Source organism: Arctopsyche grandis, chromosome 10, assembly GCF_051622035.1.
Source record: "Arctopsyche grandis isolate Sample6627 chromosome 10, ASM5162203v2, whole genome shotgun sequence".
Lineage (NCBI taxonomy): Eukaryota > Metazoa > Arthropoda > Insecta > Trichoptera > Hydropsychidae > Arctopsyche > Arctopsyche grandis.
In genome coordinates this window covers 17,549,047-18,125,762 of record NC_135364.1, presented here as the reverse complement: position 1 = coordinate 18,125,762, position 576,716 = coordinate 17,549,047, and the positions used below count along the sequence as shown (strand labels likewise).

General features: G+C 33.0%; 5 protein-coding genes across 5 annotated transcripts; 2 read left to right on the top strand and 3 right to left on the bottom strand.

The window, feature by feature from the left end:
* Positions 1-137,221: 137,221 nt before the first annotated feature.
* Positions 137,222-231,588, top strand: nAChRalpha6 (nicotinic acetylcholine receptor alpha6). The gene is made up of 11 exons (XM_077439883.1): positions 137,222-137,355; positions 185,380-185,424; positions 192,098-192,207; positions 198,720-198,900; positions 205,718-205,793; positions 207,712-207,906; positions 213,877-213,963; positions 223,654-223,763; positions 225,737-225,966; positions 230,062-230,256; positions 231,352-231,588. The coding sequence occupies exons 3-11, from the start codon at positions 192,197-192,199 to the stop codon at positions 231,434-231,436; spliced, it is 1,170 nt and encodes a 389-aa protein (XP_077296009.1). The 5' UTR covers positions 137,222-137,355; positions 185,380-185,424; positions 192,098-192,196; the 3' UTR covers positions 231,437-231,588.
* A 6,155-nt stretch (positions 231,589-237,743) lies between these two features.
* On the bottom strand, positions 237,744-369,819 carry Dscam3 (Down syndrome cell adhesion molecule 3). The gene is made up of 35 exons (XM_077439298.1): positions 369,780-369,819; positions 369,550-369,736; positions 303,650-303,792; positions 289,810-289,971; positions 283,301-283,444; positions 280,339-280,459; positions 277,573-277,783; positions 250,090-250,345; positions 249,864-250,017; positions 249,637-249,788; positions 248,545-248,635; positions 248,280-248,461; positions 248,043-248,188; positions 246,062-246,197; positions 244,732-244,851; positions 244,485-244,661; positions 244,269-244,413; positions 244,051-244,199; positions 243,735-243,969; positions 243,515-243,657; positions 243,045-243,359; positions 242,819-242,976; positions 242,593-242,743; positions 242,388-242,517; positions 242,105-242,280; positions 241,854-242,033; positions 241,586-241,774; positions 241,321-241,509; positions 240,966-241,253; positions 240,744-240,894; positions 240,383-240,534; positions 240,113-240,298; positions 239,816-240,016; positions 237,869-238,007; positions 237,744-237,795 (listed from the first exon to the last, which is right to left on the bottom strand). Exons 1-35 carry the CDS (start codon positions 369,817-369,819, stop codon positions 237,744-237,746), a joined length of 5,751 nt encoding a protein of 1,916 aa, XP_077295424.1.
* On the bottom strand, positions 252,128-258,973 carry LOC143918156 (uncharacterized). The gene is made up of 2 exons (XM_077439882.1): positions 258,257-258,973; positions 252,128-257,875 (listed from the first exon to the last, which is right to left on the bottom strand). The coding sequence occupies exon 2, from the start codon at positions 257,563-257,565 to the stop codon at positions 253,390-253,392; it is 4,176 nt and encodes a 1,391-aa protein (XP_077296008.1). The 5' UTR covers positions 257,566-257,875; positions 258,257-258,973; the 3' UTR covers positions 252,128-253,389.
* Positions 369,820-517,290: 147,471 nt separating the features above from the next.
* LOC143917716 (zinc finger MYM-type protein 1-like) lies at positions 517,291-519,783 on the top strand. Its single transcript, XM_077439297.1, has 2 exons — positions 517,291-517,489; positions 517,560-519,783. The coding sequence occupies exon 2, from the start codon at positions 517,603-517,605 to the stop codon at positions 519,781-519,783; it is 2,181 nt and encodes a 726-aa protein (XP_077295423.1). The 5' UTR covers positions 517,291-517,489; positions 517,560-517,602.
* Positions 519,784-530,555: 10,772 nt separating this feature from the next.
* Positions 530,556-543,257, bottom strand: LOC143917715 (cell adhesion molecule Dscam2-like). The gene is made up of 34 exons (XM_077439296.1): positions 543,147-543,257; positions 542,780-542,915; positions 541,496-541,649; positions 541,274-541,425; positions 541,140-541,159; positions 540,927-541,021; positions 540,662-540,843; positions 540,262-540,407; positions 540,059-540,194; positions 539,846-539,986; positions 539,586-539,762; positions 539,368-539,512; positions 538,961-539,109; positions 538,690-538,897; positions 538,402-538,574; positions 538,247-538,317; positions 537,895-538,150; positions 537,674-537,820; positions 537,430-537,591; positions 537,184-537,313; positions 536,885-537,099; positions 536,630-536,809; positions 536,009-536,197; positions 535,744-535,929; positions 535,387-535,674; positions 535,163-535,319; positions 534,935-535,092; positions 534,519-534,746; positions 534,230-534,424; positions 534,033-534,153; positions 532,355-532,494; positions 531,302-531,354; positions 531,225-531,256; positions 530,556-530,619 (listed from the first exon to the last, which is right to left on the bottom strand). The coding sequence occupies exons 1-34, from the start codon at positions 543,255-543,257 to the stop codon at positions 530,556-530,558; spliced, it is 5,097 nt and encodes a 1,698-aa protein (XP_077295422.1).
* Between the last annotated feature and the right edge of the window lie 33,459 nt (positions 543,258-576,716).

The following is a 576,716-nucleotide window of genomic DNA, read 5'->3' as shown; positions in this document are numbered from 1 at the left end:
TATTTACATATATGATATCGTAGCAGACAAAATTTAATATTTTTAAAATACTAAAATTTAATATTTTTAAATTGATCTCTATTGTAGAATTGTCTCTCGTCTGCTTTACAAAAAATTGCAAATATACATAGGCTGATCTATTTGAACTAAGAATTTGCATTTTAAGTGTGCTTTATTTGAAGCTTTTGTATTTTATTTGATTCACATATAAATGTATCTTTATTCAAGGATTACGTATACATTTGTTAAAAAAACCTGAATATCGATACAATCAGAGACAACCCAAAAGAACCGCAAAATCCAAAAATATGATCATCCAGCCACAATTTTAAAATGAAAAAGCAATTTCGATGAGTGGTATTATGTGTACACAGTATGTACATACATACATACATATGTACATACATATTGCAATCGTGTATGCAGTCTTTTCACAATGGCGGACGATTTGCCGCCACATTTTCATCCTCAGCACGAAAGAGTCATTTGTGGATATAATCTTGAGCATCTCATGCCCGAGAACACTTTTGTACGTAACAAAAGCTTCACAGTTTTATATTATAATGTATCGCATTCTCGTATACAAATATACATATGTACATACATACATATGTACATCGTGCGAACGAACTCGCTCCACGTTCGCGCAAATATAATATAATAAAACATAGAAAGCACCAAAACTTCCGACCGTAATTTATATTATATACATTACATATATATATATATATATATATATATATATATATATATATATATATATATATATATATATATATATATATATATTCATAAATGCCATTCCATTTCCACTTGATTTTCTCCCCGTCGAACCTTCGAAGTGTTCGGTCAAAACAAGTGGATTTTACCTTTATAGGGGTACGGGACATTGTTGCCTCTCATAATGAATGAGACGCAATATCTCAAAGGGATGTCTTCTCCCCCGTAATGTGCATATTTAAAAGCGGATCGATTGCGCTCTTTATTTATTGCTTTCGGTGATTCGGCTCGTCGGTCGACTCTACCTTGCCTTTTGTATAAAATTGGAATAAAAACGGAATGATTTATTGGATCCTTGCTCGCGAATGTACCGTTTAAACGACTCACCTAACTTGCGTACCTACGAAATGCTGATTGAGTCGAAAGATTGATGAGTGTCGTAAATAACAAACGACGTAATTGTGATTTTTTTTTAAGTTTTTATTAGTGCAGGTATAATGAATTACAGAATCGGTCAATTAAATAGAAGTATATACATCGGTCGCTTTATTTATTTTTAGTTTTAAATTTAAAGACACAAAATATGGCAAAGTATGAAAACGATCGGATAAGAGGCAAATGTTTTACTGAATTGTAATCTTAAGTGAAACGTAAAGGAGGTTTGTAAAAATGAATTTTATTATATGTATATTTACACCTAAAAAGCAATTCTTTATATGAGCGGTTACATTTGAAATGGGCGTAAGTCCACTTTTCTTAATTTTGAGAAATATCTCGTAAAACATTGATATAATGTTTTGCGTTTTACAATATTTAAAAATTCTGGTGGCCTGTGATACGTTTATTCTGCTATACCGAGATTCTGGACATACCGAATTAATGTAAGTGATAACAATGTGTGAATTAATTCAAATAGGAATAGTGTTTTTGGAACTGAAAATTGACTTCCGCTTCTTTCAAATAAATGTAATCTACATATTTTACTTTTTAATATTTTTGCTGTGAAATTTTCGAATTAAGGATATTTTAATTTAAATTTTGTCGTTAAACATTAATATTCTTCATGTATTTCTCTTTTGAAATATGTATGTAATTGAATTCTAGACACTGGAAATGTTTTAATTTATATTTTTTAGTAAAAAATATGAATGTTAAAATTCAGTCAGATATTTCAAAGGTTGTAAGACGAATTAATTTCAAAAATACATAAATCTTTACATTTAATTTGAACGAAGCAATTTTCATGACAAGTATTCCATACCTAAAATACAACATTGAGTAATTTTATTTAATTAATATTTATAAAAAAACAGTTTTTTTTGAATCTCGAATCTAGTTTTAAATTTTTATTTTGGTGAGGGATTTATTGCGTCTGCAATTTTTTACTATACAAAAGTGTATTTAATGAAAAAAATGAGTGAATAAAAGAGGTGTATTGACGCCTTTTTTAACATATTTACTACGCATAAATTCAGGAACCATTTGTGCTGAAATGGCGACTCGTAAAAAATGTAGTAAAATGAGGGACGACGGAAATGTGTTTTTGTCATAATGTACCCCTCCATAAAATTATGATTCGAAATAAACTACCAATGGATTTGTTTGCTGGAATAAATTAAAGTTAAACGACATATTACCGGCTTTTAATGGGCGATCGTTGATTTTAATTTGACATGTGTGCATATGATAATAAATATATTTTATGTGTTTTTTTTTCTTTTGTTACAGGTATGTCAATTTGATTTTGCCGTTGATTACACTGTATTCACAGACTTGTAAGTACAATACATACGTTTTGGATTACTCATTTTATTAAAAAGAACACATAATTGTTATTTATTATTAAACACGTTATTTCGTGAATGCAAATAGTCTTGTCATACATTAGAATTTTTATAATCGATATTTACACCCAATATTTCAGACAGTTTTAATTCATATGTATCTATGCACATACAATATATGTTATTTGTATATATGTATATTCAAATATTCAATCTAAAATTGAATATATGTACTGTATGGTGGATGTGTAGAGGGGTTTCCGAGATCGGAGTGAAAGACGCAGCAGTGTGGTAGAGGTAGTTTATTGTTTTTGGTCCGTTGACCTACCAGCTCTGAAATGAAGCACGGAGCAAAACCGCTTAATATTAATACCTATCGGGTACTCTCAGCATAGAGAGATCATTGGTTGATGGGTTGCGAGACCTTATTGGTTGGTGTATGCGGTTCGTTTATACGCTGAGGCTTTTTTGGCGTGAACCCAAGATCAAGTGATGAGCGCTAGTAAACTAGTGGTCGACTATTCAAAAACCATATACATACGACACCATGTGGATGAACTTGAATATTTTATTGACGTCTACGGGTATACATACATTATATGAATTTATTTATTACATTATGAAAGGAAATTTTTAACTAAAGCAATATTGTGAAACAGCTTTTTTTTAAATGTAAGTTATTTATTTAATAATGAAAAAATTGTGTGTTGAAGGCCTCGTCCGCGATTTTAAGTGCTAGATTTTAAGTTGTGAATGTAGAATAATGGCAGATGATACATCAACGTGTATTGATGACCAAAATGAGCAATATGGCAAAGTATGAAAACGATCGGATAAGAGATAAAAATGACCACTAACACGAAAGCCATGTGAAACGTAAAGGAGGTATGTAAAAATAGAGATTGTTTTCAACATACCCTCGTAGTGGATACGATTGAGTGATAAACGAATATCGAATTCGTATCGAAACTCCAGAGGCAAGCGGAAGTTGTTGAACTTTCAAAAAAAATGCTAGGTCACTACGTTAAAGCGTTTCGTTTCATATCCTGTCCAAGCTCACTCTCCTTGTTAAAAAAGCTAAAAATTCAAAAACCGTTTTAAGCACGATTTCCACTACGTACAAATGTATAGTATCCATGTTTTTTGATATATATGTACATATACATACGTATATATATATGAAATTACGGGTCACCCTCAGGGCGACATCTATGGTATAAAATTTGTACATATATAAATTAGAATTTTTTGGAATACTATTCAAATAGTGGTTAGGATGCCTTTTGCCAATTTGATGGAGGAACCGTTTTAACAATGAAATACGATAGATTGGTAAACACTGATAGGAAAATATCGACTCGGAGTCACAAATTTTATTACATAGATATATACCATTAGGGTTTGACAGGAAGACCCCAATGCGCCTTCCTTTACAATTAATTACAAACAATGCAGAATTTTATTATTACACAAATCACTGTATTTCCAGAAGCTGAAGAACACGAAATAACAATTAATTAAATACAGAATTAATCTATTGAGACATATATGGATTTTTAGATTTGTAAATATTTTTTATAAATTGTACATACAATAAATACAGAAGATTTGTGGCAACAGGAAAGACGATTTTTTGCCAATTTTGAGGAACCGTTTCAACAATGATCAGATAAAATTGGCAGACTCTGGTAAGAAACGATCGATTTGGAGTCACAAATACCTCCAAATCTAACCAGCAGTATAGCGGATCGAACCCATTGATCACTTGGTGCTAAACATACACGCTACCATTGAGCCACACTGCTGGCTAAATATTCAAGTCTGGCTAGCAGCACTACAGATTATACTCGGAATAAATTCTTTTCAATCGAGAATCTTGGATCTCACGGGATCGAACCTTTCGGTGCTTAGCATTAACGCTACCACCTAGACATGCTGCTGGCTTATTATATGTATATATGAAGCTATTTATGTGTTATGTGTATTTCATTAATTTTAATAAAAATACTAGAGTTGCATAAGTTGTGTGGGCATTATGCAAAAATCCTTCCGTGGATTTCCCTTTGCACGTCATAATGTTAAGGAGGGTTGCGGGGCATTACGTTACATTTTTCACGAAACGTCTCGCTGTCGGTTGTCTTGTTTTTCAGCTGAAATCATATAAATTTCAGGCCTCTCGGCTGGCGGGTCTCGCAGTATTGAAACAGCAGAGCAAGATCCCCGGAACACTTTACAAGGAAAACCACTCCTCAAAACGTTTATTTACGACGCTATCTCCGTTAAAATTGAACATTTACGAGCCGCAGACGACGACGACTACTACTGAGCTACGGAATACCACCTCTACGGTCTACGGTTTTTCACGGGGGATGCTGTTGAATCACGTACACATTTATATACATTTGCACTGTTCAAAAATTTTAGAATTTCATGAATAATTTCTACGAGACGCTCTGTCTTGTTCGCCATGAATGAAAATATAATGAATTAGTTTTTTCATCGCTAATTCGCTACACGGATGCTGTACGTGATTCGCGTATTTAGCGAAACATTTCCGACCGTGGCGTCTGTCTTGAAATTCAGGTTACCCTGTCGCTTGCTTTACTTACATGAGACGTTCTGGTTCGTGTCTGTTTTTCCTTATTTTTAGTTAATTGCTCTTTTTTTCGTGTTTCCCGATCGAATTTGGGGATCGCGCAAGAGAGCGATCCAGTCTCGTAATATTTTATGTATTAATTCTACGAAATTAATCAATTCATAATAGATATAGATGATATGAAACATTTATGTACATACAGAAATTTGTTAAGAAGGCAATCAATTTCGGCAAAATTTAGATGACTTCAATATTGATATAATACACATTTTAATTATTGTTAATGTTAAAGGAATTATCAAAACTCTAATTCCAAACAAAGGTTTGAAGTATTAAAATGGATTATCATCATTGTTTTTTAGCAAGCTTTTTTTCTATGTAGTTAAATATATTTTTTATTAAACTAGAGAAGCATCTAATATAAACAAAGCGTTGGGTATTTAAATTTAAAACTTTTATTAAATTTCAAATTAAGATATCATAGTATATATTATTGATTCTTTTTATTAAAAAAATGTAATATAGGAGATTTTGTTTTGTTATGTAGGTACATACATGTATGTATATATATACGTACTAAGGTACATACAATATACATAGATAGTGATATATACATAAAGCTTATTGATTTGTTTGCCTTTGCGTTATGCATACATTTTGCATCTTTCGGGGCTTTACGACATAGCCCAAGGTATTGGTATCGTAATAAACACGTTTTTTTTATTTAAAAATATCGAAATTCCATTTATGACGATATATTGATGAGTGGGAGTTTCGATTAGGCAAAGTCACGTGCGATCGCACCTAGAATGTTGTAAATTTTTACAGCAAAAATATTGAAGGGTAAACATGTTTTCGGAAGAACAAATCCGCTGTCGGGCCACTTAGCACCGTCTATGGCGTGGTGTGATATTTTGATCCAGTGGCGTCCGTCGCCCGTTTTCTTTCTTCTATATCCCCATCGCTGTCTATTAATTAAGGGGGTTCTTCTCTGGTGAAAATACCGCTTTCGTACGTGTCTAAACAAAGAAACAAACAGCTCTATCTGTGATTTTTACTTTTTTTTTTTTTTTGAAAAGCGTACGTGCATGAAATGTTAACAAAAACCCTTACCTTTTCCTTTCGCAGATGGATTTATTTGTTTTTGGGAAATTAAACGATGTGGTGTGATTTATTTGTATTTTTTTTTCGCTATTTCGGTATATTGATACCGTTATTCTTAATACATACATACACAGATATGTTTTCGTTATATATAACGATACACACACACACACACAAGTTCATTGTTAATTTAATTATTTGTCAGTACATGTCATTGTTAATCAGAATTTGATTACATTTTTTTATTCCATACAATGTTTAAATTCAAAATATTTTGAAACACTTGTTTGTTTTTAAATAGCTTGATTCATGTTGTACTAAATATTTTATATAGATATATGTATGTATATCAGCAAAGCTAAACAGGTAAACTCCATTGCGCGTTCCTGGTCAGTTTCGCTGAATTTCAAGATACTGAAAAACTCTAAATTAACTTATAATTAATTAATTAATCAAACCATAGAGACATCTATGGATTTAGAGTTTGACGTAAATTTTATTGTACATATTGATTTGAATTTGATTGAGGAACCGTTTCAACAATGAAATCAGCTAAATTGACAAACTCTGGTAGGAAACGATGCACTTGGAGTCACAAATATCTAAGTCCGTATTATAAATAAGCATGTGGTATACCGATAGTTACAAGTTTAGAACTATTATATAATATTATATGTACGTCAATGATACTGTATGTACATACATATGTACCCATGTTACAATATCTTTTCGAGGACTTTTATGAGTGGGAAATGAATAAAAATTAATTTGGTATACATTGCCAAGTATCACTTTAGTATAAGACTATCATAAGAAATGCTACAAAACAACAAAATACTTGATATGGGGAAGCTCTTTCGCATCAAAACATTATATAATTTTATCGAACCTGAAAATAAATCTTTCGACATGAATATTCCATTTTTTTATCATCCATTCAAGTGTTTTTCCTTCGTGTGTCCCGTGTTAGCGATAACGAGAGGGCTTGTATACTGGGGTCGGCCTCACTTGCTTCGGGATAATAAAGGTTGGGAAATTTTCAATACTGAAAGAGCTCCACGATTCAAGATATATTTTCCACGGAACTTCACGTGAAATTTACGAATCCTTAGACGTCTAGATACTACCACACGTGTGTGTCGGGATCCATTGAGGCCATTCTATATTATTATATTTTATTTTGTGTACAGTGTTATTTCGCTTCGAGCGTTTTTCTCCCCCGTAATCTTGTTACAGGGCGGGGGCGCTGATCGCGAATTAATACCCGGGCTTTTTCACTTCGTCGGAGATATTTTGCGAGGGCACGTGATCGAACTCGACAAACGGTCCAACCTGGTGGAAAATCGGAAGGTTTGTCCTCTTTGTCAGCCACAACGTCTCAATGGACTCAATTTTTTATTTTGTACCCCACGGAAGAGTACAATGGCGAGCGCGAGTTCGACGCGCGACGCGCGTTTCCATTGCCGATGCTCACCGTTCCGTGTGCGGTTGGTCGAATGAAATAAATAAAATACAAAGAAAAAGGTACGTGCCTCGAAATCCAATTTAGAATTAAATGACAACGTGGCTTCGGGCTTAAAATTTAAAGCGCAGGCGGTAAATAGTTCCTCTGTGAATATTTTAGATTACCGTGTGAAATGTTTGCGTGTCGGCTTTTTTTGTTTTTTCAGGTCAAATTGACGATGAAACTATTTGCTTTATTTATTTTACACCAGTGTTTTCCCGTTGACATTTAAACGGGTTGTTTTGGAATAGAATTTAAATATATGTATATAAAATTAACTGGCTTCGCTTGGGCTAATGAAAGTTGAAAAAACGAAAAAAAATACATAGTGCATTTTGAAACGAATAGATATTTAAATACATTAAATAAACGAAATCAACGAAAAAATAACCAAGTTTTTGACGCATTGCGATGTACATATAAATACCTATACGCAAACATTTATGTTAGTCTTGTAATGCTGATGATATAATTCGGTGCAATTGTTGACTGGTTTCTACTGATAGACTTCGAAGTGGTAAATTTGGTTTTCAAATTTACCACCATGCTTAAAATCATAAATATGTACAATATTTAATAAGAGATTTATTTACATTGGAAGTACTTTATAATATATATGTATAGATGAACATATGAACATATAAGTACTTAGGTAGCTCAATATAAATGATTGCTTTTGAAAATATTATGCAAAGCCTGTTTAAGTAGTATATCCTCTTAAATGTATAAAAGTGGTTCAATTTAGCGCACGTCCAACTTGGATTTAGTGAAATGAGTTAATTAGATTTTTTTCGCCGTTGTAGAAAAAGGAAAAGTTAAAATTTTCGCAACGGGTCTTCCTTACAGGTTTATTTTCTTTCAATTTCGCTCACGGGCTCTTAATTGAATGTCATTCAAGTCGAGTTTTCACGGGGAACTTTCGATCACGAACAACTATCTTAAGCAATCTAGCGGTGAGAATGTTGACCGAAGACGTAGACGGCAAGGAAAAAAAGCTAAATAATAAAAAGGTGAAAGAAAGAACAAAAATTAAGGCGGGTACTGAATTATGCTCGCGCCAGAAGTGGGAAACTTTCGTCGGGAGACCCCAACGTAGCAGCAATCTCATCGATCAAACTCCCTCACCTGGCCCTCGGTTCCTCTATTAAAAGGTAAACACCGTTTTATTAAAATTTCAACGGGGCGCAACAACTCGAGGGGCACTTTCTGAAATTTTAAAGCTCCGAGCACAAATAAAAGTGCTTGCTAAAAGGTATCGGTGCTTTGGGGTGAAATTAAGATTTTCCCGGTTGTGCTGGGCTGTGGGTGTGTTTTGGAATGAAACGCACTGATTTACTTTGAAAAAGTATGTAGATCTTACTCGAAAAACCACTTATAATTTTTTTCAAAGTTCAAAGTCAATGTCTTGGAAGTAACCTCGTACATACGATAAAAGTTAGGTTTCGATTTTTCAAACTTCATATGAATTTTGTTGCAAAATTTATGGAATAATTAACTTCTGAAGGTTATGTATATGTATCAATAAAGCCGCTGATAAATTATAATATTTATATATTTAAAACAGATCTCTTTCATCTGCTATAAGAATTCATCGATTATATTACATTTGATAAATATTGGTCTTACATATTATTAATTTTTAGTCTTGGCTTTTGTGCGTATCATCAATCCAAAAGCATTACATTTTATTCATTGTATTTTATTAAGAAAAAAATCCAAATTCAACAATAATTCATCTTTCCATAGCTTCCGAAAAACAGCGGGGAAATATTTAGTAATTCATTTATTTTGTGATTGTGTTTATAATAAAATTTGTCAGATCCAAAGGTGACACTTTCTGTGCCAACGCTAATATATAACCATTGCGTATAGATGTAGTTTTACGACAAAAAAAAACTATTATTTTATCAATATTGATGATGGTTTCGTTTGAAATGGAAATGGTACGCCACTTAGACGGTACACCATATTACGTATGCGTCTCTCTGCTCGGCAGATTATTATAGGCGATAATTTATTATTATTATAATGGTGCATACACACTATCGTCAGTGGTAGTTTAAAATCTTCAGGTTTCAACGTTTGCATGTGGATGAGTGATCAATTATTGCTTTAGTCGAGTGCACGTTGGCGCGGCTAAGGGCCACTTCAAATAGTCGACACTAGGCAAAGCAACGCAACAGGGCGTAAAATTTGTACAGATGTGTGAAATATCTGTCTATTATTTGAAGTAGCCGTAATATTGTATGATAATTGTGTTGGGTGAGAACAAGAGATATTGGAGCTGAATTTAATGTCGCTTTATGTAGATGTAACAGTCGTATATGTATGTTAAAATATTTATTAGAAATATGAATAATATTGGAAATAATGCATAAATGTATTTATAATCATAAAAATATATAAATAAAATAATTACAGTTAGTTTATCCGTTTTTTATACACTTCATAGAGTTAATACCTGTGTTTCTTCCTATTTTTACTCACCGAAGCAGCGCTAGGCAACACAGCTAGTTTTTATTAAAAACTAGCTTTTATCGAGTTCAAAAATGTATTCATAACACGGAGAGGCTTTTTTATCTCATTGTAATGGTCTTTCAGTTCTACTTTTTCTATCTACGTGGTAACAATATATGTGGTTTTGTGATCATGCGAAAATTCGAACTCAGATTCGATCAATGATAACGTTTTCATGTTCTAGAAAAAATGTGTGTGCATGTGTCTGCGTATTTTGGGGATTTTTCGAACACCGTTCTATTGAACTGAAACGGTTACTGAAGTTCTTATCGATACGACGTAAATAATTTTCAAATTATTAAGTTTACCGGAAATGGTACCTCCCCTTATAGGAGTCCTCTTTTTTTTAAGTTTTTGAATTAAATTATCTTCAAAACCGTTAACCAAATCAAACTGATTTTTTTACACACATAACAAAAATTATAAATTATATACCTAAATATTTTTACCTCAATTGGAAGTAGTATTTTTATTCTAGAGGATCGCGGTTCTATAAGAGATCGGTGTCCCAAAACAACTAATTACACTTATTCATAATTTATATATACATAATACGGCAACAGTAAGAATAAAAGAGTTTCTTTCGGAAAAATTTCAAGTCCAAATAATTGGTGTCTGACGGGGACGCATACTCTCTCCTGATCTTTTTAATATAAAAGGGGAATACATAATCAGAAGAGTACTCGACGGATGGCAAGGTGGAATAACAATAGGTGGCAGAAAGATTTCTAACGTAATATTCGCGGACGACACGACTTTAATTCCCATCAATGAGGATGAAGTGGCTGAACTATTTCGTAGAATAGAGATACAGAGTAGACACCTGGCTCTAGACTCTAGAGATAAACAAAAATAAAATTAAAATTATATTCGATGACAGATTTGATACTGTCATAAAGTTCAACGCTCTAAAAGACTACGAGGTAGTTGACGGCTTTATCTATCTAGGTGCCTTGATCTCAAGGGAAGGAGGATGCCAATCAAAAATCCACAGAAGAGTAGGAATGGGAAAAATGGTGATGGTCAGTCTGGTATAAATATAGAAGAATCTCTCAATTATTCGAAGAACGAAAATCCATCTGGTGTGATCTCTGGAGTTCGCCACTGCGCTGTAAGAAGTCAAAACAGGGACCCTGAAAAAGAGAGAAATGAACATGTTAGATGCATTCGAAATGTAGTGTTGAGGACGGATGCTGTACATCCCATGGACAGCAAGACGCACATCTCCATCCTTAAAGAGCTGGCAGTCTCAGAGAGACTCCACAACATGTAGGAAAAAGGTTCTTTCCTACTTTGGCCATGTTTCCAGAAATAATGGAGAGTATGGAGAGGCTCTTAGATGGAAGGCGAGCGAGAAGAAGGTCTCTCAAGAGATAGTCAGACCAAATCAAATAACTGATGGGATTGTTCCTTGTAATGGAGGTGGATTGTAGATTAAATTACAGACCACGACGCTCAGCATTGAGTAAACGAGGAAGAAGAAGAATGTATACAAATAAATGACAGATTTACATACATACATACATATGTATGTGATCGTAAAATAGCAAAGATATATTCTTTGTCGTCTCAGAATGTATCTAAATAATTAGCATAAACTGTTCTTAAACCTATTAATGCACACGATCAAATTTAAACGATTTACATGTAGGTAGTACACACCACAGAATTATTTCAGATATTAATGATTGTATTGTCATCACCCAGAGTTGACTTCAATTACGGCAGACGTAAAGGGGGAGTTGTTTTCACCTGGCCTCGTTTCAATCAATTAAAGGGGAGAGCTTATGCTCACATCTCACACCTCCCGCCTCCCATACCTGTCGTTTGGTAATCAAAAGCTCCCGATTTATGCCGTCGCTCTGTGAGAGCTGTTTGCCTCTGGTTTTCAGATTCGACCTTTCGCCGTCGATGTCGTCGTTTCGATTCAATGCTCGAATATCGTCCCTTGGCCCCTTTAATTAGATTAGTTTTAGTACCCCGACCTGGCGTCACGACTCGTCGGCGAATGGCAATCGTGGCCGCCATCTTGGATGGACCCTGCGACCCAAATTGGACCAAAATATCATTTTAATAATATCGAGGATGGTTTTTTGAAAATATATGTATATGCGCTTTACGTGCTCTCGACCGGGGCGGGGCAATCGTGAGATTTTATTTTAGTTTGGCTATTGGTAACATTTTCAACAATTCTACCTAACGAGCACATTAAATATAGTATTCTTAATACAATTTAGAAATTAAACGACTACCATTATTTTGGTTCAGTGTTTAAGAGAAATTTAATACAGCTTTTTTCTTTAACGAATTTTTTCAGTGTTTAATAATTCGAATATGTAGTATAATAATAGCAGTGATTGTATACGTACTGTAAAATTTATTACAGTATGAAAATTTCATATGTATGAAAATCATGAATTTCATTTTATAATATTGAGATTGCATTGATATTTTTTCAAATTTTCACAGTTGATAATTGGATGCAGTTCTGTAAAATTTTATATATAGAAAAATAGCAGTACCACAATATTGTTTACATGTATGATATTAAATTTCATTGTGATGCTTTCAAATTGTCCAATAAAGATACAAGAATGTGGTGAAAATATTACTTTTATATTGGATTTTACAATATTGCTTTTCAACCAACAATTTATATCAAAAATTTTTCTATTTAGAAATATTTCATAATTTAAATTTATTTTTCTATAAATAGCTTCTTCTTTAGGATATTTTTTTTTAGTCTCGTCTTTCATACCCTTTGTATCGAAATTTAAGTATGTATATTTTCAAATCATGGCTATTTCTAAATTCCTTCAAATTGCAAAAAGTAAAATTTCAATGGTATATAAAATCATGTATGGTTTTATTTGATACAAATTATTGAAATTTTTGTTATGGATTTAGTTTTTATTTATAAATATACACATGCATGCTTAATAAAAAAGCCATCCATTAAGCAATCAAATAACATGTACACACATGCATTGTATTTGTAAAGAACATTTATATGTAGGTATGCATACATATAATATTTCTAACGGAAAATTATGTGAAATATGCTGTATTTGTTCATAGCTATGGTCATTAACGTTAAATTCCAATACCCCATTACGCGTGGTTAATTAAGACCTACTGTTACTATTCGTAATCCATATTCGATGATTTATAGTAAATAGTCGATGATTTATATACCGAAAAATACGTGTAGTTGGATATTTGAAATCGACAAGTGGACTACATATATTTATATATACATATGCTACGTCTGTCGTACGGATGTCAACTTTTGATCATTTTTCTTTTTGGCGACAAAGGCAGACGCCCAACCAATTACCGGGGAAAACCTCCCGAGGCCTTTTCCGATGGAAAAATCACACACATATACACACGCGCAAACACACACAGACAACCACCTACCCACATTCACAAATTCGTCTTGATAATTCACAGTCGCGGTTCAAAGTTAACGCCGTTAACGGTCAAAACCGTTAACCAAACCCTCCTCACAATATATCACAGTTCAAATTATCTCGCTAATTTTATTCCGCGCTTCGGTGTGGCGGAGCACTCTCTCTTATTATTCAAAGCGTAAATTGCGTTTTGGGGTAATGCTGCATAATAACGATTTGAATTTTGAGCAGTAGTTTTACCGTGTTTACTCGTTGGACGTACATACATACATATATGTTGTTATTATAGTATTATTATACGCGGTTGAAATTCGCAGTTCGCTGATCCGCTTACGGGTGGTCAACCGCACTCCGTATATTTGAACGTACATATACATGTTATATGTACATACATACATATGAACATTGGATGCTATCAGTTTTTTTCAAAGTACATATGTATGTTGATGTTGAAATTCGCTTCTGCTCTGTCAGATCTATCTTCTTGCGTAATTGCAACCGTGTGAAGTGACGCGTGAATCGTTTAAAAATTCAATATGACAAATTGCCTTAGGATATTGGTGGTAGAATATTTTTTTATGTGATTGATTGATCGAAGTGCTTTGCATTCAGATTTTCGTGTCATTTTTAAAGTTTAATGATATTTAATCCCAGTTCATATTTTTGAGTATTAAAAGTGTTCTTTTACAATAGTTTAAATTGCAGCTTTGTCATAGGTTTGTTGAATAAGCTTTTATCTATTGAAATAACTAAAATTACTTAAGACTTTATGATTGTAGACATTTTACTAGATTTATATAAAAAGTTTGATGTACATATGTAAATACAATTTTAAATGTATCGTTATCTGGAATCCGTATGAATGTCTTAGAATTTTTCTGGATTTCGATTCAAAAGTTGTGGTAATGTATGTAATATGTATGGGTAAAATGCACTTAAAACATTATTTAGACATGATACTTTTATTAATGAACACATATGTATGCTTTGTATGTATGTACATTGTATATCATTAAGGTCGGGCCATATGTCTATTACGACACCGCTGTTTTATATTACAAATATAATAAACGATCCCATAAATCAATAGACAGAATATACTTTGCCTATACTTTACAAGCGCCTCGTAATGCGCTTCCCGTTCACTTTGAACATTTTAAATAATTTATGTAGAAAATTCCACGTACAATTTTGCTAATTGCAGATTATGCGAATGATGCGAATTGCATATGAAATTTTGTAATTATAATAAACAGGGCACCATTTTGACGATTGGTCGATAAATGAACATACAATATTTTATATATATAAATATTATAAACATTCTGTTGTATCTACCAATGAAAAATGTTTCAAAAATAAATCTAGCTAAGCAGTTGCTTATTTTATTTTTATTTTTTATATTTTCCGTGATGCCATTAGGGTTTGTCCCTGAGCGACACCTATGGTATAAATATTTTGCATATATAACTTTATATTTTATAAAATTTTAAAATCATATGCAAATAGTGGTGACATAATGGGTTGGATGGTTATAACAATTTGATGAGGAACCATTTCAACAATGAAATCAGATAAATTGGAAAACTTTGATATGAAAAGATCGACTTCAGTCACAAATGTCCGAGTTTAACCAACAGTAATCAGGAATACTTCCAAACAATTCTTTTCAATCAAGGTCAACCCAGGTCTTGAACCCGAGAGCCTCTCGGTGGTTAACATTAACGCAACCAGCAAGCTATATTTCTGACTAAATTATGCAAGGATTCATATTTTTCATTGTTGCCACCATTGTTTTGTGAACATCATTTGAATTAGTAACAATTTCGATTAGGTCATTTACGAGCCCTTACGCAACTTACACTTCACAGAATATGCACCAACGCTACCTGCGTCACAAATGTGTACGGACACGGGCACCAACGAAAGTCTTTCTAACGCAATTACCACTCGAGTTAGTACGTTTAGATAAAAAAAATATTGAAATAGAAAACCAATCCAATAAACGCATAGTAGCATGAAAAAAAATGTGTAAAAAAATATATATTTTTGACTTTTAAAATTCGCTAGATAATTAATAATAAGTATTTTAAAGCAATAGAATATTATAATCAATAGAAAAAACATCTGACTATTGATTTCAATACTCATTTTGAACACAACAATACTAGATTTTGAGTTAAAGACCGCAAAAGCCAAAAAACTGTAAAAATTTTGCATTTTTTTTAACGCTCATATCTTGTAAACGAGAGCGAACCAACAAAAATCATATTCGAATTCAGTGGGTGAAACTTAGTAAAGATTGATTAGTCTCCGCCTGGTAACTCAAAAACGTGATTTTTTGTTGCTCAGTGTTATTTACATGTATAAAAAAGAGTTATTCTTGTTCTATTGTTATATGAAATATAATAAAAGTCGAAATGAACATCGAAAACCATTAAAAAAATACAGCATAATCTTTTCTCATTCATTTTCTTACAGTTTTGGATGTTCCTAATTATTTTATAACGATATGCTTTCCATGCGACGGTGGAAAATAACAATAGCGATTTTAAAATGGGGATATATCTCAGAAGGTCGTTACGTTCGTGCAATATTTTAAACAAGGATAACAGGTAGCCGATATTCTGTTGCCAGATTATGGGGAAAGATACACGTTTTATAGTGTGTGTTCGTACAATTAAGTGACGTTCCCCTTAATCCCCATTTTCCTATGTGGACCTTCGATAAAATAATCGGCACTGGATTATACGAAAAGAGGCAGCTCTCTGGATATATGTACATATGTATGTATGTATGTACGTATACGAGTATTATATCGGACGTTTTAAGATATGTCCAAGCCAGCCGCAATAATGTTTAACTATCCGGCGAGATTACTCTCTCCCTGGGGATTTATGTGTATGGAGTCCTCCTAGGAGTATATTCGCCTTTGTTATTGAGGCATTTCACGTTGTACATTATATGAGTAATGGGTGTGTATATGTATGTATATGTGTATTAATCACACAGATGCACCTGAGCTGAGTGCAGCTGCGGTCTGTATCGAATCCGCGTGGATGTACGTATAAATGAGAACGAAGATTTACCTGTCTTCCTGTCACGTGCATACATTGTAATTAATAGGACATTTTATTATTATCAAAGTTTATGAGGTGATTGATATAGTAGGTGATCGTAGACTTTTAAATCGAGAGAAAATTTTATGCATGGATTCTATACCGCTATATTATGTAGGTATCGTTTCTTGAATTTTTTTATAATATATTTAGGCACATATTGTATATCATTTGAAAATGTATGTATGTATATATTTATAAAATAGCGATATTTGAATTAATTCGTTCATATATATGTATGTATATATTTGTTAATTTATAAACTGAAAGTTGCTATTTATATAAAATACATACATACATACATATAAGAACGTAAAGAAATAAAAAGACGTATGAAATTAGGATGGAGTGCAATTGGACGAATGAATTTTGTTTTTGAATCAAAAATGCCACTCTGCCTGAAGAAAAAGATCTTCGAACAATGCGTTTTGCCAATTATGACGTATGGATGTGAAACTTGGATATTGAACGCTAAGATGCTATACAAAGTTCAACGCATTCAAATAAGTATGGAACGCTATATGCTCGGGCATAGCTAGGAAATACAGGAGTCAGAATACGTGGGTGAGAATGATGACAAGGGTAGTGGACATGGTGAATAGAGGAAAGAGATTGGCAATGGGTGGGCCACGTGGCTAGAAGAATGAACCAAAGGTGGACAAAATAAGTGCTAGAATGGTATCAGAGAGAATGTAAAAGAGTAAAAGGAAGACCATAGGGAAAATGGGTAGACGAAATTAGAAAAATGTGTGGGGTGAGATGGACGAGAGCTGCGCAAAACAGAGACGAGTGGAAGCGTGTGGGGAGGCCTTCATCTAGCAGTGGATGGTGAGCCTCCGGGGTTTAAAAAGATAGGTGATGTTGATATGAACTTTCAAATTCTATATGTGAACTTTATCCATGATTAACGTTTAAAAAAATCTTTAGTATATTTAAATGTATAATTTTGATGTGTATTACATAGATTGAAATATAAAAAATAGTATTTTATCAATGGGACTTAGCTATGTAAATTTTTTCTTTGAAGTTTTACAATCCATTCAAATGAGTCCATGACATGGTTTTTTTCGTACGAGAAAACTTTTTCGGTAAAACCGCAAAGAGAGGAGAGAGAGAGGTGTAATTTTTTGCGACTTCACTCTCGAGAGGGCTCAGAGGGTCGTGGAGCCCTCCGGGGTTTCCCAACTCGACGAGTCGTATTCTTTTTCCGAAGAGATTTTTTACATCCCCAGGAAAACACCTGGTGATTTTTAATTTGTCGCACCTAATTTTTGAACGTCGACCTTTTTCAGGTTTGCTGAGATTTTTCACCAAATTTTAAGACCAAACCCTTTTCCCCCACCCTTGAAACGTACATATGTATGTATATGTATGCAGGTATAATACATACATATGTTTGAGAAGTGGCTGCGTATACATACATACATATGTATATTCAAAATGTAATTGGATACGTCAGAACTATTGAAATTCGTGTAATATATATATTTTGTGACATTAGTAATATATGATATGTTATTTAAAAAAATGTTTGTTAAATTTTGGAGCTATGTACATATGTATGTAATGTTTGCTTAAGGATGTTAACTTTTGCTTTTAAAAGCGGATTATTATTATCTTTTGGATGAAAAATATTTAGTGAAATGTCGTGCCCGTTTAGTTTTTATTTATTGTGCTTGACAAAATGAAAGCGTAAACTTTTTTTTTATATTTTTAAGAAATAAAAGTTCTCTTCCATTAGCGTTAATTCAAGAGGATTACTTTTGCCCTTACGACAGCAAACTTTTCCGAGGTATTTAACGGACAATAAAAATAAAGTGGTTCTTTCCAAATAAAATGTACAATTCTTACTCGTATAAAATATTCAATTAATACATTTATTTACCTATGTATGTATATGTATGTATATTATAAATATCCGCGAAATTAGATCGTAAAACCGTTCGTAAATATTCCATGGTATTATTATAGGAAGGAAAAAGGTAGAAAATAAAGTGAAAAAATTACCGAGTTAGACATGTGGTGATTGAGATTCAATTTTCTCTCCTTGCAAACATTTCTTTCGCGGGATTCATTCGGCAAATAGAATTTGAGGCAAGTAGATTCAATCTTAGGTTGACTTTTTTTTCAATTTTAGTTCCCTCACTTTCCTATATTGGCTTCGAAGAAAAAAATAATAAAAATAAAACAAACGGCTTTATCGAAAAAGCCCTAACAGCGTCTCATTTTTATATAAACGCACGTAAAATTGCTATTTTCACTCTCATCATCTTCTGAGGGCACTAACCGACACACGTGTTTGCTAATGTCGTTTATTATTCTTTTCATATACAAAGTAACATATAATATATGCATTATATATTGTACCTATGTACATATATGTGTACAACGCTATACATCAAAATTTAAATAAAGTACAAAAGTGAATCATCTCTTTTACCCTCTTAACCCTTAAATATTTTTAACTTTTTTTCGACATATTAAAATTCAAGATTAAATTTATTTTTGCAGTAGATTTTATATAAAATAATGACTAACTCTTCACCACAATTGATATTGAAAGTTTTTTTGTATTAAAATTAGTTTCATTTGAATTTATATACGTACATGCATCAAATTATATTACAATTACATAATTGTTTTCATTACGTCATATTGTCAGTATCAAATTTTCTCCCATTGATTGTGTGTAAGCTTAATTCAAATTGATATTAATACAGTCTAGGGGAAGAATTCAAAGAATAGAAACGAAACGGTTTGTTTTTATCTGCGACGGTTCATTAATATCAATTTTAAAGCGGAGTGTGAAAATGGCACGTGTCCGGTTACACTTTCGGCCATCTCTTCCGCCATTAATATGTATCGAATGGCGGTAAAACACTTCCACTAAGGCTGGGTGCGTGTCCCAGTACCAATCCAGTACCTAGACCTATGCCTAGTATCGTTCAGACAAAGTGGAATCGTGACTGTATGGCTTTTAGTCGCGAGGGACCGCGAATTTTAGTACTGGGCGTGAGTGGCCAGAGAGGTCCACTTTATTGACTCGTGTTTTGCGGCTCAACAACCGAACAAGGGTTTGCTGAAACAAAGAAATATGAGGCTTTATATGGTTTTGGATCGTAATGGGGTATTATATCGGGGGTTGGGCGGCTTTGAACGACCCTCTTAAGATTTTCCGCACTTCGAGAGTATACGGCTTAGAAGAGCGTCATTTTCGAGATAACTTCTTGGAAGAAGGGCGTTTAGAAATCGTCGTTTTATTAAGTATTTTTGACAAAAGGAAAGCAAATACATACACCTTTCCGAGTAAACCTAAATAGATCGATAGTCCAATTAATGTTATTATTATTTATTACTAATTTCAATTGAAGATGTACACTCGCCATTAAATATCACTACAAAGCGACGACTGTAGTAATACAGCTACAATACAATGATACAATCAATACAAGAATTTCATACAATGCGAATTCATCCAAACATCATCCACAGTGACGTCTATGGAGAAATTTTTGCAGCACTTTATTATAGAAATTGGAGAACCTCAAGACGCTGAATAACTTGAGAGTTGCAAGAGAGATGGGAAAGAAGATGCCGATTTACAAGAACCATTTCAATGAAAATCAGAAAAAATGGCAAACTCTGACGGGAAACGATCGACCTGGAGTCACAAACCAACGTCTGGCCAACATCTACTAGTGAGAAAGCATAATATGCTAACGATTAGTCTACGCTGCTGGTGTACATATATGGGTATAATGCACTTTTAATCTGTTAATAACGTTTAAATGGATCGTAGTTTTTTTAAATAAGCAAGTATTTATTTTATTCTATTTAAATGAATAATTTCATGAAAAGTATTTGAAGGTTTTATAATATTTTATGCCAAGTTTGTTTTTATCATTTTTCAAATTTGTACTTAAAAAGTGCAATGGAGAAAAAGTTATTTTAGTAAATAACGTATTAATCGCCTTGGGAAATATATAAAAGCATGAAAATAACCTTTTAATTCAAGTCTATTATGTGAGTTCATCGTTATTTGCCATAGTTATGAAAAGGTTAAGGTTCTAAAAATATAAACCAAACCCACACAAAAATAATAACAAAGTTTGTGGAATGAAGTTATATTTTATTTTTATCTTTGACTTTTATTTGGGACGTTCGTTATGTTTTCGCAAGATCATTATCTTGCGAAAACATTACAGAAACATTTACCTTAAATATAATTTAACGTCATGTTCAGCAAACTTTGCATATGTTTTATATAAAGTATATGAAGAAATATTTTCAAAAATCTATGAATAATCTGCATAAAATTGAACGTATGAAATTAATTTCAATTTTGCGTCGATTCGTACGAAATTTATAACACGGCTCGTTCGTATCCCTTTTTAAGTCTAAAATTAAACGGTAATCAATAAAAGATTTAACGAAATTTATATTTTCAAAAGCCCAGGAGATTTGGCGAATACGTTAAAAGTTTTGTTACATTTTTATAATATCGAATAAATTCATGAATCCGTTGCGAGGCCACGCGTGGCAAACAAAAGGTGCGAATTGTTCGAAATTTTGAAAACAACACTCGGTTAATGCAATTTTAATATGACCATAATCTCTGATTTATTTATGAGAGGCGAATATTTAATGCAAAACGAATTTTAGAGCGCACCCGATGTCAGTTATAGGAGTAGACTTAAATAAGCGGCTTAAGTCGAACGTTCTTTTGGGGACGTATCATTAATGGGGCGTTAATAATTTAAACGATTTAAATACGTCGGAGAAAATCCTCGGCACTCATTAATTTTAAATATTCTAAGAATCATCGTTATAACAACCCTTTGGCTAGGGGTTGACATTCGGAATCAATACTATTCCTTTTTGAATTAACGATAAATACGTACATATTATACGTACGTACGTGTATATGCGCAAAATTTAATACCAATACTTAAAAGTCTTCACAACTATATATATTCATACCGCTTATACTCTAATTTGCACAAATTTTGTTATTTGAATTTAACGCGGAAAAAATTAAAATTTATGTTTGTATGTATGCATAAATTAAAATATTTCTTTGGGGAAATTACATCAATATTTATAATTTTTAAATTTTATTTCGACTATTTTTATAAATTAAATAAATATACATCAAATTAATTTTTTATGTTCAAATGGAATAATTAGGCATAAAAGCGACAGCCAAAATGGGATATTCAGTATTCTGTATCCGAATTTTCTTCGTCTTTTTTCATTCGTTGCATAATTGAATATTGCCTTTCATACTTTGTATATAAGCATATGTACATATGTATATAGATGAATATCATGACGCCTTTTTACAAAAAAGTTGTAAATACATATGTTCATGATTTTAAAATCTGTGCATCGGACATACATGTACATATACATGTATACATATATGTATTTGTAAAGTGGTCAAAAATTGTCATTTTATTTATTTTTATTTTATTTTTAACATATTAGCCACAGTACATTACAGAAAGCTCTAACGCGTTCGCACCCACACGTGCTTCAGACACTCGCATACATCAACTTTTATATCCAGGTCATCAATTACAAAGTCGGGTGTAGGTCACTCTCGCTCCTTGATACTTTTTTACACGCGTGTGAGCCTCTCACGTGAGAGGGGGCGGCGGTCCGAGGGAGCTCATTTGTTTATTCGATTAGCGACGTGGGCGAGAGGTGGGGTCCAGAGGGTAGAGGGGGAGGTTTTCCAGAGGGGGAGGGATTCCAGAGGGCAAAGGGGTAGGAGGAGGTGCGTCTCTCCCGGGCGTCGTCATGGCAACCGGTCCGGGCAGAGCGTCGCGTTGGGGTGCTATTTTTCTTGAGGGCAGCGCGCGCATTCCTGGAGGACTCACTCTCTCTCTGGATCTGGGACAAACTCTCTACCTCTCCGTGTTTACCCACTTTTATTGCTCGAAGACACAGACTCCGAAACGGTCGTGTTTGCTCCAAATGAGACGTAAAATATTTGGAGGCACGGCTGGGGTTGGGGTGTTTGGCGATTGATGGGGTTTGAGTGCTTTATCCGGTAGTGTATTGGAGATTTGGAGTGATTTTGTCGTGTATATGTTTACTAGAGATGATTGTTGATTGGTTCTTGATTTTTTTTTGTGATGGTTATCGATCACAGAAAAATGGATAAGCTGGATTATAATTAAAATCCGCACACTCTACGTTTTTTTTTTTAGGGATGTATCGGTAGAATTCGCAAAAAAAAAACAATTTTAAAATTAATTTATTATTAATTAAATATTGAGATTGTTTGACTGTATTTTTGTATGTATGTATGTATGTATATTTGAATAGAATTAAAATACACTCAAATTGCAAATATAGGCTCGGTATGTCTTTGGGTGAGGCAATTAAATTAAATTCACGTTGTTAAAGTTGTAATAGTGTAATGGGTATATTTGAACCGATTAAATCCGTTTTGATTAGTACGGACCGGTTGTCAAGGCAACAGATCCTATTTCCAACCGTTTAATACGGATTCAACCGGTAATTTCGATATTGACGTCAATATTTTCACAATTTTTCCTAAGACTTAATTTCCAAATACCTATAGATAGATGATTGATAGAAAAATTTAATTCTATTAATCTAGTTTTAGTATATAGGTATACCTATAAATAAAAAAACAAAATTACAAGTCTTTATACCTACATATGTATGTACATCAATCTTAGATTATGCAAATGGGACAATATCTTACATAAATCGAGTTGGAGTTTTGATGTGAACTTCCTCCTACGAATTCGTACAATCCAACTTCGCGCTCAAGAAATCTCTAATAGAAGTTATGTATTTACCAATATTTGGAGACGACTTTCCATAGTTTAAATTTGCATTTCAATATCGGCTTCGAGTGTCACCGAATACGAATCATCGTTCATTTGAGTCGACGAGGAAAATTCATCAACCCGTCCTATACATTTCTCTTTGTCCTTTCAACTGCTCGAAAGCGATAGCGAACACATTCAGAGGCCACAAGTGAAAAAGTTCGATAGTACCTTAAGCACCTAGAGAGGAGGTTCAGTTCACATATATCAGTATATATCATAGTTTGGGCCGTATAAAAGTTAACTTGGCTGTATATCAATGTGGTTCAGCGGCAAAATCGCCACTATCAATACCTCGTCCAGACGTCTAACTCGACCGCAGCTTCAGATAAATTCTAGATACCATAACAAGCCTCTGGGGAATCGGTATTGAATGGCTCGCAGCTTTCCCCGGGGATGGGCCAGGGATGGGGTATAGCAAATGCGCGCTGGCCAACCCCAAATCGAAAGTTATTGTCTGCGAGCTGTGCCCCAAGTATTAATCGACCATCAAAATATTTTCCGATAGTCGCCAAGACTCGACGACTCTGTGGCGATAGTAAAAACCCGTCGTTTTGCTTCTCCTCCCCGTATCTAGAATTTCTCACCCCCTCCCCCTTTCGCCTAGTGATCCTTTAGGGTTGGATTTTAAGCCGAATTTATGGTGCGTCGTTTGATGCCTTTCACCGATCACGGGTGAGGTTCTTTTTATTGCGGTCACAATTGTGGAGAATCCGAACGTCTATTTTCAATAGGGTGATGTAAATTTAATCTGAATTCACCTGAGGTATTTTAGAGAAAATCAATTATTCCACCCGTCTGTAATATTACAGATTTATTTGCTTATAAAAATAATAATTAAAATATTCTAGTGGAAATCGAATACTACGAGTATATCAAAGGACGATCATTTGATAAAATATTTATTCAATATTTACATACATACATATATAATGTAAATATTGAATAAAGGACTAACAGTTAAACCCCAATACACCTTCGTTCCCAATTATAAATATCAATTAACAATTTATAGAGTAACTTTACATAGAATCATAGAGCCATCTATGGATTTGCATTTTTGCATCATTTTTACTTTATTTTTTACAGCATTTTTTAAATTAGCGTATTCGAGATGCTGTGAACTCAAATTTTTCCAGAAATAATAACGGATTGCCAATTCGTTGGAAGAGTTTCAACGAAATCAGATAAATTGGCAAAGTTTGATAGGAAATGATCGATCTTGGAATCACATATCCAAGGTCTGGCCAGCAGGACATCTGGGGTTTGAACCCGTGACCACACAATTCAAAGCATTATATGCGAACCACTGATCTATACGGCTGATTGTAAAATACAGATATAAATTACATGTTGAAAAATAAGATAGAGCCTTATTTTATTTGTCAATATGTGAAATATACACAGGTACATCTTAATTAAAATGCAGTATTATGAAAAGTATATGTATGTATGTATGTACATATGTATGTGTAGAATTACATAGGCAAGTTTTTGATGGTATATACAGCCATTAAATTGTGTAGCTGTCATATTTGTTAAGCTTAGATGCCCATCAAATTGCTTTCAGAGACTAAAATTCACTATGTACATATGTATGCTTCTGAAATAATATAATATTGAAATAATTATACTTTCTTTGTCAAGATTGGTTAACCGAAAGTGTTCTAGGATGTATCATGTCACTCTCGTTGTCTCTTGAATAATTTAATAAAACAAATATCATATTTTGTATAAAATTTAACTATATTTATTTTTGTTTATTTTATTGACGATAATTAAAAAACATACATATGTACATATGTAGGTATGTATATAAAGTTAACTGATCAAATGTATCTAGAAGAAATTTAATGCATAGAAAAAAAATAATATACATATGTATATAAAATAATATTGATTTTTGTGTCAGGATCGTGTTGATGGATATGCGCATATAAATTCCGAAACCATTAAAGCAGATCGAACCAATCGTTTTCCAAAAAACACCGTAAAAATAAAAATAATATATCACGTTTGGATGTGCGGAATGGCGTGTGCGGAACATACAAGCAATCTTCAAACGTGTTTTCATTATTATTTGTGTTCGGAGCAAGAGGATATCACAAAATGTCATGGTGTTCCAGAGATTGGGGTACGATAGAGACGAATTCTGAAATTGGATACGACCACCAAGTAAATTGGTGTCTTCTGAAATACCACGTAGTTTGATGTGTTCTATATGTTTGTCATAATAATGCATATATACATACATATACGTACAAGTGTATACAGACAATGAACAATTTACAGCTCAGATTATGTAAATATTTGCTCGTAATTAACAATATAAGACAGACAGGGTAAAACGATGTATTGAAATATTCAGGTTCGCCTTTCTCTCTCTCTGTCGAACAAAATGTACACAAATCGCTAGCTTGCGGTCGATAATTAAGTAGAGAGGTCTGATATTAATGAATTTTCCAAAAGTTTTCCTTGTTCTTCATCCTTGATTCGGTTCTGTTGTTTGTTTACGCGCTTGTGCGAACCGATGAAGTGTGTCGTGTTTGTGTTTTGTTCAATAATTCATTTACTGCAAATATTATCGGATGTCTATAAAGTGATTATCATTGTTAAATATTCATGAACGATTCGACAGACGCTGTTAATCCTTGAAATTCGATCAAAGACTGTCACTTTTTTATTACAAGGTTTTTTTGGATTGATATACCTATGTATTTCAAAACCAACCAATTCGACCTACAAGTAATATATTGTACATATATATAATAACTTTTTTTTATACAATATTACTCTGTTTTCCCGAAGTAATTTTTATTCCGCCATTTATAATACATCAATTCTTTATCTTTTATAATAAATTTATTATATGGTGTTATTATTCAAGTCACAATACTCCTTATGTGGCAGGAATATATCATTAGATTTATTGACTTATTTATCTTTATTAATATGTGGAGATAGAGTTTAGTTTTTTGCCCTCAATTTTTATAAATGGAAATATTTTTATAAAAAGTTTTGTTGAAATAAAGAAAGTTGAAATAAAAACAAATATATGAATGTTAAACCTTAAAACAGAGATAATATTGTTGATGTAAAAGTCAAGCAATCCTATTATAAAATATTTTATTGTCTTTCTCTCTAACAATCTATGGCTTAGAGATGTTACATATGAATGTATGTATGTAGTTTTAAGTAAAATCTTATGATTATTTATATTTGTTTTTAAATCATATTTTATTACTCTTAATATTTTTATTGATAGCAACGTTTCGAGTCATTCGTCAATAAATAGGTCAACGTATCCCTGACCCATTTTCCTCATCACATACATACATAACGATTCGACGTTAAGGGTTCGTTTAAATTCGAACATTGTCATATTTTTAATTCACAATCAAATTCACACTAATTATAAGTTCCGGAGGAAAATTCACGCCTTCCTTATTTTGATATATACCTAAACATCGTTATGTCTGCATCGTAGAGTGAATTAGGGGGTGGAAAGGAGACTGAGTGTTTCGTTTGTTCGTCGATATTAATCCGGTCTTTGCTCAATGGGTTGGTGGGGGTGAAGTTTTCGACTTTTGTTTGTTTTGTCGGTCCATTGTCGAAATTTTGACCAATCTTTGAGTTTCAGTTAGGGCTTCAGGTTGACTTTGGCTCTTTGAGTACGACCCCCGTTTATATGTGACAAACGGCGCAATATTCCGCCGAATTAATTAACGCGTTCATAGTGTTGCGACAGTTTTCCGACTCGGATTTTAATATGTACGCTGGAAAATTTTCAGCTGAACTTTGAACCTCGTTTCCGCAGAGGATTTGGCACGTAGATTGAAAACAAATCTGCTCAGGGGAAAAACCAGGAATGGTCCGAAATGGACGAGAGCTTCCGTGCCAGAACAGGTAGGCAAGTACGGAACACGATCATAAATTACGTCAAAACGTATTATTTCACGGATTCATTTCTCAAATCGTACTACATATACAATCCGTAGGCTTAGTGGAACTCTTCCTAATTTTCTCGGTGTTCATATTTTTCTCTTCCCGTGTATATCATCCGTTCAACTCTTGATAATTACTTATTCAATGGGGTTTTAGACCTTCCGCCGTCCACTCTCATCAACGTCATTATGCCATTTTTTTTGCGCTTCAGCAGTCTAGAAAAGTCGACAGGTTTTTTTGCGTGTGTATGGACTTTCGTTGTGTAAATAAATAAAGCTGTAATTTTTCCACTGTAAATACTTGATTCTGTTGCGAAGGGGGCCCGAATAAAAAGGTCAATATGTTCACAAAGTACACTCATCAATGTGTAATTTTCGTATTTCGCTAAGCGATGTACACATCTATCTGAATACTTTTTTTTATCGTCTAAGAAGTCGGAAAATTTTTCTTTATAAGCAATGTAGTGCAAAGATAATTCATCATAAAGGTAAATCTTTCATCCCGAATGAAATGAATCTTTGAAACTTCATGTACTTTCTTGGAAAGATTTTTATAATAGATTTTTATAATATATTTATATATATATATATATATATATATATATATATATATATATATATATATATATATATATATATATATATATATATATATATATATATATATATATATATGTACCATATCTACCACTATTCAATGGTTTTGTTTTACGTTTTATTTTATGTTTTTCTTTGTTGTTATTAATCTTTAGAAACTTATATGTGATATACGTTGTAATGCTGTTTATTGGTTTTTTTTTAAATAAAAAACAAAAACATAACACATTCAAACATTAACTATAGATATGTATGTATTTTTTGGAAGGGGTCGCAATCCAGTTTCAAGGGGTCTTTTCCATATAGAATTTAAACTTTTACTCACCAATTATCAATAATATTTAGAAATGAAATTTAAATTTCAAAAGTTCATTCCTATTACAAATTAGATTTAGAAATGAACAATGGTTAAATCTTAAAATAAACATTTGCCAGACTGGACCAATCAAGTCAAAATCTTGTAATTTATCAAATGTCCTAGATTGAACTTTTTATATAAATATGTAACTTAGGTTTAATATGCCTCAATTCTTCTCGATTGAGCTTTCTGATTAATCTAGGAACGATTCAAAAGGTCTCGTTACATAAAACCATTCTCCACATACCCATACAAATTGCTCGCGCGGTAGATTATTCCACCATAGAATCACCATAAGGGTCATAATGAACCACTCGTTCTCACTAATGAAACGCCAGTGTCGGGAATACTTTTAATCAAAACAAACTATGCACACGGTATGAATTGATAATTCGAATTACCTTTATGTTATATGTATATGTATGTATATATGTATGTTCGATAGCTAGAGGAAGCAATTAACACCGATTGCTATAAATGCGAAAGCAGTTATTTTTCTCGTCGCTTAATAATATCGTATATATGTAGTTTTGTATTTATTCTCGGTGTATAAGCGGTCGAATGAAATATGTGTTTTGGCTCTGTTGCCTTTCCAGTGGGTTATCGCGTCATAATAACTGTGATTTATGGCGCAAAAGTGGCTCTGTACCTACATTTGTCAATTCGTCCCCTGGACAAGGGGCATTTATTTCACTTGTAGATTGCGTTTTGTAAACGTGGACATCGTCTTTGTTTCAATTTTGCACATACAAACCCTGAAGGAGAAAGCTCGTGTTGTGTAAAAGCCGTTGAATTCAATTTGTTGTACGAGAAAATCGTAGTTTTGTATAGAGCACTTTGTACAGAGTGGGTCGAAAGTAATTTTACAGCTTATTTCATAAGTAACTTTTGAAATATTTAATTTAAAGTTTTACTCGTATTTTGATTGGAAAATTCAAACTAAAATCTTATGCTCGTAATACAATTAACATATCAGGTATGAAAGTCTTCACCTTGGAAGTCGTAAGCTTTTTGCATTTTAGTTTGAATGTAATTTTAGATTGAAATTACTGTAAAAAACATTTTGTATTAATGATAATCTTCCATATATTTTGATTTCAAGCGTTATATTTAATAAGGAGCACGTGCCAAGTAAATTGAGAAGGGTAATTTCCCTGTGGGAGACCAATTTATATAATATTGTGAATATAAGACCGGGATGAATGAATGGAAAATAGAAATAAGTGATGGCTATTATTCATAATTGTATTATTAAATCAAATAAATAAAATACCAGTAACCCTGAGAAAATATTTTTGTTTTCAGAACACTTGAAAACCTTTCTGACAGATTTATATATCCTGTGGTGCTAAATTACTAAAATACATATGTATGTAAATATAATTTTATAACAAAAAAATAAGATTTTATAGTTTTTCCCGTTCCAGGGATTGTTTGTGTTTACAAAAAATTAGGATGATGACGATTCAGTCAACATCGCAATCAAATACTTATTTATTTTATTTTATTTATGATTTAAAGTTCTGAATGAAAGAGATTACTTTAAAACCGAATACTTATATTATATATTTTAACAGATACACTTTTAATTATCACGTGTATAATGTATTCAAAGAGCGCTTTGATATTGGAACGGCGAAATTGTAGAACTGTTTATTATTTACTGCTCCGATGGACTCGGCCTGATGTTCTGACTATATTGATAGGGTCTGATGTTCTGACTATACTGATGGGGTCTGATGTTCTGACTGACTGTCGTATCGGAAAAGCAGTTGATGCAGTCAATTCTTATCGACTTGTTATGACCAATATCTGGCATTCTTGTCTTATCGCAAATATCTTATTGCAAATTTTTTTATCGCTTTGTTATTCTCACGTGCATATTCTCGTGTGGAGAGTGAAATTAGAGTCAGGTAGTTTGAGAAATAAGGTAGGTATATAGCAAATTGTATAGCAGATTTCATATCAGGTTCCTTTCCTCAATGTTCTGTATTCTGCACCTGTTGCACTACATATACAAGCAAATGTACCAATTACAACAATGAAATATCTCTATTTTATAATGCAGAGAATTAAGTCACGTAGTGTTTTATTATTGCAAAAAATATTTACTTATAGTCTACCATACATGTTGCGTTCTATTCGATTATACTTATACATATATTATATAACACGTTTTATGTAAGAAACATGTAATATGTTTGTGGGCACTAAGGGTAGATATTTTTTCCGCATTGTGCGTGATTAATTATCGGTTTTCTTTTGATGATCGATGCTTGATACGCTCTCCACGATGATTTATCGCTTTTGATGTGTAATCTCACTGCAGCAATATAATGGTTGAAGTTGTCGCGGTATAAAACATTTAAATGTACATAATCGTCGCAGCGTATTAGAACAATGGCCGTTTAGAACCATTATTGTTGGTCGTATTTCATTTAAACTATTTCATAACACTATAGGTACAAGTGAGGATCCCATTAGAGGGCACTCTAACATGAAAATTGCTCCTTGAAAATAAGGATTCCGCAATAAAGTGTTACATTAGCGCGAGATGAAATTTTAGTTGAAACTTTTTGACTTTGATTCAGCGTAATGTGTGTTCGTTCGGAGATTCGTCTAGACTTGACGAGTTTTAAGTTTGAGTGAAATAATAAGGTTTCAAAATTTGAATATAGTTTCATATTTGTACTATTTTATTATTGTAAACATTTTAACATAAACAATACATCATTTTAATCAAATTTTTGTTTTATTTGACATTAGAAGTTAAAATTAAAGTCGCTAGTGAATGGCGATCTTTGTTCAGCGCTCTCCCTCAATTTTTTTTATACCCTAATTCTGATAATCGGCAAGACATCTGCATGAGTGATATCTTAAAAGATGTAGCAATAAGCAGGCATGTTTTTAAAAAGGTAAAGGCCTCTTAAATAAAATTCATGTTATTTTTTTATATACAAAAGTTAGTTTTTTCCTACTTGACAAATTTTTGTGCCAATAATATATTTTTCTGTTCACAAAAATGATTGAATTTGTTTTTATTTGATTAAATAAAACAAAAAATAATAATTGATTAACATACCACTTTTAATTTTGGCACTATCAGCAATTAACTGTGAAATTTGGTGTTTTTACTAAAAAAGAAAATTAAAAAAAAAACCATATGACTTTGTATTGAGATATGTGTGGATTAAAATGTTCTAAATGATATGGGCTATCAATGCTCTTAGCTTTAGATCATTGATAGCTCATAATTTAGAGTCTCTGGCTTTGCACTTAGTTTTATAACACCTGTATATATATAATTATGTTATTATGTATCATTTGAAAAATAATAAAGTGTGTTAGGCTAGAATATGTTATTGTGTTTTCTTATTAACAAAATTATTTTAATATTTATATAAATAAAATACATGCTTTGTGCAGTGAGTAGTGTTATTAATACACGTTTTATTTTTGTTACAGGTATGTAAAATTCTGCTCGCTAATGATCTCAACCATAATCATACATTCAGATAAGTAATATGATTGTAGTATGTATAAAGTTGATCTCATAATTCTAAAAAGGTCAAAAAGTGAAATATTTAAATAATTTGGTTAGGCCACCCAACTGAAATATATATACACATATTATGTTGAATTAGCGTCTAATTATTCGTGAAATTTAACCGTCAATTTTAAGTGGCGAGCGGAATTTGACCGTAATTTTTATAATTTGATTCAACAATTAATTTATATACCAGTACGGACAGTAAATTTTATTTAAAATTTGACTCTTTCTAAGCGAAGGAATAATATATTGAATACATATAATAATAGTTTAGAATTCATTTTATGAAAGTTTAATAATTTTCAAATCGTCAATCGGGTTTATGAATACATACTTTCGCCCTCAGTACACAACAAAGTCGTATTAATTTCAAGTTGGCATATATAGAACTCTGATTGAAATGTATTAAACATTCAAAATTGAGGCACACATTCGAGAGAATAACGCAGTTTCGAATATTGTTCAAATACAAATACACACACACACATACACAGTAGACAAAAGCTAAAACTATTCGAGCAAACTTCTGCGGTTATCAAACATTTGTCACCGAAAGTTTGAGTGGTTGTTATTACGACGTCGTCGTTATTTCGAAAACGACAAATTACTTTACCATCCTCAGTAATAAATGCTATAAATGTTTAAATTAATTTTTTTGTCATTTCCAAAAAATAAAAAATGGTCAAATACCAAGACTAATGAATATGTAGTACGCGATGGGCGCTCGTAAAAGCTAAAATATCACTGGTCGAACATTTTGCATTAGGGTAGGTATTGTTGTGGACCAGGTATATGCTTGCTTATTGCGATATATTTCATGTTGAGTATAATTACAAAGGCCTGGGTCGGATGCTAATATTACGATCTGCCCTGTACCGCTTTATTAGTACCGAAAAATAATTTAACAAAACCCGGCGCCGGTCCTGTACATTTTTTAAACGCGTCGGATCGGAATTAAATTAGGCGACACCGAGTCGAATAAAGTCGAAATGATACAGTGTGTATAAAAAAAAAGAAAATAAAACTCTCACCCCTATATAGAGAAAAAAAATGTAGATTTGGATTTAGCGTGCAAATTTTATATTCGCAATATTTCAGAGATGAATCCGGTTAACACCGCTCCCTGTAGACCGTTCGTTGAATTTAAAAATTATAAGCACACTCATACGCGTATGGTATTTTTTAAAACCGGGTCGTTGCAAGAATTATTTTGTCGGTTTTTAATTGAAATATACAACTGTGAGAGCTTCTGTATGCGTATGTATGCATATAGATTTTGTTTTTCGCGCTGAATTTAAAAAAATATTATTCGCTACATTTTCGCGATGCTTTTGCGTAATAATAAGTTTTATAAGCGATGCTTCGTAAGCAAAGAAGCTGAAAAAAAGACACCGACACACTATAGCCTTTTTCGTTTTCATATTGGGGGCTATAAAACGCGTGGAATAAAGTCTGAGTTTAATAAAATTTTCCATTTTCGTGAGAGTTTTTTTTCAACTTATCCACCTCTCTCCATAAAAGTTAAATGATTAGAAAATTTCTTGATCGAATCTTACATGAATGTGCAGGTTGTTTTGAACCTGAAATATTAAATTTGTATTAAGCTTTTATATAAATTTTCATAAATATACATATTGCTTAAATTAATTTATGTACATATATGTATGTATATATTTATGTATTTTTAAAAAGATATACATATAACATTTTAATTACAAGAACCATGAAATTTTCGTATGAGAATACCTATACAAAGACAAATCTACTAAATTTTTTATTGAAAATATTATAGTTGTCTTTTTAATATGACGAATAACTACAATGCGCTTAATTAAATCAAAGCAATCAATTGTGTAAAAAATTTCAATAAATCATTAAGACTTTCTTATTCTTACTAATTTAAGTTCATGAATTTAATATCAGATCTTCATATAAACATACGTTGTTTGTACGTCCATAATGTTATCTCATTTTTTTTTCTCATTTCAAATGAAATAATTCATTCATGATTGTATTGAATGTCTAAATTGAATTGTATAAATTGTAATTATATGTATATTTTTCCTGAAAGATTAATTTCAACGATCTACTGTCTAATTTATCTATTTAGTACTTGCAATGCTCTATACATTCCCAAAATTAGTTCAATACATCTCAATGATTAATAGATCACATATTGAATTCTAAAATAGTCAAATATCGATGGCTGTGATATCTGTGAAATGGTTTAACCTCATATGAGAAAAACGTTCGTTCCTCTGCGGACTCATTATTATTCGATGATGCGGTGTGCGTTGTTCGGTCACGAAGGATCGACTCCTCTGGGCTATTTCTAGGATTCCTCTCGTGTCCCCGAACGGGTCGAGGTAAAAAGTATATACCGCAAGATATTTATATGTATAAAATGTGTTGGTTCGACGCATTTTCCTTCAGGTTCTACGACGACGTTCACTCTTTCGGCAATTATTAAATAGGGGGTTTTCTGGAGTGCTTTGTAGTCGTCCTTTGGACCATTGTCGCCCGTTAAACCTCGAGAGTCGAAAGGATACGCCTTTCATTGTCCGATTCGGCCTCTCTTTTACGATCTTGTTCGTTGGACATGTCGACTTTGTTAATTCTTCGCAGACTCCTCCTATCTGTCTATAAACGTAAGATATGTTGGGAGTGGTCGATGTCCTCTTCTGAATCGGATCAGCGAGCTTTTCAGAAATTTTATACGTACGAAGGTTCTGCTGAATTGCTCGAGTAAATTTATGGACGAATTGTACATCTACCTATATATACATATATCTACATATGTACGTACATTAGGATAATAGTGTTCCGAAACGTCTCTCCAATTCAGTTATAATTTGGCTTTTGACGTACAAATGTATTTTCTTTATTAAATTTTGAGACGAGTGTCCTTTTGTATCACGTTTAGTATTATATATGATGCAAACATTTTCTGAATTAAAATACAAAACAGCCGTTTCTTTATAATAGATAATATAATGTGTTGGTATGAAAGTCTCAAACAAAGTAATTATTTACGTTCAAACTTTGCAAAGTTGAGGTTTTGAAATTGTAATTAAGAAGCATTGTTCAAACTCTGTTTGTTGATTTTACAATTAAAAAATTGTAGCAGATGCTAATTTTATTGAGAAAGTTTATTAAAGGTTATTCAGTTTATTTTGGAAAAAAAAATTATCACAAACTCGATCGTACATTGTAGAAGAAATAAAATATAAATAGTATTCAATAAAATGCAGGATTTAATCTTTGGGATTTTGGGATGCTAGATATATGTAAGTATCTAAAAATGAATCATGGGAAATATGTAAGTAATACATACCTAATCAAAATTTTAGTATCTTAATTGAATATGCTGAATGAAGTTAATGTAAATGAAGTATTTTATCTACTATTGTATAATACGTTGACAAATTTTCAATAAAATCGATCGAGTTATTGTGCTCTGTTCGAATTCAGTTAAAATAATTAAAAAGACAATTACGGTATGAAAAATCGACGCCATAGTTTTACAGAAGCGAGTTAAAATTTTTCATGGGTTTAAAAAGAAGCACTAATCGTGTAGCGTACCAGGTTGACAAAGGACCAACGGGACCAGTTTTAAAGCTGGTTTTCGAATAATTCTAGCGTTTTTTTTAAATTTTTCAGGTTTTTTCGGTTGTAATTAGATTACAGTGGCAATAACTCAAGTCGCGGCACAAAGCCCTTAATTTGAAAACTGTCGGTGGACCGCAACATCCACCCTCTTAGCGGCGCACACCCCGCATCCCCGACACAAAGGACTCGGACCAAAGTTACCATCGACCAAAACCCCCCGGTTAAGGAATAAATAAGTTAAGCGAGCTTTGAGAGTCTTACATGTATGTATATATCTGTTTATACATAAAAATATACGCACATATCGAAAAAAAGGGCAAAGCTTTATTTTTTCCCCACCTTCAAAGGAGCGTGTTCAATAGGAAAAGTGCGAGGTAAGACGTTTCGAAACGCGGATTATTATTATCGGTGCGTTTATTTTATCGGTTCGTTTAAATTTTGATGCTTACTTACTTCGGATGAATTTCGTAGGATATTAGTTTACGAGGAGAAAATGTAACATCTGCATATTTCGCCATTGTTTGCTGTAATATACAATCTCAAATTAGGATCACCGAGGTCCTTATTAGGGTCATAGGGGCAAGGCGTGGGAAGAGGGAGTGTTGAAACTAAATTAGATATCTGATTTCGGCAGTCGGGCTCAATTTTGTAATACGGTTTATTGAATTCGATTTAAGCTGTGGGTTTATTTAGTCTTTTTATTGAGGATGGAATCGATGCTAATACGGTCTATTGTATGGAAGCTTAAATCTAATACGGTTTTATTGTAAGGATCAATGTTTTTTTATTTTTTGGTATATTTATTTATTTATTTATTTTAAACAGACCATTGTGGCATAACAGGAATTCCTAAAGCGCCACAATGGTCAAAAAATATAACACAAAAAAGAAAAAAAACAAAATAACAATTAAACATAAACATAAATACATCCATACATACATAAAAAATAGCATATATTGGTATACTTCATTATATTGGTATATTTTTTATATAATTTACCAGTAATTTTAAAATGTCAAATACAGTACTCTTTTATAGAAAAGTTTTATTAATTAGTTACTTGTGATGAATGAATATAAAGTTTTATCCAACTTTCTAACTTTTTATCTTCAACTGCCTCTTCGGTGTATGGTTTATTTTCTTTTTTGTTTAAGCATTTAAATATTTCAAATATGAATTTAATTTTAAATGCGTCTAATATAGTGTTTTATAATAATTCAAATCATGTGAATCAGTCAGGGATAAAACAATTGAAACTCTGACATGGTTTTATATACAGAAGGTACTCTCGTAGAAATTCGGAATATGTTTCACTTAGCATAATGGGTATAACGCTACGTAGAAATCTATGATAGGCTCATTCGTACAGGGCTGAAGACAAATGTCTTGGGTTAGAGCACTTTTAGGGTTAATGTGCTCCCAGTTTGCGATAGGACCTCGCCCTTTGTACGCAACGTGTATATCAAATTAGAAACATAGAAAGAGAGAAAGGGCGAGGAAGATAGATACGAACATCAGTAGGCTGCTAACGCGATTGCGTCTGAAGTATGTCTGAAGAATGTCTAAAGAATGAATCGGGTATGAACGGGGGACTTAACCCATAAATCTCCCGCTCGTTTCGGGGGTAATGCAATTTGGAATTTTCGCAATTAATCATCCTAGTGTGAATATCTCAGGGGTGAATACCTGCTGTGTCAAGGTCGCAGCGTCTCATCACTATCGTCATCATCATCGCACTCCCTCCGTGAATTTACTCTAGGGTACCCTGGTGTGTAATTATGCCACAAAAGGAGATGAGGACCTGCTCGTCTGCTCGAGTGGACGGTGAATCCTAAACAAACACACTCGATTGTATCTTGACTGAATTTTGTGGGGCTCGCAAATAGGAGTACCAACATAGAGAGTTTGTTCAGGTCCTGAGGAATAAGCGCCTCTCTTGGGATTTTTTTTAAGAAACAAATTACGGAGGATTTTGTTAGAGCGCTGATCGAAGTCGATAGCTTTCGGAGAAGTCGGATAAACGGAGACAGCTTCTTAAAGTAGAAGGTTGTTAGCTACAGCAGTGTTCGCATCGAATACGTATGAAATATTCAAGGTTTTTTATTGCTGCTTAAGAATTGTGGAATTTTCAGAGTGACTACTTATTTGAAGTTTTATAAGCATTACAAGTATAAGGATTGTTAAACTTACTATCTCATGCTTCGTGTTTTATTGTAAGTAGTTTTCCTTAAATTAGATGCATAAATCATATTGCTTTGCAAACTTGTAACATTTGTACATTGAGAGAGTAGTTTGAGTGTTCGAGTTTAGCAACAGACTTTCAAGGGTCTTCAACTACAAAGTCTGTTTATTTATACGTATTTATATATGCAGCATTATATAGCAGCGCAATTTAAGGTCTAGATGTTTACAAATAATTGATAACCAATAGCTTTCGTTGTGTTTAAACTATAAGATTGCATGAGATTTTTAAGAGATCAAGAAATCGACGAAAAACGAAAAAAAAAAATATGCATATGTGCAAAAAATATGTAAATCGGTATGTATCGATATATACATATGCATGTATATGTATTTATTTTAAATTATATATGTACTGTTTTACTTTTAGTTCAATGTACATACAATATATATTGGATTTTCAATCAGGCGAAAGCTCGGGTGTTTCTTTCAACTTAAAAACTACTTTTACAATTTAAATGAGGTAGTTCTATATTTTCTTCGTTGATTTTTATCATTGAAACCGAAGGTAAAGATAGGAAAATGGACAAAGTAGTTAGTACTGTACCAGTTTACAACGTCGTATGGTGAAAGTTCGATGTCTCTGAAGTCCAACAGTGTGTCTGTGTGGACTTGGTACGATGAACTAGAGCTCTGGAAATTTTATTTTTTAAGGTTGTGTTATTCTCTGGAGTTTTATTTTATTTTCTAGGTCGGTCGAGAGAAGTAGAGAATAGACGACGATGGTTGTGAACATCAGAGACGACACTTTTTATACCACTCTCTCTCACCACTCTGACGTCTCTGTTATCGTCGTTATATTAATGTAGTTTGTTTGTGTCTTCTCTTTTCATAACTTTATTCTCCTGCTGCTGGTTCTTTTTTATTCTGCATAGAAAAAAATAGCGACGAAAATACGCCACCGATGAAAATTTTCGGGTATGACCGAAACGAGCTGAAAAAGAACAAAAAAGCGAAGAATAGTAAAAAAAAAGTGAAATAGAAACGACGTCTGGTTGTTTGCTATGAAAAATTGATTGTGTCAAATCACCTTAGGGTTTTTATTTTATCTCCCTTAAAAGTATGCTGCATCTGACAGTTTGTAAGTGATAGCACTATTGAAATACATAAAAAGATGCAATTCATAGATTATTATTCTATTATTAGAATATTATAGATAAAAATATTATATCATATTATAGATTCGAATATTATATAGGTAATATTATTATTATAGAATATTATTATATTATTGTGTACGTCGGAGTGTAATATATATGTACACACGTTACCTCGCAAAGAGTTTTTTTTTGGTTGAGAATAATGTTTTTAAAATTTTACATACATATATGTACATACATAAATACATATTTATTCTACAAAAACACGTTGAAAATTATATATGTGAGTTCAAAAACTCATTATGCATACTGTAAGGAATAATGGTGGTAGTATACCAAGAAAAAAAAATTGTTTGAAAATGGTTCGTTATCCATTTTTTATGTAGATGGGTAGTTAAAGTCGATAACCTTGTTCTCAAATAGCCGCAAGGTTAGGTTAGGTTAAGTAAGGATAGATAAGGTTAAGGTGAAAAAAAGGACAAGGTGACGTTGAACAATGTGACCGTCGAAAATCTTCTTGACATTTTAAATTATAATAGATTTGGTGGATTATTTTTAAAGCTCATTTTTACACATTATTTTAAGCTACAATTTAATACAACGAAAGTGGTATAATATTACGTGTTTGTATTATTATATTTGTATGAATGTCCATTTAACGATTTGTGAAAATAGTTCAATTTATTTAGTCAGTTTTTTGGAACTGAATAAAAAAGCATAATAACCAATATTTCATTATCATACGTTTCGGCAATCATTACAATGGTCCAATTCAATTCAAAATATTAGTATAATATATATGTATAGGTACATATGTATGTATTGTCATCGGTAGTTTATGTTTTTAGAAAGTTGATAGGATGATGAAGATTTAGTCAACATGTCGAACAATATTTATTTATTGTTATTTAATTTATAATTTTAATGTTCTGAATGAAATCGATTATTTTAACACTGAATCATTTTATTATACAGGTATTTTAAAATATACACTTCTAATTATCACTAGTATATTCAAAGAGCACTTTGATCTTCGAACGACGACATTGTGAGTCGAGTAGAACTGTTTATTATTTTCTGCACTGATCGACTCGGTCTGATATTATTATGATAACTATACTTACGGAGGTCTGATATTCTGACTAACTGTCGCATTGATGTGCAGTTCCTATGCGGTGCAAACGATCGACAAGCGCCAGATAGACTGAACCACGGATTGACTGTACGTGTACCTTATGCGTGCGCACTGCTCGCATTTACACTAAGCGAAATCTACCCGAAGTCCCGACATACCTACCCTGTATACGTTCTGTGCTTCTGATACTTTAGTTCCAAATTTTGCCTTATTAAACTCGCCAGAAAGATCCAACTCAATTTTAATAATTACCATTTTAATAATTGCATCTGTACACATCGAAAGGTTACTCGACATCTGATGTGCAATCTATCATTCGTGAAGTCGAGAATTGCGTTTAAAGCAGCCATCCAGTTAATCTGTGGTTCAGTCTGTCTGGCGCTTGTCGATCGTTTGCACCAAACCCGTGCAGTTCATATAGTCGATTTTTATCGACTTCTAGAAATCCTGTCTTATGTGAATTTATTTATTTTATATTTATTAACATAGATATATACCAGGAAAGCCTAACAGGTAAACTCCAATGCGCCTTCCTAGCCAATTACAAACATTGCAGTATTTTATATTACATAAATCGCTGAATTTCGAGACGCTGAATTTCGAGATGATTAATAAATGAATTAATCCATAGAGACATCTATAGACATAGACTACATACATACATAAATTAGAGTACATTAATTTTTACAAATTGCACATAAATCAAATTCAGATATTGGTGACATAGTAGGAAGGATGGCTTTTGGCAATTTGATGGAGGAACCGTTTCAACAATGAAATCAGATAAATTGGCAAACGATCGACTTGGAGTAACAAATATCCAAGTCTGACCTGCAGCATTAAATATTATCACGGGATTGAACCCGGTAACCTCTCAGTGCTTAACATAAAAGCAATCACCGAGTCACAATTCTGATTAATAGCATTGCTATTACGTGTATTGACCGTGACCGGATGTAGGGGGCATGAAAATGTTTGGAGATAAGTGATGTGTACATAGCGGTATGTATGAAAAATATTAAAAAAGTGGCTTCTAATTATTATTGAAGGCCTTCTTTAAAAGAAAGTTTAGAAATATTTCTTGGAATGGTATGAAAAAAAAATTGGGTTTGGTGCAAACGATCGAAAAGCGCCAGACAGATTGAACCACAGATTAACTGGATGGCTGCTTTAAACGCAATTCTCGACTTCACGAATGAAAAATTGCACATCAGATGACGAGTAACCTTTCGATGTGCACAGATGCAATTATTAAAATGGTAATTATTAAAATTGAGTTGGAACTTTCTGGCGAGTTTTTAATAATTTAATAAGGAAAAATTCGGAATTAAAGTATCAGAAGCACAGAACGTATACAGGGTAGGTATGTCGGGACTTCGGGTAGATTTAGCTTAGTGTAAGTGCGAGCAGTGCGCACGCATAAGGTACACGTGTCGTTAATCTGTCGTTCAGTCTGTCTGGCGCTTTTCGATCGTTTGCACCGCATCGAAAAAAATTGTATGCTTGGTGGGAAAATCTGATGGAAGCTATGTACATTTTAGAAAAATATTTCTAGTAGGCCATCATCTAAAAGATGATGGCTTGTTTTTTGTCCGGTATGCAAATTTAAAATATTTAAATTAAGGAGCATGAAATTTGCTACAGGTACATTTATATAGACGGATTTTAGAAGGGATATAATTTTATTTTCTGAAACAGATAATATTTTTTTACATAATATCTTCAATTTCAATGTTTTTTCTGCGTAAGGGTTTTGAATATTTTTCGTTCTATTGAAACGATTTTAAGCACTGTCATAATCACCGGCATACATATATTTAATATTTAAAATCCTTAATCGATAACATCTATAGCTGAGATTCCATACACATAAGAAAATACGATTAAACTTCTACAACTTTCATGGATATCGTTAAAATTAGATTTTTATTTTATTTTAATTCATCAAAAAAGACCCAACACGCCATTAAGGGTATATAGCACCACAAAAGCATACAAAACGGCAATAATTCCCCTCGACACATTCCCAAAATCGAAAACACGCGTGCGATTCGTTAACACGCATTAGATTCGACGCGCTCGCGATCAAAAGAGGCCGTTTGCACGAGGCGCGTAAGTATTTATGTGACACTTTTCATTCGACGAGGCGAGTCGAATATCGTTGAACGAGAGCAACAGGTGTCGCACAGCCTACTTCCACCACTGTATAATATTATACATATAATACAACCACACATATGTATATTATTTATTATATATAATGCAACAAGCCGCATCCTCTAACCCACTCACTTAAAGGATCGATAGCGATTTTTTTTTTATTATTTTTTCTGAGCTTCCAGTTTCCTTATTCGGTCTCCTTCCTTTCATGAATATTTTAACGCACACATCCGGAATACGAAACCGGAATCGCTGTGCGTACTTATATTCTGCTTTTTCCATTATCGGCGTCGTTACGGCCGCTCGTATAACGCTTTGCCAATGTCAATACGCTGTTGCGCTCTCGTTCGTTTTTTTCATACGGTCGAAGTGTTTTTTGATCGCATTGAAAATTAGACACCCGTTGCTCGGTCTTAGTGATTTTTATTTCAAAGCCATAGAATTCGTTTCATTCCGTTCCGTACGTAAAATGTGGGCTGTGTTGAAATTCTATCAAATACGTGTCTTGATGTTTCAATCGGCGAATTTTTCATAGCGTGTCAGTTTTGAAATATGCAGTACTCTTGCAGATTGTATTTAATGTCTACTGTAGGGGGATATGTTTAAATATTACCTTTATAGATTACATAAAGTATGTACATTTTTAAGTTTTTCTTATTTATTGATTTATTTAATTAAAAAGTTCAGGCGATAGTACCGTTGCAAATAGCCTTATTATCGAGGTAATTTATTTATTCATATACATATATGCTAGGAAAGCCTAACAGGCAAACTCCAATGCGCTTTCCTGGCCAATTATACAGTATCATAGAGACAGAGCGGGTAGCATTTTATATTTAGTTGTTTGTGTATATATATGTTTTGTTTTTGTTATGTCTAATTTATTATTTTGTTTCTTGTCTTTTCTGTTATATTTTTGACCATTGTGGCGCATTAGGAATTCCTGTAATGCTACAACGGTCCAAACTTTAAATAAATAAATAAATAAATATCAGCAAATTCGAGATGCTTATAAACTCGAATTTGCGAGAGATGAATACATAAAGATATCTTTTATGTTCATTATATATGTATGTAAATTATTTACATGTATGTATTCATATATTCTATTTTTTTTTTTTAAACACAAACATTGTCATATATTTATTTATCCATTATATATTGATGACTTTATTAACCATTATATATTAATGATCAATATAAATAGTGCTGCTGCTTCACTCAAATCAACCAGGAAGGTCGACTGTCCCGACATTACATCGACAAAGCGGCTAGTCTATCAAATATTCCATTGAGATAGTCAAACTGCACTCTTCAGTCCTTGCAAAAATCTTGACATTATTAATGCGAATAAGCATTGCGCAACACTAAAGATTTTATTCAATTGTTGAAAAAAACTTCTCATTATCACTTATTTTTAATATGATACGATTAAATTATGATTGAATTACGATTGGAAATGAAAATTTTTCAAACTAATTTCTCTATGAAAAAACAAATGACAATATTTAATCGATTTTCTTATATATTATAATAATTTTCGGAGAAAAATTTGACCAAATCACAATTGAATCTGTCGGATTTTTTTATCACACTAATTACAATATTGTTGGACTAAAATGGTCAAATAAAAGTATAAAAAAGGAGTACATAATATGATATATATTTGAGGAATTTCCTTGTGTTCTGAACAAAAACTACTGTTAAATAACCTGTAAATAATGAATGTGTGAGAATTCTGGATATGTGACTGGTTGTTAAAGTAGAAAAGAGTACATACTTCCAATTATCTGATTTTATTATTATATTTGTGTACAACATAGCAATGAAAGACTATAATGAAAAATAATTTCTACAGAGAGATCTACAATTTGCCAACTCTAATATAGCGCATAAAGACCTAAAATTTATTAAAAAAAAAAAATAGGCATAAATAAAATAAATAGGAATAAACCTGAAATTTTAAATATTTTCGAATAATATTTTAAGCTTTTTGAAGTAGATATATGTACATATATCGTCAAGTGAATTAAGTGTCTAAAAGGAAAAATATACATACATATATATGCGTATTTTTAACTATTTTTACGGTCCGCAGTGTATTTTATCGTGATAAGCAGGATCGAATCTTTACTATGTTATTTTATGTTTTAATGTAAAAGTGTAAATTTAAAGCACGTATGCGAATTTTAAATCACGTGAAACTTAAACCCACAGCGGATTTTCCGCATAATAAAAGTCACATAAAATGAAGATTGATGTATCAGAATAGCAAATGTGCTAACGTATATAAAACCTTATACGTACATATTAACAAAGAATCTACAGCACAATTTTTAATTGGTACGTGCATTTATTGATGATTGTAATGGTCATAATGAATTTTCAATATAATTAAATTTTGTTATTTGATATATGTAGCTTATTACCGTTTCGAATTCTTGACGTGTGAAATTTCCATGAAATGATGTTGTCGATGACCCAAAATCAGGTACGCGTATACATATTTAAGGTCGAACATTATGTATTTCATATATTGTATGTATGTATGTAACAATGGGTCGTCCCTACATTTGAGAAGAAACCGACGAGAGGAAAACTTTAAAGTACCATTAGGCTTTTATAGTTACGACAGGTTATAAAAGGTTTAAATGCATTTATAAGTATACATACGATACAGTCACCATTAAGTCTCCGGCGAGAGAAGCTTTCGCCGTGCTTTCCTGTCACGCGTACTTACTTACTATTTGCGCTCATTGTATTGCTGCAAAAGCATAGGGGGGGGGGGGGGGGAGACAGGGAGTGGGTCACACGTTTTACAGATTGCGTTAAAAAGTATTTTATACATAATTTTACGATGATGGCATACTTAAATGTGCGTTTATGGTCGAATGAATTAAGTGTTATTTTCTTAATAAAATTTAAAGCATTGAAATCCTCTTGGAGCAGAGTCTCTTCTGGCTCTTGAGCTTTCGGTCGTTAATCAAATTGAGTTGAGTGTATTTAAATTAAAAAGTTCAGTGGGTTTCCGAGAGTGGTTAAGTTTGCGGTTAAAGGTGTGTCATTTAAAGTCAATAATTGAATTCATTAGTCAAAGGATATTAACCTTTTCTTAACGTTCCTACTAATTAATTTTTAATGTTTAGCATATAACACCGAGCAGGGCTCGGTGGTTGGGCACCAAAAGCACCGAGAGGCACCGGGTTCGATCCCGTGAGTTTACTTCAATTGAAAAGAATTTATTCTGAGTATATTATCTGTAATGCTGCTGGTCAGACTTGGATATTTGTGACTCCAAGTCGATCGTTTCCCATCCGAGTTTGCCAATTTTTCTGATTTCATTGTTGAAACGGTTCCTCTATTAAATTGGATCAAAAGCCATCCTACCTACTATGTCACCATTATTTGAGCATAATTTATGTACGAGTTAAAAATTCATAGACGTCTCGTTAACTTCGAGTTTTTTAGTGTCTGGTAATTCAGCAACTTATGTAATAACAATGCTGCATTATTGCAGCATTATTAAAAATATGCTTTTAAAATTTGCTCAAAACAAACTTTCGTACATGTAATAGGTTTTTGAATTGTATTAATTCTAAGCGTTAATAATAATAATCTTCGGATAATTGTAGCAAAAATACAGATAGATCAAAAATTTCAATAGCTTTCTTTTAATTAATATTTCATAAAATCTAAATAAGTAATGCAATTATATAGTTTAATAGTTAATTTTTTTTATAAAGTAAGTTATCAAATGTCGTTTCTAAACACTCTGTTTATGCCCACAAGAATTTGCTTAAAATGATCAGTAGTATGATTTATGTACATATATGATTTCAAATATGTATGTAGTTGCTCTTATAAATACATAAATTAAATGTGGTTAGCTACAAATTCAACGAAAATGTATTAATTCTCATAATGTAAATAGCACACAGCTATAAAGATTAAACATAATCATATAAAACGATTCTCATTCACGTTATTCGAAATGACTCCCTGGAGTCCGAGTATATTTATTTTATGTATGTATAGTAAGAGGTCAAAGGCCTCTTATAATATGTACATATACGTACATATTATAATATATGTATAACATGTATGTAGATATAATTTGCACGGATAGTTAGATCTATGGAGCTTTGAATACACTGTATATTTTCTGGGAATGTCTCACAATTTCGCCATTGAAATGAAAGGAGCCGTTCGCAGATTTATACCGGACGTTGAGTAATGCGGCCCGATACACATTGTTCGCGGCTTCCTGTCCCCTGTCTCTCGTTTGATTCTCGGCGATATTTCAAGAGAGGAATCCTCTTCTCCTTCACCTCTCCTCTTGTCCAAAGACCCACAATGTGCCTCTCGTCCCTCCTCACCCATTCACCAAAAACCATACCAACTCTGGCAAGAGGGCCTCCTCTATCAGTGTGACAATGCTCGCGTCTCGACGTCTCAATGACATTATCTTAATTTCCGCTCAATTATGACTATCACCCCTCTCTCGAAAGAAAGGCAGGAGATGTACGCGAAGTAGTGACTCTGTGTAGGGAGGGCCCGAGAGGGCGATGTGCTCGTTATTTATCCCCGGGAACGAGGAGAATTTACGGATAAAATAACGGCGTGTCTAACGACCAAAAACGGATGAGCGTTTTGTTCGATTCGGATGCTACGCCAATGTTGGGATGTTAGGTAACCCTTAAATTCAGGTACATACATATATAATATTTAAGTCGTTAATCGCGTTCGAGATACGAGTGTCCGTCAATCAACCAGTTTATTCAATGCAGAGCCCAATGATTTTAATAATATGAATTAAATTTATATAATATATTTTAACATATTATTTCATTGAAAATTGTTTTTCTTTTCTGTACGTTACTAAATGTTTTTTAATTATCTCAATGCCAAGCTCAAAATTTTATAAAACTTATATTAGACCAATACTTGAAATTTCTTATTCCATTTGGGACTCTTATTTTTAAAAGGACGTAGGTTTAGAAATGGTTCAACGATGAAGTACAAAAATGCCTTAAATACTTCACAACAATCACTTTCATATGATATGAGATTGAAAAAAATTTCTAATTGAAGTGTATAAAGTTATGTATAATCATTACATTTTTTTTTATTATAAACCTCCTTTATTCATCTAAGAGGTCATACTATCGGACTCCAAAATAATTGGAGAATCTTATTTTTCGAATAGAGTGGTTAAAATTTGGAATAGTCTATCCAATGAATAACTGAAACCATTTTAAAAATAAACTTGATGATTTCCTTAAAATAATTGGGTTTTTGTAGTTCTGCTTTTATTTTTAAGTTTATCTTTTGTATTTTATCTTGTTTACTTTATTTCCGTCTATTTTTTTTATTATCTCATTTGATATTTGATATTTTTATTTCTATTTTATTGTTATTATTTAAAACCCCTTGGGTCCATTGGATTTGCTGCCTTTCACAAGTATTCTTAAATAAATAAATAAATTGTACCTATAGTTGCAATTCTTATGCACGAATTAATAAAGGACGGCGTAATTATTTATTAAATTTTATCGCAATATTTTTCTTCATTACAGTTGAAGCTTTTATTGTTGTAATTAAGGTTTAATAGCCGTTATTAGATTTTTTCGCGTCCGCATAAAATTTAATACGTTTTCCGAGCGAGATAAAGTTTAGCCTGTTCGACGCTAGCAAAATCAATATTACTTCAAGATTTTTCCAGCGGAATAATAAAATCTTCAGTATTAAAATAGTAATACATGCACGTATAATAATTTACCAGCGTAACGAGTTATGGAAATTTTTCCCGTGTAAAAAAAATCTTGAATAAAGTAGAGAAGGTGGGGCTAGAGTGCTAAACACGGACGCATAATTTAAAAACTCTCCATGCGGTTTCGTAGAGAGCTTTAGAAGAAGATGTAGAGATATTCTGACATCTCCTGATGCATTTTTCATATCTTGGGTATCAGATGAAAATATTTTCAACAGCGCTGAAACACGAACCGGTTTTGTGAGAGGTCAAATTAAATAAAAATGTAATTTCATTATGTGTGCAACCATGCGTATGCCACAATTTATACATATAAGTAAGAAGAATATAATACGGCTAAGTGCATTGCAAACATTTAAATGTTTCAGTAGAAATATTATATATGAAAGTGTGTAGATATTTTGCTACCTACTAATTCATTTATTCAATAATATAATCTTTGCTTTTGGAGGTTAATTAAAATAATATGTATTTTAATGTATATGTATTCATTTTTATATTGTAAAAGATTTCTCATTTAATATTTTATAAAAATGTATGAAGTTATATTTGCATAACAGAAAAAAAATACAATGAAGTTTTTACATCAACGAAATTTATGCTTTGAAACAAATATCAGTATAATTCAAAATCAAACGAGAGCACAATCAAATGTCAGTAGAGCTGATGTTCACAATGATGATGTTTAATTTGCGTGTGAAATTTCTTTAAGTTGATCCTACATCGAATTAACTCACAAACATAAACACGAAAGGACGTAGCCGAATTTCAATATTTATTTAGGATGGGAAAATGTTCTAAACTACGTATTATATAATTTTACGCTGGGAAGCTTTGTTTATAATCCCTTCGTACATTACCTTATACGTTGACGTCAGAATTAAAAGCCAATTCAATATTTTAGATTTTATTAACTCTCCCCTAGAGTTTATTTCGAACTACAGACAGGAAAGTAGCGAATCGTATCGTTTGTTGTTCCTCGGAGCGATGCTTATTTTCGTTCAAGTGATAGACCATTGAACCGTTAATCAATTTTCGTTAAGTAAATTAATTTCACTCGTCTTGCCGTTGCTAGATACGCGTTGAGAATCTAAAACGTTTTGATTTTACATCTTCTATGCAAATCATCACAGTGTTTGTCTTTGTACAAAACAGCATTTGTTTTACGAATGTATGAGTTTCCCGTGCGCTCGCGAACATTGCTAACGCATCGATGGTTTCAAGTTCCGACTAATAATGAAAATGTATGAATTTCAAGCGAGGCTTTTCTCCATTTTTTTTCGCAAATGTGGAAATGTGAAATATGCGCCGCACGTTGCAAGTGGATGCATTTTCCGGTCAACGCGCCGGCCGGTATGCATGCGAGCCGTTGCACCGAATCCCCAGGGACTGCATGTACATGCAGGTGAACCTGGTGCACTAGATTAAATTCCCTGAAAGGTAGCACAGGCTTCAAGAAAGCCTTTGACAAATATTAAATTTCGTAAAAGGTACCGTGTGTCCCAACAATTTCATTTGATTCCGGCACCTAAGTAATGCTGGAATGCGTTCTTATGAGGTTTACAACGTGGACGCGATAAGATATGTGGACATATTTCATTAGAAATGAAATACATATCTACATATGTAATGAACAATTTCACTTATTAAACTTTCAGAATGATTTTAATCGTATATTGAATATATGAACTGAAATTTAACGGTAAACAAATAGTCAATGCCGTATTTTCGTATATTATGATATACTTTTAGGTATTAATTTAACCCCAAGCTATAAGTACAATTATTTTTAATTTAGCTCACTGGTTAAGATATTGTTTACTAATAGAGAGGTCGTGGGTTCAAATCCCGGCCAGAATCGAGTAATTATTCGATTCATATATGCTGCTGGCAAGATCTGGCTGGTTGATCTGAGCTGGTCTTCTGCTGGAATTTGCCGATTTGACTAGCTTAGTTGTTGTGACGGGTGCAATAAAATCAGCACCCCCCCCCTTTTTACCGCAAATTTGTCGCATTATTAAATTTTTTGATGTTTAAAAAAATATGCCTTATGTAATGATGTCAACTATGATGGAAATTTATGTATAAAATAAATAAATATGATTTTTTATGTAATCGTTCATACACACGTGTGTGCATATGTGACTTTAAAATGCGAAATAGTCCATAGAAAAGTTTAGTAAAAAATACTTTTTTTTGCAGTTGATATGTATTTTTAAAAATATGTAGCCATAAGAATAGATTGTTGTTAGCATATAATGCTTTGAACAAAGTGGTCACGGTTTCAAATCCTACTGTTTTCTGCTGGCCAGACCTTGGATTTGTGACTCCAGGTCGATCGTTTCCTATCAGAGTTTGCAAATTTATATGATTTTCATTGAAACGGTTCCAAAAAATTGGCAACCTTACCCATTTTCTCGCAAAATCTCGAATTTTCAGCAATTTTGAATTTCGATGAATTGTAGATATTGCTGCAAATTTACAAATTTGATCATTAATGTCTCTGTGGATGGCAATTTGATGTGTATAATACTTATAATACTTGTATAAAATGTACAATGTTTCTGCCCAGGAAGGCGCATTGGGGTTTTCTGTTAGGTTTAGGTTAAAAAAATGTATGTAGACTATTGAAAATTGTATTTGAGTTCTAAATATAATACAAATAAAAACTTTCATTCTCATATGTTGTATAATTCATTAAAAAAATGTTGAAGTAATGATGACGCTGTGACACTCACAAGAATAAATTTGATCGATGAAGGTTTATAAAAAATGTATTTATACTTTATTTAAGTTTATGTGAAAATATAATTTCGTTTTAGATACAAACATAGGCATATACATATTTCATATAATACGAAGACAACTTAAAAATAATTAAATTATATATTATTTAAAATCTTTATTCTTTTTGTGCGATTACATTTTTTTCATATGAATGAAGCTACAACTTCATAGTTTGACTAAAGTTGTAATGAGTTAAACTACCTGTAAATTTGTAAATGCAATTTTTGGGGTGCAGCTGCTTATATTATATTATACATTGATTAGTTGAAACCGATAAGTTCACAAGACGCAATGTCAGTGACGTTTTCCAATATTGAAAATTGACTTTCAAATTCTCAAGAGCACTTGACGACACTTTGTTTCCACAGTGCAATATTTCTAACACTTTACAACCTCATGTATACAAGACTGATGGCGACCGTTAGCAAGTAATACACGGAAAAGCGTCGGTAGTGTATTTTGTCAAATGCCGTCACCTGCACTTACTCATATATGTATGTATGTACATATATATGTACATACGTATGTAGGATAACATATGCATGTTCGTATATCGGATTTGGCAAACAAATACATTTCATTTCACTCTGTATAAATATTTATGCATCGCTCGGACGTGAATAATGTGTGTTTTAGCGGTGTTTGACCGATTGTTATCGAGTGAAAACTGATGAAAACGTACCACTACGTGCACTGAATATAAAAAGCAAATGCATTTTGAAAAGCTCGCAGAGTGAAAGCTATCAGATTTCATCGCTGAAACGAACCATCAATCACGCTTTGGAAATCGTCGACTAACCCGTTATGGATAGTTTCATTATGTTTAGTAAAAGAGATGTCTATAAATGTGTCTCGATTTTGGTATGGCGATTGTAATAAATATTTATAAGCTATTAAATTTTTCAGATTTTATGGCAACCATTAAAAATTTCAACTCTTTATTATCTATTGAACGACTTAATTTTGTAAATATTTTTAATTTTCCAATTTTATCTCGATAATTATTTATTTTATTTATTTAACACACTTGGGGAAGACGGCAAAGCCGATAGACCCAAGGGGTTTGATTTATATATATTTTATCAATTTATACATATTTGTAAATTAAATGAGAAAAATGTAAAATAAATTACAATATTAAAATAAAAATAAAAATAAGAGAGAAAAACAAAATAAACAAGAAACAGAAATAAGATATTGGGAAAGAAGAATTACAGAAATCTTTTAAGTTTAAGAAATACATCAAGCTTATTCTTAAAAATATTAAGGTTGTCAGAAATTACATTATCATTGGGTAGACTGTTCCAAACTGAAACCACTCTGTTTGAAAATAAGGAATCTCTGATCAATTTATTAGATTTTTATTTTTGGAGTCTAAGCGACTGACCTCTGGAGTGTTTTCGTTGAATGTAATAAGATTGGACATATGACATTTATAATGATTATTTAGTATTTTAAAGACTTCGGTTAAGTCGCCTCTTATTTTTCTCATCTCCAGTGTAGTGAGATTCATTATTTTCAATCTTTCGTTATAATAAAGTGAATTAAGTTCAGAAGTCATCTTTGTAATTTTCCTTTGTTCCCTTTCAATACATGTAATATATTTTTTAAAAGAAAGATTCCATATGCTAATTGAAAGCATTACACGCTAGCAACTGATCTATGCTGCTGGTCAATACAAAGAGTTACGGTTTTAAGGCTAATAAATTCGATCAAAGGACTTTTACTATGTTGCAAAAAAATATATTATCTTCCCCTAATAACCTCTTTAACGAGAAAACTTGTTTTCCAAATATTTTTTTTAAATAATTATAATTTGAGTCCATTCCATAACTACTAAATTTTCAGAAATATAATTTGCTTGATATTCGTTATACGAATATAAAAAGCTCTAGAATTTTTGTCATGAAAGTAATCTAATAAAATCAAAGCCAAAAGAACGTATAGGTATACTCGAGAATTTGCTACTTTCTAGCGTATACATACATACATAGAAGTAATTTACAGCTCGAGTGTAATTAGTTGGCTTCCAGCATCGACTAGTCGATACTTTATGTACATTGGAGAGGTGGAGTTTATACGTAGGTTGTACGTTCAAATGATGACAAACGGTTCGGGAAACTTTAAACATTGTCGTTTTATGCATGCACTAATTCAGAAAAGAATATACGAAAACGAGGTGCGCGGAATATGCATGAGCTTTTATATTGCGAAAATATACGGGGGAAGTTTCGAACGAAATGCAATCGAGTTTACGGTGTATATTATGTGGAAGTTTTAGAAGCTAATTTAGGTACGTGTCGGTAGCACAAAACACTGCTGCTATATGAATGTATTTTGTCCGTACAAATTATCGTGTGCCAATATTTGACAAGCACTGAACGTTACCTTAAGTATGGAATGGGAACGATCTGGAGCAAACGTTGCCAGAGTTTGCGAATCGCATTTGGTAAACTTTCCGATGCGATTCGTATACTAATGTGATTTGGTAATTAAATTTTCCTTATGTTATGCTATTGCGATTTGATTTCGGTTGTATTCTGGTGCATACATTAATAATATTTATATTTATCATACATTAATTTCTACCATATGTGCCATGCCGACAACTATGGTCAAACTTTTGTAGGTATATAAAGTACCAAAAAATTATTATTCAATACAACAGCGCCACCTATGGACAATCTGGTAAAACCAACAAATTTGATTTATGAGTCGTTATACTTGAAAGTCGCGGAAGTCCAATTTTCAGTTCCAATAAACAATTTCAGTTTTACTTAATTAACAAATTGTTATCACTTCTTTTAATTCGATATGTCCAGAATTTCGGAAAAACATAATTAATTCATAACAGGCTACCATTATTTTTAAATATTGTAAACGCAAAACATTATTTTATTTCATTTTTACATAGATATATTATACCAGGAAGGCCTAACAACTAAACCCCAATGCGGCTTCCTAGCCAATTACAAACACTGCAGCATTTTTTATTACTTAAATCGCTGAATTTGGAGATGTTGAAGAACATGAAATTAACTCTTAATTAAATCTATGGATTTAGACTTCTACAGAGGTTTTTACACATTGCACATAAATCAAATTCAGATATTGGTGACATAGCGGGTAGGATGGTGTTTGCCTATTTGATGGAGGAATCATTTCAACAATGAAATCAAATACATTGGCCAACTCTGATACGAAACGATCGATTTGGAGTCACAAATATCGAAGTCTAACCAGCAGCATTAAATATTAGCAAGCGGTCGAACCCTGTATCTCTCGGTGCTAAACATAAGCGCAACCACCGAGCTATTTAAAAAATTGTTAAGCAAATTAAGAAAAAATAAAATGAACAAATTTTAAAATTAAAAATAAGTAATACGATTGAAAAGGTTCGTTGTTTGATTAAAGAGTTAAAGTTGAAATCACCAAGCAAAACAATAGATTTATGTCTCAGGAAATCAGCATGTGATAAAATATTTTTATATAATAAGTCCATGGCACTGATTGGTTGGCATATACACAACACAAACAAAAACTGTCACACAATTCTGATCGAAACATGTTTACCATCAGTGCGAAGGTGTTCAAGCACGGAAGCTGAGCGGATTCTATCCGCGCGCACGGCCAGTAGAACCCCTCCACCTCTGTTGACTCGATCTCTTCTAAATACAAGATATCGCTCATCAAATAGTTCAGAGTCACAAACGGAATCGCTTATCCAAGTCTCTGTGAGAGCGATTACATCCCGATTCTGATGCTGGACCGATATTTTGAAGCCATGCATGCGTATTGAGTATTGAGACCTCGAACATTTTGATAATATGTACATATTTACATATGTAGAATGAGAGCGGTTCACCACGATTAGATGACGGACCCCCGTTCATACGGAGGCATGGTGGTGCTACGAAATTTCCAATTCTTGATCGTTATTCCCCTTGGCCAAAAATGAGGTGACCAAGAGTTTATTGGTAAATTCAATGGGGACAGATATTTTAAAAGAGGTGTTATATATTCAATGTTTTGCGATATATTTCTCGAAATGAAGAAAAGTGAAAAGTGTTCTATCACGCAACGACTCAATGATGCTACATTTCTTTTTAAGCTCCTAAAATCTTGATTGTCCCGATTTACTGAGTAAGGTTGGTTTCAGGATCTCAGTTAGGTATTCTAGACACGTTACACTCTTTTCACTTGATGTTTTCTAAGCCAATTCCCTAAAATATACCTATCTTCAGCGTGTTTAACGGGGAGCTGAATGACGTTGATCTATTATTTCCTTGCATTCATTCAGGACTGGAATCAGGAGAGTCTTGATTGATTGATCCATTTTCTATTTCTGTTATATAATCTTTATCCAATATTATATCACTTTATCTTTAGCGATGTACTGTTCTATTTAGTCATGTTTTAGTTTTTATTATTTTCTTTTCATTTGTTTATTTCTTTGTACCATTTTATATAATTTGTAGAATTCTATAATTGGGCTGAGATGTTATTTTATTTTGTTACATTTATTCTTTATTTTTATGCATTTCTACATCTGTTGTCTGTTGATTTTGCAATAAATAAATAAATGTTACTTATACTCCATAAATATTTACAAGTAATCATTTTAATCCGATTTTAAAGTTATGGAATTGTAGTAATGGGTTTTACTGTTAAAGTTGATTAATTTTTTTGGTACTTTCAATTTCTGTTAATTCTCTTTATTTCAATTTCATTCATGGGTGCCGTGAACCGAACATCTAAAAGAAGCGATATCGAGGTTTAATCTGAAAAGTTTAAGAGGGCAAAAGGACGAAAAATAAGGAAACGAATCAAGTAGGTGGCCAGAGTAAGCCGCTTAAATTATTCAATATAACTTTTGGTGTTTTGAACTTTTTTTTCTGCCGTGTAAATTTTGGAAAATTCAAATATTTGATTCATTAGAAAGCCGAAAAGTTGGCATTTCTGATATAAAACTTTTTCCTCGAGCTTTATCTCGTTCAGTCCCTTTGTGGACATCAACGCTACACAATAGGGATTAAAAGACAACACTGTAAATGAAATATTCGCTTCTCGGCTTCCGGGAGCAAAATTCCGCATTCTGTTATATCTACATTCATACATTTTTTTTTTTTTTTTTTTTTATTTAATTTACACCAAGAAGGCCTAACAGGTAAGCCCAATGCGCCTTCCTGGCCAAAGACAATTATATAAACATATATGTACACCATTCAAATATACACAAATACTTCCACGTATACACAAATACACATTCATACATACATAAATATAAAAATACACATATATACATATACATACATACACACCTACACACCAGTGGCGGGCGGTGACTTTTCAAACAAGGGATGCTGTCCCTTGTTTGAAAAAAAAAACCGACCAATTTATTTTTTAAAATTTTATTTTATTCTTCGTTCCTTTTTACAAAATTCATCGATAACCGCATCATAGAATTTTTTATTGTTTTTTAAATTTGACATTATTTTCTTTTCGATTGCAATTAAAGCAAGACCAGAGAGTCTTTCTTCACTTTGACTACTTCTGGTGAACGTTTTAATTCTTTTCATAGTCGAAAATGATCGTTCAGCCGATGCGCTCGTGGAAGGTATCGTACAAATTAATTGTATTAAACTAAATACTTGTTCCAAAACGTCTATTAGATCATCTTTCACAATTAATTCCTTTACGTCATTTATAGATTTCAAATGAAAATCTTGCGTTGAGTACATGTAAATTAATTCGCTTTTTAATTTCATAAAATCAAAGTATTTTCCATAAGTTAGGTGGAGTGATTTAAATAGGAAATCTGGAAAATTATTTGGGGCTTGTTTTAAACCTTTGTCTCCTTCTTGTATTTGTACTTATTTATCGACCAAACATTTGCATGTCTAATTACTCACCGGCTACGGTTTGATTTATTTCACATGTGAGTGCCTTTATTTGATGGTATGTATCTAGGTGTAGAGCTGGTTCTAATCAAAGACGGATCACAACAATTACAAATTCATTATGGTAATGTGTGCTCTGTGGGGTTTAATCGAACGCAACACATCGTCGTTACTTAGTTGATTGAACTTTGGGTCATAACAACATACCATCTATCCATATGTACCCATAATATATGCATAGCTATCAGATTAATCTTTTCGTTATTATAAGAAGAGTTGCCAAGTTGAAGGGGCGGTGTCTTTAAATTAAATAAATCGCTTAAGACGACATTAAGAGAACTGTTTGCCAAATCAATAGTCGTCCATTGGTTATATACTTAAAGGGTTCGATGGTTGAGAGTTTATATTTCCAATTATTCATTTTCCCTTTTCCTTCATCCATCCAATTTTGTCCCAATCTACTTATTGCTTTCTACCTCCGCTCTTTATGCTAACGCTCTTTTGTAGCAGAGATTTTTGCGTTAAACTCAGTTTGATTTATGACTTGTTTTTACACTCGAGTATGTTCGAATATTTATTCGTAGTATTTTTTTTATTTTTACGAATTTTTATGATTCATTGTTAGTATGCAAAATTGGCAAACGATTCGTTTTGTTGTGACGCGTGCAGAAGTGCATGAATGCATACAAAATGAATTGGTTGTGTTTACTGCGCGCAGTGTGGCCTTTGCAGGTCTGCCTAGACATTCACAATTTTAATATTTTCTGAAAAAACTATAAAGTATTATCTTTTTATATTGTTGATTATCTATGATTTGATTTAGTCTCAGTAAAATTTTATTTAGTTACTTCAAAAGTCCCTCACACTTGATCAAACTCGTGACTCGTGATATGCAACTAAACAGATTTGTACTGGGTGCGTTTGTGATTTCCAGATTGGAGGTCAATTGTGGTCTAATCGAAAGCTTAATCGATACTTTTTTGATTAAATATAACTCAAATAAGTATGTTTTACTACATTTAATTAAATTTTTACCAAAACTATGATTGCTTTTGTCGAAATTTTGATTAGAATATCTCGAGGGTGATATTTTTTGTAAAAATTAAAAACTTAACAAAGGTTTCACTTGTATCCTCCATGATTTTATTCAATTATTAAAGTTGAACTATTAAAATACGAAAAATAAGCTGCCACAAACTGCAACAAAGTCTTCATTTTTTTACGTTGAACTTGTATCTTTATTTTGTCAATTGTATTTCAATCGTATAGTTTTTCAATCGTATAGTTTTACAATTCTATTTCAATCGTATAGTTTTTCTATGTAAAATGCAGTGCAAACTCAATTCTGTGCGGAAGAAAACTTTCACTCCAGGTTCATGGCTTTGTATTACATTCTCACAAAATCACAATCTCTGAATCCTTATATTTATGTATTAATAATAAATTTCCAACTTATTATGTGCTACAGTTTTTGAGATATAGCATTTTTAAAACAAAATGAGCGCTTTTCTAGGCAGATCTGAAAACGGCCACACTGTGCAGTGGGTCGAAAAAATGCACTTGGATTGATTGGGATTTGAGCGTAAATAATATAATAAATAGTCACGTTTGAGTTTCCAAATAAATATAAAAAATATGTTTTTACGTTCATGTTGTATTTCATTAACGTTCATATTCCAATTTTTTTGTGTTTCAATAGCGAGATAACAAACTATCAATTTTACTGCTATCGCGAAGACCGAGAACAGCATGGAGGGGGAGTTGCCATTTTTATAAAATCGTCAATTAAACATTGTCGCGTAATAACTCCGCCACTAAAAAATTTAGAACTAACCGCCATCGAACTAACAATTAACAACACCCATCACATAGTAGCATCCGCTTACAATCCTCCCCAAAAACGATTATTGGCATCCGATCTTAACAAAATATTTAACATTGGTAGTTCGGTAGTGGTAGCTGGTGACTTTAATGCCAAACATCCGTTATGGAGTTGCGTAAACACTGACCTACAAGGCACAACTCTTTATAAATACATTCAACTAACAGATACAATCTTACTTCATCCGGATACATACACACACTATCCCACAAATAACTCACAACCATCCACACTAGATCTTGTCCTCGTCAAGAACTGCCCAAAAATATCGACACCAAATGCCCTTCAAACCCTGTCGTCTGATCATCTCCCGATAATCTTCTCAATCGACGGGAAACCCGAGGAAATCATCAAGCATAGTTGGGATTACGGGAGAGCTAACTGGCGAGAGTTCAAGTCATACATAAATGACCAAACCATTCTAACTTCTACCACACTCACAAACAAAACCGAAATCGACAGCTCCATAATACACCTAACGGAATCAATAACTCGATCCAAACACCTTCACATACCTAAGACACAATACATTGAACACAAATTAGAGATAACTGACTTTGTTGCAAATCTAATTAAAAGTAAAAATATACTCCGTAAAATTTGGCAAACATCAAAAAATCCAGCATTGAAAACATTAATTAATAAGCTCACATATCAAATTAAAATTAGAATCAAAGAAATCAAAAATGAAGCTTGGTCTAAAAAATTAGAAAAATTGAGCTCAGTTGATGGCTCTCTATGGAAATTAGCTAAAGCGATTCGCAGGACAAAAAACTCGATTCCTCCATTAGATGATGCAGGAATCTCAGTGACGCGTGATTGCGACAAAGCAGAACTATTATCAAAATCCTTCCAAAAACATCACACACTCACACAACATTACAATCACATACCAACGCATAATAAAGTCAACCGGTCCATTAAAATCATCACAAAAACTCCCACTAACAGTACTAAAAATATAAAATTGGTGCATCCGTGTGAAATCCAAAATATAATACGTAATTTAAAAAATAAAAAGGCACCTGGGCGAGATTCAATAGATAACATCACAATCAAACAACTTCCATTTAAAGCTTTAGTCTCACTATCTAAAATATTCAACGCATGTTTACTCACCGGGTATTTCCCAGAATACTGGAAAACAGCCAACGTAATTCCCATACTTAAGCCCGATAAAAGCTCAAAAAACCCGGCCAATTATCGACCCATTAGCTTACTTTGCACGCTTTCAAAAATTCTGGAAAAAATAATCTACACACGTTTACTTAAAGTCGTAAATAAGAAATTAATAAATGAACAATTTGGATTTCGCACTGGACATTCCACGACCCAACAACTAACAAGACTAACTGAACACGTGACGAAGAACTTTAATATGAAGAGAAGTACCGGAATGGTATGTCTCGACATAGAAAAGGCCTTCGACACGGTTTGGCACGATGGACTCATTCATAAGCTCCTTATTAACAAAATACCAAACTACCTAATTCTCATCATCAAATCGTACTTAACTCGTAGAAAGCTAGTGGTTAGCGTAAATAATGAATTATCGTCTCCAAAAATAATCGCAGCTGGCGTTCCGCAGGGGAGCTTGCTTGGCCCACTCTTGTTCTCCATATATATAAATGACATACCTATTCCAAAAAACTGTCACATAGCCCTATATGCAGATGATACAGCTTGCTTCACAAGTAGCAAAAAACCAGACACTATTCTTAAAAATCTTGAATTTGCAATTAAAACAATGACTGAACACTTCACTAAGTGGAAAATTCAAATTAATCAAACCAAAACAGACGCCATATTCTTTAGTGTTAGAAAACATAAGCCAAGTTCAGATCTGAAAATCCCCTCTGGAGAAAGTCTGAAATGGCAGTCAGTAATAAAATATTTAGGAGTAACGTTTGATAAAAGAATGAGATGGGCACCTCACATTGAGGCAGCGAAATGCAAGGCGATGCGGGGTATATCCTCAATATATCCAATATTTAATCGCCATAGTTCTTTATCAACGCTAAATAAAATAAAATTATATCGCGCGCTCATATTACCATTATTAACCTATGCTTCACCTGTATGGAATAACGCCTCGAATACTAACCTTTCCAAGCTCCAAGTAATACAAAATAAATCCCTTAAAATAATTTATAATACACCCATATATACTAACCTGAAAAAACTGCATGCTATATATAATATTCCGTTTGTTACAGACATTACTAACAAACTAACCAGTAGATTCTATGAAAGAATCACTAATAACCATACTAACACACTTGTGAAGAGTCTCGGTGATTACAACAAAATGTCTATACCCTTCAGGTATAAACACAGATTACCTAAACACAATCTGCTTTAGGTCATCGACTTTAGATAGTCTTTAATTAATATTATGTATTAGATGTATTATGAACATTTATAAGGATTGTAAATAGGTTTTTGAGCTCTTTTTCCTATTATGCTTTAGATTAACATTAGAATAATATAATACTGTAATTACTAACCAAATTAAATTAAAATTGTAAAATAGAAAATGATCAGTAGATCAGTAGCTATTAAAATAGATATAAGATGTATTGTGAACATAATTTCGTAATAATAAAAAGCATTTAAAAATCAAAATCAATCAATTTTACGATTATTCTTATGCTATTTACATATACATATATAATTGTACATTTTCTTTATAATATTTAAGGAACTAAATTTGCATGAGAATATTTCATTTAAATAAAAATATTCTATTAAAATTTGTCTTATTTGTATTTAGTCATACATATGTACGTCTTATAGAATACTTACTATGAAATTCGGTAGTTATGTACATATATATGTACATATATTATTCAATGTATAAGACGTCATCAAATTACACGAAGAAAACCTTCTTAGAGCTTTAAGCGTATTTGTTGCAATCAAAAGGGGGAAACTTTGAGCATTAAAAATTCAAGACGATCAATGGTGACTACCCGATAACAAGTTCCGAAGTTGTTCTTAAGCTTCCTCCGACTTTATAATCAATTAGCAAAATTCGTAGATGGAATTTGTAAGGATTTATACACCGAGAAACGTAGCCTGAAGATGATCGATTCGAATAGTCGAATATTTCCACGGTCAAATTGAATTAAAACAATCAACCGCTTGGAAAATCTATATACCCAATTTGAATTTCGAACAATGTACAAACGTACATAGTACCACTACACAAACAGAGATTTGTTACAGAGCCAATTTAGCAATGTCTACGTTTTGTTAATGAATACTGCAATGCTCTCTCCGTTTATATTATACGCATGCTCGAACATAAAACGTCAGCGTGTTAATCTTGTGTATACTTTTAACGTTACGTAGCAATTCTCGTGCTCTCACTCCATTCGATACGTTCGTCTCGAGAAAGTGGAGACTTACACTAGGCTAAGATTAAGCCCTAGTTTAAGACACTCGAGTGACCCAACTCCCGTGAACATAAAACTCTTTTCCTCCTTATCGCCGAGCGTTCTTAAATTTTGTTTATTTGCCCTCGGGCCAGACAAGAAACACCGGGTCGACGTCGTTAACGCGACCTCGTAACCTGCAATTCTTGAGAGCCTCTAATGTACAATACTATCTATGTGCCAAAGAGCAGGTGAACAATTCCAATAGACTATATATGTATATATCTTTCAATCTATATGATAGTTCAATTTAAATTGTGTACAGCGACTATTTTCATACTGTGGGTGATAAAGATATTTGCATTTTAATCGGATTTCAGATTTTAAAATTATAAATTCAAATGTATGTACATATGTTCTGTAAAATAAATTATAAAAGAATAAATGATAATAATATTATTTTTGTTTTTTTCAGGTAAGCGTTTCATACAAAATACATGCATACACGAAGGAGTCGGTGAGTAGTGTTCTATGATATCTTTTATTCGAATAAGATAGTGTGAAGAAAATTTATTTTATATTATATTATACAAGCAGATGTTATCGATTGTATTTCCATAAGGAAATATTAGTGTGAAGCAATCCAATATGGAAAAGGGTTTTTTATTCGACGCCAAAAGAAAATGTGATAAAAGGTAGTGTGGAAGAAATTGCGCACATGTGTATATGAATGATCGTTTGCAATTTCCATACATTATTTATTTTTTTCCCGGCATGTTCTGATTAATATTTGAAATGAAGTGTATATATTATATCATATTATATGTATGTATATGTATTCATATACGCTCATATCTGTAACTCGGTTATAAAATATCTAGTTAGGACGGCTTGGGAATACAAACATTTTTTATATAACGCATGATACGCATACGTTATTTTTTAGATAAACGTCTTTTTATCGTTTTTCATATCTAGCAAAGACAATATACTCCCCAGAGATATTCTGTAAGGGAGGAAGGAATAGATAAGATATTGAAGGATGGGCTAATTTCAACGGAATCGTTTTATTAAATCACATGAAATGAAGAAATCCCCAATCTTTTAATATATGTAAGTGCAAAAGCATTATTTTACCTCCTTTTTAATCGAATCAAATCATTTTATGGATGGAAATATATTCGAATATTTGCTTGATAGAAAAAATAATAGTACACATTGAATTTGTTTTAAAACAAAATACATTGGTATGTACATATGCATCTTATATATTTTGATTATCATGAAATATGCATTAATAATTACCAGAACTACATGCAAATATAATCTAATATGATAAGTAGTATTTTAAAATCAAAGCTAAAAGATTTATATTACAATATCGTATAAGTATTATATATATACAACATACATACATATATAAAAATTTCATCCAATTCCGCTATATTGTTTATAATTAGACGCTTTTGCATCACGCGTCCAGTTAAGTTCTATGAATATTTTACCATTTTAATTTACCTCGGCGATTTTTCATGTTAATTTCCCCCCCTTTTCCCAAAGCTTACCTCAATCGTCGTCGAGCTTTATTTCATTATACACAGGCAGGTACCTTCAAAACTCACCCTTTTGTCGTGGGGCCCGTTCGTTGGCTTTGTATCGATAATTTTAATTCCGAATCCGTAGGCCCCATTTGTGTTGATTAATACTGGGCGCCAACCAGCCAGAGACTCGGAGAAATTTATTATTGTGGACTTAAATTCCCCGGTCCATTGTGAGCTTCGAACATTCAATTACCGGAGGGTAAAAGCTCGGAATTACCTTCGGAGCTTTCGCGTCCTTGTGCAAATGTGTCCTCGGAGGTGTCCTGCCACACGTACAACTCCACAATTATACGTACGTGTTCCACGGAAAAGGTGCGATGACGATTTTTCCCAGGACGATGTGTACCCAACATCCATTAGCGACCTGGTAAACAAAGAACAGCTACACGGGAACATTTATCCAATTTTTAATTAATATCCTTCGAGAAAATGCGTCTCAAATACACCCTAATATTCTCGGAATCGTGGCGATAAGTTGGATGTTTTTGCTCATAAATAATATAACACGAGCGATTCCGTTGTCAGTTCTTGATATTAGAGTGTATTATGAACGTGAAAAATTCTTATTCTACGTCGGATAAACGTCAAATGAAGAGACAACTTTAATAATTTAAGGCCGAAAATGTGAACAAAATCTAAATGTGACAAGTGAGTGAAATTTTCACCGATGTTGTTTTTGTTTAACCATGAGATAAAATTGTATTTTGTGTTGTTAAGTTTGACACAAGTATTTTGCTTGCATAAAGTATACATTGAAAATGTTCGGTATAAAATTTGACATACTTCATCGTATTATATAAAATCTTAATCATGAATTATGCATAATATAATACAGCGTTGTTTTCTCGGTGAATTTTAATGTGTTTAATAATAAGATATTTATGCGGAAAACCTTGTATCGAGTTTGACAAAAATCTTAAAATGTAAAACGTGTACGACGATAGCGTCGTGGAAAAAATTAATTGGTAGCATTTGTACGTACAAAGCCCTTTCATATTACATTTTCTTCTACCTTTTCTTGATACTTTCATATAATACAATATGAGAGGGGAGGAGCCTAGACGAGTCAGCCATATATCTTGTTAAAACTAGCAATTTTCCAGCTCTGAAGTAAATCGTGAAGTATTCTTGATACCACTAACAGTATATAGGAGACTACGTGTAACAACTTTGTTCAATAACAATACTTGTTCAGCAATAGAAGAGAGGGGAATTTGACAAATTTCAAGATTTTTTCGAAGAAGAAACTGCTATAAACGAAAAACTATTATATATAGTTCCGATATTACTACTCGGAGCGAGGGACACTGCTGGAAAATTATATTTTCAAAATGAAAGCTCAAGGAAAATTGCGTTTCGTTGCTGTCTCGGGAAATATATGGGTCATTTATAACGTTGATCTAGAATGCAGAAACGTCCGTTTATAACGTGTTAAAATGTGATTGAACGTGAGTGTGAATAAATATATGTATGTATTCGCATAAAATAAAATAAAAGTCGTGCAAACAAATCTAGTTAAAAAAACAACAATTGCAATCACGACTAATTTATTTGGCAAGCTTTAACCAATTGATTGCGACTGGCGTACATGCAATGTACAGACAGTGGGATATTTTGTATTTACAAAATCATAAAAGACTGAATTTATTTTATAACTTGGTTACGCAAATTTGTCCAATTATACTATTCGCGGAATACCAACCGGGCTATTTATTAAATAGTTCACATGATTACACAATCATAAAATGTATTTTGGTGATATTAAATTACCGAGTTTAATTTTTCGTTTATTATATACATATTACATGTATAATATGTGTGTATGTCATATATTATCAGTTAAAAAAATATATAATGAAACATTTGATGCTAAAACGACACGAGTATTTTCGTGATCGAAAATACCATCGCGTTCATTAAAATTCTCATTCAAAAGTTAATTATTAAAAATACACAAAGAGCGCCTTATTAATCAGCATTTCGAATCTCGGTTTGGACGTGCAAATCCGTCGATTTCAATAACCGAATCGTGACCGAGCATTTTCCGGGGTTTTCCAGCAGCCGCGACGCGACGCACAGGTGGGAAATACGAACGTTCCCCTTCGCAGATAAAATAAGTCGAAATTTTTTATACCATAAAACTTTTAAATAAAACACGTTCACCTTATTATCGCCATAAATTTTCGTCAGACCGTATAAATTTTCACGGTTTGCCGGTTGACCCACGTTCTCGCCACACTGACCGAAAAACCCTCCCCAAACCTCCGAATGAAAACCCTTCGCGACGTATAAAAAAGTGACCCTTCGAACTGGATAAGCGCTCATGAGCTGCCGCGGTACTCGATCATTCATATTATATTATATATATGTATATATTTTGTGATTCATGGGGGAAATATTAGCATCCGACACGTGTAGACAAAGTTGATACTGCCATTCGATCTATATACCCCTCGTACTCTTTCCTTTACCTGATTTATGGATCGGCTTTCGTGTTTAACCACTCGACGTGTCTATTATGCCACTGAAAACTCTATTGCTTTAAAAACCGTGATTTTTATGTAAATTGAATGGATTTAATGCCTTATTTATTATACATGTATGTTGATATAACTATTTTATATTAAATTTGAATCAATTTAAGCATAAGAAAAATATTACATTATAAAATACAACTGAAACATTCACATTAAAATACGTTCTCATAAATCATAATTATAAGCGAGAGTTAATTTGATTCAAACTTTTCATACACTAATGATGACAGAATATGCTTCATTAATTTGACTTGATTGCTGGAAATGTGTTCCATTTGGAACGAGGATTTTTAATTTTATTTTGTCTTAAAAAATATGTATTAAAACTATTACTCAAAGAAGAACATTAAGAGTTGATATATCTATACAAATTTATTATTACGAAGAAATAATATCTTAAGACGGAATATTTTATGTGTTTTGGCAAAACAAAGGCATGTGAAATTACTCTTTCCGTATATTTTCATTGTCACCGAGGAACATATCGAATGTCTCCTGATATATAAATAACACAATTGTTCATAATGGAACTAGTACTTATGTAAAATAAGTACAATGCTTTTATGTCAAACAATAAGCGTCTTAAGGGATTATATAATACCTATACATATGTACATACATCAAAGCATTTTTTTCATCTAAAAATAAAACTACACCGATTGCTAATGATATAACTAAAACTACCGGCTGCTGTCCTTTGGGATGATCATTCCTTATGGGTCCAATAAACATTGGCAATATTTAATCGCACCTGTTATTTATTCAACACATTCCCAGTAAACGTCAACATGGTCTGCGCCACAAATCAAATAGTTACCGGACGGAATTATTTAACGATTTAGTTTTCGCTTTTATAACCCATTCCAGCAGTTGTAGGAATGGGTTAAATTTATCACCTAGTTCCTACCCCATCAGCTCGTGGTCGGACGATAAATTTTCTAGACAGTGTTTTGTTAAATTGAAAACAGCTATCGGAAATTCTGACAAATTATTCATAAGTACACTCGCGAAAAAAATGACCCTCGACCGTATTTTTTGACGGTAGCTAGTATACAGGTAAAGCTAATTTTTTATCGTTTTCAATTTAAGGGTGATCCTTGAAGTTTTTGATTACACTTTATATAAATAGATATGAGCACATGTCCAGTAATAATGGTTGATTTGAGATGTCAGCGCTAATAACAACTGAGCGCGTCCGTATTATCGATCGAAGGTTTCGCATTATAATACGTCCTCCCCGGAAAATAAGGATGAGAAAATAGGTAAAGGGAAAAAAATAATATTTTCAAGGAGGTTTACGGAATTCTAATGACTCGCTTGCTCCACATTGTTCGTTATCGACAGGAAGACGTTTCAAGTGGAAATTTCGAGAATATAATCGCAATAATGTCAAACGCGTAATGTGTAATATGTGCTGAGGGGTTTTTTTCGCTCGGATGATATTATTCCGATTCAAAAGGAATACGTTTTTTTTCATTTTTTTTCGTTACATGGATTATACTTAAGTGATAATGTGTGTATATACATACATATATGCCGTTATATTTGAAAGTGGCGGGGTCCAATTTACAGTTAAAAGAACACTATTTCAGTTTGAATTAATTAAAAAATTGTTATCACTACTTTTAATTCGATATACCCAGAATGTTGGAAATGAAAAATAAACTTATTACAGGCCACCAATATTTTTAAATATGGTGAAATGCAAAACATTATATTTGATGTTTTGCAAGATATTTCTCGAAATGAAGAAAAGTGGACTTACTCCACTTTCAAATACAACGGTTCTCATTTTGTTCGAGAGGTTTTGAAAATGTAACTGGCTTTGTGATGGAAAAAATAAAAACGATACTGATATAATGGAATCTTACATAAATACGAATTTATCGAATGAGTGAATAATAATTATAAAGATGGAAGATAAATAAATGGTGGATTTGAAAGAATTAATAATTGCGTTGGCTAAAAAATGATTTGAAAAGTTGTTCATATTAAAATGTACATACATAAATACCATCGATTTAATTAAATACTTCACATAGCATTAGTGTTTCTTAATATTTTTAATTAATGAAAAGCGTTATTACGAGATATATTAGTATGTAATTATCATTATATAAAATACATTTTATTTATATTTTTTAATTACTTTATATTTTTTTTAAATAATAAGCATATCGATTTTCGTTAAATATTATAGGCTATATACGAGTTTTATATTTGGAAAGCATTTTAATTGTTTAATAAAGTAACTTTTTATATTTATAAGTAAACCGATATGATTCTAGTAAGTTTCATTTATTTTTCCTAGTTTGCGATATTTTACGAGTAAATTCATCAATGTATATATATAGATTTGTACAAATATAGAAAGGAGGAAAATTTAATTGAAAATTTCCTGCACTCGTTTCAATTTAGTCACGAATATTGTATTTTACGACAAAAAACACGCGATAATAACTCGTAGTATGCGACCAAAGCATAATCGGTCGTTTTAACCCCTTTAGGGATGAATTCCAATCCAATTAAGGAGCGCACAACCGCTGCGTGGAAGTTAAATTAATGCCCGCAACGCGTTACTATCCGCTCTACAAGTGAATACACGCAGCTTCCGGCTCCCTTAGCGATCTTACACACTCACCGAGAAAACACCCCAGGATACTTTAACGCTTTGGTAAAGAGATAGGGATGCTATAATTAAATGTGTGGAGCTTTTAAGCTCGAATCCTGTGGAAAAGTTCGGCGTGGCAGGCTCTAAACTGAAGCAAACGTTTATAGGACAAATTTTCAAGATCACACTCCTTATTAAGAGATCAAATTCAACCGTTTTTAAATAAAAATCATTAACTTTTTATATAATGGAATTTTTTTGCTGACTATGTACGACTACATATCGGACATACATATATTAGAAAATGCTATAAATATTCATTGAACTTCGTATATTGATAAACTTAATTAGCTGTTTCGTATTGTATAGCACAAAATCTAATCAACTATTAAATATTACATAGTATGTATGTATGTGTATTATATAAGTACATACAACTACTGGTTGTATGTACTTACATATATATAAAATACAATTTCAGGAGATCAAATGTTCAAATGTCAACCAAAAGTTGATTAAATGATACAATTATATTATATGTAAGCTATAACATTATACAAAGCATATGTACGTATGCATAGTTAATTGGTAAATATACGGTATATTAATGTACGGTACTTTCGGCGCACGTTTCGGTATTTGAACAATATTTTGGTTGCTCGGGAGGACTATACCGACGACAGGATATATTAAAAGAGCAATAAAATAATACATGAAAAAAAAAACCGAAAGAAGACAATGCTATCGGTGGTATTAGTATAAAGAAAGGTGGGGTTTGGTCCGTTTTATATTCCGGATGATACTCGGTCGTATTCGTCGTAACTTTAAGAGCTACACAATCATGGTGAATATCTCTTGAAAAATTCAATTCGCTTTGCATTTTTATGCGGTTTGACGGTTTCATGCTTTTACTTTTTTTGTTTTTATAATGGATGTCTTCGTTGTAAAAATGGGTGTAGTCATGTTTTTTTTCGAACAGACGTAGATTGCTTACGGTGTAAAAAATTGGATGTGATCGATCGTTTGCTTGTATAAAATGTTGTATTTTTTGTTGTCGTTTTAAAATTGTCAAGTTGGCGTTTGATTTATTAGATTAGTATCGTTTTTTGGAATCGATTTTAGGGCATTTTGACATTTTAAAACTGTAAGGTATTTTCGGCTAATTTCACAATATACACATGTCATATATTTTATAATATATGTCATGCTTTAGTTTTTATTTGTTTGTCTCTACGTACCATTTTATGTAATTTGTAAAAATCTATACATGGTCTCAGATGTTATTTTGTTACATTTATGCTTTATTTGTATGCATTTCTACATGTGTTGTTTGTTGATTTTTCAATAAATAAATAAATACATATGTATACCTATATAGTCTCCAGTAAGCAATATGAAAATTGTATTTATGGCAAAAAATTAAGCATTTTAGGATTTTATTCACTGCTGGATGAAGGCCTTTCGAGCACGCTTCCATTCTTCGCTGTTTTAGGCAACTTTCATCTACCTTATCTCGCATATTTTTCAGATTTTTTCCACCCATATGCCATCTGGCCTTCCCTACACCATTTTACATTCTTTCGGGTACCAATCAAACCCTTCTTTTGTTCATCTTCATTAGACTCATTTCAATCTTTTTTACACTCACACCATTATATCAAACTTTATGAATATTTTATGTAGGTTTGTTTAAACATTTAAAAAATATTGCATCTCATATTATAGATTTATATTTGTAATCAATTTAACCCTAAGTGCGGAATTTATTTTTAAATGAAAATCATAAATTTTGGCGTGGGATATATGCACAGAAATAAGGTAAAAAGAGTAAAAATGAATCATTTGTTAATTTCAATCGATAATTTTACTAAAAAAAATGATGTAATTCATATTTTTTTTTTATATTTTATATATTTTTGATTATACTTACCGTCGCCACAAATCGTATGATTGGTTTATTTAAAATTAATTTAAATAAATAGTTTATTTAAATTAAAAATTATATCATCATAAATGTTTGCATAATTTGTTTTTGACATACATATATATGTACATATTATGTATGTATATAAAAGACGTTTTTTATGTCATTAATTTTCCAAGGGATATACAAATATGTACATATACATACATACATACATATCCGCTCTTATCGTCTTAATAGTTACCTCTAGCATTTTCTGTAATAACGTTGAAAACTCCAGCGTCACTCAAGCGATTATAGATTGTAATTTAAATTGTTCGTAAATTGAACACTCGGCAAAAGTTCAATAATTCAAGTGGGAGAACCAAGTAGGGAACGAACGGAGTTTGATTTTATTTTTTCAATTAAAATTTTCTGTATGCCTTGCAAAGACGAAAAGCAATGTTGAAGTTTTGCGATATTATCGCAAAAAATATTTTCCACCCGGCTTTCTTATTAACTGACGATCGGCGAAGAATATAATAATAATAGTGAAATTGTATTCGAACGAAGCGGGCCGACTCTAATTTCCCATTATCCAGAACCTAATACAATGTAAATAGAGGGGCGATCGTCTCCCATAATCGCTTATCCGGCATTCCGGGAATAACCGGGTCGTCGAATAACCGGCATACGTAGAATATCCGAAGGCCTGGGTACTCGGCTATGTGCATACTAAATTTTCAGTTAATAAAATCGTCATCAATCACTTTCCACGTTGCCTGGAGCGACGCTCTTCGTTTACTTTGTTTCGCTCGAGGATGGAATTTTCCTCACAGATTATACGACGTCGAACGATTTTTTCCCTACACATAATATCTATCGCTAAGTCTGTATACGAACTACACTACTAGTCAAAAGGTTTGAACCACTCAATTTTTTATACAAAAGCTATACGATACAATAAGCATTATTACGATTAAGAATGTCGTTTATTATATTATCATATTAGTGTTACCTTTTCCATTTATAATCTAAAAGACGAACATCTCCTATTTTATTTTCATACCCTATGTACATAATACATAGTACATATGTTTACATATAATATACCTATATCGTATGTTCTCATTATATTACAATTTGAGGGTATTAGAGCAGATTTATAATGAATGCTTCTAAAATGTTGACCGTCAGTGTATTTTACGAGATAGATTTTGCCATTTCACACTGTGTGCTTAGGCAAGCGTGATTTTAGGATTTTGAAGGGTTGAAGTTACGTGAGCTTATTTTGGTAGTGATAACAACGTCTATATTTGGATGAAATCGATTGAAAGTTTAAGTCAGTAGTCTTTATTCTTTGTAAGTATTTTAAGATTAAAATTATCTACAGTGAATAAATAAAGAATTTGGGTCCGTTTCGTCGTATTTATTACAAACCAAGATTGAATAAAACAATGGAAGTTTTCGTCAAAACTGTTGTATTATAATTTGGGTCGGGTTTAATACGCGTTCTTTGAATATATTTCAAGGAATTAGGTGAAACTGGGTCGACTCAAATTAAAATGCCCTACTTTAGGAATCAAATTATTACTTACACTGAAATCTTTGAGCGTATTTGCAAGAATTGTGATGAAAATTTGAACGTAGAATTTTAAATACATTTTTAATTTACTTTCAAAAATTATATAGCTTAGATTATATACATGTATCTTTTTTATAGTATTGTCGAATACATAACACGATCAAACCATTATTCAAAAAAATGGCATTCATAACGTATGTATGTTCGAATTTCAATATTTAACGGTCAAATATTACGCAAGGCAATTTTTTCCACGGTTTGAAAGAGAAAATACACACCATTGAAAATCCCGTGGGATATGAAAGCTGTCAAAGTATCGATTCGTTTATAGAACGGTACGATATTAAACGAAAGATAAATTTTCAAAGAAAATTTTCTTGCGCTCGTGTTGCAAATATACATCATGATATTTATAGATAGGCGCTTTTATATAATATTATAAGCAGGTAGTACGAGAACACGGATGCAAGAGGGATCCCCGCTGCAATACGTTAGAAAGTTTTGAATTCTATCGAGAATATTCTGACGGGGTATTACGCCAAAGTTAGGCTCATTACACGACATGCTAAAACATTGAGGCGGTTTGCGAGTTCGGTATGGAGCAGGATGCAAAGATGAAACACAGACTAAGAGAACTCCAAAATGGTACCCATGGGGCACTGAAAGGTCTCACGGAAGCTAACAGATCTTCAGAAAGGTGAAATATACGAACAAAAGGTCTGAAAGCATTGTGAAATTAAGAGCCTCGACTTGATTAATTCTAGTTGAAATATTTTACGCCCCGTAAAGTCGCTGGTCGTTTCAGCAACATTACAATAAAATTCTGCACGGCAGCGTACAAAATTTTAACGCTTATAAGTGTGTGTATGAGTGTATTTTTTAATTTAAATAAATTTTTGATCGTGGAAACCGTTTGCATGGAATTAGCAAATTTATAAGATGAAAAACGATCCCGCTCCGAGGTACCGACGCTTTCATCGTTAATTCACACGAGGCTTTGGCGAATGTTAAAATAATAATGTTGAAAACTGAAACGGAATTTCATTTTAACTTGATCCTTTCTTATTCAGAGGTGAAATTTAAAATATGCCGCTTTATGTTTTTTAATTTTTTTTTCCACTGCGGAATGATTTTTACGCATGATAAAATTAATGTGGGATGAGGAAATTATTGTCCATGCATATCGTATATCTAATATAGGTGTTTCTATATTAGATATACATACATAAATTTGAGTCTATGTTTAATTTAGTTTGTGTTTAAATTTCTTAATAATAAATATTATTCTCTCAAAGAGGTGTAGATGTAGAATCTTTTAGATTTGAAGTTCATAGTTTTACTACGAATTTCGTTTATTTAGATTCAGTTTTCGTTTCTTATTTGAATTGTTTGGTAGGTATGAATTTGGCCACAATATCTTTTCACACACTTTTATTACTCTAGATTGATTTTCCGAAATTTGGGATGGTTCGGGTTCGCAGTTCATTTACATATTTTTACGAGTAAAATTTTGTAGGATTGAGTTTGAATACTTTTTATTATCATGGATTGAACTTCAGCGTGAGACATATGTATGTCATAATTTGAATGAAACTCTATAATATTGTCATGAATTTTAATATAATGTATAAATTATAATTGTAATTCAGATGAGATGAGAGTTTTACCTAATTCAACGTTCCTATAAGAAAAAAATAGTAGGCTTAAATCATCTAAATACTACATGTAGAGAAACTTAAAAATTAAATTTTAGCCAAGTGAAAATTATTCTAATATACACAAATGTATGTATGTATACTTATAGAACATTGGAGATCATACAAATACGATTTCTTAACGATATATGTACATACGTATGCATACATATAATACTAATACTAGTAATACGCTTATGAATAATCTCGGTGATTACAATAAGATATCTAAACCCTTAAGGTTAATAACACGAATAACCTAAACATAATCTGATTTTGATGGTGGACTTAAAAGAGTCTTTATTTTAAATATTATGTATAAAATGTATTATGACATTAAGAAGGATCGTAAATAAGTTTTTGAGCTTTTATTTCCTGTTTCGTGTACATTTACATTAAAATAAGATAAAAAATGATCACTAGATTAGAAACTATGTATTATGCTATGACCTAAGATGTATTTTGAAAACAATTTATAAACAATAAACATCATAAAAAAACAACAGTTTTTGTATAACTTTAAAGTAATACTACAGACTGACCGTTTATCACTCCAACTAATTCATATCAACCAGTTTAAATAATTAATATCATTAGATAGTGACACTCTTGCTTTGTTCGATGATTTAAGTATGATTAATATACAAAGGATAATTTCGGATATATTGCGATTTCAAAGGTGATATATTTTTGTGTCGCAGACAAACATTAACATGTCACATAAATGAATAACACAGATTACCTAAACACAATCTGCTTTAGATCGTCGACTTTAGAGAGTCTTTAATTAATATTATGTATTAGATGTGTTATGAGCATTTATAAGAATTGTAAGTAGGTTTTTGAGCTCTTTTTCTGTACATTAACATTAGAATAATATAATACTATGATTACTAACAAAATTAAATGAAAATTGTAAAATAGAAAATGATCAGTAGATCAGTAGTTATTAAAATAGATATAAGATGTATTGTGAACATAATTTCGTAATAATAAAAAGCATTAAAAAAAACATAAATGAACATACATACATATGTATGTACTAACATAGTCCAAGATAAAAGTTTTTTTAAATTCAAAATTATGAATAGAATTTTTTGATCAAAATATGTATGTATTGAAATTCTTAAAATTCAAAACATCGAACATATTTTCCCTTAAATTCAACACCGGCACATACTTCACCCTTTCCTTGAGGGCTTGTAATTCGCACTGAAAATTAAATTTGCCTTGCGAGCATCACATTAAAATAAATTTTCGAAATTAAAGCAAATATTAAAAGCTTGTGAGGCTCTTCCTCGTAGGTAGATGCCAACACTTACATGTATACATAAATATGTATGTATGTACATACAGTCATGTACTAAAATCACGCCCCGACGACAAATTAATATGACGTATAGCGTTATTTTTAGTCCCCGGAGACGTTGAGTGTAGTCCACAGAAGCATCACACTCGATCAAACACTTCTATATTAGATCCGCTCAGGGCCGTTCATCCGGGACTAATCAGGGGATTTTCTACATTAGAAATACTTCGTGAACCTTACTTCCTCGAAGAGCCTCCGTCGACGTGATGAACTGAAAGCTTCCACACTTTTATTGGATCTTGGTTCAGTTTGTAAACAGTGGCTGTTTTGTAAAGTTCGTCGGGTTCAAACATAATATTGGAAGTTGATACGTGTGGTTAGAACTCGTAGATAGTGTGACAATTATTGGTTTGTGCGCCATATTTGAACTATTAAAAGATTCGTCTATGTACATATGTTCGAGTATACCTATGTTAGTTGGGAAATTATTTTTAGATTTTACGTTTCAATTGAGATATTTTTTTTAGTTAAAATTTTAAACGTATGTATGTATGTATTTGATTAAGTCTATTCAAATGTATTTGAAAAAGGGGATACATGATTCAAAGTGTGTTCACTTGTATGTATGCAAGCTTTATTTGAGCTTGTCAATATGCGCGCGGCGTTGTAAATCCGAACTATGGTCTCTCTCTCTCTCTCCTCTCCCGATTCAAAGCTTTTAAGCCTGTTTATTTTCATATCAGCCGACGTTTGTCAACCGTAAAAGAGTGATTGACAATCCTCTGCGGTGTTTATGTTGCCTTTCAATCGGGAAAATGTGCGACAACCGATCGTGGCATTGGGCAAAACGTGTGAGCTTTTTCAAAGGATGCCGAACGGGCACGAATCTGGAGATGAATTGGTGGAAAAATAATACGCAAAAAATAATGTATCAAACAAAAAAAAAATGAGAAGAGGAAATACTCAGACCAGCATGTGTGCTCACTCGCAAATATGCCGCGACAATCCGATTTTCATTTTCAATATCAAAAGGAAAATATTATATTTTCCCCGCGGGCGAAAAGCTTACCGCGCGTGTGTTCTCAGAAAGTGTACGGGTAAATTGTAGGGTTTTCGAGGGGAGTATGGCATTAAAATTATTTCGCCCCATTAAATACGGGCTTTCATCGCGGCACTAAATATTTATGTTATTATTTTTAAATTGGACGTTGAATCAACATTTCGTATGAGAGCGGCGGAATCTGAAGCATTTTTTGTGCATTTGCTTAAATAAATTGCGACGAGCTTTTTGACTCGATGATAAATAATTTACGATATAAAATTAGCTTTGCTAATACTATGCCCAAAATTTTTATTTATGTACATATAAATTAGCGAATTAAATGAATACTACATACTTATACGTATACATATGTATTTTGAAGTATATCGTGGAACAGCAACGTGGACTAGTGGTTAGCATACTATGCTTTCGATCAGAGTGGTCACGGGTTCGAATCCCACTAGTGGCTACTGGCCAGACCTTGGTTTGTGACTCCAGGTCGATCATTTCCTATCAGAGTTGCCAATTTTCTGATTTTCATTAAAACGATTCCTGTAAAATTGACATATCTCTTGCGAATCTCAAGTTATTGATGTTCAGCGTCTTGAAGTTCGCCGATTTGTATAATAAAAATGCTGCAAAAATTTCTTCATAGATGTCATTGTGTATGATATTTGTATAAATTCGCATTGTATAAATGTTTGCAACCCTACTTTGCAATGTTTGGCCATATATGTCACATATCGTGTAAAAATAAATAGTAATAATTATGTTTTTTTTAAATTATTATGTATTTATATATAATAATTCTCAAATTGGGCTCAGATGTTATTTTGTTACATTTATCTTTTATTTTTATGCATTTCTACATTTGTTGTCTGTTGATTTTCCAATAAATAAATAATTTATAGTCACTTTGGAGCGATCTATAAATACAAGTGTACATGTTGAATAAAAAAATAAAATAATAAAAATAAAAAATTCAAAATCATTTCATTTATTATGTTCAAGTGTTCCACATGATAGAAAACTATATTGGGAATTGTAAAATATGATATTATAATATAAGTTTTATTTATTTCTTTGAATGTATTCTTGAAACCTCTTATGCGAGGCTCAATCAGAAGCTAACGACGCCCCATCGAGTAATTCGTGAATATCAATTTTGTATTTGTTTCAGATATTTTTTTTATTTAGTATCCTCGCCTCGAGATAAGAACCTTGAATACTGAGCGAGTTTCGTTGGGTTGTTGTCGTTGGGGGAAAAACGGACGAAAAATAACCGAAGTAGATAGCGGCAGTTTGTGATCCTAATCCCAGTACTACGGGGTCGAATCCATTTACAAATCTGTTTATTTGTCCGCCTGTTCCTCTGCGCATACGTACGCACATACATACATATATTCATAAGCACGTAAAAAAGAATTGTATCGGAAAATCGGAAAACATGTATACGTGTGTGGGACTGTGAGGGAAGAGCCCGAGTGTTGATTGCAAAGCCGCACGTGTGCTTTCGCAATTAGCCAAGTATTGTTAGCGATTAATCGGAAAAAAAGTAAGGGAAAACTCAGTCAGGTGAATGTGAAAATCATGGCCTACTCGCATGGGAATCGATCAACGAGATTCGTCCATAAACATGAACGTTGCATTCTAAAAGTTTCAGCTAAATATTTATATTGGTGAATATTATGGTTTAATAAATAAATTGTTCAAAAATATAGAGGCGTATATACATTACACATATTTTTAAATTAGAATCAAAAAATTATATTGTTAAGGAAAAATTTGTGGGTGTAAAAATATCAGTTACTTTCTTTTTTTATATGTACATATGTATGATATATGTCAAAGTGAGTCATAGATATATGAGCTATTACATATTTTGGAAAGTGGCATGATTCTACTTTTCTTCATTTCGAGAAATATTTCGCAATATAATGTTTTGCGTTTGACAAAATTTAAAAATACTGATGGCCTGTAATACATTTATTCTCTTTTTCCATGATTCTGGACATATCGAGCTAATAGAAGTGATAGCAATTCGTGAATCAATTCAAACAGAAATAGTGTTTTTGGAACTGAAATTTGGACTTTTAAACTATAACGGCCCATATTGTAATATCATTTATTACACATATTTATGTACATATGCATGTCTATACAAATGCAATATTATAATACTTAAGAAATTTATACGTTATTTATTCAACAATAGAAAATTAAAGCAACATTACTTTCTTTAATATACACATTTATGTATATATTATACAAATATAATATTACAAATTTACACGTTATACGCTTTTTCTTTCCATCATTTATATAATAATAAAAAAATAACATTTATTTCATCAAAATGTTTTATCTATGTGTTAGTTGTTTATGTTTTTCATCACCAAATGTAGAATTTATAATTGATTTTTGATAATGTGATATTTGTGAGTATGCTTTATTATTTCCAAATTGACTATAATTTTTTAGTCGTTTTGCAAACTCCATTATTAAAAGCGTATCAAATAGTTTTTGAATATGTCAGTGAATACAATATTAAGAGAACATACATATCTATGTACATATAGGTTATAATCGTTTAAAAGTCTTAAAAAGTAACTCAAATTTTGGACAACCAAGTTGAAAAAAGCAATTTAAAGCGATATTTATCTTATTTTCTGAATTCGAGAGAATATTCGAATAAGCAACTCAATTGCGTAATTAAAATCGGCCAAGCAAATAAACGCGGTTTTATTTCGATAATATATACATATATAATACGAGTTTTTCTTCTCAACTTGAGATTATATAATGTTTTTTACAAAATTAAGAACGAGTTGCTTGTTATTTTATATGAAATGCCAATTAAATTTAAACGTGAAATATAACATGATATTTTTCGCATGCGTAATAAGCTCAAAAGGCTCGCGAGGAAAGTCCTCTTGGAGAAACAATGTATATTTTAAGCAGAACGTGCAGGTGTTTCGCATTTGAACAAAAGTGAAAAATTTCGGTTTTGGCGAACCGACTGCGTGGGTTTAGAGACCTATTCAACTCGAAATAAAATATCGCATATCTTGTTGGGCTGCTGTGGCGGAATTCTAAATAAATCCTCATATTATGACGCGAGATTTCATAGCGGCCATGTTTCTGCCATGCTACAGAATTTCTATTATGGAAATAGCTCACTCGCTCTCGACAGTCGGCCGGGGTGGGCAAATATCACAATATAAAGAAATGACATAATAATACCCGAAGACTCCCTTCCTCTGTACATGGGTCGGTTTGCGCTTTGAGATGGTACGGGGACGAAGGAAATTCCTCGGCTTGAATTTTCCGCCGTAAAAACCGTTCGGTGTTACGTTTTAAACAAATTCGTAGATGAGGATGGGGGAGGGGGTTTATTTTCCACCTCGTGAAAATGTGCTGAAAAGTTGAAAATCTTCCGATGTTCGTTTATAAGAGTGCTTTCGCTCGAATTTCCCTCGTGTGACACATAATTTTCATCAAGTGCACGAATGTTTCCCTGGTGGTGTTTTATTTTGAATTTAAAAGTTGTTAACGAAATGTTTGCAAAGTCGCATTTTGTCGATTCACTAAAGCACCTCTGCTTTGTTACGATTTATCCAATGTGTTACTTTAATGTTTTTCCTTTTTTTTCCATTTGAATTGTTGAAAAAAGTTCAACTGCAGTGACGTTGCTTTGAAAAATTTATACAATACGTTTTATTTTTGTTTGTTGGATATGCTTTAAATATCAATTACAATTTTACATGTTACACGTAAATTTGTAATATGTGACTTATTTTTCAATTGTATAAGTTTTTGCATAAATTATCCAACCCTCATGGGTATTTGTTTTGGAAAGTTTCAAGCAAACTTAAAATGTTGCTGTTTGCCACAGTGTTAACCATTAAATATCTATTAGGCAGAATACATTCATTGGATTTCATAAATCTGTTAAAATGAGATTTTAAAAATTTGAATGCAATAAGTCAAATTTCGTTTAAAAAACATTTATCTGTTAATAAAATATTTTATTTTCAAAAAAATATTGTAATAAATATATATATTCAAGGTTCGGGTTGAATTAACGAGTGACAGATTAATTTTATGGCCAAAATGTATATGAAATTATCAAGCAAACATGATTGATGATCAAATTCACGTAAAAGTCGACTCGATTCTTCGAACATAATAGCAAGAGTTATAGAAAGTCTCGCACAAGTTTGTTGCTATCGAAATTTGTGGAACGACATTTCCTCTACAACTCACCAAGTTAAAAAATAAAATAATATTTACATTTTCTCGTCGCAACCCAGATGATTGATCGCACTTGAAAAACTTTACCAAATAATTTCAACCTCATCATAATATAATAATATTTTATACATATGTAATGTATTGTGAGAAATAAAATAAGGAAATTCCATTGACGGTATTTTACATCTCAAAGAAAATAAGGCAATTTATTCGCTTTTCGTTTTTTCTCACTTGCATAAGCAAAAGAGCGAATTTTGGTGAATTTAATCTTCACTGATGACACCAAATTCCGATTTTCTAATACGATAGCTTGTCTCGAAATTGGACTTGCACAAATAGCTCGCATTTTTGGAGTCCTTTTCTCTCCAAGTAATTTTCCGAGGAATAGTATTTTTAAGTTCATCGAATCGAATGTGTCGTGAAGTTTGTCCTGTAGGTACGTCAAATCCGCGTGTACAAACATCCAGGTAAAATTAAATTAAGAAACAACTACAAAGTAAACACAACTCCATTGAAAGTTAAGGCCGAACTTTCTCAACACACTTAAGCTCTAGCACTCAATATACAATATTAAATATTTATTTGAAATTTTTGTTCGATAAAGATATCGATTTGGTGGAAATTGAGATGTTTATTGGTGGCGATGGTCGTAGGTGATGTCATTTGACAGGTGGGACTGTTGCTTTTGAAATCGATACCATAGTGTGCCTTGGTAAAAGCTCACACACAGGAGGCGTGATTGATGCGAGGCAGAGGATTGCCTGAAATCGTATAAATCAAAAAAGGGATTTGATTTATCCAAAAAAAGGGTCGCTGCACGTGGTAAAATATTCTTTTGTAAATTTGTGGCGGTGTAAAGTGATAAATATATTCTTTGTTCAATAGAGCCATTGAGTGATGGTTTTTAAGACTTCATTCGATGGCCAATAAGTTTCAGGTTTTAATAGTCATTCATTATTTTTTTTTGTATTTTTTATGCATATTTCTCGGTTACCAATGTTTTAATTGCCTTGCACTGCGTTTGGAATACCAATCCAATGGATTTCCTTTATAAAGTTTCTCGTAGTAATTCTCAGCATCTTATTAGTCGTCGGTAATTGAGACCTCTCAAAGAATAAGTTTCACTAATACTAAGGGTAATTAGCACGAAAACTTCTTCATTTACATACATGTGTTATCTATTCTATCAAAATCATATAACATATATGTACATATGTTATCTATTCTATTAAAATTTAAAAAAACATCACAATTGCTAATAAAAATAGAATTAAATAAATAATATTCCATTTTTTTACCTACAAGATAGATCTAATTACATACTTTCATATAATGGCATAATATTTTTACACGATTTTTATTTTAAATATGAAAAAAATAAAAAATCAAAAGGTTTTTTATTTTATTTTAATAAACATACAATATCAGTGTCTTCACAGATTATCCCAATATGAGACTGTGGCCAGATAATACATATATATGTATATATGTACATACATAGACAAGTTTTAAATGTATAAAATCACATTCATTTTATTAAACAAAAATTGATAACAGTCTCCACATACTACCCAAATATTTAAAGAAACAAAAAGGAAGAAAATAAAAAAAGAGTAAACATTAAACAAAATTTAATAGGTTCAAATTAAACTAAATGTGATTTATTGATAATCTAAGGATATCATTTATTGTATAGAATTTTAAAATCAGTATTTTTCTTTCTTTTTTTGGGTTTGAAGTTATTATAATATAACTACAGTTGATAGATTTATAGTTTTAAGCATATTTATACACATTATCTGATGAATATATAACTTATTTATACTTGGGAAATATGACAAAGCCGATGGACTCAATTTTATATTTTCCCAAGATGCCGTTATCGGGTAATCCCTGAGCGACATCTTTGGTATTAAACTTGTACATATATAAATTTAAAGATTATAAATTTTGAAATCATATTTAATTAGTGGTGACATAGTGGCTAGAATGGTTTTTGCCAATTTGTTGAGGAACCATTTCAACAAGGAATCAGATAAATCGGAAAAATCTGATATGAAACGATCAACTTGCAGTCACAAATTTCCAAGTCTGACCTGCATCACTACAGATACTCAAGCTAGCTGTTAGCTCAATGTATTTATACGTATTACGTATTTAATAAAGTCATCTCCTGTATGTAAATATTTATATGAACTTGTATTTTATAGTAATTTTATACAATATATAATACATAACATACGAAAGGTCGAGAAAGATTTGTTGATTGAAATATGTATGTATGTCGATTATCGGCTCTACGATGTTCTACGGATTATGTTTTATGGTAAGAAAAAGATTCTTCTTAAAAATTTCAAATCCTATTTGATTTCATTATTTAATTTACAAAAAAATAACGCAGGCTTTTTAAAGCTTGTCCTAGATTTTTTTATGTTAAAAAAATTGTTAGTAGAAAAATTCCCAACTTTAACCCTTACACTCATTAAACGCACTCCCTTCACGGTCACATTTCAGATTAATTAAATCGCGGGCTGAAAAATAAATAGGAAAAAAAGCATTTCCACTCACATAAGTCGGTCATTTTTACGCGCCCTTCGTAACATGCCATCAAAACGAGTGCCAATTAAATTTCAAAGTCCGGACCCCAAACACACACCAAAGCACACATCTACACTCATGCATGTACGTAGAGAGCTCTTATCTCGCATTATTCCGTACGCGTTTGATGTTGTTTACTCCGGGGTCGATTTGACCTCTTTAATTCGGCATACGTTCGTCGAAATTAATATGCAGGTCCGCTCTCGTCGATCGGGTGGGGCGCCGCCTTTGCCGCCCCCCGCTCGTCTCGTTTTAGCGAAGCAACACGTTATCTTGTGGCCGTTCTCTTTAATGAAGCCATTTATTATCGGCAATAAAACAAGCCTGTCTGACGTGCCGAGACTTTTTAGCCTTAGTCATAAACTGTACAGGGCGGCCCTGTTACGGCCCTGCACTCCTCTATTGTGTGTATTTCGCTTTGTAATGGTCGCGTTTAAAATTTTACAAACGAGTAGGTATACCTATTGTTTGTAGGATGTATGCATATTTAATTCGTACGTTTTAAATGGTAACATGTTAACTTTTTATTGTGTCTTATATTGTATTATATAATATGTCGTTACATAATTTTAGATGGGGTTTGTGACCTCGGAAAAGCAAATTATACATACATATAATATAAATTTATATCGTGTTTCGAAATGCTAATAAGTTATAAAATATCGGTAGGGTAAAAGCGAAAGCTTACGATGGTGAATTTATAAGTAAATTTATTTTGACGTAAACAATTTTTATCACCAGTGATGTATTTAAAATAAAATTTTTATTCAATTTATCTTTACCAAAGTATCATTACTGGATTTACCCTTATTTTGGATTTATCATTACTTTGTACATATATACATATGTATTATATACAATTTTTTAATATTATTACTAATTTGAAATTCAATTCTAATAATGGTGACAGATGAATATAGATGGACAATTTGTTAGAAACCGTTTCAACAATGAAATTAGATAAATTGGTAAACTGTGATGGGAAAAAATCCACCTGGAGTCACATATGTACATATGTACATACATATATTTATACTAGTTGTTTTACCCGGCGTCGCTCAGTATTTGTAATATAAACAGCGTAAACATGGCAAATCTAAAAGTAAATATTAATTTGTTTTTTTATTAAATTTATTTGAATCGAAAAAATATAATATTCATCCAATTGAATTGTCGTCATAGAAACTTTGTTTTTTTTCGAAGTTCCCAACCAAAGGTACTTATATACTTACATACATACAAAGTCTCTTTCGAAATTATATATTAGATAATACAATATATGATCAGAAACTCTGAATCGGGGTTCAAATCTGTGACCCCTCAGTTGTTTAGTATTATATGTATGCTAACCACTGAGCTATGTTTTTAGTTATGTGTATATACATAAATATATAACAAACATAATTATTTTGAAAAGAAAACTGGTTTGCGTTCTAGTGAAAATATTTATATATCATATTAATATATGTATATTATATCGCTATTCTGTATGTCTGTATGTTAGTCTGAGATAACGCTCGCCGTACTATAATAGTCGTCTCGATTCGACATACATATGTACGTCAATGCTAAACCACTACCAAAACGTAAAAGAATATGATAACAAAAGAAAAAAACTTCCATGTGTACTGTTTGCTACCAATGTTTCCTCTATGCAAATAGACGGCGGCAAGTCTCTGAGCGTTTACCGCCATCTATTGAAAATATTCAATTTATAAATTATTTTTCTATTGGTGTTTTATATTGTTTATACTCGTATATATTACGTAGGTAGGTAATTTTTACCATTTTTTTTTCATATTAAACTATTAAATATAAATATTTAATTTAAAATATTTAAAAGGTATTTGAAAAATATTCGACCACGTACGGATCGAACATAGGACCAACTCATTACTTTTATTTAATAACTTAATATGCCAACAACCATGCGATGATATTTCATCGCGTACAATACTAATAATAATATAATAGCAGTTAGTACGTACATACTAATTAAAACGGGCGTATTCATTGTAGTTTTTTTATATTAGTATATTCTAACAGAAATAAAACAAAAAGTATAATAAAGGAAATTCTAAATAAATTAAGCTTCAATCCTTTCAATTGAAAACAATTTTTTGATTTTTAAATTCTTTTTATTATTACGATATTATGTTCACAATACGTCTTATATCTATTTTACATAATAGCTACTGATCTACTGATCATTTTCTATTTTACAAGTTTAGTGTTATATTATTCTAATGTTAATGTACAGCATAATAGGAAAAAGAGCTCAAAAACGTATTTACAACATTGAAATTGAAAAAAATTTGATTTTTTTATTAAATACGAAAATTTTCCATTGAAATGGCATTTCCAAATGGACAGACTTCAAATTAAAACGCAACCTATTGAATATGGATTCTGTATGCATATTTGTACATATGTAGAATTACACAAACTACCGTCATGATGAGTGTAGTTTGTGTTTTCATTTTTCATCTTTACCTCGTGCATTTATATGTACATATATAGTACGAAACGGTGCATATTTTCAATAATCAAAAGTTCAAACTTAAACGCAACCTTTAAATAGATAATATATACCAATTATAATGTTACCGTTTTTTATGGATTCCAACTATACTTTGAATTTATTTTAGGTCTATGTTTTATATTGAAGTTTAAGTGTTTACTTTTTATGTACCTTCACTCTTTGTTGAGTGTATAGAAGTTTTAATATACGATTTGATATAAGGCAAATTCGATATGGGTATATAGTTATGTGTGCATATCGACCGTTGCCAGACAGTCACTATCTCCCTTTTTCTTACGAATATAGAGTCATTGAATCCTACGGGTTCGTCCGACTCAAAACCCTCGGGTGAGTTCTCGTCTGGATGAAGCGTACCGCGGTACGAATAACAAAGAGGCCCCAGATATGGTCGGGCGTGGAAAATGGTGAAAATTTTATACGACTTTTTGCATTCGGGGACGTACCTTCGCGTTTTATTTGCACTGTGCGATTTTTAGCATTCGGTTTTGTCGTATTTTTATTTTTGCAGTTTGAAAATGCGCGATGCGCCCACACGTACTATACACTACGTATGCACATAGGATTTCAACAAAAATAATTGAAATATACGTAGCTTTTATACGGATTATTCAAAAAATTTCATATGCACCATAATATTCACTGTAAAATTTTGAATGAGCTTTTGAAATAAATTTGACAGTGGAAATGCAACGAGATGTAAAGAGCTAATTAGTCCAAATTGAGCATCCCCGCGAGTACAATGTTCACTCGAAGATAAAAATTTGTGGAATTTTCCCACTAATTAAAATACATTATAACAAAATGAAAATTTATTTCACTGTGACATATCGATTCAATCTTCAAAACACATTTGTTTAGCAGCAGTGTGATAAGTAAATGCCTTATCATAATTATATTAAGTATAATTCGCCAAAATTATAAAATAATTAGCAAAATTAATAACCAAATATTTACATTCATACATACATATATAAAATGTGTATATTTACATAAGCTTTGTATCTACGGTTTAGTTTTTGATATAAAACCTAATTTAAAAATACCGCTTTGTACTGCAGCGTTACTTACCTGTAAGTCAGTTAGTGTTTTTTTTTTATTATTATTTTATCGTGCAGATATTTCTTTGTGCAGAATTTTTTCAAGTTACTCGCAAGGTCTTGAATTCTTGAAGAAAAAAATTCGGAATAATCAAATCCTGGATTTTATATGCGGATACTCTGGGGCTAAAGCATTTTTCGGATGATGAAAAAGACCGCTCTATATATTTTTTACGGTCCTATTGGACATGCGGTACCCACCTTCAAAGGGTATTTCGAGATTCTGCGAAGGAGAGTCTCTTTCAATTTGACACTAAAGTGAACACACGCAGCTACGGATTATTATTTTTGTGGGAGTCACATTGAATGAACTTTAAAGAGAAGAGGGATATACTTTTGTATAAAAAATATGTATTAAAAAGAAATGAAGATGTGGGCAGCGAAACAAAAGAAACAGAGAGGATATGCGAATGGTTCGTTTCGCGACACAAGATCGTCGTAAAAGACGAAGTGTTTACGATTTTTTAAAATAAAAACAATACAATCGTACCTTTATTCTCAAGGGAGCCAAGTATGCTTTTGTTAAATATTAAATAATATATTATTAAATACGAATCTATTTTATGACATATATATTTTAAATATATCATTACCAAAAATTATATTATTGATTCTTAGAAGAAAATAAAGTAACGATTAGATTATTAGATATTCGGATGAGACTGAAAGTTCTAGTGAAAATTGTCGAAACAGTTTCTTACAAAAATCAGTGAAAACAAAATCCTTTCAAAATCCCTCGCCTAAATCAATTTGTTGAAGATGCCATTACAAAATACTTGACTTACAACTTTGGCGACCCCATTTTCCCAGAATTGGATGTTTATTCTACATTTGGTCCTTTTAGAGCCAAACCACGGATATGAATGTATACGATAATATGAAATTTTCATGCGAAAAAGCAACACAGTACAAGACGGATGCAATATAAATCGCGCAGCCCGAGGAATTGTATGCTTGAATGAGTTTTTCCCACTCCTGTCTTGGGAGAATTTTCAATTTCGAACGGCAAAAAAAATATCCTTGTTCAAATAGGCTTCCTTTGTTTTTCATTTCTGATTTTCGCTCGGTTGAAAAGTTCGCTTATATTTGGTCCAAAGAGGAAAAAATCTGCAGCGTTCGTGGCTTGGCGTGCATAAAAATTTTACATCGCAATAAAATTGGATCATTAGACTTAATTGACTATGAATTTTGACTTCAATTTTTATTAAACTTTCAATGTCGAGCGTTGCGCATAAAAGCTCGGTACGGTAGGTTTTTAAGCTTCGGAAACCTGCGAAATCCATTCATCTCCTTTATTTCATGTTTCAACCCATTATTTTAAACTTTATTGGTATTTTACTATATACAATATAATTCTTCTTGTTGAAGTTGAATACATTTTTTACAATACATATTTTTTATATCGTTATTTTACTAATAAACAAAAATATTTCTTACTTTATCTACAGATACATATCCTTTACACACAGTATCAATACATTAAATATTGTGAACGCATGAAAATTTTATTTCGAGATTTTTGCAGATGTAATATGTATAGAATTTATTATTCTAGTTATTTAAATGACAATATGCGAGCAGTATAGCTCAGTGGTTGTGTTAATACTAACCACTGAGAGGTTCCCGGATTCAAGCCCTGGGTTGATCTCGATTAGAAAGAATTTATTCGGAAGTATTTATGTAGTACTGTTTGTCAGACTTGGATATTTGTGACTCCAAGTCAATCATTTCCTATCAGAGTTTTCCAATTTATCTGATTTCATTGTTGAAACCGTTCCTTAACAAATTAGCAAAACCATCCTACCCACTATTTGAACATGATCGCAAATTTATCTATAGGTTTATATATGTACAAGTTTAATACCATAATGGCATCATAGAAAAATATAATAACAACAATTAAATTTACTTTTACTTAGTAAAAGAGGTACTTATAAATTACCACAAAACTTTTATACAGAGGAAGCTTTAAGAGGTATCATCGTCTTAAAAGTTCTTATTGTTGACTTTGAAGAAACTTTTGTTGAATTTTTAAGTGCACATAAGTAATTTATTGCAAAAAGGTTTATATAAATTATGAAACATTTTCAAAAAACTTTAATTCATTTTCATTTTTTATTTTATTTAAATATTTACATCATATGTGACATAACAGGAATAACCTCAAGGTGACATATGTACATATATGGCTAGATTATGTGTACTTATAATTTATCAAACATTAATCAAACAGGACATAGAATACGTATAATACATATACATATGTTTGTACATAATAGAATACAACTATGAGAAAAAAGGCGTTAATTAAGAAAAATAAAATAAAAAATTAAGCCATGAGAATTGTTGGAAATATCAACACAAATCGCAAGAATGTTGAAAAAATCAATCAACTGCTTTAAATTGATACGAGTTCATGAATATGTTATTATGGGCTCTTGCAGGTAGAAACAGAGGATGGGAGCGAATATCTCTATGGTGTACAGGAACCCAGAATTTAAACTCCTCCAGAATCGAGGGATTATGGGAATGTCACCCCTTAAAATCGGTAAGGAGTGCTAAACAAGGGCGACGATTTTTCTGCCGGCCAAATAATCAAAACCCAATGACTCCAGCACAAAAGCGTTAGGATACAAAAATGGGTATGTTCAAAATTCTTCGAGATAAAGATGTCGAAGAAATTGGGTCCCACTTTCGATCTCAAAAAATCGAATGGCCTCTGAAGGATTCCAGATCTGAGATTCAGATTCTAGAATACTTCTAACAAGGGTGCTATACAAAACGCGTAGAACTGAAGAGTTATTCAAGTGATGCACGTTCCGAATGACAAATTCTATCGTTTTCAAGGCACTGGAACAAATGTCCGAGATATGTCTCACAAATCTCCATTTATTCTCAAAGATTATTCCTAGATTCTTTGTGAAGATTTTTCGAGTCAGAAACTCATTTTTCAAATGATGACCAAATTATGAAGGTGTAAGAGATCTAGAAAAAGTTACAGAATGGCAACATTAAAAAAAATAATAAAGTTGTCAGAAGACCATATATGTACATATGTAGTAAGCGCGTTAAGATCCGCTTGTAGATCAAAAGATCTTGAAGCTGAGCTTATACCTTTAAACAGTTTAGATAGCAGTTTATTGATTTACAGCTTACATTATGTAATTTAAAAATGTAAATATCTGTCATTTATTTATTTTTCACTACATATATTATGCATACTTGTATTCGTAGACGATCTTATTGAAATTTTCCAATCAAATGCCTTCACTTTCCATGTCAAATTACCAAATCAAGTCAAGTATTATACATCCAAACAGGTATGTACATATATTCTAACGTACATTGTGTGTTAATTCCGTGGTTGCCCTTCAATTACAATAGAGTTTGTGTGCCAATTTACATGAGCAGCATCGTAGAACAAGGGGATGCTCCACGAGGCAAACCCGAGTTAGCTTACTTCCATAATATATTCTATGTTTACCTGATTGCCGAAGACAAATGTCGATGCCGCTCCATAAAATAGGTCATGACCGACCGCTCTTCCTACGAACCTTCGCTTATTCTCATCCCAATTCAGCAGGCCCTTTCTCTCATCAAATTTACCGTGGGATCCCTCTTATCGAATTCCGAGTCACATTCAATTCGAAACAAAGGTGCACATGTACGCTTTGTAAATTTTCAGCACGTATATTGACTCGAGATCGTGCCCAAATAATCGGTCAACTTGTACGTCTTTTGCTGTTGATAATACAATTTTGCTCCAATGGAAAAATATAGGAGAGCTTCTGCTTTACAAAGATTCAACCAATTCATCGCTGTCATCATTTTCTACGCAGTCATTTATATGACTTGTATAAAAAATCCTAATGTTCAAAAGTTATTGCATGCCTGATAGCATTTTATTAGATGATAAAATTGTAGAAGTAGTAAATAATTATTATATTTAAGTCAAATAATAGACATGTTCAGCAGTAAAGTAGAAGAAATAAAAAGAAGTATGAAATTAGGATGGAGTGCATTGGGACGAATGAATGTTGTTTTTAAATCAAAAATATCACTCTATCTGAAGGAAAAGATTTTCGATCGATGCGTTTTGCCAGTGATGACGTATGGATTTGAAAATTGGATATTGAACGCCAAGATAGTACACACAGTTCAATGCACTTAAAGAAGTATGAAACGCTGTATGTTTAGCATAACGGAAATACAGGAAGCGGAATACCGGGGTGAGAAGTACGACAAGGGTATTGGACATAATGAATAGAGTTAAAAGATTGAAATGACAATGGGCGGTCTACATGGTTAGAAAAACGGATGAAAGGTGACCAAAATAAGTACTAGAATGGTACCTGAGAGAATGCAAAAGGGTAAAAGGAAGACCGCAGGGAATATGGGTAGACGAAATAAGTAAAATGTGTAGGGTGAGAAGGATGAGAATTGCGCAAAACAGGGACGAATGGAAGCGTGTTGGAGAGGTTTTTATCAAGTAGTGGATGGTGAGTGGCTGTAGATGATGATGATGATGATATAGAAAATCACATCAGTATTGTGGCGGTATCACAATTGCTTAATTCAACGATATTAATATAAATTATAGTTTGAATTATATAATATCGATTACGTATCAATATAATAAAAGAACGATAATACAATATTAATAAAATAAAATATTCCATACATATTTTGAAAGCGTACGAAATGTATAAATTATTAACACGATTTGCGTACAGGTCATATGCATATTGGGTAAACATTTGGATGTAAATTCAATATTTACTCCGAGCAAATACGATTTACATGTACATATTGCATGTACATATGTATAGGTATATAATAATCGATCAAGTATGTCATCTGTGTAAACCTAACGCATATATTTTTTCATCTCACATAAAAAGAGTTGTGATCAATGTTTGAAAAAATGTATCCACACATTTTTACATGTATACATGTTTTATGTATTTTTTTTTCTATTTTATATATAACGTAAGGAAAGGCAACATTTTAGCACGAAGTATGATTTTTTGCGAATGCGGGTGTGAGAGCAGCGAACCAAGATTTATTTCCCTTATCGGCACACAATTAGGAAAGGCTCCTTTAAGGCTATTAAACCGGTCAACCCTAAATTAATTTTGCGCGAGAGGAATATAATTTTTTCAGCGCGGCTTTCGTTGCCACGAATAAAGAAATGTCAGGAGAAAAAGTGATTTATCTGTTTATGTGGAAATTGAAAGTGCCCGCTCGGATGGAAGGAAAATGTTGAAAAGTTACAAGATATATGTGGCGTCGTAACTGGAAATATGTAAAAATTTAATTCTCGTTATTAATCTATGGATTGTTTTCAACCCAATGAAAAAATGAATACGTGAAAAAACATGTAACGGAATGTGTGGATTACAAAATGTGTGGATGCTCTTTCTATTTTCTATTTCACTATTTTAACAACGAAGCTTTGACAGCTTTAACCTTCAACTGAGGGATGAAAATGGCTTATAAAATTTAGTATGATAAAAGGTTCGTAAAATATCGCAGTTCGGAAGAGACGCTGTCGGTCCGAAATCAATCCAAAAATTCAGAGAGTTGAAAACAAAGATATGTACATAGATGAGATCAAAAAGAGAGACATCAAACAAACGGCAAGTACGCCTTAGTCAAAGAACGGACACAATTAAAATCTCTATCGGGGGCAAAACCTTGTAAAGAGGAAAACAATTTGCATTATTATTGCATTCCCATAAATACATTATCATTTTGAAATTGTAAAATTTAAAAATTTTTGAACAAATGAAAAAACAATAAAATAAGGTAGTTTAGTTGCTAGGTTATCGAACCAACGACTATTATATCGATCGTTCGTAATTCGGGTTAAATTTACGGTATTTGATTGCTAAAAGTGTCTGTAATTCATAAAATTCAAAAGTGCGTAGCTTTTTCTGATAATTCTATAACATTTTTATAAATTTCTGATATTTATAGTGATTTGATCGGTCCTTGAAAATATTGAAAAAATTTTCACGCGAAAAAATAATTAAAAAAATTTCATTTGTTTTTTTCATTTGCAATGAAATTTTATTACCATTTAAAAAAGTGTTCGTTTCACTATTATTTAATGGTAAATATTATTAAAAGTAAATCGGTTTGTGTTGTGTTCATCGGATCAAACAATCAACAAAGAAAATGCAAGATACTATCATAAGGTATCGTTATCTCAATATACTTTTAAATACAAAGAATTGATTAAATTTAATTTCAAATCATACGTTCTTGAAATGTTCTCATTGATATGTATATACAAGCGTATGTATATAGGTTCATACATTTTTTCCGTCAAACATTCATAGATCCCTCTCAAAAGAATTCTACACGATCAATAGATTGTCAATCTTTTTTGATAGTATTTCATTTCGACGTACGCACGTCATAATCTCGTTCCGTTGAATGCTAGCAAATATCCTGGGCTATATCTTTCAGGATACGTTTTCCTATTGGCCATAAATTGTTCTATGCTTAGGACATGTTGTGACTGCGGGCCATCAATCAGCACCTGTATTCCTCTCTATACTCAATGATGAATCGTCCTCCTTTGTGCTTCCTGGATCTCCCGCTTTTCCGGCACTGAGCCATCCCACCCCATCGAGAATCCTCCCCCACACCACGAACCTCGACCAAGATTTTTTTTCAATAAGACGTGTTTATTCCTGGTAATCAAATGTATGTGTGTGCTGAGCGGAATGAGATGTGTAGCTTTTGTGATCCACGAGAATATTCAATTTGACACATATGATATATTTATTTTCGTCAAGTCGTGTCCTTTGACAGGAATAAAATATTTTTTGTACGTACGCTCACGACCTGGCGTTCATTTTTGAATTTCTAATAAGTTGGGGCTTTACTATAGTGGAAAAAAATGATTTTTTTATATTAATTTTACACACACACACACACAGATTACCTTCTTTATATATATGATGATATATATATATATATATATATATATATATATATATATATATATATATATATATATATATATATATATTTATATATATATATATATATATATATATATATATATATATATTTTTTTTTTTTTTTTAATTTTATTTTACATAGATATGTACCATGAAGGCTTATCTATGCGTCTTCCTAGTCAATTAATAACAAACATTGCAGCATTTTTTATTACATTAATCGCTTGTTTCCGAGAGGCGGAAGAACACGAATTTAACAATTAATTAATTAATCAATGAATTAATCCAGAGACATCTATGGACTTACATAGACTTGTACATATATTTTTACATATTGTACATAAATCAAATTCAGATATTTGTGACATAGTGGATAGGATGGATTTTGCCAATTTGATATACATATGTTCATACATATACGTGTAAGTATACGTGTAAGTATTTGTGTATATATGGATGGTGTACATATATGTTTATATAATTGTCTTTGGCCATGAAGGCGCATTGGGTTTACCTGTTAGGCCTTCTTGGTGTAAATTAAATAAAAAAAAAAATAAAAAAAATAAAAATACCAGGAAGGCCTAACAGCTAGACCTCAATTCGCCTTTCTGGCCAATTATAAATATCGATATACAATTTTTAGAATAATTTTAACAATGCATCAATGGATAAATTTTTGAAAAACTTACATTTTCAGAACATTATTTATATATAAATCGTCATATTTCGAGATGCTGAAAAATTTGAAATGTGTGAGACTCACAAATTTGCAGCATTTTCATACGAATCAGTGAAATTCGAGATGGTGAAAACTTGAAAATTGCGAGAAATGGGTAACGGTTGCCAATTTTTTGGAACTGTTTCAATGAAAATCAGATAAATTGGCAAACTCAGATAGGAAACGATCGATCTGGAGTCACAAACCAAGGTCTGGCCAGTAGCAACTAGTGGGACTGGAACCTGTGACCAAAATGTTCGAAAGCATATATGCTAACCACTGATCCACGCTGCTAATTAATATTAAACGTGTTCGTTTATGTCATTAAAGACTTTTCGTTGATTGTTTTTCTTTGTGAAAATCTTTTTCTTTTAAAAATTTGTAGGGCAATCAAAACTACGAACCTCAAAGGTATATCTTACCATTTAACAGTGGTTCTTAACCTTTTCAATGAGCCGCACCCCTTTGAGTCTGAAAATATGTTCCCGCACCCGCATTGAGTTTTGGAATCGTTAATTTAGAAAAATAAATTTATTGCAAGCTTTTTTTTCAAGCGAACAGATATGCCACTTGATAGGACACTTTAAACAAGGGATTTTGAATTGTTACATAACTTAATGATTGTACCACTGACATCAAATCGAGATTTTTTTAACTTCAAGATGTTCAGACTATGACCTGCACCTTCACCACCATGTACAATGTTGTAATGTTCTAACAACTTTGATGATTTAAGATTGTAGTTTGAAAAAATCTTGCAACATAAGATGCAGTGAGGTCGTTGTGTATCATATTTTTCTGTTGTACAACTGAATCCGTAACCAACATAATCGTCTTTCCACTGGCGTTTTTTTGACATGGCGGGGCATACTACGGTCAAATAATAATTAATAAATAATAATTAGAAAGAACGTATAAAATAATAATAATATGTATTTGAAATTTTTACGTTTGTGTGATCATTATATCCTATTCGGGCTTTAATCACTGAACAATTAAGTATGCATTTTTTTCTGCTTTAAAATGGTAGATAACGTTTTCAATCCAACTTTCGTGTGTGCACACATGCTAGTCTCAAGAAGTTTTCTGCTATGTATGTATCTATCTATCTATCTATCTTTATATCTATCTATCTATCTATCTATCTAAAGTTTTTTTTTCTATCTGCCACTGACGCAAAAAGAAATGTAAACAGTATACTAGTAAAGACGACGGTGTGCAAATTCTGAGAAAACTTTCGTTATTATTTGCGATAAATGAGGAGAGAGCTTGACGCGATATCCTGCTATAAATTATATTATTTTAGTTATACAAAGCTACCCAAGCACTTTTGTCTAAAATAGTTTTCAAATATCGTAAAACTAAATTTATATTATTAGAAACGCTTCCCGTACCCCCTGATATGCCTTCTTGCACCCCATGTGGTGCGCGCATTCCCGGTTAAGAACCACTGATTTAAAGAGACCGTATTTATTTCAGAGAACTTTGATTTATATGCTTTGAATAAAATTGTTTATTATTATATAGCACTTTCGAAGTTATTTAATTAGAATTTTGCAATATTGACACGTTTCAAACGCTCTTAAAAATATGAATTGGGCTTTTACCACCGTAAGTTTACCTAGCTGACAACTCATGTTTACATTTTTCGCTAAAAGCTTTTTATAGATTGAAATTTGTTCGGCAACCGGAAGCAGCGGTTTGTTCAGCGAGATTGTATGCGAACAAGCGTTCCGTGGAAAAACGTCAAATGAATTGAAAATTCAAATTAAAATTTTGTATGAAGGCCTTTAGATATCAAAGGCAGAACTAATAAAATTTAGTACAATTTAAATCAAATGAAATTGATTTAAAGTGAAATTTCGAATCATTAAGCATGTACACATATGTACATACATATGTATACGAGTATACATATATTATTTATCGGATGTTACATATATTATTTATTTACTTTTTGTTTTTTTTATACCTATCTCTGTACATCCTGTCTGTTGATTTTTCAATTAATAAAATAATAAAATAATAAATAATACCATGTATTAATGTTTAATCGCATTACCTTTCATTAACTGTATCAAAAATGTTGTGAAACTAGTCGAAATTCACATTGGGGACGTCCCTTGCAAGCTTTCGAATTATAAATGTTCAAAAACCACCCCCCGTATATTTTATAACGTACACGGCAAACTCAATTGGAATTGGGTACTGGAGTTTTGGTTTTTAAATTAAATTATCATCAGTCGGGGCAGATTGTTTTTGAAGTACACATGTCTAGTCTAGTTAACAGCGGTGTTCAACTTTATGATCGACTAACTTTTTCAACGCGGGTACGGGTAGGGTTGCGTTGCTGAGAATTCATTAAGGGCCTCCTCGGGTGATTTATCGGCGCAGCTTCCCTAAATCAAACACGTCTACCGTGAGAGAGAAGGTACAGAGAAATCCGAAATCCTATAAATTTTCTGGGAACAATAAATTATGCTGACACGCGTTACAACCGCTTAACAGGGCCGTGCCTCACCGGCGTCAGCGCCAGGTGATTGCAGTGTCAACTGCCGCCCCCTTATCCCCCCCCCCTTCCTTACATCCGGCTCGGATCCTTTTGTCCTCGACCGGTCCTCGCCGGACTTATCCCCCGTCCCTTCGGAATGAAATGAGCCGGAGAAGGAAATGCGAAAAATCTATCACCGAGCGAAATTGAGTCTTTCGGGTAAATGTTATTTAAGGTGCGTAAGGAATTTTCGTTTCCGAAGAAAATTATGAAAAAACTTCTGTTGGTGTTGTGATTTATTTCATACTCACTAACACGTTATTGTGTTTCTATATATCGAAAAAATAATTTGTGAGTCGTTCTAAATAATATAGTCGTTCTAAATATTCCACTTCTTACACCAAAGTATGGGGGAGTCTTTATGTATGATAAGAGCAAATTAACTTAATATATGAAAATAACCAAGTAAAACGCGGCTTATTCAAGAAAAAGTTGTTTATTCCTTCTTAGACAAATTATATGTCTTATTGCAAGCGTCTCCTGCGCAGAACTAACCATACCAACCCTACATCACATACCACTGATACCAATACAACATTATTTTAATTTTCAAACTCGAAGCAAACGGTTCTAAATCTCATGATTGTACACAGTAATTTATGTGGCGGTTATTATTTTAATATAATTTACTCTAAAAAGTCATTACTACTTTTTTAAAGGTTAAAAGCATCGCAACAACAACTACAAACCTACGTCGGTGATAATTTACTGACGTTGGAAAAATGTGAAGTTGCACTCGTTCCTGCGAAAATTGAAAACATGAGACGCTTTAATGAAGTTCCGACCGAGTGACTGCAATGCGAATTACCGATGGGCAAGGGGAGGGAGAGGAAGGCGGAAACCTAGGAACTATGTAGGAGCAGAGCTCGTTTGCTCCAAGGTGCTCATTAAAGAAGAGCAAACTACTTAAAGAGCAGCACAATATTGCGCGACGAGCTGTTAGCATTTAATAAGAAACTCGCCAACGAGAGAGCTGCTAACCGGGAAACGGTGGTGCTCTTATTCAAAGTGTTGATTTGGGACCAGTCTCTCTCTCTCTCTTTTTTTCCCGGTTCACTTTTGCCAATTAATTTCACGATTTAGTTCTTCCAGTTAGGTTTCAGATTGGTTCGATTTACTTGAATTCAAAGAAGCGATCAATCAATCGTATCGTTTGAATGGATTTCATAAAACTTATGCGTGTTTCGAATTTAGTACGCTCGTGGGAGTTTGTATTCGTAATATTATACATATGTACATATGTATGTATCAGGTTGAATGTTGAACGTTGAATTATAAAACGACACTATCGATTCGTTGATGAATTTGCAATTTGATTTATTTATATAGCGGCAAACTCCTCACGTCGATCGTTTCCCCGTGTTTAATAAATTAGGGAATGATTAATTTACGTTTGAAAGATATTCATGTTGACTTCAATCCTATACTAATTTGTATTTGTATACATACTTGTTTAGTTTGGTAATATAAAACACGTGTCTATTATTATGTGCTCTATTTTAATCAGTATAACAAAAACGATATGTTAAGACATGTATAAATAAATGGTAAAAGACAGATTGAGACTTTGCAAATATTGGAATTGATTTTTGCTAGATAAAATGACAACAGCCACAGCGTAGTGCACTGGTAGAGATATTCCATACCAGTAGAAAGGTCGCGGGTTCAACTCCCGGCTTAATACACTGCTGACGAGATCTTGTAGTTATTATAACACATATCTACCGGTTCATGTTAGATTTTTCTAGCTTAATTAGAGGTGCGAAGAGACACCTCTGTGAGGGACAGTACATATTAGTTAATTATAAATTTTAGAGTTAAGTATAATAATTAAGATGTATTTTTAAATTAGCTTGATAGCTAAAATATATATATAAATAAATAAATAAATTGTTGTGACGGATCCAATAAATTGGTATTCTCCCTCTCAGTTTCTTGCAAATTCAAGCTATCAATGTCTCGATTTTTTTTAATTTTACTAATGCTGCCTACATAATGTATTTCTCGCAGATTTGCTGTTGATCGAAAATTTGTCGATTGTCTGTATTGTAGTCTATGCGCTGTTATGTTTGTAAAATTGTGAGTACAAACATACATACATATATGTATGAGCCATTATATTTGAAAGTGACATTTACAGTTCCAAAAACATTATTCATGTTTGACTTAATTCACAAATTTTTATCAATTATTTTAATTCTATATGTCCAGAATCTCGGACAAGCAAAATAAGCAGGTCACCAATGTTTTTCAATATTGTATCATAAGTATATAATATCGATATTCTGTTTGTGTGTCTGTCAGAGATAACGTTCGCCGTCCTATAATAGTCGTTTCGATTTGACATTCATATGTACATATGTATGTACGTCACAGTGAAACCACTACAAAACGTATATACGAAACAATAACAAATTTTTAATAATTTAATTTTTCTATTGGTGTTTTTATATTGTTTACATGTAGGTAGGTAGGTAGTTTTTGACTTTTTTTTTCAAATTAAACAATTAAATACAAATTAAATATATTTAAAAGGTATTTGAAAAAAATTCGATCGCGTGCGGATCGAACCAACACATTTCTTTCATTTTTTTATTTAATAATTTAATACGCCAACATCCATGCGATGACATGTTGGTATGAAACACTAGCATTTAAAGTTTTGTGAAATATTTCTCGAAATGAAGAAAAGTGGACATTTGCCACATTCAAATATAACGGCTCATATACAAAAATTGTCTGACCAAATGTGTCGCCTTGGAATAATGGATGTATGTAATACACTGTGGTGTAGGTAAATGAAATTCAGATGCTTTGTGACAACTGCCTGTGCAAGTCTTAAGCCATAGATAAATCACCGGCCCTCATTACATATCCATCTGTCACACTTTCTTGACGCCAAAAATAATTTTTAATCTTTCATTCCGTCAAAACACTTCATCAAAATGCCAAGTTACTGTAGCACAATCTATAACCACTGACCCAGTTGCACGAACAAGTCGAAAATTTCCCGAAGAAGTCTTCGCGATAGTATTCGTAAACGTCACATTCTTACTCGTGCTAAATGTAATACGAAATACATATGTACATAGAAACTCTGCCTTGGCACGTACATACATTACATACATACATATTATACATATATAATATATACTAAATGGCAAACTTCCCCTTTTTCCTCCTCCCTACAAACAGCAACAGTCCCGCAGAGCTCCAGCGAGCCGTCTCGCGTTAAAAGGGTTAAACGTCACTCACGCAAAGGGTTATTGTGTGACGCATTAACCGCGCGACGCGCACCGACGATTTCTCGCTGAAATATTAATGCGTGTCGTCGCGTGACGCCTATGAATATGTGAGAGAGTCGTCGGTGCATTTTATATACCACTAGAAGGGTGGGGGGAGGGGGTGTGAGGGGGAGGGTCAGAGAGTTTCATAGTTTGTTCCTCCTGGCCTTTTATATTAGCTCACTTTTATTGACGTGGGAGGCAGTTTAGGGTAGGGTTGCAGTTTAAATTGAACGTCTGTGTTGGCGTTAATTATTCAACAGGTACTGTTTTACGTACCTGTGTATGTAATTATGTATGTATGTATGTAAACACAAGTTGAGATAGTTCAGATTGAGGTGTAATATTTAAGTTAAATATTTATTTGATGTTATATCATTTGTGTCTGACCAGAATGCTTTATCTTTCATTAGATCATTTTTGTGGTCATTTTTTGATTCACCCTTCGCTTCAGAGTGATTCAATTTTGATAAATCATATTTTCATTTATGTAAAACGTAATATGTTCAGTAACGTTTAATCAAATTTCATATAGCATCACAAACACATCAATTTCGAATTTGCTTCATGCTTTTATCGTGCAAGCTATTTTAACAATATATGTATGTATGTATATTTTGTATACCAGTATTGATTGCGTTCTATTCAAATAAGAATTTAATAACTTTCACGCACACGAGAGGAATTTGAAAAATTTTCAATCTGTCAACGCGAACCCCTTTCGTGCCCGGGGAAAAAATATGTATGAAAAAAATAAAAATCGTTTATATCGAGAAGGCGACGGCAAACTTCCTCAAAAATAATACTCGGAAGGGTTTCGAGCCAATAACGTAAACATCTTTCGTAGGGAAATGTAGAAGAATGGGGTGTTTTATATACCCGCCGGGTAAATACGTAATGGCAATCGATTGTTTATTTTTATTGTGCACAGTTTGAAGATTTTCGAACTCGACGAAAAATTTTCGACGCTACGTAACTTTCGTCGGATGGAATCTTTCATTTTGGTACTGTGAGTATTTTTTTTTTTTAATTTGATACTATGTTGAAATATTGCAATGGACGTATTTTTTTTAAATGGAAACTATGAATTTACGTAAAACGTCAATCGAGTTTGACTGCACAACTTTGTTTTCCGGCGGAGTGGAAAACCATTGTGTCAACCAATAAATGACAGATAAAATCGATTTTGAAATTAATACTGCTTTGTACCAAAGCGACTGTCGGATCGCTTATCCGTCCGAAACCGGAAACGAAAGATGAGAAAGGGGAATGAGACGTGGAGAAAGGAAGTTGATTTGATTGTTGAAAGTTTGTAACTGGAACGTTGAATATAATGGATGTTTTAATTGGTTTTTTGCTCGTGATTTTTGTGAAATATCGTTTCATTTATTGTAATATAATTGCATGTACATAAATGTATAAGGTATAAATATCTCATTGATAAGCTTATTAGTATTTAAATTTAAAATTTAAGATCATTAGAATTAATGCTTGTTTATTTTATTACGATCATATATGTACATTGTATGTATGTAGGGCTTCCAAGCCGATAAAAACCGAAAACCGGTTTTTTTGCCTCGATCAATCGGCTTTTTAAGGTTTTCATTAATTAATGTTTTGTACCTCAAAACTAACAATTATGAATTTCTAATTTCTATCCGAACACTTTTTTTTGTAAAGATGTAGCCCCTAGTATGTGTGTATGTGATTTCATATTAAATTTTATACTTATTTTGCTTAAGTTTGACGCCATACTGTATATTAGGTTGACGGACAATTTGCCGAATAGATACTTGGCCGACGGAAGCTTGGCCAAACGGACATCAGAGCAACCGACGTTTGGCCGAATTAAATTTTTAATTGTTTTAATCCATCAAAAACGTCAAATTTTAATGATAAGTCGAGGTGATTTCTGAATATTGTATTTTTTTTCAGTTTTGAGTAATTTCGATCCACAATCGACCAAATATCTTTTCGGCTAATTTTCCGTTGGCCCAAATTTCCGTCGGCCTAATTTTCGTTCAGCCAAGTGTTTATTCGGTCAAGCCCCCACTCGATAGAGTGTCTGCAGATCACCAGGCTAACTAATTATTTTCAATCTAATGTCTTCTCTTCTTTATTTTTCTAATTTATACTTTGGAAACGGTGGCATAGCCGATGGAAACAATTTTTATACGAGTATTTTACTGTTTTGCCGTTATCGGGTTGCCTCTGAGTGAGATCTATGCTATATTAAACTTGTACATCTTTAAATTTCATAGATTATAAATTTTGAAATCATATTTAAATAGTGGTAATATAGTGGGTGGGATGGTTTTTGCCAGTTTGTCGATGAACTGTTTCAACAATAAAATCAGATGAATTGGCAAAAGTGCGATAGGAAACGATCGACTTTTATAGTCACAAATATTCAAGTCTGACCATCAGATAATACTCAGAATAAATTCTTTTAAATCCAGCTCAGCCCACGGGATCGAGCCCGGCAACCTTTCGTTGGTTCGCATGTAAGAGATAATCTTTTATGCCGCTCTATGATATGTCGATATCTATGATATGTAAGATATGTCACTCGTAGATAGATTCGCACGTCGAAAATGTGTAATCAAATTAAAGATAAAGTTTAAAAAAAAATATATTTAATACATACATATGTATGTAGAAAATTATTGACTAATTGAATTGATGTTATTTCAAAAAGCAACATTTTTAATTATATATGTTGATTGTTGATTATGCTGTGAACAAGCATATTTTTGTATATGCTTGTCAACAGCTCAGTCCAACGGGTGACATAAAATCATTGTGGTGATCCAAATCGAATTACATACATACATATTATGAATGCGAAAGTAATTTTATTTTATTTTTTTTTTTTTTTTATTTTATTTTACATATATACCAGGAAGGCCTTACAGGTAAATCCCAATGCGCCTTCCTGGCCAATTACAAATACAAATACAGCATTTTTATTATAAGTCGTTGAATTGCGAGACACTGAAAAAACTCGCAAATTAACGAGACATCTATGAATTGTACATAAATTTTTATTGTACATCAATCAAATTTTTCAAATAGTGGTGACATAGTAGGTAGGAAGGATTTTTAGCCAATTTTTTTTTCCGGGAACCGTTTCAACAATGAAATCAGAGAAAATTGGCAAACTCTGATAAGGAAACGATCAACCTGAAGTCACAAATCCAGGTCTGACCAACAGCATACTCTGAAAAATTCATTTTCATTCAGGGATAGAACCCGGCACCTTCTTGACGGTAAGCAGAAGCTTAACGTCCGAGCTATGCTGCTGGCATAATAATATTTAATTAGTATTTAGGTATGTTATTTGTAATATAAATTCATTTAAAAAAATCTGATTGTTTTACTTTAATTTATGAGTTATTTTTCTCTGTGGGCGAGACGAGGTCACAATTCTTTGGGGATTTTCAAACTTTTACGCCTTCGTAAACACGAACTGATCACTTAAAACACGTAAAGATTTATTCAGTCCGCCCACCCGCCCTCGTCCGCCCGAACATCTGGCGCTTTTATTTTACGATCGCATTTTATTATAAATGTACCTTTACATTTCTATAATATACGAGCATATCCCCACGCATACAGTATGTAATAATGTGTAATACGTGCTCGAGTGTGCGTGCACTTTGGCGTCTGCGAATCGCTCGCGATGGAGAAGAAAAACAAGGTATTGCTAGAAGTTATACATACATATGTGTGCGTGTGTTTTTGAAAACATGTATGCGTTTATGCTATATGATTTACATATATATATATATATATATATATATATATATATATATATATATATATATATATATATATATATATATATATATATATATATATATATATATATATATATATATATATATATATATATATATATATATATATATATATATATATATATATATATATATATATATATATATATATATATAATTTCAAATTAAGAATTCAAATATATTCAAAATTATTGTCTTATATGCTAATATTTTAACTTTACATATAATAATATTTCATTTTTAATATAAAATATTATTTTAGGATTGAATTAGGCTTTTGTTAATTACAATTCTTGTGATAAAATCGGAAAATTATATACAATTAGTTTAAATTAAACAATATTGAGTTCACTAAAATGTTTATACTATCGTATATATGTAGTTTTGTTTTTATTAAATAAATTTGAATTTAAAATTTACATTATTTAAAACTAAAGAAATGAAACATACTATCTAAAAACTTTTTTTTTTTAATTTTTATATTTAATATGTGTATTATTTCCTAGTTATGCAAATTACATCTAAAAATCATCTAAAAAGATATGTATATGTAGGTATGTAAATATGTCATATACATTTCCTATATTTTCCATATATATTGTTGCTATATAAAATTTAATGAATAGGATGAAACCCATAAGAGAAGATTAATAAAACTTTCGGTCGAATTCATTTCATGTAAATTAACAACGAAACTGTTAGAATTTCATTAAGAAATACAAAATATCTGTGTGAAAGTTCAAATGATCTCAAAATGTACATGTAATGTAAAATACTGGATACAGTCAAACATTCAATACACTAAAAATCTTAATATCGAACATTTTTATGATCACACAACTTCATCTCTTGATATTACACTTCGTTTATATTATGGATTAAATAAAAATAAAATGTTAATGTTCAAATGTACACATTAACAGATGATCTTATGAATGTGGAACTAGAAAAAGCCTACAACTACAATTTGTATTACTTTCCGAACACTCCATAAACGCCTGCAGTTTTTTTTGTTGGAATTTGACATCAGAAAAAGTGGAAAATTTGTGCTTATACGGAAATTTCGGAAAGCTGCCTAAACGGCTGTGGAGCGCGTGACTGGCGCGCCGACGTATTCAGCACTTTCCCGCACGGGAAATTGCTCACGTTCTCGCTTCACACCAACCACACACATACATATGTGTATATTAAATTGTATATATGTACTTATGTGAAGATATGTGAATCGGACCGAAACTGAATGCGAATTTTGCGAGACGAATGCGCTTAGGGAGTGAGTGGGTTATAAACATCCAGACGATGCTTAAAATCCCGGTCCGGTGACAATATCGGTAAGAATTAGCCGCAAGTGTTGAGAGAGGCGCTTCTGCGTGACGGCCGGAATCCTTTTTAAAAGGGGAGGGTGGTGGTTTGTGTGAAAGGAAAGCTCATTAGTCAGAGGGTTGGTCCTTGTCAGGTTTGAAGAGCGACATTCCGAAGGACGTTTTCGGAGAGTTTTAATTTTTTAATTAAAATGATGGACGTGGTAATTATGAGTGTAAATGTTGAGGGTCTGTCGCTTTGGAGACTAGTTTTTTTTTCGGGTGACATCTGTATAAGGCAGCGGTTTCCAAACTTTATGCTACTACGCCTCCCTAAAAAAAAATTTTTTTTCCGCGCCTCCCTACCTTTTATTTTTTAATAGATATAATAATATAGTCACGTTTTAAATAATAAACCTTTATTGAAAAATAAAATACTGAACTCTACAATAGACAGAATAATAAAAAGGTTTTGCTATAACATAAATTTATACGAACACGTACATATATTTATTTTTATATTAAATTACTAATTAAACTACATCTAACACATCAAAATTGAATGCGAAGGATGTTGTTGTTTATTGGCACAAAGTTTATCAAATCTTGGGGGCAATATGGAGAGTGCCACTCGTAACTCCTTTTCGACTATTAACCTGGCTCGATATTTGGTTTTCATTGCAGCTAGTGCCGAAAAGCCCGTTTCGCATAAATAAGACGTTACGAACGGTAGCAGCACTTGCATTTCTTTGCAATACAAAGATTCGTACTCTCCACTAGGATTAATCCAAAATTTAATTATGGTTTCATTTTGAAACTTTTGTTTTAGTGAGCTATCGCATGATAATTATATCAATTTATATTTTTCTATGGTTTTCAGCTCGAATTCGTCTTCTTCATTGTAGTTAAATGGATTCTGTATCCACAAAAACTTTGAGAAATCAAGTTCTTTGAAATAATTGGAAAAATGCAGCACTAAAACATCCAAGTGGTCGGTAAAAATATTTTTACTCTCTTCAATATTGGCTGTGGCCTAGAAATCTTTGGAAAGTGAAAACCTATCCAACCCATTCTTTTGTAAATTTGATTTCCATAACTTTAATTTTTTAATGAAAGCTTTTACTTTGTCTTTTTGAACAAGTGGGTGTATTTGTGATCCCTGCATTGATTTATTTAAACCGCTCAATTTTACAAAAATTTCAACCAAATAGGCAAGTTTAACAATAAAATTATCGTTCGACATACAAAAGTGAGGTATAATTAGCTTCCATATCAGCACACAGCTTTGCAAACAGCCTTGCTCTCAAAGGACTATTCTTAATGTTGTTTATATTTTTAATACTTTTGTAAAAATGATGTTCAGTTCCTCGCTTATATTTTTTGACAATAGAGCTGCTCTGAGAATCATACAGTGTGTCCAAATAGCATGTGGTGCTTTCTTTTTGATCAATGCTTTAAGACCTGCTTTGTATGTGGTGCTTTCTTTTTGATCAATGCTTTAAGACCTGCTGTGTGTCGGGACATTGAGTGAGCTCCGTCGGTACACAGTCCAATTATTATTGTATGTCGTTCACAACGCAATTATTTCACTTTATGTCGTTTTCTTCAACAAAACTGTCTATTATATGAAAAAATTCAATGGATGTGGTCTTCCCAAGAATGTGTTTGCAAAATAATATATCTTCTAATATATTATTATCCGCGACATATCGAACATATGCAATTAAATGGGCATCTTTAGCTAAAACAGAGCGTATGCAAAGGCGCAATTTTTAAAATCTTCTTCTCCGGATATTTTTTTATAGGAATTAAATGTATATATAAAAATGAAAGAAAAATAAAAATAAACATTCATGCATTGAATTTTTACTGTTAAGCTACAATATGAAGTTTTATTTATTTGTAGATATTATGGTATGAAAATTATTTTTTTATTAAAAAGTATTGGCGCCTCCCCTGACAATAGTCCGCGCCTCCCCTGGCAATAGTCCGCGCGTCCCCTGGGAGGCGCGCCTCCCAGTTTGGAAACCGCTGGTATAAGGTATAAGGTTGGGTTTTAATGTGACGTCTATATAAATGTTGGTAATGCTAGTATATAATACTAGTGGTTATACTCGGCGTCGCTCGGTATTTGTTATATAAACCGCTTAAACATGGCTAAACTAATAGTAAAAATTTGATTAAATTTATTTGAATATTCATTAGTTTTTTTTTATTAAATTGAACGTCACGGATTTTACGAACATATATGTATATACAAAGTCTCTTTCGAAATATATATTAGATTAATGAATATTTACTATCGGGGGCTTTTCCCAGGGATGGGGGGCAAAATTTTTGATCAATACGGAATGACTTTCTAGGGGAGGGGGGAGGGGGTGTATTATATTAAAAAAATGAGTGTATGTGAATTTTAGCATTTGATCATTTTTTCAGTAATAGAAAGTCAATCCTATTCAACAACTTGTTTCATAGGATAAACGAGTTTTACAAATATCTTTTTATCAAAGAATTTCAATATTCTATTTTTGTTGGTTTAGTATTTTAAATCAAAATCATAATAATACATTAAACAACGTGGAAAGTCCCATTTAAATCTAGTTGTTTGACGCCCTGTTTACTATACTTGAATTATTATATACATATAAATAAAATAATATCCGGACATTGAATATTTTTCTGATTTTCGCTGTTCGAAATATGACAATATGCTGCCAATTGCCTGGCGTTGCTTAAGTGGAAAATTGTATATACCCGTTGACTTCAGGCTCCAACTGTTTCCAAAAACTCAGATGGTATACCATGTGGAATTCATATTGCAAAGTATTATATTATTAATTCGTTTAAATTATTTTTAGCCTACGTTGACGTGACTTAAATGTGTTTTTCTAAACTTAAAATGATTGCTATATTTTTAATCTTTATGGTGATATTAAGTCATTAAAATATTATGAACACAATATGACAACCGAAGGCAGAACTTTCAAAGCAGAGTTTCCCTACATTGGCGCCCAAACGTGTATCGAAACGTTTTCATAATCGACTTTTGATACTTTTTACATTTCCCAAATACATAAATAAAGTCGAGAAAGGGTTGGTCACACCTAAATATCTTCATTGTTAAAATTTTAAAATGTCACATTGAATCATTTAAAATGTCACGATATATGTAAATATGTACTTGAATGTACATACTTACATTGTTATAAGTTTGTTTTTTAAATGGCATTGAGCTATCAATCATCGGTGCGTTTTATTTTGTCACGTTAGAAAAATTGTGATGGGTTTATAAGTCGACATCTTCTCGGTATTAACGAATCAACTGTCATCCGAGTTTTGAAAGTAGTTATCATTGTTATCAAGCACGTTTAACACGACCAAGTTTTGTCATTTTTGATAATTTCAGCGACGGAAAGGAGTCAACTTTGCCTTCATCTCACGCTACATTAACCAAAGTCGACTTCTATCGCTTGAGTCGCTATTCTAACAACGATGGGTTTTTTTGCACGCATTTCAACAAAAAGGAATATACTTTTATTATGAAAATTCGTTTATTTTTTATAATGAAAGGCTACTTAAAAATAAGTAATATTATTCGTGTTTTGTTTATTTTATTTTGGTTTCTACATATGTATGAATCTACATTTGATTTCTACATATGTATGAAAGTGTAAATGAAATTATTTCAATACCTTTAACAATTCAATATTTAGAATCTTTCGATTTTTGCCAAACACAGTAGTAATCTATTATCGTACTTTGTTTTCTATCGTCATTTCATTTAACGGTTCGCCAAACAATTTTTGCTTTGAAATGTTAGATATTTGTTGACAGAGTGTGCTTTTCTTAACGAATCCACTGTTTATTTTATTTCTGGAGATAATACTTTATAGTTGGAAATAAAACGTATCTTGTGACGTGAAGCTATAATAAAATGGACAATATTCAGAGATGGTTTCATTAGTATTTTATTTTTATTCTTCGAGTGAATTTTCTTTGAATTTATATGTCTTTAGAGTTTGGAGTATCTCATTAATGTTTCTTTTGCAACTTTACTTTGCAGAGGTATGCTATTATATTTATATATATTTTATGCGAATTTCCTTTTATCTCGAAAGCTTATAGGTAAAGAGTGCGGAAAATGTTGAGCCAGTGGCGAGAATAATTTTGTTGCATAAAATTGCAACGTATCTTCAATATGTCTGAGATGAATTGGGGTGGGTGGCTCCGGATATAATTTAATATTTATTGTGGGTGTGTTTTGTCGATAATACGCCAATTAATGAAAACTCGCAATGAAATGTTGATATTAAATGGAGCTCGAGAATATTATTCAACATTCGGAAATTCGTCCGAAATGTAATGATAAAGTTTTGGAAACTTTTACGCGAAAATTTGTGCAGATATGAGAATAAGAGAGATCGGCGGGGAGGCGGCTTCCGTAATTTAAATTAAACACACTTTTCGTACCGAAGGAAATCTTGGATCAAACTTTTTTCAATTAAAATTTCACTTTATTTCGCACGTACGATATACAAGACTGTTTAAGACTTTGGTCGATTTATTTTTATTTTATCTATCCACATACATTCATATTATATTCGAAGAATCAATATATAAAATATTGTTTTCGTGAGAAATTTCCACATTGAGATTATGACTGATTTGTATTCAGCCCATTAACAATGTATGCATATAATTGCTTTATTGTGTGTTAAGTTTAATTATTGTTTTGATTTCCAGTCAGTATCGTAGAAATTTATTCGATTTATATTGAATGTGAAGATTTTCAGAACCAACATTGGTTTTGATTGTGGATATACTCGTTCAAAAAAATCATTGGCTGAAAATTTTGGCCCGAAAACAAGACGCCCTGCGATGCTCAGTACAAAAAGAAGCTGTTTACATGCCTCACCCTTACACACTTTAAACTCGTCTCGCTTTAGGGTTGTCGGTTGATGTTCTCATGTTTTCTTGCATGTAGTAGTTGGTTGTTGGGGTCCATTGTACCCCGGTAGGCAGCCGTCGTAACAAAAACAAGGTGGGCACAAAGACGACCCGCAAAATTGCCTGGTTGTTATAGTGAACTGAGAGCGGCATATTTGATTTAATTCGCCATTATCCCTTCACTGTAGTGGGTACACACCCGTTCATGTGGGTATTAAATATTTTGCTGTGAAGATACTCGCATTGCCCTTTATGTGTTTCTAGATCGCGAATAAATTAAGCGGAAAAATGCTTTTAGCGCGAACGCAATGGGAAAAAGAAAAGCGAATGAAGAGTTTTTGCGGAAATATACGTTACAGGGTCCGTCGAACTCGTTCGTTGTGTTTTTGTCTTTCTCTTTGTGAATGACTTCCTTCCGCTGCCTGGAAAAATATTTATCTGAGAAAGAAACTACTCTTTGTATATTTGAAGTGCTATTTTTCATTTGCTTCGATTTTGATGTGATCAAAAATAAAAATCGGATTTTTGGTGCGCTTTGTTTTGGTATAAATGTTGAAATATTCATTATATGATATGAAGGTGATTACAGATAAGTATTATTTTACATTGATCAAATTTAAGATCATTTTAGAATTATTAATTAATATAATTTCGTTTAAAGTTGACAGATGTATATTAAAAGCCTCTCATAGGGTTTTAAACAAATAAACATTGCATTATATTGGTTTTCAGATTCAAAACAATTATTAGCATAAAATCCGGTATAAATTTTATATTTAAATCAAATCTTTTTTTTTTGTATTAATGTTACAGTTTAACAAAAACTAATCTTGAAAGTAGCATTATTTTAGGTACTAATGAATATTAATATTTTGTTTATATTCGGATTCAAAACCTCTATTGAAATATTATAATAGATTTTGTCTTTATTCTCTTGACCTCATCTTCCATTTAGCATATTTATGTACTTTCTATTGTCTGTATAATTATGAAGTATAAACGTTTCTCATTGTCCTTTTAGTACTACACTGAAAACAATGCACACAAGTTTAAAAGTGGATAAAAAAAGCAAATTTTCGGCACGAATTTTAACAAAATATACATTAAAGATTTTTACAAAGGGTTAAAATTACTTTTCTGTGTTTTTTACGTATATAAGATATAATATGGAAGACCGGGGCGGTAACTTGTTGCTCTGAGCACGTTTAACTATTTAACCGGTGGCTTGGCCCTGGAAAAGCCCGTTCCCAACTGCTGCCACCCCTTAAATATATGAGGTCCAAACCAGCCACCCACGTTCGAAAAGACCAAGTGTAAAAAAATAGAAAAAAAGAGTAAGGAGAAATTCCGGTTGTGAAGTATTGCCCGATAACTATGCGAGCCAGCTCCACCAAGAGTCGAAAACCGAGCTGAAAAACATATAAAAAAGTGATGCCAACCCCTTAAAACCGAGAGGGGGATTGCTCCACGGAGGAGGTGTGAGATTCGAGATGTGAGGAATTGGTCCATAAATATATGGACGCATACGCGTTTTCCGGATTACCATAATATGGTAGCGGGTGAATATTTTATCGAGCTCCTCTCTGGATATATGCGATACTAATATTCATAGCGAATAGTATACGATACCTTATAGTTACTCGTTTGGGAATAAATCTTAGGATTTTCTGTGATTTTTAAATGGTTCTTTGTGTTTACATAGTATGCTTGTTGCGTGCACACATTGTGAATATACAATGTAATATGTACGCTTGTGATGAGAATTTGCTAGTAATGTGGTGTGCGATTGTTTATTTGATTGAATCTGTGGTCTGTGATGTATGTGTAGATAAGTGATATTAATTAATTAAGGAGATGAATCGTTTGAGGCTTATTGATTGAGTTTCAGATGAATTAGTAGGCTGATTCATATGAACGTTGACTGAAATCCAATTAAATTTATAATATAATGACGATTATTTCGATAGTTACCGTCCTTAGTTTGGCATTTAAAAAAAATAATGGGTAATGATTTTATTCAATATACATAATTAAATTTAATTGGATAATTATTTTCATATTCTCATAGCTTCACATAACTAAATAGTTTAATTGAATATGTTTATGATATTCCATAATTTTTTTTATATACATTTATGTAGAGTATATTGTACATATGTCGATGATAGAATATTTAAAAACAAAAGAAAATGCGCAACTATAACCTTTAACCTTAAATATTAAAATTTGAAAACGGCATGTTATCGGAAAACGAAGAACAAAGCTAATATCGATATTTGAACAGATGAAGTGCAGAAAATTCAGTGACACACCTCGGTCTAAATATAGATAACTGTGAAAATATCGTTATAACATTTTTCCACTTCAGACATCATGTCAACAATTTTTAAAATTTTACATGACTAAAATTTTTATTTAAAAACGTAGCAATATGGAACTTAATTCTTGACCGGAGAGAGAGTGAGAGAGAGTTTTTTTCGTGGGAGAAGATTGATGGTTTGGATCGCATCCGATCGATGCCATTATCGACGAATTGGATGGAAAGCATCGTTAGTTGATGACGATATAGAGATGAGAGCGTGACATTTCCGCCGCGAGAGAACCGGAAGTAGTGGGGTGGTAGGGGGTGGACGCTCGGTTGAAGGGATGGCTCTTATGCCCTTTTGCAGCAGGTCACAAATTAAATGCGGTCTTTGGCCCAACGTTGCTTTGGTCTGTCCCCCTCCTAATTAGCGCAGCGATTAAGGGCTATTCATTCAAAAATCGGATCGTACAAACACCTACTATCGATGACATAACGACCATAGCGGTTTATATCCGAAGGGTTGGTATAATTAGGGATTTATGTCTAAATGGCGAAAGGATATTGTATGGGGATTAGGAGGCTGTATTTAATAGAAATTATTAACTATGGATATGTATTGAATGTTTTTCTTTTTTGTTGCAGGTATGTGAATAAACACAAATACAGACTCTAGTGTGAATATACATACATAAGATAAGTAATCTCTAACTTTCATTTCACATTTTAACACGGCTTTTCGAATATCTAGTAGGAACCTTCCAATCAGGATCCATTCATCATTATATCTATGGATGATATATTGATTCAATTAACTTCTGATGAGTATTCCAAAATGCATATTCTACGGCTATGATGTCAACGTTCTCAAATAAATATAAAACTTGTAGCATTCTTACAAGGAGGCTTCTGACACGAAATGTAATTGATTACTTTTTAATTGTATTTAATAATAAAGGATCGACTTGATGGATCCTAAGCGCGAATCGTATGGCAGATTCCGAAGAAATGTAGATTAAAGGATAATTTAAATGTAGAAGAAGAGCTTTGATGTATTTCTTAAAGAATAGACTTCAGAATTTTAATTAAAAGGCGGGAGAAATTCTTCAGAGGCATCGTATTTTACGAAGGAAAAAATGACATACATAATTGATTGAATACTTATATTAACGCAACTTTCCTGAAATTTGGTAGTATTGGATGGACGTTCGTGCTTATTTTGTTTATCGTCAATGTAACGAGCTCCCGAGACGACGAGCTAAGTGAAAGGATCACTCACAGCCGGAAAATGTGCGTTCGAGATCACTTCCGGTAATGTGACTTCCTCGTAGCGGTGGTTTATTTTAGCGACGACTGTTTGCAGTGCGCAAGCCTTTCGGGTTAGCCGTTCGTGTAAAATGGAATATTTTTCAGCTGAAAACTACGTACGACCGCGGTCATAATTGCCATCGTAAACAAGGGCTAGTTGCGCGCCAAACCGGAAGTGCACGTATGGAAATATCATATATGTATGTACGTATGTATTATTTCCCGGCAGCAAGTCCGGGGATATTTACCTACCGACCGTCTTTTTTATAATCTCTGGGATTAGTTTGGACGTTTTTATTTCTCCCCAACGGTTTTGAATTATCGGTTTTTCATTCCCGGTATACGGAATTTTATTTCAGCGGTGTGTTTTTGCCGGTTCATGTAATGGCCCGGGTGGTTTAGTTGAAAAAATTTATGCACTTTTGCATTGTGCATCATGCCGTAAGTAAATACCGTGTCGAAGAACAATGTGATTATGCCATGTTCGGTTTTCATTGTTTTCATTTTTGTGTCGACTGTTGTGGTGTGTTTAATTGTTCGCTTTCTGTTAGAGTGCTGCACGCTGTGTAATCTTTGTAGTAATAACTGAAAAGCAGTGCATTTTCAATGCGCAAAACTATTCAGTTTTAATTGAATTTTCACTGAATGGGTCACACAATTTTCTGAAAAATGTTTATACGGTTTGTTTCAATACGAATACGAAAATTTGAAATGATTTCCAATATAGTGCGAACCTATATTGAAAATCATTTCAAATTAAAATCTTTAGCAGATATAGTCAATGCTTTACAAAAATTTTGTAATTATACGTATTTCTTTTAAAATAATAATTTTATAAACCTGTGCTCATGGAGGTTTTAAAAATGAAGGAAAAAGTCAATCTTTTTCAGCATATTTTGTTGCCTGTGAAATTAAATATCAAGAGAAAGTACATACAATACTAAATATTGTGCTTTTAAATTGAATACTAAAATTACCATACAAACATTCTTAAATAGTAATATCATCATCATCATCATCTACGGCTACTCACCATCTATTGCTGGATGAAAAACTCTCAAACATGCTTCCATTCGTCTCTGTTTTGCGCAACTCTCATCCATCTCACACCACAAATTTTCCTAATTTCATCTTTCATTCATTCATTTATTTCTCCTGCTGTCTTCCTTTAACCCTTCTGCATTCTCTCAGGTAGCATTCTAGCACTTTTTTTGTCCACTTTTCGTCCATTCTTCGAGCGACGTGGTCCGCCCATTGCCATTTCAATCTCTTCAATACATCCCCTGTGTTCAAGTCCCTTGTCATACCTCTCACTCTTTTTCTTCAGGTAAAGTAGCATTTTTGATGATTTAAAAACGTCATTCATTCGTTCAAATGCACTCTATCCTAATTTAATAGCTCAGCTATGCAATAGCTATCGAAAATTAGTTTGGTCTTATCTACGCAAATTTTTATTCCTACTTTCCCTGTCCAGCTGTGCTAGTTTGTTAAGTAAGTCAGCTGGATTGCGAGTTATGAATACTATATCATCTGTACACCGAAGATGACTCACAAAGCGATCGTTGATGCTTATTTCAGCTTAGTCCCAATCCAAGTTCCTGAAAGTACAGTGTTGAATAACTTAGGAGAAGTGATGGCGCCTTGCCCTAACTATTATTCCTATGTTAAATCTATCTACATCTGAAAAATCCGTTTAACCGAAGCTGTGGCCTTTTATATATTGCAGTCAACAACGCTAAATAAGGTTTCGGCACTTCCTGTTTTTGTAGAGCATTAAATACTGCAATTAGTAATATATGTAAATCATACAAATACCTATTGGTTACATTTCTATAGAATATAGATTAATATAATAGCATATGCTTACACAATTAGAGAAACTATATCATTTTAGATACACTTTAAATAACTAACTTTCAGCCACAAAAGCAGCCCAGTAAACTTGCCTATCAGTCTAATGAAATTCGTAAGCATCCCAAAGAAACAATCCAATTTGAAAGCATGCAATCCGTGTCATCCTCTCAAGTGGCACAAACACACAACATATGTACATACAACAATAGTGACCTAAATTGTTTGAGATTTGACCAAATCGCCTAACAAATGACACGAGATTTACGGTAACATTGCAAGACGTCCTTTTCTACTCATTTCACCCTTCATATACCTTATTTGTTGCTCACAAGGGTTTTATTGATTTTCCATCAGGGAAAAAATACACACACACATACATTTTCCCATACAATCACACACTCGTCCGAATTGAATTCTCGGAATCGTTTTGCGATCGAGACACGTTGGAATCAAATGTACATACGTAAATGTATGTATGCATGTACGTATAAGCAGCGGCATTACACTTCTCGTATTCTCGCATAAATGTATGTTTTCGATGCAGTTTAGTGCCACGTAATTTGAAGATTCTCTCACGCGAACCGGATGTTCGTTTTAACGTTATCGTACGATCCTAAAACGCGACGTTTTGGGGTCATGTCGACCCCATTAGTGTCCATTTTGAACCTGCAATTCCCATGTTATCGTGCACCTTACCCCCAAGTATCTGCTATACGTACATATGCATATGTAAGATCACGTACAAGCGCAAATGTGGCTTTATCAATTGTAAGTACGATTTTTTTTTTAGTCTAAAAAAATTGTTCTGCTGTCAGTTTTTTTTAACTATAATGTTTAGGAATTTGTTAAAATTTATTAGTACGTGTGTATGTGTGTGTGCAAAAACTTGTGGCGAAAAAAAATCGAAATCCGCCCCCTCTGCGAACATCTGCTTTGGACACTTGAATGAAAAATCGATTTCATTATCGTATGTTTGCTTCTCAAACAATGTACGCCATGAAAATGTATGGCTGAATATTTTTCAGCCACATTTATCCACGTCACACGACCGGAGTGTAATCTAGTGCAGTGTTACATTAAATAAATTTTCCGTCTTGCAAATTTTTTTCGCTTTCAATTTACGCGCTATTTAATTGTAAATTCTGCCTCCAGTGATATATGCTATACATAATTTAGTTCGGATTAAATGTTTATTTTATATTCCGTTACAATGCTATTGTGTGGAACATAAAATATCCGCATGAAGCAAATTTCTCTCTAGTGATTGAGAAAATGCAAAAAAGCATTTCTTCGTTTCGTATATAGGAAAAAGTATGTTTATTACCCATATATCTACCCTACTCGCATCTTTTTGGGTATGCTTGAGTATTAATTCCCTTGAACTTTGGAGAAACTGCTCATTAATTCGGTTTGTTCTCTATCCTCTGAGTGGTAATACGTCATGACCATCGTTGCTGATTGTCCCAATTGGTCTCTAGTTGATCAGTTGGTCCCTATCATAACTATTTCAGGGTTCATGAAAATTCATTTCTCATATTTTCACTTTTTAAATGTATTTACATATATTTAGTAATACATACAATTTTTTACCAAGAGAGGTCATGGGTTAAAAACTCGGCCGGATCAAAAAATATTGTTTTACTAAAATCGTCTACCTACCCAACTCATCCATGTTCAATATATCAATTTTAGTATTAAATTATGTTATTATTTGTAAAGTTTCGATTTAAAGGTTAGCTGCGAATATTAAAGTTCATCCATTGTCTGATACGCTCTTCACCTGTGCACGTGAGCAGAGAGTACCTATTACATACACACAGCCACAGCAGGTAGATGTTTCGATATCGAAACGGTCAAAGTTCCTATCGAACTATCAGGACCACCTACGTGTGTTACAGACGTTTTGGCGTGCAAATTCCGAATTCGATAGATACGCAAATCGGAAATTGTGCAAGTTTTCCCAAAACCCATTATCCCATCTAATGGACTGTTCGATCGAATCCCATTCCGGCTTCTGATCGAACTCTGTATTTATTTTTCGTCGGTTTTAAATATTTTAAAATTGCGAGTGGATGCAATTCGCGTCGTTGTAAAGAAGGTGGTGTCGCGTCGGGTAAATAATGTAGCACTCTCTCGATGCACTTCGCATACGAATTGAATTGTCTGGTGAAGATTTTCGGTCCAGGCGTGACTCGGCGGCTGTTGTGGTAGATTCACGTGCTCGAAGAACACCTAGTCTATTTCCCCCAGGTGTCAACCCCTCTCCTCCTCCTCCCCCACCCCCACCTTCTCCGTCGCCTTGCGGCCTGCATATTGCACGTCGCTGCACCTGCTGCACTTGGCGTTACATTCACTGACACATAATCTTCTTTGTCGTGCTTTACTTTAGAGGTGTAAATCTCACGAGCGTTTGTTGTTTTGCAAGTTTTTCTTTGTCTCGTTGTTATTTTATATATATATATATATATATATATATATATATATATATATATATATATATATATATATATATATATATATATATATATATATATATATATATATATATATATATATATATATATATATATATATATATATATATATATATATGTATATATACATATATACATATATTTTAATGTTGGAACTGTAATTGGAATAATTATAATTATTGGAATTTAATTAAGTTTTTTTTTCAGCATTTTTTATTTAATATATGTAGACGGCAAAGCCGATAGGCCAATTTTGCTAATTTATTTTATCAAATTAAATTATAAGCACATTCAGAAATAATTTCATCTAAACAACTTACTGTGAAGTGCGTGTATATATTATTTATATATGTATGTAGAATATAGTCATATTTTAATACTATGGTGCCATTACGGGTTTTACCCCAAGGCGACACCTATGGTATTAAAAATGTACATGTATAAATTTATAGATTATAATTTCAATAATAGTGACAATAAATAGTAGTTAGGACGCTTCGACATTAAAATAAATTTTAATTCAATTTAATAGTCAGATAAATTTGCAAACTCTGATAGGAAACGATCGATTTGCAGTCTGTAAACGATCGGTGTATGTACATACACATGTACGTATATCCAAAGTTCCAAAGAACACCGATCCAGGGATTGAACCCATGACCCTTCAGTTGATAGGATTATACACTAACCACTGAACATTTTTGCTCTATCGTCAAATATTTGTATTGTAATATTAAAATTAAATGTCGTTTATAACTGTGAGAATTTTCATAAAAATTGGCACCATTTCGAGTGTTGTTTGAACCGTTAAGTTTAAACTTGTATTTTTTTTTCTTGACGCAATTAGACTTTTTTAAATTAAAAAAACATTTTTCCACATTCTTTGAAGTTATTAATTTAATGAATTATCACGGAGGAAAAATTTTTCTTCGTCCTTTTGCAGTTTACTTTCTTTCCGTCACATTTTCCTCGTTTTGTTTCGGACGCTTTGATAATTTTCCTTTGTATAAACAAAGAAATTGATGACAATTCAAAGAATATTTTACGAAAAACAAAAATAATAACAAAACAACGTTTACGAAAAAGAATACGCTCTCGCATAATCTCCTTCATTTCTGAACCGAACATTTTTATTCACTCGCGCTCTGATTCTTTAAGCCGCTTGCGAAAATTTTCGCACAGCACTTTCCGTAATTGTGTCGACGTCATCGAAACTTTCTTCGTTTGGAGTTTGTAGGTAAATGTCGTTCGAGATTATGATCCCTCGGCGTGGCAGTTGTGGCGTTTACCGAAAGTTGTCTCGTGAATTGGGTTAGTTAAGCCGAACTGAAAATTTCAGACATACGGTAGAACGTGTTAGAGCAATTCATTAACTAAAAAGCGTACCCGTAATGTCTGCATCGATAAACGGCGAAGTTTAATAAAAAGAAATTTCAATTGGGGAAATTTTTTTCCGGTCGTCGATAATGTCGTTATGCGACTCGTAACGAGAAAATGGCGCGAGGGTCGATGGGCTGTAAATGCACTCTTCGAATGATAATAATTCGCACCTGTTATAGTCGTAGACGGTTGTTTGCTCGCATCGTACGTTTTCGTTTTCACACTTCCGGTCGATGGGGAAAAATCGACCAGAAGCGGCGCAAAGTCTCGCGCGCGTAATGTGTTTATTGGCTGATCTCATTTTCATCCCCGAACGCTTTCCGGGATGAGCGTAGCTCGCGCCATTTCCCGTCGGCCAAATCCCTCGCTCAGCGGTCCTCAACAGGTGTATCCATCGGCCAAGATTGTCACAAAAAATCTAGCATGTTTAAATTGATTCGCTTCCTGTATAGCATGTACAATAATTAAAAAATAAATAAATATTCAGATAAAAATCCCGTTAATAAAAACTTTTCACAGAATATTTTATTGAAGACTACTCGTTTTACCCGGCTTCACTCAGTATTTTTCATATAAACAGTTTAAACATGGTGAGCCTAATAGTAAATATTCATTTGTTTTTTAATTAAATTTATTTGAATCGAAAAAATCATAATCTTCAACCGATTGAATTGTCATAGAAACTTTGTATAGGTTTCTAAGTTCCCAACCAAAGATACAAACATCAAAGTCTTTTTCGAAAATATATATTAGATATGTACGTATTTACATTACATACATACATATATATATATATATATTTATATCCAAGTTATATTTTGCGAAGTAAATTGTAGACATATTTTACTAAATTTGACCAGTTCCACATTTGATACGGTTCTCTGCTACTAGAAAAATATTTATTCTGTATGATAGATCAGAATGCTATATTTAAATTGTACTTTTTCGACAATTTTATATGCTTGAGAAATGTTTTCGTGACTGACATATGTCGTATCTTCAGAGTAAAACAAGTTCAAAGGTTGCAACTTGGAATTGAAGAACCCTTAAGCATAGTACTTTTCTAGTGGTTTCGCCTTTTTTCCCGGTCATTATGAGGTAATTTCAGTGTTTAAATTGCAAATTTGATTCGAAGGCAAATTTTGATGTAGTGTTTGTATTTTTACATGTCACAAAATCAGCTCGACTCCAGTTGTTGATTAAATTCAACTCTTCTTTAAATGTATGATTGTGATTTGTGTGCATACATTGTTATACAAATTGTGATACATACATAAGTAAATTATAAAAAATATTAGGTATTGTATATACATATGTATGTATGAATGTAGATTCATGTTATATTCGTTCTCTCAGAAGTTCCATTAAGCTTGGTATTTCTTTGTTCCGGTTTACTTTCTAAGCTTAGCGTTTGAAACGCGCATTCGAAAACTTCGATTTAGCACGCTCGACTTGCCGTTCGCAACCATGCACATCGGATTGTCAGAATTTATTCACGTTTACCTCGGATTTTACGGCGTTTTGATTTATTTTCCGATGCACTGGAGCAACACCAGGCTGGATGGAAAGGAGAGGAAGTGAGGCTTCGTAATCTGGTTTTATGTCGGCGCCCATTTTGCGCAGATACGGTGCGAGGCGTCTTTTTTACTACCGCGACGTCCCTCGACCAGAATAAAATATCAGCCCATAGAAAACCTTACTAGGCCATAAAAGAACATCAGGCGATCTGTCGACCGACGGCGAAAATGGAGCGAAATTGAAAAAGAGCCCTTTCAAAGATAACTCTATGATAATATTCGACTGGAGACCAAACGGTATCTAATTACTTTTTGTTCGCAATCGAATTGAATTTATTTAAGTTTTGAATCACAATGTTTTCTTGTCGGAAATCTAATATTTTTACGAGTGAAATTGATGTGATCCCGTTTATTATTGTTCGATCACATCTTGAACGAGCTAGTGCTTTGTTTTCACGGGTAGAAAATAGGGAAAAACGGTCTTTTATTGCGTTGAAATATTGCCTTTGAAAGGAAGGAAAATGTATCTGAACTCATTGTCTAGTTTTTGCCGGCGGAAAAAAAAATTATCAAAGGAAAAGTTTTGTACGCGAGTGTGCAGTTGTTTTTCTTCGTTTCGAGGAAAACTTTACTATCAGAAGCACGCGAAAATTCGGGAACAAAGGTTGCGCGATAAGAAAATCTGAGAAACGTATTAAAGCAAATTATTGTATACTTTTTCTTGTGAATTATTATTATAAGCAGTCTTATTAATCTAAGGTAATTAAAAATTAAATTATTTTAATAATGCTATTTTTCAATTTTAATATTAGGAATATGCATTTTTTAAGTGTACAGCATATTTTATAACTGGATGAAAACTATTTTCATGTAACATTAAAAATGAATCTTTATAATTTCGACGCATCTTTTGAACCTTTATAAAGAATTTTTATTAGTTTGCTTTTAAAATAATGAAAAAAAATTTATGCGATCATTATTTTTACATTCATCTGTAGGCACAAGATATCTCCAGAGTCACAAGTCGTAATAAAAAAATATATTTTTTCGGCAGATAGAGCAGCGTTTCTCAAGTTTAACGGTGAAATTCCCCAAAGAGAAGCCGTTTATTTACTTGGAAAGTCCATAAAATCAGCTTCAAGTTAATATATAATACATTTTAAAAGGTTATATCTTGGGACCAAACCAGTACAGTAAATATATTTTTCATAATTGAATTCAGTTTTTATATATGTATTTACATTTGTACACCTTGTAGATTATACGCACTTCAAACTTATTTTTTCATTAGAAATTTATTATAACTATAGTTTATTTTGTGATTAAATCAATTTTAGTCAAATATTCCAGCTGCACTTTCACCGATTAAATGTACATATTGCCACGTTCCAAGAAATATTAAATAATTTATCTTTTTTTTTTAAATATGTACTTGGTAAACTAACCAAGATTATTTTATTATTATTATTACGCTACATTTATATTATTGGTAGAATTTAATTATGAAACGGAGAATTTAAATGAGATACGTAGAACGATTTCACATTAACTTTGCTTCACTATTTAACTTTGTTCTGCTGCTGATGTGATGACTACCACTCTCAAAGTCTCGATGTTGATGACTAACTTCAATTCTAACAGAAATGAGTTTATATACTCTTCTTTAAAACAATGAAGTGTTGAAGAAACGTGTCGTATAATTTTGGTTAGTCAGTGTTTAAGGTGTGCTTATTAAATTTAATCAATGGTGTTACTTATTAAATTTAATCAATGGTGTTACTTATTAAATTAGGTGTGCCACAAATCAATGATGAGTCTAATTCCTACTGGTTAGTCGACTACATTGATAAGCGAGATACATAACAATATGTACATAAAAACATATATGTTTATATTTACGTATGCACATATGTAGGTTCAAACGACAGTCAATAACTATGGTTAGGAGACGCTCTCTAGAGCATATTAACCGTCAGGGTTTGTAATCCGACTTTGGAGGTGTTTGTACGCTTAATTCTCGTCTAGTGAAGCTTCGTGCCACGTCACGGTTATTCGCGAAGGTTTGCGCGTCTCGTCGTCGGCGAGGCTCGCTGACTTTCGACCACTTGCTATGCAAATTTGGCCCGCGAAACACTTGCGGCTACACAGAGCCCTCGGATTTGCTCTCGGCAAATTGATAGCTATTATTGCGCTCGTGCTATCATCGTTTGTACTGGGCTTACAAACATTCTCCACTTCCGTATTATAATCGTGCGAATTAATTGCGTGTTGTGTTTATCTAACCTTCCCCCCACATCCGCTTCAAATACTAATAGGTGGCGTTGGAATGTCGGAAGCTTGATTTTGATTGTTTTTAACGGCTTAATTAAAATGTGTAGGTAATGGTGTGAACAGAACGTTATGCTCGGTCGGGGAAGGGTTTTCAATGAAATGCTTAGAAATATGTTTTTTGTAGGATGTAAATATATTCATATGTATCTACATACATATGTACATATGGTGTTTGCTTTTGAATTTATTTTATTTAAATTCCTAAATATGGGTATATATTTACATATACGTATGTATATGTAAGTATATATGTACATATTCACTATATACCCAGTCTGTAGAATAGAGTTACATAAGTCATGTTCAATTGGTGTTGGTGTCAGTAACATATTTAAATAAAATTGCACAAAATATTTTATATTTTTAAATTCAGTGATAATTAATTGAAAATTTGGTCCTTTTCGTGGTGATTTGATAATTTGAATTTAAAAGGATTTTCGCTAAATGCAAAACTTTCATTCTGAACAAGCACCGTTACGAGATTTCTTGACAAGCACATCGTATTGATAGGTTCGAGGGCGACCCACATCACCAGTCACAATCCCTTACTATTCAAGTTCGTCCCTAGGATATCTTCGTATTCTCAGGAGCTCCATTGTCTCTGATCAGGACTGGATTGATTATTTTTTAACGGAAAAACGGCGGCCCATTTTCACTTGACGGGCGCTCCTCTGACAAACGACGAATAAATTAGTCTCGCGTTAATTAACTTTTTCTAATCGGAAACACTCTTTTCTGACAAATTAAAAAGAAAACCATTCACGGAATTGATCACGTATATATACATATATATTTTTTTATTGTGTGCAATAATAATAATATGTAAGACCATAATAATAAAAAATGCGCGTAATAGGATTACGGCACGCTTCATTAAACCGAGCACATAAATAATACGGTGTGTTACCAAGCATCGTAAAACTGTATATAATGTGCCCGAACGCGTATTAATTATTTCCTTCTGAGAATGGATCCGTTTTTATTAGTTTTTCGTACGTTTCCGGATTTGATTTATGCGCCAAGTTTAAATTGAGATTGATTCGAGTCTGAAAATGTGGACAATATGTACATACATATGTACGTATTTGCATGGAATGTTTGGCCGCGGCTGCCGTGTTACTGTAGTATGCATGGCATCGTGTACCACTGGCCAGCGGGAAGTTGTAATGGGGTTGCTAATGAAAACATTCCCAAATGTGCCATGTATGAGGTAGATAGGGGTTAGGGTGGGTTTCACAGGTGCGACATTGCATTTTCCGCAATACGTGCAATTACGCAACTGGGTGGGGATTCGGTATGAGCGGAATGCACATCGGTAACATGCGAGTGTTTGATTAAATGTTTGGAATAAAAGCCGGAGAGTTTGAATTAATTGTCGATTTATATCATGAGTGTATTTGCGCTAGGAAAACATTAAACGTGTGTAAAGTTTAATTCTGTGTATAAATTTATTGTACTATTGTGTTCCTCTTATGATAGTTTTTTGAACTACATGCATATATGTATGTGTATGAAAAATGAAAATTGTCAGTCTTAAAGCAAAATTTTTATCAATAAACTTGTTATCCCATTTTTATTAAGTCGGTTAAATGTTTTCGTTTGTTATGAAATTCCATATTTATAAATATAAATATAACCACAAACATTTTTTGGAAGTTGTCGGATCCCTTTGATGTTTTTTTCAGCCAGAACAACGCCGGTTGAATTTTGTAAATTCCCGACTTTTCCAGGTCGCGCCGGCTAGTTTATAATATAATATATAACAAATTCGTATTATGTGTTTACACAAAAATAATATGTAATTGTATAGTTTAACAGCGTTTTTAATTGAATTATTTGGTGGTGATAGTAAAGTGAAGGCGAAATTTAATATTATTGATGAGAAATTATATAATACTAAAGTTGTGCATAGTTATTTGCTGGATCTTCCTCGAAGCAATTACTCGAACTAATTAAATTAAGTTTATACTTGAAACTTATAGTTTCGATGAAAGCTTTTAATATTGATTCGTAGTTTCGAAAAGCGGTAGCTGGCTCATCTGTGTATATTGTAACTTTTTAATGTGTTTTTGACTTAATTTAATATGCTAAGTTTAATTGATTATCTCGAAGAATTTCATATTATGATGCTAAGTGAGGGCGAGTTTTCGTATTTGTATTCGCATCGTGAGAACTAAATATAAAAGGCAGTCAACAAGTTCTTTGTGGAACGAGTTGAATAACAAACACCTTAGAATCGCTCAATGATTAGTTACAAAGAACGAATCATTAATCATTGCCAGCGAAGAAGTTGGTCGGTGAAAATCGAACGTTCTGAACTGAGAGAATTAAGCAGCCGGAGAACATAATGCGAAAATTTTCCACTAAAGTTATCCAAACAGGCATACATTGAACATTATTAATTGGACATTTACAGAGGTCTGCCATTAATTATTTCAGTTCGCATGCTCGACGTGCTCGGTTTTTATTTCGCAATTAATTTCATCGACGTAAGCCGAATTGTACATTTCGATTTGAATGCACGTTGATAGGTGTTGGTTTTAGGCATTGTTCCGATATTGTTTTGATTTGATTGTACCTTGTTATAATCAGGTTTGGCTTTGTTGCAGACAAAGTGAATTCACGCCAGGGTAAATTGTTTTGAATGCGTTCACACCAGGACCGTTCGAAGGGCACTAATTTAATTATGAACTAATGTGGAAGTCATGTCGACCCCTCTGGACTCGGAGTCTGTTTTTGTTCCCGGTTTTAGTGGCAAAAACAGTCTAAATCAATGAAGTCCACGGCCATACGTCAACCGCAGCACACTAGCACTTATTCCGCTTCATTACGCGAGTCACTTGATTTTTTCTCTCTTTTCCCCGTTTTTTCCGCTTCACAGTCGTGCTAAATCGAATAAATTTTATGCGTGCCCTTAAAATTGCGGTAAAATATATTTCAATCAATATTTTGGCCAGCCTAATAGTTCGAATTTCAATAACAAAGCACTCACATAGTCGATTTATTCATCATTTAATGTAGCTACTATTATTCTTTGTATCTATCGTTTGTATGTATGTACATACATAGTATAAATTCAGTATTAGTTGATTATCTCACAAATTTATGACATAAAATTACCTATTTTGCATTCTTAACAAAATCAGTTAAATAAGCTTTAGTAAAATATTTAAATATAAACAAATTAGTTATCCAGCACTGCGAGTTAACAGCTCGACACAGCACTATTTATTATTTTCATACTATACAGCACCACCCGTTTTCGATACGTTCATAATGGTTTTGAGTGAGTGCAAGGCAAAATGGGCTTACATATACCCATACATTACAGAGATAACGTATAACAAACAGAATATTGCTTGCGTCATAACGTCGAGACAATATTGAGTTTCCGAAAATATTCATATGCACATGACAGCACTTTGGTCAGTACGGGTGCCGTCGCCACTGTGACGTCACGTCATGCGTGAATTTCTATAGAAGCCAAATGAAACCGGTTCTGCTGTATATGAATAAATCATATCGGTTACAGATGTTATGGATACGCCACGTATATATTACGGAACATGTGAATATGTCCATATATAATGTACATACTTTAGGAATATTTTTTGTATTGCTGTTTAAGTGCAGTTGCCGGTCTGTGCTAGTCTCGTATAAATAAGCCTTTAAACAGCTAAAAGAAAAATATCGAATTCACATTAATATTATAATATTACATATTTTATTATTTATGTATAAGATGTTTATTACTTTATATATAAGATAAATTCAACACAATGACACTGATGATTTCATCTATTATATAATACATGGAAAAAATTGAATACTTATGGAGGAAAAATGGTAAGGAAATGAAAATTTGATTTTTTTTTGATGGAATAAAATATGGTTTTTAAGATTAATCAACCGACGCAAATTTGAATGAATGATTAATGAACGAGCCTAACGAACCGAAAACAATTTGATATTGAGGCACAATTCCCACTGATAATAAGCATTCCGAATTTTTATACATTTCCATTCCATATTTCCTCTTCAAATATTTAAAATTGCGTAACAGAACTTGTTAATATTATACATACATATGAATTTATATCATATTTTGTAATATTTTAAAAAATAGGCGTGTATAGGAATTTCCTCTAATGTGAAAGCGTTCGAACAAAATGATTCGGTTAGCGCTCCCGGAAACTGGGTCGCGGAAAAGCGGGAAAATCGCTCTGCACACTGGAAAATTTCGCCAAATTGACCGGTCATAGGACGCATACGACACGTGACTGGTGCGTAACATACGCCGTTCTACCCTCCGGTTCGTTATTATTCACGTCTCGTTTGCATGCTCAATGTTGGACGTATAAAGTCCTGCTGTAAAATGAGCCGTGTTCGATGCATCTAAAAGCTGGAATCGAATATCTTATAGAAAGGTGACAAGTGGTTTTCCATAAAAAAACTTTAATTCAAAGCAACATCAATTTAAGTTTTTTTGTTTTAAATATAATCAAAATTATATTTATTTTGAGTTTGTTATTTCAAATGGAATAATATTAGATGTACGTACAATTTAACTGTCTTTTGTGAGGAATCGATAGCTGAGTCTGTATAAACAAGAGTCTGCGAAGTGTGTTTTTACTGGTTGCAATCCATTGTTTTAAAATGGAAAAATGACCACGGCGTTTTCGTCGTGAGAAAACAAACTTGGCTCGTATCAATTTCTAAATTATTAAGTATCAATTTCATTGAAGTAGACAGTTGACATTAATTTTTAAATTAAACTTTTAAGCCAACTGACTAAGCAATAGATTGTTGGTTATTAATTTTCATTATTAATATATAATAATAGGATTTTTTTCGTGCTACCCGAAGATAATGATTCGTTTGAAAGTTTTTTGAAAATTAAAATAAACTTCTAACTTTTCGAAGCTATTTTGCTGTTTGAGAAAAATTAATTTTCCATGAAATTAATAAAAGACGAGAGAGTTTACTTTGATAGCCATTTCGCTTTAACTTTTTATAAAAAGTTCATCCTTTTATTTTTCTTCGGTAAGTTTAATTTAGCGACCGTAATGAATTCTCAGTATTTGTCGATTGATTTTTGTTGGTATTTTTTTCTGCAAATCTGAAATTGTATTGTGCAAAATGTCAATGCTAGATTTGTTCGTGGTTCAATAATATTGAACGTTTTATTTTAAGAATAGTGTATTGTAGTTTTTTTTTCAACGACCCTTGTGAGAAACGATTTTATTACACTCCCTTTTCTGCTGCGTTCGTTTCCGAAACATATAAATTTTATCAGAATCACTGCGAGAGAATAGTTTTCTATAATTTGTAAAATTTACTGTTTTATTATACAGAACAATATTTATTTTTATGTGAAATTATTTCATTGCGGTCAACTTTGAATTTGTGTTTTGTTTATGAAAAACAAAACTACTCAAGTAAATGAAATATTTTAATAGGAAACGACGTTGGAAGGGCCTTGTCAATCTCATCGTTTTTCGCACGAAATTTATTCTAAATACCTACCCCTTATGTCGATACATTCACTTGTTGACCTTCATATTTGAATTTACGTCGGTACATATCCGCAGAATTTTAGTTTGTTTTCAAAACACATAAATCGAATCCGATAAGTGTCATGTTACAAACTCGTAAATTTTGTTATTATCTTCGACACACATTCGGGCATATTATGGAAATTCTCATATATTTTTTTCATGTTTAAATATAAATTTTTTTACGGTGTAATAAAACATACGTTATTTGACTAATGATCCAGTAAAAAATCATTTCATTGGATCATTATGAATCTCTCACTTTTATTAAACGTAGAGAGATTAATGGTTTATTAGCTTTGATTGTCAATTTGAAAGTATAATTTTCCAATGAAATTATTCGCGATTATTTGTATGAAATTATTTTTAATTCTAAATTACCTTCAACCACTATACATATGAACATTTTCTCCAGTCAAAACCATTGTCCAGTCAAACCGAAGTCAAAATTGATATTTTATTTTCTTCATACATATATTCTGGCGCGGTTTTGTCGCCGAGCGCTTTTTGCTGGGGTGGTTTTGTCTCCGCGCTATTATGTCGGGGCGCTTATCGACCGAGCGGAAAAGTCAGGTTACGCACGTACAAGTGGGTATTGATCAATATAACTATACCAATCGTTTTATTGGGACAGCTTGTCTATACGTATTAGATTATTACGTATAATCAAACTTAATCTTTGTATTCGCGAAATTATTAACGTTAACAATATTATTTTATTATTATATAATATTATTTTCCTTTGATTCATCCGTTGGTTAAATACAATAGGTTCTTACAATTATATGTACTTATCGTTATGTCGATTATGTCCATTATCAAGTTTTTTTTGAAAGTCCAGTTGCATACACACATACATACATACTTGCATACAAATGTACATATATATTAAAAAAACCGTTCATATAGATGTTATACTAGTGCCGAAATTGAGCGAGTTTTATAACTGTATAACAAACATCTAGAACGATTATTTGGAACGTGTTCTTCCTCTCACGATGGTTAAGAAATGGTTCAACAATTTTCAAAATGGTGATTTTCATGGTGATGGTGATCAAAATGGTAATGGCGATGGAAGATCAACGATGCTCTGGCTGGCTTTCCTCCATTGATGATGTCATTGTGAGTGCCGTAGTAGCAAATTGCCCAAGGATTACAACTGACGAGATTTCTAAGAGCAAGATTCACTTCCGAGCTTGATATACGTACATACATGGGTACCATATGTGTTGACTGAAAATAATAAGCCTCATGAAAAAGAGGCTGAATGAGTTGAAATTTGGAATTCTCCAGAATCGGTTACAGAATACTCCAGACATTGCTCCTTCAGATGTTCATCTGTTTTGGTTTCTGCAGAATACTTTGGATGGCAAGAATCTTAATTCCATTGAAGCTGTCAAACTTTTATCAAGATATACCAAGATATTTCAACAAAAATGAAAATGACGAACTTATGGAATGCTATATATATGTAGGTATAAGAAGTTCAAAAACGGTTAGGCTTACAATTCTGTGATTATATACTTTTTGAAGTTTTTTTTTCGGTCAATACTCCTTTCATGGATCAACTATCATCAACATCTACAAAGCTTAAGCACCATTAAAACTACCCATAGTTTACAACAGCCGAGGCCTACACCGCACGTAACATTAACCCACGTGTATAGGACTTAACGTATTGACTGCGGCCATCCGGTTTTATTGAGAAGGCAACGCAGCCGCAGATCGTGAGAGCATTTATCCAAGAACCATACCAGTTTCCCTATGCCTATTGAGATTAACTTTATTGACTCACCGTTCGCATGCTAAACGGGCAACACCACACCCATCCCGTACAACCCCAAACTCCCGCACCGTGAATATGTGGCCCACCTGGGCTGTTTTATCACCGGTCCTCTCTCTCTCTCTAGTCCATCGGTTTGTATTTGTGCGTAAATTCGTTCACCTGGTGGCCCCCCCTAATTTCGGGACCGGCAGATTTATATAGAGACCCCCTCATCCCGGGACTTTTGGGTCCGGGACTTTTACAATATCGGGGGTCCCAGTGCGTGTGTGAGAATTTCAGGCTTCTCTTTCGCATATAAACAACGAACGATCGATTTTATTGCGTCGCCCTGTATATATATCTCGCGCGTAGGTAGTGGAACTCGCACGCGAAATTGTTTCTACGTGAAAAATCGAATGTCAAACGGTTTTTTTTTGTTGTTGCTATGCCGCCGCTGGATTCTCTATTTCGTAGCTTTTTATCTTGATTTGAGAGAAGTTCAACGGTAGCTTTTTTATGCCTGCGCATATATTGAGAGCGAAGTGTGACGTTTTTATGTATTCGATCTGATTTATTCGTTGTATAAACTGAAAATTCGTTGTTTTTTAAGTTAAAACCTGTTAGATTGTGTCCATATATACAATTTTTTCAATTCACGAAGGCGTATTTTTTAAATTTTATCGCGCAAACTTTGAACGTAAAGGAAACAAATTGGAATTATAATATTGATCAATAATTGTAAATAAATAAATCTTATACATATTATTGACACCGTTTATAGAGATTCGAGGGATGAAAATACGCTCCCTTTACTAGTTCAAATCGTCATATAAAATACGTCTTCATAAGATAAAACAGTGTATCGGTACATATAATACTTCACATGTAGATTGTAGTTTTAAATATTTGCAGTTCAATTGTAATGAATATCTTAAAATACTACATGTAAAAGCTATAGCAACTCATTACATTTTATGTTATGTGCATTTTTTATATTGAAATTTAAGTATATTCATATGTACTTATGTACATGTACATGGATATATTATTACACTTTATTTGTTCAAAAATGATTCACAAAGAAAATTTATAAAAAAGTTTAAATACTTATATTTGACGTTACTCGCAACGTGGCAACATCCGTTATCGGTGTACCCTTGAGTGACATCTATGTTATTGAACTTGAAAATATATGTTTAAATTTTATAGATTATGTATTTTAATCAAATAGTGTTGACACGGTGAGTTGGGTGGTTTTTGCCAATTTTATGAGAACCCGTTTTAATAATTATATCATATAAATTGACAAACTCTGATAGGAAACTATCGACTTGGAGTCAGAAATATACAAGTCTGATCAGCAGCACTACAGATGATACTAGGAGTAAATTCTTTTCAATCGAGATCAACCAACAAGATCGAACCAGGCAATCTCTCGGTGGTTAGCATTAACGCAAACACCAAGCTATCCTGCTGGCATTTTTTGCATTTTAAATATTTTATATACATAATGTTTTGTGGTTGATATCTAAGTCAACATTCATAAATACATATGTATGTATGTATATGTATCATAAAGTTCGTCGCAAAGTGGAAGGTGTATGAAAAATGTTGTCACATATTTCTTTATTACCATAATAAGGATACAGCGATCGCTCGAAAATTGATGTTGATGATGATATATAATGCACGTAATATACAGCAACCCTCGTCAAGAATTATATTCGACGTAAGAAAAACATTTTAGTTAAGCGTAAACGGTGTGCCTTTCAATCGATGGATTTCCTCGGAAATTTTTCACACTTTTCACGTTCGGTCTTTCGCTGGAGTCGGGAAAAATTTTCACGTCAACGATCCGAAAAATTAGTCGTCGAGCGGAATAGGAAAGCGGGTTGACGTCGACAGAGCAAACAGCTTTTTGCGAAAAACACATCAGCGCGCGAAATTAACTTAACGAGATGTCGCCTTGATGAGGTTCGCGAATAAAAGCCTACGCCGTAGAGCTTTCACTTGGGCCGTCGATCCTTTAAAGCACACCACAGAAAGTGTTTATTTTTAACACACATATTGTACAAATTATATTAATGGAATCTATCGTTTACCTTTCGAGCTTACAATGTTGTGATTACGATAAGTCTATTGTGCTGTTATTTTTTCCTCATCATTCAAGAAACATGATATTCTTAAACGAAGGCTCGTCGATTTCGTATGTATATGTATATATATTATCATCGTGCTTTATCGTGACAGTCTTTTCTCCTCTCTTCCTTTCCTCCCATATTAATACAATATTTGTTGAACGTGTGTGTGTGTGTATTGTACTTATAAACGTTATCTAATATAATCGATGAGTTTGTGAAGTTCAATCCTTAAATGTGTTTTTTATCGAAAGTATTTCAATCTTTCTTCGCCCGTCGCTTATTTCACCGCAAAACCGTCTTATTGAAGTTTTAACTGTTTTATTTGGTATTCGAAGCGCTTGAAAGTTGGTCAGGAACTTTGTCTTGAAACAAATAGAATAAGAAGAACATAAAAAGAAGAAAAAAAAACTGAAACATTTTCTCCGAACGATACTGTCTCGATTTTGAAAGACCTCGAGTACGACTTTTATAGTAAAAAATAAATGACGTTAAATTTAAATTTAAATTTATTTACTGGAAAGTTTTCCGTTTTTCTTTAAACGCATACAATAGATTATGTTATTAATTTTTTGATTCATTCAATAATTTTTATTAAATTTTATTATTCAATAAAATTATACATATAATACATGTAATAAAATGTGCTCTAAATAGTATGGTATCTACATACGTACATACATTTTATCTTTAATAACATATTATACGTACTTACATACATATATTTAGTTAATGTATGTAAATTATTTAAAAAAAATAGCAAAATCAATATTTCACTTTATAATTAAAGTCATATATAAATTTTCAAATTAATTGTGATAAAAATATGAATAAATTATTGTATTGATAACTATATGTATGTACGCAGGTAAATAAAAATAATAATAATAAAAAAACCCATCATAAATGAACCTATGGAATATTCATTGAGAAATCAATGTTATTAGATCATTTTATTTTATTACGTACTTGTTTTACCCGGCTTCGCTCGGTATTTGTATATAAATATAAACAGCTTAAACATGGTTAATCTAATAATAAACATTAATTTGTTTATTTAATAAATTTATTTTAATTGAATAAAAATAATATTCAACGACAGCCAATCAGAAACTAATGGTTTTTTTAAACACGAGGGAATCGGAACTTAAATTGGAACCGGGAATCGGAACTGGTATCGGAATTTGAACTGAAACAAGAATCCGGAATCGGAACTGAAACAGGGATCGGGATCCGGAATTGAAAAAGGAATCGGTATCCGGAACTGTGAAAGGAATCGGGATACAGAATTGAAAAATGAATCGGGATCCAGAATTGAAAAAGGAATCGGGATCCGGAACTGAAACAGGAATCCGTATTCGGAACTGAAAAAGGAATCGGTTCCGGAATTATAAAAGAAATTGGTAACCGGAACTGAAAAAGAAATCTGGACCCGGAACTGAAAAAGGAATCGAAATAGAAAACGGAATCGAAATCGATATTGATATCGACGTCATAGAAAATTTGATTATTTCGATTATGTCACGGATTCTACGAATCAAAACTTACATACATAAAAAGTATCTTTCGAAATTATATATTAGATATTCTTACCGCACAAAGACTGGCCAAAAATAGCAGATATTGAACAGATGAATAAATATATTTAACTGGCCTTAAATCGAATAATAAGTATAGTTTTATATTTAAATTGTACATAGATGATTGCAAACGTGCCCATTTTATTGTAAAAAAGCATGAAAACCAATACTAATAAATTAACGATATTATTATTTTTTTAAAAGAAAATATGTTGCATTTTTTTCTGACTCACTATAAATTATTTTCAAAGCTTTCGCCATACCCCAAGAGTAAACTTAACACGAAGGTCACCCTCTATTCAAGGGGTTATCATTAGACTTGTTCGAATTTATACACGAGTCGTTTCTACGGGGGGGCTAATTAACAAGCCTCCTCCCGCCGGAAGATATTCAACCCTTTAGCGCCGGCTATTAATCGCAATTTGATAGGAACCGAGAGCGGGGTGGAGGATGTAGTCGGCCGTTTTCAGGTTTCGCATGATGACAGCAGTTGTCCGCGAGACGTTTGCACCAGAATTAACCCTTCGACGAGCACCGGGGTGGGAGCGGGTCACGCACCACACCACTAACGAGCTCGTACCGGCCAATTTGTTATGACGTCAGTGTCGAACCACCACGCCGAGTCATGTCATCGTCGGGATTAATGGCCGTCTCGTGGGGTCGATGGGGTCAAAAACGACCCCCCCTAGGTAACTCCACCCCCTCGCAAGTTTGACTGTGCGAACATAACATAATTAGTCGAAGGCTCGTCACCTAGGAGGCTGCCGTAGACGCGATCCATTGTCTCTCAGAGCCTTTGACTGCAACGGGGGTGGGTCTTTTATTCGGTTAGTCAGACGGATGATTCTCGATTTGACACATTTTAGTCGGCGTATGTCAGTTGCAGTGGCGTGCATTTTTTGCGCTGAAAATTCGTTTTAGTCTGTGGTTTTTTCATTCTTTTGACAGAGCAATTAATTTTTGATTTTTAAATGCTTTATATTGTTCTTAAACTATGTATATTCACATTACGTCTTTGGTGTTTTCTAATAATGATCAAGGGATCACTTTCTTTTTAACACATTATTTTTCTCGTTAGTATTATATTATTTTAATGTAAGTGTATACAATAATAGGAAAAAAGATTTTTAATAATTCTAAATAAATTAATTTTCATATTATGAGCCGTTATATTTCGAAAATGGCATAAGTCCACTTTTCTTCATTTCAAAAATATCAAAATATTAAATATAATGATTTACGTTTAACAATATTTAAAAACACTGGTGGCTTGTAATACACTTATTCCGCTTTTCCGAGATTCTGGACATAACGAATCAAAAGAAGTGGTTACAATTTGTGAATTAAGTCAAACAAAAATAGTATTTTTGGAACTGTAAATTGGACTTCGCCACTTTATTTTTTTTATTACATTATATACCAGAAAGGCCTTACAGGTAAATCCCAATGCGCCTTCCTGGCCAATTACAAACAATGCAGCATTTTTAATTACATGAGTCGCTGAATTACGAGACTGAAAAACTCGCAAATTAACAAGACATCTATGAATTGTACATCAATTTTATTGTACATTAATCATACTCAAATAATGGTAACATAGTAGGTAGGAAGGTTTTTAGCCAATTTTAATCGGGAACCGTTTCAACAATGAAATCAGATAAATCAGCAAACTCTGATAAGAAACGATCAACCTGGAGTCACAAATATCCAGGTTTGACCAGCAGCACAACATATATACAGATATTCTTTTCAATCGAGGTCAGTTAATGGAATCGAACCCAGCACCTCTAGGTGCTAGGCAGAAGGTTAACGACCGAGCTATGCTGCTGGCTAAATATAATGGTTCATAGAAGAATGGACGAAAATTGGACAACATAAGTGCTAGAATGGTATCCGAGAGAATGAAAAAAGATAAAAGGAAGACCGCAGACAAGATGGGTAGACGAAATGAGGCAATTGTGTGGTGTGAGATGGATGAGATTTGCGCAAAGCAGAGACGAGTGGAAGTGTGTTGAAGTGACTTTCATCCAGCAGCGGGTGGTGATTGGCTGTAGATGATGATATTTTATACATATGCATACTATAGGTATTTTTAATCCAAGGCTCTTTAAAGTCGATTATCTAAAGCAAATCATGTTTAAATAATCTTTGTGTATACCTGAATGGTATTGACATCTTGATTTAAATTCAAAGCTCGATATTCTATTAATAATTATCTAGAAAAAGCTTTGATATTTGATGTCGGTGTCTATTATATTCGACATCAAAACAGACGGGTTGTGTAACGTGTTTTGTTCACCATATTACGTACAAATGACACTATCAATTTCAAAGCTTTCACACCTACTTATGTACTTACATACTTCATTATATAAATATTCGTATAAAAGAGCCGAAATTCGACAATGTTTTTCGGCACATAATTGATCATCTTTTAATACACTGAAACAAAAAAAAAAAAAAAAAAACAGACCAAGATTGATGAGGGGCTAAAGCTTTCACATATGTGTGCGAATGGGGTTAGTTTTTTCACGTCAATTAAGACAATGGAGATTAAAGCTTGTGATACTTTTTTGGATTAGTGTAATGTGCTCTTTTTCAAATTGGATATTTTTTATTACGATTTCAGATTCAGCAGGAGGGCCGCACGAAAAGAGACTCCTGAACAACCTACTGGGCACGTACAACACTCTTGAGAGGCCAGTTGCCAACGAGTCAGAAGCGCTAGAGGTCAAATTTGGCCTCACGCTGCAACAGATCATCGACGTGGTAAGTTTGAATTTTACATGGGGATCAATATTTGAAGTATTTATTTATAAAATTTGAATTTTACTTTTGAATATTTGAAAAAATTCAATCAAAGTCGTGCATTTCAACTATTGATCAATATGTAAATTTGAAAGACAACGTACATTAAATTTGTTGTATTTATTTACAGGTTATTTTAGATTAAGTTTTATGTATAATCTAATACAAAAATATGATCTTCTATAAAATATAACTTTTCTTATAGATGTCAAGAATTCTAAAATCATTTTATTATGTCATAAACGTGACTACCATTTTTTGCTATTGTTGAGGATCCTTTCTTTATATTTTGAATTTTTATATTCAAAATCTATATTGTTTGTTGTTATATTTCATTTTTAATGTTGGGATAAATCCATTGAATATTTTAAATTATTTATCAATTTAAAATGAAAACTATAAATGTTATGATTACCATTGAAGCATCTACAGATAAAGTGATAAACCAAGTATGCTGATATTTATAAATGCATTTGATGTGTAGATTTTGAAATGCAACGGTCTGAATGCCAAATTTTGGTATAGAAACCACACTACATATTTCAAAAGTAGAAAACTCCAAGTTTTTGTTATTGATGTTTAAACTATTCATAGTATATATTCATGGCATATATCAGAAAAGTTTCATTTTATTGATGAAATGTATAAAAAGTTTATAGAACAATGTAATCGGAGGGGAAAATATCTCATACACACATACATACATATGTATGTATGAATAAGATTTATTTGTGAGGTTTAAGCGTATTGGGTTTCTCGAATGTTTGTTTGGTATTTTTTCCTCTGAGTACATATATTTTTTAACATGCAAGCTTTTGTCATACTGAAAAGGAGCAAAATTAAATGTGCCCAAAGGAAGTAGCATAACATATTTCATGCCTTTCGGATGAATAGCGTCCCTGTTTGTCGCAAAATTAGGTCGCCAAAATAAATAGGAGGAAGGGCCGCTAGAGAAAGAGTCGGATGCGGGATTCTTATGGGAGTGAATGAGCTAGATGTATGTATACATATTTACAAAGCTCAATGCGTGCGCAACAATTTTAAGGTATCCCATACAATATTAACATATTCATATGTAAAAACGTGCAACGAGAGTCCCCTTAAAAGCTACGAATGAAGTTAACGAAAGTAATACCGTTTCGGTACAATTTCGCCGTTAAGCTAGTGTGGTCGGAAAATTCTCTAAAATTTCAAATTTCATTACGAAACGGAGTCGACAATTTTGTTTGAGTTTAGAATAGTTTGTCTCGAGAGAGCTAACTATGTATTTTGACGAGTTTTTCTTCGCTTTCTGTTCGACGCTTGGTTAATTGGCAATTCAAAGTTTGACGTGCTATAATAGACGTATACCAATTATTGAGGAATGGAAATGAACTGAAAGCTTTTTTACTTTATATATGTACATACATACATAGTAACAATATATGAAGTTTTGTGATCATGCGAAAATTCGAACTCAAGATTTTGACTGATTCGAACTCAGAATCGACACTGATCATGTTTTCATGATATAGAAAAAATGTATGTGTGTGTGTGGCTGTGTATTTTGGGGATTTTTTGAACACCGTTCTTCCTATCGAACTGAAACTTAGAGTGGGTTACTGAAATTTATATACATAGATACGACGTAAATTTTTAAGTTGACTAAAAAGGATACCTCCCCTTATACATAAGTGTCCTCTTTTTTTAAAGTTTTTTTTAATTTACTTATCTCTCAAACGGCTAATTAAATCGGACTGAAAATTTTAGCATATAATTGAAGTTATAAATTTTATACCCCAATATTTTTTCCTAAACCGGATATAGCACTTCAACAAACCAAAAGGTTTCTGAAAAAAACATTTCAATTCTCTAGAGTGAAAGTTTAAGTTTAATACCAAGGTATGTATAAAATATTTTATTATTATATTTCGACCATTAAATTATTTTTATCTTCTTGATATTTATTATGTATAATATTTATAGTGATTTTAAGTAACGATTTTGTTTTTAACAAAATCCAACAACCAGGAGTAGAACTTTTGTTTTGTGTAAATTTCCCTACATTTGCGCTCAATTTGTATCGAAAATACTCTCATAGCCGGTATGTGTGAACGTGTATGAATGTTTGATTATCGAGTTTTGTTTTTTATCCTTCTTTTATCCTCAAATACATAGATAAAATCGTAGGTTGGTCACATCCGAATTTTTTTATTTACATCATCATTATAGACTTATTACCAATTTGTATCAGGGCTTAACCATCGCTTATTTTTACAGTACTTATCTTCATTTATATATTTTTATTTTATTTGTAATTAATATTATAATTTTATTTGTATTTGCTTATAAATATACATAACAATTGAAAGTAAGCGTCAACACTGCGGTTTCCTGATTAGTACGCCTCCGATTGCTCCACGACTTCAGCTTCACCTGAAAAGCCTTTTCTTCCATCTCGGAACCGAGAGCTTATTGCGACTTTGCGGTTAACTGAGTCGCAAACATCTTTCCCGGGGCTACGGCATGGAGGCTGGGGGGGACTTAGCCCACCGTTAATTCAATCATAAATAATAAGCCCATATCAGATGATTGTGTTATGTCAGCTTCACCTTCGGCGAATATTAAATTTTGATTGACGCCCTTCTGAAACGGAAGACGTGTACGAGTGGTACAGGTGGCGACGAGCGGTTTCGCGTTTCCTCGAAATGAATTCGCACCTCGCGAATTTAGCCCCGCACCACATCGTTTTATATATTAAATTCGAATTTCAGTCAAATGGACCGCAACCCGACCGATTTTAAAGTTTCGTCGGCTGTCTGTGAAGAGGAGTACCCTTATTTGCTTCTGGGCTTTGTGTTTTCCAGTTCGAGTCCACTTGCGAGAGCTAACGGGTTTAAAGTCGCTGACGAGGGCCATTCGAGGACTCCTTTTCATCAGCTCGGTGTTCCGAATAATGCCCAACCGCCCCTCTGTATATATATGTGTGTGTGTGTGTATATAAAGTTGAGTCAGGGGTCGTAAATATTGAAACTCGTCGACTAAACAAATCTCCCTCTCGCCATTTATCGCGTCGGCAAAACTGGGCCTTGTGTTTATCAGACGGCCTTCATAGTATTCTTCTTAATGGACACTCTTTTTTTCTCGCTTTCATTATTTTTTTTCTTGTTGCCTTTGTTTACGATTGTTTTGTTTGGATTTATTATATGTAGTGTGCTTCAAATTTATTTCAATATTTTATCGCGTTCATTGTTTATTATATCGCAAAAAAGGACATTCAAAATGAAAGTATCCGAATTGAAGCTATTGATATGTTGATACCATATTTTTGAATACCAAGTTTTATTTGAAGGTATAAAACATCATAGCGACATCTAGGGATACATTTTTGATAAACTTACATTTTCGGAACATTTTTTTGTATAAATCGTTAAATTTCGAGATACTGAAAGACTCGAAATTTGCGATACATTTATGGACAAATTTTCAACATTTTTATATGAATCAGCGAAATTCAAAATGCTGAAAACTCGAAAATTGCGACAAATGGGTAAATGTTGCCAATTTGTTGAAATCGTTTCAATGAAAATTAGATAAATTGATAGACCTGGCGTCAGAAACCAAGGTCTGGGCAGCAGTAATCAGTAATCATTATGCTCAAACCAGTGACCATAATGTTCGAAAGCATTTATGCTAACCACTAGTCCACGCTGCTGGTTTTGAAATAAAATCTTTTTATGAAATCTTATTTTATGTCTGAAGTAACTTTTAATCTATTGGTCTATTTATTTGAACAATCAATAATTTCATGCGTGATTTATTTTCAAACTTGGATTTCTTTTTTAATTTTGAACGAAAAATGTGGACATATTATATTAAATCGAATGTGTATTGAAATATTTTTCATAAAGCATATATTTTGTGTTTTCATATTTTTTCATAAGGTTTATTGCAAATTTTATAATAATCTACAGCCCGCATAATATATCAAAATATTTATACATTTATTTTCTGGCCAATTTTAAAATTCATTGAAAATATCGCATCAAAGTGAAAATAAATCACATCTTTTGTCTGAATAGATATTGGATTGTATATTTTTCGCGCGTCGTTCTGAAAAGTAATACCATTATGCTTTTTGCACTGAATTGGATTAAATCCATAAATGTGATATGTGTGCATTAGCTACGAAAGCCTAGCTTTTGAATCCAGAAAAAATAAGATATTTCAAAGCGAACTGCATTTTTCATCTCGCAAATGTACATTTTCAACATATTTATGACGATACTTGTTATGTACATAATTGGTGATTTCATTGACTTCATTGAAGAATATTCGGATGAAATTTTGGAAAATTGCCACGCACATACCTAGCCAGGTCTCATCGCGTCATTCTACGTAGTTTCCGAATCGCAATAAATTCTCTGAGAATTCGGACTCGGGAGAAAATCCGGAACAGGAAATCCGTTCCGATGTGTCAAAAGTGGAGAAATGCGCTGGTGCAAGTCAAATTTTAATGGCATTTTCAGTACGTAGCGTTAAACTTGCTCGCAACTTTGAAACCCACCCAGATATTCATTCGCTTGACACTTGACTAGATTTTCAGAAATCTCTGAAATGCAATAAGAATAATGTATATACGTACATATACGTACGATAATGAAAAATATTCAATAAAGTTTTAACGATTTGCGACTATCGTGATAGCTTTAACGCATTTTCGCCATACAATTTCAACCGTTAAATTAATTGCGGTGACGATATAAAATATAATATGGGGATATAAAACTAGTTTGTAAAATTATTATAGTTTTCCTTACATTGTTGTTCTCTTTACACATTATTTTAGAGATTATCTACATACATATAGATATATATTATTTTAGTTTTTATTCTTTTCTTTTTCATTTGTTTGTTTATATGTACTAGATATATTATGTATTTTCTTAAAAATCTATAATTAGGCTCAGATGCTATTTTGTTAAATTTATTCTTTATTTTTATGAATTTTTACATCTGGGACCTATTGATTTTTCAATAAATAAATAGACATGTATATAAATATGAATATTTGTATGTACATACGTATGTCCGCGATAATATTTAATGTATTTTTTTATATAAACTTATTTATATTTCAGTTTACTGCGAACAAAAATTGATGTCGTATGTTTTATCACAGCACTTTAAATTTTTATGGGTTGAGCGGTAAATATTTCAAATAACTTTAGGGTGTATTTAAGTTTGAGTTTGGACCATTGTGGCATTACAGGAGTTCATAATGCGCCACTATAGTCGAAAAATTACACAGAGATGAGAAAAATAAATATATATACTGACAAAAATATATTTATACACTACTCATAAAAAAAACTAAAGCATTATAATAATAGTAGATACTGCAAAAGTATCAAATAATAAAATACAAAGTAGGGAATATCTTGCATCTACAGCTAGCACAAATATACATATAAGAACCAGCCGCAAATACAAAACATGATATATTTTCGGTTCGATTTTTTCAATGAAAATCGCTTTTTGGCTTACCATAGCTCGTTTATGCAACTGTCTCCATTTCAGCATTGCGTCAGTTCAAATCAACGCAAATAATTTCGCAGCCGTACAAATCGAGTGAAATGTTCGCACAAAAATGTAAAATTGTTCCAACTCGACAATGAACTTTTAATTTGTCGATGAATCATGTCGAAATTAGCGCCAATCCACCGATAAATACTACCAGCCGAAACAAAATTCAATAATGGCGCGCCCCATTTTGCACGCCCATTTATCATACAAATTGGTTTTTCTCGGCTCGAGGATTGCTAGCTATAGTTTATTCAAGGCTTTCGTCCTTCGGTTCAAGCCCTTCTATACATAATTGTGTCTGATGTCACTAAAAAGAACATTTAAAATTATTTATACATGTATGTATGTATGTGGATTTATATATGCGGGTTGCGCAAGGAGCGCGTGTTCGTTCTCTCAATGTATACAATTCGCTTTTCTTTTGATCGCTTTTATTGTCGAGAATAATTTAGTGAAAAGAGCTCACTGGAAACGACGGCCCATAATATTTATGTAGAAATTCGAATCCTTTTTAAATTTGAATATTAAATATATTTATTGCGAATTATTGAGGATGAAGCGACGCGTTGCCTTTGGATTGATAATTTGTTAGTGCGATACAATTTTATATAGGTGTATTATGTTCATTTGAAATGCTCGAAAGCTTATAAATTCATTAGCGAGGACACGGAAAATTCGAAAGAGATTAACGTTGGAAAGGTAGCATGACAGCGAATGTCATTATTTATGAGTTAAATGGGAAGGAAACACAGAGAATAATAATCCTACTATGTACATCATGGTAGGTCGGGCGCGTTTCTATGTAGTACGGCGTGGATAAAAATGGCGTATCTTATACTCGATACCGATAAGCGTATTAGAGGGTCTGTTTTGAGAAGATTAATCTTTTATATACTTTTTGTGATTACAATTTTTCAGTAAACTGAGAATATTGTTAAGATATCAGACATCAAATGCCGTACTCACATGTACTGATCAAAATTCTGATTAATCAATAAAATTATACATATACACAGATAGAGGCTTGGATTATATATGTAATTACATACATACTTAAATATTACATATGTAAGTATGTATGTATATACATACATATATCACTTTTCATAATAAATCTATGCTGTTATTTTAGGTCAACATTTCTGTTTATCCTCGTCAAAACTTGAAACCAATTTGTAACCCATTTCCACTCCCGAAATTTATTTTCTTAAAATTTTGTATTTCCAATTCAAAAGTCTTTGAATCATCATTGAAATTCAATGAATTGAAGTCATATTGAAAAAAATGGTATCTGTTTTTTTAGTTATCATATCAATTAATCAAGATTAAATCCTTGCATTATAAAAGGGTACTGTTTTCCAAATGTCTAGGGAACAAAAATTAAACTCAAATTGTTTTCACGATTTTATTTACGTTAAAAATATGATTTTGTTTCTTATGTATGTAGAACTTAATATATGTAATTATGAATCGGAATTGATGTGAAGAAGTTCCATTAAAATTCAATGTACCTACGTATGTATGGGTGCATTGAATAGTCGTTGAAAGTGTTTAGTATCAAAATAAATTCTAGCAATTTACAACTTATATGTATAATAAAATTAATTCCAAACGATATTATAGTCGTATAATTCAAAAATGTTGCCTCATTGAACTAAAAGCTCGACGCGTAAACACGCAATTCGCATACAACAAACTTGAACAAAACTTGAAGTCGAGTCAAACACGGCATTCTCGATACATAAAATCAAAATAAAACGCTTTAGCAAAGCGGAAGTAGGAACGAAAACACTATATATATATATATATATATATATATATATATATATATATATATATATATATATATATATATATATATATATATATATATATATATATATATATATATATATTCAATAATTGTACGTGTAAAGTTTGGGGGGCAATTGTTAGTTAATGCGAGCGGATTTTCGCCTGCTCTTGAGCAAAATTTTCGCGTGAACTTTGACGATTAACAACGGCACAGCATCAGGTGTATGAGTACGTGTGTATGTGTGTATTCGTGTTGTATATACTGTGTAGTGTAATAATTACAACCCTTGTTTCGGCTGATCTGTTTAATAGCGGCCAGGGGAGAGGCAATATCAGTAAATTTAAAACGACCATCCTCCCACTTTGCCCGCCGAAGCCTCAACGCCTGAATAATGTATAAGAAAGTTCACGCGACCCCTAAATTAACGGCCGATATTAATTTTAAAAACAAAGCCATGTCGTTAAACTCGCATTCGATTAGTCGCCGTTAATTTTTAACGGCTCGGAAGCTACGGCTTTGATAGGTACGACGCGACAGTCGTAAACCGAAATCGCGTACTATAAAGATACTGCAAAAATATTTCCCAGAATCGATACCGTACTAAATATAACGATATGTGTGAGGGATATTTATGAAATAGGTTCTTTTTAATTCATTTTACACGTGTACTACTGACGGTCGGCGAAAAAATTATTTTAAGATTGGAAAACACATTTATTTATGAATTCATTTTTCATTAAATCAATTTTATCCACCCAAGCAAAGCCAGAAAATTACTAGTTGTTTTACCAGGCTTCGCTCAGTATTTGTAATATAAACAGCTTAAAAATGGCGAATCTAATAGTAAATATTCATTTGTTTTTTATTAAATTTATTTTAATCGAAAAAAAAATTTAACCATATCGAATCGTCGTCATAGAAACTTTGATTTATTTTCGAAGCTCAATATACATACATATGTATATATGTACATATGTACCTATATCAAGTCACGAAAATTTAGTATAAATTCAGTATCTAAGAGAAATTTATTTAATTCATAGGGTGTATAGAGTGATAAAATTACACGAAAAAGGTGGTTGTTATAAAAATTAATAACATGATAAAAAAAATTTTATTTATACAGGTACATATATACCCATTACTTTTATTTTACACGACATCTATGTTCAATAATTGTACGTATGTATATGTTGTAAGTATTAATCAAGGCCGTTAAATTGGCAAACCCTGATGAGAAACGATAGAATTTGGAGTCGCATATCCAAGTTCCGGCCAGCAACATTGCTAGGGATTGAAAGCATGACACGCTAGCCATTGATCTATCCTGCTGGTTTTATTTATTCATTATATTATAATATGTACATATGTCACCACACACTGCTTTTATGTTAAGGGGAAGGCTTTTGTTTTGTTACTGATGTTAGATAATTATCTTTCTTTCAAAAATTGACATGAATTTTTAGCTTATTTCATGACATTTTATTATATGAAAAATAACCTTCGACTGTGGGATGACAAAAAATATGTGAGATAAAAATGGCTAGTAAAATTTAGTATGATAAAATTTCGTAAAATATCGCAGCTCTAGACCTAATTGAAATCTATATCGGCGGCCAAACCTCGCAGAATGGCAATGGTTCAAAGCGATCTGAAGATTGTAGGAAGTTTGTAGGAAATTTTGAAGTGAAACTAATAAAAACCTTGTTATAAAAAGTGATGTTCATCTCAATTTTTCAGAAAATTCCGAAATATGTGTTTAGGTATATTAATAAAAGCATGATGACATATTCTATGAGCGAATAAATTAATTTGAATTTAATTTATGAACCATTTTATACACTCCGTGTGTAATAGCAAATAATGTTCAATTTATAATACATATAAACCTAATTCCTTTGTCGAAATAATCCCAATTTTTTTGTAAGAACTGTGCAAATACAAAGACCAATTTATGAAAAAAGCAACAGCCTCACATCGTTCATGAACAGAGAATATTCTAAGCTTAGAATTTCTATTTCATGAAATGAGCAATTCAAGATACTTGGCGGACAAACATTCAGGAATTATATATAGAATTGAATAATATATTTAGGTACTTATAAATTTGCAGATTAATAGACGATGACTTGACCGCAACTTATTACGGCTAGACCACGGCTGCTGCCGTTGATTTTCCGATCGTCATACAATATTTATAAGGGTAGTTTGGAGTGGTCGGATAGGAGGGTCGGATAGCGAAATTAACTGTTTCACATCTTCGAAATCCAGTTGCGATTTCCTCGAATTATCGCCGAGTTATGCGCGAATAAATTACGTCCGACACTGTTTCGCCTCTGTGAAAACTTACTGCCGGCTTTGTGAAAATGTAATAAAAATGATAAATTGTTGTGCGTTTGTAAGGAATATTAACGCCGAACAATGCTGCTCTGAAACCGACCCCCTTGAGCTTCTCATTCCCTTCACAGCTTCACATAGAACCCTCTACTTTCACCTTCAGCTAAATTATGGTGATTCGAATGAGGATTGAAACCGCGAAACAGTTCGCTTCTTTCATTGTTATAATTAATACGGTTTCCTTTTTATGAAATTTGCACCCACTCTTTTTTATTTCATTTCAACATCTTGATATTATCACGCAGGTGTGGAATTATTCCAAATTTAGTCATGCTATTTTATACACATTTTATATTAACGCTTTTGATGATCGTTTTTAATTGCGTTTTTCAATGAATCTTATTTTTTTTATATTCAAATGAAATGTTAATACTCAAAGCGTATCGGTCAAAAGGTTTATTCAGATTTATAAAACACACGCTTTTTTCAACATTATGCTTTTGACACATTCTTTCTAAAGGAATGAAATTTCCATAATTAAGATTTGCATCGGAGAGCAATCACAAAGTCGTTTTTTAAGGTCCAAAAAAAGAAAAGAAAAAGGTGCGATAATTTGTCTCAATTGAAAATAAAATTTATATACACAGGTGTTAATTAAATTTTGATTTATTTTTCGAATAAATTTACTCTCAATTTATTCAATTTAGACTTTGTTCTAGTTGTAATTTAACTGTTCTGAAATAACAAAAACAATTCGAATCGTTATTAAGGAAATTCATTTCATAAATTAAAAAAACATTTATGATTAAAAAAAGTTTATAGGTATTGTTAATTATAGAAAAGCTATATATTATATTACCTATATATAATAATTGTATTGTTAAGGGAATAATAAAAAGCAAGATACACTCTTCATGATAACATGGTGCTTATTTTCTTTTATAAATAGAGAGCAACATTGGAGTTTCCAATTTTCAACGCCAGCCTTATATCCCTAGAGCTTTTGCTCTCGCAGTCTGTAGATCAAATTGTTTTTAAATTTATTTTTAAATTTTCGAAAAATGTGAAGATGCATAAAATATGTAAGTTACATGATTATATGTATTCGCCAGTATATACCCATACACGGATGTCAATGGATACAATATTTGCAAAAGTATATTCAAATATAGAGCATTGAAGTATTTTCACGTTCGCACATAAATATACCACTGTCAAACGCATTCAAGAGATTTACAATATTCGATGAATACAATAAAAAAAAAATTTCTACCGATGCTGATATATATTTTGGGGATATTTCTCATCCCTTCCAATACGTAAATAAAATATTGGACGTGAAGGGCGCGAAGCGAATTTTGTCGTGTGGGCGTTGCCCCTTGTTTTGTTGCGCGTTAATTCGCCCTGTCAATACTACATAATTTACAAAGCGTGAAAAATGGCTTTCACTGACTTTTTTCTGGTGATTTTTTCCTTTTCATACACACTCATGGGATTTTCTATTGTGAATTCAAACGATTGATGTGGTTTTGTTTGAATTTTGACCGATATTTGCGAACGACATGATGATGATGGCAATTTTTGGAACAAACATATAGTTAACCACAAATTTCCCAACGTTCCATAAATAAATACGTGCTTAAAGCTAATGAATAATACAGTATTCATACATATAATGTGACATTATTGGGTTACAGAGCTATGTATTTTCTCAATATTCATATACATACATACATACATAGATAAAATAGGTCTTTCAATGTATCCATGAATTGAATAACTGTGGCCTACTACAGACGTTATACATATTTACAACATAATATTTTGAAATATTTGCATATGCTTAAAATATTTTGACGTACATTTCATTCAAATTTTAGTATGTTTCTCTTAAACTATGCTCCAATTAAACATTATATAAATCTTCTAAATTTTAACTTCATTTTTGTCTAACGAACAATAAAATCTTACTTATAGAATTTAGTCCCACATTTTATATACATACATATTTATGTATGCATATGTATATGAAAAATATTTTGTCAGAATTGTGCGTATAATGAATGTTTTATATATAATGTTTTTAGTTTTTATGTACAAGTTTGTAATAAAAAATGAAAACAGTAAAACGAAAAACAGTAGTATTAATTTACAACTATTGCCAAATTTATCCATTCCATACAATGTATGTGTTTATATAATAATGCATATAATATGTACCTAATAAGATTGCGTACCTGTGGTTGGAAATTTTGTATCGATATCAGTAATCGCATCAATTTAACCTGCAGGTAATATTTGAGTCGAACTCAACGTTAAAAGCTACGTTCAAAGCAAACCGAAATCCAATTAGTGTCGACGATGTAATTAAAATATGCAAAATTTTCGATTAAGTCTGCAACGTACATATGATTTGAATTTTAAAATTTGCTCAATTAATCCAACGAACCGAAACCCAATGAGCTCTGTACACTTTTTAATTCAGATCAAACTTGCTGACCCACATATGTATGAACGCAGGGAAAAAGTTTATCCGAACGGGTCACGGCCGGCTTAGAGCACTAACTAGCCGTGCCCCGAAGAATAATGTTACCCCCGATGTTGTACACCCCAATCTAAAGCTTGGACGCTGCCCCTCGTTCGTGAATAAAATATGTTTTGTTAATAAGTTTGCGTGTTTTAATTAGAGTAAAAGCTCGCGTCGTAGTTGGCGCTTTTCCGAGCGGGTGAGAGGAAAACTACCGAAACTCGATTATGTGACACGGCGAACATTTTTATGATAAAAGAACGGCAAATTTCAATATTTGAGCATTTTTTCATATATTTATGATGTTTATTAGTTATTTTGTGGTGGTTTTTGCCGGTAGAAAAAATCTCAAAGTTGAGACTCGCTCCGTACAAAATATCCCCAAGAGAAATTGAAATGTTTAGATTTTATTATTACAAATATAATACTTTGAACTAAAAATCATAAACAATCGTTAACAGATAATTAAAAAAAATTTGAAGAAGAAAAGATGTTTATTTTATATGTACATATGTATATACATATATTACGTAAATGTACATAATGTATATACATTTACGTAATATATGTAGTACTATAATGTCGACACGTTCTTCGTTAATATAAATATACCGGTTAAAATTTACGGTATTTATTTTTTAATGGAATATAATTTATATTCATAGTAAAAGCTCTTCTTCACGTATAAACGTCTTAGTATAATGGGAACAATAATAAGTTAACTAAAAGATTACGTACACGTTTAGTGCGACTTAAGCTTAATGGGTGTAGTGTGCTCGGAATAATATTGCAGATTTGCTTTAAATTATTTTAAACTATGCACGTTTAACGACCGCATATTTGTCGTTTTGTTTAAGCTTTCTCGGGGTTATTTGAATTAAAATAATGTTACATAATTTTGATAAATATTTACTTTTCGCTTTCAAACTTCTTAGTATTCTTATTGCAAACGTATAGAAAAAGTTTCCAAATGGTATTTCAGCATTTCTAATGGTCCTAATTTTGTATGGAGCACTCTCTATAGCTTTTAATTATGTATGAACCATTGAATCAAAATCTTATCAAATAATTTGTTAAGAATCAAAGTCAATGGTGACTGTTTTATTTTAATATCAACAAAATCTGATAATAGAATCATAAAATATCACAATTTATGTAAATGACATATATTTTTTGCAGGATTTTTATCACAGTATAAGTCTCAGTCAGTGTTAACTGAATTCTTTTTACAATAGTATACCATTTTATAGTACAAATACATCAAAAGCTACTGAAATAGTGTGTCTGTATGTTATCAGTTTGAGATTTATTTGTAAAATCCATACATACATATCTGTCGTTCAATATATCTATTTACCGTGACTATTTTCAACCTAAAATTTATATATCCGAATACATTAGCAAGCTTTATTGCAGCTAAAATCCGCGATCAATTTTGCGAAATGCGCGTCACACGAGCAATAAAACGCCCGAAAGCCAGCCGATAAAAACCGGTCAAAGCTTTGCGAATATTTTTGAATGGCAACGTATCGCAAGTTTACGACCGAAGCGCGTAAAATAACACCCACTTGACTTCTCCCAAGTCCTAGAAAAAGCCTCAAAGTCGCAACTTTTCTCCTATAAGATATTTTCGCTTTTTTTTTATCGGAACGCGCTCAGGTGATTTTCGCGCTCACGACCCAGTTTCCACGTGGCCCCCGCGGCGTCTCGCTTAACCCACATACACACACGTATAGCACCGGGATGATGGGTAAGCAATAATAAAAATATATAGGTATATATACAGGGGTTTGCAGGTATTCCCATTCAAACCGAGTCCCATTGTTTCTCGGATAGCACACTGTCGTTCATCGCTGGAAAAATGCACCGTAAGTGCAACAGGGCTTTTCCTCGAACATCGCTGCAGGGTGTATTGAAAAATGTTGTTTTAATTGTTTCGAATTGTAGCCACGATAGTACATGGCAAAGTACTCTTTAGCGTTGTGATATTTCCAAACGAGGTCCTTAACTATTGGTTATATTATCAAAAGTTTACACGTAAAGGGTTCGTGAGGGTATCTATTAATTTAATTACTACTAAATTAGCTTAGAAGATTAACATATAATAAAATGTAGTATTAGGTAAACTATAGTGGTAGCGAACCTGTTATAACGCTTTTAAAATACATAATATAAAAAATAATTCAGTGAAAAAATAGCGCTTGTGAAATTGATTTATGACTCTATTGAGCATTATTATTAGGCCCTGGAAAGAAAAATGGGAACTTTTCACCCGACTCACTTTAAATATTGAAAGATTTTTAATTGAAACAAATCTTCACTCAGGGCGTGATTTTTTTATATAAAAAGCGTTTACGTAAATATGTAAAGATGAGGGAATAATAGTTAAGAAATACTTTTCTTTTTTAATATTACCTATGTATATGTATATAAAGCTTGAGAAAAAAATTAGAACGATTTTGATACATAGTTCTTAAGACAGAATCTTAATTTAAACATCAATTAAAATTCATTAACATTATTATTTTTACATACCTACATATAAATACCAGGAAGGCCTTACAGGTAAACCCCAATGCGCCTTCCTGGTCAATTACCAACATCGATATACAAAGTTTAGAATAATTTTAACAAAGCATCATAGAGACATTGATAATTTTTTGACAAAATTTCTGATAAAGTTTTCGGAGTATTTTTTATATACATATGTATATCGTCAAATTTCAAGATGCTGAAAAATTCGAAATTTATGGACAAATTTGCAGCATTTTTATACGAATCAGCGAAATTCAAGATGCTCGAAATTCGAAAATTGCGAGAAATGGGTAAAGGTTGTCAATTTGTTGGAACCTTTTCAATAAAAACCATATAAATTAGAAAATTCTGATAGGAAACAATCGACCTGGAGTTACAAACCAAGGTCTGGCTAGTAGCAACCAGTAGGACTCGAGCCCGTGACTACTATGTTCGAAAGCATATATGTTAACCACTAGTCCATGCTGCTGGTTTGCAATGTTTATTTACTTGTTCAATAAATAGAATAATATTTTAAATGTTTCTAACAAACTGCAATCGGAAAGACAGAGTGAAAGAAAAATATAAATTATTTTTATCGGACAAAAACGGACATTAAAGTCTCAGTTGGAACTTTTAAATGGGAAAAATATGGTGTATGATTTATCTACCTTTATTTTAATCACCAAAAACAATCTCAATTGCTGTGATGTAAAATTCGCTACTTATCCTATACTTGGCCACGTTTTTCTTATTTCCTATTTACCAAATTTCCTCCGAACGTCCGACAGACTAGGGGGAGAACCTTTCACGAGAAAATCTGACCATAAATCAACGTACGCCAGTATTAATCCAATAAAATGGCAATAATTTTCCGCCACCGCAGCTTTTGCATGGGTGTCGCAATCGCGCCAGTCGTAAAACGATGATTGATTGGCTTTTAATCGAATAATGCCCTCTCGTTATGTCGAAATAGTGACTTAATTAGCCGCTTATCCGGCAACCGGCGCGCTATTTATCATTTTAATACACTTTATCGGTGGGGTTGGGGGAATTTTCATTCGTTGGTCGTAATTTGCATACTCGCCAGACCTCTACGATAATCTAAAGTGAGTGAATTCGGTTCGGTTTGATTGACGTCGCGTCCTAGTTGCTTTACTTGGGGGTAGACAAGAGAGTTTAGGGTCTGTTTATTAGTGCCATAACGAACTGGTGTTCATGTGTGTTGGAGTTTAGAGCATACTTGTTGGGCTTCAGTGAGGGATCGTAAATTGCTTTTTAACAACAATATGTATATTAATTAGAAAAACGCTTTACGAAAGTTTTTCCGCAACCTGTTCTGTACGTTTTGAAATTTTCATGTTATTTACATGCAGTGTTTTACATCAATGTTTAACGTTTAATTAATTAACATAATTTACAATGATTCCTTTCGAAATAATGTTTCATTTTGATTTAGATTTTTAGAAGCCTTTTATTGTTCATAAATTAACAATTCATTTTTTTTTCAAATAGCTACTGATTCGTCATTTTTAGTTGAAAATATATTTTGTTAGTATTTATAGTATTATATTATCTTAATTTAATGTACATATGTGCTTAAAACATAATAGAAACATAGACAAAGTAAAAAAAAACTTAAGAACTTAAGTGCTCACAACATAATAGAAAAAAAAACTAAAGAACTTAATTACATGTTTATGAACGGTCATAGTACATTTTATACGTGTATATTATTTTAAACTGAAGACTCTTTTAAGTCAAAGATCTAAAAGCATACTGTGTTTAGGAAATCTGTATTTATAATATAACCGAAGGGTAAAGACATCTTTTACACAATATATTGAAACAAAATATTCTCTAACTCTAAAATTCATACGTTCATATGTATGCAATATGTTAACACAGTCTTTTTAATTACACAAGGGTAAAAAAATATATTTAGGGCAAAATATTTATTAGATTTTAAATGAAGATCAAACATTTCTTTCAATTGTAGTTGGTAATTCAATTTAAAATGGAAATTTTCTTTGAAAAATGAAGTATCAAAGGAATAGGAAGAGTGGAAGGGGTGCAAAATCAGCTTACAAATTTCTTCAAGATAGTGAAACTTAAAAAGCTTGTAAATGTAGGTATAACATGCTTAATTTTTTCTGAAACTTTTCATCCTATCGTTTTCTACACCAAAATTCTAAAAGTCCATTAAAGTGTTTCTGCAATCTTCAAAATACATTGTACTATTCATGTGCATATGTATGTACGTCAATATATTGCGCACTGTATTTTAAAAATAACATACATCGTATATTGGAAGATAATAATACTGACATACAATTTTATCAGCCGAATTTGGAATGAAATAAAAAAAATCTGAAAAAAATTTACGTCGTGTCGATAAAAATTTCAGTAACCGATACTAAGTTTCAGTTCGATAGGACTAACGGCGTTCAAAAAATCCCCAAAATACACAATCACACACACATAGACACAAAGACACACATTTTTTCTAGATCATAAAAACGTGATCAGTAATCGATTCTGAGTTCGAATCAGTCAAAATCTCGAGTTCGAATTTTCGCATGATCACAAAACTTCATCTATCTACGTATGTACATAGATAAAGTAAAAATATTCACATTTATGTGATTAAAATTCTATTTTTATAATAAACAATATTCATACTTAGATTTTCGACTGCTGATTATGTTGTCAGAATCAGAGTATACGAAAAGCGTTGACTTTGGTACACGTCGATGCCGTAATTACGAGACAGGCGCTAATTGCCGAAACCCTGTTTCGTTGTGCCACGTAATCGTATTCGAAATCCCTTAATTAGTTTCACAGGAAAGTTGTAGTTTTTGTTGAAAATTTTAGGCATATATGCGTGTGTAGAAGCGTACTATTGTTATGCTTTAATTTCATCCATATACAGCTTGTCGGATATTCAAGTACTACGCTCATGTAGAAAATGCAATATGCCGTCGGTCGGCGAGAGAGCAAGCACTGTACGTACATACATATGTATGTACATACATATGTATATCGGAAAGGAGATTTTTAATATCAGCCTCGCTTTTTAAGCTGGAATATTATTTTTTTCCACATCGAAATGGGGGGGGGGAGGAAAAAAAGGCAATAAGCTTGTGTGTGCCGACGTTTTCGTATGAACCTCGTAATTTTTTTCATTGTGCGCGAATATGCAAAAATTGGGTTCGGAATGGGGTCGTTTGTATTCTGAGAAATATTTTTCGGCGGTTTAACAAGCTTTTTTTTCAGTTTATTTTATGAAGATGTGAAGTGTTCTTTTTTCACGTTCGTTCCCCGCGTGTATGTTTACGCATCGTAGGCGTAATTATCTGTTCACGATTCGATCGTTTTAAATTATTATTTAGTCGTTACTTTTAACGTTGGGGATTGTAATCGGCCATAAATAATTTTTGTAGTGTTATGTTTTAATACTTGGGACGATTTTTCGATGCAAACATTTAACGAACCCTTGGAAAATATCCAAACATTAATTGACATTGAATAAACTTCATATTTAAATAGTATTTTATTTAATGATATGTACGTTATTATAAAAAATACAGTACTTAAGTAATTACCTTTATCAATCTTGCTTTTGATTTACAGTTATTTCAACAATAGGCTAGTATTATTATATGTATACAATACGTATAAATTTTAAAAAACGTATATTTTTTTTACATACATATACACCAGGAAGGCCTTACATGTAAACCCCAATGCGGATTTCTGGCCAATTACAAACAATGCAGCATTTTTATTACAAGTCGTTGAATTACAAGACACTGAAAGACTCGCAAATTAACGCGACATCTATGAATTGTACATAAATTTTATTGCACATTAATCATACTCAAATAGTGGTGACATGGTAGGTAGGAAGGGTTTTTAGTCAATTTTAAACGGGAACCGTTTCAACAATGAAATCAGAGAAAATTGGCAAACTCTGATAGGAAACGATCGACCTGGAGTCACAAATATCCAAGTCTAACCAGCAGCACTACAGATGTACTCAGAAAATTTATTATCAATCGAGGTCAGCTCATGGGATCGAAACCGGCGCCTCTCGGTGCTAAGCAGAAGCTTAACGACCGAGCTACGCTGCTGGCTTTTATTTATTATTTATTCGGTATTTTTTTCTTAATTTCTTTGTTATCGGGATTAATTGGATCGTAAATAAAAAGAGCTTAAATAATTATATGAAATTATCCAATTGGTAATATTGATCAATTCAATAATGAAAATGTTACATTACAGTAAATGTTAAATTACAGTAAAAGACTACATGTGGTTTCAGGATTACTTAAACACGTATTATTAAATTTATATTGTGCTTAACCAGCAGCATACATCAGTGGCTAGCGCGTATTGCTTTTAATTGTGTGTTCACGTGTTCAATCCCTGGCTTTGGGCTGCTGGCCATACCTTGGATATCTAACTCAGGTTCAATCTTTTCTTCTTAGAGTTTGCTAGTTCCAACAAATTGGCAACCTTGTCCAATTTTTGGGAAAATTCGAGTTCCCAGCATCTCAAGTTTGCTGATTTATAAAATGCTGCAAATTCGTTCATAGATTTTTAATCGCTTTTTATAATTGGCCTTGAATAATACTCACGTAGATGTTGTGTAAAATAAAAATAAATAAATGGGTGTATATTTACATACATATATTAATAAATGAATAAATAAATATAAATATTTTTATGCGTATTTAGTGTATTAAAATTATTTTATCAAATATTGTATAATAAATGAATATATTTGTTTGAAATTTTTCGTATTCTAAAATATAAACAATAAACTTAATCTGATTGAAGGTAAAACAATTTCAGTGTTTGTTAAATGTGATTATATCACATTAGGGTTTCGATTATTGTTCAGTACTCTTAACAAAGGCCAAAAAGCAGAGTTTTAATTCAAATCATACGAGCTTAAATTTAACATTTCCGATAGTATACAGATAGTACATACTTCAAAGGCTTCAACGCTTCAAAGGGCATTTGATAACTGAGAATAATCGTATACGAAAGCTAGCCCATTACTCAAATAGCTCAAAACTCTCGGAACACATTTTTCCCGAATCCAAGCCGGCTCAGCCGTTTTCCCTCGATCCGGCACGGTTTATTGAAAGAAACGATCACGGCTTATACAATATATTATTACTAAGCACAGCACGGTCAGGAAAACTTCCATTAGCAAATTAACCGGTGGTCTACCCCATCTCCGACTGCGACGACGCAATTCGAGCACTCGCTTTATTATTGACGGGGTGAAAATTGGCAAATTCTATGGGTCTGGGCGAACGTGTATATGTTCGTTTGTGGAAACTCGATACCCGAGACGTGTGAAGCCGCCTCCGCTCCGGAAAACCTCCAACTAATTTCGGTCGGTCAATATTTTATGGATGCATATGGAGTGTGTGTATGTGTGCGTGTATGATGGTGATGTTGCCGAGATTTATTACAGGAAGGTCTAGTGTAAAATTTTGCACAGGCGAAATCTCGTTTTCACCGTTTGCGTATGTACGAACTAATTTTGCGTAATCTCGCTGTACGCCGCGTAAATAATTAAATGCGATATGGCACTGTGTTTCATTGATATTGTTCTGCTTATAATTTAATTTTCATACAATGAGGAACGATATGAAATAACTATTCTTGTTTTTTAGTATATTTGATATCGTTTATTGACTTTTTTTAACATTTTACAAAATAGTACCACTATTTATTACTATAGGTAGTATTGTACCCGATGACATATCATCGCATGGGTGTTGGCATATTAAGTTATTAAATTAAAAAAAATTAAAAGTGTCGGTTCGATTCGGACGCGATTGAATTATTTTCAAATACCTTTTAAATATATTTAATTGTTTAATATGAAAAAAGGTAAAAACTACTTACCTACCTACATGTAAACAATATAAAAATGAACGAATTAAATAAATTTTCAATAGATGTTGGTAAATTCTTTGCCAAGAGGAAACATTGGTAGCAAATAGTATATATAAGCCAGCAGCGTGGCTCGGTCGTTAAGCTTCTGCTTAACACTGAGAGGCGCCGAGTTCGATCCCTTGAGCTGACCTCGATTGAAAAGAATTTTTCTGAGTATATCTGTAATGCTGCTGGTCAGACCAGGATTTGTGACTCCTGGTTGATCGTTTCCTATCAGAGTTTGCCAATTTTCTCTGATTTCATTGTTGAAACGATTCCCGATTAAAAATTGGCTAAAAATCCTTCCTACCCACTATGTCACCACTATTTGAGTATGATTAATGTAAATATTTCAATAAAAATGTATGTACAATTCATAGATGTCTCGTTAAATTGTCGAGTTTAAGTCAGTGTCTCGTAATTTAGCGACTTATGTATATAATAAAAAATGCTGTATTGTTTGTAATTTGGCCAGGAAGGCGCATTGGGGTTTACCTGTAATGCCTTCCTGGTATGAAATAAAATAAAAAATAAATAAATATGTATAAGTTTTTTCTTTTGGTATTGTATTTGTATACGTTTTGGCAGTGGTTTAGCTGTGACGTACATATGTATGTCGAATCGAAATGACTATTATAGTACGGCGAGCGTTATCTCAGAGAGACAGACACACAGACAGACAGAATTGCGATATTATATATGATGACGTGTTGTGCCAAGTCAGTCTGCACGAAAAGTTTTTTGTTCTTATGTATTTTTTACTTGATTTTAATATATACTAGTTGTTTTACCCGGCTTCGCTCAGTATTTGTAATATAAACAGCTTAAATATGGCAAATCTAATAGTAAATATTCATCTGTTTTTTTTATTAAATTTATTTGAATCGAAAACAATTTTTTTCGAATCGTCATAGAAACTGTTGAATCGTCATAGAAGCTTGTATCTTTGATTAGAAACGAAGTTCCTAATCAAAGATACAAGCTTACGAAGTCTCTTTTGAAATTATAAATTAGATGTATTATATATTATATCAGAATCCGGTGGTCAATATTGATCAAAATTGTCTTCACTTACATACAAATGTGGTTTGATTAGAGCTTTCACAGCCGATTGATTTTGCAAGAATGTCATAAGAAAAATTCCATTTATCCAAGAAAATAGTATTTCTCGCGACGTATAAATATTTATGCGAGTGCCGTAAAGGAACGGAAAAACAATAGCGATTTTTCCGAAATGGACACTCTCCTTGCTTACGCGCTCTCTTTTGGTTTTTCCTTTGCTCAGAAGCAATAGGAAAAACCCTTTTCTTGCCGCGGCGGTGACATTTTTTACATCCGCTTTATATGTGCTACTGTTATCCTTTAAACATGCTCGCTTTTCCCTCGAGATATGTTCAGCAACGTCGAGTCAAATCTTCCGGGATCTTTCACTTGTTTCCTGCTCGTTTTTCTATTGATATCCGGTTTTCCGCAGAATATCGTCCGCTCTGTGCTCCCTGAAAATTTTTTCCAATCATTTGCTGTGAAATTTTATCGCCACTTTAGTTTCATTTCGATTTATACTCGATAAATTTTAAATTGGAACATATTCGAAAATAAAATTTATACATTGCACATACATACATATGTATGAATACGTGTACCGTTTTATTTATTTACTTACCCATTTATGCACCAATGTATACTATAAGTATAAGTAATTGAAACTTATTTCATTCACATTATTGTGGATTCATAAACATTCTTAAGACTTCAAAAAAAATGATACAAAATATTCAATACAGATATTTTAATTAATCAAATGTTTCAAAGTGGCCTATTAGACTGAATTTCGATATCCACAGTATCAATTTTTGACGAAGCATCAAATTTCTTATCAAATTTGACTAGCCTTATTTCATCAATTGATCGTAATAGAAATTTTGGAAATTGATTGTCGGAGTCGGCAACAATGGAGGCACACATTGTGTTTGCGTCTTTTCACTAATTCATTGCATTTTGATTTGACGAGACGAGAGTCAGAGCCGAGATTGATAATAGAGAGAAATTTAGTGCATAGGAAACAATGAACCTCAAATTAATTCACCATTGTTTCGAGGGAGCCTGATTTGTGCATTTACATTCTGGGTGAAGAAAAATCATGGGAAAATTCACTGAGGGATATTATCGCTTCGCATAAATTTTCCCTATCGGATATCGACTTGTGTATTTTCCAAAGCAAGGTATGCAATGTCTTATTGTTTGCGACGCTTTTATACTCGTATATAAGTATGTACGTACCTTCGATGTGTTTTAGCGCAATATTTATGCAAATTTAGCTCGTTCGTTCGTTCGTTGGGACGCTGAGTGCGACGCGATAAGCTTTTAAAAATATTTTCACCCCCTCGGGCGATGCTTTTGTCCGACGAAATAATTTCAAATTGACATCAAAGCACGCAAAAAGCGATATTTTAGTTAGGAATGATTTTTTTCCACCCTATCGAGCTTTTCATCTGTGCGTGTGTGTGAATTTTCCGATTTATTTCATATCAATTCGTATATATGTCTCTCTTTCCCTCTCTGTATATATTCTACATAAGTATCTGCGAGTCCAATTCAAATATTTGAAATGAGTTCGTATTTTTGTCGCGTATAAATACGTTTTATGTGGGGTTCTGTATAACAATCGGTTTTGTAATATTACTTTTCTACTCAATATGCCTACGTGGAAATTTCAGTATACATATATTATAATTGAACATGTAGGTTTCTAAATGGGATAATATTGAGTTATTTTTTAATTAACGTTGATTGAAATATGAAATATGAGACTTTGTCAGTCAATTCTTGCTGCTGATAATATATATGCAAATTTTAAAGTTATATCATCCAAATATTTTCAAAAGATAAATTTCAATTTCAATACAATGTATTTATTTTCTAATTTGAGTTATTATACATATACATATATGGATTAGAATTCAAACTTGGGCATGTGTAGTATTTATGTATAGATCCAAATTCATCTTATATAATTTATGAACTTAGATAAATTTAAGTTTAAACTGTTTTAATTCAAATTTAACTTAACTTATCAACAATGCCTATATATTTTCATATTTTATTATACAAATCGCTATCCAGAAACTTGCTCAATTCAGTATCAAAGTTTTCCTTTGCGCAAAGGCGCACATTCAATTCATCTTATAAATACATACATATGTATGTATATGTCTCATACGTCAATACCTTCTCATTTTACAACTAAGATTTTCTTATTATGTTCATTTTCCAATTATTCAATGCATTCGTATGTGATATATATGTATGTACATTTCAAATGTACGAAACTCATTTCATGTCGCGGTTTTTCATTTCAGCACCTCGTATAGTTGATAATTTATGTCAGCAGCGACGTGTTGTGATGAAACTCTGCAGAGAATAGGATCGCGTAATGTTTCCGCTTTTCTAATTATCGGTGATATTATTTTTTTCAATATCCACTTTACAATGGTTGAGAATTCCGGTTTATTGTTCGAAATGTTGCAACTGATTTAAATAGGCAGGTGAATGAATAGGAGCGCTCTTCGGAAAATTGAACTATTTTCTGGAAGTGAAAATATTAATACATTCTTATTAATGAAAGCCCGACAATATGAACGTTTCATAAGTCGTTTGAATATATTATATTAAACCAGGCTGGGAAAGTTTTATTAAAACTTTTCACGTTCGATCCGGACTTGGACGGACCGGCACGCACTAGCCGCCAGATGGGTACTGGAACGTTAAAGTATGAAAATCCAGTAAATGAGAGCCTGGCTCTTTCGTGGGTGGGTTTGTATCCGGTGTATTTTATCTTTCACTGTTGCCATTCACGGTTGGAGAAGTGCATGCCCCATCGTAGTGGGAAACCGGCCGTAAAAATGCCGGATTATTCCGGCCAAAGTGAGGCAAGGGTTGAGCCGTCATCTGTCATAGCAATATTCGGCACGCTTCTTTCCCTTGTATATTCGTATATTTTTTATAAAAAAATCCAGTGGTAGCTTTTACGTTTGTACGAAAATTTTTAATGAAAATAGTTACGGAGTAAACGGAGTTCTGAGAGGAGTTAATATTATATTAGAGGGGCCGTATGTGGAATGCGACCCTTTTGAACGGTATGTAGACACGTATACTATATTCGAATTCTTTGTCGAATGGTTAACTATTCAGTACTTGGACTTGGAGATCTCAATCTAGTTGGTATTGATTCAGAGAATGCTCAATGGGAACGCTGCAATGGTATTGTTCGATGCGTCTGCTTACAATGGATAGGAATAGTTGGGAAAATGTAATGAAAACTTCACTGTCAGAGTCTATTGGAATGAAAAGCTAGCTTTAGCTACTAGAAAATTATTCTATAATACTCTTAAAATTTATATGTATTTGTTTATTTATCTAGCAAAAAAACAAATGGTCAGTAACTTTAACAAAATGTTGTGATAATAGTTTACTATGTATGTACATATGTATGTAGATTAAAAAAAACAAATACATATATGGTAATAAATAAAATAAAATGAAGACACGCATTATATTCGGATGGAGTGTATTTGTGCCCGAAAAATAAAAAGATCTTCGATCAATGTTTCTTGTCAGTGATGACGTATGAATGCAAAACTTGGGCATTGAATGCCAGAATTCTGCATAAGGTCCAGTACTCTAGAAAAAATATAGAACGCTCTATGCTAGGCATAATGAGATGAATAAAAAACGGAATACGCGGATTAGAAGTATTATAATGGTAGTTGATATAATGGTGGGAGTAAATATATTGAAATGGCAATGGGTAGGTTACGTAGCTAGAAAATCGGACGATAGATGGACGAAAGAAGTGTTTCGATGGTACCCGAAAGAATGTAAAAGTATGCAAAGAAGTCCACAGAGAAGATGGGTGAATGAAATCAGAAAAATATGTAAGATTAAATGGATAAGAGGTCTTCAAAACGTAGACGACTGGAAACATGTTGAAGAGGCTTTCATTCAGCATTGAACGGCAAACGGCTGTGAATGATAATATGTGTAGATAAAAATGAACGGTCAGTAAATTGCTTATTGTTTTAACTATTTTTAACAAATATAAAAAAGTCAAGCAATCAGTAACTGATAATATAACGATTATATATTAACTGGCGGAATCAAACGAAGTTAATGACCAAATAAATACGGGGCTTCGTTATACAATTCTTGTTGGATTTAAATTGTATTTACGATATGTAATTTTGTTAATAAATGATTCCAAGATGAATTAATTACGAGCTCTGTATATTTTAATTGTATCACGTATTTGAATACGTTTATGAAGTTGGATGAATTTGAGAATGCAGTCGTTTTATTTTTAATATTAATCAAATAGTTTTTCATCTATTTTAGGACCAATAAATGAAAAATTACTGAATAAAATTGAGCTCTTTCCAAATGTAATTATTTTGATCATCGTGAAATGAAACTATTTAATTTTAACCATTTACAGAAATCGTGACGAGGCCGACATTTATTGTTAAACCTTTTTCCATTCGAAGAGCAATTTATTTAGTAGGAACATTCGCGTGATCTAGTTACAAACTCAATCCGAAGAAAGAAAGCAAACACAATAAAAATACGAATGGTCACGACACGTCTATCGTTCCACTGTACTATAAGTATATATGTACATACTTCCCCTTTCCAATACAATACACATACAAATGTATACGTGCATATACCTATAGTATAATATATACACTTCGAATCGAGATAATTCCCGCGAATTTCGCTCACACATACATTGCATTAAATGGTCCTGAAGTGGCAGTAGGCAGCGGTCGTATGGTGTCGTATTCGCGGCAATTATGTGAATTTTCAGTTTAAATGCACGCAATAATGGCCATCCGTGCGTTGAATTGTACGGTTCAACATCGAGCGGTTAAAAGCTCTTCGCAAAAAGTTCGACCGGAATAATTGACCGTTCGGCTCGCAATCTCTACCCAAATTTACATATCTGCTACTTGATTATAAAGTCGAAACATGGCTTTGAAATTCGTATGGATTTTAATTGTGAACGGGGAAAATTCGACGATGGGATAGTCTAAAAATTTTGTACTTTCATTAGCGATGCACGAATTCAAGCACATTTTCAAATATGTTACTATGAAATATTCATTTTAATTTAATCAAATCCTGCTGCAATATATGTAGGTACATATGCTCCTTTATTATGTAATAAAGGATTTAATGCAAATATTACAATATGCCCATGTACAATATTACTCGAAAAAAAATTTGTCGACAAGTTGATTAGGGACAGGATAATTTATTTGCATCATATATAACGGTCAAATTTCGTAGCTTTAAAACCGTGGCTAAATTTGTGTTAATGAGGGCGTTCCTTGCATCCTTTATTCTGCTCGTTTACACACCAATAATGATGACGCAAGTGCGGCACGGGATGCGTATGTGAACTCCAACAGTGAGAGGCGATCTTCACACCGTAGGAGTTGCCCATACCAAGTTCACAAGCAATTTGTGCCATCTTATTATTGCGACAAGTTTTTCCTACATTTCTTCAAATATGGGAATCATCGATGTGAAAAGTATTTGAATACAAGAATTAAATATCACCGAAAACACTCTAAGGGGTGAGGTTTGAGATTTGGCATACTGGAATGCTTTTTTTATTTGCATGTGCAAAAAAAAATCTAAAAAATAACACATGCCACATACTACTCTGCGTGTCTTTACTTTACCTAAATTATCAAAATTATTCAAAATTTCACCCATTTAAACACCTGTAAGAATAATTCCAAGATTGAGACCCATTGTATTGAAAAAAATATTTTTTCCTATAATGTCATAACGGATTTGCCTTTGGACGATATGTATATATATAAATTTTTAAATCTAATTCAAATAGTGGTGACGTTGGTTTTTGATAATCTGATGGAGGAACCGTTTGATCCATGAAATCAGATAAATTGGCAAACTCTGATAGGAACCGATCGACTTGGAATCACAAATATTCAAGTCTGACCAGCAGCACTAATGAGTATACTAGGGATAAATTATTTTCAATCGACGCCAACCCACGAGATCAAACCCGTCAATCTCTCGGTGGTTAGTATTAACGCAAACAATGAAGTATGCTGCTGGCTTATAATAATAATTCTATATTTTATGTCAGAAAGAGGAAATGAAATCGCTAAAATCGTTAGTTTGGTTCTCGAGAAAAATTCACAAATGCAGATGCATATTTACATTTAAAAATATAAATCTAATATAATTTCGAAAGAGACTTTGTATGTAAGGTTTGTTGAGAACATCAAAGACAAATCAAAGTTTCTATGATTTGTCTTTTGTAAAATCTATTTCTATGACGACGATATCGACATCGTTGAATATTTTCGATTCAAATAAATTTAATAAATCTAAAAGTAAACACTATTAGATTGTTTTGCCATGTAAACACTATAGTAAACACTATTAGATTGTTTTTTATTGTTTTGCTGTTTATATTATAAATATCGAGCGAAGCCGGGTAAAAGCACTAGTATATATGTAATATATACAAGATAAACTCGTACAATATTATATGATCAACTCTCTAACTAATAAAAAATGGGTGAGTTTTCCGTATGTAAATTTCATTACTTATCGATTAGGCCAGAATAGATTTCAAACATGTTAATTTACTGATAAATATTATGTACATATGTATATATGCATGTGTACTTTTATTTAAATTCAATGAACAGCATCGTATAATGTAATCGTCAGTTGTTCTGCCACCCTTCGGACGACTAAATACACTGCTTTATAAAACTTGCATTAAACGTATGTCAAAGTAGAAATAGTGAAATGGCCTCACAAAGGATGATAATATTTGTAGTAACATGTGTTGTGGACACAGGTTCCTTGTTAAATACGTTTCGCTAGTTGTCCTCGCAAAACTTGCGAGTGGAGCGGTTGTGTTGTCGCAATTTTTCCACTAATCCCAAAGGTCTTGCTTGAGAACTCTTTCACTGGTCCGCTTTTGTACACGTGTGTGTGTGTGTGTGTGCCTTTTGTCTTGTTGTTTGCAACTTTGATATAAAACTTGGCAAATAGGGCACATTTTAGTATATCGCGTTTACGTAATGCTCCAGTTGGGTAAACTTCTCGACGAGAGCTCCTCGCACCCAACATATTTTTTTCATTACTTAATATTACATGGAAGACTTCACATTTAGCTGTTTGGCTCGTTCATTTTAATTAAAACACATAACTTATAGTAATTTTAAGAAACGGTCGTGTGAATTATTGATATTGTTTATAATTATTATTTCAGAATTTGTACTCAAGTGTAAGAAAGTGCGCGTTCGCGTCCAGAGAATTATTGTACTCGATGTCGGGAAAACTTTTTCATCTGACTTAAGTAATTTTCATGGCTTTTCTCGAATAAACTTTGACTTGGGACGTACAATTTTTCATCGACGTTAAGTTGAAAGCATAGCGACAAAATTTTGACGGTTGATATTTACATAATTCACCGAGGCTGAAATTTCAGATATCATATTGACTTATATGTTATACTGTTAACTTAAAAATACAACGATAAATTTCAGATTTGTCTAGTAATATTATTAAATACACATTAAAAATTAAAAATATTAACGAAAGGCATAAAAGTGTACTACTGACTTGTAAAACGAGATTTCGAACACATTATTTGGAATATCCAAAATACTAAGGGACTAGATACATTTAATGTGACAAAAATTTAAAAAAATATTCTCAAAGTAAGTAAATGTTTTGATGAAGTAATAGATTTGTATAGATTATATATCGGGCTTATCTTGTTTTAATTTTGCTCCATTGATTTTCAGTATATGTATATGTGTAAGATTTTATTACAGGAAAAATTTGCATACGAGATCAATAGCAGTCAAATAGTTTTATTTTTAAGGTTCCCTTTGTTTTACAGATAAGTAAATGTTACCACGAGCTAACCTTTTACATTGTATGTTTTTAAAAAAATTATCCTGTTGATTCGTGCTAACATTTGCTAATGCATATTTAATTAATTCATATAAATGGTCCGTGTTTGAACGAGAGAGTGAAGCTTCAAACGTCAGAACTCAACATCTGGTAGACAAGCAGCGGGTTTTTTAAAATGTTTATCTTTGTTCCTACAGCTCAATTCGCATTTTAATATAAATTTGCAAGCAGCCAACGTTGAGGATCCACTCGTTAACATAATTTTAATGTATAATTTTTTACAAGAAATAATGTTAATGTGTCACGAGGTTGTCGATTAATGAACCTTATTTTCTGGTTTGTTTCTTTTTTGATTCCAATCTTCCGTTCTGTGCCTCTTTAGGATGAAAAAAATCAAATTCTGACAACAAACGCTTGGTTGAATTTGGTAAGTGACATGAATTGAGGTCCGTCCGCCGTAACTTCGACCAAATCCCATTGTTTCGTCCATCTAAAGCCCCATAAAACATGCGCACATCATGGCGAAAATAAAAACGCTTTTTTCGATAAGTGCCGAGCTTTCAAGCTGAACAAAAAAAGCTTCCTAACCGTTACAAGCTTTCACACTGCTGCGAGCTTTCTTTATCGAACCTGTATAATTGCATATTATGCATATAGAATCAAAGTGCTCTATTAATCATTATAATTTAAAAAAATAGCCCGCGATTACAATATGCAATTCAGTGTTTATATAATACGATCAATAATTATATTTGAATCTCATATAATACTGAATTTCAATGCAATCTCATTCTATTGAATATACAAATGTACATACATATATACTTTAAATAATATTATTTAAAGTGCTTTTAAGTATCGCAAACGCTGATTTTACATATTATACCTACATATAATATTATCAAACATTTGAAATTAAAACAAAATGCTATTTTTATATTGAAAAAGATAAATGTATTCGGTGAAATCGTTTCGACGTCAATCAATTTTAAGTACACTATTTGAAACGTTGATTGAACATGAGCTCTGTTTCAATTTATTTTCAATACTAATTAAACTTAAATTGATTTACTATGGAACAGGTCAAACCTGACCTGTTCCATAGTAAATCAATTCCGTAAAATATCTATTTTATAATTTAAATTGAATTATTTTCAGCCGTCGTATTATTTTTAGTCATATTGCAATTTCAGAGCATTTTACATCACTCTACTACTCTTTGGGGAATATTTGCTACGTTTCCGGAAAATCCATTTTCTATTCACCGGTAACTATAATGTACGTGTTCGGTGCGAGACCGTTTCCAAACGGTAAAATCAAATTTTCAATTCGATTCAAATTTCATGTATAATATTATGATAAAATCCATACATTTACCGCATCCCGAGCATATGTTTTGAACCGTGGCAAGCGGAATTCTTTCACCACCGCGTATGCTTGCAAGGATCCGTGGCGTTACAGGGAGGTATAAATGTCCTCTGTCAAATCGCTGACGACTATGGGATATCCTATGAATAATAAATGAACCGGTCGCATAAGACCGGATAGAGTTTTACAATTCGAATTATTCGAGCGATAATCCGAGAACGTGCGAGCTCTACGAGGGAGACAACGAATTAGCAACAATATATGTATGTATGTATATACGTACGAGCTCCAGTGAGTTTGTTGGACGTTCGGTCATTCGAGAATATTCTGTTGTATATGTATTTATACATGTACATATTCTATAATAACACGAAAACCATGTGAACTGTATAAGAGGTATGTAAAAATATATATGTTCGTTTATTGTTGGGTGTTTTTCGCGTACTGACCGTCGATTTTTCCGCGTCGTGGAGCATTTTTCGAACACGCGAATTTGAACGTTAAGTATATATTTTCTTCAGAATTCAATTTCCTTGACGTTTCAAAGCGATTCAAATACACGCGAATTTTCGCGTGTATATGTGCATATTCCTTTACGATACTTTGTTATGTCCTTGCGATAAAGTTTAGCGTGAATAAGACGCAAGATGTATTATACGTACATATTTCAATATATTGCAGATTCGGTTATTATGAAACAATTTTAGCACAGTAAATATTTTCTGAATATATACAGACATCGAGATGTGCTATTGTCGCTATCTATAATATATTATGTATTACATATGAATTTCAGATTTCGGCTCAAATATACATAAATGTTCATAAAAAATTCATACACCAGAGATGGGTTTTATTTTTCTTTTCTTATATATGCACATACATACATATGTCATATGTATGTCTAATAATAATGTCACATTGCATAGTACAAAATATGTTAGAATATATTACAAATATCATACATGAATAAGTTAAGTTAGTCTTGGATAATAGTCATTTATGTATATAGGTATATAATATAGTACCATGTATTGTGAATTTTCAATGTGTATATCAATTTGGAAAAACAAATGATGCAACTCAACTTATGAAATAATTCAATGTACAAATATGTATAAATTCAAAAAAAATTGTAATCATTTCAATTAAAAACTCAGTTTTAAGTATGGCTCGAAATTGATGGCAAATTTTCCTCGTATTAAATCACAGTATCACAATTGAAAAAGATTACACATAAAATGCTTTCAGTTCAGTCTATAAGTATAAAGGCAAATAAGCTTACCTAGTACTACTTGCAGCACACAAAGCATGTGTGTGAATTCAAATCTCTTATGCAGCAAACAAAACAGGATTACGCTGCACAAATAATCGTGTAGTATGTACCGTGAACAAACGCAAATTTAACATACATAGTATTTCCCATTTGATAAATAAGTGTGTGTTCAACATGTATTAAAAGTGATATGTTACATTTCTCGCGGTATTCTTCGACTTCTACATTAGGATAATAACCAGAGAGTAAGCCGTAAAAAGGAAACGAAGAAAAACCACAACCCCTTCGAGGATTCTTCGATGAATAATACTGTAGTATCCATTATCAAGGCTTTATGAATATTTTAATAAGTTCATACAGTCTTGTATATAGATATTACTATGTTGTTCGCATGATCACATCGTGGGAGCATTACGAAGTTTCTTTCGAGAGGAAATTCGAAAAGGATGTGTCTGTAAAGTGAAGATAAATAAATAAATAATAAGAGAAGGAGACGGTGAATGAGACGAAAAAACGACATCAATATTGGAGCTTTAGTTTGGTATTTCATTGTGGATTCAACAAGTTGTGAGCACTTGTTTCGAGATGGTAGCGCTTTGTATTGGAGTGTTGCCAGTGCTCGCGGTAGGTATATAAAATAAAATAGAGCCATATGATGGCAACAATCCGGTCGTGACCGGTTTTTATAACGACGATGGACCGCAACGTATGAAGTGATTCGTTTTTTTTTTTATTTTTGAAAAGAAATTTCTATGGAAAATTTTCCATTATTACACCCCGAAGAGTGGTCGATCGTTTTATTTTCTTTTTTTTTTGCATTGTTAGTGCTTTTTTGTGAATTGAAGTGTAAAAAAAATATAATAATAACGATGAGGAAATGACGTTTTGTGGAACTTAACGGTTTTGAAAGCCATTAACGACCGGTTACATTTGCGGATGTTCTTCGTTAACGATACTTCCGGCTATTTTAAATAATATACATACGTATTAAAATACAGATTTTCTCTGAATGATAAAACAAATAATATCAAAATCTCATCCATTCATTAAATATCGATAGCTATAAAGTACGTATATTGAAAATGATGAATCTTGTAGAGCTTTTCGCTTATTGTATATTTGTCATCATTCTTCGTTATATTGTGTGTGAGAATGTCTCGACATAAAATTTTATCATATTTCAAATTTATGTAAACTATTATTTCTGAGAATTGAATACACTATTCGCTTAAAGTGAAATTGATACTGTTGATACATTTATTAGATTATTAATATTGGTTTTTACTTAATATAATATATTCACTGTAAATTGAATTAGATAATTATAATCAGGTAATCTACATAACTTTATGTCCATATTGTCTTGAAAGCTTTTGTACGTTGAATTGCATCAAAACATAAATTTAGATATTGTTGCGTAGGGGTAGGTGGAGGATCCAAATAAAAGGCCGAAGACGCATCACCGAATTTATTGGGTGATTAAGGAGGTCCACGCACAGCCAGTGCTCCTTCCAGAATAATCTGATATGGCCTAAGTACCTGCTTATAAAGGGCAGGTCGCTCACTGCATCTTCCACGTCCGTTTACTTCTCCACTGTTTAGGCACACGGTCTCAGGTTCGCAGTCTCACGCTTTCGTCCAGATTCTGAGAACTACCGAAGATGCGGCTCGGCCAAATCTGGGGGGTCTCCATTGTTTCCCTCGAATGCACTTAAGGTGGCAAATAATCCCGATTGCACTTAACCGGTGGCGTAGGAACGTTACAATAGCAAAAACATACTTAACATTTTTAAGTATGGAATACTTGTCATAAATAAATTAAATGATAAATGGTCATTTTTAATATGAAACTAAGCTTATTATTTCATCATGAAGTTAACTACTTCCTTCAACCTCAAACATGTAATGTTGATTTTTTCAACCTACGGCGTATTTTATTTAAAATTAATCCATCTCCATACTTTGCCTACATGAAAATTTACGATTGCGATATAATAAAATTTAATTAAAATTGAGATTTATGATTTAGTACGCTGAATTTATCAGCGTCGCCTACGGCGTAGATAGGTCTCTACGTGAAGTCTCCTTAAAATTACTATTCGTAGCGGTGGCAATTTGTATTGATTATCCAAATCTATTAGTTTGCCTCTCACCCACTCTATCGGCGAACCCAATTCTGAAACCGATCGATGTAATAAATTTTAAATGTATATATTTTATACAATACCGACAAACAGTACCCAAAAAAATACATATACAACAGAAGTACGTACATACATTTATTTTAAATAAAAAATGTTAACCGAGTAAGATATTTTTATTTTTTGTACTATGCATTTTCCTTACTTACAATTCGATTTATTTTACCATAATCTAATATCATACAAAAGATATATTTGGAACATATTACATATATACATATGTATATGTACATATACGTAGTAACAATAGATGAATTTTTGTAATCATGCAAAAATTCTAACTCGAGATTTTAACTGATTTGAATTCAGAATCGATCACTGATCATCATATTTTAACGATCTAGCAAAAATGTGTGTGTGGCTGTGTGTCTCTTAGTGTGTTTTTTTTTTCATATTTAAATCTAACATTGTCAAATACCAAACAAACTGGGGGACAAAGAGAATTTGTTAGCTGTATTTGAACGTATATATGTATGTATGTATGTATGTACGAGTTGCTTTTTTCAAACAATTCACTTATTTCAGCGCTCTCACTATTATCTTGTACAGTTTCTTTGTGGACATCATTTTAAGTAACGATAGATTTTTCTGTTATGGTTATTTAAAAAATTCCATACATTTTTTTGGTAATATCATAGACGTGATACTGCAGGCTTTGATTCAACTATTATAGTTATTATTGAAAGAAAACGTCATTTTTTCTTTCAACCATATATGTATATATGTACATATGTACATATATCACATGTCAATTATATGTATTCAGACGTAGTTTTACATCAAAAATTCATAAATATAGAATTTAATTTTGATTCTATGAAATAATTATTCAATTTTGAAAAAGCAAATCTTTTGAAATAAAATTACTATTTTGTGCCGATTTTTTTTCGGCTGTATAGAAGATGCTTACTGCTACTGCGATTCCTTGACGACAGTGTTCTCGCATGGGGCGTTTTCGGGGTGTGGGGTATATAATAGGATCCCGCATCCGGGCCTCTGCGGTCGCATCGGATCCTTTGTCGAACCCCGACGATGACCCGCACTGTTCGTCCGAGTGCTATCCCCTTGTCCGAGATGTCAATTCATCAAATATTCGGTTGGGAACAAACCGACATGATTGAACCCACCCCTCGATTTGCCAGTTTTGGGGAAAACCACGGTATGGTCTTTCGGATCGTAAAATCCCCCAGCAGTCGAGATGACTACTTAGCGTGTTTACGCGCGCGATTCAACGGTCTAAATGAGACTTAAAAGTAATGGCGCCCAACGAGCGGTCGTTCCCCGTCGCTGCGTTCTAGAGTGGTTTTCAAAAGCAGGATTTAATCAGTGTTGTTTTTGTGGTCCTCCTAGTGACACTTTAATGCCGATTGAGTTGAGTAATAAGGTCACTTTTGTGTTGGCTCAGGTCTTATTGGATGATTTTGGATGTTCTTATTGGGTGATTTTGTCTTGGGTATTTAAGAATTCAATACGTGGGAAATCCACACTGTTTTCACTGAGAAATTCACAATTTGAATTTTTATATTAAATTTAAATACAAGTAATAAAATGTAAAAAAAGAGATTAAATTTATAACTGAATCTTTATAATATATTTTTAATAATACACTTTTTAATATCGCGTAGTATATTGGAGAATCACTTTGAGCTTGATCTTGAAATTTGAACTTGGAACGATTTACTGGAGAAGGGCGTATAACTGTTTATTTATGAACTTACTGACTGTCGCACTAAGGGGCGGTTTATATAATTGATTCGATTATCAATCACAAATACAGTCCAAATTAAATCGTGTCAACTCAGTAGAGGTACGATACGAACAATACACAAACAGATTATATGTGTGTGCGTATTGATTGTCATTTGAAATATTTTAATTTTTCTATAAAACCGATATTCAATGAAAATTTTCACACTGGATGACAAATGAGCATGAAAAAATGAGTCAAATCTATACTTAGTTAGTTTTCCTCGTAATTTTTTTTCTAAATATTAGCTTCTATTTAATTTGTTTATAATAAAGTATAAATATGAATATTATTTAAAAAAAATCTTACAGTCAATGCAACAAATATCAATATTCACTTTTCATAAGAGATTGCCACAAGATCAATTGAATAATAACAGCAGCATAAACAAGGGGTCAGCAAAATATTCTTACGAACAAAGTGGTCACGGGTTTGATCCTCTGATGGCTGCTGGCCAGACCTTGGATTTCTGACTCCAGGTTGATGGTTTACTATGAGAGTTTGCCAATTTATTTTGATTTTCATTGAAATGTTTCCTACAAATTGGCATCCCAGTCTAATTTCTCTTGCAAATTTTCCAGTTATTCAGCATCTCTTTTTTTTTCTAATTTGTATAAATGCTGTAAAAATATCCACATTTGTCGTGTTTAATGTAAAATATATAATAATTATGTATTTGTATTTGATATTTATTGATCTGTATATGTAAAGACGAGTGTGCATGACTGATTGAATAAAATAAACAATAAATAAATAAATAAGAAACTGGTCATCTGCTTGCTTCATGCATGAAATTTGAATGCATTTTCTTGTTGTCTTTGTAATCATTAGAGCCTTATAATACACATTACAATCTGAATGCCAAATTTGCTAAAAGCAAACAAATTCGATTACTATTATACTATTAGAGTAAAATAAGCGTAAATAAGGAAAGAATAGAACAAAGATCTTCACTTTGATTTCTCTATATTTAATTTTTATGATAAAAATAACAAAATCTTATATACCTACTGTTAAATAAAAACTACAATTTTTAATAAACTTACTTTGAAATGATGATTTGGCGTAGTTGAATTCTGAATTATGTAATATGATCATACCTACATATAGTATGGGCTACTGGAAAACGTTTTCATTGTACCGCACCTATACCGTATTGAATTATGTAATTAGTACCGTATGAGTATTCTCACCTGGTAAAATATTTCGGGAAATTTAATAACAACACACTATGTATACTCACACACTTGAAATTAAATTCAATTCCATACATGCGAGATAATTTCCTCATAATTCTCAACCTGGCACATGACTTGCATCGTCGTTAAGTCACTTTACGACCTTCCTTATGTGTTCAACCTTAATTTGATACACCCGTGTTGATGACAAGGGTCACGAACCACCAAATCGGACGACTTGAAATAAAACCAAATTTGAATTCAAGCACAACGAACTCTGGTCAAAATTGCTCGAAGAACACGTGTCGCTTTTATTGCCCCCTGAGTAAAGCAAAGAGATCTCTCTTTCAGGCCCGAATCTGCAAAGTTTGCGCGCTTAGTACCGACTCGGCTCCTTTTGTTACTGTTTGTGAAATTACAAAGAAACGTCTTACGACCTTTTGTCCTTTGACTGACTCGTTGGGAAGGGCCTCTAATTGCAATTAGCGCTTCCGTCTGCGAATTACATCTCACCGGTGTGTGCGTATGAGTTATCTTCCTGTTGGAAATCCGGAGAAAATTAAACCGCGTCGCGGCGACGACACAATTTCTTATTACGTACGTATTAAATTCGTTTTCTAACAATGCGTGTGTGTATACCTATGCACATATATTGCCGGTTTAATTTACAGTTTTCACTTAAAAGGGTATAGCATTGAAAGCTTTTGTCGGTAGTTTTCATTGGGTTGGTTTTATTTCCTCCACTTTAAAGCGGTCGTTTGCAGATAATGCGCTAATGCAGTCACGCCCTCGCTTTAACAATGATTGCTATATATTCATGATCGATTGATACTGATTATATTTTTTTTATAAATCTTTAACACATATTCTTCAATTAGGGAACACAGTTAATAATGTACAATGATAACTTATTAAAAAAAATGAGGTTAAATCAGTTCACCAATTAATTGTTAACCAAATCAATTTTTTTAATGAGAAATTTATATAATATAAGTTAATAACATAATAAATAAAAGTACTTCACATAAAATGTTTCCTTTCCTCCAATTGTTTATAAAGACAAATTATATATAACATACATACATATGTATATGCTATGTGATTTTTAATGAATATGTTATACCTAACCTTCATACATACGAATATATTAAATATTCGACAAGATAGGCACGATTCCCTGTTTAATATGAGCTTTCGCTTTAATGAGTTAACTTGCCTTGTAGCGAATTTAATCTTAAACAAAGATTCGTAAACTTTCAGTATCCAGAAATCGTGTTTATCTTCTAGATATAGCTCTATTTGCATTTAAAATTCAATTCTGAATTAATCACATTTATCATTGCACTTCATATGCATACTTCGCTTTACATACTGTCTAAGTATCATTATTTAGAATATAATGGCGTATTTAAGTTTATTTTGCTTAAACGTTGAAAAATATTCAATGTGATTGGATCAATACAAGGAAACGTACACATAATTGTACAGATTTATATTTAAAAATTTATATTTCCTTTTTTTGAAACGAAAATTCAATAATAGAACTTCTTAATCATACGTGCACATAAATATACATATGTAAATAACGGTGAATTGGATTTCCATAATTGCTAGCATGCTGTGTGCTGATAAATTTACAAACGTAGCCAGAACTAAAACGAGGATAGTGAACATCCCTTTGGGAAGCTCTGGGGACCTGTACCTCTCATCCCCGCCATTATTACACCTTAATAACTATTTGGGTAATGCACGAACTATCTACATAAACCAAAATGCTATAAAACAAGCACTGGGTACTCATGTAGGTATATAATGTAATAATTTCGCACATTGAATAATCGCACGGTTCGCCAATCAATAACCGGGTAGATAATTACGTGATAGATGATAATTGATAAGGTTTCAATTACCGAACGTGCTCTACAAATTTTCACTCGAAATATCATTCATATAAAATAGGAAAAATATATATGTACAATGAATACCTTTTTATTTACTTATATTAAATACTATGAGATTAAAATTTCATTGATGTAACATATCTATAATCCTTATATGAGCCGTTATATTTTAAAGTGGCAGAAGTATAATTTTAATTTCAATAAATACATTTGAAACCATTTTTTCTTTTAAAATAGATATAGTTTATCATTTCATATAATTGGAGAACGTTAAAATATTTTTTCTATAATACTTCTAGCGTATATGATTTTTTTGTTGACTGTACGTATTCGCACAAATCCTTTTCCCGCTTTTTTTTATATACTGAAGGATAGAATTTCATCCCCGTATCACGAGAAAGAGTGAAAGAAAATTTAAGGCGAATAAAATTTATCCTCACGTAAAATATGTAGAAGTGTGACGGGATTTGCATGATGCGCGAGCGAAGTAAAATATCCGAGACTTAACCCTAAGCCTGCCACCTTCGCTCTGGTTTTTGTCGTCTCACTTCGACTTGGCATACCATCGTCATGAGGAGGACTGCGATAGGATTTCCACTTATTTTATCTTTAAAATAGGACTCAGACAAATAAGTAAAACGTCCTGTTAGCTATTCAAACAATTGCGAAACGCTTAGGCTTTATAAAAGCACCCGCATAAAAAAGATACCTTATAATTTTAAATCTGAATATCCTTTGAACTAAAATTTGACGTTAAATTGAATTTGAATATATTTGGTTTATTATTTTTGCTGTTCAATGAAAAGTCCATGTACGCATTTTGTTTGTAGAATTCGATTGTAAACAGAAATGTTTTATGTAGATCCGTCACAGTGTAAATATATTTACGTTCGAGCGAATCTGAAAGGAATACGGATTTATTTCCGAAAAAAATTCCACTGTGTATGTACATACATATGTATATGTACAGAAAGGCCTCTAAAAGAGTAAAAACACAAGTTGAATGAATTTTCAATCGATTGATTTAATTTTAAATCGTTACGTTCGATAAGCGTAAAATAATAGTGATTGAATTTTTCACTCTCCATGTTTGGAGACCTTTTATTTTAAGGTATTATTTGATGGGACAGCTACGTTCCGAAAATAGCTTTTAAGCTTTATTCAATTGCTTGTGCGTGTGAAATCAATTTCACTTTTTTAAATGAAAATCAAATCGACCTACATATGTACTATATTGGGTACACAGATATTTTAGTTCAATTTGATGTATTAAAACACCAAAACTCAATGAAGCATATGATAAAAAAATATTCAATAACTTTAATACAGCAATTTTATTTATTTATTTATTCTAAACAGACCATTGTGGCATAACAGGAATTCCTAAAGCGCCACAATGGTCAAAAAATATAACACAAAAAAAAAAAACAAAATAACAATTAAACATAAACATAAATACATCCATACATAAACAATAAAAATAGCATTTAATAATAACAGATAAAGTAAAAATATCAAATAAAATATAGCATAAGGAATGCCTTGCACCTACAGCCAGTTTCAATAAATATGTAAGAAACAACTACAAATACAAAACATCCCTGTAAGGCTAAAAAAAAAGTTAATTTAATACATTGCATATCTTTATATATGTAAGGTATATGTATGTATGTGTATGTGTTTCAGTGAAAGAATATGTTCATTGGAATTTTGGGGAATTTATGTTCCTAATATTTTACATTTATGTACTTCTGATATGTACTTCTATTAACTTTGTGTTTTATTCTTCTACTTCCAACAAAAGTTTTTCGATATCTTCTTCAGTGTATAATTTTTTAATTACATCAGAAGGCAAATTGGATGATGTTAACTAACTTTTGCAGTTTGTCAAAATACAGCTTCATGTGAGACCGTATGATTCCTGAATGGAATGCCCTATTTTTCATAAATTTGAGTACTTTCTACCAATCGCTGCTGTTACAATCTAGCATCCAAGCTGACGTCATCTTTTCAATGTACTGGCGAAAGTATACATCTACTGGTGATAATAGAATTTCAATGGGGAATATAGATACACTATAACAAATACATTTGAATAACGTTACATTCGACTATTAGTATAATATTGACAACTCTTTTCTTAAAGCAAAAATTCAACATATCCCAAATACATATGTACATATGTATATTTTCAGCAAAAACTTGATAGTAAAGATTACATATTTAAAACGTGTTTTCGATCATAAAAAGCTTCGGCATTCATAGATTACATCAGAAAATTATGATTGACACCAATTTGGTGCATCTGCAAATCTCACTACCTTGTCAAATATTGCATCGACGATCACTTCAATCAAAACCTCATTTTAAAATAATGATGCTATTTATATCTGCCTGCTACATACGACATACAAAGTTGATTAAAAAGTTTTATTACCTTCTTATATATGTACTGTATTTCGAAATATGTTAAGTCAGTGGAAAATTTAGCTCAGATTACTTCCTCAACTGGCAATTGGGTAGGCCAAAAGTGATATGGTGGGTGCGGGCAGTTAGCGACAAATTAGCACAAGATTTACCACCAACGGTCTTTGGGCCCATGATGAACAACTTCTTCGGCCTAACGAGTGAGGCGCCGAGAGTAAGGAAGAAAGAAAAGCAGACGAACGCCGGCAATAATGGCGGCAGCGGCAGGGCGGCCATAAATAATGGCGGACCACTTCTGGCAGAGCCGCGCAAAGCCCGCGCCATTTGCGCCCGATTCGTATCCGAGAGAGCAAATGGGTGGAAGGTGGAGGAGGGAGGGGGGAGGCAAGATAGGGATGGAGAGACGCTGGAGCATATTTCACACATTTGTCAAAAGTTGGCCGTAAACGCAGATGCCGCAAACTGCCGACTCTCGGACACCTCGCCCTCATCATCCTAAGTGCTCCTTCGTTCTGTTTGTTCTGCTTCCTAACGCGCTCTTTATTATTTTTATATACGCTTTGCTTTTATATTGGTTTTTTTCTGTTTTCGCGCTTTGTTTTTTTTTTTGCTTTTTTAATCCCGTCGTCGCCCTTAAAATAGCCGAGTTTTTCAAAAGCGCATTAATCACGCGTCCCCGACTCAAAGCTTTCCCCCACATACGTTGTACTGCTGTACATATGTTGTACTGTACATCTATGTATGTTTAAACAATCAACACATTCGATTATATTACATATGTGGATTTACAACGGTATATACATAATATGAACTTTATATATGTAATTTTGATATATGCGTGTTAGTGAAGGCATGAAAAACTGTATTTAAAATCAATAGCTGAAAACAGCACGAATGACACTTTGTCACATTTAAATCGATAGTCGAATAATTTTTTTTATATATTGATATTTTTATGATTCTAAAATACTTATAATTAATTATTTAGCGAGTTTTAAATCAAAAATACATTTTTTCCGTGATATTATGCGTTTATTTCGCCAGTTTTTCATTTCATTACACTTAAAAGGATTGGATTTCTATTCCGTTTTTTTTATTATGTAAACGTACTAGTTCTTGCGGTAAATGATTCAAATTAAGTGGGTCAAACTTGATCGGTTTCCATTCTGGTTACTCAAAAACGTCATTTTTTGTTGATCAGGGTAATTAATTGGACCGATGACTTAAAGTTATCATTGTAATATTTGTAAGTTTCAATGGCATTCATATAGTAATTGTACAAGATAATGCTGGTAATTATAAAATAAATGAATCATTGAAAAACATAATTTTAATTATATTACTTGTATCTTCCAGATTTTGATGTGCGATATTCTTATTACAACAAAATCCAGAGTAATTAAGGTACGGATAATCCACGGTAATGTTCAAAAATGTAACACAAAAGTAGCCAGATATGTATCATCATTCATGATATATTTGGAGAGGATAGAAAGTCGTTGTTTATTTAATTTTTAATTTAAAATTTATTAATGATAAAGCCTTCATTGGAGGCAAAAAGTGAAGTTATGTTTGCGTTCGTAATTAACGTTTTTGAAAAGGGTCGGCGCATGTACGACAAACAATAAAAAAATAAATAATTCCCTCAACAGTATACAAAACATCATATTTTAAAAACAAAACCTTAATTTACAAAACATTTTGTATCGCAAAATACCTGTACATATCTACTAAATTTTTTAGTTAATATTGCCGGTATTTTTTCGCCATTTTGAACAATTTCGAAATTAAGTATACATTTTAAAATAATGTAACGTCACTTGTTGGCCACATCAGACGCTTTACTTTTCAAGGAATATATTTTTCACATTCATTTCTCACACGGCAACCGCGTAAATCCCATAGATCAACCGTACATACATACATCCAGGTTCGTTTAGTGGGACGCTTAATATTTTACACATCCAACTTGTATTTTTTATTATATATTTCCATTCATGTAGATAAAATATATACACTCACTCAAGAGTAGGTATTTTCAAGCCCGGAAATTTATTCGTAAAAATATAGGAATGGCAAAAGTTAGCCAAGTCTCCGAGGGTCGGCCGCTCGTACCCAAGTTTTTTGATCAATTGGTTCGTATGTAAATATGCAAAGTGGATTTTGTGCCACTTTTCCATGGTAAAGGTCGCTATTTCTATCGAAATTTCCAGATCTACTCTGATGAATATTGCATGTGGGTTAATTTGTAGAGCAACTTTGATATGCTGGTGAAGTGTGTCGAACAAACGCGGAAGTCGCAGCTCATCTTACTTACAAAGTGTATCTAGGAGTATGCACCACCGACTGCATATTAATTTGGAAGCTGCACAATGCACAATGTAGAACATCGGTTCTATACCGTATGTATGTATGTATGTAGGAGCATATTGTAGCCCATTAAGATATTCCCTCTAGTTAAGCGAGTTACAGTGACTGTGTAAATTTGTATTGCCTCGTTTCAAATTGAATTCCGAACATACTGCAAGAAGAGTGCTAATAGGGTGTGCTTTTGATGGTACATATTTATATCAAACACCAATATTTTATTGTATTGTTGATTCCTTAAAGAAAATTCATCTACAATATGTATAGAAGTTAAAGAAATATTTATATAATTTGATTTATATTGCATCAATATTTAATTTGGTACATGAGTTGTCAATTAAAAGCTTTACATGCTTTTAAAACTGCAAAAACATCAAATATTAGACACTTTATTCTAAAAGTTTTATATCGAGGATACCTACAGCGATTTTTAAATTTGATTTATCATATACATATATGTACAGATGTATGTATATGTATTATTATTTTCGAGTTTACAAAATTTGCTAAATTTTTATACTGAATTCATTCGAATAATAAATAATTTGTTCTTGAAAAGTCTTAAGCGATTATTTTGATAAATTGTTTCAATTTAAGTATGCTTAATTGTATAGAAAAATAAATTGGCAAATGAATCTCGTAACTGAGGGCTCATGAAAAATACCAATAATTTTTTAAGTTTTAAGTATCGTATATACCTGCAGTTTCGTAATTTATGGATGAATTATACGAACTTTTTTTATATAAAAAATACATACATATACAGATATATAAATATTTTTACAAAACATTCGTACTATTGACTGAATACCCACAGACAAATCTCTTGAACCAAATCGTAGAAGTATGGAAAATATTCCGATAAATTCAACGTGAAAAATATATTCAGATGAAATATACTCTGAAGAAACGAACTATACGGTATTATGCATTGGTACAGTACATGGAATAGGACAGGTGTGAAAAATACGTGGTCGTCGGTCCGACGAGAGCTCTTGAAATATCGAATGTCTTGTATACGGGGAGTGAATAATACATATTAGATACGATGCACATGCAGTTTTGTGTGCATCCCGTCTCTAAAACAGATTGTTTCTCGAGACGGTGAACCACCGACCCTCTTATCTATGTATGTATGTATAATGTATTATGCACATCCATCGATACGGCTTCATTCCGTGTCTTCGATACGAGCACGTTGCCTAATGCACCGAACAAAATGTAGCCTCGTAAATTATCGTTCCGGTTCATATATTACTGAAATTTATCGTTTATCATTATCGACCAGGTGAATTTTGCAGCCGTTACTCGACGCGAATTAACTGCAACCGGCTCGTTCGCAATTCGATTTCGATAGTTTCATTGCGTGATTATAATTTGATAGAATTAACTGTAATATATTGATAGAGCCGTTGGATTGTTTTAATCGATCAGCTCACTGAAATGGTTCATATAATATGTTCCCATACATAAATATGTAGAATATTTCGTACTTTATTCTATATACATTATTTATTTTTCATAAAAATGTACATATGTTATGTCTTACGGTTGAAGTGTATCTTCTAGTTGTGATATATTTTACCAGTTGGAATATATTCCATCTTACCTGGTACCAATTACCGATATATGTAGTTGCAGTGTATTTTCAGTTGTAACATCCATATTTTGACTAGTTGGAATATATTCCGTCTAACCAACGTTAATTGATTCATATAGTGAATTATATTCCAACTGGTTAAAATAGACAAAAACTGAAAATACATCTCAACTATATGGAAGTTGGTACCAGATTAGATGGAGAGGTTATCGCGAAAACGTCACTCGACTAATAATTGAGTTGGAAAGTCACATTTTTGTTTTGAACACATTCTTAGAGTCATCTTAATACGATACTTATTCACATAGTTCATAATAGCAAATACTAACGCGTTATTGAATTCTAAAGCATTCGTCAAAATTTCAGAATTATCAAAACTTAACTATTATATTACAGTTGGCGCACATTATTCAAAGTGCATTTGCGCTTGTAGAGTTATAATTTACTAATTGAATTATATTCGAATATGAATGACCCAAAATGCCAGATGGAATATATTACAACTGAAAATACACTTTGATTATAACATATATTATATGTATAGTGTACGTGCTTATTGTATACCCATATAATAGTATAGCTTATACATACACGTACTGTATTATATTATTCTTCATAATTGCCCAATTTATGATGATATGTACATACATATGTATACATACTCTTTTTAAGATCACAATGTATGTGGATGTATAGAGTTGAACGTCATTATTTAATGTCATTGAATTAACTATTTTAAAATAATCAGTACTCATGCTAACATTATATTATGTATATGTAGGTGTGTATATAAGACATTGGCGTATTTCGAAAAAGTTTACATTTTTTTAAATAATAAACTTCTCATATTTTTGAATGACAAAACCAGCTGCACGGTCGTGAGTGATGTAAATGCAGTTTTTTTTTTTTTTTTGCATTCGTTGCTGATTTGGGTCTGCTCTTTAAGAGTTGCCATTCACTGCAGACGATTCTAAAGCATCGCGCGCTCGTTGCGTATTATTTCGCGTTTGAATGCTGGTCCAAGAGCTTACAACGCGAAAGCTCTACCTAATCGGTTGAAAAGACCTCTTTGTATCTTTTATGGAAATCGTGGCAAACTAAATAGAATAAATGTACATATAAATAAGTGAATTGCATTATGAGCAAGTGTAAATCGATATCCAAATACTATGTACATTGTACACATAAATTCCATATGTAAGTGATAAACTTACATTACATATATTACAACACATACATTTATTACTTTTTTAAATTTTAAAAGTATCGAAATTCATGACTTTCTATGATATATTTTATTAGTTGTTATGAAAACTTTGTGGGTTTGAAAAGCGACCGCTTATTGAAGTCTTTTAAAACAACATTATATTTAAATTAATATATATTCGAAATTAAATGATTAATAATGAAAATAGAGCACTTATTAAACGTAATGTAGCTTTTATGAATTACCTAAGTTGACAGCAATGTGTATAAAATTCAAGCTTTCTATTCAATGCCTAGAAATGTTATAAATCGCTTAGAAAATATATAACAATGCTATTCATATAAGAATCACACCAGTCAATATCATTTTATATTTGTATAGTCCTAATTTATGTTTTTATTTTATTTAGATATGTTATGTATCAATATATGTAAATGAATCGACTTTACTTATTTCAAGTATTATAAGAAACAGTTCTGATTTCAATTTGATTATGTACGATATTATATAAATTTTATATGTGTATTATTTTTGATCTTGTTGTATTTGATTTTTTTGACCTATGTATGTTTATTCAACCATAGTCGAAAAATATATTTAAATATTATAGAATATGTAGAATCTTGGCATTTCATAGCAATTTTGAACCGTACACATTACTGATAACATATATGGATATTCCAAATGTAATATTTAATACTAAGCAAGTAGCACTACGAATTGATTTGTCACAATATTGAAATTGCAGCGCTCGTCAAGTTTGGTATCTTTCATATGCATATATTAATTTTTTTGTTATATTTTCAATGACGAGCGTTTCAAATTCATCCGTTAGGGTTATGTGTGGAGTTTTGAAACGGTAGGTGAAGTTTTTGGACGGGGGCCACGGTGGTGGAGCCCTGGGGCTTGGCCTAGGCCTGCGGACGAGCCCCCTCATGTCGCCCCCCCCCCCAAACCCCTGTCTCTCCACAAAACTGTTGCATGAATATGTTCAGTGGGTACCTACTAACGGCCGATGTTTCCCTTTCTGTTGTGTCTTACATATAGGACGAGAAGAACCAACTCCTTATTACAAATATATGGCTGTCTTTGGTAAGTGTATATCAAAAAATCCATGTGCTAAATAAAAACCATTATATTGTTTACACACACGGCAACATCAATCATCATTCCAAATATATACATGTGAATTGATTAAAAATTTTCGCATTGTAAAATACATACTTCATTAGTGACGTGTATCATTCATCATACTCTCTATGCATATTCATTTCAAAGCGAAGCGCCTATGAAGTTTCCGATTTAGAGAATGTAGATTCTATTCCTGTCTAGATATATAGATTTTCTTCTTCGAATATAATTCTATAGGATACTTGATTAAACTTAAAGCCTTCCAAAAAAATTATGTACATACGTACATATAGTGCATGCTAGGTGATTACTTTACCGAACAATTTTCCCATGGAGGTGCATTTTGAAGTGATCCTTGAAGTGACCCTTATTGCAAATATAGTCAATATGACAAAAAATAAATTGAATTGATATGATAAGCAAAATTAAAAATACATAAAAGATCGCCAATTTAGTCGAAAAATACGATAACTATGTATATAATTTTATTTGTAATTCAAATTTAACTTTTTTGAAATAGCCATTTTGATCTGCTTTGCAAATATGTATTTATCGCTTATATGAAATCGTATTATTTTCATTCCACAAATATAATTCCATGTTAAAAAAATTTTCTTTAAATTTATTTCGTTAATTATTTTGGAAAATTTGCAATTTTCATAATATATAATTAATAATAAAATATAATTATTTAAAAGATAAGCCATTTATAAAAAAATTCACATATAGATAAGAGAAAAAAATAGATATTAATAAATATACGAAGAAAAAAAAAGTAATAGCAATATTGATAGCAGTAGTAATAATGATAGAATGAAAATAATAATAATAAGATCAATAATAATAATAAACAATAAACACCAATAATAATAACAAACAATACATAATAATAATTCTATATTTCAACAAAATAATTAAAAGTAAAACAAAACACATGAAAGTAAGTAAAATAATTTAAAAAAAATTACAATTCAATTATTAAATTATTTACTCTGCTATACATACATTAAAAAATAAATCCACAATAATCATTTGGACTTGATTCACGTTTACATTCAAAATTTACATTAAATTTAATGTATTTCACATTTTGATTTATTCACATAGAATTTCCAAATTAACCTTACTTTCGCGCCGAAAATCTTTTACTTTTATTTTATATTTTTTCTTTATATTAACATAAATAGTATCTATGAATGATTTTTCTGTAAACATATTTTTTATGTGAATACTAATGTCATTCGCGCAACCAACCTTATTAAAATCTAAATATTTTGCACTCTATAAAAATCACGTGCAATGAAGATCAATGCGTCGTAAATATTTTATTTGATTAGTTACACCTTATGAAAAAAAATAACATATTATACTTAGATGGGCATAAGTTTAGGATAAAGGAATGAACTTTTAAACAACCATTCATTTGACGATCACAATAATAAAAATGGATACTTTTATATAAATCTTGAATTCGTTCAAGAGATTTACTAGATAGATTTTCCGTGTCGAGAATATAAAATTTATCTCTAACGGAAGATGAATATATGCACGTACGTGTATTATATAGTATATAATAAAAGCGAGTACGCTACAAAATGTAAAGTTTTTGGTCTTTTATCAAGAAAACAAACCGCGGAACAAAACTCGAACTTTGCCAGAGCTTATCGTCTTCGGTTGCTTTGCCAAACATGCATTATGTAAAGCTCTCTCCTGTCAACATATTCTATTAGTCGCAAAACACATTCTCAAAACTTACATATGAGCGATTAAACCGCACTCAGACTCTATTAAATAAAATATTAAAAATAAATAAATTCAACAAAAATTTATCGTTCAAAGACTCGAATTGACCCTACAAATCTCGGATTTAAATTAAAGTGTCAAATTTGCTAAATTTAGAGCTTCAATATCGCATGCACGTAAATCGCAATTGATGTCTTGCACCGGACGTGCCAAAACGAGAGTGCAATATGCAATGAAAATTGCACCGATTTTAATTATGCACGTGCACATCAATTCACCCGAGCTGACCAGAAGAGTGATAAACGCATTAATATCGGCTATCGCAAATACCCGGCTCACCCCGATTTAAATTAGTGACTGAAAGCTCTCGGTATCTATTGCGGGATTATATTTCGACGCGGTTTTTCCTGTATGAGAGGGAAAAGCATACAGGTTAATGTACCGTTTTCAGTATATTTTTACTGTGTGCTCTCCAAGGATTTATTTCTCGCGTGAAACTTTTTCATACGCTTTTATTACGAAACTTCTAACGTATATTTTGAAGCAAAAACAAAATTATACCGTGAGTTGCTATGCGTATGTGTACAGGTCTTTTAAGCACACATGTGACGTCACACTTGTGTAGAAGTTTTCAATCAAGATATATTGCTAAAAAGATAGCTTCGTACAGATAATTTTAATTTCTAAATTTTCCCAAAAATTTAAACCTAAGTATGAAAATAATAATTTTTTTTTGAAAATACGTTCTGACAAATCCATTCGTTCATATGAAACTTTAGTTATATAAAATTTTACTTGGCAATAAATATCCATTAGTACTGGTCTATTCCAACGTCGTGTAACCTTTCGGCGAAGGTGCGTTTTATTTCTGCGAATTTTATTAGGCTCTTTTTTGAACTAGGCTCATTTTCCAAATTTAATATCAAGCATTTTATGACACCGGTCATAATATAACAATCCGTGTAATTAACCAAGTAATATCACCGTCAACATAAATCCGTATCGTAACGAACAAAAGCGAACAGAATTTCCACGACAACGACGAGGTCTCGCTATCTGTCGCGAACGATGCCTTTTCTCACCAATCTATTCATGTAAATTGCATGACTTTTCAACGTTGAATATTCATTAAAACCTCTGAAATGCAGAACATTCTTTGAGAGTTTTCTGGACGCCAGGATTTAACCGGATAAATTGCGCTAAACGCGAGCAGCTACTATGTTGAATAATTAATCTAAAGTTTCTCACTTTTTTTATATTATATATATATAATGCACATAATTACCGAATATAACTGTATTTTGTTTAACATTGTTAATATCTAGAGATATTTTAAATTCGATTTAATTTTAAATCAAAGTCCTATTATGTGTGGAATCGCGTGCAAGTTAGTAAGGTCGTGAACGACTAAGGGCGACAAAGGGTCGTCATTCTTTTTAATAATAAAAGCGGTGAAACCATTACGGGACTGAAATTATCCGAAGACCGCAATTTCGACCCTTGCTTGTAACAGCTGTTATGGAATACCTAATGGACCAAATATGATAAAGCTAATGTCGCATCGTTTTCTGAAAATTTTCGGAAAAAACGCGGAAATAATGTCAACTCTTTGTGCGAGAAACGACTTAACTTTAATTCCAATCAAAGGACGCTTATCGGAAAACGATTATTTTATACTAAGGATGGTCGGTATTTCGGTTCAATACAGAACGGATTTAATGAACGATATACTTTATATTAATATCACAAAGCTTTGTGAGAGCAAAAGGAAATTAGCCTTGTACAAATATCCTTCGGTCAAAACTGAATAGGCGCGCTCTGAAATGAATATAATTAACATTAAAAAAAGTCATTAGTTTTGTATGAATTGAATTTCAACATTTGCCGTGTGTGTAGAATATACTAAGATAAATAATATTTATGTTTAAATAAGAAATTAAATATACAACTTATATTACAATATAATATTAAGTCCGCCGCAATTGACAAGCTTGGACATTAACAAATAGAAAGGATCCCATATTTTTATATTCTAAATTAAATAAATTATTTTGATTCTTTTAGTGTTGTACAAAACTTTCACCAGTAAAAAGTACAATACAAATTTGAACTTTCAATTACTTTCTACAGTAGATGTGTACTTATAAATATATTAATTCAGGGGCTCTTTGCTTACAATTACATATAATTAAATAAAAAGCTTGTAAAAATAGTAATATTGTTATTATTACGTAGATATTAATTTTAAAAAAATTATAATGTTTGCTTCTAGAAATTAAAATTAAAATGCATTTGAGTAAAATGAAAAGATTTTTGTGTCAAAGCTGGGATTTCTATTCGATAAAATTGCGGCGGCTCTAGTTCTCCTATTAAATAAGCCTCCACTAAACACATCTAATGTAATAAATATATCCATAACCTAACAAATATAACTTAACCACAAATCAAAGACACACTTACTGATTAAGGGTCCCTATCGCTGAACGACGATCTATTCGATGCCCCACAAGAGCATTGAATTCTTCGAATTCCGCGTTAGTGACCCCCCAACAGCCATTCCTTTACAGAAAAAGACAGATCTCTCTCGCCAAGAGTGAATGTGACCACTTAAATACCCCCCACCTCCCTGTTATAGTGTCGTGGTAGTATTGCAATGAATAATAATAATTCCAAAAAAGTTTCGTCCTCTTTTTATCCCCGCCCTTTTCCCATTCTTCCCTTCCACACTTGAGTATCGAGTGCTCGCGCCACTCATTTCTGTCTATAGATGTTTAGTTTTAGCCCAATATCCGCATGCTGTCGTCTTTAACACCCCCTGTCTCTCTTCTCTTAACTTTCTTGTGTCTGCTTGTTGTTTGCCTTAAATGTCCATACTTATCTAAACGGCTGCTTTTCTTACTTATCTGCGTGCGATTACGTTTTTCGATTCGTCCGACAAAAGCCCTTTCAACATCGTATTGTCATATTTTATCGGATATATCGATTATTCAACCCATCAAATACATATGTATATGTAATTAAAACTAACAATCATGCAAACACGATACACATATATCTACTCTACAATTTACCCAATGACATACTTTTTGTCATTACAAGCATATAAAATGAATTTAATCATATGTATATGTATGTATAAGACTCTAACAGAGTGCAGGTTGTAAATATTCATTGCCAATGGATTTTATTAGGAGGAATGCCGGTTTTCTTGAAAATCTATTACATATGAATATTCATGATATAAATTGAAACATTATTTTAATCATTCAATTTTTATAATATTTTGTCTGTTGTATCAAATAATCGAGTGTAGTACAAAATGTCTCGGGTGTCACGTTCGAATACAATACGATCTTTAAAGCTTGTCGGGAGCTTTCACAAAGGGCGTGCGCGTTTCGAAATACGTAACCGCCATTTTACAGCGACTTCCAGCTTGAAAAGGGAAGATCTCTAAAAACAAAAGGGCTACAGCTTCTTTGGGAAAAAGGCACATATACACACAAACACACACTCATACACAAAGCAAGCTTTGTGTGAGAGTGTTCCAACCACCTATCCGCCTACTTGTTTGTGTCTCCTTTTGGCTATAAACTTTTCATTTCTCGGTGTTAAAATTTGGCGTCTCTCTCTCTTATTGTCGAAACTCTTTTACTGCTCCTGCTAACACCTCTTAACCAACCCGACCTCCAAATTTAACCACCCAGCCCGTCGACGTGACCTGTATTTTATCCTAAACGACATTATTTCCTACGAGACGTAAACGTTACTGCAGTTTTGACAATACTTGTTAGTCGAAAACCCACATTTGCGTAGCCGTTTCGCTTCTCGTACGTGTTTTATCTATTATTTGATTTTTATTTATCGAAAATTATATTTAATGCATGTACTTTTTGCACGTTGATATGAGCATGTCGCTTTGTGTGTTTAATATATACCTTTGTTTGTGTGTATTTATTTTTCAGTTTTTTAATTCAAAATATATACGCTCTGAAGTACACTTAAATGGAAAAAAAGACATACACTTCAAATTCCTACATGTAATATATTCAATTTATATAAAATTGGGAAACAAAAAACGGGCATAATTTGACATGTACCTATTTATTTATTATTGTTTTTGTAAATAATTGTGTTTCTTCTTAATCCAAACATACACACAAATGCTAAATTTGCTTGCAAGCTAAACAGTAGATGAATAGCGTTCACTCCCAAGAAAAAAAGGAAAGATTTATTTTGTCTATTCTGGAAAACAATTTTGATTTCAAAAGCACATAAAATTCACACATACTTTTCACGCAAACACACACGAATGCCTAAACTTTCAAATACACTATACTCGTTATATTATATTCATATTTTGTTTGCAACTTGTACTTTTCAAATATAATATGAATTTTCTTAAAAATATCAGTACAAGATGCATACAACATTCCTCTTATATACTACATTCAAATAATTAATATATTATATATGAAATTGCTTTGTTGCACACAAATTATACACGATATCTCACGAGATGCGTTAATGACATTCATCAACAACAAAAACTGCTGCTTTATTAAATATATTTTATATTATAATATATAAAACAAACTGACACTCAGCACCGTTTAATTTTGGAGCTTATGTGTTAGATATCAATATTCATATCATTGTACAATTGAACAGATATTTTTAGTACATATTTATAAATTCCCCCCTGTGTGATTTATTTTTAATATTTAAATAAGAGAGGGAAATGTGTGCTTGTTTGTTGGTAGTCGGTGTCATTAGCGCTTCCTTATTTGTGAGTAGCATTTCCGGTGTTTTAGAATATTTTATTTTAAAATATATTTATTATAATTGTATTTTTGTTGATTTTGGCCGTTTTTACATACGATTCATGCTTCAGGAGTGGAATGACTACAACCTGAGGTGGAACGACTCTGAATACGGTGGAGTCAAGGACCTAAGGATCACGCCGAACAAACTGTGGAAGCCAGATGTCCTCATGTACAATAGGTACGAATTATACATACCTATAAATACAATTTAGAGTGTATTCCCTCGGCCCATTTATTAACTTCGTTGTTGGTTGGTCTTGTATGCAAGAAAAATATGAAAAAATATCACAAAAAACTCACATAATAGAAACAGAGTTGAAAGCTCATAGCTATTGTAAGCTGTTTTCGTTTTCTATTTTCATAATGCGAACTCCTACGTTTACTTGTTCATTCGAAGGACTTAAATCTCGCTCAATATGAATGGCTTCGCTGAAAATTTTCATAAAAGGAAATTTGTAAAATACTTCGAATTGAAAGCACCCCATTTGCAATGAAAGAATTTTTAATTCATATCTTGAATTATATATTTTTATATTCACTTTAAAAGCAAATAATCGTTAAAAGGATTCAATCCTAAATTTACAGTTCCTTATATAATGTAAATTAGAAGATACAAATTCTGATCGAATTCGTCGTTCTTAATTTGTTTTACGTTCTAAATTAAAATACTATTGTTAAAAATTGATGTTTAATATTACATATGTATTATTATAAACTTACTTTCAATTACAACACAAAAATTCAATCTAAGGAAAGGATTACATTATATGATAGATAAAGACGATTATAATTGCTTAAAAGGAAAACTAATAAATCCAAAAATGATTTAAATTGTCAATAACTGTTCCCATTATAATAAAATTCGATCAAATGATATTGGTATTGATTATCATTTACGCATCATCTCACACATACGCGCGTACAAATTTCGAACAAATAAACTTTCCACTTACAATCCACTTGAATTATTTCCGAATTCGTGAGACAAGTTATTCTGAAACCTGCGGAGAAACACTTCGGCAAAAGTTTTTTTTTCTGCCACCACCCAAGAAAAATATACGAGGTAAAGAAAAAAAAACGAGACGAAAAAGAAAAACCTTTTTATGTGTGCCGGACTGTAAATCAAATTTCTCACGGCGACTCTCTCTCTCCAGCGGGCAAGTTACATTGAAACGGTGATAACTTTCGTTTTGTTCAATATTTTTCGGTTTACCGTTTGATATACAATTTACATCGAAACACTTTCAGTTACGCGATATACATATATTCACCCCGATGCATAAAGATTAATCTCAGTTGTACCCTACGAAACTGTATACATCCATTTAAAATAAAATGCTTATTATCCATTGTCTTATGTAATTCGTCAGCATAAGGTGGTTTCGTGCAGATGTGGCGTAGATGACGGATGGCCCAAGTTTTTCATTTTAAACGAGCGATTTAATAAGATAAAGATTACGGAGATAAAACGAGAGAGAGAGAAAGCTGAATATGACATCATACACACAGTCTGCGAAATTATATTTTGCGCACAGAGTTATTTAATCATTTGAAGTGCGCGAAATTTCCATTTATTCAAATTTAATCAAGGCTAAGGGAAAAAGAGATTTTAACGCGACGAAGAGCACGTACTTGCATTACATTTCCCGATCTGCTACTTTGAATTTCGACATCTCTACAGATATAAATAATTTATTTAGATATAATCACACATGTACATAAGTATGTATTTGTTTATTTATGACGCGAAAAGAATTTTCCCGCGACGAGGTTTAAGGTCCTTCAAAATAATCGAAGTTAACGAAATTGCTTGTGACTTGAGTTCACTTCAAAAGTTGCCTGCTTCGTTCATCATCATCCCTGACAGGCTTTTATCCATCGCTTCGTCTCTTTCGTATTGACATTGACATTAATGCATAAATAAACATGATTATTTGTGACGAATTTGAATTATTATCAGAGCGAAAGTCTCAGTATATCCTTCGAACGCTTGCTTGCATATATAACAACAAATATATACATACATATGTAAAATATTTCTAAATAATATTTAATCAAACAATGAATGACTTATGTTATATTATAAAGATATACACATATATAATACTTAAAATCAAACTACATATATTATTTAATATATAACATTACATTAAGGTAAGTGCTTCATTTCAAATTACGAAAGACTCTGAAATCTACGTATGAAATTGTTTTACCCGTTCACAATTGACATATTGAGTCCTCTATTCAAAGCAGTTCGGAAGTAAAAGGGTAGAGGGTGGTTTTTACCACCAATGCTTACTACCAGATAGTTCCTCTTCTGTCGTACAGATGATCCTGGCAACTTGAACTCGGCTACTTAAAAGTTTGCCAATCTCGCTCGGGCAAAGCGTTTGTATTACTCGGTGAGTAAACAACCCGTATAAATAACCGAGACGGGCTAATTTTGCAAGCATTCAGTAGTTGCGTTTAAACCCATCTATTCTATATACTTAATAGTGTGATGAATCACTTCTAGGCAACAATGAGATTTTTTCTTAGTACGTCTGTAATAATTGTGATTTACGTAAGTGGAACCGCTTTGCCGTATCTTTTTGTCGGAGAAAAGTAAGAAAACCAATGGGTCATAACCACAAATCAATGAGGCGTGCTCCTTTAATTGGATGAAATATATCAATTTTCTTCAGACCAACTTCGACAATAATACGCCGAGACATTACATTATACCTTGCATATATAATACTATGTGTATGTGTGTATTAATTTTGATGTGTATGAATTTACAGGAAGCTGCCATGCTGTATATTTTTTTCGCAGTTTATTTTTAACGTGTATTTTTTACAGAATTTTGCAGTTTCGTACGTGAAAATAGTAAATATGTAGTGTGTAGTGTGTATGGAATGAAAAATTCTTTGATTTATATATTCAAAAACAAGGCAAATCAACATCTGAAAAAATCACAGTAGAAATCATGAATCATTTGCTCATCTCACGCGTAAAAAACTATATTTATCATTTAAAATTTTTAATTTTAAACAGCTTCTAATCCTATCTGCTTACATAGTAATTACGTAGTTGTATAATATTATTATTATAATATAATTATGTATACACATGAAATTATACCTTTAATATGTACCTAACTAAATTTAAATGATTTTCTTTTCTTATATAAATATTTATTTATACCCGATACGACTCTGCAATACGAAACTATCCTAAAACGAAACTAACATAAGGCAAAGTGAGATATTATTTTTTAATCAATATTTTTTCTTAGTGAAAATTTTGGTGAAAGAAGAATGTAATTTTTAAAGCTACATATATACATAGATATACATACATAATTGAAAATGGATTCAATACTTTGAAGAAGTATATTATTTAAAATATTTAAAGTTAATCGTAACAAGATATTGAGCTTACGTTCTTGTTCTACTCAGATTGGAAAATAAAAGCATTTTATTTTTTGTTGGAATGCGCTAGAACCCAGAATAAATTTAAAATCAGCATTTGTCTCATGTTAAACAAAACATCGGATATTTCTTATTGGCAGAGCCGTAAACCAGAGTGGATGTGGACCTCCAAAACCTATTTTAAACTATAGGGTCTAAATAGTATCCATTTGGTGGTCGTATTTAAGACTTCGAGCCGTTGTTGTGGATCACTCCACCCTGCGGGGGTCGAGCTAGCTTGGGGGCCATTGGACAACGAAACGTTAAAGTTGCCTCTCTCATTTAAATGCAAAAATGAACCGTAGACTACAACCACCATCTTCATAGTAAAATACCCATGTAGAGGGGGTGGGGTTTCATTTTTACTGTCGACTTCCAAAAGGGGTTAGTTACCATCGTTAAGCAGCGAGTTCCGAAGCAAGCATCTCTCACAAACAAAGCTCATTTGTCTTGAAGAACCAGGGAAGGGTTTGGGGTTTTAGATAGGGGTGAGGTTTGTCGATTGGGCCACACCTGTCACCGGACAATCCCTGACCCGGTCAGTTAATGGGGTTTCCGATATCTCCTAATTGTGGAAGCTATCTACAAATGTCCCAAAAAACTTCGAAAAGCCTTCCACAGTATTTATCAGCTATGTCTTATATAATATAACGTATATAACTTGATTGAGCTTGAGTAATTTCGTATGTGGCGGTTGTATTCATGTTAGTACCGGTGACAAATATTGCACGAGTGCATTTAATTAATCTCGCGAATCACCTGTCTCTCTGTTTGAACAGTTTTCGGTGCAGTGTTTCTCAAACAGTGTAATTTTCAAATGTTTATTCGCATTCAACGGTAGCTCAAATGCCATCGATTGCATTTGCAATAGTTTTGACAAAAGTCCAAAAATATTTAGTTGTTCAAAAAATACCTAACTCTTATATTACGCTATTTCATATGTATGTATATTTGTATTACATGTGTATGTATATTCGTATGTATGTACATATGAATCCATGCAAGTTTTCATTTCAATACATTAATTTTTGATATTGTGATTCTAATTCAAAGAAAATTGTTATAATTATTATTTTTTTGTGTTCATATCTATTATGAATAAGGTATTATCTTCTTATTAATATTAATACTTATATATAAAATTAAAAAAGCGTAAATATTGTATTATAATTTATTAATATATGTACATACATTAATTTCTAACATTCTTGAAAGGACAGATTGCTCCGAGGCGACAAATATGGTCATACTTTTACTATATAATAAACCATATCTTATACATATGTATGTACATAATATGGTGTATTTTTAATCGCTAATTAATATTAAAATAATTAATGATTTCATTGAACCATTTAGTCATTCAATATTATTACTGCAATTTATTTGAGATTTAAACAAAAATTTAATTTTTAAAATATATATTGAATTTTAAATTTATATGTGTACATATGTATATATGTACATACCTAAATACATATAACTTCAATATACATATAATAGAATGTTTCATTCAAAACAAAAAAAAAATATTTAAACGGTGAAATTAATTTTACTTTGAGCGATGGAATTACTTTCCGATCATTTTCCGCACAATTTCCACGCGCAATTTTCCGGCTTTTTTATTTTCCTATCATTATTTTAGACTGTTCTGAACACGAACGCGTTCTCATTATATCGCTATAAATATAAAACAAAACAGCTCGTTTGTTTTCCATACAAGAAATTGTGCGGTCGTTTGTATTTTACCAGACCGGGGGTGAGGAAGGGAACGGAAAAAACCACATAGAATGATGATGTCCATTCATAAATTCATGAATAGATGGGGAAAATGATGGTATATGGGAGGGAGATTGTAACATCACATTCAGGTCTCCCCTACGTCTCGGTTTCTAGCCTATTATGCGGCTGTATCAATCATCACGTATGCAATATTTTAAAGCCTGTCTGTCTGGAGCTTTCACACACCCCCTCTCTTTTTCAATGTTGGATTTTTTTAGCCACCCTGTTGATTGGGCGGGTTTACCCTTCTCTCCCCATAACTTATTGACACGAGCGACTCGGCCAAGGGTCTTTGAATCATTTATTTAGATGCGATAAGCCCGCAGCAAAGCTGTTAGGCGGTGGCTGCAGCACGTTTTACCCCAGATTCAGATAAATATCTTCGATTAATACTAGTCGGGAAATTGCAACGAAGCGTCCGATCAACATTTTTAATTTAAAATGAGAGAGGCAATAGAGTACAGATGACCCTCAACTGAGCAAGACAATATTAATGTATTTAACCATGTCCCTGAAGAACCGCACTGATTACCAGCAAGCACTTTTTAAACACGAATCAAATAAAAAGAAAAATTTAATAAGATGAATTTAAAGCATTATGTTGTTTCTTTCCGATTATTTGCTTTATTTGGTTTTATGCTATGAAATTTATTTTTAATTTTAATAATGTAAACATTTTTATGTAAATATATTCAATAAAGTCACCAGTGTGATTAAAATATTTTAAAAACCTCCTAGACTATTTGAGCACATAGATTTTATGATTTTGCACTATAGTTAAATTCTAAAAATGAAGTAAATTTTCAATTTTATACATCGTTTCAGTCTAAAGAATTGTACTTAATAAAAAAACGTGAAACCGGTTTGTCTAAGAGTTTGTAGAAAAAATGTTAAAAAAAACTTCATAATTATGTCTTATGTAATTCTATCAGAGAAATTTCTATGTGAACTAATTCATAACTTTCAGATTAAAACAATTTTTTAAATATTTTTATCACACTTTCTGGTAAATTAAGACTTTGAGCATTCGCGTAAGAACAAAAAAAGGAGCAACATAAAAGTTTTAACTTCATCTTCACCAGTCTTAAAATATCATATTAAATATTTCATTCTAAATAAATTAAAAAAATTAACTCTCTCATAAAGCGAATTAAAAAATATATATATATATATACATATATCTTTTGAATATACGATACATACATATATAGACCTTAAGTCGAGCAGCTGTCGGGATACAATATATAATTCATACGTTACATAAAGCCGAGAGGAATTTCCTTGCAAAAATTTTTTATTCCACTTTGTATGATAAATTATGCATTTATTTATACATACATACATACTATAACCTATGTATACAATTTAAGTATAATTTATACGACAATCTGAAATGAAAGACAAACAGATATGAACTCGTTTGAATAACAAAGATTTGTGTTGGTGGCGCGTACAGTGCAGACGAAGGTTTCGACGGGACTTACCACACAAACGTTGTGGTCAAACACAACGGCAGTTGCTTGTACGTTCCTCCTGGTATCTTCAAGAGCACATGCAAGATAGACATCACTTGGTTCCCCTTTGACGATCAACACTGTGACATGAAGTTCGGTAGCTGGACCTATGACGGCAATCAGGTACATACATACTTACAAATACACGAAAAAAAAATCTACACCTAAATACTCCACAGACCGATCCATCGATCATATTATATGTATGTATATATATATGTGTATATCCAAAATATACACACATACATCTGGAAGATCACGTTTCGTACGTAAATATAATACATTGTATATATTCGATGGATTTTCTCCGCGCTTTTGGTAATAAATAATAAATTCATATCGACTCTCTTAAACACACACTTACCATCCATTCGCTTTTCACACTTTTTCATTTTATTTTTATATTATACAATCGCGATATTTTTATTTATTTATTTATTTACTATCCAATACGATAGTTTTCGGTTGAGTGGCTTAGTATATATATATTTTTTTCTATATACACTTGTGTATGATACAATAGATATTTTTAATTTAAAAAATTGGCAGGCGCACAAAACGCTCCCGTTTCGAAGCGTGACCCCTAATTGATAATCTATGTTCAGTATTTTATATATTTTTTTAGCGAAATCACTTTGACAAGATCTTATGCATAAATGGGCACACTTTGTTGGAAAAAGCGAGAATGTTTTGAACATTGATTTGGCAATAAATTTTCAAACAATTCTATGATCATTTAAAAATTATTGATTAAAATCATATCTTATTGTATCTAAATCTATTTATAACACGATTCTATCTATAAATAAGAAAAATTGTAAGCTAAAATCAAATATTATATTTATGAAATGACCTTAATGAACAAGTTTCGTCCGAAGCAAATTGTTAAATCAAAGTTTTAAACCTCTTAAATATGTAATAAGGCGTGTGCCAGTGAGTGCTTTCATTGCCTTTAATTATAAAATTATACTTAAATAACAAGTTTCAAAAAACTTTGCTAATTTAAACCAATTAATTTACAATTAGTTTGTGTAAGCGCAAAAGAGAGCTTTTTAGATTAATCGATGTCTGGGTGTGTAGTTGGCTTATTATCGTATATTTTTTGTGTATTTATTATACGCGTTGTGCTTACATATATTTCATTATATGAAATCGGAGCTTTTATTATTCAAACGTCCGCTTTGATATTGAAAAATAAATTTTTGCGTAACTCTACTTTGACATTTTTTCCAGTCGACGTCTGGGATAACTTTGGTGTGATAGATTAAAATCGGTCTAGATGTAGGGCTGGAGATTTTGCGCTTTTACGAATAGGAAAACACTATCACGTTTTTGTCGTCTCTCTTGCGACATATTACACACGTGAGCGCTGAAAATTTGCATTAAAAGTTCAGCGCTTTTCCGGAGAGATTCCAATATGGGCGCCGGAACGAACGAACTTTTCTTCGACAAAAGGAAAAGTTTTCTTTTAAACATATTTCCTCTACAACGAATAGCCTTTAACGTCTTCAGCGAAACTATTATCGATGCGAAAACACGCTGGAGATTCATGTTATGTAGTCGTGAACTTTTCTAATGTAACTCTGATCTATTTTACGTAACGCGTTTACCATAAAAATAAGATTTCCTATAACGCCCAAGCACATACGTAATATGAATGATTAAAACTAAACTTAACACACCTAGTTATGATGTATCATAGCTAGGTGTGTTTAAATGTATCCGTGTAGCTTTTAAAGATATGATTTTACAAATTATTATTTCGCATACATTACATTTATACACAACTTTACTTTTTCTTTTCCCAATTATGAGTGAAGATAATGAATAGGTGACACAAGTATTCAATGCAAGGGAACCATGTGATAATTCGATTTCATCATTTAACGATGAATTGAATTTCTATGTACTATTTTGCATGGGGCGGAAGTGATAACGTCCCATTTATCATAAATAACAATGTCGTAAAAAAAAGTAATAAAGAAAGGACATTGTTATATCATCCTTATATTTTATGTGATAAATTTTTTGTAAAACATAGGTATTCTCCATACTAAGTGTGTCATGCGAAAACTCATGTGTAAAATGAATGCAATATAAAGTGTTGCATTCATTTATTTGAAGCATGTTTTATATTCCATATAATTTTAAGTGCATAAGCGTAGTGATAGTGTATTTAGTGCTTTTTTTATTTCCATTTAATGGTAAGTACTATGTATTATATTTTATATACCTACGTATATATATGTTGTGTGTGTGTCGACTTGTGAATGTTTTCGATTATGTTATGAAAAGATTGGATGCTACTGCGTTTTTTCGATCTTATCGATATGACAGTTTATATATTATTTTGACGGTAATTTGAATGTGTGTTGTGACGCTTCTGAACCGGAAATTAGCTGGTGGAACTGACGGGTCAGACCGTATTTTATGAGATCTCAAACCGTTATCATTTCATGTCAATCATTTAATATGTATTTACTGGTAAAAAGAGGAGTCTCTTTCTCTCTCTTTCTCCCTTTCTAAATTGAGTCTTTAAGAACGGTGATTTAAAGACTCAATTATGAAGAAAATATTATTCTTTATCTATGAAAGTCTATTCTCTACAAATTTTCTGTAATATCTGAAGATCTAAACAGTCAATCTTACAACGAGAAACTTTCGTGAGTAACCAGTATACATTTCTCTGATTAAAAAGTAAAAGTGCTGAGACAATAGAATGTAAGCTAGCTTTTTTTGTTGTTAGATTATATCTGTCGAATAACTTTTAATAGAAAATTGTATGTAGATTGACGCTATTGAAGTACAGTATGTAAGAAAATTTTGTTTTGAAACTAAATTAGACACAATTTTTAATAATTATTTAATGCATTTCACAAGAGAAATTTATTTATATTTTATAGAATTTTGTTTTAAAAATGGACACAATATATTTATAATTAATTTTTAAGTCCCTTTGCAAGCTGATTCAATTCAATTCAATTCAAATCATTTTCCTGATATATGTATGTATATCCATTTTATAATATAAATATATTTAGAAATAATTTGCAGCACTTTAAATAACACAATTAAACATTTCATAGTTGAATTTTTTTATTGTTTTTAAAATAATCCAAAAATTTTAACGAGGGTTTTTTAATATATTAGAAAATTACATTATGAATATGGAAAAATAATATAAGTATTCAAATAATTGCTGAGGAACTATCCTAACCACAGTAAAAAATTATATATTTAAAAAAATATATATTATATTAGATCTATTTTCTTGTCCTCTCTGTAGTCTGAAGTGCGTAAAAAACGCTCAGTTGATTTGTGTACGAGATTTGATCTGAGATACGCGATAATCCAAGCGTTCTATTCGCTGTACGCGCGTACTCGCATAGCTTAGCGGGAAAATTCCTCTTCAGCATTTTCTCGTTTATTAGATTATCCTTCTTATATCTCTGAGCGGAACATGAGACTCTGGAGCAAACAGGAAGCTGAGAATCACCCACTATTTCCAAAGCCCTCGCAACCGTATCGCCAACGATCCATATCATTCAATTTTCCTTTACCCACCTCCCATTCCATGGTGCTCTGTCGCGGATAAACAGATTTATGTTTATCTGCCGGTGAATATAGTCATAACCCAAAAAGCATTGTCGAACTGAGAATCTCACGTTTCGGTGTATACACGTATTTTCCAGTTAGAAAAACTAATAGAGAAGTTAACTTAATTAGGCTCGACGTTGTGGAACAACGTGGTTGGAGCGAGCAGTTAAGAACAGGAAAAACTTTAACTGTTGAAATGGTCATGTTTGTTTTGGAGTGTGCACTTGCAGAGATAACATTGCGCTAACAGTTGTACTAGTCACTTTAATGAACAGTTACAGGACAATTGTGCGAAATTAATGTATGGATATACATACAATACTAGTTTATCAAAATCATTTTTTTTATAAAATTATTATTACGTTTTTTGCGCAGAGAAAATTTTTTCGCCGTAAAGGAAGTTAAAGACAATTTTCATTATTTTTTAAAAATTTTATGTAAAAAATCTTTGTAGTAATATTTCAATAATTTAAATTTCAAAATTTTCCTTAATAACCCTATTGATAGAAACAATATTAATGTTCTGAAATTTTTAATTATAAGCACATCATTTTTAATTTCAAAAACCTACATTTAAATTATAATAAATATCTAAAGACAAAAAAATATACTTTAATATAATTGTACTGTCGAACAATTGGTCTTTCCAATTGTCTGTGGACAATTTTCCGGCCACATCATGAATACAGTCTTGCCGTCTTTGTTACCCTTTCCGAGATAAATATGTGTGGCTTGTCCTTTTTTTTTGTTGGCTTCTGGGCAAATAATGGTGTTACGTCTGGGGTGAAATTTTGAAAAATGACTCCCTCGGAAAATAGTTGGCGCAGTCGAAAATGCTAGTCCTCGGCGGTTTTCGAGCGATTTATCACGCTTTTCGGTGTTTGGAAGAAAACAATAAATCTATTAGTGGCTGCATTAGTCTATCGACAATGCCCTTTCTCAACAATAATCCCGCGGGGCCACACAAATCATCCTCGTCGATGAATCACTGCCATACTTCATATGTATGTATGATATGTATACCGTCTAAGCCCACATAATAGACGAAAAAAAGCTTAATCGTAAGTTCTATTTTCTGTGTGGAGCTTTTTCAATGTCTGAAAATCCAAATTCAATATTTTTTACGTTGTTGTTTTGAACATGAAATAAATACCATTGAATTCATTCGAAGAAAGCCTTTTCGAATGATCAAATTTATCAAGTTTTGGATTATATTACTGAATAAATGTTGATAGAGAATTGGGTTCCTCCCACCAGCAGGATCGAAAAATGAAGTATTGATATTTCGATCTGGAAAAAATAAAACATTTTATTTATTTCGGCAATTTTAAGAAATATATTATACATATTTATATGCATAATGTGTATATCTTGATTATATAAAAATCTTCGAAACCCGAGATTATGAAATAACATTTAAATAAGTCGTCTCAAACAATGCAAAAGAGATGCTAGAAATAAAATTAAAGCAGGAAAAACAATTTCCTTTCGGAGAACATTTTAATATTTTTTGCCGTACATGTATTATTTCGTTAAAAATAATAATTAGTTATTTTATAATTTTTATATAAATTATCTAATTAATTTTTACGTGCTGAATATAATTTCAATATTAAATAGGAAAATACTGGAATACTAAAGTCAATATCAGTTTTATTTTACTTAATCGAACAGTCGTTTCGATGAAGTGTCTCATTATTTACCTCAATATCGGAAAGTCGCAAGCCAAGATTCCTTTACTTCTCGATGCGTGGCGAGATATGTCTCAAATCTGCGGAAAATATGAAAATTCACGGCGGTGGAAAATGTGAGCCGGGGAAAATCTTCTCCCGAGGTCCGACAATTAGACGCGATCTAAACGAGCGAGCAATTAAACTGCGATGCTCCTTGTGAGGGTTGACCGTATTTTTCGTTAATGACTTTTGCGGCTACGGGTCGGGGTATTTTTTGCCCCCCCTCCCAAACCCTCGACTTTAATACGTGAAATTTAACCGAGGAAATTTTATCGGTCGAATAAATTCGCGCGACGAGCGAGCGTTTTCCGCCATAATAATTGCAATTGTGCTTTTTATTTACTCATTGTAGGCAGCTTTGAATTAGCACCGTTTGGACTCCTGGTTTTTTCACGGCTATTAAGTCATGGGATTAAACACGGAATGATGTTGAAATTATTATTATTATGTACCCGAGGTCTCGGCGTCGTTGGAAACAACCCCCTCTCGCGAAGCTTATAATAAATTCCATTAAAACCCTGGTCGCCAAGACCCCCGAAGTCTCTTGTTCAGGTAAGGACGAAGCTGGGCCCTCCGTGCATAAGTGTCATGGACTGACACGTTCAAAATTTACCCTCCTTACAGAATATTAATGGTGATAAAATGCATGGCTGAGGCCAAATTGCCGCCGTTGCTCCCACAGGACTTGCTCCTTGAATAATAAAACTTCAGCTGAAAAGCTTTCTGTCAACTTTGGGGCCTTCCTATTACACTAGTGGAAAGCGACACACGCACATTCCGCTCGTATTTCTATTTTTCATAAACGTGTTACACGTACGTAGTAAACGTCAACTTAGCCTTTGGGAAAAATCTAAAATTCTCTCAGAGCTTTTGCGGTCATCCTTGTAAGTTAGAATGCAACTTTCGAATGGTCGCTTTGGAACTTTGCAGTAAAAGCGACTTTATTTTCTTACAAAAAATGCAATGCTATAAATGCGGATCGAATCGTACGATCGGTGCTTTTATCAATAGAGTTTCATCACTTAAAAGGTTTCCATTCCTTTTAATTAAATTAAATGTATACTTCTCTTTGAGTGTGATTGAATGGCGTATGATTTTGAGGGTATTAAATCCAATATAAGTAATATCTGTCGCTAAATTTGGTAAGTACCACTTTTGAATAGTATAATTAAATAATTTTATATTTTAAAATGCATGTTTTGCATGAACTCTAAACGCCTACTAATAAAAATATCACACGCTTTATTCATCAAAGAGTTTTCATATTGACACATATCTATTGTTATTAGAGAAATGTAATATGAGAATACCTACTGATTCAAAAAAAATTTCTTACCTGAACTTACACTAAAGATATTTCAATAATAATTCCTCGGATTATTATTGGTTTATGTGTATTGAAATATTCTCAGCATGTACCTTTCCATTTTTAAAGTTAATATTTTCCATTTTATTATATTATATTATATAATAACTGCCTCACCCGTAATTTAGTCAATACGCACACAGATAATTATCATTTCTAAGTAGGATGATTTTCTGTTTATTTTACTACATAAATTATGCTTATTTTACGTATGTTATGCATATTAATTGTGGGAATTGTGCAGCTGGATTTGGTGCTTAATTCAGAGGATGGCGGAGATCTGTCCGACTTCATCACTAACGGAGAATGGTATTTAATAGGTGGGGTATACATTTTTATTGTTAATTTTTATGTACAGATCAGAAAGTTTTTGTCGAAAATTTGTATCCGAATTTATTTCTATAGAAATCGGAGTAGGATTTGTCGTTTCGATTCCGGGAAAACTTCTTCTGGGGTTCGAGTTCTCGCGCTCGTCTTACAATGCCATTATCCGCGGTTAAATTGAACTGAGTTAGCTGGGAGCTATAACTTCTTTATCGCGTTGCTCTATGTGTATATGGAGGTGTGTGTAAAAATTTTAGCCTTTGTTGAAGAAAGAAACAAGTCGCCCCGGGGCGGCGAGTCCTGCACGTCTCTGCCAGCGCTTAACATTATTCTTGCGACTTCACAAGAAACGCCCTTTTGTCTCCTCCCTTGAGAATATAGATTCACACAAAGAAACACACACATACAACGTAGAAAGTGAATTAAAAAGAAGTGGATAAAATGCTGAGTTGAAGTTAAAAGATATATAGTACGCACTCGCCTGCTAGCCCAACGGTTTAATTTCGTTCAGTTAAAATGGATAACGGGATAAAGGGATAATGTCGATGTAAATTTTTAATTTTGCAAAAATCTTATATTACCTTAAAGCTTTTACACAATAACTAGTAATTAGAGTTTCGCTTTAATTAAAAAAATATAGCTGTTGAAATACATACATATGTATGTATGTGGCTTCAATACAAATATTGCTATTATAAATATTTTTATAATCAAACGATTATCCACTCATTATTTTATGTATGTACATAATTATTGAAAATGTATTAAAAACATCATGATATTTTTTTAAATTGCTTCTGAAGCTAAAATGAGTATGTATGTATATGTTAGAGTCGAAGTGCATTTTCAGTTAATATTATATTCCGACCGGCGTTTTAGTTCATTTATATTCGAATACAAATCAAGTACTAAATTATAACTCTACAAACGCTAATACACTTTTAAAAATTGGTGCCAATTTGACAGTACAGTTTTGACAGTTCTGATATTTTTAAGAATGCTTTAAAATTCCATGCTTTGTTAATCTTTCCTAGGTATTACAAACTGTAGTAATGAGTATCGTATTACGACGACTCTAAGAATGTGTTCAAAAATTGTTACTTTCCAGCTCAATTTACTAGCCGAGTGACGTTTTTACGAAAACCTAAACCTTTCCATCTAACCTGGTACCAACTTATAGTTGAAGTGTATTTACATTTGTAATATATTTTAAGCAATTGGAATGTAATTCGCGATATGAATTAATCTAAGTGGGTAAGACGGAATATTTTCCAACTGTGTAAAATATATTACAACTATAGATACACTTCAACTAAAACTGTATGAAATATATTCAAACTAGTCAAAATATACTACAACTAGAAAATGTACTTCTACTGTAACAAAAGAAACATGTATGTATACGTCAAAACGTTCTCATAATAAATGTATGTACATCAAATAAATGAAAATTTTAATATTTCATTAATAATACTCAAGTAAATTAAATATTTCATTTCAAGAATTTGAATTTAATATACATATAATAATATTATATATCTCCAACAAACTACAAGAAAGGCCTACGTTAATCTTGAAATACGATTTAATTTAATGCTTGTAAATGTTTGTAAATTCAAATCATTTCAAAATATATACCATGTCTATGCTACTTCGGGCTATATTACTTTCAAGGATGTGTAGTATAGAAAGATTTTCATACTTGTGAAAATTTACACATAACAACCACGTTGATGTATCGCCATTAGTTATGATGGATAATGCAGTTGACGGTTCCTAATTCATTTTGTATGTCAAAGTTCAACCGTGTCCCAGGTGTGCAAAATTAAGTTTCGCAAACATAAGATCCCACAGATAATAAACGTCTCTCTGACGTTCAAAGAGATTATGTCAATGTTTTCATTTTGTTTTTAGGAATGCCCGGAAAGAAGAATACCATAACATACGCGTGTTGTCCAGAACCCTACGTCGACGTGACGTTTACTATCCAGATCAGGAGAAGAACCCTCTACTATTTCTTCAACCTGATCGTGCCGTGTGTTCTCATATCTTCAATGGCACTCTTAGGTTTCACACTACCACCGGATTCCGGTGAAAAGTTAACCCTCGGTGAGTTAAATGCGCCAAAATCAAGCGCGGATTACGACTGAAAATATATATGTTTATTTACCTGTTCATAATTCCAGCACAGATTCTATAGCAGAACACATCCAACTCGTAGGAACTTATTTGTCCATATTTCAAAATATCCAATGTGTGTTGTGTGGAATTACAATTTTGGCAAGTTCAAAGCTGTTTTCAGTTATGGGTTGGTTTTTAGTTTGAGAAGTGATTTATATGGTGATTTTTGAACCGTGATATTGAAGTTTTATTGGCCGTGAAAGCTTCGGCGTGAATGTGTCGATCGATTTACGGCAATTTTTTCTTTTTAAATTTGAATAAATTGGATTCCGTTGTACGTTTGTTCGAACGTGGTTAGATTTTTCCGATTGGCGCCAATGTGATGGAAAAATTGTACGGATAGCGTGAAATCAAAGATAAAAGACTGCGAATTGGGTCAAAATTTGAATCATCAACTATCTTGATTAATATTATATTATTTTAGCACTTTTACATGCACATATTTTATGTTGATTATTAAATGAAATTTTATATGAAAAATTTAGAATCATTTAAATATTTGGTACACGATTTGGTTTAACAAAAAATAAGAATGACTATTCAATTTAGTTATTAGAAAATCATTATTTTTAAATGGAGATGTTTATTCTTATTTAAATAATAAATAAATAAGTTAGTATGTAATAAAATCTATGAAATACATATATTATATGTGTATTCAAAAAGTTATTCAAAAATTTGATTAGAATAACGAATTTGAAACTTGTCTATTACCTACCCATCTCGCATAATTGAATTTCGAAGGCCAAAAGCAAGCGAACAAAGAAAAAAAAAACACAATTTCGTTGAAGTTTCGCGCGAATGCTTACAAGTTTTCCCCGTAAATTTTCCGATTACGAAAAGTGAACTTGCTGAAATGGCGTGAACGAGGATGCGCGCTAGGATATTGGATTGGATGTTCGATGGCGCCCCCTGTACTTATCCACTACTTTTAAGATACGGGCGAATGAGTGGATTTGTTCCAGTTGTTTTAAAAGTTTTTTTGCAGGTGTCACCATACTGCTGTCACTCACAGTATTTCTCAATCTTGTGGCAGAAAAGATGCCCACAACGTCGGACGCTGTGCCGCTCATAGGTACCCAAAGTGGACACTAGCTAAATAGGGACACAATGGGAAAGTCCTCGTTACCGATCGCACCTCGTATATATAAACACCTAATGTTTGCATGCGTTGTTTGACAAGAGTTTATATATTATAATATTCAACTTAATTGTGAAACATTTGGATCCCTCTCAATTCTAAATGGAGGGGAAAATGATGCATCCTTTGTCGAGGGCGAGGACGTGCTCTTGTCAGTAGATTTATGGATGTTAATGAACATACACATATGTATGTATGTATGTATGTATGCATATGCACAGTGAGGGTTTTGGCTTTTAAATAGAAGGCGTGGTCTTTAATAATACCTCGTAACGATCGCCATGCCGTTTTACGTCTACTATAACTATTTGATATTCATTTATGCGCAGTTGCCAAACAAACTCAAACAAGCGACGATTTGCGGTCGTTGGAGTCTACCCTTTACCGATAGCTCAATATATGTATAATATCATGTTTAAATATACACATGTATATGTTACAGTGAAAGAATATTTCAAGTGATAATATATTTTCACTAGTTAAAATATATTTTCACCACTGAAAATATATATTTACTAATTCAAGCAGTGAAAATATATTAAATAATGAATTTACAACGTTTAACTCTATAAATTTAGCCCTAACAACTCAATCTTAAATGAATAGGGCCAACCTTTACTTAACCTAACCTATCCTTAAATAATACCAACCCTAACAATCTAATCTTAAATGAATAAAACCAATCCTGAAAATGTAACTGGTTATGATTTCACTGAAACGTCAGTGAAAATATATTTTCACTTGAAATATAATTTCACTGTGACATATGTATAAGTTGGGAATGTCTTATTTAAAAATACTTTTGATTGTAACAACTTATCTTCATAGAAACAAATAAGAAACTTGCTCTAAAGAGAAAATTATTTAAGGACAATCACCATGCTTTTAAATTGTTTTGTATTTTATTTATTATTAAAAATTCTTCATTGAGTACTTGAATTATTCAGAAGGAAGTAATTTAATTCTAAAAGTATTTTAAATTAATGATATTACTTGTATATTAAGACACTTAATATTCTACGCGCATTTATATATGTATGAATGTATTTATTTGATTTATTATAACAATATAGATAACTAAAAGTGTTCTTATGTTTAAATAGCTAAATGTTTAATGTAATATCATACTTACAGCTATCTTTTATACGTATGTATGTATGTATGTAAGTAGCAAAAAAATAATTTTTAGATAAATGTATAATAGTATGTAGTTTTGATTTACATTGAAACGTTGTCGTCTTCATTCAAATTGAAATTCTTTGCAAAAATATTCGCATCACATTCATGCATGATATTAAACCAAATTTTTCATGAAAATACAAAAAAAATGGTGTTTCATTATAAATGTATGTTTATCAAAAAAAAAATCCAATTAATACGTTTTGGTGCATATTCGCAACGTTTGAAAAGTGTCTATCGAAGCGCGCGATTTAAACCTCGCCCCGAGCGGATTAAGCGAAAATCCAATGTCCCGTTCAATTTATTCCAATTCTTGGATAGGTTTTATTTATTTTTTTTATATTATGAAACCTAATAAATGCTTATCGCACGTGTAATATTTAGCGGGTGTTATCGGCGAACGAGGCCGTTTCCACGCGTCCCTATGATGAAGTGTTTTCCCGTTAAATATATACATTTTTTTTGGTACACGTGATTGTGAATATGTTATATATATATATATATACACCTATGTATATATTATATAAGGATCTGTTCGTGCAGTGTTTCCTTTATGTATCCTCGCAAAGGTGTTTCGCTCCTTGTCTAGTCCTTATGTCGTAACAAGCCTTGCTGGGAGCTGCCGGAACTGGCAAACGAGGATCGTCACTTTGATACTTGGAGGAAAAGTCATTATCAATGATTATTATTGTAACCATATTGTGTTTCGACATCCATTTATTGGTTTTATGTATATATTATATATTGTCATATACTGTTTAGAGTTTCAGCGATTTTTATGTAAGTATTTGAATGTATGTAAATGACTGACGAGTTTTCCGCAGGTTTTTTGCATTTGATTTTCATAATATGCATTGTTTTGAAAAGTTTCTTGTTTATGTTAGTCATTGACTATTCAGAGAGGAGGCGGCCGACTTCAGTAGTGAATTCACCAAAGGACGACACGAGATTTTTCAAGCAGTCTTTTTCTCCTGCGTCGAAAACCCACTTCCTTATTTATGACCGCCAACATTTTACGCATAAAAAAATGTCGGCAGGTCCATAAAAAACAGGGCCGCACGCGTCTGCTGAGGAGTCGAGGTGTTAAATAGGAAGAAATTCAATCTATAACGTTTTTCCAGGGGCGTACGTGAAGTAGGGGGCGGCAGGGACTCGGAAAAACCGGACGGTTTTATTTTCACCGTGGAAATTTATCGTCCGGTAATCCGCGCTCGACCGGATTTTCAGATTACGTTGTTGCCGCGAATTTATATCTACGTATACATTATTCCGTTTAAATTTTTTTAAATAAAATCCGGTTGCCAGTTTCCGACTTTGGCTTGAATGTGCCTGTCTTTCGAGAGCATTCAACAGATATCTAGACCCGACCAAGTTCTCTGTTCAACCCCTCAAATCACATAATAGAGCAATAGTTAAACTTCTGGCTTTCGAACTGATATTATCGTGGTTGGGCTCTTAGTCGGCAAACGCGAGTTGAATATTAAGAAGTTCTCACGTCGTCGTCGTAGACTTATACAGGCTTTTTTCTACGTATCTGTACTGATAGGACCGAAATGTAAAGTAAATTTCTTTTCTCCGTCCAAAGTTTCTCGCACGTTTTTCCAATTGAAAAAAAAAATCGTTGGAAATGGCTGCTTTTGGGATTAGATTTCATTGTATAATTTTGTCGCTTTCCGATTTTTTAATGAGTTTTGTTCCTAATGATATTCACATTCCATTCTATAATACATACATATTTCAGAAAAAGAATTTTCACTGATATCTATTCAAAAAATATTAGATTTAAAGTTCATATTGAATTTATTTCCATATACAATATAATACACTCAAATATTGCATAATAGTAACAATACATACTTTGTTAATTCGATTTTAAATACATACATAAATATATTGGTAATTGGACTATTCGTCACATTGGGGTGGTCACAAAGACAATTTTTGTCATGAAAATCGCGAATACACAATATTTGGCACTCAAGTTCTCGTTACTATGATAGTTATCGTTAGTATGATGGACTTTTCGGCTGCCAGATGTTCCGTTATAGAGATTTTAGTGACTTTGTGACGAGTAATTTGTGACCAGTAATCACCGAACCAAATATATTACGATATTAAACTTTAAATGCACATTGAAAAAAAAATAGAAACATTTTATAATTTAAAATAATATTTATATTTATTACATTCATTTATTTTAAAACGAAACAACAACTATAGAAAATTCATGTGTTAGTTTGTATTTCATATAAGCTTTCTCATAAGAAGTTCGATTAAAGGTTCGTTTATACCAGTACAGATCAAGCCAGCAACTGAAAAATATTCATTTATAAATTCTATATGGACACATTTATATGTTCCGTAATATGTACGTGGTGAATCCGTAACAGAAGTAACCGACACGATCTATTCACATTATACAGCAGTACATGACACCGAAACGCATAAAGCAGAACCGGTTATTATTGGCTACTGTGAAATATTCACACATGACGTGACGTCATAGTGGCAAGTGCACTAGTACTAACGAAGGTGCTGTCATGTGCATATTAGGGAGAAAACTTACAGCGGTGTACGTGGAACTTGGTTTTTTTTAGATACTTTTAAACATGCGAAACAAATGGGCCGTGCCTTGCACATATTCATGGAACGCTTAGCACGCCCCGCCCCAAAATGAACATCTGGGAGTTTTCGGTAAAATTGTACCCTTGTACTTATCCTTGCTTGACAGTGATCGATAACGGTGTATCCCATATTTGAAGAAATGTAGGAGACCACCCATAGCGGAGAGCCATGCACGCGATGTGCCGTTCATCGCTGTGTGTTTTCGCCCTTAATTTTTTCGGAAACATCATATTGAAACAGAATTGACTCTCAAGATACATATATCGCGCCGTATCGTCGCGCTTTGTGTAATGTATATGTAAACTGATTTTGCCTTGCACTCGTCCAAAACAAGTATGGATGTGTTGAAAACAGACTTGTAATTCGGTGCTGTGTTGAGTCGAGCTGTTGATGTTCAGTGCTGGATAATATAAACGTCCAAAACAAGTATGAACGTGTTGAAAACAAACGATGCTGTGTAGTGTGAATAGAAGTTGTCTAATCCGTGCAGTGTTGTGCCAAGCTGTTGAATATGATATAAACGGACCTTAAATCGTCAATAGCTGATACAATAAAAATGTCACATTAAAGGTTCAAAACTCAAATACAAAAATGTACATACATACATAGCTTTGTATTTTAGATATAAAAATACAAAAACCAATAATATTCATCGGTGAAAATATCCAATAGCACATTTCATATGTGATAATTATAAAAATAATTCTATAATAATAATTTCAACTCCCGGAAGTAATGATAATGTAATCTATTGTCACATAATTTACTAAAAACGTTGAGAGCTTATTTTTCAGCAGTTGACAGTACGCGCAGCATAAACCAGAGAGGATTTATCTGGAGGGGCCGGCGTTCGAGTGGAATTTTCAGAATATTTGACCGCCTAGAGGCCAAAAATTCTTAAAGTTTTAGCAGAAGTGTTGAATGTATGCCAATGAGGGTGCATCTGTTTCCAGGGGTGACCATCCTTCTGTCGCTCACGGTGTTCCTGAACCTGGTGGCGGAGACGCTGCCGCAGGTGTCAGACGCTATCCCCCTGTTAGGTACACCCCCCCAAAATAACACACACAAATTCACTTCGTCCAATTTATTATATATAAATATTATATTACCATTATATATTTATATATATATATATATATATACTCTCACCCGTTTTTTTGTAAAAATCCTACTTATTTAATTTTCGACAACGTTGTTGTGTGCCGAAACCGTCTGTTTTCGCTATTGTTTTCTGGTTCGTTTTTTAATTATTTTATTTTTATTAAATACTTTTGACTGTGCGTGTGTCTCACGATCGCAATAATTATACGTTTACTGGATTTATATTGGAATGGAAGTCGCTTTATGGAAAAAAATGATTTTATTGATATTCCAGTACACATGTGTCTTTACATAAAAGATAAAGAAATTGTTTAAATTTATTTTATAATTATTCTAAAATCCCTTAAAGACTGATTACCTATTGGAATGCTAAAAAATATTTCTCCTTGAAAGTGAGTATCATTCTAATGTTCATATTACATATGTATGTATGTATTTATTATATAATAAATACATACATATGTATATTGACGTTCAATGGAAAATTTCAGTTGTATTTTGGAATATTTTATATTAATTAAATAGTTCATGCTTCGGATTTGAATTAATTTTAACGCCTTTTATTTAAAAAATTTAAAACAATTTATGAAATTGCTAATTTTCAATTAGTAAATATAATTTTATACCTATGACAATGCTGAAAACAGTTCTTTCAAATTATCACAGTATTCCGAAATGACTTAAATTTTCAATCGCACGTCTTTTCGGTATTTATTTATTTAAATTTTTTTAATCAATTTTTCATATTTGAAATTTTTCATATTGTCTTGAATTATATTTATTTGTGCAGGGAGATATACATATTTTGGGAATAAATTAAATAAATTCAATAACAACGTTCACTTACAAGCCTACATTGTATTATATATTGGGAAAATTATTATTTTTTTAGTTCTCTTGACTAATTATTTTAAAATTATATTAATTTTAAACTATCATTTGTATTACATATTTTTAATATGGGGGTTATACTCATGTATATCAGTTATTTTTATATTTTATTTATGATTTACTTATGTATAATTTATTTATGATACATACATATCAATATGTAGAAGTTCTGTGAGTTCAATTAAAAAATTGTATAGGGGTTAAAATGAGACATTTTGAGAAAATTTATTTTTATTTTTTACTTATTATTTTGTCCGCGAAAAAAAAGAAAACAGAACTTTTATTTTTTGTCACCGTAGAATATTATTTTTGTCTTTCGTGAAAATCGATTTGGCTTCTTCTGGTAGTTTTTTTAACTGGAATTTATGAGACATAGCCAATTTTATGGATGTATGTGTAAGCTTTATAAAAAATGAAATTAAAAAAATTGTTTATTTGCACATTTATAATTTATTTTTGTCATCATTATTATTATAAACCACAAGAACCTCAGTTTTGTTTTGTTTTGCGTAGATAAGTTTCCGATTTCATTGTTGTTTATGAAATATCTTCTTGTTTATAATTTAATTTAATAATTACAACTATCGATTCAGTTATTTGTACTGTCAATATAATAACACATCATACAAACACCCAATTAGTCTTAAATTCACGTCAGTGTAGCAGTTTGAAGTAAGTTCAAGTAATTTGATATTTTCACATAAACTTAAAATCATCCATTTTCATATCAATCGATCGAACTAAACGTAACTTCATGTAATATTTGATAGCTCATATCCGATATTTTTGACAAGGCGGATTAAGTATTCCATTTCGAAACTATTATTCCACAAAATGTTTTTTTTTTGTTTGAATTATCATAAACTTGTTTTTTCTTCCGAGTAAAATACATGTGTACATATACATGACTATCATATCCTTTTTTTTCATAGATGTTGATTCATTCATTATTATTTTTTGTATAAACATTTGATTAAACATATATATTTCCTCATATTAAATTTAAAAATTCATCTTTATTTAGATTTAATACATAAATTTAGATTTTTTTTAATAATATTAAATTTTCATTGATCTTAAATATTATAATAATATTAAAGTTTTTTTATGTCCTACATTAAATAAACAACGATACGTGCATGGCATGTTTAATTACCACCCTATATATTTTATATATAAATATAAGTGTATATATACACCTGACAAATCGACAACTAATTGGAAAAAAGTTTATTCTCATTTTCAATGTTTTTTTCTTATTATAAAAACACTATTGTAATTGTTATTGTTTTTAATTTTAAATGTGGTTTCGTACGAGTTTCATTTTGTGTCCATTTAAATTCTTCAGCTTTTGTTCACGTACATATTTTCAAAGCATGATTAATTATTATGTATTAAACATGTTATGAAGGTTCCGTTTTGATTTTGTAAAATCATTTTTTATAATGTCTTTGGTACAGACAATTTCAAAATCGTAACCAATGAAACATTTTTTTGCATTATATTTATTATTATATGTCGTAATTTTTTGCATGTAATTATTATGTCATTAATCACTTATTTGAACACCAATTTGTCAAATGGCATATTATATGCATTTTTTCATTATATAATTATAAATAAAGTTCAACGAATTAGTACCACATTAAACAGCAGCTTTGGGTCACACTTTGCTTATGTAAGTTCGATTCGAAACAAATTTTTATTTGGTTTTTAATTTTAAAATAAATTTTAAATGTTTTTGAGTGTCTTTTCTACGCAGACAAGAAGTGCATTTTGTAAGAAGTAAAGTGGTCCCAGGACTGTTCCCTTGGTCCATGGTCCTCAGCACCATCGACGAAGACTCACGTACGTAACCACATTTCAATATTTAATATTTAAAAAAAAACACAGCTTCCCAACACGAGCCACCGGCGCACTAAAACTGAACATTAACAATAATACACGAATATCTACAATATAGAACTTACACATTTTAAATACAGTTTTGATTAAACAAAATTAACAGAAAGATACCAAAAAATGCTGAATCGATTACTCAAGCTAAGACATTGCCTGCCTTGTTTAAAAGCAAATAAATAATTTTATTTCTCTTGAATTTAGTTTTTTTAACTCATTTTTAAATTATTATATACATTTATTTTGTTGTTTAAGGAAAACAGTGTGATTTTTTAATGGTTTTTGGTTCATTTTTTATTATTTAATTAATGTGATGAATTTTCGAGTAAATTTATATGATACTTGGAGGGTTGGCCTATTTTATATGTATTTATATAATACAGGACTTCGACAGCTTGAGAAACCCAAGCTTGCACGATCGCTTGCGCCTTTCGAGGTTCACAACAACTTTTTGTTGCAAATTCAACATATATGTATTATAGTTGTTTTTCGGTATCTACTATTTATATTTGTATATTAAAATTTATCATTGGACTGTACTATTATGTGGTCTTGAGCAACAATTGTGCAAGTTTACTTATTTCCTTTTTTATTTGTATATTTTTAAGCATTAAATTTTTGGGTGTGTTTTATATATCTCGACGTGTACCAAAGATATTGTAGGCGAGAAGTCGTTCCTGTTACATTTATTTTATTTTTAATTTTTTTTTTATGACTTTCTGTTTCAATTGTTTTATTTTTTTGTGATTGTCACATCTATAAGTATCTCTCCTGCCAGTGTGTGATGATTACAAAGTGTTGCGAGCCTCTCGTTTCGCGTTGTACCATTTCGTCGTATTCACCAGCTATTTGTTTCGCGATTTTCGCGACCGGAAACGGAAGTTCGACGTGGTCCATGGGCGAAATGGTACAATCAGAATGACAGTAGGCAAGTGTTTTTGTTACAGGTGTTACAATACTGCTGTCACAAACAGTTTTCTCCCTCTTGGTGGGTCACGTCATAACCAAGACGTCCGATGCCATTCCTTTGATAGGTGAGAGCTCTAGCTCAGCACCACTTCTTGTCATGGCAAAAAGAAATGTATCTAAATAAAATAATCACTCTTCCAAATAACTTAAATAATAACTAAATTAATAAATTAGACACGTCTTTCTCTAAACTCACCAGTAAAATAGATAAAAGTTGCTAACTATACATACCATTAGAGCAACTAGAAAACATTTTAATCGGTGTGTCGAAATCATGATCACACGAGTTGAGAGTGACCGGAGACGATAGCACTGAAAAGCAACGTTTTAATCCGATCATATGTATTTAATCCACAAAGGCAATGTCTCATCTTTTGTAATCGTTATAATTTTTAAATAATATAAACGGTAGGCCACAATTAAAGAGTGGTTGTGCCAAATTCGAAATAAGTGGTATCGTCTTTGCGTACCTCCATAAATTGGCTATTCATGTTTCAAATCTAAAAAATATATATAAACTAATTAAAATTTGGCTAAGTTAAATTGAATATTAACAAAATGGGAGAAATACTGTTTTTCTTCATTAAAAAATATGTATTAGATTAAAATAGTATACTAAATAAAACAATAAGTCGAATCAAATTGTCTCAACAGATATACTTACGAATCGTAGTGTACTGTTCTGATTTAATTAAACTGACTTGTAAATCACTTACGCTTTATTCTCATCTCACGTTTCCCAGAACTTCCTATATTATATATGCATACATATATAAGCTGAAAAACTCTTTCTGTTTTTTTAAGTGTGCATCATGGCTTAAAGTGATTTTGAACGTATTGATTTCTCCTATTTTCTAGCGTAATAGATTCGTTTCCTCGTTCTATCCACTCCGTCCAATTTTCTATTATATATCTTTAAAAAAGAAAATAACTTTTCCTATTTATATACATATAAATAATAAATAGAGAATTATCTGCTTATGATGTGATATATCTAAAAACTTTCTTTCTTCATACAAAATATTACTAATAAGAGGAAAAAATTACACTTACAAGTATGCATTGCATTTCATGTGATAGAGACAAAACCATTTCACATTCTGAAACTTTTTTTTTAATTTTCAATTAATTAACACAAAATGCAATTCAGACGACTAAAAATTACATCATCAATAACCAAACACTTTGTAGAATTAATTCAAAGCATATTACAAATCGATCTATTATATTTACAGTACGTGTATAACGTTTAGTATACATATCTACAAAATGAATGGTTGTAGTTTAATATAATAAATTAAATTATATTAATTTAAAATTTTACAATAAATACAGATGGTTGCAAAGAGATTTTCGCAGTAACCTGACAACACCAAAAAAACAGTTAATTAAGCAAAATTAAGTATTAATTTTATTTATATTATTTTATTATGATTTTGTTTATTTTTTTAGTAGCGCGCAGTTCGATCGAATTTTCTAATTACAACAAATTTTACATAAAAAAATAAATTTTAGAACAAAAAATAAATTCAATGGAAATGCGCTTTATTTCATATCATTAAAAGAAACACTTGTCATTAATTAAAACCTCATTATTAAATATATACATTGTACATACTGCTAAAATTGGCACTTGATAAAATAAAAATGTTTACAGGATGGTGTTCGCCAGGGGCGCAGACCAACTTTATTTTCATTATATTTATATATATTAATAGTTATTTTCGTTCAATATAGTTTATTATTTACGTTTGATTTGTTTTGTTTGTTTGATTTTAAACAAAAGACTGTGTTAAAAATGCCTAAAATAAATAAATGTACTGATTTAAATTGAGCAAATTGAAATATTATGATGGTAAAGAAGACAATGATTAACCGAGTGGCGGGCGGCTAGCACGACCGCTTCGCTCAGCAAACCTCCAAGTATCAAAACATATTCTTGCTATCCCTATAAAGAATTGTCTATCGTTTAGTTTGAGTCTCTAGGGCCCCCCCAGGGTCCCCGGGATGGCCTGTCTTTTGTATCTGTCGCTTTGGTCTTGTGTCTGCTGCACTTCTTGATTGTTCTTACCAGGCTCAGCTTTAATTGCATGCTAGCTCTCTTTGTACAAAAAAAAGGTTAGAAGGAAAAAAATACGCCACTACACACATATGTACTGTACTTCTGCCTACTGCCAGCTCTTTTGTGCGCTTCATTGTGTGTCATTGTGCTTCTTATGTGATGTGCTTGTGCTGCTAGCTGTGTATGCTGTAAATCTCAAAAGATGCGACGATGTAAAATATCATAAAATGTTGGTGATGTGTATTTTAGTAATTAACCGATTCTTCAAATTGAAACATTAAGTATTTACATTACATTTACATGCTTTTAACACACGTCCTATTATAAACTCAGCATTATTGTTTAATTTAATATCTAAACATATGAAAACGTTCAATGATACTTTTTTAGAATGTAAAATTAGCACATCAAAATATTGTTTATAATTTACGTAATGCTAATTATTTTTCTAGTGAATATTGAGAAGAAAATTTTTCTATAAAATGATTGGAGATAAACCTCTTATTAAAATGTTCTACGTACACGTTTGAATTCTCATAAATTTACGATTCATATAACACTTTAACAAGTTTAATCTTCTCTTGTTTATTATCTGTCAAAATGGCTTATAATGATCCAACGCAAATGAAATAAATAATTCAAGTAGATTTGAGAGACAATATCACCTTTAAATTATTAAATTCTCTGAATGTTCAAGGTCATAACTATGATTAAAATAATTATTTTCTTCTACCTATGTATTTCGTTACAAATTTAAATTTAAATATGAAATATATTTTGATTCAATCAAATAATTACTCGAACTAAGAACTATCTAATTTTAATAGAAAGACATCTGGTTATAATGGAACAACAAAAAATCACTTTGAGTTTAAAAAGTAGAGTCAATGAATCTTTACTTAGTTTGACGCATTCAATTTGAATATTATAATGATTTTTGTAAGTTCGCTTTCGTTGATGAGATATAAGCGTTCATATAATACGCAATTTTTCAGTTTTTGGCTGTTGTGGTATAGCTATCGTAGCTCAAAAGCTGGTATAGCTATACTCAAAGTGAGTATTTAAATCAATAGTCAGATGTTTTTTCCTCCGATTGTGGTTTATTGATTTAAAATACTTGAAATGAATTATCTAGCGAATTTCAAATGTCGAAAATATATCTCTTTTCACGCATTTTTTCCCCAAGGTATTATGCATTTATTTGACCTATTTTTCATTTTACTACCTGCATAAGAATTGTTTTTTTTTTAACTAAATATATCAATTCGAGCGGTAACTGATTTGCATTGAAAAACGTTTGAATATTCTCACTTTGAGCACAAAAATACTATATTTTAAGCTAGAGACTGCAAAAGCCGAAAAATCCGCATTTTTAAACGCTCACATCTCATAAATGGAAGAAAACTAACAAAAATCATTATAATATTCGAATGCATTGGGTCAAAATGATTAATTAATGATAAACTCCACCCTGTTATTATTTGCAGTTAACTCTTTAATGAATTCCAATTTAACACCAAATTAATTAATTAATTCCAAACGAATACAAAAACCTATACAAAACAATAAAGTAAATTTATATTAAGAATAATGATTTTATACATTAATATATAAATAAAAAGGGGATAATTCAACGTCAATAAAAATCGTCCAATATTCTCAATTAAAAAAAATCTATTCACAGTCAACGATCGAATAAATAAAACATCAATTTGAATGCTTCAATAAAACCAAACCGTGCACACCTGGATACGATCAAATCGAATCTCAAAAATTTCCAAGTTACGACCGACTTTTATTTCGCATTTATGGCCGCAATATCGGAACCAATCGTGTTATACGTGATTAAATACCACATGCAATGTGCACTTTGAGCCGTTCTTACGACGGTTAATCATATTGGGAATGCAATTTGCGGATATCTGGAATCTTTCTGGAATATCAACAAGCCCTGACGCCAACCCCAGGCGTCGGACCATAGTCCTGGAGTACGTGGTCGGCCAACTGATGATGCCCGAACCTTCAATTTTTATATTCACGTCCATTCGCCACGCTAACTTTTAGTGGATCCTACAGGATCAATTTGGCTCCGGTTCGGTGTGAGAGATTTTCGCCATTTGCAAACGGACGTTGGAAATCCCTCCGGAAACTAAAGGGCGTGTTTCCGTAATCACGGCCAGTAACAAAAAAAAAAACGAGGAAAAGATTTAATTTGAAACTTACTACTCTTGAAGCTGTGCTTTATGTACATATGATACGTAGACTGCGAGTATATTTGATGTGGTTTTCGGACAGTGCTGAAAGCCACGAATTGCAATTATCGTTTGTTAACCGGCTTGCTTTGACCGTTCATTATGCAACTGTGGTTATCATGGAATGCATCAAATATGTGAGCCGAGTTGACACAATTCGCATTCCATCTAAACTCTGCTTAGAATTTGTGTAAACCTTGCACAATATCGTATTTCAATATTTATTTCGAAGATATCAAAATAAACAAATTTAAAATTATTTAATTTAAGACGTCGATTTTGGTTTCGACTTTGATAACCTTATACTTCCGATAACTTTATTTTAATTAATTTATTAATTAATTTTCCGATACCATATACTTTATATTATATGTATAATATAAAGTATAAAACAACACTAGTATTATATAATATAAAGCTTAATACTCAAATTTACAACACGTTGTGTAATATTTAACATAAATTTAGGTTGTGTTTATTAACGGTCCCTTATCATTTTCGTGACAATATTTTAGGTATTGTGGGCTTTGCCTGCTCGCATTTAAACAAGAGCAGGTGCTTTAATTTATTATCAACTGTTTATATATAATACATAAATATAATTAATTCATATTGATAAAATGACTACACAAAAGATATGCACATTTGATTTAACCACACTAAATAGTTCTAAAATTATGTACATGAATTGAAGCAACTTTTGAGATTTTACTAGGCATTAGTAGACTTGCTTGATGTTAAATGTCATATTATTATTATTATCTAAAATAGATTATAATTATAAAAAAATAACATTGTGATAATTTCATATTAAAACTAAGTATAATATAACTCATATCAATAATTGAAATTATAAATATTATACATTCAAATATAACTTAAATTGAAATGATCACAAAATATATTATTATTTAAAAAAGCATGAATATAATGTTCAATTTATTTTTTAATTAACATGTGTCATTATTAAAAATAATCTTAACTTGTGCGTGTGAGTGATATTAAGAATGAGACTTAATCATTTTAATCTCATCGTTCTTATTTTGGTTTATTTTTTTGCGTATGAAAGTAATCGAATGTTTGAAATAGGAATGTAAGTATGAAATGAAAGTATGCCAGATATGAAGAGATTGCTATTGAACCGATCATAAAATCATTAAACTTGAATTTACTTTTAATAATTAAAAAGAAGCCCGTTCAATTTGACGGAACGACTTCAAAGCGTGCCCACGTTTTATAATATTCAACTTTTAATTAATTTATCGGAACGAATATCAATCGGATTTACTACAATTTGATTCCCGCTAAATTCCCATGTGAATTCCGGATCCGAATTACGCTTTGATGTCGACTCGTTATTTCTTTCGTATTTTACATTCTTAATATTGTATCATTAATAAACGATCATTTCTAATATCTGTCAAAAGAAAAATATATTCATATAGACTTGAATCATTTAAATTGAATAATACATTTTACAAAATTAAATAAAATTTGCGACAGGTGAATTATTTGTTGTTTTTTTTACTAACACTCTTTAACCCTGGATGATACAGGTACATATTTCAACTGCATTATGTTCATGGTGGCTTCGTCTGTGGTGCTCACCGTCGTCGTGCTCAACTATCATCATAGGACAGCTGACATACACGAGATGCCTAATTGGGTAAGTCTTGATAACAATATAAACTGTCCTAAATGACTGACAGTAATCCTTTATATCCACATGTAATGATTGACACAGAAAAGTTTTGAATTGGTCCATCTTAAGCACTCGCTAATTTTTATATCGCAATAAAACTAATCCAAAATATCCATAGCCTACTTTTTCATTATAGGACATCTACTGTATTTATAAGAAAAACTTAACAAAATTGAACTCACCACAAAAAATTTTAAAAATGTATATAGATGTCCTGTATCTGAACATACATACATACATACATATGTGTAAAATTATATTATATTTAAACATTTAAAATCAGAAATGTTATTAAAATCAATTAACTAAGTGATGACTCTTTGTTATATACAATACATTTTTAAATTAGTTTTCATTGAACACTATTAACATTGAACACTAACAAGATTGATATTATATACAAAATCACATGTAAATATTCCATTATATGAATCTGTATACCTACTTTTTTCTGAAGATGTAAATTTATATATACATATATAATTAATACTTTGTTCAAAAATACAATGTATAATAATACGAAAAATATGTGTAAAATGTCTTCCACTTTGCTATTTTACAAAATTTCATCATTGTAACCATTTCCTTGAGCATTTGCTCTGAGAACATAATTAAAATTAATAATAGTAGTTTCATTATTTGAATCATTTACGAGATTTTTTAAAAATATTCATATATTTTTCTCATGTGTGTACATACACAGATACAAGACCGCAGAATGACATTCTAGTTCAATCTTCTTCTTCCTCGTTTGCTCAATCGTGGTCATTGATGTCTTCTGGAATTTTATGGACGATTCGCCTTCACTCCTACCGGTAATGTGCCAATTTGAAGGCGTTAAGGACGATCCCGTCAGTTCTTTAATTTGGTCTGACCATCTTTTGGGAGATCGTCCTCTTGCTCGCCTTCCCTCCAGCGTTCCGGTGACTAGAGCCTCCTCAGACTTTCCACATTCTTCCTGGCAATATGGCCAAAGTAGGAAAGAACCCTTCCCCTACATGTTGTGGAGAGTCTCTTTGAAACTGCCAGCTCTTTGAGGATGGAGATATTCGTGCGTTTTCCAAATGTGCGTCTCAACAGCACATTTGGAATGCATCTAGCATGTCCTTTCACTTTCTCTCTTTTTCAGAATCCATGTTTCGACTCCAAAAAATGCAATGCGGAATATCAGAGATCGCACCAAACGAATTTTCACTCTACTCATAATAAGCGGTTCTTCTATATATTTATCAGACTGACAACAATAATCTAGTTATATACAACAATACAATACTAATTGTTGTATGTAGTATCGTTGCATGTTTGAATTGAAAATTCACATCCAAACCAATCAATTTTTGGTTACATTAAGACTATTTTAAATTATCTATAGGTAGACTTTGTGAAGCCGTTCCATTGAATTATCTAACGTTGTGATTAAATCGAATGGGATACCTAGGACGCTGGATACGGTTGAATACACGTTGAATCCGGGAATATTCGATATTTGTTCGGTGCAATCGAACTCCCGGATCCACCCACACAATCCCTAGAATGCGTTTTCCGGAAATGTCCTGGAAATTTGTCCGGTAGTAGAGATCGTCGACTATTTGTCGACGAATACCTAAAGCCTTCCGAATTGGCAACGACCACGATCCATAACATACATAGGTACATCTATACCTATACAATTTTGAACGTGTCCAATCACTAACTGCAAATACACTCGGTTTTACTGTTGATTGCAGATGATTTATGTACATATGTATGTATATTTTATAACTCGTTATAACTCACTCGCAGAGTGTGACGTTTTTATAATCTGGTCATAATGACGTATGTCAATATATCTTAATTTTCAATATGCCATAAACATTTGCTTTAGATAAAGTCTGGTTGATTTTGATTGAAATGCTTTTAAAGGATGTTGAACTACATATGCTGCCTTGATTTTTCAGATAAAATCAGTATTTTTGCAATGGTTGCCGTGGATGTTGGGCATGTCACGTCCCGGCAAGAAAATAACCAGGAAAACGATAATGATGAGCAACAGGATGAAAGAGTTGGAGCTGAAGGAGAGGTCTTCCAAGTCTCTGTTGGCCAACGTGCTCGATATCGACGATGACTTCCGGCACGTGGCTGGTGGTGGACCCAACAGTGCTGCTTCCACTGGAAACTTGGGACCCGGGTATAATATATTAAATTTTTTTTAGTATCAAACATATTATGTATATGTATATTATATATTGGGAAAATCGATTCCCACTTTACATAAATATAATGGGAAAAAAGAAGCGCGCCAGGTGACGAATTTTCCATAATTTTCGAATGTAATAATCAATTTCAGTGAAAGCTTTTGACGCGGCGTAAAATATGGAATAAAAATTAATTTCAAAATGTGCAAATTTTCTGGTCGTCCTTTGAATCATTTTTAATTTGGATAAAATTAGCACAATATACATATTTGCGGCTTAGTATTTATTTATTTATTTATTTTATTTAAATAGGCACACATACAGAATAAAATATAAAAAGAAAGTTGTATAATGAGACAAAAAATAATAATAAACATAAATAAAAATATAATATTCCATTTACAGTGAGCACCACATGAGTATGTGTAATATATAATATAACTTCACATTACTGATTTAGTATTATTTTATTTTGAATTCATATAATATATACGTTACAGTCTAAGTGTACATTTTGTTAGTTCATGAAAATACTTGTTTGTTCGTACAAAAACTAATCCGGCCAGTTATAGTGTACACAAAAAAATAAATTGACAAACGCACGATGTATGTAGTTTATTCATACACAAACAATTTGGAATAAGATTAAGTATTCTCAATAGTTTGTCTCATCCTTTATGTATATACATATTTACTAACCATGGATTGCAATATTTTAAAAATTAGCGCAATTTAAGAATTATAGTATCGTTGTAATGTGGTTTCCATAGGATTTTCATTTTAAATACTCGGCGTTGACGGTTGTTTTAACGGTTTTGACAGCTTAAAGTTTCATCCGATACCTGGTGAGTCCATTTGAAGATAGCAGCATTGTAGACTAATGGTTAGCATATTATAATTTCAAGCAGAGTGGTCACGGTTCGAATCCTAGCTGGCCAGATTTTGGTTTGTGACTCCGGGTAGATCGTTTCCTATCAGAATATACCAATGTTTATTCAAACGGTTCCTGTAAAATTGGCTTCTCTTTTCCTATCTCAAGTTATTCAGCGTCTTGACGTTCGCCGATTTGTATAATAAAATGCTACAAAAATTTCTAAATGGATGTCTCTGTGGATGATGAATTCGCATTGTATAAATGCTTGTATTGACGTATTGTATAAAATGCTACTTTGCTAAGTTTGACAATAGATGTCGTATATAATTTTTTTTTTTTTTACATATATACCAGGAAGGACTTACAGTTAAGCCCCAATGCGCCTTCCTGGCCAATTACAAATTACAAATTACAATTATAATGCAGCATTTTTATATAAGTCACTGAATTACGAGACACTGAAAAACTCAATCGCAAAACGCAAATCAATGAGGCATATATAAATTTGTACACAAACTTATTTATTGCACATTAATTAATTACAAATTATAGGTGACATATTGTATGGGAGGGATTTTAGCCAATTTTTACGGGAACCGTTTCAACAATGAAATCAGAGAAAATTGGCAAACTCTGATAGGAAACGATCAACCTAAAATCACAAATCCAAGCCTAAGCAACAGCATACGATGAAAAATTCATTTTTCATTCGAGGCCCGGCCCTGGGATCGAACCCGGCGCCTCTCGACGCTAAACAGAAGCTTAACGAACGAGCTATGCTGCTGGCATAATGTAAAAATATATAATAATTATTATATATTTATTTATAATCTAGTGTTTCTTGATCGGTATTATGTAGTACACTTATCGCTTTGGAGTTTAAGTTACATACTCTGATTGTAAAACATTCCAAGCAAATTTTTGCTTTTAAAAATACAAATTTCTTCATTTTACTGCCTTTATAATAATTAAATCGAAGTTTCGTAGAAACAATGTTAAAATTAAGGTTTTCGTTTTACTTGTAAATATAAAGTATACTTATATCAAAAACTTTCTACGAAAATTCAGTGTTATTTAATCGTATTACAAAAAGGGGTTACCAGGCACAGAATGCGAATCACAATTCGCACAATGCGAATCACAATTCAACAACGCACAAAGTTTTGAATTTAGTTTACTGAATTCATTATTGTTTCAAACCCTCTCAATCATTTATTACGCAACTCGGAAATTAGGCCTCATTGTTTACTCTCTCTCACACACACAATAAAAAAAATCATCCAAAATATCCGAAAATTGTGGGGGCGTCGCGAACAATTTTCCATTCGTTTGTTGCAGAATCCATAATCCGAAGTGACAATAGAACAAATTGACCAATGGCACAAATAACACAAACAATCCGAAAACGCGACGGCTAATTGGTCGAGTTTGTTTCGGTTCTGGCGAAATTATTGCTCGGTGCCAAAACTTTAGTTTTGTTTTCGATAGACGCTTCAACTAATTCAATTGCTATTAAGAACCAAGTTATTTGTGCGTCGATGGTTAAAACTAAACTCTCCAAGTCTTCGTGACAATTTCTGAAATTATTTACCTACATATGTACATATATGAAATCTCCTTTCCGTGTAAAATTGTATGGAATAAATAGGGTGATCGATCATACATACATCCCATTTATGACCCCATCAACCGATATCCTAATTAGTGTAACGTATTAAATGAACCATTAATTCAGTCTATATCGATGGGTTTCCGATAACATTGAAGGCACCTTTACACTGCTTGATATTTACGATGAATATCTAAGATTATATCGTACACTCGATAATGTCTTGCTATGTGATATTTATTCTACTTTAATAAGATTCTTTGTACATATGTTAAGCTTAATGAACAAAAGATCAATTCTATCAACATACCTACATACATATATGTATGTCTTAAAATAATAATACTATGGAGTTATAAAATAATATTAAAAGCTACTGATATATATATATATATATATATATATATATATATATATATATATATTTTTCCCCTTTATGAAACTGTTTATCTATGAACAAATAATTATAAAAATGATTAAGTCATTTCAGTGAACAAAAAAACATAAATTGCTTTAAATGCCGAAAAAATATGGTCAACATTCATATGTAATTCTTAAGAGGACTGGACCCCAGCGCCTTGTCCGTACAAACGTATTAGTCTTCTCCCTTCTTCAATTATGGCAATAGAGAAATTATTTTTTAATATGCTATTTATATCCACCATAGGCATGGTTCTATTTTTTTTATTTTTTTGATTAATCAAAAATCAATTAATCATCTGGATCTGGACCGCAGGTTGACATTAAAAAAAACAGATACATATACATGTATTTGAGAAGACTGTCTTTTTAGATGCTTTCGAATCTAATCAACAATAGAACAATTACCTGATTACTTACTTAGTAAGTTATATTTTATGAAAAACTTGTATGTACATTTTAGAATTTTTTGTATGTGCATTTTATATTACTTTCTATTGGTCTGTCAAATCGACTATTCTCATAATTAAGAACACACTACATACATATTTAACACAAATTTTTGTATTCAAACTTGATTAATTACATATATTCATGACCTAAAATTATATTAAAACATTATGAAATCATTTCAATAGATAATTGATTACTTTGAATTCAAAGCTTTCACTCACAATAGGAATAGTTATTTGTTTTGTTTTTTTTATTATTGTTAAATTTGAATTTAATTAATTAATTGGATGCAGGTTTTGTATTACATGAAAAGTTTAGCTCCACAATTAATAACTTTCAAGAGGTCTTGTTGAAAAAAATGATTTATTTTCAATCAATTGTAAATATGTCAATTTAGTCAATGCAATTTAATTTAGTTTAATTTAAACAAAAAGCGCCGAATAGGTAGTAAGTTCGACGTAAACGTACGAGTTTCGTTAAAATCGGTGTTTTCGTATAAGTGTAATGGATTGCATTGTACCAGAAAACTTTACGTATAATTTAACTCGCTTGTTTCACGACTCCACCAACACTGGGCGTTAAAGTTAACTTAACTGTGTCAGGTAACCCACCGTAAAAGCGGTCGAAAACAGAAGTTCGCATGGAAATTTACACGAGAATTCGAAACGCGCTCTCGCCCCACAAGAATAGCTACAAATCGACTTTATATTTAATAAGTTCAAAATGTTACAGAGCTGAATTTCGGAGGAGTTTCATAAGGCCAGCGACAGTAGAGGACCAAAGCAATGCACTGCCGCTGTCCAGCACCCATCGAGAGCTGCACAACATCCTTAGGGAGCTTCAGTTCATCACCGGCAGGATGAAGAAGGCTGACGAAGAAGCTGAGCTCATTAGCGATTGGAAATTTGCCGCCATGGTTGTTGATAGGTCTGTTAATAACATTATACCTTATACATGTCAAAATATTGGATCAAAGTTATACCTTAACCTTTTTGTATATATAATCTATATACATACATACAAACATACCTATGCATATTATACATATATAAGTATAATATGTGAATTTTCAACAGTTGTTCTCACCCGTTTGAACCGTTACCTTTTTGTTTCTACATAATTAATTCGGTTTCTTCTGGTAGGGCAAATTATTCGTTCGTTTCGTGCGAATGAAATGGAAATTATTTCAGAAGGGACAAATTTGAAAATTTATTACATACTAGTATGTACATATATGTACATGTAGTTAAAACTTTGCTGGTAAAATAATGAGTAGTTTTGTTCAAATTTAGTTCTGTGTATCTATGTGTGTGTATATGTATGCATATTGATTTAATTAGATTGAGAAAAAAAAACTGGATTTTATATATCATTACGATTATTTTTGTATGAAGTGTGTGATATATTTAAAGACTAATTTAAATATTACAATAGTATATGTTTTCATTTCATGGACTACGTAGTTTAATTTTATGATATTATAATTTTTAAATTTATCTAAACAACAATATAATTGTGTATATTTATAATTGACAATATATTTTATATAAGATGAAAAACTACTACCAATAACAGGTAATCTTACTGTTTGATTTTATAACTATTTTCTTATATAAAGAAGATTTAATTAAAGTTGGATGAAAAAGTAAAACATATATTTAATTAAATAATATATACATGCATATGTCTGTAAATATAATTTAATTTATATTGATTTAACACAAAAACAAAGACTTTAAATCTATGTTTTACTGACTGTTATTCATTATTGCATTTACTGATATTCGTTATATTTATGAATATTGTGCATGAAATTTGTAAATATTTTTTTTCCCACTATACATACATACATACATATGTACATATGTGATATATGTATATATGTATGTATGTGCATATCTTGTATGAAGTAATTATTGAATACATTTGTATATTATATATATATTTTCGGTGCAAAAACCTGCACATATGTATGATTTCATAGCAATTATATACTTATGAATTTTTTATATAAAATTTCAGGTTTTGTTTGATCATCTTCACGCTGTTCACCATAATTGCAACGGTTGCAGTGTTGTTGTCGGCACCTCACATAATCGTTCAATAATAGTTAATTAGAGCGTTATTGCATTGTCGCCATATCATCAAAGCCGAGATCGGAGACAGAGCTGCTCAAGAAAAAAAAATTTACACATATATTATATCACGTGCGCTTCAAATAGCCATCGCAAAAAAAATTGTACTTAAAATTAAGCAATTAAAAAAAGAACATATGGACACTGGACGTCAGCGCAGTGTGACTCTGTTAAGTGTGCGAAAACTGGACACCACGTGCAGATCCACCACTACTTAAGAATAAAAACTCTCAAGTAATGTAATATAGTTATCATTGAGATCGAATATTCACAATATACATATTAATACTATGTAGAGCAGTGCTGATTAACAAAACTATTTAAAAAGCACTGCCGAGGACAATTTGCGTTTCAAAAGCACGCTCATTCACACGTACCAAGTTAATAAATGAAAAAAAATAACACTTATAATAATTAATTATAAAAAGTATACATTTAATGAATACTGCCATTTAGTGCGATTTATTTGTTTGAATGTGCGCTTCAGAGTTGTGATTTTTCTATCGTTGGAAAATCTTAATGTCAACGACATACGTAAGTAAAAAAAAAGCTCTCGGACAATTTATTTGTGCATATTCTTTTTCGGACATATAAACGAATGCAAATTATCTTAATCACAAATAAATATTATTAATACTTAATTAAAATTGAAATAATATAATAAGTAATAATAAATAAATTAAAAAACTAAAAAAAAGATAAACCGCACAACGTTGTTAACATTCTCGATACTGTTGCTAGTTGAATAAATGATATTGTTAATTAAAAAAATATTAAATTAATGAAACAAACGTTTTTTTATGTTTATTCATTAACTGTCTCGTTAAATTAATTACAACAGCTAACGAACCGGAATTGATATTAGTTTGTAAAGCTAAACGGTGCCAAAACGGCCTTCGGTTGATAGTTCATAAGTGTTTTAAGGATCAAAACGGACTACAATTCTGCTGAAATTTTGACTATCATTAATAATACAGGTATTTTATTGTTCATTCAAAACAACTACTCTTCAAACTTTTGCTCGAATATATTTTTTTAACAATATTTTTTCAGCAGACTTTTAACTGCATTTTTATAACTAAAGTACATACAATACATACACATATATATTTTTTCCGATACATATTTATTATATTATATTCTAAAAAAAATCATTTTACATTTTACTCTCCACTTAAATTGAAATAGTGCAATTTAATAATAAAAACTAACAAAAAAATAACCATTAAAAAGAATGTTCAAATACGGAATCGAGAAAATATAATTTTAATATGGATTTATATTTAATATTATGAGCGTGCTTGTGTCGTACATTCGTGTAGTCATTATATATTTCAAATTATATATATATATATATATATATATATATATATATATATATATATATATATATATATATATATATATATATATATATATATATATATAAATATATATATATATATATATATATATATATATATATATATATATATATATATATATATATATTTATATATATATATATATATATATATATATATATATATATATATATATATATATATATATATATATATATATATATATATATATATAAATATATATATATATATATATATATATATATATATATATATATATATATATATATATATATATATAAATATATATATATATATATATATATATATATATATATATATATATATATATATATATATATATATATATATATATATATATATATATATATATATATATATGTGTGCATGTTATGTCTAATTCTTTTTGTTTAATCAACATTCATTTTATATTATATTATAATACATATGAAAAAACAATCACCATCGTTTGTACAATTTGAGAGAATTAGGCATACATAACGTTAAATATGTGTTATCGTTATGTAATTGGTAACTGCACATTTAATACGAGAGCATGTATGTGTTATCATCCACTTAATTTTATTTCACGATAAGTGTAATTGATTATTGAATACATAATAAAATTATAGATACATAAATGAATATAAATAAATTAAAAAATAAATTTTATCTTGTTCAATTGTTATTGGTTAGTAAAAACGAATTTTTGTATAAATAAATAAATTAAAACGTATGGGTGCGGGGCCCGCGGCGAACCGCATAAAAATGGGAACTACATATATAATATATTGTACATTTGGAACTTTTTTATTAGTATTTCATTTCATTCAAATGAACGTGTCAATTTAATTTTATGATAAATTAATTCAATAATAATTATAGGCCAGATTATATTTTGTTGTAATGTTTTTTCTTATATTTTACATTTATTATATTAAATCGGGTACCTATGCGGGAAGCGACCAACACTGTGGCACACCATATGCAATGTAAGGCGATTTCGTCTAATTATTATAATTACGGTTTAAATATTAATAAAAGAGATTGGCTGTATAAATTTAAATATTTTAAAATCGTCTTTATTGAATAATTAATTAAAATATTGTTCTATATATACATATATATATATACATATATAAAATATATTATATATTCGAGGGATGAGCGGTGAAAGGAGCGGAAGGTAAAATATGAAATAGTTAGTCTTTATGTGTATTCAATTCACTAGATTCTAGTTTCAAATTTTCAAATCTATAAACTATATTTATCCGTATATATATTTATGTATATTTGATTTTATAAATCGAGACACGAGAGATTCAACCATTAACTATTATTAACCATACGTTTAGTGACTATACATTCGTTCGTGACGAGTCAACTATGTATTAAAACAATTATTATTATGTTATTAATCTTAAACCCCTAGATTAGTGTATTTTAATTAAAAATGCAATACTTGGTATACTTTTTTTATTCGAAAATATATTTATTTAATTATGTCTAGTCTACACTCTGGATTATTATATTTGTGTTATAATTTTGATGTACCAAGAGATATATATCTTTATTAATTTATACTAAAGTGTAACAACTTATTTCAAAAATGTATAATGAATTACTTCTTATATAATTTATTTTATTATATTCTTGTGATTTAAATCATTATCTTTAAATGAAAGTTAATTATTACTACATATATATATTCAATCTGTTTATGTGATCACAGACGTGTATCGCCTTGTAATATAATATTTTAAACAAATGGTATTGAAATTCTGAAGCTCTTTACATGAGGAAAAAAGATTTTCAAACGTCAATTCAATTATAAAGTTGATACAACACTGAATTTGTATTTATTTTATGTGTATGATTATTTATAAATGTAATATCAATGTTGAATTACTTTTTAATTACCGTGTAAGATTATAATTTATGTATTATATCATCAAATACGCTTACGTTGATTGCTCATTTGTTAATTTGTATTGTACTATTATATATAATAATGTCGAACGTTTCGAGTGTGAAATCAGTGACGATCTCTCTCCATTGCAACTGTAATCAAACTCCACATTGTAATCATTGTCATTAATCTCCCGTTAGATTGTAACTATGCAATCTTCGTTCTCGATTCATCAATATTCTCTAATTAGTATTGTATTTGCTATTTATCATATAATCCAGTATTCACTACTATTGTACTACTAACTACTTCTTACTTAGCTGTTTAATATGTAAAATTATCTAGAAGAAAAAATAACTAAAAAACACCATTTTAAATTTATCAAAACCAATTCAAGATTAGTTTTTTATATAAAGATAAAAATGCTACATGCGCTTTCTCAGGAAATTTCTATTCATCGGTTTTCGTTCAAGTAAATTGAAATTTATTTCATTTTACTCCCACATCTATATCCATTTTTACCGATTGAACTTTCTATATACATATATAAAAATATAATATTGCTACTTTTGCTTAAAGGTAGACGATAGATCAGGAATTTCAAAAAGACCAAATGAAGAAATAACTCAATCAAGAAATTAATCTCTTGTTTCTTGTTCATAACATATTTGGCAATGAATGTAGCAAACACACAAATTATTTCTAATAGTTTTAAGATAATAGAAAAGAAAATATGTAGCATAGGTAGAAATTGAACATTACATATTTACAAAAAAAAAAGTATATATATATATATATATATATATATATTAATACATAATATATATATATAAAAAACTTAAGATTCTTAACATTAACAAAATAAAAATTTAATCGTAAACAGATATTACCTTTTTCTATTGATTATCGCGGTTTTGTACTGGCCGTACAAATTTAAAGTCAATCATGTCAATAAACATTGTATTTAAAGTCATTTAAAAATAAACTAAAATAATTTAAAAAAATAATGCATTGGATGTATAATAAAATTGATAACAATAAATAAATAAAAAAATAGAGTATGATAAACATGAACTAAAATATTAAAGGACAAATCCAGAGTGAGGATTTTAAAAGAAGTGAAACGTAAATAATTCTTAAGTGATTCATCCACTGAGTGGATTTTTTTTATTAAATTGTATTTTTAATGTTCATTTATTGTATTAAATATAATGATTAAAATAATTTATTTTAATGACTTTACAATAAAATTTCAATATATTTCAAGAATTATTTTATGTTCGTTTGTATTATTATAAGATAAATAAAACGATGACTGGGACTCTGTTTACAAAAATGTCATTTGAAACAGACAATACTTTTTTTGGTGGCTAAGGAATTTGATAATTATTATACTATATAATTATAACGTAACAAAAATTAAGTTGAATACTTTTTTAATGGAATATTTTCACGCCATAGTTGGCAAAATTAGCAAATTATATGCAAAAATATTGTCATCATATCTAGAGAATTTTTTTTTTCATAATTTGCATCATGACCAGTATTATTCTAATATATTATTAACTACGATTAAATTTGACCAAAATTCAATATTAAAATTTATTTCGCAATTATTTCTTATTAGATTCCTATTGAAATTTATGACTTTATGTAAACAGAGAACTTTACTAAATTATAAGTATCCTCAAAGATACTTAGTAAAATAAAAATGAAACATAAATAAAAACCCATTAAAGAAACGTCACTTAAAATACATTTTTATTAGAACATAAGCTTTTGTTTGTGAAATTATTATATTATGATTTCTTTAAATTAATTACATGATTATTGACATGGATTAATGTGAATAGAATGTTTGCTTTCTAACGAAATAACATCTGATTTAATTTATCGCTCATGAAATAAATTTAGTCGATTCTTTTGTTTATTTGTTCGATTGGTTTTTAAAATTTTTGACATCAATTTGAGATGGCGCAATTAGTGGTCACATTCCTCTGAAATTTATCTCTGTTGACCAAATGACCAAAACTTAAATGCGCCGACATAGGTACAGTTCGGAGGGATGATGACATGTCCATTTGCTGATACGATACGTAGGTTGCCAAACGAACAAAATAAATGAATATATTACAAAAAAGTATATATGTATAATATAAACGAAATGGTGTTTAGCTCAAATTTAGAAGGAAACGAGAGTTAAAAAGAAATGGAGAGGACGTGGTGTGTGTAATCTATTTGTAAATCATTTATAGATATTTTAGCAATGGCGTTGTCTAATAAGAAAAAAATATTATTGAACGGTGTGTGTATTTTTAATTTAAATTTTATAAACATGGTATTTAAAATGAAACCTTGAGTTGTAAAACTAAAACGGTTAGTGATTCAAAAAAAAAAAGCGTAAATTTGAAGATCACGTTAGATAATCCTATATACATGAGATATGTTTTATTGTAAACTTTTAACGACTGGAAATTAAAAGAATAATATTATGTATCTAATACAAGCTCCTATGGAGATTTTTATATTTAAATATATAAAACAAAACAGACTAAAACAATGTAAAATAAAAAATAACGGGTAAAATATTACATTATAAAAACATAGTATGTAGTCCTTGGTTTGTAAATTTAAAATGTGAAATAAATAATTGATAATTATTATAATGTTGTGTATTATTTCTTGGCCACCTTTAAGCACCCATTAGTGTATATCCCAAATAAAACACAGATTAATTACACACGGTTTAATACGTCTCATTCGTCAAATACATACATACATGCAAGTACATAACTGTGCATAATATTTTTTAACAACAATAAAAGGAAAATATGAAATATCATTATATATATTTAATAATTCAATTAATTTAAAATATTAATTAGCAGTCTATTATGATATGTATCATTTTCAATTGGTTGTACAGTCATTTCAAAATATATATATAAATATTTTCTGATAGCAGCTTTCCATTTGGCTCCAGCTACAACACGATCTTTAAATCTGCTATACATGGATAGTACATTCTCTGCGTTCTTGTTCTTTCTTCTGTTGATATCTGAAACAAAACACATATTATTTATGATTTGAACCCACAATTTTTACAGCATTTATACTATTATTATATTTACTTATCAATGAGAATTGTTATATCAGGCGGTACTGCAATATTTGAGATTGTATCGCAGCCGGTACGAGGAGACGATACTCTTGTGGAATTGGAATCACCGTCTCCTCGACTGTTCAGGTAAATACTGGAATTGAAAGTCTCTAATTAATATAATGAATTAGCAATACTTAAATAAGTAGTGAGCAATGTGTCTATTATATGCATATGAAGTTATATATATATATATTTTTGTATATTAATGAAATTTTCTTTTTTAATTTAATTAAAAATATGAATATATATGGGTATAGCATGCAAACACAGTGATATAACTGGTAGATTTCTCAATTTATTTATTTTTAAGTTGCTTCAAGGAAAATTTCAATTATATCTCTGTAGTATTCACGTTTGACTCTGGTAAAAAGTTCTACAAAGTTGAAAATTTAAATATTTTTAATTCTTTGGATCAAACTCTTTTCAATATTTTAGATGCAAATATTTTAGTCACATGCGTGTGGGAAATGTGATCGAAGCATGCCGTGATTTATGTTTCTAAATATAATATTATATATGCAAACACTAAGCTTGACGATATGAGTAAAATAAAATAATGTCTTGAAACATAAAATAATTGTAATATATTAAAACAACTTAAGGGCTAAATATCTAAATTTCCATATGCTCAAAAATTAAATTATTCTGTTTGAAGGTATCTAAAAGAATTTTGTAAATTCATAAGATACTGTTCTTAACAAAATTGAAAAATGAAATAAGCATAGTTTACTTTATATGTTTGAAATATAGGAATGTAGATTCTTTACACCACGAATAGTAAAAGTAAAAATCATGAATGGAAATTATAATTAGTAAAAAATGTAAGATTATTTTGTAAATAATAGAATTACCTTTTTACTGCTTTCGGCAAAATTTTTGAGCTCGTTATAATTTCTCTCAGAATCATTATGTCAAATAATTAAAATTTTAATCGATACTTATTATACAATATAAATTAATCTGAATTACTCTGCTCTTTAAAGTTGTTCGTTAAAAAACTATCAAAATAAAATCTTTAATAAAACTACTTTACTGAATATTACATATAATCTAATTTTGTATTCGTATAGGTATAATAATATATACTAAAATGGTTTAAATGTCAAAATAAGGAGAGAAAAGGCGTGCTTGAAGGCGGTGCATGTGTCAGGAAAAGCGCGTGGTAAGGGTCAGGGTACCTGAGGTCTACCTGCTGCATCGTGCCATCTGCAACCGCCCTGGAGTATAACTTCTCTCACCGCTCAAGGGAGATGCACACCTAGACCCTGAAAAATAAAAATAAACGTCTTTAATTGATCAACATAAAACAAAACATCCATTTTTGGTATGAAACTCTTCATATCATAAATGCTTAAGAGGGCTGGACACCAGCGCCTTGTCCATACAAATATATTACACTTCTCCCTTCCTCAATTATGACACTAGAGAAATTATTTAATATGCTATGGATATCCATCATTGGCATGCATCTGTGTTTTTATTTTTTCGATTAATTATTCTTTATAGGAACTAGGAGCCGCCAAACATCTATAAAATCGCCTCTTTTTACACCCACGAAAAGAGTCCAGCGTGCTTATTTAACGGTCGATTTTAAAAAAAATATGCGCACAGTTGCATAGAAAATATCTTTCTGATACTGATGATGATTTTTTTTTAAATTGGTCCAGTTTCGGAAGAGAAAATTGGAGAATATGAAACCTCGATTTTATCGATTTAAAATATTACCGCATTATCTGGTCGAAGCGCAACTGTCGCATTCACTCAATATATATATTGATATATAATGTCGCATTTATTCAATATATGTATATATCGAAAAAAGGAACGGCAACAAAATGAAGGTTTCGGGTGTACAGCCCTCTTAAGGATTCCATAAAAATATTGTAGGGTATATTAAAAAAATAGCATAGTTAACCTTTAGTTGTTGTATTTCCCGGACTGTCACTGTTATCATCCGAGTCTGTGGTCGGTGGATCTCTATGTTTTCTCCTCTCCCAAGCTGCTCCTCCGGAGCTTCTTAGGGATTTCCCAGCGCTACTCGATCGTCCGCTGGGTAAGCCGCCAAAATGGTTTGTTCTCATTTCGACGGTCATAGCTTTTGATAAAGTTGATTCATCTGTGATTTTTTGTCATTTTTATTCTTATTTATAAAGCTCATGTTATGAAAGCCTATTGGAATAAATGTACATATGTATAGCAAATTAATTAGTACCGTATTCGAAAGTGTCGCATCTGTGCAAGCGACGATGTTTACGATGATTTGTCGGAAGTCTTGCTGGCCCTGCTTCATTATCTGGCATGCCAAAAGTACGGAAATGGAGTGCGTGTTCTCCTCCTGAACTTCTGGCTCCTGCTGTAGCTGCTCCGAATGTGGCGTATGGGCTTATTTCATACAATTCTGAAAATTGTTTTAAAATTACTTCCGACTCTTATTTTATCATTTTTTTAACATAGTTTACTTAAAAACCTCAAAAAAGTTTACCCGAAGAGTCATCGTTTGATTTTTCATTTCCGTTTATGGAAGATGATGAGTATAACTTCTGTCCTTCTCTCAATTTTTCCCTTTCGAGTTCATTACTTTCACTTAATTTACGGTCGTCTCTAGAATAGCGACTGTGAAATAAACAACGTAATCTGGAAATAAAACATATTAATTGAACTCCATTTAATTTTTAATTTACACACACATAGTTTATAAATCAATAGATGATAATTTTTTGATATAACGGAAGAAATAGAGGATTTTTTTCGTCTTCTATTAGATCATAATCATTATAGAAATTAATTTTTCATAAATTTTGAAAGAAATTATAGTAAAATTAATAAAATAATAATAAACATACCGCCTAGTTCTAATTAGAATGCATCCTAATAAGAAGAGAGCAGCTAACAGCAATACTGCACTCGCTACTGGCAGTAATACAGAACCTCCAATTCCATTAGCTTGTACTCCACCAGCTAAAGCAATGCTTGGATCCAACGGAGGTATCCTTCCTGCTCAAAATCAAAATTATTTAAAAAACATTCCACAAACATATATGATAAATAAATTAAGTTTACAGTACCTCCATTTTCTTTGGTAGTATCAACATGTAACTCGGCATTGGTTGTACCAGCATCGTTGGTTAAAACTAATCTTAATTGGTACCACTGAGCTGCAATGAGTTGACTCAGCACTAAATTATCTATCATTGGGCCTTCGGCAGCTACAATCCAATGCAGTTCTCCAACCAATCTGTACTCAACTTTTAATTTTGAAATTGGACAACCACCGTCTCTCCACGTGTATAAATTTAATTTAAATGACGTAGAGTTTGAAACGACAAATTCACTTGGTTTTGGTGATCTCGGAACTTCAATAAATAAAATAATATTATAATTTTATATTTATTGGAACAGAATTGATTGCATTTTAAATACCTGATCCTCTTGTGCTCGTAGATAATATTTCACTGATAGTTCCAGCTGCTACTCTATTGTGAGCTTGTAGTTTAATCATATATAATGTACCACATTGAAGGCTTTCTAAGATATAAGAGTTTACTTCAGGTGACAATTCGATTACTTGCCACGTGGTTTCCGTTTCCGTCTTATAAAATAGAGTATAACCTGTAAAATATGGAATTATTGTATTAAAAATTGTTTGCTATACAGAGATTGTTAAAAATTTACTAATAATAATTACCTAATATTGGCGAACCACCATCGTTTGGTGGTTGCCAATGTATTTTAATCGTAGATGCAGTTGTAAATTGTAAGCCGAGTGTAGTTGATGATGGTGGAAGTATAGCTATCACAGTATACGTTATAGAATCTTCTCCGAAAAGATTCAAAGCTGAGCATGTAAAATTTCCAGATGATGTTGTATCTAATTCTATAACAGAAAATAAATAAAAATAACTTAATAAGTAAGTACCGCAAACAAAAAATTATTCTAATTGAATTTCACTCACTATGTATATTTAAATTTCCTTCCGAAGTTACTTGATAATGTGAAGCATGAGTAATTGTTGTGGAACGATGAAGCCATCGAGCTCTAGGTGGAGGATTACCAACTGCATGACATGTCAGTAACAACTGAGAACCAACTGGTTTACGGATGACTTGGCTAAATGATGCGATTCTACCTGGTGCTGTGAAATATGTTTAGAATATATGTTAAATCAATTCAATTCATTTTTTTAATGCTTAAAATTACACCAACCTCGGACATTAGCTCCTTGAGTTATGATTGAAGTCGGCTCTCCTTCGCCTGAACCAGAAGTAGCCGAGACCCAAAACTCATATAGTTGATGTTCGGCTAAATTTCTCACTTCAAACATCAAATCTGAGTGTTTGTTGCCATCGACAGATACTGTATGACTTGAATGCTTTCCAATTCTGAAATATTTATATAAACAAATTTTAAGTCTTTGAACTCTAAATCTGAAACTATTGTATTGCAAGTGTACCTATATATAGTGAATACTTGATATGATATTAATTACCTTCCAGCTTCCCTATGATACACCGTATAATGAGAAATCACTCCATTTGGACTTAGAGGAGGCATCCAGCTAACAAGTATTAAATCACCTGTCATTGCTAATGCCTTGATTTTTTGAGGTGGTGATGGAGCTGCAACCGAAATATGATGATAAATACTATAAATAAAATTTTGGGATCTATATTTATTAATTAATAACATCTTACTGTCTTCATTTGTAGTGCAAAACACTGGAAAGCTCCTTTTTCCATCTCCAGCATTTGTATACGCCAATACTTGTATGGAATAGTTCGTATATTTGTGTAGACCATGAATGTATGTTTCTGTAGTAGATATTCTTTTTACTTCGCCTATATTGTATTCAACTGAAAAATAAAATTGAATTAATTTAAGCGTACTTCTAAAATTGAATTTAAATAAAATACTTCATATGTCATGCTCACCTAGATCTCTAAGCTGCGGCGTATACAAAACTTTATATCCTTGAATTAGTCCTCCGTGTTGTGCTGCCGGTGGTGGTCTCCAAGATACTTTAATACCAACTGGCGATAAAGGCATACACGCAACTCCTAAAGGAGCTGCTTCCGGCACTGCAATATCAATTCAAATTTAGTACAAATCACAAAAAAACCTTATTCGGGTTTTAAAAATATTATACCTCCTTCTTGAGTGGTTGCTATAGCTGGTGCTGAAGTTGGTCCAGCTGCAACTCCATTGAAAGCTTTGATTACAACACCATATCTGGTGAACTTCTTCAAACCGGTCAAAGTAAGCTCAGTGCTGGACCATCCATTGACAGTCGCTGATCTGCTGGTGTTTGTGATGCCAGCTCCGGGAGATAATTCATACCAGGTTACAGTGTAACCCAGAAGATCTCCATTCCAGGATTCTCTCGGTGGAGCTTGCCAGGTGACGTGTAATTCGCCAGGACCAGCAGTTTGAATTTGTAAATTATGAGGAGGCTCAGATGGCGCTGTGAAAATGAGTCGCAATTAATATAATACGATAATACGTTAGATAAATTATTTTATTACATCGACTGATATGTTGACTATCAATTTAAAGATTCCAATATTATGTATACCAATTTGGCTAATTGAATAACATTAAATGAAAAAATGTACATACCTTCCTCCTGAGTTTTGACTATAACTGGCTCTGTATATTCGCTTTGCTCGATTTGGTTTATAGCTTGGATTCGAACAGCATAACTATTATGAGGTTGTAACCCTGAGACCAGTGCTTCATACTCCGTAGTAAGTTCATTAGAACTAAGACAAAAATATACGAAATCAAACGACCACATATGTATATGTTAACATTATATATATGTATTCCAATTAATTACCTTGTACTAATCATATTATTTTTAATGGGTCCACCTTTGATCAGTGAATGAATCGATATATTCTGAACTACAGCTTCGTCCCAGTGGACCGGTCCTTGCAATATATTAAGAGGAGAATGTTGGACAGCATATCCTAATAATGGGGAATTTCCATCGAAACCCTGAGCCCAACCCAAACGAGCTGATCTACTTCCAACTTCTAATACTAAGAGTGAATGTGGCGGATCAGGTTTTTCTGCAAATAAAATTATTTTTTAAGAATAAATAAGATATGTACATACTACATAAATCATTAGGATCAAGAAACAGTCATCACCTTGGACGGATAAATAAATTAAATGATCACTGTGACCAAATGCATTTACAGCTTGACACTTATACACCCCAGAATCTTGACGATCAGTTCTGCTTATAAATAACTGAGACCGCAATCCGGAATCAGTTTTTACTTCAGATGTACTTAATCTAAAAAATATGGTTTATATCAGAAACAAGTCAACTCTCTTGCTAATTATTTAAATCGTAAAATCATACCTATATGTATTCAAATCAAGTCTATTTAAATTGTGCGTCCATTGTATTTGAATTGGATTATCTCCAATCACATCGCACACTAAAGTTATTGGTTCATTTCTTCTTGCAGTGACGTTTTTGGAAGAAGACTCAAATCTTGCTGGTTCTATTTAAAATTATTAAGTTATTCATAATCTATAATTAAGATAATTATAATTCATTGTTCATCAATCATACCATTGACAGACACGTATATGACTTTTGAAAGTGGAGTTCCAATTCCATTATCAGCTTTACACATATATTGTCCTTCGTCATATGAAGATGCACTTTCTACCATCATTGTTCCATTGCTCATGAATTTGAATCTCCCACCTAAGTTCACTAATGGAACAAAATCACTACCCATTTGACCTAAAAAATTATATTCATCAGTACTAATAATTTGTAATGAAGATTTTTAAGGTGCCAGTTAAAATTATACCTTGTTGTTTCAACCAGATTATCTGTGGTGGCGGAGAACCTCTAGTTTTGCAGTGAAGACTCAATACGCCTCCAGCCAACGTAGCCGTGTCTTGGGGTTCGTTGATCCATTTCGGAGGTACTGTTCCATGTGTGCAATAAATTTTGTAATAAAGCTCAAATTAATACTGATCAGAGATGGCATATTCAGAATGTCAGCAAAAAATGTAAGTATGCGTTTGTAATATATTGTGATACTGCATTTGAAGCATGCGTTTCGCTAAAGACGTTTGTAACAGCAAATGTGACAGTGACGCAGTTTGTCCATTTTTCTTTTTGGTACATTTAATATACATATTCATCATATAATCAAATCTTAGTAATTTTTTTTAGGCAAAGTATGTGTATATGTATATATGGTGATCAACGGCCACATTATGGATATTTGTTTTAATGAATTTTAGATGTATAATGTCACATAATAGTTATATTATATACATGGATATAAAGATTGAATTAAATAAAAAATATAAAATAAAATCAAATTAAGGCAAGTCAAATTATTATTAATTTACATTTGTTAATATTACAATTATAATATTTAATTACAATTTACATTTTATATTAGAATAAAGCTCGTTTGCACTTCTAAATTTTAAATTTTTAAAGAAAAATTGTTAGAACTTGCCTTGGAAAAATCATTTAATTTTGTGTCCATTTTGGTGATCATTTGTTATACATACATATGTGATTTGATCATCGATCGTAATATGAAATATTAGATAGAATATAATATTAACAGTAGCATATTCACCCTTGAAGCGTTATCTAAATCCACTGCAAGCATAGCGTTGAAAACAGAACAAAAAATTTATAACACTTTGTGCTTTGTGCATATAAAAGAGAAAAAATACGTGAGAAATACGTGTGTGAAAATCAATCAATAAATTGTGCAAATAACAATAACAATAAGTAAGTGCAGTTGGTGAATGAAAGTGCGACGGGCTGCAAGTCTTGATGTCCTGCAAGTCCTGCAAAGGAATCGTGCCAAGAGCTACAGCGAGAGTGCTAGACTTAGTCGATTAGGTGCACGGGTGCCTTTTACCATTTTCAATTTGTGCACTTGGTGTTTGTATGATGAGACATGGTTACTTTTGAGGACAGGTGCAACACTTTTACGGGACCATCGTTACGCCGAGAAGAAGTAGTTTGAACGGTTAATTTTGAATTTTGAGCAAATTTGGAGGTTTATAAATGAGGTTTTCTGATATTTTTGTTCAGTTCAGACTTCTTGTTCTCACGTCGTGTCCATGATGCTGTGCTTTTTGGCTGGTGGCGGTGCGACAGTGTACCTTTGACAATCAGCTCTGCAGTAAAGTTAACTTTGGCCGCGCTGTTGCTGGCCACGCATGTATACAGCCCACTGTGACGGGATGACACATCTTTAAAAACTAGATTACTGAAAAATTCAGCACCGCGTTCCTCAACCTGGAAAATTTTACTGAGTGATAGGTTCCACTTTTACAGAGAATTTGATGCCAATTAAAAATATAATTTTTGAAGTAAATCTATACCTACTAAAAATTTTCATATATTTTAATAAAGATTTGATTTCATTAGATTCGTCTATTGACACCGAATAAATTGTGGAGAAATATTTTTGATATCAAAACATTTTTCTTGAATTATTTTAAACAAGAACAAAATGTCTCTACATCAGCGGTTTCCAAACCGTGGTACGCGAAAAAAAAATCAACAATGGCGGAAATTCAGGACTGAATGAATTACATTCATAAAAATAGTAAATAAGTTTTTGAGCTCTTTTTCCTATTATGCTGTAGATTAACATTAGAATAATATAATACTATGATTACTAACCAAATTAAATTAAATTGTAAAAAAAAAAGGTCAGTAGATCAGTAGCTATTAAAATGGATATAAGATGTATTGTGAACATAATTTCGTAATAATAAAAAGCATTTAGAAATCCAAAATCAAAATTCATAAAAATAGAAATATTTTTTATATGATTAATAAACATTATCTTAATTAATCATAGTCGACGTCAATATGTATAGTCGATGATTGAAAATCCGGAAATCGATACCGTTTTCCTCTGAGAGAGCTTTCTCTTCATATATTTTTATAAAAGACAAATATATTTAGAAATAGATTAAATGCAGCTCCAAACTTAAGGATATATCTCGCATCATTTGAATCGAATTTTAAAAAACTACGTTTCTAGAAACAAGCACGAGGATCTCATTGAATTTATTTTGTAAGATTTAATTAAGAAAAGAAAATATATTATATGTTCTTTGTAATTTTGTGTTTTTTTAAAAACCATTTATCAGTAATAGAATTGTGACAAAATAGTAGATAAATATATTAAACTTTGATTGTTTTATAATTGTGACTCCGCAAATAACTTTTTTCCACAAAATTTCAAACAATAAACAGATCCATTGCGTCTACCCTGTCTGCAAATTCCTTACCATGCAAATTTAATATATAATTTTGAAAGAGACTTTGTATGTAAGGTTTAATGTAACTATGTATGTAAGGTTTGTTGGGAACATCGAAAACAAATCAAAGTTTCTATGACGATGATATCAAAAAACAAATGAATGTTTACTATTAGATTGTTTTTCCATCTTTAAGCTGTTTAAATTACAAATACCGAGCGAAGCCGGGTAAAACCACTATACTATATAATTACAATTGCAATACCAAATTTCAAGAAATACAATAATTTTTCTATGGTGGTACAATTTAGCGTAATGTACTACCAAGTGGTACACGAGTCAAAAAAGGTTGGGAGCCGCTGCTCTAAATTATAGATTTTTTAGAACAAAAAATAATTTACATAAATATGTACTAGGCAAATAAATATACATTTATGAGATGGGAGTATTTGGAACACTCAAATTTAAAAAAAGGATATTTATAAGAAACTAATTCAAAATTGGATATAAATTTATATGGAATGAAAAAAATAAACGGAACCCGTATATTTGTATATACATTATCACTATAGTAAATCTTATTTAAATATGGATTATAAAATAAACATACATATAAGTATCATACACATAAATATAAATGAAATTACCAAAGATATTACCTTTCATCGGTAGCTATGTACATATAATTAAATCAACATTACAAATATCATTATAAAAAAGTAGCTGCATGAAATCCATACAAAATTTCATTGAAACATCTAACCCATAGAACATTTAATCATAAAACCAATCAGTGAACACCAATGAAGCACTTTCAACCCTAAACTAAACATTAAAAAAAAAAACAACATCAAAACATAAGACTCACTTGCAGAGAAGCAGGTATTGACAGACCATCTTTATACCATGAAAAGTAAACTGGCATATCACCCGAAGTAACGCTGCAACTCACTTGTGCCCTTCGTCCTTCTTGAAGATTTCCAGAAAAAGAAAATGGTTCGATTTCTGGTGGATCTGTTGAAAACAAACGGTTTGAATGGTCACATTTGAATAACACACGTAAATTGGTTCACAATTGATCTAATTTACATAAAATAATACATACTGTTTACGATGAGTTGTATATCTCTCTTCGCTTGTTGTCCCTCGGCTGCAGTTACGGTGCAAATGTATGCACCAGCATGGCTGCTTTCCACTCTGGATATAATTAAGCTTCCTTCAGGACCACTGTGCGAGTTAACGTTGGCGGGTATTGAATTTCCATTAGAGCGTTCCCATTTTACAGAACTGGAACGATATCGACCATTATAATATGTATATGAACTGGGAATTTCAAAGCGCTCGATTGTTTTAAATCGTTAGTGTTTTACCTGATTGGATAACCGGAGTAAGGACAATAAAGGACGATCTCCCTGCCGGCCACTGCTCTTATGGGACTAATAGAACGGACGTATGGTGGACCTGAAATCGTTTTAACTCAATAATTTCATTCAAATACGGCCATTATGCAGGTATTCAATGAAACTTAGTTGCTAAGTTATAATGTGATATTTTACATTGCTAAAATTTCAATTAATATTTGAATCCGAGAATATTCATATAATGATATTTTTATAAAGATTTTATACTTTTTTTTAATATAATGTAATTTGTTGGAAAAATTGGTATGCAAAAATCTATAGGGAAATGAGGCAAGATATGAATAAAATATTGTATATTTACTAACTCTGTTAGGTTGAAAATATATGTACATAAATAAGATGTAAGCGAAATATTAAGTTGAGGTAAAAAAAATTAAGGATTCAAGTATGTATATAGTTTTATTTCTATCAACTTGTAGCTTTACTTCCATTTACTACTGTAGCATATGCTAAAAGGAGCCACGGCTATAATTGGTTTTCGAGGGTTATCTTCAGGCTTAAGTGCTGTCGGCTAACAATAGAGATCCCCGAATGGACTTAGTGGTCGGTAACGGCATTCGGTCACTTCCAGCTAGAGTTGTCAGAATTGACAGCGCAAAAGCGTGAGACTGACTGCGTATCTGGTACGTGACTCTAACAATAGGCAAACAAACGCGTCGAGGAAGATGTAGTCAGCTACTTGCCCTAGGATAAGCAGGCACTTAGGCCATATGAAGGCATTCTGGACGGAGCACTGGCAGTGCGTGGATCTCCTTAGCCCGGCCGTAAACCAAAGACGCGTGCAGCATGCACGCTGAAAATATTTCAGGATGCATTTTTAAGCCCACATATTTGAATGGTAGCAAGTACACCGGGCAAAACATTTGCTGCGCGGCGTAGTATGAAAAATAAATGCTTCCTGAAGCAATTGCATGCGTCTTTGGTGTGCGGCCCAACCTAATCACCCAATAAATGCTGTGAAGCGACTTTGGCCTTTTATTTGGATCCTCCACCCACCCCTACGCAACACTAACTACCAAACAAAAAATATTCATAAATTACCGTAAATGTTCAATCTCGCAGTGTGAGTCATCTCTCCCAACGAATTAGTGGCTTTACATGAATAAAGTCCACCATCTTCAGAACGAACACTGGACATATTCAGATGACTCACCATGTCACCGTTTTTGGATAAGTACTGACCAATCTGATACCTGCCAATATAAATAAAATTAATATACATTTCACAACCATACGCTTTCATAACCGCAAGTGAAATATTAGCCAACCTCAATCCACGGGACATAGTCATCAACGGTTGACCATCGAGCAACCACTGAAACCGAGGGGGCGGAGCGCCGGAAGCAGAGCATCGCAATGATACTGCAGGACCACTACGGAGAGCCTGCTCTATAAAAGTATACTGCAGCTCTGGTGCCGTGTCTGAAAATTAGCCATGGAATCATTCGACCGAAAGAATTGTTTGATTGCCGAGCATTAAAGGATTCTGTGTACCTCCTAGCCGGAGCTCGGCGCTGGCCTGAGCACTTTCCACTTCGTTTCGCACAAAGCACTGGTACATTCCCGCATCTGTTCGACGGACCGAAGTCAGAACCAGGGATAGAGCACCCTGGACTCGGGCTCTGCCATCACTAGATGCTGAATCGAGACCGTCTCCTACTGGTATGCCGTCATGCAACCATTGAACTGGACCAAGTGGATCTCCGGATACGGTGCAGTTTAGTACTGCAGTTCCGCCTGAGTTCACGATCTGGATCAAAGTTACATAGTTATTAATACAATTAAAATTTTAAAGGTGTGAAGCAATGTGCATATGCTATGTTGTGTTGAAATTTTACAAAGGAAAAGCTCACATAGAGCCTTTTATAGTTTAAATATGATAACAGAATGTATATGTAGATGAACTATGTATTTAAATTATGACTAATATGCGTTCTGTTTTATATAAGAAACACATGAAGATGGTTTTTTTAACAAAAATATACATAATATCTTGTAGGAAATTCTTCTTAAGAAATATTTTTTGCGGACCCCAGTTGAGAAACCCTGAATACGTAGGATTTGAAAACATAATTTTCGGAGAAGAAAATCGAAAACCAAAGATTCTTCCATTTTTTTAATCAAAAACAAAGCCCATAATGACGATTTTCGAACCTTAGTTTAGAAACCTTGCATACGTAAGATTTTGGATACCTAAAAGGCAAAAGGTAAAAAACTAATTAAAAAAAAGTTAGCAGCCCGGTTTAAAAACCCTGCTTAAGATTAAATTTTTGCGGCTTTAGTTAAGACACCCTGCTTGCGTAATATTTCGAGAACCCCAGTGAGAAAATCATAAAGGCACAAAGGTTATCAAATAAATGTATTCGCATTTTATGAAATTATAATGTAGATATGGCCGACAATTTCAATAGAGTAATTATTTTCGAAATAGAATACAAAACTTTTTGAAAAAAAATGATTTTGCACTAAATTGTCCGTGCACTGAATCGTCGTGCGCTGAGTTGTCCGTGCGCCGAAAAATCGGCACTGAGTTGACGGGGTTCCAATTTATAATTTGATACTTTTAATATATGTAATATATATATTAATTATTATATTTAATTTAATTTTACATGGATATATACCGGGAAGGCCTAACAGGTAAACCCCAATGCGCCTTCCTAGAAAATTAAAAACAAACATTGCAGCATTTTTTATGACATAAATCAGTGTATTTCGAGAGGATGAAAAACACGAAATTTACAATTAATTTAATTAATGAATTAATCCATAGAAACATTTATGAACTTAGACTTGTGCATACATTTTTACATATTGTACATTCAGATATTTGTGACAGCGGGTAGCATGGTTTTTGCCAATTTGATGGAGGAACCGAGGGAGGAAACGATCGATGTGGAGTCAGAAATATCATAAGTCTGGCCAGCAGCACTAAAGATTAGCACGGGATCGAACCCACTAACCTCTCAGTGCTAACCAAAAACACAAAAACCAAGCCATACTGCTGGCTAAATTTGATAAATAAAAGATATGTATATATATATTTAAAGTTTGTTTTAAATAATATATTTAGGTATTTAAAGTTTGATAGTTAGTTTTAAAAAAAAATTTGATAGACTCAGATTTGTTAAATATATCATTGTAATAATTTAGTAAATCTATTATATTATTGACAAATAATAAAATTTGAAAATGTTACTTTGTTTTTGTTTCCGTAGTTACTAGTCTCAAGGTAAAAAATGAATGATGGGATATAGAAAAAAAAGGAATTCAATTCGATATATGTACATATTCAGAAGAGAAATATTTCCAAGTTTTCTTTAGTCGGTTATATGTACGTGCATATACATATAAATAATGCAAATATATATGTAAGGAGTAAACGTAATTTGTGACGAATTGTAAATTTCGTCGTCGTTTGATATTTATTTTATAACGACGAAAATTTCACGAATTGATCAAAAATTCGAATAGACTCCCCGTTAAGTGAAAGTTGACTTTGCATAAAAGGAAAATTGTGAAAGCTTCTGGAAAAGACTTCGATAATGGTTTGATGTAGTTTATTGAAATGTAAAATTTGCACGTGGTGGTTCAGCGGAGCGTACGGAACACAAGTTGTCCGTACGCCGTCTGCTCGAACTCTGTCGACCGTCGCGTATTTCCGCTTGGGCCGACACTAATGCCAACTCGTCAATAATGCCAATCGACAATCAGTTAATAAGACTGTTTGCCACACGTCATTACAAAAGTCGGAACATAGTCCCACATAGGAAAACTGTTGAACAATACAGTTATTCTACAGAGTTACAGCATTACTGACGAGTCGTTTACAATAAATCATAGCTCTTAAAATAATTAAATAGAGGGTGAATAATGAAACCTTTGCCTCATCCAGTGTGAGGATAAAATCAATTTATTGGTTCAGTAATATTTCAACTTATAGGTATACCTCTGGTGAATGTTGTTTCTCTTTACATTAAAATTTTTGAAATCTCCTTTGAAGCTGTGAATAAGCATTACAAGATAAGTTTACTTTAAAGAAGAGAGAGTGGACTGTATATGGTTTAAAACTTAAGCATTCCTCATCTTGATGTTAACTTAGACAATACAATGTTGACACTGTTACAGTTGTCAAGACAGATCAGCTATTACCGATCAACTAAACTTGATTAGTGAGTGTAATGCTCCTAAGTTAACTTGATTTCATCAACAAGTAGCACAAACATTGCTAAATTAAAAGTAAATTGGAAAGTCATTCATTCATTCCTACAAGCAGGAAATGAAGGCGAACTATGATTATAGATGTCTCTACGTTAAACATCGAAATGTTCAGTATTATAATATTTACTTATTCTATGATTCACATAAATACTATAAACAGTAAGAGTTAACTTATGTTTTCATAACAAGAAACATAAGACCTGCGGATGACTCCCGGCAGGTCATAATTAAGTAGACATGAAATAATTTAAGATGCTCCATTAAGTGTGGCTTGGAGACTAACATTAACAAATCATGAATCTAATTTTAACTGTCAAATTTGAACAGTTTATTTTAAACTCGGATATAATCCTTCCGAGTGATGACATGAGACAAGTCTTATATTATAAAGACAAAATGATTAGATTAAATTCGGAGATATATACTGCCGAATGTTAAAATGAAAATAGCTTAAATTATACACACAACACAATTAAAGTGAATTACGGAGTACTACTATTAACATTGAATGATTTAAACTCATGATTACATCTAATAAGTAATATGAGTTGGGGGTAGTGTCTTCGGGTTAAACTAAGCTACCGAAGTTGACGGAATTGAAGCTGCTGTTTCTCCTCCCTCTTGCTGATCTTCCTTCCTGTCAAGTGGTCCTTGTGGTAGAATCGGCAATGGCGCCACTAGATGACTGGACCGACGAAACTCTCCGCTGGCAGTAAAGACGTCGACGACTCGAACTCTGCCATCTGGTCCGGGATACAATTTAGTGACTCGACCCAAGACCCATCGGGTTGGCAGCATGTGTTCCTCCTTTAACAGGACCATTTGACCCACACTCAGATTGTTGCTCGAGTCCTTCTTCCATTTGTGTCGTAACTGCAAAGAATGTAAATATTCCGCCGACCAACGTTTCCAAAATGCTGCTGTGGTCAATTGTATCTGAAGCAGATTGGCATGGACATTAGTGTTATATTTAACCTCCATTGGAAGAGCGAGTAAGGATCTGCCAATTAAGAAATGTCCAGGTGTGAGGGGTAAAAGGTCTAGTGGATCCGAAGACAAGGGACTAAGAGGACGGGAATTCATGCAAGCTTCTATTTGAGTCAATACCGTACAAAATGATTCGAAATTTAAGGTGGTGGCCTTTAACACCTTGTTTAAATGAATCTTCATGGATTTAACCGCTGCTTCCCACAGCCCTCCCATGTGAGGCGCCCTTGGCGGGTTAAACTTCCAACGAATCCCTTCGGAGGCTACATACCGTAGTAGCTTCTCCTCATGAGGACGTTCGTAAATTAATTTTACTAAATTAACGAGTTCACGACTTGCACCGACAAAATTAGTAGCATTGTCGGAATATATCGTATTGGGCCTGCCACGTCTGGCTACGAATCTTCTTAAACAATTTAAGAAATTTGAACTCGTTAAGTCTCCGACAAGTTCCAAGTGAACTGCCTTACTGGAAAAACACACAAAGACACAAACGTAACCCTTAATTATCTTAGAATTCTTATTGCAACCACTCTTCACAGGAAAAGGTCCTGCGAAATCTATCCCCACATGACTGAAAGGAAAATTCGCAGTGGTACGTTCAAGCGGGAGTAATCCCATTAATCTATTGTGTGACAGTGGTTTATTTCTGAAACAAATGACACATGAACGCACCACTCCTTTGACAGTATTATGTCCGGCCAATGGCCAATAGGTCTGCCGCAATAACGACAGTAAGGCTTGAGTACCCAAGTGAATATATTTCAAGTGCGCATCTCGGACAATCATGTGTGTAAGTTTATGCTTATTTGACAAGATAATGGGTGACGTTGATAGAGTTGTTCCCAGAGGAAGTCTACTTCCAACACAAATTAAATTCTCGTGGAATAGAGGGGACAATTTAGCTAATTTACTGCTACTGGGAATTGGATGTCCCTTGCTCAGCAAACGATATTCCAATGGAAATGATTCCATTTGCGATAACCTTATCAAATTATTTAAAGCATCTTTTAATTCTAAAGCGGACGGTTCGTTATTTTCTTTAACGTTTAATTGTTTATTCCTTAGTGGCCGACGAACATATGATAAAACTCGAAGGAGTCTTGGAAGATGAGAATGTTTATCTATCCAATTATTTTCCCTCACAAGGGTAGCGTTAGTGACTACCCTTCTCTCTGGAAGATCTATTGTGATCTCAGGAGGTCTTCGAGGCCATCGTGATTCGTCTAATTTCAACCAACTAGGGCCGTCCCACCATAACGAATTATGATTTAATTGTACATTTTTGTTTTTCTCTGCTATTTGAATCTGTCGGTACATCTGCTTAATATCCGCAGTAATCACGTATTTATGGAGTCGAAAGTTGAGTAGTAAACTTAACAAATCTGATTGGACACTAGGTCCCACCATCAAAATATTATTTAGTGAGATATTAGACGTTGTCTTTGCGGACGCATCAAAAACTACACGATATTTAGTGGTAAGGCTAGACTCCTTAACCACGACGTGATGAGGTAAATAACAATGAACCTCATGTGCCTCCGGAGGTTCACACTCTGACATATGTCCTAAATTTATGTACTCTTCTAAAACTTTATTGTATTCCATTTTTAAATTATTATTGGCTAAAAAACGTCTTTCCAAAGTTTTGTGTCTTTTCTCCGCAATGTGCAATGAACTTCCTAATACTACCGGGGAATTTTTATATGGTAAAGCTACACAAAATCTACCGTTTTTATCTCGTGATGTGTGTGCTTGGAAATGTTCCTCACATCTTTTCTCCTCAAGAGATTGATGTTTTACCATAGGAACCTGGTCGATCATCCAAAAGTTTTGAATGTGACTGTCTAATTGACTTAAGCCTATGTGGCTCTTCCCTGGAGCATTATTTACTTCGGGATATGGACCAACTATTGTCCATCCGAATTCGGTATCCTTTAAGATAGGCATACCTTTTCCTAACTGGATGGTTCCTGCTTTCATAGCATGAACGCAAATCTCGGCGCCGAGCAATAAATCGATTGGCGTCGGTTTATTCCAAAGGGGATCTGATAACTTGATTCCCGCTGGTATTGAAATTAACTGTTGATCCAGTTTCACAGTTGGAATTTCGCCAGTAATTTCTGGTAATACCAAACACAACACTTTGGTTGAGTAATTAGTGGTTGAAGACCTTATGGTCACCTTGGTGATGTGACGAATGCTACTTTCTTGATTAGCGATACCTACAATTTTTTGAGAGATTTTCTCTAATTTGAAGTTATTCTTCTTAGCGAAAGATGTGGTAACATAGTTGACTTGTGAGCCGGAATCTAATAATGTGCGACCCTTAACGACCGTTCCATTGGACGTTATAATGTCTACTTGTACCGTCGGTAAAATTATCTCCCTTTGAGAGAAATGAGTAGAATGAGCATTAATTGACTTCCTTCCCGTATTATTGGAACTAAATGTATCGTCCTGATGCAACAAAGTGTGATGGTTTTGTTTGCACCTTAAGCAATTATAGTTAGACTTGCAATTTGTTATCTTATGCGATGAATTTAAACATTTAAAACACATGTTATTAGATTTAACGAATTCATTTCTTTCCATACTGGATTTTGCTTTGAATTTATCACATTTGCCTATGAAATGATTATTTCGACAGAATGCGCATGCGTTTACCTTACTTGATGGGTTTTTGTTCGCGACATGAGTTCTCATGATTCTTTGACGACTATGAGGGAATTCCTTCACCGTAGTTACAGATGCAGTAGATTGTAATACATTACATCTATTCTGCAAGAATGTCTCTAAACTTTCATATGGTGGCATTTCTCTGCTAACCAGCGATATTTCCCAGTCTCTTACTATATTAAAAGGTAATTTCCTTAGAACTAAACATGTTACCCATGGATCTAAAATTTCTCTCGCGTAACCCAACGATTCAATGTTTTTAATACACACTGTTACCTGATTCAATAGATTTCTCAATTCGATATGTGATTCTCTTGTGATTAATTTTAAGTCACAAAGTGAATTAATCCTAGTTTTGAGATTAAGTCTTGGTAAATTATATTGCTTGTCTAAAATACTCCAAGCTATTTCGTAATTGTCTGAGCTAATATCTAAACCTGATACAGCTGCCAAAGCGGGACCGATTAAGGATTGATGCAAATATTGCAATTTCGTGACATTCGAATATTCCGTTTTGTTTCCTATTATATTCTTAAAAGCTTGTTGAAACGATTGCCATTCAGATGGATCTCCCTGAAATGTGGGAATGGTTAACGTCGGTAACTTATCTCTAGCAAATTTAATTGTTGCTTGCTCTACCTTTAGTTTACTATCTTGAAAGGATTGGCAATCTAATGCTGCTTTAAGATTTTTAACTGTTATTGTAATTGCATCGTACTCTTCGTCTATTTTGGCCGCTTTCGATATGTCTGTAAGGTTATCTAAATACTCGTAATGGAGTTTTCGGACATAATCGTATGCTTCTTTAATGGTTTGATACTGTCCTTCATCTAATTCGGAGGATTTATCTATTTTTCCTTTTAGTCTTTGTACCGCGCCTGAATACCTTAATTCTATTGACGTCATTATAACTTCTACTTTATTTTCCTTCGCTAATATTTCTATCGATTGAGTCTGACTTCGAGTCTGATGTATTCTAGAGCTTGACCTGTCTCTAATAGGTTCTACGTCCCTAGTTGGATTTCGACCTTTATGCGACTTGGAAGTCGAAGCTTCTATTTCCTCGTTTTCAGCACTTGACATTTGTTTCAGAAAGTTGCACTATTTCGTCTCATAAATACAGTTATTCTCTACTATAGCTGTCAATTGAACTATTCGTAGAGATAAGGTAATAATATTCAATGATTAACCGTGAATCTTAATATTCTACTTTAACTATTATCACCAGAATCTATCCAACATATTTTGGAAGAAATAACAACCCTAAATTGGTGGGTGCTTGATTTAAACCACTTTGGGGCTACAAGTCTTGTGATTTATTTTAAATCACCACTGTTTCATCACACATTATGAAACAAAGAGATCTACCGATGTATGAATATGCCGGTATGTACTTGATTTAATCCACTTTGGGGCTACAAGTGTAATTCCACATTTATCGTGGAAGGGGGGGGGGGGGAGGGTGTTTCTACACACATTAAGAAACAAAGATCTACCGATATGAATATACCGGTATGTACTTGGTTTAAGCCACTTTGGGGCTACAAGTATAATTCCACATTTATCGTGGAAGGGGGGGGGGGGAGGGTGTTTCTACACACATTAAGAAACAAAGATCTACCGATATGAATATACCGGTATGTACTTGGTTTAAGCCACTTTGGGGCTACAAGTATAATTCCACATTTATTGTGGAGGGGGGAGGGGGGAGAAAGTTTCTACACACATTAAGAAACAAAGAGATCTGCCGGTATATGAATATACCGGTATGTACTTGGTTTAAGCCACTTTGGGGCTACAAGTATAATTCCCCACGTGCTTTGCTAATTTTACACTACATCTGATTTTACACTTTTAATACGAAATTCGATGCGACCGATGAAACATTCCTTCGTAGCGCGATATTATTTTATACAATCGCGTTAATTAATTGTTATACTTTAAAACATATTTTAAAAACTGACCTACCCACATGATTGCCTTTTGAACAGATTGCCTGAGATTGAATACATTCACTTACTTGAATATCCTTTACGATGTTTATGTGATCGTTCCGATAATTTTGGATTACCTCTGTGTCCCATGCGTCTTTGTAGGTTATGTTTTTATTTATATATTTTCTGCGTCAATCACGCGGTCATGTACCTCTGTACATCAATCAATATATTGCTGAAATAGAAGCAAACATGTTATTAGTATTGGAAAGGTATGGATAGTAACAAAGGAACGATACCGATTTCTTAATTGACATCCATTTTTTCTCGACCACGTTTTTTCCTATTGGTTTGTCCGTTTGGTGTTGTGGCCTAGGTTACTGGTGTCCGGTTCGAAGTGACCATCATGGAAAAGACTTCGATAATGGTTTGATGTAGTTTATTGAAATGTAAAATTTGCACGTGGTGGTTCAGCGGAGCGTACGGAACACAAGTTGTCCGTACGCCGTCTGCTCGAACTCTGTCGACCGTCGCGTATTTCCGCTTGGGCCGACACTAATGCCAACTCGTCAATAATGCCAATCGACAATCAGTTAATAAGACTGTTTGCCACACGTCATTACAAAAGTCGGAACAGCTTCCTTCTCGCTCCGAGGAGGAAAATAAATTTTATGAATTCGGTCCCGCAAAAAGCCACTCCATCGCGTCGGTGTCAATTACGCCATTACGCGTCTTAGATTGATCATGTCGTTATGCCGCCACCATGGATATTATTATTATTATTATTCAGGGGGTAATAAGAGGAAGGAGATGGAGGAAAAACGAAAAGAGGAAGGTTTACTTTTCGATACATAAACTCAGGCTCGTTTCCTATGGGAAATTATTCTCGAGTTTGGGGATGTAAATGGTAAAGCTGACAAGTTCAAGGCGACTTGTTATTATCAAATACATTTCGAGAGTTCATTGCTACAGACTACATACATATGTATGTACATATGTATATAAAAAGCCAGCAGTATCAGTGGTTGGGCCGAGAGATTACTGGGTTGGATCCCGTGCTAATCTTTAATAATGCTGGTTAGACTTGGATATTTGTCACTCCAAGTCACGATCCTTTCTTATCAAAGTTTGCCAATTTATTTTATTTTCATTGTTGGAACGATTCCTCAAATTGGCAAAAATCACCCTACCCGCTATCACAAATATCTGAATTTGATTTATGTACAATATGCAACAATTTATGTACAAATCTAAATCCATAGATGTCTCTATGGATTAATTAATTAATTAATTAATTGTTAATTTTGTGTTCTTTAGCCTCTTGAAATACAGTGATTTATGTAATAATGCTGCAATGTTTGTAGTTAATTGTCTAGAGAGGCGCATTGGGGTCTACCTGTCAACCTTTCTGGTATATATCTATGTAAAAAATAAAAAATACATATGAATATGAACTCAATATGATTGAAAAAATCACCTATATTAAATAGGAATGTTGATTTATGAAATCATAGATTTGAGGTGGTTTTGCGATTCTTGTCCAGGTGTATCATCAGATGAACAAAATCTCGCATTAAGCGGATCGATAGCTGGTGAATCGGCGTCGAAAGGTGTTTTGTTCCCGGTGACAAATTGCAACGACCCGGTTCGCCGGAACCATTCCGGTCAGCTCGAACCCACCCTCGGTCGATCGCAACATAAATATCCGATAGTAGGTCGGGGTTCACATGCTTTCGACCTCACAACCCCCTGTCCTCCTCATACCCTCCCACAAGCAGGTGGACCAAAATCAATTAAGCTCCACGTTGATTAAGGGCTTTTTTTCGCAGAGTTTTTGATTGCGACCTCTCGCTTCTCGCCCTGGTCACTGGACGAGTGTGCAATTCCGACCATTTGACCCGTTCCTCGTTGACTTTACTAGGTAATCTAATCTTCCAAATTGCAGACTTTCCATCTCCTCTCCCAACACCTCTTACTTATTGGCTTTCTGATGCAATTCGACCTATTTTTGCGTCTATTTCCATATACACTTTTATCTACGGTGCTGTAATATTCAAATGAACTTATAGATATATCTATATATGTATATGAAATTGAATGTCTGTTTGTCTATTTTTCTGTCTGTCTGTCTGTCTCGTATAGCCTCCTAAACTAGCGCCGTGTTGGAACTCTACTAACGTGGTTGGAGCTCTACGCAATACATATTTATGTAAAACTACATATCATCGTTTTGTTGACGTATGTATTCATTATACAATTCATTTATAAGGTCTTTTTTAGAGTTTTCGATAAACAATTTGTGAAAGAAATTTCATATATTAGGACTGTTCATATGTTTATTTAAGAATACTTGGGAAGGGTGGCAAAGCCGGTGAACCCAAGGAGTTTAATAATATTATACATACAGTAGTACAGAAATACAAATATATTCGGATATATAAATCAAAAACAAAGAAAACCACAAAGAAAATATCAACAAATCAAAATAGACGAAAAAAAATAAACAAGAGAAAATACAATACATAAAAAATTTAAAAAAGGAAGAACTACAAAAACTCATTTATTTAAAGGAAATCATCAAGTTTTTTTCAAAAGCTTAAGTTACTGTAAGTTACCAATTCATTTGATGAACTTTTCCATATTTTAAGCACTCTACTTGAAAATAATAAGGATTCTCTTATTATTTTGAAATAAATATATTTTTGCAAGCTGAGAGTATGACCTTTCAAATGAGTGTTATTGTTTAAAGTATAGAGGTTTATCATAGAGCAATTGTAATGATTATTTATTATTTAATACACTTTTATTAGATCACCTCTCATTCTTCTCGTCTCGAAAGTATAAAGATCATTATTTTCAATCTCATATCATATGAAAGTGATTTAAGTTCGCAAGGTATTTTTCCCCTTGGAACCTTTCAAAACGTACAACGTCTTTTTTAAAATATGGGCTCCACGGAATAAGCAAATTCAAGTTTTGTTCTAATATGGGTTATATCATTTTTAGTAATAGAATTTATATGAGTTGAAAATTTTAAATCAAAAGTGGCAATAACTTTAACATCAGACTGAGCTTCAACTGGCGTAACCAAATTTGTATCTAAGTTATAAGTTATAATAATAAATTTTAAATTATTGGATGCTAGATGAAGAATGGTACATTTTTTTAAATTAAAAGTCAGTCACAACTGTTTGACCAATGATAAAATCAAAATCGTTTTGTAAAATGTTAGAACCGATATCAGTAGAAGGATCAAAAAGCTTATGTCGTCATTTATGATTTATGATTCAATATTTTTATATGATACATTCTTACTATAAAAAGTATAATTTTCAGGTTAGAGCAAATAAAATAAAAGTATTAAAATTTAAGGTAAAAATATTATATGGAGACAATTTTTGATATCTATCATTTTCTGCAAACTTCCAATTAGTTTATTTATTCAACAAATACATACGTACATACATATTAATGTTTAGTTATATAGTTAAATGCATATCATAATCTCCATCTACAGCCACTCACCATTCACTACTGGATGAAAGTCTCTCAAACAAGCTCTCAATTATTATCTCTTTTGCGCAAATCTAAATACATTATCTCGGGTACCATTCTAGCACTTCTTTTGTCCACATTTTGTCCATTATTCTGGCTACGTGACCAATCCACTGCCATTTCAATATCTTCACTCTATCTACTATATACACTACCGTATTAATATTTCTTGTCATATATTTTTGAGTGTGTTGGACTTTGCGTAGCATCTTGGCGTTCAATGTCCAAGTTTCACATCCATACGCCATCATTGTCAATACACATGATAGAAGATATTTTTCTTCAGGCTTAATAGTTACGTACAATAGATGGAAAATCGTAAAATATTTTAATTTAAAATTCGGAATTGAAGTAATACAGGTATTATATGTATTAGGTGGGCTGAAAATTTCGTAGGCTGACACATAGATAGCGCTACTAGTATTAAATCCATATGATTTTTAGTTAGCCCTAACCTTAAAAAGACACGTGTATAAATTTGACAGCTGTCGTACTATTAGTTTGTGAGTTATAGCATTTTGAGTGAAGGAACTTTTATTAGTTTGAAAAAATGGATAAAAAGGAATTTCGTGTGTAAATAAAGCATTGTTTTTCGGCGAAAAAAAATACTATTGAAGCCAAGGTTTGGCTTGATAAACATTATTCGGACCTTGCACCAGGAAAATCAACCGTTGAGAAGTGGTTTGCTAAGAGAACCGAGGACGATGCACGCAGTGGACGCCCCAAAGAGGCTGTTACCGACGAAAACATCAAAAATGTCCATAAAATAATTTTGGATAACCGTAAAGTGAAATTGATTGAGATAGCTGAGACCCTAAAGATATCAAAGGAACGCGTTGGACGTATCGTGGATGAATATTTGGGTATGCGAAAGCTCTGTTCAAAGTGGGTGCCGTGCGAGCTCACAATCGACCAAAAACAACAACGAATTGATGATTCTGAGCAGTGTTTGGAGCTGTTCAATTGTAATAAACCCGAATTTTTGCGTCGATATGTGACAATGGATGAAACATGGCTCCATCATTTCACACCGGAGTCCAATCGACAGTCAGCCGAGTGATGAAGTGACTCCAAAGCGTGGAAAGACGCAAAAGTCGGCTGGCAAGGTTATGGCATCAGTATTTTGGGATGCGCATGGTATAATATTCATCGACTATCTTAAAAAGGGAAAAACCATAAACAGCGACTATTACGTAGCGTTATTGGAGCGTTTGAAGGACGAAATCGCGGAAAAACGGCCCCATTTCACAAATCAATGAAAACGATGGCAAAATTGCATGAATTGGGCTTCGAATTGCTTCTGCATCCACCGTATTCTCCAGATCTGGCCCCCAGCGACTTTTTCCTGTTCTCAGACCTCAAGAGGATGCTCGCTGGACAGAAATTTTGCGCCGATGAAGAGGTAATCGCCGAAACTGAAGCCTATTTTGAGGCTAAAGACAAATCGTACTATAAAAATGGTATCGAAAAATTGTATGACCGCTATAATCGTTGTATCGCCCTCGAAGGCAACTATATTGAATAATAAAATCAAATTCTAACAAAAAAAAGATTTTTTCTATGCTAGCCTACGAACTTTTCTGCCCAACTGTTATGTGCGTTTCTATGTTGAATATCCTAATTATATTCCAGGTATATACAACATTTCTCCTATTTTTTGTTGCTAAATTGACTTCGAAATTTCCGAGCGACGCATTATGTACCTTTCGTCGAATTTGAATTAGAGTTAAGCGCTCGGGTGATTTTCTGTAAGAAATTCTCTCAAGTATCGAAAGCAAAGTACGTAAGGAAGTAAGTATAAAATATTGAATTCATCTATACTTATGTAAAAAGCATTTTACCGTTTGAACGGTTCGAATCAATTCAACGTATAATTCGGAAATGTATTTGAAGCATAATGTCAACAATAAACCAAATCGTTTAGTCATCCATTGCGTTTTAATGAGAAGCGGGTCAAGAACAATTTCTACATGGAAAATCTAAATATATGAAATATCAAATTGGCTTGGTATGGAATGATTTATTTGAATGGTATGCATCCATAAATTAGATTTGCTCGTTCGATCTATCGGCATCGTATCGCTTCCGTTTTGTTTACAGCCACTTTTCAGCAATGTTAACTCGCCGGATGGACGGATGGTACCCCATACCGGAAGTGAAGTTTGCGTATAAATTTGTCCGTCTGTAACCGGATGAAATATGAGCGGCCGCTGCGAATTTATCTCGCACTCTCACAGTCCTGTCAAAGTGTCACAAGTTCTCAACTTTCGCCGCTCCCCCCTTCCCCATTACCATTATTATTATCGTCGGTTATTATTATCACCGGCGGGAAAAGCGGACGATTTGGAGAGGGTGGGGTGGAGGGGTGTGAGTTTTTCCTCTGGGAAAACTTCTGACGCCGGCTCTGAAACGTTGCACGAACATTATTATACGCAATATTGAACCAAGCCTGAATTTTCACATGTTATGAAATAAATAATAAACAATGCAAATTTTTATATGTATGCACATACATACATATTATATGTACATATGTGTAGCTATAATATTTTATCATAACGTGTGATATAAAAGTGGAAGAAGTCATTTCGGTGAAAAAATTTATGAGAAGTATGACAAGGGAAGTGGATATACTTAGTGGAGAGAATGAAGAGATTGAAATAGCAATGGGCAGGTCACGTAACTTGAAAGATAGCGTATTGGCTGTAGATAATGATGATAATATGTATAGTGTCCTTTTGCATATTCTCAAACAATTACTTGGTGAAATTTATTATACATAAATATTTTTTTTCTATAACCTTCTATTAGCAAATATGCAATTTTTATATATCTGATTGATGGAATAATATAAAAAAAGTGATATATGTGTATGTAGAATAAATTAAATAAAAAAAATGACTCCATTATAATAACCGGAACATTTTTTCATAAGAGTAATTAAATATTGCTATTATATATGATCTTAATTGAATAAAACTGTGCAATTTTTGAAAAGTTCTATTCCATTAGAACGATCTAATTATATTTCCATACGACACAAATGTAAAAGCTGTGTATATATAGGTATTTTAAAAATTAAATTAGGACGTTGAAATCCATTTACGTAAATTTTTTAAATCGTACGTTTTAATGTTACCCATTTTTACACTTTTGCTTTGTTTATATTTTTCCACAAATAAATGACCTTTGGATCAGATTGGAGCGATATACTCATGAATAAATGTATTGGATCATTGCATAAGTTCATACCCGAATTTAAACCATTTTTAACGGTAAATGGCCATGAACTTATGCAATCAAACATATTTGCAAAATTTAAATATACATTTTATTTCCATCACATAAATGACCATCCAGTTCAGTTACATACCTATGTATATTTAACTTGTGATAAAAAAACTCATGATTATATTTTTTCCAACCAATCCAAATGCATTGTTGCATAATCAATGATGTATCTATACATAGTCGGAAATACATAACTCTGACACATCACACTGGAAAGTCATTCCATAGTTTTCCCAGATCGCATTATCGATCTGGATTATTCGATCGGCAGGAATACGGGAATAGTGGCGGGAATACGTTCGCCCTCAGGGATCGCCAACAATTTACGACCGGGCAGTCAAACTCATACAAAAATCGCGCAAATCCGAACGGCTCCCGCAAGTATAAATATAACGGGGTAAGGGTTATTTATGTACGCGCCGCGAACTAACTCCTGTCGAACGAAAGGCAAAAATCACCTAAATCCATATCTATACATTCGGCAAAAGGAAACGAAAAAAAAATAAGAAAAAGTGAACCGGAACAAGCGCTATTCGATTTATTCGCGCGATAGGTCCGACGACAGGAGACGATTCAAATCCCACTTCAATTTATTGGAGCGGGATTTGAATCTGGAAACCGCGGGCAAATTGTGTGTCACGTTCGTCGTTATTGTTATTCAAATTTCCTCACTGTTATTAATGTGGTGAAAGAAATACGCAAGTAGCCCTGTATATACGTACATATTTTATAGACGTGCTTGCAGATTTTCCATTTGTAAATCTATTATTTATGTACGAATATATACGTATAATATATTTGTTGTGCTATTTTCGTCGAGGTTGAATCTCAAATCTAATATATTTTTCAGGAACTTTGGAAATCGAAGTGTGGGGCGGCACGTTTTGAATTTTCATCCAGGTCACCGCAAAAGTTCCTTTAAATATTCGCTAGGGGATATTTATTTAGACCTTAAAGACTTGACGTTATCTATATTAGTTATTTTTACCTTTCATATAATATATTTATATTAAATTAGTTAGAAAATGTATTAAAAATGTAGAAATCGTACCAATGCGAGTGATATATTTTAATTTACGGATGGAAAAAATAATCAAATTTAAGAAATAATTATAAAAGTGTCAAAAACATTTAATTTATTTATGCTTTGAGAAAGAAGACATAGCAGATGGACCTAATTTTTATATTTTTCCTATGATGGCATATTCGGTTGCCTTGTAATTAAACTTGTACATACATACATATATACATTTATAGGTTATAATTTTTTTTTTAAATCATATTCAAATATTAGTGAAATAGTTAGTGGGTAGGACAGTATTTTCCAATTTGACGAAGAACCATTTCAACAGTGAAATCAGATAAATTCTGACGAAAAACAGATGAAAATCTCTTTATTTATTTATTTATACTCGGAAAAGGTGGCATAGCCATTTTAATATTTTATATAAGATGCTATTATCGGGTTGCCCCTGAGTGACATATTTGTTATTAAACTTGTAAATATTATATATAAATTTTGAAATTGTCCGTGACATGGTGGGTAGGATGATTTTAAGCAGTTCGATAAGGAAAGGTTTCAACAATGAAAGCAGATAAATTGGCAAATTCTGATAGGCAACGATCGACTTGGAGTTGCAAATATACAAGTTTGACAAGCAGCACTTCAGATAATAATAATAAATTAAAATATATGAATTGCCAATTCTATACATTGACAAAATAAACTGTTGTTTGGGATTATGAAAAAGAAATGATTTTCAGTTAACCTGAATGATCAAACCCAATAATTATGACAATTGAAAAACAAATGATTCAAGATGTTTTCTAATTAGAAACTAAGTCTTTGGATTTCAGATTAAATCATTAAATCAAAATTGAATCAATTTATAAAACAAATTACTTCATCCCAACCGTTGGACCAAAGGTATCGCTTTGGAGCAACCTGTAATGGTACCTGGTAACAATATATTTATAAAGTAAAAATATAAATAGTACCTACTCTCATATTGAACGAAAGCATCAAACCGAAAAGCAGCTACCAAAATAAACCCATCAGAAATATTCCAATTTAGGAATATCGTCAGTCTTGAATAGCAATCGATTAGTACTGCATTTAAACGAGAACGTACAATACATACGTACATACATAGAGAAAACGTTCGTTATGAACGTGAAACGTTAATTTCACGTTGCAACTTCATATTGCGGTCACGGCCCGGTACGCGCATTCCACTAACTTTGTTATACGGGACGCAAAATTTGCTGACATTTCGCCGGGGCTCTGAATCGCGAACTGCATTAATGACAATGGCGACCCAGAGCTCGGAACCCGGAACCTGGAGCCTGGACCTGGACAAAGCCCGCTCGAATCGACAATTGGTACCGTGCCCGATGACGCATGGCCGATCCAAGCTAATGTGCGGTGAATGTGCACCACGACCCACATTTTAACAGTTGCTAACGTATTTAATTCATTATAGTATGTATATTTTACCAACAAAAAATCTATATTTACTTGTTATTTCGTAATACAGTGGTTTTGAATGGTCGAGTGGTTTTGAATGGACACCAAACATACATATGTATTATACAGCCAGTAGTATAGCTCGGTGGTTGATTTAATGCTAACCACCGAGAAGTTGCTGGCTTAAGCTTCCAGCGGGCGCGTTGTCGTAAAATTTACGACAAATGCGTTTTATCGCATCTCCTACTTTTACCACTTAGTGATTAGCATCGAGCTTCGAGCTATTCGAAGGTCAGTGTTTCCCGAAACTGCAGGCGAATCGGTTGGGCTTAGAAGTTTTTGTGAGTCATCGATATTTGGGAATTTCCGTTGAGCGTTCTGTTGAGTCCTTTACATGCAAAAAGCATTTTGCAGTTGAGGTGGTTTGTAATAATTTTAAGGATGAAAATATTAATTCTGACTAATTGGTAATATTGATTCTGATTAATAATTCTGACTAATGATCGATAAAATATTTTGTTTTGAAATGTTAGCATATGTATTTAGAGTGTTGTTTTGGTTTTTTGTTTAGAAAGTAAAATATATATTTTTTAAAGTATTGTCATTTATCATTTTTCATAACCTTACAAGATTTCCTTAACATTTACATAAATAAATCACCATTTACATAAATAAAACAACATTTACATGGAGAAAACTTGATGACGTAAAATTTACGACATGCGCCCGCTCAAAGGAAATAACTCCGCGCGCCCGCTGGAAGATTAAGCCATGGGTTGACCTCGATTGAGGAGTATTTCTGCAGTGCTACTGATCAGAATGGGATTATATTTGGGATTTTTTTTGTAAATGTTACAGTTCGTGTTCACTCCGTTTTGTTAATGAACGTACTGGTTAGTTTAAGTGCTAACAGTCAAAAGCTATCTTCAAATAGAATCATCAGGTGTCACATTAAACTTTCAGCTGTCAAAACTTTTGAGCTGTCAATACTTTTGAATTGTTAAAATGCCAAGTATTTCAAAGGTAAATTCTATGGAAACATCATTACAACGTTTCGTTGCGTTATAATTCGTAAATTGCGCTAGCTTTTCATAGGGTAAACATACATACATACATACATACATAGAGGATGGCCCAAATTATTGGATATACCTATAATAATGCCCAATAATTTGTCTATGAATAAACTAGTTCCTTGGTCAATTTTTTCTTTTGTGTACACTATAACTGGTCAAATGCTAGTATGAACGAACGAAATGTACACTTGTACTGTAACATATGTACATACATATGCATATGTTTATAAACTTTGGCTACATATTTAACTTAAATATTACGCGTAAAAGTTCAAATTTGATTTCGGAATTTCATCCACTGGTTAGTATACACTTGTCATACAATTCCATTAATATTTATGAGTTTGAACATACAGATCTCTAATACATTTCCAATTTTGATTTTCAATGTGTTGACTTTCTATTATAATAATTTTATTGTTTGTTTAATGTTATCTGATATGTATGTATGTTAGTTCTCAATGACTGAAAGTTTGTATGAACGTATGTACATATCTATTCATATGTGTAAGTTCTGCTCCCTGGTGCTATCTTTATTATCTTATTATACATTCGTACTCGGTTATTACGGAACTCAAGGGAACCGACAACATTTTCTCTTAATAGCTACTCGTAATATCAGCAGTAAGTCTAGTAAGTCTATTCTCTAAAATGTTCTTATAAATCAGTACATACACGTAATTGGCGATTATATGCTTGTTTAAACACCAACACACTTGATACTAAACATAATTAGACTTTCGATAGTAGATACGTTTCTTACGAGAAAGATTGATTGTAAAAGAGCTTACGTATGGTAAAAATGTATCAGAAAATTTATTGGCAGATAAGTGTGCACCAACTTGTCTATCGTAGCAGTTTTTCAAAATACCAGCAACTTGCCTGCCAACAAGAGATTTTTTCACTTCATAATACGAGTAAATCGATGGTCTATCTTTCCAATACAACCAAGGTTCTCATTTTGTTCCCAACATAGTTTTGGATGAACGAAATCTTGAAACTGTGTGAGAATTCAAGTACTTGGAACACCTGCTTTCGGAGAATCTCTCCGATGACCATGACATCGAAAGACAACGAAGAGCGCAATGTGTAAAAGTATACTTGCAAGACGGTTTTATCACTCCAGTATAGAAGTGAAGGGACAATTATTTCTGTATTTCTGTACTAGTATTTGGATATAATGGACACAATTAAGAGGATAAAGGTAAAATACAACAACTGCTATCGTGCTCTCTTCACGATACTGAGGGGTTGCTGTACTTTGACCCATTCTCAGGATGAGAGCGGCTTCCCTACGCTATCGTATATTATATTCTTGCTGCCACGATTACTCATTTCCATTCATCACTGTATATTTGATGGATGAAACTGCTATACCAACCACCATAAATTATTTTTTGAATGATTAATGAATTATTTAAGTAATTTACTACTATTATATAATTTTTATTATCAGTATATTGTGTATACGACCGATAGAGATTGCACTATTCTCTCTATCTTCTGGAATAAAAAAATATTATTATGGCACATTTAGTAGAATCTTCCAATTAACAAAGATGCATCAATGTAGTTTCATACATATGTACAATAGGGTCTTTTAAGTAGGGGCCAATTTAGTATAACTATCAGTATTCCATTTCGTTTATTTGACTAGATCACGATGATTGGTTCTAAAGCTCACCAACTATTACATAGCCCACCGTGGAAACTGGCGAAAAACCATTAATATTTACAAGAATGGTGAAAATGTAGCTGTAAACACACGAACCGACCAGTTCTGGTCACGAGCCTTGGCCATATTTTACCGTTAAAATATATCAAAGTGTCGTTTAAAATTGCGAAAACGGTTCCCGGGAACCGGGAAAACGGGATGACACAATTTACACACACACACTCACAAGTACACCCCTGCGCATAAAACTTCCAACAATTACATAGTATGCTATGCGGTTATATGGGGGTTTGTTGCGTTTCGCTCGCGATGCGGCCTCCGTTTTCATTACAGTAATGGGGTGTGTGTTGGTGTATTTGTGTGCACGCAATTTAATAACATTTCATCGAGCAAACAATAAACTTCACAAATGACTTCCGATACGGTGCTTCGAATAAATAACGTGAGGTTTTATTGTGAAATGTTCGTTTCAACTGGTGAACCCATTATGAGAGTGTGTGGTTAGATTATTATGTATGTATTATACATACGTAGATTTTTTCCATGGATGTGTGAATCAGTTCGTTAACTGATTGTAAGACTAATATGTATCTACATATCTACAAATAAATGCTTTATTTATATTTAACTAACATAATATAAAGCTAGATCTGTTTACGTTCATAATCATGATATACATAAATACGATTAAAAATATGACTATATGTATAATAATGAGTCATGATAGTACATATATTGTGATAAGTAAAAAATAGGGCTGTGGAGTCGCATCAAAATTTACCGACTGTATATGTGTATGAATTTTATACACAAACAAATCAATTTAATAAAAAAAAGTAACCAGCAGCGTGGTCTAGTGGAGAGTGTTGTTTTCTTTCGTGTCACGGGTTCGATTCTCACTATAGTCTCGTTTGCCAATTTTTGCCCAATTTTTCTGATTTTCAATGAAACGGTTCCTGTAAAATTGGCTTTTCCTATCCAATTTTCTATTGCAAGCCTTGAGCTATTGTTATATATCAGGTTTCACCAGATTTCTCTCCATAGATGTCTCTGTGGATGATTATTGATTGTAAAAATTCGTATTCTTACATGAAAAATGTTATTAATTGTATTGTTACATGAAAAATGTTATTGATCGTATTGCTTACGATGCTTGTAATGTCTGACCATAGATCTCAGGTGTTGTTTTGATTTACATGTGTATGTACATATGTAATAATGATGTATGTATAAAATATATAATTTGTCGAGTCTTAATCTGCTTAGCAAACTCGCCGCTTTGGAGCAATCTGTTAGGCGAGTGTGCATGATTAATTGAAATAAAATAATAAAAGAGACGGAAAAACATTGGCTTTAGCCAGAACACATCAAAATATCTGCAATTCAACGATTTTATTTTTAATGTAATTTAAATTTATGATTTTTATATCGAAATTATTTAATTTAAAATTTATTAGTTGATTTTCTTCAATAAAATTAGAGACTCTAGTTGACGCATATTGTAATAGTATTAATTAATGAAACGTAAAGGAGGTATGAAAAAATAAAATAGTAATAAGGAGTCGGAGTCGGTTGATTTTTTACGACTCCGACTTCGTTTGAAATGCTCCGACTACACGACTCCGAATCCACAGCCCTGGTAAAAAGGTTCAACATTTGTAATGATTAATTTTCTGTTAAATGTTATTTCTTTAAATTTCAATTGAAAAGGTATATTACATTAATTAATCATTTTATTTGTATTCAACACTATTGAAATGACAATTAAATAATTTAAGATATGTATTTAAAGTATGTTTATTTAATATGAATAGATCGTGTCGGTAAAGATGCCACATACATATTACGGAACATATTAATGTGTCCATATAGAATGTACTAAATAATATTTTTCGTACTGCAGTTATGGTTGCTGGCTGAGCTATGCAAGTCTAAATGAACTTTTACATATAGTTTTTTTTATTATTATTTAGTTTTTGGTAACGTTCATTTCATATTATATCATTCATAATATGTGGACTGAATTTTTCAAAATGGTACCAATACACATGACTAATTTTCAACAATCAAAACTTCCTGACTCTCTTTTAGCCAAATTATAGGTACATAGGTAGAGGCTAAAATAATATATGCATAGATGGCCAAGGTTACTTCAGGTACTTAAAACAGTATTAATGAAGTCAGTTAACTATTTTATTACTTTTCATAACAAATAATATGAAATTGTGTCCATTTATTATTAATCGCCACATTTCATATGACAATGACAATTTCAGCTGGCGGATTTCTCGTTAGTCCACAAACGGCTTCAATAAATGTAACTGCAAACGCTCACGTACATTATAATTACAACTTTTGAAACCCACTTTGTAATATGATTGTTAAATTTCGTTTTGACACCAGAGTAAATTGTGCTTTACTGCTGCTGCAAAATCACATTTTTCAATGCAACGAGTATGCACTCGTCCGTTAATTCCAATTAAAACTACAAATTGAAAACGTCACACGCTGAATATTTTGCTGCGGTCAAATATAATAATAAATGTGCACAAACGAACAACTGTCGAATGACTGAAATCAATTACAACCATTCAAAACGATCTTTACAAATGTGTCTGTGGTAAATTGTTAAATTAATAACTTGAACTATTATCGTACAAATGTACATATATACTACATACATATGTATGTATGTATGTACATACGAAAACTTATTCAAATGTTTAATTATAGATTTGATACAAAAATCCAATTTATAAAATATAACTATTAACAAAACGAGTATTTTTTTATTAGAAGTGTTTTTGTTCATTTGAATTATGTTGTTTAAAAGTATTTTATCTTCTAATAGAAATTATTAACATGAAATCTAAACTTCGCGAACACATTCTTATATGAACCGTTATATTTGAAAGTGGCATAAGTCAATTTTTCTTCATTTCTAGAAATATTTCGCAAAAAATTAAATATATAATATTTTGCGCTTAACAATATTTAAAAATACTGGTAGACTGTAATACGTTTATTCTGCATTTCCAAGATTCTGGTCACATCGAATTAAAAGTAATAGTAACAATTTGTGAATTAAGTCAAGCAGAAATAGTGGGTTTGCAATTGAAATAGATATAAAGATATCCACCGCTTGATTCGCAAAAAAAATAAAAGAAGCGAAAGAGAAGGAAAATGGAAGAAAAATGCAATGAAATAGAGACAATGGAAAAAATACATGATCATTTCAACATGCACAAACAAATAAAGATTGTTAGTGGTGTCAATACTACAAACCAATCTATGTATTTGAAAAACAAAGATGGAAAATTTGCAAGCAATACGGCTGAAAAATGTATCATTCGGAAGGAGTATATAGAAGAAAATTTTCAAACATAACGTACTGAACCAGAAATAAGGGAAGGAATTCAAATATCAGGTTTGAGTATATGACAATCTGAGGTTGAAAATGCAATCAAAAAGGCCAAAACTAAAAAAAAAAACTCCAGGAAAGGATTCTATTCCTGTAGAATTATTAAAATTATTGGATGTAGAAGGCATTCGAATACTGACAAAATTTTTCAATCAAATATATGAAGCTGGTAAAATCCGTCAAGAATGGTTGCAGTCGACATTTATTCCCTTACCAAAAAAAAAAAAATAAGCCAACCGGCTGCAATGACTATAGATTGATACGTTTAATGAGTTACACCTTTAAAATACTTCTCAAAATCATCCAAGAAAGAATATGGTGCAAATGCGAAAGCATTATAAGAGATTCTCAATTTGGATTCAGAGGAGGATTGGGAACAAGAGACGCGATGTTCTGCATGAACGTACTCCTACAAAAGTGTAGGGAATTCAAAAAGAGGATATACGACTGTTTCATTGACTTTGAAAAGGAATTCGATAGAGTAGAACATGACAGATCCATGCACCAAACCAAACTGGGATAAATGCAAAGGATATCGCCCGTTTGAAGAACCTATACTGGAATCAATCTGCTGTCGTGAAGGTCGAAGACTTGGAAACTGAAAAAGTAGAAAATCGTCGAGGGGTACGGCAGGGATGTGTATTGTCACCCATGTTTTTCAATCTGTATTCGAAAATGTTGTTCAACCAGGCAGTCGATAGTCGAATAGGAGTAAGAATAGACGGCGAAATTATAAATTATTTTAATATTTTATTATGAAGGCCATTGTAGCGCATTAGGTTCTTCCTGTAATGCCACAATCGTCAAAAACGTTAAATAAATAAATAAATAATATCCGTTTCTCTGATGATACTGCAATATTGACTGAGAGTGCCGAAAACCTGCAGTCGTTTTAATCGCAATCGATCAAGCATGTCAAAAATGGGGTCTGTCTATTAATATCAAGAAGACAAAATCAATGGTCATATGTAAAGAAAAGACGGATCCATTAAACTTGAGAGTTGTCACGGGCAACTGATTGAACAGGTCAATGATCAATACGGACAGCAGTGTTCAATACGCACGTCAGTTCCGAAATGGATATAAGAAGAAGGATCGAAATAGCAAGAAATGCCTCGGCAGCATGAAAATGTTTTGTGTTGTCGAAGGTTGTCTATGAAATTGCGCTTAAGAATCCTGTGCTCCTATGTTTGATCGGTGTTTCTGTACGGATGCGAAACGTAGACGCTGTTAGTGGAATGTCAGAAAAGGATAGACTCCTTTGAAGTGTGGTGCTACCGGAGGATGCTAAAGATCTCATGGAATGAGCATGTAAGGAACGAAACGGTCCTCCAGCTTCTTCATAAAAAGAGAGAACTTCTTGACACGGTTAAGCGCCGTAAGATGGAATACTTTGGCCACATTATTCGCGGCCCCAAATATCGCCTTCTACAAACAATCATAGACGGGAAAATAGAAGGTAAACGGTGGCTTGGGAAAAATAAGCTCTCTTGGCTCCGGAACATCAGGTCATGGATGGGACTCGGACTCGAAAAGTTACTTCTAAAAAGTTATAAGCTAGAGTATAATGCGATTGTGTGGAATCCGCATGAAGCAAATTACTCTCTGATGATTGAGAAAGTGCAAAAAAGCATTTCTTCGTTTCCTATATGGGAAAGAATATGGGTATTACCCATATCTCTACCCCACTCCTTTCCTTTTGGGCATGCTTGGGTATAATTCCCTTGAACTTCGGAGAAACTTCTCATTAATTCGTTTCGTTCTCCTGCTCTTACGTGGTAATACGTCATGCCCGTTGTTACTGGAGCAGTTGGGACTTTATGTCCCTAATCACTATGTGCGTGGTAGACATTATCATTTGCTGGCTGTACCTCCTGCCCGCACAGTTCTTTTTCGAATGGTTCCTATTCCAAGAGCTATTCGACTCCTTAATGAAATCGTTGCTGCCGAGACTGAATGTGATATTTTCCACCTTAGTGAGCGTAAATTGTCGGAAATTACTCTAACCCATTTATCTGTTAGTCTGCGCTCATCATTGTTTTCATGATTGATTGTGATTTATGAGTGAAATTTTTATTAACTCTCTTCCATTTGGGCCTTACAGGGATGTTTTGTATTTGTAGTTGTTTCTTACATATTTATTGAAACTGGCTGTAGGTGCAAGGCATTCCTTATGCTATATTTTTTTTATTTGATATTTTTACTTTATCTGCTATTATTAAATGCTATTTTTTATGTTTATGTATGGATGTATTTATGTTTATGTTCAAATGCATTTTTTTTATGTATAATTGATGAGTATATTATTTTCGTTATGTATTAATTTATGTTTAATTGTTATTTTGTTTTTTTTTGTGTTATATTTTTTGACCATTGTGGCGCTTTAGGAATTCATGTTATGCCACAATGGTCTGTTTAGAATAAAATAAAATAAATAAATAAAATTTCGGCTTGCTCATGATAGGGAGGAATTCACACGAGCCATAAACTATGTCTGCCCATGGTAGTCGCCTACGTCCGAATACGGATTCGAAATTAGAAGAAGAAAGAAGAATTGAACTTTCGCCACTTTCATATACATATATAACGTCTCATGTGTATCTTTGGCGTTATCTTGGTGCCCATCTACTGGGAGCACTAGGTTATAATTCTCTTGGGTAACGACGTAGAGATGGGAAAACATTTCAATAAATTTATAGTTTTTTCATGAGCAATCTTCAAATTCTTGCCGAATTGAACTTCAATGTTCCCAGAAAACTTAGAGATATTAGATGCCAAAAATGTCTAATCTGGAATATACTGATCTAGTTAAGGAATTGGGATCTTATATATCATTTCATATTTTATTTTGCTAATATTTAATGCCACCTTAGCAGAATTGTAATTAATAGATACTATACATTGTATGTAATTACTTAAAGATCAGTATGCAGAAATAAATATAAAATAAATCTACTAAACATTGTATTAAGTCATAGCTTTTAATATATTATATGTAGCTCGTAAGTGTGCAGCTTTAAATATCCCCTTCAATAAAAAAGGTTTCCTGTTTCTAGTCGGAAAAAATAATAACATTATATTATATACTTTCATGCTCATCGTACCGTAGCTTTCAACTTTGAATATCATTATAGTATATCACATTAAAAAGAAAATCAGGACTAAGGAAAGAGAAGAGAGGGAAAAACTGGGTCTCTGCCGCATATTCGAAGCAACATTTTAACCTTTTCACGTCGAAAACTTTCCGCGTTAACAAGACGCGGCTACACGCCCTGCATACGGGTGAACCGCAAACAACCGAAACCGACACAACTTCTTTACCAAGAAAAGGGTAAGGAAAGGGGAAGGGATGAGTTCATCTCCTTTCACGGTCCAGATTTTGGAAGTATAACGGAAGCGGATCGATCGACAAACAAACCCTTCGGATAAGGATATGGCAAGCACTCTAAGGGTAAATAAAAATCTCATATCTTAGACAGCACGCGATACTGTACAATACGAGTATTTTTCTATCGACATCAATACAGTAACCTAATTAGTAATGGTCTGATCTATTGAATATTGTACCAATTAACTGAAGGTCTCATTTCTGAATAATGAGAAAAAAAAGTGTATTTTTATGGATAAATCATACAAACCTGAAGGCACAAAGAGTTATTAAAGACACTTACCTGAAGTTGTGGATGAAGCTGAGCTGACAAATGTGACGAAACTAAAAGTCTTGTCTCTTGGGTTCTTTCCCCGAGGGCACTTTCTGCTCGGCAAGCCCATCTTCCAGAATCTGAAGGTTCGACTCTCCTAATACTCAGTAAATCACTCGATACGGAGGTTCTCAGCGTCGGCTGGACTTCTCTGAAAACTCCCTCAGATTCTCGCAACCACCTATTAAAATAAATAAATGAATCAAACTACAATATGTAGACTAGAGAGTCGTAAATAACAGAATCGGGTAAGCCGCTTAGCGAAATACCCATATCGGACGGCAATACATTGGGTTTATTGACGATGTAATTAAGTCGTTAAGTACGACAATAAATCGAAGGTTTATTTATATATGTATTTTTTCGTTTGAATTAAGCTTTGACCTTTTTGTGTGAGTCGGGCTGAAAAAATCCTTAATGTCGATTTCATGTCGATGTTTATGATAAGAATGAATGGCTACACTGTTTATAAATAAAATAGATTTTTTATGAATATTAAGTTCTGTAACTATTTTATATTGTATGCATACATGTATGTACATTGAAATTGTACCATGCCATTGATAGATCAAATTGACAATAAAAACGACATGTTTCATATGAATTTTATTTATTATTTACTTATTATAGACCGCTCGATATTTCCGAAAACTCTCTAAGAGAGTCCGCGTATTTTTCGCAAAGTTTTGTGAATTAAACAAAACTGTGGAGATTGTTATATTCACTTAATAAACGATATATGTCTTATAGATTATTGTGTTATTCATTTTGATGAAAGATTAAATTTGAGAAGTACATGTACATATGTATGTTACGCGAGAAAACTTTATCAATTTCGATATCTAGGGATTTAAAATCTTTTCCGAATATTATCGATTAATTCCTTAGAAAAAAAGTCAAGCTTTGAACCATAGAAATAGATGTATACTTTTTTAAATTTATTTATAAATATTTTGTTTAAAGATATGCTGGTATTAGGGATTGCAGTACCGGTTTACCAGGAAATCGGCAAAATTTCGCCATTGGTTTTAAATTTAACCGGTATTTACCGAAAACTAAGTACATATATTATTGAATAATATAACATTAAAATTTGATTCAAATGACGTATTGTGGATAACGTTGTCCGGAATTTATTTGTTTTGAGTATTAAATGTGGCAATTTCAAATTGAAAAATTCACTGGCAATATAAACCAACCAAATCGTAATAAATACGACCAGACAGTTGTTTCAAGTATGATTGAAACTTTCAAATGGTCCAAACTTTAAATACATAAATATAATTGGTTAAAAAAAATGTATTTATTGATACGAATTTACTTGAATGCATTTTTATGACATTATTCACCTGATATTTCTTTTTAATTATCTAAGATTTCATCTAGGTTAACGTTTTTAGGAAAAGTAACTATATACAGTTGTCTAATCCACGATTTTGGTAAAATAATTTATCTTTTACCGGTTTATGAAATTTGACGGTAAATTGCAATCCCTAGCGGGTATGATATCTTCTATATGAATAAAAGTTTGAAATCTAATCTTATAAATAATACTTTTTTTGAATGAAGTTTTATTAAAAATACAGCGTATACATATGTTTATGGTCTATAGTGAGTTAAATCACAAGTTTTTTTTTATCAGGAATGTGGTTTTAATTTTATTTATTATAAATAAAGACGTTTGAACAATGCACATAGAATAATTTTTAAAATTTTACTTATATTGAATCCATTTTTCACCCTACAAAGGTTTATTTAAAAATAACATTGGATATATATTATATGTAAATTGAAAACAATGTACTTACGTATAGATGTACATATATGAATGAAAAACCTCTTTTTTTTTTACTATATACTTCTACAATTCGCTTAAAGTTTTGACCTCTAACTCAACGTGCACTAAACTTCACTCGTGAAAACATTTACGGTTTACCATAAAAGTCGCTTGTTAAAATGTACACAGAATCTGCAGCTGAGTAACCTGAGATTGGCCTATTAGAAAAAAATCTTGCGTTCAGTATTGAGGTTCATCTAAAGTTTTGGTATTTGGCGACAAAGTGTTAAGTTGAAATTCTTTACTTCGACCTTTAACGCATTCATATACACACGCGGAGATTAACCCCTTGCGCGCTGCGGCCGAGTAATAGAGTGTGCCGCGTTGCGGGTTCCTCTTCCATACCATTAAGTCATCAAAGTTTTACAGCTGAAACTTCTTTTACGAGCTGGGGCGCCGCTTTACTGGTCCATTGTGCTCGGGCTGGAGGCTGTGGAGCGCACCATTAACTTTTACGGCGACTCAAAAATACGCAGTGCAAACGCGACACGGATGATTGAAAAAAAAACTTATTCGATGCGGCTTGAAGATTTTCCAGTACTTCCGTGGCTATATTTTTGTATTCATAATAAATTAATTTGGTTCTGTTTGAATGTATCTATGTTTTTTGACCTCATTCCATATTCAATAAGTGGTAATGAAATATTCCAGAACAAAATTTTGAAATGGAAAACTATGATTAAAATTGGACAAACTTGATGTGGAATATTTCAAAGTCACACACAATATAATGCATATTAACATACATATATGCATGCCTCAGAATTTAATTCGAACATTTCAAAGGCCTACCTGTTGCTTTGACACGACATCACATACACTAGAAAAGATCACAATATCGCAAAAATATAATAAAAATGAATACATATAATATATATATATATATAAAGACCACTCACGTGACAGTCGGAGTTGGGTTTCCTTCAGCTGCGCAACTCATATGAACATCTCCACCTCTCTTGACAGTCAGTTCAGGGACGTGCGGGGTTGTTATACGAGGCGACGACGTCCCTATATTCTCTGCAAACACAAACAAACATATACATGTATATCTGCAAAATACATTTCGTTCGGAAAAATATCGTTTTTAGCGCTTTCGTCTCGGAAAATCAATGTTTTCCCGATTTGAGTGGGTATGTTACGCTGTCGAGCGTAACGTTCGACAAGTCTCCGAATTTTCAACCGCACGCGCTTTGATGTAGAAGAACTTTTCCAAGGGTCGTGAGATGGGGATGATGGAGGGGGTTATAAACGGCCCTGGTCCGAAGTTGTTAACCTTTAGCGCGCGTGGCTCAATTAGCGAACGCGAGAGCAAACTTTTGCACTGAAGAGGATGGGTGGTGTTAGGAGGCGGTTGGTTAAAGATCGACTGAGGCAGAGTGAGTCATCCATCATTTGTAACTGACATTCGTATGGTACTCTATCTCTCTCTCTCTCTCTTTGTTTTCCTTTTGAAATAAATGTGCGGAGTAAATAGAGGAACGCCATCCACCGAAGAAAGTTCTCATTATTTATTGGGCATCTATCATTTTATCTTTGACGTTGCTCTGTTACTGGAGTGAAATTAAGTGTTTGACACACTTAGTCGATATGGAGTAAGTCTCTTATTGATTTGAAAATGTGCTCTTTGAAATGAATGATTTATGGTGCTGGTTAGTATATTTTGCAATAGGTAATTGAAATTCAAATAGTTAATAACCAGTAGATTATATGACAGAATCACTAATAACCATACTAACACACTTGTGAAGAGTCTCGGTGATTACAACAAAATGTCTATACCCTTCAGGTATAAACACAGATTACCTAAACATAATCTGCTTTAGATCATCGACTTTAGAGAGTCTTTAATTAATATTATGTATTATATGTATTTTGAGCATTTATAAGAATTGTAAATAGGTTTTTGAGCTTTTTTTTCCTATTATGCTGTACAATAACATTAGAATAATGTAATACTATGATTACTAACAAAATTAAATTAAATTTGTAAAATAGAAAATGATCAGTAGATTAGTAGCTATTAAAATAGATATAAGATGTATTGTGAACATAATTTAGTAATAATAAAAAGCATTTCAAAATCAAAAATAAAAATAGTTAATAGGAAAAAACGCATGAAATCTAAACTTTTAAACTTGTATTAGTAAATGTTATTTAAGAATCGATATTTTTAATATATATGAGGAATACATAATGAGAAGAGTTTTAACAATAAGCGGCCGAAAGATTTATAACATAAAATTCGCGGACGACACTACGGTAATGGCCAGCAATGAGGATGAAATTAATAAACAACTTCGTAGAATAGAGATAGAGAGTAGACATCTGGGTCTAGAAATAAGCAAAAATAATATTTGTTGACAGAGTTTCTCATAAAGTTTGATTCTTTAAAAAGTCGATAACTTTATCTACATATATGTATATGTATGTATGTATGTAGATGCATTGATATCAAAGAAAGGAGGATGTCAATCGGAAATCCGCAGAAGAGTAGGAATCAAGAAAACTACACATGTATGTTGAAGAACCGCTTTTTTATGAGAAGAACAAAAATCAATCTGGTGTGATCTCTGATATTCCCTATTGCATTGTACGGAGTCGAGACATGACCTTGAATAATAAAGAAAAGGACATGCTAGATGCATTTGAAATGTAGTGTTGGAGACTCATGGATGGCAAGAAGCACGAACATCTCCATCCTCAAAGAGCTGGTAGTTTCAGAGAGACTCTACAACATGTAGGAAAAGGGTTCTTTCATACTTTGGCCATATTTCCAGGAGGAATGTGGAGAGTCTGGTAGTCACCGAAACGCTGGAGAGACGGCGAGCGAGAAGACGGTCTCCCAAGAGATGGTCAGACCAAATCAAAGAACTGTCGGGATCATTCCTTAACGCTGCCTTCAACTTGGCACAGAGCTGAGAAGAGTAGAGACGGGTCGTTCATAAATTTCAGAAGATATCAATCAAAGCTTCGAACCGTTATTTTTTCCGTTCCGGTTCAAGTAAAAAAAATATGTATCGGTCGGGTTCCGGCAAATATAATGGTTTTATTGGTTTTCAGTTCAGCTCAGAGTGATTATTTTTAAAATTTTTAAATGTTTTTATTTGTATTAAAATTTTTCTAACAAAATTTACAGCGATATATGGTACTTATATGATAGTCCGGTGCCAATTTCCGGTCGAATCAGTGTTTCCGTCAATGTCCAACTTAAAGAATTCGTGGGCCGCACTCAAACGATTTTTTGTGTTCAAAAATATAAAAGAGTATTGATAAAAAACTTTCATGATGCAAGTTTGAGAGACGTAAGACGTGCGAGACGTGTTGCTATTAAGACGACTAACGACTAAAGTAGGGAATGACATCTGTATGTTAACGAGCGTGTTTTAACATGTGCATGTACGAACCGAAATAAACCGATTAATTTTTTCGGTTCGATTCCGGTTTTCGTTCCGGAAAAAAATAATGGTTTTTCTAGGTTTCGGTTCAGTTCCGGTTCGAAGCTCTGACATCAATAACCACGAAATTCAGCATTTCAATTCAAACGAGAAAAAATAAGAAAAATAATCAATCCAAAAATTTTCGACTTAACATTTAAACAACACACAAAATACAATATTTTGTTGAAAAATTAAAACAAATATTACAAAGTGGAGCATTTCCCACCAAGGTTGTATTTTAAAAGTTGAACGATCACAAGAAAGCTTTAGTATCTGTTCAAGTAAAAAGTAATCCAAGATAAAAGTTTCGCATATGTAAGTCCAACTTATAATACATACATTTTAAAGAAAGCGCCACAAAAGCTGATCAAAGAATACTTTTCCCAGTATGAAATCTTATCAAGCTATCCTCAAAACTTACCTATGACTTGAAACTTCGTAGGAGGACTTCTTCTCCTTTCGCTCGTCAACATATTTTCCGTCGAACAAGAAAATCTCGCAGAAGCATCTTCCGGTCTAACGTTCCTTATGTGAAGTTGGTTGCCGGTCACCACAAAACGACCACCTGAAACCACAAAACAACAAATTAATATACATTTAAACACAAACATTGAGTTTATAATGGAGGTTCATTTGGAAATCTCCAATTACGGTCGTTCGAACATTCGCTATTGCATGTTTCGGACGTTCGGTTAATAATGCGTGCGCTTAACGCGAGTAATTTTGGCAACAGTTTCGAATTTGCAAAATTAACAACACACAAATACAAACAAGTATACCGTTATTTCAAATGATGAATGACAGGTTTGATATTCGAATGCATTTTCAGTTTAATCGGTTGTGTCGACGCGTCTGGCAAAATCGACCGAAAATCGCATTACGCAAACATCGCAATCAATTGAATCACTAGTAATAATTTTCGAATCGTATTCTACAAAAAAAGTCAGGCAAAGCCTGAATATACATATACACAGATTTAAATATAAAGTTAATAAATTTTACAAGCTTTCAATAAAATGAAATACATTTCGAACGTTGTCGATTATTCGCGCGTACATTCATATGTATGTGACATTTCGATGTTTATTCAACACAGCCATGTATATGCGTTCAAATATTTTTCAAGTAATAAAAGGAGCATACACTCACTCATACTGAAGCATTTTCATTGAGTGTATAGAGGGGGTTAGTGTGCCTCTTTTTCGCAAGATGGAAATGCGAGTGGGCGCGCGCGCGGTTTAATATTCATTCGGTTCTGGGTCGACCGCGAAAATCCTCAAAGGGTCCTCTTTTATTCGAAACCCCCAAGACGAGGGGCCCGAGGGGGCCACCGATGAGCCGAAACGCTCGCTGAGGCCCACAAGCGATCGTCCTATTACACCCTCATCCGGAGAGGAGTCGAAATAAGACAAAACCGCACTTCCGGCCGAATTTTACCCTGGTTCATGTAATGAGGTCGACTGGGAACTGTTTCTAAACCTCTACACCGTAGATGTCCCTCCTCAAACACTGTAAAATACATTTGGTGAGGATGTTTTGGCTGGAAATCTCATTAAGCGGAACATTTTTCAGATCTAGAAATGATTAATGTTTCGATTTAGAGTGCGTGCGGGGTTCCAATTATGTGTCCAATGGGCAGGGTCATTCTCGATGTAATTTATAAGAGTAATAATATCGGGCTGGTGGGGTCGAAGGTACGTGTGTGAGACCTTAAAGGGTCATTAGGTGTCCTGAACGAACGGAATCGGATTAACGGTGTCGCTACGCACTGATTAGACTCGTATATCCGGAAACCGGAAATGTGGCTATTGGCCAGTGGTCCGCAAGAGATCGCCTTACGTGTGCCATATTGGGAATTTACTAAAGTCGTATATTTTAAGGGAAATCAATTAAATGATGCTGGTTTCAAAGATATCTGATGTCATTATTAAAGGTGTTTGAAAAGTTACTTATATTAAATTCTAATTGGCTATTATGTATGCACATAAAGTATATATACTTTAATCCAGAAGTCAATATGTACTAACTCATTACATCCTAATCACTTAGTGGTTTTATATGAGAGATTAGCGCAACTTCAAAAATTCCTTGAATTTCCTTTTGGATCTCTCATCGTCTAGATAGTTTGAAGCCGATGAACATACACTTTCTCCTTCAAATAGCCTCACAGGAAGTAATCGAACATTTATCAGACGAACTTGGAGGACAGGCAACATCTTCTAAATGAGACATAACATGTTGAGTAAACATTTCCGAGGCAACTTCCATGAAAGTTTGTACAGATTGCATGAATAAATTTTGCCTTACATATGTACATATATTGTCGGAACAAAGTCATTCAAAAGTTGAGAAATTATACTGAGTTAAATGATGGCTTATATCCGATAACGTGTTAAGGTTTGCTTGATGACCTACAAATCTTATTAAAATTACATTATTTTCAAAAATTGACTTTGTGGCGATTTTCAAACTATTTAATTTCGTTTTATTTGGCTATTTAATATTTATTTTTATTTAAAGTGCTCATTTTGAAGATACTAATTTCAGACTTATACTGTTTGTGTCTAAATCGTTGAGTTTGGCTGTGCATGTACATATATTGAAATTTATTTATTAAATTTATAAAAATAGTTTATCTTTATCATAATAGAATAAAATATTTTATCACTGGGACTATAAAAATATAAAGAATTTTAAGTTATTCTCAACATGATAAAAGTGATTAAATTTAAATACGTTAAATTTAAGTCAGTCACATATTTTCAACTATACAACTTGTCGCTCGTGTACCACTTTAGAATAGTACACGAGAGAACTAATAAAAAAAAATAATATACAAAACAGCTCCCGACAGTGATATTGTTTGAAATATGATGCAATTAAGGTAATATTATCGCGTAAATATTATCTTTAATTACGTTGGTGCGCTCGTCGTTCGCCATTGTTCGGGTGCGATTCTTCACCTCAGGAGCGCGACCCTCGGCTTTATTAGCTCATTTTCCGGTAAACCCTTTAGAAACCGGGTCCAAAGTGTTGCGCATATTTCAAAAAAGATGTTTTCCGACCATCGCATCGCCCGAAAATAACCGGTACTCGGGAAAATAAAACGACGACAAAAAAGTGGGACCGCTCGCTCCGTGCGGAAGAAATGCGAAATCGCCTTTCCAATTTTTTCCGGTTTTTTTCTCTCCACTCGCATTTTTCCCGAAAGGGGAACACTGGCGAAACAACGGCTTATCTGGGGCTCCTTTCATGAATATGAAAAGAAAGTGCGCCTCGCCGATAAGTTAAAACGAAAATTGCTCAGCTAACTCTGCGCCGACACGGTACTCGGAAAACTCTTCCGGCGGCGGGCACAAATGGGAAAAATCGGAGGCGAGTTTTCGCGGCTGAAGTGTGTTTCTCAAAAGAAAAGAAATTTGAGGAAATTCGCAAAGCACATTCAGATTTCGAGGCAAGGGTTGTCGAACGAAAGTGGGAGCCAACCGTACATGTATTGCTTTTTATGTTATTTTTTTGGCCACACGAAACTATACGTAGAATGTGTTGACATTGGAAGATTGCCGATCGGCATTCGAAAGCAAATTTTTCTGAAACAAGAAATAAACAGATGAATAAATTCAAAAGTTTTTCACCTTTCTATTTTGCCGACGAACAAAAATATAACACATCTTTCCATTTCTGTAGGCAAACTCTGATTGAACGAAAACTCTTTTAAATTAATACATATTCTTATATTTTATATTAGCTTGATAAAATCATCTATATACATATATCTTTCACAATGTTCACAGTAGTTCAGTTTACTAACAAATATATCGTTGTGCTATTCAATTTAAATATGAACATAAATAATACATTATACGTATAATGATATATCGTTGAAACGATAGAAATCTAATTAAAAGGCGATTCCAATTAAAAGTATAAAATATTTGTGTGTAAATTCATCCGGAGTTTTCTGTTTATTATTTACTAGTTGTTTTACCCGGCTTCGCTCAGTATTAATTGTAATATAAACAGCTTTAACATGATAAATCTAATAGTAAATATTCATATGTTTTTATTTTATTAAATTTATTTGAATCCAAAATTAAAAAATTCAAATTCAACCATATCGAATTGTCGTCATTGAAACTTTGATATTTTTTTTCGATTACCAACAAACCTTACATATGTACATACATACAAAGTCTGTTTCAAAATTATATATTAGATTGAATAAATTACTCCCTCCTTTTGACATCAAATTTATTAAATATCAACACGTGCCGATGACAGCAATTTTATAAATAAATACGAGTAATTGAAAAGTGTGGTTACTTTCATTCACTGGGCTTAAAATACGAGTATAAAAGAATTTCCCAAAATAGTATTTTTAATTTAATTTAAATTACTTATTATTATTATTATTATAAGGGGCATGTATTTAATAATATCTCAATTTAATTGCTTTTGAATATTTATACCCATGGCAACTAGTCATAAAAATTAGAGAAATAATTTTTTCAATTTAAGACAAATTCGTGGAAAAGCAAATTCGGATCATTATAATTACAAAACGACTTATTAGGTTTGAAAATATATACATATATAAAATTCAAGATATATACATACACATGTACATGTACATATGTACGTTTATACGTGGGAGATGAAGAACAAGAGTGTGGACATTAACGGGAAAGCATCAGCAGAGAAATGTAGCGTAAATCGTGTCGGACGGAGGCTGTGTTTTCGCCGACCGGAAGCGGTCGCTCCATTAGACCGGGGAGCGAACGCGCGGTTTTTTCACCGCTGCTTCCGGCGACCGGAAGTGACGTAGTACGCGTTATTACATTTCGACCGGTGGTCGCAGGCTCATCGCAGACTCGAACCTTTTAGCCCCCGGTCTCCCTAATGGCGGACCCAAAAAAGCGGACCGTCACTCACGAGCCCGTAATGCGGACGACATTCTTCCCTTTCTTCGGCGGAAATGTTCCGCAAATCGCAACCCGTATAGATGGACCCAAAAAATAGTGTATAAAAGAAAAACGTGGGGGAAATCCGGGTTGTGTGACACACGTGGCGAATTGTCGTTTGAATTTTCACTGTGTTCGGTCAAATGGTGAATTTTTTGGGACCATTAAAGATAAAGATTTGAAATTTTACTGTCATAGTATGAAACTATTACACTGTCACTCAACAGTCACGCTTACATTTGAAACAATATATGTAAGGTATATGTAGTAAAAAATTGAATTAAATATCTATTACATAAATATGTATGTGTGTTCAAATATCCGAGCCAAAGTGGATCGCCTGCTGTATTTAATAAATACTTAATAGCACAACTGCCCTTAAAAACATTATACATAATTATGTATGTATATAATCATTGGAATAAAAAAAGGTTTTATTTATAAAATTGGATACATGGTCAAATTGCTTTGTCGTTATAGTGTGAGCTTACTGCAAACAATCAAGCCAACTTATTATATGTAATTATTACAAAGAGTTAGGGTGCAGACACGGATAATCGTACGGCATGGCATGTCTAGGTAGAATGGACGTGTCTTCATGTCATTGCTAATTCGTACGATCTTATTATTTCAACAAGTTTTTCCTACATTTCTTCAAATATGGAATCAAAGTTATCAATCACCATGTATGTATGTCAATGTAAATGTAAAATATCTTTGAAAATTCTACGGGGTAAATTTTGCCATGAATTTCTGTAGCATTTATCAGGAATGCTATCATTTTTTACACGTGTAAAACATCTAAAAAATAACACATTCCACGTACCACTCTGAGTACCTGCGCCTTAAGGGATATAAATAAAGATATAAGAAAGCTGTAAAAAAAGTAACTGATATAATTGTCCAAGTGTTTAACCAGTGATGTCCGCAAGGGCAGTAGAAAGGTGCATTTAGAAAGCCGGCTGTCATCACGTCGATTTGACAGACGATTCTAATGATTTAGCTAATGATTAAATTCTAGCTAACTCTCGTCTGTCGGTAAAATATCAAAATAATCAGAAGAGTGGAAGTGGTTCAAAATAAACTCACAATTTTGGGCCCAAAAAATGTAAGTTTATTTTCACAGTCAGTCAAATAAATAAAAAGCTTGTAAAAAGATGATCCGAGAGAATATAAGTCTAATATTGATTTATAAGGCGAGGGATTGTAGAGTATTCCTAGTATGTGGGATGTAATGCCGGGGCTGTTCAGACTACTGCATGTCCAAGCACTCGGCTACCTGCCTTTAAAAAGAGGGTGCACACGGTGGACTGGACACTCGCGAGTGAGAGGTGGTTCCGTGTGGACCTCCTGAATCATAGAATAAATGTTTAGGACCTACTTTGGCCTATTATTTGGATCCCAGAGCTCACTCCTACACAACATATGTGAAAGTTAGACCTTAAATTTAATATTTTACAAACAAATCCTGAAGAATTATACATACTTAGATTAAACATAGCAGTTATCTGCCGTAATAACTTTTTGGAAATCGTTATGGAAATTGAATGGAAAAACTATCAACTAGTGGCTTTTCGTAATGAGAAGTTATATTATATGTATTTATGTAATTTTTATGCAGCTACAATAATACATATGTATATTATTATATATACAGGTGTGCGTAAGCACGCAAGCCTACTAAATTTCATATCCGAACCACCGTAAATAAATAATGTCTTCAGGTGAGATGCGAGGCAATTTCACTTCTTCCGCGTTAATCGCGTCCATTAGTCAGTGCCCGGGTCGGTGTTTATTAAAATTTAAACCGTTTCGACCTTATTAAAATTTAACTATCGTTGTTCCTTATCTTGCAATAACTTCGCTATAGTCAAAAAGGTGGGCGCTTGGACGCAATATTGCTCGGATTGAATTATATTTAAGATTTACATAAGTAATCGCAATAATATATGGAGGTTCTCTGATTTACCTGTGTCTGAAGGTCCTGGAAGCAGCATGGAGTCGTCCTTGTACCAGGCGTTGACTATTACGTAGTCTTTGACGGCTGGAGGGACGACACAACTTAGTATAGCAGTACTGGAAACACTGGTTCTGGTTCCAGACACTTGGACGTTATACTCTTGCCAAACCACTGAAAATTTAAAAGAAATTATTTGGATTTTTAAATAAAATATGAGTGAATATCCTCGAGCCGGTAGCTTGAAGCTATCACAAAAAGTTTCCATCTCTCGGAGTGAATGAATTAACAATGAGAAATTGATGCTGAAGTTAAAAATCCAGGTCTCATTAATTTACCACTTTGTAGAGTTCCGGATTTGAAGCAGTTCATTTAAATACTCTTAGCATGTGAAAAGAAAAATTATAAGGATTTTAATATTTAATTGTTGGGAGATTTGGAGGAGATATTTAAAACTTTGAATGGAGCAATTGAAAAGTCTTTATAAACATATTTTTTACTTAAATCATAATTTATATACATACATATATAAAAACAATAAAAAAATATATGTGTTTGAATTTGATGTGCATATGTACTTAGATACAATTTCGTGTATGATTTCATTTTTAAAGATTTTTAGTAAAAACACCAAAATCTCAAAGTAAATTGCTAATACTGCCCAAATTAACTAAAATAACTAAATTTTCTTTAAGAAGAGAAAACACCTTTTTAAAAACATGCCTGCTTATTGCCCTTTCTTTTAAGATATTACTCATGCAGATTTCTTGGCAATTATCAGAATTAGGGTGTAAAAATCTAATTGAGGTAGCGCGCCGAACAAATAAAACAAAAAAATCGTTAAAATTATTTATTGCTTATTTTCAAATGCCAATTTTCAATGCATGCTAGAGTCCTTCGTCTCGCTTCCGTGATGGTAATTTTGAGTTTCATCTCTTCCTTCATGGTTTGAAAAGATTTTTATATTTTTTTAATTACGTTATTTTGTTACTATTTTTTTCTGTATATTTTTAAAAAGATAATTTTATAGAAGCTTTTGCTTTGAATCTCAAAACCTTTTAATTTTTAAGTAATTTCATGATTCAAGAAAATATCTGCACATTTGTGTATAGTATATGTAATAAAGGCAAAATAATTTACTTATGTACACACTTTATTGAAATTCGATAAAAAAATAAATATTCCGGATTTTTATTGGCACTATAAATAATTGAAAGCATCTAAAATGCAGATAAGGGATTTACACAATCGTAATATTCGCACGAGGGTCGTCTGAAACGGGTCCCTGGAAAGCCTCTTTGCGTGTGCCAATTGATAAATTCAAACTCACTTAAAAGCATTTTCACAGAATATTCCAAACCTATACATATATGTATACCGCCATAATAAATAAACAAAAAAAAAAGTACTACATCAGGAAAAAATTAAACGCTTTGTTTTGTCAAAGAGTTAACAAACCGTGACGAGGACGTTTACGCGAATATTTTTTTTGTTATGTTTTCACGAACAACTTTCGGAGCTCTCGTGATTGCGTCCTGGCAAAACTACCATGCTCTTCCTTTTTTCATACACATATTGTGTTTATAAAGGGGACGAGAGAGGAATTGTGGGAGGTGGAAATAAAAACGTTTCGAAGTTTTGTTTGTCGACGAATCGATGTGTGTTCACTGAGGTACCAACAATTTCTAGGGTAAAAAAGGAACGAAGGTCTTTGAACGACAAAAACAGGGCCGTTTCCAGGGAAAAAGTGCCCGAGCGTAGTGAAAAGGGCCTCGCGGGGAACAAACCAACGATAGGATCGACAAACTGTGAAGGAAAATATCAAACATTTGCGATCGCGACTTGTTACAACTGACTTATGTGGACACAGCTTAAAAGCTGTCATCTCATGGAAAATACTCGTCGAAAATGTTTGAAAATTTTAAAATTCACAATGACATTTTTAGAAAAGTTCAAATTTTTACCCATAGGGTAATTTCGCAGTTGACACACAAATTGTTGTCTAGCTATTACTATACAAATACAATATAATATGTACACGAAATTGTATTTCGTGTTTCGTTGTTCTTTGTCGACAGGATTAGACAGCTAATTACGTGGATTAAATTTGCGCAGCGTTTCTCAAACTTAATAAAGTTTTCATTATTTATTCAACATTAGCTAGGGCAGCGACGAAGCTAAATTTTCGCCGCGCTTTTTATGTCTACATAATTGATATATGTATGTACATATTACAAAAGCTTTTACAAAAATAATATATACCATTCTCTGAACATAATATTCTACTTAGCACAAATAATACAATAGAACGAATGAAACTAACTTTTTATGCAGGTTTTTCATTCAAATAATAAGTAGAAAACAAAATTTTTATAATTCGTAAATTTTTACTTCAAGAATTCGGCAATATTTCCAACTTTACGAGTAATAGTTTAAACATTTGAATCAATTTAATTCTACCTTTTTGGGACTGTGGCCCCCTTTTAAGTATAACAAACAACAAAACTCTGTTGTTAGTCTTTCAACTAAGAAGTCATGGGTTCATTACTTGACCTGGTGTTGCTGGACTGACCTTAGATATACATACGTAACTCCGGGTTTATCTTTTCCTAACAGAGTTTGTCAATTTATCTCATTTCATCTTTGAAATGGTTCCATAAAATTGACAATCTATCCCTGTTTCTCACGTTTGAGTTTCTCAGCATCTCAAATTTGTATATCACAAGTTACAAATATGCTACCCACCTACATACTCTGTAAAATGTTGTTATGTATTTCTTGTTAAAATTTGCTGTGCATATAAGGAATTTTTATGGAATTGTAGGTACAAAATAATATGTAGGTTTATTTGAAATAAAAATATATTTTTTGTGCTTCTTCGCCTCTCCACAAAAATTATATTGTATGTACATTTATTTAAAATTACGAAAAATATTTTCTGTACACGAACTACACGAACGTACTTGAGAAAACGTAAACCTATTATTTTTATAAACAAAATATGTACCAAATCGAAAGTTTACTTAATTTAGTATTATACTAGTGCCTGATGCAAACTAGCTACTTAATTCATGACTGGTTGAAATGTTGCCAGTGAAAAGCGAAGATCGTAACCTGAAGTCCTATTTTTGATCGTTCATAAAAAAGATGATTAGATTTTGCAACTTGCGTCGTGCCTCATCGATCACTCGACTTTTGCTTTATTTCTTTCGCCCATTTGTAACGCCGAAAGCGGAAGCGCATTTCATAAAAAGAAAGCGAATCCCAAATGTATGCGAGATAAAAGAAAAAAACAGAAGTAATGTTTTTAAAACGAATGCGAAATGAAAAATTAGCAGCGGAATCACCATCACGCAAGCGCACAGCATTCGGTGGCCATTCATTAATAACGGACTCGGCTTTTATGCGCGCGCTTTTGAATTTTTCTTCGGGGAAAAACTAAAGTCGGGAAATGAAAAGGCGCGAATGGCATCGGCGGAAATGCGAGCGAAGAATTTTCCGCCTCCTTCAGTGGGGAGGTCGAAAAAAATAAGATTTTCCCTTGGTGACTGCATTGGCAAATGCGAAGCACGGCAAAGCGCCTTTTCAATTCGATTCAATCCACTCCGCTCTTTTTCAGCTGAAGATTCCGAAAGGATGTTGTACACGCTTCAGATTATAATTGAATATTTGAGTGATACCGGGTCTGGAAGTTTAATGTTATCATCGAAACGCGTTCATATTTCACGCTCCGATTCCCCGTGTCTAACTTCTCGTTCCTTCGTTCGTGTGACGTTTCATGCATAATTCATGTTTGTATAGTACTTGTATGTACATTGTCTTGTGTGTTTGTACACGAAATGAGTATATAATTAAAACGGTTTAATATACCTACATATGTATATACATATATACCTTCCAGGACAAATAAACCTACGTACATATCTATAGGTACATGCATACATTTGTATATAGGATAATGTAAATTTTCATTTGTAAAACATGCCACACACTTACATACATTACAGCTGATATATAATGAGTTAATACACACATTAAGACTTATTATTAATAACATATATGTAGATATAACAAATTTTTTTTATATGGCAGGTGCTTATAATTCATATCGTATCCTCATCGCTTTGCTATATGAAGAACCATCTTTCAACTATCTGAACAAACGTCGTTCATTTTCATTATTGTTTTTTTGCTTATGCTAAAACCTGTATAATATTCTGCGTGTTCAAAAAACAACAAACCAATGGAAATCCTGAAAAGTCATTTTCGAAACGGCTATAGCCTTGGGGCTAGAGCAGGTCGGTAACGGTCAGGGGTCGTCAATAAACCCCAATTCAACCCACCCTCGTGTACCTACCCCATTCCAGTCAATATAAACGTGATTGCAATACGTTACCACAAAAGTTGCCAAATTTGTCATTAGCTGATGTGATTCCCGATTAAAATGCACTTTGACTACATTTCGAGATAATGTTTTAAATCAATACACGGAGTGAACCTTAACATTGGTGAACATCAACAGTGAAATATTTGGGTTTTAAAACATACAGTTAAGTAACAAATATGTAGTCATTTTAATGAATGTTTGAATTAAAATTTATAACAAATTACTTGATACAATATAAATAAGTCAAATAATAATTATTAAATACAAATTAAAAAAAATATACGTATATTAAATTCTTAACATAGTTCATATTTGATGTACAATATATATTTTGATGCGATTTGTGTTCTGTTACAGTTACATCGTAGCACTAAGCTTATATAAAACTTGCTAGAAACATACCAAAGCCTTTCTACTATATTTATGGCCTCAATTAGAAAAGATTCTACTCTAGAAAACGAGATTTTTCCGACGAGAGTGCCCACTCGCGTTTTACAATGCCTTTGACAGGCCATTCGGGTACACGGGAAGGGATAGAATTTGGGTAAAATAGATTTTTCACCAGCTCGGAGATATATCCATTATCCTTCCGAGGGAGGCGACATTAAAAAAAAAGACCAGATAGAAGGATATAGGATAGGCAACGATTGACATAAATTATTCGAGCCTTCAAACCTACACTTGAACGAGAAAGGCGCAACTCGGAAAGCTTCAATAAAAGATAAAAGGAGTGAATTTTCCCTTTTACGCCTAATATATGCGCACACTTCAAACGAAGCTAATTTTGCGTTTTTACCATTTATATATTTACTTTTAATTTTGTTTGCAAAGTTATTGAAGCGGGTATAATTGATTACGGCGGTCAATCGTAGGCGCTGAGGTTTAATTAAAAAAAATCATACAAATCCTCGTATTTTATACAAATTCTAATAATTGTTTACACACATATATACCTATAAATAGGCAAAGCACGAAATTTTTAAACTTCTTTCATATTTAATATAGATTTGAGATATTTTTCAATATATGTATGAGCTGATATGTATTTTTGAAAGTGGCGGAAGTCTAAATACACTATTTCTGTTTGACTCAATTCACAAATTGCTATCGCTTTTTTTAATTCGACATGTCTAGAATATCGTAAAAGCAGAATAAAGGTATTACGGGACACTAGTAGTTTTAAATATTTTGAGACGCAAAACGTTATATTTAATATTTAGCGAGATATTTTTTGAAATGCAGAAAAGTGGATTATACCGGCTCATATTATATGATAAAAAACTTCTTTCAATTCAAATTTACGAAAGTGCCCGTAAAATTATACAACGAGCTATTTTTACTTTTTGGTAACAATCTGTTTTTAATATAATACATTATATTAATTAGGAATAGAAGAACATTTCCTATATATGTAGTATTGATATAATCTGGCAATAGATCTTCGCAAACTTTAACAAAGTGCTAACAGTAGTTTTTACGACGTTTGAAACTTTCTTAATAAATCTTATTATTATTTGAGAATAAGGTTAAACATCGGTCGCCGCAAATATCTCGGGTTCATTTTGCCGATGCGAGAGAAAAGTGCTGAAATCTGAAAAATAAATTTCATCTCACAGTAGCCATATTTGCTGGGCTCTCAAGCCAACAAGTTTAGTTGGTTTTCTTACACTGGTCACCCACAAGGGACCACCATCGCCGTTCTTATTCTTTATCCGATCCGACAGAAAATCGAAAGTTATAATTTCGTTACGGCACTTGGAAAAATATCGCCGTGTTAGTATATAGCTGGGGAACGAAGGCTCATTTAAGAACGTCTCCGGTACATTTGTTTACCGGGTGGTTCTTAGGGTTCTTGGGGTTGTTCACGCTTCGTGAGCAGACAGTTATACTACCTAGTGGGGTAGGAAGGAAACTACCCTGATCCTGACATAAAAGGATCCGTGTGCTGAAAAATTACCGGGCCAAATTAAATCCACAACACGAGAACAATGAGAGAGTCTAAGCGAAAACCTGAGCTTCTAACAGAGTATTCCTTTGTGCTTCGATTCACGCTTTGTATATCTTTGAGAATAAATATGTATTGTACCTATATACGTACATGTGTATGCAAAATTTTTAAATCTAACAAATTGAATATTTAAAGTTTTCCATTGTAAGTATACCTTTTTTAACCGTCAATACATACATATAATATTAGATGGCATTTTTTTAAGTACAGGTAGTCCTCGAATTTTTTCTTCAATTTAAATATGTATTCATTTGACTTATTGTATTAAAAAAAATAAATTCAATAAAATGCGGGCTAAGGAGCTCATTTACACAAAAAAAATAATTACAAAATAACAGATAATCAGAAAAATATAATATAAAAATCTTTTAAAACCATGAAGTAGAGTAAAACACAAAATTGCCATCTCGGAAGTGAGACGATGGACTCTAGTATGCATTTTAAATCGGCATTTGAACATAAACAATAAATAATTTTATCAAAATTTTTATTTTCAAGACATTAGATGATAACATTAAAATCGCTTGTGAATGACCTTTGTTCGACGCGTTCCCTCGATTAGGTTTTACACCTTAATTCGGATAATTGGCAAAACATCTGCATGAGTGATTAAAAGGAAACAGCAATAAACAAGCATGTTTTTAAAAAGGTTTTACCTCTTAAAAAAATATAGATATATATACCATAATATAGAAAATTTAGTGATTTTGAATTGAAAATTATAGACTTTTTCAACTTTTTAAATCTGAACTTTTATTTTTGCTTGAAGCGACATATTTTTTTTCATAAAATTTCTGTAAATTTCAATATTATATTCAACTACATATGAGCCGTTTTATTTGAAAGTAAGATAACTTCCCCTTTTTTATCTTGACAAATATCTCGCAAGACATTAAATATAATGTTTTGCATTTAGCAATATTTAAAAATACTGGTGGTTTGTAAGACATTTATTCTACTTTTTCAATATTCTGAACATATCGAATTAAAATAAGTGATAACAATTTGTGAATTTTTTGGAACTAAAAATTGGAACGGCTCATATACCTATATACATACTATGTACATGTATAGGTACTGTCCATAATCGGCTACATATTTATTTTAAGGAATTGAGTATATACATATGTATATTAACGCATTAATTAAACTCAGGTTTACGAATTTCCTTGTCTACAAAGTAATGTTTTCGCAGCAAAAAATACAATCAGTTAACAGCACCGGAATCAAATATTCAATATTATGTGCGAATTATATTATATTATGTTTCGAATGTCAAAAGATGTGATTTTAATTAATCATCCTCAGAGCCTCACAAAGGTCAAAAATTCACCCCACAATCGTAACAATAAAACGTTGGCAATTAGCCGGAACTTAATCGAAGCAATTGTTGATATAACGCGCGCGCTGCCTCGCCGCCGATCGATCTCATCAAAAACAATATTTGGATTGAGAAATGAGTTTTGTTCGCGGTCGTGACCGGCAGGGAGGGTTTCCGGTCCAGCCTCACAAAAGAAAGAAATAATAATATTTAACCAGGCGAAAGTGATTCCATCGGAAATGTTGATCACGTTTCGGGTGGGGGTCCAAGAGTGACGTGTGTAGTAGCCAGGGTGAAGGTGGATGTCAGGTCGAACGAAATAGGGGTCGCGGTCCGGGACCTTCCAGGCCTACAACCTGATCGCAAAATAAATGGAAATAATATAAAAATAAATCTTAAAACTATCACTCATGGACGAGTTCTTCGAATAGTGGGTTTCATATTGGTTTTTACCTTTTCACTTAATTTTGTCGTTGAAGCATATATGTATGAAATACTGACAGTCCCTAAAAATGGGTTATAATACACCCATATTTACTAACTTGAAAAAACTGCATGCCATATATAATATTCCATTTGTTACAGACATAACTAACAAACTAACCAGTGGATTCTATTACAGAATCACTAATAACTATGCTAACACACTTGTGAAGAGTCTCGGTGATTACCCTTCAGGTATAAACACAGATTACCTAAGCACAATCTGCTTTAGATCGTCGAATTTAGAGAGTTTTTAATTAATATTATGTATTATATGTATTTTGAGCATTTATAAGAATTGTAAATAGGTTTTTGAGCTCTTTTTCCTATTATGCTGTACATTAACATTAGAATGATGTAATACTATGATTACTAACAAAATTAAATTAAATTTGTAAAATAGAAAATGATCAGTAGATCAGTAGCTATTAAAATAGATATAAGATGAGTTGTGAACGTAATTTCGTAATAATAAAAAGCAAGCAAAAATAAAAAATAAATACAAAAATATGTCGGTATAAATCCAAAATTATCTCTCGTCTGGTATTTATAATTAACTAGAGCAAAAATTCACTTTGTAACAGTTATAAATAGTCGACCCAGTAATTAACAATCAGTCCGAAGAATTGAATCAAATATATGCGGAAAATATATTTTATTTTTACATATACATATATATGAACCAGGAAGACCCCAATGCGCCTTCATAGACAATTAATTATAAACAATGCAGCATTTTTATTATATAAATCACTGTATTTCGGGAAGCTAAAGAACATGACATTTACAATTAATTAATAAATTAATGAATTAATCTATTGAGACATCTATGAATTTTAGATTTGAACATAATTTTTACAAATTGTACATAGATTAAATAAATTTTGATGATTTTTTTGCCAATTTTGAGGAACCGATTCAACAATGATCAGATTAAATTGGCAAACTCTGATAAGAAATGTTCGACTGGGACTCACAAACATCCAAGTCTAACCAGCACTATAGCGGGATCGAACCCAATAATCACTTTGTGCTAAACATACACGCTACCACTGAGCCATACTACTGGCTGTGAATTAACTTAACCATTTAGCTGTCTCTATCGAAATATTTGATCTTTATCGATTTTTCAAATATTTTTATAACCAAGTTCGTCCATAGATGGTGCTTGCAAAATCTTTTTAAACGTTAAATACTGTAATTTCGAAAGACACATCGATGCGACTCACGGGCGAGTCACAGGCGTACATAGGGTTACACGATCGTAATAAATGAGACTATTATTAATTCTAAAGATGTTTCCAAAATAAATACAATAATGATTTGAATTAGTATTCAATTGTGATTATGAATATTTAACTAAAACAGTGTAGTAACTAATGTAGTGAGAGTTCTTATTATTCTGAATTATATTTCAAATTAATTTATAAATGTTCGCGGACTATGTACGTATGTATTGTACATAAGTGTAAATCATAAACTAGTTTTTTTTTAAATGTCGAATACTTATAATATACATATTACGAGTATATAAAGTGTTTCATATAACGTTTTCTCGAACGTTATCATCCGTCACACTGAAGTTCGTAAGAAATTTTACTAGGATTATCTCCAGGGATCCTGACGTCTTTTGGGAAGGAAAAAAACGAGAGAAGAAATTTTGATGAATACATGATTCATTTTTCTACAATAAATGTTTTTTTTTTTTAATAAATACCTTGTATGTACTACCAATCCTACCTGAAATCGTCTAAAATTTCGTTGTGAATGTTAATCCTTTCAAATTATTTTTATCAAACATTTCGAATGACAATAGCACACAATGTAAATAAAAATGTATTGATTTAATATAAAGACCCTTTACAAAAACTCTGTAGCGATACGAATCATAACATTATTTATGCATATTAAACGGAAACTCACTGAAGATCAATTTCATATAAACGCTTCAGTTTATAATACGGTCAAATATATTATATATCATTTAGTTCCAACGCACAGAATATTTTTTATTGAACCAAATAACGTTCACGTGTGAATTTATCAATGCATTATTTATAAGCCGGCAATTACAAACACGTAATCGATCGAACACGCTGTTTTATAAATATTGAATGGTGTTCGAATTTGTAAACATGGTTAAACTCGAGTAAGAGACAGTGTAAATGTAGTAGTTTGCTGTATTATTACAGATAATCTAAATAGCGACATAAAAGAGATTTAGTGGTGAAAATGTAGGAGCAAGCAGAAAAGTTAACAGCCACTCGTTAGTCTCAGCAGATATATCTTTATATAAAACGTTACTTACACTCGGCATATAGGCGAGTGTATTATTCAGTAAATAAAAATAACAAAGAGCAATGAGAGTTATATATTTTTGCCGTACGAAATGAAATTACAGTGAGATTGGTAAACCCTCGGGACAGCGTTCGATGCTCTTCGCAGGGATGAAAATTGATTTTTTCCCTTTGAATTCCGACAAAGCGCCTAAGTGGACGATGAAAACTGATAAAATTGGACGCAAAGAAGAGTTCATATCGATCGAGCTTCTCGAGTGTACTCGAATTTGACAATCGAATTGATCAAAGTCAAGGAGTGCCCGGGATTGATACGTCAAATTTTAGTCGAACTAGGATTAAACGCTGAAATGGTACTTTTTCAGGGTAGTTTTGCTACATTAGGGGCACGTTTTCCACTTTGACGTGCCAAAATGTGTATATGGGGGAAGTTGTACGCTTTCCCAGGACATTAATCAGACGCGCAATCGCGACAGGAAGCGCGCCATTCCCGTAGACTTGGCGCGGCTCAGGTGCACGGCACGCGTTACTGTCATCGCTCCGCTAACAAATGACCATTTTTATCAACGATCTAACAAGTTTTTTCAGCTAAAATACGAACAAATTGCTTAATACGAGGTCTGGGAATTTCGCTGGGGTTTGCTTTTTCGTTTTATTTTATTTTCAGAGCACAAACTGCCAATCGGAAATCATTACTGTTGTAAACGCTACGAGGTTCAATCCGTTCGCCTCTAAACGGGCAATGTTTCAAACGATTAACTATGAAATATGTACAAAACGGTAGTGAGCTAGGTTTATTTTTGAATTTCGGCTGCAATTTATTACCAAAATTCAACGTCGAAGTACGCAAGCAAATATTAGCTTGTTTTTAACTCTGCAGAAAATAGTGTAGCAATTTTTCATAGGTCAAATTTACCTAACGTAATATTGTACTATTTACCTACCGAAATATGCAGATATACATATACTGGGCAGTGAACATTCCACATTTTATGATATTAAATTTTTAATATTAGAAGCATAAATTAAATTTAAAATAATTGTTACAAAAATACATAAGTTTTCTTGTAAGCATTCTCATAACATTACCTCAAAAGAATCCTTCATATTCACTAGCATATGTACATGTATAGGTATTTAATTTAACATGACATATTTATATTTTATATTTATTATAATTATATAGTTCTGAATCTGTTAAACAAAAAAAAAACAGTGTTTCCCAACCTTTTTTGTTCACAACCCACTTCGATGCCTCAAAAATCTCCATGCTCATAATTATATATGTACATAGCTCACCAAATTTAAAAATAAATAAAGACCAATTAATAAGTTAACATAAGCCATCAATACAGTCTCACTATCTCTTATTTTATTTTAAAAACATATACCAGTGTAATCACAGGTTACCCCAATATGACACTGTGGCCAGAAAATAATATACATACAATAGTAAATAAATAAATAAAAACATATGTATATGTAAATGTTACATGCTAACCAGCAGAATTAATTCATCCATATATTGAGAATTTTCTTGTTTTAAACTTTTCAATACGTTACATACTTAGTAATCTCATATAGTAATCTCGTTTGTTACAGACATTACTAACAAACTAACCAGTAGATTCTATGACAGAATCACTAATAACCATATTAACACACTTGTGAAGAGTCTCGGTGATTACAACAAAATGTCTATACCCTTCAGGTATAAACACAGATTACTTAAGCACAATCTGCTTTAGTTCATCGACTTTAGAGAGTCTTTAATTAATATTATGTATTAGATGTATTATGAACATTTATAAGGATTGTAAATAATCCTATAATCCTATAATGCTTTAGATTAACATTAGAATAATATAATACTGTGATTACTAACCAAATTAAATTAAATTGTAAAATAGAAAATGATCAGTAGATCAGTAGCTATTAAAATAGATATAAGATGTATTGTGAACATAATTTCATAATAATAAAAATCAATCTCATTTATACTATAACTAGCAATATTAATGCTTAATGGCTCTTCTTTGACATCCTTGTCAAAGTATTGTAGAAGTGTAGCTTCAAAAATACGACATTTGATAGCATTTCAAGCAGAAAACAATGAGTTTAGTGTTGATCTTTTTTCAATTTTATCAATTGCAATATCAAAAATTAATTCTAGCTAAAGGAAATATTAACAAAAATATGCAACAAATATTAAAAATTTGTTCACAGCTCCGTTCACGTTGGGAAACACCAATCTTAAATAAAGCATTTACTTTAATCTAAAACAACTAAAGAGTCAACCAAGACTGATCGTTGAAGGATGTGGCTTGCTATAAAATCCTCGCGAAAATATTAAAATATATAAAGTAAATTTTCAGATAATTAACTATGGATAATTAAAGCCAAACCTACCTATTGGGAAAATACGTTTTCACAATCAAAAGCCTCATGAATGCGGCTTACCACTTTGATTTAAAATTTGTTTAATAACACTATTCGACAAATGACGATTTTTTTTTTGGTTCAGAGACGTGATATGACTTTTCTTATAGATTTATTCCCAGTGAACACAAAACTGGTAATAAAAAATGTTGATTGGCTCGAGATTCGGAGCAATACATGTGTTTTTTTAAATCGCGCGATTTTTCTATGTCTTGGTGTTGTTCGGTCTATGTCTCAAAATCTGTCAATTTCTTGTTCGAAATGAATATTGGAATCTATAGTCGGGTATTTTATTTTTCATTAGTAGTACTTTTCAGCTTTCAAATATCTCTAAGTAGTCGTCCAGTTCAAATTAAAAGTCAAAAGTACGTATTTTTACTTGGGATTTTTTCCCACTGTTAATACTATTTTATATTGAGTATTTTCTATTGAAAAATGTTTATTGAGATAATGTTCTGGCCACACTATTTTTTGTTTTCGTTTAAAAGGGTTAATTGGAAGTTTGCTGAATTTTAAATCGGTAAAATTGCGAGCTAAAAACTCATTCTAGTAGAGAACGGTTTTGTGAACCATTGACCATATTTCGTGTCGAACAGTGAAATGATTAACCAAACTTCTAATACCTGAACTATGAAATGTTGCACAGAAAATAAATATTAGCATTAATATGTACCTCATTTTAGATGTTCTAGCCCTATCTACCGCTACCAAAGTCTCTCAGATTAATATTACATCAAGCGAAACTTTAGAACTTTGCTCTTTCGTGATGTACAACAAAAGTCCCCCCGTTTAGCAGTCACGCTCCACCATCCAGCAGCAAAGTCTCACCGTTCGGAATGGAAGTTGGAACTGTGTGCATGTGAATTGTGCAGTATATGGGAGTGGGAATTAGCGTCGGTTGTTGTTATATTATGCACCTGCAGTGACGTGCATCTCCCTGGAAAGCACCACCCCCACGTTGTTGGCCGCTCTGCACCTGTATGCAGCGCCGTGCACGTCCTGGCGATAGTCCTGCGCAGGGAATCCCAAAAACACCAGAGACCCGTTGTCCATTGGCAGCCTGTAACAGAAACACCGAATCAGAATATATACATACCGTACGGGGATTCATTTCACGGATTGAATTTCAATCAGAACATGGAATTACTCGGCGTTGCTCGGGCGTTTTTTCATAAATAATCTTTGACTTCGTATTCGTGTTCAAAAACCGTCTACGGGCTATTTTAAAGTGTAGCATGATATGTGATTATACATACAAACATACATATATTGCAAATTACCCATTTTAATTTCATTCAAACAGATATATGTATGTACATACATACCTATATGACCCTTTATATTTAAAAATGGCGGAAATCCAATTTTCAGTTCCAAATACACTATTTATGTTTGACTTAATTCACAAATTTCCAAAATCTCGGAAAAGCAGAATTAACGCAAAACATTTTATTTAATGTTTTGCCAAATATTTCTCGAAATGAAGAAAAGTGGACTAATGTCACTTATGTATATTTCTATATGCATATTTGCCGAAGTATGAAAATTCTGAACTCTACATTGTACATTTTTTAATTAATTCGACAGTTTAAACAATGATCCATATGTATATATTTTAATAGAAAAATTCAATTACTTTTCAAATCGCATATAATATTAATTGTTTTCTTGAAAAGTATATTATAATCTATTAATTAATTATAGGTCTATTATGTTGCCAAGCGTAAGTATATTATCTTGCCATTTTGGAGATACCAACGGTTTTTAGGTCGTCATAAATTGCCGATTTAGCGCACTAATTGAGGTTGTGGGATGATCGTTAAATAGAAAATCTCCATAAAATTGCGTCTTATGAAACCAAAAGTTATGTATATATACATATACATATACACATGTATTTAATACATTGTATATGGTAACCGTAAGTGAATGTGATAGATCTAAATTTTTGACAAGAAAAATTAGTGAATTATAATCGACTTATTTTTTAAATGACAACACCAAATCTTTGAAATCTTTGTGTCTCAAAGAGAGGTTTTTCATATTTTCAAACGAATTCGAAACAGTTTTTACATTATTTTTTTTTATTCAATCACAAAGTTCTATTACATGTCATAAGAAATAAAATGGATTCGTTAAACACTGAACCTTTATATTATATTTTGAATTATATACTTTAACTTACATATAGTATGTATATTAGAATAATTCTTAGAGCTAGATCTTGAAAATAATACATAGCGCGTAGTAAATTAAGTACTGATTGAATTATAGAAATTGACTAATTGAATGAATTCTTATAATGAACTGAATATCATACTGCGGTTTATATAATAGGTTTGATGATTTCAATGTTCATCTCATCACAAATTTATAGTTTTGTCATTTCCATGTTCGTATTACATTAATTTGGATTGTGGGAACTTAATAGAGGTGCAGGATACATAAAAATATACATTATATATTAAAAGTATGCATACATGGAATTTTTCTCATTGAACGATTTTTATCATACATATGTACATTTCATGAAACGTACTTTTGCAATTATTTTAAATTATCATTTACTTTCTTTCACTATGTTTAATTTATTGTTAATATAATTAAATTACGAATAAAGTACGGATACTTATTTCTGAAAAATTTGAGTTAAATTTAAATTTCACACACAAGGAAATTTTCCTTTGTAAAGTTACACACAAACGCTCGCTCGGCTACAGAATCCGCGAGTCTTTAGCGACTGGAAAGTGGGCACGCGATTTCCATCAAACTTTGTCGAAAATTTCGAATCAACGCGTACTGCGAAATTCAATGAGACGTTCTCGACTTTACAAAGTCGTGAATAAATGCAAACTTTTCCAGTTTGTAAATTTAATTAATCTAGCAAATGGAATAGCGCGCGAGCGTGAGCGCGTTAGTTTGATGCTTTCAATACGTAATTATTATTCGTATACGAAACTCGCACAACGGAAATTACAAATTATTTTACATAAATATTCATACAAGAATATATCTATATGTTTCCTTCGTAATTTATATAAACACACAGAGCCTCTGTGCTTCAACCATGGGCAAAGCACGGGAAACTGCTTTGAACGGCTTTTGTGCCATTACTTTGATGTCGCGTTATACTATTATATATAATATTATATAGGTACTTCAAGTTTTAGTTTGAATTACAGATTGTATTAAAATAATACTACGATAGTAATAAAACTTCAGCTGAATTTATTCATAATGTTTAATAAGTGGACCGAAAAGTAATACACATCAATTTTGTAATTTTAATTATAAAATAGAAGCATATACAGTACTGTTGTGTGAATTTATAGTGCTTTTTATCTTACAAGGCTTGAATTTTTTTAATGAGACGCTTACGATGACAAAAACATACACACACACGTCATAAAATTCGAAACAAACTCGCAAACAGTCGACAGTGCATACAAATAATAAATTTCGAATAAAAGTAGACCACATGCATACTTCAAAAGATTTTCTTTGTTTAGAGAGCTTTATCTTCAGAGATCCGACACTGAAAATAAAATATTAACGGTCCACATTAATGCACCGGATACCGGGAGTACTCGGTCTGTGCGAAAAGCTCTCGAACAATTTTCCAGGTCAACGACAGAAACGTCATTATAAATGCACTTAAAAACGTATAGGGCAACGTTTTGAAATAGGGGATGAGGATCTAATGATGATCATAACGACGTTTTAGTGGATGACGTAAGTTACGGAGAAAGAATACGTCGTATATATGTACATGTGTAATCTTGTCGTGGGGAAACTTTGACGACATTTATAGCGTAAGAATATTGCGATAGCGATTTTTCCAGGGAATCATTGTGAAAAGTTTTTCAATTTCTTTGTGCTTTCCGCTCAAGACAGGAATTGCGTTCTTTTCCGCTTTTCCTTCACGCTCCTATAGTTTTCAGAGATATTGTATAAATTACCCAGCGCTACTAACAAACGTACAAACGTATGCGAAAGTGGCTCGTTCCCCATTCGCGTAATATTTTTCAATTTTGTTTACACAAAGGAATATAACTTATTTTTTTATATTATTATTATTTTCGAGGTAGATTTGTTTCATACGCCTCTCGAAAACATTTTCCGTTTTTCCGCCATTAAATTTTTATCTTTATCTCCATTTCATTTCAATGACCTCTATACATATGTACATATACAGAATCAACCTGAAAACCTGTATATTTAGTAAAAATAAAAATACACCTTCTAAAATTGAAGTTTAGTATACTTAATTCCTTTTTAAAAACAGAAGCACAAAGCATTAAACGTATGTACATAACATTGATACCAAAAAAATCTTAAATAAATTAGAACAATGAAATAAAATAAAAACAAAGAAGAAAAGCATTGAATAGTGGTAGATGTGGGATATTGTACGTGCTTCTAAGAATAATAACCAAATAATAGAAGTTGAAAGGAAAAAGAAAATGGATCAATGTAGGGGAAAATATTGTTAAAGACAAGAGCGAGTTCTATGTTTAGAAAAAGGAATCACATGAATTGTTGGTAGAACATGGATAGCTGTGAAATAATGAAGGATTACGGAGGGATATGATTGGACATTGGAATATGATCTTGCTTTATAAATCAGCACTGTCAATTATATAATTCAAAAGATTAAAAAAAATACATAAATCATAAATGTTTCCCCTGTATTGTAAGGAAACAAGGCGATCATTGTGAATAAATCTGGAGTTACTGTAGGAATGGAATTTTGTATTTATTCGGTCTAGAATCTAGATTATTAGTAGGTATATACTTGATAGAAAGAATTTCAAACAGTAGTAGCAAACTCCAGATGATTTCTTACAAATGAATTGAACAGTACAATGGGATTTAAAGGATAATCAAAAAGATAAACCCAATGTTTCTATATGCCTTGCTTATTATAAAATCAATATGAAAACGGAAACAAAAATTTAGTATCAAGTAAACCGACAAGTATGTACATATATAAAGATATACATATGTACATAACCTAACCTAACCTAATGAAATAATTTTTCAATTCAAAAACCAATTTACAGATAGTGTTGATCCACTTAGGACAATGTGGTAAACATTAGGCAAACACTTACATACATTTCACATATAAGGTGACACATTTGATTTGCATTCAGGTTTATACACCATAAAGTAACATTGTAGGTATAATCGTGTATATTCTTTTGGAACTGGAGCAACGTAGCAGTACGGAGGGAAACAGTAGTAATAGGAAATAGGCAAGTCCAAAAGTTTATCGACGATAATTCCGCATCGTGAGTAACGCCGGTCGGAACCGGAAGACCTCCCAACCAGCCTCCCCATCCCCATCAGAAACGAAATAAAACAATTTCAGGTAGAGGAAATAGTGGTGGGCTGGTTTCAGGTGAGTCCGCGTGGCAATTTATAACGAAGAGGAAGCTTTTAATGTTGGGGTCGGGAGCGCGTTATTATTTGGGGTCTGCGGCCGCAATATTTTCCTCTTAGCTCCCCGGTGCCCCTAATTGAATTATTTCTATTTAGGAAGGGACCCCCACAATCCCTTGGAACGTGTCCGACTAATGATGTTACAAGAATCGTTCACACCGGTGTGAATCGGCTTTGAGAACTGTACACAAGTACATAAATACATATTTTATTATTATATATCATACATATACATATATTGTATATATGTATGTATGTATATACAAAGTAAGCCTCTTGTGGGAAAAAAAGCTACGTTTCATTTTAATGAATTGTATGATGGTTGTTTTAAAGAATTCTGAGCTATAATGACATGGGATGTTGTTGTGTTGTATTGTATTATGTATCTGTGCTAGCGAAAAATATATGAAAGGAAGATAAAAATTCAAAGGAAAAATGTTAAAAAGGCGAGGGTTTTAAGGTTTGAAATCTCAAGAGAAATATTATTATTAAGTTGTATGGAAATTTCAAGTTACAAAGTTTTCATCTCACTAAAGTTGACCCGAGGTATGAAATTTTATTTAATTTTACATACGCAGAGTAAAAAAAATACATAATATTTACATATACATATTTCTCATGTAAATAAAAATTCACATCAGAATGATTAAGACGAGAAATATTTAATCAAAATCAGAAGCTATTTGAATATACATGTGTATTTATGTATTTGCATATTCAGTATAACCTATTTATATATTTTACATTTACATACTTTAATTCTGACCGTTTTAATGACAATTTATATACGATGTTATAATAAATCAATCATTTTCGGTTTTGGATAATAATGATAATAAATATCGAATTCAAATAAGACATAAATTAAATTTATACTTGTTTAAATATTTAAAATTTAATTAATTTCAACGTGGAAGCTTAAAATCTTTGGTTCAAATAAAAAATTGTTTTTCAAAAATATATATAAAAAAAACATTTTTTTTATACAGTGATATTTTTACATTGAAAATCATTATTCCATTTGAGAATTCCGTCAAGATTTGCTTCATCTTCCACGTAAAACATTTGCCATAAAAGTATCAATCGTATTTTCTACTTAATGAGCGAGCAGATTCGATTTGACGCAAAATTTGAAACGGAGAGTAGGCGAAAAAATTGTACTCAAAACGCAAAAGCAAAAAGGAACGAATTAATATTCACAATCGGTCCGAGCTTTTTCGCACACAATAAAAAACAATAAAACGAAAATTAAATTACGAAATTAACTGTGAAAATTAAATTAACGCAGAGTCGGAGCGCGCGTATTTCACGATTTATTCTGAAAAGTTTTTCCCCCTGGAGGGGTTTCGCGTAAGTGAGGAAAATTTTATATTTTTTTTCCTGAAAAATCCTACGAATTTTCAGCGACACATACGAAATCTAAAATTTGTAATATCAACAACTGGGAGGATACGTGTGTGTATGTATGTTATATTATATTATTAACGATACCGGTAAAGGTATAATTGGGTAAGGGTAAATATTAAAGTTTATTTGCGCTTCCCGCCTCGGAAACGGGCGGCTAATCCGGACACAGCCGTTTCAAAGGGATGTTGTTTATATTAATCCTTCTTTAATTTGCGTATTATAATTACGTTTCCGTTGTACAAATCCGTTGAAAAAATATCGTGATTTTTCTGTAATACGTTCATATGTATATTACGTAAAATTACTTGGTTTTTAAAGTTTTTATGGTTAACCGTTTGTGTAATGAATTTGAATTGAATGAAAATTTCTATACCTATTTCAACATTGAAATTATTTTTGATTTTAAAAATCTTTAAAAAATTGTTTTCTTTATATTTTAAGTGCAAATATACATAGTTTGAGTTACATACATACATATGTAAATATGTATGCTATTATTTTCTTACATTCCCTTCTTACCAAAATATTCAATATTAACTTAAAATTCTAATAATCAAAAGATTTCCATTGTGTTTTTCGGATAGCTTCCATTATTACTTATCCAAAATATTGTCAGATTTACTACATTAATAAATATTACATAAAATTATTTAAAGCAGATGATCTATCTGAATTATCCATACCTTTCAGATCGTATCATTTAAATTTCAATTTGATGTGAAATCGTTCAATTTGACATCCCAATATGTGTCCTTTACATATTATAGCTGAAATTGAGCCTCGAGGCCAACCTTTCAATATTCGAGACGTCTTATCAGAAATCCAATCCCTCTACGTTTCATAAGTAAAGTAATGTAAAATTACATATATGTATGTATTCATACATGAATATGTACAATATTCATACAGTTTATATGTAAACCGAACGTACACATGTACATGCAACGTACATATGTTTACGTAATACGAGTTTATTGTTTTTACTTTATCTATGTACGTAGTAACAATAGATAATGTTTTGTGATCATGCGAAAATTCGAACTCGAGATTTTGACTGATTCGAATCGATTACTGATCACGTTTTCATGATCTAGAAAAAATGTGTGTGTATTTTGTGGATTTTTTGAACACCGTTAGTCCTATCGAACTGAAACTTAGTATCGGTTACTAAAATTCTTATCGACACGACGTAAATTTTTTTCAAATTTTTAAAATAACTGGAAATGGTACCTCCCCTTACAGGTGTCCTCTTTTTTTAAGTTTTTGAATTCAATTATCTCTCAAACCGCGAACTGAATCAAACTGAAAATTTTTACATGTAATATAAATTATAAATTTTATAACCTAATATTTTTAAATATTTTTATCTGAACCGGAAGTAGTACTTTTACTATAGAGAATCAATGTTTTTTGTGTTGTTCTCAGAAACCTTTTAGTTTATTGAATTGAAATTTCATATCTATCAGTTTAAGCTTAATACCAAGTTATGTATGAATAAAATTTGGTGAGCATCCGTCAACCGAAAGTGGCAGCTTACTATAGTTCGATTTTTTAACATGTGTCATCTTCACGAAAAAATTCTATTGTAATTCTTGTATTAATGTGATGAAAACAAAAAAAAATGATTAAATTTTTTAAACCGGAAGTGGGATTTTTTCCTCTTAGACAGGTCAAAAAGGTTGTCGCCACTACTCTGTCCACACCCCTGAACATATCAATCTGAAACTTTATATTTGTATTTTATGTACTTACTTAGAGCTGATAAGTTTTTAGTCAAAATTCTTAAACCGGAAGTAGTATTTTTTTTTTAAACAATATTTCATTATTTTATTTTGACCTTTTAAATTATTTTAATCTTCTTGATATTTATTGTGATTTAGTAACAAAAAAAATTGAACCTAATTTGACAACCGGAACTAGAACTTTTGGCTTGTGCTAGTTTCCATAGATTTGCTCTCAATTTGTATCTAAAATGCTGTCATAGCTACATATTTTGTTTTTCATAATGCTGCCGGTATATGTGAATGTGTCTGCACGGTTCAATTTCGAATTTTGTTTTGTGACCTTCTTATATTCCTAAGATACAAAGATACAGTCATGGGTTGGTCACATCTGAATTTTTTACTTTTAGTTTAATTTAAACGATTTAAATTTTGTTCAATTTTTAATTTTTAATTTTTACTGTTTTTTTTTTATTTTTTTTTAATTATTCTATATAGCATGTGAATGTTTGTTAAATATAATGGAATTTTTTTATATATACACATATGAATGTATTATTTAATATAAAGTGTGTATTATTCTTGTCTATTATGTGTATTATATATGTATGTATTATCTAACCAAAGTGTCATTTTGGGGTAACCTGTGAAGACACTGTGATATATTTTTATTAAAATAAAATGAAATATTCCAAATGCATAGTACCAAAAAAATCCAATAATATTACATACCAATGTTCGGATAATATTGTTTGTATTTTAAAACAACTTAATCATTACATTTTTGGATTTTTTTGTTTATTTGTAGGAACATATAGCTATATATAAATATTTTTATATGTTTGGTTTTTGTAAAGATTATGTATATTATGTATTTTTTTAGTATATCGTATAGTTACAACGTTTGGTTTTTGTAAAGACGTAAATAGTTAATTTCAAAAAGTACATAATGTTATTACTAATATAATTTTCCTAGCCTTTGAATCACATTAACAAACGTGTATTTATTTTATACTCATATAGCGTATAGTGAAATGTATATCTTCGTAAGTATTCATATTATGCTCGTAATTGGTTAATTCTGTATGTTTACGAAACTCAAATTGAGACAACGTTTACAGACTAAATATGAAGCCCTTTCTCTCTGATAAAAAGTAAACCCCCGCATTATTAAAATTATGATAAAATAATTAAGGAGTAAGCAAATATGAGCGATATAAAATCAAAATGAGCTAAAATTTACATTTGCACAAAATGCTACTAACAATGAAGTTTGATTCTAGTGTAATAAAAGCATGTATGTACATATAAATAAATGTAATACCATATGAAGAAGATTTTTTTTACCTTAATTCCGTTTTTATGTTTTTTTATGATGTAAAACACAAACAATATTTTCTCTGAAGTCGTGTTTTATATTCATAAATGTTTCTTCCTAGCATGTACAAAATAATTAAGCCGAAAACAAACAAGCATAATATTATATGTATGTATCATTAAATATACAAATTTATATTTATAAATGAATATACATACATACATATAATACAATCATAAGCTAGCTAAGATTTTGAAATTAATATATTCAGATATAAAATATATATGTACGTATATGCTAGTTTATCGATTGAATTATGAAAGTAATTTAAAATGTATGGGTTTTTATGGACTTTTGTTTGATTTTCATTTTCCATGATGTTCTTATATTACACAATACACATATCTACTCATATTAACATTTAGAATATATATTGTTTGTATGATTCAAGATTGAGTAATTGAAATAAGATCTAAATTCAAGATTAATAATAATCAATAGAAATCCTAGAGCTCAAATAAGTCCTGGTATTTGAAGATATAAGGTTAATCAAATCAGTGAATCTTTTAATTAACATACGAAAGAATATTTAAGATTGAGCTAAAGTGCTCAAAAAACCATATATACATAGCCAGCAGTATGGCTCAGTGGTAGCGTGTATGTTTAGCACCAAGTGGTATTTGGGTCCGATCCCGCTATACTGCTGTTTAGACTTGGATATTTGTGATCCAAGTCGATTGTTTCTTGTTAGAGTTTGCCAATTTTATCTGATCATTATTGAAAATGTTCCTCAAAATTGGCAAAAATATCATCCTACCTGCTGTCATAAATCTTCTGTATTTGATGTAAAAATTATTTACAAATCTAAAATCCATAGGTGTCTCAATGGATTAATTAATTATTGATATCGTGTTCTTCAGCTTCTCGAAATACAGTGATTTATGTAATAAAAATGCTGTATTGTTTGTAAATAATTGTCTAGGAAGGCGCTTTTGGGTCTTCATGCCAGGCCTTCCTGGTATATATCTGTATAACTACATATGTACATATGTAAGTAAAAAAAATACAAAACAAAAAAAAAAATTGAGAGTATGCGGAAATTTAGAAAAAGTCTCGTATAGATATATGTATAACTGCAATTCAGCACGCTTTAGAATTGTGTGCAAAATAAATAGTCATGTTTGTACATATAATCAAAATTTGTATGAAATGAGATCAAAATTTGAAATTGAAATTTCGATTTTAAATCGTCTTTGAACTTTTTCACCACATCTACCATTCAGATAAAACTCCAGCGCACAATGGATATTTCCATTGTTCATCGCAACAAATCGCAGTACACCACGCTGAATCAGACGATACAAAAGGACAATACACCTCTGACAATTATGACGAGATAGTACGTGACCGAATGGTAAACACGTCTGCCAAGCACCTGCACATTTATCTCGGGACTTTCGCGACAACTATTATTAGAATAAGGGGTTGCGACCCGTTTGATCCCTCCATCCATAGCACTGAGAACAGGTGAGCAGATCGTGTACGACCCCAGGGCTAGTTTTAAGTTACAAATCTTGGCTCGATCGATCAATCGCACAGCTTGACCCCGGGGGCTCTTATTAATCACGGGGACTAATAACCCGTAGCCTGATTGGCCATTAGTCAGCTTACACACTATCAATGCACGTGTATGTGTAACGAGATAACCTGATGGATCGGGTGTAGGGTGGGAAGTGGGTGGGTGGGTGAGAGTCGTTCATCAATATTGCTTTCTTGCTACGACGATAAATTGTGCAAATATGTGTGATTAATCATACGGAAATTGGGACACGACATCTAGCGATGTGCTTGATTTTATGCGATATTCCCATATTTCTGACCCGTGGTAATGTATGTGTTACATAATCTATCCTATATTGTTACATTAAAAGCTTTCGTTTTATTAGTTGATGTGTATTAATATCAAAATACGCTAATTGAAACCCCCCTCTAGTGAGTGGGGTTCAATTTTTACTTGTGTCCATTTTGGTATAAGTGTATTATAATTTATATCGAATAAATAATTAATTTATTATTAAAAGCATTATTTTCTTTTTAATAAATATTGCTTTCAGTATCATTTGTCACTATGAAATGGTTTATTAAAAGAGTCATTTCTTTCAATCATATTGTAGGTACATATTAGGGTTTCTGACCCAGGTCGACCCGGGACAGACATTCCCGGGAATTTACGGAATTTTTGTTGTCCAGTGTCCCGGGAATTCTTATCTCGTATCCCGGGAATTGGATTAAAAAAAATCTTGAAAATATACAAAATTTTCACGACTGCACAAAGGGAAATAATAAATCAAATACAAAAAAGAATCGTAAAATATTCTCAAAGGTTTCTTGTTTAGCAGTAAGTACATACATACATCGTAATCCCCGAGCGCGGAAGTTTTATAAGCATGCAATGGTTCTGTGCGTTTGGCCAAAATCGTTTCTTGTAAATCTATTTTTGGAAAATCTCAATACAGAAGGACTTGACGTTACCGATGAATTATTCTGAGAATTGAAAATTAAAATCGAGGAAATAAGAGCCTAAAACTGATTTTTTTAACACAAATTTTAAATAATTATAATTTTATACCGAACAAAACATTCTTTAAATGTTGTAATAAAAGCGAATGTATGTATATCCTACGGTGAAACTATTATGAAGCGAATATTTCCTTCTTGTATTGACGATTCCACAATGGAAGAAACTTTTTTAGATTCGGATGAAGATGAAACAATTATGTGTTTGACGATGAATGAAGAATTAAATAAGGAGTTATCAAAGACAAATATACAAAATAACGTAAATAAAAATAACCTCGACTTAAAAAAAGAAATTAAAATATACATGATGACAAGAGAAAAAACCGATAATTAAAAAAACTGATTTTCATCCCTTTTAACAATAAAACCAACTTTGACCGAAACTGAAAGAGTTTTTTCAGATACTCTTTCAGTTTCAGATACTCTTTAATAACTACAATTTTTCCCGTTAATAGATATATTATGTATTGTTTACTTTTTTATATTTTGTAAATAAATAAATATTTTTTATTAATAAAAAAAATATTATATTGAAAAAAATTTTTTTTACATATGTCCCGGGATCCCGGGAATCCCGGGAACGATCCCGGGCTCCGTCCATTGTCCCGGGAATTGAAAAAGTCAGGGAATACAGAAACTCTAGTACATATATGCAAATGTATTCAATATAAATTCATTGAACATAGAACTGGAGAATAAGTGATACTTTTTATGATATAGGTATTGTAATATTTGATATACACTGGATCATTAAAAAATACCTATGGGATGTAAGAAATGAAAAAAAGTGAGAATTTAAAACTATGAAGTGATTACATTGTGTAGATATAAATCTATGAAGTGATTATATTGTGTAGATTAATATTGGAACGATGAACTAGAGAGACGCGTTAAATTGTATATTAAAAGCTTACGCTAGTACTGATTCAACTGGCTATATTTATTGACTGTACTGACTGATTATTATTTACTACTAGACTCGACTGAGGATGCGGTTTATACAGCCGATTCTTTTACGTCAATGTTTGTCTTATCGCAATTTTATTATTTCTACGTATGATTCTGTGAAGATTTCAATTTAGATCGTGAGAACTTAGAAGAGGTGCGGTACTTAATTACACGAAAACCATGTGAAATGCAAAGGAGGTATGTAAAAATACATGACATTTGACGATTTTATAATTTTTATTATAAATAACAAAAGGCAATAATATTAGTTGTATTTATAAACACAAAAATATATACACATTTAACATAATTCAAATGCATTTATAAAAATGCACATTACAAACTAGCTTGGATGATTAAAAATATTAATTAATATTAATTAAAAAATTCTTAAGTGGCAGTCAAATTGTCTGACACTCATTTATGAAGGTGAAAGTTAAAAAAAAAAACAAAAAGTTTTTTCAGATAATTTTAGATTCGGTTCAAACAATTTTTACATACCTCCTTTACGTTTCACATGGTTTTTGTGTAAGTGGTAATTTTTTATATCTCTTATCTCTTATTTCGTAATTTACAATAAGATCCTAAAAACGAACTCATTACATGATTTCAATATGTACGTATATATATAATAGCTAATATGTACGTACATATAATATCTAAGCACACCTTCAAGTCCTGACAGATTCCATACAAATTGTATTACGTAATGAAAGCGCAGAAACATAATCCCATAATGCTAGTAAATATGTAGTCGGATTTCATTGGAAATTTATCGGAAATGCTTCTATTTGAAATTCAACACTGCACTACATACATATAATATATGGGAAATCGTACAACATACTACATAAATACAATAACAACGAAAAAATCCTGTGAATCTACAAAGTAGACTGGAAGCTTCGATAGTGCTCTCATCCAGATCCCGTATCACATTACAGACACCATGTATACATACATACGTACATGTGCATATGTAGAATGTACAAAAGATTCGATTGCAACGTTCGCTCGTTCGTTCGTCCGATACAATCGTAAAAGTGCTGAACCGTAGGGCGAATAAACCGACCGCGGTTAAATTAAACCTAATCGAGTGAACTTGTGGAGCATCCTTTAGTACGTGCCGCTTTTCCGAGAGTCGGGTTTCCCGGAACCGAGGCGGTTTTCCCCGGGTAATTCTATATATCCGTCCCCAGGAGCGAGCGCCAAAGTCAAAGGATTATTAAACCCGGTCCAGATTTATTACCGAGAGCTTTTATTTCGAGCGCTTACGGTGCAATTTAACTTTCGAGCGGCGCATTTTGGCTTCCGTCGTAGTTCCCACCTGGTCGGAAAATTGCCGGAAAAGCCGTTCTCCTCTGGCCTGCTTAATATCGGCCGTCTCCGGGCTCTGCCCGGCCATATTCGCTGTTATTAAATTAAGCAAAAGTTACACTAACGTGGTTAACAAATGTGCACGTCGAGTGAGCGTACGCCACTGTGTGTGAAGGGTTACGCTTCTGAATAATAATCGCACCATTATGAAATTCGTTTCGGACCTTGTGTCTCTCGTTTCGGTAAAAATGGATTAAAAACTTCATGTGAAAATTATCACTTTGATTTATTCGTACGGTTTTCCGCCGTGAAAAGTTAGATTTTTTTTAATGAACATTGAGTACGGTGATTTTGAATATACTATGTATGTATGTACATATGTACGCATATTTTGATTTTGAAACCTAAGTAACTAATTTTACTTGACAGATTCGATTATTTTGTCTTTTTCATAAAATTTCATAACAATTAATTTATTTTATTTGATTATAAGATCAAATGTGCAATAAACAACGCTTAAAATTTAATATTCTATTAAGCTTTTTTAAAGATTTTATTGTATTTATATACATATATGATCGTTATATTTGAAAGTTTCAAAAACACTATTTTTGTTTGACAAATTCACTTATCAATATCACTTTTTTTTTAATTCGATATTTCCAGAATCTCGGAAAAGCAGATTAAACGTATAACAGGCCACCAGAATTTTCAAATATTGTTAAACGCAAATCATTATATTTAATGTTTCGCGATATATTTCTCGAAATTAATAAAAGTGGACTTATGCCTCTTTCAAATATATGTTTATTGAAATATTTACATACATATGTAGTATTAGCCAGCAGTATGGCTCGGTGGTTGCGTTTATTTCTATCACCAAGAGGTTACCGGGTTTGATCTCTTGCTAATATATAATGCTGCTGGTCAGACTTGGATATTTGTGACTGCAAGTCGATCGTTTTGTTTCACAAGTTTACCAATTTATCTAATTTCATTGTTGAAACGGTTCTTCAAAATTGACAAAAAAATCAGCCTAACTGCTGTCACAAATCGTCTGTATTTAATCTATGTAAAAGTTATGTCCAAATCTTAAATCCATAGACGACTCAATGGATTAATTAATTAATTGTTAATTTCGTGTTCTTCAGCCTCTCGAAATACAGCGATTTATGTCATAAAAATGCTGCAATGTTTGTAATTAATTGTCTAGGAAGGCGCATTGGGGTCTACCTGTTAAGTCTTCCTGGTATGTATCTATGTAAAATAAAATAAAATAATCTCTAGACCCAGATGTTTACTATTCTACGAAATAGTTCAGCAATTTCATGGCCATTACTGGCAATTAGCGTTCTGTCAAAATAAAAAATGTATCTATGTACATACATATAAACCAATTCGTACTGATGTTGGACTAAAATTTTAGTTCATATCTATGCCCATTTTTATGTAGCAACTAATTAGGATTTTATTATTGACGTAAATTCATAGAAATTGTATTAAAATACTACTAAATAAAGGAATACCATTCGAATAGTTGAAAATATGAGAAAAGTTTTATCTTTGTCTTAAAAATTTTAATTGAAAAATGTCTTTTGAATGGTTTTTCTAAATAATTATTATGATTTTATATTAATTTATATTTGTGTTCATATTAATATGATGAAAAATCTAAGAAGTTATGAACTATAATTAAATATTCATATGTATAATGATATAAAAAAGTCATAGTAATAAATTTCCACGAATTGAACTTAAACGTTTATGTGAAGGAAAAAATATGAAAAAAGTCCGCTTAATTACTATCAAAAACCTAATTTGAAGGCTTCGACTTGATTTTCTCATTAAAATGTACGGTTTTTTCTTTCTCTCGTGCTTTTATTCTTGCCCGGAGAAACGGGCAAGCAATTTATTTCGCAGGCGAAAGATGAATGTAGTAAAAACTTGGTCCCGTTTTAATAAATTAATTAAAAGCCGCTATTTTTGGGCGATTTCGCGTAAACGTCGCCCGGAGGGTAATCAGCGCCTCCCAAACTGGGAAGTTAAACGATCAAAGTTGCCTAAGAACTGATTCATTATGCACTCAAACTGGGGGACACAATAGACCAAGACCGAACACGATACCGACACACTGAAAGGGCCAAGTTACAATTTACCAACATCAAATATTAACAAGCAACTTATGAAATGATTCCCGTGCACTTTGAGAACAATCAAAATTACATTAGCAATTTAAAAATATTTCATTATAACATTCACATATAAAAATTATCTTCGAGAACTTGCTACTGCTTTGTCTATGGAAATATTTATGTATTTAATTCAAATGTTCAAAATGCCTTTACTATTTATAACTATTGTTATGACAACGAAGAGTTTAAATGAATTCCTTTAATATTTTAATATGTCATTTGATTTGGATTCAAATTGTAGTTGTTCATCCATCTGTTTTGTAGTCTTACTTTCCCCCTTTACATTCTCTGGCATTTTTGATTTTAAAACGGCGTTCGTACATCTCCAACTAAATCAACTCTAGTTGAAAAATCCTTTACTTTGTGACGCACGAATTTAATATATTTATAAAATACTAGATGAACCCAGCATGCCTTGCAATGCCACTTGTTCCCGTTCCCGTTCCCATTTGTCGGAATAAAATCCCGTCACAGTAATCTTCCCAGCATACAACAAATCCTGAATGTTCCATCGTAATCGGTTCAGTGGCTTAGGAGCCTATTCGAGTCACACACACACAGACATTCATTTTTATATACATACATATATATAGATAGACTAGCTGTATTACCCGGCTTTGCTTGGTATTTGTAATATAAACCGCTTGATTTTTAAATGCTTTTTATTATAAAGAAATTATGTTCACAATACATCTTATATCTTTATTAATAGCTACTGATCTACTGATCATTTTCTATTTTACAATTTGATTTAATTTTGTTAGTAATCATAGTATTATATTATTCTAATGTTAATGTACAGCATAATAGGAAAAAGAGCTCAAAAACCTATTTACAATATATAAACCCCTTAAACATGACTAATCTAATAGTAAACATTTTATTAAATTTATTTGAATACTCATTTGTTTGCTTTTTATTAAATTGACTGTTACAAATAAACAAACATATATAGTAAATCTCTTATAAAAAATTATATGTATACGAAATTATATGTATACCAGAATCCGGCGCCTGTGCCTCCGCGGCTACGCCCCCTAGGGCTTCGCGCCCGGTGCGAAGGCGACTTCGCCCTCGGCGCCTTTGCCCCCAAGGACTTTGAATCCTTTGAATCGAAAAAAATCGAATATTTTGTTCGATGACGTCACGGATTTACGACCCAACGAGCGCAGGTTACATACAAAGTCTACATATATCCAAATTATATATTAGATTGGAAATTAATTTTAGTAAATATGGAATTTAAGACGGATACAATTTTTTTTACAAGAAACCTTAAAGCATTCCAAAATTATTGGACCGCCAATATACAGAAGGGTTCGAACAAACATGCGTAGAAAATTGAAATGTTTAGCGAGAGTTTCGACAAAATGGAAAATAGACTTGGAGCAATTCCGAAACGAAATTACACGCAGTCCCATCTGTGCAAGATCACCAAACGGAAAAAAATAAAATAAAAAAATAAAGTAAAATAGAACGATCTTCTCGCATGAAGAGAGCAGCAGCCACAGATGGTCGGCCACCCTATCGCTTCTCTGTCCAGACATATTGTGCGGCTCCAGGGGTGGAAGGGGGAATATGGTGGGCCCTTGAAATACTTTATCTGATTAGCCCTCGGCTCCATAGTCGAGCTCTGATCTGAGTTGGCGGATAGCCAAGGGGGTTTAGAACCAACTCCCTGCTTCCCCCCGGTCGTTATGCTCCATTTCGTACCAGCTCAGAACAATCTGAAAGGGTATGAGGTGCTCTTGTAGCCCCTCAGTGCCAACAAGTGAGGCTTAACCGGGGACATAACAAGACCTCCCTATAATTAATTCCCGGCCAGAACTCAAATCTTGATCGTAGACTCTGCTGGTACTTTAATTGCACTCATTACGAGACGTCTAAAAAATGTTAATATTGCACAATGGCCAAAGTGAACGCTGGGATTTTTTTTATTTTTTTTTTCTTACTCCTTTCGCTGTGAACTTTTTACGACGGCGTAAACGAAATTTAAAATGAGGATATTTCGTGTATTGCAATATGAAATTTTTCTCTTTGGTCTTCACTATTCTCTTAGAGTGGAGTGCTCGCCAAGTAGCGAAATATAAAACTTGACTATGAGCGTCTGTATATTCAATATGTTAAAAGTTTAAGATTAACTTGGCAAACGAAGCCTGTATCATATATATTAGAAAATTTATAGCGTTTCGAATTTCTTGTTTGTTAAATTAGTTTGTATATTCCATTATCATACGTGTACTACCTTCATGTTATTTATTTATTGGATTAATTATAAAATATAAATACATATAAGACTTTTATTTTGTTGCTGGATTAGAATTTTAAGGAAGTATTAAATTAAAAACTATTATTTATTGTTAACCATTTTTTTAATATTTGATTTTATTAAAAACAAAACATTTATTTTCCAAATATCAAAATGCTCTCATTTCGTATTCACAAACTTTATTTCGGAGAACTTTTATTACTATGAGGTATAAATAATACTCCTTCATATAAACTTTTTTTATTATTTATGGGGAATATGTACATAATGAGAAGAGTACTCGAGGGATTAGAAGGTGGCATAAAAATGGGCCGCTGAAAGATTTCAAATATAAGATTCGCTGATGACACAACGCTATTGGCCATGAAATTGCTGAACTATTTCGTAGAATAGTAAACATCTGGGTTTAGAGATTATTTTATTTTATTTTACATAGATATATCCCAGGAAGACCTAACAGGTAGATCCCAATGCGCCTTCCTAGATAATTAATTACAAACATTGCAGCAGTTTTATTATATAAATCGCTGTATTTCGAGAGGCTGAAGAACACGAAATCAACAATTAATTAATTAATTAATCCATAGAGACATCTATGGATTTAGACTTGTATATAATTTTTACAAATTCAGATATTTGTAATAGCGGATAGGATGATTTTTGCCAATTTGATGAATGAACCGTTTCAACAATGAAATCAGATAAATTAGAAAATTCTGATAAAAAAAAACGATCGACTTGAGCACAAATATCCAAGTCTGACCAGCAATATTAAAGATTAGCACGGGATCAAACTTGGTTACCTCTCGGTACTAAACAAAAACACATACTGCTGGCGAAACAAAATAAAATAAAAATCATATTCGTTGACACACTCGAGTCTTTCATAATGTCCAGTGCTTTAAAATACTACAAGGAAATTAGTAATTTTATCTATCCATGTAGTATGTAGGTACCTCGATCTCACAAGAAGGAGGATGCCAATCAGAAATCCGAAGAATCGAAATGGCGATGATAATTCCGACAAATCTATGGAAAAACAGTCTAAAATGAGAAGAACGAAAATCTGTCTGGTGCCATCTCTGGTGATCCTCGTTGCATTATATTGTGTTGAGACATGGACGTTTAAAAAGATAAAAAGGAACATGTTACATTATTTCAAAATGTGGTGGTTTTCATTCCATGGGCCGCAAGAAGCACAAATATTTCCATCCAAGTGTTGGCAGTTTCAACGAGACTGAATATGTAAGAAGAGGATTCTTTCCTACTTTGGCCATATTGCCAGGACGAATGTGAAGAGTCTAGAGTTGCTGGTAGTCACCGGAACACTAAAGGGAAAAGGACGGTTTCCCATAAGATGGTCAGACCAAATTAAATAACTAACGAGAAACAAGAGGGAAAAAAGAAGAAATATGTATGTATATGTATAATAATTTCCAGTGAGTAAATATGCTAAAGTATATGTATATCTTTACTGTTTCTATGCATACACTATATCCAAATAGACTCGATTTAATTTAATTTATTTCAATAGTGGAAACGTGTAAAATTACGTTAGTTTTTTTATACTTTTAAAATAATAATTTTTACCTTTGCATTACTTTACTTTCTCATATTTACTATGTAAGTAAGCTTTGAAAAATTAACTTGAGATTAACCCAAACATCCTCAAATTGACCGAAATTAGGTTGTATGTACATTGTACACATTTGAACAGTCATTACGAGAGATTTCCTTAATTTAAATATACGTTTAGTAATTAACATTTTAAATTGAACCTTTGACATGCTTTTAAAAATGTACCCAAAATGAAATTTTATAATATAGAAATAAAAAAAAATCTATCAAGAAATATAACAAAATTTCGCATCAATTTCTGTTTTACATCACATTCATTGATTTCATCGTTATCAATAGTGTACTATTATTTTTATTTCTTGGCATAAATTCAAATGACAGTAATTTTTTAGGATACGAAAATATATGAGATTTTATATGTTTTTGGGATATTGGGCCAGGATTTTATAAAAGGTCGGGGGTTACAAGAAAATTTTCATAATTTATATTAAATTAATATAAAATTACAGCATATAGAACTGCGTAAAAAATATGCTATAAATAATATACGAAATAAAGTAAACAATTTTAAAAAGTATGATATTTATAAACTCCTAACCCCCCCCCCCCTTCGCTACGCCACTGCGTCATACTACCGATTTACTACAATTTATAAGACAAACTAATGAAATTTATTTATTTATTTTACATACATATATACAAATATACCAGGAAGGCTTAACAGGTAAACCCCAAATGCGCCTTCCTGGTCCGCATAATTATTACATAGATACATGTAAATATAAACAATATCTGACATCTATCGTCAAATATAAAAAATATCGTATTAATACGATAAATAGCGATGAATAACTTTCATGTAACAATACGAATTTTATATTCGATAAACAACCACAGAGACATCTATGGTGAGCAATATGGCAAAACCTAAGATATAACAATAACTAAAGGTTCGCAACAGAAAATTGGGAAGGAAACGCCAATTTTACAGGAATCGTTTCAATGAAAATCAGAAAAATTGGCAAATTCTGATAAGAAACGATCGACCTTGACAAATCAAGGTCTGGCCAATAGCGATACTTAGCGGGAATCGAACTCGTAACATCAAGTACGAGATAATTCAACATTCACCACTAGACCACGCTACTGGTTAATATATGTACTCTATTCAACGACATAAAAAAATATTTCTATACAAAAGGCAGCCTCGGATATATAGTGATTTTAAAAGCAAACATGATTAAAAACTTACATATGTAAATATGTTAATCGATTATATAAGCTTTTAATTACGCGCATTTTTACGACTCGCCATAACGGCAATGATTTAGGTCGGCAAATACTATCGTAGGTTCATTACGCTTTGACACACCTCTCGCTAGGTAGAAATTCAAAATTGACAGTAATTAGAGAAGCCTCTGAGTCAATTAATTGATACAATAACAAAGAAGCAACGGCCATGGACCGGCAAACACGACCTCTGGCGTGGAAGCTCCAAAGACAAAAAGCTCGGCGGAAATGGCGGCGAGCCGACTCAATCATAAAGCTCCGACGGTGCCGCGGGGGATCGCTCTAATTAGTATTGCGGGGCTGGTAGACTAGTGGGTGGTGGGGGGGAGTTTGGGGATGAACCGGTGGTTGAGTGGGTGGGATGGGGTGGAGGAGCACCGACCCGGTGAGTGATTGAAATAACCGAATCCGTCTGCAGCAGGTAACCGAATAATGTAAACGGTCATTAATGGGACACGTGGATCGTTCAAGCGATTTTAATTTCCACGTATCTTTTTGGGTCACTTTAAATAGATCGCAGAATCAATTCAATAAATCTGAAATTGTCTCATTGTCATGTCGAAATAATAGCATTATATGAGAGACATTTTCATCAGTCTCTTGGTATTGTTGAAAGGCTATTTGATTTTTTTCATCATGTAGCTTCTATTTTTGCCATATTAAATAACACATATTGTATTAAATTTTTATTCAGTATTTCTATATAGATAATTCAACGAAGATTGAGAATTCGTTTTATTTATAACTTGAATGTTTAATTGTGGCATATTTAATGTAGACATAAAGCACAATGTATGTACATACCCAAATACATACATTCTTATAAACATATATGTATATACATATGTACATATAAATGCATGAATATTAACGCCTGTCTGTTTGTGATTACGAAGCTTCATAGCTGGATATTGGTTTGACTAATTTTAATATGCTTATAGGGGTTCTAATGCGATGATTTCAAATTTTCGCACGATATTGTTAAGGATGTACATATGTACATTTTATAATATTTATTTGCTTAGACGCTTTAGACCAAGGGTTCCTAAACCGATATCTACATATATGTATATTAAAATAAAAAAATAACTAATTCTATTAAATTTAAAGCGCTTCAGAGAAGAAAATTTCAAATTATTTTGGAAGAAGTTAAAATACATCATAAATATTTGCTGATTCACAATGAAGTAAGGTGGTGAGCAAAAGATATGTTTTTGTCAGATTCTGAGAGTTTTTACCTGAAATAATAAAATTTTCAATTTAGAGAAATGACAATAGTGCGACATATCTTCAAAACGAGGAATGATTTTAAAAATAAGGAATATTAGATAAACTTAAGAGATTTATTGACTTTAAATAAGCAGTTAATGTCCAAAGTCTATCAATAACCATCCAATGGAAATTTAGAATTACAGTTGATTGAATTGTAAAATGACGCTACGTTGAAAAAATTGAAATCTTCTAGTATATGTACATATGTATTATATATGGAATGTTTTGAATCCAGAAAAATACCGATATTTAAAGGACGTTTATAATACATTTATAAAAAAATTTCATTGTTTCAAATTATTTTGTTTACGCAGTTATTTAACGATATATTTCCTTTGAAAATTATTTTTTTTAACTTTTAAATACTAAAAAAAAGCCGATCGCATAAAAATTTATATGAAAAGTAGCTTCGATCCTCAAATAGGTTGGGTACCCTTCTTTAAGACACTTATTTGGACAATTAATATAATAATTATTTGGAGACTCGGGTATTAAGTGGGATTTCAGTACGGAATGAAATTGACTTCTATGTTATTTAAGTATCATTTTATATGTGAAAAAAAATAGAACTTGTATTACTTTAATATTAGGATTCAAATTTAATAAATCGGAAATTAAATACATTCGTATATAATACATAAATGATATATTTTGATGTTCCTTCGTCGAAGACACGTATATTGATTAATCGCCCAAAAGGTAGCTCACAAAATGTATTCGATTTGGAATTTTGAATTATGAATTAGAGCGTTGATTGAAGCGGACACGTCATGTCAAAACAAATGAACGAAAAAATTACATAAATTCGAGCAACATCGAAAATAAATATATACACGAAAAAAAACCAATTCCGATTTTTCCGATATTGAAAATCGTCCGTAACTCGGTCCGTCTGTTTACAATCGCAGAAGAAAACGAATTAGGGATTACGATCGTTACGCTCTATTGCGGAAATTTTAGTACACACCGGGAGGACGGGAATAATCGTCGTTGAGGGAAAGGGGATGGCGATGAAAAAAAAGATACGGAAGCCGAAGGAAAGGTCGCTTTTTAAAAGGGAAAATGTCGCATTAAAACCATCCCGACGGAATCCATAAAAAAATATTGTACAAACGTGTGTCGCCTGACCTTTTCTGATCTGTGGCGACAAAAATCATAATGATTATGAAAGCTCGCCATGTGTTCCTATGTTTTTATATATTTTTATCACAAATTTCACTTGAGGGAACGTGCCTCACAATAACCCTATATGGGTAACGTCCAGCAAATAAACCTTATCCGTACAATAGGTAGTAAAAAGCTCGAGTGACCAACACAAGACTTTATCTCAAAGCTGTAATACGTATGTGTCTCATGTGTATCACGTTTATGTATATGAATCAGTTCTGATAAAAAGAAGAATGTATATGTAAATATAACAAAATTTTATGTGAATAAACATAACACATAAAGGAATTTTGTTGACAAAAATAAAAATAATGCAATTTACATAGTACATATGTATATCTGCGTAAATATTGATAAATATTTTTTTAACTGATATTGTAAAACAATTAAATCCGATAATAATTTATAGGAAGATAAAAATGTGATTCTTATTGGTCAGCAAAAATGAGAATCACGTTTCAAATGCTCATAGCAAAGCTTGTCGATTAATTAGAATCGGAATTCAGACTTTGTCTAGTGCCTACTAACGTAATGAAATATAATTACTTTTTAAATATGTCTTTTTATTATATCAAAGTAAATGGAGATTTATTTTTGTTGGCAGTAAAGTAAATTTACTGAAGGCTATTTTATGAATGTTAAGATAATAAATTTAAAATGTTCTAATTAGAATACCATTATTATTTAGTATGTACACATTCCTTTGGTATTTATATAATTATTAATTTATTTAAAATTTAAGGGCAGATTGTGAATATATACATAACTATTGTGAATTCAAAAATTAGATCGCAAACTTTCATTTCAAATTGAAGAAATCAAGCTATTGAATTTCCAGATGACGCATTTCCTCGAATTTGAACCGCAAAATTGTCTTTTTTCGACGACGAGTAATGACTTCATTACTGCCTCGGAATTTTATTAAGGCAAGGTGGTTTTTTATTATATTTTCCTCCCCCGTCTCTACATCCATTCCTTCAACTCGAGCCAATTATAAAACGGGAGAGAGGAGGCAACGAATTGAAACACCTTTATAACAAAGCCGACATTCGCGCTTAATTCCAAAGAAAACTTTGCACCGCGATGCAAATGCGGATGCAGAAAATAAAACAGAGCAAAACAGAAAAATAAGAATAAAATTCTGCAAATGTACATATTTTCGTTTAATCCGGCTTTTGACGCCACAATTTGCAACTGAAATGTTCTTTCTCTCCCGGGTGAAAAAAAAAAACGGTCTCTTATCGTGGGTGTTCTTTAGTCGTCGCATAGTTATAAAGTTTCAGTTTTGAATTTTGCGAATTGTACTGCAATCGACGCTGCATTTTTAGTTGGGGTGAGATTTACCCCGGCGAAGGTATGTTTGCTAGGGAAAAACTCATCTACATTCGTTAGCGTCACAAAGGAAAGCAAAGCGACGCGTTTCCGTCGAGACGGGTCATAATTACGATTCTAACATTGCGAACTGCGGTCCACTGTTTATTTCTATGTGTAATACTAATCACAAAGAGCGCAATTAACTCTATATTAAGAAAGATGGGAAACATTTACGTCTTTTAACATAAAACTGCATTTATTTATGAGGAAACACATTAGGGATAGCGTGACTGGAAAAAGTTTCGCTTTTAAAATTGATATAAATCCGAGAGTTTGTCTTGTGAATCAATTTATTTAATTAAATTAAATAAAGCAAAAATGAGGACTTTAAAAAATAATGATATATTGGTGAGTTACAGTAAATCCGCAAAATTGCGTTAACGTTATGCATAAAATGTATGCAAATCTGTATGAAGTCCCATCAATGAAATTATTGTTAATTTCAGCAATGTAGATGACATACAAAAGTTCGAATATGTATTTACGATTAGAAGACGAACCAAATAAATTTAATCATACAATACAAAGTGATCAAAAGTATTTTTTCTTCAAAATCAATAATAATTTATATCGGTCACCATAAACTGAGACATGCAAGTTCTATCAAAGCAATTATATCAAACCAAAATTCACTCCCGAAGTCTCAAGCTTCGCCAAACCCCTCGAGAATAATGTTTGACATCAAAGTTCACGAGTATATGTACACGAAGTTGTGTAAATGGCGCATACATAGTTGTACCGTGACTAATTACGACCAGGTAAGTCAGGTGCGTTAATCATCCCGAGATTCACCCAGGCCACTCTCTTATTGTTCACGGCAACTTAATTACTTTTGAGTAGTAAATAACGGTCCATTGTTAACGGGTCCTTTGTATTTCCACCACACTACGGTGGGCAAGAAGTCCCCCACACTCAAAAACGAGGGAAAAGGATGCAGAAAAGGGTCGGCGACCTCGTCTACGAGAGGAAAGGTGCCGGAGAAAAAATCGGATAAATTAACGCATATAATCCTTTATTATGAGGGAGCACGGGCCAATCGTTATCCCGTAGGATTACGGTGCGGTGACCGAATTGGGTACCAGTAGGGATTTTGTAAGCAACAAAAAAAAGCCCTTTGGGATAAGGGTATTTTTTCATTGCTTGAATTATTCAAAATAAAAATAGCTCACGAATATTCCAATACTGCTATAATTTATTCATCAAAATTATAAAGCGATTATGTTTATGTACATATATGTATAATATGTATAAAGATTTTACACAAATAAGCATATAAATCGTATTTGATCGTTTAAAGAACAAAAAATGTACATAGATATTGAATGAGCATTGGTTTTATTTTTTTGAACTGTATAATATTTATTTATGTTATTGCTCAACAAATATTTACTATCTACCAACAAATTTTTATTTATGTTATTGCTTAAATGTGAGCTTACGCATAAAAAATGATCATCATTATATTCAAATGAATTGTAAATGAAGACTTATGACGACTGACCGATTTTATGAATACGAATAATGATATTTTTCAATTGATGCATTTTATTAACATCTTTTAGTTTTATGTAAATAAAAATCTTGATATTGGTAAAGTTTTATCATCCAAATTGTATCAACCAAATTGTAATATCACAAATTTAATAAAATTACTTAATATAGAAAATATAATTAAGAGCCATAAAAGAATTATACTAGTAGAGACTAATAAACCTTTACTAAATTTAACCCATTACATTTGAATATCGTAATGATTTTTGTTGGTTTCCTTTCGTTTGTGATACATACGTATATGAGCGTTTAAAAAAATGAGCAATTTTTACAGAATTTTGGCTTTTGCAATCTTTAACTCTAAATTTAGTATTCTTATGTCAAAAGTATGTAAGTATTAGAATCGTATTAGTCAGTTGTTTTTCCAATTGATTTTTATTTTTTATTGCTTTAAACTACCAATAATTAATTATCTGGCAAATTTTAAATATCAAAAATATACTTTTTTTACACATTTTTTCTAAAAAAAAAAGTACGACAAATGAATTTATTTTAATTTAACATCGTTTCATCTAAAATACTATTTTAATTATAAAATTAAAAATTTGATTGAAAAAATTAAGCAGAAGGTTATAATACAGTTTAACAATTTAAAGATTCAAACGTTATTATAATTGCAAGCTTAAATTTTAGAAGTATGTAATTTTCCATACATTTTCCGAGAGGTGGTATTAAGTTTTTTTCCGAGTTGATACCATCGCACAGTTTAGATTGCGATTTGAGACAAGGCAGATATTAAACGAAGTCCTGGCAAAGGAATCGCCTATTTAAGGCGTATATCTAGCATATAAGTGTTGCGGAAATGCTCACCGTTCGCATTTTAAGCGCGGGAGCGTTTATGCGAATAACGCGCGGCAAAGAAAACGAATGGAAATATAAACCACGCGGAGCGGAAAACTTTGACAAAGAAAAGGCGCAAACTTGAGCCGAAACGTTTTTACGAGGTGTCTGCAGGGGATGTGGGGGGTGGAGGAGATAATGAGAGGGGTATAGGAACTTAGGAGAGTGTTGTATAAATAGGGAAATGGATGGAAATAAGGCGAAGTTCAGAGCGAGCGCGGTTTCAAAGCTCGAGCACAACTTCCGCAATAACCCTCTATAATTACGCGGTACGCTCAAGTGTATAAATGCGGGTTTCGGATTGCCCGACACTAGACGACGACACAATCTCAAAATTTTAAACCTCAATCCAATGCAAAAGTGGATGAGGCAGCGCTCTGATTAAATTTAACAATAATAAAGTATACACGTGGAGTTCAAATTGGGTTTCGGTGGGAGGCGCCGCCTCTGGCTCATCCCTCTTCAAAAAAAATGACGGGAGGAAAAAACGTGGAAATCTCTACGCTGTAATTTGATATAAGAAAAAGTTAAATTCGAGTCGGTGGTGGGTCCTTTTTCCCGAGTCCGAATAAGCTTTTTTTCGAGTGGGTGTGGGTTTCAGGAGCTTAGAGCTCGCATTGCCCGCAATATTTCCTCGCAACTATAATACGACGAAATGGTAGACGTGTTTTCTGGTAATCCACAAGTTTTTCAACTCGCGAAACTTTTCGCATTCCACAAACTAAATCTCCCCACTAGCTTCCCCTCTCCCTAGGTGGCTGTAAAGTTAAAGGAATATACTGAATTATATTATTAACCAGTCGCCCAGTGAGACAATATGTGCTTGAATATTGCACAAACAATTCAACCACATATTCGAGCATTATATAACAACGAGTTAAAATTATTAAAACCCCATACGGAAAATTCAAACTTACTTGTTTTTATTTAATGAAAAAAATAGCAAACAAAATAAACTTATTATTAAACCATATTTTCTTTATAAAGTTTTATAGTAGAGCAAAAACTGATTCATATTTAACTAGCAGTACGTAGAAATACACCACATTCTTGAATTTGATTACAAATTTTAATGAAGTTTTCTCAAAAGTAATTAAAATAAATATTACATATATAAGCGTCCAATAAAAATAACTACATCATGTAAGCAAATAAAATAATGAAAATAAAAGCTAAATGAATCCATTAATTTTATTAAATCATCATCATTTACAGCCATTTGCCATCCACTGTTGGATAAAGACCTCTACAACATGCTTCCATTCGTTTATGTTTTGGCAACTTTCATCCATTTTATTCCACACATTTTTTTCTCATTTCTTCCATCCATCTCCCTTTTGGCCTTTTTAATTTTGTCGGGTACCATTTGAGCACACTTTTCGTAAATCTATCTTCCATTTTTCTAGCTACGTGACCTGCCCATGTAGATGTTTTTGAATTTTTTTAGTATATTTATGAATTTGATAAAAACTGAAATACTCTATTTGTTTGTATTATATTGAATCACCTCTAAGGGTCAAGACATTTATACGTAAATTATAAGTAGCAATAGATAAGTTATGTATATTTAATCTATTTTGGTGAGTAATCCCATAAGTTGGAAAGGCTGTAAAAAGTTATAATATTTATTTGAACCGAATCTAAGCATAAGATATATTACTAACTTTACATGATTTATTTGAGTAATTTATTCGAAATGTGGTGTTGAATGTGGATGCTGCCCATTCTATGGACCACAAAGCGCAATAGTATCTCTATACTAAATAGCAGCGTTCCAGAAACTCTCCACAAAATATAGGAAAGGGATTATTTCTTACTTTGAACATATTGCCAGGAAGAATGCCGAGAGTCTAGAGAAGCTGGTAGTCACCTGAACACTACAGGAAAGGCTAGTTAGAGGAAGGTTTTTCATAGGATTAGTCAGACCAAATTAAATAACTGGCAGGATCATCGCTAAAGACTGCTTTAAACTTAACACGGGACCAGGAGCTAGATATTCTGTTCGGATTCCAGATGATATCAACTATCACAACACTTAGCATTGAGCAAACGAGGAAAGTCTTTGTAGTAAATCAATTTAATTTGTATGATTTTAAAATTGAAGCGTGCTCCAACTTCGAATACATTACATTGTAAATTTAAATCGTCATTGAAACACCACCTAAAGGGTTAACGCATATTTATATATGTATGTAGGCATAAATCTCATGATTATACAACACGATCCGCCGAAACCCTATAATTAAACCCTTTGTGTCGTACACCACGTGTTAATCCCCAATCTAAACAATCGATTTGCTCCACATCAAACCAGTCCGACAACTTTATCGGCAAGCCGGGTACACGTGTAGACTAGAGACCGCACATATCGCACCTGTAACCGGCATGATATATGAGTCGACATTAAATCATAGGAATGAGTACAAATGCGGCCCCCGGGAACGAGAAGAGGCTCTCGTTCTCGGGAACCACAACTGGCCAAATTGCCCACCAAAGTTAATGAACCGGATGGACTGATATCCTCGCGAGGACTATAAAATGATGGATCGCTAGATGAAGATATGTAGGTCTTGTTGAATTGTATGGAGGTTCCTCCCATGATCAAATGAACCCATTGTGTGTGATATAATTGGAATTTTTCTTAAGAAAATCGATTTAAATTGTTGTTAATGTATACAAATTTTGGATTCAACAATGTATAGTGGATCAAATCAAATAAATAGCAATTTTTAACAATATGAAAAACCTTCCAAATCTACCCATCATACTACAATTTCCTGTCACATAGGTTTTCCATCCTGAAATATTTTACGGGTATCATTTTCTTTTGATGCTGCGGAAAACGATACGCGAAAACAAACATCTTAATACACAGAAGATCTAATCGGTACGGAATGTTTTCATTTTCGATCTGACAATTGGAAAGTGGCGTTTCCAATTACGTCCCTCCTGCAAAATTCCCAGAAGTGTATGTATACATACATACAAACATATGTACATATATGAATGTGACTGTATGTCCCAGTTTACCCCAATGTATATTTTGCTAGAGCTTGGAAAATTTAATAACAAGAGACGTATTGATAAGTTGCTATTCTGCGCTTTGAATGGAATTGAAGTTTGTATAGACTTCAAAAATAAAACTAACGATGAGCACAAAATAATCTGTGCTGGGTCGATTGAAATCTCGATACAGCACAGATTTTTGTGTAAATTTGTTTCAAATTGAAAAGATTAATCAAATATCAAATACTATCTGGAGTTGAATTAATGAAAGTTTGAGCTTTGAGAATTTGTACTTCAACATTGATTACATTCAGGAACGGATCAATACGGTTATATATTATTAATCTTGAATTTGATCTTACAATACGAATTCCATACGTTACGTTTTCGTGTTCAATGTCGGGCTTTCTATTGAGTAAAAGTAATCTTCCGATCTAGCCCAAAACTATCCACATACAGAATATACTAGACGACTGTATGAAAAACAAATTCGTTATATTTTATTTTAGTATTTTATCCCATGCATTCGTTTCGTTTTTCCGTGAACGGGAATATCGGAAGTACATATGTATGTACATATGTAGAGAGCTGAATACTCTATATTTACAATAATAACTACATCGGATTCTGAATACAAAGGATATCCTTTGACAATAAGTTTCTTTTATTGTGCACATACTATTACGTACTATAAAATATTGATAAGATCAGAACAGGGTTATCGAAATCTTATTTATGTATGTATGCAAGAGAAGAATATTTCAAAGCACGTAGAATTAGACGGTACTAAACGTGAATAAGAATAAGAACGACGTTTTCTACTCGAATATAATAAGATAGGATATTGTATTATATAATTTAAAGGAAAGTCATTACTCGTCTTGGTATTGTATAAATATAAATTTATACAATGAAATTATAATTCTTAGAACATTTTATTTTATACTTGGTAACAATACGATAAAACGACGGTACAAAGGCTTCAATTTTTTGAGAAAAATCGCAATAAAATATCTTTGACTTTCAATCTTGAATTTTTTATCAATTTTTTATTCCTACATATAATAAAGTATTCATAATAGTTAAGTCAAATCATATAATATTTAAATAAATTACCAATATACATATACATAAATAATACAGGATAATATTTTTTTAAGGTACATCGGAGGAATTCGTTATATATCTACAAATACTCACGACATTCTTATGACACGATATTTGTTTATAAATAGATATGTAAATATTCAAGAGTTCATGATAAAATTGAATGTATATACTCATTCATCGAGAATGTAAAATTCAACACTTTTAAAAGACATCATTTAGTTGTTATCATATGTAAATGCCATTGCATTATTCTTTCAACTATCAAATATTAGTTTTCAAACACACATAATTCATCAATTTAATCCCTATACATATATGTACATATGTATTTATATTTGTATTAAAAACGGTCGGAAAATATTTAAAAAACGAAGATTACATTGTCAAAATCATTCTGAATGCTTTGATTTTAAAAATATAGCAAGAAAATCGACGTGTATATGTATTTAAAATCGATATTACGCATATATATAATATAATTACATTAAGAAGAAAATCAAAAGTTGAAATTTTTAACATTTGTTTTTAAATTATGAACTAGATATACATAACAAATCCAATTTTAATCTCTAATGGTAAGACCAAGGGCGATTTTGACGCTAAAAAATGACTAACATCCTACAACGTACTAGAGTCATTACTCAGTATTACGCCGAGAACGACCGATACATCACACTTTACATTTTGCAGAAACACACATATGTGTATATTATACATAGATATACATACATATACACGAATATGTATGTAGGACGCGTTGTTCGGTAGTGTGGCTAATTAATTTGTATAGCGTTGGCTGGGGCACGCGCGCTCATCCCTTACGCAAATGAGCGCCATGAATCTTAATAACGCCATGTCGGTGGGGGAGGACACGTCGGGGGTGGGGTTTCGCATTTGAATAAATATAATGAGAAATTTAATTATTTCCCCTAATCACGACGAGGCGAAATCGCAAAACGCGGCGGCCGAGTGTTAATGGCCAATTTAACCCGAAACTAGGCGCCGAATACGAATGCTAGGTCCCCGCGCTCTGCCAAATTAAGACTTATACCCGGGCGATAAATTTAAACTATTCCGAAAGTTTGACGGCCCTCCCGTTCCGCCACTGCCTTTATCCCCTGTGTTCGGAAAAGAGTGGTGTCTTCCTTGGAAATTTGACAGGCGTATCTCATTAGGTGGCTTGTTTGTGACTCGTGCGTGAAACGTTCAAAGCTCTCCTCGTATTATACCTACATATATTATACGCATGTGGAAAGTTTACGATGAAATCAATTAGTTGTGTTGTTCTAGGTATTGTTTGGTTGTCGGTTTTGGTAAACTAAATTGGATTTATGAATGTATGTATAACTTAATTACATATATGAACAAACATATTCGATTTATTGAAGTCGTCTGTTGAGACGCTAAAAAAGTTAAGTGGTTTTTTTTGATACGTCAAAAAAAGGAAAAATTGGTAAACCTTTTTCCTCATTATGAGTTTAGTTCAGAATCAAACCCAATAATATTTCGGTTTATATGAAATAAATATTAAATTTAATATATGTATATTAACTATTTATACTAACGATATTGTTAGGGTAGTTAATAAGTGTAAAATTCATCTGTTTACAGATGATTAATATATACATATCATAGTAAATAATGTTTATGATATTTTAAATAAAGAATTAAATTATTTAAGTGATTGGTTGCGTGAAAATAATTTAAAGCTGATTGTGAATAAAACAAAAAGGATGTGGTGGAATAGTAAAAATGTATTTAATGAAGTTAGAGTTGATGATAAAATTATTGAAATAGTTGATAATATAAAATATCTTGGAATCCACATAGACTCGAGGCTGAATTTCTAGTTACACGCTGAATACATCATTAAAAAAATGGCTACAAAAGTTGGTGTCTTATGAAGAGATATTTTAAGTAGAAAAAGTAAAATTTTAGTCTATAATACAATTGACTTGCCACACGTGGTTTATTGTGCCACTGCGCTTAACATGTTTAATGGCCAAGATTTAGGAAAAATAAAAAAATTACAAAATAAAGCTATGAGAGGTATTTTGAATGTTAATAGATTAAAAAGTATTAAAAGTACGTATGTTAGATGAATTGGGATGGATGATGGATGGATGGATGAATTCGTTTAAATCTCAGTTAGATCATAAGTTATTACCTAAGTATTTTAAGGATAATACAATAAGCAATAGAGATATCCATCGTTATTATACTATAGAAAAGAACAATTTAGTTGTTGGTAGAGTAAGGAAATAGAAGACAGCTGGTGGTGTTTTTCACATGGGATTGCGTCAGGTCTTCTAAGGCCGTGGATGCATTCTTGCGAGGTGCGAGGAGACACCTCTGTGAAGAACAGTGCATATAAATTAGTATATATACAATTTTAGAGTTAAGAAATTAATAATGTATTTTTAAATGAGCTAAATAGCTGTAGTTATATAAATAAATAAATAATTTATTAAAACTAATCTATGTAATTGAAAGCTAAGAAATCAATCATTTATAAGTTACGCTAAAGACATTTTTTATGTGAGTATTGATATTGTGAGTAAAGGTCTTATTCGATTGAATATCGTTTGTTTTATAAAAAATAAAGAAAATCTTTCTTTCTTTGATTAAATAAATGAGTTTTATAAAGTAAAAGAGTCTTCAACTCTAAACCGTTTAAAAGCTAAAAATGGAATCGATTCATCATCATCAAATTAGTGAAAGGTTTCATTGAATAAACAAGATGTCTCTACCTTTCAGTTAACACAGACTATTCGGCACAATTAAGCTGAGATTTCGGGTTCAAATAGTATTTTAAAAAAACATTAAATGTATTATGAACAATTAATAATAATTATAGATAGCGTTTTTTCTCCTGTTATACCATTAACACTAACATTAAAATACATAGCAGAAACATTTGGAATACTGACAACAAAATATGTTTTTTAAAATATATAGATTTTTAAACATACAAGACAAAAAATACTGTGGTTTGTATGTACACCAAAGTTTCAAGGTTTGTTTATACCAGCTCAATCCGGCAACTGCACGTAAACAGCAATACAAAAAATATTCTTTGGTACATTCTATCTACATATATGTACATACATAATATCTTCCGTAGTGTGTACGAGACATACCGAAACAGCGGTAACAGACACGATGTATCCATATTATACAGCACTATATGTCACCGAAATGTATCAAACAGAACTGGTTTTCTTTGAGTACTGTGGAATATTCACACGATATGACGTCATAGTGGCATGTCCACGCTTACTAACAAAAGTGCGCATGCGCATACGAATATTTTCAAAAGCGTCATATTGACAATATTGACTCGAGTCACGATGCAGGCAATATTGCGCCATGTCGTCGCGCTCTGTAATGTATACGTAGGCCGATTTTGCCTTGCACTCGTCCAAAACATGCATGAACGTGCCGAAACGTGCGCTACTGTATAGTATGAATAGAAGGGCTAAGCTGTTAACCTGCAGTGCTAGATAATATAAACGGACCTTCATACGGGATTTTGTGAACAATAAAAAGGCTAGTCTTCATTATTTATTAATAAATATAATATTCTATAATTTACATTTCTTATTACAGACAAACGTCGTAGTAGAAAAGAAATCTAGGTTTGTATAATACATACATACATATGTAGGTTTTATACTATTATAAAAGATCATTAATTTTATTCAAAAATTATGTATGCACTAAAACAAACTATTTTTCATTGATGCAGTTTCAAATTAATTAGTCTAGTCTGTAGGCAAAAATAAAAAAAAATCCAGTCGCACAAATAATTACAAAATTGCAGGTGAAACGTTGGGCGCATATCATTAATTAAAAGCACACGCACTCACTACCAGCAACTCGGTTATCCGAAAACACTGAAAACACTCATTCAGCATATACATGTGACCTTTTCCCCTTTTCCCTCATACCTGTACCAGGCAGTCGGAAGCATTTTCCCGGGATCGTGAGAGCCCTAGGCGCCCTCCAATTTGCGCGTCGGTGAATTTCCCGGCTATCCGACGAGAAAACACGTGTTTCCACCGCAAGTGAATGGCACTTGTCGTGTTGCACATGCACTCTCAATACATACATACATACATAAGTTTACTCGCAATCATTTTTTTACCAGGTTTTAAAGTGTGCACAAAAATATTACCTTAAAAAAATAACGGTCACTCAACTTTGATATGGTTTTCTGCATGTTAATTGACATCGAATTTTAATGTTGTCACAAATAATATTTTGAAAGGTCGTATGGACGTTTTTATGATTAATCAAATATTTTGACAGTACAATAAATATTATATTGCCCACTGTAACGTATTGCTATTAAAAATTTATTAATTTTCCACATTGAGTTAGCGATACTACGTATATAGCTTGACATTTTACAAAAAATCATATAACGTTAAAACATAATTTTCAAGTCGAATTAAATTTCAAACCATGTACCTTTTACTCGCTTTATTTGATATTGAGGTTATTATAATTACTCACGGCTGACGGCGCTAAAATGCTAATTTTATTAAAATAGCCCAAGTTTTGGCAGCAAAAAGTGTAATATGAAACTATGCAAAACCGGAATGACTCGTGCAATTTTCATCTTAGACCGAATATTTACGGTTATCAAAATAAAGCTAAAATTTCAAAGGATGAAAAATATACAATATATTATACAAAATTTATTGATATTACTATAAAGTTTTAAGTATTCTTCGGAGTTGAATGTGAAATAAACAACCAAAGTGTGTCATACGTAGAATCGTTTATCACTTCAGCTCCGATCGTGCAAAAATATTCAAAAGTGTTGAAAAAAAAATAGAATAAGAAAAGTCTCAGGAAAAACCTGGGAAAAACTTCAGTCTGACGCACCAACCCCTTAACCGGTCTCCACGTGTGCCATATATTATTTGGGACTTTGTGTTAGGTCTGTCTTTCGGCGTGAAAACAGCGAGAAAAAAAAATACAAAAAAAAAACAGGATTTGTGCGCGACGGACGATCGCATACATTTGTCACGCGTATTTCGACCGACCCTGTATACGCGAGATACGCACACTGTCAAGTCGAATTTACTCGGAGAAAAAAATGCAAATGCCACCGTTTTGTATATAAACGTTGAAAAAATAATATTATGTAACAAAACGTGTGCGAAAAAAATAGGTACAATAAAAATACGAACGGCCAGAGTTGCGTATCATCATTATTTAGCCGTATTTAATGTGAGGTTGGATTTTGTAAGCCGAAACACAACTGTCTACCTAAGAACACCGTTTACTCTTTTTTAATTGGTTATTTTTTATAAACGCATGTATGAACATGGGTATTTAAGTTGCTGTTTGAAAAGATAATAAATACGATATATATACATATTATATATATATATATATATATATATATATATATATATATATATATATATATAATATATACATATATACATGTACATATATATACATGTACATAAGTCAAACCTAAAGCATTGCTACTCATAAAATATTCGAAAATTTAGATTTTATTTATCTACATATCTTCTTTATATATAAAAATCAATGTTTGTCTGTCTGTCACGTATACGTTCCTATACCATTCAACCGATTGCGATGAAACTTACATGACTTATTGTATGCAAGTTCGCGATGGTTTCTGTAAAAAAAATCGCTCAAAGACGGGAACGAGAATGGAAACGGGAAAACAGGAATGAGTGGCATTGCAACGCAATAATTTCAAATGTGTTCGCGTCGCCAACTGCGTTGTTAGGGTAAAATAAACAAACAATTGAGTAATTTCAAATGTGTTCGCTGCCTGCGTTTTTCCGACAAATTATCATTACTGTAATTTAATTTGATTATTAAATACTAATTTGAAACTGAAAAATTCACTTGTCGAAATGCATCGAGAAACGGGACCGGGAATGGGAATAGAAACGGGGACAGGAACGGGAACGTAAACGGGAATTGCATGCGTTATTGTGACATTGCGACGCATGCCGGGTTCAGCTAGTAATTTTATATTTTTTTTATTATACATATACATACATACATATTAATGTATGTATGTATAATAAAACATTATGTATAATATATAAAAATTCTCTATCTAGTCTGAAGACATGTACTGCTTATTTTAAATATTTATATATCGCTGTATTTCAAAGTCAACACACGTGTATACATATAAATACTTAGAATATATATTCAGAGCATTATAATACATTTTATTTGTGTACTAGCTAAAATTATGTACATGTACATATATTATATTAACATATATTATATTAATATATATACATATATTATATACATTTATTATATTAACTATAATACACATGAATAATTTCCAAATGAAAAATTTGTAAAAACACATTTGATAGATTAAATATTTGATAGATAGAGATATTTGATAGATTAAACATATAAACACGAGAGAACTTATAATTTAAAATAATTGAAAAAAATTCGTGAAAGTACAGCAATCGCTATTCGAACGGTTATTCTACAAAAAAAAAAAAAAAACAATTTGTGTCAGTTCAAAATTTTACATTACGTTAGATGTTTTATGACTGTATTATTTTATGAACAAGAATAGAAGAACAGTTTAGGCGTCTTAATATTTTATTCAATTCCTTTGTTCAAATGACTTACTTTTAATAAAAATGTTCTACATACATACATATGTTTGTATATTGTATATTTCCTGTAATACTGTTTTTCGCAGTAGACAAATATCATTTGTACGTTTTTTATACTATTCATATCATACATTCATTAATCTTTTCACAATCGCCCATACGATAGACATATACTCGTATTTTCAGTATACTCTTTACTATGCTCTGAATGCTAACATTCCACAAAGAAAAACCATTCAAAAGAAACGACTACACTCATGACAAGCTTTTCGCATAGAGTCACTTTAAAATGAATCACTCGGAAAACGTGAAAATTCTCCGAGCTTTGGCGGAAACGGAAACGCAGTATTTCACCCGTTGCACTATGCACGTCCACATCCGCCACGTAAAACGTATACATTTCGCATAAAAAAATACACACTATACATAATGTACATATACAAAAATATTCACATATTTGTATGTTTCACGTCGTGTGCTCACCGACGAATCACGTTCTTTGGATAAACGGTAGGTGTTGTTTTTACCCCACAGTATGTACTCTAATTATGAAAATTAATTAACATGCTCGTTGCTTTGATAAACTACATTAGTTATACGGCCTGCCAATGAGTGAGAAATGTCGAGAATTAATTAGCACAATCACCGCAGCTTCCACAAGACAAAAGGGGGTCGGTCGGGGTGGTAGTAGTTGAGCACCCTTTCAATGGAAAACCGCACAGTTTGGGTAATTTAAATTGAATTCAGTGCCGTGTCTTTAAGCTGAAAACTAGTTATTTTATAGTGAAGCGGTTTTGTAAAAAGCGGCGACAAACTTAAGCCTTTTCTGGTGCTAATAACAAAGCAAATTATAACGTGAAGTTAAGCCACGCTGTGAATGGTATCGTTGTTTATTTTCAATTTCGATAAAAAAAACGCACAAAAGCTCGAATCTACTACGTGCATTTTTAGCTTTGAAAATTTTCTGTATTTTTCAAAGACAGCTTTTACCGTGTATACTATAATAATTTGCAAGTAATATACTTCGTTTCATTTATATACATACATATGTAGTTTATAATTTATAGTTTATAAATGATAAAACCCACATTATATAATTTATGTACATCCAAACATATCTAATAAAATATGCTATGGTGAAATAGCATATTGTATTACGTTAATTTAATCTTTGATAACATATAATTGAAATAATTTTAACAAATTAATAATAGTAATATTATATTATAATACAGCCAAAATAGCTTTAATGTCTACGCTTTCAATAAAACTATACTGTTTATCGATATTGATATCATTGAATCCCTAAAACTGGTGTATTAGGCATTTCATAATACGCAATATACATACATAGACACTGTAGCAACACATCACGGTAATGTGACGATCGACAAAGTATGAAATATAATAAAAGTTTGCGTTTGAACTTACGAAAGTAACGTGATTTTCGCGGAAACTTTACAACAAAAAACATTATGCGAGATTACGTTTGCTTTTATTTAATAAAAAAAATTACACAAGCGCGCATTTTCACCGCGGATAAAAAATATCGGAAATAGATTAAGAACTTTCTTACTTTTAACATCGTTAAGCTTTAACGTCAACATTTTATTTAGAATATTTTGAGTGCCAAAAATAAAAACGAAGTCAAAATGTGGCGTTAAACAATAATTGAATTATACATACATACATATATTACGCGCTAAGCTTTTATACTTTTGTGTAAAAAAAGGGTTGTGTTGTACAAAAAAAAGGAATAATGGGGATTGATCGAATTAGGGTATCCGGTTTACCGGAACCGTTCTGGAACATCGCTCGCCTCGAATTCAGAACAATTTTACAGAAAATCGTTTCAGCCTGAAATTATTATAATTTCTTTGCGACATCTGAAGCCTGCTGTTTTTCCGAATCGATTTTCTTTTTAATTAAAATTTCTCATTAATGTTCGTACCTCTTAATGGGCGATTGAATTTTTTCAGTGAAATAATAATAAAGAGAAAGGGTCGATATCATCGCGTTGAGGATTAACCACGACAGCAATAACGGGCTAAGCTTTGTTTCAATTACGGTGTGGTGTTTGGCAGCTTGGGGGGGAGGGGGCTAAAGGGGCCTTTGCCCTCAGTGTCAAGCGAATGGTGAGGCCCCAAGGGGGCTGAGCCCCCGGGTGGCCAAACCGCGGGTGCGCTTGCCATTGACGTTCGTTCCGATTTGAAATCCCAATTAATTGTCGCCTGTTTGCTTTGCTCGGCGTTCGCAGCATCTCAAAGTGCGGTCTGTGTTGGCGACGACCAATCCCTAACAAGCGTCCTACCTAAACATACCAAAGTTTACCAAACTCCTATACTATGTACGAGTACTTTCAAGGGTTTGATCGAGACTATGAAATATTTTCCGCTTACAATCCTCCCCAAAAACGATTATTGGCATCCGATCTTAACAAAATATTTAACATTGGTAGTTCGGTAGTGGTAGCTGGTGACTTTAATGCCAAACATCCGTTATGGAGTTGCGTAAACACTGACCAATAAGGCACAACTCTTTTTAAATACATTCAACTAACAGATACAATCTTACTTCATCCGGATACATACACACACTATCCCACAAATAACTCACAACCATCCACACTAGATCTTGTCCTCGTCAAGAACTGCCCAAAAATATCGACACCAAATGCCCTTCAAACCCTGTCGTCTGATCATCTCCCGATAATCTTCTCAATCGACGGGAAACCCGAGGAAATCATCAAGCATAGTTGGGATTACGGGAGAGCTAACTGGCGAGAGTTCAAGTCGTACATAAATGACCAAACCATTCTAACTTCTACCACACTCACAAACAAAACCGAAATCGACAGCTCCATAATACACCTAACGGAATCAATAACTCGATCCAAACACCTTCACATACCTAAGACACAATACATTGAACACAAATTAGAGATAACTGACTTTGTTGCAAATCTAATTAAAAGTAAAAATAAACTCCGTAAAATTTGGCAAACATCAAAAAATCCAGCATTGAAAACATTAATTAATAAGCTCACATATCAAATTAAAATTAGAATCAAAGAAATCAAAAATGAAGCTTGGTCTAAAAAATTAGAAAAATTGAGCTCAGTTGATGGCTCTCTATGGAAATTAGCTAAAGCGATTCGCAGGACAAAAAACTCGATTCCTCCATTAGATGATGCAGGAATCTCAGTGACGCGTGATTGCGACAAAGCAGAACTATTATCAAAATCCTTCCAAAAACATCACACACTCACACAACATTACAATCACATACCAACGCATAATAAAGTCAACCGGTCCATTAAAATCATCACAAAATCTCCCACTAACAGTACTAAAAATATAAAATTGGTGCATCCGTGTGAAATCCAAAATATAATACGTAATTTAAAAAATAAAAAGGCACCTGGGCGAGATTCAATAGATAACATCACAATCAAACAACTTCCATTTAAAGCTTTAGTCTCACTATCTAAAATATTCAACGCATGTTTACTCACCGGGTATTTCCCAGAATACTGGAAAACAGCCAACGTAATTCCCATACTTAAGCCCGATAAAAGCTCAAAAAACCCGGCCAATTATCGACCCATTAGCTTACTTTGCACGCTTTCAAAAATTCTGGAAAAAATAATCTACACACGTTTACTTAAAGTCGTAAATAAGAAATTAATAAATGAACAATTCGGATTTCGCACTGGACATTCCACGACCCAACAACTAACAAGACTAACTGAACACGTGACGAAGAACTTTAATATGAAGAGAAGTACCGGAATGGTATGTCTCGACATAGAAAAGGCCTTCGACACGGTTTGGCACGATGGACTCATTCATAAGCTCCTTATTAACAAAATATCAAACTACCTAATTCTCATCATCAAATCGTACTTAACTCGTAGAAAGCTAGTGGTTAGCGTAAATAATGAATTATCGTCTCCAAAAATAATCGCAGCTGGCGTTCCGCAGGGGAGCTTGCTTGGCCCACTCTTGTTCTCCATATATATAAATGACATACCTATTCCAAAAAACTGTCACATGGCCCTATATGCAGATGATACAGCTTGCTTCACAAGTAGCAAAAAACCAGACACTATTCTTAAAAATCTTGAATTTGCAATTAAAACAATGACTGAACACTTCACTAAGTGGAAAATTCAAATTAATCAAACCAAAACAGACGCCATATTCTTTAGTGTTAGAAAACATAAGCCAAGTTCAGATCTGAAAATCCCCTCTGGAGAAAGTCTGAAATGGCAGTCAGTAATAAAATATTTAGGAGTAACGTTTGATAAAAGAATGAGATGGGCACCTCACATTGAGGCAGCGAAATGCAAGGCGATGCGGTGTATATCCTCAATATATCCAATATTTAATCGCCATAGTTCTTTATCAACGCTAAATAAAATAAAATTATATCGCGCGCTCATATTACCATTATTAACCTATGCTTCACCTGTATGGAATAACGCCTCGAATACTAACCTTTCCAAGCTCCAAGTAATACAAAATAAATCCCTTAAAATAATTTATAATACACCCATATATACTAACCTGAAAAAACTGCATGCTATATATAATATTCCGTTTGTTACAGACATTACTAACAAACTAACCAGTAGATTCTATGAAAGAATCACTAATAACCATACTAACACACTTGTGAAGAGTCTCGGTGATTACAATAAAATGTCTATACCCTTCAGGTATAAACACAGACTACCTAAACACAATCTGCTTTAGGTCATCGACTTTAGATAGTCTTTAATTAATATTATGTATTAGATGTATTATGAACATTTATAAGGATTGTAAATAGGTTTTTGAGCTCTTTTTCCTATTATGCTTTAGATTAACATTAGAATAATATAATACTGTGATTACTAACCAAATTAAATTAAAATTGTAAAATAGAAAATGATCAGTAGATCAGTAGCTATTAAAATAGATATAAGATGTATTGTGAACATAATTTCGTAATAATAAAAAGCATTTAAAAATCAAATCAAAATGAAATATTTTCTGTAGAAAAATTCGATAACTACTTCTACGATTCTACTGTTGGAGTTTGAAGTTTGACACCATATGTACATATGATAAATAAAATTTATTTTTTAATATTTTAGTAGGACCCAAATATATTGACGAACAACATATCTTACATATCTTCCCAAGAGATGCGAGAAAGTTTTTCTCAACATTTGAAAATTTATTTTTCCAATGGATCTGAAATGATTTCTTCACTTATATACATACATATATTCACATGTTAGAAAAAGCAAGTCTTAAAAGAGAACAAAGGCATGCTAAAACAATTTAAATCTGCCATATTTTGTATTATGACAGATCTTAAACCTGACATCATCATGTTTTTTATATGACGATTTTTCTTTAAGAAATATGGAATAGTACTATCATTTTAAATATGATATTTATTTCTATCATGAAATTATATTAATCGTGTACATTCTAATTTAAAATTTTATATGTGTAAAGTTAAATATATGAATACCTATGTGTATATTTTGTGTATTATACAGTTCCAATAAATAACACCACAATTGACATTTTAATGGATAATTTTTTGTTCAAATGTGTGGGTATATGTATGTGTACGTTAATAATTTATTGAAAATCGTATTAGGACTGAAAATATAATATTTTAATACCTAATTTCTAAAAAGACTTTGTATGTGAGTATGAAAAGTTTGGGTGGTAGAATCCGTGATGTAAAATTTAATAAAACAAATGAATATTCAAATAAATTTTAATAAAATAAAACTTTTCAAATACATTTAATACAATTTTTACTATTAGATTAGCCATGTTTAAGCGGTTTATATTACAAATACCAAGCGAAGCCGGGTAAAACCACCAATATTTTATAATACGAAAAAGTATTTTATAATACGTTAAAATGAAAAATTTTCCTCCATACAATGTTGGAACGAATTTAAATATGAGTGGGAACTCAAATATTATATAATTCTTCTACAATACATAAAAACACACTTAAAATTTCGGATATGACCAACCCATGACTTTATCTATGTATTTGAGGAAATTAGAACGTCACAAAACAAAATTTGATAATTGACACACATACCGGTTATGAGAGCATTTTTGATACAAATTGAGCGAAAATGTAGGGAAACTTACACAAGACAAAAGTTCTACTTCCGGCTGTCGCATTTTGTTTGAAGTTTTTTAATTACTTAAAATCACTATATAATATAATTATTATACACATTAAATATCAAGAAAATAAAATCTAAAAAGTCAAAATAATATAATGAAATATTGTTTTAAAAAAATACTACTTCCGGTTTACTAATTAGAATACAAATATAAATTTTCAGCTTGATACGTTCAGGGGTGTGGAATGAATCGTGGTCACGATATTTTTGACTTTTCTAAGTGGAAAAAATACCACTTCCAGTTTATTAAATTTAGTGATTTTTTATTTTTATCACATTGAAACAAAAATTATACCTGATTTTTTTCGTGAAGAGCACACATGCTTAAGGATGATCGAAAAAAATAGTGGAAGTGGAAATACTTAATTGTATACATAACTTGGTATTACATTTAAACTTCTATGAAATGAAATTTCAGTTCAATAAACCAAAAGATTTCTGAGAAAAACATATAAAACTTAGATTCTCTAGAGTAAAAGTACTATTTCCGGTTGGTATAAAAACATTTAAAAAATATTGCGGTAAAAAGTTTATAATTTCTATTACATGTAAAAAATGTCAGTCTGATTCGGTTAGCGGTTTGGGGGATTATTAAATTTTACACCTTTAAGGGGAGGTACCATTTCCGGTCAACTTAAAAAAATTAATTCGTATTGATAAGAGTTTCAGTATCCGATACTAAATTTCAGTTTGATAGGAATAACGGTGTTCAAAAAATCCCCAAAATACAAATACACAAAGACACACACACATACATTTTTTCTAGATCATGAAAACGTGATCAGTGACCGATTCTGAGTTCGAATCAGTCAAAATCTCGAAGTTAGATTTTTCGCAAGATCACAAAACTTCATATATTGTTACTACTTACATACATAGATAAAGTAAAAACAAAATAATATGAAAGTTTTCATATATTTGGCGGTAAATGATCATTAAAAAAAATTAAATATTCAACTCCGTACAATTGTACATAAATTTTATCAACAATAAAAATAATTAATTTCAAGTACGGACAATTGGGAATTGCGACCGTAAATTTTATTATTTATTGAAACGTGCGGTTATTCCAAATTATTTTCAGTCAGTCGATTCGAATCCTGTCGACACGAATAAGGCTTAAAATTAATTAATAATGAAGCATCCGAGAATAAATGAGCTGAGTTTTGAACGAAAATTTATAATCACCGATCGATCATTTAATATTCATATGAAATAATACAAGAATTTATCCAACACATACCTGACATTTAATATAATACAAACCGTTTTAAATACATACATACAAAGCTATGTATAATACTTTCATTGAAACGCCTTGATGATTTGTAATCCCTACACATATACATACGTATGTACATATGTGTATGTATGAAGGATTACGAATCATCGAGACGTTTCAATGAAGGTATTACATGTAAATATGTATTATATACATACATACGTAATTCAAACATAGGTATTGAATTCGGTAACCGTACGTTAGTCTCGAAGGAGATATCCATATATGCATATATGTATATTTATTCCACGCAAACCGTAAGATTATAATATTCTGCTTAGATTGTTAATGTTCAAGCATGATCCTATAAAGCGATTATGATAATTCACACTCGGTTGATTAGTCATAATTGGTTTATCGCGCTACATCTCATCGCTCGTAATCGTGTAATTTGACGAAAATCCCATGTCTTTGATAAAACTTTCGGCAAACCCATTAAAAACTAAGTGTTGGACTGGAAAAGCTTTTTAATTTAATCAACATGAAATTTTGACAGACTGAAGCTCGAATTTTCCGAATAGGAGTTTTGTTTCGAATTACCAGCAGAATTGAACGTGCAGTTTTAAATTTTAGTGTTTGCATATTTTAATCAATTTGAAACACATGTTTTAATGAAAACTTCTTCAAAAAGTATATACAGTATTTATTATTTTAAATGCAATATTATGAAGTTTAAACTAATAATGAAGTTTAGTCTCTATAACTAATGAAAGACGTTGTTTATTAGACTATGTAACTGTTTATGACATGTTTCAAACTATTCGCACGTAGATTAAACCTTAGTTAGGAAGTTAACTACACAACATGTTAAAGTTTCTACAACCATAGGAACGCTCTCGTGTATATTATATTATATATATATATATATATATATATATATATATATATATATATATATTATATATATATATATATATATATATATATATATATATATATATATATATATATATATATATATATAAACGCATGTATGAACATGGGTATTTAAGTTGCTGTTTGAAAAGATAATAAATACGATATATATACATATATATATATATATATATATATATATATATATATATATATATATATATATATATATATATATATATATATATATATATATATATATATATATATATATATATATATATATATATATATATATTATATGTTCAACGAGCTTTGTGTTTAAAACGATTAAAATATTTTTAACGAGCCGAGAAATGAATTCATAACATTCAATAAGTTGAAATACGAAAAAACTCATTAAGTTTAAGTCTGCAAGAATTTAATTGAAATTTAATTCAACCATCCGAACAGCGTAGTTAGTAATAATAAAAGACGGAATTAAATTAAGATTCTCTCGGAAGCCCGAAAAAAATCAAAATACCAAGAAAACATAAGAAAAACCGTTTCTATTGTATAAATAAATATTAAAATACCGTTGACGTTAAATTGCCCTTTAAAATTAATACTTTATTTCAAAATTTAAGCTTTTATTTATAAAACCAAATATATTTGTATATTTGAATGAATTTCGAATATAGTATAAATCAACTTCGTTCATTACTTTATCTATGCACATACGAAGTAACAATGGATGAAGTTTTGTGATCATGCACAAATTCGGCTTTAAAATTTTGACCGATTCGAACTCAGAATCGATCACTGATCACGTTTTCATGGTCTAGAAAAAATGTCTGTATGTGTGTGCTATTATGTTAGTATTTTTGTCTGTGTATTTTGGAAATGTTTTTGAACACTTGAACACACTTGAATTTTTTTTTTCAAATTTTTTATTTTACCGGAATTGGTTCAATAATTCATTACCACCCAAAAAGTATTTTCCGTCAAAATCTATCCACGGTCGTTTTTGCGTATCCAATTTTCACAGCACACATAAAAGCTGGCGTTATAAATTCGCAGATGATGACGCGCGAGCGCGCAGGGGCGTTAAGCCTCCGGCCCGCGGGCGCTTAATCTTCGACGGCGGCCGATAAGCCTCGAAAAGTGGCCCTAACAAGGGAAATCTGTTTAAGGTCACCACCAAAACCCACCCCTCCCTCACCGCCCCTCGCCAAACAAAATGAATACCGGCTTACTGAACGCAGGCTGTGAATATTGGATGAGGGTACGGCGTTGACCACACCGGACCGGACCTAATCGCTAGATTTCCTGAATAAGTAATCCCGATGATCAATAGATCGAAGTGAGATTGAGGGGGAGAAAATTGTGAACAGAGTGATTGGGGGAGAGGGGGTGTATATATATGTATATATATATATATCCATATGTACATATGTATGTATGAATGCAGGCTGCTTTCTTAGCTGGAACGTTTACATAGTTCAATTTTATGGAGGGAAAATTTCCAGGCTATATTCAACTTTAGTTTGTGATTCCAAGTTTTTCTCTTCATGGAAAATATTGTAAATTATTCTGCGTTTTATATTACAGATTTGTAGCAAACCCACCTAAATTTTGTTCACCTAAAGATTTGTTCGGTAAATACACATTCGTGTGTTCCGTAATGTGTATATGACGTATATATTTATACTGAAGGTGCAGCAGGACATGTCACCATAACGTATCAGACTAATATGGATCAGACTAATAACGTGACAGGACATGTCACCATAATGTACCAAATAATACTTTCCCTACTTGCTGGTTACGTGCAGTTGCCATTACGTGCTGTGCGCCAAGTGTCCACTTAAAATGGCTGTTTTAAGTTAAAATAATTTAAAATCTGCGAGATTAATTATTCTAATTAGCTATAAAAATCATTTTATCATATATAAAACGTCAAATAATAAGTACAAAAATGAATATAATAACGGCCGAAGCAGAGCCGCCACTCCAAGGCGGATATCATTCTCATACTGACTGTGTGCTGTTGAACGCCGCGTACTGAATTCTCCCAGTCTCACTCGCAATTTTATTTCGTTATTACATATCGCATCATAGAGGTTTTGATGAGGAATACATAAACTATAAATATCCTCCATTCAGTATATTTGAAAAAAATGTAAGTCCTGGTCACTCGTGGTCACAGTGTGGCGATTGTTAAAGCGTTATAATTCATTTGAGCGTACTGTTGCGGTTTATTAAAAATTAAAATATGTACATATGTATGTAAAATATTTTGCAAAATTCCAAGGATGCTACTCTCCTGCGAACCGCCCAATACATATTTTATTCGAATAAACAACGAAATATAAGCAAGCGGCGATATAAAAACTCTTCAGAGCGAAAATAAAACTCGCACATCAAAACGAAAAGAGAAAAAATATTCGCCACGACGACGCAATACTACCAGGAATTTTCCAACAAAGTGAAATACGAAAGCTCTCTCATTCCGTATTATATCGCACATACCGACACCTAGGAGCCGTCATGGGGTTGGGAGTGTGGGGATTGTTTCATATTAGAGATGTCTACATTGTCCTGTGGTAATTTGTCCATGGCACATTCCATCCCGCAAAATGCACACTCTTTATTTTCCCCAGAGTGCAATTCTTGCGATTTAGCCCGGGTAGGGTTTCTAATGCGATTGGTCTGGGTGCGACATCAGCAATGGGAAAAACTAAAGAGACCAGACGTTGCCTTTTGCAAAAATGATGCTGTAGCTTTTCATGCAGAAAAGTACTCATGAATAGCAAAAAGACCTTATCAAAAACGATCCGATCACAAACTGTCTGTATAAATTTTATATTTAGAAATCAATTCAAGGATTAAAACATCTCATTTCAGTCAAATAATTTACCTAAGTCTTATCTGAAAATTCATTACGCGAATGAAATAACGATTGATAGCAATAAGTCAATGAATAAACAACAAATCAATTTTGTACTGTAAGACATGGTATAAAATTCAATTTAAAGTTTGTTAAATTCTTTAACTCTTTTACAATATAATCAAATTATAAATATTTACGAAAATCTTAGATATTTTATTTGAAATCCAATGTTGAATTAATATGCATGTTTTAACCAAAACCAAAAGACATATATAGAAATGTGTAGGAATTTAATTCGTCAATAAGTTATTATAATATATTATTAATATATATCTATGTGCGAATATTTTAATTAAACGGTTAGTTTATTTTGACAGTTGGATCCTAATTTGTCATTCGAAGCTCCACGAAAGTTACGAATAATGAAATTTTATAACATGGATATTTTAATGGATCTAATTAAATAATATACATACACATTAACTGATCAATGTGACAAAAATTTTATGTATGTTACGTATATGTACATACATATACGTAAATACTGACCTTTTAAATTCAAAGTAACTGACTTAAATATTAGCCAGCAGCGTGGCTCGGTCGTTAAGCTTCTGCTTAACACTGAGAGGCGCCGAGTTCGATCCCTTGAGCTGACCTCGATTGAAAAGAATTTTTCTGAGTATATCTGTAATGCTGCTGGTCAGACCAGGATTTGTGACTCCTGGTTGATCGTTTCCTATCAGAGTTTGCCAATTTTCTCTGATTTCATTGTTGAAACGATTCCCGATTAAAAATTGGCTAAAAATCCTTCCTACCCACTATGTCACCACTATTTGAGTATGATTAATGTAAATATTACAATAAAAATGTATGTACAATTCATAGATGTCTCGTTAATTGTCGAGTTTAAGTCAGTGTCTCGTAATTTAGCGACTTATATAATAAAAAATGCTGTATTGTTTGTAATTTGGCCAGGAAGGCGCATTGGGGTTTACCTGTAATGCCTTCCTGGTATGAAATTAAAAAAAAAATTAAAAAAAAAAAATAATAATTTTGATTGAAATCTTAATCATACTAAATTAACAATTTTAATAATTGATCAAAAATTTAGTTCCCAATTCAATATATAATACTTATTCAGAGCTTCATTTTGAAATTTACAGTAACGTAAAAAATAATGAATAATTTAAAAATTATTCGTTTTGCGATTCATTTAAATTTAAATCATCGTAATTTTGAAAAAAAATAAATAAGAAAGACGAGAAATAGCTCTCATTTTTGACAAGTTCCATTTTAATGGGGGATGTCCTGCGTCTCTCGTCTTTCGTCCTTTGAAAAGAAACGAAGCGGATTAAAAATATATCAAGGCGAAATTGGATAATTTGCTGCGACGGCTTTATGGTGTGCTGTCATTTCGTATAAATCTCAATTTACATATTCAAATACGGAAACGAAGAAAAATACGTCTAAATGAAAATAACCTTTGCAAATCCCAATGGGATATTCAATTTAGTATTGATATGTATACACACGCGTTGTGCACATTCTAATGCCGAAATATTATACATACATACATATATAAAGGAAGATGCTGACCCAAAAAATATACATACATAATCAAATAACATGTCTTCATGAATGTTTTCGGGGTATTATAAAACGGTATGTTAATGAGACGGCTCAATTTCTGCCCGGCGAAAATTGCAATAATCGCTTAATACCCACCCGTATATGTAAATCGTCCGGTATATGCTAATCGATTTAAGGGATGTGTGTTGGCGTAATTTCGCAAAAGGGATACTGGAAACTTGGTCGACGAAACCCTAGTGTCTGAAGTTTTGCCAGAACACAGGTAAGCTCAAAGTACTTTAACTAAAGAGAAGGCTCAACAGGAAATCTGTCATTTGGAGATATCGATAGCTCGCAAAAAATTGTTATAATAATTTTATAATCCTTACTTTGAAACTCATCTTTGAGTAATTATAATGAATTACCATTTAAAAAGTGAAGGTAAGATTTAAAATTACCAGATAGAAATGTACGTAAATAATTTGTACTTTATTTAATCTATTTCACAGATTGAAACACTATTTCAAAATAAAACATCTTTATTTAATAAACAAAATTAAATTGATTTTAAAACGTTTTCATAATATTTCAGATGCATACAAGGGTAGTTTACATACATATGTACATATATAGTGGACAAAGCGAAGAAATTAAAATGGCAATGAATGGGTCACGTGTTAAGAAAAAGGGACGAAAAATGGTCAAAATAAGTGCTAAAATGGTACCCGAGAGATTGTAAAATGAATGTGATTGGTGAAGTTAGAAAAATTTGTGAGATGAGATAGATGAGAGTTGCCCAAAATACATAGAGACGAATGGAAGCGTGTCAGAGAGGCCTTCATCCAGCATTGGTGATATGTTTCTACTATTTTTTACAAAAATTGACATATAAATACAATTATATATGTGTAATTAAAATGAGTATTTACATTCATCTAATAGTTTTTAATTATTACTGAAATTTACCGATTGATATTCAAAGAACAATTTAATCTAAGGCACACACAAAGCGTCTTTCATTCCATCATTTTAAATATGATAATATTTTTGCCTCGTTTAATTAAGGGAATATTACGCAAATAAGCGGACGGCTTGCAAAGAAATGGCTCACTCGTCACAACCGGGAAAAAGTCGCCGTTCTCTTAAAGATATTCAAAGCGTTCGGGAAAGGAGAAGCAAAGAGAAAAAACTGAATAAGGACTTCGTCCCTTAAACGAGTTATACAAATAATGAATTATTCAATAGGGTAGCGTCTGTCCCGAGGTTCTTTGGCGCGGGGTTCAACTTCCTCGTCGAATCAACTCGATCTCCTTCAGCATCACAAAAGAAGTAAGTAAGCCAGGGTGCGATTTCGCCGAATAGGAGTTTCCTCACTCGTAGGGCGCATTAAGGGTCTCTCGGTCGTGTTTATTGAGAAACAGAGAGTTTTCGCCCTTCTAGCCTAAAGGGTCGAAACCCTCCTAGCCCCCCCCCCCCATGTGCTCCTTCTTCGGGGCCAAGTCTACTTGGTTCACTAATTATCGCGAAAACACGAACGCAGGAGAGTTTGCGCCAGTCGCTGATTCAACTTCGGCCACATTCAAACATGCCTACAAGCTTTATGTACAAGCCGATTTAAAGTGTATGCAATTAGTATAAATGTACATATGTACGTAATTTCGGCGTATTTCGAATGTAATTTTAATTACACCTGTGCTCAAAATTTGATTCAACTAAAAGCAGTCCATTTTATACTCCATCTATTTAAAAAATCATCCAAAAACAACTAATACCTATCTTTTGCAGTTGGAATAATATAAAGTCATGAAGAACTTCCACAAATACAAACATGTGTAATATTTACATGAGTGCCTAAGTTCATGCATGTTATCCAAATGAAATGAATCTTTGAATATGAATATTAAAGGATATGTATACATTTTTTATAAACTTTGCATTGATTAATTAAAATTATATCAAGTGAATATTTTTTATTATTTTTGTATCTTTAATTTATACCAGAAAGGCCTAAAAGGTAACTCCAGTGCGCCTTTCTGGCCAGAAACATTGTACATTTGATACTAGGGCTTCCAAACCGGCTTAAACCGAAACCAAAAAGCCGGCTTTTTGACCATTTTTCAAAAAACTGAAAACCGGCTTTTTGGCTCGATCAACCGGCTTTTTAAGGTTTTCTTTAATTAATGTTTTTTTCCTCAAAATTAACAATTATGAATTTTAAATTTCTATGAATGATCAAAATAAATGTGTATAACGATCTTAGGTAATAAGCGTATATTTCTTTGAACAAAAAAAAAGCTACACTTCTTTCTTTCTTGAGCGGTTTCTTTGAGATTTAGTAATGGACCAGGTCATAAACCAATAAAATATTATTGAACGTATGTATGTAGTTTCAATGGCCTACCCAACTTCAGGTATAGAAAGCATCCTTATCTATCGCAAATCCTTGTACTTGAAAACATCAAAAAAAGTAGTCAAATGATTTATGGCAAAATGCATAGGAATTTCCGAAATATAATTGATTTTTCTTCGAAGGAATTGCCCTTTAAATATTGAGGCCACATACCTACTTTTATTATGGATTTAAAATGTTCGTGATCAAATGAATTTGCCGTTTCAAATGAATTTGTTTCCGAAATTTGCAACGGTTGCTTTTGGATTTTTTAAGCTAAAACAGATGCGTAAAAACAACTTTGAAATCACTTTATCTATAATATATCTAGCTTATTTACATCATTTAATTATATGTGCGTTTTTAGGATCTGCCATTTTACGACTGTATATGTACATATAATACAAATTTTATTATTTGTAATATTTGTAATAATAATATAAAGTAATGATCTTCATAATGTTTATAACTTAATTTAATTTATAAAAAACTATTTTTTTTGCATAATATAGATATATACATATTATGCAAATATATACATATTTACATTTTTTTTTTCGATATAAAAATTTTAAACTTAAAAAAATCGTATTTTTCTAAAACCGGTGAAAGCCGGCCAACCGGCTTTTTATTTGTAAAAAAACCGAAAACCGGCTTTTTATTTCGGGCGGTTTTTTGGAACCCCTAATTTGATACAAATATTATTAATATATTATAAAAAGTACATAAATACATATCAATTAATATCCACGCAGACATCTCTGGTCAAATTTGTAAAATTCGAGATTGCTGAAATCTTGTGATTTTGCGAGAAAATAGGCAAGGTTGCCAATTTTTTGTAACCGTTTCAATGAAAATTAGATAAATTGGCAAATTCTGATAGGAAATTATCGACATGGAGTCACAAATCCAAGGTCCGGTCAGCAGAAACCAGTGGGGTTTGAACCCGTGACTGAACATAACTGTTTAAAACATTATATGTTATAACCACTAGCCTATCTGCTGGTTATATCTAATGTATCTGTAAAAATACATATGTACATACATACGTATACTGATGTATAATTACACTGTTCGAACGAAAAATGGTTCAGACACGAGATATAACTTTTTTTTATAGATCTATGCCCAGTGAACACGAATCTGGTAATAAAAAATGTTGATTGGCTCGAGATTTGGAGAGTGTTTTTTAAATCGCGCGATTTTTCTATATCTTGGTGTTGTTCGGTCGATGTCTCAAAATCTGTCAATTTTCTGTTCAAAAGGAATATTGTAATCTAAATTTGGGAATTTTATCTTTCGTTTTTAATACTTTTCAGCTTTCAAATATCTCTAAGTAGTCGTCCAGTTAAAATTAAAATTCAAAACATCCAAGTTGGTGAAACAAAAATCTTTACAGCTGTTAGTGAAAATAGTTAAAACAAAATAAGATACCGGTATCGTCTATCTATGATTAATATTCAAAACTAAATCTTCTGGCGTCTTATATGCCAGAGATTGCAAAATATTACAATATGTTATATATTAAAAATAAAAAAAAATTTCATGGATTCGAATATTTTGTCTCGTCACTCATCCGTTTCCGTTTTTTTTTTTTAATATTTTAAACGTAAGCATTAGTTCAGAGCCACTGGCGTATGCTGAATAGATATGTAATGTTGAAAATACGTTCATAACTTTCTCATTTTCTGCATTTCCATTCGTCGCTTTTTCCAACTTTAGCGTCTCTATTTTGTTTGTGAGGCACGTTTCAACGCGAAAAACGTTTTTACAATCTTTCGCCGCAGTACCCAAAAGAAAATATAAAAAAAATAAAATAACGACGAAGAATACTATATTGCCAGCATAATTCAGACCGACTTTTTTTGCTCATTTTTTTTTTTTAGTTTCTTCAAAGCTGAAGCGTTTCGAGTATTCCGCTGTAAAAATCAAAGGAAAAAGTACGATACGCCCCCAGATCCCATCTGATGTTCTTCGGCTGGCTTTAATATACTTATTTTTGTGTGTTCTCGCTAATGATATGCAAACGTACGTTTACGCACACGATAAATTTGAAGTTGGCCGTGTTTGGTGATTCCAAAAAGGAAATTAGTTTTTGGAAAAAGGGCTATGAATTCGCATTGGTAGTGGTATTTTGTCGCGCTCGGGTCAAACTGTGAAAATTGCGGAAAAAGGGGGCGGCTCGTTTCAATCTTGAAAACGTGTTTATTTGCGCTATATATATGTAAATTTCGTGAATACGTTAACCTGGCAAATCTCATATGAGCCGAGCATATTTCAGCGATGAAACTATAAACGAGCCCGACCCAACTACGTGCTTGTCCCAACCCGAAACGTATGCATCGCCAATTGCGGAAAAACTGGATGAAGAGACAAAAGCTTTTCCGCGCAGTTTTTTTTACCTCTGCAATATTGAGACTCGTACGTGGGATGATTTATGATAAAATATATACATAGGATATTGAAAGAAAGCTTCCCTGATTGATTTATCTTCATTTTTAATACGTCAATTACTATAAATATACAATTTTTATCTTTTTCATTTTCAATCCAGATAATGATTGATTCTAGGTACATAATAACTTACTCATTTCTATGTTTATTGTTGTTAATGTAGGTATGTATTATAAATATTATAATTGAATCCATATGAAATACCATTATGAAATAAAAGAATTACATATTTATATTATTCAGACGAATGTATCAAAATTCGATACAGATCTATGTATGTATATACATATATAAAAATCAATGTTTGTCTTTCTATCACTTATGCGTTCTTATACCATTCAACCAATTGCGATGAAACTTAAACGAGTTATTGTGTGTATGCTTGCAATTGTTTCTGTAAAAAAAATCGCCCAAAAACGGGAACGGAAACGGAAAAAACGGGAATGAGTGGCATTGCAACGCAATAATTTCAAATGTTTTCGCGTCGCCACCTGTGTTGTCAGGGTAAAATAAACAAATAATTGAATAATTTAAAATGTGTTCGCCGCCTGCGTTTTTTCGACAAATTATCATCACTGTAATTTAATTTGATTATTAAGTATTAATTTGAAACTGAAACATTTACTTATCGAAGCACATCGAGGAACAGGAATTGCATGCGTTATTGTGGCATTCCAAAGCATGGCGGGTTCAGCTAGTGTATTTTAAAAATCATCTGTAAATCTCCGTTAAATTTCTTAAAATAAAATTCAATGAGAAGGGTATATTTTAGTTTTAAATCATTCAAAAAAATTCTTAAGTACATAAAAGAAATTTTGACAAGGAAATAATTTACTTAAGATTTGACAAAAATGAGCATACAAATTAATAAAAAAAAGTTAATAAAAAAAACATTGAATACGCATCAGCCATAAGGCGAATGACCAAGCTTTTCATCGTCGTTGTGCGTCGACGTGCAATTAGCGTTGGAAAAATGGACGCTTTTCCGACTCGTCCCAGCGGGATGTTACAAGAGAGGGAGGGAGAAGGTTTGCTCGCGTGGGCTGCTGACTTCCGTTTGCGCGCGGAAAAGCGGAAGCTTCACGGCGACGGCGACGCGCGTCTGCACTTCCGGTTTGACGACGCGAATAAATCACCGTCAGCGGCCGGGAAACTATAAATTAACGCCCTTCTCCGAATTAGGTGACGCGAACTCTGTCTAGCTGATTCTTGTTTATTAACTCGTTATATTCGTATTATTCTTATTTGAAACCTACGTTACAGACTTTAATTAAAATATAAATCGGTGTATAAGTATATTCATATTCTTTTAAAGCATTACATTTATGTATGTATTAATATTCCGTTAGTCACAGACATAACTAACAAATCAGACGTTACTAAAAAAATAAATCACAGAATCTCTAATAACCATACTAACACACTTGTGAAGAGTATCGGTGATTGCACCACAACGTCTATACCCTTCAGGTATAAACACAGATTACCTAAATACAATCTGATTTAGATCGTCGACTTTAATATCGTATCGTATATAATAAAAACAATGTGTCGGTAATACGTAACGGACAGAACATGGACAAGTATGGGGAACCAATCACACCCAAGTATTCTAGATCGAGTCAAATTCAGGGTGGGTAGCGGGGTAGTGTGGTAGGGGGAAGTTGGGGGGAGTCTGAAATCCGCGATGTACAGGAAGTATCACTTTGTAATTCGCAATTTCTAATTCGTGTATCAATTTATTTCCGAAACCACCCGTTTCAATTTTTTAATTTCGGCTGGGGGGCGCCAATCAACACTTTTTATTACCAGATTCGTGTTCACTGGGCATAGATCTATAAGAAAAGTCATATCTCGTCTCTGAAACATTTTTCGTGTTGAACAGTGTTATTACTATACTTTAAAATTTAAAAGGGCACAACACTAGTTTAGTATAAAATGTATTATGAGCATTAATACGAATTGTAAATAGGTTTTTGAGCTAGTTTTACTATTATGCTGTACATTAATGTTCAAATAATATACCTATACTAACTACTATGTATTAACAAAAAAATACTACTTTGTCTATACTAAGTTTGAGCCTTTTATTTAGAATATAATAGTAATTTTTGCTGACTTCTTCTCGAGATACAAGCGCTTAAAAAAGTGCAAGTTTTACAAATTTTTGGCTTTTGAAATGTTTAACTAAAATATAGTTTTTCTGTGACAAATTGAGTATTGGAATCAATAATAGCCAGATGTTTTTCTTTTGAAGGTGATTTTTTATTGCTTTAAATTAATTAAATATTAAGCGAAAAGTTTGCTTTTTAAAGCAATAAAAAAACAGTCAACAAAAAAAACATCTGACTATATACTCATTTTTGGCACAGAAATACTAGATTTTGAGCTAAAGACTAAAAAAATTGAGCATTTTTTTATACGTTTATATCTCATAAACGAGAATAAGTCAATAAACATCATTGTCATTATTCTAATTTGATATGTCAAACTTAGATTGATTATTCTATGCTCCGATAATTTTGTTGCTCAGTGTATTAAATACGCATAGCAAATTGTATGTACATATGTACATACATATGGACACGTTGAAGTTTCCCTAGTACCATTAATATGTATACGAATACATGTAGATATATGAAATGTGTCTGATATTAATATAATGCCTTAAAATATGTATCAAACCAAGACAGAAACTGAAGTTCACATAGTCAATATTTAAATATGTATAGAATGGGAGTAGGATGTATGTACATATGTATGTACATTTTCCAATCATAAACAAACTGAATCGCCATGGTTTTGAAACCGCATTACGTATAACAATTTTACAACATTGTCCAATATGAGAGGCGGCCGTTTAATTAGTAACAATATAGCTCGAATACACAATATCCGACGTAAGTGACGCGTATGCGAAGAATTATAGGGGTAACACACTACACTACCTTCTCAGGTTACTGCTCATTGAGTAACCTAATGCCTCAGTGCAGGGCTAGAGGATCTCGTACACGGCAATTTCGAGACCAAATTCGAGGGTTGCATCGCTATTAAGTCCTTTTACGATCGCCCAGGCTCAAGCGAACTTAATTCGAAACCTCCACCCACACCCGACGTCGGAAAGGCCGGAACAGGGGGTGATAACACACTATAAACACATTCATATATGCGTTATAAAATAAAGCCCAAACTGTGCGAGTGTCCTCTGTAAGTAGTCGGTACTCATTTTTGGGTTAATTAGATTTTTGCGTTTAAATATGCCCTTTTCGTACGAAGCGTGATTTGTCGTTGTTTTTTATGTAGGTGTGAGAGAGTTTCGCGTGTTTTTTTCGCACTGGAAAATTTTAAGGTTTCAATTAGGCGAGCGGCAAAGGCAAATATTTTTCAATCTGCTCGGCTTTTAGCCGGGGCGTGTTAATAAAACGCGGCTTAAAAGAGCGTTGTGCAAAAATAAATGTTTTACGACGAACGCACCGTGAAAAAACCGAAAGAAAAAATTCGCGCTCGCGCTATCACAAGAGTAAACAATAAAAAACGTCCGCAAAGAATAAGAAGGTTGGTCTCGGAAGCTCGCGAGAAATGGTGGTGGAGAGATGAGGGGTCGGAGGAAAATTTGTTGTTTCATTAGAAAACCCAACCGGAGATTTTCCAGGGCCAGGTGTTGTTTGCTTTAGCGATACGAGTACGCGCGCTCAGACTCGTAGGCGTCTCATAAATATGATAAATAAAAAAGTAAATTAAAAATATTACAAAAGGGGTTGTTGTTTGCGTTCGAGATGAACAAAAGAAAATATTTTACATTTTCCACACCCCCTTCTATCTTATCCGCCGAAAAAACGTGAGCGAATTTAACCGTCGTGTAATTTTTAAGATCTACGCTTAAGCCGTTAACGGCTGCTCAAGCTGTACAAAGAAACAGATTTCGAAGCAATTTTTAATTAATCAAAAGTATACATTTATTCTTAACTTTATTTAATTTAAAATGAATAACTGTTTTATTATATATGTAAGTACATATGTACAACACATTTACCTACATACTTAATATATATATTCATATTTTTGTCATATAATCTGTACTAGTTTATATACATACATACATACATAGCCATCAGGTCGGTGGTTTCGTTTATGTTTAGCACCGAGAGGTTACCGGGTTCAATCCCATACTTATCTTTTTAATACTGCTGGTTAGACTTGGATATTTGTGACTCCAAGTCAATCTTTTCTTATCAGAGTTTGCCAATTTATCTGATTTCATTGTTGAAACGGTTCCTCAATCAAATTGGCAAAAATCATCCTACCCGCTATGTCACAAATATCTGAATTTAATTATAATCTATACTAGTTTTTATACATATACATATATGCTTACAAGTTTATTTAGAAATTGCCAAAATTGCCTTTGATATTGACTTCAATAAAATTTAAGTCCATGTTACCATTTATGAAAAAGAAATATAGAATAAATAATTTCCACACTTAATATAACAGGTTCGTTTGAATTATTGTCGATTAGCTTTCATATATTTACGTTTATTTAATATCTTTTGATATAAGTACTATAACTTATATAATTGATTTTGTCGCTAAAAATTCAACAAATTCGTGTTTATAATCAAACCAGAACATTCATTTTACTTTACGGATACTATTTTATATTTTAGCTACTTAATTTACTTTGAATGACAAAACGATACAAATTTAACTCGGATTCAGTTTTACGGCACAATATAATATTTAATTTATTGATCGTTTATTAAATAGATAAATTATCTGGTTAAATTTGAAATTCAAAATAAAACATTTAACTTCTCCCGAAGTCGCGATTTAACTTCATAATTTTCGCTTACGCAACTCACCAAATCACATTATATAATATAATCCGATGAATAAAACAAAGATATATACGGCAATAGACATCCATAGGTATACTTTGCGATGCAAATCGAAATCGGCTCAGAATTCGTATTATTCAAATGCGGCATCTTTAAATTTGAATGTTTGCGCAAGTATAAATACTGAATCTACCTATAAAAGCTTTTATTATCCGTTCGCGCTTTTGAATGAAACTTTTAAATGGCGCAAAGCTCAGAAATGTATAATATTTACGATCGTGATGAAAATAATAAAATATTCAATATGAAATCAGACAAAAATAGAAAATTTGTCGGTGTTGAAAAGCAATCAAACTGCAATTGAATATATGTATGTACATACATATATGCAATTCGAGAAAATATCTCAATTGACTAGGTTGCAATTGCTTTTGTGTTTCAAAATTCAACGATAATATATTTTAAAATTTGAATTGAACATCACAATTTTTTTTGTCAGGAACACAATAGTAATTCACAATGAAGAAAAAAATCCTTTTGATAATTAATAGTCAGGAACACAATAGTAATTCAAAATGAAGAAAAAAATCGGTACATACACTGATTTTTCCATTTAAACGCGTTTGTTAAAAGGGAAATACGGTTTTGCAACACAACCACACTCCAGGTTAAATTGTATAATAACAGCCAACGGCGTCTGATAAATCCGAGGACAAAGAGGATCAACCAGGGGTTTTCTATCTTGATAACCGTAATGCTCACCGCGTTTTAAACCAGCATTTAATACCCCTGCCTGAGAGAGCTACGAATGCGCCTGGAGCCAATGCATTAGTCTGATAAAAAAAATATGCCAGCCACAAACTTTCCTGGCATACAATGGAAAACCCATATCTCTACTGTATGTATGTACATATGTATATACAATTTTTTTCATACCATTTTTTTCCGCTGGTTTTTTAGTCAGCAGACCCCTCTAGGGTAGTCGTTAGCAAATGAAGTGGAATGAATGAACACGGAGACCTTTCTTTGCTTGGGACGATGATTTTTCACAGTCCACCATTAGCCGGGATTACTATACGCCACTACTATACAATGTCGAAGTTTTTCAACAAATCTGTATCTTCTGGTGTATGTAGGTGATTTTGCCGAACGATACAAGTCCCATTTATATCGAGAATCATCACTCTTAGGGCACGAAATGGAGGCCGAAACAGAAAATGCCATAAAACTTTGTTAGGCAGGCTAAAGTTGCAGTGCGTAAATTTCAATTGTAAGCTTCCTTTTTGGTACTTTATTCGCTAAATATATTGATAGTATGGTTTACTATAAATTACTTAGAAATAACGCTTAAATAGTACTAAATAATTTTAAAATATCTCCGATTGAAAGCTTTCACTCGATTAATGCATTGCTAACATTGTTTCAACGTTAGACTGATGAAACACTTTGTTTTATTTGCAGAATGGTTTTATTTGTTTCTCAAAATCTTTTGCGCCGTTTATTTGATTGTTCAATAATATAAATTTTAATTTTAAATAGTTTTCAAATAACTGATAATCTTCCAGTCTCCATTTACATACATATATGTATATAAATTAAAATGGCCAATAATGGCCAGATTTCAGACGTTGCAATCTTCAGAAGATTCTGTAATAAAATCATTTAAAAAATTTAAAAAGTCCGAAGTTTGCATATAAATACCAAACTTTATTTAACAGAGAGCAGTTCGAAATGTTGATTTGATCGAACATAAACAATCGAACGCTTTATTCCACAAATTGAATCGTTTTAACTGTTATAACAAAACGATTTGGATTTGTAATGTTTCGAGACGAATCATCGAGTTTACTTCAACTTGAAGAATAACACAGTATAACGGAATTTCCATCAATTAAAAACGATCTCGATGAGTTCAAACTCTTCGAAAGAGAATACCGAGGCGACAGTCAAAAATAAAGGAAATTTTTATTTCTTTTTCATCCATTAGGCGATACTGTATTTTAAAATATTTTAAGGAATTTAAGTGGAAGCGTAATTTTTCACGCGTCGGCAGGTTTGATGTGCAGGTTTTTTTTACTCGTAAGCAAAGAGTTATTACTCTATTTGTATAATGTTCTCATAAATAATTCCGAAAACGAGGCAGTCAAGGGCAAAAAATAAAATACACACGTAAAAAGGTAAGGCTCAGTACTCTGCGTATCCCCGTCGTGGGATTTTTTATTGTTTTTTCTTAACTCCATTTTTACCTTTTTCATTTTGGAAGATAATAGCGCCCGTAACGGCCATTTCGAGAGTGTGGAGACGTTTTATGAAGCGGGAACTCATCATACGAAATAAACTCAGTCGGCTTTTTCGACGAAAAAGACGTGTCCTTTATATGGATAATATTCCAAAAAAGTATCTATGTATATAAATTTGAGCGACGACGTCTAACGAATAAATGGAAATTAAGTCTTTTTTCCTCTCCTGCGTAATTTTTCAAGAGTGAAAAATTCGTTTTATAGCCCAGCCCTACTACTCGAAAACGTATGAACTTGATTCACTTGACTGAAATCTTGAGTTTAAATAATTTGTGCTTTATGTATATAAATGAAGATCGTTTTAATTTTTACTAACCTCTTATACGTTTCACATGGTTTTCATGTAAGCGGTCATTTTTTATATCCCTTATCTCCTATCCGATCGTTTTCATACTTTGCCATATTGCTCATTTTGGTCATCAATATAAGTTAAGGTATCATCCGCAATTACGATGGTGAAAAAATATCGTATTAGACACGTTTGAAAATACTGCATCGTATTACACGGTGACGTTTTTCTGTCACATTCATCATTCACATCGGTTGTTTCATTACTTTTCGCCCTGCCATCTCGCCGTCAAATTTTAATTATTTAAACGCCTACAACTTTTTCTTTTTCCACTCTATATTTTATGTAATGGAAGACTGTTGTGTTGTGTTAAGAAAAAAAAATTGCAGTCACATTTTTGTATCACTGAAAGCCTGATTACATTACTCAAACATTAATGGATATTAATATAAGCCTAACTTGAATTTAATCGGATTAATAAATCTTATGTCTGAATTAGTGTCTGAAAACAAAATAATACGCGATATTATCAGTAGTTAAATTTTCACTTCAATTTGACGTTGTTGTATCCTATTTATCTTAAAAAAAAACTTCATGAAAATCCAATGCGACATCCGGAAAAGTATAAAATTTTAACGCATTGTTATTGTATGCATAAATATAAAAATACAAAAAGCAAATACTGCAATACAAGGCTTTTGATTTATTGCTTTTAATTTCGGTACATATATAGATGTTTGTATATTTTAAGTATTGAATCACACATAAACTTTCAGTACCAAATTTTTATTATGTATGTATACATTAAATTCAAATCGACGAAAAATTACTATGTGAAAAAACATTCACAAAATATTATAGGTATATAAAATTCACGTCAAACAATTATTTTTGTTGCTTGAAAAATAAATTAATTCGAGGTCGTAAATTATTCGAATGAACAAATTCGTATTTCTGTTTCCGTCTGCTAACGACGAACGACGCCAAACTCGAACACAATAACGACGTCGTTAATGTAACACCGAGACGAGAAAACCGTCTAAAACCGTGGAAAAATTCCTCATACACACACACCCGAACACAGTGTTTTTCCACCTACCACGTTAAATGAAATATTACTCTGGAAAAACTTCACGCCTTCACGTTGCCGGGAAAACCGTCACATTTCCCGACGGGACAACAACCACACGTTGTAGTGTCATTAACGAACACACACGCTAATGAGAGCTGAGATACGAATCTTTCACAGAAAAGAAAAGCTCAAAAGTCTATTTTTCACAGTGGCCACTGTTCCACATACATACAATAATTGTCGTAAAAATGGGCCCAGTTTTAAAAAGAGGTCGCGCGCTCGGCTGAATCGTAAAGCACCCCCTATCTGACTATTCAATGTCGCATTTTAGTGTTTGTTTTTCACATGAAAATACTCAACGGAGCGTAAGGATGTCTTTTTCGAAATGTAATGTTGTCGTTATGGAATAACATTAAATATTTAAATAAATGCAAACGACATTGCAAATGTGCATCGGGTCGTTCTTGAGTTTAATGCTTGCGCACATAAATAAACAAGCTTTTCCCCACAAATTTTAGAATGTTTGCAATAAGCAAACGTTCGTTTGAATTTGAAAAACACATGTTATTTTATTGTAAACTAAGGAATAAAATTTTGCATAGGAAAAAAATTTTGTATGTTTATTATTACGTAATGTACATATGTATATATTCTAATATTATGATATGAATTTATATCAATACCTTTCAATATTATATTACTAGATACGATCGTTTTTACTCTCTTTTAATTAAAACTATCATGAAATTAATATGCAAACCAGCATGGGGCTTTCCTAATTACTAAAATGTGTTCAATATCTTATATACGACGTGGATATAAACTTTCAAAATATAATATAATGGAAAATCAGAATTGAATGTAAATCCCTGTGTTTAGAATATAATGTAAATTGTCATCAATTTAAAATAACTAATATTACTTATATTTAAATGTCTATTTAACTGATATTAAATCTCTTATGTTTTTTAAATGATAATGAACACCTTGAATAAATATGAATATAATACTTAAATTATGTTAATTATCGAAACAGCTAAAGTAATAGCAAAAATAATAATAACTTTAAATTTAACGGGGTATATATTTGAACCGCAAAGTTGCGTATTAATGAGAATAAATTCATCTCAATCAAAAATTTCACTCGGCCTTTCTTTTCTTCGTAATTTTTCTAGGGGAAAATAGGCACTACCATTTATTATATGAACACGCACGATCAAAACCCACGTTCTACAAAGTCAACCGGACGCACAGCTGTACCCACATCTGAAATATTTTATAAATACGAACTGTCTCATCACACGAACACCGAGTTTAACTCACACGAACGCGAAACATACCCACCGTGGGAAAAGTATATAGTAGTAAAAAATTTGCCGGTTAGCAAGGAGGAGTGTTCCGTTCCCCTGTGCCGCATTAGCGAGAGTGATGACTCGCTCGCATCCGACAAATGGCCGGATTACCGAGATAAAGCCAACCTCTTCACAGATGACTTCTCATTTCTACTGATATTGGGTGACCAAAAAGGGAGAAAACTCCGAGGAAAAAATGACCCGAGTGAAACGAACGAATTCGCTGCGATCAGTTCACAGTGAACCGTCCCATTGTGTTACGCTATTGTTCATGGGTGGGTATTGATTTAGAGACTCACCTGAGATTCGGGATGGAGCTGACCGGAGATCCGTCTGTCAGGTGCCATGATATGGTCGGAGGAGGAAAGCCGTGTGCTGAACAAGGAGCACTGGCTCCAGTGCTGTTGCTGAACACCAACCTCGATGGTGGTTCTTGAAGAAACACTGGACCGTGGTCTTGGCACTGGCAAAACCTCCATTGAAAACCTTAAAACAAGACAAATAAATATATTTTTTAAATGAAACTTACTGCTTGATTGATGATTTACATGATTTATTGCATTTTCCATGACACAAAACGACATCAAATTTGTTTTAAATAATTATTTTATTGTTATTATATTTATATTATCATGCCGCAGTGGCATTACAAAGTGATCCTACGCGATATTGTGGTCAAACATATTATGTAGTTACTTTTATTTTTTTTATTATTTACCCATATATGTACATATATAGGTAAATATAATATTCTTTTACATTAAGCACGACATATGTATGTATGTACATATGTATATGGTCAAACATTGTAAATATTATATTATGCAAAGAAAATACATTATTATTACCATACATGGTAATAATAATGTATGGTAATAATAATGTATTTGCAAATTTGCAGCATTTTATGCAATTCAAAGAAATTCAAGATGCTGGAAACTCGAAATTTGCGAGAAAATGGGTAATGGGTGTCAATTCGTTTGAACAATTTCAATGAAAATCAGATAAATTTGCAAACTCTGATAAGAAACGATCGACATGGATTCAAAAACCAAGGTTTGGCTAGCATTAACCGGTGAGATTTGACCACTTTGTTCAAAAGCATTATATGCTAACCACTAGTCTAAGCTGCTGGAATTATATATGTACATATATACGTTTCGTGATGTGGAGTAAGGTAAGACGTTGGGTAAACGGAGGAGAAATTTTTTATGATCACAGACCAAAATGTTTAGTTAAAATTTAACGATTTCGTTTTTTATTAATTTTTTGATGTAAGTTTTTTATTAAATTTAATCAAAACGTTTTGGTAGTAATTTTGTTGGGAAAAATCAGAAAACTTTTATATTTGTCAAAATAATTTTATCAAAATTATGAAAAATCATTCCATACATTAACTTCATAACTCATTTAAACTGGATTTTCAAATTTAAAGCATGATTTAATATATTTAAGTAATTAATTGACCAATTATGTTAACACACTACTGTACGTAAAAAACATGATGGCCACTTCAGACTACATGTATAATATAACACGCAAGGTAAACCACAATATTGATCCCGTGAAATAAAACTAATGACATTTTTCACGCAACAAACCTGACATTAAAGCTCACCGAGATAATTATCATTGTTTCACGGCGGAGACGACATTATTCTCAAACCTTCGTTTTTATCGCCCCAGTAAAAAGTCAATAACTGTAAAAACCTCCTTTGCATATTGCGTATTGTGAATTGAAATTACATTTTTTACGACGCGCTCGTCGTTTCCTCGGTTATGATAACTCAAAAAGTATAAAAAAAAGAGAATATAAGGGACATTTCTCGATCGTACGTACGAAAAAGGAAAAGGTAAATGCGATATTTATCGCTGCGAATTTCGACCGTATTATCCGGTGTAATCGGCGCAGCAGATACCCGATTCGCAGCTAGGTGGAGGGTAGGGGCGCAGTAAGGGGAGGGAGGGGAGAATTTCCGGCATCCGGTCCGGACTGACCGAGGGCATCTGATGGTCCGGAAGATACCGAATCGGACGGTGGACGAATAAATCATGGTCCGCGATAAAAAATGGAAGAGCGCAGGTCAGCGAGACCCCCTAAAATAGAAAGTACGTATGTAGTATCGCCATGGCCAGATCCGGATTCCGGATTACCGGTTTTCCCGCGGCTCCGGATTATACGCGCGGTATCATTGAAGCTCCGTTCGATCGCGAGAAGACCGCGATTCGCCGGCGGCCGTGAAAATCATCAATTTTCCACGACGCGCTTTTTCCGGAGTGGCGAAAATTGGAAAATTTTCGGTGCCGATTGCGAGAATTCGCTCAAATAAATAAAACGATTTAAATGCGAAATATTTAAATGATTTCTCCGATCGAATTTCGATACGCTTTGAGGCGACAACCTTATATAAAAATTCTTTACTATTTTCATTAAAAAAATGAAAAGAAACTTGAAGCATAACCTCCTTAAACAAATTCCAGGCGATAGAGAGAATAGTGCAATCCCCATCGTACATGTAAATAATATATAGATAATAAATACGTATACATATGTACATAAAATCATATATATGTATATTATATCGCTATTCTGTGTGTCTGTCTGAGATAACGCTCGCCTTACTATAATAGTCGTTTGTACATCACAGCTAAAACACATCCAACAAAACTTATATATGAATACAATAACAAAAGAAAAAACTTCTATATATACTGATCGCACATAATGTTTTCACTTGGCAGAGAAGTTTACGCCATCTATTAAAAATCTATTAAATTAATTAATTTTTCTATCGGTGTTTTATATTGTATATGTGTAGGTAGGTAGGTAGTTTTTAGCATTTTTTTCATATTAAACAATGAAATATAAATAATTAAATATTAAATATATTTAAAAGGTAATTAATTAAATATTAAATATATTAAATATATTAATTTAATTAATTAAATATTAAATATATTAATTTAATTAATTAAATATTAAATATATAAATTTAAATAATTAAATATATTAATTTAATTAATTAAATATTTAATATATTAATTTAATTAATTTAATTAATTTAATTAATTTAATTAATTTAATTAATTTAATTAATTTAATTAATTTAATTAATTTAATTAATTAAATATTAAATATATTAATTTAATTAATTAAATATATTTAAATTAAATATATTAAACATATTAACTTAATTAAATATATTTGAAAAAAATTACACCGCTTGGGGATCAAACTCATGACCGACGACAGATTTTATTTTTACTTTATCTATGTACGTAGTAACAATAGATGAAGTTTTGTGATCATGCGAAAATTCGAACTCGAGATTTTGACTGATTCGAACTCAGAATCGATCACTGATCACGTTTTCATGATCTAGAAAAAATGTGTGTGTGTGTGGTGTGTCTGTGTGTGTGTCTGTGTGGGTGTGTATTTTGGGGATATTTTTAACACCGTTAGTCCTATCGAACTGAAACTTAGTATCGGTTATTGAAATTCTTATCCACACGACGTAAATTTTTTTCAAATTTTTAAGTTGACCGGAAATGGTACCTCGCTTTATATGTAGGTGTCCTCTTTTTTTAAGTTTTTGAATTCAATTATCTCCCAAACCACTAACTGAATCGATCTGAATTTTTTTTGAATATAATACAAATTAAAATTTTTATAACCTTATATTTTTTAAATATTTCTATCTGAACCGGAAGCAGTACTTTTACTCTAGAGAATCGAAGTTTTTTATGTTTTTTTCAGAAACCTTTTATTTTATTGAACTGAAATTTCATATCTAGAAGTTAAAGTTTAATACCAAGTTAATTATAAAATTTAGTTAGCATCCGTCAACCGGAAGTAGCAGTTTACTCTTGTTCGATTTTTCTTCCACTACTTTTTTCGACCCCTTAAACATGTGTTTTCGTCACAAAAAAATTCAAGTATAATTCTTGTATCAATTTGATGAAAATAAAAAAAAATTATTATATTTTTTTCTCGTAGGAAGGTCAAAAATGTTGTGCCCACTACTCTGTCCACACCCCTGAACGTATTAAGCTGAAAATTTTTATTTCTATCCTTTATGTACTAACTTAGAGCTGGTAGGGTTTTGGTCAGAATTTGTAAACCGGAAGTAGTATTTTTTTTTAAAACAATATTTCATTATTTTATTTTGACCTGTAAAATTATTTTTATTTTCTTGATATTTAATGAGTATAATACTGGTAGTGATTTTTGGTAATAAAAAAAATTTGAACAAAATCTGACAACCGGAAGTAGAACTTTTGTTTTGTGCAAGTTTCCATACATTTGCGCTCAATTTGTATCACTATCATAGTTATCAGTTCAATATCGATTTTTTTTATTTAATAACTTAATATGCCAACACCCATGCGATGATATATTGTTGGGTACAAGACTAGTGATATAATAATATTGAATAATAAAAAAATTAAAGTAATAATAATAATAATTAAGTAATTAATCAATTTAATCTGTATTTAAGTGTTTGGTGGAGTAGTTCCATCTACCGAACATACAGTTAAGAGTGTAAATGAGAAGATGCTGCAGCAAAAAAACAGACGACGAAGAGAGGCCGCTCTCATCCTGAGAATGGCCTCAAAGTGAGACACGTGCCCCTCTATGAAAATTTGTGGTGCGTTGCAACCCCTTGGTAGCCCGAAGAGAGAATAAGAAACAGGATAGATTTGTGAGGAACTTCCCCAGAAGGGTGAGAGGATAGCATATGGGGAGCTAAGACGTTGGGTCACATTACAAATTCAAAAAAGCTATGTGCATAAAAGCAATTCAGTATACTTTCAGGAAAACAGTTATTTTTCAAAAATGCAGGACATAAAGATATTATATTTCTAAATTATGTCGGTCTTCATGAACAGTGCATATAATGAAATTGAGGAATATCAAAATACACTCTAAAATAATATATACATATAATAAAAAGACTAAATAAAATAAAAATAAAGCTGCAAAAGTAAACCAATATTTTTCGACACGAAACATTTCTTGCTACGTAATGAAGAAATAGTTTAGCAAATCTCCTATAGATTTTTCACCGAAACGTGCTTGACTCACTTTTAAACTGAGCAACTTGTGTAAATTCGCATGCAAAAAAGGGAAAAAGATAGGCTTCAAGTGGTCGTGAAAGAGAGTCGTAAAATATTTTGTACCTTAACTGGGACGCAATTTGTTTTGATGTGAATTTTCGCACTTTTGATAACTTTAAATATATAATCGCGTGTTTATAATTTTCCCGCTTGGGCATTTTCATTTTTTTTTTACATTTTTCTAACAATATAAACAAGAGCGATAGTGTCACGTGATTTATTAAATTATTAAAAATTATATTTAGATCGTATCCTGTACATAGCGCTAACGTGATGACCTATTTGTGTTTTTTTTTTTTATGTTATACTTGGATAATAAATTTTCAACGTTCTAGATATAGCCGTGTAATACTCCTTTGGAACATTAAACCGAATAAAACTACACATAAAAAAATAAAAGTCACTTTCAACTTACATTATGTAAAGAAATAAAATCATGTTTACTTTAATTAATCAAAGCATTTTTAAATGACTGATTATTTTAATGTCACGTTATACTTGTTCTGATAAAATGACCGATAAAAATAAAATCTAAAATAATTATATTTATTTTTAATATTGATGTATCAGATATAAACATCTGATTATTGTATCATTTATACATATTAAAATCACACTATTTCCAGGCAAATTAAGTATTAATCACGATATAATATGCAAATGATTATCTCTAACACATTTCGCCCTGCAAATAAAAAGAGTGCCCCTCTCTAGAATTTGATATTGAATTTATAATAAAAAATAAACATTGATTACAATTTATTAGTTGTAAATTGATGAGATGCGATTAGAATAAAAACCGATTCGAAATTTGATCAAACTGTCAAATGCATCATAACTTACAATGTCAAAATCGTTCTCAGAAATTACCTATTAATCACGTTTTATATATTTTTTTAATATATAATTTGCTAATTTCCATATATTTTAATGTAACATAGCAATTTACATTTAAAAAATTATATTTAATGTTTGGTTTTTATAATAAGTTAACTATCAAATTTTTGATACTGGCAACCCATTTGGGTCGTGCAAGCTATTTTAGATATCTTAATTTGACATTAGATGTCGTTTTGACATACATATGTCGTGTAATTTATTTTACAACCGTGAAAAAAATATTATCCCTTTTTTATACTTGTATATATCCATAAAATATATTTGCTTTTGTGAAAAACTTAAAAAAAATCCATCGTATTCCATTCAAGAACTTGACAATGTATACGGATATAAATATTCTTAGCATTTTTTTAATTTTAGTATATATGTAGGTACATAAAATATATTGTGATATTAATGCCAATTATAATAGAATAGCGCCTTGTCCATACAAACGTACTATACTTCCTTCCTCAATTATGGCACTAGAGAAATTATTTTTTAATATGCTATGGATATCCACCATAAGGGTGCATCTATCGTTTTATTTTTTTGATTAATTATTTTTTATAGGAGCTAGGAGCCGCCAAACATCTATAAAATCGCCTCTTTTTTACACCCACGAAACGAGTCCAGCGTGCTTATTAAACGGTCGATTTTAAAAAAAATACGCCAATAGATGCACAGAAAATATTTTTATCATACTGATGATGAAATTTTTTTAAAAATTGGTCCAGTTTTGGAGGAGAAAATAGGAGAATACGAAACCTCGATTTTGTCAATTTAAAATACGTTTTATCTGGTCGAAGCGCAACTGTCGCATTCACTCAATATATATATATATATTGATATATATTGTCGCATTCACTCAATATATACATACACTCAATATATATATCGATGAAAGGAACGGTAACAAAATTAAGGTTTCGTGTGTACAGCCCTCTTAACGCAATTTATTATCATGTTTATATGTATTTCTTAAACATATTTTGTTTAATATTAATTTATATGTATTAATTATATATATATATATATATATATATATATATATATATATATATATATATATATATATATATATATATATATATATATATATATATATATATGTATGTATATGTACATAGTGGCTATTATAGTTCTTGCCAATCTGATGTAGGGCCGTTTCAACAATGAAATCAGATAAATTGACAAACTCTGATACGATCGACTTCGAGTCACAAATATCCAAGCCTGACCAGCGGCACTGCAGATTATACTCAGAATAAATCATTTTCAATCGAGGTCAGCCCTCGGGATCAAACCCGGCGACCTCTCAGTACTTAGTATTAGCGCAACCACCGAGCCGTGATGCTAGTTATTCAAATAACTGACACCATTTTTTTAATACCTTAGCGTGTAATATTGAGAAATTTCTTCATTTATTAGCCATTTTGCGGTGTATCGGATTTTCCGATAATCTAATTCGTTCTTGAAACAAATTAATTAAAAGATATCGAGTTATTTAAGCAACACCTAGATGGCAGCTCTTTCAACGAAATTTCCAAGTTCTTTTAAAGTAGTAATAAAAGTTGGGGAAATGATTTAGCCAGGTTTCGCCACCCTTTTCATCCGCCATAACATCGTTACGATGCTGGACGACGAGAGAACTTGCAGCAAAGCCTGGATAATGAGTTTGCGCCCGAGGTACCCATCCACGACCCACACTTGCATAATAGGCTCTTTCTCTATTTTCTATTCCGAAAAATAGCAATCTGAAAGGAAAGCCTGACGACGAAAGCGCAAACTTCTTGTTGTTTTAGCGGAGAAAATTTTCCACTGACCTATTTTCAATATTTTCTAAGTTTTTTGAGTACGTATGCATTTATGCAACCAGCAGAATAGACTTAGGTTAGCATATAATGCTTTTAACAGGGTTGTCACGGGTTCAAATCCCACTGGTTTCTACTGGCCTGGTCTAGGATTTGTGAACCTTACCCATTTTCTCGCAAATCTCATGAATTCAGCAATCCCGAATTTCGCTGAATTGTATAAAATGCTGCAAATTTACAAATTTGACCATAAATATCTCTGTGGGTGTTAATTTATATGTATTTACCGAATTTTGCTGAATTGTTTAAAAAATGCTGCAAATTTACAAATTTAACCATGTCAAATTTTAAAATGACTAAGTGGATGTTAATTGATATGTATTTAATTTGTATTACACTAGTATCAAATGTATAATGTTTTTGGCCAGGAAGGTGCATTGGGGAATAATCGAAGTATGAAGTCCATCTAAATTTGACTTTCTTGATGATATGGTAAACAATCATAAAATATACGTAGCTCTTTTTTGCTATTTCCAATAGCGCATCGATCTCAACGGTTCGTAATCATTAGCAGTGGCGCAAACGTCGAAACTTTCACCGCAGGATTCGCAATTTATTAGAAAATTACTAACAAGTGGAGTCGAAGGGGGATTTCAAAAGTTTTTCGGTGTAGTTCGGATACTTGGTACTTCCGCCGTAGGTTTTAAGTCTCGTCGGGTAAACATAAGTCGACTGGCAACATGTGGAGCTCTTCATCACCACTCGAGAAGAAGTGGGAGGTTGGGGTGGAGGGTCCTACACGAGGATTCAATCGCCTTACTTTGTAATTAAAAGTTTGCTCCGAGTCTTCGGTTACCATTAGCTCGAGTCGTGAAACCACGACCGGCGAAAACTGTCGTTTTGTACGTACATAAACCGAAATCATTTTGCAGATTCGTTATTATGCTACAACACTCTATACATTATATACGAAAAAAAATACTAATAGACCTTGGCTACTTTTCATGTATATTATACATACATATACGTAAGTACATATACTAAAAAGTCATCGAACTAATCCGTGCTCTGATCTACACAGAAAATTGCTTATATCTAAGAAGCTACACATGGAAAAATTGCATCTATTTTTCAACGTAAAACAGCTGTTTTCCAAACATATTGCTGCTAGGCCTCCTTTTTTAAAAAAATCCCCCCCCCCCTCCCTATTCCCTCTGTATTTCATAAATACAAATACAAATATTCTTTACACCAATAAAATTCTTCTTCTAAATGTATTATCAGCAAGTAGTATTTGTTTCAACCGTTTCACCGAACATTAGCTATTGATAAACTAGTGTCTCTCTTATTGTACATACATATGCATGTATGTAGTTTTTCACATTATGCGATTCTGTAAGAACTTTCTACGGTGTTAGCAATTCATTTGATAGAAAACAAACTATTTTCTTGAATGTTTGCTTCTGTTTATTAAGCTGATCTAATATACTTCAGTAGATCAGTAGCTATTAAAATAGATATAAGGTGTATTGTGAACATAATTAAGTAATAATAAATAGCATTTAAAATAATAAGTATTGAAATGCTCTCAGCGCCTTCATTATTATCGGATTTTCTCTTGTAATCAGTCAAAAATTACGTGCGTTTTAGGAAGAGATTTTAATGTTTTGAAAGTTTATTTATAAGTATTTATTATTTTATTTTATAATGTTATGTTATAAACTGACTTTTCGCGCCTCCCAGTTTGGAAATCGCTCGCTTAAAAAGAAATTTTGTTGAAAGTTTAAACTGCTATTAAATTTATAGGAATAACACAATAATCATTGACTAGGCAAAAATTGTTATTTATGTACCTACATACATACATACTCGCGTATAAAAATCTGAGCAGTTTTTGTGACTTTTATGGTTACTTACTACTAACTAATCATTATTTATTTATTTTTCAACAATTTTAGACCAACCACTGTAGTATATGTAGGTATATTTACTTATCTTCGACCAACAATAGAAACCAATTATAAGTATAAAATAATAATGCGCCTCTTACTCTGTAACCAAATACGAACGTATCAAACTTCCAACAATATACGACCCTTAATCAACAAAATTTGCCAACATTTCATCAAATTTATACATAAACTCATGCAGACACGCATATGCTCAAATATATAATTCTCAACGAAAGATCCTCTCACGGCAATAAGCAAGCACACATGCAAAAACATTTGATACGCGAATAATTAACCACTCGACATGTTGAATTCACGCTCAGAATATAATACGCAGGAATAAATCTTTCTCTCTCTCTCTCTCTCTCCCTCTACATACATATATATGTATGTATTATATTATATAAATGTACATACATATATGTAGAGTAAGAAGAGAAGCAGAGAGCGTATCTCCGATTACGCGGAAGCTGGCAATAAAAGCAAACACATAAATCTGGCGTGCCGTTGCGTACGAGAGGGTAGGTATACGTGCGCGATATCATTTCCGGTTACGCAAAATTATAATCGGAAAAATCGCGAGATGCCGACATCAAGTGTTTCCCATGCATCATATACAAATGTATAAAAACGTTCACGAATGACTTTCGACAGAATAACGACTTTTGTACAATCATGCTTTAAAAACGGATTCGAGAAACATATATGTATGTACATACATTTGTACTTATACGAAATATAAACAATTATCCAAAATCCAAAAATTTTATGAATAAGTTTTTTTTAAGAGTGAGGCTCAACTCAAATTTTACTGGAATATTATATTGTCATCGGAGATATTTATTTTTGGAAATTTGCACGAAAATTGGCTCTTTGTAAGTGAGTCGAAAATTGATTCCTAGAATCCAATTCTACATTAGGGTTTCTTACCCAGATCGACGTGGGTGAAAAATTTCCGGGCATTCAGGGGATTTTTGGTATGCCGTATACCGGGAATCCTCATCTAGAATCCCTGGAAAACTATTTCAATTATAACGTTATTTTAATGTTACAATAAAGGCGAACGTATGTATGTCCTACGATGAAATTATTATAAAGCGACTGTATCCTTTTTGTATAGACGCTTTCATAATGGATGAAACTCTTTTAGTTACATTCTGATGAAGATTGCGTGTTTGACTATGAATGAAGTAATAAATAAAGAGTTATCTATGGAAATCCTACAAAATAACGTACAAAAAATAGCCTCAACTTTATAAAATAAATGAAAATATACATACATGCTGACAGTAGAGAAAACATATACATGCATATGTAGTTTACGAAAAACTAAATGCTTTTCCAATGTTTGATATATTTATACGAAATCTAGAGCTTTCGGATTCTTATTTAAATATTTTTCATTTTTCCGCAGTACTAAGAAGTGTTTTTCTTAGTACCGCAGTACTAAGAAGTGACATTTTTCCCGTTAAATAAATATACTATCAATGGATATCCTTTTTTATTATATTCCAATAAATCAAAATAAATTACATATTATAATTTTTTTTTTAATATTTAAAAAATAAATTAAATTGCAAAAAAATATTAAATCATATGTTCGGGGATCCGGGATTCCGAGAACGATCTAAACGTACCTTAGCCCTCATACAACATCTTCAAGTTAAGTATAATCATGTACAAATAATAATTTATACACTTATGTTGATTCCCATATTACGTAGAAGAGATATTGAATTGTAATTTAGTGACTGCAGTTTTGCACTCCAGATTTAATACGTTTTGAAGAAATAAAAATCAAACATGGAAGAGAGTTGGCCGTTTTCCACCGAAGGCAATAAGAATTCAAATTTCCTCATAAATATTTCTCATATACGGGTGTTTGCCAAGGCGCTAAACGGATTCCGAAGGGGGATTGGATAGTTTCCCGAGTTAATGCCTGCGGGAGAATTAAGATCAGATCCCGAAAGGGGGGGAAACTGTTTACGGGATCGTGGATTTAAGAGGAAAGGGTGAAAAAGAGGGGCGGTGACGACAAGACTTAATGGGAAAGTCTCCGAGACCACGGAAAAACAACGCAAGCTTTAACTGTTAGTCGACAGAATGAATATTTCATGTGCGACCGATACTTTGAAACGGATTTTCCACTTTTCGTCGAATCCGGCACCCCTTCCGTCTCCACCTTTCAACCCATTTCTGATTTATATCTACTTCGTTTGAGCTGGAGCACATCTACCGGATACACGTTGATGATTCATTGATGAAGCTGCCGGAATAGAAGCTATAGAAAGATTACCAACAACTGAGACAGTTTCGAAGAAATCACGTTGCAGTAAGTTAAAGTTAATGTTAATGAGTTGAAATCGGATTTCGGGCAGTACTTTTGATCAATCAAAATTTTAATTTCGAAAGACGCTTTGTATGTAAAGTTGTTGGGAACATTGAAAACAAATCAACGTTTCTATGACGATGATATTGATATCGTTGAATATTATTTTTTTTCGATTCAAATAAATTTAATAAAAAAACAAATAATTGTTTTCTTATAGATTAGCCACATTTAAGTTGTTTATATTATAAATAGGGTAAAATCACTAGTTACATATATTGTACAATTCACCAGAAATCTCCGTATAAATACATTTTGCAACTAAATATAAATTTCAAGCAGGAAACCTTCAACTTTGGCGCTTAATCGCCGTTAAGAGTTAAGCGAAATGGCAAATATGTATTCCGGAATCCGGTTTCGTGGATACACAATACTACACCGTAGGTAGAGGGTTTCCGAAACCTCCCCCTCCCCTCAAACTCATCTCTGTGGAGTTTCCAAATTAAGGGCTGTCCTGGGAGTTTCACCAGCGGAAACTTCACCGCCGGTGTAATTGTCTCCGCTGGGTCATATTTTTATCCAACAAAAAAAAGTAATAATTTAATTCAAACTTTCACATGCGAGAATTTTTTACACCTCGTTCGGCAGAACGTAAAAATTATTTATGCATGTTTGATATCGCAAAATACACAAAAGGTATCGCCATTATAAATTAATACTACATATAGTTAACCTGCATACTTTATTGCTATTATAAAAAAACGATATGTATTTAACACACATACATACATATGTACATACATATATTTTTGAAAATTCGTATTTGAATACTTTATAACAACTATTTCTTAGATAATGTCATTTAACATGAATAGATACTTGTTATCGGAATTCATTCGACTTCGATGATATTTTAAGTGTTGAAAAGAAAGACGCAAAACGATACATATTCAATGGAAATCCATGCAAAAAGTCTATAAGAAGACACTCTATTAACTTTTTATAAACACTTCATTTTATAAACAGATCATATAAACACAGCTGACGTATTTATAAATTTAGGAGTTCTAGAATATGGCTTCGGAAATTACCAGCTGGCAAAAAATTGGTATGAAAAATCGATGGATTTTACAAGGAACATTACAAGGAAGATCATATTATGACAGATGATATCTATATTAATTTAGGAATCATCGAATCAAATTTGGGAAACTATTTACTCTCGAAAAATCATTATAAAAGAGCACTGACAATACATCCTCAGTACTACGGCGAAGCACATTTGCGTACTGCTGAGGTGTACGTGAATTTGGGAAACGCTGAATCAAATTTGGGCGATTACACTCAGGTCAAACTCTATTTTGAGAAGTGTCTACCAATATACGTGAAACATTATCTAAAGTGATTATCTAAAATCGAAAGAATAGTATGAAAAATCTTTCGAGGCACACGTTCAGCACTACCACGAGGACCACATAAAAACAAGTGATATTATTATGAACTTAGGAATGGTATATCGATATTTGGGAAACTACGTCAAAGCTAAAGAACAATATGAGAAAACTTTGTCGATTAAAATGAAGCACTATGATGAAGATCATATGGAAATCGTAGCTGTTTATAACTGTTTGGGGATATTTAATATAAATTTGGGTTATTATTCAGTGGCAAAGGAGCAACATGAAAAAGCGTTGGCAGTGTTCTCGGATTTCTACGGACAAAACCATATAAGAACTGCCGATGTTAACAGAAATTTATTGGTTGCCCTGATGAATTTGGGTAAATAGACTTTAGCAAAATCCTATATCGATAAAGCTCTAAACACATTTATACAACATTACGAAGAAAACCATATAGATACTGCCGATTTATACAATAATTTGGGACTTGTGGAATTGAATTTAGAAAATGTAGATGTGGCTAATGATCATGTGGAAAAAGCTCTATCATCAATGAAACTGCATTGCGGCGAAAAGCACAAGCAAACGGTGTATACATATAGTATATTTGAAAGAATTTGGCAAAGGACATATAGAGACTGCTTTGGTTTATACAAATTTAGGAATCGTTGAATTGAATTTGAATAATTTATCATTGTCCAAATAACAGATTGAAAAAGGTCTGAAAACGATTATAAAGCATTTCGCCAAAGATCACTTAAAAACAGCAGATATGAATAGTTGCTTACGAGACGTATGTACATTTTAAATGGAATAATCATGAACTAGCCAAAGAGCATTACGAAAAAGTTCTTGCATCATATTCGAAAAAATACGGCGAAAACATGCACGAACTGAAAAAGTTCTTAGAGCTTTAGATGTTTTGAATACGATAAATTAAAAATAGCTTAAAATGAGCAATTGTGCAGAGGTGTAACTATCTGTACATTATTATTTTTATACTTTATAAAATAATATAATTAAATAGTTATATGATATACAAATTGGAATAAATGAGACCCGTTTGAAAACGTATATACATGTGAGCCGTTATATTTGAAAGTGGCCGAAGTGTAATTTTCAGTTCAAAAACACTATTTCTGTTTGACTTAATTCACAAATTTTTATCAATTATTTTAATTCAATCTCGGAAATGCAAAATGTATTACAGGCCATCAATATTTTTAAATATTTTTAAACGCAAAACGTTATATTTAAAATTTTGCGAGATATTTCTCAAAATGAAGAAAAGTGGACCAATGTAACGGCTTATATATACAATAAACGATTTAAAATGAAATAACTTAGTTTGAAACAATATTATTTTTCCATATTGATGTAAAAAGTCTAATTAACATATTCATTTGAATTATTTTGATTGTATCTTTTTAATTTGAATACCAAATAAATACAAAATGATAATAATCTTAGCCTTTTCAAACAATCACAACGATTCCTTGAAAATGCTATTTATTATACAACAAAACAAAAATATTTTATTTAAAATTTCAAAAGAAAACGAGTCAATTGTTTTTTTTTTTCAAACAGAAACATACATATTATTTTCATCCAAAAGAAATTTTTTTCATACATATATGTATATACGTAATTTATACCCGAAAAACATTATCAATTGTTATGTAACGACATAAAATGGATAAAATTCTTGAAATTTATTTATAATTTACTCAATGTTACCTTTTCGCAATCCTTTTGAATTTGGAGATGCAAATACACATTTTCACGAACCGACAAAGCACTGCTTAGCAACTTATCAACACTCTTGCTTGAAAACAGCCATAATACGACACAATCCGGCCAAATACATAACCTGAAAATATGCAAATTCATACACCGGAAATTCCTGAAATTACACACATGCACATAATACGATACGTGCGATCATTGAAATGTATGACCGCGACCGAATGGCGGAGCTGTCTCGTAATACATACACATATTATGTTATCCGAGTGCAGAGTGCAAATATTCCAGATGAAGAGTGGCAAGGGTGGAAAGGGGTAAAGGTAGACCTCCATCTCCATCACTACAGCGCCATGTTGTTTATATGCTAATGAACTCGCTTCGAATACCCCTGGATTTGGTTCCGCCCTAATGGAACTGCACCGCAGGGCTGGACTAGGGGATGTTAGGGTAGTATTCTCAGCCCCGTTTGCATTTTGTATGCACCTGCAAAACGCATTTTCGACTTTGTCGCGTTAAACCAATCCGACCTCGTGCCAACCCTGGCCGCTCTTCAGAGGACGTGTCAAACGAGCAGATTTTGAACTGTTGTTATTAGTGCGATACGTTGCAACGATGTGGTGTGTTATATAATATAAATATACATATATATGTATCTATGTAAATATATGTACGTAGTGAGGGTTGATTCGATTAACCCTTTCGCTGCATGGTATGTATACTGTATAGGTATGTGTGAGAGGATGTTTTAATGAAGGTATCTTAATTGGTTTACATCTCACGTTATAGTCAAGTGGGAAGTTCGGCTTATAGTGTAATCATAATTTTACACAATTTCAACTATGTTTATTTATTTAATCATTATAAGAAAGCCTTTGTAATTATTTTTTAATATTCAATTGTATAATGTCTACATACTAAACTACGCAAACTAAATGAAAACAGCTGTACAATCAAATAACTCTTCATTTGATTGAAATTAATTAACTTTACATAAAAAAACATATTTATTTTTTAAAATTTATATTTTAACATACCGATACCTATTGTTTTAAACTTGTACATATACAGATTTATAAATTATAAATTTTAAATGATATTTAAATAGTGGTGGCAAATACAAATGTAGAAAAATGTATACCAAATTAAATTTAATGAGGAACCGTTTCAACAATAGGTTTGATAGGAAACGATGGAAGCGGTGCATCCGCTCTAAAATCGCCAGACAAATTGAACGACAGATTAACGGACGGCTGCTTTAAATGCAATTCTCGTCTTCTCGAATGATAGATTGCACATCAGATGACGGGTAACCTTTCGATGTGCACAGATGCAATTATTTAAATGGTAATTATTAAAATTGAGTTGTCAAACAGGCGAGTTTAATTAGGTAAGATTCGATAAGTTCCGAATCTTGCCTTATTTAACTCGCAAGAAAGATCCAACTCAATTTTAATAATTGCATCTGTGCACATCGAAAGGTTACTTGTCATCTGATGTGCAATTTATCATTCGAGAAAACGAGAATTACGTTTAAAGGTGCCGTTCGTTTTTCTGGCGATTTTAGAGCGGATGCACCAAACCCGAAACGATCGACCTTGTACTCACAAATATCGAAGTCTGAGCAGCAGCACAGCCAGGGATTGATCCCATGAGCACACAATCGAAAGCATTAAACCTTGACCATTGATATTTGCTGCTGGTTGTACGTCTTTACAATAGAAATTGGCGGCCCTGGCAAATTCAAGTTTACAGTATCTCAAATTCGCTGATTTATAAAATGCTGTAAATGTATCAATAGATACATAGCTCTATGATTGTTAATTGGCCTTAAATAATATCTACAATACATATGTAAAATGTATTGTATTTTCAACCATTGTGGCGCATTAGGAGTTTCTGTAATGCCACAATGGTCCAAACTTTAAATAATTATATGTTTGACCATATATGTCATGTAAAAATAAAAATAAATAAAAACGGGTATATACCTGTAGAATAAAATAATAACAAAATAAAAACGCTGTTTGGTCTAATACACGTTCATCATTAATCCGTACCCTGATCATATATATGTATGCGTGTTGTTTAAAAGTCAAAATTTAAAATATTTATCCGTCTACCGATTTGAAGAATGTGAATAAAAAAATTCTATAGGTAGAACATTTGTAATATCAATTAAATTTATGATATATATAAATATATCTAGTAAATTAATAAATAATAAAATAAAATGACTCACATACATATGTACTGTATTAAATTAGATGGTATTAAAATATTTTGAATTTATAAATTAAAAAAGTAGAAAAATAATTCTCATATTTCAGGTTACCACAGAGTGCGGGTGACGCATAATCAAAGATTCATCGCGCTGCGAAAAGGTTAAAACCCTCAGCCCGCAAAGACTCCTTTATGAATATTTATTAATCGCCGAAAAACTTTTCACGCCTACAAGAGCCTGAACACACTCAAAATATTATACACTTAATAAAAAAAAAGATAATCATTTCAAAATGAAACTTTTGAATACGAGTGACAGCCCTGGTTAACCGAAGACCATAAATAATACCGAAGGCAAACTTAACTCTTGACTGTCGGTATTGATTTAACCGCATTTCGAGATATTGGTCCACTACTGCTCCGCAATATCGCATATACATATATATTATATATACCCAGATATTAATTATAATTTAGTTTTGTGTCCGGAAATTATTATTACTATCGTTCCGACGTTTTAACTTAGATTGCGTTTCGGCATATCCAATTAACTCTAAAGTGCGACTATTATACGGATGAAAATGACGACGGGAAAAAGTAGACTGAAGAAACCGGTTTGTAAATTTTTAATCTAAACTTTGCTGCGACGAGAAGTTAAATCGAAAAAGTCAGAAAGTCACAACCGATGACGACAACGAGCCTGCAAAGAATCTTAAATCGATGTTGAAGACATTTAGAACTTATCTGGTACGTCAATTAGCTGAATTTCGATTGACATTATCTTAATAGCATACGTGTAAGATTGCACCTATTCATATTGCACATGTTACTAAAATGTAGTATGCCTGTTTTAAATACAATGTAATTAAGGAATGTCAAACTATTTCCGAGTATTTAAAAATGATCATTTGATGGATTCAAAAATAAATTTGTATTGTAGGAGCATAGCTATCTATGGCTTTAGATGAAAATAGTTTTTAAGTGAACTTTTTTCATAATAGGAATTCATTTAAAACAATAATTAATATGGTTTATAATATTCATATTGAATTGATGCCATTATTTATGATTAATATCTTATATATAATTTCGAAAGAGACTTTGTAACAGTGGTGTTTTCGTTCGTAAATCCGTGACATAATCGAAAAAATCTAATTTTCAATGACGACGATATTGGCAAACGATTCCCGGTTCCGAATCCCGGTTCCTATTTCAGTTCCGATTCACGATTCCAAATTTCAGTTTCGATTCACGATCCAAATTTAGTTCCGATTCCCGATTCCAATTTCAGTTCTGATTCTCGATTCTTATATCAGTTTTGATTTCCGATTCCTACTTCAGTTCCGATTCCCTATTCCTCTTTCAGTTCCGATTCTCGATTATTAAATCAGTTCTGATTTCCGATTCCTACTTCAGTTCCGATTCCCTATTCCATTTCAGCTCCAATTCCCGGTTCCAATTTCAGTTGCGATTCACGATTCTTATTTTAATTACAATTCCCGATTCTGATTTTGACAGTTGTTGTTGTTGTAATCACCGAGACTTTTCACATGTGTGTTAGTATGGTTATTTTACTTATTATATATTTACTTATAGACTTATAACGCACCTACTAACTATTGAATATTATATTCATTAAATAATATTACTATTTATAGTAAAATCAAAAATTTATTTTGTATATATATGTAATATATGTATCATACATACATTATATAAATAGGCAATTTTATCGTACGTCCACTAATCGTATATTCTGTAAAATAGATGAGGCACAAACATATCAGATGACACGATGACCCATCAAACACCGATTTCAAAAATCGATTCCATCGAACATAATAGTCAATATACATGCTTTCATCGGAAATGCTTGATATCTTAATAACCCTCAGCACGCGAGGTCTAATTAATAATTAAAAGGTGACCCTAGCGGACGAGAGAAAGGGCACGAAACACTTCCTTTGGACATTTCTAGATGGGAAAGAGCCCCAAAAGTTCTTTTGTTGTTTGATTGATGACTGCGGGAGCGGACCTGGAGGGCCTTTCATGCCAAATCGGGCAATAACGCGGCTTACCATCATACCATCGTACCGAATCGCCCGAGGAAACGGTAATTAATTTCAGACCTCCCCTGCAGACCCTCAATTCTTTCACAAATCGTGTTTTTGTTTTACACTCTCCCTCTGAAGCGTCGGGGTCACCGAGAAAAAACTCAATTAAGCGTAACGAATTTAAAGACCTGAAGTAAAACCTGACCCTAAAAGGTAAACACCGAGTCGAGATTTTCAATAGGTTATATATTTATGGACGTTCTTAACTTTAAAGGGAATTCAATATCTCGGATATTATTATCGGTGAAATTCGAGTATTTAGACGAACAGTGGAAAGATTAATTCGTATACGTATTAAATATATGTACATATATACCTATGCATATGTACATAGCTTAAGGAGAGATAGGAGTACGTTTGGATTCAAATCCAATTATAATTTCGCATAAATTTTACGTGTTAACCAATATTTTACCGTCAATTTATATGTATGTATATGTTTTGACGAAATACAACGTGTGTTTGCGGATTATTATGAATTCATAAATCATTGATTATATTATATTATAGATACGTTCATAAAATAAAGTGATATTAATTTATATAAGTATTGCATTTGCTGGTCTTAATAAAACAATAATATAATAAAAATATGAATATATTTTATTTTAATTTAACTGAAAAAATCCGGCTTTTTGAATCCATTTTGCCTCTTGGTGTAATTGCAATAATTAAAGGTTGTGTAAATAGTTTAACAGGTACTTGAAATAACAATAATATACATATGTATGTATATATATTTTTTAATTTACAATTTAATGATGATTTAACTCATATTATACAAATTCTGAGAATAACCTTAAATATTATATGAGTATAAAATAAACCCGTTGTATATTCATAAAAATTTACAACCGCAATCACTAATGAATAAGGATAAACCTAATTTTTTTTATATTAAAAACTTGAGTGATTTACTAAAAATTTTCCACGCAAAAATAAATATTTTTGTTATATTTCGAAACCAGTACGAAATTTGACGTTTATTAATGAAAAGACAAATAACTTATCGGACAAAAAATCTGAGTGGGTTTTTGAAAGTCCTCACATTTACTTTTTATATATAATTTTTTGTCTACTGTGCCCTCGTTGATTTCTTATTAAATGCCGGAGAAAAATGTCAAGACGTCCTCGGATAACTTGAAAAGCAATTTGGGAAGGCAGCGAAATTGTTGAGACCGACAGAAATCTCGACGACGAAGCTTTTGCCTTGTTGGTGAAAAATAAAATGAAACTACAATATATTGTGAAATAGTCACCATCTGCCAAAACTAAAAAGGTCGAATTTAATACGCGAAAGCACGAAATCAAAAAGTATCCTTTCATTACTATTTAAAAAGAAGTTAGAAAGTCGACAGTATGAAGTTTTGTATGCTTAAATTTGTTTCGCCATTTCATTCCTGATTTATTGCATGTAATGAAGAGGGAAAAAACCTTCTTCGATCAATTCACATTTCTAACATGATGGACACACAATTTAGACGCACATTTATATGTAGCTTTATTTTAGTCAAATGTGGGTATGCAACAATGTGAGCTCTTTGGAAATATCTATATAATTTATTCCAAAAACCTTCGTTAATCTACTTTTGATTTTACGAGCAGCCCAGAGGTTCCGGATTTAGTTACATTTGGGGACAAGTGTGAGGTTTTTTTTGTTCCCAAATATGCAAAAGATAAATCTGATGCTCTGACATTTGTGGTTTGGGTTCTGTTCTTTTGGAATTTGAATGCAAAGCATTTATAGGCAGTTCATAAAATATATAAATATGTATAATAAGGTCATATAGCAAATTGTAAATCGAAAACTCAAATTATCATAAATGCAGTGAGCTAAACGAAACTGCTTTTTTATTTTTTTACTTAAGAGGGCTGGACAGCAGCGCCTTGTCCATACAAACGTACTATACTTCTCCCTTCCTCAATTATGGCACTAGAGAAATTATTTTTTAATATGCTATGGATATCCACCATTGAGGTGCATCTATCGTTTTATTTTTTGATTAATTATTTTTTATATGAGCTAGGAGCCGCCAAACATCTATAAAATCGCCTCTTTTTTACACCCACGAAACGAGTCCAGCGTGCTTATTTAACGGTCGATTTAAAAAAAAATACGCCGATAGATGCACAGAAAGTATCTTTCTTATACCGATGATGAAATTTTTTTTAAAATTGGTCCAGTTTTGGAGGAGAAAATAGTAAAATTTGAAACCTCGATTTTGTCAATTTAAAATACGTTTTATCTGGTCGAAGCGCAACTGTCGCATTCACTCAATAAATATATTGATATATATTGTCGCATTCACTCAATATATACGTACACTCAATATATATATCGAAGAAAGGAACGGTAACAAAATTAAGGTTTCAGGTGTACAGCCCTCTTAAGCAACCATTAAAAATACCGGGCTATATAATAAACACTAATAAAAAATATTTGGAGTTCGGTTGCATTTATATAAAATGTACATATGTATATATGTACATTGTATATTTAATATAAAATGTATATATGTACCTATGTACATATATATGTATATTTTTATATTATTTGATAGTAACATAATTATAAAACAAATTTGAAAGGTACTAATAAATTTAAAAAATATATACATATCTTAATTTTTTATTTAGAAATACCCGTAGAATTTGATGATCAGGTAAAAAGTAAGCCATATAAAAACTTTATCTTTGGTTTTAGTTAATTAGGTAAAAATTATTAATTAGATTAAACGTATCATAATTAACCATTCCCATTAAAGTCTTATCCACGAGTCAATCAGCAAATTAACTTTGCTATCAGATCGAGGTCCTAATTGCGAATTTTAGTTAACCTTTTCGGTACGCTATCCCATCCTTTCAATGGTCTCAAATATATAATTCAACCTCTAAAGCGGACAAGTTTACATGATCGAATGTAATCAACAAAATTCAGTCCCATTTGAAGACCACATCATCGATTTACCCACTACATTCATATTTTATATTTATAATGCAGAAATATTTTTGTTCATTTTAATGAGAAGGTTTTGTCTTCAATATGAAATTTTGAAGTGAAATATTTATAGTACTTATGACTATTTATAGACACTTTTTCAGAGTTTTCCCTCATGATAAAGAGGAAAATGAGAGAAGAAAACTACCTAAAATATCTAAAAGTCGTTTCGTGTAACAGAGCTCTCAGCTGTAATTTAAGTTATTTTTTCAAAATTAATGCATCACACGTAGTCTTTAAGCCTTTTTACAAACCCTCAAGATATCCAATGAAACGCTGATTGAAAACCTATGAGGTACAGAAATACTCGAAACCTTCATAATAAATCTTTCGATAGGCAGTATTGACTTTCACGCCACGTCTTCACTATATTTCCGTTAAACGGTTAAACAGAGGAATCCTCAACTCGGGAGGGCCAGCACTTTTGAACGCAACTATGCGCGTTCCAAAACTTCCATTTTGACTTAACAAGTCGAATAAATTTTAACTATCATTACGAGATTACGCTGTCGAGAGCACCGAGAGGCGTATGGCGCTTTAACTCCAACCGACGCGGCTCACACTTTGAGAAATCCTAGTCGGCGACGGATGCTCGGAATTTTCCTAAAGTTTTGTTTACGTCATTTGTGGTAGCTGGTGCAGACGAGTGCCTAATAAATTACCGCTGTCGTAGTAACAAATGGACGTGCGTTAGCGGTCGACGCTTCCACCTGCCATGCGGATTGCGGCGTCCAATTCGCAAATTGTTTTTTCGTTATATAAAATTTTCATCTTTACGACCACCTACCCTCCTCGTTCTGCTTTCGAAACCTTCCTGCAACCCCTCCACTTCGGAACGCCGCTTCAAATTATTTCAACCCTTACTAAATTTCCATTTGTAACGGGGCCCGTGTCGTCCCGACCGTCGCGTAATTACGCGGAAAGCTCGCGCGCGCCGATACGCGTGTATAATTTGAAAAAAATCGCGAAAGGAAAAAAATGTCAAAATGAAATATATGTACGTCAGATGTAAAAATTGAAAAATACATATTTGGAATTTTTCTCATTGATTTTTGTTCGACTTTAGGCCTGTATAATATAACATATTTCTGGCCGAGAGTAGAGTATAATATTACATACATATGTGAACGTACGTGCAGTGATCGAAATCAAATCGCAAAAGCCTAATTTAGATATCTAAATAAGTTCCAAAGCACCTACATACATATGTACACAAGTCGTATAGATGCCTTTTTTAGAAATGCTAATGTGCGTGGAAAAACTGAAGGTATAGAAATATAAAATGAAGTAATATGATTAATATAATGTTATTATTTTAAATTCGTGATTTTATAATAATTTTTAACATCGTAATATTGCCCGTGTTTGATAGACTATATATGTACATGTAAATCGTTGAATGAAGAGTTTCTTACTTTCCCCTAAGTACAAAAAACTGATTCTAAAATGTAGTTAGAATTTCATTTTAATATTTGCTTATGAATATATTTTCCACGCACATTAGCATTTCTAAAAATTTCACATAAATCCCTGTTCAATTCTGTAATTTATTTTTATAAGTATGTATATGTAGTTCTTGTTCTTCTCTAAATACTCTTCTTCATATTGAACCATTATGTTGTTCCTTTTTTTGCTTCAAACTTTTATTATTTGGATATATTCATATATTATATATAATATAATATATTTTTATATTATATGATATTATTGGGTTTGCTGCAAATTATTGCAAACCACCCGGCTGCATGCTCATTTCGATTGAATTTTAACTGTTTGAATTTCAGCATGTACGAAAGACGTGATATTCATGGGGTTGCGCAGATGACATTTTGATGTATGTACATTGATGATTGGCAATTCTTAAATTGAGTTGGATCTTTGTGGCAAATTTAAAATGGCAAAATCTGAGACAAAAGTATGAAATGAGTATGCAGCGAAATGAGCATGCGCCCGCATGGTTTGCAATCGTTATATAATATTAATTGGGAATATTATTATTTGGATATATTCTATTAATGAATATATTCTACTATTCATTCATTATTCTTAGTATCACAAACATATATCTTATCATGGCCGTAGCCATGTAGGGAGGGCTATGGGGGTGCCAGCCCCCTCTTAATTAAAAGATAATATAAAATTATGAGAATGATTTAGCGTATGAATTTTTCATTCGTTTCTAAATATAGAATATTGCGCTGGTACTTTTCGAACTAAAATGAGTTATGCAAAATGTAAAGAATGTTATATTTTCCTTATATTTTATTGTTTTCAACTTTTAAATCCCGAAGAAAACTCGAATACAATCGCATTTATCGCGGTGGTAAATTTTTAGTGTATTCTATTTCATTTCGGTTTTTGAAAATTATATTTTCGTAAATACATATATCATAATCGCGAATTTGGCTCTTAAATATGAAAATATATAACTGGAAGAGGGAACATAAGAGTTTTCTTTTCAAATAATAAGATTAATCAATTTAGATCAATTTACCAATTAAAACTTGGCTTTTATTTTATTTATTTATTTAAAAAAAATAGCAAATTGCTAATTGAATACGTTACAAATAACAAATATAATTTCTTTCAAATGAAAAACATAAAATTAATACCGCGAATCGAATTAAAAGGATAAATCAAATTTTAATCACACTTTCGGCATCCCAACCCTATTTTTATAACGTGAGAACATCGTATCAATCATATAAAAATCATTTACACACAAAAACATCATCACTCATCTTACTATACAAGGTCATCTCTCAACTTGCTATATAATACCTACATAAATAATATAATCGCATAAAGTACAAAACACTCCAGAAATCAATTGTTACATGGACACAAAATCAAATTCGTTTTGTACAACATTGAATCGACATTTTAGTTTGAATATTTGATTAATACGAATGGAAATGAATGCAATAAGAATTAATATAACTGTTAAATGCTAAATACGTATTCTCTACGTGAATTATACATATGTCTAACAATATCACAGAGTAAATAGCTCTGTGTACTCGGGGCGTACATTCTCATACATAGCTTTCGACGTCGTGTTCAGTCAGGTTTCCGTTTGCTATATTAATGTTTATACGTGAATTGTTCGCAATGGAAATTGTTCCCTCTCACCTTTTGGATCCCAGAGAATGGATAGGGCCCCCAAGGCCCGTATTCCAAAAGTTACCATAATGGTTAGCTGGCAGACGAAACGGGATATCACATAAACACGACGACACACCTATCAATTCTCAGCCAAGGTTTTCGCCAGGCGTATCCTGACGCGAATTTATGAGACACTTCTCTACCACTCTTTATCATGGATAGGATTTCAATTTTTTTATCTCCAACTTGACACGTCGAAAATTTCCTAGTGCAAAACTTCGTTCCGTATTTTACGTCAATTTTGAATATTTTTTGTATTTGATAACTTTTTATTTTTATTTCATTGTATTATTATATAACCCAAATTCTGATATAACTTATACCGAAATTCTAATATAGCGAAGTATTTACAGAAGACCCTAACAAGATCACTTAACAGAAATTTCCATTTTTTTTGTTTTGTTTTGATATATTCAATACAACGAATCAATTTAATGGATACCTATAAGTGTATCATATAATTAGCAGCGTAGGTAGTCATAAAAATCGAATGTACGGCCAGCATCTTCTGACGATCGCATATATCACTATCAACGCTCAGAACAATATGAGTGACCTAAATATATATGTAAGAGAGATAATGAGAACCTATAGAGCAAATTTCATAAAATATAGAGTGAATTATAGGCGTTTAAACAATTAAAATCTTATATCGCCATATCAAGGCGAACAGGTTGGAAGATACGGGACGAACGCTTATTAAACGTCAGGGAGATTTACTTTCCGCGTGTTTAAAACGCGTTGTATACGATATTTTATCTCCAACGTAATTACAGACGATACATTAACGTGTATTGATGACCAAAATGAGCAATATGGCAAAGCATGAAAACGATCGGATAAGAGATAAAAATGACCACTGACACGAAAGCCATGTGAAACGTAAAGGATGTATGTAAAAATTTTAACTTATTACTTACTGGGCTTAGAGTCGTTTATTTAATTGACATAATATTAAATGCTAGTTACTTTATCAATTGGATGGTTGCATAAATCTGTTACCAACTGCAACTGTATTGAGTTCCCACGATCTAATTTGGAATTTTCACCTGTTCATTCATCGTAATAGGAAAACTGTTAAATTGCGAGAAGATATTTGAGATTATACAAAAATGCCAAACATTGGTCATAATATATCGATAAAAATCGTCTTTATAAACCTTACCAACAGTGCGACATTCAGTTATTTATAAGAGTTCATTCGATCAGTACATCAGATCAGATTGGTTAGTACATCAATTCAGTCAGTGAGAGCGGAAGCTCATAAATCAATTAGTACTGCGCACTCCTCAAGTTCATCGTTCCAATATTAAGTTTAAGACCAAAGTGTTTCTCGAATATGTTAAGTGATAGTTAAAAGTGTTAAGCAAATCTTTCATTTGTCATATTTTGTGATGGACTTTATTGACTTTAAAATCGGTTTTTATAATACATACGAAATATCGATAGAAAAGTAATTGTTTTCATGAAGATTTTTCAATAAAAGTATCTTATATTTTAGTGTTAGTATGCGGGTCACGTGGGTAGAAGAATAGATGAATGTGTGATCAAAAGAGTGCTAATAAGTGATACCCGAGGGAATGCAAGGGGTAAAAAGAAGACCGCAGGGAAGATAGGTAAACGAAAATATGTGGGTGATATGGATGACAGTTGAAAACTGAGATGACTGGATGTTTGTTGGAGAGGCCTTCATCCAGCAGTGGATGGTGAATGGCTGTAGATGATAACATAATATATTTTCGTAAAAAATCAAACTATCCTCTTCTCAGTTTATTCCCATGATTGAACTTCATAACTTCAATATTACTACTATCCAATTTGTCAAGGAGTTTCAAAGGATACTTACTTACAATGAATTGCAATTCTTATATCAATTAATTATGATAAGAAAAGTATCATAAGTATATCCGATTCATATTTTCATTATATCTGGTTAACCGAGTTCGAATCGTTCATTCAAAATGGAAAGAATGGGGAAGAAGGAAATAAAATAGATATATGTATGTATGTATATATATATATGTGTGTGCATTTGTGGAATAAAAGAATCGTGGACGGCACATTTTTATGCTTTATTGGCCGTATATTATTTGCATGTAGTCGCATTAACGGTGAGTTAGTATGGCAACGGTTAATGGTCCGAGAACTCCATTATCATTAACTTGCCGAGCTCTCGATGAAATTTTCCTAAATTATGCGCAGCGAGATATATCAAATTATGCCGGGGAAAAATTAAATTAAATTTCCGACAATATTATTATCATATTTATGCGAATATGCCCGTAATAAAATTGACACTAAATTATTATTCAGAATTTTTTTGTTATAAGCATTTGTATTATATTGCTTTAATGGTAACTCGTAATGTGTATTATAACAATACATATTTTGTCGCAAAGAACGTTTTACTTTCGATTTCCATTTGCGGTGGATACTTTTGTACGAAAATTTATGAAATTCTACTTTCCAGTAATACTTTTATATCATATTATAGTAAATATATATTGTAAGTGCTCATCAAAAATGATGGAAAAAGATAAACCTCCCGCGTCTTTCTCTCTCCCCTCAAGTGTCTTTCGTATCTCCCCTTCTTTTTGAACCTCTCGTCCTATCTTTTCCTCATAATTTTATATATACTGTAATGCATCATGTAATTTATCTTATTTAAACTCAATCACTCTAAAATGTATTAAAAATAAAATTATAAAAAACGTGCAACATTATCGGGATTGAACATTTTCATTAAGCAAAAGCTGTATTCAGCGCTCAAAATTTTTAAAATTATATATTTCATATATGTACTTAACATTATAATTAATGGTTTGAGAATGAAAAAAGACCTTCACTGTTCATGTATTATATTGTATATTATCTTAATTTATTGCTCCACGTTTCTTTACAAAATATACAAGAAGGAATTCTATTCTTCTTCAATTTGAATTACAATGAATGTGCGTCTTTTTATATTGAAATTTATTTACTTTTTGTCAAATATGTCAAAAAAAAAATCTTAAACTACATAAATAGGATATTATGATATATAAAGTTAATCTTACCACAATGCACCAGAAGGAACAGCAAGGTCAGCTTCTTAAGGGACTGCATGTCTGTAATCGGATTCGCCAATTCCGGATTCGCAGTCCTTCACGGTAACGAACGCCGTCTCGATTTGATTCCCGGTCGCATTTTCCGACGCGAGTTTTCCGGCTCACGTACGCCGCCCCCGAGAAAACTCATTTCCTCTCAGCCCGTATTGACCACAACTGATTTTCTTCTTTGAGCTCGCGCCGGCAATGCACGTGCGCAAATATCCAGATACTATCCTTGTGATGTTCTTTTTCCGATATACCACAACAATTTCCGGTCCGCACAGAACCGACTTATACGTACAACTACCTGAAAACAAAACAATACACAGCGATTAATTAATTTTCCCTTTGATTAATAATCCCTGATACTGCGGGACTGTTTATTGTGCCGTTGTTTTACTCGTGCCCATTACGGGTAGTATTTTTTAATTGACGTTAAAATATTTCGTATTCGGAGTTTGTCTGAAGCACGCACAAACCGCTATTTGACCATTTATTTGCCTTAAATATCTGATAAGGCTTTAAATACAGACATTCTGTTCGACGTTAATGGCTCAAAGGAAATGAAATTCGTATCGAATGTACGAGAAACGCTCGTGTGCAATCCTCTACACATACACTAAGAAAATTTGTTTCATTTCCAAACAATAAAAAAAAAACTGCTAAAAATCTGGGTACAGTATTTTATTCTCTCATTCGTCTGAATGCAATAACAATATTTAGATCGTAATCCGCCAAAGACTACTTAGGAATTCATATTTTTTTGTTATGGAAAAGTTTTCCGGAGTATTATTGTTTGAGAGACGTGTGCGGTGGCGGTGATTCTTGGGAAAAGGCTTTATTCGCCCCAATAAACACGAACAAAGTTTTGAAAGCGTATTCAAAACGTTGGAATTGCGCAAAATGCGTGTGTTTATATTTATTTATTTTTTCCTTTTTGGAAAAGAAAAACTTCTTAAGTTTGTTCTTGTTCTGCAAGGGTCGTTTAGCTCTCAGTGTGAAGCAATGTATGCGGCGTGCATTCGTTATGCTCCAGAAGTATTTTTTTTTTTATTTCTATTATAGAAACCACTACTTAAGAAAGGCAATATGAAAATATATATAGCCAGCAGCATAGCTCGGTCGTTAAACTTCTGCCTAACACCGAGAGGCGCCGGGTTCGATCTCGTGAGTTCACCTCGATTGATAAGAATTTATTCTGAGTATATCTGTAATGCTGCTGGTCATACTTGGATATTTGTGACTCCAGATCAATTGTTTCCTATCAGAGTTTGCCAATTTCTCTGATTTCATTGTTGAAACGGTTCCCGATTAAAAATTGGCTATAAACCTTCCTACCTACTATGTCACCACTATTTGAGTATGATTAATGTACAATAAAATTGATGTCTCGTTTGTTTGTGAGTTTTTCAGCGACTTGTGTAATAAATATGTTGCATTTTTTTGTAATTGGCTAGAGACACGTATTGGGTTTTACCTGTAAGGCCTTTCTGGTATAAAATGTAATAAAATAAATAAATAAATATTCTTTTAATCTATGGCTTTTTATATCAGTACTAAAAAATATGCGGCAAATATAATGTGTAAATAGTTTGATGATCATCGGCTAATGAATATATACGATTTGTTAAGAAATAAAATTTCTCAATATTAATTGTATGTTGGTACAATATGTTAATGAAGAAAAATACAGAATTTATAATTATATCTTCATATATGTATATCTAGCCTTTGCTTTGGATTGAATTTAGATAGTAAGGATATTAATAATGAGGTTTTAGATTTCAATGCAAATAACCAATTTAGTATTATATACTTCCAATAATTCAGTCCCGTGTAATCGTATGAAGAAAAGGTTTTCGGTTGCCTCTTTAGTTATATAAAGCATGTTTTTCTTATGTAGCATATTCAAGTGCTAACTGCTAATCGACAAGTGAGTGATCTACGGGCTTGGAGGAGTCGGAAAATATGCTTCGGGTCGAAACTAAATCTAAGTTAAAGGCACATAAAAACGAGGGAAATACTCGTATGCGTATACGTCCGACCGCCTGGAGATATTTATGAGTTTGTTTTCCGATAGTTTGTCGAGAAGTTTTCCGCTTTTCTCGACCGATGCAGTCCAAGAAAACTTGCCAATATCCGCCCGAACCAATTGGAAAAGTCGACGATCTTTTCGACATTCGATTTTCGAATGCCAAGATATAAACTTTCAAACGCTGAAAAGTTTATTTCGATGAATGTATTGAATTTTCTTGAATTGACATTTATTTCAAGAGACAAATTTTATTATTGCGTCATTTCTGAATCGTATTTACTTCGTAATTAATTCGTAAATGAAATATTATATGTTGGCGTTGATCAAATAGAAACGAAAATGTTTCTGTGTTTTACTCTATACAGAAAATTAAGCTTCGCAACGTGCTTATGCATTATTTATATTCCATTAAAAGTTTAGGTTGTAGTATAAACAGAAATTTTAGACTTGTTTACTTCGAAGTGACTGTTGGTCTTGGTTTCTCAATATGAGGGTAAACACGACCGTCGGATTTATTTTACCAAAATTACCATTTCGGAGTATTCGTTAACCGTACTGTGAAATCGAATTTTTGGCTTCGCACAAAAGTTTAGCGTTTATTTTGTATCTTAATCAAAAAATTTACACATTGTATGTGAGCCGAATTTTGCGGGATTTTAACAAAAAATAAAACGTGCAAATCATTTTTTGTGGAATTTACGTTGTAATTCGTGGTTTGAACTCCGTTTTTGTTTTGTAAACAAACAAAACCACGTCGTATCTTTCGCACGCAATCGTATTGTTTCTTAATGCAAATTAGTTTGACTTTACATTAACGTATAATATATGCTATTGCGTATAATAAATCGTTTTTAGATTATGACTTAAATTGAATTATACGTATATAACATTTAAAAAATAAAATGATTGTCATAGAAAAATTAGGCTAGTGAAAAATACTATTTTAATATGAAATGACTGACATTTTAAATAAATCAAAATTAATATATACAGTAACCACACGCACGTTTTTACTTTATTTTCTACTAAAAATTATTACTATTAAACATGATTTATATATAATTAAATTGTATGTACATAATATGTACGTATATTACGTTACCAAATTTTTAAATTATACATTTACAATACACACAAATATGTAATACATATAATATAATCTTTCATTTTTTATTTATAATGTACAAATGTATAATAAAAAAATAATGTTAATAAAACGAAAATAAACAAAAACTAAAAGAGATACGAATGTAAGTATATTTTCGAAAATAAAATTCGTAATTCATGTATTTTAACAGTAGCATTTTAGTAGTTTAACTTGCGATACATTTTCTTTGGGGATTTCACAAATACTAAACTTAAATTTATTCTAAACAAAATAAGCAGATGTGAATATAATGAAAAATAAATATATAAATAAAGTAAAAAAATATTTTTAACAATTATTTCTAAAATATATAAACAAACAATACTCACAGTGAAGTCTAAGCAGTAGAAAATATTCAAAACATCTTCATCAACATACGATATACGAATATGTAATGTAACACACGAATAATAATAATGTTTATATATTTTTTAAATACGTCAAACGTTTATTTACAACTATAATATTCATATATATATACTACAGATATAAATTTATATAATAAACAACGTTTTTCGCAAATCGATCGCGTTTAACAAGTGTCCTGAATTCGCGATACCGAGCACCACCGACCGGCACGTGGCCTCTCGTCCTCTCGTCCGTTTCCGCTCGCGCTCGTTTTTCCCAACCGGGAACACACGCCGAGGGCAAATTTTCCGGGAGGGCGGGGGAATTTTCCGAGGGGGTGGTGCCGGGACTTGGAAAAATCGGTCCCGGCGCCGCCCCTGGACGACCGCGCTCCGGCTCGGCCGCGTCGCGACTGAATCTGTGCCGTCGTCTCGCTACCCCAGGTCAGGTCGGACAGACAACACCCCCACTTTGGGTACCAACCACCCCCATCCCTTCAGTGGCCCCCATGTGGCCCCCTCGACCGCCACACCTCGCACCGGTGACGCCCCAACCCCGCGAACACTTCTAATCCGGACTCTGTCGGACTTATTAGCCTAATTTATTCATATACAAACCTTACTCCCTCTAGGTCCTTTTGCATCCCTTTTGAATCTAAGCTTTCGTTCAATTGACGTTTAAAAAAAATCCAGTTTGTTCAAATCCACGAGTTTATCTTTTGTATAATATTTAATGAATACGAGCCTGTGTCGAGTATCCAAAAAACATTACAGAATATATATAAAAATGTATGAAGGATTTAGTTTCCAAACCCAGAAGGGATTTTTTACAGTGAATAAGTTTGCATAGCATAGCAAACGATAGTTTGTTTCAGAGCATCGAAAAATAAACATTGTTCAAGCACTCAATGAGTCTCACTGACTGAACTTAAAGCGTGTCTCTTCACGAATACTACATTTCAGGTATATCTGGAATGAAAAGGAAGCATCCCAAAACAAATAGTGCTTCCTTGGATAGCAAAATGAACACCTCACAAAACTCAGTTTTTCAAGACAGAATTTTAAAGATTGTAATATATGAATATGTACATATCAGTGGCGTGCCATGGATATCTTTCTCTTTATACCGCACAGCCTTAATTACGTGTGCGAGTGTAAGATACAGGGGGACTCGGTATGACGTCACCTAGTCCCCCTGCATCCTACTCGCGCACACAGAAGTAAAGCTTTGCGACAAAAACAGGGAGATTTCCACGGCACGCCACTGGTACATACATATGTATATTTGTATGTATAGACAGATAAAATTAAAACCAGCAACATACCTAATTGTTAGTGTGTAATGCTTCAACTGAATGGTCATGGGTTCATTCCCTGGCACGGTGTTACTGACCATTTCTTGGATATATGACTTCAGGTCGATCATTTTCTATCACAAATTCTCGATTTGTTGATATGTTAAATATGTTAACCACCCTGTAAAATGTATACATTTTTTTAAATAATAGTATTCTCGACTTTGTCCATAGATGTCTCTATGATACTGTATAAAATATATTTATTTATTGATGTTTGTAATCGGGCCAGGAAGGTGCACTTACGTTACCTTGTGTATTTAATAACCAATCAGTGAAGTAAAAAATATATGAGAGCCTATAATGATTAATAGTTAGAAAATGATTAAGTTATAATCGTTTCAACAATCAAAACCTGGCAAAACGAGTGAGGGGCGGAAAAGAAAAGTTACAAGGCTACTGGCTTTTGGCAGTCTATGAGCTGTCACCTTCTCAAAATTTTTGGATTCTTAAACGTGTTTAAGACGATTGTGTTTTACCATCGACTTACCGGACTCAATTAAAATCTCTATCGGTGGCCAAACCTCTCAAAATGGAAAAGTTGTAAAGCAATCGAAAGAACTTATGAAGTTTGTCAGACTAATTGACGAAGTGAAACCTGGTAAAATGAACACTTTTTTTGTATTGTTCGACTAACCGTCTTTCTGTAAAAAGCCCGTTTGGCTTTAATTTCCTACTATTTCTTTTCAATAGTTGGTTTGAGAAAGGGATTGAAATTCTAATTGGAACTAACTTTGAAATTTGAGACTTTATTTAGAAATATTACTGTGATAGAATTATGAAAATATGAACAAAACTGCACTAACCGATATGTATGTAGATACATACATATGTACATATGTAGGAAAAAATAATATCCACATTCCGGTGCTTGATTTTCGACGTTGAATTCAAATTTGATTAAAAGGCTGTAATTAAAAAATTCATGCTGATTTTTATTTTCGTATTATGGCATGAAAAATTAAAATACCACTATACCCAAAGATATATACATACTAGTGGGTTTGGTGCATCCGCTCTAAAATCGCCAGATAAACGAACGACAGATTAACAGAACGGCAGCTTTAAACGTAATTCTCGTTTTCTCGAATGATAGATTGCACATCAGATGACGAGTAACCTTTCGATGTGCACGGATGCAATTATTAAAATGGTAATTATTAAAATTGAGTTGGATCTTTCTGGCGAATTTAATAAGGCAAGATTCGGAACTTATCGAATCTTTGTCTGGCGATTTTTGAGCGGATGCACCGCATCCATACTCGTATATGCTATGTACATACATACATATATATATATATATATATATATATATATATATATATATATATATATATATAATTGTGTAATAATTTAAAAAAATTTCAAATATACCTAACCTAACATGTCAAAAAAATCTGGAGTTAGAATTTTCACATGATCACAAATCTTCATATATTGTTACTACGTTCATAGATAAAGTAAAAGTTCACATATTTTTCAACATACATTTGTATATAGGCATCAAATTCATTTTAATTTAATTCACTCAAAAAGTGTTTTATAATAATATATGACAAAAAGTGTTTTATAATAATATATGACAAAAAGTGTTTTATAATAATAAATGTTACCTATACAATTTAAATTTATTTACCGCATTGCGATTTGTATTCCAGAAATAAAATTTGATACAAAATTAAATTAAATTACTCGACCTATCGGTAAGATTAATATATTTGGAGTTCGTATAAAAAAAGTAAGGAAACAATATTGTTAAAATATTGTTTTATACTGAAGTATTTTTTATTTATTTTTTATATATTCAAGAATAGCTTATATCAAATTCAACTCGCGTTGTAGACAGGTGAAATAAATAATGCGAATCACCTGGGGAACGAGACGGAAAGTTATATATTCACATCAAATATACATACACGCAAACATTGAATTGTTTTTTTCAGTAGAAATAAAAGTATTATGTATACAAAGGTACCCTAAGCCGAAATAAAATTAATTTATGCATCTAATTTTTTTTTAAATATACAATAAATACACCATCGAGAATGTTAATATCTACGAAGAAAATATATAATAAATGTATATAATAAAATATATAATATTTGATACAATGAGACCGTAAAAATCGAAAGTCTTTTTTATGTAAATGAAACAAACGTATGGAAATTATTCTGGGTATTTTTCATCACAAAAGAATTCCTATATACATATACATATATGTATGTATTTATTGTTTATTCAGATGAAACGATGAATAAATTATGTATTTAAAATAAATGTATAAAAAGTATGCACGACTAATAATCAATCTATACTTTTTTATACGACTTGAATACATATGTATATTCAATTTCGTAGATTACATTTTTCAAACATTAAAAAAAAAGATCGAATTTATAATGCCATTTTCAATATACGTAGTTGAATGAAATCAATGAAATTTTCATTACGCTTCAGCTCACTTTTTCTATTCCACAATTTCAAATGGCATTTTATTCCATATTCCAATGTTATCTGAGCTTTCTTACATCATATTATTAATTTTCAATACCTACATATATATATATTTGAAAAACAAAACTAAATCTCATATTTAATTTCGCTGAAAGCCTAATGGGAGACGAGACAAGATTTCGAAAAATAAATCATGATTTTTTAAATATTATACGAACTCATGTAAGTATTCACTCCAGTTAATTCATGAACGTAATACTTTGTTCATACACGAGCTTGGTTTTAGTTTAAGTGCTACCAATCAAAATTTATCTTCAAATAAACTCACCAGGTGTCACATGAAACTTTTAACTGTCAAAAATTTAAGCTTTAAGATGTCAAAACAAGTATTTGAAAAGGAACTCCTATGGAAACAACATCACAACGTTGCTATAATTACCATTTCATAACATAAGCCAAGCATACATATAGACATGCATACGTACATAGAGGATGGAACAAACGATTGTGAATACTTAAATTGATATCTATTAGTTTGTGTATGAACAAACTAGTTCGTTTGTCAATTTGCTATTTTTTTTACAACTGGTCAGATTGCTTCGTGTATGAACAAACTAATTCATGAAAGTAAGAAATTTACATTTTAATTTACTTATACATATGTATATTATATATGTACATATGTACGTACATTTAGCTAGAAGGGAAAAGAATTGTACCATATTAGATTTCCCAATATGGTACTATTGTAAAAGTTGAGTCGCATAAATATAAAAATATCAACATTTGCATTTTAATTTAAATTGAAGGAAATTATATATCATTACATATTAGCCAGCAGTATGGCTCGGTGGTTGCGTTTATGTTGACGGGTTCGATCCCGTACTAATCTTTAATACTGCTAGTCAGACTTAGATAGTTATGACCCCAAGTCGATCGTTTCTTATCGAGTTTGCCAATTTATCTGATTTTCATTGAAACGGTTCCAACAAAATGGCAAAAATCATCCTATACGCTATTTCATAAAATATCTGAATTTGATTTATGTCCAACATGTAAAAATGTATGTACAAGTCTAAATCCATAGATGTCTCAATTAATTAATTCATTAATAGTTGATTTCGTGTTCCGAAATACACCTATCAAAAATACAGCGATTTATGTATTATATTAATGTGCGCGCGCAGAATACGGGAGGAAAAGCATGTTCCTCTTGTTCCTGTTCTATCCTGCTCGCGCAAATTAAGTGAGTATGTACGTGAGTATGTACCGTTTACCATGCACCATTTTTTTTTTGATCTTTCGATTTAAGATCTTTCGATTTTCGATCTTTGCCTTCCGATATTTGCGTTTTCTGTCGTTTAACATTCTGTCCCGTCACATAGACCCCTTCCTGATATATACATATCTATGTAAAAATAAAGTAATATAAATTAAAATATCAATTTTTTTCAAAATATTTCCGATATAATAAATTTCCTTTGTTAAAAAGTTTTCCGTTGGCACCCCAGGCGTAAAACAATCTACGCCCCGTTAACACTTCGGCTACATAAATCTTCATCGGATAATTGAAAACGAGCAGTTTTCCAGTTTTTCCGCGTAATGTAATGTAATAACGCGGAAAACTTTCAGATGCACATGCGATATAATAATAAAAATGAAAAGTTTCAACGCAAATCACACACACACCCCACAAACCCGAGCCCAAAACTAAAACCTTTTTGTGGAACGTAAAGAAAAAATCACAGTAACGAACGACAATGGACAAATCGGTGCCAGAAAGTCATTGGGCAAATTAACCTGAGCCCCTCCAATACCCTCACTTCGGTCCAAGAGCGCAGCCTCTCGTTTTGTATGACTTCGTTTCGCTCTAACGCGATATGCGCATCTCACTCTACATTTTCGGGAGCCGCCGGGAATCGATACCGGACCCCGCGGGAAAACGGGACCAACAGCCATCCCATTTTTCAAAAAAAAAACCTCAAACTACATTTATCTTGATTATATGTATGTACATACATGTGCAAAGTCCAATACTGACTTCGTTGTCGTAAATCAAAAGTCGTTTCCTTGCTTTCAACGCTATTGCACTTCTCGCGAATGCATTTCCGTACCTCATAAAGTGCATGCGATCAGAATTAACGATGGAAGCATCTCGAGAAGGTTCCGAGTAAAAATGCTGAATATAAAAGTGGTTTTTGTGCAAACATTTTCGACGAAAGTTATTGACAAATCTAACATATTGGGGCTTATCAAAAACTTTTAATTAACTATGACAAAATTTAAGCATATGAATATCAAATGTAATTGCCTCGTATTCAAAACCTTTATATAAACCAAGCTGAGAGAAAATGATGTATTATGCATAGCTTTATTTCGTCATAAATAAAATTAATTTGTACTTGGCGTTAGAAATTTTCATTGAAAATAGTTGTTTTAATGTTTCGTAAAACAATATTATCATAGCTATGAATCCATACAAGCACCTTCTTCACAATGCAAACTTTTATTGCAATAAGAATATTTAATTTCATTCTCCCACTATGAATAACATACACACTACATATTCATGTTGTTTTAGAATATTAATTCTTTTACGATTTTAAAACACTTGTTTTTAATAATAATCAAATAGTAGCACGATACTTATTGAAAGGTAAAAACATACAAAATTAACTCGTATTTCAAAAAATTGATATTATAAAATAATTAACATTATTTCTGTTAGTCTTAAGAGGGCTGGATACCCGAAACATTAATTTTGTTGTCGTTCCTTTCTTCGATATATGTATATATTGAGTGAATGTGACAATATACGTATATCAATATATTGTTACGTACGCCGTGGATTGAGCGAGTTGTACTTAGACCAACGGATATCTGTTATCGGTTAACTAAATGCATGCACTTACTTCCAAAGATTATATCTGGACTCTAAGTGCATTTAGGCTAAACAATGACCGTTATTAGTTAGTTCTCAGAATCGATACGGGAAGACCCAATGTCTTGGAAATACATATCCGAATACGTGACTATACAACAGGTAAACAGATTAGGCGTCCTGAGAGATCTACCCTTTATAAGGCGGTACGTAGGCGATATAATTCATTCTGGATTGAACACTAGCAATACGTGTAACTCCTTAATCATCAATAAATGCTGTGAAACGACTGTTGGCCTTTTCTTGGATCCTCCACCCACCCCTACGCAACACTGGTCGTCAGAAGTGGGATCCAAGATGGGCCGTGGAACAAAGTCACCAGTGAAGGAAGAGAAGCTACAGCGAAGCCATCCTCGGGAGCTGTAGGAGAGAGTTCGAGCCATGGAGACACGAAACAAAAAAATGCAGTTTTCACTGCAACATACAGAATCGGTCATCACATATTCGGTTGTTGAATTGCAGTTATCACTGCAACTCGACTTTGACATTATCGGCGGTGGCCGCCGAGAATTCATCGGGATGACGGAAGGAGGTTACGAAACGGGAGGTTTCGTACAAGTGCTGCCGGGAGAGGACAACTTGGGGCGCTGTCAAAGGCAACATCGAGGAGCAGCATCCGGCAATTGCAGAGTCATCCAAAGGGCGACCCTGGCGAGTGCAGTTCGCCAGTCTACTTACGCCGCAAGTAGCAAGAATTAGCGGCTGTAGGTGACGACGATCCACGGGAAAGCATCGTCGTCAGAAGAGGAGCGGAGATCGACTACAACTGAGAGATGTCGATTACAAGCCACTATTCCCTTCAACTGTTTGTTGAGGGCAGATGTCAACGAACTGAAAAAAAATCTAATTGGAAACTAGTCGAGTCTAATTGGAAGAGTCGGAAAGTAAACGGATTGAAATGGAATTCAATCGGAACCATGCAACGGCAGAGAGGCACATTTATCAGATTGGATAAATGTTGGTTGGTCAGTCGGCGGAGTCAATCAAGTCACTTTTGGGAGGATAGAGGCACCGCTTCAGAGGGAATGGCAACGGAAGCACGTTCTGGGTGGAACGTTGGTCTGCAGCAAGATGCTGGGCCACATGAGAGGAAGACGGGGCCACCGCAACAAATTTGGACGTTGGAGAAACGAGCGACTTGGATCAACCACGTGAGGGCATTTGAAACCGAAGAAACGCCAGATCGCGACTTCAACGAGAGAGAGTGGAACAATTGATATACGTCAACATCGAAAAAAATCTAGTTGGAAACTAGTGGAAACACGAGTACCTGAAAAAATACATGGACAGTTGCAGCAGTGTTTAGATCATCTCGCAGATGTAACGGGAAAATACATCAGAAAGAAATGGATTTCAGTTGGGTCAATGGAACGGAAAAGAAGCACATTCAACAGAGTGGCAGACTGTTGAGTGCACATTTACCAAGGTCAATGGAACGGAAAAGAAACACAACCAGCAGAGTGGCAGACTGAGGTGTGCACATTTTCCAGGGTCAAGGGAACGGAAAAGAAGCACCACCAACAGAGTGGCAGACTGAGGGGTGCACATTTTCCAGGGTCAACCGTCATTTTTGTGAGGATGGTGGCGATTCTTGTGGGACATGGCTTTGGAGCACGTTCTGGGTTGAACGTTGGTCTGCAGCACGATGCTGGGCCACATGACATAGGAACACTGGGCCACCGTAGCAAATTTGGACGATGGTGACACGAGAGACATGGACCAAGTCACTTATGTGACGATGGGAGCGATTCTTGTGGGACATGGCTTTGGAGCACGTTCTGGGTTGAACGTTGGTCTGCAGCAGGATGCTGGGCCACATGACAGGAATACAGGGCTGCCATAGCAAATTTGGACTTTGGTGATACGAGCAACATGGACCAAACACGTGAGAAATTTTGGACCGAAGAGCTAACAAATAATGATTTCCAAATGTAGAACATCGGATGACTAATTTTAGGCGATTAGAAATGTAATGCAATTATTTCCATTGTAAAGGTGACGTAAAGTGAAGTGTAACGAAAGTTCAATGTAATTGTTTCCATTGTAAAGATGACGTAAATTGTAGTGTAACGAAATTTTGAATGTTTTTGTTTCCATTGTAAAGGTGACGTAAATTGAAATGTAACGAAAGTTCAATGTAATTGTTTCCATTGTAAAGGTGTCGTAAATTGAAGTTTAACGAAAGTGTAATGTAATTGTTTCCATTGTAAAGGTGTCGTAAATTGAAGTTTAACGAAAGTTTAATGTAATTGTTTCCATTATAAAGGTGACGTAAATCGTAGTGTAACGAAATTTTAAATGATTTGTTTACATTGTAGAGGTGTCGTAAATTGAAGTTTAACGAAGGTTTAATGTAATTGTTTCAATTGTAAAGGTGACGTTAATCTAACTAGTAGTAGAATTTAAATTAGTAATCTAGTAGTAGATAATCTAGTAATTAGAAAGTAGAGTTAATCTAGTAGTAGAATTTAAATGTCATTGTTTCCATTGTAGCTGTAAAGATAACGGCTGTAATTGTAAATGTAACTGTGACTGATATCGGAGATAAATGTAACTACTGTAGATTTATCAGTTATGATTTGTTGGTCAATCGGGACGATTTGACCTAAGAGGGAGGCAATGTTACGTACGCCGTGGATTGAGCGAGTTGTACTTAGACCAACGGATATCTGTTATCGGTTAACTAAATGCATGCACTTACTTCCAAAGATTATATCTGGACTCTAAGTGCATTTAGGCTAAACAATGACCGTTATTAGTTAGTTCTCAGAATCGATACGGGAAGACCCAATGTCTTGGAAATACATATCCGAATACGTGACTATACAACAGGTAAACAGATTAGGCGTCCTGAGAGATCTACCCTTTATAAGGCGGTACGTAGGCGATATAATTCATTCTGGATTGAACACTAGCAATACGTGTAACTCCTTAATCATCAATAAATGCTGTGAAACGACTGTTGGCCTTTTCTTGGATCCTCCACCCACCCGTACGCAACAATATATTATGAAAATGATTATGTTAAATGCTGTATTTTTTTTTTCATTTTCGTATCTTAATTTTTTGCTTTTGCTGTTGTTGTATCTTTTGATATTTTATTGTATATTTTGTTTTCTCCATCTCTTATTTTATTATATTATTTTATTATTTAGGCCATTGTGGCGCATTAGGTTCTCCCTGTAATGCCGCAATGGTCAAAAAACGTTAAATAAATAAATATATTGAGTGAATGCGACACTTGCACCTCGACCAGATAATACCTATTTTAAATCGACAAAATCGAGGTTTCATATTCTCTAGTTTTCTCCTCCGAAATTGGACCAGGTAAAAAAAATTTCATCATCGGTATGAGAAAAATATTTTCTATGTTTGTGTATTCGTATTTTTTTTAAATCAACCGTTAAATTAGCACGCTGGACTCTTTTCCTGGGTATAAAAACGAGGCGATTTTATAGATGTTTGGTGACTACTAGCTCCTATAAAAAAAAATTCGGGTGTGACCAACCCATGACTTTATCTATGAATTTGAGGAATATAAGAGGGTTACAAAAACAAAACTAGATATTGAACTAATTACTATGAAAGCGATACAAATTGAGCGCAAATATATGCAAATCCATGCACAAGACAAAAGTTCTACTTCCGGTTGTCGGATTTTGTTCAAATTTTTTTTGTTATTTAAAATCAGTATAATTATTATACACATTAAATATCAAGAGGATAAAAATAATTTAAAAGGTCAAAATAAAATAATGAAATATTGTTTAAAAAAAAAATACTACTTCCGGTTTACAAATTCTAACCAAAACGATACCAAATCTAAATAAGTACATACAGAATACAAATATAATTTTTCAGCTTGATACGTCCAGGGGTGTGGACAGGATCTAGGCGACAACATTTTTGATATTTCTAAGAGGAGAAAAACCCACTTCCGGTTCATTAATTAATTTTTAATTAATTTTTATTAATTTTTAAATTAATTTTTATGTTCATTAATTTTTTAATTTTACTTAAAATCACTATCTTTATTATACACAATAAATATTGTTACGTACGCCGTGGATTGAGCGAATTGTACTAAGACCAACGGATATCTGTTATCGGTTAACTAAATGCATGCACTTACTTCCAAAGATTATATCTGGACTCTAAGTGCATTTAGGCTAAACAATGACCATTATTAGTTATTTCTCAGAATCGGTATGGGAAGACCCAATGACGTGGAAATACATATCCGAATACGTGACTATACAACAGGTAAACAGATTAGGCGCCCTGAGAGATCTACCCCTTATAAGGCGGTACGTAGGCGATATCATGGGATTCTGGACGGAGCAGTTACGGTGTGTGTAACTCCTTAATCATCAATAAATGCTGTGAAACGACTGTTGGCCATTGACTTGGATCCTCCACCCACCCCTACGCAACAATATCAAGACGCTTAAAATAATTTAAAAGGTCAAAATAAAATAATGAAAAAACAATGAAATATTGTTTGAAAAAAAATACTACTTCCGGTTTACGAATTCTGACCAAAACGTTACCAAATTTAAGTTATTACATAAATAATACAAATGTAAATTTTCAGCTTAATACGTTCAGGGGTGTGGACAGGATACAGGTGACAACATTTTTGATCTTTCTAATAGGAGAAAATCCCACTTCCGGTTCATTAAATTTGGTGATTTTATTTTTTATTTTTACTTAATATCTCTATCTTTATTATACACAATAAGTATCACGACGCTTAAAATAATTTAAAAGGTCAAAATAAAATAATGAAAAAATAATGAAATATTGTTTAAAAAAAATGCTACTTCCGGTTTACGAATTCCGACCAAAACGTTACCAAATCTAAGTTAGTACATAAAGAATATAATTGTGAAATTTCAGCTTAATGAGTTCAGGGGTTTGGTCAAATCCAGGCGACAACATTTTTGACCTTTCAAAGAGGAGAAAATCCCACTTCCGGATCACTAAATTTGGTGATTTTATTTTTATTTTTTATTAAAAATCACTATGTTTATTATATACAATAAATATCACGACGCTAAAAATAATTTAAAAGGTCAAAATAAAATAATAAAAAAATAATGAAAAATTGTTTTACAAAAAAATACTACTTCCGGTATACGAATTCTGACCAAAACGTTACCAAATCTAAGTAAAAAACCAAAGAATATAAAAAATTTCCACGTTTTGTGGAAATTTTTGCAATATCGAATTAATTGATTTCGGTAAAGGTTAGGTTGGGTTGGGTAAGATTTGGTGAGGTAAGCGAGTTTTGTGTAATTCATACAATCTGGAATTCTTTGATTTGGTGTTGGTTAGGTTAGGTTGGGTTAGGTTTGGTGAGGTAAGCACTTTTTGTGGATATTTTTGCAATGTCAAATTCTTTGATTTCGGTGATGGTGAGGTTAGTTTTAGTTAGGTTTGGTGAGCTAAGCACGTTTTGTGGATATTTTTGCATTGTCGAATTCTTTGATTTTGGAGTTGGTTAGGTTAGGTTGCGTTAGGTTTGGTGAGGTTAGCACGTTTTGTGGAAATTTTTGAAAAGTCGAATTCTTTAATAAGTGTGATGGTTATGTTAGTTTGGGTTAGGTTTGGTAAGCTGAGCACGTTTTTTATATATTTTTGCAATCTCGAAATCTTTTATTTCGGTGATGGTTAGGTTAGGTTGGGTTAGGTTTAGTGAGGTAAGCGAGTTTTGTGTAAATCTAAAAATCTAAAATTCTTTGATTTCAGTGATGGTTAGGTTAGGTTGGGTTAGTTTTGGTGAGGTAAGCACGTTTTGTGGATATTTTTGCAATGTCGAATTATTTGATTTCGGTGATAGTTAGGTTAGGTTGGGTTGAGTTTGGTGAGGTAAGCACGTTTTGTATATATTTTTTCAATGTCGAATTCTGTGATTTTGGTGATGGTTAGTTTAGTTTGGGTTAGGTTTATTGAGGTTAGCACGTTTTTTGGAAATTTTTGCAATGTCAAATTCTTTGATTCCAGTGATGGTAAGAGTAGTTTGGGTTAGGTTTGGTGAGCTTAGCACGTTTTGTGTATATTTTTGCAACCTCGAATTCTTTTATTTCGGTGATGGTTAGGTTAGGTTGGGTAAGGTTTGGTGAGGTTAGCACGTTTTGTGGAAATTTTTGCAATGTCGAATTCTTTGACTTCGGTGATAATTAGTTTAGTTTGGGTTAGGTTTGGTGAGCTAAGCACGTTTTGTGTATATTTTTGCAATGTCCAATTCTTTGATTTTGGTGTTGGTTAGGTTAGGTTGGGTTAGGTTTGGTGGGGAAAGCACGTTTTGTGGAAATTTTTGCAATGTCGAATTCTATGATTTCAGTGATAGTAAGGTTAGTTTGAGTTAGGTTTGGTGAGCTAAGCACGTTTTGTGTATATTTTAGCAATCTCGAATTCCTTGATTTCGGTGATGGTTGGGTAAGGTTAGGTTAGGTTTAGTGAGGTTAGCGAATTTTGTGTAAATCTTAAAATCTCAAAATCTTTGATTTCGGTGATGGTTAGGTTAGTTTGGGTTAGGTTTGGTGAGCTTAGCACGTTTTTTGGATATTTTTGCATTGTCGAATTCTTTGATTTTGGTATTGCTTAGGTAAGGTTGGGTTTGGTTTGTTGAGGTAAGCACGTTTTGTGGAAATTCTTGCAATGTCGAATTCTTTGATTTCTGTGATGGTTGAGTTAGTTTGGGTTAGGTTTGGTGAGCTTAGCACGTTTTGTGTATATTTTTGCAATCTCGAATTCCTTGATTTCAGTGATGGTTACGTTAGTTTGGGTTAGGTTTGGTGAGCTAAGCACGTTTTGTGTATATTTTTGCAAACTCGAATTCTTTTATTTCGGTGATGGTTAGGTTAGGTTGGGTAAGGTTTGGTGAGGTTAGCACGTTTTATATATATTTCATCAATGTTGAATTCTTTGATTTTGGTGATGGTTAGTTTAGTTTGGGTTAGGTTTGGTGAGGTCAGCACGTTTGTGTATATTTTTGCAATGTCGAATTCTTTGATTTCGGTAAAGGTAAGGTTAGTTTGGGTTAGGTTTGGTGAGCTAAGCACGTTTTGTGTATATTTTTGCAACCTCGAATTCTATTATTTCGGTGATGGTTAGGTTAGGTTGGGTAAGGTTTGGTGAGGTAAGCACGTTTTGTGGAAATTTTTGCAATGTCGAATTCTATGATTTCAGTGATAGTTAAGTTAGTTTGAGTTAGGCTTGGTGAGCTAAGCACGTTTTGTGAATATATTTATGCAATCTCGAATTCTTTAATTTTGGTGTTGGTTAGGTTAGGTTGGGTTAGGTTTAGTGAGGTAAGCGAGTTTTGTGTAAATCTTAAAATCTCAAATTCTTTGATTTCAGTGATGGTTGGGTAAGGTTGGGTTAGGTTAAGTGAGGTTAGCGAATTTTGTGTAAATCTTAAAATCTCAAAATCTTTGATTTCGGTGATGGTTAGGTTAGGTTGGGTTAGGTTTGGTGAGGTAAGCAGGTTTTGTGAAAATTTTTGCAATGTCGAAATATTTGATTTCGGTGATGGTTAGTTTAGTTTGGGTTAGGTTTGGTGAGCTAAGCACGTTTTGTGTATATTTTTGCAATGTCGAATACTTTGATTTCGGTGATGGTTAGGTTAGGTTGGGTAAGGTTTGGTGAGGTTAGCACGTTTTGTGAAAATTTTTGCAATCTCGAAATCTTTGATTTCGGTGATGGTTAGGTTAGTTTGGGTAAGGTTTGGTGAGCTTAGCACGTTTGCTGGATATTTTTGCAATCTCGAATTCTTTTTTTTCGGTGATGGTAAGGTTAGGTTGGGTTAGGTTTGGTTTATATTTTTGCAATGTCCAATTCTTTGATTTTGGTGTTGGTTAGGTGAGGTTGGGTTAGGTTTGGTGAGGAAAGCACGTTTTGTGGAAATTTTTGCAATATCGAATTCTATGATTTCAGTGATAGTTAGGTTAGTTTGAGTTAGGTTTGGTGAGCTAAGCACGTTTTGTGTATATTTTTGCAATCTCGAATTCTTTTATTTCGGTGATGGTTAGGTTAGGTTGGGTTAGGTTTAGTGAGGTTAGCGAATTTTGTGTAAATCTTAAAATCTCAAAATCTTTGATTTCGGTGATGGTTAGGTTAGGTTGGGTTAGGTTTGGTGAGGTAAGCACGTTTTGTGGAAATTTTTGCAATGTCGAATTATTTGATTTCGGTGATGGTTAGTTTAGTTTGGGTTAGGTTTGGTGAGCTAAGCACGTTTTGTGTATATTTTTGCAACCTCGAATTCATTTATTTCAGTGTTGGTTAGGTTAGGTTGGGTATGGTTTTATGAGGTAAGCACATTTTGTATATATTTTTTCAATGTCGAATTCTTTGATTTTGGTGATGGTTAGTTTATTTAGGGTTAGGTTAGGTGAGGTTAGCACGTTTTGTGGATATTTTTGCAATTTTGAATTCTTTGATTTCGGTAAAGGTTAGGTTGGGTTGGGTTAGATTTGGTGAGGTAAGCGAGTTTTGTGTAATTTATACAATCTAGAATTCTTTGATTTCGGTGTTGGTTAGGTTAGGTTATGTTAGGTTTGGTGAGGTTAGGAAGTTTTGTGTATATTTTTGCAATGTCGAATTCTTTGATTTTGGTTTTGGTTAGGTTAGGTTGGGTTAAGTTTGGTGAGGTTAGCACGTTTTGTGGATATTTTTGCAATGTCAAATTCTTTTATTTCGGTGATGGTTGGATTAGGTTGGGTAAGGTTTAGTGAGGTAAGCGAGTTTTGTGTAAATCTTCAAATTTTAAATTCTTTGATTTCGGTGATGGTTGGGTAAGGTTGGGTTAGGTTAAGTGAGGTTAGCGAATTTTGTGTTAATCTTAAAATTTCAAAATCTTTGATTTCGGTGATGGTTAGGTTAGGTTGGGTTAGGTTTGGTGAGGTAAGCACGTTTTGTGGAAATTTTTGCAATGTCGAATTATTTGATTTCAGTGATGGTTAGTTTAGTTTGGGTTAGGTTTGGTGAGCTAAGCTCGTTTTGTGTATATTTTTGCAATGTCGAATACTTTGATTTCGGTGATGGTTAGGTTAGGTTGGGTAAGGTTAAGTGAGGTTAGCGAGTTTTGTGTAAATCTTAAAATCTCAAATTCTTTGATTTCGCTGATGGTTAGGTTAGGTTGGGTTAGGTTTGGTGAGGTTAGCACGTTGTGTGGATATTTTTGCAATGTCGAATTCTTTGATTTCGGTGATGATTAGGTTAGTTTGGGTTAGGTTTGGTGAGCTTAGCACGTTTTGTGTATATTTTTGCAGCCTCGAATTCTTTGATTTCGGTGATGGTTAGGTTCGGTTGGGTTAGGTTTGGTGAGGTAAGCACGTTTTGTGGAAATTTTTGCAATGTCAAATTCTTTGATTAGTGTGATGGTTAGGTTAGTTTGGGTTAGGTTTGGTAAGCTGAGCACGTTTTGTGTATATTTTTGCAATCTCGAAATCTTTTATTTCGGTGATGGTTAGGTAAGGTTGGGTTAGGTTTAGTGAGGTTAGCGAATTTTGTGTAAATCTTAAAATCTCAAAATCTTTGATTTCGGTGATGGTTAGGTTAGGTTGGGTTAGGTTTGGTGAGGTAAGCAGGTTTTTTGAAAATTTTTGCAATGTCGAAATATTTGATTTCGGTGATGGTTAGTTTAGTTTGGGTTAGGTTTGGTGAGCTAAGCACGTTTTGTGTATATTTTTGCAATGTCGAATACTTTGATTTCGGTGATGGTTAGGTTAGGTTGGGTAAGGTTTGGTGAGGTTAGCACGTTTTGTTTAAATTTTTGCAATCTCGAAATCTTTGATTTCGGTGATGGTTAGGTTAGTTTGGGTAAGGTTTGGTGAGCTTAGCACGTTTGCTGGATATTTTTGCAATCTCGAATTCTTTTTTTTCGGTGATGGTAAGGTTAGGTTGGGTTAGGTTTGGTTTATATTTTTGCAATGTCCAATTCTTTGATTTTGGTGTTGGTTAGGTGAGGTTGGGTTAGGTTTGGTGAGGAAAGCACGTTTTGTGGAAATTTTTGCAATATCGAATTCTATGATTTCAGTGATAGTTAGGTTAGTTTGAGTTGGGTTTGGTGAGCTAAGCACGTTTTGTGTATATTTTTGCAATCTCGAATTCTTTTATTTCGGTGATGGTTAGGTTAGGTTGGGTTAGGTTTAGTGAGGTTAGCGAATTTTGTGTTAATCTTAAAATCTCAAAATCTTTGATTTCGGTGATGGTTAGGTTAGGTTGGGTTAGGTTTGGTGAGGTAAGCACGTTTTGTGGAAATTTTAGCAATGTCGAATTATTTGATTTCGGTGATGGTTAGTTTAGTTTGGGTTAGGTTTGGTGAGCTAAGCACGTTTTGTGTATATTTTTGCAACCTCGAATTCTTTTATTTCAGTGTTGGTTAGGTTAGGTTGGGTATGGTTTTATGAGGTAAGCACATTTTGTATATATTTTTTCAATGTCGAATTCTTTGATTTTGGTGATGGTTAGTTTATTTAGGGTTAGGTTAGGTGAGGTTAGCACGTTTTGTGGATATTTTTGCAATTTTGAATTCTTTGATTTCGGTAAAGGTTAGGTTGGGTTGAGTTAGATTTGGTGAGGTAAGCGAGTTTTGTGTAATTTATACAATCTAGAATTCTTTGATTTCGGTGTTGGTTAGGTTAGGTTATGTTAGGTTTGGTGAGGTTAGGAAGTTTTGTGTATATTTTTGCAATGTCGAATTCTTTGATTTTGGTTTTGGTTAGGTTAGGTTGGGTTAAGTTTGGTGAGGTTAGCACGTTTTGTGGATATTTTTGCAATGTCAAATTCTTTTATTTCGGTGATGGTTGGATTAGGTTGGGTAAGGTTTAGTGAGGTAAGCGAGTTTTGTGTAAATCTTTAAATTTTAAATTCTTTGATTTCGGTGATGGTTGGGTAAGGTTGGGTTAGGTTTAGTGAGGTTAGCGAATTTTGTGTTAATCTTAAAATTTCAAAATCTTTGATTTCGGTGATGGTTAGGTTAGGTTGGGTTAGGTTTGGTGAGGTAAGCACGTTTTGTGGAAATTTTTGCAATGTCGAATTATTTGATTTCAGTGATGGTTAGTTTAGTTTGGGTTAGGTTTGGTGAGCTAAGCTCGTTTTGTGTATATTTTTGCAATGTCGAATACTTTGATTTCGGTGATGGTTAGGTTAGGTTGGGTTAGGTTAAGTGAGGTTAGCGAGTTTTGTGTAAATCTTAAAATCTCAAATTCTTTGATTTCGCTGATGATTAGGTTAGGTTGGGCTAGGTTTGGTGAGGTTAGCACGTTGTGTGGATATTTTTGCAATGTCGAATTCTTTGATTTCGGTGATGATTAGGTTAGTTTGGGTTAGGTTTGGTGAGCTTAGCACGTTTTGTGTATATTTTTGCAGCCTCGAATTCTTTGATTTCGGTGATGGTTAGGTTCGGTTGGGTTAGGTTTGGTGAGGTAAGCACGTTTTGTGGAAATTTTTGCAATGTCAAATTCTTTGATTAGTGTGATGGTTAGGTTAGTTTGGGTTAGGTTTGGTAAGCTGAGCACGTTTTGTGTATATTTTTGCAATCTCGAAATCTTTTATTTCGGTGATGGTTAGGTAAGGTTGGGTTAGGTTTAGTGAGGTTAGCGAGTTTTGTGTAAATCTTAAAATCTCAAATTCTTTGATTTCGGTGATGGTTAGGTTAGGTTGGGTTAGGTTTGGTGAGGTAAGCACGTTTTGTGGAAATTTTTGCAATGTCGAATTCTTTGATTAGTGTGATGGTTAGGTTAGTTTGGGTTAGGTTTGGTAAGCTGAGCACGTTTTGTGTATATTTTTGCAATCTCGAAATCTTTTATTTCGGTGATGGTTAGGTAAGGTTGGGTTAGGTTTAGTGAGGTTAGCGAGTTTTGTGTAAATCTTAAAATCTCAAATTCTTTGATTTCGGTGATGGTTAGGTTAGGTTGGGTTAGGTTTGGTGAGCTAAGCACGTTTTGTGGATATTTTTGCAATGTCGAATTCTTTGATTTCGGTGATGGTTAGGTTAGTTTGGGTAAGGTTTGGTGAGCTTAGCACGTTTTGTGTATATTTTTGCAACCTCGAATTCTTTGATTTCGGTAAAGGTTAGGTTAGTTTGGGTTAGGTTTGGTGAGCTAAGCACGTTCTGTTTATATTTTTGCAATGTCGAATTCTTTGATATCGGTGATGGTTAGGTTAGGTTGGGTTAGGTTTGGTTTATATTTTTGCAATGTCCAATTCTTTGATTTTGGTGTTGGTTAGGTGAGGTTGGGTTAGGTTTGGTGAGCTAAGCACGTTTTGTGTATATTTTTGCAATCTCGAATTCTTTATTTCGGTCATGGTTAGGTAAGGTTGGGTTAGGTTTAGTGAGGTAAGCGAGTATTGTGTAAATCTTAAAATCTCAAATTCTTTGATTTCGGTGATGGTTGGGTAAGGTTGGGTTAGGTTTAGTGAGGTTAGCGAATTTTGTGTAAATCTTAAAATCTCAAAATCTTTGAATTCGGTGATGGTTAGGTTAGGTTGGGTTAGGTTTGCAGTAAGCACGTTTTGTGGAAATTTTTGCAATGTCGAATTATTTGATTTCGGTGATGGTTAGTTTAGTTTGGGGTAGGTTTGGTGAACTAAGCACGTTTTGTGTATATTTTTGCAACCTTGAATTCTTTTATTTCAGTGATGGTTAGGTTAGGTTGGGTATGGTTTTATGAGGTAAGCACGTTTTGTATATATTTTTTCAATGTCGAATTCTTTGATTTTGGTGATGGTTAGTTTAGTTTGGGTTAGGTTAGGTGAGGTAAGCACGTTTTGTGGATATTTTTGCAATTTTGAATTCTTTGATTTCGGTAAAGGTTAGGTTGGGTTGGGTTAGATTTGGTGAGGTAAGCGAGTTTTGTGTAATTTATACAATCTAGAATTCTTTGATTTCGCTGTTGGTAAGTTAGGTTGGGTTGAGTTTGGTGAGGTTAGCACGTTTTGTGGATATTTTTGCAATGTCAAATTCTTTGATTTTGGTGTTGGTTAGGTTAGGTTGGGTTAGGTTTGGTGAGGTTAGCACGTTGTGTGGATATTTTTGCAATGTCGAATTCTTTGATTTCGGTGATGATTAGGTTAGTTTGGGTTAGGTTTGGTGAGCTTAGCACGTTTTGTGTATATTTTTGCAACCTCGAATTCTTTAATTTCGGTGATGGTTAGGTTAGGTTGGGTTAGGTTTGGTGAGGTAAGCACGTTTTGTGGAAATTTTTGCAATGTCGAATTCTTTGATTAGTGTGATGGTTAGGTTAGTTTGGGTTAGGTTTTGTAAGCTGAGCACGTTTTGTGTATATTTTTGCAATCTCGAAATCTTTTATTTCGGTGATGGTTAGGTAAGGTTGGGTTAGGTTTAGTGAGGTTAGCGAGTTTTGTGTAAATCTTAAAATCTCAAATTCTTTGATTTCGGTGATGGTTAGGTTAGGTTGGGTTAGGTTTGGTGAGGTTAGCACGTGGTGTGGATATTTTTGCAATGTCGAATTCTTTGATTTCGGTGATGGTTAGGTTAGTTTGGGTAAGGTTTGGTGAGCTTAGCACGTTTTGTGTATATTTTTGCAACCTCGAATTCTTTGATTTCGGTAAAGGTAAGGTTAGTTTGGGTTAGGTTTGGTGAGCTAAGCACGTTCTGTTTATATTTTCGCAATGTCGAATTCTTTGATTTCGGTGATGGTTAGGTTAGGTTGGGTTAGGTTTGGTTTATATTTTTGCAATGTCCAATTCTTTGATTTTGGTGTTGGTTAGGTGAGGTTGGGTTAGGTTTGGTGAGCTAAGCACGTTTTGTGTATATTTTTGCAATCTCGAATTCTTTATTTCGGTCATGGTTAGGTTAGGTTGGGTTAGGTTTAGTGAGGTAAGCGAGTTTTGTGTAAATCTTAAAATCTCAAATTCTTTGATTTCGGTGATGGTTGGGTAAGGTTGGGTTAGGTTTAGTGAGGTTAGCGAATTTTGTGTAAATCTTAAAATCTCAAATTCTTTGATTTCGGTGATGGTTAGGTTAGGTTGGGTTAGGTTTGGTGAGGTAAGCACGTTTTGTGGAAATTTTTGCAATGTCGAATTATTTGATTTCGGTGATGGTTAGTTTAGTTTGGGGTAGGTTTGGTGAGCTAAGCACGTTTTGTGTATATTTTTGCAACCTCGAATTCTTTTATTTCGGTCATGGTTAGGTTAGGTTGGGTTAGGTTTGTTGAGGTTAGCACGTTGTGTGGATATTTTTGCAATGTCGAATTCTTTGATTTCGGTGATGATAAGTTAGTTTGGGTTAGGTTTGGTGAGCTTAGCACGTTTTGTGTATATTTTTGCAACCTCGAATTCTTTGAATTCGGTGATGGTAAGGTTAGGTTAGGTTGGGTTAGGTTTAGTGAGGTTAGCGAATTTTGTGTAAATCTTAAAATCTCAAAATCTTTGAATTCGGTGATGGTTAGGTTAGGTTGGGTTAGGTTTGGTGAGGTAAGCACGTTTTGTGAAAATTTTTGCAATGTCGAATTATTTGATTTCGGTGATGTTTAGTTTAGTTTGGGGTAGGTTTGGTGAGCTAAGCACGTTTTGTGTATATTTTTGCAACCTCGAATTCTTTTATTTCAGTGATGGTTAGGTTAGGTTGGGTATGGTTTTATGAGGTAAGCACGTTTTGTATATATTTTTTCAATGTCGAATTCTTTGATTTTGGTGATGGTTAGTTTAGTTTGGGTTAGGTTAGGTGAGGAGAGCACGTTTTGTGGATATTTTTGCAATTTTGAATTCTTTGATTTCGGTAAAGGTTAGGTTGGGTTGGGTTAGATTTGGTGAGGTAAGCGAGTTTTGTGTAATTTATACAATCTAGAATTCTTTGATTTCGGTGTTGGTTAGGTTAGGTTGGGTTAAGTTTGGTGAGGTTAGCACGTTTTGTGGATATTTTTGCAATGTCAAATTCTTTCATTTTGGTGTTGGTTAGGTTAGGTTGGGTTAGGTTTGGTGAGGAAAGCACGTTTTGTGGAAATTTCTGCAATGTCGAATTATTTGATTTCGGTGATGGTTAGTTTAGTTTAGGGTAGGTTTGGTGAGCTAAGCACGTTTTGTGTATATTTTTGCAACCTCGAAATCTTTTATTTCGGTCATGGTTAGGTTAGGTTGGGTTAGGTTTGTTGAGGTTAGCACGTTGTGTGGATATTTTTGCAATGTCGAATTCTTTGATTTCGGTGATGATAAGTTAGTTTGGGTTAGGTTTGGTGAGCTTAGCACGTTTTGTGTATATTTTTGCAACCTCGAATTCTTTGAATTCGGTGATGGTAAGGTTAGGTTAGGTTGGGTTAGGTTTAGTGAGGTTAGCGAATTTTGTGTAAATCTTAAAATCTCAAAATCTTTGAATTCGGTGATGGTTAGGTTAGGTTGGGTTAGGTTTGGTGAGGTAAGCACGTTTTGTGAAAATTTTTGCAATGTCGAATTATTTGATTTCGGTGATGTTTAGTTTAGTTTGGGGTAGGTTTGGTGAGCTAAGCACGTTTTGTGTATATTTTTGCAACCTCGATTTCTTTTATTTCAGTGATGGTTAGGTTAGGTTGGGTATGGTTTTATGAGGTAAGCACGTTTTGTATATATTTTTTCAATGTCGAATTCTTTGATTTTGGTGATGGTTAGTTTAGTTTGGGTTAGGTTAGGTGAGGTAAGCACGTTTTGTGGATATTTTTGCAATTTTGAATTCTTTGATTTCGGTAAAGGTTAGGTTAGGTTGGGTTAGATTTGGTGAGGTAAGCGAGTTTTGTGTAATTTATACAATCTAGAATTTTTTGATTTCGGTGTTGGTTAGGTTAGGTTGGGTTAAGTTTGGTGAGGTTAGCACGTTTTGTGGATATTTTTGCAATGTCAAATTCTTTGATTTTGGTGTTGGTTAGGTTAGTTTGGGGTAGGTTTGGTGAGCTAAGCACGTTTTGTGTATATTTTTGCAACCTCGAATTCTTTTATTTCGGGGATGGTTGGATTAGGTTGGGTAAGGTTTAGTGAGGTAAGCGAGTTTTGTGTAAATCTTCAAATTTTAAATTCTTTGATTTCGGTGATGGTTGGGTAAGGTTGGGTTAGGTTTAGTGAGGTTAGCAAATTTTGTGTAAATCTTAAAATTTCAAAATCTTTGATTTCGGTGATGGTTAGGTTAGGTTGGGTTAGGTTTGGTGAGGTACGCACGTTTTGTGGAAATTTTTGCATAGCGAATTATTTGATTTCGGTGATGGTTAGTTTAGTTTGGGTTAGGTTTGGTGAGCTAAGCACGTTTTGTGTATATTTTTGCAATGTCGAATACTTTGATTTCGGTGATGGTTAGGTTAGGTTGGGTTTGGTTTAGTGAGGTTAGCGAGTTTTGTGTAAATCTAAAAATCTCAAATTCTTTGATTTCGCTGATGGTTAGGTTTGGTTGGGTTAGGTTTGGTGAGGTTAGCACGTTGTGTGGATATTTTTGCAATGTCGAATTCTTTGATTTCGGTGATGATTAGGTTAGTTTGGGTTAGGTTTGGTGAGCTTAGCACGTTTTGTGTATATTTTTGCAACCTCGAATTCTTTGATTTCGGTGATGTTTAGGTTAGGTTGGGTTAGGTTTGGTGAGGTTAGCGAGTTTTGTGTAAATCTTAAAATCTCAAATTCTTTGATTTCGGTGATGGTTAGGTTAGGTTGGGTTAGGTTTTGTGAGGTAAGCACGTGGTGTGGATATTTTTGCAATGTCGAATTCTTTGATTTCGGTGATGGTTAGGTTAGTTTGGGTCATGTTTGGTGAGCTTAGCACGTTTTGTGTATATTTTTGCAACCTCGAATTCTTTTATTTCGGTGATGGTTAGGTTAGGTTGGGTTAGATTTGGTGAGGTTAGCACGTTTGTGTATATTTTTGCAATGTCGAATTCTTTGATTTCGGTAAAGGTAAGGTTAGTTTGGGTTAGGTTTGGTGAGCTAAGCACGTTCTGTTTATATTTTTGCAATGTCGAATTCTTTGATTTCGGTGATGGTTAGGTTAGGTTGGGTTAGGTTTGGTGAGGTAAGCACGTTTTCTGGAAATTTTTGCAATGTCGAATTATTTGAATTCGGTGATGGTTAGTTTAGTTTGGGTTAGGTTTGGTGAGCTAAGCACGTTTTGTGTATATTTTTGCAATGTCGAATACTTTGATTTCGGTGATGGTTAGGTTAGGTTGGGTTAGGTTTAGTGAGGTTAGCGAGTTTTGTGTAAATCTTAAAATCTCAAATTCTTTGATTTCGCTGATGGTTAGGTTAGGTTGGGTTAGGTTTGGTGAGGTTAGCACGTTGTGTGGATATTTTTGCAATGTCGAATTCTTTTGTTAGTGTGATGGTTAGGTTAGTTTGGGTTAGGTTTGGTAAGCTGAGCACGTTTTGTGTATATTTTTGCAATCTCGAAATCTTTTATTTCGGTGATGGTTAGGATAGGTTAAGTTAGGTTTAGTGAGGTTAGCGAGTTTTGTGTAAATCTTATAATCTCAAATTCTTTGATTTCGGTGATGGTTAGGTTAGTTTGGGTAAGGTTTGGTGAGCTTAGCACGTTTTCTGTATATTTTTGTAACCTCGAATTCTTTTATTTCGGTGATGGTTAGGTTAGGTTGGGTTAGATTTGGTGAGGTTAGCACGTTTGTGTATATTTTTGCAATGTCCAATTCTTTGATTTCGGTAAAGGTAAGGTTGGTTTGAGTTAGGTTTGGTGAGCTAAGCACGTTCTGTTTATATTTTTGCAATGTCGAATTCTTTGATTCCGGTGATGGTTAGGTTAGGTTGGGTTAGGTTTGGTGAGGTAAGCAAGTTTTGTGGAAATTTTTGCAATGTCGAATTCTTTGATTAGTGTGATGGTTAGGTTAGTTTGGGTTAGGTTTGGTGAGGTTAGCACGTTTGTGTATATTTTTGCAACCTCGAATTCTTTTATTTTAGTGATGGTAAGGTATGTTGGGTATGGTTTTATGAGGTAAGCACGTTTTGTATATATTTTTGCAATGTCGAATTCTTTGATTTCGGTGATGGTTAGGTTAGGTTGGGTTAGGTTTGGTTTATATTTTTGCAATGTCCAATTCTTTGATTTTGGTGTTGGTTAGGAGAGGTTGGGTTAGGTTTGGTGAGGAAAGCACGTTTTGTGGAAATTTTTGCAATATCGAATTCTATGATTTCAGTGATAGTTAGGTTAGTTGGAGTTAGGTTTGGTGAGCTAAGCACGTTTTGTGTATATTTTTGCAATCTCGAATTTTTTTATTTCGGTCATGGTTAGGTTAGGTTGGGTTAGGTTTAGTGAGGTAAGCGAGTTTTGTGTAAATCTTAAAATCTCAAATTCTTTGATTTCGGTGATGGTTGGGTAAGGTTGGGTTAGGTTTAGTGAGGTTAGCGAATTTTGTGTAAATCTTAAAATCTCAAAATCTTTGAATTCGGTGATGGTTAGGTTAGGTTGGGTTAGGTTTGGTGAGGTAAGCACGTTTTGTGGAAATTTTTGCAATGTCGAATTATTTGATTTCGGTGATGGTAAGTTTAGTTTGGGGTAGGTTTGGTGAGCTAAGCACGTTTTGTGTATATTTTTGCAACCTCGAATTCTTTTATTTCAGTGATGGTTAGGTTAGGTTGGGTATGGTTTTATGAGGTAAGCACGTTTTGTATATATTTTTTCAATGTCGAATTCTTTGATTTTGGTGATGGTTAGTTTAGTTTGGGTTAGGTTAGGTGAGGAGAGCACGTTTTGTGGATATTTTTGCAATTTTGAATTCTTTGATTTCGGTAAAGGTTAGGTTGGGTTGGGTTAGATTTGGTGAGGTAAGCGAGTTTTGTGTAATTTATACAATCTAGAATTCTTTGATTTCGGTGTTGGTTAGGTTAGGTTGGGTTAAGTTTGGTGAGGTTAACACGTTTTGTGGATATTTTTGCAATGTCAAATTCTTTGATTTTGGTGTTGGTTAGGTTAGGTTGGGTTAGGTTTGGTGAGGAAAGCACGTTTTGTGGAAATTTCTGCAATGTCGAATTATTTGATTTCGCTGATGGTTAGTTTAAGTTTGGGGTAGGTTTGGTGAGCTAAGCACGTTTTGTGTATATTTTTGCAACCTCGAATTCTTTTATTTCGGTGATAGTTGGATTAGGTTGGGTAAGGTTTAGTGAGGTAAGCGAGTTTTGTGTAAATCTTCAAATTTTAAATTCTTTGATTTCGGTGATGGTTGGGTAAGGTTGGGTTAGGTTTAGTGAGGTTAGCGAATTTTGTGTAAATCTTAAAATTTCAAAATCTTTGATTTCGGTGATGGTTAGGTTAGGTTGGGTTAGGTTTGGTGAGGTAAGCACGTTTTGTGGAAATTTTTGCATAGCGAATTATTTGATTTCGGTGATGGTTAGTTTAGTTTGGGTTAGGTTTGGTGAGCTAAGCACGTTTTGTGTATATTTTTGCAATGTCGAATACTTTGATTTCGGTGATGGTGAGGTTAGGTTGGGTTAGGTTTAGTGAGGTAAGCGAGTTTTGTGTAAATCTAAAAATCTCAAATTCTTTGATTTCGCTGATGGTTAGGTTTGGTTGGGTTAGGTTTGGTGAGGTTAGCACGTTGTGTGGATATTTTTGCAATGTCGAATTCTTTTATTTCGGTGATGGTTGGATTAGGTTGGGTAAGGTTAAGTGAGGTAAGCGAGTTTTGTGTAAATTTTTGCAACCTCGAATTCTTTTATTTCGCTGATGGTTAGGTTAGGTTGGGTTAGATTTGGTGAGGTTAGCACGTTTGTGTATATTTTTGCAATGTCGAATTCTTTAATTTCGGTAAAGGTAAGGTTGGTTTGAGTTTAGTTTGGTGAGCTAAGCACGTTCTGTTTATATTTTTGCAATGTCGAATTCTTTGATTTCGGTGATGGTTAGGATAGGTTGGGTTAGGTTTGGTGAGGTAAGCAAGTTTTGTGGAAATTTTTGCAATGTCGAATTCTTTGATTAGTGTGATGGTTAGGTTAGTTTGGGTTAGGTTTGGTGAGGTTAGCACGTTTGTGTATATTTTTGCAACCTCGAATTTTTTTATTTCGGTGATGGTTAGGTTAGGTTGGGTTAGATTTGGTGAGGTTAGCACGTTTGTGTAAATTTTTGCAATGTCGAATTCTTTGATTTCGGTAAAGGTAAGGTTGGTTTGAGTTAGGTTTGGTGAGCTAAGCACGTTCTGTTTATATTTTTGCAATGTCGAATTCTTTGATTTCGGTGATGGTTAGGGCAGGTTGGGTAAGGTTTGGTGAGGTAAGCACGTTTTGTGGAAATTTTTGCAATGTCGAATTCTTTGATTTCGGTAAAGGTAAGGTTGGTTTGAGTTAGGTTTGGTGAGCTAAGCACGTTCTGTTTATATTTTTGCAATGTCGAATTCTTTGATTTCGGTGATGGTTAGTTTAGTTTGGGTTAGGTTTGGTGAGCTAAGCACAATTTGTGTATATTTTTGCAACCTCGAATTCTTTTATTTCGGTGATGGTTAGGTTAGGTTGGGTAAGGTTTGGTGAGGTAAGCAAGTTTTGTGGAAATTTTTGCAATGTCGAATTCTATGATTTCAGTGATAGTTAGGTTAGTTTGAGTTAGGCTTGGTGAGCTAAGCACGTTTTGTGAATATATTTATGCAATCTCGATTTCTTTTATTTTGGTGATGGTTAGGTTAGGTTGGGTTAGGTTTAGTGAGGTAAGCGAGTTTTGTGTAAATCTTAAAATCTCAAATTCTTTGATTTCAGTGATGGTTGGGTAAGGTTGGGTTAGGTTAAGTGAGGTTAGCGAATTTTGTGTAAATCTTAAAATCTCAAAATCTTTGATTTCGGTGATGGTTAGGTTAGGTTGGGTTAGGTTTGGTGAGGTAAGCACGTTTTGTGGAAATTTTTGCAATATCGAATTCTATGATTTCAGTGATAGTTAGGTTAGTTTGAGTTAGGTTTGGTGAGCTAAGCACGTTTTGTGTATATTTTTGCAACCTCGAATTCTTTTATTTCGGTGATGGTTAGGGCAGGTTGGGTAAGGTTTGGTGAGGTAAGCACGTTTTGTGGAAATTTTTGCAATGTCGAATTCTTTGATTTCGGTAAAGGTAAGGTTGGTTTGAGTTAGGTTTGGTGAGCTAAGCACGTTCTGTTTATATTTTTGCAATGTCGAATTCTTTGATTTCGGTGATGGTTAGGGCAGGTTGGGTAAGGTTTGGTGAGGTAAGCACGTTTTGTGGAAATTTTTGCAATGTCGAATTCTTTGACTTCGGTGATAGTTAGTTTAGTTTGGGTTAGGTTTGGTGAGCTAAGCACGTTTTGTGTATATTTTCGCAACCTCGAATTCTTTTATTTCGGTGATGGTTAGGTTAGGTTGGGTAAGGTTTGGAGAGGTTAGCACGTTTTGTGGAAATTTTTGCAATGTCGAATTCTTTGACTTCGGTGATGGTTAGGTTAGTTTGAGTTAGGTTTGGTGAGCTAAGCACGTTTTGTGTATATTTTTGCAATCTCGAATTCTTTTATTTCGGTCATGGTTAGGTTAGGTTGGGTTAGGTTTAGTGAGGTAAGCGAGTTTTGTGTAAATCTTAAAATCTCAAATTCTTTGATTTCGGTGATGGTTGGGTAAGGTTGGGTTAGGTTTAGTGAGGTTAGCGAATTTTGTGTAAATCTTAAAATCTCAAAATCTTTGAATTCGGTGATGGTTAGGTTAGGTTGGGCTAGGTTTGGTGAGGTAAGCACGTTTTGTGGAAATTTTTGCAATGTCGAATTCTATGATTTCAGTGATAGTTAGGTTAGTTTGAGTTAGGCTTGGTGAGCTAAGCACGTTTTGTGAATATATTTATGCAATCTCGAATTCTTTTATTTTGGTGATGGTTAGGTTAGGTTGGGTTAGGTTTAGTGAGGTAAGCGAGTTTTGTGTAAATCTTAAAATCTCAAATTCTTTGATTTCAGTGATGTTTGGGTAAGGTTGGGTTAGGTTAAGTGAGGTTAGCGAATTTTGTGTAAATCTTAAAATCTCAAAATCTTTGATTTCGGTGATGGTTAGGTTAGGTTGGGTTAGGTTTGGTGAGGTAAGCACGTTTTGTGGAAATTTTTGCAATATCGAATTCTATGATTTCAGTGATAGTTAGGTTAGTTTGAGTTAGGTTTGGTGAGCTAAGCACGTTTTGTGTATATTTTTGCAATCTCGAATTCTTTTATTTCGGTGATGGTTAGGTTAGGTTGGGTTAGGTTTAGTGAGGTTAGCGAATTTTGTGTAAATCTTAAAATCTCAAAATCTTTGATTTCGGTGATGGTTAGGTTAGGTTGGGTTAGGTTTGGTGAGGTAAGCACGTTTTGTGGAAATTTTTGCAATGTCGAATTATTTGATTTCGGTGATAATAAGTTTAGTTTGGGTTAGGTTTGGTGAGCTAAGCACGTTTTGTGTATATTTTTGCAACCTCGAATTCTTTTATTTCGGTGATGGTTAGGGCAGGTTGGGTAAGGTTTGGTGAGGTAAGCACGTTTTGTGGAAATTTTTGCAATGTCGAATTCTTTGACTTCGGTGATGGTTAGTTTAGTTTGGGTTAGGTTTGGTGAGCTAAGCACGTTTTGTGTATATTTTCGCAACCTCGAATTCTTTTATTTCGGTGATGGTTAGGTTAGGTTGGGTAAGGTTTGGAGAGGTTAGCACGTTTTGTGGAAATTTTTGCAATGTCGAATTCTTTGACTTCGGTGATGGTTAGTTTAGTTTGGGTTAGGTTTGGTGAGCTAAGCACGTTTTGTGTATATTTTTGCAACCTCGAATTCTTTTATTTCGGTGATGGTTAGGGTAGGTTGGGTAAGGTTTGGTGAGGTTAGCACATTTTGTGGAAATTTTTGCAATGTCGAATTCTTTGACTTCGGTGATGGTTAGTTTAGTTTGGGTTAGGTATGGTGAGCTAAGCACGTTTTGTGTATATTTTTGCAATGTCAAATTCTTTGATTTTGGTGTTGGTTAGGTTAGGTTGGGTTAGGTTTGGTGAGGAGAGCACGTTTTGTGGAAATTTTTGCAATGTCGAATTCTATGATTTCAGTGATAGTTAGGTTAGTTTGAGTTAGGTTTGGTGAGCTAAGCACGTTTTGTGTATATTTGTGCAATCTCGAATTCTTTTATTTTGGTGATGGTTAGGTTAGGTTGGGTTAGGTTTAGTGAGGTAAGCGAGTTTACTGTAAATCTTAAAACCTCAAATTCTTTGATTTCGGTGATAGTTGGGTAAGGTTGGGTTAGGTTAAGTGCGGTTAGCGAATTTTGTGTAAATCTCAAAATTTTTGATTTCGGTGATGTTTAGGTTAAGTTGGGTAAGGTTTGGTCAGGTTTGCACGTTGTGTGGATATTTTTGCAATGTCGAATTCTTTGATTTCGGTGATGATAAGTTAGTTTGGGTTAGGTTTGGTGAGCTTAGCACGTTTTGTGTATATTTTTGCAACCTCGAATTCTTTGAATTCGGTGATGGTAAGGTTAGGTTGGGTTAGGTTTGGTGAGGTAAGCACGTTTTGTGTATATTTTTGTAACCTCGAATTCTTTTATTTCGGTGATGGTTAGGTTAGGTTGGGTTAGATTTGGTGAGGTTAGCACGTTTGTGTATATTTTTGCAATGTCCAATTCTTTGATTTCGGTAAAGGTAAGGTTGGTTTGAGTTAGGTTTGGTGAGCTAAGCACGTTCTGTTTATATTTTTGCAATGTCGAATTCTTTGATTTCGGTGATGGTTAGGTTAGTTTGAGTTAGGCTTGGTGAGCTAAGCACGTTTTGTGAATATATTTATGCAATCTCGAAATCTTTTATTTTGGTGATGGTTAGGTTAGGTTGGGTTAGGTTAAGTGAGGTTAGCGAATTTTGTGTAAATCTTATAATCTCAAATTCTTTGATTTCGGTGATGGTTAGGTTAGTTTGGGTAAGGTTTGGTGAGCTTAGCACGTTTTGTGTATATTTTTGTAACCTCGAATTCTTTTATTTCGGTGATGGTTAGGTTAGGTTGGGTTAGATTTGGTGAGGTTAGCACGTTTGTGTATATTTTTGCAATGTCCAATTCTTTGATTTCGGTAAAGGTAAGGTTGGTTTGAGTTAGGTTTGGTGAGCTAAGCACGTTCTGTTTATATTTTTGCAATGTCGAATTCTTTGATTTCGGTGATGGTTAGGTTAGGTTGGGTTAGGTTTGGTGAGGTAAGCAAGTTTTGTGGAAATTTTTGCAATGTCGAATTCTTTGATTAGTGTGATGGTTAGGTTAGTTTGGGTTAGGTTTGGTGAGGTTAGCACGTTTGTGTATATTTTTGCAACCTCGAATTCTTTTATTTTAGTGATGGTAAGGTATGTTGGGTATGGTTTTATGAGGTAAGCACGTTTTGTATATATTTTTGCAATGTCGAATTATTTGGTTTCGCTGATGGTTAGTTTAAGTTTGGGGTAGGTTTGGTGAGCTAAGCACGTTTTGTGTATATTTTTGCAACCTCTAATTCTTTTATTTCGGTGATAGTTGGATTAGGTTGGGTAAGGTTTAGTGAGGTAAGCGAGTTTTGTGTAAATCTTCAAATTTTAAATTCTTTGATTTCGGTGATGGTTGGGTAAGGTTGGGTTAGGTTTAGTGAGGTTAGCGAATTTTGTGTAAATCTTAAAATTTCAAAATCTTTGATTGCGGTGATGGTTAGGTAAGGTTGGGTTAGGTTTGGTGAGGTAAGCACGTTTTGTGGAAATTTTTGCATAGCGAATTATTTGATTTCGGTGATGGTTAGTTTAGTTTGGGTTAGGTTTGGTGAGCTAAGCACGTTTTGTGTATATTTTTGCAATGTCGAATACTTTGATTTCGGTGATGGTGAGGTTAGGTTGGGTTAGGTTTAGTGAGGTTAGCGAGTTTTGTGTAAATCTAAAAATCTCAAATTCTTTGATTTCGCTGATGGTTAGGTTTGGTTGGGTTAGGTTTGGTGAGGTTAGCACGTTGTGTGGATATTTTTGCAATGTCGAATTCTTTTATTTCGGTGATGGTTGGATTAGGTTGGGTAAGGTTAAGTGAGGTAAGCGAGTTTTGTGTAAATTTTTGCAACCTCGAATTCTTTTATTTCGCTGATGGTTAGGTTAGGTTGGGTTAGATTTGGTGAGGTTAGCACGTTTGTGTATATTTTTGCAATGTCGAATTCTTTAATTTCGGTAAAGGTAAGGTTGGTTTGAGTTTTGTTTGGTGAGCTAAGCACGTTCTGTTTATATTTTTGCAATGTCGAATTCTTTGATTTCGGTGATGGTTAGGATAGGTTGGGTTAGGTTTGGTGAGGTAAGCAAGTTTTGTGGAAATTTTTGCAATGTCGAATTCTTTGATAAGTGTGATGGTTAGGTTAGTTTGGGTTAGGTTTGGTGAGGTTAGCACGTTTGTGTATATTTTTGCAACCTCGAATTTTTTTATTTCGGTGATGGTTAGGTTAGGTTGGGTTAGATTTGGTGAGGTTAGCACGTTTGTGTAAATTTTTGCAATATCGAATTCTATGATTTCAGTGATAGTTAGGTTAGTTTGAGTTAGGTTTGGTGAGCTAAGCACGTTTTGTGTATATTTTTGCAACCTCGAATTCTTTTATTTCGGTGATGGTTAGGGCAGGTTGGGTAAGGTTTGGTGAGGTAAGCACGTTTTGTGGAAATTTTTGCAATGTCGAATTCTTTGATTTCGGTAAAGGTAAGGTTAGTTTGAGTTAGGCTTGGTGAGCTAAGCACGTTTTGTGAATATATTTATGCAATCTCGAATTCTTTTATTTTGGTGATGGTTAGGTTAGGTTGGGTTAGGTTTATTGAGGTAAGCGAGTTTTGTGTAAATCTTAAAATCTCAAATTCATTGATTTCAGTGATGTTTGGGTAAGGTTGGGTTAGGTTAAGTGAGGTTAGCGAATTTTGTGTAAATCTTAAAATCTCAAAATCTTTGATTTCGGTGATGGTTAGGTTAGGTTGGGTTAGGTTTGGTGAGGTAAGCACGTTTTGTGGAAATTTTTGCAATATCGAATTCTATGATTTCAGTGATAGTTAGGTTAGTTTGAGTTAGGTTTGGTGAGCTAAGCACGTTTTGTGTATATTTTTGCAATCTCGAATTCTTTTATTTCGGTGATGGTTAGGTTAGGTTGGGTTAGGTTTAGTGAGGTTAGCGAATTTTGTGTAAATCTTAAAATCTCAAAATCTTTGATTTCGGTGATGGTTAGGTTAGGTTGGGTTAGGTTTGGTGAGGTAAGCACGTTTTGTGGAAATTTTTGCAATGTCGAATTATTTGATTTCGGTGATAATAAGTTTAGTTTGGGTTAGGTTTGGTGAGCTAAGCACGTTTTGTGTATATTTTTGCAACCTCGAATTCTTTTATTTCGGTGATGGTTAGGGCAGGTTGGGTAAGGTTTGGTGAGGTAAGCACGTTTTGTGGAAATTTTTGCAATGTCGAATTCTTTGACTTCGGTGATGGTTAGTTTAGTTTGGGTTAGGTTTGGTGAGCTAAGCACGTTTTGTGTATATTTTCGCAACCTCGAATTCTTTTATTTCGGTGATGGTTAGGTTAGGTTGGGTATGGTTTGGAGAGGTTAGCACGTTTTGTGGAAATTTTTGCAATGTCGAATTCTTTGACTTCGGTGATGGTTAGTTTAGTTTGGGTTAGGTTTGGTGAGCTAAGCACGTTTTGTGAATATATTTATGCAATCTCGAAATCTTTTATTTTGGTGATGGTTAGGTTAGGTTGGGTTAGGTTAAGTGAGGTTAGCGAATTTTGTGTAAATCTTAAAATCTCAAAATCTTTGATTTCGGTGATGGTTAGGTTAGGTTGGGTTAGGTTTGGTGAGGTAAGCACGTTTTGTGGAAATTTTTGCAATGTCGAATTATTTGATTTCGGTGATGGTTAGTTTAGTTTGGGTTAGGTTTGGTGAGCTAAGCACGTTTTGTGTATATTTTTGCAACCTCGAATTCTTTTATTTCGGTGATGGTTAGGGCAGGTTGGGTAAGGTTTGGTGAGGTTAGCACGTTTTGTGGAAATTTTTGCAATGTCGAATTCTTTGACTTCGGTGATGGTTAGTTTAGTTTGGGTTAGGTTTGGTGAGCTAAGCACGTTTTGTGTATATTTTCGCAACCTCAAATTCTTTTATTTCTGTGATGGTTAGGTTAGGTTGGGTAAGGTTTGGTAAGGTAAGCACATTTTGTGGAAATTTTTGCAATGTCGAATTCTTTGACTTCGGTGATGGTTAGTTTAGTTTGGGTTAGGTATTGTGAGCTTAGCACGTTTTGTGTATATTTTTGCAATCTCAAATTCTTTTATTTTGGTGATGGTAAGGTTAGGTTGGGTTATGTTAAGTGAGGTAAGCGAGTTTTGTGCAAATCTTAAAATCTTAAATTTTTTGAATTCGGTGATGGTTGTGTAAGGTTGGGTTAGGTTTAGTGAGGTAAGCGAATTTTGTGTAAATCTTAAAATCTCAAAATCTTTGATTTCGGTGATGGTGAGGTTAAGTTGGGCAAGGTTTGGTGAGATTAGCACGTTTTGTGGAAATTTTTGCAATGTCGAATTCTTTGACTTCGATGATGGGTAGTTTAGTTTGGGTTAAGTTTGGTGAGCTAAGCACGTTTTGTGTATATTTTCGCAACCTCGAAATCTTTTATTTCGGTGTGGTTAGGTTAGGTTGGGTAAGGTTTGGAGAGGTAAGCACGTTTTGTGGAAATTTTTGCAATGTCGAATTCTTTGACTTCGGTGATGGTTAGTTTAGTTTGGGTTAGGTTTGGTGAGCTAAGCACGTTTTGTGTATATTTTTGCAATGTCAAATTCTTTGATTTTGGTGTTGGTTAGGTTAGGTTGGGTTAGGTTTGGTGAGGAAAGCACGTTTTGTGGAAATTTTTGCAATGTCGAATTCTATGATTTCAGTGATAGTTAGGTTAGTTTGAGTTAGGTTTGGTGAGCTAAGCACGTTTTGTGAATATATTTATGCAATCTCGAATTCTTTTATTTTGGTGATGGTTAGGTTAGGTTGGGTTAGGTTTAGTGAGGTAAGCGAGTTTTGTGTAAATCTTAAAATCTCAAATTCTTTGATTTCAGTGATGGTTGGGTAAGGTTGGGTTAGGTTAAGTGAGGTTAGCGAATTTTGTGTAAATCTTAAAATCTCAAAATCTTTGATTTCGGTGATGGTTAGGTTAGGTTGGGTTAGGTTTGGTGAGGTAAGCACGTTTTGTGGAAATTTTTGCAATATCGAATTCTATGATTTCAGTGATAGTTAGGCTAGTTTGAGTTAGGTTTGGTGAGCTAAGCACGTTTTGTGTATATTTTTGCAATCTCGAATTCTTTTATTTCGGTGATGGTTAGGTTAGGTTGGGTTAGGTTAAGTAAGGTTAGCGAATTTTGTGTAAATTTTAAAATCTCAAAATCTTTTATTTCGGTGATGGTTAGGGTAGGTTGGGTAAGGTTTGGTGAGGTTAGCACGTTTTGTGGAAATTTTTGCAATGTCGAATTCTTTGACTTCGGTGATGGTTAGTTTAGTTTGGGTTAGGTTTGGTGAGCTAAGCACGTTTTGTGTATATTTTTGCAACCTCGAATTCTTTTATTTCGGTGATGGTTAGGGTAGGTTGGGTAAGGTTTGGAGAGGTAAGCACGTTTTGTGGAAATTTTTGCAATGTCGAATTCTTTGACTTCGGTGATGGTTAGTTTAGTTTGGGTTAGGTTTGGTGAGCTAAGCACGTTTTGTGTATATTTTTGCAATGTCAAATTCTTTGATTTTGGTGTTGGTTAGGTTAGGTTGGGTTAGGTTTGGTGAGGAAAGCACGTTTTGTGGAAATTTTTGCAATGTCGAATTCTATGATTTCAGTGATAGTTAGGTTAGTTTGAGTTAGGTTTGGTGAGCTAAGCACGTTTTGTGTATATTTTTGCAATCTCGAATTCTTTTATTTCGGTGATGGTTAGGTTAGGTTGGGTTAGGTTTAGTGAGGTTAGCGAATTTTGTGTAAATCTTAAAATCTCAAAATCTTTGATTTCGGTGATGGTTAGGTTAGGTTGGGTTAGGTTTGGTGAGGTAAGCACGTTTTGTGGAAATTTTTGCAATGTCGAATTATTTGATTTCGGTGATAATAAGATTAGTTTGGGTTAGGTTTGGTGAGCTAAGCACGTTTTGTGTATATTTTTGCAACCTCGAATTCTTTTATTTCGGTGATGGTTAGGGCAGGTTGGGTAAGGTTTGGTGAGGTAAGCACGTTTTGTGGAAATTTTTGCAATGTCGAATTCTTTGACTTCGGTGATGGTTAGTTTAGTTTGGGTTAGGTTTGGTGAGCTAAGCACGTTTTGTGTATATTTTTGCAATGTCAAATTCTTTGATTTTGGTGTTGGTTAGGTTAGGTTGGGTTAGGTTTGGTGAGGAAAGCACGTTTTGTGGAAATTTTTGCAATGTCGAATTCTATGATTTCAGTGATAGTTAGGTTAGTTTGAGTTAGGTTTGGTGAGCTAAGCACGTTTTGTGAATATATTTATGCAATCTCGAATTCTTTTATTTTGGTGATGGTTAGGTTAGGTTGGGTTAGGTTTAGTGAGGTAAGCGAGTTTTGTGTAAATCTTAAAATCTCAAATTCTTTGATTTCAGTGATGGTTGGGTAAGGTTGGGTTAGGTTAAGTGAGGTTAGCGAATTTTGTGTAAATCTTAAAATCTCAAAATCTTTGATTTCGGTGATGGTTAGGTTAGGTTGGGTTAGGTTTGGTGAGGTAAGCACGTTTTGTGGAAATTTTTGCAATATCGAATTCTATGATTTCAGTGATAGTTAGGCTAGTTTGAGTTAGGTTTGGTGAGCTAAGCACGTTTTGTGTATATTTTTGCAATCTCGAATTCTTTTATTTCGGTGATGGTTAGGTTAGGTTGGGTTAGGTTAAGTAAGGTTAGCGAATTTTGTGTAAATTTTAAAATCTCAAAATCTTTTATTTCGGTGATGGTTAGGGTAGGTTGGGTAAGGTTTGGTGAGGTTAGCACGTTTTGTGGAAATTTTTGCAATGTCGAATTCTTTGACTTCGGTGATGGTTAGTTTAGTTTGGGTTAGGTTTGGTGAGCTAAGCACGTTTTGTGTATATTTTTGCAACCTCGAATTCTTTTATTTCGGTGATGGTTAGGGTAGGTTGGGTAAGGTTTGGAGAGGTAAGCACGTTTTGTGGAAATTTTTGCAATGTCGAATTCTTTGACTTCGGTGATGGTTAGTTTAGTTTGGGTTAGGTTTGGTGAGCTAAGCACGTTTTGTGTATATTTTTGCAATGTCAAATTCTTTGATTTTGGTGTTGGTTAGGTTAGGTTGGGTTAGGTTTGGTGAGGAAAGCACGTTTTGTGGAAATTTTTGCAATGTCGAATTCTATGATTTCAGTGATAGTTAGGTTAGTTTGAGTTAGGTTTGGTGAGCTAAGCACGTTTTGTGTATATTTTTGCAATCTCGAATTCTTTTATTTCGGTGATGGTTAGGTTAGGTTGGGTTAGGTTTAGTGAGGTTAGCGAATTTTGTGTAAATCTTAAAATCTCAAAATCTTTGATTTCGGTGATGGTTAGGTTAGGTTGGGTTAGGTTTGGTGAGGTAAGCACGTTTTGTGGAAATTTTTGCAATGTCGAATTATTTGATTTCGGTGATAATAAGATTAGTTTGGGTTAGGTTTGGTGAGCTAAGCACGTTTTGTGTATATTTTTGCAACCTCGAATTCTTTTATTTCGGTGATGGTTAGGGCAGGTTGGGTAAGGTTTGGTGAGGTAAGCACGTTTTGTGGAAATTTTTGCAATGTCGAATTCTTTGACTTCGGTGATGGTTAGTTTAGTTTGGGTTAGGTTTGGTGAGCTAAGCACGTTTTGTGTATATTTTCGCAACCTCGAATTCTTTTATTTCGGTGATGGTTAGGTTAGGTTGGGTATGGTTTGGAGAGGTTAGCACGTTTTGTGGAAATTTTTGCAATGTCGAATTCTTTGACTTCGGTGATGGTTAGTTTAGTTTGGGTTAGGTTTGGTGAGCTAAGCACGTTTTGTGAATATATTTATGCAATCTCGAAATCTTTTATTTTGGTGATGGTTAGGTTAGGTTGGGTTAGGTTAAGTGAGGTTAGCGAATTTTGTGTAAATCTTAAAATCTCAAAATCTTTGATTTCGGTGATGGTTAGGTTAGGTTGGGTTAGGTTTGGTGAGGTAAGCACGTTTTGTGGAAATTTTTGCAATGTCGAATTATTTGATTTCGGTGATGGTTAGTTTAGTTTGGGTTAGGTTTGGTGAGCTAAGCACGTTTTGTGTATATTTTTGCAACCTCGAATTCTTTTATTTCGGTGATGGTTAGGGCAGGTTGGGTAAGGTTTGGTGAGGTTAGCACGTTTTGTGGAAATTTTTGCAATGTCGAATTCTTTGACTTCGGTGATGGTTAGTTTAGTTTGGGTTAGGTTTGGTGAGCTAAGCACGTTTTGTGTATATTTTCGCAACCTCAAATTCTTTTATTTCTGTGATGGTTAGGTTAGGTTGGGTAAGGTTTGGTAAGGTAAGCACATTTTGTGGAAATTTTTGCAATGTCGAATTCTTTGACTTCGGTGATGGTTAGTTTAGTTTGGGTTAGGTATTGTGAGCTTAGCACGTTTTGTGTATATTTTTGCAATCTCAAATTCTTTTATTTTGGTGATGGTTAGGTTAGGTTGGGTTATGTTAAGTGAGGTAAGCGAGTTTTGTGCAAATCTTAAAATCTTAAATTTTTTGAATTCGGTGATGGTTGTGTAAGGTTGGGTTAGGTTTTGTGAGGTAAGCGAATTTTGTGTAAATCTTAAAATCTCAAAATCTTTGATTTCGGTGATGGTGAGGTTAAGTTGGGCAAGGTTTGGTGAGATTAGCACGTTTTGTGGAAATTTTTGCAATGTCGAATTCTTTGACTTCGATGATGGGTAGTTTAGTTTGGGTTAAGTTTGGTGAGCTAAGCACGTTTTGTGTATATTTTCGCAACCTCGAAATCTTTTATTTCGGTGTGGTTAGGTTAGGTTGGGTAAGGTTTGGAGAGGTAAGCACGTTTTGTGGAAATTTTTGCAATGTCGAATTCTTTGACTTCGGTGATGGTTAGTTTAGTTTGGGTTAGGTTTGGTGAGCTAAGCACGTTTTGTGTATATTTTTGCAATGTCAAATTCTTTGATTTTGGTGTTGGTTAGGTTAGGTTGGGTTAGGTTTGGTGAGGAAAGCACGTTTTGTGGAAATTTTTGCAATGTCGAATTCTATGATTTCAGTGATAGTTAGGTTAGTTTGAGTTAGGTTTGGTGAGCTAAGCACGTTTTGTGAATATATTTATGCAATCTCGAATTCTTTTATTTTGGTGATGGTTAGGTTAGGTTGGGTTAGGTTTAGTGAGGTAAGCGAGTTTTGTGTAAATCTTAAAATCTCAAATTCTTTGATTTCAGTGATGGTTGGGTAAGGTTGGGTTAGGTTAAGTGAGGTTAGCGAATTTTGTGTAAATCTTAAAATCTCAAAATCTTTGATTTCGGTGATGGTTAGGTTAGGTTGGGTTAGGTTTGGTGAGGTAAGCACGTTTTGTGGAAATTTTTGCAATATCGAATTCTATGATTTCAGTGATAGTTAGGCTAGTTTGAGTTAGGTTTGGTGAGCTAAGCACGTTTTGTGTATATTTTTGCAATCTCGAATTCTTTTATTTCGGTGATGGTTAGGTTAGGTTGGGTTAGGTTAAGTAAGGTTAGCGAATTTTGTGTAAATTTTAAAATCTCAAAATCTTTTATTTCGGTGATGGTTAGGGTAGGTTGGGTAAGGTTTGGTGAGGTTAGCACATTTTGTGGAAATTTTTGCAATGTCGAATTCTTTGACTTCGGTGATGGTTAGTTTAGTTTGGGTTAGGTATGGTGAGCTAAGCACGTTTTGTGTATATTTTTGCAATCTCAAATTCTTTTATTTTGGTGATGGTTAGGTTAGGTTGGGTTATGTTAAGTGAGGTAAGCGAGTTTTGTGCAAATCTTAAAATCTTAAATTCTTTGAATTCGGTGATGGTTGTGTAAGGTTGGGTTAGGTTTAGTGAGGTTAGCGAATTTTGTGTAAATCTTAAAATCTCAAAATCTTTGATTTCGGTGATGGTGAGGTTACGTTGGGCAAAGTTTGGTGAGGTTAGCACGTTTTGTGGAAATTTTTGCAATGTCGAATTCTTTGACTTCGGTGATGGTTAGTTTAGTTTGGGTTAGGTTTGGTGAGCTAAGCACGTTTTGTGTATATTTTTGCAATGTCCAATTCTCTGATTTTGGTGTTGGTTAGGCGAGGTTGGGTTAGGTTTGGTGAGGAAAGCACGTTTTGTGGAAATTTTTGCAATATCGAATTCTATGATTTCAGTGATAGTTAGGTTAGTTTGAATTAGGTTTGGTGAGCTAAGCACGTTTTGTGTATATTTTTGCAATCTCGAATTCTTTTATTTCGGTGATGGTTAGGTTAGGTTGGGTTAGGTTTAGTGAGGTAAGCGAGTTCTGTGTAAATCTTAAAATCTCAAATTCTTTGATTTCGGTGATGGTTTGGTAAGGTTGGGTTAGGTTTATTGAGGTAAGCGAATTTTGTGTAAATCTTAAAATCTCAAAATCTTTGATTTCGGTGATGGTTAGGTTAGGTTGGGTAAGGTTTGGTGAGGTAAGCACGTTTTGTGGAAATTTTTGCAATATCGAATTCTATGATTTCAGTGATAGTTAGGGTAGTTTGAGTTAGGTTTGGTGAGCTAAGCACGTTTTGTGTATATTTTTGCAATCTCGAATTCTTTTATTTCGGTGATGGTTAGGTTAGGTTGGGTTAGGTTTAGTGAGGTTAGCGAATTTTGTGTAAATCTTAAAATCTCAAAATCTTTGATTTCGGTGATGGTTAGGTAAGGTTGGGTTAGGTTTGGTGAGGTAAGCACGTTTTGTGGAAATTTTTGCAATGTCGAATTATTTGATTTCGGTGATAATTAGTTTAGTTTGGGTTAGGTTTGGTGAGCTAAGCACGTTTTGTGTATATTTTTGCAACCTCGAATTCTTTTATTTCGGTGATGGTTAGGTTAGGTTGGGTAAGGTTTGGAGAGGTTAGCACGTTTTGTGGAAATTTTTGCAATGTCAAATTCTTTGACTTCGGTGATGGTTAGTTTAGTTTGGGTTAGGTATGGTGAGCTAAGCACGTTTTGTGTATATTTTTGCAATCTCAAATTCTTTTATTTTGGTGATGGTTAGGTTAGGTTGGGTTATGTTAAGTGAGGTAAGCGAGTTTTGTGCAAATCTTAAAATCTTAAATTTTTTGAATTCGGTGATGGTTGTGTAAGGTTGGGTTAGGTTGAGTGAGGTTAGCGAATTTTGTGTAAATCTTAAAATCTCAAAATCTTTGATTTCGGTGATGGTGAGGTTAGGTTGGGCAAGGTTTGTTGAGTTTAGCACGTTTTGTGGAAATTTTTGCAATGTCGAATTCTTTGACTTCGGTGATGGTTAGTTTAGTTTGGGTTAGGTTTGGTGAGCTAAGCACGTTTTGTGTATATTTTCGCAATGTCCAATTCTTTGATTTTGGTGTTGGTTTGGTTAGGTTGGGTTAGGTTTGGTGAGGAAAGCACGTTTTGTGGAAATTTTTGCAATGTCGAATTCTATGATTTCAGTGATAGTTAGGTTAGTTTGAAATAGGTTTGGTGAGCTTAGCACGTTTTGTGTATATTTTTTAATCTCGAATTCTTTTATTTTAGTGATGGTTAGGTTAGGTTGGGTTAGGTTTAGTGAGGTTAGCGAATTTTGTGTAAATCTTAAAATCACAAAATCTTTGATTTCGGTGATGGTTAGGTTAGGTTGGGTTAGGTTTGGTGAGGTAAGCACGTTTTGTGGAAATTTTTGCAATGTCGAATTATTTGATTTCGGTGATGGTTAGTTTAGTTTGGGTTAGGTTTGGTGAGCTAAGCACGTTTTGTGTATATTTTTGCAACCTCGAATTCTTTTATTTCGGTGATGGTTAGGGCAGGTTGGGTAAGGTTTGGTGAGGTAAGCACGTTTTGTGGAAATTTTTGCAATGTCGAATTCTTTGACTTCGGTGATGGTTAGTTTAGTTTGGGTTAGGTTTGGTGAGCTAAGCACGTTTTGTGTATATTTTCGCAACCTCGAATTCTTTTATTTCGGTGATGGTTAGGTTAGGTTGGGTAAGGTTTGGAGAGGTTAGCACGTTTTGTGGAAATTTTTGCAATGTTGAATTCTTTGACTTCGGTGATGGTTAGGTTAGTTTGAGTTAGGTTTGGTGAGCTAAGCACGTTTTGTGTATATTTTTGCAATCTCGAATTCTTTTATTTCGGTCATGGTTAGGTTAGGTTGGGTTAGGTTTAGTGAGGTAAGCGAGTTTTGTGTAAATCTTAAAATCTCAAATTCTTTGATTTCGGTGATGGTTGGGTAAGGTTGGGTTAGGTTTAGTGAGGTTAGCGAATTTTGTGTAAATCTTAAAATCTCAAAATCTTTGAATTCGGTGATGGTTAGGTTAGGTTGGGTTAGGTTTGGTGAGGTAAGCACGTTTTGTGGAAATTTTTGCAATGTCGAATTCTATGATTTCAGTGATAGTTAGGTTAGTTTGAGTTAGGCTTGGTGAGCTAAGCACGTTTTGTGAATATATTTATGCAATCTCGAATTCTTTTATTTTGGTGATGGTTAGGTTAGGTTGGGTTAGGTTTAGTGAGGTAAGCGAGTTTTGTGTAAATCTTAAAATCTCAAATTCTTTGATTTCAGTGATGGTTGGGTAAGGTTGGGTTAGGTTAAGTGAGGTTAGCGAATTTTGTGTAAATCTTAAAATCTCAAAATCTTTGATTTCGGTGATGGTTAGGTTAGGTTGGGTAAGGTTTGGTGAGGTAAACACGTTTTGTGGAAATTTTTGCAATATCGAATTCTATGATTTCAGTGATAGTTAGGTTAGTTTGAGTTAGGTTTGGTGAGCTAAGCACGTTTTGTGTATATTTTTGCAATCTCGAATTCTTTTATTTCGGTGATGGTTAGGTTAGGTTGGGTTAGGTTTAGTGAGGTTAGCGAATTTTGTGTAAATCTTAAAATCTCAAAATCTTTGATTTCGGTGATGGTTAGGTTAGGTTGGGTTAGGTTTGGTGAGGTTTGCACGTTTTGTGGAAATTTTTGCAATGTCGAATTATTTGATTTCGGTGATAATTAGTTTAGTTTGGGTTAGGTTTGGTGAGCTAAGCACGTTTTGTGTATATTTTTGCAACCTCGAATTCTTTTATTTCGGTGATGGTTAGGTTAGGTTGGGTAAGGTTTGGAGAGGTTAGCACGTTTTGTGGAAATTTTTGCAATGTCAAATTCTTTGACTTCGGTGATGGTTAGTTTAGTTTGGGTTAGGTATGGTGAGCTAAGCACGTTTTGTGTATATTTTTGCAATCTCAAATTCTTTTATTTTGGTGATGGTTAGGTTAGGTTGGGTTATGTTAAGTGAGGTAAGCGAGTTTTGTGCAAATCTTAAAATCTTAAATTTTTTGAATTCGGTGATGGTTGTGTAAGGTTGGGTTAGGTTGAGTGAGGTTAGCGAATTTTGTGTAAATCTTAAAATCTCAAAATCTTTGATTTCGGTGATGGTGAGGTTAGGTTGGGCAAGGTTTGTTGAGTTTAGCACGTTTTGTGGAAATTTTTGCAATGGCGAATTCTTTGACTTCGATGATGGGTAGTTTAGTTTGGGTTAGGTTTGGTGAGCTAAGCACGTTTTGTGTATATTTTCGCAACCTCGAAATCTTTTATTTCGGTGATGGTTAGGTTAGGTTGGGTAAGGTTTGGAGAGGTTAGCACGTTTTGTGGAAATTTTTGCAATGTCGAATTCTTTGACTTCGGTGATGGTAAGTTTAGTTTGGGTTAGGTTTGGTGAGCTAAGCACGTTTTGTGTATATTTTTGCAATGTCAAATTCTTTGATTTTGGTGTTGGTTAGGTTAGGTTGGGTTAGGTTTGGTGAGGAAAGCACGTTTTGTGGAAATTTTTGCAATGTCGAATTCTATGATTTCAGTGATAGTTAGGTTAGTTTGAGTTAGGTTTGGTGAGCTAAGCACGTTTTGTGTATATTTGTGCAATCTCGAATTCTTTTATTTTGGTGATGGTTAGGTTAGGTTGGGTTAGGTTTAGTGAGGTAAGCGAGTTTACTGTAAATCTTAAAATCTCAAATTCTTTGATTTCGGTGATGGTTGGGTAAGGTTGGGTTAGGTTAAGTGAGGTTAGCGAATTTTGTGTAAATCTCAAAATTTTTGATTTCGGTGATGTTTAGGTTAAGTTGGGTAAGGTTTGGTGAGGTTAGCACGTTTTGTGGAAATTTTTGCAATGTCGAATTCTTTGACTTCGGTAAAGGTAAGGTTGGTTTGAGTTAGGTTTGGTGAGCTAAGCACGTTCTGTTTATATTTTTGCAATGTCGAATTCTTTGATTTCGGTGATGGTTAGGTTAGGTTGGGTTAGGTTTGGTGAGGTAAGCAAGTTTTGTGGAAATTTTTGCAATGTCTAATTCTTTGATTAGTGTGATGGTTAGGTTAGTTTGGGTTAGGTTTGGTGAGGTTAGCACGTTTGTGTATATTTTTGCAACCTCGAATTTTTTTATTTCGGTGATGGTTAGGTTAGGTTGGGTTAGATTTGGTGAGGTTAGCACGTTTTGTGTATATTTTTGCAATGTCGAATTCTTTGATTTCGGTAAAGGTAAGGTTAGTTTGGGTTAGGTTTAGTGAGGTTAGCGAGTTTTGTGTAAATCTTAAAATCTCAAATTCTTTGATTTCGCTGATGGTTAGGTTAGGTTGGGTTAGGTTTGTTGAGGTTAGCACGTTGTGTGGAAATTTTTGCAATGTCGAATTCTTTGATTTCGGTGATGATAAGTTAGTTTGGGTTAGGTTTGGTGAGCTTAGCACGATTTGTGTATATTTTTGCAACCTCGAATTCTTTTATTTCGGTGATGGTTAGGTTAGGTTGGGTAAGGTTTGGTGAGGTAAGCACGTTTTGTGAAAATTTTTGCAATGTCGAATTCTATGATTTCAGTGATAGTTAGGTAAGTTTGAGTGAGGCTTGGTGAGCTAAGCACGTTTTGTGAATATATTTATGCAATCTCGAATTCTTTTATTTTGGTGATGGTTAGGTTAGGTTGGGTTAGGTTTAGTGAGGTAAGCGAGTTTTGTGTAAATCTTAAAATCTCAAATTCTTTGATTTCAGTGATGGTTGGGTAAGGTTGGGTTAGGTTAAGTGAGGTTAGCGAATTTTGTGTAAATCTTAAAATCTCAAAATCTTTGATTTCGGTGATGGTTAGGTTAGGTTGGGTTAGGTTTGGTGAGGTAAGCACGTTTTGTGGAAATTTTTGCAATGTCGAATTATTTGATTTCGGTGATGGTTAGTTTAGTTTGGGTTAGGTTTGGTGAGCTAAGCACGTTTTGTGTATATTTTTGCAACCTTGAATTCTTTTATTTCGGTGATGGTTTGGGTAGGTTGGGTAAGGTTTGGTGAGGTTAGCACGTTTTGTGGAAATTTTTGCAATGTCGAATTCTTTGACTTCGGTGATGGTTAGTTCAGTTTGGGTTAGGTTTGGTGAGCTAAGCACGTTTTGTGTATATTTTTGCAATGTCCAATTCTCTGATTTTGGTGTTGGTTAGGCGTGGTTGGGTTAGGTTTGGTGAGGAAAGCACGTTTTGTGGAAATTTTTGCAATATCGAATTCTATGATTTCAGTGATAGTTAGGTTAGTTTGGGTTAGGTTTGGTGAGCTAAGCACGTTTTGTGTATGTTTTCGCAACCTCGAATTCTTTTATTTCGGTGATGGTTAGGTTAGGTTGGGTAAGGTTTGGAGAGGTTAGCACGTTTTGTGGAAATTTTTGCAATGTCGAATTCTTTGACTTCGGTGATGGTTAGTTTAGTTTGGGTTAGGTTTGGTGAGCTAAGCACGTTTTGTGTATATTTTTGCAACCTCGAATTCTTTTATTTCGGTGATGGCTAGGGTAGGTTGGGTTATGTTAAGTGAGGTAAGCGAATTTTGTGCAAATCTTAAAATCCTCAATTCTTTGAATTCGGTGATGGTTGTGTAAGGTTGGGTTAGGTTTAGTGAGGTTAGCGAATTTTGTGTAAATCTTAAAATCTCAAAATCTTTGATTTCGGTGATGGTGAGGTTACGTTGGGCAAGGTTTGGTGAGGTTAGCACGTTTTGTGGAAATTTTTGCAATGTCGAATTCTTTGACTTCGGTGATGGTTAGTTTAGTTTGGGTTAGGTTTGGTGAGCTAAGCACGTTTTGTGTATATTTTTGCAATGTCCAATTCTCTGATTTTGGTGTTGGTTAGGCGAGGTTGGGTTAGGTTTGGTGAGGAAAGCACGTTTTGTGGAAATTTTTGCAATATCGAATTCTATGATTTCAGTGATAGTTAGGTTAGTTTGAATTAGGTTTGGTGAGCTAAGCACGTTTTGTGTATATTTTTGCAATCTCGAATTCTTTTATTTCGGTGATGGTTAGGTTAGGTTCGGTTAGGTTTAGTGAGGTAAGCGAGTTCTGTGTAAATCTTAAAATCTCAAATTCTTTGATTTCGGTGATGGTTTGGTAAGGTTGGGTTAGGTTTATTGAGGTTAGCGAATTTTGTGTAAATCTTAAAATCTCAAAATCTTTGATTTCGGTGATGGTTAGGTTAGGTTGGGTTAGGTTTTGTGAGGTAAGCACGTTTTGTGGAAATTTTTGCAATGTCGAATTATTTGATTTCGGTGATGGTTAGGTTAGGTTGGGTTAGGTTTGGTGAGGTTAGCACGTGGTGTGGATATTTTTGCAATGTCGAATTCTAAGATTTCGGTGATGGTTAGGTTAGTTTGGGTAAGGTTTGGTGAGCTTAGCACGTTTTGTGTATATTTTTGCAACCTCGAATTCTTTTATTTCGGTGATGGTTAGGTTAGGTTGTGTTAGATTTGGTGAGGTGAGCACGTTTGTGTATATTTTTGCAATGTCGAATTCTTTGATTTCGGTAAAGGTAAGGTTAGTTTGGGTTAGGTTTGGTGAGCTAAGCACGTTCTGTTTATATTTTTGCAATGTCGAATTCTTTGATTTCGGTGATGGTTAGGTTAGGTTGGGTTAGGTTTGGTGAGGTAAGCAAGTTTTGTGGAAATTTTTGCAATGTCGAATTCTTTGATTAGTGTGATGGTAAGGTTAGTTTGGGTTAGGTTTGGTGAGGTTAGCACGTTTGTGTATATTTTTGCAACCTCGAATTCTTTTATTTCTGTGATGGTTAGGTTAGGTTGGGTTAGATTTGGTGAGGTTAGCACGTTTGTGTATATTTTTGCAATGTCGAATTCTTTGATTTCGGTAAAGGTAAGGTTAGTTTGGGTTAGGTTTAGTGAGGTTAGCGAGTTTTGTGTAAATCTTAAAATCTCAAATTCTTTGATTTCGCTGATGGTTAGGTTAGGTTGGGTTAGGTTTGGTGAGGAAAGCACGTTTTGTGGAAATTTTTGCAAAGTCGAATTCTATGATTTCAGTGATAGTTAGGTTAGTTTGAGTTAGGCTTGGTGAGCTAAGCACGTTTTGTGAATATATTTATGCAATCTCGAATTCTTTTATTTCGGTGATGGTTAGGTTAGGTTGGGTTAGGTTTACTGAGGTAAGCGAGTTTTGTGTAAATCTTAAAATCTCTAACTCTTTGATTTCGGTGATGGTTGGGTAAGGTTGGGTTAGGTTTAGTGAGGTTAGCGAATTTTGTGTTAATCTTAAAATCTCAAAATCTTTGATTTCGGTGATGGTAAGGTTAGGTTGGGTTAGGTTTGGTGAGGTAAGCACGTTTTGTAGAAATTTTTGCAATGTCGAATTCTTTGATTAGTGTGATGGTTAGGTAAGGTCAAGTTAGGTTTAGTGAGGTTAGCGAATTTTGTGTTAATCTTAAAATCTCAAAATCTCTGATTTCGGTGATGGTTAGGTTAGGTTGGGATAAGTTTGGTGAGGTAAGCACGTTTTGTGGATATTTTTGCAATGTCAAATTCTTTTATTTCGGTGATGGTTAGGTAAGGTTGGGTTAGGTTTAGTGTGGTAAGCGAGCTTTGTGTAAATCTTAAAATTTTAAATTCTTTGATTTCAGTGATGGTTAGTTAAGTTTGGGTTAGGTTTGGTGAGCTAAGCACGTTTTGTGTACATTTTTGCAACCTCGAATTCTTTTATTTCGGTGATGGTTAGGTTAGGTTGGGTTAGGTTAAGGGAGGTAAGCACGTTTGGTGGATATTTTTGCAATTTCGAATTCTTTGATTTCGGTAAAGGTTAGGTTGGGTTGGGTTAGATTTGGTGAGGTAAGCGAGTTTTGTGTAATTCATACAATCTGGAATTCTTTGATTTCGGTGTTGGTTAGGTTAGGTTATGTTAGGTTTGGTGAGGTTCGGAAGTTTTTGTGTATATTTTTGCAACCTCGAATTCTTTGATTTCGGTGATGGTAAGGTTAGGTTTGGTGAGGTAAGCACGTTTTGTGGAAATTTTTGCAATGTCGAATTTTTTGATTAGTGTGATGGTTAGGTTAGTTTGGGTTAGGTTTGGTAAGCTGAGCACGTTTTGTGTATATTTTTGCAATCTCGAAATCTTTTATATCGGTGTTGGTTAGGTTAGGTTGGGTTAGGTTTAGTGAGGTTAGCGAGTTTTGTGTTAATCTTAAAATCTCAAATTCTTTGATTTCGGTGATGGTTCGGTTAGGTTGGGTTAGGTTTGGTGAGGTTAGCACTTGGTGTGGATATTTTTGCAATGTCGAATTATTTGATTTCGGTGATGGTTAGTTTAGTTTGGGTTAGGTTTTGTGAGCTAAGCACGTTTTGTGTATATTTTCGCAATGTCCAATTCTTTGATTTTGGTGTTGGTTTGGTTAGGTTGCGTTAGGTTTGGTGAGGAAAGCACGTTTTGTGGAAATTTTTGCAATGTCGAATTCTATGATTTCAGTGATAGTTAGGTTAGTTTGAAATAGGTTTGGTGAGCTTAGCACGTTTTGTGTATATTTTTTAATCTCGAATTCTTTTATTTTAGTGATGGTTAGGTTAGGTTGGGTTAGGTTTAGTGAGGTTAGCGAGTTTTGTGTTAATCTTAAAATCTCAAATTCTTTGATTTCGGTGATGGTTAGGTTAGGTTGGGTTAGGTTTGGTGAGGTTAGCACGTGGTGTGGATATTTTTGCAATGTCGAATTCTTAGATTTCGGTGATGGTTAGGTTAGTTTGGGTAAGGTTTGGTGAGCTTAGCACGTTTTGTGTATATTTTTGCAACCTCGAATTCTTTTATTTCGGTGATGGTTAGGTTAGGTTGTGTTTGATTTGGTGAGGTTAGCACGTTTGTGTATATTTTTGCAATGTCGAATTCTTTGATTTCGGTAAAGGTAAGGTTAGTTTGGGTTAGGTTTGGTGATCTAAGCACGTTCTGTTTATATTTTTGCAATGTCGAATTCTTTGATTTCGGTGATTGTTAGGTTAGGTTGGGTTAGGTTTGGTGAGGTAAGCAAGTTTTGTGGAAATTTTTGCAATGTCGAATTCTTTGATTAGTGTGATGGTAAGGTTAGTTTGGGTTAGGTTTGGTGAGGTTAGCACGTTTGTGTATATTTTTGCAACCTCGAATTCTTTTATTTCGGTGATGGTTAGGTTAGGTTGGGTTAGATTTGGTGAGGTTAGCACGTTTGTGTATATTTTTGCAATGTCGAATTCTTTGATTTCGGTAAAGGTAAGGTTAGTTTGGGTTAGGTTTAGTGAGGTTAGCGAGTTTTGTGTAAATCTTAAAATCTCAAATTCTTTGATTTCGCTGATGGTTAGGTTAGGTTGGGTTAGGTTTGGTGAGGTTAGCACGTTGTGTGGATATTTTTGCAATGTCGAATTCCCTGATTTCGGTGATGATAAGTTAGTTTGGGTTAGATTTAGTGAGGTTAGCGAGTTTTGTGTAAATCTTAAAATCTCAAATTCTTTGATTTCGCTGATGGTTAGGTTAGGTTGGGTTAAGTTGGGTGAGGTTAGCACGTTTTGTGGATATTTTTGCAATGTCAAATTCTTTTATTTCGGTGATGGTTAGGTTAGGTTGGGTTAGGTTTAGTGTGGTAAGCGAGCTTTGTGTAAATCTTAAAATTTTAAATTCTTTGATTTCAGTGATGGTTAGTTAAGTTTGGGTTAGGTTTGGTGAGCTAAGCACGTTTTGTGTACATTTTTGCAACCTCGAATTCTTTTATTTCGGTGATGGTTAGGTTAGGTTGGGTTAGGTTAGGGGAGGTAAGCACGTTTTGTGGATATTTTTGCAATTTCGAATTCTTTGATTTCGGTAAAGGTTAGGTTGGGTTGGGTTAGATTTGGTGAGGTAAGCGAGTTTTGTGTAATTCATACAATCTGGAATTCTTTGATTTCGGTGTTGGTTAGGTTAGGTTATGTTAGGTTTGGTGAGGTTCGGAAGTTTTTGTGTATATTTTTGCAACCTCGAATTCTTTGATTTCGGTGATGGTAAGGTTAGGTTTGGTGAGGTAAGCACGTTTTGTGGAAATTTTTGCAATATCGAATTTTTTGATTAGTGTGATGGTTAGGTTAGTTTGGGTTAGGTTTGGTAAGCTGAGCACGTTTTGTGTATATTTTTGCAATCTCGAAATCTTTTATATCGGTGTTGGTTAGGTTAGGTTGGGTTAGGTTTAGTGAGGTTAGCGAGTTTTGTGTAAATCTTAAAATCTCAAATTCTTTGATTTCGGTGATGGTTCGGTTAGGTTGGGTTAGGTTTGGTGAGGTTAGCACTTGGTGTGGATATTTTTGCAATGTCGAATTATTTGATTTCGGTGATGGTTAGTTTAGTTTGGGTTAGGTTTGGTGAGCTAAGCACGTTTTGTGTATATTTTCGCAATGTCCAATTCTTTGATTTTGGTGTTGGTTTGGTTAGGTTGGGTTAGGTTTGGTGAGGAAAGCACGTTTTGTGGAAACTTTTGCAATGTCGAATTCTATGATTTCAGTGATAGTTAGGTTAGTTTGAAATAGGTTTGGTGAGCTTAGCACGTTTTGTGTATATTTTTTAATCTCGAATTCTTTTATTTTAGTGATGGTTAGGTTAGGTTGGGTTAGGTTTAGTGAGGTGAGCGAGTTTTGTGTTAATCTTAAAATCTCAAATTCTTTGATTTCGGTGATGGTTAGGTTAGGTTGGGTTAGGTTTGGTGAGGTTAGCACGTGGTGTGGATATTTTTGCAATGTCGAATTCTAAGATTTCGGTGATGGTTAGGTTAGTTTGGGTAAGGTTTGGTGAGCTTAGCACGTTTTGTGTATATTTTTGCAACCTCGAATTCTTTTATTTCGGCGATGGTTAGGTTAGGTTGTGTTAGATTTGGTGAGGTTAGCACGTTTGTGTATATTTTTGCAATGTCGAATTCTTTGATTTCGGTAAAGGTAAGGTTAGTTTGGGTTAGGTTTGGTGATCTAAGCACGTTCTGTTTATATTTTTGCAATGTCGAATTCTTTGATTTCGGTGATGGTTAGGTTAGGTTGGGTTAGGTTTGGTGAGGTAAGCAAGTTTTGTGGAAATTTTTGCAATGTCGAATTCTTTGATTAGTGTGATGGTAAGGTTAGTTTGGGTTAGGTTTGGTGAGGTTAGCACGTTTGTGTATATTTTTGCAACCTCGAATTCTTTTATTTCGGTGATGGTTAGGTTAGGTTGGGTTAGATTTGGTGAGGTTAGCACGTTTGTGTATATTTTTGCAATGTCGAATTCTTTGATTTCGGTAAAGGTAAGGTTAGTTTGGGTTAGGTTTAGTGAGGTTAGCGAGTTTTGTGTAAATCTTAAAATCTCAAATTCTTTGATTTCGCTGATGGTTAGGTTAGGTTGGGTTAGGTTTGGTGAGGTTAGCACGTTGTGTGGATATTTTTGCAATGTCGAATTCTTTGATTTTGGTGATGATAAGTTAGTTTGGGTTAGATTTAGTGAGGTTAGCGAGTTTTGTGTAAATCTTAAAATCTCAAATTCTTTGATTTCGCTGATGGTTAGGTTAGGTTGGGTTAAGTTGGGTGAGGTTAGCACGTTTTGTGGATATTTTTGCAATGTCAAATTCTTTTATTTCGGTGATGGTTAGGTTAGGTTGGGTTAGGTTTAGTGTGGTAAGCGAGCTTTGTGTAAATCTTAAAATTTTAAATTCTTTGATTTCAGTGATGGTTAGTTAAGTTTGGGTTAGGTTTGGTGAGCTAATCACGTTTTGTGTACATTTTTGCAACCTCGAATTCTTTTATTTCGGTGATGGTTAGGTAAGGTTGGGTTAGGTTAGGGGAGGTAAGCACGTTTTGTGGATATTTTTGCAATTTCGAATTCTTTGATTTCGGTAAAGGTTAGGTTGGGTTGGGTTAGATTTGGTGAGGTAAGCGAGTTTTGTGTAATTCATACAATCTGGAATTCTTTGATTTCGGTGTTGGTTAGGTTAGGTTATGTTAGGTTTGGTGAGGTTCGGAAGTTTTTGTGTATATTTTTGCAACCTCGAATTCTTTGATTTCGGTGATGGTAAGGTTAGGTTTGGTGAGGTAAGCACGTTTTGTGGAAATTTTTGCAATATCGAATTTTTTGATTAGTGTGATGGTTAGGTTAGTTTGGGTTAGGTTTGGTAAGCTGAGCACGTTTTTTATATATTTTTGCAATCTCGAAATCTTTTATATCGGTGTTGGTTAGGTTAGGTTGGGTTAGGTTTAGTGAGGTTAGCGAGTTTTGTGTAAATCTTAAAATCTCAAATTCTTTGATTTCGGTGATGGTTCGGTTAGGTTGGGTTAGGTTTGGTGAGGTTAGCACTTGGTGTGGATATTTTTGCAATGTCGAATTATTTGATTTCGGTGATGGTTAGTTTAGTTTGGGTTAGGTTTGGTGAGCTAAGCACGTTTTGTGTATATTTTCGCAATGTCCAATTCTTTGATTTTGGTGTTGGTTTGGTTAGGTTGGGTTAGGTTTGGTGAGGAAAGCACGTTTTGTGGAAATTTTTGCAATGTCGAATTCTATGATTTCAGTGATAGTTAGGTTAGTTTGAAATAGGTTTGGTGAGCTTAGCACGTTTTGTGTATATTTTTTAATCTCGAATTCTTTTATTTTAGTGATGGTTAGGTTAGGTTGGGTTAGGTTTAGTGAGGTTAGCGAGTTTTGTGTTAATCTTAAAATCTCAAAATCTTTGATTTCGGTGATGGTTAGGTTAGGTTGGGTTAGGTTTGGTGAGGTAAGCACGTTTTGTAGAAATTTTTGCAATGTCGAATTCTTTGATTAGTGTGATGGTTAGGTAAGGTCAAGTTAGGTTTAGTGAGGTTAGCGAATTTTGTGTTAATCTTAAAATCTCAAAATCTCTGATTTCGGTGATGGTTAGGTTAGGTTGGGATAAGTTTGGTGAGGTAAGCACGTTTTGTGGATATTTTTGCAATGTCAAATTCTTTTATTTCGGTGATGGTTAGGTTAGGTTGGGTTAGGTTTAGTGTGGTAAGCGAGCTTTGTGTAAATCTTAAAATTTTAAATTCTTTGATTTCAGTGATGGTTAGTTAAGTTTGGGTTAGGTTTGGTGAGCTAAGCACGTTTTGTGTACATTTTTGCAACCTCGAATTCTTTTATTTCGGTGATGGTTAGGTTAGGTTGGGTTAGGTTAAGGGAGGTAAGCACGTTTTGTGGATATTTTTGCAATTTCGAATTCTTTGATTTCGGTAACGGTTAGGTTGGGTTGGGTTAGATTTGGTGAGGTAAGCGAGTTTTGTGTAATTCATACAATCTGGAATTCTTTGATTTCGGTGTTGGTTAGGTTAGGTTATGTTAGGTTTGGTGAGGTTCGGAAGTTTTTGTGTATATTTTTGCAACCTCGAATTCTTTGATTTCGGTGATGGTAAGGTTAGGTTTGGTGAGGTAAGCACGTTTTGTGGAAATTTTTGCAATGTCGAATTTTTTGATAAGTGTGATGGTTAGGTTAGTTTGGGTTAGGTTTGGTAAGCTGAGCACGTTTTGTGTATATTTTTGCAATCTCGAAATCTTTTATATCGGTGTTGGTTAGGTTAGGTTGGGTTAGGTTTAGTGAGGTTAGCGAGTTTTGTGTTAATCTTAAAATCTCAAATTCTTTGATTTCGGTGATGGTTCGGTTAGGTTGGGTTAGGTTTGGTGAGGTTAGCACTTGGTGTGGATATTTTTGCAATGTCGAATTATTTGATTTCGGTGATGGTTAGTTTAGTTTGGGTTAGGTTTGGTGAGCTAAGCACGTTTTGTGTATATTTTCGCAATGTCCAATTCTTTGATTTTGGTGTTGGTTTGGTTAGGTTGGGTTAGGTTTGGTGAGGAAAGCACGTTTTGTGGAAATTTTTGCAATGTCGAATTCTATGATTTCAGTGATAGTTAGGTTAGTTTGAAATAGGTTTGGTGAGCTTAGCACGTTTTGTGTATATTTTTTAATCTCGAATTCTTTTATTTTAGTGATGGTTAGGTTAGGTTGGGTTAGGTTTAGTGAGGTTAGCGAGTTTTGTGTTAATCTTAAAATCTCAAATTCTTTGATTTCGGTGATGGTTAGGTTAGGTTGGGTTAGGTTTGGTGAGGTTAGCACGTTTTGTGGAAATTTTTGCAATGTCGAATTATTTGATTTCGGTGATGGTTAGTTTAGTATGGGTTAGGTTTGGTGAGCTAAGTACGTTTTGTGTATATTTTTGCAACCTTGAATTCTTTTATTTCGGTGATGGTTAGGTTAGGTTGGGTTAAGTTGGGTTAGGGTTGGTGGAGTAAGCACGTTTTGTATATATTTTTTCAATGTCGAATTCTTTGATTTTGGTGATGGTTAGTTTAGTTTGGGTTAGGTTTTGTGAGGTTAGCACGTTTTGTGGATTTTTTGCAATTTCGAATTCTTTGATTTCGGTAAAGGAAAGGTTGGGTTGGGTTAGATTTGGTGAGGTAAGCGAGTTTTGTGTAATTCATACAATCTGGAATTCTTTGATTTCAGTGTTGGTTAGGTAAGGTTATGTTAGGTTTGGTGAGGTTAGGAAGTTTTGTGTATATTTTTGCAATGTCGAATTCTTTAATTTTGGTGTTGGTTAGGTTAGGTTGGGTTTAGTTTGGTGAGGTAAGAACGTTTTGTGGATATTTATGCAATGTCAAAATCTTTTATTTTGGTGATGGTTTGGTTAGGTTGGGTTAGGTTTAGTTAGGTAAGCGAGTTTTGTGTAAATCATAAAATCTCAAATTCTTTGATTTCAGTGATGGTTGGGTAAGGTTGGGATAGGTTTAGTGAGGTAAGCACGTTTTGTGGAAATTTTTGCAATGTCGAATTATTTGACTTCGGTGATGGTTAGTTTAGTTTGGGTTAGGTTTGGTGAGCTAAGCACGTTTTGTGAATATTTTAGCAATGTCCAATTCTTTGATTTCCGTTTCGGTTAGGTTAGGTTGGGTTAGGTTTGGTGAGGAAAGCACGTTTTGTGGAAATTTTTGCAATGTCGAATTATTTGATTTCGGTGATGGTTAGTTTAGTTTGGGTTAGGTTTGGTGAGCTAAGCACGTTTTGTGTATATTTTTGCAACCTCGAATTCTTTTATTTCGGTGATGTTTAGGGTAGGTTGGGTAAGGTTTGGTGAGGTTAGCACGTTTTGTTGAAATTTTTGCAATGTCGAATTCTTTGACTTCGGTGATGGTTAGTTTAGTTTGGGTTAGGTTTGGTGAGCTAAGCACGTTTTGTGTATATTTTCGCAACCTCGAATTCTTTTATTTCGGTGATGGTTAGGTTAGGTTGGGTTAGATTTGGTGAGGTTAGCACGTTTGTGTATATTTTTGCAATGTCGAATTCTTTGATTTCGGTAAAGGTAAGGTTAGTTTGGGTTAGGTTTAGTGAGGTTAGCGAGTTTTGTGTAAATCTTAAAATCTCAAATTCTTTGATTTCGCTGATGGTTAGGTTAGGTTGGGTTAGGTTTGGTGAGGTTAGCACGTTGTGTGGATATTTTTGCAATGTCGAATTCTTTGATTTCGGTGATGATAAGTTAGTTTGGGTTAGGTTTGGTGAGCTTAGCACGTTTTGTGTATATTTTTGCAATCTCGAAATCTTTTATTTCGGTGATGGTTAGGTTAGGTTGGGTTAGGTTCAGTGAGGTTAGCGAGTTTTGTGTAAATCTTAAAATCTCAAATTCTTTGATTTCGGTGATGGTTAGGTTAGGTTGGGTTAGGTTTGGTGAGGTAAGCAAGTTTTGTGGAAATTTTTGCAATGTCGAATTCTTTGATTAGTGTGATGGTTAGGTTAGTTTGGGTTAGGTTTGGTGAGGTTAGCACGTTTGTGTATATTTTTGCAACCTCGAATTCTTTTATTTCGGTGATGGTTAGGTTAGGTTGGGTTAGATTTGGTGAGGTTAGCACGTTTGTGTATATTTTTGCAATGTCGAATTCTTTGATTTCGGTAAAGGTAAGGTTAGTTTGGGTTAGGTTTAGTGAGGTTAGCGAGTTTTGTGTAAATCTTAAAATCTCAAATTCTTTGATTTCGCTGATGGTTAGGTTAGGTTGGGTTAGGTTTGGTGAGGTTAGCACGTTGTGTGGATATTTTTGCAATGTCGAATTCTTTGATTTCGGTGATGATAAGTTAGTTTGGGTTAGGTTTGGTGAGCTTAGCACGTTTTGTGTATATTTTTGCAACCTCGAATTCTTTGAATTCGGTGATGGCAAGGTTAGGTTGGGTTAGGTTTGGTGAGGTAAGCACTTTTTGTGGAAATTTTTGCAATGTCGAATTATTTGATTTCGGTGGTGGTTAGTTTAGTTTGGGTTAGGTTTGGTGAGCTAAGCACGTTTTGTGTATATTTTTGCAACCTCGAATTCTTTTATTTCGGTGATGGTTAGGTTAGGTTGGGTAAGGTTTGGTGAGGTAAGCACGTTTTGTGGAAATTTTTGCAATGTCGAAATATTTGATTTCGGTGATGGTTAGTTTAGTTTGGGTTAGGTTTGGTGAGCTAAGCACGATTTGTGTATATTTTTGCAATGTCGAATACTTTGATTTCGGTGATGGTTAGGTTAGGTTGGGTAAGGTTTGGTGAGGTTAGCACGTTTTGTTTAAATTTTTGCAATGTCGAATTCTTTGATTTTGGTGACAGTAAGGTTAGGTTGGTGAGGTTAGCACGTTTGCTGGATATTTTTGCAATCTCGAATTCTTTTTTTTCGGTGATGGTAAGGTTAGGTTGGGTTAGGTTTGGTTTATATTTTTGCAATGTCCAATTCTTTGATTTTGGTGTTGGTTAGGTGAGGTTGGGTTAGGTTTGGTGAGGAAAGCACGTTTTGTGGAAATTTTTGCAATATCGAATTCTATGATTTCAGTGATAGTTAGGTTAGTTTGAGTTAGGTTTGGTGAGCTAAGCACGTTTTGTGTATATTTTTGCAATCTCGAATTCTTTTATTTTGGTGATGGTTAGGTTAGGTTGGGTTAGGTTTAGTGAGGTTAGCGAATCTTGTGTAAATCTTAAAATCTCAAAATCTTTGATTTCGGTGATGGTTAGGTTAGGTTGGGTTAGGTTTGGTGAGGTAAGCACGTTTTGTGTATATTTTCGCAACCTCGAAATCTTTTATTTCGGTGATGGTTAGGTTAGGTTGGGTAAGGTTTGGAGAGGTTAGCACGTTTTGTGGAAATTTTCGCAATGTCGAATTCTTTGACTTCGGTGATGGTTAGTTTAGTTTGGGTTGGGTTTGGTGAGCTAAGCACGTTTTGTGTATATTTTTGCAATGTCAAATTCTTTGATTTTGGTGTTGGTTAGGTTAGGTTGGGTTAGGTTTGGTGAGGAAAGCACGTTTTGTGGAAATTTTTGCAATGTCGAAATATTTGATTTCGGTGATGGTTAGTTTAGTTTGGGTTAGGTTTGGTGAGCTAAGCACGTTTTGTGTATATTTTCGCAACCTCGAAATCTTTTATTTCGGTGATGGTTAGGTTAGGTTGGGTAAGGTTTGGAGAGGTTAGCACGTTTTGTGGAAATTTTCGCAATATCGAATTCTTTGACTTCGGTGATGGTTAGTTTAGTTTGGGTTGGGTTTGGTGAGCTAAGCACGTTTTGTGTGTATTTTTGCAATGTCAAATTCTTTGATTTTGGTGTTGGTTAGGTTAGGTTGGGTTAGGTTTGGTGAGGAAAGCACGTTTTGTGGAAATTTTTGCAATGTCGAATTCTATGATTTCAGTGATAGTTAGGTTAGTTTGAGTTAGGTTTGGTGAGCTAAGCACGTTTTGTGTATATTTGTGCAATCTCGAATTCTTTTATTTTGGTGATGGTTAGTTTAGGTTGGGTTAGGTTTAGTGAGGTAAGCGAGTTTACTGTAAATCTTAAAATCTCAAATTCTTTGATTTCGGTGATGGTTGGGTAAGGTTGGGTTAGGTTAAGTGAGGTTAGCGAATTTTGTGTAAATCTCAAAATTTTTGATTTCGGTGATGTTTAGGTTAAGTTGGGTAAGGTTTGGTGAGGTTAGCACGTTTTGTGGAAATTTTTGCAATGTCGAATTCTTTGACTTCGGTAAAGGTAAGGTTGGTTTGAGTTAGGTTTGGTGAGCTAAGCACGTTCTGTTTATATTTTTGCAATGTCGAATTCTTTGATTTCGGTGATGGTTAGGTTAGGTTGGGTTAGGTTTAGTGAGGTAAGCGAGTTTTGTGTAAATCTTAAAATCTCAAATTCTTTGATTTCAGTGATGGTTGGGTAAGGTTGGGTTAGGTTAAGTGAGGTTAGCGAATTTTGTGTAAATCTTAAAATCTCAAAATCTTTGATTTCGGTGATGGTTAGGTTAGGTTGGGTTAGGTTTGGTGAGGTAAGCACGTTTTGTGGAAATTTTTGCAATATCGAATTCTATGATTTCAGTGATAGTTAGGTTAGTTTGGGTTAGGTTTGGTGAGCTAAGCACGTTTTGTGTATGTTTTCGCAACCTCGAATTCTTTTATTTCGGTGATGGTAAGGTTAGGTTGGGTAAGGTTTGGAGAGGTTAGCACGTTTTGTGGAAATTTTTGCAATGTCGAATTCTTTGACTTCGGTGATGGTTAGTTTAGTTTGGGTTAGGTTTGGTGAGCTAAGCACGTTTTGTGTATATTTTTGCAACCTCGAATTCTTTTATTTCGGTGATGGCTAGGGTAGGTTGGGTTATGTTAAGTGAGGTAAGCGAGTTTTGTGCAAATCTTAAAATCCTCAATTCTTTGAATTCGGTGATGGTTGTGTAAGGTTGGGTTAGGTTTAGTGAGGTTAGCGAATTTTGTGTAAATCTTAAAATCTCAAAATCTTTGATTTCGGTGATGGTGAGGTTACGTTGGGCAAGGTTTGGTGAGGTTAGCACGTTTTGTGGAAATTTTTGCAATGTCGAATTCTTTGACTTCGGTGATGGTTAGTTTAGTTTGGGTTAGGTTTGGTGAGCTAAGCACGTTTTGTGTATATTTTTGCAATGTCCAATTCTCTGATTTTGGTGTTGGTTAGGCGAGGTTGGGTTAGGTTTGGTGAGGAAAGCACGTTTTGTGGAAATTTTTGCAATATCGAATTCTATGATTTCAGTGATAGTTAGGTTAGTTTGAATTAGGTTTGGTGAGCTAAGCACGTTTTGTGTATATTTTTGCAATCTCGAATTCTTTTATTTCGGTGATGGTTAGGTTAGGTTGGGTAAGGTTTAGTGAGGTAAGCGAGTTCTGTGTAAATCTTAAAATCTCAAATTCTTTGATTTCGGTGATGGTTTGGTAAGGTTGGGTTAGGTTTATTGAGGTTAGCGAATTTTGTGTAAATCTTAAAATCTCAAAATCTTTGATTTCGGTGATGGTTAGGTTAGGTTGGGTTAGGTTTTGTGAGGTAAGCACGTTTTGTGGAAATTTTTGCAATGTCGAATTATTTGATTTCGGTGATGGTTAGTTTAGTTTGGGTTAGGTTTGGTGAGCTAAGCACGTTTTGTGTATATTTTTGCAACCTCGAATTCTTTTATTTTAGTGATGGTAAGGTTATGTTGGGTATGGTTTTATGAGGTAAGCACGTTTTGTATATATTTTTTCAATGTCGAATTCTTTGATTTTGGTGATGGTTAGTTTAGTTTGGGTTAGGTTAGGTGAGGTTAGCACGTTTGGTGGATATTTTTGCAATTTTGAATTCTTTTATTTCTGTGATGGTTGGATTAGGTTGGGTAAGGTTAAGTGAGGTAAGCGAGTTTTGTGTAAATCTTCAAATTTAAAATTCTTTGATTTCGGTGATGGTTGGGTAAGGTTTGGTTAGGTTTAGTGAGGTTAGCGAATTTTGTGTTAATCTTAAAATTTCAAAATCTTTGATTTCGGTGATGGTTAGGTTAGGTTGGGTTAGATTTGGTGAGGTAAGCTTGTTTTCTGGAAATTTTTGCAATGTCGAATTATTTGAATTCGGTGATGGTTAGTTTAGTTTGGGTTAGGTTTGGTGAGCTAAGCACGTTTTGTGTATATTTTTGCAATGTCGAATACTTTGATTTCGGTGATGGTAAGGTTAGGTTGGGTTAGGTTTAGTGAGGTTAGCGAGTTTTGTGTAAATCTTAAAATCTCAAATTCTTTGATTTCGCTGATGGTTAGGTTAGGTTGGGTTAGGTTTGGTGAGGTTAGCACGTTGTGTGGATATTTTTGCAATGTCGAATTCTTTGATTTCGGTGATGATAAGGTTAGTTTGGGTTAGGTTTGGTGAGCTTAGCACGTTTTGTGTATATTTTTGCAACCTCGAATTATTTGATTTCGGTGATGGTTAGGTTAGGTTGGGTTAGGTTTCGTGAGGTAAGCACGTTTTTTGGAAATTTTTGCAATGTCGAATTCTTTGATTAGTGTGATGGTTAGGTTAGTTTGGGTTAGGTTTGGTAAGCTGAGCACGTTTTGTGTATATTTTTGCAATCTCGAAATCTTTTATTTCGGTGATGGTTAGGTTAGGTTGGGTTAGGTTTAGTGAGGTTAGCGAGTTTTGTGTAAATCTTAAAATCTCAAATTCTTTGATTTCGGTGATGGTTAGGTTAGGTTGGGTTAGGTTTGGTGAGGTTAGCACGTGGTGTGGATATTTTTGCAATGTCGAATTCTAAGATTTCGGTGATGGTTAGGTTAGTTTGGGTAAGGTTTGGTGAGCTTAGCACGTTTTGTGTATATTTTTGCAACCTCGAATTCTTTGAATTCGGTGATGGTAAGGTTAGGTTGGGTTAGGTTTGGTGAGGTAAGCACGTTTTGTGGAAATTTTTGCAATGTCGAATTATTTGATTTCGGTGATGGTTAGTTTAGTTTGGGTTAGGTTTGGTGAGCAAAGCACGTTTTGTGTATATTTTTGCAACCTCGAAATCTTTTATTTCGCTGATGGTTAGGTTAGGTTGGGTTAGGTTTGGTGAGGTTAGCACGTTGTGTGGATATTTTTGCAATGTCGAATTCTTTAATTTCGGTGATGATAAGTTAGTTTGGGTTAGGTTTGGTGAGGTTAGCACGTTTGTGTATATTTTTGCAACCTCGAATTCTTTTATTTCGGTGATGGTTAGGTTAGGTTGGGTAAGGTTTCGTGAGGCTAGCACGTTTTGTTTAAATTTTGGAATGTCGAATTCTTTGATTTTGGTGACAGTAAGGTTATGTTGGTGAGGCTAGCACGTTTGCAGGATATTTTTGCAATCTCGAATTCTTTGTTTTCGGTAATGGTAAGGTTAGGTTGGGTTAGGTTTGTTGAGGTAAGCACGTTTTATTTATATTTCATCAATGTCGAATTCTTTGATTTTGGTGATGGTTAGTTTAGTTTGGGTTAGGTTTGGTGAGGTTAGCACGTTTTTTGGAAATTTTTGCAATGTCGAATTCTTTGATTTCAGTGATGGTTACGTTAGTTTGGGTTAGGTTTGATGAGCTAAGCACGTTTTGTGTATATTTTTGCAACCTCGAATTCTTTTATTTCGGTGATGGTTAGGTTAGGTTGGGTAAGGTTTGGAGAGGTAAGCACGCTTTGTGAAAATTTTTGCAATGTCGAATTCTTTGACTTCGGTGATGTTTAGTTTAGTTTGGGTTAGGTTTGGTGAGCTAAGCACGTTTTGTGTATATTTTTGCAATGTCCAATTCTTTGATTTTGGTGTTGGTTAGGTTAGGTTGGGTTAAGTTGGGTGAGGTTAGCACGTTTTGTGGATATTTTTGCAATGTCAAATTCTTTTATTTCGGTGATGGTTAGGTTAGGTTGGGTTAGGTTTAGTGTGGTAAGCGATCTTTGTGTAAATCTTAAAATTTTAAATTCTTTGATTTCAGTGATGGTTAGTTAAGTTTGGGTTAGGTTTGGTGACCTCAGCACGTTTTGTGTACATTTTTGCAACCTCGAATTCTTTTATTTCGGTGATGGTAAGGTTAGGTTGGGTTAGGTTAAGGGAGGTAAGCACGTTTTGTGGATATTTTTGCAATTTCGAATTCTTTGATTTCGGTAAAGGTTAGGTTGGGTTGGGTTAGATTTGGTGAGGTAAGCGAGTTTTGTGTAATTCATACAATCTGGAATTCTTTGATTTCGGTGTTGGTTAGGTTAGGTTATGTTAGGTTTGGTGAGGTTCGGAAGTTTTTGTGTATATTTTTGCAACCTCGAATTCTTTGATTTCGGTGATGGTAAGGTTAGGTTTGGTGAGGTAAGCACGTTTTGTGGAAATTTTTGCAATGTCGAATTTTTTGATTAGTGTGATGGTTAGGTTAGTTTGGGTTAGGTTTGGTAAGCTGAGCACGTTTTGTGTATATTTTTGCAATCTCGAAATCTTTTATATCGGTGTTGGTTAGGTTAGGTTGGGTTAGGTTTAGTGAGGTTAGCGAGTTTTGTGTAAATCTTAAAATCTCAAATTCTTTGATTTCGGTGATGGTTCGGTTAGGTTGGGTTAGGTTTGGTGAGGTTAGCACTTGGTGTGGATATTTTTGCAATGTCGAATTATTTGATTTCGGTGATGTTTAGTTTAGTTTGGGTTAGGTTTGGTGAGCTAAGCACGTTTTGTGTATATTTTCGCAATGTCCAATTCTTTGATTTTGGTGTTGGTTTGGTTAGGTTGGGTTAGGTTTGGTGAGGAAAGCACGTTTTGTGGAAATTTTTGCAATGTCGAATTCTATGATTTCAGTGATAGTTAGGTTAGTTTGAAATAGGTTTGGTGAGCTTAGCACGTTTTGTGTATATTTTTTAATCTCGAATTCTTTTATTTTAGTGATGGTTAGGTTAGGTTGGGTTAGGTTTAGTGAGGTTAGCGAGTTTTGTGTTAATCTTAAAATCTCAAATTCTTTGATTTCGGTGATGGTTAGGTTAGGTTGGGTTAGGTTTGGTGAGGTTAGCACGTGGTGTGGATATTTTTGCAATGTCGAATTCTAAGATTTCGGTGATGGTTAGGTTAGTTTGGGTAAGGTTTGGTGAGCTGAGCACGTTTTGTGTATATTTTTGCAACCTCGAATTCTTTTATTTCGGTGATGGTTAGGTTAGGTTGTGTTAGATTTGGTGAGGTGAGCACGTTTGTGTATATTTTTGCAATGTCGAATTCTTTGATTTCGGTAAAGGTAAGGTTAGTTTGGGTTAGGTTTGGTGAGCTAAGCACGTTCTGTTTATATTTTTGCAATGTCGAATTCTTTGATTTCGGTGATGGTTAGGTTAGGTTGGGTTAGGTTTGGTGAGGTAAGCAAGTTTTGTGGAAATTTTTGCAATGTCGAATTCTTTGATTAGTGTGATGGTAAGGTTAGTTTGGGTTAGGTTTGGTGAGGTTAGCACGTTTGTGTATATTTTTGCAACCTCGAATTCTTTTATTTCTGTGATGGTTAGGTTAGGTTGGGTTAGATTTGGTGAGGTTAGCACGTTTGTGTATATTTTTGCAATGTCGAATTCTTTGATTTCGGTAAAGGTAAGGTTAGTTTGGGTTAGGTTTAGTGAGGTTAGCGAGTTTTGTGTTAATCTTAAAATCTCAAATTCTTTGATTTCGCTGATGGTTAGGTTAGGTTGGGTTAGGTTTGGTGAGGAAAGCACGTTTTGTGGAAATTTTTGCAAAGTCGAATTCTATGATTTCAGTGATAGTTAGGTTAGTTTGAGTTAGGCTTGGTGAGCTAAGCACGTTTTGTGAATATATTTATGCAATCTCGAATTCTTTTATTTCGGTGATGGTTAGGTTAGGTTGGGTTAGGTTTACTGAGGTAAGCGAGTTTTGTGTAAATCTTAAAATCTCTAACTCTTTGATTTCGGTGATGGTTGGGTAAGGTTGGGTTAGGTTTAGTGAGGTTAGCGAATTTTGTGTTAATCTTAAAATCTCAAAATCTTTGATTTCGGTGATGGTTAGGTTAGGTTGGGTTAGGTTTGGTGAGGTAAGCACGTTTTGTAGAAATTTTTGCAATGTCGAATTCTTTGATTAGTGTGATGGTTAGGTAAGGTCAAGTTAGGTTTAGTGAGGTTAGCGAATTTTGGGTTAATCTTAAAATCTCAAAATCTCTGATTTCGGTGATGGTTAGGTTAGGTTGGGATAAGTTTGGTGAGGTAAGCACGTTTTGTGGATATTTTTGCAATGTCAAATTCTTTTATTTCGGTGATGGTTAGGTTAGGTTGGGTTAGGTTTAGTGTGGTAAGCGAGCTTTGTGTAAATCTTAAAATTTTAAATTCTTTGATTTCAGTGATGGTTAGTTAAGTTTGGGTTAGGTTTGGTGAGCTAAGCACGTTTTGTGTACATTTTTGCAACCTCGAATTCTTTTATTTCGGTGATGGTTAGGTTAGGTTGGGTTAGGTTAAGGGAGGTAAGCACGTTTTGTGGATATTTTTGCAATTTCGAATTCTTTGATTTCGGTAAAGGTTAGGTTGGGTTGGGTTAGATTTGGTGAGGTAAGCGAGTTTTGTGTAATTCATACAATCTGGAATTCTTTGATTTCGGTGTTGGTTAGGTTAGGTTATGTTAGGTTTGGTGAGGTTCGGAAGTTTTTGTGTATATTTTTGCAACCTCGAATTCTTTGATTTCGGTGATGGTAAGGTTAGGTTTGGTGAGGTAAGCACGTTTTGTGGAAATTTTTGCAATGTCGAATTTTTTGATTAGTGTGATGGTTAGGTTAGTTTGGGTTAGGTTTGGTAAGCTGAGCACGTTTTGTGTATATTTTTGCAATCTCGAAATCTTTTATATCGGTGTTGGTTAGGTTAGGTTGGGTTAGGTTTAGTGAGGTTAGCGAGTTTTGTGTTAATCTTAAAATCTCAAATTCTTTGATTTCGGTGATGGTTCGGTTAGGTTGGGTTAGGTTTGGTGAGGTTAGCACTTGGTGTGGATATTTTTGCAATGTCGAATTATTTGATTTCGGTGATGGTTAGTTTAGTTTGGGTTAGGTTTGGTGAGCTAAGCACGTTTTGTGTATATTTTCGCAATGTCCAATTCTTTGATTTTGGTGTTGGTTTGGTTAGGTTGGGTTAGGTTTGGTGAGGAAAGCACGTTTTGTGGAAATTTTTGCAATGTCGAATTCTATGATTTCAGTGATAGTTAGGTTAGTTTGAAATAGGTTTGGTGAGCTTAGCACGTTTTGTGTATATTTTTTAATCTCGAATTCTTTTATTTTAGTGATGGTTAGGTTAGGTTGGGTTAGGTTTAGTGAGGTTAGCGAGTTTTGTGTTAATCTTAAAATCTCAAATTCTTTGATTTCGGTGATGGTTAGGTTAGGTTGGGTTAGGTTTGGTGAGGTTAGCACGTGGTGTGGATATTTTTGCAATGTCGAATTCTAAGATTTCGGTGATGGTTAGGTTAGTTTGGGTAAGGTTTGGTGAGCTTAGCACGTTTTGTGTATATTTTTGCAACCTCGAATTCTTTTATTTCGGTGATGGTTAGGTTAGGTTGTGTTAGATTTGGTGAGGTTAGCACGTTTGTGTATATTTTTGCAATGTCGAATTCTTTGATTTCGGTAAAGGTAAGGTTAGTTTGGGTTAGGTTTGGTGATCTAAGCACGTTCTGTTTATATTTTTGCAATGTCGAATTCTTTGATTTCGGTGATGGTTAGGTTAGGTTGGGTTAGGTTTGGTGAGGTAAGCAAGTTTTGTGGAAATTTTTGCAATGTCGAATTCTTTGATTAGTGTGATGGTAAAGTGAGTTTGGGTTAGGTTTGGTGAGGTTAGCACGTTTGTGTATATTTTTGCAACCTCGAATTCTTTTATTTCGGTGATGGTTAGGTTAGGTTGGGTTAGATTTGGTGAGGTTAGCACGTTTGTGTATATTTTTGCAATGTCGAATTCTTTGATTTCGGTAAAGGTAAGGTTAGTTTGGGTTAGGTTTAGTGAGGTTAGCGAGTTTTGTGTAAATCTTAAAATCTCAAATTCTTTGATTTCGCTGATGGTTAGGATAGGTTGGGTTAGGTTTGGTGAGGTTAGCACGTTGTGTGGATATTTTTGCAATGTCGAATTCCCTGATTTCGGTGATGATAAGTTAGTTTGGGTTAGATTTAGTGAGGTTAGCGAGTTTTGTGTAAATCTTAAAATCTCAAATTCTTTGATTTCGCTGATGGTTAGGTTAGGTTGGGTTAAGTTGGGTGAGGTTAGCACGTTTTGTGGATATTTTTGCAATGTCAAATTCTTTTATTTCGGTGATGGTTAGGTTAGGTTGGGTGAGGTTTAGTGTGGTAAGCGAGCTTTGTGTAAATCTTAAAATTTTAAATTCTTTGATTTCAGTGATGGTTAGTTAAGTTTGGGTTAGGTTTGGTGAGCTAAGCACGTTTTGTGTACATTTTTGCAACCTCGAATTCTTTTATTTCGGTGATGGTTAGGTTAGGTTGGGTTAGGTTAGGGGAGGTAAGCACGTTTTGTGGATATTTTTGCAATTTCGAATTCTTTGATTTCGGTAAAGGTTAGGTTGGGTTGGGTTAGATTTGGTGAGGTAAGCGAGTTTTGTGTAATTCATACAATCTGGAATTCTTTGATTTCGGTGTTGGTTAGGTTAGGTTATGTTAGGTTTGGTGAGGTTCGGAAGTTTTTGTGTATATTTTTGCAACCTCGAATTCTTTGATTTCGGTGATGGTAAGGTTAGGTTTGGTGAGGTAAGCACGTTTTGTGGAAATTTTTGCAATATCGAATTTTTTGATTAGTGTGATGGTTAGGTTAGTTTGGGTTAGGTTTGGTAAGCTGAGCACGTTTTGTGTATATTTTTGCAATCTCGAAATCTTTTATATCGGTGTTGGTTAGGTTAGGTTGGGTTAGGTTTAGTGAGGTTAGCGAGTTTTGTGTAAATCTTAAAATCTCAAATTCTTTGATTTCGGTGATGGTTCGGTTAGGTTGGGTTAGGTTTGGTGAGGTTAGCACTTGGTGTGGATATTTTTGCAATGTCGAATTATTTGATTTCGGTGATGGTTAGTTTAGTTTGGGTTGGGTTTGGTGAGCTAAGCACGTTTTGTGTATATTTTCGCAATGTCCAATTCTTTGATTTTGGTGTTGGTTTGGTTAGGTTGGGTTAGGTTTGGTGAGGAAAGCACGTTTTGTGGAAATTTTTGCAATGTCGAATTCTATGATTTCAGTGATAGTTAGGTTAGTTTGAAATAGGTTTGGTGAGCTTAGCACGTTTTGTGTATATTTTTTAATCTCGAATTCTTTTATTTTAGTGATGGTTAGGTTAGGTTGGGTTAGGTTTAGTGAGGTTAGCGAGTTTTGTGTTAATCTTAAAATCTCAAATTCTTTGATTTCGGTGATGGTTAGGTTAGGTTGGGTTAGGTTTGGTGAGGTTAGCACGTGGTGTGGATATTTTTGCAATGTCGAATTCTAAGATTTCGGTGATGGTTAGGTTAGTTTGGGTAAGGTTTGGTGAGCTTAGCACGTTTTGTGTATATTTTTGCAACCTCGAATTCTTTTATTTCGGTGATGGTTAGGTTAGGTTGTGTTAGATTTGGTGAGGTTAGCACGTTTGTGTATATTTTTGCAATGTCGAATTCTTTGATTTCGGTAAAGGTAAGGTTAGTTTGGGTTAGGTTTGGTGATCTAAGCACGTTCTGTTTATATTTTTGCAATGTCGAATTCTTTGATTTCGGTGATGGTTAGGTTAGGTTGGGTTAGGTTTGGTGAGGTAAGCAAGTTTTGTGGAAATTTTTGCAATGTCGAATTCTTTGATTAGTGTGATGGTAAAGTGAGTTTGGGTTAGGTTTGGTGAGGTTAGCACGTTTGTGTATATTTTTGCAACCTCGAATTCTTTTATTTCGGTGATGGTTAGGTTAGGTTGGGTTAGATTTGGTGAGGTTAGCACGTTTGTGTATATTTTTGCAATGTCGAATTCTTTGATTTCGGTAAAGGTAAGGTTAGTTTGGGTTAGGTTTAGTGAGGTTAGCGAGTTTTGTGTAAATCTTAAAATCTCAAATTCTTTGATTTCGCTGATGGTTAGGATAGGTTGGGTTAGGTTTGGTGAGGTTAGCACGTTGTGTGGATATTTTTGCAATGTCGAATTCCCTGATTTCGGTGATGATAAGTTAGTTTGGGTTAGATTTAGTGAGGTTAGCGAGTTTTGTGTAAATCTTAAAATCTCAAATTCTTTGATTTCGCTGATGGTTAGGTTAGGTTGGGTTAAGTTGGGTGAGGTTAGCACGTTTTGTGGATATTTTTGCAATGTCAAATTCTTTTATTTCGGTGATGGTTAGGTTAGGTTGGGTGAGGTTTAGTGTGGTAAGCGAGCTTTGTGTAAATCTTAAAATTTTAAATTCTTTGATTTCAGTGATGGTTAGTTAAGTTTGGGTTAGGTTTGGTGAGCTAAGCACGTTTTGTGTACATTTTTGCAACCTCGAATTCTTTTATTTCGGTGATGGTTAGGTTAGGTTGGGTTAGGTTAGGGGAGGTAAGCACGTTTTGTGGATATTTTTGCAATTTCGAATTCTTTGATTTCGGTAAAGGTTAGGTTGGGTTGGGTTAGATTTGGTGAGGTAAGCGAGTTTTGTGTAATTCATACAATCTGGAATTCTTTGATTTCGGTGTTGGTTAGGTTAGGTTATGTTAGGTTTGGTGAGGTTCGGAAGTTTTTGTGTATATTTTTGCAACCTCGAATTCTTTGATTTCGGTGATGGTAAGGTTAGGTTTGGTGAGGTAAGCACGTTTTGTGGAAATTTTTGCAATATCGAATTTTTTGATTAGTGTGATGGTTAGGTTAGTTTGGGTTAGGTTTGGTAAGCTGAGCACGTTTTGTGTATATTTTTGCAATCTCGAAATCTTTTATATCGGTGTTGGTTAGGTTAGGTTGGGTTAGGTTTAGTGAGGTTAGCGAGTTTTGTGTAAATCTTAAAATCTCAAATTCTTTGATTTCGGTGATGGTTCGGTTAGGTTGGGTTAGGTTTGGTGAGGTTAGCACTTGGTGTGGATATTTTTGCAATGTCGAATTATTTGATTTCGGTGATGGTTAGTTTAGTTTGGGTTAGGTTTGGTGAGCTAAGCACGTTTTGTGTATATTTTCGCAATGTCCAATTCTTTGATTTTGGTGTTGGTTTGGTTAGGTTGGGTTAGGTTTGGTGAGGAAAGCACGTTTTGTGGAAACTTTTGCAATGTCGAATTCTATGATTTCAGTGATAGTTAGGTTAGTTTGAAATAGGTTTGGTGAGCTTAGCACGTTTTGTGTATATTTTTTAATCTCGAATTCTTTTATTTTAGTGATGGTTAGGTTAGGTTGGGTTAGGTTTAGTGAGGTGAGCGAGTTTTGTGTTAATCTTAAAATCTCAAATTCTTTGATTTCGGTGATGGTTAGGTTAGGTTGGGTTAGGTTTGGTGAGGTTAGCACGTGGTGTGGATATTTTTGCAATGTCGAATTCTAAGATTTCGGTGATGGTTAGGTTAGTTTGGGTAAGGTTTGGTGAGCTTAGCACGTTTTGTGTATATTTTTGCAACCTCGAATTCTTTTATTTCGGTGATGGTTAGGTTAGGTTGTGTTAGATTTGGTGAGGTTAGCACGTTTGTGTATATTTTTGCAATGTCGAATTCTTTGATTTCGGTAAAGGTAAGGTTAGTTTGGGTTAGGTTTAGTGAGGTTAGCGAGTTTTGTGTAAATCTTAAAATCTCAAATTCTTTGATTTCGCTGATGGTAAGGTTAGGTTGGGTTAGGTTTGGTGAGGTAAGCGAGTTTTGTGTAAATCTTAAAATCTCTAACTCTTTGATTTCGGTGATGGTTGGGTAAGGTTGGGTTAGGTTTAGTGAGGTTAGCGAATTTTGTGTTAATCTTAAAATCTCAAAATCTTTGATTTCGGTGATGGTTAGGTTAGGTTGGGTTAGGTTTGGTGAGGTAAGCACGTTTTGTAGAAATTTTTGCAATGTCGAATTCTTTGATTAGTGTGATGGTTAGGTAAGGTCAAGTTAGGTTTAGTGAGGTTAGCGAATTTTGTGTTAATCTTAAAATCTCAAAATCTCTGATTTCGGTGATGGTTAGGTTAGGTTGGGATAAGTTTGGTGAGGTTAGCACGTTTTGTGGATATTTTTGCAATGTCAAATTCTTTTATTTTGGTGATGGTTAGGTAAGGTTGGGTTAGGTTTAGTGTGGTAAGCGAGCTTTGTGTAAATCTTAAAATTTTAAATTCTTTGATTTCAGTGATGGTTGGTTAAGGTTGGGTTAGGTTTAGTGAGGTTAGCGAATTTTGTGTAAATCTTAAAATCTCAAAATCTTTGATTTCGGTGATGGTTAGTTTAGGTTGGTTTAGGTTTGGTGAGGTAAGCACGTTTTGTGGAAATTTTTGCAATGTCGAATTATTTGATTTCGGTGATGGTTAGTTTAGTATGGGTTAGGTTTGGTGAGCTAAGTACGTTTTGTGTATATTTTTGCAACCTTGAATTCTTTTATTTCGGTGATGGTTAGGTTAGGTTGGGTAAAGTTGGGTTAGGGTTGGTGAGGTAAGCACGTTTTGTATATATTTTTTCAATGTCGAATTCTTTGATTTTGGTGATGGTTAGTTTAGTTTGGGTTAGGTTTTGTGAGGTTAGCACGTTTTGTGGATTTTTTGCAATTTCGAATTCTTTGATTTCGGTAAAGGAAAGGTTGGGTTGGGTTAGATTTGGTGAGGTAAGCGAGTTTTGTGTAATTCATACAATCTGGAATTCTTTGATTTCAGTGTTGGTTAGGTAAGGTTATGTTAGGTTTGGTGAGGTTAGGAAGTTTTGTGTATATTTTTGCAATGTCGAATTCTTTAATTTTGGTGTTGGTTAGGTTAGGTTGGGTTTAGTTTGGTGAGGTAAGAACGTTTTGTGGATATTTATGCAATGTCAAAATCTTTTATTTTGGTGATGGTTTGGTTAGGTTGGGTTAGGTTTAGTTAGGTAAGCGAGTTTTGTGTAAATCATAAAATCTCAAATTCTTTGATTTCAGTGATGGTTGGGTAAGGTTGGGATAGGTTTAGTGAGGTAAGCACGTTTTGTGGAAATTTTTGCAATGTCGAATTATTTGACTTCGGTGATGGTTAGTTTAGTTTGGGTTAGGTTTGGTGAGCTAAGCACGTTTTGTGAATATTTTAGCAATGTCCAATTCTTTGATTTCTGTGTTGGTTAGGTTAGGTTGGGTTAGGTTTGGTGAGGAAAGCACGTTTTGTGGAAATTTTTGCAATGTCGAATTATTTGATTTCGGTGATGGTTAGTTTAGTTTGGGTTAGGTTTGGTGAGCTAAGCACGTTTTGTGTATATTTTTGCAACCTCGAATTCTTTTATTTCGGTGATGTTTAGGGTAGGTTGGGTAAGGTTTGGTGAGGTTAGCACGTTTTGTTGAAATTTTTGCAATGTCGAATTCTTTGACTTCGGTGATGGTTAGTTTAGTTTGGGTTAGGTTTGGTGAGCTAAGCACGTTTTGTGTATATTTTCGCAACCTCGAATTCTTTTATTTCGGTGATGGTTAGGTTAGGTTGGGTTAGATTTGGTGAGGTTAGCACGTTTGTGTATATTTTTGCAATGTCGAATTCTTTGATTTCGGTAAAGGTAAGGTTAGTTTGGGTTAGGTTTAGTGAGGTTAGCGAGTTTTGTGTAAATCTTAAAATCTCAAATTCTTTGATTTCGCTGATGGTAAGGTTAGGTTGGGTTAGGTTTGGTGAGGTTAGCACGTTGTGTGGATATTTTTGCAATGTCGAATTCTTTGATTTCGGTGATGATAAGTTAGTTTGGGTTAGGTTTGGTGAGCTTAGAACGTTTTGTGTATATTTTTGCAATCTCGAAATCTTTTATTTCGGTGATGGTTAGGTTAGGTTGGGTTAGGTTCAGTGAGGTTAGCGAGTTTTGTGTAAATCTTAAAATCTCAAATTCTTTGATTTCGGTGATGGTTAGGTTAGGTTGGGTTAGGTTTGGTGAGGTAAGCAAGTTTTGTGGAAATTTTTGCAATGTCGAATTCTTTGATTAGTGTGATGGTTAGGTTAGTTTGGGTTAGGTTTGGTGAGGTTAGCACGTTTGTGTATATTTTTGCAACCTCGAATTCTTTTATTTCGGTGATGGTTAGGTTAGGTTGGGTTAGATTTGGTGAGGTTAGCACGTTTGTGTATATTTTTGCAATGTCGAATTCTTTGATTTCGGTAAAGGTAAGGTTAGTTTGGGTTAGGTTTAGTGAGGTTAGCGAGTTTTGTGTAAATCTTAAAATCTCAAATTCTTTGATTTCGCTGATGGTTAGGTTAGGTTGGGTTAGGTTTGGTGAGGTTAGCACGTTGTGTGGATATTTTTGCAATGTCGAATTCTTTGATTTCGGTGATGATAAGTTAGTTTGGGTTAGGTTTGGTGAGCTTAGCACGTTTTGTGTATATTTTTGCAACCTCGAATTCTTTGAATTCGGTGATGGCAAGGTTAGGTTGGGTTAGGTTTGGTGAGGTAAGCACTTTTTGTGGAAATTTTTGCAATGTCGAATTATTTGATTTCGGTGGTGGTTAGTTTAGTTTGGGTTAGGTTTGGTGAGCTAAGCACGTTTTGTGTATATTTTTGCAACCTCGAATTCTTTTATTTCGGTGATGGTTAGGTTAGGTTGGGTAAGGTTTGGTGAGGTAAGCACGTTTTGTGGAAATTTTTGCAATGTCGAAATATTTGATTTCGGTGATGGTTAGTTTAGTTTGGGTTAGGTTTGGTGAGCTAAGCACGATTTGTGTATATTTTTGCAATGTCGAATACTTTGATTTCGGTGATGGTTAGGTTAGGTTGGGTAAGGTTTGGTGAGGTTAGCACGTTTTGTTTAAATTTTTGCAATGTCGAATTCTTTGATTTTGGTGACAGTAAGGTTAGGTTGGTGAGGTTAGCACGTTTGCTGGATATTTTTGCAATCTCGAATTCTTTTTTTTCGGTGATGGTAAGGTTAGGTTGGGTTAGGTTTGGTTTATATTTTTGCAATGTCCAATTCTTTGATTTTGGTGTTGGTTAGGTGAGGTTGGGTTAGGTTTGGTGAGGAAAGCACGTTTTGTGGAAATTTTTGCAATATCGAATTCTATGATTTCAGTGATAGTTAGGTTAGTTTGAGTTAGGTTTGGTGAGCTAAGCACGTTTTGTGTATATTTTTGCAATCTCGAATTCTTTTATTTTGGTGATGGTTAGGTTAGGTTGGGTTAGGTTTAGTGAGGTTAGCGAATCTTGTGTAAATCTTAAAATCTCAAAATCTTTGATTTCGGTGATGGTTAGGTTAGGTTGGGTTAGGTTTGGTGAGGTAAGCACGTTTTGTGTATATTTTCGCAACCTCGAAATCTTTTATTTCGGTGATGGTTAGGTTAGGTTGGGTAAGGTTTGGAGAGGTTAGCACGTTTTCTGGAAATTTTCGCAATGTCGAATTCTTTGACTTCGGTGATGGTTAGTTTAGTTTGGGTTGGGTTTGGTGAGCTAAGCACGTTTTGTGTATATTTTTGCAATGTCAAATTCTTTGATTTTGGTGTTGGTTAGGTTAGGTTGGGTTAGGTTTGGTGAGGAAAGCACGTTTTGTGGAAATTTTTGCAATGTCGAAATATTTGATTTCGGTGATGGTTAGTTTAGTTTGGGTTAGGTTTGGTGAGCTAAGCACGTTTTGTGTATATTTTCGCAACCTCGAAATCTTTTATTTCGGTGATGGTTAGGTTAGGTTGGGTAAGGTTTGGAGAGGTTAGCACGTTTTGTGGAAATTTTCGCAATGTCGAATTCTTTGACTTCGGTGATGGTTAGTTTAGTTTGGGTTGGGTTTGGTGAGCTAAGCACGTTTTGTGTGTATTTTTGCAATGTCAAATTCTTTGATTTTGGTGTTGGTTAGGTTAGGTTGGGTTAGGTTTGGTGAGGAAAGCACGTTTTGTGGAAATTTTTGCAATGTCGAAATATTTGATTTCGGTGATGGTTAGTTTAGTTTGGGTTAGATTTGGTGAGCTAAGCACGTTTTGTGTTTATTTTCGCAACCTCGAAATCTTTTATTTCGGTGATGGTTAGATTAGGTTGGGTAAGGTTTGGAGAGGTTAGCACGTTTTGTGGAAATTTTTGCAATGTCGAATTCTTTGACTTCGGTGATGGTTGGTTTAGTTTGGGTTGGGTTTGGTGAGCTAAGCACGTTTTGTGTATATTTTTGCAATGTCAAATTCTTTGATTTTGGTGTTGGTTAGGTTAGGTTGGGTTAGGTTTGGTGAGGAAAGCACGTTTTGTGGAAATTTTTGCAATTTCGAATTCTTTTATTTCGGTGATGGTTAGGTTAGGTTGGGTTAGGTTTGGTGAGCTAAGCACGTTTTGTGTACATTTTTGCAACCTCGAATTCTTGTATTTCGGTGATGGTTAGGTTAGGTTGGGTTAGGTTAGGGGAGGTAAGCACGTTTTGTGGATATTTTTGCAATTTCGAATTCTTTGATTTCGGTAAAGGTTAGGTTGGGTTGGGTTAGATTTGGTGAGGTAAGCGAGTTTTGTGTAATTCATACAATCTGGAATTCTTTGATTTCGGTGTTGGTTAGGTTAGGTTATGTTAGGTTTGGTGAGGTTCGGAAGTTTTTGTGTATATTTTTGCAACCTCGAATTCTTTGATTTCGGTGATGGTAAGGTTAGGTTTGGTGAGGTAAGCACGTTTTGTGGAAATTTTTGCAATGTCGAATTTTTTGATTAGTGTGATGGTTAGGTTAGTTTGGGTTAGGTTTGGTAAGCTGAGCACGTTTTGTGTATATTTTTGCAATCTCGAAATCTTTTATATCGGTGTTGGTTAGGTTAGGTTGGGTTAGGTTTTGTGAGGTTAGCGAGTTTTGTGTAAATCTTAAAATCTCAAATTTTTTGATTTCGGTGATGGTTCGGTTAGGTTGGGTTAGGTTTGGTGAGGTTAGCACTTGGTGTGGATATTTTTGCAATGTCGAATTATTTGATTTCGGTGATGGTTAGTTTAGTTTGGGTTAGGTTTGGTGAGCTAAGCACGTTTTGTGTATATTTTCGCAATGTCCAATTCTTTGATTTTGGTGTTGGTTTGGTTAGGTTGGGTTAGGTTTGGTGAGGAAAGCACGTTTTGTGGAAATTTTTGCAATGTCGAATTCTATGATTTCAGTGATAGTTAGGTTAGTTTGAAATAGGTTTGGTGAGCTTAGCACGTTTTGTGTATATTTTTTAATCTCGAATTCTTTTATTTTAGTGATGGTTAGGTTAGGTTGGGTTAGGTTTAGTGAGGTTAGCGAGTTTTGTGTTAATCTTAAAATCTCAAATTCTTTGATTTCGGTGATGGTTAGGTTAGGTTGGGTTAGGTTTGGTGAGGTAAGCACGTGGTGTGGATATTTTTGCAATGTCGAATTCTAAGATTTCGGTGATGGTTAGGTTAGTTTGGGTAAGGTTTGGTGAGCTAAGCACGTTTTGTGTATATTTTTGCAACCTCGAATTCTTTTATTTCGGTGATGGTTAGGTTAGGTTGGGTTAGATTTGGTGAGGTTAGCACGTTTGTGTATATTTTTGCAATGTCGAATTCTTTGATTTCGTAAAGGTAAGGTTAGTTTAGTTAGGTTTGGTGAGCTAAGCACGTTCTGTTTATATTTTTGCAATGTCGAATTCTTTGATTTCGGTGATGGTTAGGTTAGGTTGGGTTAGGTTTGGTGAGGTAAGCAAGTTTTGTGGAAATTTTTGCAATGTCGAATTCTTTGATTAGTGTGATGGTAAGGTTAGTTTGGGTTAGGTTTGGTGAGGTTAGCACGTTTGTGTATATTTTTGCAACCTCGAATTATTTTATTTCGGTGATGGTTAGGTTAGGTTGGGTTAGATTTGGTGAGGTTAGCACGTTTGTGTATATTTTTGCAATGTCGAATTCTTTGATTTCGGTAAAGGTAAGGTTAGTTTGGGTTAGGTTTAGTGAGGTTAGCGAGTTTTGTGTAAATCTTAAAATCTCAAATTCTTTGATTTCGCTGATGGTTAGGTTAGGTTGGGTTAGGTTTGGTGAGGTTAGCACGTTGTGTGGATATTTTTGCAATGTCGAATTCTTTGATTTCGGTGATGATAAGTTAGTTTTGGTTAGGTTTGGTGAGCTTTGCACGTTTTGTGTATATTTTTGCAACCTCGAATTCTTTGAATTCGGTGATGGTAAGGTTAGGTTGGGTTAGGTTTGGTGAGGTAAGCACGTTTTGTGGAAATTTTTGCAATGTCGAATTATTTGATTTCGGTGATGGTTAGTTTATTTTGGGTTAGGTTTGGTGAGCTAAGCACGTTTTGTGTATATTTTTGCAACCTCGAAATCTTTTATTTCGGTGATGGTTAGGTTAGGTTGGGTAAGGTTTGGTGAGGTAAGCACGTTTTGTGTAAATTTTTGCAATGTCGAATTCTATGATTTCAGTGATAGTTAGGTTAGTTTGAGTTAGGCTTGGTGAGCTAAGCACGTTTTCTGAATATATTTATGCAATCTCGAATTCTTTTATTTTGGTGATGGTTAGGTTAGGTTGGGTTAGATTTAGTGAGGTTAGCGAGTTTTGTGTAAATCTTAAAATCTCAAATTCTTTGATTTCGCTGATGGTTAGGTTAGGTTGGGTTAAGTTGGGTGAGGTAAGCACGTTTTGTGGATATTTTTGCAATGTCAAATTCTTTTATTTCGGTGATGGTTAGGTTAGGTTGGGTTAGGTTTAGTGTGGTAAGCGAGCTTTGTGTAAATCTTAAAATTTTAAATTCTTTGATTTCAGTGATGGTTAGTTAAGTTTGGGTTAGGTTTGGTGAGCTAAGCACGTTTTGTGTACATTTTTGCAACCTCGAATTCTTTTATTTCGGTGATGGTTAGGTTAGGTTGGGTTAGGTTAGGGGAGGTAAGCACGTTTTGTGGATATTTTTGCAATTTCGAATTCTTTGATTTCGGTAAAGGTTAGGTTGGGTTGGGTTAGATTTGGTGAGGTAAGCGAGTTTTGTGTAATTCATACAATCTGGAATTCTTTGATTTCGGTGTTGGTTAGGTTAGGTTATGTTAGGTTTGGTGAGGTTCGGAAGTTTTTGTGTATATTTTTGCAACCTCGAATTCTTTGATTTCGGTGATGGTAAGGTTAGGTTTGGTGAGGTAAGCACGTTTTGTGGAAATTTTTGCAATGTCGAATTTTTTGATTAGTGTGATGGTTAGGTTAGTTTGGGTTAGGTTTGGTAAGCTGAGCACGTTTTGTGTATATTTTTGCAATCTCGAAATCTTTTATATCGGTGTTGGTTAGGTTAGGTTGGGTTAGGTTTTGTGAGGTTAGCGAGTTTTGTGTAAATCTTAAAATCTCAAATTCTTTGATTTCGGTGATGGTTCGGTTAGGTTGGGTTAGGTTTGGTGAGGTTAGCACTTGGTGTGGATATTTTTGCAATGTCGAATTATTTGATTTCGGTGATGGTTAGTTTAGTTTGGGTTAGGTTTGGTGAGCTAAGCACGTTTTGTGTATATTTTCGCAATGTCCAATTCTTTGATTTTGGTGTTGGTTTGCTGAGGTTGGGTTAGGTTTGATGAGGAAAGCACGTTTTGTGGAAATTTTTGCAATGTCAAATTCTATGATTTCAGTGATAGTTAGGTTAGTTTGAAATAGGTTTGGTGAGCTTAGCACGTTTTGTGTATATTTTTTAATCTCGAATTCTTTTATTTAAGTGATGGTTAGGTAAGGTTGGGTTAGGTTTAGTGAGGTAAGCGAGTTTTGTGTAAATCTTAAAATCTCAAATTCTTTGATTTCGGTGAAGGTTGGGTAAGGTTGGGTAGGGTTTAGTGAGGTTAGCGAATTTTGTGAAAATCTTAAAATCTCAAAATCTTTGATTTCGGTGATGGTTAGGTTAGGTTGGGTTAGGTTTGGTGAGGTAAGCACGTTTTGTGGAAATTTTTGCAATGTCGAATTATTTGATTTCGGTGAGTTTAGTTTGGGTTAGGTTTGGTGAGCTAAGCACGTTTTGTGTATATTTTTGCAATGTCCAATTCTTTGATTTTGGTGTTGGTTAGGTTAGGTTGGGTTAGGTTTGGTGAGGAAAGCACGTTTTGTGGAAATTTTTGCAAAGTCGAATTCTATGATTTCAGTGATAGTTAGGTTAGTTTGAGTTAGGCTTGGTGAGCTAAGCACGTTTTGTGAATATATTTATGCAATCTCGAATTCTTTTATTTCGGTGATGGTTAGGTAAGGTTGGGTTAGGTTTACTGAGGTAAGCGAGTTTTGTGTAAATCTTAAAATCTCTAATTCTTTGATTTCGGTGATGGTTGGGTAAGGTTGGGTTAGGTTTAGTGAGGTTAGCGAATTTTGTGTTAATCTTAAAATCTCAAAATCTTTGATTTCGGTGATGGTTAGGTTAGGTTGGGTTAGGTTTGGTGAGGTAAGCACGTTTTGTAGAAATTTTTGCAATGTCGAATTCTTTGATTAGTGTGATGGTTAGGTAAGGTCAAGTTAGGTTTAGTGAGGTTAGCGAATTTTGTGTTAATCTTAAAATCTCAAAATCTTTGATTTCGGTGATGGTTAGGTTAGGTTGGGATAAGTTTGGTGAGGTTAGCACGTTTTGTGGATATTTTTGCAATGTCAAATTCTTTTATTTCGGTGATGGTTAGGTAAGGTTGGGTTAGGTTTAGTGTGGTAAGCGAGCTTTGTGTAAATCTTAAAATTTTAAATTCTTTGATTTCAGTGATGGTTGGTTAAGGTCAAGTTAGGTTTAGTGAGGTTAGCGAATTTTGTGTTAATCTTAAAATCTCAAAATCTTTAATTTTGGTGTTGGTTAGGTTAGGTTGGGTTTAGTTTGGTGAGGTAAGAACGTTTTGTGGATATTTATGCAATGTCAAAATCTTTTATTTTGGTGATGGTTTGGTTAGGTTGGGTTAGGTTTAGTTAGGTAAGCGAGTTTTGTGTAAATCATAAAATTTCAAATTCTTTGATTTCAGTGATGGTTGGGTAAGGTTGGGATAGGTTTAGTGAGGTTAGCGAATTTTGTGTTAATCTGAAAATCTCAAAATCTTTGATTTCGGTGATGGTTAGGATAGGTTGGGTTAGGTTTGGTGAGGTAAGCACGTTTTGTGGAAATTTTTGCAATGTCGAATTATTTGACTTCGGTGATGGTTACTTTAGTTTGGGTTAGGTTTGGTGAGCTAAGCACGTTTTGTGAATATTTTAGCAATGTCCAATTCTTTGATTTCCGTGTTGGTTAGGTTAGGTTGGGTTAGGTTTGGTGTGGTAAGCACGTTTTGTGGATAATTCTGCAATGTCGAATTCTTTTATTTCGGTGATAGTAAGGTTAGGTTGGGTAAGGTTTGGTGAGGTTAGCATGTTTTGTTTAAATTTTTGCAATGTCGAATTCTTTGATTTTGGTGACAGTAAGGTTAGGTTGGTGAGGTTAGCACGTTTGCTGGATATTTTTGCAATCTCGAATTCTTTGATTTCAGTGATGGTTACGTTAGTTTGGGTTAGGTTTGGTGAGCTAAGCACGTTTTGTGTATATTTTTGCAACCTCGAATTCTTTTATTTCGGTGATGGTTAGGTTAGGTTGGGTAAGGTTTGGAGAGGTTAGCACGTTTTGTGGAAATTTTTGCAATGTCGAATTCTTTGACTTCGGTGATGGTTAGATTAGTTTGGGTTAGGTTTGGTGAGCTAAGCAAGTTTTGTGTATATTTTTGCAATCTCGAATTCTTTTATTTTGGTGATGGTTAGGTTAGGTTGGGTTAGGTTTAGTGAGGTAAGCGAGTTTTGTGTATATTTTTGCAATGTCGAATTCTTTGATTTCGGTAAAGGTAAGGTTAGTTTGGATTAGGTTTGGTGAGCTAAGCACGTTCTGTGTTTTTTTTTGCAATGTCGAATTCTTTGATTTTGGTGTTGGTTAGGTTAGGTTGGGTTAGGTTTGGTGAGGAAAGCACGTTTTGTGGAAATTTTTGCAATGTCGAATTATTTGATTTCGGTGATGGTTAGTTTAGTTTGGGTTAGGTTTGGTGAGCTAAGCACGTTTTGTGTATATTTTTGCAACCTCGAATTCTTTTATTTCGGTGATGTTTAGGGTAGGTTGGGTAAGGTTTGGTGAGGTTAGCACGTTTTGTGGAAATTTTTGCAATGTCGAATTCTTTGACTTCGGTGATGGTTAGTTTAGTTTGGATTAGGTTTGGTGAGCTAAGCACGTTTTGTGTATATTTTCGCAACCTCGAATTCTTTTATTTCGGTGATGGTTAGGTTAGGTTGGGTAAGGTTTGGAGAGGTTAGCACGTTTTGTGGAAATTTTTGCAATGTCGAATTCTTTGACTTCGGTGATGGTTAGTTTAGTTTGGGTTAGGTTTGGTGAGCTAAGCACGTTTTGTATATATTTTTGCAATCTCGAATTCTTTTATTTCGGTGATGGTTAGGGTAGGTTGGGTAAGGTTTGGTGAGGTAAGCACGTTTTGTGGAAATTTTTGCAATGTCGAATTCTTTGACTTCGGTGATGGTTAGTTTAGTTTGGGTTAGGTATGGTGAGCTAAGCACGTTTTGTGTATATTTTTGCAATCTCAAATTTTTTTATTTTGGTGATGGTTAGGTTAGGTTGGGTTATGTTAAGTGACGTAAGCGAGTTTTGTGCAAATCTTAAAATCTTAAATTCTTTGAATTCGGTGATGGTTGTGTAAGGTTGGGTTAGGTTTAGTGAGGTTAGCGAATTTTGTGTAAATCTTAAAATCTCAAAATCTTTGATTTCGGTGATGGTGAGGTTAGGTAGGGCAAGGTTTGGTGAGGTTAGCACGTTTTGTGGAAATTTTTGCAATGTCGAATTCTTTGACTTCGGTGATGGTTAGTTTAGTTTGGCTTAGGTTTGGTGAGCTAAGCACGTTTTGTGTATATTTTTGCAACCTCGAATTCTTTGATTTCGGTAAAGGTTAGGTTGGGTTGGGTTAGATTTGGTGAGGTAAGCGAGTTTTGTGTAATTTATACAATCTAGAATTCTTTGATTTCGGTGTTGGTTAGGTTAGGTTATGTTAGGTTTGGTGAGGTTAGGAAGTTTTGTGTATATTTTTGCAATGTCGAATTCTTTGATATTGGTGTTGGTTAGGTTAGGTTGGGTTAAGTTTGGTGAGGTTAGCACGTTTTGTGGATATTTTTGCAATGTCAAATTCTTTTATTTCGGTGATGGTTGGATTAGGTTGGGTAAGGTTAAGTGAGGTAAGCGAGTTTTGTGTAAATCTTCAAATTTTAAATTATTTGATATCGGTGATGGTTGGGTAAGGTTTGGTTAGGTTTAGGGAGGTTAGCGAATTTTGTGTAAATCTTCAAATTTCAAAATCTTTGATTTCGGTGATGGTTAGGTTAGGTTGGGTTAGGTTTGGTGAGGTAAGCACGTTTTCTGGAAATTTTTGCAATGTCGAATTATTTGAATTCGGTGATAGTTAGTTTAGTTTGGGTTAGGTTTGGTGAGCTAAGCACGTTTTGTGTATATTTTTGCAACCTCGAATTATTTGATTTCGGTGATAGTTAGGTTAGGTTGGGTTAGGTTTGGTGAGGTAAGCACGTTTTGTGGAAATTTTTGCAATGTCGAATTCTTTGATTAGTGTGATGGTTAGGTTAGTTTGGGTTAGGTTTGGTAAGCTGAGCACGTTTTGTGTATATTTTTGCAATCTCGAAATCTTTTATTTCGGTGATGGTTAGGTTAGGTTGGGTTAGGTTTAGTGAGGTTAGCGAGTTTTGTGTAAATCTTAAATTCTCAAATTCTTTGATTTCGGTGATGGTTAGGTTAGGTTGGGTTAGGTTTGGTGAGGTTAGCACGTGGTGTGGATATTTTTGCAATGTCGAATTCTTTGATTTCGGTGATGGTTAGGTTAGTTTGGGTAAGGTTTGGTGAGCTTAGCACGTTTTGTGTATATTTTTGCAACCTCGAATTCTTTTATTTCGGTGATGGTTAGGTTAGGTTGGGTTAGATTTGGTGAGGTTAGCACGTTTGTGTATATTTTTGCAATGTCGAATTCTTTGATTTCGGTAAAGGTAAGGTTAGTTTGGGTTAGGTTTAGTGAGGTTAGCGAGTTTTGTGTAAATCTTAAAATCTCAAATTCTTTGATTTCGCTGATGGTTAGGTTAGGTTGGGTTAGGTTTGGTGAGGTTAGCACGTTGTGTGGATATTTTTGCAATGTCGAATTCTTTGATTTCGGTGATGATAAGTTAGTTTGGGTTAGGTTTGGTGAGCTTAGCACGTTTTGTGTATATTTTTGCAATCTCGAAATCTTTTATTTCGGTGATGGTTAGGTGAGGTTGGGTTAGGTTCAGTGAGGTTAGCGAATATTTGTGTAAATCTTAAAATCTCAAATTCTTTGATTTCGGTGATGGTTAGGTTAGGTTGGGTTAGGTTTGGTGAGGTAAGCAATATTGTGGAAATTTTTGCAATGTCGAATTCTTTGATTAGTGTGATGGTTAGGTTAGTTTGGGTTAGGTTTGGTGAGGTTAGCACGTTTGTGTATATTTTTGCAACCTCGAATTGTTTTATTTCGGTGATGGTTAGGTTAGGTTGGGTTAGATTTGGTGAGGTTAGCACTTTTGTGTATATTTTTGCAATGTCGAATTCTTTGATTTCGGTAAAGGTAAGGTTAGTTTGGGTTAGGTTTATTGAGGTTAGCGAGTTTTGTGTAAATCTTAAAATCTCAAATTCTTTGATTTCGCTGATGGTTCGGTTAGGTTGGGTTAGGTTTGGTGAGGTTAGCACGTTGTGTGGATATTTTTGCAATGTCGAATTCTTTGATTTCGGTGATGATAAGTTAGTTTGGGTTAGGTTTGGTGAGCTTAGCACGTTTTGTGTATATTTTTGCAATCTCGAAATCTTTTATTTCGGTGATGGTTAGGTCAGGTTGGGTTAGGTTCAGTGAGGTTAGCGAGTTTTGTGTAAATCTTAAAATCTCAAATTCTTTGATTTCGGTGATGGTTAGGTTAGGTTGGGTTAGGTTTGGTGAGGTAAGCAAGTTTTGTGGAAATTTTTGCAATGTCGAATTCTTTGATTAGTGTGATGGTTAGGTTAGTTTGGGTTAGGTTTGGTGAGGTTAGCACGTTTGTGTATATTTTTGCAACCTCGAATTCTTTTATTTCGGTGAAGGTTAGGTTAGGTTGGGTTAGATTTGGTGAGGTTAGCACGTTTGTGTATATTTTTGCAATGTCGAATTCTTTGATTTCGGTAAAGGTAAGGTTAGTTTGGGTTAGGTTTAGTGAGGTTAGCGAGTTTTGTGTAAATCTTAAAATCTCAAATTCTTTGATTTCGCTGATGGTTAGGTTAGGTTGGGTTAGGTTTGGTGAGGTTAGCACGTTGTGTAGATATTTTTGCAATGTCGAATTCTTTGATTTCGGTGATGATAAGTTAGTTTGGGTTAGGTTTGGTGAGCTTAGCACGTTTTGTGTATATTTTTGCAACCTCGAATTCTTTGAATTCGGTGATGGCAAGGTTAGGTTGGGTTAGGTTTGGTGAGGTAAGCACTTTTTGTGGAAATTTTTGCAATGTCGAATTATTTGATTTCGGTGGTGGTTAGTTTAGTTTTGGTTAGGTTTGGTGAGCTAAGCACGTTTTGTGTATATTTTTGCAACCTCGAATTCTTTTATTTCGGTGATGGTTAGGTTAGGTTGGGTAAGGTTTGGTGAGGTAAGCACGTTTTGTGAATATATTTATGCAATCTCGAATTCTTTTATTTTGGTGATGGTTAGGTTAGGGTAAGTAAGGTTTAGTGAGGTAAGCGAGTTTTGTGTAAATCTTAAAATCTCAAATTCTTTGATTTCAGTGATGGTTGGGTAAGGTTTGGTTAGGTTAAGTGAGGTTAGCGAATTTTGTGTAAATATTAAAATCTCAAAATCTTTGATTTCGGTGATGGTTAGGTTAGGTTGGGTTAGGTTTGGTGAGGTAAGCACGTTTTGTGGAAATTTTTGCAATCTCGAAATCTTTTATTTCGGTGATGGTTAGGTTAGGTTGGGTTAGGTTTAGTGAGGTTAGCGAGTTTTGTGTAAATCTTAAAATCTCAAATTCTTTGATTTCGGTGATGGTTAGGTTAGGTTGGGTAAGGTTTGGTGAGGTAAGCACGTTTTGTGGAAATTTTTGCAATGTCGAAATATTTGATTTCGGTGATGGTTAGTTTAGTTTGGGTTAGGTTTGGTGAGCTAAGCACGATTTGTGTATATTTTTGCAATGTCGAATACTTTGATTTCGGTGATGGTTAGGTTAGGTTGGGTAAGGTTTGGTGAGGTTAGCACGTTTTGTTTAAATTTTTGCAATGTCGAATTCTTTGATTTTGGTGACAGTAAGGTTAGGTTGGTGAGGTTAGCACGTTTGCTGGATATTTTTGCAATCTCGAATTCTTTTTTTTCGGTGATGGTAAGGTTAGGTTGGGTTAGGTTTGGTTTATATTTTTGCAATGTCCAATTCTTTGATTTTGGTGTTGGTTAGGTGAGGTTGGTTTAGGTTTGGTGAGGAAAGCACGTTTTGTGGAAATTTTTGCAATATCGAATTCTATGATTTCAGTGATAGTTAGGTTAGTTTGAGTTAGGTTTGGTGAGCTAAGCACGTTTTGTGTATATTTTTGCAATCTCGAATTCATTTATTTTGGTGATGGTTAGGTTAGGTTGGGTTAGGTTTAGTGAGGTTAGCGAATCTTGTGTAAATCTTAAAATCTCAAAATCTTTGATTTCGGTGATGGTTAGGTTAGGTTGGGTTAGGTTTGGTGAGGTAAGCACGTTTTGTGGAAATTTTTGCAATGTCGAATTATTTGATTTCGGTGATGGTTAGTTTAGTTTGGGTTAGGTTTGGTGAGCTTAGCACGTTTTGTGTATATTTTTGCAACCTCGAATTCTTTTATTTCGGTGATGTTTAGTGTAGGTTGGGTAAGGTTTGGTGAGGTTAGCACGTTTTGTGGAAATTTTTGCAATGTCGAATTCTTTGACTTCGGTGATGGTTAGTTTAGTTTGGGTTAGGTTTGGTGAGCTAAGCACGTTTTGTGTATATTTTCGCAACCTCAAATTCTTTTATTTCGGTGATGGTTAGGTTAGGTTGGGTAAGGTTTGGAGAGGTTAGCACGTTTTGTGGAAATTTTTGCAATGTCGAATTCTTTGACTTCGGTGATGGTTAGTTTAGTTTGGGTTAGGTTTGGTGAGCTAAGCACGTTTTGTGTATATTTTTGCAACCTCGAATTCTTTTATTTCGGTGATGGTTAGGGTAGGTTGGGTAAGGTTTGGTGAGGTTAGCACGTTTTGTGGAAATTTTTGCAATGTCGAATTCTTTGACTTCGGTGATGGTTAGTTTAGTTTGGGTTAGGTATGGTGAGCTAAGCACGTTTTGTGTATATTTTTGCAATCTCAAATTCTTTTATTTTGGTGATGGTTAGGTTAGGTTGGGTTATGTTAAGTGACGTAAGCGAGTTTTGTGCAAATCTTAAAATCTTAAATTCTTTGAATTCGGTGATGGTTGTGTAAGGTTGGGTTAGGTTTAGTGAGGTTAGCGAATTTTGTGTAAATCTTAAAATCTCAAAATCTTTGATTTCGGTGATGGTGAGGTTAGGTAGGGCAAGGTTTGGTGAGGTTAGCACGTTTTGTGGAAATTTTTGCAATGTCGAATTCTTTGACTTCGGTGATGGTTAGTTTAGTTTGGGTTAGGTTTGGTGAGCTAAGCACGTTTTGTGTATATTTTTGCAACCTCGAATTCTTTGATTTCGGTAAAGGTTAGGTTAGGTTGGGTAAGGTTTAGTGAGGTAAGCACGTTTTGTGGAAATTTTTGCAATGTCGAATTATTTGATTTCGGTGATGGTTAGTTTAGTTTGGGTTAGGTTTGGTGAGCTCAGCACGTTTTGTGTATATTTTTGCAACCTCGATTTCTTTTATTTTAGTGATGGTAAGGTTATGTTGGGTATGGTTTTATGAGGTAAGCACGTTTTGTATATATTTTTTCAATGTCGAATTCTTTGATTTTGGTGATGGTTAGTTTAGTTTGGGTTAGGTTAGGTGAGGTTAGCACGTTTGGTGGATATTTTTGCAATTTTGAATTCTTTGATTTCGGTAAAGGTTAGGTTGGGTTGGGTTAGAATTGGTGAGGTAAGCGAGTTTTGTGTAATTTATACAATCTAGAATTCTTTGATTTCGGTGTTGGTTAGGTTAGGTTATGTTAGGTTTGGTGAGGTTAGGAAGTTTTGTGTATATTTTTGCAATGTCGAATTCTTTGATATTGGTGTTGGTTAGGTTAGGTTGGGTTAAGTTTGGTGAGGTTAGCACGTTTTGTGGATATTTTTGCAATGTCAAATTCTTTTATTTCGGTGATGGTTGGATTAGGTTGGGTAAGGTTAAGTGAGGTAAGCGAGTTTTGTGTAAATCTTCAAATTTTAAATTATTTGATTTCGGTGATGGTTGGGTAAGGTTTGGTTAGGTTTAGTGAGGTTAGCGAATTTTGTGTAAATCTTAAAATTTCAAAATCTTTGATTTCGGTGATGGTTAGGTTAGGTTTGGTGAGGTAAGCACGTTTTCTGGAAATTTTTGCAATGTCGAATTATTTGATTTCGGTGATGGTTAGTTTAGTTTGGGTTAGGTTTGGTGAGCTAAGCACGTTTTGTGTATATTTTTGCAACCTCGAATTCTTTTATTTCGGTGATGTTTAGGGTAGGTTGGGTAAGGTTTGGTGAGGTTAGCACGTTTTGTGGAAATTTTTGCAATGTCGAATTCTTTGACTTCGGTGATGGTTAGTTTAGTTTGGGTTAGGTTTGGTGAGCTAAGCACGTTTTGTGTATATTTTCGCAACCTCGAATTCTTTTATTTCGGTGATGGTTAGGTTAGGTTGGGTAAGGTTTGGAGAGGTTAGCACGTTTTGTGGAAATTTTTGCAATGTCGAATTCTTTGACTTCGGTGATGGTTAGTTTAGTTTGGGTTAGGTATTGTGAGCTAAGCACGTTTTGTGTATATTTTTGCAATCTCAAATTCTTTTATTTCGATGATGGTTAGGTTAGGTTGGGTTAGGTTTAGTGAGGTTAGCGAATTTTGTGTAAATCTTAAAATCTCAAAATCTTTGATTTCGGTGATGGTTAGGTTAGGTTGGGTTAGGTTTGGTGAGGTAAGCACGTTTTGTGGAAATTTTTGCAATGTCGAAATATTTGATTTCGGTGATGGTTAGTTTAGTTTGGGTTAGGTTTGGTGAGCTAAGCACGTTTTGTGTATATTTTCGCAACCTCGAAATCTTTTATTTCGGTGATGGTTAGGTTAGGTTGGGTAAGGTTTGGAGAGGTTAGCACGTTTTGTGGAAATTTTTGCAATGTCGATTTCTTTGACTTCGGTGATGGTTAGTTTAGTTTGGGTTGGGTTTGGTGAGCTAAGCACGTTTTGTGTATATTTTTGCAATGTCAAATTCTTTGATTTTGGTGTTGGTTAGGTTAGGTTGGGTTAGGTTTGGTGAGGAAAGCACGTTTTGTGGAAATTTTTGCAATGTCGAATTCTATGATTTCAGTGATAGTTAGGTTAGTTTGAGTTTGGTTTGGTGAGCTAAGCACGTTTTGTGTATATTTGTGCAATCTCGAATTCTTTTATTTTGGTGATGGTTAGGTTAGGTTGGGTTAGGTTTAGTGAGGTAAGCGAGTTTACTGTAAATCTTAAAATCTCAAATTCTTTGATTTCGGTGATGGTTGGGTAAGGTTGGGTTAGGTTAAGTGAGGTTAGCGAATTTTGTGTAAATCTCAAAATTTTTGATTTCGGTGATGTTTAGGTTAAGTTGGGTAAGGTTTGGTGAGGTTAGCACGTTTTGTGGAAATTTTTGCAATGTCGAATTCTTTTACTTCGGTGATGGTTAGTTTAGTTTGGGTTAGGTTTGGTGAGCTAAGCACGTTTTGTGTATATTTTTGCAACCTCGAATTCTTTTATTTCGGTGATGGTTAGGTTAGGTTGGGTAAGGTTTGGTGAGGTAAGCACGTTTTGTTTATATTTTTGCAATGTCCAATTCTTTGATTTTGGTGTTGGTTAGGTGAGGTTGGGTTAGGTTTGGTGAGGAAAGCACGTTTTGTGGAAATTTTTGCAATTTCGAATTCTTTTATTTCCGTGTTGGTTAGGTTGGGTTGGGTTAGGTTTTGTGAGGTAAGCACGTTTTGTGGATAATTCTGCAATGTCGAATTCTTTGATTTCAGTGATGGTTACGTTAGTTTGGGTTAGGTTTGGTGAGCTAAGCACGTTTTGTGTATATTTTTGCAACCTCGAATTCTTTTATTTCGGTGATGGTAAGGTTAGGTTGGGTAAGGTTTGGTGAGGCTAGCACGTTTTGTTTAAATTTTTGCAATGTCGAATTCTTTGATTTTGGTGACAGTATGGTTAGGTTGGTGAGGTAAGCACGTTTGCTGGATATTTTTGCAATCTCGAATTCTTTTTTTTCGGTAATGGTAAGGTTAGGTTGGGTTAGGTTTGGTGAGGTTAGCACGTTTTATATATATTTCATCAATGTCGAATTCTTTGATTTTGGTGATGGTTAGTTTAGTTTGGGTTAGGTTTGGTGAGGTTAGCACGTTTGTGTATATTTTTGCAATGTCGAATTCTTTGATTTCGGTAAAGCTAAGGTTAGTTTGGGTTAGGTTTGGTGAGCTAAGCACGTTTTGTGTATATTTTTGCAACCTCGAATTCTTTTATTTCGGTGATGGTAAGGTTAGGTTGGGTAAGGTTTGGTGAGGTAAGCACGTTTTGTGGAAATTTTTGCAATGTCGAAATATTTGATTTTGGTGATGGTTAGTTTAGTTTGGGTTAGGTTTGGTGAGCTAAGCTCGATTTGTGTATATTTTTGCATTGTCGAATACTTTGATTTCGGTGATGGTTAGGTTAGGTTGGGTAAGGTTTGGTGAGGTTAGCACGTTTTGTTTAAATTTTTGCAATGTCGAATTCTTTGATTTTGGTGACAGTAAGGTTAGGTTGGTGAGGTTAGCACGTTTGCTGGATATTTTTGCAATCTCGAATTCTTTTTTTTCGGTGATGGTAAGGTTAGGTTGGGTTAGGTTTGGTTTATATTTTTGCAATGTCCAATTCTTTGATTTTGGTGTTGGTTAGGTGAGGTTGGTTTAGGTTTGGTGAGGAAAGCACGTTTTGTGGAAATTTTTGCAATATCGAATTCTATGATTTCAGTGATAGTTAGGTTAGTTTGAGTTAGGTTTGGTGAGCTAAGCACGTTTTGTGTATATTTTTGCAATCTCGAATTCTTTTATTTTGGTGATGGTTAGGTTAGGTTGGGTTAGGTTTAGTGAGGTTAGCGAATCTTGTGTAAATCTTAAAATCTCAAAATCTTTGATTTCGGTGATGGTTAGGTTAGGTTGGGTTAGGTTTGGTGAGGTAAGCACGTTTTGTGGAAATTTTTGCAATGTTGAAATATTTGATTTCGGTGATGGTTAGTTTAGTTTGGGTTAGGTTTGGTGAGCTAAGCACGTTTTGTGTATATTTTCGCAACCTCGAAATCTTTTATTTCGGTGATGGTTAGGTTAGGTTGGGTAAGGTTTGGAGAGGTTAGCACGTTTTGTGGAAATTTTCGCAATGTCGAATTCTTTGACTTCGGTGATGGTTAGTTTAGTTTGGGTTGGGTTTGGTGAGCTAAGCACGTTTTGTGTATATTTTTGCAATGTCAAATTCTTTGATTTTGGTGTTGGTTAGGTTAGGTTGGGTTAGGTTTGGTGAGGAAAGCACGTTTTGTGGAAATTTTTGCAATGTCGAAATATTTGATTTCGGTGATGGTTAGTTTAGTTTGGGTTAGGTTTGGTGAGCTAAGCACGTTTTGTGTTTATTTTCGCAACCTCGAAATCTTTTATTTCGGTGATGGTTAGGTTAGGTTGGGTAAGGTTTGGAGAGGTTAGCACGTTTTGTGGAAATTTTTGCAATGTCGAATTCTTTGACTTCGGTGATGGTTAGTTTAGTTTGGGTTGGGTTTGGTGAGCTAAGCACGTTTTGTGTATATTTTTGCAATGTCAAATTCTTTGATTTTGGTGTTGGTTAGGTTAGGTTGGGTTAGGTTTGGTGAGGAAAGCACGTTTTGTGGAAATTTTTTCAATTTCGAATTCTTTTATTTCCGTGTTGGTTAGGTTGGGTTGGGTTAGGTTTGTTGAAGTAAGCACGTTTTGTGGATAATTCTGCAATGTCGAATTCTTTGATTTCAGTGATGGTTACGTTAGTTTGGGTTAGGTTTGGTGAGCTAAGCACGTTTTGTGTATATTTTTGCAACCTCGAATTCTTTTATTTCGGTGATGGTAAGGTTAGGTTGGGTAAGGTTTGGTGAGGTTAGCATGTTTTGTTTAAATTTTTGCAATGTCGAATTATTTGATTCTGGTGACAGTAAGGTTAGGTTGGTGAGGTTAGCACGTTTGCTGGATATTTTTGCTATCTCGAATTCTTTTATTTCGGTGATGGTAAGGTTAGGTTGGGTTAGGTTTGGTGAGGTTAGCACGTTTTATATATATTTCATCAATGTCGAATTCTTTGATTTTGGTGATGGTAAGTTTAGTTTGGGTTAGGTTTGGTGAGCTAAGCACGTTTTGTGTATATTTTTGCAATGTCGAATACTTTGATTTCGGTGATGGTTAGGTTAGGTTGGGTTTGGTTTATTGAGGTTAGCGAGTTTTGTGTAAATCTTAAAATCTCAAATTCTTTGATTTCGCTGATGGTTAGGTTTGGTTGGGTAAGGTTTGGTGAGGTTAGCACGTTGTGTGGATATTTTTGCAATGTCGAATTCTTTGATTTCGGTGATGATTAAGGTTAGTTTGGGTTAGGTTTGGTGAGCTTAGCTCGTTTTGTGTATATTTTTGCAACCTCGAATTCTTTGATTTCGGTGATGGTTAGGTTAGGTTGGGTTAGGTTTAGTGAGGTTAGCGAGTTTTGTGTAAATCTTAAAATCTCAAATTCTTTGATTTCGGTGATGGTTAGGTTAGGTTGGGTTAGGTTTGGTGAGGTTAGCACTTGGTGTGGATATTTTTTCAATGTCGAATTCTTTGATTTTGGTGATGGTTAGTTTAGTTTGGGTTAGGTAAGGTGAGGTTAGCACGTTTTGTGGATATTTTTGCAATTTTGAATTCTTTGATTTCGGTAAAGGTTAGGTTGGGTTGGGTTAGATTTGGTGAGGTAAGCGAGTTTTTTGTAAATCATACAATCTGGAATTCTAACGGTGTTGAAAAAAATCCCCAAAGTACACAGACACACACACACACATTTTTTCTAGATCATGAAAACGTGATCAGTAATCGATTCTGAGTTCGAGTTTTCGCATGATCACAAAACTTCATCTATTGTTACTACGTACATAGATAAAGTAATAACTAATCACAAAAATAAAAACTTGCCTATGATGGATATCCATAGCATATTAAAAAATTCGGGTGTGACCAACCCATGACTTTATCTATGTATTTGAGGAATATAAGAAGGTTACAAAACAAAATTCGATATTGAACTAATAACTATGATAGCGATACAAATTGAGCGCAAATATATGCAAATACTTGCACAAGACAAAATTTCTACTTCCGGTTGGCGGATTTTGTTCAATTTTTTTTGATTATTTAAAATCAATATAATTATTATACCCATTTAATATCAAGAGGATAAAATTAATTTAAAAGGTCAAAATAAAATAATGAAATATTGTTTAAAAAAAAAATACTACTTCCGGTTTTCAAATTCTAACCAAAACGTTACCAAATCTAAGTTAGTACATTAACAATACAAATATAAATTTTCAGCTTAATACGTTTAGGGGAGTGGACAGGATCCAGGCGACAACATTTTCAACTTTCTAATAGGAGAAAATCCCACTTCCGGTTCATTAAATTTGATAGTTTTATTTTTTATTTTTACTTAAAATCATTATTTCTATTATACACAATAAATATCACGACGCTTAAAATAATTTAAAAGGTCAAAATAAAATAATGAAATATTGTTTTTAAAAAAAATACTACTTCCGGTTTACGAATTCTAACCAAAACGTTACCAAATCTAAGTTAGTACATAAAAAACACAAATATCAATTTTCAGCTCAATACGTTTAGGGGTGTGGACAGGATTTAGGCGACAACATTTTTGACCTTTCTAATAGGAGAAAATCCCACTTCCGGTTCATTAAATTTGCTGATTTTATTTTTTATTTTTACTTAAAATCACTATCTCTATTGTACACAGTAAATATCAAGACGCTTAAAATAATTTAAAAGGTCAAAATAAAATAATGAAAAAATAATGAAATATTGTTTTTAAAAAAAATACTACTTCCGGCTTTTGAATTCTGACCAAAACGTTACTAAATCTAAGTTAGTACATAAAGAATATAAATATTAATTTTCAGCTTAATACGTTCAGGGGTGTGGTCAGGATCCAGGCGACAACATTTTTGACCTTCCTTCCGGATGCTTTCTGAAGGGAAAAATCCCACTTCCGGTTTATTAAATTTAGTGATTTTTTTTTATTTTAATCACATTAATACAAGAATTATACTTCAATATTTTCGTGAAGACCACACATGTTTAAAGGGTCGAAAAAAATAGTGGAAGACAAATCGAACAAGTGTAAACTGCCACTTCCGGTCTACGGACGCTTACTAAATTTTATACATAGCTTGGTATTGAGCTTAAATTGATCGATATGAAATTTCAGTTCGATTAATCAAAAGGCTTTTGAGAAAAACGTAAAAAACCTTGATTCTCTAGAGTAAAAGTACTACTTCCGGTTCAGATAAAAATATTTAAAAAATTAAAAACTATAAAAATTATTATTTCTAGTATATGTACGAAAAAATCAGTCCGATTCAGTTAGTGGTTTGGGAGGAAATCGAATTCAAAAACTTAAAAAAAAGAGGACACCTATAAGGGAGGTACCATTTCCGGTCAACTTAAAAATTTGAAAAAAATTTACGTAGTGTCTATAAGAATTTCATTAACCGATACTCAGTTTCGGTTCGATAGGACTAATGGTGTTGAAAAAATCCCCAAAGTACACAGACACACACACACACATTTTTTCTAGATCATTAAAACGTGATCAGTAATCGATTCTGAGTTCGAATCAGTCAAAATCTCGAGTTCGAATTTTCGCATGATCACAAAACTTCATCTATTGTTACTACGTACATAGATAAAGTAACATCTATTGTTACTACGTACATAGATAAAGTAAAAATAATTTATCTAGTGCCATAATTGAGGAAGAGAGAAGTATAATACGTTTGTATGGACAAGGCGCTGGTGTCCAGCCCTCTTAATCTTCTTTTAATATTCGATATATCCAGAATCTCAGAAAAACAGAATAAACATATTACAGGCTACCGGTGTTTTTAAATATTGTTAAACCCAAAACATTATAATAAATGCTATGCAAAATATTTCTTGAAATAAATAAAAGTAGACTTATGCCACTTTATAATTTATTCGAAAGTGTTTTAAATATTAAAATTTCAATCAATTTAAAATTAAAAGTTTTTCGTGTCAGCAATAATATTATTTTCACCTCTCAATGGTTTACGAAATCTGTTTTTAACTGTAAAGAGTATTTCGTTTAACAAACTCACTGCATTTACAACGTACATAAATGAAATGAAATGCTCTCAAAGCGCACTCTGCAAAATGTAACACAATAATACACACGCGGAAAACGAAATTAAATACACTCGAACTAAAATGTGACCTATTCTCTAATTTTGAAAATTAAATTTGTCTCAATTTGAAAAAGATTGTACGAAACTTTGTTCAGTTAACACCGGTGTCGCGTTGAAAACATTTTCGCCGTATTAAAAAAAAAAATGGAAATAACACAATTTCCTTGTAGCGATTTTCGAGCTCACTGCGGTGGAAATTCGCGCTGTAGACTCTTAGTCGTTTCTTTGAAGTTTAATTAAAATAATGGCGTTTTAAGGGATGTGTTATTTCCAAGTTTTCCCGCGACCCCCTCTTTTCCCGGAAGCGGAGATTTAAAGGAAAGAAAAAGCTTCGTGGCGCATGAAATTCATAAATTAAAATAATCATAATAATACATATTATACATACGCACGAATTCTTCCTCTTTTGACCAAGCTACTCCAGATAAACAGCTTTGGGTGCTGCTTCTATGAATTCTCGCATACTGGATCACCTTTCCTCCGACACTATTTACTTGAACTCTCGACTTCAGTCGGGATCGTTGCCCACTAGAGAGTCAACCTTTTGTTACCCAACTCCAGGCTTTACATAGGTTGTTCAACTTATCTTTAACCTGCCTTTAATTAACGGCATAATTTCATAAGTCGTGCACAATATGGTACAGCGGAAACACCTAATTTTGGAATTTGTAAACACATCTAGCTGGAAAAGATGTTTTGTTTAATGGGAAACCCGTAAAAAATAAAATAAAAATTCTAAATTAATCTTTGCACTATTTCCAGCCCAATCAAGTATATGAAAATCGTAAATATTACCGAATTTCAAAGTTTTTTTTTTAAATTGTTTTAGTAGTTATTTTTTTTCATTTCACCTCATAAAATAAATGGAATAATTTTACATTAAAAAAGCTCATATCAGATGCTTCTTCACGTTGCTAAGGAATATCGACAGTGAACTGCAGATGCACTAATTAATAATATAAAGTTTCAGATTTTTTCAATGTAAAATTATTCTATTTATATGATGAGATGAATTCAAAAAATTCGGGTGTGACCAACCCATGACTTTATCTATGTATTTGATGAATATAATAAGGTTACAAAACAAAATTCGATATTGAACTGATGACTATGATAGCGATACAAATTGAGCGCAAATGTATGGAAACTTGCACAAAACAAAAGATCTACTTCGGGTTATCAGATTTTGTTTAAATTTTTTTTATTACTAAAAATCACTATCATTATTATACTCATTAAATATCAAGAAAATAAAAATAATTTTAAAGGTCAAAATAAAATAATGAAATATTGTTTTTAAAAAAAATACTACTTCCGGCTTACGAATTCTGACCAAAACCCTACCAGCTCTAAGTTAGTACACAAAGAATAAAAATATAAATTTTCAGCTTAATATGTTCAGGGGTGCGGACAGAGTAGTGGGCACAACATTTTTGACCTTTCCACGAGGAAAAAAATCCCACTTCCGGTTCATTAAATTAAGTAATTTTTTTTTTATTTTAACTTAAAATCACAATTTTTATTATACACATTAAATATTAAGAAGCTTAAAATAATTTTAAAGGTCAAAATAAAATAATGAAAAAATAATGAAATATTGTTTTTAAAAAAAATACTACTTCCGGTTTACGAATTCTGACCAAAACCCTACCAGCTCTAAGTTAGTACATAAAGGATAGAAATATAAATTTTCAGCTTAATACGATCAGGGGTGCGGACAGAGTAGTGGGCACAACATTTTTGACCTTTCTACGAGGAAAAAAATCCCACTTCCGGTTCATTAAATTAAGTAATTTTTTTTTTATTTTTACTTAAAATCACTATTTTTATTATACACATTAAATATCAAGAAGCTTAAAACAATTTAAAAGGTCAAAATAAAATAATGAAATATTGTTTTAAAAAAAAATACTACTTCCGGTTTACGAATTCTGACCAAAACCCTACCAGATCTAAGTTAGTACATAATGGATAGAAATATAAATTTTCAGCTTAATACGTCCAGGGGTGTGGACAGAATAGTGGGCACAACATTTCCAACCTTTCTAAGTGAAAAAAATCCCACTTCCGGTTTATAAAATTTAATAATTTTTTTTTCAGTTTCATCAAATTGCAACAAAAATTATACTTGAATTTTTTTGTGACGAACATACATGTTTAAGGGGTCGAAAAAAATAGTGGAAGAAAAATCGAACAAGAGTAAACTGCTACTTCCGGTTGACGGATGCTAACTAAATTTTATAATTAACTTGGTATTAAACTTAAACTTCTAGATATGAAATTTCAGTTCATTAAACCAAAAGGTTTCTGAAAAAAACATAAAAAACTTCGATTCTCTAGAGTAAAAGTACTGCTTCCGGTTCAGATAGAAATATTTAAAAAATATGAGGTTATAAAAATTATTATTTGTATTATATTTAAAAAAAATTCAGTCCGATTCAATTAGTGGTTTGGGAGATAATTGAATTCAAAAACTTAAAAAAAGAGGACACCTATAAGGCGAGGTACCATTTCCGGTCCACTTAAAAATTTGAAAAAAATTTACGTCGTGTCGATAAGAATTTCAGTAACCGATACTAAGTTTCAGTTTGATAGGACTAACGGTGTTAAAAATATCCCCAAAATACACACCCACACAGACACACACACAGACACACACACACACACACACACACACACACACACACACACACACACACACACACACATTTTTTCTAGATCATGAAAACGTGATCAGTGATCGATTCTGAGTTGGAATCAGTCAAAATCTCGAGTTCGAATTTTCGCATGATCACAAAACTTCATCTATTGTTACTACGTACATAGATAAAGTAAAAAACCTTTGAAAATCGGTAGCATTTACGATATTCAAAATCTCAAGTGGGATAGGGGGGCGGCAGTACATTTTAAATTTTTAAATTTAAACAGTTAAATTTTTTTAATTTTGATATTATTTTTTACGGATTTCCAATAATACGTAGCATCTTTCCCAACTAAAGACGTTTCCAATTGCCAAAATTCACTGTTTTCGATGTCTCCTTATATTAAAACATACACCGATTTCTGTTGCAGTGTTGACATTTTCTATCTGAAAAAAATTCTTATATTGAAATTTTTTTTGAGTTTCGAGATTTCAGAACAAGTTTTTCAATCATTTTTAGATTTTTTCGTTGGTTTGTTTTCTTCATTATATTATATTCTTCACTCTTAACATACATACAAGAATTTCATACTTTCATATACATATATATGTATTTATTATGTATATGAAAGTATGAAATTCTATCAAAATTATTTTATAAGAGTAAAACTTCAACTCCCAAATATAAATGAAAACTATATTTATACTATTGCCTAGAAGAACAGACGATATGAACAAAATAAGTACTCAAATGGTACCCGAGATAATGTAAAAGGGTGCAAGGAAGGCCACAGTAATATAATTAGAACAAATTGTGGGATGCGATGGATGAGAGTTGCCCAAAACAGTGGCGAATGGAAGCGTGTTATAAAGGCCTTCACCAAACAGTGAATGGTGATGATGATGATCATGATAATACCTACATACTATTAATACCATCTAATTCATACTACATAATACCATCTACTATTATTTCAATAACCATTATGTTTTGTTATTATAACGGATAGTTCAAACCGGTCAGTTAACATTCTTGTATGCTTTTCCAGGGATGACACCAAATCAATAATGCTGTCCACAAATTACAATTATGTTTTACGATTTTTTCAGAGTACATATTACGCATCATGCGTGTGCAGTTTAAACGTATCGAGTAATATGTTTAAATTTTTTTTTCAAAGATGGAAAGTACTCGTATTCGAAAAATTACCTTAACCTTTTGTGCGAGGCTGGTCTATTATCGTGCGCACTTAAGTAAAGAATTCCTTTCAGTTCGTTGAAACGACGGCGTGTGGCCTCCCCACGACTTTCTCATTCCCACGCATTGTGTACTCCTCTTTCCCTTCTTCCTTCCCTCATTCTCATCTCCGGTTTGCTTCCCTTCGCCGCGTTTAATGGAAGTTTTTTTTAAGTCGTACCAAAAAATAACAGTCGGACGCGCGCCGATTCCGAAAGTCTCTCTTCCCCCCCCCCCCCCATTCACCCCTACATATATCTAACTATAGGTATAGCAAACAGATTAGGATTAAATTTTGAATCTTCAATACCTAGCAGTACGCTGTTGAATCACAAATGAAGACCATACAAATGAAAACTCAGGTTTTAGAATCAAGAACGCCGCGATTTGTCGTTATAATCATTTGGACAATTTATTCAGACGATTTATTTTTGAAATCTTTCTAGGTTTATTACGGTAAATTTACAGTAAATTGACATTTTTGTTCAATTATGTGCGTTTTTAAATTAAATCTTGGTGTATTTACTTCGTAGTAAAGGTTTGGCGTAGTAAAACTTGTTGGAATATAAATCACGATCTCAACCGAGTAATCGTTTCGTCTATAGCTCTTATTAGTCTTATTTTTATTTCATTAGCTGACTCAGTGTATGGAATAATTTCCAAACGTAATCATATTTTGGAAAAAAATTTAATGCTCATATGTATGTATCTTTAAATAAAATTTTTGACAGCATTTAAAAATATCACTTTATTCCTAATTGAGCATATATTAACCAGCAGCATGTACTTGTGGTTAGCATATAATTATTTTGAATAAGGTGGTCAAGGGTTTGATTCCCACTATTTTCTGCTGACCAGACCTTGATTTGTCACTCCAAGTCAGTCGTTTCTTATCATAGTTTGCCGATTTATCTGATATTCATTGAAATGGTTCCTGCAAATTGACATCCCAGTACTACATATCTCTCTCACAAATTCATGGTATTCAGCATCTAGATTTTTCACTGATTTGTATAAATATTGCAAATTTATCCATAGATTCCCCTGTTAATATTGATCGTATTCTTACAATAATTATAAACAGTGTTTGACCATAGATGTCGTGTTGAATGTTAAAATAAATTACAATTACGTATTTATAATCGATATATCTTGATATTTAAAGTATACTCTTCACATTTGAGTGATCTGTAAGACGAGTGTGCACGATTGATTGAATAAAAAAATAAAAATTTTCATAATACATTGAATATGTTCCAAATTTCAAATAAATAAATGGCTTGTAATTATTTGACCATTTGGTAACAAACGTTATACGTAAAAAGTTGTATTTATTCTCCATACAAGATATTTTACAAAAATTATTCCTTGAATATTTTGATCACACCTCCTATTCTCATACAAGAAGCATATTTCTTACGAAGCTCCTAAAGAATTTATATATTATATTTTATTTTATCATTCAATATTCCATAAAGTACACATACATACATACACAGCTCGAATTACTTTCAATATACAAAATATTAAACCAAAATTCAAGTCGGAAAAACAAACACATATCATTTAATCAAACAAAGAGATGGGTGAGATATGCGAAAAGCGAAATACTCATACCAAACAATATCGCGGAAATGTGGCAATCGCGAAAACCGTCAGGGTGGTCGGAAAGGGAGGGTGGGTATGTATACTGTATGGGTCCGATTTAAGAGTAAAACTGAAAGTGAGAGGAGATAGGGGGGGAATGGGAATGTTGGGGATGGTATCAGAGGGGGTGAGAATTTGGCGCCGGTGCGTTTTACGAGCGATCGCTTTAGGGGTTGAAAGATATCGGCGCGTATGCAGCGCGGCGTGAGATGAATTGCGGCCTACGGGTAATTTCATTTTCCGTAGCCGACGCCATTTTCCCGCGTAGTGTTTCCCGGGCGGGCCGTAGCGTTTGGGTCACACGCCAATATGCCCCAGGAAAAAGACGGGGGAGGCACTTCCGGTCGCTCTCCTCTTCCCTTGGTCCTCTATGTACTCCCCTGATGTGATGGTTACGAGTCTGCAATAACAATGAACCATATCGAATGAATGCGTGACATGATCAAAAGTGGCGATATTAATATCTGTATGCATACATACGTATATGCTTGTCGTTTTTGTTGGTATGATCAGACTGTAAAGTGAATGATAAGTAAAGTGAGTATTTTATCTTACTATTCAATAGGGGGGGTTTTATCTCCTCATAGAAGTCTCTATCAATGTACTCAATATATATATATATATATATATATATATATATATATATATATATATATATATATATATATATATATATATATATATATATATATATATATATATATATATATATATATATATATATATATATATATATATATATATATATATATATATATATATATATATATATATATATATATATATATATATATATTCATTTATTGGTCACTAGTTTGATTTCTATACTTTTTTTTAGACTTGTCTAATAGAAATCGTTAGTTAAATAAAAATTGTATCTATGTAAATCTAGCAACTATGTAGTTATGTATACAATTATGATCGTGATGATATTGACTTTGTTTGAAATACAGCTTTTATTTTTCAGTTCGGTCTGAATTATGAAAATGTGAACACGGTTTAACCCACGATCTATAGAAAATTATTATACAAAAAAAATACATAGTAAGATTGTTTCGAATTTTAAAATAAACAGTAAAATCATTACAAAAACACTCACCTCTAATGACTCCTTCAATGCTCCTATATTCCAGCTAGCGTTGTAGGTCATTCATATTTGAATACAATTCAACTACTATATTAAATATCTAAAATCGCAAATATACTTTTAACAATGTGCGCCATTTGTAATATAACAGCTTGACAGCTTCGATGTTTTGCGAATGCTTTAGAATTCAATAATGCGTAAATATTTTTATAGGGATTACGTATTAAGGTAATGAGTATTGTATTACGATAGCTCTGAGAATGTATTCAAAACAAAAGTGTGACTTCCCAACTCAATTTATTTTAATAGTTGAGTGACGTTTTCACAAAAACCTAACCACTACAATTAACCTGGCACCAACTTATAGTTGAACTGTATTTTCAGTTGTTACGTATTTTGACCAGGTGGAATGTAGTTCACCATATAAATCGACTTACGTGGGTTAGACTGGATATATTTCAACCAGTCTAAATATATTATACCTGGAAGATACACTTCAACTGTAACATGTACACTTATATTTTTAAATTGAAAATTTGTAATTTCAAAAAAAAATTATATTTTTGAATTGAAATATTATTATTTGGGGTTTAATCTCACAAAAACGTAAAGGTTTTTCTTACTCGTTAGTAAATTATAACAATGTCATGTAGAAATATTTTTGAATATTGATAAGTGAATAAATTTTACATGTCTGCACGAATATGTAAGAGGAATTTAATGTATTTTTAAAAATGTTTCTGTCGCAGAGAAAGCATCGTCCTTTTTAGTCCGCTATCTCGACGTATTCCTTTTGAAGATGCTAAGCATTGAATTTACATCGAAGTCCCCAATTTTTCCAATATAATTCTACCGTATGTATGTTTTTTCTAAATGACATTCCGTTTCTACCTCTCAATATTTATTTTATTATTTAATATTATTAATGCTACTGAATATTTGAGCTATATATAAAATTTATCCTTTTGGTTCATTTAATTTATATGTGCGTATGTAATTTAAATAAGATACGTCAGGTGTATTGTTCTTCAGTTTAATAACTTTCTACCGTCTACTCGCATGTGTATCCTACAAAATCTCCTGACGTGCATAGAATATCTCAGAATTTAAGTAGACTAACCTTCACTCATAATTCATTTGTAGCTTAACCAATGACCTTTAAATGTCATTGCTCAAAGTATATATCTATATATAGAAAATGTAACCTTATAAATAAAAAACGAGTTTTAAAAAAATAATTCTTCGCAGGATAATACAACACGAAGTTTTGAGACTTAGATAAAAGATAAATTCAACATGGTTTTGCCTCGCGGAAGTAAAGTGTGAAACAAGTTTTAATATGTATTTATGTAAGCTTTTCACTTGTACATACATACATTACTTGTCCCGTGGAGGTTTTCCCTCCATCAATCAGTTGAACGTTGAAATATCTGATTTTCAGAAACGAAGTTATTTCGCATTCTTTCTAGATTCAAAATGCCCCGTAAATACCTAAACTAATTCGCTATTATCAAAGAAATTTTAACCGTACTTAAAAGTATACGTGTGAAATTCTTCTGTATCGTTTGTGAGACATAGCGACAGTGACACAACCTGTTAAAATCTTATAAAAGGGACGCTAGAGGTATTTTTGCCTTAATCAAGACTATACGACATCGGTTGGGACTTATAAAAATACGATAAAAACCCGCAATAAAAGTTGGGCAATAAAACTGGGTTTTCCGGTCGGTGAGGCGGTGCGGGCTTTCAAGACCCAGAAATTGGAAACGTTCCATTTTCATTAACATCCTTTTTTATATCGGCGCCAAGTAATCATGAAAACTTTTTATGCTCTTATGGAGAATAAATCATCTTTGAGTACTGGCCTCTGCAAATGTTTGATATTTTATTCCACATGCGTAACAGAATCATATTATAGATGAAATCGAGCTGATATGGTGAAATTTCATTATATTATTCGGATTAGTTTAGTTTGGATTACTTTAAGAGTATGCTTTACTTTGATTGGAGGGAAAAGAAAACTTCCTGCCAATATTCATATGAAAAGTGGATTATAACTAACTTAATTTCTTATGTTTGTAGTACTTTAATATACATACATTGAATTATATACACTCTTTATTTATCATGAACATTTCTTTAAATTTTACATAAAAGAATAACATTGATTTTTATTCATAATATAATAAATTTATTATTCAATTTTTTTCATTCATTTTCTTTGCCTTTACAATTATAAGTCAAAGTTAGAACAATCTTCTCAATAACCAAGTTTTATTTTTTTTTAATAAATATAATAGAAAACTATCAATTCTTGGCAATATCTCAGTTCTGTTTGAATACATGTTACGATATCGAAAATTCATAACTGTTTGAAAGCCAATCGAAAGTAATATTTTTATCTTCTATCGCATCGTATATATGCTCTATTCAATTTTATTACTACTGAACTATCAGAGTTCTCGCATGAAAAGTCAAATATAGACATTTTTGCAGTCGGAAAAGTGCTCATATTTTTTCAAGACGTGTTTATGAAGTCGCTTCGTTTACAGAAAAATTAAAATTTTCCACACAGATGGGCTTATCAATTTGTAATTTGATATGCATAAGGCTTATTTGGGATACACTCGAGAAGAATAAATTTACATAAGTATTCAAATCAGAAACACAAAGGCGAATCTCATTTGCATGCGCGTTCTAAAATAATCCAGGGCCGGGTCAACGCAAACGACACAGAAAAAAACGCAATATATTATTTTATGGATATGCGTATGTATAAATTTAAAATATTTTACCCCCGTTACTAAAATATTACGTCAATTTTTCCAACGCGGTGGAAAACCAATCCGGAAACGAATGAAACAATTTTTTTCCATGCTCGTGGTACAAAATTTTGCGTACAGGACTTGAAACGTTGAATATTTATTATTACAATTTCCCATATCGGGTAGCAAAATTTTAATATTTCAATAAAAAAAGGGATAAAAATGAAAATCGGGTTGTTTAAATTAAAACCGTTTATTTATCCGTCGAACGTTTCTTATATATGTACAATAACATTTCAATAAATATTATATATAATAATAATAAAATCAAACATCGTATCTCATACTTTACAACCATTCATTCTATATAATTGATATAATCGTATAATATAAAATTTCGCAATATACAATTCCAAATATGCTTTTAATGTAATTTTAATCATTAAACGGCAAATATGTATATATATAATATATGTATGTATGTTTATATGTGAGTGTATGTATATATTATATGTATTTAACGTTTTTTCAATTGATAATAAATATCATGTGTGCGTAAGACGTTATTCGGTTGAGTGGACGTCAGTTCATACATGGATGGTGAATTCACGACGCTCCTGCTCCTGCCTGAACCTGAAAATAAATTATAAAAATATATGCGTAAATAAACAAGTTATTTGATGTTTTATATGTAGAAATAAAATATTTAACATCGAAAAATTTTAATGAGATTTCTCTACATGTTTTAAATCGTGAAAATTCAATAGCATTTAGACTTGGCAAATTCAATAATCAAATCGATTTGAATTAAATTGAACATTATATGTTGATTGATCTAAAGATATAACGTTGAAAAAATTATTTCTTCATCATCGAAGGAATTTCAACTATTTAGTACAAATTATGTAATTTAAAAGGTCTTCAATCGTAAATAAATCTAAAATCAATACGCTTTTATATTACGCAACGACATTCTGACACCGAAGCAGAACAAAATTTGATTCGCTTTGATTATATCCAAATGAAATCTTGAATTTCACTTGGTATTGAACTATTTTATACGCATATTCAAACCCAGAATAATATTTTAATAGTGTGTGTGCGTAGTAAATATATACATCGAGCAAATGAAACTATAATTATATTTTTTACTCTTTAAACATACATACGTGTATGATATAATTGAAATGTTTTAATTCAATCCCCAGTGAAATTGAATAAATTATCATATTTAAATCCATTGGATATCAGCTAGTTGAATACATAACTATTCATATTATGCAAGTTCAGTGATATGTGTAGACTTTAGAATGTAACATTTCAAAGCTTTTGTGATTTTAATGATACCATAAAGTAAATCTCGTTATTTGATTCATTAATTTATGTAAAACGAATCGTTTGAATGTTGCATTGTAATTTTTTAAAAAATGCAATGTCGAATTCTTTCATAAACTTTCATGGGAAACTCTTTCCCTCGAGGAAACGTAAATGCACGTTCAAGCAGACATCGGAATAGTCAATTTGGACTCATTGAATTTCGCTCACAATGCAAAAGTCCCCTCATCTCTAGGTTGGCAACCTACAACTCTATAGGTCCCTATAGCAACCTGAAGGATACGGACGAGTGTACGCGCCCTTCGGAACCGATAGACAATTCCTTTGTAAATTGTTATACAAACGAACCGTGCCCTTCGCAAACGTAGCGGAAACCTCCAGTGATTGTTTTAGCGTTACCCCAATTACCTTTCTCCGAGTTTTCCCCATGCCAAAACACCTCCATAACCCCCCCATTACGTGCCCCCCACCGACGATTATTCAAAACGCGCATTATCGACGCGAAAGCCGTAAATACGCGGCGAATTTCCTCATCTGATACGGAACACAGTCGCAAATCTGCGAACGCTCGTATCAGATCGAAATTAAAGATCCGGCACGTTCCCGATAAACGGAATTTTTACGTGGAGGTTTAATGGGTGTGTTTATTTTCTACGTGGATAAATTTAGTCTCGCAACAAATGAGACAGAGCAATTCTTCTTGTCGGACCAAATTGGTCTAGATGGCGGATAAGAACCACGAACATTATACACTTGCTTTCTTGTCATGCTTAAATACAAGTGGTAGGTATTTTTGTATACGTAAATGTACATATAAATGAGGATTGAATGGAAAAAATTACAACTCTTTTGTAATTTACAACGTACACTTTATATCTGGTAACTTGAGCCCGTTGTATGTATGTATGTATATTATCATCTAAAGTATCAAATTACAAGAGAGGATGCTCGTCTATAATAGGTAAGACGATCTTTGCTGTAATATAAGTATTTTTACATTTTTTTTTAATTTTGATTATACTGTCAATTTCATTTTTAACCCAATTTCTGTATGATTATATAAATTCATATTAGGAGTATTTAAAATAGAAATATATAAATATACCAAATGAGCAGTTGTAATTTGATGGTTGTGTTTTTATTGTATACGGATATCGTTTTACTTTGGTTTTATTATATTCGGAAATCGTTCTATATGTTTGTTCAAGTATGCTGTTATTCTCGAGGCCATATCGAAAAATAATAAACAGTGTATAATGGGTTTCTTGTAAGCTTTTTTAAACGTTTAATAAATAATCTATACTACATATGTATGTACCTATTTGTATTTAAGATGTCACTATGTGGTACCTACATATGTACATATTTACATGTGTATGTGCAGTGGTGTCACCCCAATTTTAGAACAACGGGTTTCTAATTTTTTTTTCAATAAAATTATTTTGAAAATATTTATATATATATATATACATTTTTTTCGTCCAAGGCACTATAACATGAATGTTCATTGAATTTTCAACCCATGGAAACCATTAGGGCAACACCACTGCAAATTTGTACGTATGTCCTTATTTTCTTTCGGAAAATTTTAAGTTAAAAAAGCCACCCAATAGTGGGAGACTTTCGCCTGATCTTTTTAATACATATGAGCAGTTATATTTGAAAGTGGCGGAAGTCCAATTTTCAGTTCCAAAACCACAATTACTATCTGACGTATTGCACAAATTGATATCACTTATTTAATTCGATATGTCCAGAATCTGGGAAAAGCAGAATAAACGTATTACAAGTCACTTGAATTTTTAAATTTTGTTCAACGACAAACATCATATTTAATTTTTTGCAATATATTTCTTAGAAAAGTGGACTTATGCCACTTTCAAATATAAAGGCTCATATAGGGAATTCATAATGAGAAGTGCACTCGATGGATAGGAAGGTGGAATAAAAATATGTAACATAAGATTCGCGGACGATACTACGTAAATGGCCAGCAATGGATGAACTACTTCGTAGAATAGATATATAGAGTAGACATTTGGGTCTAGAGATAAAAAAAAGTTGAAAGAGACTCTCATAAAGTCCAAACTTTTAAAAAACTATAACGAGGTCGACTTTATTTAGCAAGGTACCTTGATCTCAAGGGAAGGAGGATGCCAATCTGAAAAAGGCGATGATCATTCTGATAGAGAATTGGAAGAACCGCTCTATTACGAAAAGGATGAAAATCCGTCTGATGCGATTTCCGATGTTCCACATTGCAATGTATGGTCCAATACATGGACTTCCAAAAAGAGAGAAAAGGACATACTAGATATGTACATATATACATTCAAAATGTGTTTTTGGAGATGGATGTTGCGCATTCCAAGAAACAACAAACATCTCCATCCTCAAAGAGATAGCAGTTATAGAGAAACTCTTAACAAGATGTAGGAAAAGGGTTCTTTCCTACGTTGGCCATATTGCGAGGAAGAATATAAAGAGTCTGAGGAGGCTGGTAGCCACCGGAACGCTGAGAAAAGCGAGCGAAAGAACGGTCTCCCAAGAGATGGTCAGACCAAATCAAAGAATTGGCTGAATCTTCCCTTACCTCTGCGATCAACGACCCTTAAGCTGCCATCAACAGAACCAGGAAGAGTGTAGAATCTTTTAGACTGCAGAATCCAGATTACATCATCATTAAGCAAACGAGGAAGAAGTACATATGTACAATGCGAGCTTTAAAGTTATTTACTACGAGAAAATACTGATATTTTATATAACTCTCACTTTGTTTTTAATTATCATTCATCAAAAAATATGAATATATACACGTTTAAGCAATTATGAATTTCATTTGATTCATATCCATCATTAACTACATTAGGAATTCATTACTATACTACCACTCTAAATATATACGTCTATTCGTTCCAATAGAAAATGTAATAAACTTTACCCAAGTTTATATTATTATACTTCTTCATTTAAGTACCATATAAATTTTAATTTGACATCAAAAACTTTCCGATGAAAGTCTATAAAATACACGTCTATAGAAATAATACAAGTATGAGAATTACATATTCCTCCATTTCTAAATCACCATCTTTACTCAACCACAGTGGTGTAGTGCTAAATAAAAAAGTACCAGGTCGGTGTTTAATTTTTACGACCCCCCCCCCCCCCCGCTTTTTTCGTTACTTAAAAAATATGTATCCTAATATTGGTAGTAAAAATATTTATAAAAAATCAAATGCTTAATTAACTTGAAAAGTCAACAAAAGTGGTCTGAATAAGGTTTATTATTTTTTGCAATATGATATACAGTTCTGAAAATTTTGCTAGATGATTTGATTTCGGCATCATTCAAAGTGTCTATAATTTTTTCAATGGGTTTTGTTGGGCTGTTTTTCTGAACTCAAATGAGCATTTGAGTGAGGATACGGTTGTAGTCACCAAATGTTAAAACGAGAGTCTGCTCACAATATTTGGTATACAAAATTTTGGGTTTGGTGCATCCGCTCTAAAATCGCCAGATTAACAAAACGGCAGCTTTAAACGTAATTCTCGTTTTCTCGAATGATAGATTGCACATCAGATGACGAGTAACCTTTCGATGTGCACAGATGCAATTATTAAAATTGAGTTGGATCTTTCTGGCGAGTTTAATAAGGCAAGATTCGGAACATCGAAAGGTTACCCGTCTTCTGATGTGCAATATATCGTTCGAGAAGACGAGAATTGTATTTAAAGCAGCCGTCTGTTAATCTGTCGTTCAATTTGTCTGGCGATTTTAGAGCGGATGCACCGCATCCCAAAGCGACCTAGCTCAAAAGTACCGGAACGGTGACTTGGCCCGACTACACCACTGCTTAGCCATATAAATATTATACATTATGCATTATATATTACTGAAAGTAAAGTCAAACTGTATCAAATCTTTCGATGCGATATAAATTTCATGCCAAAAACTTTTTACGACGTCCCATCAAATGTTCAGTTCGCATTCGTACATTTTACATTTGTATGTTCGTACTTCCACTTTTCAATTTTGAATTTGACGTAAAATCATTCACATAGCCGCATCATGATTACAGTCTGCAACACACGCCCCAATCAATTCCATGCAGGCACGGTTTATAATGACGTTGCGACAAAACGTTGTATGAATATTCCGGAATTTTTACTGGGGTTAAACTGGAACCGCTTTGCTGGGAGGAAAACGGGTCTGTTCCCGCGGGCCACACTCCCACAACGCTCGTATAAAATAATGGCCTCCTACACACAGCTACAGGGATAAGCTCTAAAGTTTGCCATCAACCTCTTACCACCTCTGCCTCCTCGCTTCTACATCTGTCTGCTTTCATCTCGTCACCTTCGGTCGATTCTCAACGTTCCGACTCCTCGATTCCGGCTCGAGCGGTTATACGACGATTCGTATTGCTCTTATCTACTCAACGGATGTCGTTTACGAATCGCTTACCATGCGTGCCCATAAAAACGATCGCTTCCGGAAAATTCGCTGCGTGTTTTCCGGGCGCGGATGCGTGCGCTACGTATTTTCATAATTATCGCTGTCGTTGGTATGTACTGCTGAAGACGATGGGAGAATGTTGATGCTAAATAAATATATTCACTATCGAATTTCAGTTGTAATTATTTATGTAATTCATTGACGCAATGCCACGATAATTACGTGGAAACAGGTTCTTGATATGTGGATATGTGACTTCAAGGTCGATGGTTTCAGAATTTTCCAATTTATCTGATTTTATTGAAACGGTTCAAAAATTGGCAACCCTGTCTTAACCCTTACGCAAAAAATCGAGTTATTCAACATCTCGATTTTCACTGATTTAGAAAATGCTGCCAAAATTTTTCCATATATGTCACTGTGGCTATTAATCGTTTGACCATAGATGTCGTGTTTAATAAATAGGCGTATACCTGTTAAATAATTATACAATAATACTGAGCAACAAAAAAATCATATGGTTTTAAAATAACCAATATTTACTAATTTTTCACACTAAATTCGAATATGACAATGATTTTAGTTGGCTTCTAATCATTTACGAGATAAAAGCGTTTTAAAAAATTTACATTTTTAAAGATTTTTGGCTTTTGCACTCTTTAACTCGAAATTTAGTATTGCTGTGCCAAAAGTGAGTATTAAAATTTATAGTCAAATGTTTTTTCTATTGATTTTATTTTTTTATTGCTTTAAAATAATTATTATTTACAAATTATCTAGCGAATTTCAAAAGTCAAAAATATATCAATTTTTAGACATTTTTCTTACAACACTTATATCTCATAAACGAGAAGAAGCCAACCAAAATCGTTGTCATATTTGAATTTAGTGGCTCAAATTTAGTAAAAATTGATCTCCGCTCTGGTAAGAAAAAAATGATTTTTTTGTTGTAATAAATAAATATTTTTTAATCTGTATAGCACACTCTTTACATTGGAGAAATCTGTTAAGACGAGGCTGCATAATTTATTGAATAAATAAAAATAAAATAAAATGTACTTTCAATTTATTTTTTCATACGATACGAATCGATCGAAGCTTGATACTTTAAAAGCTTTCAATAAAACCTATACGCAATTTGTTCTGAATTTGTCCTTCAAAAATTTCGGTCGTATGAAATATGGATGGGTTTTAGGAAGAAACTTAGGACTGTTAGGACATCCTTCAAGTTTCTATCATTCTTCAATATTCGAGAATTCTTTGCGACGACAGTCGTTCAATCACTAGCGAACATTCGCAACCCCGGGGATGATAACTCGAATTACAGCCTTACATCCACCCCTCCCATTCATCCACCCCGTCAACGAGGGGGACGGGGGGTGATGTATGAATTATATTTCAAACGGGGATCGAGCCCGTTAGGCCAACTTGACACGCCGGGATAATTTGACGACGGGGAGGGTTTTTCCTCCAGTGGCCGTATATATGTATGCGACAACGGAAATTTAGGGGGTGTGAGCTTGTGTATAGCTTACACAAAGCGCAAAGATTATTCTTTTGATACTTCTTATATTATTATCAAAAAATGATGGATGACGTCGACGAGATGATTAATACGCCAAGAGATCCCCTTACGCGACTTGGAGGCGATCGAAATTCGACAACTCGTCTCGTTTATAAGCTTATTATAAAGATTGGAATCATCTCATAGGTCTGCTCAACCTTTAAGGTTGCTTTTATCTATGCACTTACTAACAATATTATTACTGAGAATCGATTTTAATAGCTAATTATATTTGCATATTTTTTATTTACTTTTTGCATATTTTTTATTTAGTTTTTGATCAAATCAATCGATATTTTCTACCAAATATGTACATATGCCATACATATTAATATATAATTTATTAATTTACTATTTATATGTAAAATTAAATGCATGAAATATTACCTGAAACAATTTTTTTTCTAGATAATGCTTCGAAGCAAAATAAAATATTTAATATTTAAATATTTTATATTCAACTTTCAAGTTATCTGCCTCAAAGGGTTTTGAAAATAACAGTCGCTTTATATTTGAAGATTGTTAAATTATATCGCTTGACTAATTTTAGTCGATAAATTGTAATTTTTTACATATATCTATGCAATTAAAAATTTCGGACGAGAAAATCCTTTTAAAATATAAATAAATATTTATATATATATATTTTTTTAGGTATCGTAACTTTTTTATATTTTTTAATTTGATGTTACTTTTGAAATACATATATTCAAAGCACTTTATCTTATTGCCATGGAAAATATGATGAAATCAAGCGTTCGTGCCAGACGTTCACTTAAATTGAAAATTTCCATAGCACGAATGTATTAGGCTACGATCTGTGCCAATTTTCGGAATTCGATGTAAAAATATGGTCAAATATTTTGCGACCATAACTTCTTTTGTCACATTCTCTTTATTGCTGTCGAAATTTTATTAGCGAGAGTTGTTACGTAAATGTGTTTTGTCGAAGCTTTTCTTTCTCTCCATTTCTCTTTTTTTTGTCTACGTGACAATGTGGCATTTATTATATTGCACTTCTTAGAAGCTTTCACATGATAACATAAGGCAATATTAAACTTTTTATGTACATACATATGTACATATGTATGTATGTTATAGCATTCGGCACGTCTCTCAATTTTAGTGTAATATTATTATGATTGTATTGCAAAAGTCTAGAACCTATGAATTATTTTTGAAACACTTTGTTTTTCTTACATGCTTCCTTCAATACAAATCTTTACTGGTCTGATTGTATTCACAATAGAATTTTAAATTTAAATTATGCAATCAAAATGAAGCATCATATATCTTCAAAGTGAATCTTTATTATAAACAAAAAGTAATGAAATTAAATTTAAGGCCCTGTATTTAAATAGTCAGTTACTAATTCCCCTTTTTTGATTAGTAAATAAAATTAATTATCAGAAATATATGGAAAAAATGGCCCGTTAGTATTAGAAATTATCTGTGTGATACAGACTGTATCAATTGGTCAGTATTTTGTGCATCTTCAAAGTGTAATGGTCTGTAACTAACTTTAATATAAATAATCAGTAATTTATATAAGACGGTTAGTATTTTAAATTAAATAGTCAGTAATTCAAAAGAAGGACATTCACAAAAGTAGAACAGTTCGATGATGTTTCTTTAAGATATTCGAAAAACATGAAAACAGACAACAAATCACTGTACGATTTGAACGTCCCTGTATATAAAAAAAAATATTAGAAAAGGGATTCAAATTATTTTAGATGCAAATATCTAATTATTTGAAAGCATTAAAATAGATATATTCGGAAATACCAAAACTAAAGTAGAACAGTGGTATTTGGACCATACCGGAATTCCAGAATGAGAGAATTCAGCATATTATGTAGTTTCTCACAAGATAAAATACTGCTTTCTACTGACCTTTTTTTTTCTGTCTAACTGAACGATTTCAAATTTAGTAACTGACCAAAAACTTTGATGTCATGTTAAAGTTTATTCTCTTAGACAAATTTCAACTTCTCTTCTACACCAAATGTTAAAATAATACAAAATTATAAGTTTAAGTTCGTGAACATTACTTGATCAAAATATATTATCACATTAATATTTCCTAAGACAATGTGAGAAGACATCAACAATAAATTCGAAGTTAGTTTAAATATAAAATCACTGGTTTTAATATAAAAATCACTGGATATCTTCCAAATTTTTGACTTTAAAATGAACAGCATCATATCGAAACACCTCATGTTTGTTTAATAAATATTATATAACACATTCGTTACAAAAGCGACAGCGGAGCCACAAACAAAAGCCAGATCCAATAAAACGAACGTTTTAACCCATTTACGTCTTCACTACAATGCCGTCATTGTGCCACAACGTCTTCCCCTTTCTAGCACAATATGTATGTATAAACGTCTCATTAATCTTAATATCTACTGACAACTTAAACTACAAATAATAATAATAATATCGTAATACAATAATTCCAAATCGTGTGGAGGGAGAGCTGTACGATGGAAAAACAATATAAATTTCGATGTATTCCAAGTAAATTACAAACGTGGTTATATCCAACGAAAATGGACTGTCGATACGCGTTTGTCACACTCGACGTATTTGCCGCAAGCAAACAACACATATTTCTCAGATAAAGAATATATTTATTTTATATTTATGTTTTCGTACACAATGGGCAGAAAAATACGATACCTGTTTTTAGAAAAGTCATTTATTTTTTGCAATAAAAATTCAATACAGAAAATCGAAAATTGAATCTATTGTCTTTGCCATGGTATGTATTTATATATTGATTTTTTTTGAACAGCCAAATAAACAATGAATGAAACCTACAAATAATATTACGACTGAATTTTCACGTTGTTATTGATAATCATTATATCAGTATTTTAATATTACATTTTGATCGTTTAACTGTTTTTTAAGTTTGTTTAACATTTTTTATTGATTCAACTGTTTTATTTAGTTCATCAAAATGGTACAACTTTTAAATCAAGCATACAATTTTCCAAAGTTCAAGTATTATTTTTCGCTAGCTGTGCATATGGTGAAATTCGTAAAAACAGATTATTTGTACGGAACAAGGTTGAGCTCGTATTTCTTCAACTTTCATCCAGAAAGCTCGAATAGTTTTAAGTGCTTTTGACTACTCCGAAGCAGGATGGTAATAAAACTATCGGCAAAAAGTTGCTGAAAGCCAAGTTAGTCTGCGGGATTGATTAATAAAATACATCTGGGCCAATTAAGCGAATACGTGGCAAACTACCACTCTGAGTTTTCGGTGATAAACGACGGACACCATTATTCCGACATGCATTTGTACCTGTCTTGTAGAAAAGGAGTCACCTTGTGGTTCTTTCTATAAAGGAGAATCGTCGTATGTAAGAAAAAAGTAGGTGAAAAAAAACGCAAGCACAAAGGAAAACCTGCACGGCTTTTATACACTGGGGAAAATTGTGACCGTTCGTTTTACCGGTTCGATTTCGCTTTGAGGTATTTGAAAGGTTCGCTAGAATCCGATCAAGCATTTTAACCAAAGAATAGTTCCAGAGTATGTTGGAATTATAAGACACATATGTATTCTCGGAGATCTAATTATTTATATATGTAAGTCTAACTGTGTAGCTTTGTCACCTCGTGCGCCGTTTCGGTGGCTCAAATTTAATTAAAAAATGTTTACGACTCGAATTTTTACGGGAAAGTGCTCGTCTTTTCCCCTGGCCTCGTCCTTTTCCTTTATATATTTTGTGTTTTAGTGGATCCTTTGTGGACGCGAATGTGCGTCTCGCTCGACAAATTGCAGAAAACGCGCTGACGTTTTGGAAATTAGGTCGAATAAAAGGAGTAGTCCGTTTGACCCTTAAAATCTGTGGGTCCTGTAAGTGATAGGTGCCGGGTTTGGTTTGATATCGGTCATTTGTCTGTAACCACCGCGACTGCAACAAAGGCCCTGCCTCTTCCTAAGCCATTCTATAAATAACAATAATAAATTTATCTCAAAGTTCTTATTCAACTAAACCTGTCGTATATTATCTACATATGTATGCATGTGTATATGTTTGTATTTTATTTTATTTTAGATAGATATATGCTAGGAAGGCCTAACAGATAGACCCCTATACGCCGTCCTAGACAATTAATAACAAACATTGCAGCATTTTTATAACATAAATCTCTGTATTTCGAGAGGCTGAGGAACAATTGAATTAATAAATTAAACCTCAAATTCAAATTAATGCGTGAAATTTGTTGGAATTTTCTGTAATTTATATTTTATAATAAAGAAAAAAGTAACATTTGTTTTCAAAGACGGTATTTTCATTTTCATATGAAATCAAATATAGTTTTTCTTTTGTTATTTTTTTTTAATATATGCTTCTGATTTGTAAAACCGTAGGTGGGTATATCTAGAAAGTATATTACCTTATAGTTTTTTTTTATTTCATATGTATTTATGTATAGGTATATGAATACAAATAAATGAATCTCAATTTCATTATCGTTAATTATATATAATATATGTACGTATGTATATGACTTAGTCATTTACGGAGTTCATATACCTACATATGTACATATGTATAATACATATGCATACGTTGGAATGAATCTGTATTCCAAAAATATACTTCTACTTTCACTAGTAGAAGTACGCTTTCGCCAACTCAGTCGGTGAAAGCATATCACACATTGAACATATCACGACATTAAAAACTTGCTGTCAATTTGGATGTTAGATCATAACAGCAAAATTTGGAAAAAAAAAAGACCGTGGACTGTCCATTTTATGAAAAATAGGGCCTTACAGGTAAACCCCAATGCGCCTTCCTGGCCAATTACAAACAATGCAGCATTTTTATTACAAGTCGTTGAATTAAGAGACACTTAAAAACTCGCAAATTAACGAGACATCTATGAATTGAACATACATTTTATTGTATGCACATTAATCATACTTAAATAGTGGTGACATAACATAGTAGTTAGGAAGGATTTTAGCCAATTTTAATCGGGAACCGTTTCAACGATGAAATCAGAGATAATTCGCAAACTCTTATAGGAAACGATCGACCTGGAGTCACAAATATCCAAGTCTGACCAGCAGCACTACAGATGTACTCAGAAAAATTATTTTCAATCGAGGTCAGCTCATGGGATCGAACCCGGCGCCTCGCGGCAATCAGAAGATAAACGACTGAGCTATGCTGCTGGTTTAATGTAAAATATACATGGATATAATAAAATAAACTATCCATATTCAATTAATATACACTATCTGTATCATATGTACATATATGAGCATATGTATGTATCAGTGGCGTGCGGTCCATGGATGCGGTGGATGCGGCGCATCCCCTATAACTTTAAAAAGCCAAGAGTATTTTTAATAAATATTTGAATTTCGCTTCGATGTATTCTTAGTGATGTACGTGATTATGATGTAGTATATGATATATATTTCACATATCACGTGTTTTTTGTTACATGATGCATTATATAGGATCTTTTGATAATTTTTATTAAGGATTCGCATAGGCCGCATTCGCATAGGCCGGCCACAGGCGAGTGACGCTGGCGAGTAGACGCTGAGTGAAGTGCGCGCGCGTCATGGATTCGGAGTCGCGACCGATCCCATTTGCGCATGCGCACTATGAGGCTGTCTTATTCGCGCGGACGCGTTGACACTTGTTTAACCTCTACGGTGGATTCGGTTTCTCTGTTTGCTTATCTATTGAGTTTCACTTGGAAGCCGCTGTTGATCGATATTTCCGCACGCTACGCCCCAAGTTATTTATCAAAAAGCTAGCCGATTCATTTCTTTAGACGAAGTTAATCATTTATACTGTAAGTTGGTTATTTTTTACTTTTGAATTAAGTTTTCATTTAAATTAGTTTCGTCTAACTTTATTTTTAGTTTACTGTTCCACTACTTACGAGTTTTCATTATTGCCTTTAATATGGATATCGAAAATAACAATGAGAGTGGACTTGTCGTCGAGATCAATAATAATTGCAATTGTTTAATTGAAAATGTGCTGAAAAGAAGATTTGCTTCTCTCCCATTTAATGAAAAGGAGATTATTGTTAAGAGCCCCAAACCCACACCAATATTAAATATTCAGTCTAAAACAAAAACATTTAAAAGGTATTTTAACACAGAAACATACGAAAAAATTTCATGGATTTGTGGATGTGCTCACTTAACGAAATTATTCTGTTGGCCATGTATTTTATTTTCTCAAGAAGTGAATGTCTGGAGTAAATTTGGATTTTCTGACCTAAACAATTTAAGTAAATCGCGCAAGAGACATGAATGTTCTCAAGCTCACATATGTTCTGCTGCTCAATTTAAAAAATTTGGAAAGGGACCTCGTATAGAAAATTTTTTAAGTGCTCAATTTAAAGCAAATATTGAAATGCACAACAAAGAAGTTACTGCAAATAGATACATTTTGTCGAAATTAATAAGCGCGATCTGTTTTTTAGCAAAACAAGAACAACCTTTACGAGGACATTTTGAGCACCAGGAATCGGAAAATAGAGGGAATTATATTGAATTGCTGTATCTGTTGAGTGAATCAGACATAAAATTGAAAACTCATTTAGATAACTCTACGGTGTTTACTGGACTATCGAACCATATACAAAATGACTTGGTATCCGCAATATCAAAAGTCTTGCTAGATGAGATTAAAACTGAAATACGTGCATCAAAATTTGTTTCCATAATTGTGGACGAATCTACAGATATCAGTCGCAAAGCTCAGCTATCTACTATTTTTAGATATGTAGATGAAAATAATGAAATTCAGGAGAGATTTGTTGGATTTGTCGATGTTAGTCCCAATAGAACAGCTAATGCTCTTTTTCAGCACATACGTGAGACCTTGGAAGAATTTGGTTGTTTGGACAAATTAATTGCACAAACGTACGATGGAGCGGCTGTAATGTCCGGGGAGCATAATGGAGTGCAACGAAAAATTCGAGATATTTGTCCTAATTCTTTATTTGTCCATTGTTACGCTCACAGATTGAATTTAGTTTTGTCGCAATCTGTTAAACATATATCCGGATGCAAACGTTTTTTCAGCCGTATGTTGTCATTTTCAACTTTTTTTTGTAAGTCTTCAAGAAGAATTTCCCTTCTCGATTGTCAAATAAAAAAACGATTTCCCACTGCTGCCCCTACACGATGGAACTACAATAGCAAAATTTTAAATATGATATTAGAATATCAAACAGAATTAATGGAAATATTTAATCAAATAATTAATGACGAAGACGAATGGGATACTGATGCTGTCATAAATGCTGAAGTCCTTCATCGTTATTTAAAAGAGTTTGAATTCAATTTCAATTTGCATTTATTTTCTGCAATATTTAATTCGGCAGATTTTTTATTTGAAATTTTACAAAAAAAAACCTTTGACATATCGTATTGCGTAAGTGAAATTAAAAAATTTGTAAAATATTTAGATAACAAAAAAGACGATTTTGATTCATTGTGGAACAAAGTAATAACTAAAAATTTTAATAGAAAAAGAAAATATGCTGAATGTGAAGAAGATGTGAAAACAACGTATAAACTTCACTATTCTGAAATTTTAGAAACTCTTTCAGTAAATACAACCAATCGATTTCGAGATATCGAAAATTTAAAATTTCTCGAATTTTTTAACGTCAAAAAATTTAAAGAATATGAAAATAATTTTCCAGATTTCCTATTTAAATCACTCCACCTAACTTATGGAAAATACTTTGATTTTATGAAATTAAAAAGCGAATTAATTTACATGTACTCAACGCAAGATTTTCATTTGAAATCTATAAATGACGTAAAGGAATTAATTGTGAAAGATGATCTAATAGACGTTTTGGAACAAGTATTTAGTTTAATACAATTAATTTGTACGATACCTTCCACGAGCGCATCGGCTGAACGATCATTTTCGACTATGAAAAGAATTAAAACGTTCACCAGAAGTAGTCAAAGTGAAGAAAGACTCTCTGGTCTTGCTTTAATTGCAATCGAAAAGAAAATAATGTCAAATTTAAAAAACAATAAAAAATTCTATGATGCGGTTATCGATGAATTTTGTAAAAAGGAACGAAGAATAAAATTAAATTTTAAAAAATAAATTGGTCGGTTTTTTTTTTCAAACAAGGGACAGCATCCCTTGTTTGAAAAGTCACCGCCCGCCACTGGTATGTATGTATAGGTATGTAGTAATAACGAAATAGAACGAGCGACACAAAGACAGGTGCTCCCAGTCAGATATGCACTGTCACATAACACGACCTACCTGTCGCTGAAAGCTGACACTTGTAAATACCGACACTCACACGCCCTTCTGACGTCTAACAAAGCCCACACTTGACTTTAATTTGATGTTGAACACAAACGCGTCGACGAATCTCAATGGATTCGCTGACGTAACTGATACGATTATACACCCAGATCCCGTCCCACAATCGGCGAGAGACCCCGACCCCCCCCCCCGCTTCCAATTCGAATTTGCATTAAGGCTTTCGCAGGATTTTATCATCGCCGAATCGCTAATTCCACGGCGCCCCTAATTAAAGTGGGTACGTGCGAAACGGTCGACGAGCAACAAATGGCCATTATTTAGACGATTACCCGCATCGTAAATTCCGTCATAATAATGCCAATTTATAAGAGCGGCAAAACAAGTGTAAAATTCGGGATTATCCTACGGGCCCGCTCGGGAAAATCCTTTGTCGATGGCATTGCTTTTCTATCCGGGAAAAGTTCGCTAGCGCGTATCAATTTGCACAATTCTGTCTGTTTGGACGAACGGGATCGTTTTTGCGTGTGACACGTTACTTTTACGCTGCTGTGTGTGTGTGTCTCGTGTCGAACAGAGGTGTATTTTTCAGTCTATTTAAAGACAATTGTGTTTTAAATAATTAAAAATAAATGATTCGATTAGCCGTTTGGGAGATCATTGAATTAAAAAACTTAGTTATATCAATGACCAAACCGAGCAAAATGGCGAAGTATGAAAACGATCGGATAAGAGCCAAAATTTTTACTAAATTGTAAGAGGTATGTAAAAAAAAAGAGGACACCTATAAGGGGAGGTACCATTTCCAGTCAACTTAAAAATTTGAAAAAAATTTACGTCGTATCGATAAGAATTTTAGTATTCGTTACTAAGTTTCAGTTCGATAGGAATAACGGTGCTCAAAAAATCCACAAGCTACACAGCCATACAGACACACAGACACACACACACACACATACACTGACATTTTAGTGTTAATGGTAACTCGCATTAATAATAATAATAATAATAATAGCTTTTATTCCAGACGATGAGGAGAATAGTGCAATCCCCAACGCCCATATAAATAATATATAGATAATAAAAAAAAAAAGTATTGAAATATAGTAAACAAAAAATAAATAAATAAATACATAAGTAAATATATAAATATTACTGATAATAAATAATAATAATAATAAATAATAATAATAATAAATAATAATAATAATAATTATAATAAATAAGTCTAATAATAATAAATAATAATAATTTTATGTCTATTCAAGGCGGTCGGTGTAGCAGTTCCATCCATCGAACATACAATGAAGAATGCAAATGAGAAGATGCAGCAGCAAGAAGACAATTAGGCGACAAAAATATACGAAGACGTAGAGAGGCCGCTCTCATCCTGAGAATGGCTTCAAAACGCGCTACAGCTCCTAGGTAACCCGAAAAGAGCACGGTAACAGTTGTTGTATTGTACCTTTATCTTCCTCATCGTCTCCCGCTTGTATCTGGTCCATAATTCACCAGTATAGAGGCTAGTACAAAAGGACATAAATAATTGTCTCTTAACCTCTACACTGGAGTGGAAAAATCGTCTAGCCAGCATATTTGCCCTTACACAAATGGCTCTTCTTTGTCTTTCGATGTCACGGTCATCAGATAGATCCTCCGTCAGCAAGTGTCCCAGATACTTGACTTCCCTAACAGTTTCAAGATTACGCCCATCTAAAATAATGTTGGGGACGAAATGAGGACCTCGACCGTATCGGAAAATCAATACCATGGATTTACTCGTATTATACCGCATATTATGTTCTGCAGCATAACTCGAGCAAACTTCCAGGAGGCGATTCAGAGCTGACGGAGAAGGCGCCAAGATCACCATGTCATCCGCATAGCTGATGTGGTTACTGCATATTCCTCCTATGTGGCAACCAACTCCAGTCTGTCGAAGGCGATGTGAAAGTTCATCCATGTAAAGGTTGAATAAGCCAGGAGACATTGACCCACCCTGTCTAACCCCGCACTTCAAAGAAGCGGGATCAGAGTATGAATTCCCCCAGCGTACATGGCTGAACTGATTCCGGTGCCAGGATGCTAAAAACCTCACGATTTGACTTGGAGCTCCCCTTTTTAACAGTTTGGACCAAAGTAGATCATGATCCACTCGATCGAAGGCCTTGGATAAGTCTAGAAAACAGGCGTATACGGAAGTTTTTCGCGATGTATAAAAATCCACTACCTGTTTTAAAGTGAAGATGGCCATGTCCGTCGACGAGTGCTTCTTGAATCCAAACTGCTCATCAGCTGACAAAAGGTAGCCACTTAATCTGCAACTCAATATCTTCTCTAGAATTTTAGATAAAATGGTGGCTAGAGCAATAGGACGATAGCTGTCAATGACTGAAGCATCAAGCTTTGATGACTTGAGGACAGGAACAATAGTCGTCCTTGAAAACTCTTCAGGTACATGTTCATGCAAAATCATCACATTGAAAAGCCTTGCTAATATGATGAAGAAATTCTTACCACTATGCAGAACATGATCCGTACTAATGCTGTCCCAACCAGTTGCTTTCCCTCCAGACATTGACCTTAACGCAGTTTCAACTTCTTCGCCAGTTATGACGAAAAACGAATCTTCTGAGATAGACATAACCATATCAGCCCTGCCCATCAAATCCGAAACAGACTCTTTGAAATGCTTGCTAAACATATTGGCAATACTCCGATGGTTGTAGATTCCATTAATATGTACCGGGATAGTACTGTTTACTGCTAAAATAGCATTTGTAGCATTCCAAAATTGCTTGAAGTCTTTATTTCTATGATATAGAGCTATCTTGTCCATAACACTTTGATTAGCGTTGCGTTGACATACCTTCAGTGCAATTTTAAAAACATGCCTAGCATGACGACGTCGGTCGGCAATTTCTCCTGTAGAAGGGCGGCCCGCTGCGACCCATTCTATAAATGAGTTCCTCGAATCTAGGTAGCGTGCCGCTACCTGATCGTTCCAACCAGGAACCACCTTAAACCTCTTATCATTATACTGATGCGTTGGTGAAGAAAATGATGTCGAAGCGGCATTTCTCAACACATCTACAATCGAATGATAGAGGTAATTAATGGAAGTCCTATGCTCAGTATCAGTGCATTTTCTTAAATTGCAATTTTGAAGATTATTATCACATACAATACGATCCAAAGAGTTAATTATTTCTAGTGAATATGCAATTATGTCGGAAGGGTTGCGTGGCATCCAAGTTGCAATGTCGCGATGACGATAATTGTGATATGGTCTCGAACGATTCAGACCATTCGAAGCAATTATAACAAAAAGCGGACGATGATCTGACCATACTACGTCAGTGTGGACTTTAAAATCTTGAATGGATCCTAAAATTCCTTCAGATGTGATACAGTGATCCAACCACCGTAAGGAGCCGTGTGCGTCACTAACATATGTAAATGTATCAGATGGAAGACACGCATAATCTTGAATCCTCAAATGATTTTCTTCACAGAAGGATAGTAGTTCGTTCCAAAATAAAGAGCCAGGATGAGCATTAAAATCACCCATGACAATAAAATTCGAGCGACTATGATCTTCGATAGCGGCATTAACAATGCCCAAGCAAGTAGTAAAATCTTCAAAGTTTTCTGGTTTTGCCGTCGGCATATATACATTAATAATTAACAATTCAATATCACCTTGCTGAAGTTTAATGCAAAGTAATCTCGGATTATGAAGGTCAATTTGGGTGACTGTAAAAGTTTTTTTGTACAATATACCAACACCACCATAGGGACGTCCAACTAATGGTCCATTACCGCTGTCTACTGCAGATGTACCAGTGCCTTCAAATGATGGATGGAATCTTCTCAAGTATACAGTTTCAAATTCTAAAAACCATGTTTCTTGTAACAAAATAACGTCGGCCTCATTACATAGTTTGGAAATGTAGGATTCAGTACGTCGAAAAGAGCGACAATTATAGCTGACGATTGTTATTGTTTTGTCCCCCATTAATATAGTTTTTTCGGAAACGTCGGAAAACAATTCCGGTCGGCCATAAATCTTGCACGAGCAGTTTTGTTGCATTCGTGGCTTCAGTTGCAACAATGAAAGACTTGAAACCACATTTTGTTCGAGATGGTAGTTCTTTTAAGGTGAATTTGAAATTTACTTTTTTCTTTAAATATGTACTAATTATTTCGACATTCGTCTCTAACGAGAATCTAGAGATGTAAATTTCAGATTCTGGAATTACAGCTTGCAATTCAGAATCCTTGCAAGTGCCTCTTAAGTTGGCACTTCGTCTAATGTTTTTTTTCGTTTTAACTAATTTGAAATTATCGTTGTTATCATTTTCAGCTAGTGGAGCGCCAGCACTGGTTGACACTCCCTGATTGTTTGCATCGTTCGATGTAACATTTTTCGAAGCGCCGCCACTGGTTGACGCTCTCTGCTTGTTTACATTATTCGATGTAACATTATTCGATGCGTTCGGCACAGGAGGTAGTTTCGATTGGCTATTATTTTTGTTGGTTTTATTAGTCTGCTTACGTACGGCATCCGCAAAGGTTCCGGTTTTTTTTAATATCTCTTCCACCAAGTTAGACGCATTCAAATCGCGATTTGAAACATCGGAAGTGATCTTGTTCATATCTTCGCGCAACTCAGCTATTGCATCCTTAATGAGAGAAATATCATTCGCCCCACCCTGAGACTTCAGAACTCTCACCTCTTCCTTCAAATCTTGAATGGCACTCAGTAGTGATGTAACATCAATCGAATCGAAAGAAACAGGAGGCAAACGTCGCAGGTTGACAGCGCCAAAATTTGGTAGAACAGACACATCTGTTTCTTTAAACATTTTAATAATGTCTTGAATACATCTTAACTTTTTTAGATCACCTTGTCGTCGTGTATCTCGCACATCAGGCAGAAGTGAAATGAGCACGTTTCTCGCCACCATCATTTCATCCTCAGTAAAGAAGTCGCATATTTGGACAAGTGATACTTCATCTAGGGTGTCTATCTTATTGCGTATGAACGCCAGAACTTCGTTTATCACCACTCTACAGGCACAAATCGTGGCCATATCGGTAGAAAGGGATGAAAGGTAGGTAAACACGTCCGTCTGTGTATACCACACAACGCGAACTCCATTGTATGCATTGTATGTTTACCAATTTTTATCGTTTCTAAACATAATAAATTAACGTTTTCATATTATGTAATGTGTTTAAAAAGTACGCACTGATGTGAAATAACAATTAAAATACCCAAACTCATACAAAGTTTGTGTTAAAAAAATATGTATAATTTATTGCTTCCAGAGTTAATAAGTAGTCACCGGACCCTGAGGGGGCCGTGTATTGTTCACATGTTGTAAATGCATTGTTAAAGGTTTGCCGAACCTTTTTTACAAAGGATTTACAACAATGGAACAATAGCGGCACCTTGGCTATCCTACCTCTATTAATAAGCCTTGAATTCCTGTGAGAATTTAGAGGGAAACGTTCATAGTGGTAGTGCACGTATGTTAAAATGACGAAATGACCCATTCAATGTCGTCATCGTCAAAAAATGTCATTCAAAATGCTCTCATACATTCTGGAAAGTCCTATTACTCCTATTAGGTCCTGAAAATATCCTAGAATCATATGAAAAGCAAACGAACAATCTAGAGATGTTTTATAACCAAGAAAATTCTCAAAAATTCTCGACGAATAATCTTTTGGAGTATATTTTCGGAATATTCTCGTTCTCCGAGAATATTCTCAACACTATACACACATACATGTGTAGATAAAGTAATAGTATAATTTTATATTCAAAGCCAGCCTTGAACACAAACAAGTTCACGTTTAATTTCAGACAGAAAACGCGAAAGCACACATCACACAAACAAAAATTAGTCCCTTAACGGCGGCCGGATGGGTGACTGAGGTGTTAAAATATAAATTTAGTCGAAGGTAAGTGAGTGCATTACATACGTCTTGCTTACGTGTCAATGTTTACGCCTATCACGGCGTAAAAGCCGAGTGTACGCATTATGTAAACTCGAGGACGTAATATGAATATATTGCGCTCGTAAACTTCGCTCGGGTGCGCAAGGTGTTAACGTTAGGTGAGCGTAGTTTTAATATCGCGTCTTCTCGCTGTACACGTGTTAAATCTCGCGTAAAACTTAAGTAATTTACTACACTAGCTGTGTATTTTTACGCATTCTACCCCCACCCCCCCTGAAAATGAAAAGTTACCAAAAGGGTACACTTTGATCCTAAATACTGTTTAAATAAATATATTATTTTAGAGAGTATGAATATTTCTCGTATACTTCATAATATGTATGTATGTAAGTATTTATATTGCGTACATTCGTATCCGCTGTATGAAATTGGAAAGGTAAAATTTTCACCTTTAATTATCAAATGCCGCTTTGATATTTACACACAAATATACATACATATGTACTTCACTCGTACAAGTTATTATATTCCGTTTAGATTTTAACGACGCAAATAACACTTATAAATAAAAGCTTTGAATAACATAAATAAGCGAAATTTATGTTGGAATTAAGTTCGTACATTTATTCTCTTCGCTGTGGTTTTCTAACGAGATAATTATTAAAATGAGTATGTCTCATAGGTTAAATATTATATAAATTTAACAGACGTATAAAGTTTGATTAAATAATTTATTGAAATAAATTATTTATTTATTTATTTTAAACAGACCATTGTGGCATAACAGGAATTCCTAAAGCGCCACAATGGTCAAAAAATATAGCACAAAAAAGAAAAAAAACAAAATAACAATTAAACATAAACATAAATACATTCATACATAAACATAAAAAATAGCATTTAATAATAACAGATAAAGTAAAAATATCAAATAAAATATAGCATAAGGAATGCCTTGCACCTACAGCCAGTTTCAATAAATATGTAAGAAACAACTACAAATACAAAACATCCCTGTAAGGCCCAAATGGAAGAGAGTTAATCAAAATTTCACTCATAAATCACAATCAATCATGAAAACAATGATGAGCGCAGACTACCAGATAAATGGGTTAGAGTAATTTCCGACAATTTACGCTCACTAAGGTGGAAAATATCACATTCAGTCTCGGCAGCAACGATTTCATTAAGAAGTCGGATAGCTCTTGGAATAGGAGCCATTCGAAAAAGGACTGTGCGGGCAGAAGGTACAGCCAGCAAATGATGATGTCTACCACGCACATAGTGATTAGGGACATAAAGTCCCAACTGCTCCAGCAACAACGGGCATGACGTATTACCACGTAAGAGCAGGAGAACGAAACGAATTAATGAGAAGTTTCTCCGAAGTTCAAGGGAATTATACCCAAGCATGCCCAAAAGGAAAGGAGTGGGGTAGAGATATGGGTAATACCCATATTCTTACCTATATAGGAAACGAAGAAATGCTTTTTGCACTTTCTCAATCATCAGAGAGTAATTTGCTTCATGCGGATTCCACACAATCGCATTATACTCTAGCTTACTTCTCACAAGCGAATTGAAAAGCAAGCGAGAAGACAAAGGATTGGAGAATAATCTTGCATATCTCAAAGCAAATTATATATCAACTTGTCTATGATGATATATAATGTATGTGGGATTTTATGTGTGTGAGTGAATTATGTAATGAGTAATGTTGAGGAGTGATGTACAAACAGTGCTACACATGAGTGTACACTGCTTGGGAGTTGGCAGAAGTGTGACGCCAACTAACAGTTGGAAGTAGAGCCGCTGGCCGGACGGCCACCGGTAGGTGCGTACGCGCACGTGTGTATACTTAATGTACAATAAACGTACATTGATGGACCAACATCGTCTTTGATTATCTCTTCCGCAATCCTCCCTATAACCTCGAACTCTACATGTATATGTTACAATCGAACTATATTTTCAGCTGCAAAATATTCAACTAGCGTTTCAGGTCATTCACAGGGCCAAAGAGAGAGGGGGGGAGACTGGGGTAAAGTTCCAGGGCCTGGACTAGTCGAAAGGCCTCGATTCAGGACGTCCGACTGACAAATATTAATATTTTATATTATTCTACATACATAAAAATACATATATTTATTTAATGCTAAATTTGTATTATTTTTCGATCCGCACATTCTTTTTGTCCAAGTGAAATCGTGCCTGTTATATAATACATTCTTATTCAATTATTTTAAAAAATAGCAACGAACACATGAGCCGTTTGAAGAAATAAGTTGATTTTAGTTCTTCTCCAAAATCGTTAAATCTTTTACAACAAACTACATAATAAATAATAGCCAGCAGCATAGCTCGGTTTTTAAGGTTCTGCTTAGCGTCGCGAGGTGCCGAGTTTGATCCCAGGGCCAGGGCCTCGAGTGAAAATGAATTTTTCAGAGTATGCTGTTGGTTAGACCTGGATTTGTGACTCTAGGTTGATCGTTTTCTATCAGAGTTTGTCAATTTTCTCTGATTTCATTGTTGAAACCGTTCCCGGTAAAAATTGGCCAAAACCCTTCATATATATACAATATGTCAGTAATAATTTGTTTGATTAATGTGCAATAAATAAGTTTGTGTACGATTTGATAGATGTCTCATTGATTTGCGAGTTTTTCAGTGTCTCGTTATTCAGTTACTTATATAATGAAAAATGCTGCAATATTTGTGATTGGCCAGGAAGGCGCATTGGAGTTGCCTGTAATGCCTTCCTGGTATGTGTTGTCATAAAAAAAAAAAAAAATACGCGTAACATTTCTGTTGTGTTACGCCAACTTGCCAAAATTCACATTTGCTTACCCTCTTTCTGTACATATGTAACGAAAATTTTTAAAAATTATTAATAATTAGGGTTTTTCATTGGTAAATTAGTATAAAAGCCCTCCAGATACTCTAAAAAAGAATATTCTCGAAAATTCTTGGTTTGGAGAATATTCTCGAGAATATTCCCGAGAATATTCTCCAAAAGATTATTACCGAGAATTTACGAGAACACTATGCATACAGACATATTTTTTATTACATATATGTATATGTATGTACATACATACGTACCTCATGTGCTATGACAGGAATTATCCCAAGGCGACACACATGGTTAGATTATTTTTGTACATAAGTACTAACAATTTTACACACACAACAGTGCATAGAATACAATAGAGACATCTATGAACAATCAACAAATTTTTGTCATACAGCAAATTTACAAAAAAGTGTGAAGCATTTTTTATAACATTCAAACAATTTGCGATATAAATAACTCGAATTTACGAGAAACTGAGAGGGAAAACTCGGATTTATTAGATTCGGCACATTAATTATTGTAGAAAAATCGAAAAATTCTTAAAAGAGAAGGTCGAACGTTGTTTTTAATAATCACAAGATCTTGCCAGCAGCGTATTTGGCCAGGACTTGAACTCACGATCTCTCTACTGATATGCAATAGCATTGATACTCATCTCTACTGATATTCAATAGCTGTGGCTACTATGTATATATCATATATGAGGGTTAATCAAAAACAATGAGTTTAGAAAGACGTTCTGTATCATGAGAAATTCGTAAAACTAAGAATTATAAATAATTTTTTGCTTTGTCAACGCCCATTCAATTTTGTGAAAATCGTAAATTTTACCGACTTTCAAAGGTTCAGTGTGAGTTATTATTAAATCTGCGTTCAAGCAATAGCGTAAACATTTTAATAATTGTTTTTCAATTGCCGAGTATTTATTTTGAAATTTAATTAATTGAATTAGGTAAGTGTTTACGTGAGAAATTAGTTTGCTCCCTCTATATTGGGCATTGTATTAGATTTAAATACTCATTGATGTACCGCTCGAAACAATGCGTTGATTTTTCAACAGCTTACAAGGAAAATAATGCCTACATTATTCATGCCTCGTTCCTTGACAGAATAATAACAATAAAAAAAAGAGTAAAAGCTACGTTTTCCGTGCACAAGCGCTTCGAGTGACGCGAAACGCGCTTAACCCTTTCGGTGCTGGTGCGCTCCGTCGAGCGAACACATTCGTTCCGGAACGACGGCCGGCCTCGAGGAGCGATTTGCATTTTTGGTATTAAATTTTAATTTTTTTCCAACCCCTTTCCATCTCCTGATGTCTGGGTGTGTGTGCGCGCATCGCAGACGTTTTCATCTTCGTCCGATGTGAAACCGTGGCGCGCGAATCTCATGTTTAAAATATGAGGCATCACAGAGTATAAATATTTCACCGACGTTTGTGTACAACTTGACCCGGTGAGTGTATAATCGCAAAAAAAATATTTATGCGAAGCAAAAAATGAAGACGGGATACAAACCCATTTTACATCTCCTATTGACGATATTAATGCACAAAATTTTATCCTTCACAGGCCTGCGTTTTTCCGACAAATTATCATTACTGTAATTTTATTTGATTATTAGGTATTAATTTGAAACTGAAACATTTTTTAAGCACGAGCCAAAACGCTGGATAAATCAGATTACCACGACGCTAACTCGGGAACGGGAAAAACGGGAATGGGAACGGGAACAGGAACTGCATGCGTTATTGTGGCATTGCAACACATGCAGGGTTCAGCTATTACAGTATAATTATTGCTGCCAGTTTATGGTATTCAGTAGTTTCATAACCTAAATCTACCCAGCTGCAAATGTATATACAATTCAATTAATACAAAATTGAAAGGAATGATTGTTTGATAGTGTTCATTTATATTCCAATCATCATAATCATCATTTAGAGCCATTCACCATCATAACTAAATGAAAGCCGCCCCGCCCCACACGTGTCCATTCGTCTCCACCCATTTTTTGAATTTCATCCTACCATCTTCATTCACTCTTTTACATTCTCTTGGGTACCATTCCAGTACTTTTTAAATCTACGTTTCATCCATACTATCGTCCAGCCACTTGACCTGTCCATTGCCATTTTAATATCTTCACTATTCCCACTATATCAACTACCTTTGTCATACTTCTCACCCACGTATTCCGCTTCCTATCTCTCCTCTTTATGGCAAGTATACAGCATTCCATTATTTTTTTAGTGCATTGTACTTTGTGTAGCATCTCAGCATTCAATGTCCAAGTTTAACATCCATACGTCATCACTGGTAAAACTCATTGATCGAATATGCTTTTATTTAGAGAAAAATGTTTTCTACTTTAATCCACCCATCTTCTTTGTGACCTTTCTTTCACCCATTTACAATCTCTCAGGTACCATTCCAGCAATTCTTTAGTCTACCTTTCGTCTGTTTTTATAGCTACGTGACCCACCTATTGCCATTTCAATCTCATTATCCTCTCCATTATATCAACTACCCTTGTCATACTTCTCATCCAAGTTTTCCGTTTCCTATATCTTCTAGTTATGCCTAATTATGTGATTATCTAAATATTTGGATAAACATAAGTTAAGATATACATCCAATTTAGATAAGTTCGGATGTGTATAATGTAATTAAAATAAAATCCATAACAAGGAATACAAATATTAAACGTAAGCTTAACCAGCTCAGTTCGTTTTTCAATTAAAGACATTTCTATATTTTAGATTAAAATGCTATATATCTTCTGAAAATCATTCTCGAATACCATATTCTAGAAATTACTGGTATATACTAGAAATAGAGATAAACCTAAAAGTTTCAACTTTAAAATACATACATAAGTTACTTTTAATTTTTACAGAATCATAATAATGATATTGAGCATAATATTTAAATAATGTTCCACATATGTAGATATTTACATAAAAATATTTTGTGGTCTATATTTTAAGATTGCTTTTACGCCACATCCAATTACGGACCAAACATACAAATGTATAAAATCAACTTCCAAGTTAGAAATAGGTTTTTTGATGCGGCGGCTAACGTTTGGAGCGGAAATTGGTTACGCTAAGTCGCCGCTGCTGTTTTTCTTTCTTTTTTAAACACGTAAAAAGTGCTGAAAAAATACGAAACGTCCGTCGCAAAAAGTCTGAAAGGCGACGTATAAATTTACGACGGATCGTCAAACGACGAACACCCTCAAAGGGAACGGCAATCCAATCTCGCGAGAAAAACGCGAACGGCGAATACCGCGACTCGCGAAACCCGAACCGTTAAATCGACATAAACTATCTTTATTATACCCTTAAACTAGACGTATATGGCATCGCGAACTTTCGATCCATTTCGATTCCCATTAACGCAAAAATATAATACAAGCCCCTCGGCCCGTGCATACACGATAAGGGGTGGATAAAATACCCGTTTCCGGTTTATGTTTTTGCGGAAGACGTTTTCACGAATATTTTATTTGCCGAACCCGAATAAATTCATAAACGAGTTGACAGGCTTCGCCGTGGGTCATTTGAGCCAGATTACGCACGTATAACGACGAGACCGTAACCCTCAACGACCATAGAGTACAGTGCGGATATCTTTGTGAGTGTTACATCGACCTCGACGATGTTAACATGCCCTTTCAGATTTTTAAAGCGTTCCGATAGACCGCATACTATTTCCACGCTATTGGAAATTTTAAATTTCCAACTTGACAGGTGCTGTTAACTTCAATGTGTATGATTACGACATTCGACTAAATTCCAAAGCATTTTTATAAAATTTTAAAATTAAACTATCATGTTTCGTATTGAAATTTCACTTTGATGCAAGTTCATAAAATGTTTTCAATTTGATTCTATGTCGATAATATGTATGGAAAATTCATTAACTCGTCCAGTACCTTTTTATTTAAACTTTATTTTATTTATACTCCTACTATGTAAAGTTGAGTGTTGTTTTTTTATCCGGTACGCAAGTCTACGGTTTTCAATTTATAAGCACTTAAATTTGTACACATATATTGTAGCCTACCGGGTTTGGTGCATCCGCTCTAAAATCGCCAGATAAACGAACGGTAGCTTTAAACGTAATTCTCGTTTTCTCGAATGATAGATTACACATCAGATGACGAGTAACCTTTCGATGTGCACAGATGCAATTATTAAAATTGAGTTGGATCTTTCTGGCGAGTTTAATAAGGCAAGGTTCGGAACTTATCGAATCTTGCCTTATTAAACTCGCCTGAAAGATCCAACTCAATTTTAATAATCACCATTTTAATAATTGTATCTATGCACATCGAAAGGTTACCCGTCATCTGATGTGCAATCTATCATTCGAGAAGACGAGAATTGCATTTAAAGCAGCCGTCCGTTAATCTTTCGTTCAATTTATCTGACGATTTTAGAGCGGATGCACCGCATCCAGTCTACCGCGTGATTAGGGATTGCAATTTATCGTCAATATTTGGTATCAATCTTTAACCGGTAAACGGTAAATGATTTTTCCTACTACCGGTATACCGGTATTTATCGGTAAATGAAAAAAAATCGTGGCTTAGATAACTGTATGTATTTATGTGGTTACTTTTCCTAAAAACGCTGTTCAAGATGGAATCGTAAATAAATATCTGGTTAATAATGTCATATAAATGCATTCAATTAAATTTGTAATAATAAATAAATTTAATTGCTCATTGTTTTATTTTTAACCAATTATATTTATTTATTTAGTGTTTGGACCATTTGAAAGTTTCGATCATAATTGAAACTACCGTCTGATCGCATTTATTACGATTTGGTTGGTCTGTGTTGCCAGTGAATTTATCAATTTGAAATTGCAACATTTAATTTAATACTGAAAACTACTACATAATATGTATGTATGTAATTAAAAAAACATTGAAATTAAATTGATTTACTGACATCTATTGGAATTTTATAAAATTACTTATATAAATATTGGTTAAGGATTTTGCTAAATAGAAAACATTTGAACCATTTTGAATAGCAGAATAATTTTATGAAAGTGTTGTATTGTTTTTTAATTGTACAAAAATGAATATTTAATAAATATATATGTATACCATTGATTTATGTAATTTAAAAATTGAAATGTTTCAGAAAACACTAAAGCACAGAACACGCTACTGAAAATGGATTAATGGAAGATATAGGTAATAAATATTGGATAAATTTGGGAGAAGGGTTCTACCTAGCTACCTGCCGCCAGTATTATACGCAGAACGTCGTGGAGTTCTCCTCGAAGCACTCACAGCCATAGCACCCGGTGACATCTCGGACTGTGATTCTGCACTGGAGTCTACCACAGGCCGAAACATATCTACGAACAAAACGCAAAACATCAAAAACCAAAACCAAATTCTGTAAAAGTTTGCCATCCGGACGATAGATCATACCTTTCGGCGTGTTTATTGGTACTCTATACGAAGGATTCGAATTGCATTCTGTACAAGGACTACCACTGGAGTCGGATTCGGAGTCAGCCGGTACTGAAGCAGCTCCATGACGAGAAGCTCGGCAACGAGAATTTGGAGTTTTACTTCCAGAAGCGCCAGCTGCCATTGTCATTGCTTTTGATAATGTATATTCATCTGAAATCACATGTGTACATAAATATGGTGTGCAAATAAGCAATTTTAGCTTTTAAAATATTAAACATATATATTTAAATGAGAAAATAGCTACCAGAGCTACTGAAAGATCTATGTTTCGTGCTACGTCTATCATGTCCGAGGAGATTCGGCCTCGTCGGAGCTGGACCCAAAGCTTCTCCATCAGAACGCCCAAAAGTTCTGAATTGAACTGTGTAGTCTAAAGTCGATGCTGTTACTGAACGACCTCCTCCACCGCCCACACCTCCTCCTGGAGCACTGTTCATACTGAAGGTGGCATACGGACTTATTTCATACATTTCTGAAATCAAACAATATATGCTTTGAATGAAAATTCTTCATAATAGGCAGTACAAAGCTGACTGGTGAATTTTAGAACGCTTTCTCATATTTAGGGTACATATGTACATATATGCTTGGATAGTAGCTCATTCTTAAATTTATCAGTCAACTTTTAAATAGATTAAAATTGATTAAATATAATGGTACCAGCTGGGGCTTCACTTTTTCCATTGGAATGCTTGATTGGAGACGATGAGTAAACTTGTTGGCAATTCCTTCTATTGTCTTGATTCTCTACTGATTTCTCATCTTCTGATATGTCACCTCTGCTATATCCTTTGAAAGGACAACTCATAAATGAAGATCTGTCAAAGTAATGCAAATTAAGACAACTTATCAGTAGATTTATTTTAAGGGTTTAGTCATGTAACATACCGCTTATTTCTTAAGACTATAAAGACCAATAAAGCTAATGCTAATAGTGCCAAGAGTGCCAAGCCAGCAAAAACAGCACTCAATCGTCCAAACACGTCAAAGTTTGAACGATCCGTATCCCAGTGAGGTGGAAAAACGGCTGGAGATGCTATTCGACCTAAAATTGGACCTTTATTAGTATAAAAAAAAAAACTGTTGACCATTAATTAAAAAATAAAAACTACCGCCATCAGGTGTCAAAGTTGAAAAGTAGAACTTCCCAGTTGTTGATCCAGCGCTGTTAATAGCTGTCACTCTTAAATAGTACCAAGTGGACGGCTTCAAATTATCTATCACAAATCCTTCAGTTTTTAAAACTGTCCTTTCCACAGACCACAGAGATTCAGTAAGTGGTCTGTATTCAATTAAAAATTCTACAATAGGACATCCTCCATTGTCCCAAGTCAAAAGATTTAACTTCAGACAGCTACTATTGGTCGATATCAAGTCTTTTTCATTTGGTACTTTAGAAACTGTAAAATAAAAACTTGTTGGGCACAACACTCGAAAAAGTTTAAAGATAAATCTTTCAAAAATATTACCTCCTCCCTTAGTGGTCGCTCTAATCCTTTGACTCGGAGGTCCTTTATCAACCGAGTTTTGAGCTTCTAAATATAATAAATACGAAGATCCACAAGCTAAGCTATCCAGAGAGTATGACTGAAGTTCACCTGAAACTGTTACTGCTTGCCAAGCTTGCCCTTCTCTTGCATAATGCAAAGTGTAGCCTTAAAAACACACAAAACACCAATTTCACCTCAATTGTATGATTTATATGGAGTCTTGCTTTGAAACGTATTTACATACTTTGTATTTGTGAACCACCATCTGGAGGTGTTTGCCAGTGAACTTTCAATGAAGTAGTCGCAGCATGTTGGAGACGTAATTGTGGAGAGCTGGGTGGTAGTAAAGCTGATATTCCATAAGTCACACTATCTTCACCCAAAATGTTTTTTGCACTACATGTGTAATTTCCAGAAAGACTTGAATCCATACCTGGAATTATTGAATTGTTACTTTTATTTCTGAGTCCTTATTATTCATTTTTTGAACACATTTCTTTTTCATATATTCATATGTGTAAAAAAACTTTTCCTTGAAATGGCAAACGCTACGCTTTATATAATATAATACAAATTTATCATATTTTTAAGAAGCCTCATATAAATAAAACCATATCAAATCAATCTAGAATTCACACAGTTATAAAGATAGCGTCAATATTTAAAAACATGATATCAGAATAATTCATTTTGAGGCCGTGTGAAAGAGGAGATATGTAAATTTTTAAATTCTGCTGACTCAAAACTTGCTCTCAGAATAGAGTGACCATATTTCCAAGGACTCCCTATGGACGTTTAGTCACCCTATCTCAGAATGTGTTCTAAGCAGATTTTCAAAATCAATACTAGTTAAATAATATCTTACTATGAATTTCTAAATGTCCCTTCTGTGTGACTTGATAATGTGGACTATGAGTCACAGGTCGTCCACGATGCATCCATCTTGTTCTTGGTATAGGATTTCCAACTGCCAAACAAGACAATGTAGCTGCTGCTCTTAATGGTAGTTGAATGCTTTGGCTGAATGAAGCTATGCGTGCTGGAACTGAAAGATTTAATTCCATCACAATATAATACTTTACATGATTACGCTTAGAGTACCCTCTCGAAATTTTCTTACATGTACCTTTAACACTAGTTCCTTGAGCTACTATTCCAGTCGGTTCTCCTTCGCCAGGACCTGTCGAAGCCGAAACCCAAAATTCATAAAATCTAAGTTCAACCAGTCCCCGAACTTCAGCTACCAAACATCCTCCAGGGCCGTCTATTCCTCCATCTCCAGCTGCTGCTCTTGCACTATCAGTGGTTACGGTCATTGTCGACTGCTTTCCAACTCTAAATTAGCCATTACGTATTTAAAAGTCACTTTATGTATACATTTGGTTGTAAAACAATACTATTATATATTTTTATTCATACCTTCCTACTTCCCTCCAGTAAATAGTATAATGTAATATTCTACCATTTTTGAGTGTCGGTGGTAGCCAACTTATAAGTACCGATTCTTCCGATGATGCAAAGGCTTTTATGTTTGAAGGAGGGCCTGGTACTAAAATTATTTTCAAATATTAAAAAATTATGTATTATTCATATAGAAATTCAAAATATCTCATATTTGACCAGTCAGTAATAAACTACTCTATAGTAAAACTAATGAATTCTTACAATCTTCTTCAGTCAAACAATACATTGGACTACTTCTTCTACCATCTCCAGCTGCAGTGTAAGCAAGTACTTGTACTGAATAATTAGTGTATCTTCTCAATCCGTGCAGATAAGTTTCAGCACTTGATGTTCTTTTAATTTCTCCGGATACTGTCACTACAGCTGAAACCCATAACGTGTGCTACATAATCTCCAATTGTATAAATAAAACGGTTTAAATAATAATTTATAGAATTGAATGTACCATCTTTACTTCCTACTGGTTTATATATAACTTTATATCCCTGTAAAACACCACCATGTAATGAAGGAGGGGGTGGTTCCCAAGAAACTTTTATACTCTGAGATGATAGCGGAGAGCACACTATATTACCCGGAGGTGCTTCAGGTACTAAGAAACATATTTAATTATATTTCTGACTGAAGATTTAAATTAAAGTTGCAAATTATTAATAGTTCCAATACCTCCTTCTTGAGTTATTGCTGATACTGGCAAGGAAGCTGGTCCAGCAGATACACCATTAAAGGCACTTACTGTCACACCATAACGTGTGAACTTTCTCAAACCCGTCAGAGTTATTTCTAAATTTGACCATCCATTGACAGTCACTGATTTACTTGAATTAGTGTTAAATGTAGGAAATGGATTGTTTGGATTAATTTCACTGCAGGTTACTAAATAGCCCAGTAGTTCTCCATTCCAGGTGTCATGAGGTGGAGACTGGAAATATATAGAAATCGTTTTCAGATTTATTCTGTATTGAGTACTAAGGAGACACTAGTTTTCAACACAAGATTGTTATTTTAGAGATCTTACCTTCCAACTAACATGCAACTCTCCTTGACCTCCTGCTTGTACTTGAATATTACTTGGAGCTTCCATTGGAGCTATATCATTAATAATATATTTATTTCAGAATTATTTCCAACAGTCTAGATTATAATTCCTAAAATAAAATATACATAACAAACCTTCCTCTTGAGTTTTAACTACTACAGGCTCAGAATATGAACTATGTTCAATCGCATTATAAGCAGCCAACCTAACGGTATAAGCAGTAGCCGGATGTAGACCGGAAACTGTCGTTTCACACACAATAGCTTCAGACAATCCAGCTATACCACCATGTCTCTCAACATCTTCACTGAAATTATACAACTTCGTATTGTAATCGATCTAAGAGCACACACAGTGGACCCAAAAGTTATATCAAATATAATATAATAGATAGTTATATGAGGGACCCAAATATCGATTACCTATTCTGTGAAACTTTAACATTCTCCAACGAAACATTCATAACCTTAGCCGATATCCAATCGTCTTTATTAATCGAACCCAGTAATTGATATTGAGCTAAATATCCGAGAAGTGGAGAATTTCCATCGAACCCACGAAGCCATGAAAGTTGAACTGTTCGTCCGCCAACTTCGACGACTTGTAAAGACACGGGTGGGTCAGGTCTTTCTATGGAAAAATTATCCTGTTATAACAATTATTTTATTTGATTTTTATTCAATGTCAATTTACCTTGAACTGCCACGTAAATTATATGTTCACTCCTGCCATAGGCGTTTTCGGCTTGACATCGATATGCTCCCGAATCTCGCCTTTCAGCTCTAGTCAGAGCAAGTTGGGATTTTAGACCTGATTCCGTTCGAACTTCAGACATGCTTATTCTGAAAATATGATGACTTTAATTCTAATTTCAATATTTCATATACTTTTGTGTGGTATATAAAAATTACAATAAACGCAAATTTTAAAATCATTCACGTTATAAATAAAATGAATTTAATTTTTATTTAGAATAAAAATTAGAAAGATAATTCAAACTTTGACTTCGTTTTTTGTAAATCAAAAATTATATTTTGTGTAATTCCTTAAAACATATTTTTTAATGATTTTAAAACTAATATTATCCTGTAAAATCGTACCGATAGGTATTCAAATCGATTCTTTTCATATTGTGCGTCCATTGAACCTGAATAGGATTATCTCCAAATACTTCACAAACCAAAGTAACAGGATCATTCCTACGAGCCGATATGTTTTTTGAGGTCATCTCAAAATGAGCCGGCTCTACAATTCAATAAAATGTACAAATTAATTATTTGTAAATAACTTTATTCTGTCGATTACGAAAAACATCTACCATTGACTGTGACATAAATCAGTTTACTCAATCCAGGACCAATTCCATTCTCAGCCTTACAAAGATATTGTCCTTCGTTGTACGGCGATGCAGCTGGAACTATTAAAGAACCATTTGGCATCACCATCTGTCGACTATCAAAATCTAATAGTGGTCTAAAGTCTTGAGTATTTGTCCCTGAAATTAAATATGATACGTAATATTAAGTATCGTTATTTGTATGACTGCTATAAATTGATTAATTTAAGATTTATATAAACCTTGTCCCATCATATTTAAGCTCGGTCCTTTCAACCAGTTTATTTTTGGTTCTGGAAATCCTCTAGCACCACAATGAATTAAAATTGGAGTTCCTAAAAGAGTTGATACATCTTGTGGTTCATATGTCCATCTTGGAGACACTGAAAGTATTAAATAATATTCATTTTATATCTTGATCAATCTATAATATTATTATTTAAGACCATACAAACCTTTCACCATCAACTGAGCAGTATAATTGACTTTAGCAGCAACGTTACTGGCAACGCAAGTATAATCACCACTGTGTTTTGATGATACGTCAGTGAATATAAGGAAACTAAATTCATCTAATGATTTATCTTGAATCTGTAATGTATTTTACTGTAAATTTTATACTTATTTGACTATATGATTAAATTTTAATATAAAATACCTGAAGCGATGCTGATATAGGATGTCCATCTTTTAACCAGGAGAAAAAGACAGGTCTATCCCCTGAAGTCATTCCGCATAGCAATTGTACTGAACTACCTTCCTCTAAATCCGGAGGAAACGAAAAAGGCACTAGTTTTGGAGGATCTGTAATTTGTTTTTGAAAAATAATAAGTAATTCACAGTGTTTTGTACATTCAATTTCATATAGAGAATCTTGATAGACCAAAATAATATTAATTCAAAATATATGACATTATTTGCATATAACATACGTATGTTATCAATTTGAATTATTAGATTTTAATGAATGTTTGAGATTTTATTTATTACGTTATAATCAACATAGATAATTTATTTTAGCCCACGTTATATGCGTATCATATATCATTTGTACGTACTTTTAACAACAACTTGCAAATCTCTTTTGACAGTTTCTCCTGTTGGAGCTGTCACAATGCACGTATATCCCCCAGCATCAGACACCGGATCTACACGTGTTACATGTAAATCTCCAAAAGACCCTGTATCTAATCTTAAACTCGAAGTTACCTCCTGACCCCGTTTAAGCCACCTTACTGAACTGAAATGAAAACGGAACTCATTAATAATTCAAAAATAAAATATTATATACTACATATATATGTATGTATGTACATATATTACAAACCTAATAGGATATCCCGAATAAGGGCAGTGAAGTGTTGTATTGGATCCTGCGACGACACGAATTTGTCCGATTGCTCGTATTGAAGGTGATCCTGATACAAAAATTATATTATATAAGCTTTTGTATTCGAACTTATATACACAAAAAATATATCAATGAACATTTGCATGTTTATGTACAAGTTCTTTAAGAAACTTTTGTAAGATAACCCTATTTCCATACTTTGAATCTGATAACAAAGTTCAAGTATAATATAATATTTTTATCTCTGCTCCTCGTTGTTCTCGCAAAGTACACATACATATACAGTGTATTTTAAATTTGTAATTTATATTTTATTTACCGTAAATATTCAGTCTAGCTGTATGACTCGTTTCTCCTAGAGAATTTGTAGCCACACAAGTATACAGTCCACCATCTTCGGTTCTAACCGATGAAATGTTTAAATGTGCAACAACGTCTCCACTTTTCAATGTGCTTTGTCCTGTAGTAAATCTGAAATGGATGTATCGCGATAATTCTGATTCATATTATTTATTCTGCAAGTAAAATATTAAGGTTTTACCTGTGCGATGATGCAATTTCATTCAAAGGTTGTCCGTCTAACAACCAATGAAAATGAGGTGGTGGAGCACCGGCAGCAGAGCATCGTAAAGACACTGGTGGACCACCTCTTAGTGCTTGTTCTATGAATGTGTATTGAAGTTCAGGAGCCATGTCTGAAATATAAATAGAAAAATATAATTCAAAGTAACTGAAGTATGTAATATAGATATATATGTACATATACGAGCCGTCATATTTGAAAGTCCAATTTTCTTAATTTCGAGAAAAATTTCTCAAAATATTAAATATGTTTAATGTTTTGCGTTTAAAAATATTTAAAAATACTGGTGACCTGTAATACATTTATTCTGCTTTTCTAAGATTCTGAACGTATCGAATTAAAATAATTATTTAGTTTTTTTTTTTGATTGTGTATAAATGTATTTTTTTCTGTGTATATACGTATGTACATATATATTTTTATTTTTCTCATCTCTTTGTATTTTTTCATCCATTTTGGTGCATTAGGGACTCCTGTTATTCCACATGGTCCAAACTTAAAGTTAAATAAATAAATAAATTTTGGAAAGGAATTGATACATGAACCACTATCGGGGCTATTGCCGCTAGTGATTTTAGTCTATTTGCATATATGTTTTTACACTCTACATACAGAAATGTAGTTTCGTCTGTATTTTTTTTTTGTCTTCTCTGTTATATTTTCGACCATTGTGGCGCATTAGGGATTCCTGTAATGCTACAACTCAAATAAATAAATAATACGTGTTCAAAAAGCGACATTTAAAATAAGTGATAACAATTTGTGAATTATGTCATTAAACAGAAATATTGTTTTGGGAACTGAAAATTGGACTTCGACCACGTTCAAATATAACGACTCATGTTCAAATATATATATATACATAGATAGGCAAATAATTTATCTGTAATTCAATACGATATTAACCATCATATTTGAAATTATTTTAATTGTTTTAATAAAATAGAACTCTGTGTATATTGATGCGTAAATTACACGTAATTACAAATAAAATTGTCATAAAAGAAACCAGAAACAGTAAGTTTAAGAAGCAGAACGTTTAATTGTATCGTCGGCAACACTAGATAGCCGACAAAATGGCGTCGAGCAACGACAATGGCCGCCACAGATAAGGAATGTAAATTAGTCCAACGGAACTATCGCAGCAATTAAATCTCGCTACCCCGACATACAGGATACAGAAAAAAGTTCAACGTCTATATATGTACGTATTAAGTAACAGATAAAGCCCATCCTTTATACGGGAACTACTGGATAAAAATAAAGGACACCGTTCACTCCTTTTATCGACTGTTATCTCGCTGCCTTTGCCATTGGTTTTAATTGAATCGACTCGGAATACGTAGCGATACGAATCTCTTTGAGACAAATTAACCCCCTCTAAGGGAAAAAGTACACACTGCCGAATTAAAGCCTCAAAAACCTAAACCTAAAGTATAGAGGGAACGGTCGGTTTATGGAGAGAAGTGACCGTACATAAATATAAATCAAGGGAAAGAATCGCCCCTGTGTGTTTTCGTGTAGGCGACACGTTCACGCGAGAGAAATCACACACGCGAGATTCTCAAAAAGGGAAAAATGTGTTGATTTATGCGTTCGGTTGTCGCACAGTGGCCGGATGTGCCGCTCCAGCTTCCGGTCGGATGCCATACATCACGTGACTTCCGGCTTCCGGCCACCACGCTACGAGACTCTGCAGCCGATGCTGCTGCTGCTGCATTTCGAAGTGTCCAACGGCCGTGAAAATCAAGAGGCGGATATAAAAAGTGACACTTTTTAAGGATCGAGGTCAGTCCTGTCGTGTATTTATATGTACATACGTAGTGTCAGTCCGTTAACAAAAATCAAGCTACACAATTCGCGTTGAAGGATATATCTTAAATTTTGCGATAAATTTGAATAGAAATATAATCAAAATCTTTCAGTCAAATATTATTCATGATTCAAAGTATATAATGATCAGTCCAAGCTTATACAAGCAAAAGGATCATTTGAAATGATTTGAATCTGATACTGAAAGGTTATTTTCCTTCCTGGGTTGACTTTCTTTTCAATATAATCTTATTAAATTTTAAGCTAGGCTTATTAAATTGAAGTTAGATTTTCATGAACATGTCACTCGACTAGTAAATTGAGTTGGAAATGAACATTTTTTTTGTTTCGAACACATTCTTAGAGTTATCGTTATACGGCACTCATTACTTTTATTTGCAAATATTAAAGCATTATTGAATTCTAAAGCATTCGTAAATACATCAGTGCTGTCGAAACTCGACTGTTATATTACAACTGGCGCACATTGTCGAAAATGTATTTGCGCTTGTAATATAATTTGAGATATAATTTACTAGTTGAATTGTATTCGAATTTGAATGACCTAAAACACAGGTTGAAATATATTACAACTAAAAATACATTTACTGTATTTGTGTAACTGTAACATTTACATATGTACATATGTATGTATATGTAATATTTGTTTTCCAATTTAATTGCAAATATGATGTTTCTATGTATGTATGTATTTTTTTAAATATTTAATACAATTTTAAAGTTTCTATTGCAATTATAAAGCTAGCGAACGATTAACATTTATAGGTTTCAATGAAATTGAATGAAAGTAATAAAATAATTAAAAATAATAATTTAATTCGATGACACCTATCGACGCTTTTCCCAACTACTCCTAACAATATCAAAGTATCAAACCTCCATACACGCAACATAAATTTCCTTTTCAGGGCAATATCGCAAACATCATTACCCTCCAAAGGATTTTTAACACACTCAATGGCGCGTATACAATATTTTTTTAACCCATTCACCGCCTTGCTTGTTTGTTTATCGGGGCCAAATTTTTTTTCACTTTATTTTCTTTACGGTCGGTTTTAACGTGTTTGTTTGACGGGAGGCGTAATCCATGTCGATCAAACCGGAAGTGCGGAACGGAGGTGGGTCGGGCGCGGGTTAACGAGCACATTAGCGTTTTACCCCCATCCGTTAGGTCGTCCTGCTCCGGCACTTATCCTGTTTTATCTCGAACCGTCCAGGGGAGGGTGTGGGTATTTTTTTCGCCGCCAATTTAAAAACCGCGTTCAAGTAAAAGGGGAAGAAGACCGGGATCGATCCTTTCGTCCCGTTCCAGTTTTGTATTGTGTGGGTGCTATTTGTTCGCATGTGTAAGACAAATGGGCGCTTAGCGAATGAATGGCTGCCGCTGAAGCCCGCACCTAATGTCGTGTTAAATTCGAACAAAGGCCCAGCCGCCCATGGAAAGAATACAAACCGAGCCCCTAGCGTAATAATAATGCCTTCGAGATCATATTTTTCTTCGCTTTTCTCGCGAGGGAAAATTATTTCCGCGTTCAGGCTTACCTACACGTGTGCGTACGTGTCGAAAGAAAACATACTTTAAAAGCCAAATAAGTGTGAGGATAATAATGGAAAAAGAAAAACAACTTCCTCATCCTACCTCCATTTTTTATTTTCAAGTGTAAAGAGTGTTTGTCTGATCTATCTACATGCGTTTTGTTATTACAATGTAAACGCATTAATGAACCTTTTTACGTTCGTCATTTGAAGTACATAAGTATGTGAGGTTAATATACTTCATACTTACTTAATGTATTATGTTGTCTTAAAAATCATTGAAAATTTTCAAACATTGCATTTTTTTCTTGGAAAAGGTTTGCATATAAAAAATATTAGAAACAGAGTGGACCTTTGGTACATATATCTTAGGGCAAGTAGTAATAAATATATCATATAGTACAAATTCAACTATATGTATGTAAGAGCAGGAGGAATGTACATATGTTTAGCTAACCTTTGGTTTAAATTTGGTATATAATTAAAAAATAACGAGTGGTTTGTGCCTGTATAAAAAAATATACAACCTTCTAATTAAAACTTTTAAACTTATGACTCGATTTTAAGGTGAATAAAATATTTTAAGGAGACTTTTATACGGTTTAGTAAAAAAATATGTAAATGAGAAAAATATACATATGTACATATTATATGTACGCTTTGAAACGTTTCAGAATTATGTAGTTGCCAGCTTAATACTTCAATATATGTATGTACTCATGTTTACAGAATAAAAGATAAAATATTAATTTATTTTAGTGTTTTCAATCCTTATTCAATAAATTAAAAATATACATATTATATGGTGCGAATGGTTACTAAAAATACGTGCTGTATTTAAATTAATATTCTTTTACTGTTTTATATATCGAGTTACATTAAAACATCATTTTGCAAAAATTATTTCCGATTATTCCAGGACTACGGAGTTAGAGCCGGAGTCGCAGAATCGGAGCATTTCAAGTGGAATAAAGTCGTAAGATCAACCGACTCCGACTTCTTTTTAAGGAGTCAGAGGCTTTTGTTAGTATTTATTTTAATTGCGGTATGAGTCAACTAGATTATCTAATTTTATTGAAGGAAATCTACCAATAAATTAAAATTTAATTTATGAAAATCATAAATTTAAATGACATTATAAATAAAACCGTTGAATTGAAATTATTTTGATGTGTTGTTGCCAAAGCCAGTTGTTTCCTCCGTCTCATACTTTTTTCTTATTGTTTTTATTAAATTGATTTGTTTGTCTATGAAAGTCATACACTACGAATATACTGACTTTTTATTTTAACCTATTTAATTACCAATCATTTAAAAATTGGGTTTCATGTAAATTTTTAGTGTTTTTTTTTAATTCCTTTCATTTTTTATATTTAGAAAATCGGTATTATTTTTATTAAAAATGATTTTATACATTGGAAAGAAAATTTGTTCTCACTAAAATCTTTCAATTGGAGTCTGTCAAATTTAAAGCTATGGTTTATTCATTAAATCAATACTCCAAAAGTCAAAAATATGAATGCTTTTAATATAATTTCAATTTCTTAAGCACCAATATATATGTAAATATATTTTCAGTATAACATTGAATCAATTAAAATAACTCGATACCATCTCCAACATACGTACAATATTTCAATCAATTAAAAAATAGACTTCAAAATATATTCAAAAGAATCAGAACCTTTTTTTTTGACGTGTTGAAGGTTTTTTACGCCACGACACTTTGACGCAGGTGTTCCAGTCTAACATTTTTTCACACAGTGCCAAAAGCGCAAAGACCTACACCTACTAAAGAGGAACATGGAATATAGGTAAAGAGAGGGGGGAACGTGTGAGAAATATTTCAGAAATTTCATCAATCTACCCTGGCTGACGTGAAAGGGTTGAAGAAGGAAAGTTCAGGAATGCGCGGCAATGTGTTATCACTCCCCTTCCATCCCTATCCGACCTTTTTTGCAGGCCAAAGTTTCTCAAGCACTTCAAAACGCCGAGTTATTTAATTATACAGTTGTCCACAGCCCCCCACACAAGGTTTTAATTTGGGTCATGTCTAACTATAACCCCTCCTGTTTATCCTCGAATAATTGGAACTAGTGTTGTTAAACTTGCGTTTCGTCTAACTCGAAACTGACTTTATATGTATATAGCGAATCCATAAAATCCCAATTTCAATTATACATTATGTTTGAAAAGCAAAATCAATTTTTTCAAACAAAAATTCAAATGAATTCAAGGCTTCATATTTATTATTTTCAAATTACTCCGAATACTATTTTTGTAATACAATCAAATTAGACCTAATTTGTTTTTGATTGGACATATTTTAGGGATTCTCACAAAAAGCATCTTAAAATACATTATTATTATAAACATTATGACTGATATGTTGTTTATCTGACAGTTTGTTATTTTAATGATTAAATTTCTCTAATTTATCAGAAATTTACTTTTCAGAACTATCTCCGTACGTCGGTAAAATGTCAAAACGAAAAAATGAATGAAAATGGTTCAAAATCAGCTCACAAATATTGTCAGTGCGAATGGTCTAATAAAAAGCTTGTAAATAAAAAGATTACATTTTTAGATTTTTCGTACTCTATTTTTTTTACCCTTTAAATATATGTACATACATATGTGTCCTTCACGAGAAAATTCAAGTATAATCCTTGTATCAATGTGATGAAAATATTAAAAAATCAGTAAATTTAATAAATCGGATTTGGGATTTTTTCCTTTTAGAATAGTCAAAAATGTTGTGACCATACAATTCATTATTTTATTTTGACCTTTTAAATTGTTTGTATCTTCTTTATATTTTATGTTTATAATATTTATAGTATTGTTAAGTAACGAAAAAAATTTTGAACAAAATACCACAACTAGAAGTAGAACTTTTGTCTTTGTAAGTTTCCTTATTTTCATAGGTGGTATGTGTGAATGTGTATGTATGTACATATGTTTCATTATCGAATTTTGTTTTTAAGCTTAATATATTTCACAAATACATAGATAAAGTCGTGGGTTGGTCTTTTTTTATTATTAATGTCGTTAAGTTATATTGATATACATATGTACATATATAATATATGTACATATGTATGATCAAAATTCTTCAAACGTATTGTTTTTATTTTAATTAAGCTTATTAAAAGTTATTAAAAACATAAGATAATCCGTTAGTTATGGCCTACCATTATATCGTATAAAGCGTATTAGGGCATTTGTTAGTAGGGACCGAGTTCGCTTTTGGGTTGTATTTGCGGTTTTAGGGTACGTTTTAGTAATAAAGGCCGAACACCACTGTGCCCCTGATTGCCGCAATTGTGGTATTTTTACTGTACTTTTTTTGTATTTATTTACGACTACCAAATGGGCAAATGTTGCATGCGGAATTAAGTTCATACACTAACCGCTCTCGCTAGAACGAATTTTTGTGATTTAAAGTAATGGTCTCGACATTAGCTCCATTGTGGTGAAAGATTGCAGCGAATTTGTACTTGAAATGTTTTTGATGAGAGGAAATTTGCGGTAAACTTTCTTTAATATCGTAGCAAACTCAAGGCTAATGTACATATACAAGATATTCTGGCATTATATTACGTTACTCGTTATACGCAGTCAAATGAGACATCAAGGGGGAGCTGAATTAAAGAACCAATCTCAATATTAAATATAATACACATAAGGACATACATACATATATACTACATTATATTCTATTCTCAAGGACATTTACTTTATATACATAAATATTAATACCTCCCAAGCGAAGTTCCGACGAAGCTTGTGCAGACGTTCTCCCATCATCAATCAAACACTGATACATCCCCCTGTCGGTTCGAGAGACTCGAGAAATCATCAGAGACAATCCTCTCGGACCGGAAGCTTGAACACGAGCACTTCCGGCCACATCTACACCGTCATGTAACCATCTTACACGTGCACTCTGACTTCCGCTTGCGGTGCAGTTCAACATTGCAGTACTTCCAGTATTAGCCACCTGAAATAAAGAAATTGTACCGTTTTAATATTATTATTTGCTTGTGTAATAGTAAACTTATTGTACATTTCATAGCTTTGAGCTGGTTTGTACCATGTTGAAAAGATAAGATATTTATATTTCCAACAAATAAATTCGTACATATGTACGTATGTACATATATTAACGATGCAATATTTCTATTTTTATTTCATATGAAAGAGAAAAAAATACTTCCAAAATTATCGTAGATCCGGTGAATATTTCAATATTCGAATTTCAAATTAACCATATATAATTATTTCAGTTCAAATCGGATATCCAATCAAATGTTTTTAATAAACGGCGAGCGATTGATTTGAATTATCTGCAACCATCGCACAGATATGAATATTAAATAGATATATTGCGTAACTATTATGCTTTTTCAGGAACGGGATTAAATAAACGAGCTTTTGTCGATAATTATACCAATATACGAAAGCGAACGGGATAGGCGGTGAACAAAACGAAACTAATTTCATTGACAGAGTCGTTTACGTCAAAAACGAACGGAGCGCGAATTTTCCAATATTTTCCATCCCCTCTCTGTGGGTCTTTTTTCTTTTACATAAAAAATTTGACGTGTTCGAAACACAAATTAAAAAAAAGGAAGAAAAATTCGATGGAATTCGCGTTGAGATGAGAGTTTTGAAAGGGGAATGTCTAGGTCTTCAAAAGCTTCTTTTCTCTAGTTATCAATCAATCTACTCGAATGAGATGAGGGTCGAAGATACCCACCGGACTCCGGAATTACCCCAGTGTCGAAATAGTCAATGAAAAAGATACGGTTTCTTTACAAATTTGAACATTTTCAAAAGGGAAATGCTCAACGTGGAGCATTTACATTATACTCGTACATTCATCGACAGGTTCTGAAAAAACTTCTCAAAGTCTACGCGACATAATTCAAAACGAATATGTTGTTCCTTGGATGTGAAAATTTTCACATCCTCGTTTTTTTCCATATTGTAAATAACTTGACTTGACTTTCTTTTTGTTCGTGGAAATTTTGAGAGTATAAAAAAAGTTTAAAAGCACTAGACGTGTTACGAAATCAAAAGAAACTTTAATCTGGCGTCTACGCAGTCGGAAAGTATAATCGATTCGAAGTTCCCCATTGAATGGAAATCGAAAATTTGTTTTAAACTTGGTTTTGAAGATAAGGAGTGTTCCAAAAATCTTACTTTATTTTTAATTTAATTTGTTTCACAATCATTACGTGGAAAATAAACATTAATGCACATATAAAGTTGTCGTGTATTAAAAAAAGACATTTTAAACATATCAAGATAAATATCAATTAAAACAACCATACATTATGAATTTCACAATATTAAATATTCAAATAGTCAAATTTGTAATTTGAAGTGTGAACTATTTTCGAATTGTATGAACATATTTGATAGCGTAATATAACAATGGTGAATTGAGGTACTGTACTTATTACAAGGCAAATTTGAACGGTCGAAATGCGTCGTAAATCGAAGCAAGTTTCAGGTCGTGCTGAAAATCATCAATCAAGCCGAAACATGTCTAGAATAGTGGAGCCTTGTCCGGGGAATTCTCCACAATCCTACAGGATGAGGAACGCTATAATCCTCTAGGACAGGCCCGTCTACACCAGGCCCTTACCAGTCCACTCCAGTGGATACATCGTCCCTTCGACGATCCTCAACGTCCTACTAGTATGTATGTACACAAAGACGAAATATTCGAGGATCAACCGCCCAGAATTGATGCCATATATCTATGTCATATATTATCTTAACTATTTGGATACAATTATATTTTTTATGTAATAATACTATAGATCAATATACCTATAAAGACATCAGCTATCCTATAGAAGTGCTATTTTTTGGCGAATGTGCATATTTTGCTATTCGCTTACGTAGCGTAGCGCCTGTCCGCTTCCATGTAGAAAAATTGTAATCGGATTAAAATTCATCGAAATTTTTAGGCTAAATCCCAGATATGCGAGTTCGTTAAATCGAAACTAAAAATAAAAAAAAGGATTTTATCTACGAGCATGTAGTTTTTTGTGAAAATATGTATCTACATACATACATATATGAACCAAGGGTAACTAACCTTTTTGAAATTTTGATTTTTCACCTTAATTTTCATGGTGATCGACTGGTAATAAGAATCTGAGTACATTTTTGTTGTAATTTTTTAAATAGTTCTTAAAACTCAAAAATATTCATGAATTTTCTTTTAATATGAGCATTTTTACTTGGCTTTTATTCTAGATTCAATACATTTCAGCCAGCAGTATGGCTCGGTGCTTACGTTTATGTTTAGCACTGAGAGATTACTGGGCTCGATCCCGTGGTAATCTTTAATACTGTTGGTTAGACTTAGATATTTGTGACTCCAGGTCGATCGTTTCCTACCACAGATTGTCTAGGAATTGGGGTCAACCTGTCATATGTAAAAAATAAAAATAAAATAAAATAATTTCAATTGTGTGAACATAACGTCATTTTGAAATTAAATCAATTGTAATTCTAAATTTCTCACATCCATTGAAAAAATAATTGCGATGGATTTTGCTAGATTTTGGATATTATTTCATTCATATTTAAACGTGATGATAAGAAACTGCAAACTTTATTAAGCTCATTAAATTAAGCTTTTGTTAAATTTGTCCACTATTTATTGTTTGAAAAGCCATTCCTTGTTTTGAAAATATTTCGCATTACTATCGAATCTCTCATTAAAAACTGTTGTTATTTCATACAATAACTCTCAAAACCTAAAACACATCGTTTGCTCAACTACATTCAAAGGTACCTTACTTTGTTGTGAATGACTAAATATTTGCGTCTCAAATTCAACCAAAAATAATTTAAATTTTCTTCTTTGAAACATCTTATCAAATCAATAATTTAATTCTAAAACATGGAAATCATTATTATTTTCAAAATTCACAAGATTCAGATCGATCAGATTGAGAACCCTTGATATAAACGATCATAAAAAATGCATACAACGACCGAAAAGTAAACTCAATCGTATTCAATTTCAGTAATCAACTAAACGCGTATTCAAATTTCAAACAAATTTATTTTAATTAACTTAATATTTTATATCGCTTCAAAATGAAATTAGTATCAAATTAATAAAATCACACGGTATATATGTATATACGTTTAAGCTTATGAAGGTATTTAGTAGGCAATTTATACTAGAATTTAGGGATTAAAATACTTGGACAATTATAAGGACGTACAAAACATTCCAGAATAAATAATGTGCGTTAATTTTAAACAACAAATAAATCTAACAACACTTTCTGTATAAGCCTACATATGTATATGTACGTACATTATCGAGTACACATCTCTCGAAAGTGAGAGTGCTCGAAACGTATTTAATTAATATTTGAATAATATTGGGTGGGGCTTTGAGCAGCACTTTTATATAATACGAGCACTTCGGAGATTATGGGGAACATTTCGCTTACAGCGAATTAATTTTTCATAGGGCGATTTTCGCGAGACCGTTTTCCGCATGCGGGCGAAAGCGGATATTTTAAAATTTAAACCATCGATGAAATATATATCTTCCGCGACGACCCCACCGGTAAAATCCACCACCATCGGCATTCTCTATGAATCTAGGGTAGCTTCGGCCGGAATCGGCGGATTTGGTTATTTTAGATGAAATGCAGTCGCGTGAGACGTTCGGACAGGCAGAATCTCGATGCGCGCTGGGAATTTCACATTTGTACGATTCTTGGGAAAGTTTTTAAGCGGTCTTGGCAAGTCCCCTGGAGATGAGCTGCCACTGGAATAGTTACAGAAGGAACTTTCAGTAACTGTTGAGGTTGTACACCCGGGGATTCGAACGCTCGTTCCATAAGCCGCCACTTCCTTTATTATCCGAGCAAACTGCCAAACAAGAACAACGCGAGAATCGAGCGCACACTTGACTCCAAACTCCCTCTGAAACCCCCCCCCCCTCTTCTTTCCAACATTGTGTTTATATTTTATTTAAGAGTTGCAAGCATGTACTGGGATTTGCTTCAAATCAATGTGTTTCACTTAACTGAATTTATTCTGAATGCGAGCGATTTGTCGCAGTGTAATTAATTAAACTTGTAATGCTGAAAGAACGTTCTTAGTTCCGAGTAAGAACTAATTAAGTACATTGCAATCAAATATCTCTCCTTCGAAAATCGCAATTACAAACTTAGTATCAGAAATATATCGATTTAGTTACACATTGGAAACACTGATTTGACATCTGATTCAGGCAACTCCACACCAGTTTGAATGGCTTCTCCCATGCTTTATCGCACTCATACAGATCTCATTTTATTGTTCGGGGAAAAATACGACCGTAGTTTATTTATTTTTTTTGCATACCAATACTTTATCTTTTTACGCGAGAGTTTTCACGCGGTTATACGCGACTTCAGCTCGTTATAGGTTTGTCACGATACGATAAAGGGAGGCTGGTGGGAAGTTAAAATACCCAACATAACGTGCAATATTGTCTGAGAAGAGAGAAGGAGAGAAGCCGAGAAATTCAAAGTAGCTGGCAAGCTGTGGTGTGTTATCTACAAAGTATTTACGAGACCATCAAATTACAAAGGAGAAACTCGCGCGCTTTTACTCGCTTATGATTGCAAACTTTATGATTAATTTCTACTCTGTACGATACGTGCTCGCACATACTAATAAACAGTCTGCAGAGGAATTTTAACTGGAATTCTCTTATAAAAAATAAGTTTCACATCCTTTATAGTTATCAAATATATAGGATGTGAAACTTATTTTTATAATATCATACATATACTACATATGTATGTAGGTAAATGGAATTCTCAGTAGACTCATAATTTATAACTAGGTTCAGTGCCAACGTTAGGTTCTCTCAATTGTTTGAAACCGCATTCCACTATGTGAATTAGTTTAACTTTAATTGCGGTTCATCTCATGTGTGTTTGAATGAAGCACTCAAAGGGGTTAAACTTTGAATCAATATTCAATGTGTTTGAGCTTTGCAGGAAAAGTTTCTAAGCGTCCGTTAGAAATGATGAATTTTTCATTACGAACAATAGCTTTTGTTAGTAGTAAATCGTTCGCAAGTTGAATTCAACTCTGTTATTGAATTGAAAAAAAATGGTCTAATAAAACTGAAAGCGACGAGAGGAGAGCTTTCGAGTATAAAAAGAGGGAATTAATTATATTCAAGATAAAGTTGAACTTCGTCAACGTTTCTGACATCGAGTGTCCACAATGGATAATTATAGAAACGAAAGTTTCCTTTCGAATATCAATTGAGTTTATTTAAAATTCTTAAACTTTACCGACGCCTCTTAATTTTAAGTGACACCAAAATGCCAAGTTTGAATTTACATTTAATTAAAAAAAAATAGCCAATAAATTTTTAAAACTATTCAATCAAACCTATGTATTTACATGCGTGCATATTTATGAATTCATACATTTTCAGAGTGAATTTTAAATTCGTAAATTCATGATCATTTTTTTCAAATAAATATTCATACATACATATAATATATGCGAAAACGAATATTGAGAGTGTTCTCCATGCTTTTTAATTAAAATTAACATTAAAGCTAGTCTACAAATAGAACACCTTAAATATAAAATGAGATACAATACAGTGAATTAATTACATAGTATCCTTGATTTATTTTCCTCTTGCCTTCTTCTACTGATAAATCAACATAAATATGACGGAAATTCGAAAGAAATTAATCAAAATAAAATAATTAAGTGATACGCATAATCATAATCATAAGCAATATGTAACTTTTGGGGAACCTTTGCTGAAAACTGCTTTATCTCACACCCACGCTCATATCGCTATCATCATCACTCAATATCGATTCAAACGAGCCCCAATCGGAAAACCGCCCCCACACCCAAACACTAACACACACACACACTTTTTAAAACTCCCCTACCCACGGGTGTACTATTTCAACGTGAAAATATGTAAAAATTCGCAATCGATAGAACGCAACGCGAGCATGGCGTATAATATGATATAATGGAATGGACGCGTTCGTCGTGTGTATAATTGATGACCCGTAGACCGAGGCTGAATTTACTGAATTTACATACATGAATATATGTATATATATATATATATATATATTCACATATGTGTGCGGGATCGAAGAGGATTTATAGGTAGAGACATTAACCGTACGCGAATGGCAGTATAGGGGTTAGTAGGGAGATAATAATGCGCGTAACGCTCGATTAATCTTGGCCGTTGTTCGCGCGATTAATTAATTAAATTAATTCGGTCAATTAAGATGTCGGTTGAGTTGCACATTATGTGTGTTTGTCAGCGTCCGATTCGTATTATATATGTACATATGTATGTATAGGTCGATTGATTGTTAACACTTTGTTGGCGGGGATTACATTTTATGCGAAATGGGGGATTTATTTTATGAATATTGTTTTAAGATTGTATAAAAACTTTAGTAATACCAACTATTATTATTATAGTTCTCTTTCGAATACTACGTATACCTATGGGTATTATAAGACCGGATGTGAAAAGTTTCAAACATCTTGAATGTTTCCATATAACGCATTTGCATATTTTGCTTGGAGAAGAATTTCATTTAAATATTTAAGCGATGCGTTTTTACAGTCAAAATTTTAAATTTAAATTGAATCAATGTTTAAACTGAATAAAACTGCTAAATTTAGATTTAATAGCAATTGAGAAATACTATTTTTAACGAATTCAGTTTTTAGCAAAATACTCTTAAATGTTTTTAAATAATTGGGATTCCGATAATCTCACTATTTTGTTTGATAGCATTAAAAGTGAAAACAGAAATGAATAATGATGTTATGAATGGTTTTTAATTTGTCAAAACTTTCATAACGAATTTTCTACGAAATTCATATAATCAAATTTAAACGATTTATTTAGCGTTGGTACTAAAATTATGTTCTGTGCTACAAATATAGTAGGCAGCAATCTCTTCAATAGAAAAATTGCTTTAATAGTGGCTTCCTATATTAGATTGCGGATGAATAAATTCGCCAAAAAATTAGCGTGCATTTTATCTGAGCTCGGATATATACATATGTATATGTACATACATTTGAACATATGTATGTATGTATATTGCCTTTCACTTAGAGGTAAGTACTTAACATAAAGTTACACTTCATTATCTTTCCGCATTCATTTTTCGTCGTTTGCAGTTGCTTTCTAAAAGGCTAACATTCTAAATAAAAGCTTTTTTAGGAGAGACGACATTGAATAAAATAAAAATATTCATGAAATCTACGACAAATATGCCAATTATTTCAAAGTACAAACTTCACGCAGCGCAAAGTGTACGCGCAAAAGAGACTCATAGGCATTCCAATACGCAAAAGTGAGACAGCAAACGAGACGCGTGCGACAATTCTTAACACATTGCGTTCCGGACAAAGGTGACTATCGCGCGTCACACACAATCAGCTCATACAAATAAAAAGAGCGATAACTGACGACTCTTCGTCTGGGGATTAATAATGGCAAGTCGTCATCAGCGCGGCATCGGCTTTTAATCACGGTGGCGCGTTTGAGGCACGCATGGGTTATTGTGGCGACGCCGCTACCATTGTTTCCCCGAAGAATAGTCAGTCATTGTGCCCTCGGGGGCCCGCAGCACCAGAAGTGGATGCTGGGGCAGGGGTGTGGGTAGTACGGGCCGTGGTCCATTGTTCAAACAGTGTAAAACAGCGCTAGGGATAACGCCGCCGGCGGCATCTCGCGACCGCTATTGTTGTGAACATTCCTGCACATTCCCCAGCTGAGACTACACACACACATACTTGTATACCGCTGTGTGTATGTACTTGATAAAAGGAAAAGACAGACAGACAGACGGGATCGCAAACTTGGTGTGTGTGAACTTTCCGACGTTGTTAAAATTCAATTTTATACGCGAAACGCGCAATATTGCGTCATCGGATGACGGATCGATATCCATAGTGGAGCGCTTGAGCGGTTCGGGATTGCAATTGTTATAGTACGATATACAATCACAATGTATATCATACTAATTGTGATTGGTTTCAAGTTTTATATTCGTAAAATTCAAAAGCGTTGGATGTTTATTTGTTCGATGTATCCACTCAAACTAATTAAGTAAATATACATACATAAATATGTATATACTGTTTTTAATAAATGACTGAATAATTCACAAATTATTTAGTTTAATAAAATATAAAGATCATGCCTTGATTATATTTGGAGAAAAAAAATAAAATGTAGGTCTGGGTCACTCAGTATCCATCACAGTGCGGCAACTTTTAGATACAATTGAATATCCGATTGTTTTATTGATAGATGAATTGTGTAAATAAATATTTAAATACGACTAAACCCCTTTAAGGCCATTTATATTACCAATTATTCAATTTGTAAAACGTGCATCGAATTGCACTGCTTTAATTACATAAAACATCCTCAAAGTTAGTCCACTCACTAATAGAGTTAACAAACTCTTCAGAATAGACAGGCGTTTCAAACCATCAGCTTTTGAAATCAACCTAAAATTAAATCACTCCGAACATATTTCAAATAATCGATTGACCGATCACAAAACAGCTTCGATACACAATTTACTGGCACCTTATTTGCTCTAATCAGGAGCGTTGATTTGTTGGATGCAGTTTCGCATCCAATAACGAACCATCCGTCATATATGACGGTAGTTTCCAGCGTCAACGTTTAATTAGTCTTCATATCACGTTCAGAATTTAATAAAGAAATAATGTTCATCGTCAACATATTGTGGAGCAAACACATACTTTGTCTAATTTGAGCTTTTGAATAATGAACAAGCCCGATGATTGTATCGGAAACCAGGCGTTTCAGACACCTGAAACGGGGCACTAACGAGCCGCAAACATGTATACATATATACAAATTCTAGTATGTATGTGTATGACATAACAAGTTCATTTATTCGAGTTGATTCGGTAGCCTAAAGTGTTTCGTTAATAATTTAATTAAAGCGATCCCCATTCGATATGAGCGCCACTCGTTCTAGTCGTTAAATGAATTTTTCGATTTTCGAATGACAAGTCTCATCGTTATTATTATTTTTATTATTGTAGTAATTACAAAAAGGTCGTGCGTTCGTTTTATGTACCTTTTTTATTTCTAATATGGTGTTAAATTACCCAAATCGATTAAAAATTAATCGATTAAAATCTCTATCGGTAATATATGTACATACATACAAAAGTTCATTAAAATTTATATCATATTTCAAAATAATAATAAAGACTAATACAAACATTTATATATTTTTATTTAATTACTTTCGAGTGAAATTCAGTGACATAACTTATAGCTATCAATTTTAAACAAATCGTTTTACCAAATTGAAATAAATTTTAAAATAAACTTTATATCATAAAAGTTTCAATATGTATATTTTAAATAATAATACATTATTCGTATAAACATATGTACATATATAAACGAAAGCATTTAATTTATAATTGGAAATTATTGTGTATACTTATAGAAATAATAATATAAAAAATAATAATATGAAACATCTTCTTTTACAGAGATATTTACATAATTTTCATTATATATTAAATTCCATGCAAGGACAAGCTCGATAGCTCAATAGAAAAATATATTTACATATATGAAGAGTAACTATGTGCCATACATATTGTATATGAAAATATTAATTAAAATAGAATATATATACATATATGTACATACAGCATAATAAATTATTCAGATCGTTATATTTTAACCCGTCAGATTTTTAAATTGAATGCGAATGACATCCCATAACCCAAATTTCATATATTATACGTATGCCTGTGTACATAAAATAATACACAAGACTTTATCATCATGTTATATAAATACATACGATACTCCCTATAATATAAAAACGTAACTACAATACATTCACACGGTATAGTTTGTGTATGGGAATGTTTGATCCACGGGCATTTTTATTATCTTCACGAATGGCTGCCGGGGATGACAAGCCATAAAAGCCCCGCCAGGCAAAGGGTGACAAAGAGCCCAAGCTGAAGACGGTCCAGAAGACCGAGAAAGAGTGTGGGTAGGGAGTGAAAGATTTTAAAATGGCTATTTCCAACCCCCCGTTAATAGGCGACAGTAAACGCAGAAACGGATGAAGGGTAGAAGAGAAGAAAGGGGGAGGTATGGGGTGATAGGGGTTAGAATTTTACGGTAGCGCACCGAGTTTAGTGTCTATTTCGCAGGCTTTATTCTGAACGCGAACGACACTTAAATTGATAGTGGAATTTATTGAGCGCATCAAAAAGTCTATGTCTCTGCGAAACGGCTGCTCTTCGGCCCAAAACAAAAAGAAAATCCAAAGAAAAATCCACGTCGGGGTTAAATGCTCGCAAAAGACGGGAAGCATGGAAAATTGACAAGTTTTGGCTTTCCTTCAAGAAAATTTTTCGGATTAAATAAAGCAGAGAGTTTGGTGTATGAAAAATATTCAATTTAAATTCAGTATCGAAATTGCTTGTTTCATTATTTTACAGCCGAGAGCTTTGTTAAGGAGTTATTAAATTGGATGTTCGAAAACATTTCAGAAATAAATTTCTTTTTGCTTTTTTCAATTTTAAGATATTGCAGATATAATTTAATTTCAAATGAGATACTTACTTTGAAAGAAAAATTGAGCAACAAAAGCATTTTAATATTTTTTTAATAAATTTATTGTACTCGTTAATGGTCACATACATACATATATGCATATGTATGTATGTGTATAAATACTTGTATATATGAATAAATTATTTTTTCATGAATATTTTCAGTCGATTTATATTCAGCAAACTTTATATTATTATTTCAGAACCCTTAAAATGGCTCGTTGAAGATCAAATTAAATATAAATTATCCCTGACTTCCAAATTTCGATTGAAATGAAAATCAATCTGTTGCGAAATTATTTAAACAGATTCCTCATGATTCCAGAAAGGTTATTACTGATTTATACCGGTAAAGTTATTACTTTAAACCAGTAAAACAACAAATCATATTCGCAGCATTTTATAATATTCCTCTCCTTTATTTTATGTATATTTCAACCCAGTGCTTCATTCAGGGAAAAAATATTGTGAAAATATGTAGTATAAGTAGAACGGATTATCAAGAGAGGCTTAGTAAATATGTCAGTTCTACATTCCGATTATGATATTGCAGTAGTTTTTTTAGTTTGCAGCCGTTATATTTGAAAGTGATGGAAGTCAAATTTTCAGTTCCAAAAACATTATTTATGTTTGGCTTCACTCATAAATTGTTATCACTAAATTTATGTCCAGAATCCCGGAGAATCAGAACAACCCTATTACAGGCCACCGGTATTTTGAATACTGTTGAACTCAAATAATTAAATTTAATGTTTTGCGAGATATTTCTTGACATGAGGAAAAGTGGACTTATGCCACTTTCAATTATAACGACTCATTTAATAAATAATGTTAATTACGTTTGGTTAAATATACTAAATAAAAAAAAATCTTATCGGATCCCATAAACTGAAAAATGCGCTAAATTGGACACCCTTAGTAATTAAATACATACATATGTGGAATATATAATAACTGGCGTCACCCAACTCATAATTATCATTCGATAATAGCCTTTATATAATCTTTAGCGTATAGATAGGTACAATCTTTAGCCTTAGCAACGTATTATTATAATACTTGTTTTGCTATTTGAATTTAAATTTCATATGTATGTACTTCAAACTGATATCCATGTAATTTCAATTTAAAGCTCTAAGAACACGATACAACAAATTTATTACAGAAAATGCATTGCAGTGAAGTTCCACTGAGTGCCATTCTTACCACGTAACATTACCTCATTTCGCATAGCAAAAATGCGTAATGAATATTAACGACGTGCGGGATTGATATGCATAAAATTCCTCGGCAGCCACTCAAACAATGAAGGGGTCATACCGCCGTCTGAAGATGAACAGACGCGAAAAAAACACCGTGTGTTAATTACGAACCATCCGGCTGTGTAATCCACTCGTTAGCATCTACATGTCTACCATTATCCACCAGAAAGCAACCCCTTTCCTAGGTAGGAAAGGCTCTCACCCCCTTCAAGCTCTCGGTAAAAACGGGGAGATACCCGTCAGCAGTAACGCCAGACTTCATTGTCATCATTACCGATACTGCAAGGGGTGAAGGATAAAATAAAAATTGAATTACTGATCACAATTGTATCTGTATGGGTAAAAGTCGATAACGCTTCGGCGATTATTGCATTGTGATGCGCAGCAAACGAAAAAATGCATCGTTCGACGGATAGCGAAATGCTGAACTTGCATTTCGAACGTTCTGTTGCACTTTCAGCACTATATTGTACGCTTTCGATGTTCTAAAATAAAATTTTACAACTTGTAATACAATTCTTTGGAATATTTTGACCTAAATTTATCACTATTGTTACATAAAATAAAACAAAAATCTATTCGTACTTGGGAGATAATTGAAATAAAAACCTTAAAAAAAGAGGACACCAATAAAGGGAAGTACTATTTCCGATCGACTTAAAAATTTGAAAAAAAATTACATCATATCGATAAAATGTCAGTAACCAATACTAAGTTTCAGTTCGATAGGACGAACGGTGATCAAAAATTTTCCAAAATACGCAGACACACACATTTTTTATAGATCATGAAAACGTGATCAGTGATCGATTCTGAGTTTGAATCAGTTAAAATCGTGAATTTTCGCATGATCACAAAGCTATACATAGATAAAGTAAAAACTTACATTATTGATCTAAGTCTGTGTCGAAAAATTTCCACCGTCGTACAAATGCATTTTTTCGGTTCCCCCAAATGCTTAGTTTAAAAAGCGATATCAACAATTTTCACAGAAAAAATATGAATATATATTACAAGTTATTTATAACCAAAATATGGTGATACATTTCGACTCACACTAGAGTGTGTCGAAGCACACTCGAGGGACATCAATTCCTTATAGAAAATTGGAAGGTAAAATAAAACAAAAATCATCCAATTTACACGTGTCACGGTTTTATACATACGTGCGTACATACAAATATAGCTATATGTTTCAGAGGTTTCTAAATAGTCATCCCCAAATATGTGTAGAATTCAAAATCAAATTAGCCCGACGAAAGCGCTTTTCCAACAATTATAAATAACAGAAGAAGATTTTTTGAACAATAAAAAATCAACAAAAAATTATATATTTTCACATTTAATTGAACCAAAATTATCTTTTGAATTTATCTACATTCAGGTGTATGAATTTGTATACATATGACAAAGAAGAGGAAATAAAGAGAAATATGAAATTAAAATGGAGTGTATTTGGGCGAATGAATGCAGTTTTTGAATGCAAAATGCTACTTTTTATTTTTTAAATATTTCAATTAATATGTTTTGTTAATGATGAATTTTGGTTGGGAAACTTGGATATTGAATGCCGGAATATTGCAAAGTCTCAAAGAATTGTTTAAAGCTGTATGATCAACATCAAAAGAACAGATAGGAAACGTGGATGACAAGTATTACAAGGGTAGTTGATGTAATAGAGAGAACAAAGAGATTTAAATAGCAATGGGCGAATCATGCAACTGGAAAAATGGACGAAAGAAGTACTAGGCTGATTACCGAGAGAATGTAAAAGAGTACAAGGAGATGGGTGGATGAAATTAGAAAAAATGAATGGCATAAGATGGATGTGAGCTGCTCAAAATGGAAACGATTGGAAGAGAATTTAAGACGCCTTCACCCAGCAGTGAATAGTACATGGCGCTTATTTATGATGGTGATAATGTCATAATTAGAGGTAGGATAGTCACAGTGCTATCCATTGTTCCATTGTTGTAAATCCTTTGTAAAAAAGGTTTGGCGAACCTTTAACAATGCATTTACAACCTTTGAACAATACGCGGCACCTTCTGGGTCCGGTGACTAGTCATAATATATACGAATAGATTAAAAATTGTATTCTTGAAAAAAATCCATATAATGTAAAATTTATTAAAAATTTTTAAGTATTAATTTAATTTAAAAACATATATAAATTACAAAAAATTGTGGACGAATCTTAAGATTTTTATCTGTGGAAGATATGATTTTTTTCAATTTAAATATCTCAAAATTATCACTATCGTACATACATATAACCATTCACCAATGATTGCAAACCTTTACAATCGGCAATGTATTTTACATACTTATAAGAATGTTAGAAGAGGATTCTATAGGTATGAGCAGTGGCGGCTCGTCCATACGCACTGCGATACTGCAGCACCCCCAAGGAAATTGAGAAAAATTTAATATTATTATATACGTAAATGTATGTATATTATATGAAAATATCAATACTATTTAAGCGTGTATTAAGCTCGCCCGCACACCGATACATCCAATAATGACCATACATCGCGGTACAAATATCAGAAAGTGAGGCATCGTGTATGATTTTGTGCAGTACGGTTTTTGATGGAATTGCTCGAGTGGGCGAAGGAGGGGCGCGGGGGCAGCTAGAAGCTTGGTCCGTACTGCACTCCCAACAGTGCCATGTATACACATTTCTTGTTGCGTTCGTGTGCGCGCCGCGCCGCGCGCTCGACACGCTCCTCACTTTTCCTCATTTCTTCTGCACCTTTTGCCTTTCTTTCTATACACTTTCTTACACTTTCTATCTTTCTACACTTCCTTCTACACGTCACTCTAAGTATTTAAGAAGGTATAAAAATCAAGAGAAGCTGAGCCAATGTTTTCAAGAACTTAAATATTCTTCCGAAAATACTGATAAAACAATAACAGATTCTACCAATTTACTGAATACAATTTTTTATTTTAGTCAGAACTTTTTCACAAGTTAATGCCGCATGTAGAAATTATTTATAACCAAATGCAATCTAGTAATATCGATGCATTTTCAATTAAAGAAAACTTAAAAAGTTTTACTAATTTCATTATACAAATACGAGAAAAAATAGAAGAATAAGTGATGCATATATTATCGCACATATTATAGAAGCCAAAAATATGTGCGATGTTATTATTAAGGATATAAAAGAAAGATATACAATTAAAAGTCTAATCAATTAAAAGCTGTGAAATTATTTAATAAAGAAAATTTTTAAAAGTACTGAAAGAAAATGCCAATGAAAGATCTACTACTAACCGTTGAATCATATCCAATGCTAGATAAAGAAAACCTTTAAACTGAATTAGAAGTGTTTTACTCAAGGAAAGAAATGCATAGTATTAACGATTTATTAATAATTTTTAAACTTATTTTTGCAATCAATTTATGCAAAGTTCGTGTGGAAATAGCTAAACTTATTCAAATTATGCTTACAACTTCAACTATCTCTGAGCCAGAACGGTGTTTTTCATCAATAAATAGAACAAAGACATACATATACGAGTATAAGAAACACAATGGTTCAGGAAAGATTGACGACTTTGTCTATGCTGTCAATTGAAAAAAAATGATTATAAACAGTAAAAAATTTAACCAAAAGGTGATAGATCTTTTTTCAAAGAAAAAAGACAGAAGAATCAATTTTATAATGAAATAAAATACATATAATGTTTAATTTTGATAATATTATGTTAATAGTAAAATATAATCCAAATAAACATTTTTTTTATTTTTAAGCAACCGCAGCACCCCCAGATATCTTATCCACGAGCCGCCACTGGGTATGAGTATAAGTGAATGCGATAGTTTGATATATGTAGGCCATTGTGGCGCATTAGGTTCTTCCTGTAATGCCACAATGGTCCAAAACTATTAAATAAATAAATAAATAAATAAATGTAAGTCGGTTTCTATGTGAATTTCATTTAATTTACTGAATGAATTTGCATTGATTCGAAATGATCTTTTTTCTGAAATAGTCCTGCAAATCAAATAGGTTGAGAGCCACTGCCATAGACACCTCTGTCGTACTTCCATGTAGGTAATACATAGAGGCGAATTTCGATTACATTACACGTCGCGGGGCAAGTCCTGTACGTAATTGCACACGGGCACACAAATGCGGCGAAACGCCAACACCGGATGGCCAATATCCGATATTATTGACTTCCTTTGATGTGTTTTGTCGGCAATAGCAGCCGCGTTTATGGTTCAATATCGTGTGCCGACAGCGCAAATAATATATTCGTATATCTACATACGTACAATGTATGTACGTATGGCTGCGGTCATTGTATCCGACATGTGGATCTAAAACGCACCCTTTGATATACATAGGATTTGAATTGATCTGGACACTGTGTAGCGGATGCAGTTGTTGACGAGTTGTTTTCGACGTATAATATTCGGTGATTTAAATAACCCGGCGTTCTCTTGAAGTTCGTATTATTGCTTTTGCGAATACACAGAGGTCATTCGAAATAGAAGCGTCGTAAAGTACGCTCGGGGAATTGTGCTTTATTAAAACGTAATTTGACTTTAATCAAAATTTCAATCGACGTTGATTAAAATATCTCCAGACTCATTTTCGTTCTCCTTTTTTGGTATACGTATATATTTGTGCATTTGAAAAGAGATGAATAATAATTTCAGATAAAAATGAGTTTCGCTTTGTTACGTGTCTAATATGCTTCCGAAACGACGGCAGAATTTCATATTTTATTATGTTATTGAGGAATTGTAATAATATAACATGTATAATAAAATATATGTATTATTTATAAGTTTCAGAAAAATATAAATATAATTAATAAAAAATAACAATGAAAAAACATGTAAGAAATTTGTGAAGTTATATGTATTTGAAAGTGGCATACGTCCACTTTTCTTAATTTCGACAAATATTTCGCAAAACGTTAAATATAGTGTTTTACGTTTAATAATAATTTGAAATACTGGCGGCCAGTAATTACGTTTATTCTGCTTTTCTGAGATTCTAGACATATCGAATTAAACCCAGCAGAGTGGACTAGCGGTAAGCGTATGTATATGCTTTCGAACATAGTGGTTACGGGTTCGAGTCCCACTAATTGCTGCTGGCCAGACCTTGGTTTGTGACTCCAAGTCGATCGTTTCCTATCTGTTCCAACAATTTTCGAGTTTTTTATATCTCGAATTTCACTGATTGTAATAAAAATGCTGCAAATTTGTCCATAATAGTCTGCAAATTTATCCATAAATGTAAATGTAACCAGCAGTGCGGTCTAGTGGTAAATGTTGTATTCTATCGTGCTATAAGTTACGAGTTCGCTTTCCGCTGGAGTCTCATTGCTGGCCAGACCTTGGTTTGACGAGGTCGGTCGTTTCATATCAGAATTTGTCAATTTTTCTGATTTGAAACGATTCCTGTGAAATTGGCATTATTATCCAATTTTCTGTTGCGAAAAACCTAGAGTTAATATTATCTCTTTCTAATATTATCTCTTGTTAATATTATCTAGAGTTAAAATTAATATTATCGGTTTCGCCAGATTTTCTCCATAGATGTCTCTATGGATGATTATTGAGTATTGTTACATGAATAAGTTATTCATTGTTATTTATCGTACGATGTATGTAATATCTGACCATAGATGTCAGATATTGTTCAGATTTACATGTATTAATCAATATGTGAACCAGGAAGGCGCATTTGGGGTTTACCTGTTAAGCCTTCCTGGTATATGTTTGTATATATGTATGCATAAAAATATGTATGTATGTAAAAAAAATAAAAATTTGTCAATTTTTTAAATTAAAATGCTCCTAAAATGTAAACTTATCAATTTTTTTTCAAAAATTACCCATAGATGTCTCTATGATTCTTTAAACAGAAATAGTATTTTTGGAACTAAAAATTGGACTTCCACCACTTTTAAATGTAACGACTCATATTTTGACTGCAGCTATGTACATATGTACATATGTTTAGCTTTCAGTCATTCAAACTTAATTGAAAATTACTGTTATTCATTTCGTTTTGCATTTTAGAAGTAAATTATTCATCAAAAATGGTCAAAATTAAAAACTGTTGAACAAATATATACGACGCGTAAGCTTAACCTAAGTAAAAAGTTGAGCTCAAAGCTTTTTATAAGACGAGAATTTACTTTTAATGTAAAATAAAAATTAAGACAACTTTCGATAAACACATTAAAAAACATGAGCTTCGAGGTGAAATTTATATACGCCAAAGTTCTCATTTTAATAAATTGTAAAAATAACATCCTTATATATTTATAATACATATGTACATACATACATATATCATACGATAATGCATAGTCGAATACAATAAATAAGATTAATTTAATTTTTTGATAATTTTCCATAAATGTTCTTCGACAATATGTCGTAGAATGGATAGGAAACAGTCGAATCGCACACAATCTCCAACATCCCTTTTTTATGTTCAAATCTCCGTGCAATTTTGGCGAATGTGCGTAGTCTGCATCCTCACCCCATTGAGATGCTAATACAAGCCATCCAATTCGAACACCACCGATCCGAATTGACCTTAAGCGTATGCGTATCACCCATATTGATTTTAACCGTGACAGAACATTGAGAATACGAAAGTAGATGATACGCGGTTAGTGTCTAAACCGGTCAACGTTACTTCAACAGGAATAGGTCCAAACCCATTAACATGTATTTTAGAAACATCTATTTTTTTTCTAACTAAGGCATTGTCATGTTTCATTTCAGAGAATAGAATGTTCAGTTTAAGCATCTATCTACATATATATGTATGTATTTTAAATAAATATCATTTCAATATTTCGCAACACAATTTATGAAATGCATACAATTTAAAGCCAATATATTATATACTAGTGTTTTTAGCCGGCACCGCTTGGTATTTGTAATATAAACCACTTAAACATGGCCAATCTAATAGCTAACATTCTAATAAATTTATTTGAATAGTTTTATTTTGTTTGAATATTCATTTGGTTTTTTTATTAAATTGAACGTCGCGGATTCTACGAACCAAACGAACAAATATACATACAAAGTCTCTTTCGAATTATATATTAGATTATACTAACGACAAACATTAGAAAATATCAGCATTAAAAAATACACATAAAAATGCGAAAAATTCGCACAAATGCCAATTTTTAACAACACAAATGCTAAAAATACAGGTCACTAACCATTATGTATTTTCCAAATACTAATCCCTTATACGTACATATTCGAATTATTATATTTTAAGAATGTAACATTTTCATACAAAATTTAGACCCTAAAATGATTAGATCATAATATGACTCAAGTCATACTATATATTTATGCCATATTGTGTCATATTAAGTATGTTTATATGAGCCGTTATATTTGAAAGTGGCGGAAAGTCCAATTTTCAATTCCAAAAATATTATTTCTCTTTGACTTTTTGTTATCACATATTGTTCATTTCTTTGAATTCGATATGTTCAGAATCTCGGAAAAGCAGAATAAACGTATTACAGGCCACTTGTATTTTTAAATACATCTTGTTAAACGCAAAACATTAATTTTTTATATTTTAAAGGTGGACTTATGCCACTTTCAAATATAATGGCTCATGTATATGAATGTAGTATTTCAGATAATCGTGTTGAAGTTCAATATTAAATCAACTTTGAAATTTGCATATTACATTCAAATTACAAGTTAAGCTAATTGGCTTTCCAAAGCATACAACACAAGTAATTAAACTTAAATGCAATGTAAAATTAAATATACATTAGTATAAGGTAATCGTGACTAAGGTTTCTTTAATAAGATAAAAATTTGAAAATATTTAATAAAAACTATGGAATATTTGAAAATCATTCGGGAATTACTTTGGGCATAATAGACTAGTGTAATCATAAAATTACATAACAGAATCGGTACTGAAAAATGATATTGTATATGTATGATAGGAAAAGCTTTTGAGCTCGCCCCTGGTAAGTTCAATCATTATTTTATTTGAGGTTTAAAGTCAACCGCGAAACTTTTCCCTCTCTCGGTGTCGATTTGCGGCAATTTTCCATACATTTCCGTCGACACTGAACGATGATGATGAATTTTCGCAACGTCTCACCCCCCCCCCCCCTCCCCGTCTTATTTCCTCCCCTCACGCGGCGAGAGTTTGTGAATAATGGAGGCTTGCGTTGTTTCGCCGGCGACATTTAAATTGAGTGTAAGTCGTTTTGAGCCCCTCGCCGACTCAAAATAATACCGCCGTATAAATCAATGTGGAAACTTTGAGCTTTAGGTGCGAAAAGCCTGCCGGCGAACGAACGGGAAGCGAAAACTCCCCCGAGGAGGCTGGCTGATAGCAACGAGGAACCGCGGATCGAATACTAATTTTTGACACAATTCCGTGCATTTGCATTTAGGTAACAAAATGCCATCAAAAATTTAATTCACCCCTCTCTCTGGCGACGGACGGTTTCCTTCGCCCCAGAGAAAATTTACGACCTCAATTTATTGGGGCTATTGTGGGTTATAATTACAAAAGATATATAAATTTCAAGTACAACTTTCCCCAGAATTGAAAATCAAAAAGATGCATATGTTTAATTTATTTATTTATTTAACATACTTGGGGGAAGCGGCAAATCCAATATACCCAAAGGGGTTTGATATACATATGTATATGTATATGTAGGTATGAATATAAACTAAATGAGAAAAAAACATTAAAAAAAAATATTCAAGATAACAATAATAAAATGAAAATAAAATTAAGAGAGGAAAGTCAAACATGAAAAAGAAATAAAGAAATAAAAGTAAACAGAAAAAGATTTAAAAAATATAATAGTAAAATGATAACTAAAAGAAAACAAAAATATAGAAAGAAATGAAGATTATAAAAACCCTTTAAATTTTAGACAGACGTCTAGCTTGTTTTTAAAAATATTAAGGTTGGCAAAATTTGGCTACATTTTTGGAAAGAATATTCCAAACTTAAACCACTCTGTTTGAAAAGAAGGAATGCCTAATCAATTTGTTCAATTTTTCTGAGAATCTGAGAGTGACATCTAAGATGAGTGTAGTCATTGAACATAAAGAAGTTGGATGATTATTTAATAATTTACAGACTTCGATCAAGTCCCCTCTTAATCTTCTCGTATCCAGTGTGGTGAGATTAATTTTTTTCAACCTCTCATTATAAGAAAGTTATTAAAGCTTAGACGGTATTTTATTGATTCTCCTTTGAAACCTTTCAATAGAGAAGTAAAAATTAAGCATTTTTTTTAAATTTTCTACATTCAAAATGATAGGGGCATTTTCTATGAATGGTACATATTACATATGTATGCTATTTAATATTAGCAGTGACAGTATACTTTCACTGGTGTTTTATATTCCGAATACTTTATATTTACTTCTGATACTTCGATTAATATAGTGTCTTCTTCTTCTACCTCCAACAAAAGTTCTTCAATATCGTCTACAGTTTATAAATGCTTAATTACATCACAAGGCAATATTTATGATGTTAGACTAATGTTTGCAGTTTTTTCAAATACAGATTCATATGGAGACCATTTAATTCTTGAATGGAATGCCCTATTTTTCAAAAATTGCACAGTCCTCGGTCCTTCCTTCCAATTAGTGCTGCCATGATATGTATCATCCAAGTTGTCAGCATGTTTTCAATGTCTTGAGTTGGCGGAAATATATTTCTGCTAGTCTATATATGTATGTTTATACAAAAAGTTCGCTGAAGACTTTTTCACTTGTATGATAAGTAATGTTAAAAGTGTGTGAAAAAAGTAACTGTTACAACTGCGTAGGTGGCAGCAGAATTCAGGCGTATTGGATATCCAGATGTCATCACGTTGATCTGATAGACGATTCAATAATGATTAAATACCTTTAATGTTATGACGGAGACATTCCCATACATTCATTGTTGGTAAAATATCAAAGCAATCGAAAGAATGTAAGTGGTTCAAAATCAGTTCACAAATTTTCTGGGCCGTACATACATAAAATCAGTAAAACTAATAAAAACCTCGTAAAAAGGAATAAAGATCAATACAACTACCCATAAAATACATGAAAAGATCAATTGATGACAATTTATGTATGTAAAACCTAGAGGCTGCTTTTCTAGAGACGGAATAAATGAGCCATTCCTATTTGGATTCTAGTTTTTTCAATTGTTTGGATTCTCGTTGATAGAGATGGCCAACACGAGAGTGTTACATCGATATATTTTAAATAAAAACATACAAATCATTATCATCATCTACAGCCACTCACCATCCACTACTAGATGAAGGCCCTTCCCACACACTTCCATTCGTCTCTATTTTGCGCAACTCTCATCCATTTCACCTCACACATTTTTCTGACTTCATCTACATACCTATCATCCTTGCGGCCTTCCTATAACTCTATTAGGTACTATTCTATCACTTATTTTGTCCACTATTTTTCCATTCTAATAGCAACGTGACACGCCCATTGCCATTTCAATCTTTCACTCTCTCCACTACCTTTGTCATGCTTATCACCCACGAATACTGTTTCCGTATGTTTAAATATTATAACATACATATTTAAATGTTAAAGAATTTTTTTTATTTTTCTTTGCTTCATTGAATTTGTGTGCAATGTATGTACATATGTATATCATATATAGGTAATCAATGAATGCTACTTACTATTACTTCATCCAAATCAATTTATATTCTCTGACAATCTTATAGCAACGATTAAAATCCAAAATGAATACTCCATACATTTCAACTCCTTACATACGGACACCTTGTTTACATATAATAAAGCATGTAATGTACATTCGAAATAAGTTTTGTTAGATAATTGCAACATGATTATTTTCCGCTCGGAAGGGGCCGAGCCACGTCTGCAACGGGGGTCGTTATGCATCGGAAAGTCACGGTCCGGCGACCGCGCGTTGCGCATCTCTGATCGGATGCACTTCGAGATGCACTGTGGGGTGGGCCTTCATTACTGCATGGGTTGGGAGAACCAGGGATGCTGCAACAATGCACCCTGTGAAGTCATATTTACCGGCCCTTCCGTTTCACCGCACTTGATTGCCTCAACGGCCAGGGGTAAGCGAATACCGGTCCGCGTACCGACCGCCGGTCCTCCATCAGAATCGCATGTAATTGCACTTTAACCGCATACACATACGTGGCATAAGTGCAGCATGTCCGTCGAATCGGCTTTGCAATTGTCCCTGTGATTTTTCATTTTATCTACCCACACATGGGAACTTTGTGAGACTTCAATTTTAATTTATGGCGATTTCTGTCTATTTTGAATTTAATTTAATGAAAATTCAAAGCGCTTTTGCTCTCTGACTGCATAATAAGTTACAAGATTTTAATTTTGCTATTGAAATGTAAATTCTGCACCGTATTTCCATTTGTTATATTCATTATTCAACGTGTTTTGCGCTTTTTATTTGTTATTGTTGACTGTATCTGTTTAGTATATTTTTGATCATGAAATATGAATATAATTATTAAAAATATATCTACATATTGCAGTTTTAAAAACAAATTGTACCTGAATTAAATGCAATCAATTTTCCACCATTTGAATTACTTTCCGCTATTCACAAAATGCGAACATTTTAGATTAAAATTGAACATTATGTAGAATCAATATTTATATTTTGCTTTTCAACGATTTTGCTGACAAAAATAGTTAAAAATAAATGATAAAAATTGGCTGTTCCTTATATTAGCACGTGCTTTAAAATGTATATGTATACGTATGTTACAGTTGAAGTGTACATATTTTCAGTTGAAATATATTCAATCGTTTTAGGTCATTCATATTACATAGAATACAACTAGTAAATGATATATCTACAAGCGCAAATAAACTTTCAACGACGTTTTGACAGCTATAATGTATTTATGAATGCTTTAGAATTAAATAATGCATTAATATTTGCTAGATATTAAGAATAACTGTAATGAGTACCGTATTACGATAACTAAGAATTTATTCAAAACAAAAATGAGACTTTTCAACTCAATTTACTAGTCGAGTGATGTTTTCACGAAAGCCTAACCTCTCCATTTTACTTGGTACTAACTTATGGTTCAACTGAATTTTCAGTTGTAATATATTTTGACCAGTTGGAATGTAATTCGCCATATGAATCAACTTAGGTGAGTTAGACGGAATATTTACATACAACTGAAAATAAACTTCAACTATAACGGTAGTTGAAGTGTACTTTCTAATGTAAATACTCCAATACTCTCATGTTTTAAACGATGTCAAATATATGATAAATAAATTCTATAAATTTTTCATATATATTTTTTTTTTACCTATACATTTGACAACACAAAGATATTTCGAACATATTTTCAAAAGAGAAGCCCAATTTTTCCAATTAAATCCTCTACGTTTTTATATGCATATATAAACCACTATTTTCCAATAATGTAAAAATTAAATTTCAATCCACGAGAACAATGATTTAATACCGGATGCTCGCTGAGAGTTAAATATTCACAGCATTCCAAAAGCAGTGCAAGCACGCTTCACATTATACCTACATATGTACATCCATATATACATACATACAGACATACAATAACAGCCCGCGATTTGGCACGTGCAAAATTTAAATTTAATCCAATTTTTAAAATTTTCAACGAAACGTCGCCGACGCGATCAACTGGAACGATTCCGAAATTAAATTTCGGGTGTCGAAAATTTTCGCGTATTTCACACTTAGTTATGTGCGACGGAGACATTAACGCGCGTTTCAGTTAACACAACCGCTCGGGTTTGAAGCCCGGAAATGTGAAACTTATCGGATCATTTCCGGGCTTAAATGTACCGTTAGTTCTGCGTGAACGCAATATCAAACCGGGGATGGGAATATAGGGGGGCTATAGCATACTCGTTTCCGGTACGGCAATCAGCCTTCAACCAAATTGACTATTACGTAATAACCTATGAAATTATTAAACTTTATATGAAATTATTTGACTTAATATGTATATAATATATTTATGTACCTATTATATATACGAACCGAGAATCGATAAGAGACTAATTTTGAAGTTCAAAATGATTTTTTTTCTAACGTTACTTACACAATATGTACGTATATGTATATGTATGTGAGCCTTGCATAGAGTATATCGTACCTCAGCTAAGTGCTTTTGTTATAATGGTGACGTGGTTCTATTAATCTTTTTTTCTTCGGTACGACCCCTTTCTATCTAGATCCAGCAAGTGCCAAGACTAATTCTACCACATTACAACCATTTTTCACCATCTCTACGCACATTTTCACACAAGTTGTCAAATTATGTCACTCCATATGCTGAAAACCGAGATCGAAATGAGGCATTATGACACATATGCCTGAGGGTTTTGCATACGATATTTATACAAGTTGTATATAGATATGTATGTAAATCAATTAATATACAATCGGTATTTAACGAAACGTGTAAATAATTTTAAACTCTCGGTATATTAATTATTCATTATGAAAGTGGCAGATGAATGAATTCGGATATAGCACAATACACATAAGACAGTAATTTACATATGTGTGTGTATATTTTTATGTGGAGAAATATGTATAACTTTGCAAGAAAAAGATCCAAAAAAATTACATCAAACGAAAATTTTCTCATGTATGGAAAAAACAAGACTCACTAATTATATAATTAAGTATAGGTACCTGTAGTCAAATTTTACATTTTATATCCAATAGGTTTTATATTTCAAAATTTAAAATTAAATTTCAAGCGCATTATTTTCAACAAATCACTAATATTTCAAAACGAAAATAAATCCACGTGTAAAATTATTTAAATATAATCAAACTACGTACAAACAATAGACGTCATCAAAAAATTTTCATTGAAAATTATTGGAATGCACGAATGAAAATTCGTTTTACAAAATCATATAATTTTCAATTAGGATTTGTAATTATGATGGTATTAATAAATTGATTTAAATTTATTTTCATATTGGATCTAGAATATTTTTATAAATATCAAAAAACATACAAGTCTTATTGGATATTTATTTATTTATTGAAAATGAATGCTACAAAGATATAAAACGTTTCTCCAGAAGAGATATATAAATTATAATAATAATAAAAATGAAAAAAAAAATATTAAAAGAGAATAAGGAACATATTATATAGTAATGGTTTTACCCGGATTCGCTCAGTATTTGGAATATAAACCGATTAAACATGGCCAATCTAATTGCAAACATTTTATTCAATTTATTTGAAAAGTTTTATTTTATTTGAATATTCATTTGTTTTTTTTTATTAAATTGAACGTCATGAATTCTACAAACCAACAATAGTTACATACAAAGTGTCTTTCAAAATTATATATTAAGATAAGATGTTAAGAGTTTCATAAGATCTATTAGGCCACCTCATCACAGCTAGCATTAAAGCGATCTAAATAATGATCCAGCATTTTGAGGAGTCGAACAGTTCGAGAAAGGGGCGAGTTTATGAATACATTTGTTCTAGCCTTAATGAATAGAAACAGCTCACGATTCCGCAATACCCTACAATTTCCTTCAGGAGCCAGAAAATTGAACTACTTCAGAATTGAGGGATTGTAAACCACTTAATATTTTTATAAAGTGCTTCCTGAAAAAGACATCTCTTCGCTTTGCCAGGGAGTGAATTTCCATAGCTACAAAAATAAAAGAACTAGGGAAAAGGTTTTCATATATATTAATAAAAACTGAGAAATTTTCTCTAGATGCGTTATAGCATGAGAGACCAATTGATGAAACCATGCTTGAGCATGCTACGAACCGTATATACGTACATATGTAGATAATACAGTAGTCGAATTTTAGTGCACCCAAGACCAATCGAATTTCGGATGAAATTCCCAACATTTTTGATGCCCAATCATTAGAGACACGTATTTTAGGCATTTTGCCATTAATGCTAAAATTCGGAATAGATGCTAATAACTGCTAAATTCGTAAAATATGCGAATAGATGCTAAAATAACGAACAAAAGTGAAATTTGCATTAAAATTCATAAAATTAATAGACAATTTATGTATAAGGGTCTTCTTATCCCTTTGCCCATTTATTATGTGAAGAAATTGAGGGGATAAAACAGAGCTTGCAGTTTACCATAGACGGTGTTTTTCCTGTCGAAACCAAGCAACTGCTTTTGTCTACTACTGTAAACAAAAGAAGACAGTTGGAGCTGTGTATCCAAAAGGGTATAGTCAATTATTTTTAAGATTAAATTTATGTCTATGGTCAATCTCTTTAGGGTTATGTGCGTATTATTGCGTTAGCAACATCACTGTGCGCACGCTTGTTTGTTTTCTTTCGAAGTTCCGGAAAGTTTTGATCGTTGTCGAAGTTTTGTTGTTCTGTGTTAATAGCATTTAATACATGTATGGTGAGCATAGGTGAGCGAGAAAATGGGTTGTGCAGCTCTAAAATCTATTTGGTGTCAATAGTGTGGATGCTGAAAGGAATTTTAGTAAATACAATATAATTTGTTACCGATCGTCGCACGAATCTCAAAAAGAATCCGTAGAAATGCTCCATGTTGAGTTTTAATAAATTTTAATTGGTATTATATTTTTATATTCATATTTTTTGTCTTCGTATTTTTATATTCATGATTTTTGTCTTTGTTTTTTAATATGCATGTTTTTTTCTTTGTAATTTTAATTACAAAACATTTTTGAATTTTTCTATTATTTTTTAATTGTTGTGTTGTCTTTAAATTGTATATATGTATGTATGTATGTAAATAAATTTTATTAA

Coding starts and splice junctions, on each gene's coding strand:
- nAChRalpha6 (XM_077439883.1), top strand. Junction 198,901..205,717: donor GGACCTATGACGGCAATCAG/GTACATACATAC, acceptor GGAATTGTGCAG/CTGGATTTGGTGCTTAATTC. Junction 223,764..225,736: donor TACACGAGATGCCTAATTGG/GTAAGTCTTGAT, acceptor TTGATTTTTCAG/ATAAAATCAGTATTTTTGCA.
- LOC143917715 (XM_077439296.1), bottom strand. CDS start 543,257: ATGCAGCAGCAGCAGCATCGGCTGCAGAGTCTCGTAGCGTGGTGGCCG. Junction 539,110..539,367: donor ATCGATTTGAATACCTATCG/GTACGATTTTAC, acceptor TCATATTTTCAG/AATAAGCATGTCTGAAGTTC. Junction 538,151..538,246: donor AGTTGCATGTTAGTTGGAAG/GTAAGATCTCTA, acceptor ATATATTTCCAG/TCTCCACCTCATGACACCTG.
- LOC143917716 (XM_077439297.1), top strand. CDS start 517,603: ATGGATATCGAAAATAACAATGAGAGTGGACTTGTCGTCGAGATCAAT.
- Dscam3 (XM_077439298.1), bottom strand. CDS start 369,819: ATGGAAAATGCAATAAATCATGTAAATCATCAATCAAGCA. Junction 277,784..280,338: donor AACCCAACTCCGACTGTCAC/GTGAGTGGTCTT, acceptor TTATTTTAATAG/GTGGTTGCGAGAATCTGAGG. Junction 242,281..242,387: donor TATCATAGGGAAGCTGGAAG/GTAATTAATATC, acceptor TAAATATTTCAG/AATTGGAAAGCATTCAAGTC.
- LOC143918156 (XM_077439882.1), bottom strand. CDS start 257,565: ATGTCAAGTGCTGAAAACGAGGAAATAGAAGCTTCGACTTCCAAGTCG.